Source organism: Aquarana catesbeiana, linkage group LG01, assembly GCF_042186555.1.
Source record: "Aquarana catesbeiana isolate 2022-GZ linkage group LG01, ASM4218655v1, whole genome shotgun sequence".
Lineage (NCBI taxonomy): Eukaryota > Metazoa > Chordata > Amphibia > Anura > Ranidae > Aquarana > Aquarana catesbeiana.
Window position 1 is genome coordinate 235669586 of NC_133324.1, and position 489788 is coordinate 236159373.

Genomic DNA, 489788 nt, shown 5'->3' on the forward strand with positions numbered 1-489788 from the left:
GGTGTCCAGTGACAGAATGGACCTCTCTCTGCTCCCATCCTTTGGGACCTGAAGATTCAAATCTAGCTGCCTTATATTTGTGCTAGTTGTTCTGCCGCGTATAAAGCCCGTTTGGTCGGGGTGGATGAGTTTCGCTATGACTTTGTTCAGCCTAGCCGACAAGACCTTTGCAAGGATTTTCATATCTGTGTTCAACAGAGCAATAGGCCTATATGAGGCAACAAAGTGGGTCTTTACCCTCCTTATGGTGATTATAGTGGAGTCCATCATTGATGGGGGCAGCACTCCCGTTGCTAGCGAGCAATTCCCTCAACAGCTCGAGGAGCAGTACCTTACCATAATGGCAGTATATCTCGGCAGGAAGGCTGTCTGGGCCAGGGCTATCTCACTAGTGATCTGCTTCATCTGCTCTAGGGTTATGGGGCGGTCCAGCTCTGCTCTATCCGCATTAGAAAGGGAGGGGAGACTCAGACCCCCAAAAAAGCTATGCATTTCTTCCCTCGTCTCGTTCTACCGAGAGCTATATAGATCCTCATAATCTTTAAACTTGCCCACTATTTCTGGAGTATATGAGGTCACTCTTTCATCCTCCGTGGTAATCGTGGGTACCACTGAGGTGGGGGAGTTTGCTCTGACCAGTTGAGCCAACAGTTCCTCCCCTCCAAAGGCAGCTTTTCTCTGGAAGAGGTATTTGTTCTCAGACTTCGGAAGGGTTACTAAGTGGTAATTGTGTTGTTCCTCTATCCAGTTTTTAGGTGTGTCAGGTTATTAATGTATTGTTCTTCTGCAATTGCTACCCTCTCCCCAATTAATCTCTGCCAGTCCTTGGTCAGTTTTTTCATTTTTGAGATCTGTTGTATCATTAAACATCGTAGAAAGGTCTTCAGAGTGTCCCATACTATTCCTTCTGAGGCAGAGCCCTGGTTTGAGTCAATAAACTCACCCAGAGATGCCAATATCTCTCTCGGATCTCCCATCAGATCAATCCAAAAGGGGCTTAACTTCCACTCCCCAGGATGATTTAGTTTGCCCTGCTCTAATGAGACTGTCACCAGGGATTGGTCAGAGAGGCCTCTCAGATTATAGTTCACTTTTTTTTTTTTTTTTTTTTTTTCATGGGCATCATCTCATCATTACTTGAGACTAAATCGATCCTGGAGAGCATAGAGTGTGTCCTGGAGCAGCACGAATACTGTCGGGTCTCCGGATTGCATATTCTCTAGATATCTCTCAATCCGGTTTCTTTCAATAAATTGGGTAGCCGGCTGTCCACTACTCTGCTTGTAAATATCCCTGGGGGGGAATCTTTCTAAATTCCGATCCATTACCAAATTAGAGTCCCCATTACTCTCACTGGCACCCCAGGCTTATCCAGGACAAACTCAGCCCACAAAGGATCAAAACATCAGAAGGTGGAGGGAGATAAATGTTTGCCACTACGCAAGGTCTATTTTTGATCCTACAATATAGGAAGATGTATCGGCCTAGTTCATCTATCTTAGACTGTATACAGGAAAAAGCCATCCCGGATCTGAAGAAATTACCCCTCTAAAATAAGAGGAGTGAACTGAGTGATATTGTGTAGGGTAATCCCGCCACCTCAATTGAGGGGTAGAGATTTTTGTAAGGTGTGTCGCCTGAAGACAAAGGATAGCTACCGCATATGTTTTTGCAATCAAGTGGACTGCTGCTTTTTTCTCAGGGTCTCCCATTCCCCGCACATTCCAAGAACACAAGGTTACATTTTTTGAGTGAGTGCTTTTAACCATCAAAATTTAGTTGTCTGCGAATTATTCCAATGCCTTTTCCATTAATATGAGTTTCTTGACTTTTGTGACTGTTCTTATGTGATTTGGTGACCCCATATTGCCTATCCTCAAAAGTGTAATTAATTTCAAACAATCTCATGTAACTAACACACCCAATATTCCAACTCATGCTCCCATACGTCCCTCTCACCTGGCCACTGGGCCTATTTGGGGGCATCCGAGTGTAACCGTTTCTTTTCCCAATCAATTTAAGTGTTATTAACACCGTTGAGCTTTATATACTTACACTCTACCCTCACTATCCCACCCAAATCCTTGACCCTGAACAACCAAGAACTAAACAAACAAACAAGGAAGACAAATAAAAAAAAAAAAAGCACGAAACAGAAAACACATATGGAAAAAACTCTTTGCCATACCCCCTGATAACCTGGGGTAATATGCTCATAGTTCCCTCCCACCTACCCCGTCCCCCCTCCCTTCCTCCCCTAATTATACATCATTGTGTGATTTCAACTAAGTCATAGTGTTAATGGAATTCTAGGGTAGTAATCAAGTATGTTAGTCACCTGTTATAAGTATCTATCCAATCTTCCACTCTCTCCGGGGTGTCAAGAAGCACAGTCTCCCCCATGGCGTTCGCTCGCAGTCTTGCTGGATATAACAATGCAGAGTTCACTTTTAATTGTTGCAATTTGCGCTTAACTTCTGCAAATTTGGCTCTCCTTTTTTGTAAGTCGGGTGAAAAATCAGGGTACATAGAAACCCTATTACCATTAAACAGGATATTGCCCATTTCTCTGGCTTTATTTAGTATAGTCACTTTGTCCTTTTATAGTGAAGTGTTTTTACCAGGAAAGACCTTGGAGGGGCACCCGGTTTTGGGGGGGAGGTCTAGGGCGGAGCCTATGAGCTCTTTCTAATCCAAAGAAAGGCGAGAAGGACTGGTCTCCAAACAAATCCTTGAACCATTTTTCCAGGAAACCAATGGGGTCTAATCCCTCAGTCCGTTCGGTAAGCCGCACTATTCTTCCTGTGCATCCTATTCTCCATTTCATCGATCTTTAACTGATGATTAGCCATTTGTTCCCTTATAAATCTCAACTGCCGTTTCATAGGATCTAAATCATCTTCCATTAGGCTAACCCTCCCCTCAAGGGCAGTAGTCCTTTCCCAGACCTTTTGCATATCATGCCTAACGAGGGTCAGTTCTTCCCGCACAGTTTTAAGCTGGTCAGACATTTCATTTACAGAGCTTTTTGCATGCAGTATTTCCGTTAATGATGGTTCTGTTTCCCCGAAGGTTACCGTACTAGATGGTGGTTTTGATTGCACCTGCGCATCCTCAATCCCCTCACTTGGGGGATTGAGGATGCGCTTCTTGGGGGCACTTGCCCCCTTCACAGGGGTTACCTGGCCCTGTATCAAGCTCTTCCTTATAGACTTAATGCCAGACTGTAGTTTAGAGAGCATAGTGGCTTGTTGGGTCTGTTGACTGTTTTTTGAAGGGGACTGCAGACGTGAAAATTCCTTTAATCTGGCAGCAGCTGCCCGACTCACCTTTGTGGTGCGCTGCGATGGCATAATCAGATAAAGTTAATACATGGAAGTGTATATTTATCCACTTTTGTTTCTCACATCCTCTACCAACTTCGGAGCTAGCTATTTAAAACAGGGCGGGGGGGGGGCGGCTCTCTTTCAGTGTCCCGCATTGAATTTTATAGGCAGTTTTATATTTTAAACAAAAAGTCCTTAGAACTGGCAATTGATGGTGCACAAGGAAAAGGAACACACAACGCAACACACAAAAAAGGGCAAAAAACCCTTTTCACCTATCCTCCAGTGCTGCAGGGATCAGCCCTCTAATTCACAGTTCGCTGTTGTAGTTGAATTGCAAAGGGACGGAGCCAGCAAGCAGCTCCCTGCCAGGCTCTCAACTTGCTTTTTAGGGGTAATTCAGTGCTTGATGAAAGAGGGACAAAGTGAGTGTTTCCCTCTCAACGCATTAGATTTCCAACTCCTTCCAGGCCAGGAAAAAAAAAAAAATTACGCAAAGGAGAGGAGAAGGCAGACCAACACAAAGAGAAAAAAAAAAAAAAGTCCTGCACTGTCTCTGTACGGCCCCCTTCCCCTTCCTCCAACAAATAAATAATTAGAATAGTCTCACCCAGCCACCGTGCTGATATCAGGAGAATTTCAAGGAAAGGGGAACAAACTCTCCATACTTAGTCCTTCCTTCAGGCATGTGGAGCCGTGGTAGGAGTTTGGGGGGGGTCTTCTCACATCAGCAGTGTCCGCCTTTAATCAAGGTACCGTTCCTTCCCAAAGAGTGAGAGAGGGGGGGAGGTATTCTCTCACCACCACCGTTTCCTCCTGCTGCAACGTGTATCTGTCAGATAGCAGGGGGGGAGGAGGTGAAGTTCCTAACTCCTCTGCAGCTTTCAGCTCCACTCTCTCTCATCAGAGCGTCTGCCGTGAGCCGCATTTCACGGACTGTACCAGCTCCCAGTCAGCCCACGGCATCTGGAGGTCCCAGAGAGGGGGTTTAATCTCGGGAAGAGCGGTGGGAGAGGAAGGGGGAGAGCACTCTCACTATCACGCCAGCGTCCGCTTCCGGTCATGCCCCCTCTTTCAGGTTGTTACAGGGGGGGACATCTAGGGTTGGGCCTGGGAGGTGAATGGTTGCGTAATTTAGGCCACAGCTTTGCGGCCTACCAGCTGGGGGGGGGCGCTCTCGTGGCCTAAATTACGGCAGCGGCTTTGCAGCCTGCTGCACTCGCGGCCGAAAATTTAAGCCGCGTCTTTGCGGCCTACCAGCTTGGAGGTCCGAAACTTTAGGCCACAGCCTTGCGGCCTACCGACCAGCTGTCCAGTCAGGTGGCCTGGTCCCACCATGGGCCGCGCGCTCGCGGCGGGCAAAATTTAGCCCACGGCTTTTGCAGCCTACTGGGCCGCAGTTTTTGTAAGGGGCTCTCTTTTGTGCCCCGTGTAAAGGGGGCCTTGGTCTTGGTCTGTTCCCCCTGTGAGGGGCCTCGGTCGACATCGGGCGGGGGGGGAGTTTCCAGTTGTTGGCTCCCTCCCCCTGTGTTTTTCGGGGTACCGCTTAGGCATATAGCCTAGTATATGGCACCCCTGCCCTTCCCTCCCCCCCCGTCTCCTATCTGGCTCTGAGGACGTGGCCCACCTTGCGGGGTGGTGGCCACGCTCCCTATCTTGTCAGGGAGTGATGATGACTGCAGTAGGGCACGAAAAAGCACTGGTTATCGCACCTATTACATCTGTGCAGGAACCTTTCAAGATGGCGATGCACCGGTGGCTGCGGTGGAGAGCCGATACCTCATAAGACGTCTTGCGCGGCGAAAGAGTTCCCTTTTCCCTCTTATCTTGACAATATTGTCCTTGAAGACTAGGAGTGTCTAGAGTGCATTTGTGTTTCTAAAAAAAAAAATAAAAATGCTTGCTGTGAGGTACCCATTTGGGTACCCTGCCTTTGCTGCATTGCCGGACCTATGGTCTAGGCACTGCGGTATGTCAGCTACGCCTCTTGGCCGTAGTTCCCCTGGTTGCTGAGCTTCTAAGGTCTCCTCAACGGTGCCTAGACAGGTATTTTGGGGGCTACCCTGGATGTCAGTACTTCCAATGGGTGTCTACTGCCGGAGCGCTTGCTGTTCTCTGCTGGGTGGATGTGCACGCTCCGTTGCTGCAGTGTGGTTGTCACGGTTCCCGTGTCGGGAACAGTTTAAAGCCCTGATCTGCCTTGTGTGGGTACAGAAGGTCAGGATGGAGTCCGTTAGCACGGTGGTAGCACCCCTTCATCATGGGGAACTTCTGGTTTCTATCGACATCACGAATGCTTGTTTACGCATTTCGTTATGTGCCCGACTCCAGCACCTCCGTTTTACTGTGGGTGCGGCACATGATCAGTGCATAGTCTGGCCACCACTCCTCGGGTATTCGCGAGGTGTTGGACCTGGATCGGTCATGGTTGCATCTGTGGGGGTTTGCAGTCCTGGCTGCCTGGACGATCTTCTAATGCCACTCCTCGGCTACCCTGAGGTGCAATGTAGTTTCTATATAGACCTCCAGAAGTTGCATGCTGCGTTTTTTATTTTTCTGTCCAGCAGGTAGGCCCTCTGCGGACCTGCGTGTAGGTATTGGGTCTGAGAGTTTCTACCTTTTTGAAACTATTCCATTTGCACAGTTCCATACAAGCTCCCTTCGGGGAGATCCTGGCATGAGACAAATACCCGAGGTCTCTGGACAATTGGATTCGGCTGAGTTAGGAAACCAGGGTTCCCTGGTCTGGTGGCTCGCTCTCTGGTTCTTCGGCGGGATAAATCCTTTCTCCCCTTGTATTAAACAGGGTGACCACCAATGCCAGTCGGACTGGGTAGGATGTCCTGGGACTGAGCTTTGCTCAGGGTCATTGTACACTGGTGGAATCTGGACTATCAGGTTATATCCTGGAATTTCGAGCGATCAGACTAAGTCTGGATCATGGACAGATGGACTTCGGGAGCTCCTGGTACGGTTCTAGTCGGACAAGGCAACCACGATGGCTTATGCCCTTCGCCAGGGTGGGTCAAATAGGCTGTGGCGGCCCTGGCTGTTGCCAGTATTTCCCGGTGGGCAGAATGTTTCGTCTGGCCCTTTTCTGGTGTATGCATTCCAGGAGTTGAATGTTGACAGGCGGATACCTCAGATGGCAAGGATTGGACCACGGAATGGCCCTTCACCAGGCCGTGTTTCTTCGGGTTTGTTCCTGCTGGGACACTCATGAGGTAGTTCTTTTGGTGTCCTAGTTCAACTGGACGATACTAAGGTTTCTGCTAAGGTCACGGGTTGCTCTGGCAGCTCTGGTGGCCCATGTTTCCATATGCCTTTCCTCCTCTCCAGCTTCTGTTGTGGCTTTTATGCAGGATCATGGCTGCGGGGGTTCCGGTCATTCTATTATCCCCGGATGGGTCCAGTCAGTCTGGGTATGCCGTTCCTTGTCGACTACCTCTCAGGAAGCATTTATGGTTCCAGGGCCGTTCTTCCATCCTGCCTTAGAGTCACTGGTTTTAACGGCCTGGTGTTGAGCCAGGTGCGGCAGTTCCGACACTGTTGATGGCTAGGGAGTCCATCTTTTAGGAGGTTTTAACCTCCGGGTGTGGAGAGCGCATATATCCTGGTGTGAATCACCGGGCATTCATCCTTGTTCATTTTAGGTGGCTCCAATTTCGACCCCCATTTACGGGGTGTTTAGCAGGAATGCGCCTTGAGTACCATCAAGGGCCAGGTGTGAGCCTGGGTGGTTGTCTTCAGCATTCAAGGGGTTAGATGTCTGTTTCCAACGGTGAGGTTTTTTTCTACCGTCTTGGGACCTGAACTTGGTGTTTTCAGTTCTGCAGGAGCCGCTCTCTCTCTCTCTCCCTCTTTCAAAATATCAGGAGATTCAACTGCTTACTCTGTCTTGGAAGGTGGCCTCTTGGTGGCTTTCACCTCTGCTTACAGGGTATCGAAAAAGGGTGGCGTTATCTTCTCGTTCACCTTACCCAGGTTTAGGCGGTGCTTCGCCTTTTTCTATAGTTCCGTCCCTGGTTTTCCATTTGAACAAGGACATTGTGTTTCCTTTCTTGTGTCCCTGGCAACACATCCCAAGGAATTTGTCTTATCTGCCCGGGATGTGGTTTGAGGGATTCGGTTGTATTTGCCAGCCACTGAGTCTTTTGGAGGTCAGGCTCTCTGTACTCACGGACAGGCCAAGAAACGGGCTGTCTGCTTCTTCCGCGACCTTCTTCTGGATGGATCAGACAGATGATGACTCTGGGCTATTCTGTCAGGAATAGCTATTACGACGCATTCTTCTCGGGCGCCTAGTGCGTCTTGGGCCTTCTGTCTTCAGGCATTTGTGGCGCATTTTTCACAAGTTCTACGAGGTGCATGGGTTGGCATCTGCGGGTGCCTTTTTTGGCCGCAAGCTTTTTGCAGGCTGCTGTTAAGAGGATCTAATCCCTCTTGAAGGGGGTATTGTTCAGGTTGGGTTCCAGCTTGTCCTGTTTGAAACTCCTGTTACCTGGTTGGCTTTTGTGTTAGCCTTGGGATTTTCCCTACTGTTCTGAATAAAGAAGGCTGTGTCTGTCAATGAACGAATGAGAAAATAGGATTTTTTTACTTACCGTAAAATCCGTTTCTCTGAGTTCATTGACAGACACAGCACCCACCCCTCTATCAAGTTTTTTGATACTTCTATTACTGCTTGCTACTAAACTGAATACCTAGAGCAGGGAGGGGGTTATATACTGAAGGAGGACAGCCCATGGGCGTAGCCAGGGGTTTTTTTTTGTTCTGCCTAGTCCTACTCCTGCAGAGATGATATAACCCTACCATTCTGAATAAAGAAGGCTGTGTCTGTCAATAAAATCGGAGAAACGGATTTTACGTTAAGTAAAAAATCCTATTATTTTCCATATATATCTATCTTCCCAATAGCCCATGAGGATGTTGGCGTACGAAGGAGCAAAATTAGCTCCCATAGCTTCCTGGGACACACTGCTCCCAGTCCCACCGCCGCCTCTTCAAAACTCTACCAGAGCTGCTCCAGGGCATGTTGCTAGGTATTTAGAGATGGGCTTTTGGCGTTGCTTGTCTCCTACTCTTGTTTCTACAGAGCCACTTCTTCTCTGCTGGCTGGCTGACTGTCTCCATTTGGGTAGGACCCCACTGCCGCCATTTGTATATTTACAGCGCTGATTTTAAAGATTTACATGTGAGTGTATTTCCTAGTTTTTTTAAAAATTTGCTACATAATTTTATGGATTTACATTATGTGTCCTTTCGTTTTTCCTTTCCACCTATTGCTACCATCTGCTTTTTGACATCATCTTGAGGGACACACCGGTCCACGGTTCATCCCAGGACCCCCATCTTTTCAACTCCTCCGGATCTCCTACAGTGGTTCACCACCTAAGCCTGTCTGACCCAACTAAACGTATGTCTCTTTGGGTCCAATTGATCTGGTAAGCCTCCTTATTGTCGGTGGTGGTGTTCTCTTCACTTCAGATGTCACGCATCCATTGATATGCTCTACACATGAAGTCACGCACTATCTATGGACTATCATTTCAAATGAGCTACTTAAATATGGAGGACTTTTGTCTAAATTATATCTAGAGGTTTTTTAGCCCTTAGACTATATTATCTCCAAGTTAGACTTTTATTAGCGCTACACTTATTTTGTTTACTTGGCTGACTGTCTCCACCTGTGTCACACAGTGACACTCTTTGGAACTTATAGACCTTTTTAGCCTGGACTGCCTTTTTATTACTGTTGATATTGTGTACCCACCACTCTCACCTAACCCATAGCTACTCATGTCACCTGCCTGCATGTGCTCCCCTTAGCACTCACCCTATTCTCCCTAGGGGTTCAGTGGTGTGGCTCAACAGTTGGGCGGGGCTGTGAGTGATGGAGCGGAGAGCTGGTGGAGAGGTGATGCAAGTTCTAGGCTGCTGCTACCTTGTGCTGTCAGTGCCGGACAGAATGGAGAAACCGCCGGGATGCAGCTTCCTCCATGGAAAATGAGTGGGACCTATCTGGGGGGATTAGGCTGAAGGGGAAGTGATGGGGGCAGAAGGCACAAGTATCTGGGCTCTGTACTGGGGGTAGTTCCGGTGTCCACCAGCAGGTGTCTCCCGACAGTCTGGAGCCGACATCATCTCCTGCAATCAGGCATCACCTGAGACTGATTGCAGGAGGTGTACATATACCCGGCAGATGATTGCACTCATTGCCTTGGTATGGTTTCCTTGAGCCCTGACCTGTGTTTGCTACCTTGTATCCAGAATCCTGTTTCCTGTGATCGTGAACCCTGTATCTGTTCCTGGACCCCTGCCCTGCAGCCTGATCCCTTCCACCTTCTCTCCCTGTCTCCTGTTACCCTCTCCCTGTCCTGTCTTCCTCCCAGCCCCATCGGGTTGATCTCCTGTGTAAGACCCTGGCTTTTTTACGATTATGATTGCATCTTACCTGTATATACGATTGGTTTGGGTAGTTATTTGTTGTGTGTCACTGTGGTTGATTGCTGGTTTATTTCATTGTTTGCTATATTAGAGATGTGTTTACTTTTGCTTATTACGTATCCTTTTAATAAATCATTATTATTACATGCGTTTGGTTCATTATCACTTTACGTGCGTTTGGTTTTCTCTTTCTCAGTCCACACGTTTCTGGTCGCACCGGTTACTAACACACAGAATCCAGAAACCTCAGTGCAGCACTGGATGAAAGATGCAAAGGTCTGTCAGGAGTCCAGAAACTCATTGACCTTTTATACACACACACTAATTACAAGCAAACAGATCACAGGTGAGGATGGTTACCTTTAATAGCCATTCAAACCCCTTTGTGTCAACTTGTGTGCATGTTATCAGGCCAAAATTACCAGGGTATATAATCTTTTGACCAGGGTCATTTGGGTAGTTTCTGTTGCCATTATGATTTAAAAAGAGTAAACATGGTTAATTGATAATAAATGGCTTCAGCCAAACAATAACCATGAGTGAAAGAAATGTTTTTGTGTCATTATTCATATTCTCTGAAAAATGACCAAGAAATCTTAAATTCTGCCAGGGTATGTAAACTTATGAGCACAGCTGTATATCCGAAAATTGATCAGTCCTGATGTACTGAGCTATCTCATTTCTTGAGGCCCAAAAATGTCAGGACAGTACAAATTCACCTTAACTACTTCAATACAGGGCACTTACACCCCCTTCCTGCCCAAGCCATTTTTCAGCTTTCAGCGCTGTCACACTTTGAACGACAATTGCGCAGTCATGCTACACTGTAACCATGTGAAATTTGTATCATTTTCTTCACACAAATAGGCCTCTTTCACACGGCCGATCCGTTCAGGTCTGCCTGTCAGTTTTTTTTAGGCAGACCTGAACGGACACTCCATGGAGGTCTATAGAGCGTCGGATGTCAGCGGTGATATGTCCACTGACATCCGACCCACTCCGATCCGAAAAAGTGTGACGGAGGAAAGACCTACTTTGCCATCCGTTATCGGATCGGGTGAGGACGGACTCTACGGTCCATCGTCATCCGATCCCCCATAGGGATGGGCACAGTGTGCAGCAACGGACCTGTCATCTGCCTGCTCAGCGGGGATCGATGGAGTGATCCCCCCCTGAGCAGAGCGGGCTCCGTACACGGACACATCCATATGAAGGAGCCCATAGAGCTTTCTTTTGGTGGTATTCAATCACTAATGCAATTTTTATTTTTTCCAAAAAAATTTTTTAAATTGACTGAAAATTTTGAAAAAAATAAAAGTTTCTTAGTTTCTGTCAGTAAATGTTGTAAATAAGTCATTTTTCTCCTTCACTGATGTGCGCCGATGAGGTGGCACTGATGAGGTGGCACTGATGAGGCGGCACTTATGGGCACACTTTGAATGACAATTGCGCAGTCATGCTACACTGTAACCATGTGAAATTTTTATCATTTTCTTCACACAAATAGAGCTTTCTTTTGGTGGTATTCAATCACTTCTGCATTTTTTATTCCAAAAAAAATTTTTAAATTGACTGAAAATTTTGAAAAAAATAAAAGTTTCTTAGTTTCTGTCAGTAAATTTTGTAAATAAGTCATTTTTCTTCTTCACTGATGGGCGCTGATGAGGTGTCACTGATGGGCACTAATGAGGTGGCACTAATGGGCACTGATGAGGCGGCACTTATGGGCAGTGATTAGGTGGTACTGATGACGAGGCACAAATATGCTGCACTTATGGGCACTGATAGGTGGCACTGATATGCGGCACTGAGCACTGATAGGCGGCACTGGTGGGCACTGATGGGTAAAGATAGGCCGCACTGGTGGGCACAGATAGGAGACACAGGCGGCACTGATGGGCATTGATGGATGGCATTGATGGGCACCAGTGATAGCCAGCACTGACTGGCATCACTAATGGGTACTGATTTCTGCCACTTGTGGGCACTCACTGCTGGCACTGGTGGGCACACTGCTGGCACTGTGGGCACTTTATTGTAATCAGGGCACTGATTATCAATGCCCTGATTACATGCCTAGATTTCTTCTGTGAGGAGATGCCGCTGATCTGCTCTCCTCTCCTCTCCTCACACTCTGTCAGTGTGAGGTGAGGAGAGCCGATTACTGGCATCCCTGTGTTTACATGTGACTGGCTGTGATTGGACACAGCCGATCACATGGTTAAAGAGCCGTGGCAGCGATCGCCGCACTGCGTGAGCCCGGGGGCCCTCGAGAGCAGCCATACTGTTATATGACGTCCACCCAGAATGAGAGCTGCACTGCACCGCCGTAATTTGACGGTGGGCAAGCGGCAAGTGGTTAAATTACCCCTTTTTGGAAAGTAGACAGTCCAAGGTATTTAATAAGCGGCATGGCAATTTTTTTGAAGTTGTAAGTTTTTTGTCATCATTTTTTGGAAAATTAAGAAAATATAATTTATAATATTTTTTTAAAAAAGTAACTTTTTTTAAATTTATACCGTCACTAGTGCAGTACAGCGTTATCATATAACTGGTGTGGTGGTGATAAGGGACACTGACTAGTGACAGTACGAATAAAAAAAAAAAAAAAAAAAATTTTTTTTTTTTTTTTTTTTTAGGATTTTTTTTGTAATACACTGTGACCAGAGCAATATAATGTTACCATAGTAACATTGTACTACTCTTGGGAAGTGATCAGGATTTTTTAATTTTTTTTTTTTTTTACACATTATGATTGCTTATAGCAGTGCATTACATTGTTATAAGCAAGTAATCAGTAATGCTTGCTTTACTGAATGAAACGGATTCATTCAGTTTGTTTTGTTTTCATTAGCTGTGATTAGCCATAGCTAATCACTTACAAATGGGCCATGATTGGCCTGTCTGTACCATATGATCACACTGACCAATCACAGCTAGCAACACAATTGTACACAATGGATTGCATGAAAGGCCCTGTGGCCACGCGTGAGGTGCGAACCGGGAGGACGTCATATGATGTCTACCCGGATCAACGAGAGTCCCGCCCAGCCGTCATGTTGTTATGGGCTGGGCGGGAAGTGGTTAAATCTTGACATGTTTGTTATTTATTTACTTGGTTTATATTTTACCAAAAAATTGGATATTATTTTGTGTTTGTGTGTGTTATAATTCATTAAATGTATTTTTTAAAAGACCAATTAAAGGGCCCCCTAGGATACATATAGGGGTAAAAATACAGTAAGCATAGTTATGTGATAAATTCCTTCCCAAACACAACAATAAGAGTGAAAGACACCTTAATTAAAAATTCCAAATACATTATGCTTTTGTGAATCAACTCTATTAACTGCAATAATACGTAGGCTAGGTGCATGCACAGTTACATACACAACTAGACCTTCTCCCTCTAAATTTTATATGTCTCTTATGTCTTTGCCTGTTACCTATGTGTTAATAGTTTTGGATAGAATGTGGAAGAGTTACAAACATGTGTCTCTTTTTTTTTATTGTTGGTTGAGTCTCTGTTCCTGATCACACTATTGGGCTGCATTCACGCAAACGTGTTAATTTGCTTTGCGTTTTGGCAGCCCATTCATTTGAGTGCAGGGTTGCCACTTTTTCTTCAAGCCAAACCTGAACACTTAAGCGGTGCACTGTACATTTTTTTTTTTTTTTTTTTAGTAGACACTATAGGATTATAACAGACCTGGGACATTTTTGGGCACTCCAAAGAGAATAGTAATGCGGCACACACACTGCCCCCCTCTCCTTCCTGTCAAGCTCTGTTCCGAGCCACATTACTATCTGAATATGTCTGGGTTTCAGGTGGACTGAAACCCGGACGCAGGATTCAAAACCCGGACTGTCCAGGTGAATCCTGGATAGGTGTCAACCCTATTTGAGTGGGCTGCATAATAAGGCAAAACACATAAAAAAAGGCGCATGCATAAAGTCGGGGCCTAACTAGTTTGCCTGAGAATTTGTGGATAAGCTTTGCCTATACAGTAATACCTTGAATTGCAAGCATAATTCGTCCCGGAAACATGCTTGTAATCCAAAGCACTCGTATATCAGAATCAAATTTCCCCATAAGAAATAATGGAAACTCAAATGATTTGCTCCACAACCATTTATTCATAAGTCCTTCAGTTTATAGTCCATATAAAAAGATTATAGCAATGTGATAGGTTGTGTAATCATTAAAATGTCCATCCACAAATGGAAGCCTCCACAAGGGGATTAGAAGAAAAATCCAGCAGGCGCTGTTAGGGTTAATGCTGTGTCTAGGGTAGTTCCTTTCAACCTCTCAGACCTCAGATCGATGTACCATGCAATTTCAGATATCTGGAATCAGTTTTTCGAGAATGAAGAAATGACACTCGCACAGTGTTACATTCTAGAAACTGATTTCAGATTGTCGGAAGGCACTTCTTATAGCAGGTTAAAAATTACACAGAACATTCATAGTTAAAAACATGCGCAGTAGATATTAAGATGGTTACAGCTGGTTAAGACAAACAGTCATTGTTCTTTGTTTCTCAGGCTGTTGAATACAAATGAATGTGGGAATATAGATAAGGAAGCCGGTGAGATATTTCATTTTACAAGAATCTCACATTGAGACAGATATTTGTGAAGCTTAAAGGGGTATTTTAACTGTACATATTATTTAAGATGGCTGGCAGAACAAAATGGATGCCTAGCATAACTTTTCAGGCGCTACAGAGTATAAAAGAGAAGAGAAGCACCTCTAAGTGTAGCAATATGATTACATGCAATGAAGGTACAACATTTAGCAAATCACATGGTTGATGATTAAAAGAGACACATCTAAGTATGCAGGCATCCGGGGTAAAGCAGTCCACATAGACCATCCCCTGAACCGCTGGCTCTCACCGCTGTCAGTCTGCAATTGTGACCAGGAAGACTACCCTGCAGTAGATCGATCTAAAAGTGAGGCTTGAAGCGCTAGTGGAGCGCAGCATGGAGGGGATGACTTTGATGGTGGTGTAGAGGATGGTCTATGTGGACAGCTTTACCCCGGATGCCTGCATACTTAGATGTGCCTGATTTAATCATCAACCATGTGATTTGCTAAATGTTGTACCTTCATTAAATGTAACCATGCTGCTACACTTATACTCAGTTGTGACGTGACGCTACTTGTATATCAACACTTGTTTATTAGGTCAAAATTTATAAAAGAAAAATTTGCTTGTCTTGCAAAACGCTCTCAAACCAAGTTACTCTTAATCCAAGGTTTTACTGCATTGTAGAAATTGACTGCTCATAAAAATAAGGCAATTTACAGCAAAGGCACCACATATTTTGTAGGTCAAACACTTCTTCATAAGAGGCAGAAGAGGGCACTGTTTATCCACAAGGCACTTTCCAATCGTAATATTATTGCAAAAGCACTACAGTATATCCTGCATAATGCCGGTCATATTTCTTCAGGCATAAGGGGGTGCTGTTTATTCACTAAGCACTTTCCAATAGTAATATATCAGACATTTACATACCACAGAGTGTTAGTGCCAGACTGTTCAAGGAGCTGACAAAGAATACAACCTGTAAGGGGAAACTGTTTCCTACTCCCTAACGTTACTCCTACTCTCTCCCTAACCAGTGGGGGCTCTGTCCCTATCTTACTCCCACAGTTTGGATACGCTGAAATTAGGCCAAATTCAACTGTTATGGAATCCTTAGTCAAGCTGCCTGCCCAAATCTTACAGTACCCAATAGGATTGCTGTTCTACCCAAGATGGATGTATGGAGCCCATAGCAAGGGAAATTTTGTCTCCCACCAGCCTGAAGAAAAAACACAGTGCCACCTTCAGTTTGGAGGATATCCTGCAGCCTCTACTTGCCTACATGCAACATTTTCGTCAGCGTATGGCAATGCTCAATGCACTAAAACACACAAGTACGCTAAGATGGTGTGTTGTGCAGCACGATGGTGTGAATGAGCCCCTGTATTGGTCCTGGTGACCATTGTCTCCAGTACAGCAAGTGATGGGAAGTGTAAATAGGCATGTGCACAGGGTGTGCCAGTTGTGCCTGGGCACACCCTAATCAACCCATGTGGCATACATTCCCCCTGCTGCCCAGCTGTGTTTACTATGCTTCAGTTTGTGAATGAACAGGAAACCACTCAGCACAGAGCATTCCCCATTCATTCACTGTCCAGTGCAGCTGAGGCTGGGGGTTTCTATCCTCAGTTCATTTCTCTGTCTCAAAAGTGAGAAAATCAGGGGTCTGTTTAGATATTTCACCAAAGCGCCCCCCCCCCCCCCCCCCATCGGGCTCCTATAAAAATTGGAAAAAGAAAAGAATTTATATTATAAAAAAATACAATTGTAAAAAATAATAAAGATAAAAACTACTGACACCGTCCACTGCCCTACGAGTCCAATCTCTGGCCTACTGACACTGCCCCCTGCTCTACTGACACCATGCACACCCTAATGCAATAGGCTACGCACACCCATGGAAATTTACATTTTTGGGTTGTCACAGGAATGAGAGAAATGGGAAAACCTGTTCTAGTTATAGCTGTCTAAAAAGGGACTTCCCCTTGGAAGTAAGGTCCTCTTATTTCTGCTGTGTTTCTTGAACATGAAGTGAAGGTTATCTCTGTAACAGGACACAGGTAGAAAGAAAAATAAATAATTAAGACCTGAGAAGTGTCTTAAAGCGGGGTTCCGGCCGGGAAAAAAAAAATTAAAAGTCAGCAGCTACAAACACTGTAGCTACTGACTATAAATAAGCACTCTTACCTGTCCTGGGTGCCCGCGATATCGGCCACCCGAGGCCGACCCGTCCCTCGGCTCTCAGGTCCCGGCACCGCCATCCTAACTAAGGGAAACAGGCAGTGGAGCCTTATGGCTTCACTGCCCGCTTCCTACTGCGCATGCGCGAGCCGCGCAGCGCTTTGTGAATGGGACGCGATGTGTTGTGGGACACACACAGTTCCCATAACACACTGCGCCCCATTCCCCAGAAGAAAACGCGGGGAGGAGAAGACTGAAGATCACCGCGGCGTAGGAAGAGGCAGATTAGGAAGACTGCCTAGCAACAGCCGTTTCAGGTGAGTCAAAAAATTGTATTTCTTTAGGAATTTTTTTATGCAATTTTTTTTTTTTTAGGGTGGACCTCCACTTTAAAGCGTATTTAAACCCAATAACAAAAATGTAATCTTTTGCAGCTTACTAATCCTCCTGGGCAAACCCCCCCCCCATGCAGTGGGGCAGTGAGCTGTGCCTGCACTACATGCTCTTTTTTTGTCTAGGGGATTGAAGAGCTGAGATATATTCACCTAATCATGGGAAAAAATACATGTCAACCTGAGTTGGGCTTTAAATGTGGTGGCTGCATTAGTTTTAACTTTTCAGACTAAGAGCATTTTCAGCAAGTACAGAAAATACCTATACTGTTCTTGTCTTTCCCATTAGTTTAAAATATCTTGGGGTGGAATTCATTTAGAGTGTTATAGATAGTCTTTAGAATTGCCTCATACCACTGCACAGAAATTGGCAGTGTTGGGAAAAGGTACAGCATCTATATTAGGAGATGGTGGCACTAAGGCCTTGCACCCAGCTCAGATTTGGTCCTAACCACTTCAATACAGGGCAGTTTTACCCCCCTTCCTGCCCAGACCAATTTTCAGTGCTGTTGCATTTTGAATGACAATTGCATGGTCATGCAACACTGTACCCATATAAAAAAAATTATAATTTTTTTCACACAAATAAATTTCTTTTGATAGTATTTAATCACCATATATATATATAGTTATTTTATATACCATTATATAATCACCACTTGTTTTTTTGCTAAATAAACAAAAAAAAAGACTGAAATTTTGGAAAAAAAATGCTTTTTTCTTTGTTTCTGTTAAACATGTTTTCAAATAAATAATCTTTCTTCATAAATTTAGGCCAAAATGTATTCTTCTCCATTTCTTTGAATAATATACAGTGATTTGGGTGATTTTCACCAGTTTGTGTGAAAGTCAAAGAGTCCACAAACTATGGTATATACTCGTATATCTGAAAATTGATCAATCCTGATGTACTGACGGCCTGTCTCATTTTTTGAGGCTCGAAAATGCCAGGACAGTACAAATACCCCCAAATGACCCTTTTTGGAAAGTAGACAGTCCAATGTATTTAGTAAGAGGCATGGAGAGTTTTTCAAAGTTGTCATTTTTTTGTTTCCGGTTCCTAAACTCTGGCTATGTTTTGACTATGTTTACTCTGTTTATCTTTTTTTCATTATTATTAAACAAGTGTGATTTAACTGTACTTCTGACTTAGTCTGATTCATGATTTCTGACAGTAGGCGAAGGCCATGAATTCAGAAGATGCAGTCAATCCACTTGTTTGCCATGGTGTTACAAACTCTCCTGAGTCGCACGGCTCACTTGGAATCTCCCACTGTGGCTGCTCTGGTACAACCTATGTTGCAGGCTGTCCCTGCTGCTGCTCCAGTCTCTGTGCAGGCAGAGACTGGAGCAGCCTCGAATATTACCTCTATAAGAGGTATGTCTGGTTCCGCTTCGCTTCCCCGGCGATTTGGGGGTGATCCGGCTCGTGGCTGCTTTTTCTCATGGTCTCTCGGATACCATCAAGGATGAGATAGCAGCCCGACCTATATCCACTGAGCTGGAGAAGTTGATCATGTTAGCCATCCTCATTGACTCCAGACTCAGAGAAGGACTCCCTTTTAAGGAGCACTTGCGAAAGCCTCCTGTACATTTGTCTCCGAACTTTGCAGTCCCACCCTTACCTCCCTCAACTCCCATGCTTCCTGGTACCAAGTCAGTCTGTGAAGATGAACCCATGCACTTGGGTTTCATGCGTCTCTCTGCGGATGAGAGAACCCTTAGGAGGAGGGAGAGATTGTGCCTTTATTGTGGCCAGGCAGATCACTTTTTGAAGTCTTGTCCAACCCGTCCAGGGAATGCCCAAACCTTGAGGTCCTGTCACAGGCAGACCTTAGGTGGCGTTGTTTCGTCCCTGAGTACCACGATTTTAGCAATGTCTTTGACAAAGGTCAAGCCAGTAGTTTGCCTCCACACCAGTCGTATAATTGCGCAACTGACCTTCAACCTGGTGCCCATACTCCCTCATGGCCGGGTTTACCCTTTGTCGGTCTTGGAGGATAAGGCCATAGCGGAGTATGTTGCATACACACTTTCTCAAGGTTTCATCCACAAATCCTCATCTCCTGTTGGTGCTGGTTTCTTCTTTGTGAAGATGAAGAGTTGTGAACTGAGATCTTGTATTGATTACAGGGGTCTTAATCGTTTCACGATTGAGAATGCCTATCCGATTCCATTGATTATGGCAGTGTTTCTCAACTTCAGTCCTCAAGGCGCACCAACAGGTCATGTTTTTAGGATTTCCCTCAGATGAAACGGCTGTGGTAATTACTAAGGCAGTGAAAACTGATCAAATCACCTGTGCAAAATAGTGGAAATCCTGAAAACCTGACCTGTTGGTGCGCCTTGAGGACTGGAGTTGAGAAACACTGGATTATGGAGTTATTTGACTGCCTCAAGAGAGCAACGGTTTTCACAAAGCTTGATTTGAGAGGGGCATACAGTCTTGTGAGGATTAAGGAGGGCAACGAATGGAAAACTGCATTTAATACCAGAACAGACCATTATGAGTACCTCGTAATGCCTTTTGGCCTTTGTAATGCCCCGGCAGTTTTCCAGGAATTTATTAACGATGTCCTCCGAGATTTGTTGCAGTTATATGTGGTGGTTTATCTCGACGATATCCTCATATTTTCCAAGCTCCTGGAGAGCCACCACACAGATATCTGTCGTGTGCTTCAGAAACTAAGAGAAAACAATCTCTATTGTAAATTGGAGACGTGCAAATTCCATCGTGAACAGGTTAAATTCCTGGGTTATGTGATTTCCACTGCTGGTTTTTCGATGGACCCAGAGAAACTTTCAGCAGTCCTACAGTAGCCCCGACCTGTGGGTTTATGTCCTCTGCAGCGTTTTCTTGGCTTTGCCAACTATTATCTAAAGTTTATTCGTAACTTCTCATCTCATTAAGCCCCTGACTGATTTGACCAGAAAGGATGGTAACCCACAGAGTTGGCCTCTAGAGTCCATTAAGGCCTTTCAGAGTCTCAAGGCAGCCTTTGTTTCTGCTCCTGTGTTGGCACATCCTGATCCTACTTTACCTTTTATCATTGAGGTTGATGCTTCTAAGACTGTAGTTGGCTCCCTTCTGTCGCAACGTCCTACCTCTGAGAGCGCTATGCATCATTGTGACTACTTTTCCAAGAAATTGTCACCTGCGGAGTGCAATTACGAGATTGGTGACAGAAAGCTGTTAGCGATCATTTTAGCCCTGAAAGAATGGAGACATCTCCTCGAAAGTACCACTGTGTCGGTTCTCATACTTACTGACCATAAGAATCTCACATTCTTGTCTGAGGCTAAACGCCTTACTCCCAGAAGGGCGCGATGGGCTCTTTTCTTGTCTAGTTTCAATTACATTATCTCATTCTTACCCGGTACTAAGAATGTAAGGGCTGATGCTTTGTCGCGACAATTTTCCTCCACCTCCAAGATGGAGTCAGTTCCGGTTCCTGTGATTCCTCCTGATCGTATTTTGGATACGGTTCACACCAGTCTCACTTCCCCTTTGGGTGACAAAATTCTTGCTGCTCAGGTCCATGCTCCTCCTGAGAAACCTTGTGACCGCTGCTTTGTCCCAGAGAGCCTCCATACTGCCGTGCTCCAGACTTATCATTCTCCCAAAGCTGCTGGCCACCCTTAGAAGAATCAACTCTTTTGGGCCATTTCCCAACCATTCTTGTGGCTTAGTCTACGTACTGATGTAACCGCCTTCGTAGCTGCCTGTTCCGTGTGTGCTCAGAGTAAGACTCCACTACACCTTCCAGTGGGCCTCCTGCAACCCATACCCAATGGAGAGGCCCTGGACAAACCTGTCTATGGATTTCATTGTGGAGTTACCCAACTTCCAGGCCAACACAGTTATCCATATAGTGGTTGACCGGTTTTTGAAAATGTCCAATTGCATTCCACTTAAGAAGTTGCCCACTTTTTGCTCGGGAGATCTTTCGCTTACATGGGCTACCCAAGGTGATTGTCTTGGACAGGGGTAGTCAGTTTGTGTCCCGGTTCTGGCGAGCCTTTTGTGCACAGTTGGGAATTCAGCTTGCTTTCTCCTCTGCGTATCACCAGCAATCTAATGGGGCCGCAGAACGAGCCAATCAGTCCTTGGAGCAATTCCTACGTTGTTATATTTCTGACCATCATAACAACTGGTCAGACCTTTTACCGTGGGCGGAGTTTGCTCACAATAGTGCCTTGAATTCTGCTTCCCGATTGTCCCCGTTTATGGTGAACTATGGTTTCTAACCTTCCATGTTGCCTGACTCCGCAGAGTATTCTTGCGTTAGAGGAGCATCTCCGTGGTCTTCGTTCCACTTGGGCACAAGTCCAGGAGGCTTTGTGACATGCTAATGATAGGTACAGACTCCTTGCTGACCGCCTTCCTACCAGATTGGGGACAGGGTCTGGCTGTCATTTCACAACCTCCAACTTCGTGTTCCCTCTCTGAAGTTCGCACCTCAGTTTATTGAGCCTTTCCGTATTCTTCGCAGGATTAACGCAATGGTTTACGCATTAGACCTTCCTTCTAATATGCATATCTCAAATGTATTTCATGTCTCCTTATTAAAACCTTTGGTCTGAAACTGCTTTACCACCTCGGTGCCTCATCCTCACCCTGTACAGGTTGAGAACCATGAGGAGTATGAAGAACAGTCCATTATTGACTCCCGTAGGTTCCGTGGGCGCATACAGTACCTGGTGCATTGGAAAGGGTACGGTCCAGAGGAACGCTCTTGGGTCTCATCCTGGGATGTACATGTCCCTGTCCTCCTCCGTGATTTCCATAGACGTTTTCCCCTTAAACCTAGTGGTGCTCCGAGGGGGAGGGGTCATTGAGGAAGGGGTACTGTCAGGGCTGGGCTCAGCCCTTTCTTCTCTGAGCTGGCCGCTCAGCTGTCAGCTAATTGCCAGTTCCTATCTCTCCACAATGACTCACCTGTTGGTGATATCCTGCTTGTCAGTCCTGCCTTCTTAAGCCATCCAGTCTAGATGATCTCTGCCTTCGCCTTTGTCACACCTCTAGAGACGCTCTCCTGTGTTCCTGTTAAAGACTTGCTTGGCTGACATTCCTTCTGGCTCCAGATCCTGCTTGCTGTTCTACTATGCTCCTCTTTGGCTCCCTGGCGTTTTGGCTTGTCTGACTATCTGTTCCGGTTCCTGAACTCTGACTACGTTTACTCTGTTTACCCTTTTTTTAATTATTATTAAATAAGTGTGATTTAACTGTACTTCTGTCTCATTCTGATTCATGGTTTCTGACAGGTGGGCGGACCTCCACTTTAAAGCACAAAAATAGATAAATGGGTTTCTTAAAGGGTGCTGACAGTTATATATTTACACATGTACAATACATTGCAGCACAACTTTTATCTTTTACGTAAATGTGCTATATTTGTTTTTAATAAATGTTATAATGGATCTACTAACCCCTGGCCATTTGTGTTCTCTATATATTCACACATGGAACATGACAGATTAAAAATTCTACATTCTATTGAATAAAATGTTTAAAAGCCATATTATGTTAAAATATATACACATTTGTTACATGATCGTTGGTACATTTATAGATGCGGCAATGTGATAATGTAAACTCCCAACATGTTTCGCTCACTGGTGCTTCCTCAGGGGATATTTTGTCGCCAATAATCTAGAAATTATATTGAAACATAAATATCCATCAAAAAATGATACATTGACCATAAGGCCATAAGGCCAAAATACATTGATCTCAGAATTGCTCACTTTATAGATAAAAAGGGGATAAGACGACTTAACTATTTTAAGGAAACCTTACAAATTCCCACCACAGAGACTTATCGCCTGTACCAAATTATCCATTTCATGAGAACCTTGTTGAAAGACCAGGTGGATATAACCGCTAGGACCCTTTTTGAAAACTGTTGTATACGAGGACCTAAATCAAGGGGAGGGATAACAGTGTTATATACTCTATTCAATAATCAGGGTAAAAAAACCTTCCTACCAAAAGACTTGGGAATCGGACCTAGGGGAAATAGTGGAAGAGGAGGTGTGGACAAAATGGTCAACCATGGTGCACAAAGGAATACTCAACACCTCATTGGTAGAGGCAAACTTTAAAGCGGAGTTCCAACATATAATAACATTTTTTTTTCTAAATTCCTAAATTCATGTAATTAAAATAGACCACTCACTTTTTTGGTGCATAATATCCCCTGATGTCCATTTTCGTCTCTAAAAGCAACTTATCTAATTTCTTCGTGGAAGTTCTCATCTTTTTTGTTACAGATTTGGGAGATTGGAGCAGCAATCTTTTGCTTTATGAAGTTCTCATCTTGCCTGTGGGCATGTGAAGCCCACAAGCAGACACTTCCGGGATAGGGTGATGCTGAGCTACCAGCATGCACCGCCCATTCCAGCGCATGGGCATTGAGTCCACGTCGCAGCGCTGTAAGCTTCCGACGTTGCCATCACAACGGGCGTCAGCGTCGGAAGTGCCCGCCCCGTTGTGATGGTTTTGGGATCTTGCGATGATTATTGGCGGCTAGCCACACTGACTCCTGGGAAGCTTGATTCATAGCTCCCAGGAGTCAGTGCGCCGCCCTAGCAGACATTGCGCCGCCTGATCTGACGCCAATACCCGCAGGTGGCTAGGACAGGAAGTGCCACTTCAACAATCAATAGCAAGGTAACCCTTAGGAAAAAAAAAAAAGAAAACTTTCAATTTGTCAATGTCTATAATGCCTACTTGTGAATCAGCTTGATTTGTGAAAGAGTGTGGAACTCTGCTATAAGGTGCTAGCGTGTTGGTACCTTGTCCCTACAATGCTAGCAAACTATACCCTGGTACTTCACCCCTTTGTTTTCCAGGGTGCGGACAGGAAGGAGATGTGTATCATGTCTTGTGGTCTTGCCCAAAGGTCCAAGGTTTTTGGATCAGAATATTCAACCTGATCTACTCAGTGACAGGATAAAATATACCTAGAGAAGCCAAAATGGGGTTGTTTACCGACCTGTCGGAGGAGATCCCCAGACATCTATGATCTCTCATATTTTTAATTTTCCTAGCTGCTAAAATAACTATAGCACATGCATGGAAATCGCCTGTAATCAACGTTACCTTGGTGAAACACAAGGTGTCCTGGATTATGATTAGAGAAAAACTGGCCAGTATAAGACGAGATAAGCAAACTAGATTTGAGAAGGTGTGGAATCCCTGGATTGCTTATCTCCAAGCTCCCTGAATTCTGGGTTCTTTGTAGGGCTGGGGGAATTAAAGATTAATTCCTTGATTAATCTTTAATTTTCTTGATCGATCAAAATTCTTTTGATCAGTACTCACCTTTCCGCCGGCTTCCAGGTCTTCAGGGAGTTCCATCGGAGATCCGGTGACGTCACGGACATCAACGTCACCAGACTCCTCCCCCCTTCCCCAAGTGCCTCCGTCTGCTAACGAAGGGAAGGGGGAAGGAGTCAGGTGACATCGATGTCCGTGACGTCACTGGACAGCCTGGGCAGTGATGGTAAATATGGTAAATAAAGATGTGGTTAACTGGGATCATTCAGTGAGCTAAGTGTAGGCAAATTTGATAATCTCCGTTTTTAACATTGTTGTCCTTAGAGGCTGATAAGCTATGATGTCTTCATCCGATCCCTCCATAGGCGGCAGTGGCGCCTGACAAGCCCCTCCCCGCTCAGTGAGCAGAGAGGGACCTGTCATGCGCCGGCTCAGCGGAGATCAACGGACAGATCTCCCGCTGAGCCGGCGGACCGAGCCGGGCTCCGTAAAAACCGAAAGGGCATATGACCCTGGCCTGGCTGACATCTGTGATTCTGGTACTGCCCCTTGCTGTATATGTTATTGTTGTTGGTGGGTTTGTTGTGTTGGTTGCGCACTGTTTGTATTTTCTTATTTATAATCTATCCTAATAAATATCATTATTCACTTTACATGCGTTTTGGGTTATCTCTGTGCAGTCCACACAGTCTGGTCTACTAATTCTCCTGACAGTTTGGGTACTTTGTAACCATTCACTACTATTTTAGGCTTTCACACAGAGCTGAGTCTGTTCCAATCACCAGGGGATACATGAGCAGATCCATTCTGTTTGTGCCCAGCGAATGACTGAGCCCCTAGCGCTTATGCGGGGCTCCATGGGACAGTACGGAGGGCTGTAGTATGCTCCACTGTTTCCCCCCCTCCCTCCATTTTTATTATTGGGTTGCCCCAGGTGATGGCAGATTGCGAAGCGGCATGGCAACGGTTTCCGATTGGCTGAATCAGGCGGGATTGAGTTGGGCTGTGGTTATATAAGCCGGCGGCTTTCATGCTCCGTTCACCGCCTGAGGAGACCCTGCAGAAGATGGACCCCGCACTGCTCCAGACAGCGTTACCTGTAAGATGGAAGAGCTGCTGCCCCGTCTTATCCACAAAGCTGAGAGCTGTGGAGGGGCGGAGTGGTTGAGGCGGTACTTAGAAGAGGACGCGGTTCCGTCGGCATCAGCCTCGGCTGACAAAGAGCATGCCCAGTCTGTGCCCACTCAAGTCATTTTAAATGACAGTCACCCAGCTCCCCCTGCTGGTATGAAGAGAGGTCGCAGAGGTAACAGGGGAAAGAGGTTGAGAAGGGACGATTCTCCCTCTTCCCCTGTGAGAGAACAAGTAAAACAGGAAAGGTCACGCTCCTCAGACAGAGCCAGAATGGAAACACCTCAGATAGCTTCTGCGGGCATATCCTGTGAGGTGCCAACATCTGGGCAGCCTGTTAGCGTGGACCAAAATTCTGGTGAGAGAAATGATTCACATTTAATAGAATTGGGTAAAGTAGTTGGTTCTTTACTTTTCTTTACTTGCTAAAATGGGTGAACCTATTAATATTGGTAATGTTGGTAATGTATGGAGTGGTGGTGGCTCAAGAGGTTTAACTGTATCAGATAATGCTGTTTTTTCACAGGGTAACCCTGCCACGCCAGCAAGTATTAACCATTTGAACAAAATTTACCTGTTCATAATACCAATATTGTTCCCTGATTGCCTGTTTCTGTTTCTAATCCTACACTTTCTTTACCTGTTAAAACTTTCTGAATCCTGTTTTAAAGAGGCCCTCCCCTGTGAATTATCTCCGCTTGGATATCATTTATCCACTGCTGTTAAAGAAAAAATATGGCGTGGAGAATTCATAGATACTTTATCATTGCTCCCATCATCTAAAGAATTTCTGTTAAAATCCGATAAAAGAATAGATGATAGGTCTGAGAAAGATAGGAGGAGGGCAATTCCCCAAACTTTTCAGAATTGGCTTCAGGCCTTTTGTATCTTTGCCTCTGTTATGGGTGAACGTTTTCCTGATAAATGCTCAGGTTTGTTTCAACACCTGGATATAGTAGCGCAGACATACCGCCATTTTGGTGCCATTGCTTGGTTCAGTTATGATGAGAGCTTCAGACAAAAGCTCTCTGTTCACCCATCCCTCTGTTGGGGGCTAAAGGATGTAGGTTCATCGCTGAACCCGATGCTGCCACAAAGACCTCAATATACACAGAGACCTCAATTAGCGAATGTTCAGTTGACTTTTCGTAAAGGAGTATGCTTTGCATATAATGATTCCCAATGCAGATTCTTATCGAATTGCAGATATAAGCTCAAATGCTCATTCTGCTCAGGTACCCATCCAGCATCCCGCTGTTTTAAAAAATCAGCTACCACATCTCAGTCAAGAGAAAATAATGCAAAGGGCATGGACGCCAGTGAGATTGTCCAAAATGCAGTTCTGGATAGATCAGTATCCAGACCGCAAGATGGCGGACCTTCTTTATGAAGGATTTAAATTTGGTTTCTCAGTCCCTGCTTTTGCAGGGCAAGGTTGTCTTCTGGTAAAAAAAATTATGCTCTGTTCTTGCGCACCCTGATATAGTCAGAGGAAAATTTCTAAGGAATTAAAGGAAGGCAGAATTGCTGGACCTTTTCCCTCTCCCCCCTTTGTAAATTTTCGTTTATCTCCTTTAGGCCCGGTACCAAAAAAGGAGCCAGGTTCTTTTCGACTCATTCATCATTTATCTTTTCATCATGGAGATTCTCTAAATGATGAAATAGCGGATTTTGAATCAGCAGTGTCATATGCTTCTTTTGAAGAAGCTCTTTGCCTATTAAAGCGATATGGCAAAGCATCTTTTATGGCAAAAGCAGATATAAAATCTGCTTTTCAACTTTTACCAGTCAACCCCATTGGTTTTAACTCACTGGGTTTTTATTTTGAGGATAAATTCTATTTTGATAAGTGCATACCCATGGGTTTTTCCAAATCTTGCAATTATTTTGAGGCCTTTTCGACATTTTTACAGTGAGTTTTGTCACAAAATTCCCCCCGAGGTGGTGCTATACATTATTTAGACAATTTTTTATTTATAGGCCCTGCCGAAGCTCAAGTTTGTTCTGAAATGTTGAATTGATGTTTTAACATTTGTGAGTCTTTTGGTATTCCCCTAGCAATGAAAAAACGGTGGGTCCAGTAACGGTTATTGAATTCTTGGGCATCACAATTGCCTCTGTCGCCATGGAATTCTGTTTGCCAATGGAAAAAATTATAAAAATGAGGTTGATGATCGCTAAGTTTTTGTCAAAAAGAAGAGTTCTGTTGCGGGACGTTCAGTCCTTGTTGGGTCTTTTTGCTTTTGCATCTAGGGTCATTCCAGTAGCAAGAATCTTCTCTCGGAGATTTGCTCTAGCCACTAGGGGTCTTAAAAATCCTTTTTCCCATGTCTCCATTACACGGCCCATTAAGGAGGATCTAAAAGTGTGGGATCAATTCTTGATCAACTTTAATGGCTGTGCATTATGGCAGAGTGAATTCGTTAAAGATTTTGATATTCGCCTGTTTACCGATGCATCTGGTGCTGTTGGTTTTGGTGCCTTCCTGCATGGTCATTGGTGTGCTAAAGAATGGCCTGTGTCTTGGAGGTCACCAGATATTAGTCGTAATTTAGTCTTATTAGAATTATTTCCGGTAGTGGTGGCTATTACTATTTGGAAAGAATTCTTTGAGAATAAACGAGTTATACTACATACGGATAATAAAGGAGTATTTTTTGCCGTAAACTGTTTGTCATCCAAGTCTGAATTAGTGAAAAAATGACTCAGTTTTTTGGTTTTGCAATGCATGACGTTTAACATTTGGGTGAAAGCAAAACATGCCCCGGGTATTACTAATCGCCGATTTATTATCTCATTTGCAGTTCCAGGGGTTTCGGGAACTCGCTCCAGAGGCGGACCAAGAAGGTTTCCATTGCCCAGATTTTTTCTGGGGCCTGATATGGGAATAATTGAGGAAAACATAAGAATTTCCATTACTCATAAAACTTGGGAAGAATACTCACAAGCTTGGTTTAGATGGTGTAATTTTTGTGAAGAATATAATTTTTCTTTTAATACAGTTAGTGTGCATATGGCGTTATGTTTTGTCTCCTCTTTAATTCAAGCTAAACTTAGCCCTGCTTCGGTTAGCAAAATTGTAGCAGGGGCCTCATTCTTTTTGAAAATGTCAGGACTTCCTGCTATTAATTCCTTTTTTCAGGTCAAACCAAATGCTAAAAGGTTTTAGAAGATCCTCTCCAGCTGTTGACAGTAGACGCCCTATTTCCTCTGATTTATTGGTAAAATTGATGTCTACATTGGAATCAGTTTGCTTTTCCTCTTTTGAGACTTTGCTGTTCAGAACAGCGTTCGTTTTTGCATTTTTTGGTGCTCTTAGATTAGGCGAATTCACGGCACCTAATCCATTTTCTTCTTCCTTTTTAGTTTTTTCAGACATCTCTGTTTTAGAAGATTCGGTTAGGATTTTTATTTGTAGATCCAAAATGGATCAATCAGGCAAGAGTTGTTGGTTAACTCTTTATAGAGCCCCTTTTCAAGTCATATGTCCAGTTTTTAGAGTTACTCAATAACTTTCTTCTCGACCCCCTTTTACAGGTTCATTCTTTATTCATATTAATCTATCTCCATTAACTAGATACCAGTTCTCATCTGTCCTGTCTTCTTGCCAAAAAAACTTAACCTTTCTGGTTTTCATTTATCTTCACATCAAGAATGGCACAATCAATATTGGTCTGGATGAAAGACTTTTTCAGGTTTTATGGTGGACAATAAGAGGGCTGAGATGGAGGAATTTAAAGGATCAGTTAATTTACTTGTTAGGTTAGTGGCCTTTTCCCGATGCACTTATTATTCATGCCGGGGGTAATGACCTGGGCAGGATCAAAACTTGGGATTTGATTTGCGAAATGAAAAGAGACTTATCTTCTAAGTTGTTATTTCCTTCTACAGTTAGACCCCTTTCACACCAAGGCGTTTTTGCAGCGTTTTAGCCCTAAAAATAACGCTATTGAAATGCTCATAAAATGCTCCCCATGCATCTCAATGGACCCTTTCACACTGAGGCGTTGCGCTGGCGGGGCGTTGAGAAAAGTCCTGCAAGCAGCATCTTTGGAGCAGCTTTTGGGCATTGAAAAAAGCGCTTCAAAAAAGCCCCTCTCCATTGAAATTAATTGAAAACGCTATAAAAACACCTGAATAGTGCCTATAATTCGCCCTGAGCCTTTAGAAAAGTCACATGATCTCACAAAAAGGTAAACATGCAAGCAGAAAAGAGAGCATCTACAACAACAGGACTGAAATTGCGGGAAGGTCAGAATGATTAAACAGACCATCAACGTAGCAAAAAAACAAAAGTGCCAAAAAAAGAATTAATCCCAGAAAAATTAAGATTTGAAGTAGAACAAGACACTGCTAGTTACTTTACAAGACACTGCTTGTTACTTTACAAGACACTGCTTGTTTTACATGATCTCACAAAGGATAAACATGCAAGCAGAAAGATAGCATCAATAACACATGCTTCAATAACACTTCAAAAACGCTGTTAAAACGCCTGCAGCATTGCATTAATTTTACTGCTAGCGCCCCTAAAACGCGGTAAAAGCGCGGTAATAACGCTAAGGCGTTTTAGTGCGTTTTTGAAGCGCCTTGGTCTGAAAGGGGTCTTATAGTTTTTTCCGAAATAGTGCCAAGACACCTTAACCAGAGTTAAGTAATCTTCATTATATAGACAAGATTAGAAAACGCGTACATAGAACCATACGCAACTTAGTTATTTCTCAAGGAGGTTTTTCCTATCGCCATATAGTCCTGGAAGGTTTCCTGCCTGGTTTCTATAGAATTGATTTTGTACACCTGTCGGAAGTTGGTTAAGACATTTTTATTTTAGGTTTGCAAAACATGATTGAGCAGGCCGCGGCATTTGGGGGGCTTCAACCACTCATTTCTTGAGTGGCTTTCAGCTGTTGGGGTTTGTCATCCAGTTCAGTTATGGATGGACTACGTGATATCATTAATAAATTAAATATTTTATGGTTATGGAATTTTAAGTTAAAGATTTTGTTATAAATGATTATTGTTCATCTTGGGTAACCCCTTAATAAATGCCCTGGCCATTATTGCCAACATCAAACTCCTGCTTTTAATGCCAGTGTGAACTTAGCCTTAGGTCCACAAAAATGGAAAAGGATTCAGTCCTTTTCCGTTTTTTTTTTTTTTTTTCAGACCTGGACAGACTCAGAGGTAGTTGGATGTAAATGGACACAAGTCTGCTTACATCAAGCTGTCCATAGGACTGCATGAAGCTTCTGATCAGGTCCAATTGAAAAACTGACATGCTAACCTTGTCAGAAAGCTGGTGTGAAAGTGCTTAGTTTGGTCTTTACATGTTAACCACTTGAAGACCGGCATGTTAAACCTTCCTGTCTAAGCCATTTTTCAGTTTTCATCACCGTTGTCCTTTGACTAACAATTACTTGGCCGTGCAACACTGTACCCAAATGATTTTGATATAATTTCTGAGATAGATCTATTTTGATGATATTTAATTATCTCAGGTTTTTTTTTTTTTTTACTATATAAAAAGGAAAAAAGACCAAAAATTTGGGGAAAAATTTTCCTTTGTTTCTGCTATAAAACTTTGCAATTAAACCTTTCTTTATACATTTAGGCCAAATGTATTCTGCTACATTTCTTTGGTACAAAAAGAATCAAAAGCCCTAAAATGGTAGGGCAGTACATACACCCCCAACATTTTGGAAAGTAGACACTCCATGGTATTTAGTAAGAATCGTGGTGATTTTTTGGAAAATGAAGAAAGTAAATACCATTCGATTTTATTTTACAAAGTTATAATTTTAACAAGTTATTTATCACACAAGGCATGGCCATCCTTACAGTTGCACCCCAAGACACATCTACCACTCCTGACTAAGGGGATACCACATGTGTGAGACTTTTTACTATTTAGACGCATAAAGCGTCCCAGAATCCAAGGAGCATCTTCAGGATTTCAAGGGGCATAAATTTTGTATCAGATTTCCTGACTACCTATCACATTTCTTGCCATGGTTTTCAAAGTAGACACTCCAAGGTATTAAATTAGAGGCATGGTGAGTCTTTTGAAAATAACATTTTTTTTGCCACAGGTTTTTGGAAAATTAAAATGTATTTTTTTTACTGTCAATTAAAATTTTTCTCACACACAGTATGGGCATACTTAGAATTACACCCCAAAACACTTTCTGCTGCTCCTCCGGAGTATAGGGATATCACATATGTGAGACTTTTATAGAGCTTAGCTGCATACATGGGCCCACAATTCAAGGAGCCCCTTCAAGCATTCAAGGAGCATAAAATTGGCATCTCATTTTCTGACTACCTTTCACATGTTTGAAGGTCCTGGAGTGCCAGGACAAGAGAAACAACCACATAGGCATGATGAGTCTTTTGAGCATTTATATTTCTGTCACATGCTTTTGGGAAATGCAAAAAGAAAACATTTTTTTGTTTTTACACAAAGTTATCAATAAGATATTCCTAACACACAACATAGGCTTTCTTAGAATTAGACTTCATTCACATGGGTGTACTTAAGTGTACACCCATGTAAGGTCTATGTTTTGTCTGCACGGCATGCACAGGTTTTCCATGCATCCATGTGCAGGCAGCCCCATTCAATGTCCCTTGGCATGCAGTGGCTGCATGGAGACAACCTTTTGCTCCCAATTCGACATCTTTGTGGATGCATGTCCCCAGACTCACACTGTCTGCATTTGTGGACCCTCACGGATATCAATCTGGGAGCAGCGGCTGTGTCCATGCAGCTGCTGCATCCCAGTTGACATGAAGGGGACTGCCTGCACATGGATGCATGGAATACATGTGCACCCCGGGCAGACAAAACATGGATCTTACACAGGTGTACGCTTAACCACTTGCCGCCCGCCCACTGTCAAATGACGGAGGAGCAGTGCGGCTTTCGTTCTGGGCATATGACATTAGCCCATTCAAATAGGGCATGTGTGCAATCAGACACAGCTCGTCACCGACAGGGGTAAACAGCCAGTGAGTACGGGGAATAATACTGGGAATTTATGCCATATTCTACTATAGGCACGGTTAGCACAGTCCTTTCTTGTTTTTGTAAGAGTATTTACAATCTTCACAGACCATTCAAATCCATTAGCCTCTGCCTCTCTAGACCCAGGCCATCAACCTGAGCCTGAAGATTTGATCTTACATACAGAGGGAGTCAATCCTTGACACTTATAAGGATGAGCAAATGGTACCAAGGCCCCTTCGACCAATCTGGGATCATCACCAGAACTGTCACCTTCCCCCACCACAGCCTCAGCTGGAAGCTGAAAATCAGAGGGAGCAGCAGAAAGGCATAAGCTGTCTTGGAGTCTCCTAAACTGTCTCCTAAACTAAGGAAAAAAAATGTTTTTTTTATATATTTTTGGGGGATATTTATTATAGCAAAAAGTAAAAATAATGTGTTTTTTTCAAAATTGTCGCTCTTTTTTTGTTTATAGCGCAAAAAATAAAAAACGCAGAGGTGATCAAATACCACCAAAAGAAAGCTCTATTTGTGGGGAAAAAAAAGATGTCAATTTTGTTTGGCTGAAACGTTGCACGACCGCACAATTGTCAGTTAAAACGACGCAGTGCCGAATCGCAAAAAGTGCTCTGGTCAGGAAGAGGGTAGAATCTGAAGTGGTTAAAAACAGGGGTTTAGTCTGCACACATTTGCAAATACATGTGTAAGCTACAGGCCCTGGCAAGGCACCCTGTTACCTGTAGTTCCTACCTCTAACTTATAAGAGGCCCCACAGTGGAAGCACATGCATTCTGATGGGATAGATGAAGGGCAGATGGGCTGGAGAGATGTGGTCAGCAAACAGGAAACAGATTGACGCAGGCAGAAACATGGTTCATAAACAGACTAGGGTCAGTAAAGGTGGCAAGCAGAGGCAAGACTGTACTGGTGTGCCAGTGATCAGGAACACTGTTCCTGGCTGCACTGGTCTGGTGACATTGTCACTGGTGTGGCAGTGATTAGGAACACGGCTGAAAGCTTACACAGATCTGGTGACACTGTACTGGTGTGGTGGTGATAAAGAACACTGTTGATGGCTTACACTACTATGGTGACAATGTGACTGGTGTGGCTAGTGATCAGGAACACTGTTGATGGCTTACACTGGTCTGGTGACACTGTACTGGTGTGGTGATGATCTGGGACACTGTTGATGGTTACAATGGCTCTAGTGACACTGTACTGGTGTGGTGGTGATCAGGAACGCTGTTGATGGCTTAAACTGGCTCTAGTGACACTGTATTGGTGTGGGGGTGATCAGGAATGCTGTTGATAGCTTAAACTGGTGTGGTGACACTGTACTGGTGTGGTGGTGATCAGGATCACTGTTGATGGCTTACACTGGTCTGGTGACACTGTACTGGTGTGATGGTGATCAGGGACACTGTTGATGGCTTACACTGGTATGGTGGCACTGTACTGGTGTGGTGGTGATCAGGGACACTGTTAATGACTTACACTGGTCTGGTGGCACTGTACTGGTGTGGTGGTGATCAGGGACACTGTTGATGGCTTACACTGGTCTGGTGGCACTGTACGGATGTGGTGGTGATCAGGGACACTGTTGATGGCTTACACTGGTCTGGTGGCACTGTACGGGTGTGGTGGTGATCAGGAACACTGTTGATGGCTTACACTGGTCTGGTGGCACTGTCCTGGTGTGGTGGTGATCAGGGACACTGTTGATGGCTTACACTGGTCTGGTCTCACTGTACAGGTGTGGTGGTGATCAGGGACACTGTTGATGGCTTACACTGGTCTGGTCTCACTGTACAGGTGTGGTGGTGGTCAGGGACACTGTTGATGGCTTACACTGGTCTGGTGGCACTGTCCTGGTGTGGTGATGATCAGGGACACTGTTGATGGCTTACACTGGTCTGGTCTCACTGTCCTGGTGTGGTGGTGATCAGGGACACTGTTGATGGCTTACACTGGTCTGGTCTCACTGTACAGGTGTGGTGGTGGTCAGGGACACTGTTGATGGCTTACACTGGTCTGGTGGCACTGTACTGGTGTGGTGATGATCATGGACACTGTTGATGGTTTACACTGGTCTGGTGGCACTGTACTGGTGTGGTGGTGATCAGGGACACTGTTGATGGCTTACACTGGTCTGGTGGCACTGTATGGGTGTGGTGGTGATCAGGGACACTGTTGATGGCTTACACTGGTGTGGTGGTGATCATGGACACTGTTGATGGCTTACACTGGTCTGGTGGCACTGTACTGGTGTGGTGGTGATCAGGGACACTGTTGATGGCTTACACTGGTCTGGTGGCACTGTACAGGTGTGGTGGTGATCAGGGACACTGTTGATGGCTTACACTGGTCTGGTGGCACTGTACGGGTGTGGTGGTGATCAGGGACACTGTTGATGGCTTACACTGGTGTGGTGGACATCAGGGACACTGTTGATGACTTACACTGGTCTGGTGGCACTGTACGGGTGTGGTGGTGATCAGGGACACTGTTGATGGCTTACACTGGTCTGGTGGCACTGTACGGGTGTGGTGGTGATCAAGGACACTGTTGATGGCTTACACTGGTGTGGTGGTGATCATGGACACTGTTGATGGCTTACACTGGTCTGGTGGCACTGTCCTGGTGTGGTGGTGATCAGGGACACTGTTGATGACTTACACTGGTCTGGTCTCACTGTACAGGTGTGGTGGTGGTCAGGGACACTGTTGATGGCTTACACTGGTCTGGTGGCACTGTACTGGTGTGGTGGTGATCAGGGACACTGTTGATGGCTTACACTGGTCTGGTGGCACTGTACTGGTGTGGTGATGATCATGGACACTGTTGATGGCTTACACTGGTCTGGTGGTACTGTACAGGTGTGGTGGTGATCAGGGACACTGTTGATGGCTTACACTGGTGTGGTGGTGATCATGGACACTGTTGATGGCTTACACTGGTCTGGTGGCACTGTACTGGTGTGGTGGTGATCAGGGACACTGTTGATTGCTTACACTGGTCTGGTGGCACTGTACGGGTGTGGTGGTGATCAGGGTCACTGTTGATGGCTTACACTGGTCTGGTGGCACTGTATGGGTGTGGTGGTGATCAGGGACACTGTTGATGGCTTACACTGGTCTGGTGGCACTGTACGGGTGTGGTGGTGATCAGGGACACTGTTGATGGCTTACACTGGTGTGGTGGTGATCATGGACACTGTTGATGGCTTACACTGGTCTGGTGGCACTGTACTGGTGTGGTGGTGATCATGGACACTGTTGATGGCTTACACTGGTCTGTTGGCACTGTACGGGTGTGGTGGTGATCAGGGACACTGTTGATGGCTTACACTGGTCTGGTGGCACTGTACGGGTGTGGTGGTGATCATGGACACTGTTGATGGCTTACACTGGTCTGGTGGTGATCAGGGACACTGTTGATGGCTTACACTGGTCTGGTCTCACTGTACAGGTGTGGTGGTGGTCAGGGACACTGTTGATGGCTTACACTGGTCTGGTGGCACTGTACTGGTGTGGTGGTGATCATGGACACTGTTGATGGCTTACACTGGTCTGGTGGCATTGTACTGGTGTGGTGGTGATCATGGACACTGTTGATGGCTTACACTGGTCTGGTGGCACTGTCCTGGTGTGGTGATCAGGGACACTGTTGATGGCTTACACTGGTCTGGTCTCACTGTACAGGTATGGTGGTGGTCAGGGACACTGTTGATGGCTTACACTGGTCTGGTGGCACTGTACTGATGTGGTGGTGATCAGGGACACTGTTGATGGCTTACACTGGCCTGGTGGCACTGTACGGGTGTGGTGGTGATCAGGGACACTTTTGATGGCTTACACTGGTGTGGTGGACATCAGGGACACTGTTGATGACTTACACTGGTCTGGTGGCACTGTACGGGTGTGGTGGTGATCAGGGACACTGTTGATGGCTTACACTGGTCTGGTGGCACTGTACGGGTGTGGTGGTGATCAGGGACACTGTTGATGGCTTACACTGGTCTGGTGGCACTGTACGTGTGTCGTGGTGATCAGGGACACTGTTGATGGCTTACACTGGTGTGGTGGACATCAGGGACACTGTTGATGACTTACACTGGTGTGGTGGCACTGTACGGGTGTGGTGGTGATCAGGGACACTGTTGATGGCTTAAACTGGTGTGGTGGTGATCATGGACACTGTTGATGGCTTACACTGGTCTGGTGGCACTGTACGGGTGTGGTGGTGATCATGGACACTGTTGATGGCTTACACTGGTCTGGTGGTGATCAGGGACACTGTTGATGGCTTACACTGGTCTGGTCTCACTGTACAGGTGTGGTGGTCAGGGACACTGTTGATGGCTTACACTGGTCTGGTGGCACTGTACTGGTGTGGTGGTGATCATGGACACTGTTGATGGCTTACACTGGTCTGGTGGCACTGTACTGGTGTGGTAGTGATCATGGACACTGTTGATGGCTTACACTGGTCTGGTGGCACTGTCCTGGTGTGGTGATCAGGAACACTGTTGATGGCTTACACTGGTCTGGTCTCACTGTACAGGTGTGGTGGTGGTCAGGGACACTGTTGATGGCTTACACTGGTCTGGTGGCACTGTACTGATGTGGTGGTGATCAGGGACACTGTTGATGGCTTACACTGGTCTGGTGGCACTGTGCTGGTGTGGTGGTGATCATGGACACTGTTGATGGCTTACACTGGTCTGGTGGCACTGTACGGGTGTGGTGGTGATCAGGGACACTTTTGATGGCTTACACTGGTGTGGTGGACATCAGGGACACTGTTGATGACTTACACTGGTGTGGTAGCACTGTACGGGTGTGGTGGTGATCAGGGACACTGTTGATGGCTTACACTGGTCTGGTGGCACTGTACGGGTGTGGTGGTGATCAGGGACACTGTTGATGGCTTACACTGGTCTGGTGGCACTGTACGTGTGTCGTGGTGATCAGGGACACTGTTGATGGCTTACACTGGTGTGGTGGACATCAGGGACACTGTTGATGACTTACACTGGTGTGGTGGCACTGTACGGGTGTGGTGGTGATCAGGGACACTGTTGATGACTTACACTGGTCTGGTGGCACTGTACGAGTGTGGTGGTGATCAGGGACACTGTTGATGGCTTACACTGGTCTGGTGGCACTGTACGGGTGTGGTGGTGATCAGGGACACTGTTGATGGCTTACACTGGTCTGGTGGCACTGTACGGGTGTGGTGGTGATCAGGGACACTGTTGATGGCTTACACTGGTGTGGTGGACATCAGGGACACTGTTGATGACTTACACTGGTCTGGTGGCACTGTACGGGTGTGGTGGTGATCAGGGACACTGTTGATGGCTTACACTGGTCTGGTGGCACTGTACGGGTGTGGTGGTGATCAGGGACACTGTTGATGGCTTACACTTTTCTGGTGGCACTGTACGGGTGTGGTGGTGATCAGGGACACTGTTGATGGCTTACACTTTTCTGGTGGCACTGTACGGGTGTGGTGGTGATCAGGGACACTGTTGATGGCTTACACTTTTCTGGTGGCACTGTACGGGTGTGGTGGTGGTCAGGGACACTGTTGATGGCTTACACTGGTCTGGTGGACATCAGGGACACTGTTGATGGCTTACACTGGTCTGGTGGCACTGTACGGGTGTGGTGGTGATCAGGGACACTGTTGATGGCTTACACTGGTGTGGTGGACATCAGGGACACTGTTGATGACTTACACTGGTCTGGTGGCACTGTACGGGTGTGGTGGTGATCAGGGACACTGTTGATGGCTTACACTGGTCTGGTGGCACTGTACGGGTGTGGTGGTGATCAGGGACACTGTTGATGGCTTACACTTTTCTGGTGGCACTGTACGGGTGTGGTGGTGATCAGGGACACTGTTGATGGCTTACACTTTTCTGGTGGCACTGTACGGGTGTGGTGGTGATCAGGGACACTGTTGGCTTACACTGGTCTGGTGGCACTGTACGGGTGTGGTGGTGATCAGGGACACTGTTGATGGCTTACACTGGTCTGGTGGCACTGTACGGGTGTGGTGGTGATCAGGGACACTGTTGATGGCTTACACTTTTCTGGTGGCACTGTACGGGTGTGGTGGTGATGGTGATCAGGGACACCGTTGGCTTACACTGGTCTGGTGGCACTGTACGGGTGTGGTGGTGATCATGGACACTGTTGATGACTTTCACTGGTCTGGTGGCACTGTACGGGTGTGGTGGTGATCAGGGACACTGTTGATGGCTTACACTGGTGTGGTGGTGATCATGGACACTGTTGATGGCTTACACTGGTCTGGTGGCACTGTACGGGTGTGGTGGTGATCATGGACACTGTTGATGACTTACACTGGTCTGGTGGCACTGTACGGGTGTGGTGGTGATCAGGGACACTGTTGATGGCTTACACTGGTGTGGTGGTGATCATGGACACTGTTGATGGCTTACACTGGTCTGGTGGCACTGTACGGGTGTGGTGGTGATCAGGGACACTGTTGATGGCTTACACTGGTCTGGTGGCACTGTACGGGTGTGGTGGTGATCAGGGACACTGTTGATGACTTACACTGGTCTGGTGGCACTGTACGGGTGTGGTGGTGATCAGGGACACTGTGGTGGTGTCCCTGATCACCACCACACCCGTACAGTGGCTCTAGTGACACTGGCGTGGTGACAATCATGAACACTGTGGTTGGCTTACACTGGTCTGTGTGGTTCATGGAACAATTGCTCATGCAGCATATTTTAGATACCCGGGATGCATACAGCCACCTATAGACCTGATTGGGTGAAAGAGGGATGCTATTTGCATACAGTAGCATATGTACACAATGTAAGACTAATGTGCACCATTACATGTGTGTGTCATGCTGAATGTCTCTGGCATCTCCATGCTCCAGCATACATAGGAGGATTTAATGATTCCAGTCTATATTCGCCTCTAGTGTGTGGAGCAGTTTTATCTCCTCCACCAAACAAAACCAAGAGCCGTGTATGGTCTCATGTCAGTGATAGGCCGACAGTGATCGGCACAGTGTATGGACGCTGCGATCCCCCCCTCTCCACCCGGGCACATCTCTCCCAGGCAGCGCAAAGCACGCCGGGATCGCACCTCCAGCCAATATGGCGTCTTGCTGACAGTTCAGTACTGGTGCCGAGATCCCGATCAGCGGGGCATTGTGGGAGTGTGCCCGTTCTGTGCCCAGCAGGCTGGGGCTTTCATGGGCAGGGAGAGCGGAGGCTGGCAGAGCTGTTCCTCGGTGTATGTGTGATATGTGGGGGGTGACCGGGTGAGGAGCGGGGCATGAGGGAGCGGCCGGGGCTGACTGACAGCACGGAATAACAAGACATGGGCTCACTGACGGCCGGGGATTCCGCTCAATGGTTGTCTGTGAAGGAGGAGACCATCTTCCTGCACGATGGACTCATCCGGGTCACCGACTTGGCCGAACTACCCAGCGAGATAGGAGTCACCGAGGCCGGAGACACCGACCTGGAGGTAAGGAGGACACCGGGGGGCATGTCACCGGCCTGGGCTCCTGATACACGGGATGGCTGCTCCTATGGAGTATACTGTCATCCTGTGCTGGGCTCGGGCTCTATAGATGTATAGGGCTCTCCATAGGAGGGCTCGGGGTCTATAGATGTATAGGGCTCTCCATAGAAGGGCTCGGGGTCTATAGATGTATAGGGCTCTCCATAGAAGGGCTCGGGGTCTATAGATGTATAGGGCTCTCCATAGAAGGGCTCGGGCTCTATAGATGTATAGGGCTCTCCATAGAAGGGCTCGGGGTCTATAGATGTATAGGGCTCCCCCTAGGAGGGATCGGGGTCTATAGATGTATAGGGCTCTCCATAGAAGGGCTCAGGCTCTATAGATGTATAGGGCTCCCCCTAGGAGGGCTCGGGGGTCTGTAGATGTATAGGGCTCCCCCTAGGAGGGATCGGGGTCTATAGATGTATAGGGCTCTCCATAGAAGGGCTCAGGCTCTATAGATGTATAGGGCTCTCCATAGAAGGGCTCGGGGTCTATAGATGTATAGGGCTCCCCCTAGGATGGATCGGGGTCTATAGATGTATAGGGCTCCCCCTAGGAGGGCTCGGGCTCTATAGATGTATAGGGCTCCCCCTAGGAGGGCTCGGGGTCTATAGATGTATAGGGCTCCCCCTAGGAGGGCTCGGGGTCTATAGATGTATAGGGCTCTCCATAGGAGGGCTCGGGGTCTATAGATGTATAGGGCTCGGGCTCTATAGATGTATAGGGCTCCTAATAGGAGGGCTCGGGCTCTATAGATGTATAGGGCTCCTAATAGGAGGGCTCGGGCTCTATAGATGTATAGGGCTCCTTATAGGAGGGCTCGGGCTCTATAGATGTATAGGGCTCCCCCTAGGAGGGCTCGGGCTCTATAGATGTATAGGGCTCCCCCTAGGAGGGCTCGGGCTCTATAGATGTATAGGGCTCCCCCTAGGAGGGCTCGGGGTCTATAGATGTATAGGGCTCTCCATTGGAGGGCTCGGGGTCTGTAGATGTATAGGGCTCTCCATTGGAGGGCTCGGGGTCTGTAGATGTATAGGGCTCTCCATTGGAGGGCTCGGGGTCTGTAGATGTATAGGGCTCTCCATAGGAGGGCTCGGGGTCTGTAGATGTATAGGGCTCCCCCTAGGAGGGCTCGGGGTCTGTAGATGTATAGGGCTCCCCCTAGGAGGGCTCGGGGTCTGTAGATGTATAGGGCTCCCCCTAGGAGGGCTCGGGGTCTGTAGATGTATAGGGCTCCCCCTAGGAGGGCTCGGGGTCTGTAGATGTATAGGGCTCCCCCTAGGAGGGCTCGGGGTCTGTAGATGTATAGGGCTCCCCCTAGGAGGGCTCGGGGTCTGTAGATGTATAGGGCTCCCCCTAGGAGGGCTCGGGGTCTGTAGATGTATAGGGCTCCCCCTAGGAGGGCTCGGGGTCTGTAGATGTATAGGGCTCCCCCTAGGAGGGCTCGGGGTCTGTAGATGTATAGGGCTCCCCCTAGGAGGGCTCGGGGTCTGTAGATGTATAGGGCTCCCCCTAGGAGGGCTCGGGGTCTATGTATAGGATGAATACAGTGCTCCCTATAGAAGGGCTCAGAGTCTGTAATCTGAGACCTTCTCCTATAGACAGCGCTGTATCTATAGACCCTGAGCCATCCTACAGAAAGCGCTATACCATCCTTTACATCCTGAACCCTCCGATAGAGAGATTTATACCCATCCTACTATCTATGAACCCTGGGCCATCCTATAGAGAACGTTATATCTGTCCTATCAGATCATGAACCCTCCCATGGGGAGAACTGTACATACATACATACACTCTGAGCCCTTCTACAGAGAGTGCTATACTCAACTTATCATTTATAAATCCTGAGCCCTCCTATGGGAAGCGCTATACCCATCGTACCAAACTCCTATGAGGAGCAGTATACCCATCCCATGCATTTATAGACCCTGAGCCGAACTATGGGGGGAGCTATACCCATCTTATTATTTATAGGTCCTGAGTTCTCCTATGGGCAGTGCTATGTCATTTATAGGCCCTGAGCCCACTGATAGGGAGCACTATATACATCTATAGACCTTGAGTACTCTTATAGGGAGCACTATATCCATCCTATACATCCATAGACCCTAAGCATTCCTGTTGGGAGAACTATGCTCATCCTATACATTGATAGACCCTGAGCATTCCTATAGGAAATGCTATACCCACCCTATGCATCTATAGACCCTGAGCCGCCCTGTGGGGTGCACTATACCCATCTTCTTTATAGGTTCTGAGCCCTCCTAAAGGGAGCACCATACCCTGCCCATCCCATAATTTATAGTCCCTGAACCCACCCATAGGGAGCATTATAGACCCATGAGACCTTCTGTGGGGAGAACTATAGCCATCCTATACATATGTAGACCCTGAGCACTTAGAGAGAGAGAGCGATATACCCATAAATATGTTCTAGAAACATGCATACTTTGTAGGATGGGTATAGCGCTCTTTATAGGAGGGTATAGATCTCGTATGATAGGCCCGGGTCTAAATTAACGCCTGAACTATGATTGATAATAACCTCCTTTTTTTTTTTGAGAGGTGTGTGTGTGCGCTTGTTCTCTAGACACATGTATAGTGTGGATAGACCAGGCATGGTAGGATGTGTCTGTTCTACATTGTATCCTCTATTAATGTGACCCGCAGTTTGCTGTATGTGTAGGCTGAGCGGTGTGTCTCGTCAGTTTCCCGTGGCCCACACCACAATCTCCTCTTCAGAAATCCATTGTATATGGCCTGCACTGTAATCTGCATATATGAGTGCCCTGCTGAGCACATTTCCTCTAGAGATCCCCCTTTGTATCTCTGCCCTGAGGCTTGTGACAGAAGGCTCCTTGGACTCTAGTGACCAGGCACTACTACTTAGGACACCGGTGGTGCACATTGCTTAGATTTGTCACTTGCCTCAGTGTAATCTTATCTTAAATTAGATTTCTCTGTACACTGTTCATTATTAGGAATCCAGTGGTAATGTGTGTATGACATTGGTTAGGGATGAATAGGCTTATTGTAGTTTAGGCCTGGCTGCGAATGAATGGTCTTACTTACTGTACATGTTTACTTTTTGTAGTAAGCGTTGAAATCTCTGTTAAGAAAATGACTGAAGGCATAATGAATGCTTTTTTCCCACCAGTGATAATGTTGATTACCATTAATGGATGTGATTCGGGATGTAAAAGGCATACATAGTGTGATGATCAGAATGCATTGTTAGTAATGGCACATGTCTGACACTTGCCTCTCCACACCCTATCCCATCTCATTCTGTGAGTGCAGGTCATAGGGATGGCTCAGCCTTTGTCCAGAGATCAGTGCACATACATTCTCCCGGCAGTCCAGCCCTTTGTATCATCTGTCATTTGGCTCAGATAGCAGGTGCAGCATTTTTGTTTCCTAATAATGGGCAGACTAATAATCTTTCCCCCTCTCTTGAAATGCAAGGCATATGCTCAGATTGTCAGGTTCTTCATCTGTCAACATGAGCTCATGCTTCTTTCTGATGCCCACATAAGGGTATTCAGCTGATCTCATGCCTCTGAGAAATAAACAGCATTAAAAATCAGCGTTAGTGTAAATTCAGGCATGCTTCTTCTGTAGAAGATTATCCCAGGCTTGGAGCCCTGACATCCCTTCTCCGTGGATCTACTGAATGAGATCACATTACACTTAAATGGATTTTAAGATAAGCACAAATAAATACTAATGTGATATTTTTAAAGCTATTTTGGTGTAATCGTATTGTTTGCGGAAGGCTCGGTAATATTTCAAAGGACACAGTCTGTGGCAGATAGTTTAATTTTTTTTTTCCATGTAATCTAAAATTCACCTTGCAAAATACAGGTCTAGCGCTTCAGTCACTAACCTATGGTACTGCTTGTTCTTTGCCAGTGACTTGCTGAGTAGTGGAGAAAAGTTAGTGTTGCTAAACCCAGGAACCTGCGATCATATCGGGTCTCCTACGGCACACAGAACATGGAAATGCAATTATTTTCGTAAATATAAACTGCTAAATATCTTTTCTCATCAGCAGTAGATAGAATTTACAAGACTGCTATCAGTGTTTGGTTAAAACTTGTAGGCTGCAGGACCTCTGACCCTCTGTCTGGACAGTGCTGATTGGCCCTGTGCTGATCACATGCACCCTCCCAAGAAAAAAAAATCTCTCTAGCTATACACACCAAACTGAGCATGTGCAGAGTACTCCCAAGACTCTGTACTATCAAGAGATGAATTGGGGACAATAAAAAAAAGGGGGCAATCAGAAGACTGGGTCAGACAGCCTTTTTACACAGTGTGGAGGAATAACCACTTCAACAGTGAGTATAACCAGCATGCTTTACTGCATATACAGACTGATTTTACTTTAGTAACACTTTAAAACAATACTAACCACGCACTGTTTAATTTACATTATCCCTTCTATTTCTGTCTGTGGATCATGGCACTGTAATTATTTTAATAAAAAAAAAAACACCATATAAGTACGTTTTTCCTAATCGATAAACAGCTGTCACATGACCCAGATCATTCCCAGCCTGTCTGCAGGGTAACGTAAGCAGGAGGAGCCTCTAGTCCTCTGCTGCTGGTCACATGTTCAAAAAAAAAAAACAGCCTTTGGAATACAAAGTAAAAGTAATCAAATATTAATAAACTGTTTTAAATTGTCATATAATTATATATTTGTAATCAAATCTTTATTTTTTTTTTTTTAACCTTAGAGGAGCTACACCCCCGCTCCCCAAAAAAAAGCCAGCTGCTACAATCACCGTAGCTACTGACTTTTATTATACAGACACTCCCCTGTCCAGAGATCCAGTGCTGTCCTCATCTAAGCTAATTCTTCATTTGGCTTTGGGTGCAGGTGCTGCCATCTTAACTAAGGGAAGCATGTGGCTTGACAGCTGGTTTCCCACTGTGCATGCATGAGCTGTGCTTTGTGTATGGTCCTGCAATCTTTTGGGACCTGTGAAGTGTCCCAGAAGGCTGTGCGGGAGGGAGGGGGTCAAACTTATGCCCCAACTGCAAGTGGGAGCTGGTACCTGTCAAAACCAGATCCCCCCCCCTCAATTAAAGGAGGGGGACGCAAACAAGCAATACTTCCCCTCTTGGGTGAAGTTCCACTTTAATGCATTAAGGTAAAAAAAATGCCACTATTTGTTGTACCCCCCTCATTCCCTAAACACTTACCTGACTCCTTCATTGATCCAGCGCTATCCCATCTGCAGCATCGCTGCTCCCTCTTCGCGGTCTCATAGACACCGAGGGCTGCCATAGGCTCCCGCTAGTCAAATCCTTGGAGGAGGGAGTGGGGGCATGGCCGAGCCATGCTATGTGTGGGTCTTGTTGAGGAGGTACTCCCAGGAAGAAAGGGACCATTACACAAAGCAGGTACATATACCATTGTTTTATTTTACCAAAAAGAAGTTAGCCATTAATATCACTTTAACTGCTTCAGCCCCGGACCATTTGGCTAGCCAAAGACCAGAGCACTTTTTGCGATTCAGCACTGTGTCGTTTTAACTGACAATTGCGCGGTCGTGCGATGTTGCTCCCAAACAAAATCAATGTTCTTTTTTCCCCCCACAAATAGAGCTTTCTTTTGGTGGTATTTGATCACCTCTGCGGTTTGATTTTTTTGCGCTATAAAAAAAAGAATGCGACAATTTTGTAAAAAAAATCGCAATAAGCGCATATTTATTTGCGCAAAAGTTATATCGTCTACAAAATGGGAGATAGTTTTATGGCATTATTATTATTTTTAACTAGTAATGACAGCGATCAGCGATTTTTACCGTGACTGCGACATGGCAGACACGTCAGACAATTTTGACACATTTTTGGGACCATTGGCATTAATACAGCGATCAGTGCGATTAAAAATGCATTGATTACTGTAAAAATGGCACTGGCAGTGAAGGGGTTAACACTAGGGGGGAGGGTTAATGTTTGTCCTAGGAAGTGTTCTAACTGAAGGGGGATGTGGACTGTGCAGGGAAACTAACAGATCGCCTGTTCATGTATGAACAGAGGATCTGTCAGTTCTCCCCTCAGAGAACCGGAAACTGTGTGTTTATGCACACACAGCTCCCGGTTCTCCGTGTTCCCCGAGCGATCGTGGGAGCCTGGTGGTAATCGAGACCGCCGGGCACTCGCATCGGCTCTGTGGGCGAGCAGGAGGCGCGCACGCGCCCCCTAGTGGCCGTCTATGGTACCGATGTACCATGACGGCGATTCGCCTGCCTGTGTCGTTCTGCCGCAATATTAAAGGCAATATTAAGTAATTGTTAAGTAATATTATTAAGTGATATTAAAGGCAGTTAAAAAAAAAAAAAAAAAAAAAAAAAAAACGTTCTACTTACCTGCTCTGTGCAATGGTTTTGCACAGAGTAGCCCGGATCCTCCTCTTCTCGTGTCCCCCCCCCGCTGGCGCTCCTGGCTCCTCTCTTCTGCTGAGTGCCTCTATAACAAGTTGCTTGCTATGGGGACACCCGAGCAGGCTCGCTCCTGAGCCACTGCTCTGTGTGCATTCACACACAGTGCTGTTGGACCCCACTCTGTCTCCTTATTGGCTCACTGGTTGTGATTGACAGTGCTGCTGCTGTCTGAGCCAATGAGGAGGAAGAGACCGGGACAGCTGCTGCTCTCGTGCACGTTGCTGGATCGAGATGGGGCTCAGGTATGTATTAGGCGGGGGGGGGGGGGAGACGCTGCACACAGAAGATTTTTTTACAATCCCTTTAAGTGCCTGACATCTGACTGCAAACCTCCTATCCAGTCATAGTGCCTTTTTAGCAGGAGTTGGTTTGCAGGGTTTATTTTTGCTTCACGTGACAATTTCTCTAGCTTTAATCACGACGTACACCTGAGTTCTTTTTAAATATTTGCAGAGCGTCACAGTACACAACACATGCGCTGCAATGCGATAGCATTGTCTGCTACTGAAAGGGTGTGTTGGGGGTGCCATTCAAAATAAATGTCACTGCACCGCAGTATTCTGAATGTGCCCCGAAAGGATCAAATCTCCTACCCACTACAGTTTATATGGTTTCTGTTTATTATCGACATGGCAGGTATTGGATGCATTGATCATATCTGAAATCAGCAGCTGGTTGCAGGCCAGTAAAATTACCAGAAAGTTACTGCATGAGTTGCTAGGATCAGTCCTGAGCAGGTGGATGTCCTTTCTAACAAATTGTAACTAGTTTCATATAGGCACACAAAGAATAGATTTCTAGCTAATATTGGTATCCGCAGACATCCTCTGATCTCTTCTGTTGGGCAAGACTGCTTTTTTAAAGCGTAATTGCCTGTCGGGTTCACGTTAATTCAAATTGTTAATTACTGTCCTGAGATCTTGAAGGAGTTCTATAGTCGCAGCATACACATTCTTATTATAACGTCAACATTGTAATAGCAATACAAACAATAGTTATTTTTGAGAATCCAATATAAGCTTTGAAATTTGATAAATCTCCTTTTCATGTTGTGGGTTCTTCCTGTCTGCTGATCATCTCTTTCCACAGCTTCCAGGATTCCCTGCATGCTTTGCAGCGTCCCTTCTGCTGTTTACTTTTGATTTTTAAAGACTACCTATCCCATGGTACCTTGCTGCCTGCAGGCAGGGATTCCTGTACTTACTCTGCCTCCTGAAACGCCCCCTCCTCAGCACCTCTGTAGTTCAGAAGGCAGGTGTTCTGTCGAAGTGCCCGGTATGTACTGCGCATGCTCCGTACGGAACAGCACATTTGCCGATCTCTGGGCTGACCTAACCTGGGCGCATGCGCACGTGCGCAATTTAAACCTATACAAACAGCGGGGGAGACCGTAGTTCTCACATTGTGCTTTGCTGCTGCTGGAGGGCGGCTAGTGGCTGTGTTGAAGAGCTGGTTTTGTCTGTGTTGCAACCCACCCTTTCACACAGGCAAAACCGGCCGTTTAACACAGCAAACCCGCCCTGCAACACAGACAAAACCGGACCATCAGCACACTGATCAGCAAATCAGTTTAAGTGCGGCTCCGTCCTGTGCATGCGTAGGCACTATTCTATGGGGGGCACTTCTCGACAGAACACAGGCTCTGTAAAATGTGTGAAACAGCAGTGCCTACCCACAGAGCATAGTGATTACTGTCACAGAATTAAAGATGTTCTAAAGGCAGAACAAATGCATTATTTGTCAATCACAACCAATAAGGAGGGGGCGGGGCCGAGCCCCACTCTGTGGCTCTGTGTAGGGCTGCAACTAACGATTATTTTCATAATCGATTAGTCGGCCGATTGTTGTTTCGATTAATCGGTTAATAACCTTAAAAAAAAATGTGGTGTATAATTTAGTTAATATGTAAAGTTTAAAAAAAGGCAATTTATTCCTAAATATCTTTTACGCAGGGGTAAATATAATTAACCAACTATATGGTTAGGGAGTAAAATCTTTAATCCTCTCTGAGAATAACAGACAGAAGAGATATACTCTATATACTATTAGAGGTTGAATCTGGACTCAGATCAAATTTTTGAGTTCTAGACTGTTTTGCAGATTTTCAAACAGAACTGTAATGCTTTTCTGCAGCTTCTCCATTGAAGTATATTGAACCAAAAAAGCACCGTTTTGCATTGAAAAAGGTCCTTGACCCTTTCCAAATACTCAGCAGCTGACAAAAGCATAGATATGAACGTTAAATGAACTGTAGTGCATTTCTGCAAAAAGCACCAAAAAACACATAGGTGGGAACCAGGCCTAAGGCATTTAGTAACATAATGGAGTTAAGAAAAAAAAAAAAATTCGTTTTTTTACTGTGCAACAGTGAAAGTAATATTTACAGTAGAGAATTGCTCTTTTTGTACTATATAGGGCGAATTTTAGCTTTTTTAACCCCATTATGTTACTGGCCGATTAATCGATTATGAAAATAGTAATCAATTAATTTCAGAATCGATTAGTTGTCGAATAATCAATTAGTTGTTTCAGCCATAGCTCTGTGCGCACCCAGAGCCAGTTAGCGAGCAAGCATGCACAAGTGCCCCCATAGCAAGAGCCATGGGTTCACTCGGCAGGGGGGAGAAGCCAGGAGCCCTGACAGGGGACCTGTGTAGAGGAGGATCGGTGCTGCTTTGTGCAAAAACATTACACAGAGCAGGTAAGTATAACATATTTGTTATTTAAAAAAAAAAAAAAGTTTAAACCTTTTACAGTCACTTTAAATGTGTTTTGGTTTAAAAAAAAAAAAAAATAACAGAAGTAGGCTAGAAATAATTAAACTTCAATGTGGGCATTCATTTTATTTTAGATATGCTTCAATGTGGTTCTAAAGGCTCTTTAAAATTAAAACAAAGGTTTACTTACCTGCTCTGTGCAATAGTATTGCACAGAGTGGTCCCTTTAGCCCTTTTTTTTTTTTCCTGTACCTCGCCAGCGCTCTCCCCTCCTTTTTAGAAGTACCCCTCTGCAAGTTGGATGCAGTGGGGGCACTCGTGCAGACCTGCTTCTGAGTCAGGCTGTGTGCGCCCATAGACACACACAGTGTGGCTTGGCCACATCCCCTGTTCCCCCATCACAGGATTTGAGTGACAGCAGCAGGATACAATGGCTCCTGCTGCTCTCAGTGAAGAGGGGGAGAGAAGAGCTGCAGCTTGGCACTGTGCTGGATTGGTAAATGACTCAGGTAAGTTTAGAGAAGTGGGTGGGTTAGTTAGTGGGATATTTTTTTTACCATATTGCAGAGAATGCATTAAGGTAAAAAAATACACCTAAAATTTAAAATCACTTTATGTGATTAGAAGCTTATGTTGCATACATCCAAGATAAAAATTTTCTCTTTGCAGCTAACTCCCTGACGATGGCATGTGGCCACGGTTTGCAGTTAGAGGAAAGGAGGTCTAACCTTGGATTGAAGATTGAACCTTAGCATTGCCAGTTCTCAAGGATTTTTTCCTACTTAGGTGCATTCTGCGCCACCCACCTCCTCCCCTCTGCAATGGCGGTGTGTAATGGGGGGGGGGGGGCGTATGCACTCCCTTCTTCCCCTAACTGGCTATGGGAAGGTGAGGCATGGTAGGAGAGGGGGTGCAGTGTTATAGAACAGAAGACAGGTACTTCAGTAGAAGAGCCTTTTTTTTTTTTTAATTTACGCTCAATTTTTTCATTTATTTTCATAAATACCATAAGTCAATGTCACATCAACATAGATAAGATGATGGACATTCAAGAGGGACAATAAGGGGTCCAAAAAGAAAGGCGGAAGAAGAAAAATGAGAATCCAGGAGACACAAGAAGACCTAGGCTGGAAAGAAAGTTGGTGGAGGAGGAGATGGGTCCCGTGTTTGTATCGTACCGGGCATCATGGATGGGGGAACATGTATTTGGTCGCTCAAGGCCCCCAGGTCTGGTCTTGTCAAACAGTTTACTATGTTCGTTAATAATCCCTGCGATCTTTTCATGAACCATAATCTAAAAGATTTTATGTTTCGATTGTCTAAAGGATACCGAGGATGTCTTCCATGCTCCTGCTATAATAATCTTAGCAGCTAGCAGTATGAAGAAAATTAGGCGTTTCAGTGTACGTGGCCACCCTGATGGTAGGCCATTAAATAATGCTGGATTGGGTTGTTGCTCAATGGAGAGCCCAGTCACTTTCTGGAGCATCAAACACACCCTATTCTAGAAGGTTCTAATTTTAGGACACTCCCACCAGCCTTGTAGATTGCAACCCCCTGAAGCACTCAGCAGTGACTGTATTATAAATCCTGGTCAGGCCCGTAGGGACTAGATACCATCTGGTCAGTACTTTAAGACTGGCCTCTATCAGAAAAAATGTTCATGATGATGCCACATGATGTAGAAAATTTGAAGTCTGAGATACCAAGACTCCCAAGTCCTCAGCACAGTCAAGGTCCCCCTCCCAGGCCAGCATGTATAGTTGTTTCTGAGGTGGAGAGAGCAGCTGCTCGTATAACATAGAAATACCCCCTCTAGAACCCAGATCTTTAGTGCACCATTGCTCATATGCTGTTGGAGCAGGGGGATCCCCCGAGGGCCATGTTGAACATAAAAAATGGGTTATTTGATGAAAACCTAACCGTTCTGTTTGAGGAATCTCCAAATCTGAGGAACAATGGAAAAGAGTAAAGAGGCCGCAATGAGTAAAATAGTGACCAATCCGATATAGACCCTTATCCATTCACCACTTAAATGCCCACTGTCCATACCAGGAGGAAAATTGGGATTATGAAATATATGGGCAAGAGGGGTAAACATGGAGGTTAGAACGCAAATGATCCCATAGACCAATGGAATTGGTTAGTGTGGGTGACAATATTAAGGGCCTCTGTTTGAGGGGGCACCACAAAAGGAAATCAGTTGTGAAGGACAAAATAGCCTGACGTTTCATTTGAACCCCTTGGCGAGAATAAACAACCGTGCCATTTTTACAATTTTGGGCTGCATTCACACCTGAGCGTTCCGTTTTCAGGCAGAAAGTCGCACATTTTTACCGTGATTTTTCTGCGATTTTGCACAGGTCAAAGGGTCACCAACGTAAAAAGCAGAAGAACGCTTGTAATCTGCCCAAAAACAAAAGCTCATGTACTTTTTTGAGCTTCAGGCGTTTTGCTTGAGACTACAAATTGCTCAGATGTGAACAGGGGCCATTTAAATGATTGTGATTTTGCTTGTTGGGCGTTTTTTTTTTTCTTAGAAGCGTTTTACGAGATAAAAACGCTCGGGTGTGAATGCAGCCTTAGTGTTAGCATTTTTATTTTTTTAAATCCTTTTAGTCTAGGGCTGTTACTGATTAAAATTTTCGTGTTCGATTAATCAATTTTTAAAAATTTTTTTTTTTTTATTGACTAATTTCAATTAATTATAACGCACATATAGATCCAACTACTTTTAGCTGATTTAGCACCGTTGTTATGGCAACGGCTGAAGCCGGACATAGCGGGGCATGGCTGGGACGTCACACGTCATAATGGCAGCCTTGCCGTGGCCATAATGGCAGCCTCGCCGTGGCCATAATGGCAGCCTCACTGTAGTCAGTGCCTGTGCCTGGAATACACAGTCTGCAGGCATCTCCTGCTGTGTGTCTCGGAGCTGAGTGTGAAAATTTTGGCCGCGCTGTGAGAAAAGTCCCGCCCTCCTCCTAGATCAGCTCGTGTGATAGACAGAACACTGCTTCTATCACACAAGCTGATCTAGGAGGACGGGACTTTTCTCAGAGCGCAGCCAAAGTTTTCACACTCAGCTCGGAGACACACAGCAGCCGATGCCCGCAGACTGTTTGACATATAGTAGTGGAGGAGGGAGCGGAGCGCTGCACTGCGCTGCAGCCACAGCTTGGCCCAAAGTGGCCCCAGGGCAGGCAGCCTACCGATCAAAAAAATTTTGATCGATCACAAAAATTAACGTTTAATCGAGGAATTAATCGTTAATTTCCACAGCCCTATTTTAGTCCTTTAGATTACTTAAAACTCCCAAAACAAAAGACACCCTAAAGAATAAAATGTTAGTAGTTAAGAATGAGCTGAACACCCCCCGGTTTGGGTCTCACCAGAACTTGTGAACAGGCAAAAAATTCGGACAAACACCATTAGTCTATGGGACACGAACATGAAAAATCAAAAGTGCTCATTTTAAAGGCTTATATGCAAGTTATTGTCATATAAATTGTTTGGGGACCTGGGTCCTGCCCCAGGGGACATGTATCAATGCAAAAAAAGTTTTAAAAACTGACATTTTTCAGGAGCAGTGATTTTAATAATGCTTAAAGTGAAACAATAAAAATGAAATATTCCTTTTAAATATCGTGTCTGGGGAGTGTCCTCAGTAAGCCTGTAAAGTGGCACAGTTTTCCCGTGTTTAGAACAGTACCACAGCAAAATTACATTTGTAAAGGGGAAAAAAAGTCATTTAAAACTGATCGCGGCTGTAATAAAGTGTCGGGTCTCGGCAATATAGATAAAACTCGTTGGAAAAAAACCGGCATTGGTTCCCTCCCTCCCCCCCCCGTCCATTACCAGCCCCTTGGGTTCTGGTATGCATATTAACGGGAACCTCGAACCAAAATGTAAAAAAAATATTGCGTGGGTATCCCCCCAAAATCCATACCAGGCCCTTCAGGTCTGATATTGAAATTAAGGGGAGCCCTGCGCCAAATTAAAAAAAAAAATGGCGTATGGGTCCCCCCCAAAATCCATACCAGACCCTTATCAGAGAACACAACCTGGCAGCCTGCAGGAAAAGAGGAGGGGACGAGGGAGGCCCCCCCCCCCCCCGAACCGTACCAGGCCACATGTCCTCAACATGGGGAGGGTGCTTTGGAGTTGCCCCAAAGCACCTTGTCCCCATGTTGATGGGGATAAGGTCCTCATCCCCACAACCCTTGCCCGGTGGTTGTGGGGGTCTGCGGGTGGGGGGCTTATCGGAATCTGGAAGCCCCCTTTAACAAGGGGACCCCCAGATCCTGCCCCCCTCCTTATGTGAATTGGTAAGGGGAACATTGTACCCCTACAATTTCACAAAAAAAGTGTCAAAAATAGTAAAAAAGACAGGAGACGCTTTGGGACAAGTAGTTTATTAAAAAATAAAAAGAAATAAAAATGTCCAGTGATGTCCATTTATCTTCTATCACACCGCCCGACGAGCCGGAAAAAAAAAAAGCAACAGCTCCGCCTCCATGGGAGGCTCCCGCCGAGTGATGCTTCTTCTCGGTGACAGCCTTTATATAGCTGAGGGCGGGGCCGCCCGGTGACGTAAACGGGTGACCCCACTCCCCTCTGACGCATCGTGACGCCGGGGTCATCAGTTAAAGATCTGAATCCCCCCCCCAAATATGCTGGTGCCGTAAATCAGCTGCCTGAGCCGCCTTATGGCTGCACCAGCCTGGATTGGGGCAAGGTATTGTTTTTTTTGTTTTTTTTTGTTTTTTTTTGTTTTTTTTGTTTTTTTGTTTTTTTTGTTTTTTTTGTTTTTTTTTTTTTTTTTTTCTGTTCTTCAGTTTAAGCATCTTCCTGATGAAGATATCTTCCCATAGTCTATGTACATGGAAGGGTTTTCTGTATCATTTGTGACTCTAAAGAACACATTGATAGATAACAATGGTGTCTTTCTCAGCATATCCTGAAGTGTTATTTGGATAGTGCCAAAACATATTGTGATGTATAGATTTCTGGTTTTCTGTTAAGAAAAAAAATTCACCCTTTAGAGCAGATTATATCCTAATAGCAGTTATACATAGTTACATAGTCACCCCTCTAAAACCAGCAACCAGAAATGAAAGCCTTCATCCAGGTGCATATGTGAAATCTGCTGATTCTATATTTTATATACAATTCCATTCCATATTGAATATTCCTAAAGAATCATTTGTTCTTCTTATAGAAAAATTGGACAGCGATTTGAAAATATCTTTACCCTGAGCAAAGAGGGATAGTATTTTTCAACCTCAAATCCCAGATTAGTAGCAGATACCATGAAGCAGCTTGTAAATTGCTGTCTCGTTGATATGATGTTCATTGTATCCTACAGAAAATAATTCCTCTGTAATAGCAGCATGTTGGCAGTGAGTATTATTCTGTATATTACTAGTCCTATGCCAAACCTGAATTGGTCTGGTCTAGATATCCATTTACCAGAAAATCCAGGTGCCGTCTGCACCATCACATTGATCTCCTGAAAAAGAAATGTAAAAAATGTGTATTCATTACTGCTGGAATATGCATAACATCCCAGTAGAAGCAAACGCCTCCCCTACTATAATCAGACAACAGTTGGCTAAAGTGTTGACCTTCTCAGAAAACATGTCCACTTTTTCTCTTCTGTTTGTGTTCCTCATACTGTTCTCTAGCAGCACATGCCCAACTTCAGGTATGTGAGTACCCCCTGTGCCTACCAAGACCTATGTTGACTGCTCAGAGTTTGCATTTTGTACGCACTTTTGTTTTGAAGCACAAGCTTATGTGCAGCCCTCTCCAGCACCACTCACATACAAGAAGTACAAGAGACACAGAACCAAAGCCAAATATCACGAGCTGCTGTCCATCACCACTGGGGAGGAGGACAGGTGCGGCTTTAGTTCTGTGTCACTTGCCATACGTGTGTGCAGGGGTTAGAGCGGAAGGAGTGAAGGATTTGTTAGGAATCCATAGACCCCCCCCCCCCCACGGGCACAGGGGACATTCTGAAGTTGGGAGAAAAATTTAAGTAAGCATGCAAGTTCTTCTATCAGCATCTTGTTTCTCTGCTAAAGGTACAGGCTGACTTTGCCGTATTGAGGGGCCTTGTATTGTAAAATCTTGAATGAGAACTTTCTTCCCTCAGCCAGAGCACTGAAGATGGGTCTTCCAGTATGACAATGACCCAAAACATACCACCAAGGCAACAAAGGAGGGGCTCAAGAAGAAGCACATTAACGTCATGAAGTGGCCTAGCCAGTCTTCAGACGTTAATATTATAGAAAATGTATGAAGGTAGCCGAAACTTTGAGTTGCCAAGAAACCTTAAGCATTTAGAGAAGACCTGTAAAGAAGAGTGGACCAAAATCCCTTCTGAGATGTGTGCAAACCTGGTACAGGACTCTGTGCAGGCCAGTCAAGTTCCTCCACCCCAAACTCGCTCATCCATGTCTTTATGGACCTTGTTTGTGCACTGGTGCGCAGTCATGTTGGAACAGAAAGGGCCATCCCCAAACTTTTCCCATTAAGTCGGGAGCATGAAATTGTCCAAAATGTCTTGGCATGCTGACACCTTAAGCATTCCCTTTACTGGAACTTAGGAGCCAAGCCCAACTCCTGAAAAATAACCCCACACCAAAATCCCCCCTCCACCAAATGATTTGGACCAGTGCACAAAGCAAGGTCCATAAAAACATGGATCAGCGAGTTTGGGGTGGAGGAACTTGACTGGCCTGCACAGAGTCCTGACCTCAACCCGACAGAACACTTTTGGGATGAATTAGAGTGGAGACTGCGAGCCGAGCTTTCTTGTCCAACATCAGTGCCTGACCTTACAAATGCGCTTCTGAAAGAATGGTCAAACCTTCCCATAGACACTTCCAAACCTCGTGGACAGACTTCCCAGTAGAGTTGAAGCTGTTATAGCTGCATAGGATGGGCCAACTCAATATTGAACCCTAAGGACTAAGACGCCATTAAAGTTCATGTTGGTGTAAAGGCAGGGTTCCCAATACTTTTAGTAATATAGTTTATCTACACCTCCAGGGATACCTGCATATATTAACTATTGCCTAAGATGTCTATTTCTTTACTGGTAATTGTCAGAAGTCTCTGCAGTACAGCTCCACCTATTTTTTTTCCCCCTGTCTTTCTGTCTCCTGCAACCTTGTCATTGTTCTTTTTGTTAAAGTGATTGTAAAGGTAATTTTTTTTTTATTTCACTTTATTTATTCATATAATAAACATGTCATACTTTACCTGCTCTGTGCAAGGGTTTTGCTCAGAGCAGCCCCGATCCTCCTTTTCTGGGGTTCCCCAGTGGCGCTCTTGGCTCCTCCTCACAGAGAGATGCTTTCCCAGGGGGTACTCGTGTGGGCGCACTCCTGAGTCCTGCTGCTGCGTTCATTGACACAGATGGCGGCACTTGGCCACGCCCCTGACCCCAGTGTCGCTGGATTTGATTGACAGCAGCGGGAGCCAGTGGCTCCCACTGCTATTAATCTATCCAATGGGGATCCGAGACAGCGGCTAGAGCCGATGGGCTTGTGCTCGTCGCTGAATTGATTCAGGTAAGAAAAAGGGGGCTCTGGGGGGGCAGCTGAAGCACAGAAGGTTTTTCACCTTAATGCATAGAATGCATTAAAGCAGAACTTCAGTATTTTTTTCATCTTTCCATCTATTAAATCTTCTGCCCTTGTTTTAACTTTGGACAGTAAATACCTTATACAGCCCACTTCCTGTTTCTTGTCTGGTCATTAGCCTAGGCTTATGACATCATGCACAACTCTCTCTCTCAATCTTGTGAGAGTTTGGCAGGAAGGGAGGTGGGATGAGTCATAAGAGGGCCAATGAGAGCTGCACAGCTGGAGGCGTGCCTCTATGTAAATCCAGGAAGTGAACAGGCAGCAGCTTCAGCTGCCCACAGTTAAAATGGAGGCAACCAGACTCAGTGGAAGGAGATTTCTGCAGCATATTTGGCAAGTACAGGATCACAGTATATATAAAATAATATGCAAAGTGGTTGGAGGGAAGCTTCAGGATGGCAAAGATGTTTTTATTACAAATTATGTGAGCAGACTGCAGTTCCTCTTTAAGGTGAACAATCATGAGACTTTACAACCCCTTTTAAACTTTCTTGTTTTGTTTCAAAAACTTAAAATAGTTTACCACCCACAGATGACAATATGATTATTTAATAGTCTCAGTATGCAGACTGTAAATTGCTCTACTTTTATGTATCATATATTCTCCCCCCCCCCTTTTTTTTTTTTTTTTTTTTTGTGGAGTTTAAATGAATCGCTTATTTTATCCCTAACGTTAGTTTGAGGCTAGGTTCACATTTATGTTTTGCAGGAACGTGCAAAAAACACGTATTCCTTTTGCAGGTACACAGCAGTGCAATTAATTCTTAATGACCACCCCCCCCCCCCCAACACACCTTGCTAGTGTGTGATTTTGTGTGCAGCAAAAACACACGGCAATAAAGTACCATGCGTTTTGGTGTAAAACAATTTCCAAAAAAAGGGTCTTGCACTTCTTTTGTGCAATTTTTTGCATGTAGGGCAGCCCATTACAATAAATGGGCTTCCCTAAGTGCAACATGTGAAATCGCACAAAGAACGCACACCTGCAAAGGGGGAACAAAGCCTGAGGGAATGTTGTCCAGGACCCATGTGGCAAGTGCACCATTATTTTTTTTTTTTGGTCTTTTGGACCAGCATAATTGATCAATGGCTGTGTAGTTTTTTTTTCGTGGTGAAAAATGTTGGTATGGTTTTGACTAAAGATTGGAATGTGCCTCTCACCTCAATAGGCATATGTATGGGTTTACAACCACTTTAAATACACTGTTGTAATATCTACTGTGTATCAACTGTTTTACAGAAAAATGTATTTGTAAATCTGCTCAGCTAGTCTTTTTTTGATTCATGTACAGTTGAGCTCATAAGTTTACATACCCATGGTATGTAAATTTATGAGCACAACTGTACCTCTGCTATGCTACATACACTCATTTGCCACTTTATTAGCTAAACCCGTTCAATTGCTTGGTAATACAAATTGCTAATCAGTAGAGCTGCACTATTCTGGATAAAAATGAGAATCACAATTTTTTTTTTTGCTTAGAATAAAGATCACAATTCTCTCGCGATTCTTGCGGCATAACATAATTAAATTTGGGCTCCCTTTACTCCTTCTTTTTTCTTGTTAAAAAAAAATTAATTGCAGTGTATTTTTTGAAAGACTGCTGCGCACAGTGTGACATAAAATATTGCAATGACCGCCATTTTATTATCTGTGATTTCTGCTAAAAAAATATACAGATTTTACCTTGTAAGCAACAAGTGTGAAAAAAGGTTTAGTCTTTAACCAATTCTGGATCAAGCCTATTTCTGGCACTTGTTGCTTACAAGTTAAAATCCATATTTTTTGCTAGTAAATTACTTAGAACCCCCAAACATTATATATAATATTTTTTTAGCAAAGACCGTAGAGAATAACATGGCGGTCGTTGCAATATTTTATGTCACATGGTATTTGTGCATCGGTCTTTCAAACGTGATTTTTTTTTTTTTTTTAATAAAAGGATAAGAAAACAGTAAAGTTAGCCCAATTTTTTCCATATTGTGAAAGATGATGTTATGCCAAATAAATAGATACCCAACATGTTACACTTTAAAATTGCACACACTCGTGGAATGGCGTCAAACTACAGTACTTAAACTCCATAGGCGACGGTTAAATTTTTTTTAATGGTTACCAGTTACAAAGGAGATCTTTTTCTAGAATTATTGCGCGCACTCTTAACGATCGTGGCGATACCTCATGTGTGATTTAAACACCGTTTACATTTGTGGCGTGACTTGCGTATGCGTTTTCTTTGCGCCGGGAAGGGGGCGCTTTTTAACTTTTTTTTTTTTTTTTTTTTTTTTTATCTGATCACTTTTATTGCTGTCACAAGGAATGTAAACATCCCTTGTGACAGTAATAGGTGGTGACAGGTACTCTTTATGGAGGGAACGCTAAAAGTGGCATTTTGGAATACTATATTTTTTTTAAAAAATCGGTGCCATTGGCAGCCAAGTACACCGGAAGTGACGTCGCTTCCATGTTTTTACATGGAAGACCCGATCAAAGCCATGTCCAGCTTCGCGTGGAACTCCAAACAGCCGTCTAATGTGCCGAATGGTCGCTCCGGTCTCCCGGTGGGACAGGAGACCGGGGCAGAGCGGCGGAAGGGTGAATGTCTCCTCCTGAAGCTGGTGATAACGGCCGAGCGGCTTATTAGCTGCATTGGTTGTTATCATGAGATAGCCAACTGCTAGCCCTAAAAAAACTGTGCCGGGGGTAATGGCTGCAAATGCAGGCATCACCCAGGTATAACCACTTCAAGCAAATGACATACAGGTGTGTGATTTTTGCATGAAGTGGTTAAACTGACTTCATTTACAGACCAAAGTTTATTCCTTTGATCTAAAAAGAACTAAAAGATACATTTTATCTCTTCTCTCTTGTTGAGGAATGTTGATAAACATTTGTCTGCCTTTTTTTTTTTTTTTCTTTTTCATACATCATGGGACACAGAGTTAGGCGAATGGACACTGGTAGACCAGAGGTCTTTAGACAGGAAGTGATCCCCTATATAACCCCTCACATACAGGAAGTACTTCAGTTTTTTTACCAGTGTCTGCAAAGTGGATGGCATGGTTGTTTGAGCTCTCTGAGCTCCAGGTCTCTAGTCCCAAAAACTGTTCTTAAATGAATCAAGGGATTAACCGATTGGATCCATTTGAGACAGGCTCTATATGCTTAGATAAATGGTACCCAAACCTCGCAAAGAGTCAAGATCCTGCAAGGTTATGCCTATAACGCGGCCTCTGGGCGCTGGACCCTGCGAAGTGGAATTTTGTACACTACAGTGCTAAGGCATTCCTGCAGGGTGCTGTACAGGTCCAAGGGAGTGGACCCTAAACATGAAAAGGGTACTCAGACCTTGAAGGTCCTCAAGAGACAGGAACCTGCCATGATGGGTGAAGATCGGGCTCTTAGTTTCAAAGCTGCCCTGCACCTGGACGGGTAAGTAAAACCCCTTTATTATTGTGGGGTGCCCCAGTGATTGTAACAATCAGTCAAGCTAGCTAGAGGCTGGACACCTGTGTGCGGTGACCATACAGGGGGAGTTTTGGGCTAGCTGTGGGTGTTTGCAAAGTGTACCTTTTTTTTTTCTTTTTTTTTTTGCTTGTGTCTGGCTGTTATTTTTACCTGTATGATGGTGCGCCATTTCGCCTTGGTGCGCCATGGCGTACGTGCGTTCACAAGAGCGCTGCTGGGCTCAGCAGTTTGTTTTACGGCCATGGCGCATGCTGCTTCGGCAGGCACACATGCGCCTTAGCCTTTACCTGGGAGCATGAAGATTTGCATCATACGCAAATACAGCCATGCCCATTTGCCGGGACTATGCATGTGTCACGCGCGCACGCATGCGCAGAACGTTCTGGCGCACAGCCAGCTTATTTAAGCTGCGTATACCAAGCATGCGGTGCTTCCAGAAGGCAGCTGTGGGTCACAGAGCAGGCTCTGAACTAGGCATTTGCAGCAGTTAATTTCTCCTTACCCGAGTCACGTGAGTCACCAGGTGTTGCTTGGCAGGCTAAAGGTGCTTAGCAGGATTGTAGGGGCTTGGTGAGCCCTAGTAAAGGGTCTCCCTTCTGAGGTGTGTTAATACTACACACAGGTACTCTTTTTGTGGCTAGTAAATGTCTTCAGAAAAGAGGAGCGGGACTAACACTACAGGGAAGGGCACACCTATGTTGTCAGTAGTTTCTGATGAACCTAGTCGGATCCCTAGTGTTGTATCCCCTAAAGGACTAGAAGCTTCGGGGCAATCTGAGCCGCTGCGCCTATCTGGTATTGTGCCTACAGTAAACGCTGCTTCTTCACCCTTTATAACCAAAGATGAACTGTCCTCGGCCCTAGCTGGGTTAGAGCACAGGATTGCTGGCATGATTGCATCTACCTGCAGGGTGTCAAGAAGCATGACAGATCCCCCACCTTGTTTGAAGCAGGAATTGGTTGAGGATGGGGAAGAGCTAAAAGCTCAGGATTCTGTGGAGGGCCTGGCGGATGAGTCTGCTTTTGAGCAATGTGGACAAGAAGATATCAAGTTGATATCTGCCTCTCAGTTGCAGAGGCTTTTTGATCCAGTCTCTTACTGAGATGGTTCGTTTTGCCTTTAAGTTGCCTCTTACAGAGGTTACTGAGCCCCCCTGGTCCTCTTTGGGGTCCCTGAGGCCTCTTCAGGTTGCACAGGCTTTCCCCTTAAACCCTCTGTTGGAACAGGCGGTGTATGCTGATTGGGAACATCCTGACAGGATTTTTGTTCCTCTTAAGAGGTTTTCCTTTTTATATCCCATGGATGAAAAGTTTAAGAAGTGGAGCATGCCAGCTGTAGATGCAGCAGTCTCTTCCTTAAACAAGAACTTAACTTGTCCGGTAGATAACGCACAGGACTTGAAAGACCCCGTTGACTAAGGATGAGCTCAGGCATGTTCGCAAGCCGCATGTGCCGAGCCCGCCAAGAAATCGGCACTGCACAGTGCTAATCACAAGCAGTGAGATATTTTCCCAATGTGCGGCTGCAGAGATCGGGAAATGTCTCACTGCTTGTGATTAGCGCTGTGCAGTGCCGACTTCCTGGCAGGCTTGGCACGTGCGGCTTGTGAACACACCTGAGCTCATCCTTACTGTTGACAAGATGTTTGGTGTCATTTATTAAAGGCTTCCTTTTCTTTGGCCAGTTCAGCTATTCAGCCAGCTGTTGCAACAATTAGTATCTGCCTGTCCGTAAAGGATCAGGTCAGACGGCCTGACAGGCCTAACCAGGATGATGATCTGGCTGAAAATAAGGCAGATGTTCCTCGAGCGTTGTGTTTTGCTGTTGAAGCCTTTAAAGGATTCAATACAGCAGGTTTCTCATTTGGCTCTCTTGTCTGTACATATGCGCAGACTTTTGTGGCTTGAGAACTGGTCAGCCGAGCTTCCTTGTAAAAATTATTGGCAGGTTTCCCATTTCATGGGGAATGTTTATTTGGTGATCATTTGGACAAATATATCCAAAAGAGTTCTGGAGGGAAGAGCTCTCCACTTCCTGTGAAGAAAAGCACAAGGCGTCCCTTGTTTAAAACCTCAGGAACTACTTCTTCAAGTGTCAGCGCCAAGGCAGTTCCACTGCCGACAGGGCGCTAGAGCCAAGGCCAGAAAAAGCCCTGGGTACAAAACTCTAATAAACCCAACACCAAGCCCTCCTTTTGAGGGGACTCCCCCACTCTATCAGGTGGGGGGAAGGCTGCTGCACTTTGCAGACATTTGGAGAATGATAGTAGAGGACAAGTGGGTCACCTCAACTATATCTCGCGGTTACAAGCTGGAGTTGCGGGGGGTTCCCCCTCAGAGGTTTTTAAGATCCAGCGTTCCCTTGGATCCTCCAAAAAGAGACTTATTGCTTCAGGCACTACATCATTTAGTGCATCAAGGAGTGATTGTAGAGGTTCCTGTACCCGAAAGGGGCGCGGGGTTTTACTCGAACCTATTTACTGTTCAAAAACCAAACAGAGACACAAGGCCCATTTTGGACCTAAGATCCCTGAACCAGTATCTACTGATCCAGTCATTTCAGATGAAGTCTGTCCGCTTAGTAGTAGCCTCACTCCAGATGGGAGGCTTTCTAGCCTCCATTGATATAAAAGACGCGTATTTACACATACCTATCTTTCAGCCTCATCAGATGTTTCTGCGATTTGCAGTAGAACAACGTAATTTTCAGTATGTGGCCCTACCCTTTGGGGCTTGCTACAGCTCCCCGGGTGTTCACAAAGGTCCTAGACCCAGTACTCGGTCTTTTAAGGGCCCAAGAATCCTGGTACTTGGGTATCTGATGACCTCCTGCTCGGAGAGCACTCGCTACAGGCTCTAGAACAGAGCATAACATGCACAGTGCGGTGTTTGGAAAGCTTAGGCTGGATCATAAATACCAAAAAGTCAACCTTGAGACCAGATCAAAGTCTGAACTATTTAGATCTGAAATTAGATACGGTCCAAGCAAGAGTATTCTTGCCACCCACAAGGATCTGTGCCCTGAAGGATAAGGTGCGTCAGATAAGGGGCACCAGACAACCCTCCATTTGGCTCTGGACGAGTCTTCTAGGGAGTATGGTGTCCTCCTTCGAGGCAGTGCCCTATGCTCAGTTCCATTCCAGGCCTTTACAACAAGACATCTTGTTGGCTTGGAACAGAAGAGAACAAGCCCTGGATTATCCAATGTTCTTATCTCCTTGGGCACAATTAAGCCACTTAAACTGGTGGTTGCAGGATCAGAACCTGCGAAAGGGAAAATTCTTCCTCCCTGGTAACTTGGAGAGTACTGACTACAGATGCCAGTCTCTCAGGCTGGGGAGCGACCCTTGAGGGGCTCAGGGGAAATGGTCAAGGACAGAACAGATCCTGCCCATCAACGTCCTGGAATTACGGGTAGTACATCTGGCCCTACGGTCCTGGACGGTGGAGCTTCAGGACTGTCCTATCAGGGTTAAATCCAACAATGCCACTGCAGTGGCCTATATAAACCACGAAGGCGGTACCAGGAGTCGTTCAGCTCTGAAGGAGGTGAACCACATACTAGCCTGGGCAGAGGGACATGGGCTTATTCTATCGGCAGTCCATATCCCGGGAGTAGAGAACTGGAAGGCAGATTATCTCAGCTGCCAGCAGATCTGCCCGGGGGAATGGTCCCTACACCCAGAGGGGTGTTCCAGGAAATTTGCCGACGTTGGGGATGGCCAGAGGTCGACCTACTGGCATCCAGGTTCAACAACAAGCTACAACAGTTTGTGTCCCGAACAAGGGATCCTCTGGCAATCGGAGCAGATGCTCTGATAGTTCCATAGAATCGGTACTCCCTGGTTTATGCTTTCCCTCCAATCCCTCTCCTTTCACATTTGTTGCGCAGGATTCAGAGAGAGGGGGTTCCAGTCATTCTGGTGGCACCAGCCTGGCCCAGAAGGCCCTTGTTCTTGGAGATTGTGAGACTGACAATAGACGTGCCATGGACGCTTCCACGTCGCCCCGATCTACTGTGTCCAAGGTCCTTTATCCCACCCCAATTTACAGTCTCTAAATTTGACAGCATGGCTATTGAAGCCAGGGTGTTAAAGGACTGTGGCATCTCGGGACCAGTGGTGTCTACCCTAGTGAATGTTAGAAAAGCTGTCACTAGGAAGATCTATCATAAGGTCTGGAAGACTTATATCGCTTGGTGTGAAGCCAAGGAAATGCGTGATTGGGAGAATTCTCTCTTTTCTACAGTCAGCTGTGGAAATTAGATTGGCTTTAAGTACAATCAGAGGTCAGATTTTGTCCCTGTCAGCATTCTTCCAAAGGCCTCTAGCCTCCCATTCACTGGTCCGAACCTTTATGCAGGGGGCATCTTGTTTGCTTCCTCCCTCATTAGGTCACCTATGTGTCCTTGGAACTGTCTGTGTTACAGAAACAACCATTTGAACCTATCAAGGAAATTCCAATAAACTTGCTGTCACACAAGCTAGCCTTCCTGATGGCCATCACCTCAGCTAAAAGGGTGTCAGAGTTGGCGGCCTTTTCGTGCAGGGAACCATACTTGATCCTTCACCACAACAGGGTCCTGTTATGACCTGTTCCATCCTTTCTGTCAAAGGTGGTGTCAGCCTTTCATTTAAATCGGGACATTATTTTGCCTTCCTTCTTTTCTTTCAGCCTCGTTCATCGGAAGAGAGATGACTGCATTCTTTGGACGTTGTCTGGGCAGTCGAGGTTTATTTGTCTAGATCTGCGGAGATCTGAGGATCAGACTCCTTTTTTGTTTTACCAAAAGGACCCAAGAAGGGGCAAGCAGCTTCCAAGGCTTACTTTACCAATTGGGTCCGTCAATTGGTCTTTCAGGCCTATGGTCTGAAATGTAAAGCTCCTCCCTTTAGGGTGAGAGCTCATTCTACCAGGGGTGTAGCCTCCTGGGCTTTTCGCCATCTGATATCTGTGGCTCAGATTTGTAAGGCTGCTACCTGGTCTTCAGTGCATACGTTCACAAAATTTTATCAAGTGAATGTTCGAGCAGCCGAGGATTCGGCTTTCGGCCGCAGTGTACTGCGGGCTGCCGTATAAGGTCTGATGGCTATTGTTTGGCAGGGTGTCTCCCTCCCCTCAAGGCTATTGCTCTGGGACGTCCCAGCAGGTAATGAATATTGGCCTAACTCTGTGTCCCATGATGTATGAAAAAGAAAATGGTGTTTTTCGTTATACTTGCCTGTAAAATCCTTTTTCTTTGAGTACATAGTGGGACACAGAGGTCCCTCTCTTTTTGAGGATTCAGTGCTTGCTACAAAACTGATGTACTTCCTGTATGGGAGGGGTTATATAGGGGATCACTTCCTGTCTAAAGACCTTTGGTCTACCAGTGTCCATTCACCTGGAGATGAGGCATAACCCAGTAGGTAATGAATATTAGCCTAACTCTGTCCCTTGATGTACTCAAAGAAAAGGATTTTACAGGTAAGTATTGTTTACATACAATCGCCAAAATGGCTGATTAGCATCGTGAGGGGGGGTTGAATCGAGTTCACGTTTTTTAACAATTGTGCAGCTCTGCTAATCAACCAATCACATGGCAGCAACTCAATGCATTTAGGCGTCTAGATTTGGTGAAAACTACTTGTTGAGGGTCAACCTGAGCATCAGAATGGGGAAGAAATGGGATTTAAGTGACTTTGAACTTGCCATGGTTGTTGGTGCCAGACGAGCTGGTCTGAGTATTCCAAAAACTGCTGATCTACTGGGATTTTCACGCACAACCATCTCTAGAGTTTACAGAGGATGGTCCGAAAGAGATAAAATATCTAGTGAGCGGCAGTTGTGTGGAGAAAAAAGTCTTCTTGATGTCAGAGGAGAATGGGCAGACTGGTTCGAGATGATAGAAAGGCAACAGTAGGGCTTAACCGCTTCAGCCCCGGAAGATTTGGCTGCTCAATGACCAGACCATGTTTTGCGATATGGCACTGCGTCACTTTAAGTGGCAATTGCGCGGTCATGTGACGCTGTACCCAAACAAAATTGACGTCCTTTTTTTTTTTTTTTTTTCCCCCCACAAATAGAGCTTTCTTTTGGTGGTATTTGATCACCTCCTGAGTTTTTTTTTTTTTTTTTTTTTTTTTTAAATGTATTTATTTTTTTGCGCTATAAACAACAACTTTTTGCTATAATATCCCACATAAAAAAAAAAAATACATTTTTTCCTCAGTTTAGGCCAATATGTATTCTTGTTGGTAAAAAAAAAATTGCAATAAGCGTATATTGATTGGTTTACGCAAAAGTTATAGCGTCTACAAAATGGGGGATAGATTTATGGCAATTTTATTATTATTTATTATTATGTGTGTGTATGTGTGTATATATGTGTATATATATATATGTGTGTGTGTGTGTGTATGTATGTGTGTGTGTATATATATATATATAAATAACACACGATCTGTCTCCTCCCCCCTGAGAGAACTTGGTTCTTGCTCTGTCACGAGCGATCGCGGGTGCACGGCGGTTATCGCGCCTGCCGGGCACTCGCATCGGCTCTGGGTGTGTGCACCCTCTTAGTAGCCAAAAGGGGAAGCGCCGCAAGGTAACGTCGTTTCGCCGAGCCGTGCTATTCTGCCGCAGTAAATCTGCAGCGGCTGGACGGCAAGCAGTTAATGTACACGGGACTTTTAAAAACCTCTCCTGAACGATTTAACTTGACCGATAGTAACTGACGGTTAAAAACGTTCGCTTTGCCGTGTTTTAGCAGTTTTTTAAATTTTTTTATTGCAAATAATAAGAAATGTATCTCCATTAAAAACGCCTGTAAACGAAACGCGGCTAAACTGGAGTTACTGCGTTTTTACACGATTTTACAGGTGTTTCAAATGCCTCTGAACATCCATCCTGAACGCATTTTTTTGCTTTCCAGAAAATTGTTCTAAACTCAACTACCTAGAAACGTCTATAAACAACCCTGTGTACATGTGCTGATAAGATAACATAGAGGAGAGGGGCAGATAAAAAAAAAAACACCCAACTGCTCCTAAGGTTTACCAGCAGCAGTGTACTCGCATACACTGGTGCTGGTAAACAGATGTTTAGGAGCAGCTCGGCCTAACTAAAAAAAACACTCGTTACATCCAAGGTATGCAGAATACCACCTCTGAACGCACTACACATTGAACCTTGAAGCAGATGGGCTACAGCAGCAGAAGACCACACCGGGTGCCACTCCTGTCGGCTAAGAATGGGTAACTGAGTCTACCATTCTCACAGGCTCGCCAAAATTGGACAATAGCAGATTGGAAACATGTTACCTGGTCTGATAAGTCTCGATTTCAGCTGCGACATTCAGATGGTAGGGTCAGAATTTGGTATAAACATGAAAGCATGGATCCATCCTGCCTTGTATCAATGGTTAAGGCCGGTGGTGGTGTAATGGTGTGGGAAATATTTTCTGGGCACACATTGGGCCCCTTTGTACCAATTGAGCATCGTTTAAATGCCATGGCCTACCTGAGTATTCTTGCTGACCATGTCTATCCCTTTATGACTTCAGTGTACTCATCTTCTGATGGCTACTTCCAGCAGGATAATGCACCATGTTACAAAGTCAAATGATCTCAAACTGTTTTCTTGAACATGACAATGAGTTTCCTGTACTCCAATGGCCTCCACAGTCACCAGATATCAATCCAATAGAGCAGGGGTCTCCAAACTTTCTAAAGAAAGGGCCAGTTTTCTGTTCTTCAGTCTTTAGGGGGGGCGGACTGTGCCCAGTGGGAGTGAGACCATGCCGGATCTTTGGTGCTAGAAGGAGAAATGGTTGGTGTAAGTGGAAGGAATTATTTCCCATCATTGGCGTTAGTGGAAGGAATAGTGCCCCATTGCCCCTTCCGCCAGAGCCCCATTGTTGGTGGCTCTTAGGAAGGGGGTGTACCCCCGAAAGGCGTCAGACTATACCCTTGCTCTGTACGCACTGTGATACATTGTGCAGTTGTATGGCTCATTGTGGGTCGCCACTTTTCTGATTATTTACTTTTAATACTTATTAACCACTTGCCGACCGCTGCACGCAGATATACGTTGGCATAATGGCAGTGGTGGGCAAATGGTGCCTACCTGTACGTCCCCTTTAATTGACGGGGCGCACGCGTGCCTGCCGCAAACAGCGTGACTGTGCCCGCGGGTCCTGCGGACTCTATGTCCGCCGGCGTCCCGCGATCGTGTTACAGAGGCAGAAATGGGAGATGTAAACAAGGCATTTCGCTGTTCTGCCTAGTGACATAACAGGGATCTACTTCTCCCTGTCATCGGGAGCAGTGATCGCTGTCATGTCAGTGGTAGCCCATCCCCCCCCACATTCAGAATCACTCCCTAGGACACACTTAAGCCCTTGATCGCCCCTAGTGTTTAGCCCCTTCCCTGCCAGTATCATTTACACAGTAATCGGTGCATTTTTATAGCACTGATCGCTGTATAAATGACAATGGTCCCAAAATGGTAATCGCAGAACGCCGCCATTACTAATAAAAATAAAAATGCCATAAATCTATCTCCTATTTTTGTAGATGCTATAACTTTTGCAAACCAATCAATATACGCTTATTACGATTTTTTTTTTTTTTTGGTAAAAAAAAAAAAAAATGTAGAGGAATGCATATCAGCCTAAACTGAGGAAAACATTTGTTTTTTAATATATCTTTTGGGGATATTTATAATAGTAAAAAGAATATACTTTTTTTTTTTTCAAAATTGTTGCTCTTCTTTTTTTTTTTTTTTTTTTTGTTTATAGCGCAAAAAATAAAAACAGCAGATGTGTTCAAATACCACCAAAAGAAAGCTCTATTTGTGGGGGGAAAAAAGGATGTCAATTTTGTTTTTGGTGTAATGTCGCACGGCCACGCAATTGTCAGTTAAAGCAACGCAGTGCCGAATCCCAAAAAGTGCTCTGGTCAGGAAGGGGGTAAAATCTTCCGGGGCTGAAGTGATTGAAGGTGTTTGGTAATGCACTAGGTGTGCGCGCCTCCCTTTTTTGTTCTGTTTTATACAAAAAAAAGCAGTGCTTCTTTTATTTCTTTTTTTTTAATACTATTCCTTTTATATTGGCTTTTGAAATTTTACAAATGCAGCAATTTAGAAATTACGCATTTTTATATACAACTATATAGATGAGACCAAAATGTGGGACAGAGGGACATTGTTCCAAATTAGGGACAGTACCTCGAAATCAGGAACAGTTAGGAGCTATGGGGTAGTGCATACACAGTGCAAATCCATATATTTGAACTGTTGTAACCAAAGGTTTGGCGTTCTGCTCAGGCAGTATTTTGATCAAGACAGCACAACTGGGTCCTGCAGCACCACTCTGCATACCCTCCCCCAGCCTTTTTCAACTAGGGTGCCTTGAGGGTTCTTCAGGGGTTCTTTGGCAAAACGCCTAAAAATTGATCAAAAATTACTATATACAAGCCAGCAGGATGAAGCCTGCCTTTTTAGTTACGCAAAGCCACAGGTTTTCATTATGCACCATTACAACTTTCTAGACACTGGCATCCTAACAACCAATGATGTCATCAGTTGATAAGAAGGATGTCCATCCGCTGTGTAGCATCCTTATTTGCCCCTTCTCTGCCACCCTCCCTCAGCACTGGGGGTCACATTATCTGACTGGAGAGAAATTGAGGGAGAAGAGAAACGTTAGAAATACTAGTCATTACCAGTGTGCCAAAGTGTATTTTCTTGGGAAGAATAAATCACCTCTAACGTTGGGTGTCCTACGTGTGGGTGTTGCTGCAATATGTAAAACCAGAATAGAAATTAGAATCGTTTTTTTACATTTTAGAATGGGGTGCCTTGACTGTCCATAATTTTAAAGGGTGCCTTAACTGAGAAAAGGTTGAGAAACCCTGCCCTACCCCAACCTGTGATTGGAGAATGAGAGAGCAACAGCACAGTGATTAGGTTATTGACATGGACATTTATAGACAACTCCTATCCTTATATTGATAAGTGGTTCCAAATTAATAATAACTACAGCAATAGGGAACAGACACAAAAGATACACGCATCTTTCCAAATAACTGTTCTGCTTTATTATGGCGCAATTGAAGGTTTTTATACACATGATTACGTAGGTATCACAATTGTATGTTTATGGTAACAAGGGGCGTAACAAGGGGCGTAACATAGGCAGACTAATTCTAATCAGGACTCGAAAGAATGTAAACATGTACTGAAAACATTATTAGTGCTGTGTGCACAGTGAGGGCAGTGTGCAATACATACAAAATACAATACAATTATATACAGAACTTACAAATGTCCTTTACAGTTTTATTTGTGTTTTTTTTTTTTTTCTTCCTGTAAACGGGATCAAAGGCTCAAAACACTTTGTAAAGTCTTAAGCCGGCCATACATGAATTGATATTCATCTGGTTCAGCAGGGACTGGCCAAATTTTGATTCATGTACTGTATAGGCAGACTGGTTTTACAAAAGTCAGTCTATTGATTTGTACAACCAGCCTGTTGGAAAAAGCCTGCATGATCAGAGATGCCGGCTACAGCCAGCAGCGCACTGATCATTGTATTCTGATGGCGGGGTGAACACAATAAGCTTACCGGGAGTGATTCCCCCATCCACCTCAAATCTGTGGATCGGGGAATTGGCTCTTTTTTTTTTTTTTTTCTTCAACCCGTTGATTGAATGAAAAAAATGACAAATGTATGGGCTGCCTTTCTTCCATTTCTAATGCTGCTGTGTTGAGGATTACAGGATGCTAAAAACAAAATGTAAGTCCTTATGCCAGTTCTTTACTCAAACTAATGTATTACATTTTTAAAAAAATGTAACAATATGCCTGTCTGTAACATGAAATCTGATGCTCATGTTTATCAGAGGTGGGGGAGGGGGTTTAGCGTCACATATGGTGACCCATGACATTTGGCTACCCGCTGGAGTGCGCATGCGTGACGCCACCATATGCATTCCAAAATTTTTACGACAAAACAGCACACTAAAATTGTCAGATAGTGTGACGGAACTGACATTGAACTGCGCTTGCACGGTTATTATGTGGCTCCACCCCTAAGTCCAGGTTCAAGCTCCACCATCCAAGTGGACATAGAGTTAGAATATAATTATGCCAAGCGAAGTGAGGCCGTGCCCGAAGCGTGGTGAGCGGCCCTGTTGCTAAGTGGTGTCTTACAATGAATAATTATACAGAAGAAGAGCTTGTCTGTAACGTTACTTCCGTGACATTATCTCACAGTTTAACTGCTCCGTATTGTCGTAAAAGCTTTTGGAACGCATATCGGAAAGTTACGCATGCGCAGTGCGAAATTTCTCAGCGGATCGTCCCTTCCATAGCCAAATGTGATGGGTCGGCATATGTAGTGAAACAGGGGCATGCCCATGGCTTATATACACATTGTAGACTTCATGTCTCCATTTTCCCTCTTCCAGAAATGCAAGATCTATGCTTGCAGCTGCCATCTTCTTTTCCACTTGCGGATCCAGTCAGGGCTGTCTTTAACGCAGGTCAAAAGGGTCAGCTGCCCCAGGCCCAGTCATTGTTGTGGGGCTGAAAGCAGCTGCCCCTTGAGCCCGCAAATAGTTGTGGATTTGGGAGGGCCCAAGAAAATGTTTGCCCAGGGTCCAATCGATATTAAAGACGGTCCTGGATCCAATGTCTTTCTTCACTGACCATTAGGCTGCCACTGATGATGTATTTCCATGCATGCTGAAATTACATTTTAACAGACCAAGCTGTCATGCAAATGTAGAAAGAGAGTTGACACAAATCATTTGGCACTGACAGGGTGCTTACAATGATAATCTTTTATGTAAAACCTTTATCCTAAAAGGAAAAAAGAAAAAAGTTTGCTGTGATTGCTTAACCACTTGCTGCCGACTGTACGCATATATGTGGCTTTGGGTATTCTTCCTGTGTTTGTGCTGGAAATGCACTGCACAGCGGGCTCCCAGCACAGGGACTGGGCTTTCCCTGAGAGGGCCCGGGTCTCCTACTAACCATCGGGAACCAAAAAAAGCCAGGTTCCCAATCACCTGATCAATGATGGCCTCTGTAAGCTTTCTCTTCTGAATGTAGAGTAAAGTGGGGTATACACTCTGAGAAAATGGCGTACGAAGAATGATCTGAGCATGACCATAGATGAAAATTTATGAAGGGACCCACTCCAAAGTGTTTCTTGTACGTGAATGTAACTAATGACTTTGCTTTAATGCGTACTGTTTTTGTATGAGAAAAATCGGCTACGTAAGACTGCACATGATCAGAAACATGATCAGAAACAATACATGCAAAAAAAAAAAACCTTTTCCTACAATTGGTACCGTCCTTGGTTTTGACTTGCCGTGAAACATCAAGGAAAAACGGAAGATTGTTCTTCCTGGTTTTCCGTTCGTGTTAAATATGTTGTATCTCTCATTGCCAGAGGAGAAAACTGTAAATATACATGTGTCTTTTAAAAAATAAATAGATCAAGGGTTGATGTAGGTTAGAGTTATGCCTCGTACACACTATGAGATTATCAGAGGAATAATCATCCGTTTTTTGTGTTTTTTTTTTTTTTTTTTTTTTATTTTGCATGCTAGAGTCAAATCGAAAACAAGAGGTTACTAAAGTTATTATTCTCGTATGACCGAATAAAAATTCGGAAGTGATGCATTGTATTTTCTAATGAAAACTGTACTGATTAAATGAGTCGTACGATCTGGTATTGTACTTGAAATATTTACGCTTGTCCCATCACATAATATCACGTGCATTGTCATGATTGGCTCTCGAAAGCTGTGTACTAACGATCAGATTATCGTACGATCACTTCGAAAGCGGTATTTTCTGATCATGTGTACAGGCCTTTAGGGCTGATGTTGGGGTCCAAGGTCAGAGTCAACAGTTCATGTCAAAGATCAAGGTCAGTATAGTTTAGGATTTAAAGAAAAAGCATTTTTGTAAATTAGGATCAGTGTGTTTCAGGTAGGATAAAAAAACAAAAAACAAAAACCATAAAATGTGCAGTATTGTTTCTGGGCCCTACTATGGGTGCAAACCGCAAATAACATCCACATATATGTGGTATCACTGCAGTTGTCAGGAGTAGGAGAATTTGATTTGGATTGTTCTTTGGTGATGGGTTATTGTAGTAGCAAGAAAAATACAGCTACATTTAAAAAAAATATTTTTTTTTACTATTTTGGGCCTGTTTTCCTATGATAAAAAAAAAAAAAGAAAAAAAAAAGAAATCTATTACCATTTACCACCAAATAAAAGCTCAATTTGTCCTGGAAAAAAAAACTGAAAAAAACAAGGTATAATTTCACGTGGGTGCGTAGTTGTGGTGATATGGTCAGTTTTATTAACAGATGTTTATTAGCAAAGTTGCAAAATTATGTTTGGGTGTAATAGATCTGTTTTTACCCTCCATCATGAAGGCACTCTTAATACAGGAGGTGTGTTACTGGTCAGATCACCAGGTAAATACAGTGGGGAAAAGAGGAAAAAAAAACGAATACAGCCACCACATGTAATGATTGGTAAGCTGCAATCTATTACATTTTTGGTTTTGGGTTTATACCGCTTTAAAGCACAACTCCAGACAGACATGTTTTTATTATCTATCATGGTGCCCTACTATGAACAAATGTGGTGTTCAGTGCTTCAAGTATATTGATCATGCAAAACCCATGTTTATTTTCAGTATCTGTAGGCCTGATTCCCCTGCATATCCAATTTGTATGACCAGTGGTCACTGTGCTCACTATTCTCCCGGCCACCCGTCTGGTAACTTACCATCTGTAGCTATTTTATAGTGAGCAGTGATGTATTTACATCGCCACTCGCCGTAGTGGGCGGACCTGGCAGGCCTCAGACTCCTGGTCTGATCCGCCCATTACACGTGTCGGCCGCAGCTCTGCTCCAAGCTCCAATTACATCTCAGCCTCAACATGCTCCACCCACCCACCTGTGTCATCACTTCCTGCATTTCCGATTGCCTCATGGGAAATGTAGTGCTGTTTACACGCACAGATCTCATGTAGGTGAACACAAAAAGCCCTCCTCCCAGGGCATGGAAATACACACTGTTCAGAGGGAAATAATGACATCAGTGGGATTTAAAATCTGGAATGACAAGAAAAATAATTGTACTTTACAATATTTCAACGTTTTTAATAGAGCCTAGGGTGAGCGTTACAAAAGTTGAAAACTTAGCAGGATCCTGGAGTTGGACTTTAAGTTAACCTCTTGCCGACCCTCTCAGTAAATAGGCTGCAAGTGAGCTGCAGGTGTAGGCTCGGTAACGTCTATGTACTTTGCCAGCTTTCTTCCAGATATGGGGCACAGGTGTGCACTCCCCTGCTGAGCTGTTCTGTGATTGGACACAGCTGTCCAAATCACAGCACAGAGTTCTGTGCTGGCAAACGCACAGAACAGCGATCTGACTGTTGTTCTTAAAAAGCAGGGAGAAATAACAGCCAGATCTGTGAGTAAAAGCAATAAACATTACACGTGCTAGACCCCTTTCACACCAGTGGACCAATTGGATCTGCCTGTCTGTTTTTCAGGAGAACCCAATTGAACCACTCTTTGTTCTCTATGGGGTGGCGGATGTCAGTGGACATGAGTCCGCTGTCACCTGCCGGCATTTGATCCAGTCTGCTACAAACAGACAGATTGGGGGGGCAGGGATCAGTTGCCCACTTATCCGGCGGATCAGATGGAAAAGGACAGGCAGTTTCCATCCGACCACCCTATAGAGAACAGCAAGCTGTGTCCGCTCTGTATAGCGGAGCAGGCACGGACCTGTCCATCCGCCTGCTCACCGGTAATCAGTAGAGAGATCCCCTGCTTGAGCAGGCAGACCCACTTGGATGGACTCTGCTCTGTCTGAAAGGGGCCTAAGGCGCACAGTTAACCCCTTGATAACCCTGTCCCAGCCAGTTCCAGTGCAGTGTACAGTGTTCTCATTGATCGCTGTATTGGTGTCACTAGCAACTTCAGTGTCAGTCAGTGTCCCTCCCAGCCAGTGTCTGTTAGCGCCAGATTTCCCACCACACTATCACAGTCCCGCTATAAGTCACTGATCTCCGCCATTACAGTATAGCATCATAGCTGTGTAAATTCCAGTATATATACCATAGTTTGTAGTCAATATAACTTTCACACAAACCAATTAGGTGTACACTTAAATTTTTTTTTTTTTTTTTTGCCAAAGACATGTAGCAGAATACTTTTTGGCCCACATTTATGAAGACGTTTGCTTTTATTGGATAGGTTTTTATAACAGAGAAGGAAATTTTTTTTTTTTTCAGTCTTTTTTAATTCATATAATAGCAAAAGGTAGAGCTGCACAATTAATCGACAAGAATCGTTATCGTGATCGTCAAGAATCGTTATCGCGATCTTGTCTAAAGTGTTTCACAATTCTTTCTATGCAAAGAATTCTCTCTGCTCTTCAGAAGCCACAGCCCTCAAAAGAAAGGAGGAGAAAAACCAGGCAGTCTGCCAAGAAACAAAACATTCTTTATCAGTTGAACTTAAGTATAAACATTGTAACAATTTGTCAATGGAATAGACTTCCTGTGTAAGTAAAAAAACTTTAACCACTGAAACACTAATCCTTTTTCTGACATTTGTTGGTTTCAAGTTAAAATCTTTTTTTTTGCTAGAAAATTACTTAGAACCCCCAAACATATATATTTTTTTTTAGTAGACACCCTAGAGAATAAAATGGTGGTTGTTGCAATCTTTTATGTCACACTGTATTTGCGCAGCGGTCTTTCAAATGCAATTTGTTTGGAAAAAAATTACTTTAATAAAAAAAAAAAAAATCTAACCAGTAAAGTTAGCCTTTTTTTTTTGTATAATGTGAAAGATTTTACGTCATGAGAATCGTGAGAGAATCGTGATCTTTTTATTCTAAGCAAAAAAATTTTGGCCAGAATCGTGCAGCTCCAGCAAAAGGTATAAATTGAATTTAGGTATAGTGTTGCATAACTGCGGATTTGCCAGTTAAAGTAGCACAGTGCTGAATAGCAAAGAGATGGTCGAGTCATCAAGGGGGTAAAACCTTGCTTTGGTTAAAGAGACGATAAATCCTTACTGCAAACTTTTGAAAACATCAAATTTTCAGCATGTTGACTTTCGTCAAGCAAGCCAACGGAGTTTCATCATTTAAGTAATCCAGTTTGTATTCCATTGTATACACCAAATTATTCTTAGGGATGGGTGTTAAAACTGTCATGGAGTCCATTTGATGCATTGGTTTGTTTTTCTTTTCTTTTTTTTCTAATACCAAACACTAGATTATCCTAGGTGGTATTTTGCTCATCCCTTTTTTTTCTCTCCTAAAGGGCAATATTAGAGTATATTAACCTGTATGAGTATCTGTAAACATAAGTATTATATCTCATTCGGTTGTAGTGTGCATAAGACAGACAGATTGCAGTATGCATGGCCTCTCTGCTGAACAGCCATCCCACCCACATGCTAAGAAAAGCCTCTGATTCCAGTAATAAGCACTTGATTATTTTTAGTGCCTGAAATAATCAATCTATTTTCTTGGCAAGGAGAGATGGTGAAAGATGAGTTTGGTGTAAAGGGAATTTTTAATGTGCCGTATATGTAAAGATTTGTTTATGGGCAATGGGTCAGATGCTGACTACAGCCCAGATCCTGCAATAAATAAATAACATGGCTATACTGCTAAAGATTTGCCTCCAATTTTTATGGTGCACAAGATTATATTGGGAGTAAATTTGGACACCAAGTTTATTACCTAGGACCACCTTATGTGTGTACATTATGCGAGTCACATGTAAGAAAGAATTGTTTCTAGGCAGCCTTTGTAACCATACTGGTTTGTAAGGGTGTAATTTTTGTTAGAATTTAATGGAAGTGCTGCCTTAAAGAGGATCTTCATTGCATCTGAGCACCACAAACCAAAAACGCTATTTAATTCATTTTTAATATTCAAGGCAAACTTCCCCATCCATCCATGTCTCCATGCTTTATCTTGTTGAGAAATCACTTTCAAAAATGCTCCCCTTGCATTTCTGGTCATGGCCATCTTGAGTAAGGGCAAATGATTCATGTAGCATTTACTTCCTGGAATCCATCTACCCTTAGTGCAAGCATGCAGGAGAGTGTGATTAGCCAAGAAAACCCCTCCCCCTCTCCTTCCCTCCCCTCCTGAAGACTTCTGGGATGTAGGACATCATTTGCCTAGGCAAGAAACCGGGAATTAACTGAAGAAATTTAGAAAAAAGCTTAAAACAAATAAATATGATATACTTTCCTATCTATTTACTAATGCTAGCAGCGTGAGGATTAAAAAGTAGTCAATGTTGATTGGGAGAGTGAAGTTCCACTTAAAGTGGTTGTAAAGCGTAAACATTTTTTACCATATTGCATTTCTTGCATTAAGGTAAAAAATGTTTAGGCATCAGCATCCCCCCCCCACACCTCCTTTTACTTACCTGAGCCCTCATTCAATCATGCCCAATGCATGTCTGCAGCTCTTCTCTCCCCTTCCTTCGGGGTCTCGCTGGCTTTGCTGGGGCTTTGGCAGCCATTGGCTCCCAGTGCTGTCAATTAAAGCCAGTGATGAGGGAGCAGGGGGCGGGGCCGAGTCCCACTGTCTGTGTCAGTAGACATAGAAGCGGGCCTTGGGAACGAGCCTGCATGAATGCCCACATGGGAAGTGGCTTCCCATGGGGGCACTGGACAGAGAGCGGGGGCCAGGAGCACCTACAGGGGTCCCGAGAGGAGGAGGTTCGCGGCCGCTGCGTATCGACATGTTTGTTGTTTAGAACTTTTTTTTTTTTTATCTTTACAACAGCTTTAAGCTGGCCATACAAGGATCGAAATTCAGCTGGTTCAGCAGGGACTAGATTAATTTTGATCCATATATGGCTGTTCCCTTTCAAGGGGAGTTGATCTAATGAGCGACTCCTCCTGAACGGGACTGTCAGTATATTTTCCATTATTCAACACTTGCAGCCAATGGGCTGCAGCGCTAATTAGTGTATTCTGAATGTGTAATACTATGGCACAGTGGGGGAGGTTTTCTTCATCCACCTCGAATGTCTGGATGGCGAAATCTATTTGTTTTCTTTTTTTTTTTTTTTTTTTCTTTATTTGATCAGCCGCCTGGCTTATCGTAAAAAAAAACACCCATCTATAGCCAACTTTAGCCCAATATATCTTCTAAACAACTGAACTGTTTGTTGTAGTTGTTTGCTACGGGCTTCCTAGACTTTTTGTACAGTTTGATGCAGAAGCTTACAAAGTTTTTACTTGTGTTAACTTGTGCAGGCCATACACGGTATTCTCCTTTCAGTCAGTACAATACAAATAGGATTCCAAATCAATAGAAAGTGCCTTTTGTAAGTGGTCTAGAAGTAGTTTTGATTGATTTCCATTACACTTTTTGATCATGTAATTGCTGGAAACAGTTGAAGCTGACAGAAAAAAAAAAATCACCAAACACAACCTTTACATTTTTAATGGAGTTCTGGAATGAGAGAAACATGCAGACTGCATTTTCTTAATCTTCCTTCTGAAAATGCTAGTTACCTGGCTGTGATGCAGGAATACTAGTTTTATACTTTGAATCCCAGGCTTATCAAATATTCCAGCAATGGCAACTGAGTTGGACATTTTATAGATAGGCAACTCCTATCCTCATATTGATTAGTGGTTCCAAATTAATAACTACTGCAGTAGGGAACAGACACAAAAGATACGCTCTGCATCTTTCCAAATGACTGTTCTGCTTTATTATGACGCAATTGAAGGTTTTTATACACATGATTACGTAGGTATCACATTAATATTACAATTGTACGTTTATGGTAACAAGGGACGTTACATAGGCAGGCTAATTCTAATCAGGACTCGAAAGAATGTAAACATTTACTGAAAACATTATTAGTGCCGTATGCACAGTGAGGGCAATGTCCAATACATACAAAATTGGATACATTTATATACAGAACTTACAAATTTCCATTACAGCAACCCATGCATATTTTTTTTAATACAGACATTACCAGTTATCTGGAAAAGGAGGCCTAAGCTTCTAAAAAAAATCTTCTCTTTCCATGCAATAATTAATCCTACAGCCAAGCATTATCTGAATGTACATTTAACAAATCAGGGGTATGATACTGCATCCACCAGTGTATTGGTAGTTTGATGCCTGATAATGTAATCAGGTGTTTGGCTTGGGCATCAATGTTTTCTCCTTTCAGATCAAATCTTCCTTATCGATGACCTGATATTTTACAGGTGTGAGTATTCAATGGGTGGCTTGTGATGCCAGATTCAGAGTGTTGTGGCCCCTTTTTTCATATTTTACTTTAGTACCTCTGATAAACATGATTTTTCCCAGAAAGCACAGGTAGTGCCAATTTACAGCACGGTACTGGTAATCGATCATGAAAATGATTAAAGTGGATGTAGAGGTGATAGTTGAGCTGTTTCCATGGTTTTCCTGTATGCACAGTATTCTTGCACATTATGGCATACTTACCTTTTGAATGTGCCCTCCTCCATTTGTGACCATTCTAGACGGTCAGTTGCTGCTCTGTCCCTATTTGCCGCCATCCCTTTTGCTGCTACTTCTAGGTCCCCAGTTACCCTCCTTTAAGCGCTGCAGAACTGCTCGAGGGTTGTCATTTTTTATTGGGCTGTCTCTGATGTAACAAAGTGATTGTCCCTGCCCCCACCTATAATTGGCCTTCACAGCAACGCACATGGAAGGGCAAACGCATGAAAGGCAAAACCAGAGAAAATTCAACTCAGCTCAACTCGCCAACCAGTCTGCTTACCAACCGAATTAACCTGTCCAACAGTCATGTGTTAAAAGCAGGAGTTTCGTTAGCACACCTTTTGCAAACGCATGCGTAAGCTGCAAGCTCTCTTCATGGCACCCTGTGTCACTTGTAGTCCTAAACGCTACTGAATTTGAGGGTCTCCACAATGAGAGCACATGCATTCTAATGGATAGATAAAGGGCAGGTGAGCCGTAGGTAGCCCAATCCTCTTTAAAGGCACAGGGGCATGTTGGAAACCCAGCACATAGCACAATGGCAGCAAAGATGCCCAGTGTGTCCCCTGACCAAATTTACTCCAGTAACAAAGAGATTGTCCCTGCCCCCACCTATAACTGGCTTTCACAGCAAGGAGCACATGGAAGGGCAAACGCATGAAAGGCAAAACCAGAGAAAATTCCCAGCTCAACTCTCCAACCAGTCTGCTTACCAACCAAATGAACCTGTCCAACAGTCTGCGTTAAAAACTGGGTTTTAGTTTGCAAATGTGTGCTAACGCATATGTAAGCTGCAAGGCCACTTCATGGCACGCTTTGTCTCCCATTGTGGAGACTCTCCTAAATTTAGAAGGGTTAGGACTGCAAGTGACACAGGGTGCCGTGAAGGGACCTTGCAGCTTACACATGCGTTAGCACACATTTGCAAACTAAATCCCTATTTTTAATGCAGACTGTTGGACAGGTTAATTTGGTTGGTAAGCAGACTGGTTGGTGAGTTTAGCTGGGAATTTTCTCTGGTTTTGTCTTTCATGCCTCTGATGATGTACCACATCTGTAGCTGCACATGTGCTTTAGGCAGGCCATACATACTGCATTTTTCCTTCCTTCAACCATGGTTTGAAGGAAGGAAATTTGCTCAAATTCCCCATCAACACAGTCATTGTTGGTGGGGTAATCTCTCCCGCACCACTATACTGTTCTGCCAGCAGGGAGCCATCCCTACTGGGAGAATACAATGGTGACCAGGTGAAGAAAACCCAACAGGCTGGTATTACTGTAGTCGATCAATTTCAGTACAACCAGCCTGTCCATAGTTCAAAATTGTGCTGAACCAGCTGAATTTCAATCCCTCTATGGCTGACAAAAAAAAAATTGTAAACGAACAGGATTTTTATTTTAAGCTACATTGTTGGCTTTTAGCAAAATTTAAGCTTAACTTACTCAATAATACATGGAAAAGAGTATTGATGGGGCACAGGGTAGATTTGTGCCAAATGTTTCTAGACTGATTGAAGTCACATGGACAAATGTCATTAACTAATTGTAATAGCATTCTAGATGTATTTATTGTTTTATATATCGTTGACACCTTTTCCTCCTCCCTTTTATCAATGTTCCTACTAGAATACCTGGAGGAAATTCATACAAAATATGAGAACATACAAACTCCAAATACTGTATTTTTAGTAAACACACAGTATCCCATCACTGAAAGACATGAAAAGTAGCTACTTATGAAATTTTTCTTTTCCAGTGAATTTTATGGATTTCAAAGCAAAGGTACGTATACAAAATTTGACATACACACTTGGTAGTTACAGATCATAAACACGTCACATAGATTTCCAGAGTAGGAGCTTGCACCCATTTCTGGATTTGTTCTAGCATTATAAGACCATTTTAAATCAAACAGGTTATTTATTGAATAAGCAAACACATACAATCTGGAGACCGTAATGCACATTTCACCTCAAAAATATACATATCAACAGCCTTTAGTACAAAGAGAAAAGAAAAACCAGGTACAAGATCAGCACATGTAGTAAATATACGAACCATTGAATATCTACTAAACCTGGCCTAGAACTGATTATCTGCTAAGGCCATTGAGGGTTATGATGATCTATAAAGACATTGCAGTAGCCGCATCTGAACTAGTTCACGCGAGCTGAGGGGGTATCCAACCATGGTGCCCATACACTCTCAAAACCCCTATGCTGGTACACATCTTTCAAATATAAGGGTGTTTCCCATGTGTGTCACCCACATTTGGCGTGAGGGAGGGTCGGACGACTTCCAGAGCAGGAGAAATGATTTACGGGCTTGGAAGAGGTCGGTTAAACGCCACCTTTGTTGACTCTTCAGGTATGAGATCAGAGAAGATGCCTAGCAGGCAATATCTAGGGTCAAGTGGTACTGTAGATTGGAACACCCTATTAAGAGTATCAAGGACAACCGTCCACTAGTGGTGGAGCTTAGGGAACCTCCTTTTAAAAGGAGCATTTACAAAAAGGGGAAGCTCTGCTTATATATACACACATACATATTCTTCAAAAAAAAAAAATTTATAGGTATATAGACCCAGGCCTCTGCTGCCACATTAGGCACCTTTCGGGGGGAGGGTCAAAACCAGGTACACACTCCCACTTCGGGGTTGTGTGATAATGTACGAAACTTCTGGCCCCTTCTCCTCCCCCCCCCCCCGCTGCCTTCTGGGAGACGCACAAGTCCCAGAGGACAGTAGGGACCTTACAGAAAGCACAGCGTCACTCACGCATGCGCAGTAGGAAACAAGCTTTGAAGCTACACTTCCTGTTTCCCTCAGTAAGGATGCCGGCGCCTGCACCCAGAGCCGATGAACGGATTGGCTTGGGACGCCGACATCTCAGGCTCCTTGCACAGGTAAGTGTTCTTGTATTAAGAACTAAAAATAAATTATTTGCTCCTGTAAATCCTCTTAAGGCTGCATTCACACCTGCGCGTATCGTTTTCAGGCGTTTATGCAGAGTTTTTGTACAACCGTTTTCAAGGTTAAAAGGTCACCAATGTAAAAGCAGCAAAACGCCTGTAATCTGCCAAAAAAAGAAGCTCATGTATTTTTTGAGCTTCAGGCGACAGAACGCTCAGATGTGAACAGGGCCCATTGAAGTGAATGGGATTTTGCTTGTTTCTGAACTTTTGAGATGAGCGTCTTACAAGCTGAAAACGCTCAGGTGTGAATGCAGCTTTAAGGCATAATGCACACAGGTTGTTTTGTAAACGCCCCTAGAAGCCAAAATTAGGCAAAAATGTACACAAGTTTCCTTTTTAACAAATGCCCAGAGCAGCCCCGAACCTGCTTTTCTCAGGTCCCCCCCATCTACGCTTCTGGCTCCTCCCTTCCCTTCCCCCAAATGCCCCCATAAAAAGCTTGCTCCCAAGCCTCACTGCCTGCATCTATTGACACAGACAGCAGGACTTGAAACCCCCCCCCGTTTCCTAGTTGCTGGCTTTGATTGACAGCAGTGGGAGCTAATGGCGAGGCCTGAGAGACCAAGGAGTGAGGGGAGAGAGAATAGCTGCAGACATGCACAGTGCTGGATCGACTGAGGGCCCGGGTATGTTAAAGGAGGGGAGGTGAGGGGGGATACTGATGACTAAACATTTTTTACCTTATGCAAGGAGTACATTAGTGTTAGAAAATGTTTAGGCTTAGAACCACTTAAAGTGGATGTAAACCTGATTTTTTTTTTTTTTTTTTTTTTTTTTAATATCATACCGTAGAGTATAAGATTTCCTATCATTTGAGCCCAGTCTTGCCACACAGAGTTAATCCAGCTCTGAGCAATCCTCTTTTATTGTTCAGTGAGATAAATCTTGACAAACTGACAAAAACTTTGTCAAATCCTCCCCCTTGCTGTGAGTGACAGGTGATTTACATCTCGTGCACTAGCCTAAGACAAGCATTATTTTTTAATTCCCTCCCCCACTCCTTTCTTCAGCAGCTCTGCAAGGATTGGCTGTTCCACACCACGGCATGATTTGGCATGCTGAAGTCATGTGGTTACTTTCCTGTCTTTTCACTGGATGTTAGAGATCATAGCAGAAGTTCAGTGTAAGAAATACACAGGAGAAAATGCATATTGACAAGGGGAGTGTAGAGGTGGGCGGGGAGTATACTGACATCACGACTCCACCCACCAAGCTCCAGACAACAGACCCACCCACAGAATCTGCAGTTTTTCGGGTCTCATAACAGACAGAGAGGAGACATTTGACAGGTAAAGATACATACAGGAGGCATGTATATCCTTATAGATAACCCCTATGGCAGTTTAGAAAGGATGACATTGGGTTTACATCCACTTTAAGTCTGCAGCTGAGTGGAAATTTTAGAACCGTGTGCCTTTATAATTTTTTATGTCGTGTTTTGAATTATTTCTCTAGAATTGTCCTTGAACGTATCCTGAGTAGCATTGTTGGGTTGGCTAGCCCAGAATAAGTACGTTTTCTCTTGTTTGCAGAATGTGTGACATTGGCTAAACGCCTGAATAAAATTCTACATTCTCTGCACCAGAGAGCTAGAAATTGATTTGAAAGGATTGCAGTTTCAGCTGTCATCATTATTTCAAATCACCTTCCAGCTTGAGCAAAACAGTACGTACTGTGCTTTGCATCATACAGCAATTACATTTCTTATGACAGATAATGACCGATAATTAGCAGCGCGCTTCTTCGGTGCTGGATTTTTAAATGCATTTTCCTGAAAAGAGGGTTGTGACTGGTCAGGCAGCATTGTTTATGGAACCATTGTCTCCAAAGCAGATCTTTCTGGAAGTCCAAATGTTGCCCTTTGCACTGGAATTATTAGAATCTCACTCTAGTTTAGCAACTTTGGATAGTCAACAGTTCCATATTTCAGTATAGCAACATACATGTATGCCTAGGAATGTATTCACTACTGAAAAGAATGCTTGCATATTCCTCTTCCAATTGTGTGATCAAATGGCTAGGCCTCTTAAAAAGAAATAAATAAAAGTCATCTGTTGGACCTTTTCTAATATGTTCTGTGATTCTTTAGCTGCACGTCTTTCGTGCTGTAATAATTGTATTCATCGTGGCCTGGCTTTATGCTGATGTCTACAGCAGTACGAACTTCCCGTCATTTTTTTTTTTTAAGGGGCTTCTCTTTTAGCCTATCCATAGGTCACACTGCCATAACTAATTGGGCTATCAAGCACAAATAACATATTTAGCATTTTGATGTCCAGGAACTTGCCATTGTTTGTGGCAAAGATCTACCACCATACATGAAAGTTTCTTAACTTTGTCAGAGGAGAGGGGTTTTATCCCCATATTTTTCTATGATTGAAACTTGTGGGAGAAGATTGGATGAACCTGAACTTAAAGCGGTTGTATACCCGCTGACATTTTTTTTTTTTTTTTTTTTACCCTTGTAAGGCAAAAGGCATAATGAGCTAGTATGTACCGCATACTAGCTCATTATGAAATACTTACCTTAGAACGAGGAATCGGTATCTTACCTGGTCCACGCCGAGGGAGCTGTCATGTTGCCTCGGCGTGTCTTCCGGGTATCGCGGCTCCAGCGCTGTGAGTGGCTGAAACCGCGATGTCGTCACTCCCGCGCATGCGCGCGGGAGATTTCTTCCCCGGCAAGGTCCGGCAGCTGCCGGGCCTTCAGCCGAGAATCCCCTGTGTGCATGTGCCGCTGCAGTCAGCGGCTCATAGCAAGGGGAATATCTCCTAAACTGTACAGGTTTAGGAGATATTTTTTTTTACCTACAGGTAAGGCTTATTATAGGCTTACCTGTAGGTAAAAGTTAACAAATAGACTATACAACCACTTTAAAACCCTTCTATCATGTAAAAAAGTTCACAATGGTGTCTATTTTCTTTTGAAGTAACCTATTGACAAAGGATAGGTTTATGCTGACGATAGATCTGAGGGATGTTTATTTCAGGTTTCAGATCAGTCTTGGGTACATTCAGCCTGCCCATAGATTGTTTGAATCAGCAGGGTCTAGCCAGGATTCAAACCATTTACGGCCGGCTTAAGGCCTCATTCGCACTGGACATTTGTTAACTCTCCTAGGCTCCTGGCATCAGCGTTTTGGCAGAAACAAAGTTTGACGCTTGTAAACTTGTGTAATGTGTTTAGGCACGTCAAGTGTTTGGGGGTTAATTATTCAAAATAATTATTATGGTCATTAAAAATAATTAACGCTCAAGTACCAAATTCTTCCAGGAGCAGCAGAAAAACGTCCAGTGTGTATGAGGCCTAATCCTCATCACCCTATTCTGGGCAAAGAGTATGTGGTTCGGCAGTCTTCGGATGCTAAGCGAATCACCCCTGTGGGTTCTTTCACCCTAGATTTGATTCTCCAATAACTGAACTGCCACCCCAAGATTCAGGAACTCAGGCTAGTGGTTGGAGTCTGAACGAAAAATAGAGGAATTTCGCCCTTGTAAAAATTACAATGAGAACACCTTTAGAAATAGTTACTAATGGCAGTCTACAGATAATTATAGATAATTGCAGGCTTATTTTTTATTATTATTATTTATTTATTATTTATTTATTTTATTTTTTTCTTCCTTCTTTCCTCCCCATTCTTATGGTGGCCATTTTGTTTTTATTCCTTCCCCCTTTACTTTCTAGAGCTCTGCCTAGAACTCTGAGTGTTCCTCCTGGAATATATGACAAGAGTTTCTCCGGATGCAGCTGTTAGGCCTTGGTTACATCGATAGTGCCTCCCTCGACCAGGAAATGGCAAAAACAATAATTGTAAAATTAAAAAAAAAGTTTAATGAATGTAAGATTAGTTCTAGTTCATATCAGCATGCAGAGCTGTATAAGAGAGCTGTATGCTGATGTGATTTTTAGTAAAGCGAGGAAAAGTCTGCTTTAAGACACCAGCTTTTGGAAAAAGCGATTTCTATGCCCATGGCAAGCTGCAACAAAGTTACAAATGCCATATTTGAAAACAAATTTCAAAATATATGATCTATGGCTGTCCAGAAAAAAAATAGCCATTCAGGTTTTCTTCAAGATGATGCAAATAAAAACCTCTCAGTAACTACACTAAAAGTACAACATATATCTCCCAACTTTTGAACTTAAGAATGAGGGACACTTGAGGAAGGAAGTAACCTTGCATAGCGCGCTGTGGCAAATGTGGGCATGGTCAAACTTCTTACAGTGGGAGGAGCTTAAGGGGCATCATTAAACAAAACTCGGGCTTCCTTTGTACCTATAAAATATGCTTTTATTATTGTTCCAAAAGCAGGAGTCTCGTGGATACATACAAACCCCAGCACATTCATTTAAAAAAAGGATTAAAGCATGCAGGGTTTGGAGTGCATTACGTACAGAGTCCAGGGTTCTGGGATGAGCTGCGTACAAGGGTGGCAGAGCTCTGGGATGAGCTGCGTACAAGGGTGGCAGAGCTCTGGGATGAGCTGCGTACAAGGGTGGCAGAGCTCTGGGATGAGCTGCGTACAAGGGTGGCAGGCTTCTGGAATGAGCTGCATACAAGGGTGGCAGGGTTCTGGGATGAGCTGCGTACAAGGGTGGCAGGGTTCTGGGATGAGCTGCGTACAAGGGTGGCAGGGTTCTGGGATGAGCTGCGTACAAGGGTGGCAGGGTTCTGGGATGAGCTGCGTACAAGGGTGGCAGGGTTCTGGGATGAGCTGCGTACAAGGGTGGCAGGGTTCTGGGATGAGCTGCGTACAAGGGTGGCAGGGTTCTGGGATGAGTTGCGTACAAGGGTGGCAGGGTTCTGGGATGAGCTGCGTACAAAGCTGGCAGGGTTCTGGGATGAGCTGCGTACAAGGGTGGCAGGGTTCTGGGATGAGCTATATAATGGGTGCAGCAGAGGCGTAATTAGAACCTTCAAGGCCTTGGTGCAAGAAATTATGAAGGCGGCCCCCCCCCCCCCCAAGACCTCCGTCCTGGGCCATTCACTCCGAGCCCAGAGCCCTTCCCACTGATCCCACGACCCTTTATGGTCCCACAGCGGATCCCTTTCACATGTTGTGCGGTCTTGGGCCCTGCCATGGTGGCAGAAGGCCAGGGCCCAGTTGCTACTGCAACCTTTCCTGGTAGTTCCACCAGTGGCGTCAGTGTGGACTTTTTATTTTTTATAGGTTATTTTTATTTTCAATTTTTGATGGGAGGGGTTGGCAGTGGAGGGCAGTATAATGGGAGGCGGTGGCAGTGGAGGGCAGTATGATGGCAGGGGATCCCAGTGGCGGGCAGTATGATGGGAGGGGGTTGCAGTGGAGGGCAGTATGATGGGAGGGGGGACAGTGGAGGGCAGTATGATGGGAGGGGGGACAGTGGAGGGCAGTATGATGGGAGGGGATCGCAGTGGAGGGCAGTATGATGGGCGGGGATCGCAGTGGTGGGCAGTATAATGGGAGTGGCGGCAGTGGAGGGCAGTATGATGGGAGGGGGTCACAGTGGAGGGCAGTATGATGGGAGGGGGTCGCAGTTGAGGGCAGTATGATGGGAGGGGGGGCAGTGGAGGGCTGTATGGGGGGGACTGTATAGCATGACTGGAGGGGCTTATGGAAGGGAGCAGAGTGACCATGAGCATGCTCGAGGCAGGGAGCATTTCTCCTAACTTTTCTTCCAGTGGCAGAAACAGCCTTCAGGCAAGACCCGGAGTCGGTGGTCCTAGGTACAGATGACTTTGGAGGTTAGGCGCAAGGAGGAGGAAGTTAAATCCTCCTCTGGCTCGCTCTGATTGCTGGGGCCCCGCTCTCTTTCTCGTCATGACATCACTGGTTGCTAGATGCCAGGTGGGCCGTGGCTAGCAACCAGTTGTTTGGGCAGTGAGCCAGGCAGCGCCTGGTGGTGAAAAATAAAGCGGGTCTCAGCCAGGCATACATCGGGCAGTGAGTGACATTTTATGGGGCATCAGATCGACCCAGGTGGCAATTCTGGGACACTGTACTCTCCCAGAATGAAGGTGCTGGGGTCCCAAGGCGGGACTTTCCCAGGCAATCCGAGGCGGTTGGGAGGTATGGTACAAGTATCAGTGCTTTATACTTTTATAGGCCTACAGTTAACCAACTTTTCCATTGCAAAACTTTTTTTTTTTATTCCTGTGGTCATAGTTTTTTTTTTTTTTTTTTTCTTTTCCTGTGTTTTTGCTTGGCCGGCCCCTGAACTCCCCCCTAGCTGAACTTGTGCTCCCACCCCCAGCCCTCCATTGAGCTGTGTGCCACAGCTCAATGGAGGGCTGGGGGTGGGAGCACAAGTTCAAGAAAAGAGTGCAAGTTCAGAGTTATGCTACAGGTGAGTTTGCAGGAAATGCAAGCTCCTCTCTAGTTTTACAAACAGAATTGTTCTCAAAGTAGATCTGGGATTTTTTTCTGAAGTTTCTACTACTTTTTTAGAACATTGGAATTTCTGGTCTATCTTTGACAAGATGTCAAATGAAAAGGATGCAGCTTTAGACTTAGAAAGAAATAGTAAATTCTGTATAAAACTGTATTCTATTTTGTATGCTGTGCCTATGTATTGCACATGGCACTAATAATATTTTGATTGCATTTGCATTCTTTCAAGTCCCGATTAGAAATTAGTCTGCCTATGTACCTATGTAATGTCCATTGTTACCATAATAGTACAATTGTAATATTAATTTGATACCTATGAAAGCATGTGTATAAAATACTTTATTTGCACCGAATAAACAGAACCGTTATTTGGACAGATGCTGAGTGTGTCTGTTCCCTACTGCAGTAGTTATTATTAGTTTGGAACCACTAATCAATATGAGGATATGATTTGCCCATCTATAAAATTTCCAGAACAGACTGACTAGAGGTGAAAAGAATCATCACAGCCTACTTGACAATTGCCAAAGATTAGAGAGTGTCAAACAGTCTATTTTATACTGCTAACACTGAGCACAAGGACATCCAGAATCTCCATTGGAAGGTGGTTTAGACTTGCCATAGGAACTTATCATCCTCATGGTCTTTCAACACCAGGAATAATCCACGCATGCTCTGTGGGGGCCTTGGCAACAGGGGTATCTCTGGAACAGACTTGGGCTTCATGTACACTCGCCTACATTTACCGCGGTTGCAGGAAAATGCAAAATCACGCTGCAGTTTTGCTGTATTTTGCATTTTCCCACAGCCGGCGGTCAAAATGTTCCTATCCTGAATGCGTTTCTTCTGTGTTCAGGAGAGGGAGGTTGCAGCTCACCTAACAGCAGCTCCTAAACTCTGCTAAAAGACTATGTGTACATTGACACACAGGCTTTTATGGAGTTGAGTTTAGGAGCTTTTTGCAGCGTTTTGCGTTTTCCCGCAGTTGCAGTAACAGTTGGCAGGGTGTACATGCAGCAACTTAGACTATATTCCCAGACTTTTATCAATCACTAGAGAGTCAACCTTCTTTCCCGTCAGGACCAAGCATTGAACAGAAAAATACTGCAAGCAGACACAGGCTCTTTACCACGTGATCAGCTGTGTCCAATCAGAGCAGCCCAGTGGTGTAGTGGGTAGCACTCTCACCTAGCAGCAATAGGGTCGCTGGTTTAAATCCCGACCACGACACGATCTGCCTGGAGTTTGCATGTTCTCCCTGTGCCTGCGTGGGTTTCCTCCGGGTACTCCGGTTTCCTCCCACGCTCCAAAAACTTGCTGGTAGGTTAATTAGATCCTGTCGAAAAATTGGCCAAATATGTTATGTTGTATGTGTATGTGTTTGTAAGCGTGTCAGGACGCCATGGGGCAAAGGACCGCGTTATACCGCAGTTGGATACCAATGCAAAAAGTGCCCTGAGGCGATTCAGTTTGCATAGGTAGCGCTATACAAGTCACTCATTCATTCATTCATTCATTCATTCATTCAGCTGGTCACAGTGTAAATGGGAAGAGCCATTTATCGGCTTTTCCTCCACTCGCACTGTCAGACACGAGTAGAGGAGAGCCGACCGGTGGCTCTCCTGACAGGAAGGGTCTGCACTGATTATCAGTGCAGCTCACCTGAGGTTTCCCACCCAGGACCACCAGAGATGACAATGCTTGCCAGTGCTGCCTTACAGTGCCGCCCATCAGTGCTGCATATAAGTGCCTCATCAGTGCCTATCAGTGAAGGAGAAAACTTACTTATTTGCAGAGGTTTGTAACAGGGCTGAAACAACTAATCAATTATGAAATTAATCGATTACTATTTTCATAATCGATTAATTGGCCAGTAACATAATGTGGTTAAAAAAAACCCCAAATGAGCCCTTTATAGTACAAAAAGAGCAAATAATCGCTACTGTAACTATTTCTTTCACAGTTCTACAGTAAAAAAAAAATGAACCCCTTACAGTAGTGATTATTTTTTTTTTTTGTACTATAAAGGGCTAATATTCGTTTTTTTTAACCCCATTATGTTACTAAACGTCTTACACCTGGTTCAAATCTATGTGTTTTTTGGTGCTTTTTGCAGAAACGGACTACAGTTCATTTACATGGTTTCCTATGGGACACATTCACATCTATGCTTTTTCAGCCGCTGCGTATTTGGAAAGTGTCAGTAACTTTTTTTAATGCAAAATAGTGCTTTTTTGGTGCAACATACTTCAATGGAGAAGCTGCAGAAAAGCATGTAATGCGTTTTTGCAGCAATTTGTGTTTTTTAATCTGCCCAACAACAGATTGGCCCAAAAAAATGCAAAAACGCAAACGGCAGCAAAATCCCGTGCGCAAAAATAAAAACGCACAGCAAAGAGCATTGCAGAAACAGATCAAAAGCAAACTACATAGGTGTGTACCGAGCCTTATGCTGGCCACACCGATCAATTTTCAGATGAGAATATTCAGACGAAAAATCTTTGTACATTCGATGAATGAAAGAATGTTTGAAATTTTCACTTGTTTTTAACATTCTGTTTTTAAAATCATTGTAATTTATGAACGAAAACCATGTACTGTGTGATAATTCCTTTCACCAAGAAGTTTTACTATTATTTCCAAATTTTCCCATTACTGTGGTTGAAAATGAACGTCGATTTGAACCCACTAACGATTAGAAAATCGAACGAACGTTCTTATCTCTCCTCTAATAGTATATAGAGTATATCTCTTCTGTCTGTTATTCTCAGAGTGGATTAGATATTTTGCTCCCTAACCATATAGTTGACTATTTTTATTTACCACTGCATAGAGATATTTAAGAATAAATTGCCTTTTTTTTTTTAAAACTTTACATATTAACTAAATTATACACCACACTTTTTTTTTTTTTTTTTTTAAAGGTTATTAACCGATTAATTGAAACAATAATCGGCCAACTAATCAATTATGAAAATAATCGTTAGTTGCAGCCCTAGTTTGTAACAGAAACCAAGAAAAACGTCTTTTTTTTTTTTTTCGAAATTTTTAGTCTTCTATTTGTAGCACAAAAATAAAAACCAGAGAGGTGGTCAAATGCCACCAAAAGAAATCTCTATTTGTGGGAAAAAAAATTATAAAAATTTTGTTTGGGTGCAGTTGCATAACTGCGCAATTGTCATTCAAAATGCAACAGCGCTGAAAATCGGTCTGGCAGGAAGAGGGGAAAATGCCCAGTATTGAAGTGGTTAATGATAACCTGAGCATTTCTCAGTATCATGTTGTATTTCCTTGACGGGTTTGGCTTTTTTTCTTCACATTTGTAAGCTGTAGTCCACCTCCCTCCGCTACCCCTTTTCACTGGTAAACAGTTGGGCATTTTATTCAGCTGCCCCTGAACTTTCCTCTGTTATCTTATCTATACATTGTAAGCTCTAAGGAGCAGGGCCCTCTGATTCCTACTGTATCAAATTGTATTGTATTTGTACTGTCTACCCTCAAGTTGTAAAGCGCTACGTAAACTGTTGGCGCTATATAAATACTGTATAATAATAATAATAATATACATGTACACAGGGTCGTTTATAGGCAGTTGAGTTTAGAAGCATTTTTTGGAAAGCAAAGAAAATGCATTCCGGACAGATGTTCAGAGTCGTTTGAAAGGCCAAACACCTGTAGCAGCCTGTATACGCGGTAACTTGCGTTTAGCGGAGTTTCGTTTACAGGCGTTTTTAATTTTTTACTATTTAAAAAAGAAAAAAAGCTTCTAAACGCAAAGCGTCATGTAAACGTGGCAAAACAAATGTATTTAAACGTAGGTTACGATCTGTCAAGTTGAATCGTTCAGGAGAGGTTGTAAAACATCCCGTGTACATTAAGACTTTGTGTTGCTATTAGGGCTCATGCACACTGCAACTCAAAAAAAAAAAAAAAAAAAAAAAAAAAAAAAAAAAAGCTACTTTTTCAGGCATTTGAGTTTTTCTTTCAGCTTTTTTTGTGGTATTGTGCACGTTTTTATTGAGCTTTTTTTGAGCATAAGCGTTTTTTGTTTTTTTTTTTTGTTTTTTTTTTTCGCAATCCCTCCCAGATAGTATTTTCTTAACCACTGTATAAACAAAACAAAGAGCTGGAACAAATGTTTTTGAGCTCTTTGGGAGTACTGGCTCCTCTTTACAAATGGGAGTTTAATGGGGGTTTTTTTTGCCCATAGAAGCATATGCCTGAACACGCCAGAAAAAGCCATAGTGTGCTTGGACACATTGGCTAACATGGAGGGAAGTTTTGAGGCAGAAAAAAAATGAAAGTTCAAAAGCTTATAGGAGCCGCTTCTTTGAGCTCCTTTGAGCTGCAGCGTGCATGAGCCCTTAGAGATTCTTTACTTCCTATCTGGTGGTCAGTGGATTAGAATGTGAGCTAATATCCCTCCAGTGGAGCCACAGATTTCAGTTTAACCCAATAAGAGTTTTGATCCCCCTCCCACTGTCCAAAACGGAATAAAAATACGTTTTGGCTGGACATAGATTTTTAGGAACCATCCATGGTTCCCCATGGAAAGAAAGCTTTAATAATCATAGTACAGTGCCATGTTAGTTTTTTGATCAGCAGTGATTTTCAAGTCTCTTCCTCCAAACATTTCAAAAATCCACTTGTCTGAGGGTGACCTTTCAGTCCTTTTACCTGCATATATAACATTTTGTAAGAAATTTATCAAAGGGTTTTTTTTTTTCTTTGTTGCACGTGAAGCTTTTGATGATCAGGACGGCCCTAAATACAAAAGAATACATGAATTTGTGGTTATAGGAGACAATGTAGATGTAACTGTTTAGTGGATCGCAGCACTGCGTATGGCTGACAGCAGCTGGAATACAGAAGGTCTTTCTTCCTCTTTCTGTTCTCCCATGAACAGATCCACATCATTAACAAAATGCCGAGCCCTCACCATTGGTCGTCTTTGTTTATTTTGTCTAGTCAGATTGTTTTCTTTGTCCTGTGCTTTTCTGCATATATGGTTGCAGTATCTAAAATAGTTTTCTTCTTTTTTTTTTTCCTTTCTTTTTCTTTGTTAAGTGACGTGTGATTGCAATTTTATATTTCTTTTTGTATTTCAAAAAAATGACCCAGCGAGGAAATTTAGTACACACTTGAAGATGACGATTTATGGCGGGGGGGAAAAAATATACTTATCTTTTGAAAAAAGGTTAAAGCGGTCCCTTTTTTTTTAACTTTACCTACAGGTAAGCCTATAATAAGGCTTACCTGTAGGTAAAATTTAATATGTCCTAAACCTGTATGGATTAGGAGATATTTTCTTTGCATGCAGCCGCTGACGTTAGCGGCGCATGTGCTGTGAAGGCCCGGCTGAAGGTCCGGCAGATGCTGCCGGACCTTGCCGGGAAGAAGACTCCCAAGCGCATGCACGGGAGTGACATAATCGTGGCTTCAGCCACTCACAGCGCCGGAGCCGCGATACCTGGAAGAAACGCAGAGGGAACATGTCGGCTCCCTTGGCGTGGAACGGGATCAGATGTCGAGGCCTTGTTCTAAGGTGGGTATGTCATAATGAGCTAGTATGTGCTGCATTCTAGCTCATTATGCCTTTGCCTTGCAGTTTTTTTTGTTTAAAAAAAAGAAAAAAAAAAAAAAATCTGTGCGGGTGTACAACCGCTTTAAATAGACAAGATCCTCTCCCGGCGCCTTACATGTGGGAAAAGAGCAGGCCGCGGTGTGTAGCTCCTCCAGGGTTATAGGAGCATCTAACTGATTTCGAGCTGCCACCCACAGCGAGGGTAAATCTATTTTTGTCATGTACATGGTTAGGTCTGCATCCGAGTAGGCATCTCCCGATTTATACAAGTCGCCATAGAAAGATGCCAGCTCGGAGACAACCACCTCCGGAGAATTAACTATTTTCCCATTGGCTGCTCTAATAGCACCAATGGCCGGTGACTGCTGTTGGGATCGTGCGATTTTTGCAAGTAAACGGCCTGTCTTTTCCCCCTCTTCATAGAACGCCAGTTTCGAAAAAAATCTCTTTTTCTCAGCTGTGGAGGATCTCAACCGGTCCAGGGAGTCCTGGGCCGACATCCATGCCTCCCTAGCGGAGTCGGTGGGGCTGGTAACATAAGTCAATTCCAGTTGTCGCACCAAGTCCCCAGCCTGTTCTAACAGGACCGAGGAATTGTGTTTGACCTTCTGTATTTCCTGGATAAATGTCCCTCTTAAGTGTGCTTTAAAGGTTTCCCATTTCAGATGAGTATTGGATAGATGTCTATGTATTTTAAAGAAGGCCTGGATTTGGGCGGCTATTCTATCTTGTGAAGTGAAAAGTTTCAGCCAGAAGGCATTTAACTTCCAGGGGGCTCTAGGTAGGTTACTAGGGGGCCTAGTAGTTAGCCATACCGCTAATGGGGAGTGGTCCGAGACACCTCGCGGGAAATATTCTATTTTAGATATACTACCAGCCAGGTTTGGGGTGCCTATACATAAATCAATGCGAGATAGTGACCCATGGGTCTTAGAGAAACAAGAAAATTGCTTGTTAATTGGGTTTCTGTTACGCCACATTTCCATCCATCCTAATTCTGTAAGTAAACGGCTCAGAGCTGTGCCTCGTCCGCCCCCAGGGGGCTGTACAGGAGGGTGTCTGTCTAATTTTGGGTCCAGGTAACAATTAAAGTCACCTATGATTAACACCGGAATATCCGGTTTGTTAACTAAATATGAGATTAATAGCTGCAGAACCTCTCTGGAGAACGGAGGGGGCACATACACAAAGGCTAATATCAATGTAAATGTGTACAATTTACAGTGCAAGAACACAAACCTTCCAGATATATCTATCAATGAGTCAAGTTCCTGGTACACTAGGGCTTTGTGTATCAAAACACTTACTCCACGCGAAAAAGTAGAGTAGGTGGAGTGATAGGCTTTACCTACCCAGGCATATTGCAAAAAATTAACTGTGTCGCTCTTCAAGTGGGTTTCCTGCAAACCTATTATGGCCGGGTGAAACTTCCGCAGCCCAGCAGAGATCATGGATCTTTTTAATGGGTCATTTACGCCTCGCACGTTCCAGGACACTATAGGTGTATCAGACATAGCGAGGGTATGAACCATTTCTGATAGGCATGTCCCTGTCCTGTGTCATTTGGCTTTGCACCCGGTGTCTTCCAAGACGCAGTCCTCGTGCAGACAAAATGACCATCCGAATGTGTGGGGCGTGAGGCAGGTCCACGAGGCATAGTACGCAGTGGAGAAGCAACAAATCCCTGCAGAAAATAAACCAGCTCAATGGTGTGGTGACACTGAGCACTTGATGGATCCATAGATGGAGTAGAACTTGTAAAACAGGTCTCGCTGACAGTGCCCAGCGGAAAGAGATCAAAAACTGTGGGGCTCCATATGCCCAAACCGTGCCAACAGGGCACACAAACTCAAGCCATATCAACAATGGCAACTTGTATTGTGCGGAGATGAGGCACATTCACAGCCCACCCGACTGGTTAGACAAAAAATGTGCCAAGCTCTGTAAGGTTTGGTGTTCAATCGCTGTCGCTGGATGATAAGGAAACGTCCTCTGTGTAAGGAGCAATATAAGAAGTGGAATGTATGTGCCCTGTTATATATGGGGTAAGTTGGTTAGTTGAAATCAGCCTTCCTCATTTTCACGTCTGCGGCGTTGCAGATCCTGTTCGTTCTGGTCCAGCCATTCTGCTGCATCCTGTGCAGTTTCAAAAAAGTGATTCTGGTCTCCGGCCGTGACTCTCAGCTTTGCGGGAAACAGCATTGCATATTTGAGTTGCAGTCGCTGTAGCCTTTTTTTGACGTCAGCAAACTTAGATCTTCTGCGCTGTACTTCGGCAGAGAAGTCAGGATAGAAGGATATTTTGGTACCGTTGAACTGCACAGTCCCCTTTTCTCTGGCTAACCTTAGAACCACTTCACGGTCCCTATAGTTGAGGAGCCTGGCCAGCATCGCTCTGGGAGGGTTGCCAGGCGGGAGAGGTCTTGGTGGTACTCGGTGTGCCCGTTCCACCGCATACAGTGGTGAAAAAGCCTCTTTGCCGAATATATTTTGCAGCCATTCCTCAACGAATGTCGTGGGGTCTCTGCCCTCAACTTTCTCTGGAAGCCCGACTATGCGAACGTTGTTACGTCTCAGGCGGTTCTCGATGTCGTCGGTCTTTTCAAAGGCCTGGCGTGCATGCTGTGCGGCTCCCCTCACATCCCTGTTTAAGTGGGGCATCTGGTCCTCTATATCGCTGACCCTTCCCTCCACTGCCGTGGTTCTCTCTCTGATTTTCTGAATGTCCTGCCGGAGGAGGGAGACAGTCTCCTTCAGTCCTCCAAACTTCTCCTTAAGGTCATCCACTGAAGCAGTGCATCTGTGGACTGCATGGAGTATTTCACTCAGCGTGGGCTGGGGGGTGTCCTCCACCTGCATATCAAACAGGCCTGGCATAGGGTCAGGTACAGACTCCATGGTGTCAGCGTCTTCTGGCCTGTCTGTGTCACCCCTGCCTGCCTGTCCCATAGAAGCTGCAGGAAGCTGTGTGCTGCTCTGTGTGGGTTCTGCTGAGCCTGTTAACTTCTGGGCATAGTAGAGCATGTCTCTGGGCTGATCTTTAGTCTTAGGGGGTTTCTGTGACTTACCCCCCTGCTCCGTTTTCTTCTCCTGGCCTCGTGGCGTTCTCTGAGGCTGAGATGACCAGGCGCCATCTTGGAAGTCAGCCGCGGCCGAGGCCGCTTGTTCTCCACGGTTCCCTCGAGTCATCATGCCCCAGACTGGTGCTGTTACTGTGGCCTGGGATGTCAGGGAGGCTGTAGGTACCGGTACCGTGACTTTTGGGCGTCTGGACAAGCGAGGAAAGGATCGGTCTCAGGATCAACAGCGGGAGCTCCGGTGAACAGGTCTGTTCATTGGGCAGAACGGGGATTTGTCTTGTTTACATAGGCAGTTCCCCGTTCTACCTCTGTACACAGTGAGACCGTGGGATCTGCGGGCACGTTTGCTATCCTTGCACAGACCGACGTACAGGTACATCGGTTTGCGCAGGATAACCAATCTGCCGCAGTAAATGTACGTGAGCTGGTCGACGAGTGGTTAATTGGCTCCTGTCTAGGGTGGATTTGATTTAAATCAAGTCGATTTTAAATCACAATCTAAATCATGATTTAAATCACTAGTAAAAAAAGGCTTGATGTAAATCATAATTTTTAAAGAGCAACTGTCATCTCTGTCCTGCAGCAGCTCTTCCTCTGACTCGCTGTTGATTCACCGACAGTCCCATTCACTTTAATGGGATGGCTGGTGATGTGCCAGTGACACAACAAGGTGAGGGACATGGCAGCAGCAGGTGAGTGGATGCCCACTAACAGGCGCTGCCATAATGGATCTGAAATGACAGGTGCACTTTAAATGTAAGGGCTTATTCTTGCTGGTAGTTAGAATCTTTAATATCAATGCAGTGCATGTTATCTTAGCTTGCAGGGCTTGGATTCATTGAATGAGTTTACCAAAAATGTAAATATTGCAGAATATACAGCCTCATACTACATAACTAAGCTCCATTTCATGCTGAATAAGCTAAATTATTAATGTATCTTGAATAGTTCATGTATGTTATCTTTATGCCTGGAGGCTTGTGTCTAATGCATTTTGGGAAGGAGTGTCTGAGATGTGCCATTCCCTGGTTCCAGGGGATGGATAAGAATGCTGAGTGTAAATGGGCAAGAGGGTTTTAGGAGTCCGATGGTTAGGCCTTGTAATAGATACAGAAGACGAGGAAGGATGTTCCATTTTCAGAACGTTTACATTGCACAGGGTCATCTTGCATCAGGTAGTTGGGTCTTTTCTGAGGGTGATTCAGGGACAAAGGTAGTTTCATACATTTTCTGTAGATCTTTTGTGATGTTATTTAAGGTTTGATTAGTTTAAGGGTAGCAGTGGCAGCAGCAAGCGAGTAATTGACTTTGTAATTGGGCAGAGTGAAAGGAAGATTTGCTTATCGTGTTCTGAGGCGCTTAATATCAGGGTTTGCTCTTATGTTGCATAGCATAAGCTCCAAAGTTAAAAAAAAAAAAAAAAAGTTGGGACAGAGTGGACCGCCTTGACGGGTGCCATTTGAGATACGGTAGTATTCCAATTTAGTTTAGTTTTACTACTACTACTGGTTTAGTATAGAGTGGCAAATTTCAAGACAGCATGTGTTCTTCTTTGCCGAATAGCCAAACTCTTAGGCTTACTTCATGTGTATGTGTTTCCTTCCACTTCACAATTAAGTGTCTCTTTGTGTTGGTATATCACATAAAATCCCAATAAAATATGTTTACATTTTTGGCTGTAATATATCGAAATGTGGAAAATTTAAAGGGGTATGAATACTATTTCAAGGCACAGTAATGTGAACCCAGCTTTAGAAATTGCCAGTCCACTCTGTTAAAAACCTCTCTGCATCTGTGGAGAGCAGTATGAGTTCTGAGTGAGTTTTGGCTTGGCAGTATATAATTATATTTATAATCCTAGTGGTGTTGTTCCAGGCCTCGTGATGGGGGATAGAGCCACTTGGTCAGCATTTAGCAGTACAATTTAACTTTCCCCAGGAACAGAATCTGGAGTCAACTAAGGAGAATGGTAACATAAGTGGTAGTTGTGGCCCGGCTTTGGCTTCTGGGAGTCCCTTGATCTGCATGCTGTTGCGGTAGTTCTAATTTATGACAGGGTTGTCGAAGCAGACCCTTTTGAAGAATCTCCTTCTACGTCACTTTGAATTGTTTTACTTATTACTGAGTCTGCATGGCTCCCCCTCGTTTTGTTGCTTCACTGAGCATGTAGCGCGCTGCCGTCTATATTGCACATGTGCACCTTCATGGCTTTTCCAACCTTCTACCTGAAGCCTGCACCTCTACTACTGAGCTTCTCTGCGAGTGATCAGTTATGGTCTCCTTGCTGCTGCCTTACAGTGAGGTCCCAGACAGCCGTTTTAACCTTCCCTGCTTCTGCAGTTTGTGAGTATCTCCTTGTGTATATCTGTGCACATGCTTGAAGTATATCTAATTATAGGTACAGAGCGATCCTGCAGGCCCTTCTGGCTCATGATCCACCTACAGCTCCTGTATGGCTTGCAGGCCCAGTTGTTTCCTGCTGGAGTTCTTGTGCTTCTTGGAGACTTCCATAACTGATATGCCTGTTGCTGCAGCTGTCTCCATGCACTCAAGCAGAGGAGTGTATTGCCTATCCTTTTTAATAAATAAAAATTTGTGCCTGAGGAGCCTCAGTCTGGTGACATTAAGGATACCTCTTTGGTTCTTAATGACACAGTGCACACCTATCTAAAGCTAGAACACCCTGAGTCTGAATTCTCTATGGTCACCAGTCTGGGCTTCCTCAGAAATCCCCAACCTGTCAACGCTTTCTCCATACACTCGTTGCTTACACCAGTTTTTACTCAGCAGTACCCCATTGAGTAATTTCCAAGAGATCCAGCTATTTCCTAAGCTAACAACAAGACGCTGTCCCTAGAACCAGTTCATTATCCCCAAAGCAAAAGGGGGATTTTTCCCAATTCTGAATAGTATCTTCATGCATATAGAAGTGGGGCACTCTGGTGTTAGGCATTCAACAAAAATGGCTTGTAACTACCTTTTAACCATATGGCTGTTCAAGCCCATGTCCTAAAAGTATGGGACCTATCAGAGTGCGCTATTCCTACACTCTTATAACGGACATTGTCAGAAGTCAGATCTGGGGCCACCATGATTCTGCTTGCCTCTCATTTTTAGGGCAATAGTCTTTGCCCCGGGTTGGTGCTAATGTACAGTCTCTTTACCTGTATGTCTGTCTGGGACTTCATGGCATCACAACCTGGTTCTGTTACCTCTTCAAAAGCCACCCTTTGAACCTGTTGGAGACATTTGTCTTGTCTCAGGTAAAGGTAGCTTTCTTGTTGCCATTTTAGGTCAGTTTCTAAGCTAGTGAGTTTATCTTGTGCTACGAGCGAATAGAATGTCTTGTGGCCTGGTTTCTCCCTTTTCACCTTAACCATGACTTTTGCTTCCATCTCTGTCCTGTGCAAGTAGATTATAAACCCTAGTACACACTGGCTGAATGTCTGGCAGTATCAGCCGGTTCAATAGAAACCGGCTGACATCACGGACCCCATCATGACCCAGCCTAATCTGTTTTCACTTCTATCTAAATTTGGTGTGATTTCCGGCTTGAAGTTCAATCAGTCTAAATCGGAGGCGATGGACATTAATCTTCCCACTTCAACCTTAACCTCTGTGCGTACCTCTTTCTCTTTTCGATGGTTTACGCAGGCCCTCCCTTATTTAGAAATAAAACTTACCTCAGATGTTGTTTCTACCCTTTTATAAGGCAAATTATGTTCCTCTTCTCACTTCTACATTAGGGGACCTGCAGAATTGGCAGAACCACTCTTTCCTGGATAGGCAGAATGGGAGCGATCAAAATGACGACCCTCCCCAGAATCCTCGATTATTTTCAGTCATTACCGATACCAGTTCCCACAACCTTTTTAAAAAAACTTCAATCGATAATATTTAAATTTATTTGGAGTCCGGGAGGCTGCAGAGTGGCTCGTTCTTCTCTGTTTTTCTCAAAATTGCAGGGTGGTCTGGGAGTCCCCCATTTTATGCGTTTTATTATAGAGCGGCGCAGCTGGTGCAACTTTACCAAATCTTTTCTACGATATACCAACCTGATTGGGTGAAATTGCAGGCCCAAACTAGCACTTCACTCCCTGTTGACCTCCTCCTCTGGATTGCCCCTAAAGTGCGTAGGACCATTCTCAGCCCTTCCCTCTCTTATCTGGGACAGGGCATGTAAAATATATCCTCTGAAGTCACCCCATACCCCAGTGGCCTCAGAAATCTGCAATTTTCCCCTGGGCAACATCCGCAACAGTTCACATGGTGAATTAACCGCTTCCCGACCAGCGCACGGCGATATAAGTCGGCAGAATGGCCCTGGTGGGCAAAAGGGCGTACAGGTACGTCCCCTTCAAGAAGTGGCGCTGCAGGCACGCAGCGCCCACCACGTTCTCTGTGACTGCGGGTCCCACAGACTCTGTCCGCCGGGTGTGCGCAATTGTGTCACGGAGAGGTAGAATGGAGAGATGCTTTTGTAAACAAAGCATTTCCCCGTTCTGCCTAGTGACAGGACAGAGATCACTGCTCTCTGTCATCGAGAGCAGTGATCACTGTCATGTGTGTTGTAGCCCCTCCCCCCACAGTTAGAATCACTCCCTAGGACACTTAACCCCTTCATTGCACCCTAGCGGTTAACCCATTCACTCCCAATGTCTTTTACACAGTGATCAATGCATTTTTATAGCACTGATTGCTGTATAAATGACTGGTCCCAAAATAGTGTCAAAAATGTCCAATGTGTCCGTCATAATGTCGCAGATCACTGCCATTACTAATAATAATAAAAAAAAAAATAATAATAAAAATGCCATAAAATTATTCCCTACTTTGCAGACATTATAACTTTTGCGCAAACCAATCAATATACGCTTATTCCGATTTTTTTTTTTTTTTTTTTACCAAAAATATGTAGAAGAATACATATCGGCCTAAACTGAGGAAAAAAATAGTTTTTTATATATTTTTGGGGGGATATTTATTATAGTAAAAAATTATTTGTTTTTTTCAAAATTGTTGCGCTTTTTTTGTTTATAGCGCAAAAAATAAAAACCGCAGAGGTGATCAAATACCACCAAAAGAAAGCTCTATTTGTGGGGAAAAAAAGGACATTAATTTTGTTTGGGTACAACATAGCATGACTGTGCAATTGTCAGTTAAAACAACGCAGTGCCGAATCACAAAAATTGCTCTGGTCAGGAAGGGGGTAAATCCTTCCGGGGCTGAAGTGGTTAACAAAGGCGTCTACAGGATAGCGCTCCTTTTATAGAACATAAAGGAATTAGAAATCCCTCATATTTTCTGGAGACCTTTAAAAATGCCCCCCATCGGAGATGTTTTGACTCCCCCAAATTACTCACTATTTACAGACATTATTTTGAGATCGGGGTGATATTACAACACTGACTTTTTATGAAAACAAATGTTTGCATGGTCTGGGAACATGTGGTAGCATATCAGAGTTGTATACTCTGTTTGCAGAACAGGGTTCTAAACTCTCTTACCAACTAGCTTGGATGTCAGATCTGGGGGAACTATAGATGAGGACGTCTGGTTCTGGTGGTCGACCAGGGTGCACAAGAGAATTTTAAATACTTCCCTGGTGGAGGCTAATTATAAGGTATTGTCACGAGTGCTCCCCTCCATCCTCCTCCTCCTCTCCTTGTCCGTGTCGAGAGGCGGCACTCCCCGCCGGTCGCTGCCATGTTTCCCAAGCCTGTCCTCCCCTCTCCTGTCAGAGGAAGAGAGCGAAGCAGCCGGGGATCGGAGTGGCTGTCTCTGTGTGGAGAGAGACTAGCGGCGCAGTGACATCGCCGAGGGGCCGGTCCATGCCTGCAGTGACATGTGTTCTCCTCCTCCTCCTCTGTCTTAACTCCTGCCTGCTGCGATCTATTCTCCACCTATTCTCCCATCTGTTTTTATGTACCGTAATGGAGAAGGGGGATTGGTTTTTCCTGGGGGGTCTGTACTAAGGGAAGTGGGCGTTTCTCCTGGGGGGGCACTGTACTAATGGAGGGGGGTTTTGTCCTGGAGGGGTATCGCAGTCTCTGATCATCTCCTGTACCATGTCCCCAATCTCTGACCATCTCCTGTACCATGTCCCCAGTCTCTGACCATCTCCTCTACCATGTCCCCAGTCTGACCATCTCCTGTACCATGTCCCCAGTCTGACCATCTCCTGTACCATGTCCCCAGTCTGACCATCTCCTGTACCATGTCCCCAGTCTGACCATCTCCTGTACCATGTCCCCAGTGTCTGACCATCTCCTGTACCATGTCCCCAGTGTCTGACCATCTCCTGTACCATGTCCCCAGTGTCTGACCATCTCCTGTACCATGTCCCCAGTGTCTGACCATCTCCTGTACCATGTCCCCAGTGTCTGACCATCTCCTGTACCATGTCCCCAGTGTCTGACCATCTCCTGTACCATGTCCCCAGTGTCTGACCATCTCCTGTACCATGTCCCCAGTGTCTGACCATCACCTGTACCATGTCCCCAGTCTCTGACCATCTCCTGTACCATGTCCCCAGTCTCTGACCATCTCCTGTACCATGTCCCCAGTCTCTGACCATCTCCTGTACCATGTCCCCAGTCTCTGACCATCTCCTGTACCATGTCCCCAGTCTCTGACCATCTCCTGTACCATGTCCCCAGTCTCTGACCATCTCCTGTACCATGTCCCCAATCTCTGACCATCTCCTGTACCATGTCCACAGTCTGACCATCTCCTGTACCATGTCCACAGTCTCTGACCATCTCCTGTACCATGTCCACAGTCTCTGACCATCTCCTGTACCATGTCCGCAGTCTGACCATCTCCTGTACCATGTCCGCAGTCTCTGACCATCTCCTGTACCATGTCTGCAGTCTCTGACCATCTCCTGTACCATGTCCGCAGTCTGACCATCTCCTGTACCATGTCCGCAGTCTGACCATCTCCTGTACCATGTCCGCAGTCTGACCATCTCCTGTACCATGTCCGCAGTCTCTGACCATCTCCTGTACCATGTCCGCAGTCTCTGACCATCTCCTGTACCATGTCTGCAGTCTCTGACCATCTCCTGTACCATGTCCGCAGTCTCTGACCATCTCCTGTACCATGTCCGCAGTCTCTGACCATCTCCTGTACCATGTCTGCAGTCTCTGACCATCTCCTGTACCATGTCTGCAGTCTCTGACCATCTCCTGTACCATGTCTGCAGTCTCTGACCATCTCCTGTACCATGTCTGCAGTCTCTGACCATCTCCTGTACCATGTCTGCAGTCTCTGACCATCTTCTGTACCATGTCTGCAGTCTCTGACCATCTCCTGTACCATGTCTGCAGTCTCTGACCATCTCCTGTACCATGTCTGCAGTCTCTGACCATCTCCTGTACCATGTCTGCAGTCTCTGACCATCTCCTGTACCATGTCTGCAGTCTCTGACCATCTCCTGTACCATGTCTGCAGTCTCTGACCATCTCCTGTACCATGTCTGCAGTCTCTGACCATCTCCTGTACCATGTCTGCAGTCTCTGACCATCTCCTGTACCATGTCTGCAGTCTCTGACCATCTCCTGTACCATGTCTGCAGTCTCTGACCATCTCCTGTACCATGTCTGCAGTCTCTGACCATCTCCTGTACCATGTCTGCAGTCTCTGACCATCTCCTGTACCATGTCTGCAGTCTCTGACCATCTCCTGTACCATGTCTGCAGTCTCTGACCATCTCCTGTACCATGTCTGCAGTCTCTGACCATCTCCTGTACCATGTCTGCAGTCTCTGACCATCTCCTGTACCATGTCTGCAGTCTCTGACCATCTCCTGTACCATGTCTGCAGTCTCTGACCATCTCCTGTACCATGTCTGCAGTCTCTGACCATCTCCTGTACCATGTCCGCAGTCTCTGACCATCTCCTGTACCATGTCCGCAGTCTCTGACCATCTCCTGTACCATGTCCCCAGTCTCTGACCATCTCCTGTACCATGTCCCCAGTCCCTGACCATCTTTAATTGCTTTGTCAAAAATAACAAGTGTTTGTGTTGTTATTACAATGCTGATGTTATAAAATGAAAGCGTATGCTGTGACCATAGACTTTTAGGATCCGAGCCCCATAATTAACAGATTATTTTAACATGAACCAGACAGCAATTCACTCTGTTTAATAGGGTTGCACCGATACCACTTTTTTAAGACCGAGTACAAGTACTGATTCTTTTTTTTCAAGTACTCGTAGATACCGATTACCGATACTTCTTTTTTTTTTTTTTTTTAATGTCGTGTGACAGTGGCACTGATATGCAACACTGATGGGAACAGATGAGGTGTGGACTGTGTCAGTAGTTTAGTTTATTTTTTATTTTTTTCAAATGTATTTATTTTGTGTTTATTTTTTTACAATGCTTTCTTTTTTTGAGGGGGTGGACGGTGTCAATGTTTTTGTATTAATAATAAAAAAAGTCACCTTTTAAATATTTATTACAATTCCTTTTTTTTTTTTTTTAATCAGCCCTGATAAGGGGGGGGACTTTGAGATATTGGACCCCTGACATCTCCCCTTTAAAAGAGGGAAAGGGACTGATGACACAGATTCCCCAGTCCCTTTCTCTGCATCCTCAGCTGCACTGAAAATGAAGGGAGAGGAGACGGAGGCTCCTCTCCATAAACTGAAGCATCAGTTATGAATGGCCAGTTAGTGATTACCTACTCTGTTCATTCAGAAAAGGAAGGAGGTGGTAAATAACAGATCTGGGAAAGGGGGGGGTGGGGGGAGGAGGGCACGGGGACCCGGAGAGAGGGAAGAATACCCGGAGGAGGACACGGGGGATGCTCGGGTTATCGGTGCCGAGGTGGGGGGCAGTTAAAAGCTCTAATCTCCCTGTATAACTTTCAATAAATCACCTGACAGCCGAGGGAGGGAAAGGAGGAGAAGTGGCTGTCAGAAAAGCTATACAGCTATACAGGTAGATTGGTATTTTTAACTGCCCGCACCGGTCACCTGTGAGGCTACCCGGCCCACCTGCTGAGCTTGAGGACACCAGGTCCAATACAACAGGTATCCGATTAGGTATCGGAGCATTTGCACCAGTACCGATCACTCGTGCAAATGCTTGGTATCGGTACCAATACTAGTATCTGTAGTGGTGCATTCCTAATTTTTAAGAAGGCAGTCTTATCCTGCGGCAGATATCACTTTACTGTAAGATATCATCTTACTGATCTTGTGTCCCTTAATGTATTCCAATAAAAGGTTCCTCTCAGTAAATACAAAAAAAAATTGCCAGACTGGTTTATTTATATTATGCCCTGAAAATAGGTAATTTTTGTATGGCGGGTTTAGTATTTCATCTATAGGTCCAGTGTAACATTCTACACAGTGTTGGCTTGATGGGATATACTTCATGATATCTGTGTAGAATTTCCAAAAGTGTAATATTTTGAAAGCTAATTTTTCTTTTCATTTTGTTTCAGATTTTGACATTCGAAACAAAGAACCCTACAGAATTAGCAGAACGCTTGCGAGCAGTGTGTGGAAATCAGAGCAACGCTTATGCACGCTTACTTGAATATCGCCTAAACGCCTTGCGTGGATTGTGGAATGCACAGCGCCAGTTGGCTTTGGAAGAACAACATGAGAGGGAGGGCTCAGATGAGGAAACCTTGGCATTACTTAAGCGACAAGGCCTGCTACAACAACCGGAACAGGCTCCATTTACATCTCGAATGGGACTCTTGTTGGTATTTCCCCTTATTCAGTCTCAGAGTAAAACAGACCCCTCACTTTGTAATATAACAGCTGAGGTGCTATTAAATTGCCTACGGGACTGTCAGCCTTTGAGCCTCACTAAAGAACCAGCTGACTGCTTGAATGGAATAGAGGCTCTGCTTTGCTCTTGGCTGGAAGACGCTTCTACTTTGGATCAGCAAGCCTCTTTCAAGCAAAAAGAAAACTCTGCTGCTGCCCTGGTTGCCTTGGCATGTGCCAGGTATGTAAGAAAGCCCAGCACATATCTAGAGGTTATTCGTTTCTGTGTGTAAATTCAAGTTTGAGCTATTGAGTTCTGTAAACATGCTTTTTTTTTTTTAAATCAAAGAAACATACAGAGAGCCTGGTAAATTTGAAAAGGTTTTTAAGGCGGTCTCAATAGGAAATATTAATATGTAGTATTTCATCATTTGTTTAACCACTTAAGGACCGAGCCTCTTTCTGAGATTTGGTGTTTACAAGTTAAAAACAGTTTTTTTTTTGCTAGAAAATGTCTTAGAATCCCCCAAATATTATATATTTTTTTTCGAGCACCCTAGAGAATAAAATTGCGGCCGTTGCAACATTGTCACACCGTATTTGCACAGCGGTCTTACAAGCGCACTTTTTTTGGAAAAAAATACACCTTTTTGAATTAAAAAATAAGACAACAGTAAAGTTAGCCCATTTTTTTTTTTTTTTTAATATTGTGAAAGATAATGTTACGCCAAGTAAATTGATACCCGACATGTCATCCTTCATAATTGTGGCCGCTTGTGGAATGGCAACAAATTTTTACCCTTAAAAAAATCTCCATAGGCGACGTTTAAAAACTTCTACAGGTTGCATGTTTTGAGTTACAGAGAGGGTCCAGGGCTAGAATTATTACTGTCACTCTAACTATCACGGCGATACCTCACATGTGTAGTTTGAACACTGTTTTTATATGCGGGCGCTACTCACGAGCTCAGCAGGACGGGGCACGCTTAAAATGTTGTTTTTTTTCCTTTTTTAAACATCCCTTGTAGTAGAAAGAAAGCATGCAATGACCTCTTAAATATGAGATCTGGGATCAAAAAGATCTCCGATCTCATTTTTACACTAAAATGCAATAAGAGAAAAAAAAAAAAAAATGTCCCTTTTAAGAGCTATGAGCGGAAGTGCAATGATATGGAGTGGAAGTGCCCTGCAATGATATGGAGCTGGGTGGGGGCCATCTTCCCCTCACTGGTCTCCATACCACAAGGGAGAAGAACCCGATTGCAAAACAAAAATAAAAAAAAAACACAAATCTCCTTTGCCGGTCAGTGTAACACGCTTCCTGTCCTAGGGTGACCATGCTTGTACTTTTACCATACTTTATCTGTGGAAAAGTAGTTTTGTCGCACTAGTGCCTAGTACACACAATGAGAAAATCAGACGGAAAACACCGCTTTTGGAGTGATCATCTGATAACCTGATTGTGTTAGTACACAGCTTTCGAGAGCCTGTGCGAGAGCATGCGAACATCTCCGAAGGGACAAGCACAAATATCTATCTTGTATGATAACAGAGCGAACATGATAACAAGGTTTAACCCTGACATGTCCCATCTTCATCTCTACTCATACACCATTCTTTGTGCCGTGTATTTTGCAGTAGGCTGCACAGCTAAAAGCTGATTATTTTTAAAATTTGAGGTTTAAGACTTTTAAAAGGTTTGGTTGTTTTCTGAGGGTGATGAGTTTTTGTGGGAGATTATTAGGTGAAGTGTCACAGTCGCTGTTGAAAAAAAATTGAAATAGTCAGCTTTAAATTCTTATAACTGTACGGGGTTTCTTATTAAATATTTCCCCTATGTTTAGCTTTACTTATTTTCTGAGCCTTTATAGCCCTTAGCTGGAATGAGTTCTGAAGTCACCTGAAGTCTGAGTCATTCTGCCAACGGCCTGACCTTTCACACTGACAACTCCTGGGAATTGATAGCGGAGTAAACCTTTAATATTTTAGCTTTCATAATTAAATTCATTCATAATTAAATAAAGTCCTATCCTGGCAGGGTCTCTTTAACTATACTGGTGGTAAAGTATAGCATCCTTTTTCTTTTTTCTCTAATCTTTAATAATACATTTGAGGCCTCTTTTACATGGGCGCTGTGGCCTGTACAGTGTAAATCAGCTTTTTCGTTATGCAACTGGAACCACCAGTAGCTGCGTGCAGGCAGCCTATGTAAACTATGGGGACGCAGCAGCAGTATGATCACAGCCGCTGGTCCTAAGTTGACAGGTGTGTAGTGGGGGGTACCTGCACACCCCTCCTGGTGGCTCTAGCCACGTCAACAAATCCCCACACTCCACGGGCCACAACTCCCGTGACGATGAGGCCTAAAAGTATATCTTTCATGGGAGAAATGGGAAATTCCCATGCAGACCTCCTGAAAATGCTAATTCTGTAGCATTTTTGACCCATTCCCACCACTGTGACACGTTGGTTTGTTTAAATGGGCTGCCTAACGCACTGCAGCACAACAAAAGGGTGTTAAACATATATGCCATGCATTGCTATATCATGGGTATTAATGCAGTGCAGCAGTGTTAATGCGCCCTTATACTCCTGGACTATGTTGTAAATATTATTATTATTATTATTATAGAGGATTTATATAGCGCCAACCTTTTTATATGTATGTATTTGTACTAGGTCAGTGACTCTCAGGAACAGTTGATGGCATCAGAATGACAGCCAGGGAGCTATCATGGTTTAGATGAGGGGTGTCCAACCTCATCACCTTTCTGGGCCACAATGGAAGAAGAGTTGTCTTGGACCGCACAGAAAATAACAATAAGGGTAGCTGATGAGCAGAAAAAGTCAGACAGATCACAAGTTAAGGTTCATTGATATAGATAATGTAACCTACCTGAGTAATAAACCAATTTTATTTTTTTGTAAAAGTAAAAGAGGGCAACATAAAACTAGTGTAATATTTGACACTGTTTTTGATAAACGAACACATCAATATCTGGATCGATGGTGGTAGTAGCAATTCTCAAGGTGCTCATCAGATATTTTGGTTCCAATTTGCCCTTCTTGTGCCCCATCCTTGAAAACAATTGCTCCCAAACATAGGTGCTCCTGAAAATTGATGACCTGAATTAAGGCATGATTGTGAAGAGTGGGAAGATAAAACTTATAAAGTCCAGTAAAGAGACATTGTCATCTTTTCTTCGGCCGCATGTGTTCACTAAGTATAAACACATTTTTACAAAAAAAAAATCTACATTTTTAAGTACGTTTACAGTTTTGCGTTGGGCCACATTCACAGTGGTCTTGGGCCGCAGGTTGGACACCCCTGCTTTAGAGGTTAGCAATGGCAGCCTACATAATGTTTTTTTCATGACCGGTGTACTTAAAAGGAAACATTGACGCTACCGTTGCTAAGTTTTCATCCTGTAAATGCTAGGTGCCTGGCTGTCATGTTGGCCTTGCTTGAATACTTGAGTACATTTTGTGCAGGTAACTTTTTGACTTTTTTTTTTTTTCTTTCTAGAAGAAGGTGCTAGTCCTCATATTTGCCTTAAGAAAAGTTTCTTTTAACATTGTCATTTTTTTTGCATCTTCAGCTTTGTTCTCTCCTAGCGTAAAAATCCAAGCCACTCCATTCTATAATGCTGATCTCAACTCGGCATCTAATTCTAAACGAATACCAGACTGAAGTCCCGGTCTGCTGGTTAAGTGACATCTGCACTCCCTCTTTAGTCTGGTTGTACATATCTGTGTATGTCTGAAGTCCCACAAGACCTCACATGCAGTGAAGAGAAAGATGATGAATCTAGGCAATAATGTCTGTGCAGTGCGAAGCTTTACCACAAAATATGGGCTTGCCGCTACAGACCATTCCTACTTAAAATGCTAGTTGCCAGGCTGTCGTGCTGATCTAAAGCTTTAGAACTTTGAATCACTGACTTTTAAAAAGAATGGCGATCAGGAAATCTGACAAAACAGGCTGCATGCTTGTTTCGTTTTAATGATTTAGCTGTTGAATGCAGAGATTGCCAGGCATCTAGTAGGAGGCATCTTTAGGAGGTCTGTAATGATGCCTGCACTTCTCTCAGTATAGATTTCCTATTAATTATGGCAGCCCCAGAATACATTTCTATTTAGAGATTTGTGTATGCACCAGATAGTGGCGCTAACAAATGTGCTATGTAGGTAAACTGCATGCACAACTGCACAGAATATTCTACATAATCACAAGACTGGCTGTACAGAATTACAAATTATTTGTCAGGTAATGTATTTCAAATGTCTGTTAAGCTGTGTGCCCTGACTTTCACTCAAATGCCATCACAATTCAAAGTCTTCTCGTTTTGTCATAGCATGTCTTTAAGATTGATGGGCATGTGAAGATGACCTGACCAATATACTAATACAGGGCAATGTAGGTCAAGTTGGTACAGTGGTTACCAATCTAGGCTCCAAAATTTTTCAGCATGATGAGTTTTACCATGGATCGTTCTCTTTTCAATAGGTGGGCATGAAGCAAGCCTAATGGTTCGCCAAGCCAGGAATAGCAGTTCCTGCAGTGCTGATTGTTTTGAGGGCAAATAGTTCAGTCTTCCCCGTACCCACCCTGGCCAATTTGACTTTTTGAGTTGCGATTAAGGAACCTACAACTAACCATCTTGCTTATATTTACCCTGTTTGATTGTTTCGTATCTTTACTGACCAATGTTTTGTTTGATTTTAGGGGATCATTAAAAACCTTCATTCACACTGTACATTTGCTGCAGAAACAGACAGAATTAGGATCTCTGCCTGTGGCAGATGTACTCTATAGGTAAGTGTACCCACTCATTTGCAGAGTGATTCATACTGCTGCTTCATAAGTAATACATGCTTGGATGTTGTGGGATGAAAGAAAATCTGCTTGCATTGATTTACATTTCTGTTGTTCCCATTGTCTTGGTAGGCTCTGTTCATATGTCAAAAATCCACTTTCAGGTTAAAGTGTGCCCTAGTGTTACTGGATGGGCTGATCTCAATCAGTTCTTTTATTGAATTGTGACAGCAGGTGTGGGGAGAGGATCCCCACCCACTGTCTCAATGGGGGATTAGGTCAGGGTGTGGACAGATGCTTTACCTTGAATATGGATGTAACATGTTATGCAACATCCATAAGGTTGAACTTATCCTTTAAGAGTAGTTGGGGTTAAGTCCTTAAGTGTAGGAACCCAATTTAAAAACTCCAGTTTTGCTATCACTTTTATTGGCTCAAAAAATCTATTTCCTTTACTAATGCATGCAGACTTAACATCTGCTGCCAGAACAAAATCAATTTAGTCTGAGCGCTGCTCAGCCATTCGCAGAAAGCTTTGTATTTTGTCAAATATTGATGAATATAAGGCTTCTTCTCAGTGGCAAAAGTGGAGATTGTGGTGTCATATACCAGCCTGACGCTGCAACCAGTTTATACATTGTAGACAGTGGCCGCAGAAATGAGTAAACGAAATAGTGCATTTGGGCCTGCTTGGCCCAATTAAACAATTTGTGCTGGGAAGGGTAATTTGGGGAGGGAATTGGGGGGGAGATGAAATCACGCTAGCAGGTGGATAGGCTTTGTGCTGGAAGGGGGAATTTGGCGGGGAGGATTTGTGCTAGGATGGGATATTTGAGAGGAAAGAGGATGTGTGCTAGTAGGGGTGATTTTTTTGGGTGGGGAGGATTTGAACTGGGAGGTCGGATTGAGTGGCAAAGATTTGTGCTGAGAGGGGGGATTTGGGCTGGGAGGAGGGAGAATTATTGAATTCTTGGGGGAAAATTTTGGCTTGCAAAGGAAATGTTATGCTTAGGTGGGATTTATGCTGAGACCTGAAATGAGGACACTCAACAGATCCCCTCACCGCACGTAGCTGAGATCTGATTTCCTACCAGACACAGCCTTGATCTGCACAGTGTGTAGCTGGCGGCATTTTTGCAGTTCTGATCCTTGAAATTCCCTGATCATAATGGCAGATGCGATAGCCAGCTACACACTGTGCAGATCAAGGCTGTGTCTGTAAGGAAATCTGATCTCAGCTTTGTGCTGTATGGGGTGGGGGAGCTCTGAGTACCCAGGCTGTGTGCACTGTGGGAATGGGAGGAGATCTGCTGATTGATCTCCCAGCAGTGACTCTGTACTATTCTCTGCTGACCAGTGTCTTCTGCCCTGCTGACCTGATAACCCCCTTTTCTCCAGCCTGCTGACTCCTGTCCTCTGCTCTGTTGACCCCCTGTACACTGTCCTACTGACGACCACCTGTACACGATTTTGCTGCACACTGTCCTCTGCTCTGATAACTCACTGTGCTACAAACTAATGGCTTCTGGATACTGCCCTACAAACTGTTGATGCTTTCCTGCACCCCCACATCAGACAGGCTAGATCTGGCCCTGCCGGGCATTCAACATCAGGAGAAACACCACCGGAGCATACCTCAGATACCGTTCTCCTTAGCCTGACCTCTGGGAAACATGCTGGTGTCACTGAAATGAAGAAAAAACCCGTACCATGGCCCAATATACCATGGCCCAATATCTTCCACGTCTTATATATATTTTATAAATCTGTACTCACAAGCATAGTGGGATAAAAGCATGTAGATGTCGACACCCGCACCCACAAACGCACGTAAAGAGTGGCAGCACCCATATTTTTATCTTTAGGTAAACTTGTAAATACTTGAATGTCCTTGGCAACTTGGTATTTTGCTCCTGTTTTTTGAAATGGAAAGCTCTATACATTAGCACTGGTTCTCTTGCTGCTATTGAGAGGTGTGTCTGCCAGGCTGACAGCAGCCCAGGCTTTCACTGACTGCCCACTGGGCTTCAGCCATCTGCTGCAACATTCATTCTGCATGGGGGGAAGGGGTGCTGATCATGAGAAATATTTGATGGTTAGCCTAAGTACACCTTTTATCATTTCATTTATGTTGTATATAACTATAGGTCCCCGTAAGCTCCTTATTGTAATGAACGTAACATCTCATCTAAATGTGACATTTTAGTCATGACTAAGCCTCGTAGGCTCGGTCAGTCCTTGCTTCTTGTATGTCTTTGATATTACAATCGTTAGATCTCCCTGCCATAGTACCTTACTCTTTCTGTCCATTTGACTCCAAAGACATGCTGGTAGGTTAATTAGATCCTGTCTAAATTGTCCCTAGTATGTATGAAAGTGAGTTAGGGGTCTTAGAGTGTAAGCTCCTTGAGGGTAGGGACTGATGTGAATGTACAATGTATATGTAAAAGCGCTACATAAATTGATGGCACTATATAAGTACCTGAAATAAATAAATACATTTTTGGGAGTTTAGGTTGTGTCTAACCCCTTTTGCATGTTCCAGCACCTCCTCTTAAAAAAAAAATAAACCCTTCAAGGATACTGGGAATACCTTTGTAAGGGCCACATACCCAGCAACTCGAGTGCAGGGATCTCTTCAAAATTTTCAGTGATGCAGTGCCTTGAAAAAGTTTTCATACCCCTTGAAATTTTCCACATTTTGTCATGTTACAACCAAAAACGTAAATATATTTTACTGGGATTTTATGTAATAGACCAACACAAAGTGGCACATAATTGTCAAGTGGAAGGAAAATGATAAATGGTTTTCAGTTTTTTGTACAAATGTCTGAAAAGTGTGGGGTGCATTTGTATTCATCCCCCTGAGTCAATACTTTGTAGAACCACCTTTCGCTACATTTACAGCTGCAAGTCTTTTTGGGTATGTCTCTACCAGCTTTGCACATCTAGAGAGTGGATGCTCTGGGGATTTTGATCTTTACACTAGCGCTGCATTTTATACATTTTTTTCTATTTGATATACAGTTCACTACACTGTTGATGCTGGCTGCTAAGTTATTGTTTTTTGCCCTTTATAACCACTAGTAGCGCAACTTTCTTTCACATCTAGAGAGAGAAATGTTTGCCCATTCTTTTTTGCAAAATAGCTCAAGCTCTGTCAGAGTGGATGGAGAGCGTCTGTGATCAGCAATTTTCAAGTCTTGCCACAGATTCTCAATTAGATTTAGGTCTGCACTTTCACTGGGCCATTCTAACACATGAATATGCTTTGATCTAAACCATTCCATTGTAGCTCTGGCTGTAAGTTTAGAGTCGTTGTCTTGCTGGAATGTGAACCTCCACCCCAGTCTCAAGTCATTAGCAGGCTCTAACAAGTTTTCTTCTAAGATTTCCCTGAATTTGGCCCCATCCATCTTCTCATCAACTCAGACCAGCTTCCCTGTCCCTGCTGTAGAAAAGCATCCCCATAATATGATGCTGCCACCATCATATTTCATGGTGTGGATGGTGTGTTCAGGGTGATGTGCAGTGTTATTTTTCTGCCACACATAGCGTTTTACTTTCAGGCTAAAAAGTTAGATTTTTGATCTCATCTGACCAGAGAACCTTCTTCCACATGTTTGCTGTGTCCCCCACCTGGCTTCTCGTAAACTGAAAACAGAACTTCTTATGGCTTTCTTTCAACAATGGCTTTCTTCTTTCCACTCTTCCATAAAGGCCAGATTTGTGAAGTGAGTTACTAATAGTTGTCCTGTGGACAGATTCTCCCACCTGAGCTGTGGATCTCTGCAGCTCCTCCAGAGTTACCATGGGCCTCTTGGCTGCTTCTCTGATTAATGCTCTCCTTGCCTGTCCTGTCAGTTTAGGTGGACGGCCATGTCTTGGTAGATTTGCAGTTGTGCCATACTCTTTCCATTTTCGAATGATGGATTGAACAGTGCTCCGTGAGATGTTCAAAGCGTGGGATATTTTTTTTTAACCTAACCCTGCTTTAAACTTCTCCACAACTTTTATCCCTGACCTGTCTGTGTTCATTGGCCTTCATGATGCTGTTTGTGCACTACGGCTCTCGAACAAAGAAGGCTTCACAGAACAGCTGTATTTATACTGAGATTAAATTACACATAGATGGACTCTATTTACTAATTAGTTGACTTCTGAAAGCAATTGAAAACCATTTATCATTTTCCTTCCACTTCACAATTATGTGCCACTTTGTGTTGGTCTATCACCTAAAAGGGCTGGGAAAGGGTTAAATGCGCCCTAAATGGGGGCAATGGGCAGAAGCAGTGTATACAGTGCTCCTCCACTGCCCCATAGATGCTGTTTGCAAGACTTTTTTTTAATGTCGAGCTAGTACAGCACCCCAGTGTGAAAGCACTCGGACTTTCACACTGGGGCTGCAGGGGAGGCATTTTTTTAGGTGCTTTACAGGCGCTATTTTTAGCCCTTTAGCGCCTGAAAAATGCCTCAGTATGAAAGGGATCTTAGGCTCCTTTAACTTTAGCGTGTCTCCAAAGTCACGCAATTTCCAGAGCAACTTTGGAGTGACTCTTGGCGCGATTTTGATTCAACTTTACATTCTATTGATCAAAGTCTCACCAGAGTAGTACTTTAAAGTGTTACTAAACCCAGGACCCTCCATTCCCTATATCTGGTCGTACACAGTACACAGAATATGGAAATGCAAAAGTTTTAGTAAATATAAACTGCTAAATACCTTTTTTCATCAGCAGTTAAAACAGTATTGGGACTTCTATCGGTGTCTGGTTAAAACCTGTAGGAGGAGTTTTCATTTTCCTCTGACTGTTCTATGTGGCTGCAGGACCCCTGACCCTCTGTATTGACAATGCTGATTGGCCCTGTGCTGATCACATGCACTTTCCCAAGAAAAAAAGAAAACCTCTCTAGCAATATACACCAAACTGAGAATGTGCAGAGTGCCCCAAGGCTCTGTTGTATCAGGAGATAGATTGGTGACTGTGGAAGAAGGGGAGGATCTGTGCATTCAGACTCAGATGGCCTTTTTACACAATGCGGAGCGTTAACTCTTTAGGTTCCACAGTGAGTATAACAAGCATGCTTTACTGCATATACAGACTGATTTTTACTGTTGTGGGTTTAGTAACACTTTAAGTCGCAGTGCTTTGAACGGGTGCCATTGATGAGAATGGTGTGTGATGTGTCGTGTGACTTTTGCCCTTACCACTTGCTTTGTTGACAACTGTATTATCTTGGATTTCTATTTTTCTTTCTGTCCCAGTGACAGTGGTGACCAGGACAAATGGGATAAATCTTGCCAGCAGGGACACAGACGGCACTAAAACCTGACACAGGATCTAATCCTTAACTATTCTATCTGAAACAAATAATTGAAGTTTTTGCCTTTACATGCACTACAAAGAAACCTTTTGATTGTGTGAAGTGGAGGTATTTGGTGTGCCCCACGGTCTAGTGGGTGGTTGACTTTATCACTGTGCATGAATAAAACTTTTCCATCTTGCATAAAAGGAGCTGCCAGTCTGAACTTCCTTAGTCCTTCCAGGCAGTGCCAACCATCTCTTAAAGAACACTGGGCCTTTTCAAAGCGTTTAACTGCTTAATACCTCTAACACAGCTGGTAAAGATTGCATCCTCCATTTTGATAATAAAACCACTGTAGGCTCAATACAAGTTATAACTATTATTTGCCAGCAATGAGAAATGAAAAATAGATGGCTAAAATGATTCCCCTTGTAGTAATCTGTGCCTATTCATAGCCAAGGTGCCCTTTGCCATCTTGTTTTAGTCCTTTAGATTTTACATTGTGATACTTTGGCAGCATACCTAAGCTTTGTATTTTTCTTTTTCTTGTCTTTTTTTTATTTTAAGGAATACATTTGTTAATGAAAGTTTCCTTTCCTCTTAAGGTTGCTGCTGCTGGAAGGAGGGCCAGGATCTCCCTCTTGTTTACTGGGAAGCAAGCACATTGTATCCTGGGGTTTTGAGGATATGCTTCCAGCTCCTGATGGGACCAGTGGTGCAAATAATGAAAACAAAGGTAAAGCATCATTGAAACCATGGAGAGAAACCAGAGGGCACTGCTTTTAGCACTGTTTATTTATCTTATTTAAAGCAGTATTAAACTGAAAAGCCAACATTTATTACATGGCCGCTTACCATTTCTTAGATGTGATGGCTGCATTAGTTGTTGGTTTTTTTTTTTTTTTTTTTTTTTTTTTTTTTTAGGCTTTCTTCTTTTATTTTCACCTGGTAATTTAGCCAGTAAGGCCCACACTGTCAAAGCGACGGATGTCAGCGGTGACATGTCCGCTGACATCTGACCCGGTCTGTTCCGCTAAAATCAGACGGCACTACGTTTGCATCCGTCCCTGGCGGATCGGGTAAAATCTGATGAAAACGGACATGCTGTCCGTTTTCGTCCAATCTCTCCATAGCAACCAGCGCTGCTCGACAAGCCTCTCCCCGCTCAGTGAGCAGAGAGGGACCTGTCATCCGGCGGCTCAGCGGAGAAAAATGGACAGATCTCCCGCTGAGCTGGCCGGAATCCATGGCAGCAGATCCGCCTCGTGGGAATAAAGCCTACGTTTTTTCAAAAAATGGAGCTCTCTTCCAGAAGTATACGATTATAGGTATGAGATGAATCATTTAACACTGACGGGTGCTTACAATAATCTGCTTTTATTTAAGTAAAACCTTTATCCTAAAAGGAAAAGATAACTGTTTGCTGTAACTAATTATAAAGTATAAGCTGGAGTTTGGCTTAAATTTGTCAGTGTATTTAAATCTGCTAGTACATTTCACCCCCCCTCCCCCCAGACTGAAAATGCTGCTGTCTTCTGGGCTGCCTGTGCTCCTTCATCTGAAGTGGAGCCTCTCTAATACAGAATGATCACCAGGGAAAAAAGCCTAAAAAAACAAATTAATAAAATAATGCAGTCACCACATCTAATGATTGGTAAGCTGCAGTATATTACATTTTTGGTTTTGGGGTTAATACCGCTTTAATATGCTTAGTTTATTAATGAATGGGGTTGTTGCCTATCTGTACAATATTTAATCAGATTTGAGTGTTGAATGCAAGCATTCATTGTGTTTTTTTTATTCAAAGTGTTATCTCTTAAAGTGGAGGTCCACCCTGAAAAAAAAAAAAAAAGGCACAAAAAAATACCTAAAAAAAATGGAGGAGGAAAAAAAAAAAAAAATTTTTTTTACTTACGTGAAATGGCTGTTTCTAGGCAGTCTTCCTAATCTGCCTCTTCCTACACCGCGGTGATCTTCAGTCTTCTCCTCCCCGCATTGTCTTCTGGGGAATGGGGCGCGGTGTGTTATGGGAACTGTGTGTGTCCCACAACACATCACATCCCATTCACAAAACGCCGCGCCGTTCGCGCGTGCGCAGTAGGAAACTTGCAGTGAAGCCGCAAGGCTCCACTGCCTGTTTCCCTTACCTAGGATGGTGGTGCCGGGACCCGAGAGCTGAGGGACGGGTCGGCCTCAGGCGGCTGACATCGCGGGCACCCAGGACAGGTAAGTCTACTTATTTAAAGTCAGCAGCTACAGTGTTTGTAGCTGCTGACTTAAAAAAAAAAAATTAAATTAGCTGGCCGGAATCCCGCTTTAAAGGGACTTTTTTTTAAAGTGCACGCTTGCACAATATAAAGAAAAACTGATTCATAATATTGTTTGTGTATTTATAAATGAAACCTACTAATATTGTTTGGAGAATATAATACGTTTTCAAACAATTTACATTCAAAAAAAAAAAAAGATTCATTACCTCTTTGCAAAAATGCACATTTCACCATATTTTATCCCTTTTAAAAACACTGCAAATACTGAAAAAACCTCTTGAACCTGCCAGAAATCCAGTGCGCTCTTAACTTCCTATTTAATTGACTTATGTTGGTCATAGGTGGACAGCAAAAATTCTTAGGAACAGAATGTTCTAAGAAAGTTTCTTAGATTCTATAGATCCTATCATTAGTGGGTCAAATTGCCATTCCTTTTCTACCGCAGTGATAAGAGCATTTTTTGAATAGAAACAAATTTCTAACAGTGTATGTGGTTTACGTTTGGTGAAGTCCATTCGTTCCAAAATCAAATGAAATCTTTTAAATGACATTCGACTTTTCCCAAGAAAATTCATTTGACATTCTTTCTATCTATGGCCAGTTTAACCACTTGCCGACCATTTCACTTAGATATACAGCAGTAAGGCTGCTCTACTGTGCTGGATCACGTGCCTAGTACGCGATCCAGCACTTCCGGGTTGGGGGTGAGCAGGCAGCCAAGCAGAGCCCGCTCCCACTGTGATTATTCACACCGGATACTGCAGACTCTATGTCCGCTGGCACCTGCCGATTGTTCATTACACGGGCACAACGGCAGTCTGCATATGTAAACAAGACAGATTGTCGTTCTGTCAGTAGGGAAAGCATGGATCCTGTGTTCCTGCGAAGCAGGCACATGGGTCTATACCGTCCCCTAGTAAAAGCACCTCCCACACTACAGTAAAACACCAGCTAAGGACCAATTTTGCCCTTTGATCGCCCCTGGTGTTAACCCCTCTCCAGCCAGTATCATTAGTACAGTGACAGTGCATTTTTAGCACTAATCACTGTATTAGTGTCAGTCAGTGTCCCGACTGTCCGCCGCAATATCGTAGTCCTGCTATAAGTCGCTGATCGCCACCATTACTAGTAAAAAAATAAAAACATCCCATAGTTTGATTTGCGCAAAAGTTATAGCGTCTACAATCAATATATACGCTTATTGGGATTTTTTTTGTTAAAAATATGTAGCAGGATACATATTGGCTGAAATCAATTAAGAAATTAATTTTTTTTTTACATTTTTTTTATTGGATGTGTTACAAATTGTTTCTTTTCAAAATTGTCGATCTTTTTTTGTTTATAGCACAAAAAAAAAAAAAACGCAGAGGTGATCAAATAACCACCAAAAGAGGGCTGTGTTTGTGGGGAAAAAAAAAAGGACATAAATTTTATTTGGGTACAGCGGCGCACGACCGCGCAGTTGTCAGCTAAAGTAACGCAGTGCCGTATTGCAAAAAAATGACCTGGTCATGAACGTGGTAAATCTTCTGGAGGTAAACTGGTTAATAGCTGTGCATTTGCTGCTCTGAAATCCCAAGTAGTGTTTTCAGCCCTACTTGTTTTACTTTTGTACTATAGAGCACCTTTACCATGTATTATGTAAATATAGTGCTATTGTGTAGTACATTAAAGATACGTGCAGTGCTAAAATTACAGAAAAATACATATAGTGTAAATTAAACAAAAATGCACAAATCGGTGTGCATCACTATAGAATCAAATCAGAGTCCAAATTCGATAGAAAAAATGAGAGCGAGAGTCCAAAATTAGAGAAAACCAACTTGGAGATAGCAGTCCTCCAATCATGGGGAAAGAAGGGATAGGTGCAGATTTCCAAACACCACCAAATTTCTCCGGTTGTAAAACCACACAACACCTCCTTGCCCCTGATGACGTCATTTCTGACAAAACTCGTTGGAAGGAGTTGAAATTTGTGCCACTGCACATGCACGATTTCACCACGACCATCTTGCTTCCTGGAGTAGGAGCTGTTTTTTGATATGAAGTGCCTGTTTACAACCATTTTAATATACCATTGGCAACATTCTGGTTTGACATGTGGTTCAGAGTAAAGCAGGCCATTGTGGAGTAATACACAAGTGCTGATTGACCACTCTTTATTGGGGTCACATCTTTTCTGGTAAGCCCCCCTCCACTTTGTGCACGGAGGTGATTTGTGGTTTTACAACCAGAGAAATTTGGTGGTGTTTGGAAATCCACACCTATCTCTTCATTCCCCACGATTGGACGACTAGGTTGGTTTTCTTCAATTTTGGACTCTCTCATTTTTTTCTACTTTATTTGGACTCTGATTTCATTCTATGATGATGCACACTGATTTGTGCATTTTTGTTTAATTTACATGGCATGTATTTTTTTTATCCTTTTAGCGCTGTATATATGTTTTATGATATTTGTATACTATGTATTATGATATTGGGCTAGCTGCTATTTGCTTCACCACTAGTTCGAGCCCTAGTGTGGTTTCCTTGGTGTTTATATTGTATAGTACAAAAGACAAGAACTGGGCAGAGCTTAACCAGGAAGTTAGGAGCTCACATGACTTCTGACTATTTACAGGTATTTGCAGATTTTTTTTAAAGAGATAAAACATGGGGAAATACACATGTATTGCAGTGATATACTGCATATGTCCTTTATAGTAGTTTTTGCCTTGATATCCACTTTGTAACTTGATCAAAACACAGGCCTAGGATGCTTGAAAAGTTGTAACAATGTAATTTTATTTTTTTTTTAGTTTTCAAACATGTAAATATCTTTATGAGTACTCTTGGAATTGGCATTGTTACAGTAAGCCTCCCCTCTGTCACTTTTTTCTTAGACAGCTTGATCTATATATAAATGTGTAGAAAAATATAAAGACCTGTACCAAAATACTGTTGTTTCAGGTGTTAACCACATAATGTTAGACCTTGTTAACATAGGCAGCCCAGGACTGTGATTTTACTGCCTCTCATCTGACAAGCCACCATGGCCAGCAGCAATGTTGATATACTTTTGTGGTGCAGTGAGACTTGTACCACCTGTCGCTTTTGCAGACATGGGAACAATCCACAACTGCTCTGTAACGGCGTGTAATGTATGCGGTTGTGCTCACAATGCTGACGGCTTTCATTGGTTAACACAGGTGGTGAGGAGGCTACATATTGCCTCCAAGTTGCCTGTCAAATATTTTTGAAAAATGATCCACTGCAAACCACTTTTCGGAGGGGAGGGGTGGGGTGGTGTTTTTCACCAAGTTGGTTTTGCTTTAAATCAAGTCGATTTAACCACTTGCCAACCAGCCGTCATACTGCGGCAGGTTGGCTCATTCCCGAAAATGCCGTAGCTGTACGTCGGCTCATGAACTAGCTTTTGTGGGCGCGTGCGCGCACTCCCCCACTGGCCAGCAGGGTAGAGATGTCCGCCGGCCACCCGCGATCGTTCCCCACGGTGCCAGAACGGGCATATGCCTGTGTAAACAAGTCAAATCTCTATTCTGGCGGGAGATCCCACAAAACCTGTCTTTCTGCTAAGCAGGAAGATGGATCCGTGTGTTTTCCCCAGTCACACAGTCCCCCATACAGTTAGAAAACACAAACAGGGAACACATTTAACCCCTTGATCACCCCTAATGTTAACCCCTACCCTGCTAGTGTCATTAGTACAATAACCGTACATATTTTTAGCACTGATTACTGTAATGTCACTGGTTCCCAAAAAAAAGTGTAACAAATGTCAGGTGTCAGATCTGACCGCCGCAATGTGGCAGTCCCACTAAAAATCGCTGATGACCGCCGTTGCTAGTAAAAAAAAAAAAAAATAATAAAAATGCCATAAATCTATCCCCTATTTTTTAGACGTGATAAGTTTTGCGCAAACCAATCAATATACGCTTATTGCAATTTTTTTTTCTTTTACTAAAAATATGTAGCAGAATACATATTGGCCTAAACTGATGAATACATTTTTTATTTTTATTTTTTTTGGAGATGTTTTATAGCAGAAAGAAAAACATTTTGGTTTGTTTTTTTTTCAAAATTGTCACTTTTTTGTTTATAGCGCAAAAAATAAAATCCGCAGTGGTGATCAAATGCCACCAAAAGAAAGCTCTAGTTGTGGGGAAAAAAAGGACATCAATTTTGTTTGGGTACAGCATCGCACGACCACTCAGTTAAAGCGACGCAGTGCCGTATTGCAAAAAATGGCCTGGTCAGGAAGTGGGTAAATCCCTCCGGGGCTGAAGTGGTTGAATCATGATTTAAATCACTAGTAAAAAGGCTTGATTTAAATCAACTTTTTTTTTTTTAAATCATAATTTTTAAAGAGCAACTGCCATCTCTGTCCCCAGCAGCTCCTCCTCTGAGCCGCTGTTGACTCACTGACCGTCCCATTCAGTTTAATGGGACGGCAGATGAAGTGGCAGTGACAGAACAAGGTGAGGGACGTGGCGGCAGCAGGTGAGGAGAAGCCCGCTGCCATGCTGGATCTGAAATGACAGGTGCTCTTTAACCACTTCAATACTGGGCATTTTCACCCTCTTCCTGCTCAGGCCAATTTTCAACTTTCAGCGCTGTAACATTTTGAATGACAATTGCGCAATCATACAACGCTGTACCTATATGAAATTTTTATAATTTTTTTTCCCCCACAAATAGAGCTTTCTTTTGGTGGTATTTGATCACCTCTGCGGTTTTTATTTTTAGCGCTATAAACAAAAAAAGCGACAATTTTGAAAAAACATGATTTTTTTACTTTTTGCTATAATAAATATCCCCAATTAAAAAAAAAAAAAAAACGAATTTCTTCCTCAGTTTAGGCCGATGTGTATTCTAATACATATTTTCGTTAAAAAAAATTGCAATAAGCGTATATTGATTGGTTTGCGCAAAAGTTATAGCATCTACAAAATAGGGGATATGTTTATTGCATTTTTATTACTTTTTTAAAAATTTTTACTAGTAATGGTGGCGACCTGTGACTTTTGTCAGGACTGCGATATTGCGGCGGACATATCGGACACTTTTGAGACTATTTTGGGACCATTGACAATTATACAGTGATCAGTGCTATAAATATGCACTGATTACTGTACAAATGTCACTGGCAGGGATGGGGGTTAACACTAGGGAGGCGTTCAAAGGGTTATATGTGTTGCCCAGGGAGTGATTCTAACTGGGGGGGGGGGAGGGGACTGACTGGGGGAGGTGACTGATTAGTGTTCCTATATACTAGGTAGACGCACCAACTAGAAATAAAGCGTTACTAGATCTACTGATTACCAACAATACAGACCTGATCACGGATGTGGAAATATGGGGCAATTTAGGACACAGTGATCACAGGTCAATTGGCTTCAGTATAAATCACACAAATTGGAAACATAAGGGGAATACAAAGACATTGAATTTCAAAAGAGCCAACTTCCCTAAACTTCAAACCTTGTTCGAAGGCATGAATTGGGATAAAATCTTAGGAACAAAGAATACGGAGGAGAGATGGGTTTGCCTTAAGAGCATATTAAATACGGGCATTAGCCAATGTATCTCATTGGGTAATAAACTTAAAAGAGCGAACAAAAGTCCTGGATGGCTTAACTCCAATGTAAAAATGCATATAAAAGCAAATAATTTTTTGAAGGCCTTCAAAAAATACAAGGTTGAGGGATCATCAGCATTCAGACTTTATAAACAATGCAACAAGAAATATAAGGGTGCAATTAGGGCAGCCAAGATAGAACACGAAAGACAATTAGCGGAGGAGAGCAAAAAAATCCCAAGAAATTCTTTTAAGTATGTAAAAAGTAAAAAAGGGAGGACAGACCATATTGGTCCCATAAAGAATGAAAGGACATCTGGTTACAAAGGATGGGGAGATGGCGAAGGTATTGAATTTGTTCTTCTCCTCAGTCTTCACGAGGGAATCGGGGGCTTCAGTAACCAAAACTGCAGTGTTTATCCTCATGATACATCACAGGAAGCACCTCCATGGTTAACGGAGGACAGAATTAAAATTAGACTTGGGGAAACTTAACATTAATAGATCGCCGGGGCCAGATGGCTTGTATCCGAGGGTACTTATGGAACTCGGTCAAGTAATTGAAAGACCATTGTTCCTAATTTTTACTGACAGTCTACTGACTGGAATGGTACCAGGTGATTGGAGAAAAGCTAATGTAGCACCAATATTTAAAAAGGGCCCAAAATACATCCCTGGGAATTACAAGCTCTTGGAGGGGATAAGGGACTATATACAAGATTTTAGTAATGAGAACGGTATCATTAGCAGTAATTAGCATGGATTCGTGAAGAATCGTTCTTGCCAAACCAATCTATTAACTTTCTATGAGGATGTGAGTTGCCATCTAGATAAAGGAAGACCCGTAGACGTTGTGTATCTGGATTTTGCAAAAGCATTTGACACAGTTCCCCATAAATGTTTACTGTACAAAGTAAGGTCAGTTGGCATGGACCATAGGGTGAGTACATGGATTGAAAACTGGCTACAAGGGCCAGTTCGGAGGGTGGTGATTAATGGGGAGTACTCGGAATTAGGGCTGGGTGATTTTCTCAACAGAAAAAAAATCTGCGATTTTTTTTTTTTTTTTTTCCCTAAAAATTATTTTATTTATTTTTTAAAAAAAACTCGATTCATGATTCAGATTGAGTGTTTTTTTTTTTTTTTGGACACCGCGCCGGTCCTGAGGAGCTGCGGGCAGGAGTTTTTAGGCGATTCAAGATTTAAAACAATTTTTTTCCCAGCCCTACTCAGAATGGTCAGAGGCGGGTAGTGGGGTCCCCCAGGTTTCTGTGCTGGGACCAACCCTATTTAATTTGTTCATAAACAACCTGGAGGATGGGATAAACAGCTACATAACTAAGCCCCATTTCATGCTGAATAAACGAAATAATTATTGTATCTTAAATAGAAAACTATCTTTTAGGTAGATTTTTACTCCAAAAGCATTTAATTAAAATAAATTTGATTAAAATACCAAAAATCAGATCACACACACACACACACACACACACACACACACACACACACACACTCACTCGGGACGGAAAGTATTCAGACCCCCTTTAAATGTGTCACTCTTTGTTATATTGCAGCCATTTGCTAAAATCATTTAAGTTCATTTTTTCCCTCATTAATGTACACACAGCACCCCATATTAACAGAAAAACACAGAATTGTTGACATTTTTGCAGATTTATTAAAAAAGAAAAACTGAAATATCACATAGTCCAAGTATTCAGACCCTTTGCTGTGACACTCATATATTTAACTCAGGTGCTGTCCATTTCTTCTGATCATCCTTGAGATGGTTCTACACCTTCATTTGTGTCCAGCTGTGTTTGATTATACTGATTGGACTTGATTAGGAAAGCCACATACCTGTCTATATAAGACCTTACAGCTCACAGTGCATGTCAGAGCAAATGAGAATCATGAGGTCAAAGGAACTGCAAGGCACAGATCTGGCCAAGGTTACAAAAATATTCTGCTGCACTTAAGGTTCGTAAGAGCACAGTGGCCTCCATAACCCTTAAATGGGAGACGTTTGGGACGACCAGAACCCTTCCTAGAGTTGGCCGTCCGGCCAAACTGAGCTATCAGGGGAGAGGAGCCTTGGTGAGAGAGGTAAAGAAGAACCCAAAGATCACTGTGGCTGAGCTCCAGAGATGCAGTCGGGAGATGGGAGAAAGTTGTAGAAAGTCAACCATCACTGCAGCCCTCCACCAGTCGGGGCTTTATGGCAGAGTGGCCCGACGGAAGCCTCTCCTCAGTGCAAGACACATGAAAGCCCGCATGGAGTTTGCTAAAAAAACACCTGAAGGACTCCAAGATGGTGAGAAATAAGATTCTCTGGTCTGATGAGACCAAGATAGAACTTTTTGGCCTTAATTCTAGGCGGTATGTGTGGAGAAAAACAGGCATTGCTCGTCACCTGTCCAATACAGTCCCAACAGTGAAGCATGGTGGTGGCAGCATCATGCTGTGGGGGTATTTTTCAGCTGCAGGGACAGGACAACTGGTTGCAATCGAGGGAAAGATGAATGAGGCCAAATACAGGGATATCCTGAACAAAAACCTTCTCCAGAGTGCTCAGGACCTCAGACTGGGCCGAAGGTTTACGTTCCAAAAAGACAATGACCCTAAGCACACAGCTAAAATAACGAAGGAGTGGCTTCACAACAACTCCGTGACTGTTCTTGAATGGCCCAGCAAGAGCCCTGACTTAAACCCAATTGAGCATCTCTGGAGAGAACTAAAAATGGCTGTCCACCAACGTTTACCATCCAACCTGACAGAACTGGAGAGGATTTGCAAGAAGGAATGGCAGAGGATCCCCAAATCCAGGTGTGAAAAACTTGTTGCATCTTTCCCAAAAAGACTCATGGCTGTATTAGACCAAAAGGGTGCTTCTACTAAATACTGAGCAAAGGGTCTGAATACTTAGGACCATGTGATATTTCAGTTTTTCTTTTTTAATAAATCTGCAAAAATGTCAACAATTCCGTGTTTTTCTGTCAATATGGGGTGCTGTGTGTACATTAATGAGGAAAAAAATGAACTTAAATGATTTTAGCAAATGGCTGCAATATAACAAAGAGTGAAAAATTTAAGGGGGTCTGAATACTTTCCGTCTCCACTGTGTATGTGTGTGTGTATATATATTTATATATAAAGCGCTGCGTATATAATATATATTTATATTTATATAAATAAAATATATATATATATATATTGTATATATTATAATATTTAATACAATTTTTATTCCTCTTTTTTTAAAAGCAATACGTAGACCTTTACGTTGGGTGACACTTTACCAATAACCGTTTGATAATTTAATGTTTTTAACAAACAGACTTACATTTCACATTGATAATTTAGTTACCAAAATGAGTGTGTGCTGTAAATTGCCTCCAGAATTGTTCCTGTTTCTTCTTTTTGGAGGCCGCCATTTTGTTGAAGCCCAGAGCAGTCACGTTCTCATTAGAAAATCTCCCCTTCTCTTTGATCTAAAAAATGTACGTGTCCAGCTATAATTGTATGTCTTGGCTGCATTAGAGGGAAAGGCTGCAGAAGCTTTATAGTGCTGAAGTTCACAGATCTGCGGGGGGAGAAAGGAGAGAATATATGCTAAATTAAAAAAAACCTGATAGCTCAGGTCAGAGCTGCTGTACTAACAATCCAATGTTAGTACAGAAATCTTCCCTGCTGTTCTATTGTGTTCTGCCAGTATACTCCGGTCAGCGCTCTTAGCCATTGGCTAAGAGTGCCGACTCGGGGATGGTCGGCAGACTTTTTTTCAGGCATGCCCCTTTGACAGAAGCCGACCTGACTCCAGTACACACGGGCCGAATGTTAGCCGGTTTCTGTTGAACTGTCCGATGCCGCCCGGCATTCGGCTCGTGTGTACTAGGCTTTAGAGGTAACTTTTTTTTGTTTCTCCCTGACAGCAGAGTTTGTCCTGCCACCTCTCCTACATTTCTTTTCTCCCTCACTAATCTGTGTTCCCTCCACACAGTCTATGTCAATCTTGTTGCTTTCTTTCCCCTTCAGCAACAGTAAATCTTAAGGCTCCATGCACACTGAAGCTCAAAAAAGCTTTTTCTGGACGCCAGATTGCTGGCAGAAAACTCTGGTTGAAAAAGCTGCTTTTAAGGCTCTATGCACACTGGATCTCTTAAACTGCAGTTTATTGGAGTTTGGGCGTTTTTTTTTTTTTAAAAGCCCACTCTGTTAGCCTATGTGGCCATGCACACATGGACGTTTTTTAGCTTTAATGAGCAGTGGAGTTTATGAGCTTTTTTCTGAACGCCAGAAATTCGCATTCAAAGTGCCGTTTTTCACCGCCAAAAAAAACGCCATCTGCGTTTTGTTAAAACAAAAAACTCGATTCACGATTTAAAGCGAGTTTTTTTTTTTTTTTTGGACACCGCGCCGATCCTGAGGAGCTGTTAAAGGCATGTTTTTCAACCAGTGTGAGCTTTGAGCTTCAGTGTGCATGGAGCCTCACAGCGTATTGTACTAGCGTTTATTAGCGTTTATGGGCATTTTTAATAAAAATACACAGAGGACACTCCAAAAATCCCACAATGCATTGAAAAAAATAGAACACCGAATGCTAATTATCGGCATTTGGCATTTTTTGGCGGTGAAAAGCGGCACTTTGAACGCAAATTCCTGGCGTTCAGAAAAAAGCCCATAAACTCCACTGCTCATTAAAGCTAAATAACGTCCATGTTTTCGGCCAGCAATCTGGTGTCCAGAAAAAGCTTTTTTGAGCTTCAGTGTGCATGGAGCCTCACAGCGTATTGTACTAGCGTTTATTAGCGTTTATGGGCATTTTTAATAAAAATAAACAGGGGACACTCCAAAAATCCCACAATGCATTGAAAAAAATAGAACATCGAATGCTAATTATCGGCATTTGGCATTTTTTGGCGGTGAAAAGCGGCACTTTGAACGCAAATTCCTGGCGTTCAGAAAAAAGCCCATAAACTCCACTGCTCATTAAAGCTAAATAACGTCCATGTATGCATGGACACATAGGCTAACATAGAGTGGAGTTTATGGGCTTTTAAAAAAGCCCAAACTCCAATAAACTGCAGTTGATGTTGAGCTTCAGTGTGCATGGAGCCTAAAGCTGTCAGCTGATCAGCCTCTAATGTCTCTGATTTTAGGCACAGTGCTGAGAATAGAAAGCAACTGAGCATGTGCAGAGCAGGTTAAGACCATGCATTCGTGGATTTTAAATGGTATAGGCACTGATTTTTTTTTTTAATGTTTTATACCTGAAAAAGGGGCCTGTGATCTATCCGGACTTAATTTTATGACTAAAATTCCACTTTTACAATGATTCTTCAAGGTGCAACTTTGTGAACTCCTCTACCCATGCACCCACCTATTTGCTGCCACAATATAAAGATTGTTTTGCAGCAGTGTTGGAAGTAAAAAAAAAAAAAAAAATCACCTCTAGTTGACCTTATTCATAATTTTTATTTTTTATAACCTAGATGCAGATTTGGGTCGCTGCTTGGCCTCAGATGGGCTTTACTTATATACAACTAACTCTGTGGGAAGAGGGTTAAGCAAGCTGGGATCAGGACTTCATGGCACTTTACGGTAAGCCTTTTATTTTTCATTTAAAAGAAGCAGAACTATTTGCAGCCTTGAAAATGCAGTTTAGTTTTACGTAATTTTTATGGACTTTTCAGAAAAGAGCATGTAAAAAGGTAAGCAGAAGGTTTTAAATTTTAAGTTACAAAAGTAGGTGTTATTCCAATGTAAAAATGGAAATGATTTTTAAGCCTTACTGGGTGCTGCTAGAAAATAACGTGCATACACAAACAGATAAAAAAAAAATTGTACATTTATGTACATTTAGCATTTATGGTGGGTGGTTACGGAAGATGATTTACCACTAAACATTGGTTACAAAAAAAGTAGTATTTTCAGCGTCAGTTGAGTCGACTCTGACCTCTGCACAACCAGCTTGCTGGGTTTTTCCTGAACAATCAGTGCCGCCAGCTATAGTTGGCAACACTGATCAGTGTGTTCTGACGGTGGGGAAAGCTCCCTGCTGTCAGAATACAATAACTCAGTGGGAGTGATTCCCCCATCCACATCAAATATGTGGAACAGAGAATCTTCGGATCGGCAGCACACCCACACAGAAAGTAAAGTATAAAGGTGGTTTTGACAAAGCACTTCTATAGTGTGAAATGCGTCAACCTACCTGCATTTCCCCTGCCTGTACCCATCCAGTGCTTTTAATATTCATGCTTCAATAAAGACTTTATACTTTACTTACTGTGTGAGTGTGCTGCCGATCCGAAGATTCTCCGTTCAATGTTTTCTGCTGCAGTGGCAGAGCGTGCACCCCACCTCACAGAAGCAACATTGGGGTGTTACCGATTGTTTCACCTGTGAGCAGCAATCTCTTTCACTACATCAAATATGTGGATGGAGGAATCTGGTCAAATTTTATATATATATATATATATATATATATATATATGAAATTTAACTTAATGCAGTAAGAAAACACCTGTGTTATAGCAGCATCCCCCAATACTTACCTGAGCCACATCTCTGTTCAGCGATGTCCACGAGTCCCTCGGACATCCGGGACTCTCCTCCTGATTGGCTGAGACACAGCAGCCGCACCATTGGCTCCCACAGCTGTCAATCAAAGTCAGTTAGCCAATCAGGAGAGAGAGAGGAGGCGGGGCTGAACAGCATCTCCATGTCTGAATGGACACACGGAGCTGCAGCTCGGCTCGGGTGCTCCAATAGCAAGCCACTTGCTGTGGGGGGCACTCAACAGGAGGGAGGGGCCCCAGGAGCAGCGAAGAGGGACCCTGAAAGAGAAGGATCCAGGCTTCCGTGTGCAATACCAACTGCACATAGGCGGTAAGTATTACATGTTTGTTATTTATTTATTTTTTAAACAAGACTTTACAATCACTTTAATGTATGGCCTGCCTATACCTAGGAGTCATACTTCTTCTGCTGGACTTAATAATTTGCATCATGGTGTCAGTTTTCGTGGATAATGCTAAATGTGCCCATTACTCTTCAGGGGATTTGTCTACTGTCGGAATGAAGATTTGGAGGCTGGCTGGATTGCTTATGGAAATGGGAAGCTGCTTCATCGGCCGACATCTTTCGATAACAAACCTCATTTCCTTTTCCAAATCATCGACCAGTACACCCTTCAGGTAAACGGATGGCTTTGTAGTAGACTTGCTTGTATTAATGAAAATTAGGTAAATGTGAGGTTTGTAAAGAACTCATAGATCTGGCATTGTTCTCTGAACAACTTATAAAATAGTTATTGGTTATACTGTAAGTATTCATTTACTCTTGCGGTTTCACACGGAAAACTTTTTTAAAAATGTTTTTATATGCATCAAAAAGGTATGACAAATGGTAGCAGTGTGTATATGTCCAGTTTAACCCCCAACCTTAAGTTAAAGGATTAATATCTCTTAGGCTTAAAGAATGACTCAGTCTTTTTGGCAAAACTTCTGGCAAAAATTATTTCTCTATTGTCTAAGGACACAACTTGACATCAGCCATGTACTAACAATACAAACATTTGTTATTTTTTGACAATCCAATATAAGCTTTTGAAAAATCTCCTTTCGTGTCGTGGGTTCTATCTGCCTGCTGGCCATCTCTTTCCACAACTTCCTGGATTCCCTGTAATGCTTTGTAGCTTCTCTGCTGTTTTGCTCATAGGGCACAGGGAGTACGTATCCCAGAATTCAAGGAAGTAAATGTGTGGGGATTTTCTAAGTAAGTTTTCAAACGTCAACATCGTTAAGATTTATTGGGAGTAGACTAAAAATAAGTGACATACACGGTGGATGTGTATGTATGTATGTATGTACACACATATATATACATTATGATTTTACATTTTGACTATAAATACGCTTTAATGATAAGCAAGGTTTTACTGCTATCGACAGGAGAAATAGACAATAGGCCCATAGAAAACTAAAGGCATACTGCACAGGCCAGCTGCAAGCAATTCTGTTCTCTCATTTGCCTTACATTGGTGGCAGCGAGAGGGTTAAGGGACAGAGTTGACCACAGCAGACCCAATTTTGGAGTACATGCACCTGCAGTCCAATTGGTCACACAGCCGTCCTCTGTTTAACTTTTGGTACACTTCTGCTCAGCTGTTCGTAAGTATTTCTGGGGGACTGGGTAAGGCCCTTTTCTAAAAGTCTTTCATTTTCACTAGCATGTCTGGTGCTAAATGGAAGGGCATTTGCCCTATAGGTACAAGCAACCCACCTTACTCAGGACCAAACTCTGATTAACATTGAGCTTGTCACAGGCAAAAATTGTGCCATTTACACTTCTTGAAGGTCCCAGTCAGAACCACCCGTGCCTTTTGCCTGATTCTGAACCCCCCCCTCCGTCCTATTCATCCTCAGGTACTTATTCCTCTTCCACCTTGTAAGAGGTTAACCAAGAAGTATCGCCAATGCTTTTTTAGCCATACTTCTCTTCTGGGTCACAGGCATGCACTTATTTCTGCACTCCTGTGATCTAGATTCAGCCAACCGCAGGATAAAGCCTGGTGTCCGCTAATGTCACTGAGCCTATCCAGGCTTTGGATGGATCACGACTTTAGCATAGAGTTCCACCCAGATGCCTGACTGGCATTTGGCTTAGCCTCTCAGAGCACCACTGGGGGCATTGCCCCCTGTACAGTCGGACGCTCCAGAGAGTGATTAAGGGGCAGAGCAAAGAGCAGTGACTGACGGTCACTGCTCTCTGCTCAGAGCAGACAGAGAACTGAGGGATCAGCAGTTGATCAGTGATCATTCAGTTCCTAGTCTTAGAGCCGGCAGTAGACAGCCGGTCCGATGCTGCAGCCCTGTTGGGTGAGTGCGTGTTGATTTTTTTTTTTTTTCCCTCACTTCTCCCCCCTAAATACCCACTGCTACCTTCCCCAGCAGATGCTCACACAGAGACTTAAAGCGGACAAATCTTGTTCTCACAATATTAGTCTATCACGTTTATCGAAGGTTGAAAGACTTATTTTTGCTAATATGAGTCTCTGGGGGTTTATCCCACATGCGTTTTTGGTGGGCTCGTTTTTAGCCCCCCAAAAAAAAACATTTTATACTTGGCATCTTCAAAGATGTCTGCATTGTCTGTTTTTTAGCATCCTCTTGCTAATGATTTACGGATTCGTACTGTTATACAAGGGGTTACTCACCTCACTGCTCTTGTTAGGCCTTCTCTTCAACTGTGGGATTTAATTTATGATTTCTTAGTGTTACAAAGATCCCCCCCGTCAAACATTTTTTGAGACTGTTTCTAGCCCCTAAGGTAGCCTATCTTGTGGCCATCTCCTTGGCCAGGTTTTCTGAGTTATTCTTGTTTTTCTGTAAGGAGCCTCTTTTGATCTTGCATAAAGAGAAGGTTGTTTTGCGATCAAGGCCCTTATTTCTTACCTAAAGTAGTCTCTGCATTTCACCTTAGTGAGGATATTGTGTTCCCTTTCCTGTGTCCGACAGCGGTTCACCCCAAAGTGATATCTCACTGCTGAGTGTGGCAAGGGCCGTCAAGGTTTACCTTTTTGGCCACAGCTTCTTCCAATCAAATGCATTTCTTGTTTGTTATTTCAGAAGGTTCTAAAAGAGGTTCTCCTACTTCCAAATCCACTATTTTCTAAGCAGATTAGACCAGTTATTGTGCAGGCCTAGGAGTTGCCAGATAAAGTGCCTGTTCTTGGCATTAATTTCCACTCCACTAGGACAGACGGTTATTCTTGGGCTTTTCATCATCAAGCCTCTGTGTCTCAGATCTGTATGGCTGTGACCTGGTCTTCTGTAAATATGTTCTCTAAGCGTTACAAGGTTGATGTGTCTATCTCCACAGATGCTAGTTTTGGTTGATAGGTTCTGCCAAAGGCCATATCATGTCTTTGGTGCTCCCCAGCAGGGTCACGGACACAAAAGCCTGACTGAGGTTCTTCCCTTTCCCCACTCTTTTTTTTTTTTTTTTTGTTTTTGTTTTGTCTGGAGCTCCACTTTAACCATTTCTGGAGGCTTTCTAGCAAGTGTACTCTCAGATGCTGCTCCACATTAACAACAGTCTATTTAAAGCTCCCCAGGCAATCTGGGTCATGCATATGATCTCCTTTAAAACTTAACTAATACGTTGTTATGAGACCCTCAGGACCAGGCAGCAACTTTCTTTGTCAGGATGGCTATTACTATATAGCTCATCCCTATTTGACAATATCCTTTATCCTTTAGCTGACGTATCGAATTGCTGCATGCTTCAGCAAAATGTTATTTTAATTTTAAACTGCTGAACCAACTGCACACTCAGCAGTTTAAACTTTAAAGGCAAATCCTACTGTAAACGCAACTGTGAATTTCAATGCTTAAAAGTGGTTGTAAAGTCTAATCTTTTTTTTTTTTTTACCTTCATGCATTCTATGCATAAGGGTACAAAATGTCCCAGTAATTTCCCCATGACTAAATAGTTACCTGATTCCTCCACTGATCTATCTCTGTCACGTCTGTAGCACTGCTGCTCGCTCTTCCTAGTCTCACAAGAGACCATGAGAGCAGCTGCTGTCAGTCAAATCCTGTGAGAAGGGAGCTGGGACGTGGCTGAGCCACGCTGTGTGTATTATATAAATTCTCACAGCCTGGCTTGGGAGTACATCTGCAAGGGTGACCCCTCAGCTTAGAGCTTCGGTCTTTAACCACTTCAATATAGGGCACTTTTTCCCCTTCCTGCCCAGACCAATTTTCAGCTTTCAGCGCTGTTGCATTTTGAATGACAATTGCGTGGTCATCCAACACTGTACCCAAACAAAATTATTATGTTTTTTTTTCTCACAAATAGAGCTTCCTTTTGGTGGTATTTGATCACCTCCTGAGGTTTTTATTTTTTGCGCTAGAAATACAAAGACTGTAAATGTTAAAAAAAAGTTTTTTTTTCTTTTACAAAACTTTGTAAAAAAGCAAGTTTTCTCCTTCACTGATTGGCACTGATGAGGCTGCACTGATTGGCATTGATGAGGCTGCACTGATTGGCATTGATGAGGCTTCACCGATTGGCATTGATGAGGCGGCACTGATGAGGCGGCACTGGTGGGCACTGAGTGCCATCCCTATTTGGCATTGATTGGCATCCCTGGTGGTCCTGGGTGGGCATCCCTGGTGGTCCCTCTGGAGAGCTGCACTGATAATCAGCGCAGACCCCCCCCCATCAGGAGAGCCGCTGATCGGCTCTCCTCTACTCACGTCCGGCAGTGCGGGTGGAGGAAAAGCAGATAAACTGCTCTTCCTATTTCCACTGTGATGAACTGTGACTGGACACAGCTGATCACGTTGTAAAGAGACTACATCAAAGGCTCTTTACCTCGATCGGAGATGCGGTGGGTCAGACTGACACACCACAGATCGCTGCGCTGCACATCCCCAGGGCTTATCTTGCTGGACATCATATGACGCCCAGTTAGGATAACTGAACCTCTTCCCGGCCTTCATTCTGCATATGGTGGGCGGGAAGTGCTTAAAGTGAATGAAATCTTAAGACATAAAATAGGAACAAAGCATATCCCTGTAGTGTGTACTTGTTTCTATTATGGGCTCTTTCACACTGAGGAGTTTTTCAAGCACTCTTAAAAAAAAACAAAAAAAAAAAAACACTGGGGCGATGCACTTCAATTGCAGTGAAAAAAATCCTGCTTGCAGCATCTTTGGAGCATGTGCGGGGAGCCTAAAAACCGTACCAAAACGTACCTTCCCATTGAAATAAATGGGAACCTCTTCAAAAGCACCTCAAAAACGTCCCCCACTAAGCGTTTTTGGTGCAATTTTTGAGTCATTGGAACACCGCACTGGCATCCCCTGTGGACATCGGGTCTGCCAGAGCCGCTGAATGGCATCCCCTGTGCCTCCAGCGGCGCACCACCCAGTGGCTATTGCATGAAATGACGTACAGGTAAGTGATTTTGCGCAATAGAGCCGACCTGACGCAGTAAATATGCGGTAGGTGGCCGGCAAGTGGTTAAAAGTATAAGTTCATCTTCACTAAAATGCACTCTGTGCTGTACAGTATGGGTTCATTAGCATACTGTGTTGCATCTGTGGCTCCCTTTCAGCTTGTAGCAAAAACTGCATTAAAAAGAATCTTTCTTAAAAAGTTCTGCAGCCTACAGTGGTTCTGTTCAAGGTTATTGTAGAGACGGAGCAGCCATTGCTAGCAGTGCACACTATTGCCACAGGAAGGAACATTGTCCTGTTCTTTCGGGCTGCACATGTACAGTGTGAACTCTCCTCTGTTGCATCCGCTGAGCTCATCAAAGGCAACAAGTGAGAGTACACACACTGCTTGTCTGTAGCCCAAAAGAACAGAACAGCGTTCCCTCCTTTGGCACTAGGGGGCACAACTGCTCTGTACCTATAAAAACTGAGGACAAAGCCATGACAAGCTGCAGAATAGTTTAAGGTGGCTTGTATTTAATGCAGTTTTGGCCTATATTTATTAAACTGAACTTGAGCCCTAACTGGAATTCAGGTTTAGCACTCTATGCTGCTATAACCATATCGGACAGCATAGTGTGCTTTTTGGTAAGGTGAGCTTGCACTTTAATCTTACGCTGAATATATACAGCTATGTGGCAGTTCAGGTTCACTTTAACTGCTTGACCTTTAATCAGCTTTCTTTTCTGTTTGCAGATCACTCAGATAATCACCATGCCAGCCAATCATTTTCCTATTGGTAGCAACATGACCACAGTGCACCTATCTTCTGATGGCACTTACTTTTATTGGATTTGGTCTCCAGCAAGTCTAAATGAGAAGACACCTAAGGGTCACTCTGTGTTTATGGACATCTTTGAATTAAATGTAAGTTTCGTTACTCCTTTAAAAAAAAAAAAAAAAAATAGATTTTAATAGCGTAAAATATAAGTCGCATACAAAATCTCAAACAAGGTTTGTTATCTAAGTAATCTTTTTTTTTTTTTTTTGGGGGGGGGGGGGGGTTTATATTTATAAAATTAAGAACCAAAAAGACAGTTTACCCCAGCCATTGATCCCAATCGGATATCCTCAAAATACTCCATCCCCTCCCGCAAGGACCATAACTCAACTATATACATAAAACCATGGGCAATTGCAGATGGGGTATGTTGCTCCGAAATCCCTTTCTTTATATTATTGTGTAGTACCTTTTAACCCTAAGCATCAGTTAGGGCCTAGCAATAAAAAACACAAAGACCATTATCATGCAGCGTCCCCTCACCCCTTAACCACTCGGTGATCCACATCTTCCTCCAGCGTATATTTCAAGTGTAGCCACCAAAACCACGCCTTCCTAAACTTCTTTGGGGGAACTCTGCTCCTCATGCGATATAAAAGAATGTCTGCATTTACTACCTTCAACCGCATCCCTAACGTCAGTTGTTCCGTATATATCTACCTCCTGAGCTTCTGTACCCCAAAATAGGGAATCCTAAGGAATAATTTGGTATACATATCTAACTCCTCTTAGTCACATATTCCCAAGAGGCAACGCAAACGGGAGCATATATTAGGAAGGTCAAATTTGTCAGTTAGAAATTGTCAAGGACCTCCTGCCACAACTCCTCCGACAGCTCTGGTGCAATAGCCATCTATCTAGACCTATCAGACCAGGATCCCCAGGCTCCAACGCCAGATAATATCTGGATATTCTCTTGGCTGGATCAGGGTCCAACAATGTAGTCTCCAGAGAGGTATTTTTAACCTGAACCTCACCTCTACTAAACTGCACGATTGCTGCCTGATGCGCTTCAGATACTATAAAATGTTAGGTCCTGGGTATCCCTAACTGGTCCCTCAGTTGATCAAAGGAGCGTAGTTTACCTTCCTGGTATACATGATGTAGGTACTTTACCCCAAATTGGGCCCAAACATAGCCATCTTCTAGCCTAAAGAACTCCGTCAGAGACCTATTACACCATAGCTGACTATTAGGGCAGAGCCTTAAAGATGCATCTCCTACATGTTGGGAACATATTTTTAAAAAATTCTACCATGAAGCGCCATCACAGAGCCCATCCTCCTACCTGGGACACCTTTCCTATAAATCATATTTAAAAGGGTCTCCTGGGAAGCGGCCACTGCAGCTTCCAGCAACGTAGTTGCAATGGCATTCTGGGGGAAAAATCGCCAGTGTAGGAAGGACAGTTGAGATGCAAAGTTCGCAATGCAAGTCTGGGAGGGCTAATAATTAATGGGTATTTTCAATACAGTTATAGACACCCTAGGAGAACGGGATCCCCACAGGAAACCCACCACAATAGATTATATGCCCCGGGAGACTTGCTTTGGCACAAAAACAGGGAAATCGAAAGAATATACAAAAATTGTGGGACAAAAATCATTTCTGAATACATTTATTCGACCCATCACTGTGAGTGGGAGAGTCTGCCATTTATGTACCTTCTCACAAAATGCTCCTATGATCCGTTTCAAATTGACCTCCAAAAATCCAAAAACATAGAAATGGGGAGTTGCACTAAAATCCCCAAGTATTTGAAAGAACTAGATAATGGAGTGGGGCAATTGTCAGAAATCATCACACCTTCATCAATGGGAAAGACAACTTAGTCCAGTTAATACAGAAACCAGAGTATTCTCCAAATTCCTGGATCAACCCGAAAGCCGCCAAAAGTGGGGGACCTGGGTCCTTCTGGTATAATAACATGTCTTCCGCGTATAAGGGTATGCGTTCCTCCACCACCCCACGCGAAGGCCAGAAAAAGTATCACTGGGCTGCAACCTAGCAGCGAGGGGCTCTATGGCCAGAGGAGGGGCGACAGTGGGCACCCCTGCCTAGTCCCATGAAAAATAGGAAAGGTTTCCGAGATAATACCATTTACCTGTAGTCCCACCATCGGTTAAGTGTACAGTAGTCTCACCCAGGAGATAAGACAGGGCAAAACCCGTAGGATTCCAACAGCTGGAATAATTAAGGCCACTCCACCAAATCACATAGCTTCTTAGTATCTAAGGAGGCTACTACCCTTGCCCTGGAGTTGTCATGCCGGGTTTGAAGGTTTACAAAGTGTCTCCTGACATTCATCTGGGCACATCTACCCGGAATGAATCCCATTTGATCCACATTAATACGTTTTAGCATGACCGTTTGAAGTCTCCCTGCCAGAGTCTTGGCCAATATCTTTGTGTCCACATTCACCAACGAGATCGGGCGGTATAAGTCGCACTCCTTAGGGTCCTTGGATCAGAGCCACCAGAGCTTCTCTCATGGACGGCGGCAATCTAACCGATTTTAAAGACCTGCAGCAGACGGGGGGCCAAAAGATCTGTGAATGTGCCGTACCACTCTGAGTGCAGACCATCAAGACCGGGAGATTTCTGGGGCGCAAAAGCCATTGCCCCTTCAACCTCTTCTACAGTAATATTCTTTTCCAGTAGGTCTCTGTCTTCACATGTTAATATGGGAAGATCAATATTAGCTAAGTAGGTCATCAATTCATCTCGCCCCTGAGAGGCACACAACACATAGAGCTCTCTATAAAACTGCGTAAAGACTTGCAGTGTCTCCACCGAGTCAGTAACCTCTGTTTTGTACATGTTATAGATACTCTTTATATATTCAGGGACATATTCTGGTCTGACCAAGTATGCCAGGAGTCCGCTATTATCCCCAAACTCAAAAATATGTCTTCTGTTGTGCTAGCCGAAGTTTTGTGGTCTGGCCAGTTAAAATAGCTCGGTAGGCCCGAGTCTTCTCCTGCAGTGCCAGTAGCCCATCCCGAGTCGGGTCTCTAACGTCTTGCCTCAGCCAAGAACACTTCTGTCTCCTTGTCCTTCACCGTAGAGGACAAAGTTTCTTAACTCTAAGACATGACAGGCAAGTGTGACTGGCTCTCAATGGGGCCGGTGTCTTGACGAGAATGTTCCCTCGGCGGATAAGTTCCCCCCTGTACTGCGCAGGCGTAGCGCCTGCGCAGTACGGACTACTGTCAGCCGCCGGAGATAGCTGAAGCTCAAACGCTTCAATCAGCTGTACACGGCGCCTGCGCCCTAGGTCCAGGTTCCTTCCCCACCATCCAAGTGGACCTAGAGGGGGAATCTAAAAGAGCCGAGCGAAGCGAGGCCGTGCCCGAAGCGTGGCGAGCGAGGCCGTGCCCGAAGCGTGGTGAGCGAAGCGAGCCCGCGAGGGGCCCTCTTACAGGCGGCGTGTACAGCTGATTTTCAGCTTTTCCGCTTCGGCTGTTTCCGCCAGAGGGGGGAACTTAGCCGCCGAGCAGAACTTTCTCGGCAGAACACAGGTTCACACTGGTCTGGGGCAGCTGCGAAACGGATTGCAAAAGGGACCTGTGCTTGTGTTTTTGTCTGGTTCAGGTGCGGATTCGGGCAAAAATGCGGACCTAAATCGCACCTGAACCAGTGAACAGACACGCACCGGACCCCAGGCACGAACCCACGTATGTGAACCCAGCCTAAATTGGTGGTCTGGGCCTGGGGGCCGGATGTGGTCCTTTGCCTGCCTTTATCTGGCCCTTGGTATTAACAATGAGGCATAATATATGCCACTGACACCAATGATGGCACACTATTCCTCCCACTGACACCAATGATAGCACACCATTTCTCCCACTGATGCCAAAACTCCTCCTCTCGCGGACACTCCTCCCCTAGTATGTATGGTATAGCTGCCTGAATGATAAGCAAGACATGGCTCTTACACCTTTTTTATGTAATATATAATATATATTTATTTGACTGTTCCATTTGCTTCTAACTCTTGTATGTGTGCTTGTGTTTTAGGGAGAAAATGGAGTCTACATGGCATTACCTCTTCATGAGCGTATTATACTGATGAGGAAAGAGGGCGAGTCAGCCAAAAGCATTAATGAAATGCTCCTCAGTCGATTATCTAGATACAGAGCGTCTCCATCTGCAACCCTTGCTGCTCTAACTGGATCAACAATCTCAAATACACTGAAAGAGGACCAAACTGGTGAGTGCAATGATATTTGTTATATGTTCCGAACATTGTACGCACCATCTGTGGGGTCGTGCCATTTTTCTGCTCGTGGTAGAACATTATAGTTACAGTATACTAGTATATTTCTGAATGCCTTTGAGACTTTGTTCAAGCACTGCATGTCCATTAGTATGCTCATGTGTTTGGGGCCAATAAAATTGTTTTAGCTGTACCTGTAATCAGTGGCAGCTGGTGCTGGAAGCTTTTGGGGGGGGGCGTAGGCGGGCCCCTGTAGGTCTGCACTCACCTTACGGGCAGAGCACTCCAGCAGTCACGGCTCCCCTGGTGCAGCGGCTTCTGTGTCGACTCGGTCTTCGGCCTCCTGTCCTGATTGGCCAGGCAGGAAGCCGAAGCTGATTCGCTGCTTTTGCAGGGTGGGAGTGCTGCGCCCCGAGGACAACATAAAACATTCCAATTGGGACCTCGGGCTGTGCTCACGTTCTTGTGTTGGGGTGAGGGACCTGGTAGAGACCTGTCGGTCCTGCACGTCGCACAGTGCACGACCCCACAGATGGCGCGGGCTTTGGGGGCAGAGCCCCTGCTCCCCATGTGGACTGGCCGCCACTGCCTGTTATAGTGGCTTAAAAAAGTCTTACACGTGTGGGTTTTTTTTTTTGTTTTTTTTTGTTTTTTTTTGTTTTTTTTTGTTTTTTTTTGTTTTTTTTTTTACACTAAGCACAATGAAATAAATGTTCCCTAGTAAAGTGTTTGTTAAAATTCTAACCCTGCCACTTGCAGTTTACAACTTGCTGCTGCCTTCTGCTCCGTCAGTGCTGCTTCCCTGAACTTTTGGTCTTCACAGGAAGGAGTTAACAGTGGACAGTGCAGTCTCCAGTTATTCTGTTATCGAGGAGCAGGGGAGTTTCTTGCCATCCTTTGGCTGCGTGTTTCTATTGATGCACACAGTGTAGAGTCACACAACTGTAGTCCCTGCATGTAAGGTTGGCGCCATAGGATGTGGCAAGGGAAAGGAGCCACCCTGAAACAGGAAACCTGGGTCAGCGGTCATGGTACCAGCTTTACCTGGAACATAGAGAAGGAATAAAAGATAAAGAAGCTGCATACTGATCAAATCTGCTACTGAAAATAGAAAAAAAAGAAGTAAAGATTTACTATTGCTTTAACCACTTGCCGACTGCCTTACTGGGAAAGTATGTTCTTGCTTTGCAGTTTAATACTGGTGTTATGGCTACAGCTCGATGCCTTAACTTTGGTATTATCTTTAGCATAACTTTCTGATAAAAATACTCAGAGTGGCTAATTAGCCACTGTATCATGTTAAGAAGCTGCTGGAGGTAAACCCCCCTACCCCCAGTGGCTGGCCATTGAGATTAGCAAAGGAAAGATGGCCTCTGCTCATCTCGTTGACCTAGGCGACCGGGAGCAATGTCATGACACCACTTCCGGTTCACGCCTGATGTAAACAAGGCCTTTTTAAAGCATTAGATCAAATTATTTTTCTTTAATCTAAAGCGTCGCCTATGGAGACTTTAAAGTACTGTAGTTTGGCGCCATTCCACAAGCACGCGCAAATTTAAGACTTGACTTATTGGGTATCTATTTACTTAAAGCGGAGTTCCACCCAAAAGTGGAACTTCGGCTCATTTTACTCCCCCCCCCTTCGGTGCCACATTTGGCACCTTTTGGGGGGAGGGGGGGGCAGCATACCTGTCTTTAACAAGTATGCTTTACCCACTTCCAGGAGCCTCAGCCGCTGGTATTGACTACATGGCTGGGGCTCCCTCCTCCCCTGTCACCAGGCCAGTAGGAGAGAGGAGCGCAGCCTAGCAGGGTTCCCGGCATAAGCCGTAAGGCTTCACTGCCTGGTTCCCTTACTTGCAATGAAGGCGGCATGCACCCGACAGCTGATGGAAACATCAGCTGCGGTGCCGACATCGCTGGACTCCAGGACAGGTAAGTGATTATTAAAAGTCAGCAGCTGCAGTATGTGCAGCTGCTGGCTTTTAATTTTTGCAGTGGTGGGCGGACCTCCTCTTTAACATCCTATCATATTTTACAAAAAAAATTGTGTTTGACAAACAGCTGTGCAAGTACCATGTGACATAAAAAATTGCAACTTTTTTTTATTCTCTAGGGCCTCTGAGATATATGTATGTGTGTGTGTGTGTGTGTGTGTGTGTGTATGTGTGTGTATATATATATATATATATATATATATATATATATATATATATATATATATATATATATATATATATATATATATAAATGTTTGGGGGTTCTAAGTAGTTTTCAGTCCACAGTTTGTTTGATGTGCTACATGAGGACTTAAAACCTCTATCATCCATTCTTATCCTTAAAGGCCTATGCTTGATAAGCAATGAAGTCCCTGAGATGCAATCAATTCCAAGACCTACCGAGTGCAAGACCACTTATACTGACCAGTTTGCCATAATGTTGTTAGTACGGTTTTTCCAATCTGTTGATGCTACAAAAAATATTAATCGTTGCATTTCTACATGTAGCTCAAAAGGGCTACTTTATATAAAAAAAATTAATAAAATGCCATTGTACCAAATAAAAATGTAAATGCTTATCATATTGTAAAATTGTTTAATTTAATTTTTGTTACAGCTGCAAACACAAGCTGTGGCCTGCCCCTAAAAATGTTAAGAAAAACTCCCATGTACACATGTGGCACATATTTGGTACTTATAGTACCTCCCCCAGGAGGATCTGGCAGTTCTGCAACCAGGTCTTTGTTCGGTGGAACTACTGGCTTGTCGTCTCTAAAAAGTAAGTAGTGTGAAATGTGTCCTAATGCTTCCAGATACAGCTACTTCCTTCACATTTTGAAATACTAGTTCCCTGGCTGTCATTGGAGTACATTTAGTACTTTCTTTGTTACTGTCCCAGAAAGTTACATAAATTAGAAGTTCTGACTTCACTGACTTTGCTGACTTGCGTTCTTGATCCAGACCAGTGTATACGTTTTCAGAGAAAAGCGGAGGCAGCCAGGAAGCTGGTATTTTCAAAAATAGGCATGCAGTGGCAACCTTCATATTTCTCCCAGTACAGGATTTGCACTTTTTTTTTTTACTTAAACAAGATTTTATTGAACAAAAAAGAAAGCACACATGGATAAAGTGTTTGTGACATACTTCTGACAGAATTTACAGGATCGTATTTAGATATCACACAGCAACATCCCTCCACAATACATGCTATTAGTATATGACAATAAAACTGGTATCCTTTTCCTTAGGTTATACATTACTATGTGTATTGTACTGCTGTATCTTCAAGTCCACTCCCACACGTATCTCAGATGCAGAGACCAGTGAGAAGAAGAGTCATGGTACACTTATCCCCATTTAGGTGCTAATTTCAGGAGCCTTAAGCCACCTATCCCAGATCCTTTCATACTTCGAGGGACATCCTCTATGTGAATAGATAAGCTTCTTATTGGGCAGTGTATTATTGATTTCTTCTATACAGTGTGAGAGCTCTGGTGGATTGGGTCTCATCCAAACTCTAGCTATACCTTTCCTTGTGGAAAATAGGCTTTCGTTCAGGAATATTTTGGTAAATGTATCTAATTCCGGTTCAGGAAATTTACCTAGGAGACACGGCATAGGGGAGCCCGTTATGTCATGTAGGAACTGTATCACCTGTGACCAGAATGTCTTAATCTTGGGGCATTGCCACAGCAGGTGATAGAATGTACCTGTAGCTTGGCTACTCATTGGACAATTGGAGGACTGGTCTCGCTTATACTTGGAGATTCGAAGCGGTGTGAGGTATGATCGGTGTATTATGAAAACTTGAGTAAGTTGGTGAGATAGCCTGGGAGAGACCAATTTACATGTGTCTAAGGCATCACTCCATTCCTCATCTGCCACAGGCCCCATCTCTTCCTCCCATCTAATCTTCAAGGCATATGCTGATGTGGTCGCCTGGGGGAGTGCTAGCATGCCATAAAATTGAGAAATTAGTTTTTTGGGGTCGGGGCATTTGATGGCTTCCATTAAGGGACAAGTGCCAAGGGAGAGGTCGCCTGAAGACATTTGGTTTGGGAGTATAAACTCAGATTTCAGCCTGTCAAAATTTTTCAATTTTCCATCGTGACTGATATGTGACAGATAGAATATTCCTCTAGAGCTCCACACCTCACTGTCTGGGATTGAGTTGAATTCTGGCAGGACTGCATTGTGCCATAGGGGGATGTATTAATGGAATATGGGTAAGTTGAGTTTGACTGAGACTACGGTCCACACCCTTCTGATATGGTACAACAGGGACCTGCGCTCGTCAAGCCTGCCTTCACTTTCCACTTTCCCTACTATTGTCACAAAGGGATCACCGGTGTTTTGTGACTACCCAGGACAAAAGAAACAAAGGAACCTATCCTTGTCTGTCTTGTCAATGAAGAGCTTGTGCCTATTTTTTCCCCATATAAATGATTTTAGAATGGCTTCCATCGATTTCAAATGTCTAAGCACCAGATACACTGGCGTGTGCCAGATCATATATAATATTTTGGGCAAGAGAACCATTTTTACAAGATTTATTCGGCCCATCAATCCTAATGGGAGGCGGGCCCATATCTGGGTCTTTTGCCTAAGCATTTCATAGAGTGGAGTCATATTGAGCCAAATGAAATCAGCTGGGTCCCGTGTGGTCCGTGTTCCCAGGTATTTAATGCTATCTACTCTGTAAGGGGAGCATAGCTCTGTCTCTAGGAGGTGGGTAGCTGTCCTGGGGGAGTATCTGGGATTTATCCCAGTTGATGCGGAGTCCGGAGAAAGTGCCAAACATTTCTATCAGGGCTAGGGCAGTCAGGAGAGAGTTAGCCAAGTCATCCTAATACAGCAGAGTATCGTCAGTGTAAGTGTTGATTTTTTGCGTTACCTCCCCCCTACTAAGCCCTACTATATCAGGGTGTGCGCGTATGGTTATCACCAGTGGATCTGCTGCCATCGCATAAAGCAGTGGCAACAGAGGGCATCCCTGTCTTGTTCCCCTGGTAAGGGGGAACTGTTTAGAGGGCCACCCATTGGTGACCACCCTAGCAACCAGGGCCTGATATAACAAATGAATCCACTTTATAAATTTAGAGCCAAGGCCAAATTTGCCCAGGCAGGCCCATAGGTATCCCCACTCGACCGAGTCGAATGCCTTGGCAGTGTCCAGAGCCACAATTATCCTGGACCCCGGGTTGTCATGGGTGTTCTGAAGGTTGATAAACAGACGCCTAAGGTTGAAGGAGGTATTTCTGCCTGGCATAAATGCCGCCTGGTCCCCATGCATCAATGATAAGATTACTTTATTGAGGCAGATGACAAGCACTTTTGCAAGTATCTTGACATCCACCTTAAGTAAGGAGATGGGGCGGTAGGATTCTGGGAGATGTGGGTCCTTACCGGGTTTGGGAATCAGTACTATCGTTGCTTCCCTCATGGATTCTGGTAGTTCGGAGTCTGTAAAGATGGAGTTGTAAAGCGACCGTAGTCTAGGAGCAAGTAGTTCAGACTATGTGGAGTAGAATTCCACCTGTAGGCCATCTGAGCCCGGAGCCTTAGACCTGGGGAATTCCGCTATCGCCCCAGAGATCTCATCCACCGTGAGTGGTGCCTCTAGTTTCTCAACCTGCTTCTCAGTCAACTGAGGGATATGTAGCTCAGAGAGGAATGGCTCTATCATGGATGTATCATCTGGGGCCAATGTGGTATATAGTGAGGTAAAAAAGTTTTTGAATTGCATCGCGACTTGGCTAAGCTCTGTTATCAGTGCATCTCCAGAAGAGCGATGTGAAATCACCACGGGCAGTCTCTCCTCGCAATGCACCAGATAGGCCAAAAGTTTTCCAGCCCCTTCCCTGTGTACGAATGATTTTTGTCTGCAAAAGAATAATTTTCGCCTAGGCCCTAGACTTTTCATAATGCATTAAGTCCACTGTCCTAGAACGTAGTTTGAGATTAGTGGCTCTATCACTAGTGGGGTCTTCCATGAATGCCCTCTCCGTCGAGAGAAAACCCTCCGTGGCTTCAGTCATTGTTGTTTCTGAGGTGCGCTTAATCTTATTGATATGCATAGTAAGTGTCATGCGAGCGTGGGTTTTAAATGCGTCCCAAACTATCTGTTGTGATGCAGTGCCTCCATTAGTGGTTAAGTATTGTTTCCAGGTCAGTTATGTCATCTCCCTCTGGGAGCAGCGTCCGCCAGAAGGGGTTTAACCTCCATGTAGCTGGAGGTCTGTTATGTGGCAAGGATAGCGTGGCCCAGTAGGGACAGTGATCTGAGAGTGACCTAGGGGAAAATCCCACGTCCGTAGTAGGGACTGGGACAGAAGGATGAGGTCTATTCGGGACATGGAGTGGTGGGATGAGGAGAAGCAAGAGTAGGCTCTCTCTGTGGGATTCTTGGATCTCCAAGAGTCCACTAGATTGAAGTCTCTCAGCAACCTAGCAAATTGCGTCTGGTGGGGGGATGTCCTTTGTGGTCTTGGACCTACATAGTCTATCATAGTGTGGATCTAGGACATTTTTAAAACCGCCCAGCCATATCACTGGAATAGAGGGGTGTAATGCCATAAAGCTAAACCCGGCAGACAGTGTGGCAGAGTTGAACGGTGGTGGTATATAGAATGCCATCAAAGGTATCAAATCTCCATGCATCTTGACTTTTAAGAATACATATCTGCCCTCTGGGTCTATCTCTGAGTCCTGGAGCTCGAAGTGTGTGGTCTTTGCAATGAGGACCGAAACCCCTCTACAGTGGATGGTGCGGACGGAGTGGTAAGTCCACCCCACCCATGGACGTTTAAGTGTCAGCAATACTGGGCCCTCGGCATGAGTTTCCACCAGAACTGTTACATCAGCCCTTTGTTCTTTGAAAAGTGAAAATATGGCCGACCTCTTAAAGGGTCCCGCATGCCGCGGACATTCCATGTGAGGAATTTCAGGGTGGCCATGGGTTATAAGTAGGGTTGTCCCGATACCACTTTTTTTGGACCGAGTACAAGTACCGATACTTTCTTTCAAGTACTCGCCGATACCGATTACCGATACTTTTTTTTTTAAATGTCACGTGACATTGTTTTTTTGTTTTTTTTTTTTTTTTTAACAGTGCTTGCTTTTTTTTTGGGGGGGGGGGGGGGGGGTGAACGGTGTATGTGTGTGTTTTTTTTTTTTTTTTTTTTTTTTTTTTTTTTTTATTTACAACTTTTATTTTTTACAATAATTTTTTTTATTCTTTATTGTTTTTTTTTTTTTTTGTTTTTTTTTAATCAGCCCTTTTGGGGGGCTTTGGTGAGATATCAGGGGTCTTAACAGACCTCTGATATCTGCCCCTTGAGCCAGAGAAAGAGACAGAGGATAGAGATTCCCCAGTCCCTTTCTCTGCAGCCTCAGCTGCACTGAGAATGAATGGAGAGAAGACAGCAGCTTCTCTCCATTCATAAACTGACACATCGTAATCACAGGAGATTACAAAGTTTCAGTTATTGTGAATGGACAGAGTCAGCTGACTCTATCTATACACAAAGGAAGGAGGAGGGGGACTGAGGAACGGAGGGGGAGAACGGAGGGAGACAGATAAGGAGAGAGGAACGGAGGGAGACAGATAAGGAGAGAGGAACGGAGGGGACAGATGAGGAGAGCAGAACGGAGGGGACAGATAAGGAGAACAGAACGGAGGGGAAAGATAAGGAGAGCAGAACGGAGGGGACAGATAAGGAGAGCAGAATGGAGGGGGACAGTGGAGAGGCACAGAGGAAAGGAGGGGGCACGGAGGAGGATGCAGTGACAGTCAGCGGTGAGCGATCACCGCTGTATGTCACTAAAGCAGCTGAAAGCCGCTGGGGGAGAATCTTGTAACTCCCCCATGCGCCGATCACAGCTGTCTTCCAGGTATCGGGGGAAGCATCGGGAGCATTTGCCCGAGTACAAGTACTTGGGCAAATGCTCGGTATCGGTATCGGGACAACCCTAGTTATAAGGATTAGTTTGTGGAACTCCAGGACTCTGAGTCCCCCCAGTAGTTGTCTCATACATGTACGCATCTTAGGAAGATGTATCATCTAGCAGTATGATCCTTTTGTCATAATAGCAAGTAAAAGAACCAGTAAGGCTCGGTTCACACTGGGGCGACTTGTCAGGCGACCTAGTCGCCTGACAAGTCGCCTCCCGTTCTGTGCTATGGAACCGTTCTAATCGCGTCGCTCCGACTTAGAAAAAGGTTCCTGTATTACTTTGGGGGCGACTTGGGGCGACTTGCATAGACTTCTATGCAGAAGTCGTCTCGCAAGTCGCCCCGGCAGTCGTTTGCAGGTCGCCTCGCTGAGGCGACCTGCAAGTCGTGCCGCCCATGTGTGAACCGAGCCTAACGAGGTAAGTTAGCATGTCATCTTGCAACAAAAAACATAAGTCCCCCCCACCGCACCCTGCACTGTCCCCAACTGGCGTGGGCATGAACCCCTAACTGCCAACATGTCATAAACATAGTCCAACCTGTGAAGAAAAGGTTAGTGGGCAGCAGGTCATGTTCAGAAGCCGCTAATTCTGGATATGCATACAGTTCAAAATTTTGAAGGATATGTGCAGCTCAGCACTTGGGCAGTCTGTGCCATCGCAGGTTGCTCGCTGTAATGAGTGGGGCGAAACTTTGTTGTGTAACGTAACACATTACAGGACATTGCTCACTCCAGTGAGTGAGCTCTCTAGGGTGATGTCTTCCTCTGCCGGTAAATGCCAGTGAATGAAGAAGTTTTGTTCATAAACGGGATGTTGGAGATGGACCGGGCCTTAAATGGGTGCATAAGTCATTTCAGCAAGTAGGGAGCTGGGAGGGGGAGGTAAGTGCATGCTGATGCAATGATCCCTAGTGGCAATCATGTCTCATCTCAGAGGAAATACTGGGTGAGGGCTGAATGGGGCCCACACTAGTGTGACATTCCCTGAGTCAAGATCCCAGGATGAAAGTGACAAATAGAACGGCATGAGACAGTCAATTCACTCTGTGCCACTTCTGAAGGGTGGCAGGGTGCAAGGATGCATAGGGGTCAAAAGGAGAGAGAGGGAATGAATAAACAGGTTTACTTATCTGTGGGTCTCCCTCTGTTCAATCCACGCCATGGCAGCCTCAGAGTCTTCAAAGAAATGAGCTGGGAATAACATGGCATACTTGATGTTTTTAATGTGGAGGCGCCGTTTAGCTTCTGTAAATGACTTGCGTCTGCGTTGTACTTCTGCCGAGAAGTTTGGAAAAACAGCAACCATCTTGTTTCCGAACAGGATGCTTCCTTTTTCAATGCTGAGGCGCAGGATGGTATCTCTATCCCTGAAATTGAGAAATTTCGCAATGAAAGTGCGAGGGGGTGCCTCAACTGGTGGCGGCCTTCCCGACATGCGATGTGCACGCTCTACAAGAAACGTAGGGGAGAATGCCTCCCTGCCATATGTATCGCTGAGTAGCCTCTCCAGAAACGTGGGGGGGGCCTTTCCCCTCCACCCCCCTTGGGCAAATGATGAACGATGAACCGAAGATTACAGCAGCGGAGTCTGTTCTCGATATCGTCTTGTTTCTAGAGAAGCTGATTCACTTGCATGGCATCTGTGGAGTTTTGCAAGGGGGGAGGGAGTCTTCCACACTGCTCAGATGGGCCTCTGCCTCAGTGACCCTCTCCATCAGCTTCTGAAAGTCCTGCCTCACCAGGGAGATATCAACTTTTACCTCCTCTATCTTGGCTGTAAGATTCATCTGGCAGGCTGTAACAGCCTCTTGACAGGCCGTGATGGCTTCAAGGACCTTCGCTGTGTCCGCCCCCATGGAGGCTTCTTCCTTTGGCACGTCGTCGCCATCTTGTCCCAGGGGGTCCTTCTCTTTTCGGCAGTATTTACCGAGTTTAGCCACTGCGTCTGAGGTTTTTTTTCTGTGTGAACATGATCCCGGCAGGTTCACAAAGTGGCGACGGCCGTTCACGGGCTTCTGGGAGTGCACGGTGTAGTAGGATTAGTGGTTAAGGATGTTCGACCGGCGGAGCTCCAGTCCCTAGCGTCCTATCACATGCTGCTCCAGGCCACGCCCCCCACAGGTTTTGCACTTTAAGAAGACCTTTGCTAGGCACTATGTTTATCTAACATGGCCACATCTTTTAGTTAACATTTTTGAACATTTGCTATGGTGTTTTTGTACTTTCACTACAATATATGCAAGAATTTGTTAATAAAGAAAAGGAAGCCTGTGTAAGCCCTGAGACACTCCAGTTGTAGTTCACATGGGTCTGAGATTTGTCTTTCTACTCCTTGTGACAGTGCTAGGCCAACTACCAAGGACCAGTCAGTTGCTTCTCTGTGTACCGGAAGGTACTGGATTTTTTTTTTTTTTCACTGCATGGACAAATCACGTTTTTGATTGTAAAGATTACTTTACTTTTTTTTTTTTTTTTTACTTTGGCTAGAACAAATGAGGGTTATAACCCTCGTCAATTTTTTTTTTTTTTGCCATCTGTGTCCCATTGTGTAGCTTTCCCTTCACTTCCTTTCCCATATTCAAACAGGAAGTGAAAGGAAATCCCTGCAAATTAAGGGAATTCCTTGGGGACCCCCAGGTCACCAGGGCTAGCGTCTCTTTAGAAGATTTCCCTTCTATTACTTTTCTGGGGACAACCCAAAATTTGGGATTTTCTCTTACTTTCACTTTCCATGAGAATAGTAAATGGAACTAATAGAGAGGGTGAATCTCCCTAACATGTGCACAGACAGCAATACAAACCTTACAGGTGTTCTAATCCCTCTGCACTCTTATCTAAAATGAAGAAAAAAAAGTTTTGCCTTTTTAGTTGTAGTTTAAAACCTACATCAGCCTACTCTTCTTCCTTTTTTTTTTTTTTTTTTTTTTGTCCTCTCCAAAGTGAACTGAATTCTCATAGGAATGAATTTCCCTATTGAAGGATATTCCCTCACCTGTTGCTCTGATGACAATTCAGAATTTTTGTGTTCCCTCACTCAGTGACAGCGGTCACCAAGACGAATAGAGATTGAACCTCCCTAGCAGGCACACAAGCAATAAAAACTTGACCGGGGGTCTAACCTTTCCCTACTCAATCCAAAACTAAAAACATTTGCCTTTAACACTTTAAAGTATAACTTAAGACAGTGGCGTACCAAATGGTCCATCCCCAGGTGCCACACATTTGGGGGGGGGTAGTGGTATTTAAGCATCCCCACAGACAGTTCCCCAAAATTCACATAACCGTTCTTGTATGTGTCAGGTTTTTATTGTACCTCAATCCTGTACTGAAGACAGGAAGCGGGGAACTTTTTAATTTTTTTATTTATTTATTTTTTAATCTGGAGGGATACAGCAGCTCGGTCCGCATAAGCTGATGATTTGATTTTCCTGATGAGATACAACAGCGGAGATGTCAGCATTCAGCAGCTAGATGGGAGAGGAGAGAATAGCACAGCCTGCAATACAAGAGGCAGAGTGAATTTCCAGCCCCTGACTACAGTGGTGCACAGAGTTTGTTTCCCTACACTTGGACTAAAGAGAGAGAGCAACACCTTCTGCCAGCATTAAGAGCACATGCTAATTTCTGCAGTGTGACATAATGGATGTTAGCAGAACAGCTCCAGAGAACAAGACCATCCAGGCTGTAGTCTGACACCAGCCAGGCTTTTGTTAAAACTCCTCTGTATAACAGACAGAGCACCTGCATTTCTTTCTGCCAGCACAAATCATGGCTCTCACAGAAACCCTCATAGGGAGAAAAGAATGTCGGAAGTCTGTGCTCTGTCTATCAATCTGGTTGCCTTATCTTTGACATAAACATTGCTGGTGTCACAATACAAGCTGAATATCCCACTCTAGAAAGAAGCCAGGACTCTTGCGCACCAACTGTCTGAGCCGATTCAGTGTAATTGGACCGCAGGTTAGCCTGTCATTGTATGCTGCTGTATTTCTTTATACAGTGTTGCGATCATAAACTTGAGTACAGCAGCATGCAATCAGTCATGTCAATGACAGGCTGTACACGGCACCTGGGCTGCCTAGACGGTGGAACGGCAAACTACGACCAGCTCTGCAGTCTCCGACCAGCTCTGCAGTCTCCGACCAGCTCTTGTATCTTGTCTGCAGTCTCTGATCATCTCCCTTCATTTCCTGTCCCAAAGCCAAAACAGAAATTGAGAGCATATCCCTGCAAATGATAGGAATCCAGGGTTGCTAGAACTAGTGTCCCAATTGGAAGATGTCCCCCCTATTACTGTTATAGGGACAACCCAAGATTTGGGATTTTCTTTCACTTTTGATGTCAAATTGTAAACATGATAAATAGGGTGAATCCCACAAATGGCGGCACAGACAGCAATAAAAACCTGGCAGGTGTTCTAATCCCTCTCCACTCTATTCAAAACTAAAAAATAGTTTTGGCATTTAGTTATAATTTAGATTTTTATTGGTTTTATTGGCTTATAACAGAGCTGCTTATGTTGGCCTTCCTTTTATTAAGAAAAGAGCTCTTATGTGAATGTGCTGAGAGATAGTAGTGTTAAAGTGATTGTAAAGTCTCATATTTTTTTCCCATAGAAATAACAAGCATGTTATGCTTGCCTGCTCTGTGCAAATCCCCTGCCCAGGTCCTTCTCCTCTTGGGTGCTCTTCAGCTCTCCTGGTCCCACCCTCCTGTCAAGTGCCCCCCACAGCAAGCAGCTTGCTATGGGGGGAACCCGAGCAGAGCCACAGCTCCCTGTGTCCATTCAGACATGGAGGCCCAGTTCATCCCTACCTCTTCTCTCTCCTGATTGGCTAACTGACTTGGACAGCAGTGCGAGCCAATGGGCTCGACCTATCAGGATGGCCGAGTCACTTGTGGACATTACTGGACAGAGATGGGACTCAGATAAGTATTAGGGGGGATGCTGCACGCAGAAGGCTTTTTATCTTAATGCATAAAAAAACCTTCTGACTTTACAACCCCTTTAGAAGTTTGTGTCTTTTTAAATAATACATGTAACCACTGTAGAGAGCAGTCTATCAGCTGTGTTTACATAAGAGACCAATGTCAATCCAATGCTCTGTTCTCTATATTGATTTTTGTTACACATTTTCCAGATTGTTCTCTTATTTCCCACTTAGCTGTAATTTTAGGGCTAGGACACCTGTGGCTTCTGTGTCTAAAGTTATTTCTGTTTTAAGAAATGATAGCTCTGTTGCATTTAGGAGAAGTCTGGTGATTATAAAAATTGTTCTAGATTGTGAGCATGGCTGGTGATTACTAGACCATTTGTGAGCTGCTTAAAGGTGATAAGAAATGCCTCAATCAGTTGTAGGTAATCATCACACAAGGAGATTTTTAGATACATTCTTACATTCTGTGGGATTAGCTGGGGGTGGACAGATAGATCAGAGCATGCAGCTCCTGCTCTGCATTCTCAGTGCTGCCTGTCACAAACATGGCAAAACAGAACTAATCGCTCCTAATCAACAAAGGAGCTTGAACCCCTTTTGCTAACTAGCAGCAGTATCTGCTCCATCGTTTATGTATACAAGAGTGGTGCATATTTGTGCTTGCACCACTCTTTAAATCTTCCCTTTCTCTCTTCCCTGTGCTATTGGGGTGGAGGGGGGTAAAGCTGCTTTAAATATGATCTAAAACAACTAACAACTTTCTCATCGTTTTGTAAAACTTTTGTTACGTTACAGCCTTATTCCAAAATAAATTCAATTCATTATTTTTCTAAAAATTCTACAAACAATACCCCATAATGACAACATGAAAGAAGTTTGTTTGACATCTTTGTAAATTTATTAAAAGTAAAAACCAGAAAAATCACATGCACATAAGTATTCACAGCCTTTGTCATTGCAATTGAGCTCAGGTGCATCCTGTTTCCATTGATCATCCTTGAGATGTTTCTACAACTTGATTGGCGTCCAACTGTGGTAAATTCAGTTGATTGGATATGATTTGGAAAGGCACACACCTGTCTATATAAGGTCTCACAGTTAAGGCCGGGTTCACACTGGTATGACATACGCTCCGACTTTGAGAGCACATGTCGCATGACGTGTGCAAATCAATGATTCCGTATGAGAGCAGACTTAACTGGTCCGACACAACTCGGTCCAACTTTGAAAAAGGTTACTGCACTACTTTGGTCCGACTTCAGCCCATTGAATGTCATTGAAGTGGAACCAAGTTGGATCATCATCTTAACTGATCTGACTTGTGACATCCGACATGGTGATTACAGCAGCAGTAAAAGGAATTTATGTCACACTGGGATTGTTTTGATTGCTCAAAGGACAAGTCAGACATCTCAAAGTCGGAGCAAAATCTTATCCTGTTCATTCAAGTTGGATGGAAGTAGGACCGATGTATGGTAAAGTAGAATGACAGTCGTAAAACAGTCGTGTCGTACCAGTGTGAACCCAGCATAACAGTGCATGTCAGAGCACAAACCAAGTCATGATTTCCAAGGAATTGTCTGTAGACCTCCGAGACAGGTTTGTATCGAGACAGATCTGGACAAGGGTAAAGAAACATTTCTGCAGCATTGAAGGTCCCAATGAGCACAGTGACCTCCATCATCAGTAAATGAAGATGTTTTTGAACCACCAGGACTCTTCCTAGATCGGGCCACCTGACCAAACTGAGCAATCGGAGGAGAAGGGCCTTAGGGAGGTGACCAAGAACCCGATGGTCACTCTGACAGAGCTCAAACATTTCTCTGTGGAGAGAGGCGAACCTTCCAGAAGAACAAACATCTCTCCAGCACGCCACCAATTAGGCCTGTATGGTAGAATGGACAGATGGAAGCCACTCCTCAGTGACTGCCCGCTTGGAGTTTGCCAAAATGAACCTGAAGGACTCGGACCATGAGAAACAAAATTCTCTGGTCACATGAAACAAAGATTGAACTCTTTGTCCTAAATAGCAAGCGTCAGGCTGGAGGAAACCAGGCACCGCTCATCACCTGGCCAATACCATCCCTACAGTGAAGCAAGGTGGTGACAGCATCATGCTGCGGGGATGTTTTTCAGCAGCAGGAACTGGGAGACTAGGGAAAGATGAATGCAGCAATGTACAGAGACATCCTTGATGAAAACCTGCTCCAGAGTGGACTGGGGCGAAGGTTCATCTTCCAACAGGACAATGACCCTAAGCATACAGCCAAAATAACAAAGTAGTGGCTACGGGACAACTCTGTGAATGTCCTTGAGTGGGCCAGACTAGAACCTGATTGAATATCTCTGGAGAGATTTGAAAATGCCTGTGCACCAATGCTCCCCATCCAACCTGATGGCGCTTGAGAGGTCCTGCAAAGAAGAATGGGAGAAACTGCCCAAAAATTGATGTGACAAGTTTAGCATCATACTCAAAAAAAGGCTATAATTGGTGCCAAAGGTGCTTCGACAAAGTATGGGATTTTTTTTCATTTTTAAAAAGTTTGCAAAGATTTCAAACAGACTTTTTTCACGTTGTCATTATGGGGTATTGTCTGTAGAATGTGGAAGAAAATAATGAATTTAATCCATTTTGGAAAAGGATGTAATATAACAAAATGTGGAAAAAGTGAAGCGCTGTGAATACTTTCTGTATGCACTGTATGAATGTGACTAAAGATCTCAGTCTCTTCCCTTGCGGGCAGGGACTGATGTGAATGTACAATATATATGTAAAGCGCTGCGTAACTTGACAGCGCTATAGAAGTACCAATAATAAATAGATTACCTATAGGGAGCCTTTTAAAAGGCCTGGATTTGTTCCTAAATGTACATAATATAACTGGATACTATAATTTACAGGTAAAGTTGATCCAGGGAATATCCGATTGTCTCTTGTGGGATCAGGAAGGAAATTTTTTCCTTGCTGTAAATTGTATAATTGTTGCACCCCCCCCCCCCCCACCTTTTTTATTGGTTGAATTAGATGGACTTGTGTCTTTTTGTCAACCAGACGAACTGTAACTATGAGTACTTATTGAAAGAAGGAGATCCGTTTTGTGCTTAGGGATTTAAAATTAGTCTTTACTTGTTTAATTTTTATAAACCAACAATATGCTTGTCGAGATCAGAACGTACTGCATGTTCTCCAAGCTTTCTGATTTTTCATATGAGCTAAATCATCATATATCTGTTGCAGTTCTTGCTTCCAGTCTGGTGTTTAATATTTCTGATGGGCAGTTCACAAACAGAGCCGACCTCATCGATGCTGCTGGCAGCTCTCTTGGACGTGGAGCACTAGTAACTGGACTTGGTAAGACCTATTTTGCTAAGACTTTTCACGCTTTTTTTTTCTGTTGTAGCCGTAAGTTACCAATAGTATTGTATTTAGAGTTTCATCATCTTCATAATAGCCCGAAAGGCAAAAACTTTTTTTTTTCCTTAGTTGTGAGCTAGGAGTAGGGAATGATTGAAACCCTTGTTTGTTGATTGCCATTGGAAAAATTCCCCTCACTTTCTGTCCTGGTAACACGCACCAACCAGGACACAAACTAAGAGGAAATATTCTAAGTGGCATTTTAAACTGCAATAAATAGGTGAGGTTTGAACTCTTCCTCTACTAAAAAAGTGAGATATCCTCTCCACTTTTCATCCTAGTAACACCTGCTCACCTGAGAGTTATTTTAACCATGTCGACTTGAAATATAAAAAAAAAAAAAGTTTTGACTATAGTTGTGCTTTAGTGACCTGGTTGTTTTTTGTGTTTCTATTTTGCAGGTGCTTGCTATGATACTATGAATAACATGATCTGGACCTGTTCCAATGATTACATTGATCAGTGGTGTAATCCAGGGAACCAGGCTTTCCATGTGGTTTGTCAGCGATTAGGGGTTACTCACATCATTGCTGATCCAAAAGGTATGGTTTATTTGCTGATTGATCAGACACGGTTACTTTATCTCTGTTAAGCCTATTTTTTTGGCCCAGTGGTTACCATTCATTTTTGTGGTATTTGTGTCAGCCTGCTTCATGATCACCCCACTATCCTTCTGGGCTTACATGCTTTTGCTCCACTTGCATCTGAATCCCACTAAACCAGACAAGTTATTTTGCATTGGCATCAATTATCCAAGAAAACTGGGTAAGAATGTAAGGCCTGGCCATATAATATACTATTTTCTTTTTGATTTACCAAAACCATATAATATGAGGTTAAAGAAGGAAATTGAATATGAAAATTCTATACTGTATGGCCAGGTTTAGAATGGATTTACAACTGCTGGTGTTTTTAATAACCCTGGGAGAATAGGCTTTTGTTGCCCTGAGGGAGTCTATTAAATTGTATCTTAAATCATTGTAGGTAAAAAGAGAAGATTCTCATATAGCAGCTATAAATAACATTCCTTTTCATAGTTTGAACAACATGGTTTCCACTGTCCTTGGTAGCAGGGCATTGGTGATCGAAAGTAAATCAGTGCAGAAAGTTTAAGGCGGGGGGCTAATTTATGTCAGACTATGGGAATGCCAATAACCCTACCCCATTCTGAGATACCAGGTTTTTGCTAGTGACCTGTATGCGATGGACTAGGGTCCTGACATCATCAAGACCAAAGCAAGGTCTATAGCCCTGCATTAGACATGATGATGCTGAGGGAAAGTCCACTACCAGAGCATGGGGATTCGAATGGGAAGAGAAGTGAAGAATCATGTAAGTAAAAGTGTTTGGCATGGATGGAGTTAAGCTGAGGCTGCCAACAGGTATTACATGCTGGGCTTGTGCCGTGGCTGAGATTTTTCTCTATTTGTTCCATCATGTAGTGGGTATCAATGTAAATCAAGGATTGATAAGGTAACTCAAGTGTTTTGTCAAGTCATTTTTTTTCCGGGTAGATGAAGAGGAGGAGGATTAAAACCCATGGGAGAGTTTTATTGCTATCTAGGACTGTGTTAGCGCTATTTGTTCCTTCACTTCCTGTCTTGGTAACACTGTTTTACCAGACAGGAAACAAGTAGAGCTTGCCCTTGTAGTAGTTAAGTAAATATCAAAATGCCTTGATAGGTGGATGTCAGTCCAGAGAACTGGACATTCCTAGGCAGGCGACATTTTGCATGCAGACTTCCTAGGTAATGCTCACATGTGATCCTGGGCCTCTGTGATTAAAAACAACTTGAACGCATTAGACGATAGTGGTGGGCCAGGGAAAGTGAGACTGGGAAGGAAAGATCTAGATCAGGGATATGCAATTAGCGGACCTCCAGCTGTTGCAGAACTACAAGTCCCGTGAGGCATAGCAAGACTCTGACAGCCACAAGCATGACACCTAGAGGCAGAGGCATGATGGGACTTGTAGTTTTGCAACAGCTGGAGGTCCGCTAATTGCATATCCCTGATCTAGATGATGAGATTCCTTCATCCAGAAAGTGAGTAAGAGTGATATCTGATGTCTGACTCTATGCAACTTCTAATGCAGTCTGCAAGAAGCTCACAGTGTGCAGTGAAATCAGAGTAATCAATCTCAGTACAGGAGAGGTGCCTGTGCAAGACTCAAGCTGAAGCTGGAGTTCAGCTTTTGTGTATTAGGATTAGCTGTTGGTCATTGTGCACTGACTGGTACTGGCAAGAAACCTTATTTTTGCATATTGTGTTGCACTTATGACTTCAAATACATCTTCCCTGAAGAATATTTGTTTGGAGCTCCTTAGTGAAGTTGTAAAATGGTTTCCTGGGAAAGAACCAAATTGAAGCAGTTGTCTATGTTCTTATCCATTTAGCCTATGTAACCTTCCCTTTGACTTTTGCAGGGGAGGCTGTCACCACAAATGAGGTTATAAACCAACTACTTCATCATGTTGGAGCCATGTGTATTCACCAGCTCAATCTCTTGGCTAACAGCAATAACTTGCCAATAACAACGTTCCTGGGTAAACAGCATCCAATCGAAACACACCATCTAAGTAGCATATGTGACATTATGGAGAAAGCTATGGTCAATGGGGATAAATGTATCATCCGTTGCATCCTTGTGGTATTTCAGGTAAGCCGTTTTTAATAATGATTTTAATAATGATATTTTTTGATCTGTGAAGTGTTTGGGTAGACTTTTGAGCTTGGTCTTAAGAAAGTAATCGATGCCCTAGTTTTTTTTTTCCCTTGGAAAATGAAGAGTAGACCTATATTTAATTCATTACTTTCTGAAGTTTTCAAGCTTGCTGGGAAAACCTGTGTTATAGGGATTGATCCTTTTGTATTCTCAGCGATTTGTAGAAAAGAAGGTGTTTATCACATGTCAACCACATGCTGTTTGTGTGGCTGTAAAATTTGCACCAGCGGCTGTGTCCAAATAGACATAAATGAGAATGCCTGCATGCGGGTGCACAGGACACCTGTGCGTCCTCTGCTGGCAAAGATCTCCCTTTGCACAGGTCTATGCACAGTATAAGTACACCAATGTGACTGAGTCCTAAATATACTTTAAAGTGGTTGTAAACCTCAGTCATGAAATCTGAACAAAGCACATATATCTGTGGTGTTTACGTATCTCTCTCCAAAGATCTGAGTTCATTCCTCTGTTATCATAAGTGCCAGTCACTTCTGAGAAGTTTTCCCGACACATAAATTTGTGAAGGGGAGGGAAACAAGCACACAGCTCTGCATGTTGCTTTGTTCCTCTGCCTATGTGGAGGGGGGGGGGGGGGGGTCCTTTCCTCCAATCGGCTCTCACACAGTGTATAAGAGCTGTAGCTACAGCTCTCTGTCCCCTCCTTTGCTCCTCCACAGATGAAGGATTTTATCACAAATCTGCACTTTTGAAGGGTTGTAGAGAAGAGAAGACTGCAGATAAACAAGTAAAACTTATGTAGGAGGATTTTTTCATCTCTGTATATCAGAGTGGGTATATGAGAGGGTTTTACAGATACTTTAACACCTACCTGGGAGTTAGGTTTAAGGATTCTAAAATTTGTTTCTTGCAAATTAGTTGAACAATTTAACTATAGGCATGTTCTTTTTATAGGTTGTGTTTAAGTTTTTCCTGAACCCTCAAACGGAGAGAAACAGAGAGACTATCCGCAGGGCTGGTTTATTACTATGGCAGCTGCTTATGGCACCAAAGGACCAAATTTGCCCGGAAATCCAGAAGGAGGTTTGTCTGGCAATCAGGTTAGTTTTAAAGTGCTGCACAGACCATACTTAATTTTGTTTTCCATTGTCCTTATATTTTGTATTTGGTTCAGTTCTCGTGTAGATTTTCATGTTCTTTTGTATGTACTCTTAACAAAAGTGAAAATCCACAAAAAACTAATCTTGGATCTGTTTAGAGCCCAATGAAAGTATGAATATTGTGGGATGTGTAAACTTGTCAGCATCCTCCAATTTACAAGCAGTCCCCAAGTTACATACGTACAACTTACAGCCGACTCGTACTTACAAATGGATGGAGACATCAGGAAGTGAGAAGAATTCTACCTCTAGGAAGAGAAATTCACTCCTGTTAACATGGGAAAAAGGTGTCTCCACTGAAGCTTTACCACCAACCCTTGTTTCTACAACAACACAAATTTTAAAATCCAATTTTCACAGGGACAGAAAGTGAAGTGAAATCTTCTGAACCCGAGCACAGCAACAGCAAAACAAATATTACAGGGGTGTTAACTCTTTCCTATGCTATCCAAAAAAAGTAAATGTATTTTTGGCTGGAGTTACACTTAAAAAATATACATTTTCCAACTTGCGTACAAATTCAACTTAAAAACAAACCTACAGAACCTATCTTGTCTGTAACCCGGGGACTGCCTGTACAGGTGAGCTTAAATTTTAGGCTGCATTCACAACTGCGCATGCAATTAACTGTTAATGGCACCCCAGACGCTGCCAGAAGCACGCAACAGAACGCGCAAAGCTCAACGTACAAATAGGTGCAGGAGCTTCTTTGGTGTGTGTCACTTGAATGGGCTGCCCTATCGAGTTCACGTATGGGTCCTAAAAGCTTGTATAAAAGCAGTGTGTACAGCAAGCTTTTGCAAAGCTTTCACTTTCATTGAAACTTTTAAAGCACCATTCAACTCCTGTTTGGGTTAAACTGGTAGTAAACTCAGTTCTACCACTTGTACCTACAGACAAGCCTATAGTAAGGCTTACCTGTAGGTACTGTGAATTTCTCCTAAACTTGCACAGTTTAGGAGATATTCAGAGTGCATGCAGCCGGTGACATTACAGGCACATGTGCTCTGAAGGTCCGGTGTACAGTGCTGGACCTTCAGAGCCCGTGCCGTAAATGTTAGCTTCCACTCGCATGCGCGGGAGTGGCATCATCGCACCCCGGCCACTCATTTAGCCAGAGGATGCAAACCCGGAAGGAAGACCGGAGGAAGATGTCAGCCCTCTTACTCCTCTTAATAGTGACAGCGTGGTGCTTGTGGGCTTGGTTCTAAGGTAAGTCCCCCTATTAACCACTTCCCGCCCACCGGCTGTCATATGACGTCCCTGAAATTGTACGGGAATATCTGAATGATGCCTGCAGTTACAGGCATCATTCAGATATCTGCTTTTTCAGCTGGCGATTCCCTACACCATAAGAATGATCATAGCAGCCATTCCGCCGCTTGATCATTCTTACAGGCTTGTTTCTATTGACTCACCGCTTCCATCGGTGACCAGATAGTCGTCGGAGTCTCTATGATCGTTCTGAAGGCAGGGCGCAATGTTATGTCACGCCTGGCCTCTGCATTCAAACCAACAGCGCCAAGATCTTTTTTTTTTTTTTTTTTTTCATTTCAAGCTTCCCAGCCTAGAGGTGAGATATGGGGTCTTATTGACCCCATATCTCACTGCAAAGAGGACCTGTCATGCCATATTCCTATTACAAGCGATGTTTACATTCTTTGTAATAGGAATAAAAGTGATATATATATCTATATAGATATATAGAGATATATATTTTCCTTTTTTAAAGTGTCAAAAAAAGAGTAAAATTAACAATAAAAAAAAAATTTAAAGTGCTCCTGTCCCCGTGTGCTCGCACGCAGGAGCGAACGCATACGTAAGTCCCGTCCGGTGTTCAAACCACACTTGTGAGATATAGCCACGAATGTTAGAGTGAGAGCAATAAGCCTAGCCCTAGACCAACTCTGTAACTCAAAAGATGTAACGAGTAAAAAATGTTAAAGCTTCGCCTATTAGGATTTTTAAGTACCGAAGTTTGGCACCATTCCACGAGCGTGTGCAATCTTGAAGCGTGACATGTTAGGTATCTATTTACTCAGTGTAACTTCACCTTTCACATTATGCAAAAAAATTGGCTAACGTTACTGTTTTTAGTGCTTTCAAAAAAAAAAAAAGCGTTCGAAAAATTGCTGCGCAAATACCGTGTGAGATAAAAAGTTGTAACGGCCGTCGTCGTATTCTCTAGGGTCTTTGCTAAATGAACATATATAATGTTTGGGGGTTCTATGTAATTTTCTAGCAAAAAAATTATGATTTGTACATGTAGGAGAGTGGCCTGGGTGGCAAGTGGTTAATGTGCTAGTATGCAATGCATACTAGCACATAATGACATTGCCTTGCAGGGAATTTTCTATTTTTTAAACAACTGTGGGTTACTACCTCTTTTAACCGAGATTTTGGGGTACACTCACACGAGCAGCCAGTGGCCTTCACCATTGAGAATCTGTAGATTTTTCCTGGCGTATGTGCTACATGCACACAGTATGTGGGAACAAAGGCAACTGTCAGATTTGGACTGTTATACATCATTGCCAAACACCACAGGCGTTTGCACGTAACCGCTCACCTGAGCGTTTACAAGCGAATAGAGCTCTTCTGACTTACCCTGGATGCAGATAATGTGCATTTAGGGACGATGTTTCTGCAGATTTTATGGCTGCACAGAAACTGGTCACAACTAATGAGCCAATTTCTATGTAGCCATTGCAGAGTGGGTACAGCTGCACCCAGAGGTGGCATTTAACAAACTGTCCTTCCCCTGCTGCCCATGTGAATGATTAATGGGAGTGCTCATTGTCACTTTAAAGCTCACCTCTGGGCTTAGGTCCTCCTCCCCCCTCCATAGTAGCCCTTGCACCCTTTAAATTCATTTTCTTTTCTTACCTTGTTTAGTCACATGGTATCACAGTTCTTCCTTACCCTCTTCTAACTCTAGTGGTGCGTGGGTACAGGGCCGTCTTTAATATGGTTTGGGCCCTGGGCAAACATTTTTTTTGGCCCCAAACCCCCCCCCATGCAATTTTGCTCTTCACCCGACATCTTAAAAAACAGACACACACATAGAATTATCTAAAAATAAACTTTGCAGACACCCTTCACAGCAGTCCCATGGTGTCCTCAGTTCCCTTTCATGTCACAGCACTCCATTACATTACATACATCAAATGAATGTGCTGCTGTGCCTGCGCAAACGTGGGCCGCCAAAACACATACATGTGAACCAGCCAAGCCCAAAATAAGCCCATCAAGCAGTTAAATACAGTAATTCTATATGTTGTAATGCTGTGTGCTCTGTATTAAAAAAATACAGCCACAGCCTCACTCGTTTTTAAACTTTCTACACATGGAGAGCCAGGGGAGGCGGAAGAAGACCTACCTTGTCCACCTGGTCAGCTCAGCTCCGATCAATTCTCCACAGTAGTTTCCCTTGACCATCCAGCACTCTAACAGCACTCCACTCCGCAGTCTGACTCCTCCTACCTCCTACCGAGGCCTCTGCTCCTCTGATCATGTACACTTGTACAGGTAGCAGTGACTGTGCAGGCACAGCAAGGAGCGCCGCCAATTATGTGCCAATTATGTGCCGATTTCCGGGCAGCGTGCGGGCTTAAGGGGCTGCTCTGCTTTTGGCCCTAAACAGTGACAGGGCCCTGGGCAGCTGCCCTGTTTGCCCTGCGGTAAAGACGGCCCTGCATGGGTACTAAATGCTGCCGTAAGTGGTGTGACATGATGAAGTAGCTCCGCTCTCTTCGGCATTTTCCTGTGACCCAAGGGCAGGGGTAGAGCCTTTAAGTCCTGAGTTTACAGGAAGTGATTTAAATAATATTGGGAGTCCTATAACCCAGAAGGAAACAGGTGCTAGATCGTGAGTCTTTGAGGAGGACAGTGCTGGAGATGGGGTGGGTGAGTGTAAGAGCCAGAGTTGCTTATATTTAGGAGTTGCAGAACTATCTTCTTGGTGGCTAGAATATAAACCAGCATACAGCAAGCTTGGGTCCTCATCCACCCAGGATTTTAGTGCCAGCTGCAGCAAGAATCTAGCATATTCTTGTGGTTTGATTCACAAGTGGGGTGCAGATATGTGCAGACGCTCAGCCTGTATGAATGGAGTGATTACTTGTGGTTGGACACAGATGATCACCCCTGAACACAAACAGCTTGACACTAAATTCACACATATTTGAGACCTAAAAATTTGCTTGAAATTCAGTTAAATAGAATTTATTGATGCTTCCCAATATTTTGCATAGCCATAAAATACTGAGCTCAAATTATGCTTTTAGTACTGAACATAATACATGGGAAAATACTATACATTTCCTTTTAGAAGCAACATTTTGGACAGACGGCTTGACATTTTGCTGTATAATTTTCTTGATTCAGTGTTGAAATGTTTTATAACCTGTGATTGTAAACTTCAGCAGCAAAGCACCTTGACTTTAGTGTAGATATTTATAGCTATACTGATGCTCTTTAAGCCCTGCCTACACCAGTGCAACCTTGTGATCAGTCTCTTCAGGGTATATACCTACTCATTAGACATTACTCTTAAAATCCCCCTTTTCCCCAGGACATTGTATTCACATACGTTTTCCATAAATTACTTTTATTTTTTCAATCAAATTATTTATTAAAGCTTAGATGTGTTGAGTGCTCCATGAAGAAGAACATTCAGCCTAATTTAAAATAGTAATTGACCCAAAACCTAAATAACTCTAAATCTACACGCAGCCACATTCTAAAACTGGATTCCATCAAAGAAATAAAAGTGTAGCGCTATATTCCACATCCACAAACGTGTGTATCGCAATAAATAAGTGCATATATAAATAGTGAATACTACCAAGACATGTATGACCATAATATGGATAATACCAAATAATTAATCAGTGTTGATCACATGAAAGATTAAATGGACAATAATAGTAATTAGTTATCAGATGTGCCAGTGATTAGTAGAAACCCGTGCTGGTTCCATGAACCAAACACCAAACAAACAAAAAATCATAAAACATAACAGTCCATATTAAGTATATGAAAATGTGTAGAAAAATAGTGAAGAGTACGTCAGCAGAGTTCTATGGGGGTGATGAATGGCCAAATGGTGGAAAGAAACTCCCAAATTCATAGATGGATGGTTTACACCAAATCCGGCGAGTGGGTAGAAAGAAGACCACAAGTGTTCATAGATTGTACATCAGTGCCGGGGCCAACACCAGAAGTAGAGGAGGCTTACCGGAACAAATTAACCTGAAATGGCGTACGCCAGACAAGTTAGGCTTAGTAACCACTGGTTCTGAGAAGTGCGTCTTATCAGATGTCATCAACAAATGGTGGAGAAAGGAGTACCAGCACGGCTTCCTTATCATAACAGCATGGGAGATGTCCTTCCTCCCGGGCTCCTGCTGGTTAAGAGAACATCAGCGCCCCTCCCCCAGACACTGAGGAGGATTTGTGTGAGTGGAACAGATCCTGTGATAGGAGTCAGGCATCGGTAGAGACCTGTTCCACTCACACAGATCCTCATCAGTGTCTGGGGGAGGGGCGCTGATGTTCTCTTAACCAGCAGGAGCCCGGGAGGAAGGACATCTCCCATGCTGTTATGATAAGGAAGCCGTGCTGGTACTCCTTTCTCCACCATTTGTTGATGACATCTGACAAGACGCACTTCTCAGAACCAGTGGTTACTAAGCCTTTATGACTTGTCTGGCGTAAGCCATTTCAGGTCAATTTGTTCCGGTAAGCCTCCTCTACTTCTGGTGTTGGCCCCGGCACTGATGTACAATCTATGCACACTTGTGGTCTACTTTCTACCCACTCGCTGGATTTGGTGTAAACCATCCATCTATGAATTTGGGAGTTTCTTTCCACCTTTTTGGCCATTCATCACCCCCATAGAACTCTGCTGACGTTCTCTTCACTATTTTTCTACACATTTTCATATACTTAATATGGACTGTTATGTTTTATGATTTTTTGTTTGTTTGGTTCATGGAACCAGCACGGGTTTCTACTAATCACTGGCACATCTGATAACTAATTACTATTATTGTCCATTTAATCTTTCATGTGATCAACACTGATTAATTATTTGGTATTATCCATATTATGGTCATACATGTCTTGGTAGTATTCACTATTTATATATGCACTTATTTATTGCGATACACACGTTTGTGGATGTGGAATATAGCGCTACACTTTTATTTCTTTGATGTTATTTTTTGCCTTGAGTCTATAGGTGTGTTGGCTGCTATCTTACCTTTTCTTTGGCCTAAACGCAGCGCTGTACTTATCTTTTATTTTTGCTCTCCAAAACTGGATTCCAAAATAGGACAATTTTACTGTAATTCCTGGCTCTGCACTCTACATTTTTGAAGTCTTGGTCCTTTTGCTGCATTTTTAATAACATAAATGAAAAAACTCAAAGCGAAAATGAAGAGCTCTGTCGTCAGATCTGAAGATTTTGATGTAGAAATTTTGCTGCTGTTTGAGATATTAATTCAGCGGATGCCCCACAACGTACACATTAGTGCTTGGAATTCTGAGCCTTTAATTTACAGTGCACCCGTGACAGTGTGGCCTTACTACTTCAGACTTGTTATTATTTTGCGATATTTTGTTATCAGCATAGCCGTTTTTTAATAGCTAAAGGTTGCTTATAAAGCAAACTTAACTAATTCTAACAATGATATCCATTTTACAAATGAAAATTTACATCTCAGATTAAACTGGAAGACTGTAGTATACTGTATCTTGTAATGAATGCATGTCATATCTATTAGACTGTCCTATAACCCTTAGCATATGTTTATATTTCTGCAGCTATGGTTTAAATATTCTGAACCCAGGAGAACAGGAAATCAATAACTTACTCAAGCTGATATTAACCGAAGGTAAGAGTACTTTCCAATATGATGAACATCTTTCTGTATTATGCATTAAGCTTCTAATAATTTATTGAACATAATTGATGCAAAGGTACTTATCTCCTTGGGTATTTTAATGGATTAATAACTGGGTGCTTTATGCAATTGAATGACAGGAATAATTCTTGCAGTTTTACCCATCTCGACCTCTTTTTTTCCCCCAATTCTGTCCCAAACTGAAATTTTAAAGCCAAACCTAACTCTAAACATGGAGTTTGTTTCTTTCATACCTGTGGGTTTTTATTATATTTATATATAAATAAAATACAATATATATAATCACATCTCTTAGGAGACTGCAGGACAAGGGACACAGGGCAGCTGTTGTGAGGACCTGCCCATCTTCAAGAGCTTGCTGCCTGAACCTGGAAAGGACAGCCAGCTGAAGAGGACCAAGATGGTGGGGCAGGACCCCTTGGAGTTTAGTCCTTGCTTGCCTAACTCAGAGCTTAGTCTTGGGTGCATGACCAGGTGTTAAATCACACCCCTGATTAAACACTTTACCGCCAGTCTTGCCCAGATTCCTTATAAGGTACTCAAGCGCTTCCTCCCTACCGTCCTTTCACCACCAGGAGTCTACTCCTGGGTCGCTGAGTACTCCTTCTGACACATTTACCCTATATTCCACACCCTTTTTCGTGAGTGCCCCACAAGGGAATACTGTCACCCATAGCTATGGTGGAGATCAGGCAAAAGAGAGCTACAGCAAAATCTCAGGTGAACATTCGCTCTGCCGAAGGCCCACACAAAACTCCGCCTCAGAGTGACAATAGTTCCCTTACATTCCGAGCAAGACCTAATATTATCACCAGTCTCTGCATCTGACTCTAGTTCCATTTTAGGCACAGAACAAATGTCCTTCCTGACGAAGGCAGATTTTTTTTCCTGCATCTATGTCACAATTCCTTGGACAAAGAACAATTTTAGTAAAGCCTTCTCTTTCCTGGGCTCCAAAACGCCCAGTCTCTTATCTAGCTCCTCGATCTTTAGCTGAATCGGAACCCAATATGCCTGTTCTAAAAGAGGTGGACATATAAGGCAGCAAAGAGGGCCCAGAGGCAGTGTTAGCAGAGGCTGAGAAAATTTTCTCACGCCCAGACTCCTATACACCTGAAGCTGCACTTCACGCAACATGCTTGCTAATGTAGATATACAAATTTTTGCTGTGTGCAAAAGCCTCAGCATTGCCGCAATTCTCATTTGTCTCACCAATCCCCACTGGGTACAAAGACTTGCTAAATCTGTAAAGACATTCGCTGATCATCAAAAAATAGAAAGGGCAATCTGATGATTGGATCACTCAGGAAAAAATGTTCACTCCTCCAAAAATATTTGCCGCATCTGTCCAGCAGAAAAAGAGTTCACTAAAAAGTGATCTGTTGCGGCAGTTGATCCTGCTGTCTTGGTCTTAAACATCTCACTGTACCCACACAAAACTCATGCATAGATTCTGCAGATAGGAAGTTTGAGATGCTTTTAGAGACTCTCTACCCTTGCAAGCCCCGGGCTCTGCAGCCAGCCCTTGCTGCATTTAAAATTTGTCAAACTGCAGCTAACTGGACTGGGGCAATGAACAACTAGCACAATCCTGTATACCAGAAGGAATTGCCTTCTGCTCTGCTCTTTTGTGGATGCCCTAGAATATGGGAGGCACTTGACAAATTCATAGAAGATATTGGACCAAGTCTTCCCCAAAGGCGGCAGTGGTGGCAGCATTCGTCAGTATGCCTCTCTCTGGGTCACAGGCATGCCAGACCTCTGCAATCAAAGGGGTCCAAAATAGAGTTAAAAATTCTACCCCCCCCCCCCCCCCCCCAACCGCTTTTCTCTCTCAAATCAATCAAAAACTACCCTAGGACTGTCAGATTTGCAGAATGCCTGAACCATCTCTTGTCCCAGGGAGTAATTGTGCCAGTACCTTCGCAAGGCAGGTTCACACCGTTTCTATTCAAACTTGTTTGTGGAATCAAAGCCCAAAAAACAGGGGTATTCATCTTATTCTGGACCCTAATATAGCTCAATAAATGCCTTCAAATCCAATATTTTGCATGAAATCCTCATGGTTGGTTATTTTCTCTCTTGATACAAGGGAATACCCAGCATTCATAGGCATCTGCATATTCCCATATATCCACCTCCTTAGTATTTCCTGCGATTTGTCCAGCTTGTTGCACTGCCTTTTGGCCTACACTCTGCTTCCAGCGTAAAGGTCCGAGTACCTCTTCTTGCCCTTCTCAAAACTCAGGACATCAATGTCACAGGTTATATGTAAGTATCACAGAGCTTTTCGAAGTTCATGTACTTTTCACATCCAACCTTGCCTACAGGCATTACAGTCTTCTCTTCCTAAAACACCCACAAACGCACACACAGTTTTTGGTGGAAGCTGAATAAACTGTTATTACATTTTGGGGGAAAACAAAAACACCTGCAGGAAACACACTCAAATATAGCAGAACATGCAGGTAGTATCCTTTGTCAGAATTAAGCTCAGGAGTCCAGAACTGCCAGGCAGGGTGCCAACTAACGAGCCTCTTTGCTGACTTGGCTAATTTGCTGTCAGTCCAGACACACACACTTCAAAAATATATCTCTAAAGCCTATCTGCAACAAAAGATCACTGTATTTTCAGTGTGTGTGTGGTTGCTGTATAATTTATGATTTTACACAGCTTCAGGCATTACAGCAATGAGTATTATTTATTCATTTCTTTCTAGCTATGTTTAAAACTGGCCATACTGTATAAAATTTTTGTTCATTCAACCAGCGGGTTGAATGAAAAAAAATAATCCAATTCCCTGTTCTGTTGTGTTCTGATAGTGGGGAACCTTCTCCGCCATCAGAACACACTGATCAGTGTTGCCAGCTATAACTGGCGGCACTGATTGTTCTGGAAAAACCCCAACTGGCTAGTTGTACAGAAGTAGCGTCAGTCCCTGCTCAATGGGCCAAATTTCAATCCATATATGGCTGCCCTAAGACCTCCTATTGTTTCGGTGATCGCTTTCAGCTTATTTGCAGTAGTTCAAATACATTTTCAAAACAAAGCTTTACTTGCTGCTTATGATAGGGAAACTGTTCTATGGCTTTCCTAACCACAAACTATAATGTCATTTGTGTGAATTGCCCTATCAGGCGATAGGAACTGTGGGCTTTCCCAGCTCCGAGATGTTATCTTAACCAACTTGACTGAACAACTTCAGAATAACCGATTTGGGAGCGATGAAGACGAACATTACCGGTAAGTTAAATAATTTTTTCCTGTTTATTTGTGCCGGTTGAATGTCAGAAAGATAGGACAATCACTAACTGGGTCACAGGCAGACATAGAAACTAACAGAAAATGCAGTGCTTTGTTTCCAAATCTAATTAAAAATGTGTAGAGGTAGGCTTTAAGGGGGGAGGGGGGGGATGAGTGAGAATTGTGTTGGGCTTTGGTGTTTTAATGACTGATAATTGTCCCACCACTTCACTTTTTTTATTACAGACATTTGCTACTCTTGCAGTGTATTTGTAGCAATAACTTGGTTTCTGGCAAGTATTTTATTATGTTTTCTATTGTATTTTTTCTAGACTAAATGATGAACTATTGCACTATATTTTGAAGATTGTTGTTCGTGAATCTTGCATTCTGATCACCAAGTGCCAAAGTGTGTCAAAAGAAGATTTCCAAAGACTCTTATCAACTGTGCCTGTAAGACCAGAGCCCACTTCATTCTCATGGCCATATATCTTCACCTACTATTTTTTTCCAAACCTACTTACAAAATCGAATTTTTGACATGAAGCAATTTTTACTGGAGTCATTAATACACAGTGGAATACACTATTTTCTGCCCACATTTGTCGATAGATTTAGTTGTAACCTGTGATGTTGGAAACAACGTTTTTAATAGTCCTAGGACAAATAAGACATTTTAGGGGTATTACTCCAGCTATAGGTGGTTGGACACTAAATGTGAAGGCCCCTATACTAATAATGCATATTTTGCATACGATTACCTGTATTTCACCACTTAAGTCTATTTAAGCCCACCTTCTTCTTTTGTTTTCAGTGTAAAGTGTTGCTGTTGGAGTAATAGACCCTCAAAAGTCTAATAAAGAACACAGCCTGATAGTAATTTAGCAACATAAGGTGATATTGCCGCCTACAGAAAAATGGACGCTGGGCACTTAGACAACTGAAAGTCAGCCCCTTACTAAAATCCCTGGTTTCACACCTTGTGACTTGTAGCAAGCAGTCCAAGAGAAAAAATAACGTATAAAGAGAGGGAGCTGAGTCCCTCAGTGGACCCTGGAAAAGGATTTTATAGGAAGTACAACAATTCTAAATTCTAATTGTACAAAGCAGGGCACAGGACTTGTATTCATAGACCATGGGTTATATGCTGGCTACCTTCTGGTGATTTTACACTGGCAAAAAAACTTTACTATGACCGTTCCCTACTGAACGTTCACATAACCCTTCTGTGAGACTCCAGTTTTTTGCAACTGTTCTTAGGTGCTGAGCCTTTTCTCCTTTTTGGAGTAGTTTTTTTTTTTGCTTCTATGAGGGCCTGTGGCTTTGCTCTTTCTGAAACTGAACCAGAACTCCTGCATGCTGCATCTTTGGTGCACTTTCTGAAACTGCACCAAAACTGTGGCACATCATATAAGTCTTTGGGAAAGTGCAGGTAACCTGCACAAAACTTAATGTTAGCTCCCCAAAGCGCAGGGGGACCAAACCAGGGCAGTATATGAAGCCTCCCTTCATCTTTAGTGTTATACCTTATGGGAGAATGCGTTAAGGTAAAAAAGTTTGGCCTTTAGGCCTCTTTTAAGATCCTGAGAACTAACAGCTGTCAAATGCAATGGAAGTACAATAAATAAAACCAGGCCATACAATGCAGCCCGCTGGTCTTCTCTCTTAAGCCAGCCTTACATGGATTGAAATTCTGAATTCAGATTCTTGTATGGGCAGGCTGATTGTGCTCAAGTTGATCTATCAACTAACCAGTCTGTTGCGTTTCTCCAAAACAATTAATGCCACCAGCTATAGCCGGCAATATGAAGGCTACCCGCTGTTAGAAAACAATACCTCGGTGGGAAGGATTGCCCCATCCACCATAAATGTGAGAGTGGAGGAATCGGATCATAAATGTATGGACTGCCTTAGAAATGCTGGAGAAGACGGGGTGCTGCAATTGCATCTGTCAGGGAGGAAGTACAGTACTATAATCCTTTACAGTATAACATGCACCGCTAGCCCAGGTAGCTCAGTAAGTGTGAAATCTGCATACATATCACCACATCTGGTGGACCGTTGCAGGCTTTGCTCCATGTTGCAATACAGCCTATTTAAATCTCCTTACATATTGCCCAGCTACAGTATATACAGCAATTTTCAGTGAAATGTTACACACATCCATTAGCCTGCGATTGCTCACAAACAGAGGGAGTCTTAGGAGATGGGGACAGGGAAAATTGCCAAAGCTCTTGGTCCTGATAACCTTGCAAGCAATCCCCATATATTCTGGCCTGACCTGAGTAGCAGAGTCCTGTGCTAACTGAAATATAAACAAGTAGTCACCGCTGACCACAGGACCATCTCAGAAGGAACACCAGTATGAACTGGGAAAGTCTGCGCATGGTGGCTAGCTGTAAAGCCTTTTCATAACTGGAATGAATCTACCAGTGCTTGTTGGCTGACTGGAGAAACTTCAAGGATTTTCAATATTTGTTTTTAATCCACAGGAACTGTTGATAGCAGAAAAATGAAAAAAGTAGCAGAAAGAAGGGGGACATCTATCCTCCTGAGGCCTGTATATGCAACTAATGAGATGAAAGGAGTTAGACTCTTGTGCCTAGTGTCCATTTCTCCTGTAGGCGACAGTATAACCCTACATTACTTATTTATGGAGCTGTGTCGAGACAAATTAATCTATTGTGATTGCTGGTTTTTAATTGCTTTGCTATTGCAAATACATTTTCAGTAACTGCTGTCTGTATAAAAAGGGATCTTATAACTACTTTTAATCCTCTGAACTGGTTCCGAGGTTAAAGGGGTAATCATGATGCTTTTCCTATGAAGAAATGTCTCTGTGTTTAAGGTTGCCTCTCCATGCCTGCGTTATCTGATGGCTGTACAGAATCACCTCCTTAGTAATACTGTCTTAATCAAACCTGATGAGAATGATGACAGTGACAGCTCCCTGCAGGGGGAGACATTGAAGGTACAGGTAAACACCAGGTTTTATTCTCATAATGTTTTATGTTTGTTTACGTCGGTCTTTGCTCGTTCCATTGAAGACTGTTAGTTGTCAGCAGTCACTATGCAAGTACACAAATGCAGAATGTACTTAAGGCTTAAAGCAATATTAAACCCAAAATCAAACATTTATTATTTAGCAGTTTACCAATCCTTAGATGTGTTGGCTGCATTAGTTTTCTTTTTTTAGGCTTTCTTCTATTTTCATCTGGTGATCCAGCCAGTCTGTTTGTTTTTTTTTTTTTTTTTTTTATTTAACAGAAAAACTCTCTTGCAGCTTGCAGTTAGAGGGTTAAGATAAACCATGTACCACTAACAGGGTGCTTACAGTGATCAGATTTTATTTATGTAAAACCTTTATCCCAGGAGGGAAAAAAAAACTTTCCCCTCCTATTTGCTGTAACGGCTTATAAATGTTATTTGCAGTTTGACTTCAATGTGTTTTAGTGTATCTACATATGCTAGTACATCTAACACACCCGTCCCCCAGACTGACCATGCTGCTGTTCAAAGGTGCCCCCTGTGATCCTTCATTCAGAGTGGGGGCATTCTAATACAAGGGGTGTATTACTGGACAGATCACCTGGTGAAAACAGAGGGAAAAGGCGTAAAGATAAAAATACAACTAATGCAGCCATCACATCTAATGATTGTAAAGCTGCAATGTATTATGTTTTTAGTTTTGGGTTTAATACCGCTTTAACTCCAGAATTACTTTGTACAGGCAGTAGCCGTCTGTACTGAAAAAATATTTAGCCTAATTTCACTTTGAAACTGTAAGCTGCTCACAGCGTGTATTAGAAGCTGCAGCAAATCAGATAGAGCCTGCCTCATTCCTGGACTGGAGGACTTCTACGGTCCCTGGACCGCCTCTCTTGTTAGCTTATTTTAGTTATTTAAATCATTACAAGTTGGTTTCGTCTAGCAGATTCAGTTTGCCTAGGAATGCCCACTCCTCCAGACTGACCCCTGCCTGAAGCCATGTTGATATTTGCAAAACTCTTCCCTAGCGTGAGCTCACTCCTTCCATCAGAGCTAAGGGCTCTCGAGAGGAGTACTGAGGTTGGGTGCTGGCCTATAGAGCAGCACAGAGATCTAGTGATATTGCGGAGTCTAAAATAAGGTATGTAATGAAAATAAAAAAGATTCCATATAAAAATGTATTTAGTATTCGAATGAGTGAGGGGGTAGGAATGAACCAGGAAAGGCAAAATATAAGCAGATTTAAAAATGCATAATTATTGGGTTTCTTTAGAGCCACATGTGAAAATATACAATCAAATAGCATTTTTTTAAAACATTTGTATAAAAATGTCGGGCTTGTAATAGTAGGGTTTGTAGTCTTGCCTCCCATTTGATGTATGGGTTTGGTTTTGAACATGTTATCACTTCAGAAATCTAAATTGTTGGAAATAACTATTCAAATATGTCCCAATCTCTAATAAAGCATTTGTTCAAGATAAGGCAGTTGGAGATTGGTGCTAGTTTCAGTCAAGTATATCTTCTAGACCATCGTGTTCTTTACTGATGGCAAATTTCCCCCTGTATATTCAGTTACTTTAATACCGGACACTTTTACACCCTTCCGGCCCACGCCAATTTTCAGATTTCAATGCTGTCACACTTTTGATTGACAACTGTCATGCAACACTGTACCCAAATTAAATTTTTATCTTCTTTATTGGGTGCTTAATCACTTTTTTTTTTTTTTTTTTTTTTTGCTATTTAAATGAAAAAATACTGACAATTTTTGAAAAAAAAACATGTTTTTCTTCTTCATTTCTGCTATAAAATTTAGCAAATAATCTTTCTCCATACATTTAGGACAAAATGTATTCTGCTACTTTTTTTTGTTAAAAATAACCCAGATCACCTGGAACGTTCAGGGGATGAGATATAAAAAATGTGCTGATGTAATTGTTTTGGTTGAGACACATGTGGAGGGTCGCCTGCAGCTGGCCCTAAACGTCCATGGATCGGGTGGGCATTTCATTCTACCCACACGTCCCATGCACGAGGAGTCTCAGGCCTCATAGCTAAATCCCTACACTTTGAGCTATATGAACTACTATCTGACCCTCAGGGCCTTTATGTATTTTTAAATACCAAGATATATGATGAACCCTTTTACTGCTAGCATTCTATATACCTCCACCATTTTTTGCCGCTGTCCTTACGGAGGGCTTCGACGTCATTGCTCAGTATCCTACGATACCGGCGGTTTGGCTGGGGGACTTTAATTCTACATTAAATCCTGTCCTTGACAAAGTACAACAAACCATATCATCGCAAGCCTCTCCACTCAATACTAGATTGGCTAGACTTCTAGCCAATTTTAATTTGATAGACACGCGGAGATATAAATACCCCTCTGTTCGAGCTTTATGCTTTTCCTCCACTCCCAGTACTATGTCCCGCAAAGATTTCATTCTAATAACTCATGCACTTATCCCCAGATTACAGGAAGCAGCCTTTTGTCCCAGACTTCTCTCAGATCACAGCCCATATTGGGTCACATTAAGTTTCCCAAGTGTTAAACTGCTTCATACATGGTGATTAAATCCGTTTTGGCTTTCACTCCTTCCAGAGGATTATGAGCTCATGAATGATTAGAAACGGTATTTCCTAGAAAATTATCAATCGGCTTCTCCCTCTGTTGTGTGGGATTCTTTTAAACTACATGTCCGGGCTACCCTGATCTTCCACATCAACCGATTTAAGGCTACCTCCGCAGCAGCTTTTGATAAGGCATTGGCGGAGCTGTCTTCCACTGAGCGACAATATAAGGCATATCCCTCCCTTGCTCTGGCCTCTGTACTCAAGATGCAAACCAGAGTGGTGGATCAGTTGCAACACGAGGTGACCATGCGTAGACTCTTTTCTAAACAAAAACTGTTTGAACATGGGGAGAGGGTGGGAAAGCTGCTCGCATATATGGTGCACAGTGAGGATAGACCCCCCCCCCCCCTCCGGTGCTTATTTCACTGCGAGATTCTATGGGGGAATAGGTTACCAAACCCTCTAAAGTAACATCTAAATTTAGAGACTTTTTCAGATCACTGTATACATCCACTGTTTCTAATGCTATGGAAACAATGGATCTTTTTTTAGAAGGAGTCACATTTCCACAGTTCACGAAAGATCAGGTTGCTATGCTTGAGGCACCACTTACAACCGATGAGATAACAGTGGCCATAGCCAGTTTTGCCAGATCCAAGTCAACAGGCTCAGATAGATTGCCCATTGAATTCTACTCCCAATATGGTGAGGTACTTATCCCTAAATTTCTAGCCTTATACACTCACATCTTTGATACATCAACACCACCTTTCTCTATGTGTGAGGTAATCATAGTTCTTATACCTAAGCCTGGAAAGGATCCGGGAATTCCTGAATCCTACCGTCCCATTTATCTATTGCAGGTAGATATCAAAATTTTGGCTAAAATACTTTGTCTGCGCCTCAGCCAGGTTATTTTGACCTTGGTACATGATGATCAAGCAGGCTTCATTCCAGGACGAAACGCCTCATTTAATCTCAGTAGGTTGTTCATGAATTTACAGGTCCAACATGAGAATATTGGTTCAAGAGTAGTGGTGACTTTTGGACACGGCTAAGGCCTTTGATTCAGTGGAGTGGTGCTACCTATGGAAATGTTTTACGAGCTATGGCTTTGGTCCCAAGTTTGTCAGATGGTTCCAATTGTTGTATCAGAATCCAGTGGCCAAGAACTGACCAAAGGTACGAGACAGGGTTTCCCGCTGTCCCCACTGTTATATGCTCTTGCAACTGAACCCCTTGCCATATCCATTCGGGCAAATACAACGATCTGGGGTTTATGCTTGGGTACCTTGACAGAAAAAAATCAGCATGTACGGGGACGATACACTGCTCTATCTGGAGCATTCAGGCCCCTTCCTTAGCAATGCATTACAAACGAACAGTTTGGTTCTTTTTCTGGCCTTAAAATTAATTTTTAATTCTCCTCCCACTAGACCACAAGCTCACTTCCCTCTACAACGGGTTATCACCATTAAATATTTAGGGGTAAATCTGACTACATCTCCAGCTGATTGTATTTCTCTCAATATAGTTACAGTATATATACATAATGATATATATAAATCTAATTTAATTAAATCAAAAATCCAAACCTGGGCCCGTCTACCTTTTTAGGTGTGTTTGGACGTATTTGATAAAAATGGTACTCCTTCCCAAAATTCTTTATATATTATGGCACACTCCAGTATAAATACTTTAAGTCCCTAGAAGCCCTCCTTAGACCGTTTGGGGAACTAACATACATAAATTAGCTTCTCCAAAACCCCACGGATTTGGGAGGAACGGCTCTGCCAGACTTTAATCTCTATTATATTGCCTCCCAGCTATCCCATTTATACCATATCAATAAGACGGACACAGTAAGATTTGGCACACTCTTGTGCCCCCGCTGGGCCCAGTTGACCTCTGATCCCCTCTGTGCTATAGCGGTGGGTGCTGGAGGTACTGGACCGGCAGAGGATCGTAAATCCCTGTTGTATCACTATAGACGTATATGTGACCTAACATCTGTTAAACTTGAGTTCCCCCGACACAATGACTTCACCCCCATTTGGCATAATAAGTCTCTTCCCGAATTCCTAATGGTACCTGAGACCTGGAGTAAAAGAGGGATAGTCTATTTGTCCCATATACTTTCATCTGGAGAGATGAAACTATTTGACATTCTAAAAATAGAACTTACACTTGCAAATCATGTTTTTTAGATTCTTGCAGGTTCGCCACACTTTACGCTTCCAATTCCCTGACTCCTTACCTCAACCCACCCCTTATGTTATAATCAAAGTGATTAAAAGCCTCCCAGAAACTAATATCAGTTTTTTACAACATGTTAATTACCCCTTCCTCTACTAAATTGGCGTATGCCCTAAAACCACATTGGGAGGGGGAATTGGGGGTCCTGGAGCACTAGGAGTGGAGTGAGGCATTGGACACCTGCAAAGTAGTGTCACCTAAACTCTCTGATAGACTGACTCAGATTTATATTCTGCATCGTGCATACCTCACCCCCTTACGAGTTGCCAGATTTCACAAGGGGCAACCCACCACCAGCTTGTTGTGTTCCCAGAATGTGAGCACATTCTACCATATACTATGGGCTTGCCCACAGATACCGGGATTTTGGAAATAGATTGTGGTTTTCCTGCATGATACAATGGGCTCCGCCTTGACTTTAGATCCCAAGATGTGCCTGCAGGGGATATTCCCCTGACTCAGACCTTGACAAATTCACCAAGACTTTCTTGCATGAAACGCTATTTTTGACTCGGAAAATCATAGCTAGACATTGGATGAGACCCCCCCCCCCCCCCCGATTTACTGAATGGTTGATGGAGATAAACACTATATTGCCCAATAAAAAAATTTGTGTACATTAATAGAGGTTGCCCTACTAAATATAATACAATTTGGGACCGTTGGCTACAAGCTACTGAGACCTGTGTATGAACAGGGCCTTGGCCTTTCCTAGTAATGCTTGGTTTCAGTTAGTTTTGCATTCTCACATTTATTAATGTGTATGACATAACATCCCATCTCTAACAGGCGTTTTGGTTTAATGTTGTATCTAGATATTGCGCTGTATCCCAGATATGGTTGTGGTGGTTATGGTTGTATATTATTACTGTTTGAGAAAGTCATAAAGGCTACCAACTATGGGACATATATTTGAAAATTGATCAGTCCTAATGGCCTGTCTTTTATTTATTTTTTTTTTTTTTAAGGCCCTTAAATGCCAGGACAGTACAAATACCCATTTGACCCCCCCTTTTTTTTTTTTTTTTTTTGGAAAGTAGACACCCCAAGGTCTTTAGTAAGAGGCATAGTGCGCACAAATGGCAAGATGTCATATAATACATAGTTGGGTAGAATAAAGACACCAGTCCATCCAGTTCAACCTGAGTGAGTGTGGGTGCGTGTCTACAATTGTCCCTATCCCTGTACATTGTGTCTCATTAAGATACTACTCTATTATATATTATTTTATTTAAGGTACCCATATAGCACCATCAATTTACACAGCGCTCCACACATACATTGCACACTCACATCGGTCCCTACCCTCAAGGAGCCCACAATCCAAGGTCCCCAATTCACATTCATATACTAGGGCCAATTTTGGACAGAAGCCAATGAACCTACCAGCATGTCTTTGGAGTGGGGGGAAGACCGGAGTACCCGGAGGAAACCCACCAGGCACAGGGAGAACATGCAAACTCCAGGCAGGTAGTGTCGTGGTTGGGATTCGAACCAGCGACCCTTTACTGCTAGGTGAGAGTGCTACCCACTACACCACTGTGATATATGTGATATATATATATATATATATATATATATATATATATATATATATATATATATTTATTTTTTTCACTATAGGCCGAGCAGGAGGCCTTCTCTGATCTATGCATTCCCCCCAATTCAGTTGCTGCCTTGACTTCTTTGCATGAACAAGCTGGTAAGAAAGCAGATAATTCTGGTGGCACCAGCATGGCCCAGAAGGTCATGGTACGCAGAAATCCTAAAGATGGCAGTGGAGGGCCCATGGTCCCTCCTACTACGGCCAGATCTGCTCTCACAGGGACCGATATTCCATTCTGCCTTATGGTCTCTAAATTTAATGGTTTGGCTATTGAAACCCACATTCTAAAGAAACGTGGGCTTTCCGGGTCAGTTATCTCTACCCTGATTAATGCAAGGAAGCCAGCTTCCAGAACTATAAATTATAGGGTCTGGAAGGCTTATGTTTCCTGGCGTGAATCCAAGGGTTGGCACCCACAGAGATATATCATAGACAGAATTCTTGCCTTTCTACAATTAGGGGTAGAAATGAAATTGGCCTTCAGTACTATTAAAGGCCAAGTCTCAGCTTTATCAGTCTTATTTCAAAGACCACTAGCTACTCATTCTTTAGTTCAGGGCTTTATACAAGGGGTGACGCGGCTTAATCCGCTCGTCAAACCTCCCTTGAGACTTGAACTTAGTTTTGTCAGTGTTACAAAAACAGCCATTTGAACCAATACAACATATTCCCCTAGTCCTGACAAGGAAGTTTGTATTTTTGGCTGTTATATCCTCAGCAAGGAGGGAGGTCCCTCCCCTCTTTTTGGGATTTAAGTATATTGCTTTTCTACAAAAACTGATGTGCTCCTGGAAGGAGGAGGGGTTATATAGTAAACTTCCTTTGATTCGGTTTACCAGTGTCAACACCTGAAGGTGGCCTATAACCCATTAAGTAATTACTTGAGGCTCTGTGTCCCATGATGTACTCCAAGAAAATGATTTTACAGGTAAGCTGTAATAAAAATCCTATTATTTGCAGCATACCATTTTTCAGTAAACAAGTTCCGCTTTTCTTTACTTGAACAAGTTTTGCTATTACTAGACAAATTTCTCGCATATAACCACAGTTATCTACAAACAGATGATAAAGGCGTTTTCTACCAATCTGAAGCATTGTTCATAATTATATTAAACAATTAGTTAACCCTTTATCTCCCGACATTTAACCAGTGTTTATGGGGCTTGACCCTGTCTCTGAAGACTCACTTAGGGCTCATTTACACTTTCTTTGACTTCAACATACATTAAAGTGCCTATCGCTTCAACATCCTTTTTTTATGTGTTTTTAATTCTTCGGGGGTGCTTCGATGATGCTTCCGGGGTGCTTCCATGATGCTTCGGTTGTACCCATCGTTTGCACAGCTGGGAGCCTATTTAACTTTCCCACCACTGCCAGTTTTACTGAGGGCTGACGTCAAGGGCTGTGCACACTCCTCACTCTCCCACCATTCAGCCTAAAGGTAACGCCACCTCGCTGCTGCTCCTTAAGCACCATGTGAGTCTCTGGTCTGTTTCCACAGCTCTCCTACAGTTCCCCTCCAGCCTGATACCCTTGGCGGCAGCAGCTGCCAGGATCTGACTACTTGAGGCCTTGCCTTACTGTGGACTTTTTATTGCATTACTGCTGTGTGGATACAGTGGGGGAGATTTACTAAAACTGGACCACACAAAATCTGGTGCAGCTGTGCATAGTAGCTAATCGGCTTCTAGGTTTTATTGTCAAAGCTTAGTAAACAAGCTGAAGATTTTATGGTTCCCCCCCCCCTTTCTATTCCTATTGTTTTACTTGTATACAGTGAATTGGCTACTTTATAAAGCACGACAATCTAGATGGCTTACAGTGAAACTATGCCTTATCTAAATGGATCTATGAATATGCCCGGTAAATCTGTTGTTAACTGTGTGCTTTGATGCTTTATTAAGGATAAGCCTATACCGTACCGTGTATTGCTTACTGTTTGACATGTGTGGCTGTATATTGGCTATGTTCTTTAATAAACTTTTTCTGATCTAAAAAAAAAAAAAAAAAAAAAAAAAAAAAAAAACAAGCTGAAGATAGAAGCTGATTGACTACCATGCACAGCTGCACCAGATTCTGTGTGCTCCAGGCTCCTGCAGGGAAAAAAAATGCCCTTTTTTTCTGCAAAAATGTGTGCATTTATTATTTTTACCTAAAAGGTGAACTTATCTTTTAAAGGTCTCTACTGTAAATATGTAGGAAATAACATTTCAGTTGTAGCTTCGTCTTTGAGCGTCTTTTTGTCTGTGTGTTTCTTCTTGTTCTGTGAAAATAAAAATAGCCAAGAATGTTAAAATAAAATGCACAGTTTTAGTTCTCCCTTTGACGTATTATTGAATATTAATTTTTCAAGTTTTCTGGAGCAGCTATATTTCAGTAGCCTCGGCATGCACAAAGGCAGGTTACTTTTTACTTTCACCTTTCTATCATTACCCCTTGAAGTCTGGTTAGAATAATACTTGAATAACTCTTTGCAGCCAACAGACAGGAGAGGCTGATCTGCCTTGTTAGTTAGATATTGAGGCATAGCGTTTTGCTATTACCATACAGGGTTATCCCAGATTATATATTCTCAAAAAAACACACAGTTCAAACAAGTGTAGACTTTTATCTGCTGTATAAATTATTAATATATAGTCAATTTTAATGGTAGGCCAGCTTTATTAATATGCAATAGTTTGCTGTTCATTACAGAAATCTTCAGTTACCCTTACTGTTTTGGAGGGAAGTTGAGCAAAAAAAAAAATGTTTTCAGATATATCTCAACTAATCCAGTTGTTTCTTCATTTTTTTTTTCTTAGGAACTGCAGACTAGCATTTTGAATTTGGCAACCCAGATTTTAACTGGGTGTGATGAAGTACTGGAAATGCTGCAGAGAGTCACGACTGCTCTCATCAACAGTGACATTCCTGATAAAGATTTTAGGTATGACCTTGCGCAGTACATTACTGAAAAGATAGTGTGACGTTTTTTACCTTAATGCTTATAATGCATTTAGGTAAAAAAAATTGTGCATTTAGAACTACTTAAAATCTCCCTGCACGTTGTGTCCCCATCAATACCCTAAAATTATTCAAGAAATCTTCTTCTGCATTCATTCCCTTTGTGTCTGTGTCTGCAATTCATTCTGCTCTCAATGTCTCACTTGTAGCCACCCATTCAGGTGTACTGGTAGCAGAGGCTACAAGTGTGATAACAAGGGAAAGACCATATACCCTGGGCATTCCTTTATTGAAATGTTTCTTCCTGCGGCATCAGGATAGTGCAGGTACCTGTGCTGATCAGTTGCTTGATTGGTATTTTAGAAGTAGGACTGATAGTATGTAATCAAGCAACTGATGGGCAGACTGCATGACAGAAGACTACACTAATCATTGGCCAACTCCTTTCCTGGAACATGCACATATAAAGGGTGCCAGGGGATGTGTTCTTGCACTCTGGTTCACATGGAACAGGCCCAGGAACACGGCAAGGAACCATGGGAGATGTCGTTTTTCAGTCAGCAGAAAGATGATGCATCACCTGCACCTGCTGGTTGTTATGAAGAGCAGGAAAAACAGCAGCTGCAGGTATGAACTGGGGTAATGCACATTTTTTTCAAAGTAAGAAAAATAGTTCAATTCTAATACAGTATTTTATCAATACTTAGTGGTTGTAAAGGCTGAAGGTTTAATTTGACCTCAATGCATTATCTTCCACAAGGTAAAAAAAAACCTTCTGCATGCAGCTGCCCTCCTAACCCCCCCGCCTAATCTTGATCCAGCGCTGTGCACAAGAGCAAAGCCTTTCTCTGCTCTCTCCATCCTCATTGGCTCCTGCTTCTGTCAATCACAGCCAGTGAGTGGGGTAGGGCTGAGCCACGCTTGGTGTGTCAATGGGCACACAGTGCCTGCTCGGGGGGTGAGCCCGCATAAGTGTCCCAGGAGCAAGCAGCTTGCTATGGTGGGCATTCGGTGGCGGGGAGGAGCCAGGAGTGCTGGACTGCAGAAGAGGAGGATCAGGGCAACTCTATGCAAAACTATTGCACAGAGCAAGCAAGTATAACATGTTGGGTTTAAAGAATAATATTAAAAAATTGATCCTTTACAATCACTTTAATGAATGTGACATTAGTAGTAGTAATGTAAAGTGACTTCCATCTGACACAGCAGCAGTAAAACATAATTCACCGATTTTAACTGTGTGTAGATCTTTTGCTTTCCACTGTTTCAACAGTAGTGTTGACTGTATTGGTAGGACTATGCTTAAAAAGCAGGCCTGGTCATTTGCGTTTCTCAACTTTGTACTTCTGCCCAAAGCCACTAGTCAATTCAATGGACACAGATTACTTTTCTCTGTGCTTTTTCTGAAAACTTGTTCAAACAGAACATGTGGGTTGCCTTCAGTAGGTGCATAAAATGCAAGTGGTTGTGAGTGTTGACATATTTTTTTTTTTTTTTTTTTTACTATTCTAGAATGAAAGGTCTAGAGCAAATTACCAAGTCCACTATGCTTGGCCATCTCCTTCCAGTACTACTTACATCTCTCATGCACCCCAATCTGCAGACCCTAATAATGGCGGATGCTCTGATGCCTCAATTAGTACAACTTGTACTCTACACTAGTCAGGTAAGACACATAAAACTCTGAACCAATGACACTGTAAATCGCCAGTTATTTGTGAAATAAACTACTCACCACATAGAATCAATAATCAGGTTACTATAGTTTCTAATGTCACCCTCATACTGTTTCCCTTTATTTAGACTGCTCTACTGCTTAAAACTCAGTGTACCGCTCTGGCAGATGTGGGAAATTCCCCAAGTGGGATTTTAGAGCAAAAGACCAAAGTGTCACCAGATGACAGGTAATCTATGTTAGTGTGAATTTTTATGTTTTTTGCCAAATTTCTCTTTCCTAGTAAATAGAAAAGAAGAAAAAGCTAAACCCTCACTGTGTGTGTTATCCAACCAACCAACACTTTATTCTGTATTCTTTGGCTTGTTTCAGTGTAAGGCCTAATCCTTGCATAGCCTCTCACCAGCAGGATGGCCCTTTGTAAAACACTGCTTTCAAGTGTGGTTTATTTCTTAAAGTTGGAGAAAGTAAAGTAACCATGATCAATGTAAAACTAGTTTGGAAGAAAAATAACTTCTTGTCTCATGAGATCCAATGTATTGCAAGGCTGCCAAAAATGTAAAATCTTTTAAGTATGCTACTATGGCCCGCACGTGTTCCAGGCACAACTGTCTAAAAGGGAAATTTCCCTTACTTTAGGAGATTTTTTTTCTAACTTCTGTTGCATCTCTAGGACAGGAAGTAAAGGAAAATTTTCCCAATGGTACATAGCAGGGGTCTTCAAACTTTCTAAGCAAAGGGCCAGTTTACTGTCCTTCAGGCTTTAAAAGAGGGCGGGGGGGGGGGGGGGGACTGTGCCCAATGAGAGTAGAAAATGCCCTGGCATCAGTTGGAGACCACTGGTATATAGCAAGCAAAAAAACAAAAAAGAAACTTGGCAGTGGGCTTGACCCTTGCTGACTCTATTCAAATCTAAATAAAAACCTTTTTGGCTGCATATTCACTGCACTTGTTTTCCCAAAGGTTTTACCCCCTTCATGGCCAGGCAATTTTTTGCTATTCAGCACTAAGGGTGAGCTCAGGTGTCTTTGCAAGCCGCACGTGCACAGCCTGCCAGGAAGTCGGCACTGCGCTAATCACAAGCAGTGAGACATTGTCCCGATGCACGGCTGCAGAGGTCGGGAAATGTCTTACTGCTTGTGATTAGCGCCGTGCAGTGCCGACTTCCTGGCGGGCTCTGCACGTGCGGCTTGCGAACACGCCTGAGCTCATCCTTATTCAGCACTGTGCTACTTAAACTGACAATTGTGCGGTCATGCAACACTTTATGCAAATTAAATTTATATCATGTTTTCACACAAATAGAGCTTTCTTTTCTTTTGGTGGTATTTGCACTATAAACAAAAAGAGACCAAAATTGTTGGACAAAAAAAATGCAGTTAACGAACATACAGCCTTATGTGTTTGGGAAATAGTTTGCAAAAAAAAAGAAGCTGTGTAATGTACTACAAGTATTGTGATCATTGCTGAGGGTTCAGTGCTGCTGACTCCTTTTGTGCTATATTTAGTAGTGGCCCCTGTAAGCAGGGGATTGAAGGTGCTTCTACAGGAATTGTTATTTTTTTTTTGTTGGGTCCACATACACATATGCTCTTCTTTTCCATGGTTCCATATTGTGCTTCAGGATGCTTGAAGAGAAGGAAGAGCCTGGTTTTCTTACTGGACTGAAGATACCAGCTCCATGGGCTGCTGGAAAAACTGTGGAGACAGCACATCCTGTTAGAGACAATTACAAGTTCAAAGAAAGTGTACACATACCTGGGGCTCGATGTCTCTATCTCCGCTTTGACAGCAGGTGTTCCTCGCAATATGATTATGATAAGGTTTGTGCACTAATGAGTCTGCTCATTGGACCGTTGTCTAAGGCTAGCCATTCATGATTTCTCTTGTTCAGCCCTATGGACTGGAGGACAGAAATCAATAGATTATTCTCTCTACGCTGTTTAGTGTGTATGAGGTAATCTCCCCTGCCAGTTCTTTAATTCAGACAGCCATTGCTCCCACAGATGTCATAATACCTGAACAGTGACTTCATCTGATTGGTTGCGGTCAATGTTAGCCTGAGAACTTTCCACCCAGCTCATTGATTTTCAGATTAAAGTTTGTTGAGCTGGGTAATGTTGACAGGGCCATGCACTGCTTGAATTTCAGCCAGTTCATTAGGCAATTGGTCAAAATTCAAGCTGTGTATGACCAGCATAAACACTGTTGATATTTTTTATTATTATATTATGCAGGATTTATATAGCGCCAACAGTTTACGCAGCCCTTTACAACATAAGGGCAGACAGTACAATTACAATACAGTTTATTACAGTAGGAATCAGAGAGCTCTGCTCGTTAGCGCTTACAATTAAAACAATTAAAATGTAATTTTTTGAACTAGAATTAGTTATTTGTTAAATGATACTTTTTAATTCTAACCACTGACTGCATACTTAGGCTAGTGCTACACAGGCTGTTTTAATCTCTTATGCTGAGAGATTTATATGCTTGTTAGTCATCTGATAAGGAGCACGTTTTTTTTTTTGTGTTTTTTTTTGCGTTATAAGGCCTGAGTTCACATTAAAAGCTGACATAATGGACAGCACACAGTGCTGTTCACAATATCAAAAGATGAAGTGTCGATTTTCTTCAAAATTGAAGCCTCATATCAAGTCATGAGGCATTTGAAGCTTTTCAACGCCTCTATTCAAGTCTATGGTAACGCGCCAGAAGCCCACTGACAGCTGATGACTCATCAGTTAAGGTCGCAGCGGCCTGTTCCTGGCTCACTCCTTAGCAACCAGCTATCGTAGGCGTTTGTGGTGCGATTTTTTATTTTTTTTTATTTAACAAGCCAAAAGCACTTGTCAACTGCGCCGCAAACTTGCATAGGGCGTTTAGGGGAGCGTTTTCAATGCATTTAAATGCTTATCAACTGCACCTATTAATGTGCATTAACACTATAAGCGCATTCGATAAGCATCAGTATTTTGAGCAAGTGTGAACGAGCCCTAAATGAGGTGATTGCCAGCAAGTGGTTAAAACCATGTTTAGTATAGCTCTCCTGAATTGGAACAGTGTGCAGGAGGGAATGTCGGACTACTAGTGACCCGGACCGCTGCTTGTGTGTAAGAACAGTGTTTTGACTTTCCAATGTGCTGCTAGCACAGGGTATTTTTACAGTTGCAAAAATCCTTAAGGAGCAGCATATTTATTACTGTATATGCAGCATGACTATATTCTATATTTAAATATGCAGCTGGTGATTTATGCTGGTCCCAATACAAATAGCCGGAAAGTGGCAGAATATGGAGGAAATACACTCGGATATGGAAGTAGAAGTGTACTGGGAACAGGCTGGCCAAAGGATTTGGTGAAGGTACAATTCTTATCCTCCACATTTATTAATTGTTTTATTGGTGGTGTCATGTTATTTGCTTAAGAAAAACAAATGGTTATCTGTAGTGACTATGCACTTATACCCTATAATAAGACCATGCATTTTTTGGTGATAACCATCTTGATTGCAAAAGGTTAATGCATTTTGTAACAAAAGTATAATGTATATATTTAAATTGTGTTTCTAAAAGCATTAAAGTGACATTTTCTTATCAACTAGTTTAGTCTTTGATCACTGATGGACAGAAAGAATGTGTAGTTTATGATGGTCACTCCTGAAATGATTTGTACATCCCCAAATAATTACTGATCTCCAACCAGTTAAAAAAAAGTATTTGCAAAGAAGAGGATTATTCCTGCAGTTGATCCTGTACCTATTGAAGATGTTCCTTCTTTCAAAGATTCTGCAGATAGAAAATTTGGGACACTCATAAAGGTTGTGTTTACTCTCGTAGGCCTAGCCCTTCAATTAGCTCTTGCAGAAATTTCAGTATATCAAACTGTAGCTAACTTGACTGGGACAATGAACAACCAGCACGATCCTGCTCTGCTCTGAGACGAATTTCCAGAGTGCCTCTCATCTCCTTTCACATATGCAGAATCTTATAGATAAATGCTTGGACAAATTAAACTGCTTGCAATGGGTGCCTCACACATATGTATTTCCAAGGAAGACGTCTGGTGAGGCACTTGACCAATTCATCAAAGAAGTTACAGGTGGGAAAGTTTTACTGCCACTGCGGAATGTCCCAACCCCTCCATCCTCTTAATTCAGGAGCTCCTAGCTCTTCTAATCACAGAGCAACTGTCCACTCTAGCCAGGCTTCAACTTCAAAACCTAAGCTCAGCTCTTTCTTCCATTAGCATGGAACGGTGTTTGACTTGTTAAATAACTGTCTTTCCTATTCTACCCCAGTAAGTGATGTCTGGTTTATGTTGTCAGGTAGAGGGCGATACTGTCACATTTTCTTTTGAGATGAGGAGTGGCCGTGAGCATAACACACCAGACAAGGCTATGTGGGGTTTCTCCTGTACTGTCAGGGCACAGGTATGTATGTAACTAAATACCTACAAAACTAAATGTCTATTGGCTAAGTGATGATATTGTAATACTTTGAACTTCTTGCATGGCTTGATTTTTTTTTTTTTTTGGCGGTGCTTTTAGTGTTTTTTTAGCTGCACTTTTGCGCTACTTTTTCGGGGGCTAGCAGGTCGCTTTTTTCTTTCTTTTTTTTTTTTTTTTAAGGTCATGGGATGACTTGACCTTAAAAAAACCCCAAAAAGCTCAGTTTTGCGGCACTTTGGAAGTGTTGCCTATTCATTTCAATCGGCAGGGGCATTTTTGGAGCTCTATTTACAGCGCTCCAAAGATGCTGCTTGCACGACTTTCTCTACCGCCCCGCAAGCGCACCACCCCAGTGTGAAAGCACCCATTCAAATGCATGGGAGGCAGTTTTCGGGCACTTTTCAGGTGCTATTTTTAGTGCTAAAACGCCTGAAAACTGCGTCATTGTGAAAGGGGTCTAAGTATATTTGTAACATTGTAAAGTTCTGTACCTCCGACAGGCTTTGATTACATTAGTTCTTGTTTCTGAGACTCTAAAACAGTTGGGGTCAGGTCTGAATGTCTTAAAGCACCCCCCTTTATAATAAACTATGAATCAAATAAATATGAGAAAATACATATTTTCATTTATTTTTTTACTTGCCTTTTCCTTTATCTTGCCATCCCAATCCTCCCTTCCACCCCAACAGAAAGGGTTTCCTATTTAAAAGATGTCATTGGTGGCCAGCTTCTTCATTATTATCTGCTGGGCTATCCGATAATGTCTGCCCCAGGTCTTGCCCATGTGCTATACGAGATCTGGCGCACACTGTTGTTTATATGTTGCTTCAGCCCATTGCAATGTGTAAACAAAAAAAGCCCTTTACCCTGCCATCTTGCAGTTTATGCACAAGATCTCTGTGGAAGGTACTAAAATATTTTTTTCTGTATTGTGCAGTACAGGCTGTCAATCATAATTGGTTATATGCTACACCCTCAGGTGACTGGACACTGGCATAGCCAATCATAGCTTTTACCACTCCCTCATAAAACCCCTCCCATCATATAATCCTCAGATTTTTTTCTAGTGTCCATAGGTGATGGATGCATATCCCTGTGGGAGAGACTTTAGTTGGAATAGTGAATTCTTCTATCAAGACTAGTTATGAACTGCTGCAAACCGCTGTGGCTGAGGGTGCCGGTTTTCTGGATCAGTGCTACCTGGCTTTGTGCCATGGGGACTTTAACTGGAACCCTGGGCAAAGACGGGATCGGGGCTGGCCTGAAATTTTGCAACTGCACTTCTCTGTAAAAGGGCCTCCTCACTGGGGTGGGGGGAGAAGTGGGGGAAGTAAGCAGTGGCTTGTTGCCAGAGTTGCATCTGGGGTAGCACAATTGCAGCAGGCATAATTAGCGGTGGACCCACCTCACTCAGCCCCTTTTGGTGAGTGGATTTTCCAAGTTTAGGCTGTTTTTATCAGCCTATCTAAACACATAGGGAATACTGAACACTAATTTCTATACACGTGTAGTTCTTTGTATGAAATGGCTGGTTTCTAAAACCTATAAAAAGGCTTCACGGACTTTTTTTATGTTAAGCGCTCACTTTAGGGTTGGATATAAGTATATGTAAATCCAATAATAAAACCTTTTGTACTGAGTTCCAACAAAGAATAAAAAAAGGTAACCATATTTTATTTAACAAATGTACATTGTTTAATACTTGGCAAACTAAATGTTATTCAGTTAGAGCTTTTTTGAGGGGTTAGATTAGTTATTTGGTGTTCAGTACTCCAAGTGTCCAGAAGAAAAGCACAATACCTTTCTGAGATACTTTCATTTCTGTTAAAGCTGATATTCCTTGTACAGGAAAAGCCATTCTACAACAGCCATTAACAGGTTCTGGAATCTGAAATTAAATTTTATTGGCTTTTGAGGTTTGACCTGCTAGCTTTAAAGGAATACCATATGTTTTAAAGTGACTAATTTGTGAGAGAAAGTCAAACCTGAAAAGCTTAGTGTTACTGTGATTCTAAAGGTATTTTTTTTAAAACCTGTTATACTTACCTGCTCTGTGCAATGGTTTTGCACCGTGCAGCCCTGATCCTCCTCTTCTGGGGTCCCCTGCCAGCGCTCCTGGCTCGACTATGGTTCACTATTGTGCACTATAGGAGGTCCAGGCATCCAATACTCATAAAAGATTTGGACGGTGATGATATTTCAGTCAGAGGTGCTTGTGAAGGCAGTGGGGCAAGTTTTAACTTGCTTTCACAAATGTAAAATGGTTTGCACAGAGCAGCCCCAATCCTCCTCTTCTCGTATCCCCCACTGCCACTCCTGGCCTCTCCCCCTTGCCGAGTGCCCCCATACCAAGCTGCTTGCTCTGGGGGCACGTTTGCATGCTCTCTTCCGACCTGGCTCTGTGTCTCCACCAGGAAGAGTGCGTTTGGCCCCATTTCCTCAGCACTGGCTATGATTGACAGCAGGGGGAGCTATTGAATCTTGCTGCTGTGTCTGAGCCAATAAGAACAGACAGAGATGAGAGAGCCTCTGCTCTCGGGCACACCGCTGGATCGAGATCGAGTCCAGGTAAATATTTGGGGGGGGGACTGCTTGCAGAAGTTTTTAGGTTTTTTTTTTCTTTACCTTAATGCAGAGAATGCATTAGGCCCCTTTCACACGTGCGGACCGTATGTCCGTATTTCATCCATCCGTTTTCGGATGAAATACGGACATACATGCATCCCTATGGGATAGCGGGTGTCAGCGGATGAACATCCGCTGACACCCGATATCATCCGTCCGCGCTCTCGTCCGATTCTGCAGACGGAGGAAAATCCTATTTTTCTATCCATCTGCAGAGCTGAGCGGATGAACACGGACAAACGATCCATGTTCATACGATCCCCCATAGGGGAGAGCGGAGATCTGACAGGGCGGTCCCTGCACCCTGTGTGGGTCCTGCACTGTCTTCCGCCAGCTCAGCTGGGAAAAACGGAGCGATCCCCGCTGAGCAGCGGATGTTCACGGGTCGGATCAACACGGATCCGTTCCATGTGAAAGGGGCCTTAGGGTAAAAAAAGACCTTCTGCCTTTAGAACCACTTTAAAAAAAGTGGGTTACTTTTACTAAAGTGAAAATTAGCTTCTGTAACACTAGCTTTCTTGTTGCCAAAAAGAAATAAATATACCATAGTTTTTGAACTGAATACTAGTTTGTGATGCAGTGAAGTTATTTATTTTACAGGAATCATCGGAAGATGTATCTGGCGGGTTACCATTTCTGGTGGACCTAGCTCTAGGATTATCTGTGTTAGCTTGTTCCATGCTCCGCATACTCTACAACGGACCAGAGATCACTAAAGAAGAGTTGACCTGCCATGATCTTCTAAGGTCAAAACTTTTACAGAGGTAATGACCATTTAGGAAATCGGTCTTTAAATTCTTTCAATCTGTCATTTTGTTTTATTTCCTAGCATAGTTTATATTAAGCATTTGATTAATTTCCCTGTTTATACAGAATATAAATAAAGTTACTCCGTGCAGCATTTAGCAAATGTCGTGTTGTAGATTAGTTAGCAATGGCTTTGCTCACGGGGTATTTTATTTCTGTTCCGTTTCCAAAATTTGGTTATACTTCTATAACCTAAAATGTATAATTATGCTTTGTTACTGCATCTGCTGTGTAACTGTATTATCACAATGCCTTTTCTATCTTTAAGGTGTCAGTGGCAGGTAGAAGCTAATGGTGCATTGTCACCAGCCCTCACCCCAAGTCCATCTCCTCTGCCACTTACAATAGATGAAGACCGAGAGTTTACATATCCCTCTGACATACTAATGCCACCAGCAGGAAACTACTTTGAGCTGCCCAGAATCCGGCTTCCTCCAGGAATTATGATTAAACTGAGGGAAATAGCAGGCCGTGCCAGACCCCAGTTCAGGCCAAGTATAAAGTAAGATTCATTTTGCAGTTTTTTTGTTTTTAATTTGTCAAGCCACTATTCCTACTAAAAATCTGAAACTCTATTTATTTTGTCAGTGAGGAATTTTCCTAAATTCTTACCCAAACCAAAACTTTTGTTTCGGGTAAAGTAGAGAAGGATTAGAAGCCTGTGTCGTGTTTTTATTGCTGTCTGTGTTGCTATTAGGTTTTTTCTCACTTTACAGTAAGAAATGTAACATCTCTGAAACAAAAAAAAACACATTTTTAGTAAAGTGGAAAGGGGTTAGAATGTCTTACTGTGTTTTTTTTTTTTCTGTGCCTTCCTGTGATGTCTACATTTTTTTCTTTTGTATTGGCATCACGGGGACAGGAAGTGGGAAAACATTCCTCAGTGGGGACATGAGTTAAACCTAACTGAAATTTTAATGCTTAACCACTTTATTCAAAACTACTACGGAAAATATTTTGGCTGGAATTAAGATTAATTTCGGGCATCGGCATGTTATACATGGTTACATTGGTTCAGCGTGGACCAGTATAACATATACTTGTATATGACATGTTCAGCGTATTTAACCGTGAGGCTACTTCAGTGCAAATAATGTACAAATTATATATGGAAATATATTGCTGATGACACCAGCCAAGAGTTCACATCTTCACTTTTATGTAAAAATATATGTATAAAACAATAGTGCCGTGCAATATGACAAATCTGTTAATGTGTGTGCCCTGGTCCATTTATAAAAATAAATAATTATATATATATATATATATATATATATATATATATATATATATATTACATTTCAGTATAAATTAGTTTTTTTATTTTTCTTTTAAATGCACTAGGGTGCACACAGTAGTTTTATACATATATTGTTGTAAATGACATGCCTGGCTGATGCAGCTGGAAGCTGGAAATTACTGAAATAGGCACTACTCCAGTGATCTCCACTTCCAGGTCCAGTGCGGAATGGCTGCTTTCCTGCATTGCGAACACAAGAAGTTGGCTGCTCAGAAAGGGCACCATTCAAAGATTGCTTTGCATTATCTGAATGATTTCAAAGTGTTATCTGATTAGACGCGGTGGAGAGGTAATGCAGTGACATCACACTCTCCACCTTGTCCAATCGGAGAACACTTTGCCTTGCATTTTCTGAATAAATGCATTCTGTGAATGGTGCCGATGCTGAGGTCTACAAGGTATATATATTTACCTCTGCAGATGCAAGTTTCTATCTGATCGTTCTGAAAGTGACTCCTTAATCCCCCTGGTTACCTTTTTGAACTGTCTTTGGATGTTCTCCAGGTTTTTATTATCATCAAGCTCTGTCCCTCAATTCACACTATGCCTTCAGCTTTTTATGTGCCTAGTGTGTGTCTCCTCTAGGCAGCAGTACCCTAGGGTTGCTGATTATCATAAAACTGTATCTCTCAATGAAGTACAAAAATCTTATACATTTCAGTAGAATGGGAACAGGCTAGAACCTCCTGTCAACTTCTTATTGTTGTCTTTGTTCCCATTGCTGGAAATCTAACACATCCCCATGTAGCAGCAGAAACCAAACTGGTTCTAGTTCTTCCCTGCTGTAACAAGTATTGGCAGTTTCTGGGAGAAAAATGGTGATATCTATGGAGTACAGAACACCTTAGCTGACATTTTTGTCAATATCTTGTTATGCTAGTGAGGTTTGTCACAGTGTTCAATATTATATTGGTTTTATACATAAGTGGCACATCTTGAGCCACGTCCATCAGATATGTAGGTTTGTTCCTTGAGTTTCACAGCTCTCAGATGTAAAATTTTATAAGAAATTAAAAAGAGATTAAGGCTAAATTCACACTTCTGAAAGTATGAAGAACTTTTGTGCTTTCCAGGTAATTTTTTTCCTGCGTTTTTAGATGGTCCTGCTTTTTTTGGGTTTAACTGCGCTTAGACAAAATTTAAACATGTTTAAAGTTTCTAATCATATCTTGGACTCGCAGAACTTTCTCTGAACGCAGCTAAACTGCCCACATCTAAACACAGGTAGATGCTGAGTTTGAATTTATATATAAATATATTAAAATGCATATTTTAATTCAGGGCAAAAATTTCCCACCTTCCCTTTCTGTATTGGTATATGATGATCGTATTTAGATCTCTAGAGAGCAGATATGAGAGACAAAAGAGGGAGGTAATCAAAAGCAAAAGGATTACGTTTTATGATGCATGAATGAAGACTTCAATATGTTCTTTTTAAATGCAGCTAAGAGAATGTTCCATCAATTATCGTAAAGACTGGAAAGGGTTTACTCTGTCCAATTTCATGCGATATTAATGTCTATTTTTTATTTATTTTTTTAAAATAACAAACATTATACTTGCCTGCTCTGTGCAGTGATTTTGCACAGAGCAGCCCCGATCCTCCTCTTCTAGGGTCCCACGCCGCCGTTCCTAGCTCCTCCCTCCTGCCAGGTGCCCCCACAGCAAGCAGCTTGCTGTAGGGTCACCCAAGCAGGCGCACTTGATTGCTTTAAAGTGGATGTAAACCCAATGTCATCCTTTCTAAACTACTGCCATAGGGGTTGTCTTTAAGGATATACACGCCTCCTGTTTGTATCTTTACCTGTCAAATGTCTCCCCTCTGTCTGTTATGAGACCCTAAAAACTGCAGATTGTGTGGGTGGTCTGTTGTCTGGAGCTCAGTGGGTGGAGTCGTGATGTCAGTATACTCCCCGCCCACCTCTACACTCCCCTTGTCAATATGCATTTCTCCTGTGTATTTCTTACACTGAACTTCTGCTATGATCTCTAACATCCAGTGAAAAGACAGGAAAGTAACCACCTGACTTCAGCATGCCAAATCATGCTGAGATGTGGAACAGCCAATCCTTGCAGAGCTGCTGAAGAAAGGAGTGGGGGAGGGAATTAAAAAATAATGCATGTCTCTTAGGCTAGTGCACGAGATATGGAAATCACCTGTCACTCACAGCAAGGGGGAGGATTTGACAAAGTTTTTCTCAGTTTGTCAAGATTTTTCTCACTGAACAATACAAGAGGATTGCTCAGAGCTGGATTAACTCTGTGTGGCAAGACTGGGCTCAAATGTTAGGAAATCTTATACTCTACATTATGACATAAAAAAAAAAAATTTCGGGTTTACATCCACTTTAAGGTAAAAAACCTTGTGACCTTACAACTGCTTTAAGAATAGATTAAAGAAGACTAAAATGAATAGTGTGTGAATTCTATGTTCTTTAAAGAGGAAGTGATATGCGGGGGTTGCCCTGACAATGGTCCCTCCCTGTGTACCCCCTCTTTATCTTTTAACATCTCCCTGGGAATATATTTTACTCATACTGCACTTTCTTATTTATTGTGTTACACTCCTTAATTTTCTTGCTTCCATTTTTGAAATTTGACAAGTGCCTAATCACTATAATAATTTTTAACTTCCACCTCCTGATTACCTACCTTGGTCGTGTGGATGCTGTTATCCTCGTTGATCGAGGGGTACCGGAGTTGTGACTATAGTTGGGATTTTTGTGTGTTTTGTTTTTCGTTTTGCTGTGTTTTTTGGAGCCGGGGAATGCCCAAAGGCTCAGTTTTGTAGAGTTTGTTTCTAAAAATAATAGAAACAACTTTGAAAAAAAATAGATTGAACCAAGTAGAACAGACGATGCCAACTCAAATTTAGTATTTTAAAACATGCACTATTTATCTGCTAACGTAACCTAACTACACTTCTTCTTCTTCTTTCTTCTCATGATATCTAACCGGTTGCTGACACTGATGCGTTTTGCGAATATTATAAAATAACTTTCATTACTAGTCTTGTCTAATTTTGTGATGGAAGTGGCGTTTAATGTCATTTATGTGCATTGATTCTAGGTGTAGAATTGATATAATATATAATAATTGATAATAGGTGTTGAAGTTGATTTCTCCAGCAGCTCCTTAACAGCAGTGAAACAGCAGAACTCAGGAAAGGTTTCCATTGTGACCTATTCTGTGTATCTACTGTAGGACAGTCGGTCAGGGCTATTTGCAGGCACGATGACCATGATAAGGTCATGTGATCAGACTCCTGTGACAGAATGAGAAGTGACAAGGAAATAATATATCGGGGATATTTTGAGAACTGAAAATTCTTGCATTTTACTCTTCTCTCTAGAGTAGTTATGTGATAGTTGTCCTTTATTTATTTATTTATTTGAAGGGAGGTTATCCAACCAGATGTGATGGAGGAAATGGTGGTATCCTGTGTCATTAAGCACCTGAATTTGGTTGATGCCCTTCAGTCCTTGGTAAACTATCAATACAGGGAGGAACATCTAGAAGAATATGACTTGCTGTGTAAAATAATGGGAGAAACGTTTAAGAAACTGAACGCTATGGAAAGACAGTTACAGGTAACATTGCAGTAATAACTATTGCTCTCTATATTATGTGTAAATCTATGTGAAGATGTGAAATCCGTTTGTCTTGGATTGCCAACCCTCTCACCCTCCCCCCTTCTCAGCAGTCATTATGTAACAGTGCTATATATACATTTACATCTTTGAAAAATGTATGATGCTAAACTATGTGCGCTTATTGTGTGATCTGCATTGATCTATTTGGCAGAGTGTTGCTGAGCTGGAACAGAAGTGGCAGAATGAAGTGGAAGATGCTTTAAATGGGAAACTAGAGAACAATGCTCCATTTTTCTATGACTATCATTATAATGAGGTATAGAAAACCCTAGGATATGTTATGATTTCTGAATATTTCCCTGAGCTATAGTTCTGCATTCAGTTGCAGCTGTCTTTTCAATACTTTATCTGTATTTTTAACACACAGAGCAAAATGAAAGAATTAGAACTCTTATGTTCAATGAAAGAAATACTTTTTGATGGAAGTGATCCTGAGAATATGGTTTTAGCTCTCAGGTGGGTAAAATTGACATTTCTCTTTAATCATTCTTCCAACTCTTGTTATTGATAGGATAATGATCTTTGAATTTGTGCAGCTAAATCAAACATGTTATGGATAAACAAACACAGTCGGTCTGCTAAATCTATAACACTCTGCATTTAAAGTACAACTGTCAGTAATGGTTGTGTTCCAGCTTGTTGCCAGACCAAAATAAGACTCTAGCAGTGCCTATACACATGGTCTAGTAGTCTTCTTGGAAACCCCAGGGCCTGCTAATAGGAAAATACTTATATTGTACATTACAGAAAAGAGTTATTGATTCATAGTCTATGGGTTATATGCTGCTACCTTTGGGTGATTGGACAGTGGAAAAGGCTTTGCTGGGACAACTCCACATTCCGATGACACCCAGACCCTAAAGACCCCTTTAGGGGTATTCTCTCCATGATAGGTGAAGCCTGGACCTTGAACAGGAATATCAACGTGGACCAAGTAAGATGGTGTTTCCCTGTGCCTTTACATACCAGTTCCTGGCTAATACACGCCTTGCTGGATCAATGTCTGGATGTTTAGTATATACTACACTATATGCTTCTATCCTACAAGATAAACGCCAAGCACCCAAACAATTTTAAAGAGACAGGCTATTAGGTAATCCTACATTTTTGTGGTGTTTTGAATTGCCTGGCTCATTTACATTTGCAGAAGGCAAGGGGACAATGACAGTTTAACAGAGGCTGCTGAGGACTTTTCTCCACCAAAGTTTTGTGGAATTAGCTCTTTGGCATCTCGCCATATGCTGGCTTCGGTGGTCTCATTGAGTGAGGCAGTGTGTGCTAGTCTCTGCCTAGATACACCTAGTTCTGCATAGATCCACACATTCCATTATGCACAGGAAAGAAGGCCATATCTAGAAAGCCTTTTCTCTATTCTTGATCAAGCCAATTGGGCATTTTGTATGATGTTTGTCTTGGCTACAAGAGGTTATTCACAAATTCAGAAGAGCTGGACTTTTCCCAATGTGGACCTGGCAATTATCACACTAAATAATCTAATGATCTTATTGAGGGCATTCCATCCTTTAAGGGATTAGGTTGATGATGTTTGGAGACTACAAGATTACAGCTCTTGCTTTTGGCCCTACTGTTCTGCGTAGACACCATGGAGAGTGTATTTAGTCAATATTCCAGAATGTCATTACTTTCTGTGCATATGTGCAGAGCTTTATCGCTTAAATCTTGGTCTGCTGCTTAGGAAAGGTGCCTTTTTTGCTTACCCCAGTTATGGAGGGAAGTGGGTTTCTACGCCACTATTTGTTATCACTTCTCCATTATCCTCTTCTACCTTACATGTACCATCTGTTTTCCCCTCTGTGCATTGTCATCTACTACAGATCCATCCTTTCATGGCAGAGCCTTCACCTCCTAGCTCACCACAAACCTGCTCAGAAACCTTCTTCACTGTGAATGTTTGCACCCACCCTTGGAGGGGTGATTGTCCTCTGACATTTGCTCCAGCTTGAGCAGAGGCTTCTCAACCCTTGATTTTGTTTTGTCTTTCAGAGCGCACAGAGTCCTTTTTGCTGTCTTCTCTCTGTTTTCTACTACCTGTTCTACTTGCTGTGTTACAGAAAGTAGTTTCCCTATACTTCCTTGCAGCTTTACAGTCACATGGGAGGAATAAAACTCAAAGAAAAAGGATGGTGCTAAATCTCTGTGGAGAAAATTAATCACATAAATAAACTATGCAGTCATAAATCATGTCACTACTAAAAAAAAATATACGTGAATAAAGGAAAAGCAAGCAGTGGAAAATTATAAACACAATATAAACAATTTATTCGCTTTAAGGGACTCCACAATAGTTGATGATGACCTAGTCCAAATGTAAAAATAGTGAAAACCAGTTTGAATAATGAAGTGCCGTGATCCAGTGATGTTTGAAACAGAAATGCAATAAGGTGCTCAATCCACCACCAGGTGCATTAGCCAGTCACCTTAAGGTAGAAAATAATGCGCTTCAATAAGGTGATAAGGCCCCTTGAGAAAGTCACGTGACGCAACGCGTCAGGAGGAGCCGGGTGACTTCACTTCCGGTCACCGGAAGTTCGGATTTGTGTATGCTGTATGGATTTGTGACCCCTTGGTTACTGCCGCATTAGCGCTATTTTAGATGTAAGTTACTACTTTGTTTTTAATATATCGTTTTGGTACACTACACCATGAGGATCTGTATTTCTGTTCCATGTGTGGGCCGAGTACCATCTGTCAGTTGGATGACATTCTCCTCTTAAGGATTTACCACCATTATGAAGCGCATTATTTTCTACCTTAAGGTGAGCGGCCGTTGCACACGGTGGTGGATTGGTTTTGGATTGAGCACCTTATTGCATTATTGTTTCAAACATCACTGGATCACAGCACTTTATTGTTCAAACTGGTTTTCACAATTTTTACATTTGGACTTTGTCATTTACTATTGCGGAGTCCCTTAAAGCGACTAGATTGTTTATATTGTGTGTTGATATAGTTTTCCATTGCTTGCTTTTCCTTTCTAAACGTATAATATTTTTTTAGTAGTGACACATGATTTATGATTGCATAGTATATTTATGTGGTTTATTTACTCCACAGAGATTTAACACCATCCTTTTTCTTTGAGTTTTATTTGCATTATATGTGGTGACACTATAGGGATTCGGCAGCTTTATCTATCACTTTTGTAACTATATATCTTTTTCACATTTATATCTGGTCACCCACCTGGTAGCGCATCAGTAACTCCTATTTTCTTATAGTCACATGGGGTGGTCATCTTCATCGCCATTTTTAAAAAAAAATTTTTGGAAGTTATAAGGACTTTTAGGCGCTCCTTGTCTGTTTTAAGAAAGCATGTTCCATCATGGCCTTGAAACATCTGTTCCAATTACTGCAGCTAGGTTTCTACCTGGTCTCCTATAGAACTTGCCATATCTCCCATATGAGAATTTTTTTTTCTTTCTTTAGTGGCAATTGCAAGTGATATGTTATACTTCCTGTTTATTCACACATTCGTTGCATTGGTGTAAAAATCACGACAATGTTACAGTGGGGACGTTGGCTCCACTACCTAATGTCCTTTTACTCATTGCCATAACAAATCCTTCTCTCACACCCCTCAGCCTTTGATCTAAGCTCTGATGTTTCCTTCCCTTTCCGTATTAGGGTTGCTGATTACCAATTTGTCATTTTACAGGCTGAGAAGCCATTCTGCTCTTGATTTTTCAAAAACTTGGCGTTTTGTAATGGCTGACCTCTATTTGCTGGCTTAGTACTGGAAAAGGTTACCTTGCCCTTGTTTTTAGTGCTTCCTTTCTACATCTCCCCCTCACTTGCCTGGCCCTCTCGCCAAAATCTTCACATATATCACTGTTGCAGAGATCTCCCAGCATCTTCAATTTACTGTTTGCTAGCTGGACACATTCCAACCTCTGGGTTGAGTGCCCATCTTCTTGGGGCATGTAGATCGCTTCCCCCATACTCTGCAATCTACCATGTGAAGTCATTTTTACTTGGTCTGTTGAAAGGGAACTCCATCTTGGCTTATTCTCGTTCCTCATGTATGTCCTCTTCCTAACACTTTGGCTCTCACACTCCCTATGCACTTTTTGCAATAAGATGTCATCCTTCGTTGCCCACAATGATCTGTGTCCCTTTGGGGCCTTCATCAGGTGCTCTTGCCTGCTCAGAATTTTCCCCTTGTATTCTTGTGTTCTGACCTCTGTAAGAAAAGCACACCCTCTCTCTGTTGCCCCAGCTGCTGTATTTCTGCCTCGGCTCCCTGTATTTTCTTCTTGAGAGCCCCCCCCCTTTTTTATTCTTCTGCTACAGTAGGAGACCGCGATATTGTGTCAATCTCGCCGCTGTTATCGGTGAGATTGACACCTGCGAGCCCCGTCACGGGAACCAGCGTCGAGCTGGCTCGCTCATCGGGAAAGGAAAAATGTGTGTTTTTTCATTTCCCAATGAGCGACAAGCATTGCTGACATGTGTTTGGTATGAATCTTGAGGGGGAACTCCACGCCAAATTTTAAATAATAAACTGGCATGGGTTCCCCTCCAAGAGCATACCAGACCCTTAGGTCTGGTATGGATTTTAAGGAGAACCCCCTACGCCGAAAAAATGGTGTGGGGCCCCCCCCCAAATCTATACCAGACTCGAGCACGCAGGCCTGCCAGGAAAGGGGGTGGGGACGAGCAAGCCCCCCCCCACTCCTGAACCGTACCAGGCTGCATGTCCTCAACATTGGGGGGTGGGTGCTTTGGGGAAGGGGGGCGCCCTGCGCCCCCCCCACCCCAAAGCACCCTGTCCCCATGTTGATGAGGACAAGGGCCTCTTCCCGACAACCCTGGCCGTTGGTTGTCGGGGTCTGCGGGCGGGGGGCTTATCGGAATCCGGGAGCCCCCTTTAATAAGGGGGCCCCCAGATCCCGGCCCCCCACCCTATGCGAATGAGTATGGGGTACATTGTACACCTACCCATTCACCTGGGGAAAAAAGTGTCAATAAAAAAACGCACTAGACAGGTTTGTAAAGTAATTTATTAGGCGGCTCCCGGGGTCTCTTACGACTCCTCGGCTCTCTCTGGCCTCTTCTCCCGCCTTCTGGTTCTTCTCCCGCTCTCCGGTTCTTCTGTCGGGCTCCTCCGCTATCTTCTGCTCTTTTGCCAGCGTTGGCCCAGTCTTCTCCATTGTCTTCTACCCTCCTCTCTTCTTCCGATGTTGACACGACGCTCTCTCTCGCAGCGCTGTAATGCCATGTGCGCGGTGCGCAACGACTTATATAGGCATGGGGCGTGGTCACCAGGTGATGTCACCCGGTGACCCCGCCCCTTATGACGTCACAGTCCCGGGGCATGATGGGACTCTTTTGTTTCCTTTTACTTGACTTATTGCTTAGGGACATCCCATGTATTAATTCCTGTGTACTGTGCTGTACAATTAAGATTATTGGAATTTAGACTTACCTGTAATTTCTAAATCTTGGAGTACAGTGAGGGACACCCACCCATCCCCTTCTTTTCCCTGTGAGCTCCGTACTACCTGCTAACAATGTGGGCCTCAAGGAGTGTACAGGTTGTATGGGTACACATTTACAGGCAACTCAAATGCCTTTGCTCACCCTGTTTTTAATAATAATAAAAAAAACTTTTGCCCCAGAATTGTTTAAGAGCAAACATACAGTTCAATAGAAGGTATGGGATTGGGTGGGTCAATGTTTGATGCTAAAGTTGACACCAGCATCTGTTTAGCATGTAAAAAATTAAAAGGTGCTTGAAATGCTTGTTCATGCATTAAAATCTAGCATCATCTTTCCTTTTTTGGGCTAAGCTGGACCAAACAAATTATTTTCTTTACTAATTGCTGTGGCCTCACCGTGCCAGGTTTATAAAGTGTTTATCATGGGCTGGTGTACAGCTTTTTGTTTGCCAGTGTCCAATCTTCCTGTAGGTGGCAGTATGATTAACAAGTTTGATTTTCTGTGCCACTCAATGAATGGTTTTACAGTGGCTCAAAAAAATCCTATTTCATTATGGTCTTGTCTTTGTTTTAATCAGAGAGAAGTTTTTCCAAGAGGTCAATTCCTTGACTCAGAAGCCCTCACATCCAATGGCAAAAACAAAAACACTGGTGAAGAGTTTGATGAACCGAGCAGAGCTGCTGTTACATGTCACGATTGCAGCACAGTCTGGTATCACCAGAAGCATCTCTGGCACACCAACAGAGCCACCAGGTATTGAAAAACTTAATTGAAACCGTAATGCTATCCCCCCCCCCCAATTTTAAGCTACACTGATTTGGGTTTTGTCAACCGCAGTCTTAAAGTGGTTGTAATCCCCATTCGTGAAATTTGAAATAAGCACATATATCTGTAGTGTTTACTTGTCTCTCTCTGAAACTCAAAAACAGAAAAAATGCAGCGCTACAAAGTGCATATAGGAACCCCTAGAAGTGAGTGCTCAATATAAAATATTTGGTGAAATAAATGAATATATAAACAATCCTGTGAAAAAACACAATCTCATACAATATTATGGACGCACATGAAAAGTCCAAACATAAAAGGTACAGTGGGGACGGGAAGTATTCAGACCCCCTTAAATTTTTCACACTGTTATATTGCAGCCATTTACTAAAATCATTTAAGTTCATATTTTTTCCTCATTAATGTACACACAGCACCCCATATTGACAGAAAACACGGAATTGCTGACATTTTTGCAGATTTATTAAAAAAGAAAAACTGAAATATCACATTATCCTAAGTATTCAGACCCTTTGCTCAGTATTTAGTAGAAGCACCCTTTTGATCTAATACAGCCATGAGTCTTATTGGGAAAGATGCAACATGTTTTTCACACCTGGATTTGGGGATCCTCTGCCATTCCTCCTTGCAGATCCCCTCCAATTCTGTCAGGTTGGATAGTAAACGTTGGTGGACAGCCATTTTTAGGTCTCTCCAGAGATGCTCAATTGGGTTTAAGCCAGGGCTCTGGCTGGACCATTCAAGAACAGTCACGGAGTTGTTGTGAAGCCACTCCTTCGTTATTTTAGCTGTGTGCTTAGGGTCATTGTCTTGTTGGAAGGTAAACCTTCGGCCCAGTCTGAGGTCCTGAGCACTCTGGAGAAGGTTTTTGTCCAGGATATCCCTGTACTTGGCAACATTCATCTTTCCCTCGATTGCAACCAGTCGTCCTGTCCCTGCAGCTTAAAAACACCCCCACAGCATGATGCTGCCACCACCATGCATCACTGTTCAGACTGTATTGGACAGGTGATGAGCAGTGTCTGGTGTTCTCCACACATACCGCTTGGAATTAAGGCCTAAAAGTTCTATCTTGGTCTCATCAGACCAGAGAATCTTATTTCTCACCATCTTGGAGTCCTTCAGGTGTTTTTTTTAGCAAACTCCATGCGGGCTTTCATGTGTCTTGCTCTGAGGAGAGGCTTCCGTCGGGACACTCTGCCATAAAGCCCCGACTGGTGGAGGGCTGCAGTGATGGTTGACTTTCTACAACTTTCTCCCATCTCCCGACTGCATCTCTGAAACTCTGCCACAGTGATCTTTGGGTTCTTCTTTACCTTTCTCACCAAGGCTCTTCTCCCTCGATAACTCAGTTTGGCCAGACGGCCATCTCTAGGAAGTGTTCTGGTCGTCCCAAACGTCTTCCATTTAAGGATTATGGAGGCCACTGTGCTCTTAGGAACCTTAAGTGCAGCAGATTTTTTTTGTAACCTTGGCCAGATCTGTGCCTTGCCACAATTCTGTCTCTGAGCTCTTCAGGCAGTTCGTTTTGACCTCATGATTCTCATTTGCTCTGACATGCACTGTGAGCTGTAAGGTCTTATATAGACAGGTGTGTGGCTTTCCTAATCAAGTCCAATCAGTATAGTCAAACACAGCTGGACTCAAATGAAGCTGTAGAACCATCTCAAGGATGATCAGAAGAAATGGACAGCACCTGAGTTAAATATACGAGTGTCACAGCAAAGGGTTTTGAATACTTAGGACCATGTGATATTTCAGTTTTTCTTTTTTTAATAAATCTACAAAAATGTCAACAATTCTGTGTTTTTCTGTCAATATGGGGTGCTGTGTGTACATTAATGAGGAAAAAAAATGAACTTAAATGATTTTAGCAAATGGCTGCAATATAACAAAGTGAAAAATTTAAAGGGGTCTGAATACTTTCCATCCCCCCGTATATGGAATGGTTTACACATCCAACCTACTGTGGAACAAGATAACCAAAGTAACCATTCATGAGTCCCTGAAATAGTTCAATGTAACATGTTCAATCTCATAGATGTAATCGCAGGGCGTTGCTAATCCAAAAATGCAATATTGGAGCCGGAATGTGCAGGGAATTATTTATACACAGCACCCGGGGATGTGCATCCAACACCAGGGAAGGGGGGTGAATACTCTGAAACTTTAACTGTCATTTCTCACTGGTGCTTCGTTCCTCTGTTATCAGCATGAGTCACTTCTGACAAGTTCTACGACACATGAGATAACATAAGCTCAAAATTTGTGTTGGGAGGGTGTTTAGAGGGAGATTAGCAGGGAGCTTGTCTATTCAGACTACAGCTCCGTAAGTTCATTCCTCTGCCTATGTGGAGGGGGGGGTGTCCCTTTCCTCCAATCAGCTCTCACACAGTGTAAGTGCAGTATGCTTACCCACCCCTAAGTACTGCTGAAAGAGGAAAAAGATTTTTACCACAATCTGCACTTTTCACAGGGTGTAGAAAGGGGAAGGCAGCAGATATAAAAGTAAAACCTTTGTAGGAGGATTTGTTTCATCCATTTATCAGCTGAGACTATTCACTTCACTTGGTATATGTGAGGGTTTACAACCACTTTAAGATGCCCTTACAATGCTGATCATCTATAGAGAAAGAACAATATTAGTCCTTCAGGAATAAAGTCAAATTATGAGTACTCCGATATCAAACGGTAGGGTGCAAGATGAAATTTTACAAGGAAAAGAATGGTGTGTGTATTTGGCACTCAAACGATTGCTTCTATATGTTTCGAAAATTTGAGTAGATGGCATCTCTCCAGGCCAGTCAAATCGGTCAGATGGAGTGTGAGGTCCAGTAGGGGCTAAAAATGATACCAGGTTGTAAACAATATTTCTTTTAAATAATATAACAATGTTATACTTACATGCTATATTATACTATATACACAAACACCCCCACAGCCTTTTCTAACTTTGTTACTGCTTTGTAAAACACTTTCTAATGTGGTTTTTGGCTATTTCTCAGCTTGTAAATCTATGACAGATGCCAAAGCAATATCCCAAGCAATGCGTCAGCCAGTTTTTCTCCGTAGTATGTCGGCACCATCTGACCTGGAAATGATTGGGAATAGTGACCTGGAGTTTAACAGATCAAATTCAAGGTAAATGTTTCTTAACGCTCACACGTATGATCGTTCGTATATTCGAAAGGCTAGTTTATCTCATTTTGATTTATGATGCTGTGTTTAACAGTTTGTATTGCAATGAAAAATGTGTGGTATTTTTTAGGAGACGTAATGTAACTAGCCACAGGAGCAGCTCTTTCACATTGCTGCAGTCTCTGGCCATTGAAGACAGCAGGGACAAGCCAACTTACAGCGTCTTGCTAGGTCAACTGTTTGCATTCATTGGCACCAATCCAGACCAAGCGGTATGTCGCCCTGTACTCTGCACATGATTTTGCATGTACTTGACTTTTTAAAGTCGAGAGTTTATGCTCTTCTTATATTATCCTGTTGTATTTACATTTGGTGCAAGTGACCATGCCAGAGTCTCTCTATATGTTTATTTTATTTCAGGTATCAAGCAGTAGCTTTTTGCTTGCTGCTCAGACACGATGGCGCCGTGGAAACACACGGAAACAGGCCCTGGTACACATGAGGGAATTGCTGACTGCTGCTGTTCGGGTTGGAGGAGTAACACATTTGGTTGGGCCTGTAACTATGGTGCTTCAAGGAGGGCCAAGGTTGGAGTTCATTATTACGCTTTTTGAAAAGTGCATGTTCATTTTCTGCTGAGATGAGACTGACACATTTAATGTTTCCTTATATCTCGTAAAGTACTAAAATATTATCTTCAATAACCTTTACATAATGTGATGTTAAAGTGTTGTTTTCATAACAGAATTGAGGAGTTGACATGTGGTGGAATGGTGGAACAAGTTCAGGAGGCCTTTGGGGAGACCATGACTTCAGTGGTGTCACTGTGTGCTCGCTATCCCATGGCCTGCGCAAATAGCATCGGGCTGTTGTGTACTATACCTTACACAAGGTGAGTTCAAGTACAATTTAATATGTGGTTCTGTTGAACAATTCTTCATAAAATTACAGTCTGGCATCTGAATAAGCACACAGGTTTTTCTTTGTTGTTCTTTTTACATGTATATCTGGTGTCTTTAGCTTTATGTTTTCTTTAGAAAGTGCACATTGTGTTAGAATTTCTTTTTCCTGTTTCAGCAGTGGGAGGGGAGTCTTGAAATACACTGTGTGACAGCTGATTGGAGGAAAGGCACACATCCATCTACAGAGTTGTGATGTGACTAGACCAGCTCTCTGCTAATCTATCTCAGTGCACCCACCCTGACACAAATTCCCAGCTGCTTTTATCTCCTGTGTGAGAAAGCCTGTCAGAAGTTATCGTGCTGATAACAGAAGAATTGAGCAGTAGAAAGACATAGGACTTTGTGCTTTGAAGATAGATAGGAAAACACTTCAGATATTTGTGCCTAGGTCAAATTTCATGAATTGGGTTTACGTCCAGTTTAAATTTTAATTGTAATGCCTTATGTTTATTATTATACGTTGCCTCAAGTCTATTGGCCCCCAGCTTATCTGGGTACAGATACTGATCTTCCCTGCACAGAGCCCATAAAGTGATTGTTAACGTTTTTTTTCTATAACAAACATGTTATACTTTCCTGCTCTGTGCAATGATTTTGCACAGAGCAGCCCCATACCAATCTTCTGGGTTCCCCGGTTGGCGCTTCTGGCTCCTTCAGCAAGCTGCAAAGTATTGTATAGAATGCCACTATAGCAAGGTAAAAAAAAAGTCTGCCTTTTAGAATCGCTTTATGTCACTTCCTTATCCTACCCAGGACTACATATCCCATAAAGCATTGCTCCTCACACATTCACGTTCTCAGGCACTTAGGCTCCTTTAACATTTGGCGTTATGGGTTCTTTGCAGAATTACTGCACTACCAACTAATCAATAATGAAAAGAGTTGACAACTATTTTTATAATCGTATATAATTATGTTGATTAGTTGCTTCAGCCCTAGTTATATCTTGCATACCAATTACTACAGCCCTTAATATGTATCAAATGCAAAGCAGAGTATTAAAGGGTGTGAATTGGCTCCCCCTCTCTCTGTATCCAGGTCCCCTGGTGCATTTATATTATATATGGAAGCAGTTCTAATGTTTGCACAGATATGAAACGTTGCAGGACACAATTCAGGAAGGGTGCTAACAATGTGGAGAGGCTGGGATTGTGACAGCTGATGTGTTGAGCACGGAAGCTGTTGGTACATTTAGTTGTAAGGCTTATCAGAACGACACCAGCATTTCTGAAAGCTGCTTGGGCTACCCTGCCGTATTACTATGCCGAGAAGAGGTCTTCTCCCGACTTTGCAGTGCCCCATTTGAGAGATCCTCTGACAGAGCACAGAGTTCAGAAGAAGGGCAACCAGGAATAAAAAAAAAATTCTGGTGCTACATTGAAAAGGAGTAGCAAAAAGCTTAATTTTGTTCTGGACTACAAAACGAATAGTGCACAATGATAGCAAGTACTTTTTAAGATTCTTAAAACCATTGTACACTTTCAAATGTTTGTTGTTTTACCTTGCTATGAGTGTAGTTATAGTCTCTTTGTTTGCCTTACCTTGTAATGATGAGCCCATGTTTTGTGGCTGCAGTTTGTAGTGTCAAGGCTGATCATTTTCCTTATGTCAGTGTATTGCTTCAGCTACCCTCTTCCTATTTGCCAAGAGGACAGGACAACTTGCTGTCCCTGGTCACACAGCATACAATCAGCTCTGTGCTGTATCACAAATGTGGGAAAGCCAATGTATTAAAAAAGTAAACATCTTCCACATGCATGGTGAGCTCTCTGTTTGTCTGTGAATGCTCTGCCTGATTGTGTCTTTTTCAGATCAAATTACTGGCTAGCTCTCACCTGCATAAGCACTAGACTGAGAGACCCAGGTATTGTGGAATATGTAGTTTCTTCACAGGATATGTTAGCTCTCTCACTAACCTGTGCAGTGACATGCCACATTTCTCATGTTTTAACACAAACAAACTGCTGACACAAAAATGTAAAGATTTACTCTACTATAGGCTATACATACAGGGCAACAAATGACACCATGAAACTACAGGATCAATGCACATTTTATGCAGGTGAAAAACACAAATTGTAGGTAGGAATGTTTACAACGCTGTTACGTTTTGTATTTTTTTATATTTGTTTGGGTCACAGTACCTTTTTGAAGAAAAGTAACTCCTTTTACTGCCCTGTAATAACTCTGCTTTATTTTGTTTGTCCCCTTGGAAGGAGTGAAGAAAAATGTCTAGTCCGCAGTGGATTGGTTCAGCTTATGGATAGGTTATGTAGCTTGAGCAACCAGGCAGAGTCGAGCTCTAGTGAGAAACAGACCAAGAAACAAAAAGTGGCAACCATGGCATGGGCAGCCTTCCAGGTCCTGGCAAACAGATGTGTGGAATGGGAGAAGGAAGAAGGTTAGTACAGTTAATCTATGGTGTTCTAGTGTTGAAACAGTTGAACCTTGTACATGATATTGTGTACTGCATGTGCTAAGTTTGATATGGGCCAAATCTTGATAATAATAAAATATGTCTTGGATCCTGTATACAACATCCTCCCTGGTGTCTAGTTGTGTACAGGTATGCACAAACAAGTACAGGTGTTAGTATTAACATTTACCTAAAGTAGTAAATGTGCATTTCATGTGGTTTGCTTTGCTAGTAAAGGCTGTGTCTGTGTTTATAAAAAATATTCTTAATAATGGTATTGGGTATGATATATTTATTTTGGTGTAAACACCAGTGTTTGTTTTTAATGTCATTATTTACTGTTAACTTTGAAGGTGGTTCTACAGAGGCGGTCCATTCGGGTTTGGCTCGACAGGTGTCCACTCTCCTTACCAACCATTTGGCAAGAGCTACAGAGTGCTGTGGAAACCAAGCTGCTGGAAATGATGCCCTCCAAGATGTTCTTAGTCTGCTGAATGATCTGTCTAGGTAACTTGTGTTTAACTAATGAGTCCTTCACTGTTCTTTGCCTTAAGTCCTAAATTAAAGAGAACCTATAATGGAAAAATATAAAACAATGTTATTTTAATATTCAGTCTGCCAGAGCAGTTTAGAAATGGATTTTTAATCTTTCATATAAAATGTTTTGTTTGTTTTTTTAATACCTATTTGAAGGCTATTTTGCTGTGGCTGTTCAACTTTAGTTGTGATTTATGCCAGGTACACACATGCCAAAAATAGTCAGTTTGGCAGGAACCAGCCGATGTTCAGCCCATGTGTACCTTTGTCTGTTTGACAAGCTGGTTTCACCACCGCCTTCTGTTGAACGGCATGCAGGAAAACCAGAATCCGATCAGCGCTGGTTGCCAGCGTTGACCCATATGTTCCGCCGGGGGAATGGTCTAATCGATAATGTTAGTACAGTGATCGGTCCGTTTTTTTTTTTTTTAACTCACTGGGTTAAATAAAACAACAACAAAAAAGTGTAATGTGTACTGGACTTCAGGGTACTTGCACACTGTGCTGATGTATGCACATTAGATATTCCTAGCTGGAAAAACGCAAGGGCTGTGTAGCACTTGCACATATTGGCGCATACACATAAAACTTCTAGCTTTATTTTATCCAAAGGAGTGTGGCGTATGCATGTAAAAATACTGACTGGCAATGTACATTGTGCATGTTTTCACACCTACTGTATGTGTACAGACACTTTGAAAACAATGGTCTGCATTTACATTAGTAAAAAAAAGCACATATGCCTAAAATCACTGTGTTTTTATGCAGCAGTGTGCAAGAGGCCTTAAGGTTATTTGGATCTGTAATGATTTTACTGTAACAGAGAATAATTTACATACAGATGTTTTTTGACACTAGATTTTGCTACACATACCTCATTGTGCTTTAAAAATGTTAATGCATCGGAATCGGTTTATGAACCAATCAGTTATTCAATTATCTATCAGGTTTTTCTTGCTTTTGTTTTTGAAATATTGTGCTTCCTTTCACCTAGGAGTCAAATAGGGAAGGCAATACTAAGCCAACCAGCTTGTGTGTCCAAGCTTCTTTCACTACTTTTGGATCAGCGTCCTTCACCCAAACTTGTCCTTATCATCCTTCAACTGTGTCGGGCTGCCCTGCCACTCATGAGTGTGGAGGACTGTGAAAATGTGGAGCTTCCTCCATGGAGCTACTCTGTGCCGTCACTGAATAGTGAGCAGGAAGATCCCAGTGACCCGGCCTCTAAGATTGCATCCTTGCTTCTGGCTAAGCTGGCTGATTATGTGGTTCCAGGTAAAAATGCACATACTTTGTTGGAATAATATCAAACACAAACTGTTCCAAGTACTTAATTTGCAAACCATTTTGGCTGGCTTTTCTACATGCATACAAATATTACAGTATGCTAGAAAAGAAAGTGACCTCTGGCAATTAACACTTTGGCAGATTGAAGTGTTACAATGCAGGAACATTATTCCTTAGGCTGGCTTAGCAGTTCTGTTGTACTCTTTAATTGCAAACTCAGTCTCACTTCATAAAGCTTTTCCTTACTTACCTGCACTCTTTCCTAGATGTTTTGTTGTTAAACAGCGGTTGTATACACAGTATCTGGCCAAGTGTTGCCCACCTTGGCACTAAATGAAATGGGGATGGTCAGTGTAGAGCAATTATGAGTGCACAGTGTCCCTACAGAATTTGGTGTAGATATATTGGCTAATCTCTGTCTGCTTGGAAGCACAACAAAGGCATCATTGACCATTGTTTCTTTTTAGTTGACACTTTTCTTCTGATTCTGATTTTAGCCACTTCTAAGATTGAAAAGGAGTGGGGATTGGGGCGGGTGGTGCGCACATATAGGAATACTAAGATGACCTGCCAGTCATATGTGATCAGTTATCAATTCAATTTGTTGCTTTAATAGCACACTCCCTGGCATAAAGGGTAAAAATGCCAGTGTCAGTTAAGGTAATAGCATGAATGCCTGTACCTCTTGGGACACAGAGCCATAGTAGTTACTATGTGGGTTATATAGGTCGCCTTTAGGTGATGGACACAGGCACACCCTAAGACAGGAAGTTCACTCCCTATATAACCCCTCCCACTACTGGGAGTACCTGAGTTTTTTCTTCAGTGTCTTAGGTGTTGGTCACGAGTATAGATGTGCTATGCTTAGCTCCACTGGAATATTCCTTTGCTGGGGTAAACTATGCAACCGGATCCATTCAAAGTGTCTTTTCAGGCCAAATTAAATGGCGGAAGAAACAAGGTTTAGCCCATAACGCTTCTCTTGTTTGAGAGCTGGACCCTGGGATCCAGCTCTTTGGTTTTTTCAGCTATAAAGCTTCCTGGCGGGGTGCTTTACGGGTCTAAGGGTGTGGATCCCCCGATAAAGAGGGGCCCCGGTCCTTTAAGGTTTTTTAACGGAGCCCGCCGTGAAGGGTGCAGATTGGGTCTGTCTGGTTTTACCACAGAATCCCTGCAGTGGGATAAGGCAAGTGGAAGGAATTTAAAATTTTCTTTGGATTGTCTCCTTTAAAAGTAAATGTTGTCATGCCTAACATCACCACTGGGGCTGTATAGAGCATGTACCTTGTTCATGCTTCCATTCCTCGCTCTGTGTCCGCAGAAGCTGCAGGCTTCCTCCGGGCTAAGCAGTGCCAAGCCTCGTTAAGTTGATGGAGGAGGGATTTTTTTTTCTAAAAATATCCCCCACCTGGGCAGAAGCTCTCGCCTCTCCCGAATAGGTAGGGGAAGCCCAGAGAGATCGGCAAATGACGCTCTGCTCTATCACCGCCTCAGCAGTGGATGCAATTTGGCGGTTCTCCATCTCCTTGCCACCATCCCCCCACCACACGCCGATCCCGTCGGATCGGAGGCCCACTCACGCGGGAAAACACTCTTTTATGAAAAGTGGGGGCACGGTGTGAAGAAAGAGGGGGCGTGGCTTGGCGCGGCATTGGCGTGCAGCAACGTCCAGCGCTGGACTGCATGATTAAAAGCGCCATTTGCGGTCTGCAAGCTGATGGAGGGACACAAAAGCAGAGGGGGTCATGTAAGTGGTGACACAGGCATTTCCTAGGCACATTTACTGAGCATTAATAGCAGCGGCAGTTGCTGGACTATTTGCTCAAGCAGTAGATGCAATTTCTTCTGGCAGTACCTCTGCGTTTGTGCATCGGACTTTGGTCAGAAGGGGAGGTAGAAACACCCCAAAAAAGGGTCTCCCTTAGGCTCTAAACCTAGTCTCATCTCCACAATGTCATTCTCCCCTGAGAGACCTGGGGTGGCTGGTCAGAGTGAGCCATCGGGGCCGTCAAATGTTGCAACTGTTTCCAACACTGCAGCCCCTGTCAATATTACTGAGGAGGTTTTTCCTCCACTATGATGGGATTGGAAGAAAGGTTAGCGGCTTTAATCGCATCTTCGCAAAGTGGGACAAAACGCGACAGGTCCCCTTCCACTACCCAGGAACCTCAAACAGAGAAACTGGGGGCGGGAGAAGATGAATTCCTCTCAGGGGACCGTGAAGAGGCTGATGACTCCTCTTCTGAGGGGTCAATTACGGAAGGACCTCCTTCAGCTTCACAATCTGAAAGATTGATGGTGCAATCTCTTACTGAAATGGTCCGCTCCACATTTATGCTACCCTTAACTGAGTTGGTTGGTAAGCCCACTTCTTGTTTGGGTTCGCTAAAGCCTCCTCAAGCCGTGCATGCCTTTCCTGTCCATTCATTGCTGTAACAGCTTATGTATTCTGAGTGGGATCACCCAGATAAGCATTTTTTTCCTCCTAAAAAAGTCTCAGCACTTTATCTCATGGAGGAAAAATTCACTAAGGAATGGGAGATACCAGCAATTGACGCTGCTATATCCTCTGTGAATAAAAGTTTGACTTGTCCGGTAGACAATGCTCAAATGCTTAGGGATCCAACTGATAAGAAATTGGAATTCCTGTTAAACGCATTTTCTTTGGCAGGATCAGTGACTCAACCTGCGGTGGCAGCAATTGGTGTATGTCAATCCTTAAAAGACCAGTTTAAACAGGTGCTCAAGGTTATCCCTGATCAGCAGCCCCAGGATTTAGCCAAGCTACCAGGTGCTTTGTTTTGCAATAGATGCTATGAGCGATTCTGTTCTCCAGGCCTCAAGCCTTAAGCTTGGGCTGGTGCATATGCGTAGAATCCTGTGGTTGAAAAATTGGTCAGCCGAAGCGCCATGCAAAAAAACTCCTGGCTAGTTATCCTTTCCGCGGTGAACGGCTGTTTGGAGATGATTTGGATAAATACATCCAACAAATTTCTAGTGGAAAAAGTACCCTTTTGCCAGTTAAGAAAAGGAGTAAACGTATTTCATTTAAACAAGCTCCTTCTCCAGTGCCAGGGGCATCAGTCTCCATGCAGTCATGACGGCCTCCGCCGCCAGGTTCAAGAGGTAAACCTCAGGGTCAACCCCAGGGACAAAAGAAGTCCTGGGGGAGGAAACCTGCAAAACAAAATACTAAAGCCTCCTTATGAAGGAGCGCCCCTGCTCGCTCGAGTGGGGGGAAGACTTCTGCAGTTCTCAAGGGTCCGGCAGGAAGAGTGTCGAGACATATGGGCGATTTCCTCAATAGCTCTAGGGTACAAACTAGAGTTCCGAGAGTTCCCGTCTCCTCGTTTTCTCAGATCAAATGTTCCCAAGGATCCAGAGAAAAAAGTCTCTTTCCAGCACTGGATCATCTTTTGTCTCAAAAAGTGATTATGGGGGTCCCCATCGAAGAGCAGGGGTTGGGTTTTTATTCAAACCTTTTCACGGTGCCAAAACCAAATGGAGATGTCAGACCCATTCTAGATCTCAAACCGGTTCCTGAATATCCGCTCTTTTTGCATGGAGTCAATCCGATCAGTTGTCTCCATCCTACAAGGGGGAGAACTTTTGTCAAGGATGCATATCTCCATGTGCCTATTTTCCCCGCTCACCAGAAATATCTACGTTTCGAGGTAGAAAATCTTCATTTTCAGTTGTAGCTCTGCCTTTTGGTCTAGCTACTACACCTCGGGTGTTTACAAAGGTCCTGGCCCCTCCACTGGCCAGATTAAGGGCCCGAGGTATAACGATTATAGCTTACCTAGATGATTTGCTCTTGATAGACCAGTCGGTAGCCTGCTTAGACAAAAGTATGGTCACCACAGTCAACTACCTGGAATACCTAGGTTGGATTCTCAACCTAGAGAAATCTTCCTTAAAACCATCAAGTAAAGATCAGCGCCATAAAGAATCTGATTCAGGTGGTCAAAGCAAAAAAAAATCCTTCTATTCGGCTTTGCATGAGGTTGTTGGGAATGATGGTGGCTTCATTCGGGGCCGTTCCTTTTGCTCAGTTTCATTCGAGACTGCTGCAAAACAGTATCCTAACGGCTTGGAGCAAGAAGGTCCAAGCTCTAGATTTCTCAATGCGCCTGTCTCCAAAGGTACGCTGGAGCCTCAGTTGGTGGTTGATAACCAAAAATCTGCAGAAGGGAAAATACTTCCTACCAGTTACCTGGAAGGTGGTAACAACAGATGCCAGCCTTTCGGGTTGGGGAGCAGTTCTGGAAGAGGCGACTGTCCGAGGGAAATGGTCCAGATCAGAAATGACTTTGCCCATCAACATTCTAGAGATACGGGCAGCGCGCTTAGCCCTGAGGGCCTGGACATCCAGGTTGCGGAATTGTCCTGTCAGAATCCAATCCGACAATGCCGCAGCAGTGGCCTATATCAATCACCAAGGGGGCACAAGAAGTCAGGCGGCCCAGAGAGAGGAGAATCATGTCCTAACTTGGGCAGAAAACAATGTACCTTGTCTATCGGCGGTCTTCCAGGAATAGAGAATTGGCAGGCGGACTACTTGAGTCACCAGCAGTTGTTCCCAGGAGAATGGGCCCTTCACCCCGATATCTTCCTGGCAATATGCCGGAGATGGGGGATCCTGGACATAGACCTGTTTGCATCCAGGTTCAACAAGAAGATCGACAACTTTGTGTCAAGAACAAAGGATCCGCTAGCATGCGGAACGAATGCCTTGGTGGTCCAGTGGAATCACTGATTCATGCATTACCTCCTATTCTGCTGCTGCCACGACTTCTTCGCAGGATCAAGCAGGAAGGGAAGTCGGTGATTCTTGTGGCCCAGAAGATCTTGGTATGCAGAGATCATAAAGATGGTGGTAGGGGACCCATGGACCCTACTACCACGTCTGGACCTACTCTCGCAAGGTCCGGTATTCCATCCTACCTTACAAACGCTAAATTTAATGGTTTGGCTATTGAGACCCACATTCTGAAGAAGCGTGGGCTGTCAATGGTATCTACCTTGATTAATGCAAGGAAGCCGGCCTCTAGAGTCTGGAAGGCATATGTTTCCTGGTGTGAATCCAGGGGTTGGCATCCCAGAAAGTATGTCATAGGGAGAATCCTTGACTTTCTGCAAATGGGGTTAGAGATGAAACTGGGCTTGAGTACTATCAAAGGCCAGATCTCGGCCTTATCGGTATTGTTTCAACGACTGCTTGCTTTGCATGCTTTGGTCCGTAGCTTTATACAGGGGGTAACATGGCTTAATCCACCGGTTAGATCACCCCTGAGCCCTTGGGACTTGAATTTAGTTCTGTTGGCATTACAGAAACAGCCTTTTGAGCCGATACGACATATTCCCTTGGTCCTTTTGACAAGGAAAGTAGTTTTTCTGGTAGCCATATCTTCTACAACAGTGGTTCTCAACTCCAGTCCTCGGGACCCACCAACAGGCCAGATTTTAAGTATTACCTTGGGGAGATGCAGACTAGAATACTGCAATCACTAAGCAGCAAATGATATCACCTGTGATGTATTTCAGTTATCTTGCAAACCTGGCCTGTTAGTGGGCCCTGAGGACAGGAGTTGAGAACCACTGTTCTACAAGAAGGGTATCAGAATTGGCTGCTCTTTCTTGTAAAGAGCCATATTTAAATATTCACAAGGCTAGAGTAATATTGCATCCTCATAGTAACTTTCTACCGAAGGTAGTGTCAGGTTTTCATCTTAACCTTCTACTGTTCTACCTTCGTTTTTTCCAGAACCCGGTTCTACGGAAGAAAAGTCGCTACATTCTCTTGATGTGGTGAGAGCAGTCAAAGTCTACTTGAAAGCGACTGCTCAGATTCGAAAAACGGATGTTTTGTTTGTGTTGCCTGAAGGTCCTAAGAAAGGACAGGCAGCATCAAAATCTACTATTTCTAAGTGGATTCGGCAAGTAATTGTTCAAGCTTATGGTTTGAAGAGGAAGATTCCACCTTTTCAAATCAAAGCGCACTCCACCAGGGCTGTTAGTGCTACATGGGCAGTGCATCACCAAGCCACCATGGCTCAAATCTGCAAGGCCGCAACTTGGTCTTCAGTACATATGTTTACCAGATTCTATCAGGTGGATGTAAAAAGGCATGAAGATATTTGGGTGCAGCGTGCTGCAGGCAGCAGTATAGGTCCTCTGGTCTCATGGTGCCCTACTTTTGTTGTGTCTCCCCCCCTCAGTTAACATTGCTCTGGGACATCCCACATAGTAACTACTGTGGCTCTGTGTCCCGTGATGTAAGATAAAGAAAATAGGATTTTTATTTTCACAGACAGAGGTCCCTCTCCTCTTCTGATACACGTTTATTGCTTTGCTCCAAAAACCGAGGTACTCCCAGTAATGGGATGGGTTTTATAGGGAGTGAACTTCCTGTCTTAGGGTGTGCCAGTGTCCATAGGTGACCTATATAACCGACATAGTAACTACTATGGCTCTGTGTCCCGTGATGTACTCCAAGAAAAGGATTTTACAGGTAAGCTGTTATAAAAATCCTATTTTTGTACTAGAAGAATTTCTAGATGGTATTGCATACAGCTCCAGGTAAAGTGAAAAAAAAAAAAAAACAGCAAATTCATTTTGCATCAATTTGTCACTCTACAGGGAAGGAAAGATTGTTAACCAGTGTAATGATTTTGATGGCAGACACCGGGATTAGTTTCTGCTTTCTATTATAGGATGTCAGACAGTTCTTTCCCCCACTGCCTCTGAGCCAGATAGCAGTTTGTCTAAAGCTAGTCCAAAAAACTCCCAGAAGGGCGACAAGGATACTGGGGAGGAGAGTGAAGCTGTTGATGGTAAACTGTCCATTTTTATCCACAAACGTGAAGACCAGTCTTCTCACGAAGTCCTGCAGCCATTGCTCAGGTAATGCAAGGAGTCCCATAAATGTTTTTTTCTACTTTTACAAAATAAATACATTTAAAGTGGTTGTAAACTCTCACATATACAATAGCCTGTGACCTGACTGGCTTCACCTGTAGTCTTCTTTTCTCTGCATCCATTCAAAATCCAGAATTTTAAAGCTGGTCTGAGATGTCAGAAAAAAGGGAGCGGAGAGCTCTGCAGAGCTCAGTGAGGAGAGCTCTGACAGCTGATTGGAGGGAAGGGACACTCCCCCTTCACACAGGAACAGAGTTGAGGCTGTCAATCAGCTGGAGCTCCCTCCCCTGTCACCATTTTTCTCTTGGTGTCAGGAAAACTTGTTAGAAGTGACTTATGCAGATAGCAGAAATAAAACTTGGTGCTCTTATGTGAGAAAAGTACACACTTTAGAGGAATATGCTTTGTTCGTATTTATTGTCTGAAGTTTACAACCACTTTATTTTCAATTTTTGTTTTTTTGTTTTTGAATCTGCATGTTTAGCAAAGTTTTATTTTATGCTATTTTTTCTAAAGTCTGTGATATTATTTTATTTTATATAGTAGCTCAGAAGGGCGACCGTTTCGTCTTGGCACTGGTGCCAACATGGAGAAAGTTGTGAAGATGGATCGAGATATGACCAAAGTTTGTATTCATGTTTTTCTAATGAAAAAGAATGTGCTTGTTTGTACAATGGGAGAGCTATAGGGGTGCACATTTTTTGCACACTAGTGTAAGTTTTAAAGAACACTGTGCCAAAACAAATGGACATAGTGTGCAGTAAAGGGTTGTTTGCCTCTGGAGTTTTGAAGGTAACGCTCATACTACTTTTCTTTAGTTGCTCTCTTATTAATGTTGGGGAGTTATAGTGGGGCAAAAAAGTATTTAGTCAGCCACCAATTGTGCAAGTTCTCCCACTTAAAAAGATGAGAGAGGCCTGTAATTGTCATCATAGGTATACCTCAACTATGAGAGACAAAATGTGGAAACAAATCCAGACAATCACATTGTCTGATTTTTGAAATAATTTATTTTCAAATTATGGTGGAAAATAAGTATTTGGTCACCTACAAACCAGCAAGATTTCTGGCTCTCACAGACCTGTATCATCTTCTTTAAGAGGCTCCTCTGTCCTCCACTCATTACCTGTATTAATGGCACCTATTTGAACTTGTTATCAGTATAATAAAAAACACCTGTCCACAACCTAAAACAGTCACACTCCAAACTCCAGTATGGTGAAGACCAAAGAGCTGTCGAAGGACACCAGAAACAAAATTGTAGACCTGCACCAGGCTGGGAAGACTAAATCTGCAATAGGCAAGCAACTTGGTGTGAAGAAATCAACTGTGGGAGCAATAATTAGAAAATGGAAGACATACAAGACCACTGTTAATCTCCCTCGATCTGGGGCTCCACGCAAGATCTCACACCATAGTGTTAAAATGATCACAAGAACAGTGAGCAAAAATCCCAGAACCACACAGGGGGGACCTAGTGAATGACCTGCAGAGAGCTGAGACCAACGTATGCAACGTATGAAAGGCTACCTTCGGTGACACACTACGCGGCCAGGGACTTAGATCCTGCAGTGCCAGACGTGTCCCCCTGCTTAAGCCAGTACATGTCTGGGCCCGTCTGAGGTTTGCTAGAGAGCATTTGGATGATCCAGAAGAGGATTGGGAGAATGTTATATGGTCAGATGAAACCAAAGTAGAACTGTTTGGTAGAAACACAACTCGTCGTGTTTGAAGGAGAGAGAATGCTGAGTTGCAACCAAAGAACACCATACCTACTGTGAAGCATGGGGGTGGCAACATCATGCTTTGGAGCTGTTTCTCTGCAAAGGGAACAGGACCGTGTACATGAAAGAATGAATGGGGCCATGTATCGTGAGATTTTGAGTGCACACCTCCTCCCATCAGCAAGGGATTGAAGATGAAATGTGACTGGGTCTTTCAGCATGACAATGATCCCAAACACCGCCCGGGCAACGAAGGAGTGGCTTCTTAAGAAGCATTTCAAGGTCCTGGAGTGGCCTAGCCAGTCTCCAGATATCAACCCCATAGAAAACCTTTGGAGGGAGTTGAAAGTCTGTGTTGCCCAGCGACAGCCCGAAAACATCACTGCTCTAGAGGAGATCTGCATGGAGGAATGGGCCAACATACCAGCAACAGTGTGTGACAACCTTGTGAAGACTTACAGAAATCGTTTGACCTCTGTCATTGCCAACAAAGGATATATAACAAAGTATTGAGATGAACTTTTGATATTGACCAAATACTTATTTTCCACCATAATTTGCAAATAAATTCTTTCAAAAATCAGACAATTGTCTGGATTTGTTTCCACATTTTGTCTCTCATAGTTGAGGTATACCTATGATGACAATTACAGGCCTCTCATCTTTTTAAGTGGGAGAACTTGCACAATTGGTGGCTGACTAAATACTTTTTTGCCCCACTGTATGTGAAAAAATTGACTGGCAATGAACTGCACATCTTTAACTTTGCTCTGCTGCTTAGACTATAAGTTCTGAATTATAAACTGCAGTGAAATGTTTTATGGACCATATTGCAATTCAGATCAGTAAGTACAATAAATGGGGAAGGGCATGTGCCTCTACAACAAGGGTAGACAACCTTAAAGAGGTGGAGATCTACCTGTACAACACGGGAGAAGTCAAAGGTCAGCGGGCACAGTGTCCCACCTCACACCTGATTTAAACCACTAATTGCAGGACTACCGTGTCGCAAACATGTGCATTGCACGGCAATCGTGGATTTAAATCAGGTAGCGAGAAGGTAACATATCGCCTCCTCACCACCTATCAACACACACTCTGATCGCTTTTCAGAGGTGCAGCAATTAAATGAGCCCTTAGTTGGGTTCAGCAGTGGCACATGAGGGCTCGTTCACATGTAAAGTATGGGGATAGTAAAACAGCAGGATATAATGGACGTCTATGGCTAAGCGCAGTAAAGCCACAGGAAAGCTGCAGGTGCACTGCACCCACGGTGTGGGTAAACAGCAGCACATCAGTGTGGAAGCAGCCCTATTCTGTTATGCCCAGTGTATTGATTCACACTGACCTGAAGAGCTTTTATTTCCTGTTGCGGCCACCACTCTAGAGACAGCTACCTGACTTAATCAGTGGAGTGCAGTTGGTATCACTCTGCATGGAGCCGGCACTACAGCGGAGGCGTCGGCTTATGTGGCTCTTGCTCCTTTCTACAGCTCTAACTTTACAAGTAGTCCCTCTGCATTGCACTATGTTTAATGCTTTGGAATGGCAGGTCAGCAAACCCAGATCGAGATCTACCAATCACCTGTCTATGATCTACTGGTAGATCGTGATCTACAGGTTGCTGACTCTACTCTACAAACAGGTTAGCAGTGGCAGCTCCTAAGTTTCCTTCAGGGCTGCTCTTCATCCTTTTACTTCTTTATTGCCTTAGTAGGCCCTGGACAGAAATTGTCCCTCTTACCACTTTATTGCCAGCTGTGATTTTTTTTTTTTCTTTTTTAAAGACTAGGGTGGTTTTGGGCATTTGTTCTGTTATTCCCTTGCCAGCTCTTACCTTGGCTTTCAAAGCAAAAATTGGCACCATGGGCTGTTATGAATAATTGACCCTTTGTTGAAAAACTTACTGTAAGCCAAGATTTTAGGGGTAAAATAGAACTTTAGACAGCCAGAGACAGTTCAAATTTTGGACATTTCCTTCAAACCACGTACGAGCAGGCTAAATGTACCCAAGTTGATCGATCAACTTGGGCACAACTAGTCTGTCGGATTTTACATGCTATTTATTGCTGTGTTCTCTCTTGGGGGAATCGAGCAATTTTCTTTCCTGCAACCAATGGTTGCAGAAAAGAAAATTGTTCCGTCTATGGCCAGCCTTACTTTGGAGGCCTGTGTTCTCCTTGACATAAGTGTCTTCTTTGTATATATTTGATTAACATTTTTTTTTTATTACATTTAATGTTCCTCTCTGGCTTTTCTACAGAGTGGCTGCTGTGAAGTTATCACTGAGGAGACTTCTGCTGCTTTACGTAAAGCCAACAAATGGGCCCAATCTGGTTTAATTGTAAGCGTCGGGCCACCAGTGGAGACCTTGAGTCCTGAAATTGCTAGTGGACTTTCAACTGGAGACAAAAAGAAAACAGCCCAAACCTCAATCTGCAGAGAGAGGAATTCAGAGCTTGCCAGGTACAGACCCTGCTTGCATTAAATAGCAAATATTTATTTGCTGTTTTTAAAATGTTTTAAATATGTTTTTTATTATTTTAGAACTGATCCTGTGCGTCCTTTCATCAGTGGACATGTTGCAAACAGTATGGCTGCAGAAGTGATTGCTTTACTCCACAGTTTGTTGATGGCCCCAGAGTCCAATGCAGCACAGATATGGACCACAACTGCAGAAAAGGTAAAAAAGAAAAAAAAAAAAAAAGCCATCCGCTTGTTAATCTGTTTTTAAAAACATCATCAGTTATTGACCAATTAACCTATTAATGTATGTACTGTGGTCAGTGCTACTGCATTGGCTTAGTTGAGGGAACCACACTTGTTAATTCATTGAAGAGAGAGGTTTGGGACTTTGTATGAAGCATACAGCTGGTGAGGAGGGGGGGTGACCATGATGCAAATTGTGTCTGACCAGTTTGTTATATAACTGTAATTACTAAATTTCAATACAGTGCACATAAAGAGTATAATAGAATAAAATGTATTCCATATATGATGTGTACAACCAAAACATCATAATAAAATAGCATAAAAATGTCAGACACACAACCCAAGTATCACACAATACATATATAAAAGTGCATGATTGTTACAACATATTGCTATAAAACAGAATAAAATTGATGGAATGATGCTGACTAAACATGATAGTGGCATCAACATAGCTCAACGTGTTTCGTGGATGACCTCCACTCATCAGGAGCAGATTCTTGATATATATAATATAGCTATGAGTCTGAAATGGAGCGATGAGAGCTGCAGGCCTGCCGAACAATTCACTAGCCCCAGGAGCTGAGGTGAAAAACCCAAGATATTTGATGGAAAAACACATCAGGAGACGGATGTCCCTGGGAGTAAGGTCCCCCATGGATGGTCAGGGGTGATGTGAATGGCATATCTGTGGAACCTCTGGAACTCCTAGGCCAACACACATGGTCCAAATTGGTGCACAATGTCCCAAGAGCCCTGAAGAGAGGATCAAGGAAAGACACTGGTCTGAAAGGCATGATTCTTTCTTTTTTCACTGCACAAGGTCATAGATGTTCTCTGTGGTAGCTGGCCTCTTTGGACATTGTGCCCCAATTTAGACCATGTGTGTTGGCCTAGGAGTTCCAGAGGTTCCACGGATATGCCATTCACATCACCCCTGACCATCCATTGGGGACCTTACTCCCAGGGACATCCGTCTCCTGAGTGTGCTTCCTACAAAGTCCCAAACCTCTTTCTTCAAAGAATTGTCAAACAGGGATGGCGGCATTGTACCTACGGGTCCTATGCCTCATATAAAGTCCCAAATCCCCCCTTTCCCCCAACCACACTTGTTATTATTATTATTATTATTATTATTATTATACAGTATTTATATAGCGCCAACAGTTTACGTAGCGCTTTACAACTTGAGGGTAGACAGTACAAGTACAATACAATTTGATACAGTAGGAATCAGAGGGCCCTGCTCCTTAGAGCTTACAATCTAAGAGGGGAGGTCAAGAGATACAAGAGGTAATAACTGTGGGTGATGTGCTGATTGAGAAGATAAATGTACAGTTGTTAGGTGGGGGCCAGATAGGCTTCTCTGAAGAGATGAGTTTTCAGGGATCGTCTGAAAGTGGATAAAGTAGGAGAAAAACGGACGGATTGGGGTAGAGCATTCCAGAGGATGGGGGAGGCTCTGGAGAAGTCCTGAAGGCGAGCATGGGATGAGGTGACAAGGGAGTTTGAGAGCAGGAGGTCTTGGGAGGAGCGAAGAGAACGATTAGGTTGGTATTTTGTGACTAGGTTAGAGATGTAGCTAGGGGCCAAGTTGTGGATGGCTTTGTAAGTTATAGTTAGTATCTTGAATTTAATTCGGTGACTGAGTGGCAGCCAATGGAGGGATTGGCAGAGGGGTGTAGCAGACGCTGAGCGGTTTGTGTGGTGGATGAGCCTGGCCGCAGCGTTCATGATGGACTGAAGTGGGGATAGCCTATTTAGAGGTAAACCAATGAGGAGGGAGTTGCAGTAGTCAAGGCGGGAGATGACCAGGGAGTGGATTAGAAGCTTTGTGGTGTCAATGGTTAGGAAGGGGTGTATCTTGGAGATGTTGCGAAGACAGAGGCGGCAAGCTTTGGATAGTGATAGAATGTGGGGTCGAAAGGTTAGTTCAGAGTCCAGGATTACACCTAGGACCTTGGCGTGGGGAGATGGGTTGATAGTTGAGCCGTTGATCTTGACAGGGAGATCAGGGGAAGTGGCACCTGAGGGAGGAAATATCATGAGCTCGGTTTTGGATAGGTTGAGTTTGAGAAAGTGATGTGACATCCAGGCTGATATGTCTGCTAATAAGTTGGTAATGCGTGAGGAGACAGATGGAGAGAGCTGGGGGGTGGAGAGATAGATTTGGGTGTCATCAGCGTAGAGATGATATTTAAAGCCGTGGGAGGCAATCAACTGACCCAAGGAGGTGGTGTAGATTGAGAAAAGGAGAGGTCCGAGAACAGAACCTTGGGGGACCCCAACGGAAAAAGGAAGAGGAGAGGAGGAAGTAGAGTTGTAAGTGACACTGAAGGAGCGGTGGGATAGGTAGGATGAGAACCAGCGAAGAGTGCAGTCACGGAGACCAAAGGAGTGGAGTTTATCGAGGAGGAGTGGGTGGTCCACTGTGTCAAAGGCAGCAGAGAGATCCAGGAGAAGTAGTACAGAATAGTGTCCATTGGCTTTAGCCATTAGTAGGTCATTTGAGAGTTTAAGGAGAGCAGTTTCCGTGGAGTGTTGAGGGCGAAAACCGGACTGAAGGGGATCAAGAAGTTTATTCATGGTCAGATGGTCACTTAATCGGTTGTAGACCAGTCTTTCAAGAAGTTTGGAGGAGAAGGAGAGTAAGGAGATGGGACGTAAGTTGTTGAGATTGGTGGGATCCAGTGAGGGCTTTTTTAGTATGGGGGTGACTAGTGCATGTTTTAGAGAGTTTGGGAAGATGCCACAAGAGAGGGAGAGGTTGAGAATGTGAGTTAGAGAGCGTAGAATCGAGTCAGAGGGTGAGCGTAGCATTTGCGAGGGAACAGGATCCAGGGGGCAAGTGGTTAGATGAGTGCTAGATAAAAGTTTAGCAACCTCAGTAGTAGTAGCAGGGTTGAATGAGGGAAGTAATGACTGTATCTGTGGACATGGGGTGTTGCATGGGGGAGGTTTTTGCGCATTGGCGATCTCCTCATGAATTGTATCTATCTTAGTTTTGAAGTGATTGGCAATCTCCTGGGCGGTGATTGAGTTGGTGGGTGGAGGCAGTGGAGGACAGAGTAGAGTGTTGAAGGTAGAGAAGAGTTGACGTGGACTGGATGAGAAGGTGTTGATGAGTGTGATAAAGTAGGTCTGTTTGGCAGTGTGAAGGCAGGAGTAGTATTTTAGGAGGGCAGATTTATATTGTGTGAAGTCTTCCTGGGTCTTAGTCTTATGCCACAGGCGCTCAAGAGCGCGGCTACGTTTTCTGAGACTTCTGGTGTCATCTGTTTGCCAGGGCTGTAGCAGTCGGGGCCTAATTCTGCGTGTAGTGAGGGGGGCCAGCTTGTCTAGGGAGGAGGACAGTGAGCTGTTGTAAATGAAAGTAGCTAGGTTGGGGCAGGACAGGGGGGAGATTTTGTCATAGAGGTGATCAGTAGCAGAGTAGAGAAGAGAAGGGTTGAGGTGGCGAAGGTTTCTGCGTGTAACTGTTGGGCGGTTGGAGGGAGAAGAGGTGGAAGACAAGGAGAGAGCAAAACTAATAAGGTGGTGATCAGAGAGTGGGAATGGATTGTTGGAAAGGTTGCACGGAGTGCACAGATAGGAGAAGGCAAGGTCAAGGGTGTTGCCGTTGGAGTGGGTAGGAGCCTGTATCCATTGCTTCAGGTCAAGCGATGAGGTTAGACTGAGAAGTTTAGAAGTAATAGTAGTGTTAGTGTTGACAGGGATGTTGAAGTCCCCAAGAATAATTGTGGGGATTTCAGAAGAGAGAAAGTAGGGTAGCCAGGCAGAGAAGTCATCAAGAAAGGCTGATACCGGTCCAGGGGGCCGGTAGATGACAGCAATTCTTAGAGAAATGGGAGAGAAAAGACGAATGCAATGTGCCTCAAAAGAGGAGAGTGTCAGAGAGGGAGGTGGGTGAAGAACCTGATAGGTGCTGCATGGGGCTAGAAGGATTCCCACTCCACCTCCCTTCCGTCCACTTGGTCTGGGGGAGTGAGTCCAAAGAAGGCCCCCATGGGAGAGGGAAGCAGGAGAAATAGTATCCGATTCATGAAGCCAGGTTTCAGTAATGGCAAGTAGGTTAAAGGAATTTGTGATGAAGAGGTCGTGGAGGGCGGTGAGTTTGTTGCAGACAGAACGTGCATTCCACAGGGCACAGGAAAAGGGGGGGCTGGTTTTGGAAAGAGGAATATGGACCAAGTTCTGTGGGTTGCGGCTCCTGCCAGAGGGTGTAGGGGGATGGGAGCGTTGGGCAAAGACAGATGATGGTGGCCCAGGGTTTGGGGATATGTCACCAGAGATTAGGAGAAGCAGGAGGGTGAGGGAGGTAATGTGGGACTGTGATTTATGTGAAGGGGCATGTCTCAGAGTACTGGAGGTTTTATCAGTGTATGGATGTAGAATGAGCGAGAGTTGGTAAGAGCAGTAGTAGGGGGAAGACAGAAGGCAGGGTGATATGTATAAGCAGGCGGGTGGAGAGGGGGGGTGAAGGTAAGAGAGTTTGCGGAGAGAGGACAGGAGTGTCAGAAGCAGTGGTAGAGAGTGCATGTTACAGAGTGGAAGGAGAGCTTAATAGAGAGACGGGTCACCTGCAGTCTGTTAGCTGCTTTCCAGTGCAGATTGCTGTATTTGTTTGCTTCGTGCAATCACTGAAGTGCAGAGAATGAAGTGCATATCACTTGTAGAAAGAATCACTTAGAGAAAGAAGCCTTAACGATAGAAGCCCCTGCAATGTGCTACCCCAGCAATGTGCTACCCCCTTAAGGATGCTCAAATATATACTGTTATAAGGGTGGGGTTGAAGTTCGTTAATTAATCATGAGTGACTATAAGAGTGCCTAGCAATCAAAGTGAACTTTTTGCTTCAAAAGTCAGAATAGCCAGAGGCCAAGACAAGATCAACACATAAAACTTAGGTAAGACAGTCCAGAAAAACAAATAATGTCATGGTTGTTCGCACAGGGCAACAGATAGAGAAGGCCACATACCAGAGAGACACACACACACAGAGACAGCAAGCAGATCCCAATTGCAGTTAACGGTGGAAGATGTGGATGAGCTGACACATACCTGTAAAGAGACAGAAGGAATGATCAGGTGAGGCAGAACCCAGTGCAGAGAATGAAGTGCATATCACTTGTAGAAAGAATCACTTAGAGAAAGAAGCCTTAACGATAGAAGCCCCTGCAATGTGCTACCCCAGCACTTGTTAGTTAACACTTCACCTAAACGGAAGGAAGGCCCTTGATTTCATTCAACAGAATGTATATTGCAATTGTGTATGTGTGTGTGTATATATATATATATATATATATTAGTCTAGTTATTATCAGTCCAGATGTAAAATATTTTTATTTCCATTCTCTATTTTGCACTGGATTTTTCCATAGTTTATTTAGCACTAAATGTTAGTTTTTTAAAAATTTTGTTTCTACAGGTCTTGTCCCGTGCGCTAATGCATATCCCTCAGCTGGGCAAGCATGCCGAGAGTATCCTGGAGAATGGTAGCGGGAGCAGCAGAAAGCTGGCCAAGTTGCAGGGCATAGCTAGACAAGCTGTGGCAGCTCTCTGTGCCCTTGGAGGGTTCAAGGAGACTATTAAAATAGGTTCCGAGGTTCAGGTAACATGGTTTGCATTTTACCAGTAACATTTCAGCATTAAAAACAAGGCCTTTGGTAACAGTGTCCAGACGTGTTAGTCACAAATATCAATAACATTTTACATACCATGATCTTCCTTTAGTTTTGGCATCAAGCTTGTATATTTGTTTTTGACATAATAAGAGTTGCCAGTATCAGTACTTGCTTATGCAAGTCCAAAAGGCCAGTAGGGAATTACAATAATCCTTCTAATATTTAGGACATAACACCATAGTCCTTATTCGCTAGCTACATTTGAATTTATAAATTAAAATAAGGAAACCCTTTCTATTACTTTTTTTGTTTAAAGCTACATTTTTGCAATCACGGGTTAAATCGTTCTAGTACAAAAAGATGTCAAAATTTTTTTTTGCTCATTATGCCATTATACACTCCTCAATGCTGCACATTTCCTATATATGCTATCTACAACACTGTTGCTCATATCTGATTATCTCTGTAGTAATATTTTTTTTCTGCTTCGTGCATAGTTAGTCATACCCTGAAAGGACTTCAGCATAGTGTTTCTGTTTTGTATTATTAAGGTTGACTAAGAGAGGGTAGTTAGGTCATCCACCTTTCAGCACCAAACATGCTGCACATGTTCTCACTTCTGTGCTGCCCACCTCTAACCTAGTGTACATCCTCAAGACAAAAAAAACAATCCATCACCCCAGCCACATAGGGGAGAGTATTCCTTCACTGGTCTGCATGTAAGATAAGAAGTCACCTAGGATTTTCACGTACATGGCAATCACTGAGGAGGCCGTTGCTTACGTAGCACTGACAGAGCATTTTCTCATGTAGCTTTTTTACTGTAACAAGCTATTACATTCATTCCATTTACATTTATTGGGGATTTAACTTCTTCTAGATGTTGGCATATGTGCTGAAGATCACCTGCAACCAAGTCTCCACTGATGAGCACCAGTGCCTTTTCCAACCCTAGTTATTTAGTTTACACATAAATAAGATTTTCACATCATAAACCTGAAGTTCAAAATAATTTTCTGAGCCCATCCTGCTTTAAAGGATATATGCATTTTTAGTGCACGTAAATTTCAGGACCCCATTCCTCACACTAGAATGGAGTATACTTGCCTAAATACGGGGTTCTAGTGGTCGTATTTTGCCTCCTGCCCTGTGCTGCACAGCCTCTTCTTAAAATGTCTCTAGCCAGTCAACACACACACACACACACACACCACATTTATCTCTGTGCTGTTTCAGGTGTGTGGTCACACCACTGAGGAGGAGTGACCACACACTGTCCCCCCATTTGTATAGTTGTTGGAGTTATCAGGCTTCCTTAAAGTGATTGTAAATGATCACCTTGTAAAACAACCCATTCAAGTTTAAAATAGAAATGAAAGGCAAAACATTTTTGTTTAGATTTTTATAAATGATCACATTCCCTCTGTTATCGCTGCATAGAGAAGTTGGGGGAGAAGTAGCAGCACACTAAAGTGTCCGTTTATGCAACCAAGATGAGCTGCGATCCTAATGATCGCAGCTAATCTCCGATCATTATCAGTTTATGAAATAGAGGTGATCTGGGGAGAACATGTTCTCCGCACGCACTGAATCTGTCATTGACAGAAACGGACAGTTTATGAAGGTGCGATCTCTTCACTTTATTGGCGATCTCTGTCAGAATTCTCCAGCTCAGAGATGGAAAATCAGGGAGAAAAGAGAGAATCCCCAGAGAACGGAGGAGGAAAAAGGAAGATTATTGACTTCTTCCTCGATCAGACCCCCCAAGCTAGTAAACATGTCCCCCTACCGTATATATGTGTGTGTGTGTGTGTGTGTGTGTGTGTGTGTGTGTGTGTGTATGTATGTGTGTATGTATATATATATATATATATATATATATATATATATATATATATATATATATATATATATATATATATAGTGTGTGTATGTACAGTGGAAATAAAAAGTCTTCACACCCCTGTTAAAATGTCAGGTTCCTGTGATGTAAAAATGTGAGACAAAGATAAATCATTTCAGAACTTTTTCCACCTTTTTAATGTGACCTATAAACTGTACAACTCAGTTGAACAACAAGCTGAAATCTTTTAGGTGGAGGGAAGTAAAAAATAAAAAATTAAAATAATATGGTTACATAAGTGTGCACACCCTTAAACTAATACTTTGTTGAAGCACCTTTTGATTTTATTACAGCACTCAGTCTTTTTGGAAATCAGTCTATTAGCATGGCACATCTTGACTTGGCAATATTTGCCCACTCTTCTTTGCAAAAACTTTCCAAATCTGTCAGATTGCGCGGGCATCTCCTGCGCACAATCCTCTTCAGATCACCCCACAAATTTTCAATGGGATTCAGGTCTGGGCTCTGGCTGGGTCATTACAAAACGTAATCATCTTCTGGTGAAGCCATTCCTTTGTTGATTTGGATGTATACTTTGGGTCGTCGTTGTGCTAAAAGATGACGTTCCTCTTCATGTTCAGCTTTCTAGCAGAAGCCTGAAGGTTTTGTGGCAATATTGACTGGTATTCCCTCTACCTTGACTAAAGGCCCCTGTTCAGGCCGAAGAAAAACAGCCCCAAAGCATTTTGCTGCCACCACCATGCTTCACTGTGGGTATGGTGTTCTTTTGGTGATGTATAGTGTTGTTTTTGCACCAAACAGATCTTTTGGAATTATGGCCAAAAGGTTCAACCTTGGTTTCCTAAAGGGAGCATAACACATTTTTCCACATGCTTTTCGGAGACTTCAGATGTGTTTTTGCAAAATTTAGCCGGGCTTGGATGTTTTTCTTCGTAAGAAAAGGCTTTTCATTTTGCCCCTCTGCCCCATAGCCCAGATATATGAAGAATACGGGAGATTGTTGTCACATGTACCACACAGCCAGTACTTGCCAAATATTCCTGCAGCTCCTTTAACCACTTGCTCACTGGGCACTTAAAACCCCCTCCTGAACACCCTGAAATACATTCTGCTACTCCTTCTGAGTAAAACGATACCACATGTGTGAGACTTTTACACAGCCTGACCACATACAGAGGCCTAACATTGAAGTAGCACCTTCAGGTGTTCTAGGAGCATAAATTACACATCTCGTTTCTTACCCACCTATTACACTTTTGAAGGCCCTGGAGCACCAGGACAATGGAAACGCCCACAATATGACCCCATTTTGGAAAGCACACACCCCAACGTATAATCTATGAGGCATAATGAGTCATTTGAACGGTTCATTTTTTTCCATAAGTTTTTGGAAAAAGTGGAAAAAAATGAAAACGCATTTTTTTTTTTTTTTTTACACAAAGTTGTCCGCTTTCCAACACCTAGCATTTACATAGCAAAAATAACACCCCAAAATACATTCTGCCACTCCTTCTGAGTGTGGCAATACCACATGTGTGAGGCCTTTACACAGCCTGACAAAAAATCTCTCCTGCGCTCGAGTGACTAAAACCTCAATGATAATGATAAGGCCAAAATGCTTCATTGGTGTCTGCCGTCTTGCAGCCCTCTTCAGAACATGTTTTACTAACTTCAACCATTGATTCATAAATGATTGATTGGCACAGCTTTGCCCTAGATGTATGGGGACTATCGCCAATGCTTCCATTGTGGCAACCTAGTGACATCAGGGTGGGTCCATACACCTTGGAGGGTTGGGTCTGGGTAGGTGGGAGTGGCTTTCTGTGGGCTGGTGCTGGCTGACACATGGTCATACGCATACACACATAAATGTGTGTGAAGAAAGGGGTTCTCCCCAGAAACGCGTCAGCCATCGCCTCATCAATCTGATGTCCGGTCCTGATTACGTTCTGATGTCCGCTACTGCGCACCTGCAGCTATTGTTCATGCTTAACGTATACGCTCGTTTGTGAGTATTCATTTGCTGTTTTACCTTTTTTAATAAACGCTATTTGTGGTAATGCACTAGGTCGGTGCGCCCTCTTTTTCTTTTTATTTCTTTACACAGCCTGGCCACATACAGAGATCCAACATGCAAGGAACACCGTCAGGTGTTCCAGGGACACATAGAATGCACATACCAAGAATTATACCCCAAAATACATTATGCTGAGCAAAGGGTAAACAAAAGATTACGTGTGGTTTTAGTAGCACAGTTGTCCACAGGAGGATAGCACTGGTCCAGGCAGCAGGCAAGGACTCGGTCAGCAACACAATTTTTCAGGCAGCAGGCAGGGATACTCTCCATATACAGTCCAGGGTCAGTGCAGGCATAGATTGTCAGCAGTGCCAAAATATTGGTCTTGGTAGTAGGCAGGAACATGGTCCATGTGCTGTGATCAGTGCGACAAACAGGCATGACGGTAGTAAGTCCTACAGGCAGCAGGCAGAAGTAGGGCCTCGTTCAGGACAGAATGGGGACGGGGTAGAGGCTTCTACCACCCAAATCTCTTTCAAGCCTCCGAGTCTCCAGACTGTAATCTAGGAATGAGAAAACAAAGAAAATTTGTTTTCTTCATCCAGAAAAACTATTGTGGAGCCCCTCACATATGTGAGACCCCTGTGTTGAATCCCACTAGTCCAGTTGCAGAGTACAAGATCAGTCCAAGAGGCAGGCAAGAGGCATGGTCAAACCGTTCCAGATCAGGCAGAGGTATGTACAGAATCGTTAGGCAGAAGCATGGTCGAATAACAGTCCAGGGTCAGTTCCAGATCAGGCAGAGGTATGTACTAAATCGTTAGGCAGAAGCATGGTCGGATAACAGTCCAGGGTCAGTTCCAGATTAGGCAGAGGTATGTACAAAATCGGCAGACAGAAACGTGGTCGAATAACAAGCCAGGGTCAGTTACAGAGCAGGCAGTGGCATATAAGAGTTGTGAAGGCAGGAACTGAGGATTACGTTTACCATACTTCACTAGTAATTTATTGAAGTATGTTAACGGCGGAAACATTCACCTATGCAGAGGCCTGGTTGGGAAGGACATTGTGCACATTAATAAGGTGTCTCTTCTGACTCCTGCTCTGGTACACACCTTACATCTTTTTTTACGTCTTTGGCCTGTTGGTTTGGGAGGGAGTTTATCTGGAAAGTGGCGTTCGGAGAGTCGACTAACAACATCTGATCGGATGTTTTCTGGTAGGCCATTCGGGAATATAAGGGCAGTGTAAATTTCCTCCTGGTAGCCAAGGAAGGGTTGGGGGTTTTGGGTGGATTTGCAGTAAACGATATAGGAATTGAATATGGCCAATTGAAAAAAATAAATTGCTACTTTTTTGTACCAATGGTATGTCCGTCTTGTGGCCCCCCCCCCATAAACAAATTGTATTCATAGATGCATGTTGGTTTTTGGCTGGGGCCATTCCTTCTGTGGATTTCTACATAGGTGTTATTGTGGATGGAAGACAACATGTAGACATCCCTTCTGTCCCTCCACTTCACTGCCAGAATCTCTTTGTTTCTCTTTGTTTCGCAGACTTGCCGTTTCTCCTTTTCTCAACTGCTTATTGACAAGACTTTGAGGAAAGCCCTTCCAAAGCTTTTTTACCGTGCCACATGCTGGCGTCTTCTTCCGGTGAAGGTTGTGGAACAGGGGCAGAGATGTGTAGAAGTTGTCTACATACAGGTGGTAGCCTTTTTCCAGTAGGGGGTATGTGAGGTCCCAAACAACTTTCCCGCTGGTTCCCAAGTAGTCCGGGCAATTAGGGGCTGCAGCTGGGTGTCCTTCCCTTCGTACACTATGAAGGCATATGTGTACACTGTGGCTCGGTCACATAATTTGTACACCTTCACCCCATAGCGGGCCCTTTTGCTGGGGATAAATTGCTTAATTTTAAGCCTGCCGCTAAATTTAACAAGGGACTCATTCACACATATGTGTTGGTCCGGGGTGAACAGCTGGGGGAATACTTCAGAAAAATAATTTAGTATTGGCTGAATTTTGTAAAGCCTGTCATAATTTGGGTAATTTCGGGGAGGGCACTGGGTATTGTCACTGAAATGTAGTTGTCTCATTATCATCAGATACCTGGTTCTGGCCATTACCGCAGAGAGCGGCATGTGGTGGATGGGGTGGGTTGACCAGTAGGAACGCAATTGATTTTTTTTGGTGAGTCCCATATTAAATGTGAGGCCCAAAAAAACCTTGAAATCTTCCACTGTTAGGTCTCTCAACTCGTAGGGACGGGCATAATATGATGTGGGATTTTGCAAAATAAATTGCTGTGCGTACAGGTTGCACTGGGCCACAATTGACGCCAACATGTCCTCCGTAAAAATGAAATTAAAAAAATGAATTGGGGTAAAATTCTCTGTGTCCACCTGGACTCCTGGCTGGGCAGTGAAAGGGGGAACGCTAGCTTCTCCTGAATTAGGAGGAAGCCACAAGGGGTTCTGAAGGGCATAGGGAAGGCTGGCATGGGACCTAACCCTTTGTGGCTGAGGTGACAACCCACTGGTACTTGGCCTTTCTTGCCGAGGTACTGCAGTGCTGGTGGATGGCACTGCGGTGCTGGTGGATGCCACTGCCTCCTCACCAGAACGCCTTCGTTTGGCGGACCGAATTTCTTCCTCCTCTGAGTCTGTTGGTGTTCCACTACTGAGGACTGGCTCGTAATTTATGTCAGACTCAGAATCCGAATTGGAAAGGGTATCTGAAAAAGAGAGCTTCCCGTTGCTCTCGTCGGCCGTGGAAAAAATTTGGAATGCCTTTTCACCGGAAAAGCTTTTTTTGGACATGGCTGGTGGTGATGAGATTGCACAGGTGTGTGCTAAGCCGGCACTGATGAGGTGGCACTGATGAGCACAGATGTGCACTGGTTGATGGCACTGATCGCACAGATGTGCACTGATGAGGTAGCACAGATGAGCACTGAGGAAGCAGCACAAATGTTCACTGATTGATTGCACAGATGTGCACTAATGAGGCGGCACAGGTGGGCACAGATATGCACTGATGTGGCACTGTTGAGGCGGCACAGATGGGCACTGATGAGGCGGCACAGATGGGCACTGATGAGGCGGCACAGATGGGCACTGATTGATTGCACAGTTGTGCACTGAGGCGGCACAGATGGGCACTGATTGGTACAGATGTGCACTGTTGAGGTGGCACAAATGGGCACTGTTGAGGTGGCACAGATGGGCACTGTTGAGGTGGCACAGATGGGCACTGTTGAGGTGGCACAGATGGGCACTGTTGAGGTGGCACAGATGTGCACTGATGAGGTGGCACAGACGGGCACTGATGGCACAGACGGGCACTGATGGCACAGACGGGCACTGATGGCACAGACGGGCACTGATGGCACAGACGGGCACTAGTTAGATGTCACTGTGGGCACTTTTTGGGCACACAGAAGCTCTCTCTCCTCACATGCTGTCTCTGTGTGAGGAGAGAGAGCCGGCAATGAGAGATGATCTCAATTGTTTACATTTGAGATCATCTCTCATTGGCCATGGCAATCGCGCTGTATATGGCCGCTGTGATTGGCCATTTACAGCGATCTGTGATTGGCTGTGTCCAAGGGACACGGCCAACACAGATTTTCCCCGAGGCGCACTCATGAGAGCGCGCTGGGAATGAGGAAAGGGGATGACGTCAATAGACGTAGTCCCGGCAGTGTAGATCCGCGCTGTAGCTGTCATTTAGCTATAGAGTGGATCTGAACCGGTTAATGTTGCTGTAGGCCTCTTGGCAGTCTCCATGACCATTTTTCTTCTTGTTTTTCAATAATTTTGGAGGGACGTCCAGTTCTTGGTAATGTCAGTGTTGTGCCATATTTTTTCCACTTGATGATGACTGTCTCCACTGTGTTCCATGGTATGTCTAATGCCTTGGAAATTCTTTTGTACCCTTCTCCTGACTGATACCTTTTAACATTGAGATCCCTCTGATGTTTTGGACGCTCTCTGCGGATCATGGCTTTTGCTGTAGGATGCGACTAAGAAAATGTTAGGAAAGACCTACTAGAACAGCTGAACTTTATTTGGGGTTATTCAGAGGCACTTTAAATGATAGCAGGTGTGTACTGACTCCTATTTAACATGAGTTTAAATGTGATTGCTTAATTCTGAACACAGCTATATCCCCAATTATAAGAGGGTGTGCACATTTATGCAACCACATTATTTTAGTTTAATTTTACTCACAGTAACCTGACATTTTAACAGGGGTGTGTAGACTTTTTTTTATCCACTGCGTGTGTGTGTATGTATGTATATATATATATGTGTGTATATATATATATATATATATATATATATATGTGTGTGTGTGTGTGTGTGTGTGTGTGTGTGTGTATATATATATATATATATATATATATATATATATATATATATGTGTATATATATTATTATTTTATTAACATGAGGTGGGCGGTCTCCTTTAAGAATGCCTGTGTTCTCAGCAGCGGTAATTTACAGCTACTTAATAAACGGACACCTCGCATGTATCAGTGAATTTCTGGTACTGTATTCTCGCTATGTCTCGTGAGATTAGAGTAACAGGCAGTGTTCTCCACAGTTCAAAGCATTTGTAGATCGCTTCATCCTGAAAAGGAGAAACGATCTACACTGCTTCATAAACAGGCACCCAGAAGAGAGAGAGGCCTAAGAACTCAGCAGCGGATATTTTCCGGTGCTTGATAAACGAACCCCTGAGCTTGCCAATGAATGGCTGTGCATTGGAGGCATATCAGGACAAGTCTGATCGTTGGAGGAGAGTACACTGAGTTCCCAGCACAGCTAGAGAACTACCACAGTGTGCTCTCCTGCTTAGTGCGGTCAGATTTTAATAGGAAAGCAGAAGGATGGCAGGAACACCAGGGATTTCACACAAAGGAAGCAATACAAAGAGAACAGGATACTTTCTCATACAAGTACATGATACAGCAGGCACATATCAGGAATATAAAGTGTTTGAATAACAAACACTTTAAGAGTATTTAGAATACTTTTTTTTAAAGAAAGGCAAGTGGTAATTTCTGAAATTCTATTTTCTGCTTGTGTTTGCCTGCCAGCCTACATTTAGATTGTATTTATCCTTCTTTTCAATTAGGTGCTTGGTAAAGGAATTTCCGGGAGTATTGGAGTGGTTGTATCTATAAATGAACAAGAGGGTATTGCAACTGTGAAATTTCCATCCCTAGATTTTAGAAAATCCTCAAAGGCCTCAGACACACTGGCAATCCCATTGTTTAGGCTCAGTGTTCCTCGCTCTGAGGTAAGGATTGTCTTCATAGTAAATGTACACATTGTTGTGGCACATTTAGTCTGTGTATTATTTTCATATTTATGTCTGTTTTTATGTGCATGTGTGTATATCTACTTTGCTGTGGTGAAGGTTAAGGTCACCAATACCTAAAGATGTTTGATTAGGCAAAGTGCAAAAAGCGATGGCAAACGAACAAAAATGTAACTCTTTATTGGATGCTGTGGGTTAGTGTACTTCAGTACTCCATGGAATTTGTTAATAAACACTAAAAAGTTCATCCCCCTTCATAGGGACTGCTGTACTTTTGGTGGAGTCAATTGATATTTTCAAAGAAAATTCTTAAATTCAGCATGTAGCATCGGCAGATACACACTAACAGTAGTCTTTAGCTCTGACTTGGAGCTCGGCACCCCTTCCCTTTTACCTGGACAGGTAAGGATTAGAATAATGAAACATCCCAGGTTCTGGGCCAGCAGGACACCGTTGAACATGTTTGAAGGTATAGGCAGAAGGCCCTAGGCTTTTTGGTAAAATATGTTTGGCGTGAAATATTTAAACTTGCATTTCATACTAATTGCGGCGCCATTTTGCCACGGTCTGCGTTTTCTGGCGGCCTGCGGTCAAAACGTTCCTATCCTGAACGCGATTCTTCTGCATTCAGGAGAGGGGGGTTGAACTTCACCTAACCACAGCAGCTCCTAAATTTCGGCAAAAGCCTATGTGTATATGGATACATAGGCTTTTATGGAGTTGAGGAGCTTTGGCAAAAAAATAACGGCAAAAGCAACTTATAGCTTACACAGGGCTAATTCTCCTTGCATCTGGTGTCCGAATGGGTTGGTGAGGAATCCAAGTTTGCACCCTTTGTTGACCTAGCCATTACAGTTTGTTTATTGACAATTTTTTAATTTTAGTTTTGGATGGCGTAGTGTAGGGTTAGAACCTCTGTCACTCTCTCTATTTGTCCTGTTGACTGTATGTTACTAGGCAGAAAGTAATTGGAAATCCACTCACTTTCTGTTGTGTGGAAGTGTGGGGAAATCTCCCCAGTGGAACACAGACAGCATTTTTTTTTTTTTTAATGCAAACACTACAACATTGCAAATGAAAAATGCATGCATGCACACCTGCGAAACTGTGAGGTGAGGATTTACTATACCTGGTGAACTCAGAATCTGGTGGAGCTGCGCATAGTAACCAGTCAGCTTCTGGGTTTTAGCCCTGGTTCACACCAGTGCGGCTTTGAAATCGCACTAGTTCAGTGCAAAGCTGCAGATCAGTGTGATTGGGACCTCTGATTTCATTGCGGCTTACGACTTCAGTTAACGGAAGTCAGTGCAAGTCGCAATGAAATCTCTAAGTAGTGCAGGAACCTTTTTCAAAGTAGCTATGACTTGAGTTGCAACAATTTGAACAGTTCCATTCCTGGCAATGGGGCACAACTTGTCATGTGATTTTGAACTGTCAAATCGCATGACAAATCGCACTGGTGTGAACCAAGGCTTATTGTCAAAGCTTAATTGAACAAGCTGATTGGTTACTATGCACAACTGAAACAAATTTTATGTGCACCAGTTTTAGTAAATCTCCCCCCTATGTTTCTTTTTTGGTTTTTCCATAAGGTCTGTGTAGGCTTAGCAGTAGGAATTGTAGCCTCTGTGACAACTTTGTTTCAGCTCTGCTGGCTGAACAGCGCACAGGTCATAGGACTAAGGGGGAATTCACACTATATATGGTGACAGATGCAGGGATACACAGGAAATAATTTTCCTGTGTGTCCCATTCACACTGTTTGGCACCGTGCCGAAAAGGCGCAGCAATTTAGAGCAACCCAGCACATCACACTGCTGTACAGTGCAATGAATAAAGTGTAAACTTCAAATAAGGTTTGTACCAAAAAAAAAAAAGAAGCCGCTTGATGCACTGAATCGTGCACCACAATGGCCCCTACCACAGCCAAGAATGGAGACCTGTCAGAGTGGACCTCTCCATTGCAGTGTGAATTCAGCCTAAAGCTGGCCATACATGGATTGAAATTAACGCAGTTGAGCAGGGACTGTCCAAATTTCGATCCTTGTATGGGCACTGTAGTTGAAATAGAAAGTCGATCTGCAGACTGGAATTTGTTTCCTTTGCCATCTGCTGTGATTGAAACTCTTTTTAAAAGAAGTTTAGGGGCTTCTATTACTGAATATATTAGTTCCATGGCTGTCATGCTGATTCTGTAGCTTTAGCACTGAACAATGAGGCCAACTAGGAGCTCTGAATGATGAGCTGTCTAGTCTGTTGAAAACTCCTAGGCAACAAGCATTGACAGCTTGCACATTCACCCGTTTAATCTATTGTGAATACACCTGTCATGAGAACAATATGAGGATTGAAATTGCAGTCAGCCTTCTAAAAATTCTTGCCACTTAGCTGTCTCTAGCTTCAGTTGTGAACTACTGATCCTGGTTAAGCACAGAGCAAATGAAAAATTGTCCTTATTTATTAAAACTGAAAAATCGCCAGTACAGCCATGCTAGCTAGCATTTTCAGAAGGTGGGGTAAGCAATGATAGACCCCATTTTTTATGTCATTAATGTTTTCCTTTGAAGCAAACCTTAAATCACATACGAAGGGGAATTAAGGAAAATGCATAAGTTTTGTAGTGTAAATATTTTTGCATTTTCCGTGTGCCAAATTAACAACGTTAAATGTTGCACCAGCCACACCATTACCATAAAACTTTTTTATAGTTAATTGAAGGACACTGCTCCTTCTGTCATAGTTTGCCTTTCTTTCTTTGGACTGTTTTTTATAACTGAGCAGGTTTGAAGAGGGAGGGCCTTAAGTGGACTGGGTTTCACTTTTCAGTGTGTCTGTTATCCATTTCTCCTGTAGTTGGTACTATAACACCAATGTTCCTAATATAATAAAGTGGAAATAAACCCAAAAACTAAAATGTAATGTATTGCAGCATACCAATCTCTAAATGTCGGTTGCATTTTTTTTTTTTTCACCTGCCAATTTCTGCCACTTCTGTCTTAGGGTGTCTCCACTCTGGATGGAAGAGCAATCTAAGTCACCTTTGAACATTAGCATTGTTAATATGGGGAGAGGATAATGGTAGCATACACTAGCAAAATTAGACAAATTTGACAAATAAATAAGACAAACCCTAGCTAACAATTTTTCAACCAGTTACAGCAACCGTTTTGTTTTCCATTTGGGATAAAGGTTTTACATAAATGAATAAATTCAGCCCCAGCAGGTTTTTACCCCCTTCCTGACCAGAGCACTTTTTACAATTTGGCACTGCGTCGCTTTAACTGGTAATTGTGCGGTCATGCAATGCTGTACCCAAACAAAATTAATTTGCGTCCATTTTTTCCCACAAATAGAGCTTTCTTTGGGTGCTATTTGACCACCTCCCTGCAGTTTTTTATTTTTTGCACTATACACAAAAAAGCGACAATTTTGAAAAAAAAAAAAAACTAACAATTTTTTACTTTTTTGCTATAATAAATATCCCCAAAAATGTTTTTAAAAAACTAATTTCTTCATCAGTTTAGGCCAATATATATTCTTCTGCATGTTTTTGGAAAAAAAAAAAGTTATAGCGTCTACAAACTATGGGAAAGATTTATGGCATTTATTTTTTTTTTTTATTTTTTTTACTAGTAATGGCAGTGATCTGGGATTTTTAGCGGTATTGCGGCAGACAGATCGGGCACTTTTGACGCATTTTTGGGACCATTGACATTTATACAGTGATCAGTGCTATAAAAATGCAGTGTTTACTGTGTAAATGACACTGGTAGGGAAGGGGTTAACACTAGGGGGCAATCAAGGGGTTAAATGTGTGTTCCCTCACTGTGTTCTAACTGTATGGGGATAGGGCTGAGTAGGAGAGGAGACATTTCGCTGTCCCTACTTGGAACAAATGACATGTCTCCTCTCCTCTGACAGCACCAGCCCTGTGCTGGCACTCGTGCACACGATCGCGACCATCGGCAACACGCATTGGGTCCCCTACTGTGCAGCCGGCACTCGCGTGTCCTCTGGCGAGTCGGTCGGGAAACAGTTAAGCACCCCCATCCGTGTTAAATGGCTTATTTCAATGCTCTAACTGCCACTTTTACTGGACAGCTTGGTCTGTATAAAAATAACACACTTATTGTTTAGGTCAACAGGTAGCAATAAAGGGAAAAAAAGCCTAAAAATACTAATACATCGAACACATCTAAGAACTGGTAATAATAATAATATGTTTTTGCTTTGGGGTTTACTCTGTAGTCTGAGAATAGGATTTTACGGTGAGTACAAAACTACTATTTTTAAAGTGAATTGCAGCAGCTGTCTTATAAGAGGTCAAGTCCGAGGAGGTGTATGCCACCTTGTGGACTTCACTCTTTTATTTACTATTTACATTTTTACGAAGCACTGGGAGTACAGCTATGGCTATAGTCCCAGCACTTTTGCAGGATATAGATGCACTTTGCTATGCAGCTGCCACTCTACTTGCCCCTTTATTTCAATGTCCCTTCTAAGAATATTTTGTATTCCATAAATGGGTTTACATAATACAAAGCCTTCAGTGATTGGGCAAGAGGAAAGTAGGGGCTAGCGCAGCAGCTGCTATATCGGAGAACTAGTGCTACAGTAATCTGTCCAGCTCTACAATAATCTCTGTTCTCATCTGATTGCTATATGTATTTCATGTGCAGTGTCAGAATATTCACAGACCTTTAGAATAGTAAGTACTAAGTATATAGAATTTATGGTGTCACTCTGTCATTTTGCAAGAGATATATATTTGTCATTGGTTATTTATCCCAGTGTATAATTATAGCTAAAAATAGTGCTGTGTAGGTTCCAGGCCTTATTTGATATAGCAGTTTTTTTTTTCCATTGTTAATATTTAGAAATATTTAATATTTAGAAATGTTTGACACAGTAGAGTGTACAGTAGTTCATTTTTTTTTTAAAAAATAAGATGCATTGCTTATCTGTCTGAATAAGGTAGCTTGAGTTTCTGGTAAAACATCCTGTTTGTACAATCTTTTTCCAATGGGAGAGACTTAGGCTTCCACTGGTGGCACGTGTCAGTGCTGTATAGAGGACTATTCAGACAGGTGCAGTGTGTCTCATTTTGCCATAAAATGGTGGTCCGCTGTGGCTCCTGCTTTACCTGTGAATCCTCCAGAGTAGTCTGGCAGGACAGGAGAGGGCAGTACACCTTTTTATTGAATATCTTCTTGTAATCGTCCTGTGATTATGGTGGAGAGTTAAAGCGTAAATTAAAGCTCCAGTTAATGACACCCCTCATTTCCTAGAAACTAACTGCTTGATTTTTGCCGCACCAACATTCACCCCCATCAGGCATTGCCTCTCCATAAACTGTCCATTACTGAGAAGGTAGTGCAGGCAGTCCAGTCCATGTTACTTCCCCAGGAGGGATGCCTGTCTATTCATACCTCACTTCCTGCAACAGGAGACGCCTCAACTCCAGTTATGGCAGTAGTTCGGCTTCTTGCAGAGATCAGGACAAGGTAAGAAGACTACATTAAACATTGCTGCTCCTGTGTTAAGAATTGCCATTGTTTGTTCTTTATTACAGCACATTTAGTTTTTTCAATAACTCCAATAGTTATCGCTATATGTAAGTGCACAATCAAGACGGGTTTCCTTCTAATAGTTTACCCATGGAGGGACTAGGAATTGGGTAGCAGGACCTGTTGGCTGACAGCATGAGCAATCTGCACAGGTCACTTTTCTCCATTTGTCTCTGCAGTCCTGATCACCCACTACATTTCTTGGCTGTGGATAACATAAACGTTTTTATACTACTACAGCTGGGGCACGGATAACCTATCAGTGCGCCAATGTAGGAGGGTGTCCCTCTGATAATGCAAATAGCAACTGTCTGAATGTCACCATTTTGGGTGTATCACAGATGGCATTAAAGGATAAATATGAATTTATGAAAAAATTAAACTTCCATACTCCCCTCTATGCTGCAGCCTCAGTGTGATGCTGCAGCTGTCCCACATTGACACATCACATGACCACTGATCACTTTTTTTTTTTTTTTATTAACATGCTTTTTATTTTTGGTTTTATTGTAGAAGAAAAATACACTATGATAGTTATATTAAAGCTGCTTACTGAGTTCTTGGTCTGCTCTGAGCTGAGAGTGGTGACTGTCAGTCGCCACTCTCTTCTCTGCTCCTCCAGCACTCATTGGAACACCAGGCTGGAGAGGGGCCGGGCACAACTGCTTTTAGCTGCACGCTAGGAGGTGAAGCCAGCTGTCAATCAGTCAGGTGGCTCCTGTAAATTTTGTCAGGATCCTTCCACAGCCGGGAGCAGCTCTGCTTTGTTAGCTGATAGCGGGCAATAGACCCACTATAAGCTGACTTTGTGTCACAGGAACACAAAACTAAGTGACCCATAAGAGAAGTACAACCAGAAAAGCTTTGTTCATACTTCTATTTTAAAGAGACAAATGTGCAGATATATTTTTTTTGCTGTTTTGTACTATTTCACACTACGGGTTCTCTTACAGGGGATTGTATAGGTTTTTACTTTAGTTTTCGTTTTTTTTGTTTTTTTTTTTGTTTTTTTTTTGTTTTTTTTTAATGCTTATATATACATATGCTGCTTGCTTAGTATTGCTGCAAAGTGTTTGTGTTTTTTTCTGCTTTGATTTTCTTGGTGTGCATCTGTGGCTCAGCATGAACCCACAAAAATTTGTTAAGAACTTTATTTTCTCTATATAGCCTAAGCAGCAAACAGGCTGCTTATTGTACTTGGTTGTATGGTCAGCTATATAGGTTTAGTCACAAAATAAAGATTCTCCCAAGAAAAATGCCATGAATAAAAAATGGTACATCATGCGAGTTAAAATGATGAAAGTCGTGGTGTAAAAAATACTTTAAGGGTAAACCAAATCGGCCTGACACTTTCTGACATTTCAGTGCACTTCCAGTATATATCTTCTGTTTGTCCTGGAAAGTTCTAATCGTTACACTCACTGCACAACCAGCATTCTATATTATTGTAGGTACTCCCAGCCACCATGTGAACATGCTTTTTGTAAGCCCCTGTTCACATTAAGTCAGCCTTTGAAATCGCATGATTTTTAAAGATGCGTGTCAGTGCGACTCTAGGTGTGACTTGGCTGACATCTGTGCGACTTCATGCACAGATGTCTAGGCAATTCGCACCTGAAATTGCAAAAAATTGTGCAGTAACCTTTTTTTTCAAATCTGTGCCTCACACCCATTTGAACAGTTCCATTGCCAACAGTAGGGTGCGACTTGTCATGCGTTTGGGACCTGACCGTTTTCATGACAAGTCACACCGGTGTGAACGGGGGCCTAAAGGTGGAAAACATTGTATTGGTCTCTCATTTGCCAGTAGCTCTTTCTAGGAACATGCCACAAGGACAAAAGCTAATTGACGATATTTATTTTAAATACTATTATATTTTTAGTTGCTAGGTTGTACCAGATAATAGAAAAAGCAGTACTGGGAGATGTTGTAACTTATAATTAAATGTACATTTGCATCTGTTTTATAGTGTAACCGTATCATATCTTTTAATCTCTCAGAGCTTGTCTGGTCATGGCACAGCTGTTAGAAGACAGCTCCTTCTGTGAAGAGTTTATACAGCAGTGTCCTGCTGCTGTAGAAGTGCTAAATTTGGTAGCACAGGAATGTAGTCCAGGTGAGTACTGAAACGTATTATATCGGAAAATAATCCATTATCATACCGCAGAATGAGTAGTTGTGATTTAATATGCTACTGGCTTAAAGCGGGGGTCCACCCACACCGCCAAAAAAAAAAAAAATATTAAAAGCCAGCAGCTACAAATACTGCAGCTGCTGACTTTTAATACATGGCCACTTACCTGTCCCAGGGTCCAGCGATGTCGGCAGGCAACGCCAAGAACCCGCTCGGTTCTCGGCAGCTGCCGCCGCCATCCTAGGTGAGGGAATCAGGAAGTGAAGCGTTGCGGCTTCACTTCCCGGTTCCCTACTGCGCATGCGCGAGTCGCGCTGCACGTTCCAAGTGGTTCCCGCTCTCTCCTGGGAACTGTGTGTTTCCCAGGAGACAGCACGGTGGGGACGGGAAGAGGCGTAGACTCCCATGGGAGTCTATGCCGGAAGTGGGTGCAAATACCTGTCTTAGACAGGTATCTGCACCCCCCTCCCCCCTGAAAGGTGCCAAATGTGACACCGGAGGGGGGAAGGGTTCCGAAAAGCAGAAGTTCCATTTTTGTGTGGAACTCCGCTTTAACTAGTAGTACTTAGTCTCACCCAAATCTATAACATTTTACAGCTTACCAATCCTTAGATGGTGGTGGCTGCATTGGGTTTCTTTTTATTTTAGTCTGATTTGCATTTTCATCCATTTCCAAATGGTATGAGAAGGATCTTTGGGAGGTTACATATCACACAGTTGTAACAGTTTTCATTATATTTATTGAGAAATTAAAATATTTGAAATACATATACATTTCTAGAATGCATTCTAGGCATTCACAGAAAACACCCTATGCATAGATTTTATAGAATTTTTTTTTTTAGCAAAAATAAATGAAGTCATTTGAACTAAAAACATTTTTTGAAAAAAAATCTGCCCTGAAAACGCTCTAAGCTCTTTAAGGCCCCTTTCACACTGGGGCGGTAGGGGGCGTCGGCGGTAAAACAGTGCTATTTTTATCGCTGTTTTACCGCGGTATTCGGTAACCCCCCCGCTGGCGGACGAAAAAGGGTTAAAACCACTCGTACAGTGCGGCTATAGCCGCGGTATAGCCGCGCTGTCCCATTGATTTCAATGGGCAGGAGCGGTGAATACACCGCTCCTTCACCGCTCCAAAGATGCGGCTCGCAGGACTTTTTTTACTGTCCTGCCAGCGCACCGCTTCAGTGTGAAAGCCCTCGGGCTTTCACACTGAACAAACAGCGGAGGCTGTTTAGGGGCGGTTTGCAGGCGGTATTTTTAGCGCAATAACGCCTGCAAACCACCCCAGTGTGAAAGGGGCCTTAGGGTTGTTGTGAAACCTCCCAGATAGTAATATTTGTTGCTTTACAGGTGAGCGCCTCACAGTGGTGGAGGTACAGTGTGAGAGACTTCGCATGCTTTATCGTGATTGTGCTCGTCCTCCACCACCTCCTCTTCAGACTGAGCGTAGACAGGTAAGAAGTGCATTTTGGCCTTAGGATTTGCACTTGGTGTAAATGTCAGGTCTTTTACTTTTCTTATCTTTTACAGCCGAAAGAGATCACCTGGTGTCCATCCCATGTCTTCCCTCCAGTGAGGGCCTGCATGTTCTCATCGCATCTGACAGCTGTAACTTTCCTAGCAGACCCGAGCGCAGGGGGAGGTTTACCACGGGGAACATTTATCTATGCATCGTCACCTGTACCAGTGCAGGTAAGAATGTATAATTTATTATTCATCTCTGTGAAATATTTGGATCTGTTTTGTAAAAAAAAAAAAAAAAAAAATTAAGTATTTTACAGTAATATTGCAATTTGTATCGACTTGGCGAGATGTAGTTATTAAATACTCAAAATCTTTACACTCGCCTAAACCAACAAACAATAAAAAAGAAATATATATGTGTGTGTGTGTGTGTGTGTGTATATATATATATATATATATATAGAGAGAGAGAGAGAGAGAGAGATATAGAGATATATAGTGCTCAAAAGTGTGCATACCCTGGCAGAAATTGTGACATGTTGGCATTAACATTGAAAATATGAAAAAAACGATCATGCCAAAAAAACTGTCTTTTATTTAAGGATAGCAATCACATGAAGCCATTTATTATCACATAGTTTTTTGGATCCTTTTTAAATCATAATGTTAACAGAAATCGCCCAAATGGCCTTGATAAAAAGTTGACATACCCTGGAATGTTTGGCCTTGGTACAGACACAGAAGGTGACACACACAGGTTAAAATGGCACGACCTGCGTAACAAAGATGGAAAGAGATATAAAAAGATATCCAATGCCTTGAATATGCCAGTCAATACTGTTTAATTACTTATTAAGAAGTGGAAAATTAGGGGCTCTTTTGATACCAAGCCAAGGGGGACGTACTAAACTGCATATTGGGATGATGGGATGATTGGATTATTGGCTGCAATACTGAGAACTCTCACTAGATGTCAGTGTACCATATACACATATATATGGTAATGACTCTGTTGTTTCTCAAAATATGTTATTCTTTACTGCAGTGCTTGATACAATGTTGCAAGAAGCAGTTGCTAATGTTTAACTCTTCACTTGCTGATATATATGCAGCTGTACAACAGTTGCTGATATATATGCAGCTGTACAACAGGATACAGAAGTAATATAAAAATTACATTTGACCTGTTTTTGATGGGAATATGGGTAGAATTATTATTGCTCATGGCGATTATTGGAGGAATATCATGTTAACACCCGACAATGAACATATTTAATTAACAATAATAATATGCATATACTTTTTCTACATAGGGATTATGGGTGGAATATTGTAGTTAGACATACATAGGAATATATTAAACCTATTTCTGATATAAATATGTATATAATTATTTTTCTACATGGGGATTATTGGTGGAATATTGTTTATAAATATACATAGCAGCATATTAAACCCATTTCTGATGAGAATATGCATATATTTATTTTTCTACATGGGAATTATTGGTGGAATATTGTTTATAAATATACATAGCAACATATTAAACCCATTTATGGTATGAATATGCATGTAATTATTTTTCTACATGGGGATTATTGGTGGAATATTGTTTATAAATATACATAGCAACATATTAAACCCATTTCTGATGATAATATGCATATAATTATAATTCTACATGGGGATTATTGGTGGAATATTGCTTATAAATATACATAGCAACATATTAAACCCATTTCCAATGAGAATATGCATATAATTATTTTTCTACATGGGGATTATTGGTGGAATATTGTTTATAAATATACATAGCAACATATTAAACCCATTTCTAAAGAGAATATGCATATAATTATAATTCTACATGGGGATTATTGGTGGAATATTGTTTAAAAATATACATAGCAACATATTAAACCCATTTCTAATGAGAATATGCATATAATTATATTTCTACATGTGGATTATTGGTGGAATATTGTTTATAAATATACATAGCAACATATTAAACCCATTTCTGATGAGAATATGCATATAATTATTTTTCTACATGGGGATTATTGGTGGAATATTGTTTAAAAATATACATAGCAACATATTAAGCTCATTTCTGATGAGAATATGCATATATGTTGCTATGTATATTTATAAACAATATATCACCAATAATCCCCATGTAGAAATATAATTATATGCATATTCTCATCAGAAATGGGTTTAATATGTTGCTATGTATATTTATAAACAATATTCCACCAATAATCCCCATGTAGAAAAATCATTGTTTGCATATTCTCTTTAGAAATGCGTTTAATATGTTGCTATGTATATTTATGAACAATATTCCACCAATAATCCACATGTAGAAATATAATTATATGCATATTCTCAATAGAAATGGGTTTAATATGTTGCTATGTATATTTTTAAACAATATTCCACCAATAATCCCCATGTAGAATTATAATTATATGCATATTCTCATTGGAAATGGGTTTAATATGTTGCTATGTATATTTTTAAACAATATTCCACCAATAATCCCCATGTAGAAAAATAATTATATATGCATTTTCTCATCAGAAATGGGTTTAATATGTTGCTATGTATATTTATATACAATATTCCACCAATAATCCCCATGTAGAAAAATAATTATATGCATATTCTCATCAGAAATGGGTTTAATATGTTGCTATGTATATTTATAAACAATATTCCACCAATAATCCACATGTAGAAAAATAATTACATGCATATTCATATCTTAAATGGGTTAAATATGTTGCTATGTATATTTATAAACAATATTCCACCAATAATCTCCATGTAGAAAAATAATTATATGCATTTTCTCATCAGAAATGGGTTTAATATGTTGCTATGTATATTTATAAACAATATTCCACCAATAATCCCCATGTAGAATTATATTTATATGCATATTCTCATCAGAAATGGGTTTAATATGTTGCTATGTATATTTATAAACCATATTCCACCAATAATCCCCATGTAGAAAAATCATTATATGCATATTCTCTTTAGAAATGGGTTTAATATGTTGCTATGTATATTTGTAAACAATATTCCACCAATAATCCCCATGTAGAAAAATAATTATATGCATTTTCTCATCAGAAATGGGTTTAATATGTTGCTATGTATATTTATAAACAATATTCCACCAATAATCCCCATGTAGAAAAATAATTACATGCATATTAATATCATAAATGGGTTTAATATGTTGCTATGTATATTTATAAACAATATTCCACCAATAATCCCCATGTAGAAAAATAATTATATGCATATTCTCATCAGAAATGGGTTTAATATGTTGCTATGTATATTTATAAACAATATTCCACCAATAATCCACATGTAGAAATAAAATTATATGCATATTCTCATTAGAAATGGGTTTAATACGTTGCTATGTATATTTTTAAACAATATTCCACCAATAATCCCCATGTAGAAAAATAATTATATGCATTTTCTCATCAGAAATGGGTTTAATATGTTGCTATGTATATTTATAAACAATATTCCACCAATAATCCCCATGTAGAAAAATAATTATATGCATATTCTCTTTAGAAATGGGTTTAATATGTTGCTATGTATATTTATAAACAATATTCCACCAATAATCCACATGTAGAAATATAATTATATGCATATTCTCATTAGAAATGGGTTTAATATGTTGCTATGTATATTTTTAAACAATATTCCACCAATAATCCCCATGTAGAAAAATAATTATATACATATTTATATCAGAAATAGGTTTAATATATTCCTATGTATGTCTAACTAAAATATTCCACCCATAATCCCTATGTAGAAAAAGTATATGCATATTATTATTGTTAATTAAATATGTTCATTGTCGGGTGTTAACATGATATTCCTCCAATAATCCCCATGAGCAATAATAATTCTACCCATATTCCCATCAAAAACTGGTCAAATGTAATTTTTATATTGCTTCTGTATCCTGTTGTACAGCTGCATATATATCAGCAACTGTTGTACAGCTGCATATATATCAGCAAGTGAAGAGTTAAACATTAGCAACTGCTTCTTGCAACATTGTATCAAGCACTGCAGTAAAGAATAACATATTTTGAAAAACAACAGAGTCATTACATATATATGTGTATATGGTACACTGACATCTAGTGAGAGTTCTCAGTATTGCAGCCAATAATCCAATCATCCCATCATCCCAATATGCAGTTTAGTACGTCCCCAAGCCAAGGTCAGGTAGACTAAGAAAGATTGCAGCCATAACTGGTGAAAGAATTGCTCAGGATACAAAGAAAAACCCACGGGTAACCGCAGGAGAAATTCAGGCTGCTCTCCAAAAAGACGGTGTGGTTTTTAAGGAGCACAATTCAACGATACTTGAACAAAAAATAGCTGCATGGTTGAGCTGCCAGAAGGCAGCCTTTACTGCGCCAATGCCACAAAAAAGCCAATGAGCATGTCAAGGTGTTGTTGGGCGTATTGTAACCAGGCTTTTTTGTGGAATTTGTGCAGTAAAGGCTTCTTTCTGGCAACTTGATCATGCAGCTCTTTTTTGTTCAAGTATCATTGTATTGTGCTCCTTTAACCACTTCCGGACCGCCGCACGCCGATATACGTCCTTATTTTGAAGGGAGATATTGTTGTTATGGCAGCAGCTAGCTGCCATAACCCCGGTATCCTCTTGTTCGGCCGACAGTCCGCTTCAAGATAAAAGTGGTCTCTGCGGTGGATTTGCACGAGATCACTTTTATCAACGGCGGGAGAGGGGCCCCTCACCGCTTACCAGAGCCATCGGTGGAGGCGATCGGGTCTTTCTGCTGGCTGGACATGGAGACGAGTGAGGGGAAGATGGCTCCCACCCGTCTCCATGACATTGCAGGGCGGAAGCGACGTCAAAGCGTCACTTCTGCCCATAGCTCTTAAAGGGCTATTTTCTTTTTTCTCTTTCCCTCTTCATGAGGCTGAGTATAAGGGAGAACTGAAAACGATTGGCAATGCCGTTTTCTTTCACCACCTCTGCACGGGGCGGCTTCCAGGTCTCCTTCATGCCATCTCTCCCTCACTCACAAGCCGATCCCACAAGTCGGATCGGAGGCCTGTTCTTGCGCGTGAAAACTCTTTTTGAAAAGAGAAGGGGGGGGAGTGATGTGAGGTGGGGGCGAGGCTTAGCGCAGTGTTGGCATCCTCCAAAGCAGGAGTGTGTTTTTTTTTTTTTTTTTTAAATAATAAATAAACTCCATTTGTGCTGGCTGCAAAATTGTCGCAGAGACATGAGAGCAAAAGGAGCATGAAAGAGGTTTTGGTGACACAGGCATTTCCTGCTTAACACATTTACTGTTTGCATGACGCTGAGCATTAATAGCAGCGGCAGTGGTTGGACTATTGCTCAAGCAGTGGATGTGATTCTTCTGATAGTACCTCTGCTTTGTACATCAAGCTAAGGTCAGAAGGGGGGCTAAAACACCCCCAAAATAGAGCTAAAAGGGTCCCCCTCAAGCTCTGGAAAGCCTACTCATCTCTACAAATGGCATCCTCCCCTGAGAGGAAGTGGCTGGTCAGAGTGAGCATCAGGGCCATGAAATGTTTGCAACTGTTTTCAACACTGCAGCCCCTGTGTATTTTACCAAAAGATCTTTTTTCCCTCAGCCATGATGGGTTTAAAAAAAAAAAAAAAAAAAAGTTTAGCGACTTTAATCGCACAGGTTCCCTTCCATTGCCCAGGACCCTCAAACTGAGGAATTAGGGGCGGGAGAAGACGAATCCCCTCAGGGGACCGTGTTGAGGCTGATGACTCCTCTTCTGAGGTGTCTTCTTCTCTTCTGAGGAGAATCGGCTGGTTTCAATCTTAAGATTGTTGGTGCAATTTCTTGCTGAATGGTCCGCTCCATATTTATGCTCTCTTAACTGAGTGTTTGGGTTCTCTAAAGCCTACTCAAACTGTGCATGCCTTTTCCTGTCCATTTTTAATGTTGGAAAAAGCTTTTTTGTATCTGAGAGGATCTCCCAGATAAACATTATTTTTCCTCCTGAAAAAGTTTTTTTCACTTTATCCTATGGTGGAGGAAATTCACTAAATAGAGTATATCAGCAGTTAACGCTGCTATATACTCTGTGAGTAAGAGCTTTTGTTCAGCAGACAATGCTAAAATGCTTAGGCATCCAACGGATAAAAAGTTGGAACTCCTGTTAAAAAAAAAAAAAAAAAAACACTTTTTTCTCTGGCAGATTTGAGCAGTCTGCGCTGACAGTAATTGCTTAATCGTTGTGAGGCCAGTTTAACAGGTGTTCAGGTATCCTGCTCAGCAGGCCCAGGGTCTGGCAGCTTTATGTTTGCAATAATTGCTTTGTGAGTTTCTATTGTAGAACCTCCACAAGGTCCTCATGCAGGTGCTTGCCTATAAATACTAGCCAAACGCACAATTGCTGAGATGCCTAACGGCCACATCACCCTGAAAGCGCCCAATCTCGTCTGATCTCAGAGGCTAAGCAGGGTCGGGCATGGTTAGTACCTGTATGGGAGAGACGGTGCTGTGCACATAGTTGCTAACACAAACAGCTAAACGCATGGAACGCACGTCAGTGGAGGATAAACTTCCTTTCACCATGCAGAAGCTCCTGGCTAGTCTTCCTTTTGTGATGAAATAGCTATTTGAGGATGTTTGGATAATTAATCCAAAGAAATTCTAGTGGGAAAAGTACCCCCTTTTGCCATTTAAGTAAAGGAGTAAATATTTTTTAAAGCTCCTTTTGTGCCAGGGGCATCAGCCTCCAGGCAGTCACGGTTGCTTCCACTGTCAGGTTCAAAAGGTAATCCTCAGAATTAACCCCAGGGACAAAAAGAGGTCTTCGGGGAGCAAACCTACAAGATACTGAAGTCTCCTTATGAGGAGGCGCCCCCCTCGCTCAATAGGGGGAATTCTTCTGCAGTTCTTTAAAGATCTGACAGGAAGATGAATGGGGGACTTCCTCAATAGCTCCAAGGTACAAGCTGGAGTTCCAAGAGTTCCCGTCTCCTCGTTTTTTCTCAGATCAAACGTTCCTAAGGATCCAGAGTCTCTCTCTCAAGCATTGGACCATTTTTTTTGGCAAAAGTAGTCATGGTGGTCCCCATGTAAGAGCAGAGGTTGGGGTTTGGTTAAATCCAAATGGACATTCTGGATCTCAAAGATCTAAGCTCCTTTTTTCGCATGGAGTCTATCCGATCAGTAGTCTCCTTCCTACAAGGGGGAGAACTTCTGTCGTCGATCGACATCAAGGATGTTTATCTCCATGTGCCGATCTTCCCCGCTCACCAGAAATTTCTACACTTCGAGGTAGAAAATCTTAATTTCCAGTTTGTAGCTCTACCTTTTCGGGCTAACTACTGCACCTCGAGTGTTTTATAAAGAGCCTGGCTCCTCCTTTAGCCAGGTTAAGGGCTCAAAGTATAACGGTACTAGCCTACTTAGACGATCTACTCTTGATAGATCAATCGGTAGCCCATTAAACCAGTCTGGTCACCGCAGTCGGCTACCTGGAATACTTAGGTTGGATCATCAACCTAGATAAATCCTCCTTAAATCCATCAAGGAGATTGCAGTACTTAGGGCTGATCATAGATACAGTCCAAAAAGGGGTATTTTTGCCCCAGGAAAGAATCGGTTCCTTAAAGGAACTGATTCGGTTGGTCAAAACAAAGAAGAATCCTTTTATTCATCTTTGCATGAGTTTATTGGGAAAAATGGTGGCTTCTTTCGAGGCCGTTCCTTATGCGCAGTTTCATTCAAGACTGCTGCAAAACAGTATCCTGTCAACTTGGAACAAGAAGGTCCAAACTCTGGACTTCCTGATGCGTTTATCTGCCAAAGTGCGTCAGATCCTCAATTGGTGGTTAATATCCAAAAAATCTTCAAAAAGAAAAATCCTTTCTACCAGTTACCTGGAAAGTAGTAACAACAGATGACTTTTGGGCTGGGGAGCAGTCCTGGAAGAAGCGTCTGTCCAAGGGAAGTGGTCCAAATCAGAGTTGACCTTGCCCATCAGTATTCTAGAGATTCGGGCAGTACGCCTGGCCCTAAAGGCCTGGACACTCAGACTAGGGAATTATCCTGTCAGGATCCAATCCAACAATGCCACAGCTGTGGCTTATATCAATCACCAAGGGGGCATGAGAAGTCGTGTGGCCCAGAGAGAGGTGAATCATATTCTTCACCCCGACATCTTTCTGTCAGTATGCCAAAAATGGGGAGTTCCGGACGTGGATCTGTTTGCGTTCAGGTTAAACAACAAGATCGACAACTTTGTGTCAAGGACAAGGGATCCGACGGCATACGGAACAGATGCCTTGGTCTTTCCATGGGATCTGTTTTCACTGATCTATGCGTTCCCTCCTGTTCTGCTGCTTCTGCATCTCCTACGCAGGATCAAGCAAGAGGGAAAGGAGGTGATTCTGGTGGCCCCAGCGTGGCCCAGGAGATCTTGGTTTGCCGAGATCATAAGGATGGCGGTAGGAGACCCTTGGACCCTGCCCCTGTGGCCAGATCTTCTCTCACAAGGTCCGGTGTTCCATCCTACCTTACAAACACAAAATTTAACGGTTTGGCTATTGAAACCCACATTCTAAACTTAAATTTAGTCCTGTCGGCTTTACAAAAACAGCCTATTGAACCAATTCAAGATATTCCCTTGATCCTCTTGACAAGGAAAATAGTTTTCTTGGTTGCCATATCTTCTGCTAGAAGAGTATCAGAGTTGGCTGCTCTTTCCTGTAAAGAGACATATTTGATTATTCATAAGGATAAGGTTGTATTGCGGCCTCATCCTAATTTTCTACCAGAGGTAGTATCAGGTTTTCATTTAAACCAGGATATTGTTCTGCCTTCATTTTTTTCCAGAACCTCGTTCTGTGGAAGAAAAGTCACTACATTCTCTTGATGTGGTGAAGAGCGGTCAAGGTCTATTTAAAAGCGACTGCTCAGGTTCGTAAAACAGATGTTTTGTTTGTGTTGCCAGACGGTCCTAAAAGAGGACAGGCGGCGGCGAAATCTACCATTTCTAAATGGATTCGTCAAGTGATTGTTCAAGCTTATGGTTTAAAAGGGAAAACTCCTCCTTTTCATATTAAAGCGCACTCCACCAGGGTTGTTAGTGCTTCTTTGGTAGTGCATCACCAAGCCTCCATGGCTCAGATCTGCAAGGCCGCAACTCGGTCTTCAATCCATACATTTACCAGATTCTATCAAGTAGATGTAAAAGGTCATGAGGATATCGCCTTTGGCGCAGTGTTCTGCAGGCTGCAGTTTGTCCTCTAGTCTCTAGGTGCCCTACTTTTGTTGTGTCTCCCTCCCTTCAGTTGGCATTGCTATGGGACATCCTACATAGTAACTACTATGGCTCTGTGTCCCCTGATGTACTTCAAAGAAAAGGATTTTACAGGTAAGCTGTTTTAAAAATCCTATTTTTCCAGAGCATCCTGTATTTCTCCTGAGGTTACCTGTGGGTTTTTCTTTGTATCTCGAACAGTTCCTGTGGCAGTTGTGACTGAAATCTTTCTTGATTTACCTGCCCTTGGCTTGGTATCAAGAGATCCCCACATTTTCCACTTCTTATTAAATGATTGAACAGTACTGACTGGCATATTCAAGGCTTTGGATATCTTTTTATATCCTTTTCCATCTTTGCAAAGTTTCATTAACTTGTTACGCTGGTCGTTTGACTGACTGTTCTTTTCTACCTTCTCATGGCTCAGTGTCTAGCCTGCTTGGTGCATCCATGACTACCCAAAGACTATTTATACACAGACACTAATTGTTATTTAAAAAGCCACAAATGTGGGAAATTACCTTTTAATTGCCATTTTAACCTGTGTGTGCCACCTTCTGTGTCTGTACCAAAGCCAAACATTCCAGGATATGTAAACTTTTTATCAGGGCCCTTTGGGTAATTTCTGTTATGATTTAAAAAGGATCCAAAAAACTATGTGATAATAAATGGCATCATGTGATTGCTATCCTTAAATAAAAGACTGTTTTTTTGGCATGATCACTCATATTTTCAATATTAATGCCAGGATTTCACAATTTATGCCAGGGTACTCAAACCTGTAAGCACAACTGTATATACGTTATCTAACCTTGTACAGCAAATGTGTTCACCAAATGTGCCATGGCCTATTTATATCAATGTGTAATTCATTCAATTAATTGGAAAAAATGTGAAGAGAAATTTACGCAAACAAAAGTTTGCGGTAAAAAAGTCTGTGGTAAAAAAATATTTCAGAATGAAAAAATATATATACAAACCATGTATGAAAAGTTCATACAATAAATTCCTGTGACTAAGTCTAAGATCTAAATTCCAAACTTAGGATTACTAAATTTCCACCATGCATATGTGAAGATTCCAACCACCACCAGAGGCACAAGGATGGTTTCCTACCTTTTAAAACTGGCCTTTAAATTAGAAAAGGTCATTCAGCTCCTTTTCCCCTTCTTGAGAGCCTGGAATAGCTAAATGGCAAAATAGCTAAATGGCAGATCAAATCTTCTCCTTTGACAGGTCCACTCCACAAAGCATATTGGTGGCCATAAAAAGGATTCAAAGAATAGGACAATTGGTCAGGGGGGAAAAAAGTACTCCATATCATTGATAATGGGAAAAACTGCTCTGTTTCATTGTATAGTGGAAAAAAACTGCCTTATGTCATTGGTCAGTGGCGAAAAAACTTCCCTGTGTCATTGATCAGTAGAAGGAAAGATCTTAGGAGGTGGAAAAATCACTCTGGAAGTAAAAGGCTGGGGATCAAGCATAAAGCAAGCAATAGATGATGCAAAAGAAAATTGCCCGATTTCCCCATCAACACAGTCGGTGGTATTGGAGGAATTGCTTCAGCAGTGCTATTGTGTTCTACCGACGGGGAGCATTCTTTGATGGCAGAACACAATGATCACTTCAGTACAACCAGCCAACAGGCTGGTTGTACTGAAGTCCAATTGATGGATTGACACTTCAGTACAACCAACCTACCCATAGATGGATCAAATCTCAACCTGTCCCTGCTGAACTGGTCAAGATTCAATCCATCTATGGCCGGCTAAAGTAATGTAGAGTTCAGGGGTCAGCAGAAAAGGTGTGGCATGCCACACAATGCATAAAGAGCTGCTGCCATTAACTCTGCTACACAGATTAAGACATACTTTATATCAGGGGTAGCCAACCTTTGAGAGGTGGATCTCTACCTGAACAACATGGAGGTCAGTAGTATGTAGGGCAGTGTACAGAGGTCCGTAGTTTCTAGGAGAGCTTTGTATTGCAGAAACCATTTTTCTGTGAGTAATTTCTTCTGACTTTACGGATAAGCTTCATGTATATACATTGTTGTCTTCATTGAGCTTCCATGGTATTGCTGGGATTTTTGTAGACCTACAGCAATGTGAGATAATTCATAGATACCCTTGTTAAACCATAAAGTAGAGTAATATACAATGAAATCTCCATTAGCCATGTTTTATACTCTTGGTTATGATTTTCTCAGGCTCCATCGTTTTACTGGGAAGTTGAAGTTGTTTCTTATGGAGACATAGATGATGACACTGGCCCAATAGTGTCATTTGGCTTTGCAACAGAAGCAGAAAAACGAGATGGAGCCTGGACTAACCCTGTTGGTACTTGTCTGTTTCACAAGTAAGTGTGATGAAGCCCAAATAACTGAATAGATCTTAAAATGAGTAATGTATATGGGACACCCACACTTTGGATCCATTTAGTGTTTTGTTAATTAGAGTAAACACAATTAAAATAAAATAGCTGCAGCTCACCACATGTACCCCTGTACATGAATGTGACTTAACTATAGAGGGAAAGGGCCGCACTCCTAAAACAGTTGTGCGCCCCAACTTAAGTGCTCTGTGCTCAAAACTATTCTAGTAAAGTGCTAAACCAAAAAATAAAAAAAAATTATTAATTTTGATAGAGTGTTGAAGAATTATGTATAATACTGTTAAAAAAATATTTATGCAGTCAACAATCCAAAATACAAACAAAAGATAGTGACCACTTAATATACTGTTTGCACTCCAATTTTCATATGTTAAAATATAACACTGACATTTTCACAATATACTAAATGTGTCAAGTCCAGCCAGACCTCCGGTGGCATCATTTCCACTTGGTGGAACGCATGTTGGCTCAGGCTGAGCTGAGCAGTGACTGTTTTCTTATTTAGATGCTGTGCATTCATTCCAGGTGTTAGCTGGGCACCTAAACATTGTGAGTGTGAATGTTTTTGGACAAATAAAGATGATGCGCATTGATGTATTCTTGAGTCTGTGTTTCCTATGATCATATATACCTACAATGTGAATTACCTGTGGATGGCCAGGCCTGTGTCCTTTTTTGAGGGTGATCTTACCTAGAGAAGGTGATTGAAAATCTAGGAGCGCTGATAGACTCACTTACTAAACATGAGGTCAACTAAATCTGGTGAGTGGGGACTTTTAAAAGAGCACTCCGGAGCACAAATCAGTCTTAAGTTTGGTTAAGAGGCATTGGTTTGCAGACAGTAAAGCTGGTCATAGATGATTCTAATCTAGAACGGTTCAGCAGGGACCGGCTAAGATTCAAATCATGTATGGGCAGGTTGAATTGTATCCAAGTTGATCCATCGATCAACTTGGGTACAACCACCATGTTGAATTTTTTTATGCGATTTATAGCCAGCAGCTATCGCCACTAGCAATAATCACTGTTTGTTTTCCCAGCAGGGATAGCTCCCCACCCCTGCCGGGGGAACACAATAGCTCCATGGGAGGGATTCCCCCCATCAACACTAAAGCCGGGTACACACAGGCCGAATGTTGGGATAAATTTGCCAGTTCATAAAAAAAAAAGGTTGACATACGGGCCGTGTGTATGTCGATCTGTCTGACAGAAGCCGGCTATTTGACCGGCTTCTTTCAGACAAGCATGCTGGAAAACCAGCAGCCGACTGACTCCCAATTAGCGCTCTCAGCCAATGGCGAAGAGCGCTGATTGGAGTGTTCTGGTGTGGGGGCCATCCCCCTGTTGAAACACAACAGCTCAGTGGAGGAGATCGCTGTACAAATGTCGGATGGTTAGTACAGTGGCTCCAACAAAAAAAAAAACGTTGGTGTGTACCAGGCTTCACTGTTTTGATGGGAAAATTGCATCATCCATGGCCGACTTTAGTGTGACAGATTGGACTTAGTCTGTTGACTTTTGGAGAACAATTTTGTAGATTTGACTCATGGGTCCTATGGATATATTTTGAGTTATGGGGCTTTTATGTGCACTTGGTATGTTAGTCTATTGGAAAAATGTCAGTTATATTTTAACATATGAAGACTGGAGTGCAAATGTTAGGGGGGGGGGGGTCACTATTTTATTTTTTCAACACTCTGTATACTACATCATAATTTTATTTTTTACTAGAACAATTTATAGCACAGAGCCCTTATAGCTGATGTCAAGGTTTACTTTCAGTTTAATTGGTTAGTATTAGGCCAAGTTGGTTTGAGCTAAGCTGGCCTATTGGTAAATACAAAGTTTTCTCTGGCCGAGTCGGAGCTTGTAACGTCATCAGCCCACCTCTCTAACTTATTGCTAGAATACAAAGCGGTCTTTGAATGGCTGAGTGCTACTCAGCCCAATGCTATTTTGTTCCGGGTGTGAAATGGGAAGGTCTCTTCTCACAGACATAACACAATGCTATATACTGTATGTAGTTGAGGCTAGCCCAGTGGGCACACATGTTGGTGAAGGAGTTGCCCCAACTGAACTATTTAAAGTGAAAGTATACCTGGACATCAGCTTTGAGTTGAGGTGCACAACTGTTGAGTGCGGCACTTTCTCTTTATAAGACGAATAATGTTTAAAACATGGTTTTATTCTAAAGCATCTGACTGTGTGGAAAGCAAGAAGAACTTTTCGGTAAGGAATATCCGTTTTTAGTTACCACTATATGTAGATTTACTATTGGGAAAGCTATTGAGGGATGATCAAAGATTAAGGTGTAAGGATGAAACCCAGATTTGTTGGTTTTATTTTAACTAAGTTTCCTATGTTTTTGTTAGCAATGGACGAGCTGTACATTATAATGGATCCAGTCTATTGCAGTGGAAGAGTGTGCGTTTAGATGTGGCTCTATTGCCAGGTAAGATTTTTTTCTTTTTAACTTGTATCCTATTAACGTTTCACAGCAGAGTGTGATTGGTTATATTTTGTGTAGAAGGCCTTAAAGATATATACTTCAAACATGGGTACTTAATGTACGGGGGCTGAGTTCATGTTATTTGTACTTTTAAAGAACTGCTTTTTCTTCCTGTAACTTTTCTCTGCTGTGTGGTGTTCTGTTAAATGCCATTTTAAGCACCCACGAAGCGCCAAAACGGCAATATTACAAAATGAATCAAAATCAAAAATGCATGAATGTGTTCCATTAACACTGCAGTGTTTTTATTAAATTCCGTCTGCCTCATTGTTTAGCTTCACTTACCTCTTTTACTGGCATTGGCACGAGCTGTGATTTGTGCTTTTCAGGTGATGTCGCAGGAATAGGTTGGGAGAGAACAGATGGCACACCGCCACCCCCTGGTCAGCCTGCTAAAGGAAGAGTTTATTTCACCTACTGTGGCCAAAGACTTGCTCCATTCCTAGAAGATGTGTCTGGAGGAATGTGGCCTGTTGTGCATATTCAGAAAAAGGTAACAATGGCAACATTCTTCATGTTGTTGTAAAAGGAAGATGGTTTAGGTCTGTTTGTATTGACATTTCTTTTCTATGCTCCATTCTGTCACCCTCCTTCAGGAATATCATTACAAATAACCATTTTCAGGTGGATTGACTGATGGACCCTGGTATATATTGATATGTTCCAAGGTTCAAATATGTCCTAAACCCTGCAGTAAATGTCAGGATCTGGGGGAGCCTTTTGCTACCCCTTTTAACATGGAGTAACCCTTGAAATAACTTTCTAGTCTCAAGGATCCCCTGCTAATAATTATTATATCTACAGCTCACTGATTATTGGCTTTCTGGTTAGTGGGGGATAATGCGCCCTAGATTTGTGGTCAGTTGGAAAAATTCCTCAGAGAAGCCAAACAGATTATTGGTGTCAGTTATTACTTGTGTGAGAGGGAGAATTTGCTTATTGCTCCAGGAACTCCTAGCAACCTTTTGGAGGCAACCCTAAGGCTCCATAGAGCCCTGGTTGAGAGAGGCTGATCTGGGGAATGCACATATGTTGAGATTTATGACTAAGCTGTAATTCCCAACGCAAGGATGTAAAGGTTAAATCTACTTATCCAATGGGCAGAGAGCAGTCTTTAAAAAGTTCATGTGGCATGGCTCTAAGGGTGTTTTGTAAAGCAGCCTGTTGTTCAGCTGTGGCTTTTTTTAATTTTAGAAATGCTGAAAACTAGCCATTTCTGGGGTGGGAGCTCCATCCCACACCCTGTGATCGATATCTTCAGCTTTTTTTGGGGGGGGAGGGGAGGTGTCCTTTCCCTCCAATCAGCTCTTAGAGTTTTCCTCACTGAGCTGTGCTGTGTGTAACTTCAGCTCCCCGCTTTCTGCTTTGTGCTTTTGTGAAAATCCTTTTCATCTGTGCATTGTAGAAGGCTGTACAGGACAAATGGCTGCAGATAAACAGGTACAACCTACGTACGAGGATTTGTTTCATCTCTGTGTATCATCTAGGGCTAGTCCCTTCACTGTGTATGTGTGAGGGTTTACAACCACTTTAATGTATACAAACCCCATATAAAATAATAAAACATAAATACTACTAGGAATTTATAAAGAGAGACTTTAATCCCCTTGCATTTCATTTATCAGAAAACGTGATTATTCCTTTCTTTAACCAGAATTTACTGACTACTTTTACTTTTTACAGAATACAAAAATACGGGCTAACTTTGGATCACGTCAGTTTGCTTTTGCTGAGGGCCAGGCTCATCGAAATGCTGCGGATTTGTGCATAGACTTGGCTGAAGAGATAAGCGCAAACTTTGAAGCACTACCTTTTGCCATGGCCTCCGACAGTGACAATGATGCTGGAACAAGCATAGCATCAGACCCTGGAAGTCACGGTCCTCCCTGCCGCGTTGCTGCAGCAGCCACTGTCCTACAGCGTAAGTATTCCTGCTTAATGGGTACTAGAAGTACGTATGTTATTGTGATAAATAGTAAGAAGAGCCGGCAACACTGAAATCCTTAAGGTGTCGTTTTTATTGGTACATCAGAGTGACAGTAAAACAATAGTGCTGACGCGTTTCGGCAATAGCCTTAGTCGTAGCTGTTGCCGAAACACATCAGCGCTATTGTTTTACTGTCACTCTGATGTACCGATAAACGACACTTCAAGGATTTCAGTGTTGCCGGCTCTTCTTACTATTTTTTACGTCTGAGTGTGATAGGACACATCGAGCCTAGGCACCTGTGAGTGGATCTGGTGTATGGATTGGGTTTTCCCTGCAGAGAGCGCTGTTGCCTTTCTCTTTTCCACATATGTTATTGTGCTACAGTCTTTTTATTCATCGCATACTGAGCCATATCTTTTCCTGTTCCAGAGTATGACAGCGATGCCTCCTGTCGATATAAGGTGGAGCTGAGCTATGAAAACTTTATTACATCTGGTCCTGATCCACATCCTCCCCCAATTGCAGACGATGAGAGTGATGACGAGGATGATGATGATATGCCACGGGTCAGATATTTCTCAAATAATTTTTTAGAGAACTTATCCCTTTGTCTATTTAGGACAAGTGACTGGTTCCCTTTAAAAGACAATCCCTCGTCTACTGATACTTACCATTCTGTTATCCTTCACTGCTCTATTCCTTCTTTAGAGCCATCAGACGTTATCTGGTACTGATATTTCCTAGTATGGGAGAGCGTGTGATCTCTTCTCCTTCCTTCCAGGTTACAGTGCTGGGATTTAAATGATGAGACATTTTGTTAGGATGTCATCTTACACAGAGCATGCAGAGTTTTGGCTCCCGGCAGAAGAACAGAGCAGTGGGGGAAGAAGAAAATCTTTGGTTAAGGGGTTATTCTTTAAATATAACCTGGCACTTTGCCCTGAATGGTCAAAGTAACAGAATCTCCTGATTTTTTTTTTTTTTTTTGAAAGAACAATCCATAGAGAAACTGACTTAAACTAAAACTTGAAGCAATTATATGATCTCTGTCCCTCCTGATCTAAATGCCTCTCATTCTAAAAATGTTTGTTGCCTGTCTATCATGCCAATCCAGTGCCTTCAGTACTTTGGGGCACTTACCATGTGTGCAGACTGCAAACCAGGAGTGTTCTGGTCTTCCTCTCTTCATGCTTGTTCTAGATCACTGACTTAGAAAGTAATAAACTCTAATAAATCTTTTTATAAGCAATAAGTGTCCAAATGTGAGGAGATGTAGAAATTTGCTTCTTGAAATAACAATCACCACTGTGTTTATCACTTCATGGAAAAACATGGTATTGTTTGTGATTAACAACATCAGTATTCTCAGTACAAAAGGGCTGCTTCTTCCCATGGTCAACTTTATACATGGTGTGTCAGGGAGAAGGAACTGGGCACATCATAATGCTCTTTAATTTATCCTGGACTCATCTTGTATCTTATAGGAGGACCACTATGCCTTGCTAGTGAAAGCCTGGGAGACCAAAGTATTTCCCACCATTCGGAGACGGTTCCGTAATGAAGCTGAAAGAAAGTCGGGCCTGGACCAGATTAAAGGAGCTTTACAGCTTGGTATGGATTGGTCAACCAGACATACTTTTCTTTTCTTGACTGTGTTTTTATATTTGTGATTGAAAGTTGCATTAAAAGAGAAAACATACGATAATATATGTAGGTACATTTACTAAAGAAAGCCTTTTTAAGGAAATTAAATAGGCTGTTATTTCTGGATCTGGAAATAATTGCCTGGCTGTTACACTGATCCAGTGGTGTCAGTGCCTGCCTAGTTACTGACATATATGCAACAAAGATGTCAGATGAGACCACCTACACTGCATGTTTGTTCCACGTCAGTGACAGCCAGGAAACTAGGCAGAAGAGCGTCACCAGCACACCGTGGCTCTACAATGTGGGTCCAAAGCACATTGCTACAGCAAGAGCAACGTTTCAGAGCCTCCAGGACCCTTTCATCAGTCATATGACAGGAAATTGGCCTTTCTCAGAAGGTCAGTTTATTTAAACCTGAGCTCCAGGAAATTTAAAAATTCCCCTTTGTGGGGGTGTGCCTGTACACACAATCAGAAATACGCAAGGAAAATACCGCTTTCTAATCAATTGTATGATAATCTGATCATTAGTTCAAAATTATCTGATAGGACAAGCACGGAAATTTTTCTTGTACGATACCAGATCGTACGATTTTAGTTTTTAATCAGTACAGTTGTCGTTCGAAAATACAATACATGACATCACTTCCAAGTTTTTATTGTCATTCGAGAATTTTCGTAACTTTAGTAAGCTCTTAATTTTTGATATGAGACTAGCATGCAACAAAGAACATTCATCCATTAATCTTCTTGTATGTACCAGGCATAAGGGTCAACTGCACATTTAGGTCTAAAGGCATGTAAAAGTAGATTTACTTGCCCAATCCTCAGCAACTTTGTGCTGCTCAAATGGTCCCCTCACCGTCTTCTTCCCCATGTTCTGATGATCTAGGGTCCTGACATCACCAAGACCAATGCACAGGATCCACAACCCTGCATTGGACGGGAGGGCACCAAAGGACAGTCCGTCGCTGGAGCATAGGGGATCGCTGCCTAAAAAGGAAGCAGAGGATTTTTACGTAAAAGTGCTTTTAACATCCCCTAGACATAAATGAGCAGCCGCACTGCATGGGAACTTTTTCAGGTTTTTCAGAGTTCTTGTTGACCTTCTTGCATCAATACATTATCACTGACTTGGGGGGCAGGTAAGCAGATAATGGCTTCTGCCTTTATTAATCTGCACACTTACTCTGAGTAAACAGGGAAATCATGTTATATAATATCTGTCAATCTTTCAAAAGTGCACTCCGCTCCTAATTTCCTGTTGTAAGCTCACAACACAGTATCTTTGTTGAAATCACCCAGAAAAATGGTGTCGGCACTAGCCAGTTGGTTTTTTGCTAAACTTCAGAATTCCTCCACCTCTGCTCATCTTCAAAACATGAAGGTGTTCTGTAATCTAAGATAACAATTGGGGGGGGTTGATTAGACTGCTTAAGATAACACAAGCAGAGTGCACAGAAATCAGAACAGCTCTGATATTTTTGTATTTATTAAATGGATATAATAATAATGCTTTCAATTGGTTATTTCAAAGACCAAAATGGAGCAAATATTAGGCATTCATTGTTTGTTTGTGTCCATGTGTAAACCTTAACAGTAGCATAAGCTAAAACTAAGTCATTCTACCGGTGAGATTAGTGCTTAAAAACACTCGGGATGGTGTGAAACATGTTTGCTTCGCCTAACCAGACAACAACAAATACTTTTAATTGCTAGTGAATTGTAAAACTATGCTAATGGGTTTTTTTGTGGCCTCTGAAAAAAAAAAAAGCTTGGTGTTCATTTGCATTACAGGAATGGTGGATATAGCAAGGCAGACAGTAGAATTTCTGTATGAAGAGAATGGAGGTATCCCCAGGGATCTTTACCTTCCCACCATTGAAGATATTAAAGATGAAGCAAATAAATTCACCATTGACAAAGTTCGCAAAGGTATGGAATTCACAAGAAAGATATTCAACAGCTTCTCTGAGATCTCCCAGTGTTCTTGAAGGTTTTCCATAATCATCTGTGATTGTTATGTGTCTAGGTATTACTGTGGTCATTCGGTCTCCTGATAGTAATAATGTTGCCAGCACTGGTGTGGGAACAGCTTTACCAAAATTTGCAATCAGGGGTATGCTGAAGACATTTTCCTTGCATGGGATGGTCCTGGATGTTGATTCGGTGAGTTGTTTTACAACAAGTTGCCTAGAGCTGTTTCTGATTAGCCCGTAGAAAAGTTTGTACAATTTAAATGGCAGTGCATATATGTCGTCTGTCAATTTTACTGTTGTAGTTATGTTTAATAGTATGCTCCTGTAATAAAAGCTTACCTGTCATGATAGAAAAATTGCATAGTTGATTAGAATTTTCTAACATGCTCTTGCAATCATCCTACTGTTTTACTGCTAACTTGCTGACCCCTATTGTAAATGTGCTGGACTTGATTCAATGAATCACTGGAGAATGTGCCCGTAAGGGAACTACTTGAAAGCGAAAAAATGCCAACAGTGGCAATGCTCATATTTAACGTAAAATGTATGTAATTTTTTTTTTTTATACCCATTTTCATTAATTGCTGTTAATTCATGTGTTCTTCAGGTTAATGAGTTAGTACAAGTAGAGACATATCTGCGAAGTGAAGGAGTCCTGGTGAGGTATTGGTATCCCATAGACATGCTGGAGAGGCCGCCTGTGGGATACAGAAGAATGGCTACTAACGGCTTAGTGACTTTGGACAGCACAAACATCCAAATTCACAGGTAACCCAGCCATGTGCTATCACAACAGAATCTATAAGTGGCAGCATAATAAGATAGCTGGTTTCCTACATTGAAATCTGTACTAATGACTAGACTTATCTATACATCAATAGCTGTTGAAGCGATAGTAAACCACAGCCTTTTTAAAAAAAGAACCTGCAAGACAATGGCATAATGTGCTAGTATGTTAGGTACATGTTTAAAAAAAAATAATAATAATGTTAAGTGTATCTATAGCCAAGACTATTTTTTTTTTAGTTTTAGAAAGGGTAGAGCAGGCTAGGCAAACTTTGATCCTCCTGTTTCAGAAGTACAAGTCCCATCATGCCTCTGCCCCTGCGGGGGGGTGGCATGGTTGTGGTTGTTAGTCGTGTAATTCCTCTTGGAATTTGTAGCGCCTCAAAAGCTAGAGGTCTGGGATTTGCCTACCCCTGCAGTAGAGGGTAATGAAAGCAGAGCTCCACCCAAAAAGGGAAGCTCTGCTTGTTTGCTTCCTCCCCCCTCCAGTGCCACATTTGGCACCTTTGGGGGGGGGGGGGGGGTACCCATCCCCACTTCAGGGAGACCTGGCTGCGGTGAGGTCCCCCGGATGTTCAGCCCTCTTCCCCCCACACCGCCACTGCTGGGCCAGTTGGAAAGCACTTTGCACAGTAGGGAACCTTACCACGAATGGCGGTGGCATCACCCAAGAACTGATCGGAAAAACGGCTGCGGTGCCAACATCGCTGGATTCCAGGACAGATATGTGTCTTAATATTAAAAGCCAGCAGCTACAGTATTTGCTGGAGCTCCGCTTTAAAGCTTCTGTTTTTTCAGCTGTCTGTGTCCTGTTGGGAAGATTTCCCTTCACTTCCTGCCCCACAGACACAAAAGGAAGCAACAGGAAATCTTTCTGAAGTGAAGTGAAATACCCTTAGACAGTTGTCACTGGTTTTCCCTATTGGAAATTTTCCCAGCATGTGCAGAGATGTGTGTTTTTCTGCACCTGTCTCTGCAAGAGCACAAAGAAAACAGTTTTTTGCTGTCCCAGTGAGAATGTTCACCAGAACAAATAGAAAGGTCACCTTCTCAAACTAGGACTCGGAAATCAATAAAAATATGGAACATCAAAATGTAAAATCATCCCGATTTTTCAGTAGATAGTAATAGGTGCATTTTTTTCTTCTTTCCAGGGAACTACTAAGATGTGAATCAGCCTTGGCTAGACTCTACTGTCGTGTCGCTTTACTCAACATCTTTGCACCAAAGTCCCCACACACTTTTACGCGCTTGTTCCACATTCCTGCCATCCGAGACATCACACTGGAACACCTACAATTACTGTCAAATCAGCTTCTGACTCCACCTCTTCCTGGTAACGTTATGCTTATCTGCACCGATCCTAGAGGTTATCTATCCTAAAAATGAAACTAAATTGACAGCTATATTTGCAGTATGGACATCTCTCCTGTGAAGCTAAGACACTCTTCTCCACACTAGATCTATGACTTCCACCCTCCCTCAAGTAAAAAAAATGTCCTGATAAACACCCTTTACTATTCTAGTTGACACTCTCCACTCTCCATTATTCTCTCCACCTGATTCTGACATTTTTGTGACAGTGTAAAAATGTTTAGGAGAGCATGATGTAAACCTGGTTTCCTTTTCAGTTTTTATACAGTAAATCCTATTTTTTTCTATTCCAGATGGGACTATCAGCTCGTCGTCTATACTTATAGCTCAGTCTTTACAACACTGCATCCATTCCCAGAATTGCTCCACCACGGATCTCTTTTACCAGGGAAATGCTCAGCCAATTCGGGAATGGCTTTGTGTTGCCATCACCAGAGCCCTGCATCAGGGGGAAGATAGTCTTTTGGACCTCACCAAGCAGATCTGTTCTTTCCTACAGGTATGAAGTTAAATTATTACTAGACTATGTTACATCAATAATTACGTACAATTTACTGGTAGCCTCATAAAATTTACCTATTATGTAGTAATTACATTCTATTTCTGAAAGCTATTTTCGTGCAAATCTAACCATAAGGCTTTTTACGCTGATGATTTTTTTTTTAGGTAAAGTTTACTTTTTTATATAGCTGGCATTTAATAATTGCTGCAATAAAAATCAGCAACCAATCAAAAGCTGGCTTTCTTTTTAATTCATTAAGGGACCCATAATTCAGTGGCTTTCAGGTTATACTGCTGCCTACAGGAGAACTGGACGATGACAGAAAAAAAATTGTGGCCCAGGATAACCCCTTCCTACTCCCAGCATGCCTAAGTTTTTTACTAGTGTTGTAGAAGAATGAAAGTCTTTTCTTTGTTCTGTGGATTAAAGTCTAAACATTTTTTGCTAGCTACTGTTTATTCTTCAAGATTCATGCTACATCACTGTTAAGCTGGTCTCTCTACACCGCTATCTGGATCATCTTTTCCTAAACCTAACTTTAGAGTGCCATACTTTGACCCCGCTGGACTGGACGTGCAGAGAAAGCCAGGAGCGTGACCTTTAGGCACTGTGCTCTCCATTGTGGTGCTTTTCATACCAAAGTATACTGTGTTAATCATGGAGTTCTCTGCAGGTCCACAGCCATGACAAAGCCCCAGGTGTGACCTGGTCTCTAAATGATCATAGGTGTATGCTGCACAAGGCCGTTCACTGGGAGCTAGGTGCTCACTAGGTCCATTAGGCAGCATTTACAGTTCCACTTATGGGTGGGTGAAGTGTAGCACCTGTGCTCTACGCTCTTTTATTTTTTCCACTAATTCTCTGAGGAATCACTTTGGCTGTTCCTGAGTGCAAGTGACATGTAGAATCCTTGGTTCTTCTCTTTTACCCGCTTGACTCTTCTGCTACACAGCAGATGGGTTTGTATGACCTGGGGTGCCAGTCTCGCTATACTGGATGTGTCAAGCTCACACTATACTAATGCCCTGTACACACGGTCGGACTTTGTTCGGACATTCCGACAACAAAATCCTAGGATTTTTTCCGACGGATGTTGGCTCAAACTTGTCTTGCATACACACGGTCACACAAAGTTGTCGGAAAATCCGATCGTTCTGAACGCGGTGACGTAAAACACGTACGTCGGGACTATAAACGGGACAGTGGCCAATAGCTTTCATCTCTTTATTTATTCTGAGCATGCCTGGCACTTTGTCCGTCGGATTTGTGTACACACGATCGGAATTTCGGACAACGGATTTTGTTGTCGGAAAAATTTATCTCCTGCTCTCCAACTTTGTGTGTCGGAAAATCCGATGGAAAATGTCCGATGGAGCCCACACACGGTCGGAATTTCCGACAACACGCTCCGATTGGACATTTTCCATCGGAAAATCCGACCGTGTGTACGGGGCATTACAGTTCAAATTCTACCTGCAAACGTGCCCCCTAACGTAACAGGCACAGATGGCCTGGAATTTTGCCACCTGCTATCTCCTCATTAAAAGAGACGTTCAGAATTAAAAAAAAAAAACTCACATTTATACTTGCCTATATGCCAGATTGCTGCAGCTGTCCCCTGCCTACTCTGCACTGAGAACTGAGCGATCTAACGCCTCTGATCACTCAGTTGTCACCCTCCGCTCTGTTCAGAGAGCCAAGCCTGTCAGTCACTGGCTCTCTGCTCCCCTCCAGTGCTCACTGGAGCACTGGGCTGTAGAGGGGTCAGGAAGGTCTGGCTCAGGCTCTCTGAGGATCGCTGATAGGCTGATCCAGGTGCCGGTCGAGGCATCTGGGTGGATCCCGACCATATGGTAGAGATCTTTCCCTAGGCTGGACTGGTCGAGTGACGTTGGCCAACAGCATGCTGTAGCCCACTGTCAGCTGAAAACGGGTCACAGGAGTGCAGAACAAACTGCACTCTTGTGATCCATAGGCGGTTCTGTCTGCTACAGTGTCCCTTTGAAGTGTAACTAAAGGCAAAACTTTTTTCTTAGTTTTGGATACAGTAGAGAGGGATTAAAACACTGTCAGTTTTTATTCCTGTCTGTGACTCCGTTAGGGAGGATCACCCTCTCTATTTGTACAGTTATCATCAAAAGTGAAAATAAAAGAAAATCCCAAATGTTGGGTTGACGTCAGAAAAGTAATAAAGGGAAAATCTTCCAATGAGGACACAAGTTCTGGTGACTCCTTTTGGAGATATTTTATCTCACTTCCTCTTTTGGCTATGCGGCAGCAAGTGAAGGTAAAATCTCTTAGGACAAAGATGGCAAAAAAAGCTGCCAGGAGTTATGACCTTCCCTTACTCTAACGAAGATGAAAATAGCTTTTGGCTTGTTAGTTGAACTTTAGGTTCTTAAGGGACGAAATTACACAGAAGTAGTCATTCTGCACCACTTTAAAACTCAAGAATCAGCCTGTAGCTTCTACCAGTGCTGTACTCAGTCTAGGCTTCTTTAGGGTTCCTTAATCTGTCAAGACCTTTCAGTTTTTTGCTGTCCTCGTTTATGGAGACTGCAGGAACCCTGATGAGTTCTTTGTCCCTCCCTAGTGCCTGTCAGCCTTGTGTCCTTTGGAGTAGGACTGTAGAAGGATACAGCTGTCTTTAGGGATCCCATAGACAAGTGATTGGAACCTGCAGTGCAAGCTTGTACTTATTTTGTCGGATGTTAGCTGACAGGACTAAGAGCCTTAGAAGGGATCCCTTGATTGTGGAGCATTAAGAGCTTATGGCCACAGCCTTGATTTGTAATGTGAAAGGGTTATTGAAAGTCTCCCGCCTTATCTCCAAGATAAAAACAAAAAGTGGGGTAAGTGGCGCTACCCTAATAGCAAACGGGTAGGGGGGTAGTAATGACCCACCTTAGTGTGTAACCACACCTAAACTATACCCAAAGTACTATGTAAACGTGTGTTAAAAAAACAATAGTGTAGCATATTGCACATCAATCCATCAGATACCATCTAATTATAAAGGTAACTGCATCTACAAGGTTAAGATGCAGCACTACATACACAGTGAATGAAGGAGAAATTACAACACCACATAAGCAAAGTGACTAAATATATCACTCGTGTGTATCAATAGATGCCAAAGGTAGGTTAATAAATATCAAAAAATAATAAATATGTACTTATGGAATTTCTTATGCTCCTTATTAATTTTTAGTACACTTTTATGAGTAACACTAGTTGTTTGTAGTTACCTATGACACACAGGGATTTTTTTTCTAGCACTGGTATATGATATTTATTAACCTACCTTTTGGCATCTATTGATACACACAAGTGATATACCGTATTTATCGGCGTATAACACGCACTTTTTTCCCCTTAAAATCAGGGGAAAATCGTGGGTGCGTGTTATACGCCGATCCACCCCCCCTGCTGTTTGTGAGTGGAGCGAGCCGGCCGCCGATGTACATACATAGTCGAGTGTACTCGGCTAGTTCCTCTCACAGTCACACCCAGTCCCGCCCTATGATGGACATAACACAGGGACTGGGCGTGACTGTGAGCGGAGCTAGCCCAACCTAGCCGAGTACACTTGGCTATGTATGTATATGGGCGGCGTTCGGCTCCGCTCACAGTCACGCCCAGTCTGGGCGGGACTACGAAAAGAGCTGAGAAGAGCCGGCTCTTTGTATCTCCGCGCCGGCTGCGCCATTTTCAAACTGCAGTGACACTGACAAGTCACTGCAGTTTAACTGCAGCCTGGGCAAGGACACTGATAAGGCTGGAAATGTCACTGACAAGGCTTCAGGTGGACACTGGACAAGGCTTCAGCTGGACACTGGACAAGGCTTCAGCTGGACACTGGACAAGGCTTCAGCTGGACACTGGACAAGGCTTCAGCTGGACACTGGACAAGGCTTCAGCTGGACACTGGACAAGGCTTCAGCTGGACACTGGACAAGGTTTCAGCTGGACACTGGACAAGGCTTCAGCTGGACACTGGACAAGGCTTCAGCTGGACACTGGACAAGGCTTCAGCTGGACACTGGACAAGGCTTCAGCTGGACACTGGACAAGGCTTCAGCTGGACACTGGACAAGGCTTCAGCTGGACACTGGACAAGGCTTCAGCTGGACACTGGACAAGGCTGCATTGATGGACATTTAAATGTAAGTTTTTTTCCTTAAAATTCCCTCCTAAACTTGGGGTGCGTGTTATATGCCGATAAATACGGTATTTAGTCACTTTGCTTATGTGGTGTTGTAATTTCACCTTCATTCACTGTGTATGTGGTGCTGCATCTTAACCCTGTAGATGCAGTTAACTTTATAATTAGATGGTATCTGATGGATTGATGTGCATTATGCTACACTATTGTTTATTTAACACACACATGTTTACATAGTACTTTGGGTATAGTTTAGGTGTGGTTACACACTAAGGTGGGTCATTACTACCCCCCTACCTGTTTGCTATTAGGGTAGCGCCACTTACCCCACTTTTTGTTTTTATTATTTGTAAGTTCCCTTTGGGAACCGATTAGGGGAGGCTGCAACACGATCGTATCCTGAGTGCGGAAAATACAATTTTTCTGTTTATCTCCAAGATAGGTCTCCTGTTGGTGATTTAGGAGAAGGACCTTCTGGTGACTGGCTGTGGATCGGCATGCAAAATGCAAGCGCTTTTGTACACCTTTCGAATGGCATCACTTTTGAAGAGCCAAGAGAACCAAACTGAAATCAGTGTTGTGGGAGAACATACAAGGGGTAGTCATATGGGAGACACCCTGCGCATAAGGCCTGATCAAATGAGAAGGCAACGGTCCCCCCAAAAAATTTTCTTGGGGCCCCCATGCAATTTCGCTCTCCACCTGCTCTGAGACATACAATAAATAGCAACTGGACTCAAAATCAGTTTACTGTATCAGATCAGGCAGGTATTGCGATTGGTTGCCAGAGGTTACAGTATATCATTACTGCTTACTGACTGGTTGCTAGAGGTTACAGCACACATTATGGCTCACTGATTAGTTGCTTTAGGTTACAGCACATGATTTCTGCTTGCTGATTGGTTGCTAGAGACTACTGTACAGTAATATTGCTCAATGATTGGTTGCTAGAGGTTACAGCACACCATCTTCTCACTGCCTGCACACCATGGACTGGGGTGGTGAGCGGACCCATCAATAGACAGAAAACTCCAAGGGATCCTAGAACTCCGGGGATCAGTGTCAGTGCTGGGGGGGGGGGGGGTGTTGGGAACACATGCAAAATCGCTTTCCTGACACCACAGAAATGTGCTGCCCTTTAGCGGATACACAGCAGTGCATCTGCACCCCCAAACCTCCCCCATCCTCTCCACTCCAACCCTCCCCCCCTTTAACTCTACCTGCCTCCTCTGCTCATCTTTACACCCACCTTCCTTACCTCTATACATCCCCTCCTTGCTCACCTGTGCACCCCAAACTGTAATTCCTTCTCTGCCTACCTCTGCACACCCCACACTACCCCCCCCCCCACCACCACCACCACCCCCCACCACCACCACCACCACCACTTTTCTTACCTTTGCAGAACAGGCTGATGGTAGGCTTAATGACCACAGTTGCAGGCAGGACTTTCAAGCATGCCCCTCCCCCGTGGGCAGCATTCAGTATAGGTGATGGTGGATATGACCTCAGGGGGCATGATATGCATAAGAATGCCACCTTTATTTTCTTATTAATGCGGCTGGACACTGCTATTTACATATAAATGCTGCCACTATTTACATATGAATGCCGGTTATTTAGATGTAAACACAGGGTCTGCAGGTAAATCATCCGTACACAACAATCGGGCAGAGCTGGGCAGCATTAGTAGCAGCACTTCACACTGAGCTATCGGGACACAGCCCAGGACTAAAACTTCAAGGGACAAGGGAATTTAAACCAGGATATTTGGCAAGTATGAGGCAGCTGCTTTGGACCCCACAACAATGCAGGGCCCAGGGCAGCTGCCCCTTTTGCCCTGCCTTAAAAACAGCCCTGCCTGGAACAAAACTGTAAGCACAGAGGCCTGAACCTTGATGGTGCTAAGGGCCAAATGCTGGTCCAGGCCCATTTGCAGAAAGGCTAGGATTAGTTCTACATAAAATTGCCTGGGTGAAAGTTACTTGTCTTGCATCAAGTCATGTATTCTATGTGCAGTGTTCTATATGCAGGTAGTAGACTTTCTAGTTTTAACATCATGCGAATGGGATTCCTCTCAGAACCGTGGTTTGCAGCAGCCATGCCAATGTAGCCTGTGACTGTGAAGCATGGTGGAAAATCAGTCTGCCTTTTAAACAATTCAGGAATTAATCTTCTCTACAACTCAACCAGAACACCATACTTCCATCCCTTTTGTCCATCTCCAGTACTCCCTCTATGACTTGGATATACAGATAGGCCCATATATATTTGGACACAGGCATAATTTTAAAACTTTTGGCTATGTATGCCACCAGAATAAAATTAAAATGAAACAATCCAAATGAATTTGAAATGCAGACTTTCAGCTTTAATTCAAGGGGTTGAACATAAATATCAAGTACAAATTTTAGGAGCTGCAACCATTTTTATACACAGTCCCCCAATTTTCAGGGGCTCAAATGTAATTGGACAAATTAATATAATCATAAATAAAATGTTCATTCATTTTTAATATTTTGTTGAGAATCCTTTACTGGCAATGACTGCCTGAAGTCTGGAACCCATGGACATTACCAAAGACTTGGTGTCCTCATTTCTGGTGCTTTGCCAGGCTCTAACTGCAGCTGTCTTCAGTTGTTCTTTGTGGGTCTTTCTGCCTTTAGTTTTGCCTTCAGCAAGTGAAATGCATGCTCAATTGGGTTGAGATCAGATGATTGACTCGGCCATTGCAGAATATTCCACTTGTTTTCCTTCAAAATCTTCTGGGTTGCTTTTGCTGTGTGTTTTGGCTCATTGTCCATCTGTACTGTGAAGTGCCGTCCAATCAACTTTGCTGCATTTGGCTAAATCTGGGCTGACAGTATATATCTCCTAAGTACTGCAGAATTCATCCGGCTGCTTCTGTCACATTATCAATAAACACCAATGACCCAGTGCCACTGGTAGCCATGCATGCCCATGCCATCACAATGCCTCCACCATGTTTTACAGATGACGTTGTGTGCTTTGGATTATGAGCTGTTAAAAGCCTTCTCCATGCTTTTTTTCTTCCTGTCATTCTGGTACAGATTAATCTTAGTTTCATCCGTCCAAATAATGCTTTTTCAGTACTTGTCTGGCTTTTTTAGATGTTTTTTGGCAAAGTCTAATCTGACTCTACTATTCTTCAGGCTTATGAATGGTTTGCACTTTGTGCTGAACCCTCTGTATTTGCTCTCATGAAGTCTTCTCTTGATTGTAGACTTTGACGATGATATGCTCACCTTCTGGAGAGTGTCCTTCACTTGTCTGCATGTTGGGTTTTTCTTTACCATAAAGAGGATCCTGCGATCATCCACCACTGTTGTCTTCTGTGGACGTCCAGGCCTGTTTGTTACTGAGCTCACCAGTGCGTTCTTCTTTTCTCAGAATGTACGAAATTGTTGATTTGGCCACTCCTAATGTTGCTGCTTTCTCTATCATGGATTCATTTTTGAAGTCTTAAAATGGCCTGTTTCACTTGCATGGACAGCTCCTTTGAACGCATGATGTAGGTTCACAGCAATAGATTCCAAATGCAATTACCACAGTTGGAATCAACTCCAGACCTTTTACCTGCTTAATTGATGAAATAACGAAGGAGTAGCCCACACCTGGCCATTAAACTGCTTTTGATTCAATTGTCTAATTACTTTTGGTCCCTCTTAAGAGCTGTAATTCCTAAACTTTTCCTCCGATTTGAATGTACATACCCTCAAATTAAACCTCAGATTGTGCACTTTCAGTCCATATCCATTATACAACTATAGCTTGAATATGTTTTGGTAAATACCTGAAAAAAACTAAAATTGTGAATGTGTCCAAATATATATGGACCAAACTGTAGTTTGTGCTGTGCATAACTGCTTCCATTAGAATGATGGCCCCTGTAAAGGACCAACTACTTCTTGTTCCACCATTTTTTATTGTCTCAGACAGATTATTATTCAAGCTTATGGTATGGGTTCCACCCTTCCCTATCAAAGAACACACTTCTAGATCTGTGAGCACGTATTGGGCTTTTGTTCATCAAGCAACAGTTTCTGAGATTTGCTAGTCTGCCGCCGATCCTCTGTTCACACATTCTCTAAATTTTGAGTTCCCGTTAGTACTTTGTTGCGGTTTTACCACCCCTCAGTTGGACTGCTTTTGGATGTCCATAAAAGTCACTGAATTTCTGTGTCCCCTAATGAACAAGGATGAAAATTAGATTTTTGTACTTGCCATAGAATCCATTTCTTGTAGTTCTTGGTATTGTTTTGTCACAAAACTGACATGATGGGAGCAGGAGTTATACTGGGCTGAACAGTTTTTTGTTTGCCAGTGTCCCAATCTCCTCTAGACAGTAGTATAACCTGACCATTGCTAAATTCCTGTGTCCCTCAATGAATTTCAAAATTTAAAAAATCCTATTTTTGTTTTCTAACTTGGCTGGAATACGTTTTGCATGAGTTTTTCTCAATTTTTTGTGGTAGTTTGCGGATGACAGTACAGTACTCTTGCCTTGTGTTTTTTAGCATGCCCCAGAGCAGTTTCCATCTGAGGAATTCCCAGTCACTGAGTCCAAAGTCAGTATGGATGTGAATTTTCCTGGAGCAGCCTTTGTTGTGGTGTCATGTAAAGAAAGCCAGTCTGGCTTCCGGAAAGAGTAAGTTACTTTTGACTTTCAGATCGGTACCCTTCTGTTGATTTTGTCTTTTTTTTTTTTTTTCTGGTCTATTGAGGGACAAAGTAAGTTCTAAACATTCGAGTTCTGCTGCCAGCTACAGGTGGACTGGCTGACACTGGCTACTGAAAAAATACCCTTATACTCCTCCTACTACCAGCATGCCTCAGTTTTTGCTTGTGCCCTAGAATGAATGTCTTTTTCCAGCTCTGCTGTTTTCAAGCCCATCTCCTGCAAAACTAAAAGTCCTTGCTTGCAGGAGTCTGCGCTCGCACAACAAGAGGTAATTGCTTGCTTAGTTTGGTTCTCCACTCCCCTACACAGTCGACTGTCCCCAAGTGTCCTCAAGTCCACTGCAGGACTTTGGCCCTTGCATGATGAAGTCAGAGGGATCTGACCACTGGAGTGCAGGGGATAAGAGGCTGCAGGGGCTGGTCTAGCAGCACACAGGAGCCTATGGGAATGAAGGATCATGTAAGTAAAACTGCTTTACCAAGTCCCCTTAGACCTAAAGCATTTCATTGCAGATGCACTTCCACTGATGTTTCTAGCAACCATTTTCTTCAGTTTTAAATTGTACTGCCAGTGGAAGCAGCTGGACTGGGAATTGTGGGATTAGCCTGGAAGTGTACCTCTAACACTGGGTCCCATATGGGTCCATGTGGACACTTTTCAGACTTATTTCTAGTTAACTTCAGAGCACTTTCTAGGTCCAGAGTTACTCTGCGCTTGCCCTGTTTCTGAAGACTTATTTGAGTAGACATTTTGAGCCAGGCATTGGAATTATTTCTGTTGGTAGCTAAATATAATTTCCTTATTTCCCACTGGCTTTGCTTTGGAAGGGGTTAAAGGATAAGTTTACAACTTAAGAAAAAATAATAAATGCACATAATTTTGCAGGAGAAAAAAAATGTGCATTTATAATTTTTTTATCCCGCGGGAGCCTGCAGGGTGTTTCGCCCATAAACAGTGGATTAGGGGTTCTATGTCAGGGTTCTGCTGACAAGCCCCACAGCAGTGGTTCTCAACCTTTCTAGTGCCATGACCCCTTGATAAAATTTCCCAAGTTGTGGGTTGTCAGCACCCAAGACAAGTAATTTGCACCTTTAACCCACGGACATTTACCGCTCCCTGAGTCCCTTCCACTCATACAGTATTAAAACCCCTTTATGGTACATTTTATGATGTACCACTCTTTCTCTTATCCTTTCTTTCCCTTTTATCTCTCTCTATCCTAATTTCTTGTTTGTTTGTTTTTGTTTTTTCCCATCACTCTCTCTAGCCGTCTTTCTTGTTCTTTCTCTTATTCTTTCTCTCCCTTTTTCTTTGTTCCTCCCCCTCTTTTCTTCTCCCTTCCATGTATTCTCTATTTTTATTCCTTCTCTTACTCCTTGTTGGGGGGAATGGGATGAGTGGCAATGCTGAGGGGAGTTCTGATCAGCCAGCTTAGATGCTCTTGATCAAGGTCATCTGCTGATCTGAGAACTGTAGTGGGGACTTTTTAATGGCAACTATAATCACAGGTAGTGTTACTCACTGTGTCTCCGGCTTCACTGTGTCTCTGACTTTGTGGTGTCTCGTAGCAGTGACACCAATGCTGAAATCAGGAGATGGGGTCTCTTCCAGCCCCTCCCACTTCACATTCCTCACCAGTCAGCTGACCTCTAGTCTCTGCCCCCCAGCCATGCTGTGAACTGAATGGGCGGCTGCGAAGAGTCTGAGTGGGCGGCCGTGGGATCCAGGAACAGCCCTGCTGGGCAGCCACAGGCTCCAGGGATAGCTCTGCTAGGCGGCGGCAAAAAGGCTCGGAGAGCAGTGCAGGCTTCAGGAACAGCCCAGGATTCGGTGACCCCTGACAAATCATCATTCGACCCCCAGGTTTTGAAACACTGCCCTACAGCTTTCAGCCCGTACTTCTGTACAGGCTGTCAGTTTGAATGCTGCAGAGCTTGTGAATGAACCATGAGCATGCTCATCAGTGCCCTCGTGGTTCATTGTGCAGTTCTCTCATTCACAGAGTGCTGTGAATGAATGTTGCAGCTGTGCGCTCTTCCTGCATCCATTCACAGCAGTGTGACCCACGGTCTATTAGTGTGCCACTCAGGCTCGATCACTTTGGGGTGTAGTGTGGATGATGCCCCATCCGCTGCAGGAGTGTGAGCAAGGGAGCTTGTCCCAGCTCCTGTAGTCACTGGAAGAAAGAGAGGAAAGATCCCTGGTGCTGCACATCCACGGAGTCCTATGGTGATGATAAGAGGGACAACCTCATCCTGGGCTCCCGCCAGGCCATGCCCCCAACATGTTTTGCTCCACCCCCCTTAACTGGGGGGGGGGCGGAACGAAAACTGTTGGGGGTGTGGCCTGGCTGAAGCCCAGCCTGAGTTTGTCTCTCATCACCACCATAGGACTCCGTGGATGTGCGGCACAAAGGATCTTTCCTCTCTCCCTTCCAATCACAGCAGGGTGGGGAGATCAGGGGGTGCGGGGAAGGGGGGGTTGAGCGGAATGCTGGTGCATGCTACACCTAAATATGGGTGTAATGTGTAACATGCTCCAAAAGATGACCTTAGCCTTTAGTGCTTTGGGACAGAGCTTTGACCTCATTCTGCTGGGTGGAGTGATCTTTGATCTCTCCATGCTGCCTGCCTACAATGACTTTGGTCATCGTTCTGCAGCTTTCAATTGCTATCAGCTGTCCAGGTTTATTGAGTAATTGGGGCCTTGCCTCTAATCCTGAGCCTGTTTGCTGCTTACCAGACTGCCTCTGCAACATGTCTGATTCAAAGCACAAGGGAGACAGTCCCACCTAATTAGGTGTCGTCCTAATGGTTTAGGGACTGTTGCAGCATGCTTCCTAAAAATGACAACGTTGGTGTCCTGGAATCATGTCGCCCTCTGCTTTTAGAGTCTCTTCCCTCAGCAGAGCAGAGTCCTCTTTGGCCACAATGGAAGTGGTTGGGTGCTCTGCGGTTTTTACTACAGTAATGCGGGACTTTATGACCCAGAATGCAATTTTTTTTTCTGACGCTGTTTACACAGACCGCCACCATGCCCTCTACAGTGGATTCTATAACCAATTTATCTGTGACTCTAGCTGTTTCTGAGCCATCAATCGCAGAGACTGTCAGATTTTTGGTCACCTAATTTTTTAATGAACTTCCCCTAAGGAGTTTTAGTCCAGTTACTCCCCTAAGTTCTTAATCATTTTTTATTTTAATCTGTGTTTTATTCTAGCTCTTCATTGTACAAAGCTCCCTGGTCTCGAGTCTTAGTGTATGGCCTTGGTCATAAAGTGAAGAGAAATGGGCAACTGAATTTAATAGAATCTGTGTGTTTCCCCCGTGATGCCTCTCCAAGTAATACAGGCCTGACCCCACCACCAACCACCAACCAGTACCCAACTGCAATCATTCCCACCGACAAGATCCACGTCAAAATAGGTATTTATTACTTGTAAGACATCTTATCTGGAAGATCTGTTGAAAAGCAAGGGCATTTTATTTTATGAAATACAGAGCAATGTACTGTATCCATGACTCCTAATCCTAGCATGGCAGTCATGCTCAGTTGTTCACCTGTGACATATTTCTATAGCAGACACGTTTACCCTGTTCTGCTTTGCCCAGTAGATTGTTCTATATCTCTGTATAGTAGAGTAAAGCAGCCCATAGATTATGTGATTTTATTTCCTTCCACCACAGGTGGAAGGAAAGAAAATTGCTTGAAAATGAAAGTGTGACAGCGCTGCAATGATACAATAAAAAATATACCAAGAGCCTTCCAGTGATGATACAATATATATAAAATTAAAAATAGAGAAATACAATATATGATAATAAAAGTTCAATAATCAATAATGGGAAATCCTCCACAGTGATGATTCTTCTAACAAAACTTTATCCTTTATTCCGACTGTCGCATAAAGGAGGTGAGCGGACATTGCATGCGGTGCTGGGAACACTCAGGATAAAGTTTTGTTACATGAATCATCACTGTGGAAGATCTCCCATTATTGATTATTGGACTTGTATTATTATATATTGTATTTCTCTATTTTTAATTTTATATATATTGTATTATCGCTGAAAGGCTCTTGGTATATTTTTTTATTGTATCATTGCAACGCTGTCACACTTTCATTTTGATATTATTTGTGGGAGCACACCAGTGACAGCTGCAGCAAAATTATAATCACAATTTGGTACCACAATTTTGTTTGTTCTTAAAAATCTTCACTTATTAGCGCGCCACTACTTTTCTTTCAAAGAAAATTGCTTGATTATCCCATCAACACAGTCAGTGTTGATTGGGGGAATCCCTCCCGCAGCTCTGTTGTGTTCGGCTGGTGGGGAACCTTTCCACCTGGCAGAACACAGTGGTTATTGCTAATGGATATAGCCGCTGGCAGTAATCGCATGTAAAAAAAAAAATCCAACAGGCTGGTTGTATCCAAGTTGGATTGACTTGGGTATAACCTGTATGCCCTTAAATGGGTCGAAACTGGGCCTGTCCCTGCTGAAACCCCAGAGATTATTAATTGCCAATAAATATGTAAGCTTATTGCATAATGTAACATGATAGAAAGCATATGCCCACTTTTAGTGGACATTTGAAGTAGTTTGCAGAAAAATTACCTATCTGTATGTTTGCATGCAACTTACTCTGCATTGCATAATGTTACAAAAACTTGTGTGTAGCATTGTAAGGTAGATAGATCTGAGTAGGCTGATTGCTAGCATTGCCTATACAGGTTTAACTCTTTGCATTAATGTAAACCTTATTGATTGATGTAACATGACCTACAAATAGTCTAATTTAGGAATATTTTGTTCTAGGAGTATCTCCTTCTCCGGGTGCCATACTAGATTTCCATTCCTTGCCCCTCGAATTTCCACTTGCCATGGCTTTCACTGAGCAGCTGCTATTTTGGAAACTAGAGGATGGAGATGAAAGGTCTGATGATGAGCTTGATACAGTCCCATCCTCTGTTCTGCTGCAAGTGGTAGAACTTCTGGGTGAGATGTTTGTTACTTTGTTCAGCAAATACCTTCTTTATAGTGCAGTACAAATCGTTAAAATCGTTTAAGGGAAATTTTTATTATTTTTATTTTGCAATAATAGAAGCATATTGAACATAAACTGTATAAATTCAGCCTTTACAGATGGATTATACTTTTGAGTAGAAGTAAATATAAAGCCGAACACCTAACATAGTAGTCATTATATTTAGGGATGCACCGAATGGGTTTTTTGATGCCAAAACCGATACCAAAAATAAATCTTTCTTGATCCCGAAAACCGAAACCAATACCGAAACAACACCGATACCGAAAGTGACTGTTTTTAAAAATATTTTTATACAGGAGATGGTCAGAGACTGGGGACATGGTACAGGAGATGGTCAGAGACTGCAGACATGGTACAGGAGATGGTCAGAGACTGCAGACATGGTACAGGAGATGGTCAGAGACTGCAGACATGGTACAGGAGATGGTCAGAGACTGCAGACATGGTACAGGAGATGGTCAGAGACTGGGGACATGGTACAGGAGATGGTCAGAGACTGGGGACATGGTACAGGAGATGGTCAGAGACTGGGGACATGATACAAGAGATCAATGCAGCCTCACCAGTGCCCGTCAGATGCAGGCGGCCAGTGTCCCTATTGCAGCCTGTGTCCCCATTGCAGCCAGTGAAGGGAGAGTAGAGCCGCCGCCTGTTTGATTACAGCGCCCGGAACATCACAGTTTTTATTTCAATAGCTGTGTGTTCCCCGCTGCGCGCCGTCACATACAGCCCCTCCCCCTTGTCCGGGCACTTTGATAGACAGATCACCCGTCCTGAGATGTTCCCGGCGCTGTAATCAAACAGGCGGCGGCTCTCCTCTCTTCTATGATATAGGAAGCCCCCCTGATAGGCGGCACCAGGGGCGGGGGCGGAGCCCCGCCCAGGCCCCGCCCCATTCAGTATCGACAAAAATTCTCTTTCGGCTTTTTGCCGAAAGGGCCATTTTCGGCAGAAATGTTTCGGCGGCCGAAATTTCGGTGCATCCCTACTTATTTTACTCGCTGAACTGCAACTCAATTTATTTCATTTGTATTATGTGTTTTTTCTGGATTTTTGGTTGATATTCTGTCTCTATCATTTAAAATACACCTATGATTAAAATGATAGACCCTTCATTTCTTTGTAAGTGGGCAAATTTACACAATCTGCAGGGGATTAAATAATAATTTTTCCCACTGTTGGCACATTCTGGCTGTGTGCTTGTTATAATTCACCAGTACAGCATCTGTCATCAAGGTGTGTATAAGAACGCAAATTGAACTTTGTTGGGAATATCTGCACTTTTAGCCTAGGAAGGTCTGCATTTTCTTACTGTCCTTTCATTTTTGTGTTTTTTGTTTTTTTTAATTCGTTTCTAAAGATGTGTTATTCGTCTTTGTTTTAATTTAGCAAATTTACTGTGGACAACAGATCTGGCTGCTGTTATAAAGGAGCTGCTCTTCCATCTGCTGGCTGAACTGCTGCGTAAAGTTCATCACCTTGAGCAGAAAAAGAACCCAACTGGTCTGTCATCTTCCATAGCTCTGCAACTGAATCCGTGTCTAGCAATGCTTATGGCTCTACAGACAGAGCTGCGCAAGTTGTATGATGAGGAGACTCAGAACTGGAGTTCAGGCAATGCCTGTGGTGGCTCTGTGCCTGGAATTGCTGAACAAGGCAGGTTCTCCACTTATTTCCATGCCCTCATGGAGATATGTCTTGCTGTGGCAGAAGTTACTCTTCCTATTAATATGAGCTCTGCAGTGAGTGTGGTATCCTCGACTAATGCCACAAATCTTAGTGACTCCTCCTCCTCTTCATCATCATCTCCTGGTCAGACTCCACAAAGCCCAAGCTTACTCTCAAAGAGGAAGAAAGTCAAGATCAAGCGTGACAAGGCATCCACGGCCAAGCGCACTACTTCACGGGGAGCAGAGAATGATCCAGCCTTGCTTAGTATAGGAGGAAGCAAGCCAGAGGACATGTTATGGTTCCACAGAGCACTGACTTTGCTAATGATTCTCAGGCATCTTACAAGTAAAGATCCACAAGGGTTGGGTGTCACCAATGATGCCATAGCTGATGCCAGTCAGGCACTGGTGGGTCCCACTGCCCATAGCCGTTTGCTTGTTATTTCAGGGATCCCTACTCACCTTGAGGAGTCTATTGTTAGAGGTGCTATTCGGAAAGCATGTAATGCTCATGGGGGAGTTTTTAAGGATGAAATTTACATTCCCCTTCAGGATGTAGAAACTCCAAAACCAAAAGGCAAAACTGAAGGAGCTGAGTGCAAAACGGAGGTAGAGAAAACGAGAATGCCAAACCCTGACAACATGGACATTAGCAGTTCCAGCAGTGTGACCCCTGCGGTTAGTGTCAGTGCCTCTGCTTCCACAAGCCAGGCTTCATTGTGCAGCTCACAGGGCGTTTCTCAGACCACCAGTGAGACATCTGTGGAACAGTTTCCTCCAGAACTTGCAGTGCCACAAGGACTTTTGGAGCCACATGCAATATCCAGCCAAGAGAGTTTAGATATTTCCATATGCAGTACAGGGAGCATGGGCAGTTTAGGCAGCCTTGTGGAGCAACTTGACAATGTAGAAGTAGCCTCTTTGCCAGATGTAGGATCCATGTTTACAGTCAGCGCACTGGACAACCATACAACCATGTCCCGGCCAATCAAGGGATTTGCAGTTGTGGAGGTAAATTCTTTACATTCTTCTATTTATTTATTTTTTTGACATGCATACATTTTATAACTTTGAAAGTGGCTAAAATGGGTTTAGTAAAAACTTGGTTTTCTCAGATTGGGTGACACCATGCTAACTGTATAATGCATCATCGTTGTTTAAAATTGACCAATTTACAGTTGCATGTTTTCTTACTGTTTCATGCTAAAATTGGCTGGCCGGGTGATCAGTGGTATCATTTGTCTGGACTCTCCGACAGCTTGACAGAGCCTTCCTGGCTGCCCTAAAGACTTTTTTTTAACCCCCAATGCTCAGAATTTAAAGTGGTTCTAAAGGCAGAAGGTTTTTTACCTCAATGTATTCTATACATTAAAGTAAAAACCTTCAGTGGGCAGCTCCTCCAGACCCCCTTATACTTACCTGAGCTTCATCTCAGTCCAGTGATGTGCATGAGAGCCATAGCTCTTCCGGCTCGCTCTCTCCTTATTGGCTCACACAGCAGCGGGAGCCATTGTCTGTCAATCACAGCCAGTGAGCCAATGATGAGAGAGCGGGGGGCTGGGCCAAGCTGCATTCTGTGTGAATGGACAATGTCCATTCACAGGAGCGTGGCTCTGGAGTGCTCAAAAGGCTTGCTAATGGGGGCACTCGGCAGGGGGGAGGAGCCAGGACCGCCGGTGGGGAACACCAGAAGAGGAGGATCAGGGCTGATCTGTGCAAACTCATTGCACAGAAGCAGGTAACTATAACATGTTTGTCATTTTTAGAGAAAAAATTACAACCTTCAGAATGACTTTAATCAGTCTTTACATATTACAGAATACTCCTCGGACATGTGGCACACCACTAGATCTTACATGGATCAGTAAATTAGACCTTACAATAGGCATTCTTGGTAAATGGCTGCTTTTGAACCGAGTGAGGAAAACACAATGCTTTGTGTATTCCCAGTGTTGTGATTTTACCATCCTTTTCTGTCTCTGTAGCAATCTGTTAGAGAGGTACAGTCGTTGCCAAAATTTTGAGAACAGACACAAATATTAATTTTCACAAAGTCTGCTGCCTCAGTTTTTATGATTGCCGATTGCATATACAGTGGGGACGGAAAGTATTCAGACCCCCTTCAATTTTTTACTCTTTGTATATTGCAGCTATTTGCTAAAACCATTTAAGTTCATTTTTTTTCCTCATTAATGTACACACAGCACCCCATATTGACAGAAAAACACAGAATTGTTGACATTTTTGCAGATTTATTAAAAAAGAAAAACTGAAATATCACATGGTCCTAAGTATTCAGACCCTTTGCTCAGTATTTAGTAGAAGCACCCTTTTTATCTAATACAGCCATGAGTCTTTTTGGGAAAGATGCAACAAGTTTTTCACACCTGGATTTGGGGATCCTCTGCCATTCCTCTTTGCAGATCCTTTCCAGTTCTGTCAGGTTGGATGGTAAATGTTGGTGGACAGCCATTTTTAGGTCTCTCCAGAGATGCTCAATTGGGTTTAAGTCAGGGCTCTGGCTGGGCCATTCAAGAACAGTCACGGAGTTGCTGTGAAGCCACTCCTTCATTATTTTAGCTGTGTGCTTAGGGTCATTGTCTTGTTGGAAGGTAAACCTTCGGCCCAGTCTGAGGTCCTGAGCACTCTGGGGAAGGTTTTCGTCCAGGCTACCCCTGTACTTGGCCGCATTCATCTTTCCCTCGATTGCAGCCAGTCGCCCTGTCCCTGCAGCTGAAAAACACCCCCACAGCATGATGCTGCCACCACCATGCTTCACTGTTCGGACTGTATTGGACAGGTGATGAGCAGTGTCTGGTGTTCTCCACACATACCGCTTAGAATTAAGGCCAAAAAGTAACAAATTAACTTAAATGATTTTAGCAAATGGCTGCAATATAACAAAGAGTGAAAAATTTAAGGGGGTCTGAATACTTTCCGTCCCCACTGTACTTCAGAATGTTATGAAGAGTGATCAGATGAATTGCAATTAATTGCGAAGTCCCTCTTTGCCGTGACAATGAACTTAATCCCCAAAAAGAAAACATTTCCACTGCATTGTGAAGAAGGCTACAGGGCGCCCAAGAAAGTCTAGCAAGCGGCAGGACCGTCTCCTACATTTGATTCAGCTGCGGGACCAGTGCAGAGCTTGCTCAGGAATGGCAGCAGACAGGTGTGAGTGTATCTGCACGGACAGTGAGGTGTGACTTTTGAAGGATGGCCTGGTGTCAAGAAGGGACGCCACTTCTCTCCTTGGAAAACATCAGGGACAGACTGATATTCTGCAAAAGGTACAGGAATTGGACTGCTGAAGACCGGGGTAAAGTCATTTTCTCTGAAGAATCCCCTTTCCCATTGTTTGGGCCATCTGGAAAAAACCTTGAATGGAGAAGAAAAAGGTGAGCGCTACCATCTATCCTGTGTCATGCCAACAGTAAAGCATCCTAAGACCATTCATGTGTGGGGTTGCTTCTCCGCCAAGGCAGTGGGCTCACTCACAATTTTGCCTAAGAACACAGCCATGATTAAAGAATGGTACAAAAACATCTTCCGAGAGCAACTTCTCCCAACCATCCAAGAACAATTTGGTGAGGAGCAATGCCTTTTCCAGCATGATAAAGCACCTTGCCATAGGGCAAAAGTGATAACTAAGTGGCTTGGGGACCAAAAGATCTACATTTTGGGTCCATGACTAGGAAACGACCCAGATCATAATCCCAATGACAATTTGTGGTCAATCCTCAAGAGGTGGGTGAACAAAACAAACCCCACAAATTCTGACAATCTCCAAGCATTGATTATGCAAGAATGGGCTGCCATCAGTCAGGATGTGGCCCAGAAGTTGATTGACAACATGCCAGGGTGAATTGCAGAGGTCTTGAAAAAGAAGGGTCAGCACTGCAAATATTGACTCTTTGCATAAACTTCATGTCATTGTCAATAAAAGCCTTTGACACTTATTAAATGCTTGTAATTATACTTCAGTATATCATTGTAACACCTAACAAAAAGATCTAAAAACACTGAAGCAGCAGACTTTGTGATTTTTTTTTTATTTGTGTCATTCTCAAAACTTTTGGCCATGGCTGTATTTGAGTGGGGTGGGTAAAGACTAGAACCGCTGTTAAGTTTTTATTGCTTTGCTGGGCTTTATTGATTATTTTTATATATCATTATCAGTAAAGTATGTACGTCACTGTGAGATGATTCGAAGTATGAACTTGCACAACTGTAAAGGTTTCCAGGAATGCTTTGTTGCATAGAACTGTATTCATCTATTCAATATGTATCCAACAAGCACATCAGAAATAGTAGTCCTGGCCATTAGTAACACAGTCAAATGCAAAGCTGCCTTGCATGTGTTTGTGCCATTAGAGTCTCTTACTTCAGCTAAACGTTTTCATTCTTCATTTCTGTTGTAGGTGCGTTCCAGAGCAAAGATTGAGAAAATCCGAGCAAGTTTATTTAATAGCAGTGATCTGATTGGTTTGTCAAGTCTGGATGGTGAAGATGAGCTTATGGAAATGTCTACAGAAGAAATACTGACAGTCTCCACAGTAAACCAGAGTTTGTTTGATACCCAGGGAATTCCAGGCTTAGGAGATTACTTTACCGATAAAACCCTGAAAGGTGATATAGCACAGTGTTTTAACAAGTTATGAAAGTTTATAGGAATTTGTGGATTACGAGTGCTGTCAGAATCAATACTCCACCAGTAGATCCACTGTTGTATTTATGTCGTGTAGAGCCAGCCGAGTGTTAGCTTGCTTTGCGTTCATCTCTGTTCATTTTGCTTTGTTAACCTCTTTTTTATCCCAGTGTACATCCCAAGAAGTTTTGGGGAATTATGGATGTACAGTTACAGAATACATTTTTGGGTTGTACTCCAAATTGCTGCTGAAGTAAAAAAAAAATTAACAAAAAAAACACAAAGCCACATAACTGTTTGCTTTATCATTTCATAGGTGACAAGTTGGTCCCAGAAGCTCGAGATGTTCTAATAGAAATATTCAAAAGCTGTGTTCATGCTGAACAAATGCTCAGCCTGACTCCTGCCAAGTTCATCAAGGTATCTGATATTTATTTGAGCAAAGAGCAGATGAATTCTCAGACACCAGGAAATCTTCTACATACATTCTTCACCAATGTTCGCCCCCCCAAGAAACTCCTGGAAGATCAGCTTACACAGGTAATAGTTTCCAGCTCCAAGATTGTTCCTTTCCTATTTGTGTATACATGGCCTGGTTTCAGGTTTGAACTTGATGTATTATTGCCTACTTGCCCAATTAAAATATGATCTGTTATTTACTAAACTAGACATCATGAAGGCAACATTTTGGGTGTATTTATTTAAAAAAAAATAACATTTGCATAGTTATTTGTCCAACAACTGCTGTTACATTGATTCTGTGCAAATGGGGCCAAATCAATTGTCCACCTTTTTATTTCTGGTACAGGTCAACTGTTATTCCTTCATAAATTGTGGTTTGAAAAAATATTATAATATGCCCACAAGATGGAGGTAAAGATGATAGGATTTAGAAGGAAAACTTTTGATTTTGTGACTCGCACAGAACAAACGTACCAGCAGTTTGGACGAATAGTTATGCAATTTTTTTTTTATACCCACACCCCTTAGTTTCTGGTAGAAAACTCATCACCCTTAGATATCTGTTTTGTGTTTTATCTGTTTATTAGTCTAACTGATTTTCCCTTTCTTGGCTATAGATTCTGAGGAAATATGGCATTCCTAAACCAAAGTTTGACAAAAGCAAATACAGTAAAACTGGAAAGGAGCAGCATCCAGTAAAGGTTGTGAGCACCAAGCGACCAGTGAGCAAACCTTCCGCTAAAGACAAAGCTGTGTTGAATAGTGTTCGGTGAGTTTTTGAGTATCACTCACTTAGCCTACTAATTCCATATTCCGTAAGTCTTTAGAGATATTAATATGTATGCATGACCGTGTGTTTTTGGTCACAGTATGGGACCCATGCTGTGTTAGTTGATGTTGGGCTTCCAGGAGATAAAGTTGTGTATTTGTTGAAACCCGCACCTTGCATTTTGCGACTTTGCAGGGTCTTAAAAGCTTATAAGCTGAGTTTTTTCATAAAGAAAATTCAAGAGACTATTGGAATACTTAGGGTATCTGCAACAAAAACTTTGTATCGTAATTGCACGATGCAAGAGAATGGATATGTAGACAATGGCTTGGCTGCTACCTTCAGGTGATTGGACACTAACAAAAGCTTAGCTGGGAATCTTCCCCAGTGTTCTCTCATATCACTGTTGGACTTGAGGTTTTTTTTCTCCTTTGGTGAAGCTTTCTAAACGAATTCTTTTTATTTTTCTTCACTACTTTGACTGACACGTCTATTAGGATCAAACTGCTTTTTGCCTTAGGGTCACTAGCAGTTTCTGGATCGGTTGCCCTCAATGTTTATCCTGGGAACCGTACCTGGAACCCACATCAGTGGGGTTGGCCTGTAATGTTTACTTCAGGCACTAGATCCTGTGTGCAGTGACAGCTGGCACGTGGTGTAACAAATGTAGTTAGACACTGAAGACCCCTTTAGGGTTTGGTCCGCTTCGGGAACCAGCAGCATGCATAAGATAAGACAGGGTTTTCCTATAATTGTCCTGTTTATTTTACTTAGTGTGTTACCCCCTCTGTAAATTTCTCACTTCATTGGCAGAAGGTAACATTTACTTTTTTGAATTTGTTGGGTTTTTTTTCACACACAACATTGCTGTTTGGTTGACTACATAGTTACAAATGTCTTCCAGCTGACGGGCTCCTGCCTGAAACTTCTAGTTGATCAATCAATCAGCTTGGGTACAACCAGCCTGTGAAACCTTGCATGCGATTTTTTTCTAGCAGATATTATAGCTGCTAACAGTAAACGCTTTGCTCTCCCGGGGAGGACGGCCGACACCTTTGTGGGAGGGATTCCCCCATCAACACTGGCTGTGTTGATGGGGTAATCAAGCATTTTTTCTTTCCTGCAACTACGGGAACCATTGCTCCTTCTATGGCTGGCTTAAAGCGGGGTTCCACCCAAATTTTAAACAATATCTGTATGTATTCTCTTCCTTGCCTAGATGCTGACATGCCGTTTAAAAAAATTTAAATCGCCGTAATTACCTTTTATTTTTCTATTCTTCTTTGCACTTCCTGGTTCTCCTCCCGTGGAAGTAGGCGTGTTTCTAGCCTCTCCCAGACTCCTGGGAGCTAGTCTCAGGCTTCCCAGGATGCCACTGAGCATGTGCGGGAACAAGCGGTGAATGCTGGGAGCACAGCATTCACCACATCCAGGAAATAAATGCTTGTGGGCTTCAAATGCCCACAATGAAGATGGAAACCGCCTGCAGTGAATAATATAAGTTATTCTTTCCGACGAAATCTGACACAGGCGGACATATTACACACAATATGTGAGTATGTAATGCTGAGAAGAAAAGTTTGTGAATGAACTCAAAAAAAAAAAAAAAACGATAGATAGGTGGACCCCCGCTTTAAATCTACAGAAAAAAATGTTTAGGCTGGAGGTAAACTTAAATAGGTTTTTGATTTACCCAGGCATGTGAATCATGTAATAAAAAAATAAATATATATTCTGGACATTATTTTGCAGAGATTAATGGTACCCATCAGGATCATCGAAAGCTTTCCCATACTTTCATTTTAGTCATGGATAGTTACTTCTTGTCGGTACAGATCTTACTAATATAGGCTGTAATGAGGCCACAAACCGCTGTGGGGAAAAAAAAATGACTGCATGTGCTGAACACCATTGTAAAGGCGTTTTGGCTTGTATACATGTTGATACTGTGCTGGAAATATCAGCCAGACTATCCCCAATGCATCTGGTGTGAACAAACCCTAAAGCATGACAAAGAGTTACAATGGTGTGCAGAAAACAAAAGCCTATAACTACTAAATTTTTCAGTGAATAGAATATCAATAATTTGTTGTAGGCTAAAAGGAAGTATGGGTTTCTTTTTTTTCCCCATTCATACTTACCTAGGTGGATGCTGCATCTGTCCCCTGGCACCTCTACACTGAAAACCGAGCGATCAAACATTGCCAATCACTCGGTTTTCAGAGCTCCGTGAGCAAACAGCTGCAGACTGTCAGTCACATCTCTCTGCTCTTCTCCCTGCGCTCTCATTGGAGCATTGGGCTGTGGAGGGGGATGAATGGGCCGTCTCAGGCTCTCAGCGGCTCGCTGAGAGACTGAGACGGGTGCTAGTCCAGACACCTGGCGGATCCAGACTTCTATTGTCGGGATGACGCGGTGCCTGGACTGATATCCGTGACATCAGCAGAGAGCGGATTTCAGTCCGCTCTCTGCTGAAGACTGGTCACAGGAGTGCAAAACGAATCTCCTGTGATCCATAGGAGAAGTACAGCCAATGAGCCAAAGCCAAGGAGCTTTGGCGGGACTTCTCCTTTAATACTTCTTACACATTCCTGTCCTCCTAAATAATTATGCCCAAAAGTGTCAAAGTTTTTATATTTAAGCAGTGAGTGAAACCAATAAAAGATATATAAAAACTCTATGTATAAAATGTTTTCACATCGACAGAACCGCTCTCAGTGAGAAGAAGCCAATTGTAAAGCCAAAGTCTCCAGAGAAGAGCCGGCCAGATGAGAAAGACAATGACAAATCTCCCACAAAGAAACAAGAAAGTATGTCTGCTACTAAGGATTGCATATGCTTTCTGTCTAATTATGTATTAATAATTATTTATACTATAGTGTAATTTCTGTGCATTGCATTTTCAGTTGCAGAGGAAAAGTACCTGACACTAGAAGGTTTTCACAAATTTGTGGTTGACAAAGCTAAGCAAGACATCCGAAGCATCTGGAGAGCTATCCTGGCTTGTGGCTATGACCTGCACTTTGAAAGGTATGGACATATTCCTGTATTAGTAAAAAAAGATCAATTTTACCCCGTGGTTAATATCATTGGTGGCTGAAAAACAGGTCAACAACAATGGAATAATGCACTCCGTTTTACTGGATTTTTATAGCACAAACAGTTGGCACTTTATAAATCCTGTATAATAATAATGAACAAGGTTTTCCAATGTAATGATATTTATAACGGAGAGTGGCTATCACTGTCTGCACTAGTGATAGTGTACTACTGAAGCTATGCATACCCTGGTCCATCCTATTCCTAAAAATCACACCGCAGTGTTTAGCCCCTGGAATTATTTGTGTTCACTTGACCTGTCAACATCACGAGAAGGCTATGAACTTTTTTTTTTTTTTCTCCCATGTTTTCATGCAATATAACTGTTCTCGGATAGCTTTTTTCTTTTTTTTTTTTTTTCTTAAGCAGTGGCATCGCTGTGGTATGGCAATACAGCTACTGTTTAACTGAGTACATGACTTCACAGTAGTAGGTGACTATGCTTTCCATTTTTCTGCTTGAGGCTGGGTCTCTTTTTTTCATTTTCACTACTTTATAGTCCAACTCTGTAAGTCCAGTCCTTCCAATTTCTGTGTGGCCTGCTAAAAAGGCAGCCCAGCAAAGTACTTGAGATAAAATCAGCCACAGTCTTGTTATGAGCCACTCAGCATGTACAACTTGTGCCTCATGCAATCAAATTTTGTTTTAAGCTGGCCATAGACAAGTCAACATCCAAACATTCCGTCGATTGAAAAAAGAAAGTGATGCATGCGATTGTGCCATCGTTTTGTTTTGTTTTTCTAAAAAAAAAAATCCAGGATGTTGGGTTGGGCACTATTTTCCTTACAATCAGGGTCCTTCACATCATGGAACTGCTGTCAGTTGGCCCACAATAACTACCTGGACTTTTAATCAAAATAATGAGCAGTTCAACATTGTTCCTTGTTGCATTGTGTTTACCAGTGCTGCTGTGTATGTTACATTAGCAAACTACTGTTGTTGCTATGTTTTGTATTTCTTTTCTATCTTGGAAAGAAAAACATTTAAATTATTGAAACAGAAAATCGCATGTTGCAGCTGGCACACAATGATTCAAAAAAATTGAACAACTTGACAATCAACAACAAGAATTTTCTTTTGGTTTTTGACTTGTCTATGGCCTGCTTTAGATTTGGCCTTTCAGGTTTCTCAACAGCTGTGTAACTTGAGGGTCTGCCTGATTTAGATATAGGTTAAATGGATTGTTTAGGCAGGCATTTTGCACTAAGTACTTGGTTAATTTTGTTCATCTGTCCCAGATTGCACTGTTATCCCGTATCCACACACTTGATGTGGATGGGAAATCCCTCCAGAAGAGCTGACAGCGGGGAGACTTTCCCACCATCAGAACACACTCATCAGTGCCGGCAGCACTGATCAAGCGAAATATTCCAACAAGCTGTTGTACAGAAGTCGATTTAGAGATTGATCAGTGCTGCCGGCACTGATAGATGTGTTCTGATGGCGGGAAAGTCTCCCTGCTGTCAGCTCTGCTGGAGGGATTCCCCATCCACATCAAGTGTGTGGATACGGGAAAACAGTGCAATCTGGGACAGATGTACAACCAGCCTGCCCATAGATGGTTCAAAATGCGGCCAGTACCTGCTGAACCAGCCATATTTTGATCCATCTGTGGCTGGCTTTATTGGCAGCAAATTGTAACTGTAATTAATAGAGACGATAGGACCTTACCCTAAACTATGCTTGCTGGGTATTCTTTACCTGCCACATTTGGGAAATTTTATTTTTGTAATTATAAAAGTTGTAAAAGTTAATAAAAAATTATCTGCATAAAAATGTTGACAATCTGACCTATGATCTGAAAGAAAAAGTAAATCGGACTATGTGGTTCCAGTTTAAACATTAGCATGGATGAGTGCCAGGAATCTCTTGCTGACCTCCTCCAGAGCGCAAGGTCCTCCTTTTTAGATGCAAGCAGCCACAATACTGTTGAACACCCAATCCACCAAAAATGGATGTATTTTCGATGCTGGTGGGTAATTTTTACTTGGCAGCTTACTGTGTCTCAAAGTGACCATGGTGGGGAGGTCTATGTACATGAATAACCATAGCTCTACATGTGACAGAGTCATTATAAAGGGATGTAATTTATTGTGCAATATGAAAAAGAATTTAGCAAGGCTGATAGGAACACTGAGGACTCTAATGCCGCGTACACACGAGCAAGCTTCTCGTGGGACTGAACTCTGAAGGACTTTTTGACGGAGTTCCAACAAAACGGACTTGCCTATACACGATCACACCAAAGTCCGATCGTTTCAAAGGTGATGACGTACGACGGGACTAGAATAAGGAAGTTCATAGCCAGTAGCCAATAGCTGCCTTTGCGTCGTTTTTGGTCTGTCGGACTAGCATACAGACTAACTCATTTTTCTATAGGAATTGAGTCCATCGGAAAGAGCTGAAACTATTTCTAATGTCCGTCAGATTTTTAGACAGAAAAGGTCCGATGAAGCCCACACACGATCAAATTGTCAGACGGATTCGTTCTGTCGGACCTTTGATGCCGAAAAGTCCGGTCGTGTGTACGTGGCATAAGACGGGAAGGGAAAAGAGCAGGGAGCAATGGCCACCATATCTTACCATCATCATATGATCAGATATAAGAAGCCATGTAGATGATCTATTCTACCAGGATCCATCTTTAACTAAAGTATAACTTTTTAGTGTACTACCTCTTTAAATAGCACTACTGTAGTGACAAACCACATACAGATAGAAAATGGCACATATGATAGTGCATGATGCCATAACATTTCTACAAAATTGTAGTGTCGTTCTGCAGACAACACTTGTTCATGGGATTCATATTTACGATTGATATATCTCTCTCTTCAGATGTGCCTGCACTGACACGCGTCATGCCCAGAAATCCAGCAGAAAATGGGCCCTTGAAATGGATGTTGCTTTAGTTCAGTATATCAATCGCCTTTGCCGTCATCTAGCCATAACCCCTGCCCGATTACATCCTCATGAGGTCTATTTGGACACTTCAGACACTGCTGATCCCAGGGTGTCCTGTCTGCTCAGTAAGTGATTCTTTTTGTGTGTGTGTTTATTTCAGAAAATGTAGACCTTATATTGAAATGATGTGATTATTGATTGTTTATGTGACATTAAAAATATCTAATGCCTCGATGACTGACTAGTTTTTCTTTCTTGTCTTTGGTGGGACACAGGAAGTTATTCACTTTTAGGCTGGGTTCACACTTATGCGAATTGGATGCAGTTGGACATTGGCAAAAAAAATTAACTGTAGGCCCGCACAGGATAACCCTACTACCAGCATGCCTCGGCTTTTTACTAATGTCCTAGGAGGATCGATGTCTTTTATTCGGCTCTGCTGGAAAACCACATTTTTACAGCATGTTGCTTTCATTTTTTCTGAAATCAAGACATGCTCTTGATACTACCGTCTACCAACCGAGACATATGTTGGTAATAGGGAGAGAGGGGGAATCCTTTGTCGGCCTACAGTTTTTTGTTTGCTAGTGTCCAACCCTTCTGTAGGCATCTGTATAACCTAAAGAAGAATGACTTCTGGTGAGTTCAAAAATCCTATTATACCTGTTAGCCTGTAGTTAACGATCTACTTTTCTTTCATTATTCAGATGTGCCCATAGAAAGTCTACGGCTCCGATTTGCCCTCCTACAATCACTGAACACAACCTTAGAAACCTTTTTCCTGCCACTTGTGGAGCTACGACAGACAGAAATGTACACGCACAGTATTTCTGCTCTACTACAACAAGCAAAAGGTTTGTAGATGCTTATATGCTGATCTGTGCATGCTATTTTGGAAGTTTTTTTGTGGACTAGCCTTTTTTAATGTTCAGCAATTCATTTTGACCGCCTTCTGACATGTTAGCTGTCTGGCTGTCACACTGATCCTTTGACTTTAATAGCTTTATTAATTGAGCAGAGGAAATGCAGACTAGGAATTTTGACTTCTATTACTTGGAAAACTATAAGGAATGGCAGAAAGGCAAGCAGCATTTTCAGGAGGAGGTCAGCAGTAGCAGCATTTGGTTTTTGTTTTGGGTTTCAGCAGTGTGGAATGTATTAAAAGTTTTTAGCTTTGCATTTCCTTGAAATAGCTGTACCAAGATGCATTGTATTCTGCAGTCTATTGTACTTTCATATTATTGCTTCTGTTTTTATCAAGTAAATCTAGATGTAATAGTAGTTTAAAGTACAAGTTATAGGTTCACTTTCTGCATTTCTTTATATAGGACTGATCTTCTATGATACAAAAGTGATGGTGATGAGTCGTGTGTTGAATGCAACTGTGCAGAGGACTGCTGACCACGCAGCTCCGGAGATCAGCCTGGATCCACTGGAAATTGTGGGAGGTCAGAGCACTGAACACGTTTATTGAAATTAAACTATCTTGGTCAAAGCCATTCAAGCATTCGATTTGTTTATACTGCTTTCTATAATTGCCCATTGTGGACATTAAACTGGAGCATGTGCCCTGCCTGTAGGAGGTTAGACACATAGAAATATTGCTCCTCACCTATAGCCTATGACCCAGCATTAGGCTCTCTTCATTCTTTATCAGGAGCTTGTAGGAGGTATGTAACCCCATTTGCATTGCTTATTACACAGGTGAATACAGCATAGTATGTAATTTCAGGTAGAACTGTTATCACAAGAAAGAGAAACTTGAACTCCCCTTTACAAAGACCAGGTTCATCTATCAATCTTTCAACCATTACTGCTTGCAATATATGTGCATTCTTGATTTTAGATAATCATAACAAATATGTAGTTGTATTCCCACTAACCTACATACCACTGCACCCTCAGAAGAACCATGTGAGATATAAACTGTTGCTACGATATAGCGTGCCACCAGAATGGTTAACGTATTTCCAGGTTGGATAATTTTTGGTCTAGGGTTGCTTTTCTCGGGACATCAGAGATAAGCTACCATGTCTTTGAACTGTCTGCCTAAAAAACATGGAATATTCATTATGCATGTCAGGTGAGAAATTTATAATTAATTGGGAACAGTTTATTAGACCTCCTTATAAATTGGCAGTTTCTAACCGATAACTGTAGTCAATCGTACCTTAATATAGCCCAGGACCTACTGTATTTCAGTTGGTACCTAAACACAGTACTTAAACATTTAGCAAAAATTGAGCAGGGTCTGGTTGGTTTATAAGTTTTAAATGCCTTTTCATGCTCCATCATTTTTTTTTTTTTTTTCTATCTAGGTGAAATTCGGACCTCCGAGAATGCTTACTTCTGCCAAGCAGCTCGGCAGCTGGCCTGTGTTCCTTCCTCCCAGCTGTGTGTCAAACTGGCAAGCGGAGGGGATCCTACTTATGCATTCAATATCCGTTTTACTGGAGAAGAAGTACACGGAACAAGTGAGTTACTAGGCAATTTCCTCATTATACAGGGCTGCAACAAAATGCTTCTTGTTAGAGTGCAGAATACAAGGCTTATCACCAGTGTAATGTGTAGTGCACCATGTAGTACTGTCAGTTTCTAGCATCCTCCATTCTGTTCAGCAAGTATGACATTTGCTCTGTCAGATCAAAGTTTTTTTATTAAATCACCAATGCTCTGCAGGTATGCGTTCTTTCACATATGAAGTTTCTTAGTATGAGCCCTGCTGTTGGTTAATTAGATATTTCACACAGGTGTCGTACTGTGTGTTTTGATACAAAAACACAGCTGGAACTGTACAAAGATCTGTCCACACCAGTGAGCACACATTATGGTGCGCTCAGTATACGATCACTGCTACAAATTGCTACAAATAAGTGCTTGTTTTTTTATCTTTATTAAAATTCAACTATGTTTAAGGCTATGCACAGCATTTTGTTTCAACATATTGGCAAGCACTGTAGTATGCTGCATTGCAATATAATGTGTGCCTACATCATATTATCACAAGGCCCCATATAAAGCAAGGTATTGCAACAGGGCTGATATGAATGAGCCCTAATGTGTTGACTTTATTACTGTCTCCAAGTTCAAGCACACAGTTCTAGCTCATAATGATGCGACACAATTTGTAAAGTGTTCCATTGTATCACAGGGTTTTAGGGCATAATTAGGGCAGATTGACTTCTTCATAGATATTTTAATGCTATGAGTTGTTTTCAGGTGGCTCTTTCCGACATTTTTTGTGGCAAGTGTGCAAAGAACTCCAGAGCTCATCCTTGTCTCTCCTCCTGCTTTGTCCCAGCTCGGCGGTCAATAAGAATAAGGTAAGAAGTCACTAAACCTTGGTCCTGTTAGGCAGGCAAGTATTTTTTACTGTTAGTATATCGGTTCTACCTTGTGTCAGTGCAAGTGTGGATTCAGGATTGTCTTTCTGTTTTCTTTTCCATCCAGTCGTTACCTAGTACAGCACTGCAACCCCATATGAAAGCTTCAGCATAATACCCAACTAGCACATATAAATTATGTGTGGGGTTTTATCTGCAGCTAAAGCTTTGCTATATCACCCCTTCCCACTGCCTCCTGAACAAGGTTCTGGACACCTCCATGACAAATGTTAGACTAGTATGTATACAGGATGTATAAAACCAGGGTCGGTGATATAAACGCTCTAATAGAGATTAAAAAATAACCACTCTACTCATATTGCAAAATGCATAGCAAAATGAAGTATATCAGGGGATTAGCAGCCCTGCAAGCAGGCGGGGTATTATAGCGGCACACATCGAAAGCAAATTCCGGTACTGGCACCGAGAGATAACAAAAAGCACCCAGAGACACACATCTATGATCATTTTTGTATCTCTTGAGTGCTTTATGTTACCACCTCCCAGCACCAGTACCCACTTTTGCTTTCACTGCTCGCGGGCTACAGTACCTAGACGTGTACAGTACCTAGACTGCCCACAGCATTGCTGATCCCCTGAGAGGCTTCGTCATTCTATGCATTTTGTAATGTGGGTGGATTAGATATCTCTGTCAGTGATTATACACTGCACCTGTTTGTGTTTACTTACTTGTCAGATGGATCCCCCAAGATCTTCATTTATGGAGCTGTAGCCAGTGTTGTGATGTTCCCTTTGTTAACTGATGATGATGTTTTTGATGTCCTCCACTGCCCCTTCTTTCAGCATTGGTCTTTTTTATGGACTTGATATATTTGACTTTTAGGTTGCATTGTTGCACTACAAAATATATTTTCCTTGTGTAGACATAGTGGTACACCATTTTCTAAATTCTACAACAAAGGAAACAAGTTTATGTTCAAAACGACTTCTGTTTTATGTTGCAACCTTCAAGTGAATGGACACTGCCCAATAAAAGGGCAGGTATCTCCGCTAAAACCTAAACCCACCCAGCTCAGCAAGCCTCCGTTTTTGTCTAGTGTCCCTATATGATGGATGTGCCTACCGATGTCCCTCTGAAGATTTTCTATGTAAGAGCTTAGTTCTGATTTCCTGGCCTGTTCCTAACACCCCTGGTGAGGTAGAGAAGGGCATTATCTGTATTGGTTGCTACTGCCCAGTGTCCAACAGGGACTGTACCCAGACACCGCATGCAAGACTATCCATATTGTGTGGGGTACCTGGATGACCTGCTTCTCATGGAGCAATCAACTCAGAAACAGACTTCAAATGCCAAGCAAGATGGTACAATTCCTGGATAGGTTCTGAACCTTCAGAAGTTGACCTTGGTGCCGACATAATGTCTGGAGTACTTAAAATTAATTAACAGGGCACGGGTGAGGGTACTGCTTTCACAGGAGAAATGCCTCTCTTTGTGTCCAAGTGCAGTCTCTGAGGTTGTTGCAAAATCCCTCGTTGGGTGTGCATGAAGGTGCTGGATGCCGCCTTTGATGTGGTCCCCTATGCCCAGTTTCGCTCCAAAGTTCTGCAGCTCAGTTGCCTGTTGGTATGGGACCAATGTCAGAAGTACTTGGATTTGCCATGCATTTGACTGCTAAGACTCTGGAATAGTGGCTATCCACACAGATGCTGTTCAACATCCTGGAACTCTGAGCAGCATAACAAGAAGTCATGCTGCTCAGGAAGAAGTGGACCTGATTTTGTCTTGGGCAAAGCTTCACATTCTGGCCTTCTCCACCAATGCGCATTTCCAGCAGAATAGGCTCTTCATCTGGAGGTGTTGCTCCAAGTTTTGTATCTGGTGAGGGGTCACTAAATGTATACCAACATCAAACTGAACAGGTTTGTGTCCTGAACCACTTATCCTCAAGCATTTGTGGTAGGTGCGCTGGTGACTCCTTGATATCAGTTTTCCCTGATCTATGCCTTCCCTCTACTGCAGCTGCTTCCTTGCCTATTGTGCAGCATTGGTGGGAATGTCCCAATATTAGGCCATTTTGGGCTGAGCTAAGGAATTTAATTTCTGAAATAACTTCAATCTCGATTTGGGATGACCCTGTGCAATGCCTCTTTCATAGTACTCGTAGTTCTTTTAGGGTATATAAGAAGAGTATAATGCCACACCTGCTGGATGCAGCTAAAGGATTAATTTTTCCTTTTGGAAAAAGTCACAAGGGCCTACTATAGATCACTGGGTAAAACAGGTTAACATAATTATGGATGATGAGAAATGGGTTTGCACCAATAGTAATAGATCAGAAGAGTTATTTGTTAAATGGGAACCATGGATCAATTATATTACAGCGAATAGGAGTGGATAGTTCCCTTTTGGGTATTCAGGAATCTCCACTTTGTGGTATTAGAGATTGGGGACCATCCTCTCACTCAACCCAGCCCCCCCCTCTTTTTTTTTCTTGAGGTATGGCTGGATGTTTGGGGGGTTCAAATGAGGCTGTCTTTTAATGTGTGTAATTATATTAATGTCTAAAATAAAGATTAGGGATAAAAAAATATAAAGGTGAAGGGCATTCAGGTGAATTCTGATCACACCTGCTTGGCCAAAATGAACGTGGTATGTAAATCTCTTAGCAAATGAACTGTGAGCTCTCCAAGGTCAGCTAAATTGGATGTCACAAGGTCTGATCTTCCATCCCACTTTGTGGTTGCTGGCTTTGACAGCATGGCCAAGGGATAGTTGCTGTCCTTGATGCATAATACCTTCCTCAAGACTAGAAAGTCAACCTCCTGGAAGTTGTACCACTGTACATGGAATGCTTATTCTGCCTTATGTAAAGCTTGGAAGTTTCAATCCTGATATTGTTGGGCACGTTTTGGCTTTTCTCCAGTCAGGTGTTTCTGTCCTTACGAACCACCAAGGGAGAGATCTAGTCCTTGTCCATGCTGTTTCAGAGGCTTCATTCCATGGTTAAAGACTTTTTGTGGGGTGTCACGTGAATTGTTCCTACTGTGTGACCCCCCCCCCAACTCAATGGACTTCTCTTTTTGGACCTCTCTGGGGGTGCGCATGTGATCAGCACAGGGCCGATCAGCACTGTCCAGACTAAAAGTCAGGGGTCCTTCAGGTTCATAGGACAGTCAGCGAAAAAAAACTTCTCCCAAAAGCTTTAACCAGTGCTCAGCCGGACACTGATAGAATTCACAAGACTGTTATATACTTCTGATGAGAAAAGGTATTTAGTAGTTTATATTTACTAAAATAATTGCATTTCCATGTTCTGTGTATTTTGAGAGACCAGATATAGTGACTGCAAGGTCCTGGGTTTAGTAACACTTTAAAATGGTAGTGTTTTAATATGGTTTAAGCATCCTATGGTCCACAGAAAGGCAATTTTCAATGACACTAATTCACTGCAACCACAAGCTGTTTGGCTTGCGGTTGTGGTGCAGCACCATTGATTTGAATGGGTGAAACTGAGAGGCCGCAATAAATTTGTGAAAACGCAAATCAACCGTGCCTTGCGAACAGCTACCCCTGGCTGTATAGAAGGCATTACATTTTGTCTCTTTCAGACTGGGGGGCAGACAAAAATAAAAACGTGAAGGTAGTGATAATCTTCCCTACTCTATTTAAAAGAAAAAAAAAAAATTGGTCCGAGCTTCTGCTTTAATGCTGATACATTTTTTCAACACAGAGAAGTGTTAATATTTGATGTTTTATTGTATAATACCAGTTTTTATTTCCACAGGGGAAGTTCCTTCTGACACCAAGCCCTATAACCTATGCAGAGGAGCAGCTGCTTCATTTCTTTGGTCAGTTACTGGGTATAGCTATCCGCGCAGATGTGCCTCTTCCACTGGATCTACTACCTTGCTTTTGGAAGATGCTTGTAGGAGAGCCCCTGGATCCCGAAGAAGATCTCTATGAGGCTGATATTCTCACCCACAATTACATCAAGAAGTTTGAAAATGTAAATTTTTTTTTTGTTTTTTTGTTTTTTTAATGTGTTTTCTAGTACAGTTGTACATGAAAATTAGGACTAAAAAATATTCTTTAACCCAAGTTAAAGTGTGAGAATAGAGGGGTAAGAAGGAATGAATGAGTAAGGAAAGCATATTAAAAAAGCAAATTGTTCTACAGAATCCTTTGGGGAAAAATATGAAGCCTGCAAAATATGTATGGAGACTGCCACGTTACTTGTAAAATAGTTTTTCTTTTTTTTTTTTATGGCTGTTCAAGTTTATTCATTTGCGTCAGTGTTTTTTGAGTCAACGATGCAGAATAATTATAAAGGTCAGATGTTTTGACTTAAAACCATAAAACCCAGAAAGAACCAGGCAACTAACATTTCCAGTAGTGGTGGCTTATGTACTTTCAGGGGGTACCTTAAATGTAATAGACCTAGAAGGCCTGTCTAAAGAGGCTGCTTAAAAGGAATAGTTCATAATGACATCACTGCTGGGTGATTTAGTGGGTATTAGGTGAGGTTCTCATACCTGTATAAAAATCCTGTGATTTTAGGGTCTCTGGTATTCTTTCGCTTCAGCTTAGAGAGGGACAGATTAGACAGCACATTGAACAGGCCTCCTCCCTCCTTCTCCCCCCCTTTCTCCCTGCTTCCCCCTCCTCCCCCCATTCCTCCTCCCTGCTTCCCTCCCTTCCTCCCCCCCCCCCCCTTCCTCCCTTCTCCCCCCCCCCCCCTTCTTCCCTTCTCCCCCCCCTTCCTCCCTTCTCCCCCACCCCCCTTCCTCCCTTCTCCCCCACCCCCCTTCCTCCCTTCTCCCCCCCCCCCTTTCCTCCCTTCTTCCCCCCCTCCTTCTTCCCTTCTCTCCCCCCCCCCCCTCTGAAATAGGGTTAGGCTTTCGAAATAGAAGGTCTGTATTTTAATACTTCCTGGAGAGATCAGTGCCATGCATTGCTTGTTATGAAAAATAGCTTCTATTCTTTAGTGTGTAAACAAAATGGCAGCAATCATTTATAGTTAAAGGGTCACTTATGTGCATGCAGTCAAAGGAATAACCATCTTATACAATAGTTGCTGTATCTTTTTCCTTTAGATAGATGATGAAGTTGAGCTGGAAACACTTTGTGCTGAAATAGCCTCACAGCATATTCCTACTGAGAGCCCCGACTCCCCCAACAAACCCAGCTGTAAATTTACTTATTTGACCATGACTGGAGAGGAGGTGGAACTTTGTCCAAAGGGCAGACACATTCCTGTGGTGTAAGTATGAAGGAAGTAATGCTGTGTTCAGATCAATGAGTTTAACTATGTCACAATGTAATAGTACTCTCTAGGCAGTGCACGTCTCTATATCCTAAAAGTGGAATCTTAGGCCCCTTTCACACGGGGCATTCTGATCTGATCAGCAGTGGATCTGTGAGCTGATCCCCTGCTGATTGGAGCAGAGTGGGCACAGAAAAATCACAATCTGCTTAATGGGCGGCTAAGCATAAACGGATTAAGCTGTCCATTTTACACCTCGCTACCTCTGATCCGCACTGCCTAAACAGAAGAGGGTGGGGTCCCTTTACGTTTTTTTTTTTATAGCGGGCCCGGGTTGAACTCTGAGGTAGGCAGAAGTCTGTTTTACACCCGCCTGTCCATAGCAATGCATTGACATTCCAATCAGGACCACCTGAAAAACTGACATGCGAACCTGATCAAACCGCCTTTGTGAAAGGGGTGAAACCTAAGCCGCGGTTCACACTGATGCAGTGCGGGAAACGCAGCGATTCCTGTGCATTTTCTGCAGCACATAGAAATCGCACTGCATTTCCGTGATCTGCTGCGGGTGTCAATTAAAAGTTATACCCCAGAAGCAGGTTGCAAAACGCAGTGCATTTGCCTGTGCCAGATCTTGTGGGTGTATGGATCCCATGCCATCCGGTTCCAGTGCGAACAAAAAAAGGCTTACATAAAAAAGATAAAAACCACTGTGTCCTCTCCTCAGCTGGAGATATAGAGGAGAGTATCCTAAAAGGAGTCCGATACCTCAAACTCTGTCTTATGCACAATCGCCCCATATACAGTCAGATCATCCCCATACAATTATAACAGGGAGTGGATGGTAGCGTGATCCTCTAGATATATAAGCATATTTTTAAGGAGGACTAAAGGTCCAAAAAGAAATCTTCAAAGAGGATCAGTCGGTCAATTATAAATTTATAAAAGTATATTAAAGAGGAACTGCAGTCTGCTCACATAATTTGTAATAAAAACATCTTTGCCATCCTGAAGCTTCCCTCCAACCACTTTGCATATTATTTTATATATACTGTGATTCTGTACTTGCCAAATATGCTGCAGAAATCTCCTTCCACTGAGTCTGGCTGCAGCCATTTTAAGTGTGGGCAGCTGAATCTGCTGCCTGTTCACTTCCTGGATTTACACACCTCCAGCTCTGCAGCTCTCATTGGCCCTCTTATGACCCCCCCCCCCCCCCCCCTTCCTGGCAGACTCTCACAAGAGAGAGCGAGAGCTGTGAATGATGTCTTAAGCCTAGGCTTTTTACCAGACAAGAAACAGGAAGTGGGCTGCGTAAGGTATTTATTGGCAAAGTTAAAACAACAAGGGTAGAAGATTTAATAGATGGCAAGATGAAAAAATGACTGAAGTTCTGCTTTAAGTAAAAAAAGAACATGAAAAATAGCGAAAACCTCCGACATAACAAAAAGTTAAAATTATGTTGTCAAAACCAGACAAGAAAGCAGCTGCAGACACCCACACAAATCACACATCCACCACACACACACTCATCCAATCTGATGGTTGAATCAAAGCGACTAGTTTAAGTGACTGCAGATAGAGGATAATGTGGTTTAACCACAGTTGGCCAGTCTATGACTTCAACGGTAGTACAGGGCAGACGTGATGTGGAATATGTGATGGATGGATGGCAGAGTCTGCTGATACATAGTCAATCAGTGGTGCACTTGCATAGTACAGCTGTAGGTACAGGTAAAGGCTGAATAGAGTCTGTGCTCCGATATACTGAATGGTAACCAAACCACTAACCTGGCTGTGTAAAGCTGGACTATAAGTGGGTGGACAGGCGCAGATAGGAGCGGTGTGCGTGCAATATCTTGTTAAGAGGCCGACTACATGTGGGTGAGTCGGTGGCCTATGGACAGTATACACAATGTCAGTGCGATCTCACCACTCCCCAGCCATGCTGAAGGCTCCTAATGTCTCATGGACAGAATCCACATGGAGGTAGTCCACCAGAGCACTCTTCGTTTTGGGGCGCCTTAAATGGGCACCCCAGCTGAACCCCTCCTTACTCTGAAGAAGCTAAACATATCAGCGCGGTGTCATTACCCTTGTGACGTTTATTCCTAGACCAGACTCCCACACCCACGGTATCTACCTGTGGACGGACACTGCATACACAGAGCGACACAAACGAAGAGTGCTCTGGTGGACTACCTCCATGTGGATTCTGTGCATGAGGCATTAGGAGCCTTCAGCATGGCTGGGGAGTGGTGAGATCGCACTGACATTGTGTATACTGTCCATAGGACACCGACTCACCCACATGTAGCCGGCCTCCTAACAAGATATTGCACGCACACCGCTCCTATCTGCGCCTGTCCACCCACTTACAGTCCAGCTTTACACAGCCAGGTTAACTCTTTGATTACCATTCAGTATATCGGTGCACAGACTCTATTCAGCCTTAACCTGTACCTACGGCTGTACTATGCAAACAAAAAAAAGCTGCCTGTGGTGCGATGTAAGCCATTCAAATGAATGAGCTCAAATCACACCGCACAGAATCACATGTGATTTGCACAGGAATGCAGTGCGATTCACATGCAGTGTGAACTAGTGCTTAGAGTAAAACCAAATGTTTTGCCTCATTATATAAGTGATCACACACAAGGAAGGATTTAAAGTGGTTTTAAATGCCAGTCTTTGACTTGTACATATAGGTAAGCCTATAATAAGGCATACCTATAGGTACTGTAAATATCTCCTAAACTTGCACCGTTTAGGAGATATTTACTATATATGCAGCCGATGACATCATCAGTGCATGCGCTTTGAAAGAACGGCCATCTCGGCTGTACTTTCAGAAGAAAACTGGAAAGGCGTGCCGCTCATAAGGTACCCGTGCTGCCGGGTGCCCGCCTGGTCTGCAGCCAACTGGAAAGTGAAGAAAAAGTGGCAGCACTATCAGCATAAAAAAAATCTATAATTCTTTATTGTAGATTCATTAAAAATAGAGCAAGACGATGCACAAATTGCTCCCACAAGGTTAGCAAACGCTGCTCAATGATTAAGCACAGCAGTGTGAAGAACGTTTGCTAACCTTGTGAGAGCGATTCGTGCATCGTCTTGCTCTATTTTAAATGAATCTACAGTAAAGAATTATAGATTTTTTTATGCTGGTAGTGCCACTATTTTCTCTTCATGGTTCGTTCAGAATCCTGTGCCCCGCGCATGCGCAGGAGTGACGTTACTGCAGCTCCGGCCAGTCACACGGCCGGACGCATCGCTGGAATGCTTTGTTTTCAGGTAAGTTTCACAAAATGTGCTAGTATGCTATGCATACTAGCACATTATGGCTTTACCTTGCAGGTCAGGAAAAAAAGCGTCACCCAGAGAATTACTACCACTTTAAGTATTCATTGTGAAGTGGTTAGCCCTAGCTAAGGAGGATTCTGTGATATTTCTCAGGATAATATGCAATAATAAACCAAATTTCTTAAACCTGTATATCCCATTTTACAGCCAAGAAACGTTTTTACAGTGTAGCTCATTTTACCACTTCCAAAAATGAAAGAATGAAGCAAAAATGTAAATATAACATTTTCTTGTAAAGTGGTAGAAAAAAACAGGTTTGCTGCAGCTAAATACAATATAAAAAAATAGATATACTGTAATTAGCTGCAGATGACAGTTCCAGCCTTATATAATGTAAGAAATGTATACTTTGTAGCTTGAATTGACTATTGTTACTGATGAAATGCTAACAGCAGCTCTCTTGCACACTGAACCTTCAGCTGTCATACTGAATAGCACAGACACATTCTTCATGGGCATTCTTTTATTTATTATCTGTAGGGGTTTTCTCAGATCAGCACACCCTCCTGTCTGCATGCTTGAACTAAGGGACAGAAATGCTACATGACTCATCTGCCCTTACTCAAGATGGCTACAGCTAGAAATGCTAGGGGATGTTTTTCATAGTGATTTCTCAGCAAACTAAAACATGGATGGATGGGGGGGAGCTTTTTTTTCATTAAAAATGAATTAAATAGTGTTTTCAGTTTGTGGTGCTCAGATACAGTTTAGTTCCTTTTTCATTGAAGTCTTGCTTTCTGCAAATGCTTGTATGAGACAACTGCAACATTTTAAAGAGTTTGCAAGAAAAAAAAGGAAAATACTGTGGCTGCTGACTTTTATTAAAGACACTTACCTGTTCTCACCCGGGCCAGTTCTTTGGTTTTCTTTAGCTCCCCAGCACAGCCCTGTTTAGTGTGGGAAGCCAGATGAGACTCTTAGCGGTTTTACAGTTGGCTCCCCACTGCATATGTGCGTGTCGCTGCATGTGAATCGCACAAAAATAACACAGCGTTCCTGTGTGATTCACATGCAATTCCTTTTGTGATTGGGGCCTTAGGGCTCTTTCACACGGGGCGGATCAGTGATGATCCGCCCCGTGAACACCCGCTTGCTCAGCAGGGATCGCTCCGCCGATCCCCGCTGAGCAGGAAGATGACAGGTCCATCGTTGCACACTGTGCAGCGACGGACCTGTCAGAGCGCCGCTCTCCCCTATGGGGGATCGGGTGATGACGGACCGTAGTGTCCGTCGTCACCCAATCCGATCCGAAAACGGAAGGGGACATGTCACCGCTGACATCTGACGCTCCATAGGGATACATGTATGTCCATTTTTCATCCGAAAACGGAAGGATGAAAAACGGACATACGGATCCCTCGTGTGAAAGAGGCCTAAAAGTGAACAGTTAAAATGAAAGCAGAGGTTAGGGCAAAGGAAGACTGGGGTCACAGGTTTGGTTATTGCCGTGCATTACAAGTATAAAAGTTCAGCAAAGATTTTGGAGCGCAGTTACATCTACCTTTCCTCTCAGACCGCACATTTTGATTTGCATTTTGTATATAAAAAGGGCTTGTACAGTGTATGTTCTTCCTTTTTTTTAAAGCTGGGAAAACAAGGACATTTATGCAACAGGTATCCGCAACCTGCGCATGCGTGAGCTAAGGAATCAAGAATGTATGAACGCAGTACGAGCTGGGCTGGGCTCCATTATCCCTCTGCAGCTTCTGTCCAGCCTGACCGCTCTGGAAATGGAGCTCAGGACCTGTGGACTGCCATTCATCAACCTGGAATTTTTGAAGGTATGAGAGTCATTGATATATTTGCATTGTAAATGAACTTTTACTAGGATTCTCAGAGCGCTATGGGTTAGCTAAAATTGTAAAGCAGTAACTGCTTACCCTGAGGCTCATTTTATCTGAACAAAACATCAATCTAAAGGCCCGTTCACACGGTCAGAAAATCTGAAGATAAACTTTGTCCAATGAACGATCTGCCGATTTTTTTTTTTTTTTTTTTTTTTTTGATCGTTAGTATGCTGCTTTTGACAGCCGATTGCGAATTTTTGGCAGACAAAAACTGGATGTGCAGGCTAAAAAATTTTGTCTGATGTGACCACAACGTCTGATTTTCTTTTCATTAGTACTGTTTTCTGACACAAAAAAAATCTGAAGAGCAAGACTAGGCATGCTCAGAAATGAAAGAATACATACAAAACAATTCAACACATTACGTCACTTCTGACGTTAAATTCTGTCGTCAGAAATTTTTCTGATGGTGAGTACCCTCTTCACTTTCGATTTGAGACTAGCATCAAACAAAAAACTGACGAAAATTCGTCCAATAATCTTACTTTAGCCGCTCAGTGATGGACAAGTTACTGAGATGAATTCAGGTTCTCTCTGCAAACTGAGTGAAGATCTAATGAGCATTTTTCAGCAGCCTTTATAGAGATAACAACTTCACTTAGGAAAAGATGCTGAGACCTTCACCTGCTGCTATCTAGAGAATCAGAAGATCTTAAATTGTGACATTTCTTATTTTTCTAACCTTTTTTTTTTTTTTTTTTTTTTCGTTCTGACTATAATGAAGAATAATGTTTAAAAACCACTACATGTTCTGTTTTTTAATAGTGTATGTTTTCCTGCAGGCTCACACAATGTATCAAGTGGGTCTGATGGAGACCGACCAGCATATAGAGTTTTTCTGGTGTGCTTTGGAGATGTTCACTCAGGAAGAACTTTGTAAGTTCATCAAATTTGCTTGCAATCAGGAGCGTATTCCCTTCACCTGTCCTTGTAAAGATGGGGGACCCGACACTGCACATGTCCCACCTTATCCCATGAAAATAGCGCCACCTGATGGAGCAACAGGTAAAAAAAAAAAAAAAAAATAGGGCTGAAAGGCTAGTAGTAATTCGTAGTGAGACAGCTTATCAGTCTTAAAAAATAAATAAATCAATCTGTTAATGGTGACTATAAAGGGAAAAAAATGCCACTTTGCAGATGTGAATTTGGTGGTGTATGGACTAAGTCCAGGTTTACCATGAACTTATTAAGCAAAAAGAACTTTGCAGGCAGATAGTGATATCTATTGGTACAAAATGAAGGAAGACATTCATTGTGGAAATAACTGCAGCATGTTTATATTATGTTTATCACTAAAAATGTATAGGTGGGGTTATACTTTAGCTGCACACACAGTAAATGTATTTGAACAAAGTTACTAAAAACTTTATAAAAAGGTAAGTGTGGGCTGTCCAGCTTTTAAGACCCCTTTCACACTGGGCCGTTTTTCAGGCGCTTTAGCGTTAAAAAAAGCGCCTGTAAAGCACCTGAAAGAAGCCTCATCTGCAATCCCAATGTGAAAGCCTGAGTGTTGTCACACTGGGGCGCTGCGCTGGCAGGGCGTCAAAAAAAGTCCTGCAAGCAGCTTCTTTGCAGCGCTTTCGTGTTTTTGCCACCGGGCTGGGTGCGCCGATGGCCCAAGCCCTTTCACACTGCCAGCGCTTGAAAAACGCCCCAGTGTGAAAGGGGTCTTAAGCGGCGCTTTACTAGCGTTTTTCGGGTGCTGGCAGTGTGAAAGGGCTCGGGCTTTCACTTTGGGATTGCAGATGAGGCTTCTTTCAGGCACTTTACAGGCGCGTTTTTAAACGCTTAAGCGCCTGAAAAACGATCCAGTGTGAAAGGCGTCTAAATGTCATGTACAAATCCTTTAAAGTGAGCTCTTCGTGCACCAAGAATAGTTCAAGTGTGTGTATACATGTGTATTTATGTGTATGTGATAGATTAATTATATATATAATCAGTCAATCTCCAAAAACAGAATTCATATTACTAATTGTGAACTTGCTGAGCTTGGTGGTCTATTGTGCTTTGTCCATTCAGGGTAAGGGGCAGGTTTACTCTGTGTTAGCAAAGCACAGGTCAGCTACAAGAAAAGTGCAGTTCTTATTTATTACTGCAAAGTTCATTTTAGGGTCCAGAAACACAATAAATTACCCATATTGTTGGTAAAATATAAACAATAAGGTTGCACCGAGTGAATAGATACCCAACATGTCAACCTTAAATTTGCATGCGCCTATAAAAATGCCGACAAACTTCAGTATTCTATATTTTCTGTAGACGATACTTTAAAAGCCCCCTTATAGGTCATCAGTTTAGTGTTATGGAAGAGGTGTATTGCTAGAAATTTTGCTCTCACTCCAGCGTGCACGACGAGATATAATATGTGTATCGCCACCAACGGTTTCATGAGTACGCTGGAGATGCCAGACTGCTTTCTTTTGACACCCAGAAGTCAATTTGTCAGATTCACACACAATCCCAGTGACTTTAGCCACTGGGAATGTGTGTAACCCCCCCCCCCTGCTGCCGGGTCCGTACGATTGTACGTACCTGCCAGCGAAAGGGTTAAAGGATACTTACCGAGAAGAAATACAGGACAGTTGGTGGCTCTGTTGGCACCACTTGGTTGGTTCGACAAATTAGATTTTTTAACCGCTTAAGGATCGCTACACGTACATATACTGCTACTGGGCAGCCCTTAAACGCAAAATCATGTACCTGTATGTGATTTCTTCTTCCTGGTCGGAGGCACACACGTGTGCCGCTGGAGACCCGCTCCCGCTGTGATTGGACACAGCAGGAGGCAATCGGCGGCTCCGGCGGAACCGATGTCTGCCAGGAACCCAGCAATCGTTCGGAGAGAGGCAGAACATCTAAACAAGGCAGACCGCCGTTCTGCCAGAGGGGAAAATGGAGATCTTGTGTTTCTGCTAAGCAGAAACACAGATCTGTTTTTCATTTATTCAAAGCACCCCCCACAGTTAGAAAGCACCTCTTAGGGACACATTTAACCCTTTAATTGCCCCGGATGTTAACCCCTTTCCTGCCAGTGTCATTTATACAGTGACAGTGCATTTAGCACTGATCACTGTATTATAGTGATGCGACCTGACACAACTTGATCATAGCAGTGGCAAACCTCCCTGATACATGTTAGACAACAAAGGAGGAAGGAATGGGACTTCCTATGAGGCATGTGACTGAATTAGTAGCTTGTGTCACTTAATGTCAGATTTGTCCGCCGCAATGTCGGAGTCCCGCTAAAAATCGCTGATCACCACAATTACTAGTAAAAAAATAGTAGAAGTAAAAAAGTAGTAAAAAAAATGTACTACTCACCGCCATTACTAGTAAAAAAAATCCCATAGTTTGTAGACGCTATAGCTTTTCCACAAACCAATCAATATACGCTCATTGGAATTTTTTTTAACAATAATATGTAAATTTATGAAGAAATTAGATTTTTTTTTTTTTTTACACATTTTTTTTTGGATATGTTTTATAGCAGAAAGTAAAAAATATTGTTTGTTCTTTTTTCAAAATTTTTGGTCTTTTTTGGTTATAGCGCAAAAAATAAAAACCGCAGAGGTGATCAAATACCACCAAAAGAAAGTTCTATTTGTGGGAAAAAAAGAACATCAAATTTATTTGGGTACAGCGCAGTTGTCAGTTAAAGTAACGCAGTGCCGTATCGCAAAAAATGGCCTGGTCATGAAGGGGGTAAATCCTTTTGGAGCTGAAGTCACTAATCAACTTTTGTCAGAGGAGCTGTGTGGAAAATTGTTGGCCAAACAGTGACTGCACCCAATTAGATGCAATCACTTTTTGGATATTCTGACAGCTGCCAGTGCCAGTTGTCAACTTCCTTTAGTAGACTAAGCTGTCCAGCAAACGTTCCAACTAGAGGGTTGAAACAAACCATTTAACACTAACAGGATGTTCCTACAATGGTGAGCTTTTTTCATTTATATAAAACTTTTTCCTCTCAAAAAAGAACAAAAACTGTTGCTGTAGTTGCTTAACCACTTCTGGACCGCCCACCGTCGTTATATGTCGGTACTTTGAAGAGGAAGATCGTTGTCCCCGGTATCCTCTTCTTCAGTGAGCGGTGCGGTTTCAGATAAAAGTGGTCTCTGCGGTGGATTCGCCGCAAGATTATTTTTATCGGCGGAGGGAGAGAGAAACCCCCCCCCGTGCTCTCCACCGCTTACCGGAGCCGTCAGCAGCAGCAGACGCAATCAGCTCTTCACCCTTGCTGGGCATGGAGACAAGTGAGAGGAAGATGGCCCCCACCCATCTCCATAACAATGCAGGGCGGAAGCGACGTTAAAACATAGCTCTTAAAGGGCCAACAAAGGTAAAACAAATGTTTTTAAACGCGCCCTGTCCCGACGAGCTCGCGTGCAGAAGTGAACACATACGTGAGTAGCGCCCGCATATGAAAACGGTGTTCAAACCACACACGTGAGGTATCGCCGCAATAGGTAGAGTGAGAGCAATAATTCTAGCCCTGGACCGCCTCTGTAACTCAAAACATGCAACCTGTAGAATTTTTTAAACGTCGTCTATGGAGATTTTTAAGGGTAAAAGTTTGTCGCCATTCCACAAGCGGGCGCAATTTTAAAACGTGACATGTGTATCAATTTACTTGGCGTAACATTATCTTTCACAATATAAAAAAAAATTGGGCTAACTTTACTATTGTTTTATTTTTTAATTAAAAAAAGTGTCTTTTAACCAAAAAAAAAGTGTGCTGTAAGACCGCTGTGCAAATACGGTGTCACAGAAAGAATTGCAACGACCCCCATTTTATTCTCTAGGGTGTTAGGAAAAAAAAATTTATAATGTTTGGGGATTCTAAGTAATTTTCTGACAAAAAAAAATGTTTTAATCTTGTACACAACAAATCTCAGAAAGTGGCTTGGTCATTAAGTGGTTAAAATATGTTAGCTAGAGTTCAGCTTGAATTAGCTAGTGGAGTGCATGTAACACTAGTCTTTCCCCAGATTGACAATGCTGCTGTCCAAAGGTGTCTCTGTTGCACCTCCATCCAGAGTGGAGACACCATATGACAGGTAGTGTGTTTACTGCCTGGATCACCAGGTGAAAGTAAAGAAAAACAAATCCTAAAAAAATGACTAACCACCAAATACAAGGATTGATAAGCTGCAATATATAACATTTTTGGTTTAATACCCTTTTAATATTTGGGCACAGGTCCACTTAACCTTTCAATGGCTTTTTGCAGGATCCCCTGATTCCAGATACATCCGTGTGGAGACGTGCATGTTCATGATAAAGCTCCCACAGTACTCCTCCCTTGAAATAATGCTGGAAAAGCTGAGGCATGCCATCCATTATCGAGAAGATCCACTCAGTGGTTGACCACCATCAGACTAACTGAAGAGACAGTGAATGAACAAAGAACTTGACCTTGGCTACTAGAAATCGCTCGCCCCCCTGGACAGAACTCAGAGGGAACAAGACTACTGACCATATTATGGTTTTGTTCTGCCCAAACCTGCACATTTACCTTTTGTATTTGTGAAGTATCTGGTGGGGTTTTTGCCTTGTTTGTGAATTGTTTGTAGAAAAATTTTAGTACTGACTAATGTGAGCGGACAAATTGATTTTTCTCTTCAAAAGCTAACAGTAGAGCCTTGGGAACTCATAATGTTTGGGGTAAGTGATAGTCAAAAGGTATTTCTGGAGAGACAGGAAACTAGTAAAACAATGGGATCTGTAAATAAGAATATACACAGTAATATAATTTAATGATAAATTATTTCCAGAGTTCACGAATGTAACACACTGGAGCTAGAGCTGTGAAAAAAAAAATCTTATTTTTTTATTTTAGTTATTTTTCAAAGTAGTATTTAAGTTCTAATAGTTTTACTAAGCACTGGATTTAGCTGGCTGTGAATAGCCCCATGTTTGGGTTGTTTAATTTTCAGTATTTAGTAGTATATAAGGATGTGAGCGGCTTAGGTTTTTTTTATTTTTTATTTTTTTTTAACAGATTTTGTTCCCCCCTCAGCTTAGTTACACAGGCTGTGATAGGTCCAGCAATGATCAAATATTCACTGAAAAACTTGAATCTGTGGCCTTATGTTGGTGAGACTCAGTAGGGGTTGAGCACTTACAGTTCCGTAATGCACTGTACGTATAAAGGGCTTGGACCATACACAGCACAGAGTGATGGCAGAGGAGAGAGTCAAAGAAGTGGATGTTAGGCCGTCCTTTAAGCTGCAAGAATATTAAGCACAGAACTTAACTAATGTCAAAGAGATTTGTTCTGCCTGCAAGCATGGCCCTATTGAGACCTGTAGGATGAAGGGTTATATAGGTATTGAAAACATTGCAAAACAATAATGGCTTTTTAGACTCATGGACACATTTTTTTATTTTTATTTTTTTATTTTGCCCATCTAGTCAAATAATTAAACTTGCCAGGAATATACTACACATTAGCAGCATAGCCACTAACACCAATATAGATAATTATATTTACATCCTTAGCCTTGTTAGCAATACATCTAGTGTCAGAGAGAAGCCTTTTTGAATGGCCAAAAGGAACTTCACATTTATAGGAAGCAATGTAAAGGATCTTTGCAGTTATTTTGACCCTTTACTAGATCTGAATTAAAGAAAAGGATCTTAGGAGGATGATGTCAATTAAACCTCAGGCTACTTCAGCTTTTTAACTGGTGGCTCTGATGTGGCAGAAAACCCCACCGGGCACCCAACAATGGGTCTCCTTTTCCATATCAAGTAATAATTGCACTGACAATACCAGTACTAACTATGCAGTGACACTTGGCTTACACAGGCTGGCAGTGATAAGTGGACAGGAATGTGATTGTAATGACATAGTTTACATAGCCACACCTTATCTCTGCAGAGCGCACCCATACAAGTGGTATTCATTAAGGCAGTGTAATGGTTGGTGAAAGGTGTAGTACCCAATACAACTAGATCATGTCATCTGTTAATCAGTGTATCGAAAGTAAACCAAAAAAGCGTGCTTTGGGTAAATCCACTTTTCATGTCATTGATTTTTGCACTGCTTTACTAAACAAGCCTGATTATATTAAGGTTAAATATGGAGGTGGCACATAGATATGTGTCCCTATTCAAAATAATAGTATCCTTTATAATGTATGTTACTACTTTTGCTTTTAACATTTGTTCTTTTATGTTAAGAATACAGTTGAACAAGTAATTTACTTTGCCATTAAACAGTCTGCGGGAGGCTAGAGCACACTACTCATGTGTCCTGCTAGTTAAGCTGCAACCCTTTATTGTTTTGCCATTTTTCTTTATAAATGCCAATTGTGATCAGTAGTGCTTGCCAAACTGTTACCAAATAAAGCAGGAACTAAAGTGTCCTACAGTTCCTGGCAGGGCAGAGGACACTGCAGACACCCCAGTTCGGCTGCATTGCCTGACAGCTCCAGCAGGAAACATCTGTGACGTTTCTTTTTTTGAGCAATTTTAGTTATTGTAATTTGAACAATTTATGATGCACTGTTAGACGACAAAGAAAAGGCATGCAGCAACACACTTGCTATTCCCAGGATATGCTGACCTAGAAAGATCAGTTTTCAAAAGTGTTTGTTTTAGACAAATGCATTTCTGTACTTTTTATTGTATTATCTTTTACAAGTTGGAAAAATATTGCTAGGAGAGGCAAACGTAATAAAGACACCGGAGTGGCTGATATAAATGCAATTTAAAGAAAAGGGAAGAGTTGCTTTCCTAAGCACCGCAACAGCCTCCACCTCCGCAAAGAAGAAGGTGAAGGTGGACAGCAGACCACCCAAAACAAATACACTTTAAGGGAAGAGTTGCTTTCCTAAGCACAGCAACAGCCTCCACCCTCCACACAAGACTGAAGGTGGAGAACAGACCACCCAAAACAAATACACTTTAGCAATGGGTTTGTGCAACATATCTCCTTTTTGAGCCCTGAAAGTGTGCTGTACAGTTGATGTATATTTATTATTGCAGTTATCTATGGTTGCATTTAACAGATCCTTTTACTCAATGCCATTCCCCTTGTCTGTATTGGTATTTAAACCACTGCTGTGTAAATGAAGCATACTAGATAAGGAAAAGTGTCATAAGAATAAACATCTGATTTTGAATGTCCTCATCTTCTTGTGTAATATCTTCTGCATATAATATGCATACAAATCAAATAAACCCACATTAGAAATAAGCACCACATTCTTTTGTATGGGGCTGCTTACAATGCTGGTTTCTGTAGCTGCTGGTTCACATTCCAGTTAATCCAATGAAAAGATAGATTTCAGGAAACAAAATTATCCAATAACATAAGCAGTCTGTTTAGGAGAATTAAAAGTAAGGATACTTCCAACAATAGAGTCCATAAAGATGGAGGGAGAAGTATCTATAACAGAGTTTCTCAGATATTGCTAAACGTTCCATGCCAATGGGGAGCTAGAAAACCATTGGCAAGCTAGCAAGTATAGCGTGTGGATGAGGACCAAGAAGAACACATCATCCCGCACCCTGTCAGCAATGGCCTTGCCTGAGGCCACTCAACCACCCAAAACGAATCTGGAACCTCATCGGGGTCAAAATGGGTGGCTGCCACATGGAACGGGTAAGATGCACAGCACCCTGTACTTCCCTGGACACTGTCATGGTTTACCACCAATGTAAACTATTTTTTCCTGTGTAGCATTGCAAACTTCTCTAAGCACCACTGTAAAGTTTTTCTTTTTCCCTGAACACTAATTCAAATTCAGTGTGTTTTGTGACTGCCAATTCAGTATGTAGTTTGCATTTTGGTTTTATATTTTATCAGTGTTCTTATATTTACATATTTATTGCTATAGCTACAACTCGCTGATCACAATTGCATACTGCAAGCTGTAGATGAGAAAATTTTTTATTTTTTTGCTAGAAAATTACTTAGAACCCTCAAACATTATATATATATATATATATACACACACACACACAGTGGGGACGGAAAGTATTCAGACCCCCTTAAATTTTTCACTCTTTGTTATATTGCAGCCATTTGCTAAAATCATTTAAGTTCATTTTTTGTCCTCATTAATGTACACACAGCACCCCATATTGACAGAAAAACACAGAATTGTTGACATTTTTGCAGATTTATTAAAAAAGAAAAACTGAAATATCACATGGTCCTAAGTATTCAGACCCTTTGCTCAGTATTTAGTAGAAGCACCCTTTTGATCTAATACAGCCATGAGTCTTTTTGGGAAAGATGCAACAAGTTTTTCACACCTAGATTTAGGGATCCTCTGCCATTCCTCCTTGCAGATCCTCTCCAGTTCTGTCAGGTTGGATGGTAAACGTTGGTGGACAGCCATTTTTCTCTCCAGAGATGCTCAATTGGGTTTAAGTCAGGGGTCTGGCTGGGCCATTCAAGAACAGTCACGGAGTTGTTGTGAAGCCACTCCTTCGTTATTTTAGCTGTGTGCTTAGGGTCACTGTCTTGCTGGAAGATATTTTTTTTTTTTTTTTTTTAGCAGAGACCCTATAGAATAAAATGGTGGGTGCAATTTTTTATGTCACATGGTATTTGTGCAGCGGTTTTTCAAACGCAAATTTTTTGGAAAAAAAGTTCATAAACATTAAAAAAAAAAAAAAAACATTAAAGTTAGCCCAATTTTTTTGTATAATGTGGAAGATGTTACACGGAGTAAATGGATACCTAACATGTCACGCTTTAAAATTGCATCTGCCCCTGGATTGGCGGCAAACTATGGTGCTTAAAACTTTCCATAGGCGACACTTTTACCGCCTTTCACAAGTTACCAGTTTAGAGTTGCACAGGAGGTCTGGTGCTAGAATTATTGCTCTCGCTCTAATGTTCACGACAATACCTCACGTGTAGTGTCATCACCGTTTACATGTGCGGGAGTAACGTATGTGTTCGCCTTTGCACGTAAGCACAATAGGACGGGGGCACTTTACATTTTTTCTATTATTTATTTTATACAAAAAATGTTTACACTTTTTTTTTGTACTAACTTTATTGCTATCACAAGTGATGAACAACATCCCTTGTGACAGCATGGTCCATGACAGGTCCTCTTTATGGAGAGATTCAGGGTCTTTTAGACCCCCGAATCTCTCCTCTGGCCCCCCATGCAGCCAATCAGACAGAGATCGGTCCGATCAGCTGCTGGTGGCCAGGTAAACGAAGGGGCGGAACTGGAAGTGACAAACTACTCATCGCTCCCGGTTTCTAGGGTTACAGAGAGAGGGGAACAATGTCAGTTCCTCTCTCTGTACAGGGCAGCCATCGCCGGCGTCCGCGATGGGACCAGAGAGGCAGCGGAGGGGGGTGGGACCCCTTTCCACCACCCGCAGAAGTGATCTGAGTGGCTAATTAGCCACTCAGATCACTTCTGCCTGAAATGGAATCGCCAGCTGAAAAGAATGATACCAGGATGATGCCTGTAGGTGCAGGCATCATTCTGGGAAATAACCACTGAAACCCAAGGACATACAGGTACGTTCCTTGCGGGTAAAAGGCTGATCTATAGGATGGCAAAGTTTTTAGCAATAGAAAAATCGTAATTTTGACGTACCTGTAAATTCCATATCTTGGAGTACAGTAATTCATAGACCCTGGGCTATATAATACCACTGTCAGGTGATTGGCAAAAGGTTTGCTGGGTTCACCTCCCAGTATATCCATTTAACCCTGCCCACTTCATAAGGTTCCAGTTTTGTTAGCAATCAACAGAGATCACAGAGGATCCTGTACTATACTCCAAGATACAGAATTTACAGATATTTCAGAATTCCTCTAATCTTGTACAGTGAAGGACACCAGAATCATTTTATAGATTATGGAATATCCCCATGCAATAATTTAGGGCTTGTCAACAACACTGCTAAACGGCAGCAACAGACCCACATTGGGGGGGAGGGGACCAAAAAAACTGTTAATACTGTGTTTCCCCAAAAATAAGACCTGGTCTTATTAATTTTAGCTAAAAAAAAAAAAAAAAAACACACTTGGGCTTATTTTCAGGGGATGTCTAATTTATTTATAGTACGTACAGTAATCTACATTTATTCGAATACAGTCATGATGATCTTAAAGTGGTTGTAACCCTAAAAAGAAAAAAATATCCTGATACTTTAAAGCAGGGGTACTGAATTAAAATTCACGGAGGGTCCGGTTAGTAAAATTTTCTTCCAGCTGAGGTCAGAGTGTCATATTGGTGGTGACCCAGATCCTTCACATCACAGCCTCCTGTGCACATCACGATTGTTTTCTATTGCCCTTGTAAATACCTGTGTTTTTCTAGGGCAGAAAAACATATCTCTGCACAAGTGTGAACAAGCACTTACATCAGTGCCCTCAGTCCCCCCTTCACAGTACATCCCTTCCTTTTACATCAGAGTCCCCCATCAGAGACTGGCACATAAGAGACCCCCCCAACCCATTACAGACTGTCCCATCACAGCGTGTTTCTTTTAAAGACCCACCTCCATCATAGACCTCCCCCATTACAGTTCCTCTCCACCACAGACACCCCTCCATTGCAGACAGACCCCACCCCCATCGCAGACCCCCCCATTACCCCTCACAGACCCCCCAGTTTGTCTTGCATACAAACTGTTCACAATTGTCGGCCAACAAACACGAACGTAGTGATGTACTAGACGTACTATGAGCCGATAAAGAGGAAGTTCAATTGTCAGGCGCCACCCTTTAGGCTCCTTCTGCTAATTTCGTGTTAGTAGAAGTTTGGTGAGTGCTGATTCGCGCTTTTCAGTTCGTTTCTGAACAGCCGTTAGTCAACCAGCCATGTTGCGGAATCGGAGGAGATAACGTGTTATTTATTATTGGCCTTGGAGTTATTGCTTTGACCCCAGTCCAGGAACAGGAGGAGGAGGATTTCTTGGACCAAAAATTGGTTGCTTTATTAATCATGACCAATTATGTCATATGCCATTACTGCGGGAGCTACAGGAGAATAATCCGGATGATTTTCGGAATTATCTCCTAGCGACGGACCCCTGCTTTCACCAACTCTTGGCATTGTTGAAACCCTATATTAAAAAGCAGGACACATGTATGAGGCTTTTATTTTATTTTTTTGGTTGAATAATGATTTGATTTGGTATATTTTTGGATGCATAGAATGCACTTTTTGGTTAAGTTCTATTGGGAGATAGCATGTCTAATTTTATTTGTTTTCTTTTTTTTAATGCACAATAAAAAAAAAATTGTGGAGAATAATACTTGGTAGAGCTGCACGATTCTGGCTAAAATGAGAATCACGATTTTTTTTGCTTAGAATAAAGATCATGATTCTCATGGTGTAACATCTTCTTTCACATTATACAAAAAAAATTGGGCTGACTTTACTGTTTTTAGTTTTTTTTATTCATTAACCACATCAATACAGGGCACTTATACACCTTCCTGCCCAGACCAATTTTCAGCTTTCAGCGCTGTCGCAGTTTGAATGACAATTGCGCCGTCATCCAACACTGTACCCAAACTAAATTTTTATCATTTTGTTCCCACAAATAGAGCTTTCTTTTGGTGGTATTTGATCACCTCTGCAGTTTTTATTTTTTGCTAAACAAATAAAAAAAAAGACTGAACATTTTGAAAAAAATTAAAGTTTTGTTTCTGTTAAAAAAAAATTGTAAATAAGTAAGTTTTCTCTTTCACTAATGGGCACCAATGAGCGGGCACTGACGATGGGCACTGATAGGCTGCAAAGATGGGTTCTTATGGGTGGCACTGATAGGCATCCCTGGTGGCACTGGCAGTGTTAGGCATTGTGAGTGGGCACTGATTGGCAGCTGCCTGGGCACAGATTAGTATTTCCCTGGTGGTCCAGTGTGGATGGCTTCCATGGTGGTCCTGGGCAGGGGCCGAGGAGGGGGCTGTGCTGATAAACAATCAGCACAGACCCCCCCCCCCCCCCCCGTCAGGAGAGCAGCCGATCGGCTCTCCTCTACTCACGTCTGTCAGACACGAGTGAGGAAAAGCCGATCACCGGCTCTTCCTATTTACATCGTGATCAGCCGTGATTCGACACGGCTGATCACGTGGTAAAGAGTCTCCGTCAGAGACTCTTTACCTATATTGGTGTTGCGGGGTGACACCCTGCAACAACGATCGCTGCGATGTGCACTCCCGGGGGCGCGCAGCGGTTCAATATCCTGCGGACGTCATATGACACCCAGTCAGGATATTGAAACCACTTTGCCGCCGTCATTCTGCTATATGGCGGGCGGCAAGTGGTTAAACTGTATTATTTTCAAAAAAATTGCATTTGAAAAACTGCTGCGCAAATACGGTGCGATATAAAATATTGCAACAACCACCATTTTATTCTCTAGGGTCTCTGCTAAAAAAAATGTGTGTGTATACACACACACACATATATATATACATATACATACATACATACATACATACATACACATACATACACACGTTTGGGTGTTCCAAGTAATTTTCTAGCAGAAAACAATGATTTTTACTTGTAAACAACAAATGTCAGAAAAGGTTTGGTGTTTAAATGGTTAAACTTCCCTAATTTACACACCATAGGTTCTTTCTTTTGATAAAAGAACGAAAAACGGAAAGTTGTTTCATACTTACCGTAATTTTCCTTTCCTGGTGCCTGTCCATGGCAGCATACCTGTGATAAGCTCCGTCCTGGAGTCCTCCCCTCAGGACAGTTAATACATTATAAAAGTGACAACCATACCCCCCTCTGGCATTCTCCTATTATATCGAATACCAAGGGAGGGCCATGGATAGGCACCAGGAAAGGAAAATGATGGTAAGTATGAAACAATTTTCCGTTTTCCTGGTGCCTCCCTCGCAGCATACCTGTGATACAATAAATAGCTAACACCAGGGTGGGTAATGCTCATAAAGAAAATTTTATTAGGGTAATACGAGAGCTGACTCAATCGCCCTTCTCCCAAACTCCACTGAAGTGAGTGCTCCTGGATTAATTATGTAATGCCGCATGAACGTGTTTGGGGATGACCATGTGGCCGCCTTGTAAATTGTTTCCAGAGAGACATTAGCCCTTGCCGCCCATGATGAAGAGACTGCCCTAGTTGAGTGGGCTCTCACCGTCTGAGGATCCATCCCTCTAGCCCTATACACTTTTTGGATCAGCTTGCAAATCCAGGAAGCAATAGTTCTTGCTGTGGCTTCTTTCCCTCTATTTCTGCCCCAAGGAAGTATGAATAGTCTGTTTGATGCACTAAAGGGACTTGTGGCTTGCAGGTAGCATCTTAGCACCTTGGAAATGTCCAATTCTTGCAGCGAACCCGAGAGTGGATCTGGTGCAGATGTTCTCCCAGACTCACTAGGGCTAGATAGACCGCCCATAATTCCAAGACATTGGAGACTACCCCCTTCGTGGGAACGTCCCACCTCCCTTCTACTGCAAGGTGATAGCAGTGTGCTCCCCAACCCATCGAGCTTGCATTGGTGGTAAGAATGGTCCAGGAGGGACAATGAAGAAGACGAGGATTTGAGATTATATCCTCTTTTGACCACCAGAGGAGACTTCTCCTCATGGAAGCCGAGATCGCAGTTCGTTGACCCAGTGATTTCCTCTTCCATTGCGTTCGGAAGCCCAAGTTCTCAAATGCCAATGAGCCCAGGGTAGCATCGGGATACAGGATGACATGGTCCCGATTAGACTTAAACATTCTGAGGCTGTCAGGTGAGAGAGTGTTTTTACATGGCACATCTTCTAGACAATCGCCGTCACTTTCTGGAGGGGGAGGCACAATGTTCCGTTTAAGGAGAAGAGGGCACCGAAGTAAATCATTACCTGGGTTGGGGTCAGGAGACTCTTCCTTGCATTCACCAACCATCCAAATTTCTTCAGGGTGGACAGGAGAATTTCCCTGTGCTCCAGCAGTTGGCCTGGACTGGACGCTAGCAGTAGGATGTCGTCCAGAAAGTGAAAAACTCGCAGTCCTTTTTCCCAGAGGGGTGCCAGGACTGCAATTAACACCTTCGAGAATATCCTTCGGGTTGTGCACAGCCCGAAAGGGAGGCACTGGAACTGGAGGTGTGTGGGACCCACTGCCACCCTTAAGAATTTCTGGAAGGCAGGGAGAATGGGGACATGGAAATAAGCGTCTTGTAAATCTACCGAGATCATCCAGTCCCCCGGCTGGACCATTTTGATGATCGTGTGTAAGGATTCCATCTTGAATGAGTCCAACTGTATAAAATGGTTTAATCTTTTCAAATTCACTACTGGTCTCCATTCTCCACTCTTTTTGGGAATAAGAAAGAGAGTAGAATAAAATCCTGTGAACCTCTCGGATGGAGGGACAGGGATTACTGCTTGTTGAACTAGAAGTAAGTGAAGGTATTTCTGCAGAGCCTCCGCTTTTTGAGGAGAAGTTGGTTGTTTTGTTAGGATGAACGAGTCTTGTGGGGGATGATCTAGGAATGTCCAGAAATGACCAAAACGGACTGTAGATACCACCCAAGGATCTTTGAACCGGCTGGACCAGACTTCTGCAAACCTTTTCAACCTGGCACCTACTGGAGGGAAGTGGAGTGGCCTCCTGTCAAAAAGTTTTCGATCCCCCTCCTGGGGATTGGCAAGACTCCTCTGATTTTAAAAAAGTGGCTTGAGTACTTCTCCAATTTTTTTTTATCTCTATTTTGCCAGAAGTGAGAGAAGTTCTTGTACCTGGAGGATTGAAACTTAGAAGACACAACTCGAGAGCGTCTCTCCTGTCCTGGGGGAGCAATCCCGATTTTCCCTCAGTCACTCTAGAGATTGCCTTCTCCAATCTATCCCCAAAGAGAACCTTCCCGTCAAAGGGGATTTTGCACCAGTTTTGTTTCGATGCTGCGTCAGCTGCCCGCGGCTTCAGCCACAGCACTCTCTTGGCCATAATTGTGTGCAACATCGCTCTGTTTGAGTATCTCACCTAATCAATGGCTGCTTCCCCTATGAAGACCGCCGATAATTTGAGTTCCTCCAACCCTTTAATGATGTCAGCTTTTGGTACATCCTCTCGAATGGCTGTCTCAATGAGTTCCTAATAGCTATACCCTCTACAGTTAGAACACACATCCAGGGAACACACTTAACCCCTTGATCGCCCCCTAGTGTTAACCCCTTCCCTGCCAGTGACATTTATACAGTAATCAGTACATTTTTATAGCACTGATCGCCGTATAATTGTCAATCGTCCCAAAAATGTGTCAAAACTGTCCGGTATAATGTCAGTCACAATAAAAATCACAGATCGCCACCATAAAAAAAAAAAAAAAAAAAGCCATAAATCTATCCCCTATTGTGTAGACGCTATAACTTTTGCACAAACCAATCAATATATGCTTATTGCGATTTTCATTACCAAAAATTTGTAGAAGAATACATATCGGCCTAAACTTTGAAAGAAATTAGCTTTTTTTTTAAAAAAAATTGGGGATATTTATTATAGCAAAAACTACAAAATATTGTGTTTTTTTTCAAAATTGTCACTTTTTTTGTTTATAGCGCAAAAAATAAAAACCGCAGCGATGATCAAATACCGCCAAAAGAAAGCTCTAGTTGTGGGAAAAATAAGGATGTCAATTTTGTTTGGGTACACCATCACACGACCGCGCAATTGTCGGTTAAAGCAACGCAGTGCTGTATCGCAAAAAATGCTCTGGTCATTGAGCAGCCAAATCTTTCGGGGCTGAAGTGCTTAATGGGCATCACATGGCGTCCGCTATCTGAACCATATATGTGAAAATGGCCCACTACTGACATTCGAACAACTAAAACATAAATTTGATCTGCCTAACGCCAATTTATTCAGTTTCCTGCCGCTCCATCATGCCTACATGCCTTGCACAGTTTGGGAGCTCTCCTCTGACTCTATCCGTCAGATATGGAGTCGCTTCTTCAGGGGGAATCCCTCAAAAAGCCATTATCCAGTCTACAACCCCTGGCAAAAATGATGGAATCACCAGTCCCTGAGGATGTTCCTTCAGTTGTTTATTGTTGTAGAAAAAGAGGGTAAATCATCACACAGTGTTGCACAAGATGTTGGTTGTTCACAGTCGGCTGTGTCTAAAACATGGACCAAATACAAACAACATGGGAAGGTGGTTAAAGGCAAGCATACTGGTAGACCAAGGACACATCAAAGCGTCAAGACAGAAAACTTAAAGCAATATGCCTTGAAAACAGAAAATGTACAACAAAACAAATGATCAAATGGGAGGAAACTGGAGTCAACATCTGTGACCGAACTGTAAGAAACCGCCTAAAGGAAATGGGATTTACATACAGAAAAGCTAAAAGAAAGCCATCTCTAACACCTAAACACAAAAAAAAACAAGGTTACAATGGGCTAAGGAAAGGCAATCGTGGACTGTGGATGATTGGATGAAAGTCATTCAGTGATGAATCTCGAATCTGCATTGGGCAAGGTGATGATGCTGGAACTTTTGTTTGGTGCCGTTCCAATGAGATTTATGCAGACGACTGTCTGAAGAAAACATGCAAATTTCCACAGTCAATTATGATATGGGGCTGCATGTCAGGTAAAGGCACTGGGGAGATGGCTGTTATTAAATCAGGTTTACATTGAAATTTTGGACACTTTTCTTATCCCATCTATTGAAAGGATGTTTGGGGATGATGAAATCATTTATCAAGATGATAATGCATCTTGCCATAGAGCAAAAACTGTGAAAAAATTCCTTGAAGAAAGACACATAAGGTCAATGTCATGGCCTGCAAACAGTCCGGATCTCAATCCAATTGAAAATCTGTGGTGGAAGTTAAAGAAAATGGTCCATGATAAGGCTCCAACCTGCAAAAGATGATTTTGCAACAGCAATCAGAGAAGGCTGGAGCCAGATTGATGAAGAGTACTGTTTATCACTCATTAAGTCAATGCCTCAGAGACTGCAAGCAGTTATAAAATACTACTAATCCAATTGCACTTTTAGGCTTGGTTCACACCTATGCATTTTTTTAATAGTGCATTTTCAGTTTTGCAGAAACACACTACAGTCCATTTAACATGGTTTCCTATGGATGTAGCTCACATCTGTGCATTTTATGGAAAGGGCCAGGGTTTTTTCTTCTCCTTTTTGGTTTCATAGACTTCAATGGTTTAAAGATGTGTGTTGGAAAAAAAAAAAAAAAAAACGCTAACTGCACAAGGGTGAATCGGGCCTAAGCGTTACCTACAATTCTACTTCCTCCTCTCCTTTTCACCATCAGGGTCCAAGGTTCTGTTTTTAAACCTCTCTTATTCTCCAACTACACCACCTCCCCGAGTCAGGTAATAGCCTTCCATGGCTTCCAATACCATCTCTACGCTGATGACACCCAAATCGCTCTCTACTGCTCAGCTCACGTATCACTAATTTACTAACAGACATATCCGCCTGGATGTTACACCACTTTCCCAAACTATCTAAAACCGAGCTCATAATTTGTCCTTCCCCACATGCTTCTGCCCCTGATTTCTCTGTCAAGATCAATAGCACTACTATCAGCCTGTCCCCACATGCCAAAGTGTTAGGTGTAATCCTGGATGCTGAACTATGTTTGAGTGTCTTGTCAATGAAAGTGGCTTTAAACCACACCTCCAAACTAGTTTCATTAATTGGACTCCAGGTGTGCAAACTACTGACTCCAATTAGCTTTCGCTGAAGTAATTAGTCTGTGGGTTCACTTACTTTTTTTTTTTTCCTTCAACAACGTGAATGTTTTTGTGCGTTAACAGTTTAAGCACATTGTGTTAGGCTATTGTTGTGACATAGATGAGGATTACATTTTATGGCAATTTACTGCAGCAAAACAGTTTTTCAAAGGGGTTCACAAGTTTACTTGTCAGGTTGCTTTAACTGACATTATACAAAATAGAATATTGTTACTTTTTCTGTTCCGCCTGAGAAGTGTTTTTTTTTTTTTAATCAAGTCTGATAGTGTTTGACAGTTCTGCTGCCCTGTGTACAGTGCAGTCCCAGCTTTGAAAAATCAGAGAAGGGAACTGCTGGGGGAGTGGGAGGGAGGTCCCTGTAGCAGGGCACACAGACAGGGCGTGTAGCACATCCAATGTACAATGATGTCTTTTTGGCTTTTTGGGAGTGTGCAGCACACCCAAAGTCTGGAACTGGTTAAGCTTCCCACCCTGGTAGCTAGTTATTTATCTACCAGATGTATACTGCCATGTTGGCACCAGTAGAATGGAAAATTGGATCAAATACAGGTAATTTTACCTTCCTGGCACTAATCCATGGCTGCATATTAAACCCACTCAGTTTGTTCCCAGCAATGTACAGCCAATGGGCTGTTGTGTGGGTGTCAATTCTTTAGCTATGCACTGGTTCTGTGGGTAAAGTTGGCGGGGCTATAACCACATGCATGTTGCCATTGACACCAGGGAAGGAAAATTACAGCACAAGTATTTGGCACAATTTTAAATTTTTGGATGGTTGCAGTTCAACCATTTCATGGTCAGTGCATTCTCTTTCTTTTGATGGTCATAGGGGTCTCATTAACTATAATTGGACAGTGCAAAATCTGGTGCAACTCTGCATAGAAACCAATCAGCTTCCAGGGATTGGGGTTTTTTTTTTTTTTTTTCAAAGCTTGATTGAACAAGCTGAAGTTAGACGCTTATTGGCTACCATGCACAGCTGCACCAGACTTTGCCCACTCCCGTTGTAGTAAATCAACCCCATTGTTGGATATAGTGTCTACAGTTCAGATTTGGCTGTATCTTTAGATTCGCACTTGTACTCTTTCAATATTTTTATTAAAATAAAGTAATAGTTACAGGCAAGGACAGAAAAATAGTGGTGGTAGGGGACGTAAATTTTTAGAAGGACAGATAGGGGAATCTATCACAAAGACTATGATCGACAAACAGTATGGTGTTTGCAGGGTGCTGGTGTTCAGCACATTGCAGAGTGGATGGACAGATTGTTGGGTGGAGCTGGGGAGGATCCAGCTGTCATGGCACATATTGATACAAATGACAAAGTCAGAGGAAGATGGAGTATCCTTTAATATAGCTCCTAAGTTCCTGAAATCATTTTTAAGAAAAGACCACAGCAGCGAGGCAGCAAGAACTTAGAGAGCCAACTGGTGTAAGGAGGAGGGTTTTGTGTTCATAGAGGGCCAACTTTGTGGTTGTATATCAGCTCTATAGCAGAGGCAGACTGCACCTAAATGAGAAGGGCGTAACACTGTTGGGGGGAGAAGATTGCCAAAAGGGCAGAGCAACTTTTAAATTAGGATGAGGAGGAAGCAGCGAGAGGTACAGTGAACAAAGGTCAATGAGCTCCATTCACAAAGCGGTATTTTACCCCATCCAAGTACCGCAGTGTTTAAAAAAAAAAAAAATGTAATTCACCACATGCGCTATTTTATGAAGTGATGCAATATTTTAGTAGTGAAACCTTGTGTAATTTAACGCCAGCATTCTTAACAACCCATAACTGTCATGGTTGTTATGGACGCGGCAGCCACCCACTCCTTAACGACCAATGAGTCATCAGCAAGGAACAGTCAACTGAATGTACAGAAAAGAATTGCCGGCATTAAAAAATAAAAAAAAAAAAATCATGAAAAAACTGTGTGGGGCCCATCCTGTTGATGGGACAAGGGCCTCTCCCCCCACAACCCTGGTCGGTGGTTGTGGGGGGTTTGCGGGCAGGGGGCTTATCGGAATCTGGAAGGGGCCCCCAGATCCCAGCATTCCCCCATGTAAATGAGTATCCCAACTTATTCACTTAAAAAGTGGTAAAAGTGAATAAAAACTCAAGGGTTTTTGACAAGACCTTTAATAATTTCTTTTTTTTTTTAATTCTTTTTTAATTGCCCACTAGTGTAGATCCAAAAGGTCAAGCACGATGACCGCCAGCCACCGACCTGACAAAGGGGATGCGGAGTCAATGACGTCACAAGGGGGGGCCTTGTAGTTTTTTTTCACTTTTACCACTTTTTTGGTGATTGAGTAAGGTTACTGGGGGGGGGGGGGGGGCATTTATTTCCATGGGTTTTTTTTATGCCGGCAATTATTTTCTTTACATTCAGCTGTCAGCAGGGAACCGCTGCCTGCGGATGATTATTTGGTTGGCTACCAGGACCACTACTCATTTAACGCATTTATTTGCTATTGTGAATGGACTTCAATTTCTGTTCATTTGTGGTATTTACTGAGAGTCTTTGCTTTATGTGGTAAATACTGCACAAAGCAATAGTGAATTTACATTTTCAGGATCGCACGCGGTATACCGCATGCAATCTGCTTTTGTGAACAGACTCCAATGAGTACAAATTTGGGGGTGAAGAGGCCCTCAAATCAGATGAGAATGACTAGAGAAAGGATAAAATAATATGCGCCTTGACAAAATTAAAAGGCATATATACAAATGCTAAAAGTCTGTTAAATAGAACTTCTGCTACATCAGAAACATTTTGTGGGAATACCAGAAACCTGTTTTGACAGCTCACACGACTGTCCTGCAACTGTCCAGAGGTACTTCCTGCAGTGGACAGGGTAGATAGATGAGGGGGAAGGGGCTGTGCCTGTATGTCAAGAGCAATTTGATAATGAATATAAGGGATGACACTGCCAACAAGGGTAGTGATGGGGTGGAGTCTAAGTGGCTGGAGCTGCAAAGAGACAAAGGGAACCATAAATTAATTGTGGGTGTATGACATAGGTCCCCAATGTTAGGGATGAGGAAAGACCCATCTACCTCTACGGCAGGGAGGCAATGTAATAATCATGGAGGACTTCAACAATCCCACTATTGATTGGGTAGACAAACTATGCACACAACTAAGGCTCATCCTTTCTTGAACATGTTGCAGGACAATTTCATGATCACACATGGTAGAAGCCAACTAGAAATAATGTACCCAAGAGGTTAGAAGCAGATTGGTTTCTATGCAGAAGGGAGCCTGATTTTTGCACTCTCTAGCTTTAGTAAATGCTATGGAACAATCTTTGTCCCCTACCCATTTAAAGGCCCTCCTCCTTGGGACCTATTGCTCCATTCAGTGGAACAGACTAAACATTTGACAATGGCAAGCACTTGACAGAGATGGGACATTGCTTTCAGATCCTTCGGAATCTCTCCAAACCCCTCCCCTTTTTAGTCAATCATGGGTAATCCCAAATCTCTACCCAGGTTACAGGGAGACTTTTTTATATCACTTCACCGGAATTATCTATACTCTGTGGTAAACTATGTAAGGAACACCAATCCTTCTCTCAGATGACACTAGAGCAACAGTTCAATGCATTGGAGCATTTACAATAGTCCCACTTCTTCAAGCCATTACCCAAAGCTTCACTATTTACATGTCCACTATATTCTCTGAGCATGAACGTCAACTGGAAGGCCCACCCAATATGCTTTTTCTTTTACCTACAAATTACTACTCACGGAAAGGTCACAGTCGCTGGGTTTTCTGGATAAGTGGGAAAAAGATTTATAGACACCCTTGATCCCTGAAGAACACACTAAGACTTTGACCCTCTCCTACAAGTAACAGGTATTAAGAATCAGGCTATAACATTTTTACAAGTTGGCATCCTTCCCCTTGGTGGTTGCCTTCTGAGTCAGAACTCTGTTGGAGGTGCGATACTGACCAGGGTGATCCATTTCATATCTTTTGGTCCTGACCAGCTCGTCAAAACTTGTGGTCTCAAGTTCATTCTATAGTGCAAAAATTTACTGACCGTCAGGTGCCAAATGCCTGCATTTTTTTTTCTCCTGCATCACAAAGCTGTCCCTTTGCAGGCCTATAAGAAAACAGTTGTGTGGCACTTTGTAAATGCAGTCTGGTCTTGTGTCCCTGCCTTGTGGAATTCAACTACTCTGCCAATGATTCCTAAGATAGAAGACATCAAACTGGACAATCTGACAAACTCTGGGAGGGAAACACATATGTGAGAGGTTCCACAGGGCATAGCTTCACTGGACTTCATACTCCTGTACAGAGGAATTTAAAAACACATCTAAATTGACAGATACACTAGGAAATAAAGAAAAACTCTGCAGCTTCTGTAGCATCATTCCTTCATGGCTGCACCAATTAGGTGATGGTCAACCCTGGTAAGGGAGATTCTGCAGCATTTCAGACAGAAAATGAGTCATGCCACAGAAGCAGGTGATATGTTTTATTTAGCGATGTTGTCACAGGCTAGTTGCTGCCAGTAATAGGATTGCCAATCTGCCATGGGCCTTAAAGGAACAGAGCACTTTAGCTTTGTCATAATCAATCATGCACTGCAATCATCATTAGCTGTTTAGGCAAAATTCTTGAGGCACAGCATCAATTTTCATAAACAATATTAGGTATAAAGTATTTTATTTGTTTATAGACAAACTTGAAACACAAATACACCACACATTACAGCAAAAAATAGGTTTCTGAAGAAAGCTTAAAGCAGAACTCCTGGTAAAAGCATTTTTCCCTCATTTCGGAAGTATAAATAGTTACCTCTGCCAGGATATATTCCATAGCTGTATTGCTGCGCTGTCTTTTACTATCACTAGTGTTAGTGTTGTTTATATGCTCCTATCTAGCCTTGGCACAAAATACATGGCATTATATGAATGGTGATATGTCAATAGTGATAATAAAAAGGACAGAACAGCAACCCAGGCATGAGATACACCTTAGCAGAGGAACCCCCCCCCCCCCCCCCCCCCAAAAAAAAAAAGAAAAATGCCCGTATTTCTACGTTAATAGTTAAACAAACAAAAATATCAAACACCGCCAGTGTAAGGTACAACAAAAATTTGAGAATGCACACTACTAAAATAATATAGGACCTCTAAAGTCACTCACTATAGAAAAAATAAATGACAGTTCAGGTGATGACGTGACAGGTATCACAGCATGTAAACCAGTACTGAGCAAGCCGCAGCTATGAAAGATTGTATTTTTCTACCAAAGATGGTACAGACATATGGATAGAAAGCCCTCAACTTTCATTAGGGAAGTGTAATATAAGCCAACATAAATTAAAGCTCAAATCCAAGTAAACAGGTAAATACACTGTAGGAATACCCTGTGAGAACAGTTTCACCTGTCAAAAGGATCTGTAATTCTTTGCCAGTGATACAGATCATCTACCATACAGCACAGCCAGGTGACATCCAACCTGCAGACTATACCTAAAGAGATCCTGTACTTTTATCACATGCGTGGCAAAGCTACAGGTCTGCTTTAATGCCGTGGATGTGCTCACCTTTCCTTTCAGCCTCCGAATTCCAATCAAAGCTTACACGGGACTAAGGTCTTTCATCCTGTCCCAAAAAAAACCAGAGCTTGGCCATGAGATGACTGACATGCTTCTCTGTATCTAGAAATACTGGGTATTTTCCTTACCCCTGGCATTTAAACAGAACAGTGAGCAAGTGAAAGAAAGGAGAGTATGCGCTTTTTGGAGAGGGAGGCATAAAAGCAAGCATTTGCTTAGGCAAAACACAAGGTAACCAAGTGATACAACCTGGTTCGGGATCCACCTCAACCTGTGAATGGCCAATGGCGATAAAGCAGCACACAGATAAGGTCATCCTCCTGTACAGCACTCTGCAAAGCAATAGGCATAGAAGTCTCCAGAAAAGTCAGCTCTGCCTAAAGGTAGATTTGAAGCATGAAAGACTGTTTCCTGCAAGTGACCTTTATCAGTAATGGAAGGAAAATATATGGGCTAAACTATACAGAAGCCACAGAATATTATTAGTTGTATAGTACTCTAGTTATATGCATCCAATGGGATTGGAGTTCCTATGTGGAGTAGCCCACATACTTTTGCAAGCACTTCCTAACTGTAATGTAGCATGACTAGGACTAGCCAAACCCTAAACTAGGGTGAATTACTTGGAAAATTACAGCTTCGTTTTCACTGAAAGCAGATGAAACAACTCACTGGCCGTTATTGGGGATGTGATTCTTCTTTGCTTAATTAAAATCGCCATTCAATGTGACAAAACTATCACCATCATCCTTTTTTCCCTAAAAACAGCTACCAGCAATCAGCAGCTGATTTGTTTAAAAAGAACAAGCACCTGTCATGGTATACATGCTGTCACACATCACTAGAATATTGCATTATTCTGGTTTATGACTGGTGTTTGAGGAGGAAACTTAAAAAAAAAAAACTAACAGAATCTAAGAGAGCACATGATGTGGTGCTAAAACAACATATTAGTATGGAGCATAGGAGGCTGGTATAATACCATGTAAAACCTCACAGCCAATGGAAAAAAGTGCTCATTAAGAATGGTTCACAAGCTTTAAAGAAGTCTGCTCAGCGCTTTTTGCACACATGACTCCACTGCAATTTTAGAAAACAGCTTACGTCCTCATGAAGAAAAATGTATGCTGTAAGATACACAACTCAGTACAGCATCTAATCAAAACCCACTTTGCATTGAGCTTGCTTCAGAAATTCTTACTGGCTGCTGTGATTTGCTACACCCTGCGCAGCCTATTAAATGACCCAATTTCAGTGAAGAAAACACATGTTCATAGGGCTTCTACCACTATACACATAAGGGGGGATTGCTTGTTGCCACTCCATCTCCTTAACATATTGCAGAAGGGCAGGTCTTGAGTAAGCTAAAGTTAGAAGACGATTGGTCACTATGTACAGCTGCAACAGATTCTGTGTGCACCAGTTTTAGCAAATCTTCCCCATAAATGTTTAATATCAATGTGGCTAGAATGTCTATATTAAAAGAAACCTGTACTGAGATCAATGTCAGCTGTCATTCCTTCCTCTTAGTAAAAATACTAGTTTTCTGGCTATCTTTGGTGTCAATTTCCATATCACTGACCCAGACCAAGCACGCAGCAACAGAAGTTAAAGCAAAATCGAAGTCTTAACCTGCATACAGGTTAGAAAATTAGAAAGCCTTTGGTTTGGGGGCTCAGCATGGCGGTCACTCAAATAGCATTTTCAGCTGTCTGGTTCAAAGGCAACTTCCATATTTCACTGAATGTGGATTTAGAGTAAGGTAGCTGATCTAAACCAGACAAGCAGAACAATTTGTTGTCTGCACCCACCCTGCTCTAACTACAATGGGAGCCATTGGGAAGTATATTGTGCCCCACCTCCACTAAAAGTTGTGGCATAAAGTGAATGGAAAATAGTACATATTCATGTTTTATAATCTTATGCGTGGCTGTTAGTTTGATGGGAATGCCAGTAACAGCTTTGTTCAGTTAAACAAAAAAAAGTGAAAAAGGAACAAAAATGCATTCACCAGTCAGAACCCTTCTTGTACTGTTCTACTTTTTTTTCTTTATTACAGATAGCCTTGTTCATTTACCAAAACGAGTATGAGCTTTACAAAACCATCAGTTGCAAAGAGCGCTTAGCAAAGTTCTTTTCTACTCCCTGCTGACAGGTCCTTTTTGTAAAAGAATTACTGAGACTTCATGTAGTGCCCACTAAGCTGGCTTTTTAAACATCAAAAAGGTTACAATTTTTTCCATGTAAAAAAATAAATAAATAAAATGAAGCCACATACACTTAATAGGTCTCGGGTAATGCAAAAGTTTTCCACAAGGAAAACAGTAAAATAAAATAAAAAAAAAAAAAAAAAAAAGAAGGTCACCAGGGTAATTCCTCCATAGATCTACATTAAGGGAAAAAAAAATTCCCTGGTAAACAAGCGTACTGCAGTGGAATGTTACATTCATTCACCATGGCTTACCGAAACAAAGTCCAATTTTCAAAATAGAATATTAAAAATAGAATACAAAAAGATTGTTAATAGTGATGCAGCTGAAGAGATTTTATAGGCTGATTATAGAAAATGTAGTATAAAAAGTGATTCTGGAGATCAAAAAACTATTATATAATGTATATATATAGCTCTATAGTGCTCTGAAAATTTGAGTCATGAACATATTATTCTTCCTTATCAACATCTTCAGGATTTATCTTCTTATTTGTCATCTGAATAAGATTAAAAAGAAAAAGAAATGATGTACAGAAGAAAATGATATTTTACATAATTTTACCTGAATGTATGCTTTGATTAAGAAACTGCTACTTTGTGTACTTTGTAGCATATTACCTTGTTTCTGGAGCCTTGATTCCTACCAAAAAAAAAAAAAAAAAGGGTTAGTTATAACTTGTATTTTGGTAGTCTGTCATTCACAGTTATTACAGGGCACAGTGTCTTCCAGCCAGCAATTGTAAAGAAGAAAGATTATTCAATCATAAATTTAAAAAAAAAAAAAAAAAAAAAAAGACTCCCGTCCCTTTAAGACATAATATATAGCACAGGGTTTCTGTAGCATCATTTGTCCCATTCTATGTTGTAGTACAAGACATGGTTGAGCCTGCCTATCCCCGTCTCCCCCTAGGTGTGCTGACCATGGCTACCAATGGCTACTAGTCCATGATAGCATGATCAGTTTACATCCCTCAGTCTCTCCTTCTCCCACTCCCTCTCTCCATCAGTTCCATAGTCAGTATGTGAGCAGATTTCCTCTCCGCCCCTCTCCTCTCATGCCTGTGTAATTCTAGTCCCTGCAGCTGCTCTAGTGCTTGAGAAGTAAAGAAACATGATTAATTACTTTGATTCTATCAGTTTTGGGTCCCTGTTCAGTACAGCGTATGTGTGTTTTCATAAAATTATAATGCTAAATACCTTCTTTGCAGAGCCCTGCTGTGCAGACACACGTGACCTCCTTCTGCCAGCTTGCACTCATTATAGGGGAATCTCAGCCCCTCCCATTGTACTCACATGGAAGGAAAGCAGAGGGAGGTCACATGTCTGCACAGCAGGGCTCTGCAAAGAAGGTATTTAGCATTATACATTTAGGAAAAACACACACACACACACACACACACACACACACACACACACACACACTGTACTGAACAGGGACCTAAAAACAGATAATCAAAGTAATACATGTGACCCTATAACCACTTTAAAGAAGAAAAGGCTATGCAATAACTTGCTTTTATTTTTTTGCATCTTAACTACTACTATATTTGCTGCATGTATTTTGTAATAAATCTCAATGCAATTTTTTTTTTTGTAATCTTTTTCAAGAGGTCAAGGGACCACAAAACGTTGGCCAGCAGGTGTCTGGGGTGCCTTAACCTATTCAGGGCCAATGCCAGTGGATTGATGTCACTGCTCTAAGGATTCAGCCGTGTTGTCAACCATGCACAGACACTTGCCTGAGCTTTGAAGTCACCTGATCATTTGGAAAAAGTGCAATACTTCCTCAGATTAGCCAAAGCAAAAGTTTGTGGCTTTATCAGCCTGCCTTTGACAATTATAGAAAGCTTTTTGTTCATGCATAGAAAACAAATCTCCATATGAATGGCTGAGCTGCACTCAGTCTGACTGGATTTTGTTCCGGGAGTGAGACTGAAAGTTCTCATCCCATTGCCGGAATGCAGCACTGTATACTGAGGCTACATACAGTATAAACAGTGCACTCAGCTGCTGCAACTGTTAGTGAAGTAAATCATTCCTCTGGACCAGCTTGGTCAAAACAAAGAATTCAAAGGGGTTGTAAAGTCAGAATGTTTTTAAACTTAATGCAGTCTATGCAATAAGATAAAAAGTCTTCTGTGTGCAGCAGCCACCCTCACACTTACTCGAGGTCCGTCTCTGTTCAGCGATGTCCACGAGTGTCTCAGCCATCCAAGATTCTCCTTCCTGATTGGCTGAGACACAGCAGCTGTGCTATTGGCTCCTGCTGCTGTTAAATTTAGCTTGCCTATCAGGGGAGAGAAAGGGGCGGGGGCGGGGCCGGGGGTCTGTGTCTAAATGGACATAAGGAGCTGTGATTCAGCTCGGGTGCCCCCATAGCAACCTGCTTGCTGTGGGGGCACTGAACAGGAGGCAGAAGCCAGGAGCACAGGAGGAAGGGGCCAGAAGCACAGAAGAGGGACCCATCAAGAGGAGGACCTGGGCTGCTCTGTGTAAATCCACTGCAACAGAGGAGGCAAGTATAACATGTTTGTTATTTTTATTGGAAAAAAAACGAGCCTTTAAAATCACATTAAAGTTAAATGAAATCTGATATCAGCTTTAAAAAAAAAAAAAAACACTGTAAAACCTTCATAACAAAAAAAAAAAAAAAAACAAACACACACACACACACACACACACAGAAAATTGATCATTGTGTATATATATTACATTGAAGCATGTTCATAGTTACAAAATAACTGCATATTACATTTACTCAACTGATGACTGCAATAACCCACACATACTTTCAAATAGGCTTGCTGGCAGATTATTCAAATAGATGAAAAAAAAAGTTAAATAACAGTATTCGACTCATAAATCGTGAGGTTGCAAAATTACCACACTTGCTGTGAGGCTGGCTCGAGCACTGATGGATTACAGTGCCAGACTGAGTGGACCCAGGGAAGGACGATTGTAGCCACAAACTGAACAGACTCCCTTCCCTGGAATCACTCAGTCTGGCACAGTAATCCATCAGAGCCTGAGCCAGCCTCGCAGCAAGCGTGGCAACCTCACAATTTATGACTCGTACTGTTTTTAACTCTTTTCATCTAGCCAGCAGGCCCATTTGAAAGTATTTGTGGGTTATTGCAACCATCAGTCATTTGTTCTCAGTCCAGCCTCTGAGCGCTGTTGGTCACTTCCATTTCCAGTTTTTCAGCATTTTAAACCCATACTACTGGACAGCAGCATGGTTTAGCTGTGGCTATACCACACCATTGGGTGTTGTTCATTCATCAGCGCCTGGAACTTTTTTTTATCATTGTCAACTGATGGTAAGATTGCTGTTTTGAGGAGCCATACATAAAAGCCATCAGTGGTATAAAACCTGCATTTTGTATAAATGAAAACTAGGTCTACCTATTGGATGCTCCACTAGAAGGTAGGTTGTCATGGCGCTGGTTTCTAAGGAGCCTCATATTTTCTTCTTGGTTTCTTCTTCTCGTGTCCTCCAGGATGGGGTTGTGCAGTGTGTTGTTCATTCTTGGCGGCTGGTACCGTTTTTCTGTTAGACGTGATGTTCTCCCAGGTAGTGGAGGTCTAACTGCATTCTCCCTTAGGTATCGGTTAGTGCCCACAACGGCATTAACTTTTGTTGGTAAAATAAAATTTAAAAAAAAATAAAAATTTTTTAATTTATTTTATACAAAGTGTAATAACTAAAAGCCTCTTCTACTGCCAAACAGAAATCTGATGCCGTCCCTTCATGATCATAAAAGTAGTGGTGATATTTGTATCATTAGTTTATGATATATGTGAATAATCTAAAATGACATTCATGGTATTCACTGACAGGTAAAAAGTAGTTGTAAAGCTCAGTAAACACATACACCTATTTAAATTCATAAATGTATGCACTTTGTGAATCTATCTTCACATTTTTATAAAACTTGCCAATAATTTGTTTTCTGCTTTGCAAATGCAGATCATGTGATCGTTGTTGGGCCATTCACGTCATTGTAGGAAGTGCCATTCACGTCATTGTAGGAAGTGCCATTCACCGCCCAGCATCAGTGTTTCCATGGTAATGAAAGGCAATCTTACCCGGCAGCATGATGTCACTTCCCCTTTCCCCTGCTGCTTCACAAAGAGGTGGAGGTTCAGCTAAGGAAGCCACCGTCAATCAAGGGAGGCGGGAAGGGTGAGGGGGCATGTGGATATACACAAACCACAGAAGATAGAGGCATGCTGTGCGCCAACAGTGGGATGGCAGGGAAAATAATTGGCCACGCTGGCATGGGTCAGCTGCCGTGCTTAGTATAGTCCGTTTACTACCAGGAAGAGGGGAACTGGTAGGATCAGTCAGGTAATAGAAATGCACTACAGGCAAAATTGAAATAGTGATATTAAAAAGCTCACCTTAAAATGATTTTTCATTTCTAAGTTTACAAACACTTTAAACTGAGACGTTAGTTCTAAAATGGAAAACAAAAAACAGATGAGCAGGAACAAGAGCCCTTTGTTGTTTATTACCAAGTGTGGTAGCACACACACATGTGGCTGCTACAGGTTACTGTACATGCGCATATTGGTCAAAGTAACAGGTTCACTCTACTCTACGGAATATAAGACTCATGTTACATAGTTACATAGTAGGTGGGGTTGAAAAAAGACACAAGTCCAACCTATGTGTGATTATGTGTCAGTATTACATTGTATATCCCTGTATGTTGTGGTCATTCAGGTGCTTATCTAATAGTTTCTTGAAGCTATCGATGCTCCCCGCTGAGACCACCGCCTGCGGAAGGGAATTCCACATCCTTGCCGCTCTTACAGTAAAGAACCCTCTACGTAGTTTAAGGTTAAACCTCTTTTCTTATTTTAATGAGTGGTCACGAGTCTTGTTAAACTCTCTTCTGCGAAAAAGTTTTATTTCTATTGTAGGGTCACCATTACGGTATTTATATATTTAAATCATATCCCCTCTCAAGCATCTCTTCTCCAGAGAGAATAAGTTCACTGCTCTCAACCTTTCCTCATAACTAAGATCCTCCAGACCCTTTATTAGCTTTGTTGCCCTTCTTTGTACTCGCTCCATTTCCAGTACATCCTTCCTGAGGACTGGTGCCCAGAACTGGACAGCATACTCCAGGTGCGGCCGGACCAGAGTCTTGTAGAGTGGGAGAATTATCGTTTTATCTCTGGAGTTGATCCCCTTTTTAATGCATGCCAATATTCTGTTTGCTTTCTTAGCAGCAGCTTGGCATTGCATGCCATTGCTGAGCCTATCATCTACTAGGACCCCCAGGTCCTTTTCCATCCTAGATTCCCCCAGGAGGTTCTCCCCCCAGTGTACAGATTGCATTCATATTTTTGCCACCCAAATGCATTATTTTACATTTTTCTACATTGAACCTCATTTGCCATGTAGTTGCCCACCCCATTAATTTGTTCAGATCTTTTTGCAAGGTTTCCACATCCTGCGGAGAAGTTATTGCCCTGCTTAGCTTAGTATTGTCTGCAAATACAGAGATTGAACTGTTTATCCCATCCTCCAGGTTGTTTATGAACAAATTAAATAGGATTGGTCCCAGCACAGAACCCTGGGGAACCCCACTACCCACGCCTGACCATTCCGAGTACTCCCCATTTATCACCACCCTCTGAACTCGCCCTTGTAGCCAGTTTTCAATCCATGTACTCACCCTATGGTCCATGCCAACGGACCTTATTTTGTACAGTAAACGTTTATGGGGAACTGTGTCAAATGCTTTTGCAAAATCCAGATACACCACGTCTACGGGCCTTCCTTTATCTAGATGGCAACTCACCTCCTCATAGAAGGTTAATAGATTGGTTTGGCAAGAACGATTCTTCATGAATCCATGCTAATTACTGCTAATGATACCGTTCTCATTACTAAAATCTTGTATATAGTCCCTTATCATCCCCTCCAACAGTTTACATACTATTGATGTTTTTAATTCCCAGGGATGTATTTTGGGCCCTTTTTAAATATTGGTGCTACATTGGCTTTTTTCCAATCAGCTGGTACCATTCCAGTCAGTAGACTGTCTGTAAAAATTAGGAACAACGGTCTGGCAATCACTTGACTGAGTTCCCTAAGTACCCTCGGATGCAAGCCATCTGGTGCCAGCGATTTATTAATGTTAAGTTTCTCAAGTCTAATTTTAATTATGTCCTTTGTTAACCATGGAGGTGCTTCCCGTATTGTGTAATGAGGATAAACACTGCAGTTTTGGTTACTGAAGCCCCCGATTCACTCGTGAAGACTGAGGAGAAGAAAAAATTCAATACCTTCGCCATCTCCCCATCCTTTGTAACCAGATGTCCTTCCTCATTCTTTATTGGGCCAATATGGTCTGTCCTCCCTTTTTTACTGTTTACATACTTAAAGAATTTCTTGGGATTTTTTTTTTGCTCTCCTCCACTAAGTGTCTTTCATGTTCTGTCTTAGCCATCCTAATTGCATCCTTACATTTCTTGTTGCATTCTTTATAAAGTCTGAATGCTGAGGATGATCCCTCAACCTTGTATTTTTTGAAGGCCTTCTCCTTTGCTTTTATATGAATTTTTACATTGGAGTTAAGCCATCCAGGACTTTTGATCGCTCTTTTAAAATTTATTACCCAATGGGATACATTGGCTAATGCCCTTATTTAATATGCTCTTAAAGCAAACCCATCTCTCCTCCGTATTCTTTGTTCCTAATATTTTATCCCAATTTATGCCTTTTAGCAAGGTTTGTAGTTTAGGGAAGTTGGCTCTTTTGAAATTCAGTGTCTTTGTATTTTCTTTAGGTTTCCTATTTGTGTGATTTATACTGAAACTAATTGACCTGTGATCGCTGTTACCTAAATTGCCCCGTATTTCCACATCCGTGGTCAGGTCTGTATTGTTGGTAATCAGTAGATCCAGTAATGTTTTATTTCTAGTTGGTGCGTCTACCATGTGACCCATAAAATTGTCCTGCAAGACATTAAGGAACTGGCGAGCCTTAAATGAATGAGCGGTTCCCTCCGCCCAGTCTGTCTGGATAATTAAAATCCCCCATTATAACACTTCCAATCCTTGCTGCTAATCCAAATTGTGATAGAAGATCTGTCTCCACTTCCTCCCTCAGGTTAGGGAGCCTATAGCATACTCCCAGTATTATTTTCCCCTTAGCTTCATCCCTTTGGAGCTCTACCCATAAGGATTCCACCTCCTCCCTAGCTCCCTCAGTGGTGTCATCTCTCAAATTCACTTGTACATTATTCTTGATATATAGGCATACCCCTCCCCCTTTTTTCCCTCTCTATCCTTGCGGTAAAGGGTATACCCTTGAATGTTTGCCAGCCAATCATGAGAGCTGTTGAACCAGGTCTCTGAAATTCCCACAAAATCCAAATCCTCCTTGTACAACAGTATCTCTAGTTCACCCATCTTGTCAGCCATGCTCCTGGCATCTGTGAACATGCCACATAGTTTAGACCGGTCGCATATTGTCCTCGTATTGGGTGTTTGGAGATTGCAACTAGGACTTGCTACTATACTTACCTTGTGTTTTTGTGCTTTGGTCAACCTACCGCTAATGCCCCCAATACTACCCTCTGGAATATCATCCGTGCTGACTATCTCTACCTCTGGACCCTCCCCCCATCGCCTAGTTTAAAAACCCCTCTAACTTTTTGGCCATCGTCATTCCCAGCAGATCTGCACCCTCCTCATTTAGGTGCAGTCCGTCCCTTCTAAAGTACCGGTTATCGACTGAGAAGTCGGCCCAGTCCTCCAGGAACCCAAACCCCTCCTTACTACACCAGCTCTTCAACCACTTGTTTACTTCCCTAATCTCCCCGTGTGGCTCGATGTACCGTAGTATTCCTGAGAATACTACCTTGGAGGTCCTTTCCTCAATTTAGCTCCTAAGTCCCTAAAATCGTTCTTTAGGACACTCCATCTGCCTCTGACTTTGTCATTGGTGCCAACGTGCACCATGACAGCTGGGTCTTCCCTAGCCCCTCCCAGTAATCTGTCCACAAGATCCGTGATGTGCCGAACCCGAGCGCCCGGTAGACAACATACTGTTCGCCGCTTCAGGTCTTGGTTAGAGATTTCCCTCTCTGTCCTAAGAATTGAGTCCCCTACCACCAGAATCTGTCTTTCCTTTCCCTTCACTGCCCCCCCACTCTCACTGGAGGAGTTCTTCCCCTGGCAGCTAAGAGAGTCCCTCAGCTCCAGCAGTGCTGGTCCCTGACTGGTTTCACCAATGTCAATCAATGGAGCGTACTTATTGGGGTGCTCCAGTCTTGGATCGGCCTCCCTGGCACTTCCCCCATCTACTTTTTGCTAGTGCCTGCACCTCTTTGTCTCCACTCGCCTCTGTGATGGCCCCTGCCGGCACCTGCTGTGTACGTTCCTGGCTCTCCTTTAGTATGGAGGGACTTCTCAGTGCTGACAGTTGCTTCCCCAGATTCAAAACCTGGGCTTCCAGGGAAACAACGTGCTTACATTTTGCACAGCAGTATTCGCCCTCGATTGGATGATCAAGGAACGCATACATGCAGCAAGATGCAGCAAAGAGTCGCCTCTCCACACCCGCCGGGCATCGTACCTATTCAATTTAGTGAGGATTGGGGATTTTACTCTGTCCAAATTACCTAACAGCTAGCTTCCAGGCACTAATACTCAAGACAATACACAGGTAGACAACAAGACAATACACAGGTAGACAACAAGACAATACACAGGTAGACAACAAGACAATACACAGGTAGACAACAAGACAATACACAGGTACACACAGGCCTACGTGCACCCGCAGGCCACTCGCAAGCCTACGTGCACCCGCAGGCCACTCGCAAGCCTACGTGCACCCGCAGGCCACTCGCAAGCCTACGTGCACCCGCAGGCCACTCGCAAGCCTACGTGCACCCGCAGGCCACTCGCAAGCCTACGTGCACCCGCAGGCCACTCGCAAGCCTACGTGCACCCGCAGGCCACTCGCAAGCCTACGTGCACCCGCAGGCCACTCGCAAGCCTACGTGCACCCGCAGGCCACTCGCAAGCCTACGTGCACCCGCAGGCCACTCGCAAGCCTACGTGCACCCGCAGGCCACCCGCAGGCCTACGTGCACGCCTACGTGCACCCGCAGGCCTACGTGCACCCCATGTACTTATCTTCCACTTGCTTCCTTGGAATTACAGTTCACATCCAGGCAGATTCAGATTTCTGTGAAGTTCTGAACTGCTGAGCAAGTTGAAACTTAAACAGGAACAGTACACACTCCACCCATTCCTATCAGAGGGTACTCATGCCTGGTCACTGGCTGCTCATTCACCAAACAATACATTGATAGGAAGATTGGGGGGGGAGGGTGTTATGTGTTATCCCATAAATAGAAGTACCAGAAGGAAAGGTGGAGAAGGCCAGAGCATGCTGCTTATGTTCCATAGGTAGCTGCTCTAGGGTAGCTTGAACCTGTTACTTCTCTCAATATGAGCAATGTACAGATTACATATTCTTTTAGTTAGTTTTGGAGAGAGTGGAGAGGGATTAGAACACCTGTCTTTTTTTTTCCTGTCTGTCCCCATTAGGGAGATTCACCCTCTCGATTTGTCCTGTTTACCATTATCATCAAAAGTGAAAGTAAAAGAAAATCTAAAATTTTGGGTTGTCCCCAGGACAGTAATAGAGTGGAAATCTTCCAACGCGGACAATAGTGACAACCAGGGATTTCCTTGCTTTAGAGCGATTTCTCCTCACTTCTTGTTTTGGCTATGGGACAGGAAGGGAAGGGAAATCTCGCCAACGAAACACAGATTGCAGAAAAGAAAAAAACCCTGACAGGCTTCCCTTACGCTATCCAAAATGGAAAAGAAAGGTTGTGCTCTTAGTTCTACTTTAAGAACAGCTCTTTTAGCTGAAAGAAGCTTGATCATCATTGATTATAAATTCTTTGCACATTCAGTTTAGTAGAATGAACTGAAGCTACTGCTACGATATAGAAAGGTGGTTCTCGTCAGCTAAAATATCCTTACAATGCCGTGACCTCACTAACCTGTTGTGGGACCAAGGTGGGACTGAAAAGTTGATGTTTCAGAAGTTCTGTAAGGCTTCTCTTCATGTGTTACATCATCGGGAAGCAGCGCTGGTGTAAAAGCAGAGCTTTTTCCGGAGTCTGGACACTTCTCACACTGATCCTAAAATACACAGAAAACTGGTAAGCAAACAAGGATTACAGATAATTGCACAAAGGCTATACTGCTACAGTATTCCCCAGCAGATCAGGTGTATATATAAAATACCAAACATACTCCGCATACGAGAAAATTAGCCCAGAATGACAAAAAAACACTAAGTAAATGTTAGTTGGGCTGATTTCTAAAAAAGTTAATTAAAAGGGTCTAGGTTTCTCATAGCAACCGCCTTCCAGTTGCAACGCCTATTCAGCACGCAAGAAAATGAAAGCCATCTGTAATGGGCAATTTGAGGACTTCACTGTCTTGCATGGTGACACCAGAGCTGCTGCATACATCATTCTCTTCAGCACAATGGTGGAAGGCCTCATTCACATGTCATAAATGGCTATGATGCAGCAAGTGTATATTTGTGGGTTTTTAGTTTGTACAATTGAATGAGATGCTGAAACGACCATGGGCTGTCAGCAGCTCTAAGCACCTATCTGCATGTGTCTGCAATTTCACCAATCACCTGCCGCTAGGGACACATATCTTTTCCTGGATGGAAATAAATGAATGAATGATTTGTATAGCGCTGCACATGCGAACTGAATCGCCTCGAGGCGCTTGATCTCTCCTGTGTTGTCCAGCTCCTTAGAAGAGGTATGTCTTGATTTTCTTCCTAAAGGCCTGATGGTTTTCTTCCATGCGGATGTGGGTAGGTAGAGCGTTCCATAGCCGTGGTCCTTGGACTGCGAATCTTCTTTCTCCTTTTGTTTTGTAGCGGGTTTTTGGAATAAGGAGGAGGTTTTGGTTTGAAGATCGAAGACTGCGATTGGGTGTATAGTGCTTTATTTTCTCGCATAGGTATTGAGGGGCGTTTCCTTGTATACATTTGTGGGTGAGGCAGAGGGTCTTGAATTTGATTCGGTTCTTTACGGATAGCCAATGTAGGTTCCTCAGGGAAGGGGAGATGGATTCCCAGGGTTTTTTTTCCTGTTAACAGTCTAGCCGCCGTGTTTTGGATGAGTTGCAAGCGCGCAAGCTGAAATTGGGGTAGTCCTATGTAGAGGGAGTTTGCGTAGTCAAGTCTGGAATTGATGATTGTTCCAACTACTGCTGCTTTGTCCTCTTCTGGGACGAAGGGGATGAGTCTACGTAGCAGGCGGAGGAGATGGTGAGATTGGCTGACTACTGATCCTATTTGTGCATCCATTGACATTTCTGAGTCCAAAATGACTCAGACTCTTGGCTTTGGTGCTTGGAGAGATGGTCTGTCCGAAGATGGTGGGTGGTGTCCATGGGGTCTTAGTTTTGGAATTTTGATTTGCGTGCAGGAGAAGAAGCTCTGTTTTTGATCCGTTGAGTTTAAAAGAGCTAGTGGTCATCCAGTCTATCAAAGTGAGGCATTTTTCTAGTTGCTGATGGTTTTTTTCTCCAGGGATGCGAAGGTAGAGTTGGGTGTCATCAGCGTATGAGTGGAAGCAGAGGTCCGATTTTCTGATGATTTTGAGGAGTGGGCGGATGTAGATGTTGAAGAGCACTGGTGACAATGGTGAACCTTGAGGGACTCCGCAAGAGATTGCCCGGGTTTCAGAGGTGAAAGCTCCTAGTTTCACTGTCTGAGAGCGATTACCTAAGAAGGATGCGAACCATTGTAGATCTGGATCAGTGACTCCTGCTACTTATGTGAGGCGGATGAGTAGAGTATTGTGGTCCACTGTATCGAATGCTGCACTGAGGTCCAACAGTACCAGGAGACATGATTCTCCATTATCAGCTGCTTCGAGGGCGTCGTCCCATATTTTGAGAAGTGCCGTTTCTGTGCCATGGCCTGGGCGGAAATCTGATTGCTGAGTGTCTAGAAGTTTGTGCGTGTCCAGGTGGTGTTGAAGCTGTTGTACTACTGCTTTCTCCATAATCTTGGAGATGGTGTTGAGGCTTGTTATCGGTCTGCGATAGTTAGGGTCCTTAGGGTCCAGGTTGGGTTTCTTTAGGAGGGGTTTGACGATGCCATGTTTGAGGGCGGTTGGAACAGTCCTTTGTTTGAACGATTGGTTGATGAGGTGTGTTATAGTGGGAGCCAAGATGTCGGAACATTCTTTCAGGAGTTTTGTGGGAATTATGTCGTTTGGTGATGTGCTGTCTCTGAGGATTCTGATGTTTTTGGTGGTGTCAGTGGTGATTGGGATCAGTGAGAATTTCGGTCCATGTGTGATGATCGTATTGATTTTTTCTTTTTGCTTTAGTTGAATGAGATTGGTTGTTTTTTTTCTGTTGGATTGTTTTCCGGATGTTGTCGATTTAAATCAGAATCCAGGAGCAGACATCTGTCCCTAACCGCAGGCAAGTGCTGTATATGCAGATAAAGTATCTCACAAAAGTGAGTACACCCCCTCACATTTTTGTAAATATTTTATTATATCTTTTCATGTGACAAAAGTGAAGAAATGACACTTTGCTACAATGTAAAGTAGTGAATGTACAGCTTGTATAACAGTGTAAATTTGCTATCCCCTCAAAATAACTCAACACACAGCCATTAATGTCTAAACCATTGGCAACAAAAGTGAGTACACCCCTAAGTGAACATGTCCTAATTGGGTCCAAAGTGTCACTATTTTGTGTGGCCACCATTATTTTCCAGCACTGCCTTAATCCTCTTGGGCATGGAGCTCACCAGAGCTTCACGGGTTGCCACCGGTGTCCTCTTCCACTCCTCCATGGCGACATCACAGAGCTGGTGGATGTTAGAGATCTTGCGCTCCTCCACCTTCCTTTTGAGGATGCCCAACAGATGCTCAAAAGGGTTTAGGTCTGGGAGACATGCTTGGCAAGTCCATCACCTTTACCCTCACCTTCTTTAGCAAGGCAGTGGTCATTTTGGAGGTGTGTTTGGGGTCCTTATGTTGGAATACTGCCCTGCGGCCCAGTCTCCGAAGGGAGGGGATCATGCTCTGCTTCAGTATGTCACGGTACAGGTTGGCATTCATGGTTCCCTCAATGAACTGTAGCACCCCGGTGCCGGCAGCACTCATGCAGCCCCGGACCATGACACTCCCGCCACCATGCTTGACTGTAGGCAAGACACACTCGTCTTTGTACTCCTCACCTGGATGCCACCACACACGCTTGACACCATCTGAACCAAATACGTTTATCTTGGTCTCATCAGACCACAGGACGTGGTTCCAGTAATCCATGTCCTTAGTCTGCTTGTCTTCAGCAAACTGTTTGCGTGCTTTCTTGTGCATCATCTTTAGAAGAGGCTTCCTTCTGGGACGACAGCCGTGCAGACCAATTTGATGCAGTGTGCGTTGTATAGTCTGAGCACTGACAGGCTGACCCCCCACCCCTTCAAACTCTGCAGAAATGCTGGCAGCACCCATTCATCTATTTCCCAAAGAGAACCTCAGGATAGGACGCTGAGCACGTGCACTCAACTTGGTCGACCACTGCAAGGCCTTTTCTGAGTGAAACCTGTCCTGTTAAACTGCTGTATGGTATTGGCCACCGTGCTTCAGCTCGGTTTCAGGGTCTTGGCAATCTTCTTATAGCCTAGACCATCTTTATGTAGAGCAACAATTCTTTTTTTCAGATCCTCAGAGAGTTCTTTGCCATGAGGTGCCATGTTGAACTTCCAGTGACCAGTGCAAGAGTGAAAGCGATAATACAAAATTTACCAGACCTGCCCCCTTTTCACACCAGAGACCTTGTAATGTGATACGTTAGGGCTACATTACACCAGGGAGGGAAAATGGCTTATTGGGCCCAATTTGGACATTTTCACTTAGGGGTGTACTCACTTTTGTTGCCAGCGGTTTAGACATTACTGACTGTGTGTTGAGTTATTTTGAGGGGACAGCAAATTTACACTGTTATACAAGCTGTACACTCATTACTTTACATTGTAGCAAAGTGTCATTTCTTCAGTGTTGTCACATGAAAAGATATAATAAAATATTTACAAAAATGTGAGGGGTGAACTCACTTTTGTGAGACACTGTACATGTTTACAGCCGCAGACAGCCCCGGCTCATCCAAATTGAATGGCATTACAATGCATTAACATATGCACAATTACAAACACATAAAACCAGACGTGGAGTGCAAACAGCAATAAATATGCCTGCAGCTAAAATTAAAATTAAACCAAAAGTCTTAACACATTAGGCACCAATTTCCACTATACCTGGTGATGGAAGAGGATTTCTCCCTCCAGCAGTACACCACAGAATTCACAGGGCAGGAGGACAGTTTGTGAACTTTGGACAGGTGGGGAGGATGGTCTGACATTTTCTCTAGGAATGGGGGAAAATCGTCTATTGGAGGATGTGGCAGGAAGTCTACATCCAGACTGAAACCGAGAAAAAAGGGGAAAGAATCAGAAGAAGGACAATAAAACACAGAAACCATTTTTTTTTCTTCTTCTTAGGTGTCATATAATACTTTTAGTACCCATGTTATAAGCAGCCTGCATGTGCACGCAGGAACTACTCAAACAAGTGAGAGTATTGTTCTAGTTTTGCATTAACAGTCAGCCATGAAAGGTTTCATCTCTGGAAATGTAAACTCTAGAACACCTCCCCCCTATGTTCTAGAGATGGGGAGTTTGGAGTGGTGTTCTGTAATCCTACAGTGACAACACTGCTCCTCCATAAGTACTGTATAATAGGTGAGCATTATAAACCTTAGAAAAAAAAAAAAGTGTCCTGAACTGAATAATGAGCACATAGTAATGTGCGAGCGCCGCCGCCACTCACTCCTGGAGTACTGTCAGCACAGAATGTTCAATTACACACCCACAGGGAATGTGCCAATGACAGGCCGGGCTCACAGGAAATGGGTACAATGCTGTTTATCTGCCCAAATAGAACCAGCTGTGGAAGCTTTGGGGGGGGGGGGGGATGAACAGTTTTCCCATCTTCTCCCTGGGCACTAGATCACCTTGTCCCACTGGCATTCCTTTTACTGGACCCAAAGCAGTGGTGCCAATAGCGAAAAGTCCCCCACTGCAATCACATATACAAGATTTTAGTAATGAGAACAGTACCATTAGCAGTAATCAGCATGGATTCATGAAGAATCATTCTTGCCAAACCAATCCATGAAAAAAGGGAATGTCCCCCATATGGAGTTTTTTAGCAGCAAAAAGTTAGAGGAAATATAAATGATTTTATTAGGACGTAGTATCAAAAATTTGACAAAAAAATGGTCAAAACACGAGCTGTGGTACAAAAGATAAAAACAACAACATCACTAGTGTAGCTATGCACAATAATACACAGTGCTCAAACATTAGCGTAGAGATATGCGAAATCTGACGCGTTTCGACCCCACCGGGTCGTCTTCAGGAGGATTTTATGAGCTGTATAGATGTTTATATGTATTAAAATTTATAGCTGTATTCATAAAGTAAGAAAAAAAAGGGAAAATAGTAGACATTTTTGTATACAGTTAACAATCATATTGTGTTATGCGATATCTCAAGAACCTTTAGAGGGAAAACCCCCTTACTTGATCCAAGAATCCCCGGTCGACTGGTGCATCCACAAAGGAGGGGAGAAAGCCAAGTGCTCATGCGTGTCTTACGAGGAGTCACATTTATGGCAACCCCAATAGCCAAGGGGGAGCACGGAGGCGAATGGACAGCACCTGCATTAGGGGCATTGAATCATTATAATATGGAGTATATTTTAGCAAAGGTAGGGATATAATATAAACTTCCAATATTAAATACTAGGAATGGTAAATGGCAATTGATGAGTGGACAGAAAACCTCTCACATATATCTATGTAAATGTATAAAGATGTTCGTATATTTTCCTTAATCCTGCAGCACATGGTTATATAAAGCATGAGCATCAGTGTGCAAGTAAGACCGAGGGTTGATAACCATAGATATATCTAAAAATTATGTATAAAGTAATTGTATTATCAAGAATTGCTAGTATGATGGAAGGAAGAAGGGTAGGAATGAAGGCCATGAGTCCAAACTCAGGGAATTTTTCACTCTGATTAACAAAACGATCGGAATCTGAAATTCACTATGGACTTACAATCGTGACAGTGTCACCTTCCTGGATGTTCTGATCAAAACCACCCCCGAAAGAAAGTTATCTAGTACTCTTTTCTGCAAAAGCACCGCTGGAAACACGGTGCTTCATGCAGATAGTTTCCACCCTGTACCCCTCAAGAACTCTATCCCATACGGGCAATATTTGCGACTTCGTCGCAATTGCTCCAGTGACACTCTCTTTATTGAAGAGGCTGGTAACCTCCAAGACCGTCTCCTAGCATGCGGCTATAGCCGATCTTGCTTAAGGAAACCATACAACAAAGCAATAAGAATATCCCATTCCAGTCTACTATCCAAGCCCAAACCCCCCAAGGATCTTGACTCCAACCTTACTCGTATTGTCATGCGATATTCACGCCAACACGTGACTATCAGAAACATTCTACAACGACATTGGAATATCCTAACTGATGACCCCAGATTGCAGCATTTTATTTCCAAGCAGCCATCAATAACTTACAAACGGGCCACTTCAGTTAAAGGACAAACTTGTCCAAAGCGAGTTTAAAAACAAACTAAAAAGATCTAAACACTGTTCTATTGCCAGCTCTTTCCCATGTGGGCATTGTTCGCACTGCCCATTAAGAAGGAAAGAAAGGACTTTCTGTCTTCCTAATGGAGAAATTTTTAAGCCCTCACACTTCGTGAATTGCCAGACCCGTGTGGTGGTATATTTCATGGAGTGTGATGTGGGCGCCTATTACATAGGCAAAACCAAGCAAGAGTTTTGGAGATGTATATCTAAACATATGTATAGCATGCAAATCGGCAATCGGTACCTCCCTGTTGGGAGACACGCCGCTCTTGCACATGGCTATACAGTACCAAAAGTAACTTTCACAGCACTTTATAGAATGCACATACCAGACAGAGGAGGCGACTGAAACAAGGTCCTGCTACAAAAAGAACAGCAATGGATCTTCCAGTTACAGGCCATGTCACCTCCTGGCCTGAATGAATCTATCTTGTTCGCCCCTTTTTTAAGAGGATTTTCCTCAGGCAAAACGCATTAATAATGTCATTGTTACATCTTTAGGGCTGGCGGTTATTGCCTATTTCCCCCTTTTTACAACTGCCATTTTGATCGATGCTTCACCTTTTGCTTTTCACATGCCCCTGTCTGCTCTTTATAAGACATTCTTTTTACAAGATTTTTACAAGTTTTCCTTTCCTAAAAAAAATTCTCTTTTTGTCATATGTTGAGAAGTGTCTATATTTCTCTCCAAGTGAACAACTTGAATGACACATTATAAATGTTGTAGACGTTCGCTCTTTACTTCTATTTCTCACTCTATTTCAAACATCAGCACCGTTATATATCCAATTATCTTTGGTGATGATAATGTGTGCATGCCCAGTTGTACCTTAACAGCTCACAGCTTTGAAATACTTTTTCTTAAAAGTTTCCCCTTTTTTTATACTTATTATGGTAATTGATAATGATCATGCATTAGGTATTTATGCACAGTGTAGCGATATTGATGTTTTTGTGTATTTTTGATTGCTGTTTTCCTTTCCCCCCCCCCCTTTTCCCCTGTAGGCTTGACCTCCGATCTCCGGTCCACTGGCTGATTTGTTGTGGAGCTTCTGCTTGAGCATGTCTTCCTGGCAGGGTAGGGAGGCACAAGGGCCCTGTGCTTCCCTATACACCCACTAGGTGGCGGGACTACCCTGGGTGTAACTATTCCCTGCCAGCGACATTCCAGATCCCTTCCGAACACCGTGTCTATGCCTGCACACGCACGAGTTTTCATGCATGTGCGTGACATCACGGCGTTACGCATTTGCAGCGGGAAGCGATGGCAGTGCCAGGACCTTCGTTTTCCAGAACGCTGGGGGAGCCACATGTGGAGTGCCATTATGTGGCACTATCCCTGCCAGGGTGAGGAGGACGGGGTGCGGACCAAGCACCTGCACAATATTGGACCAATCAACCAATTGTGAGATATCTCACTCTCTCTCTGGTGATGGTGTGATCCCCAACGTTCCATCAGGACGGCTACAGCCTTGCGTGCAGTATGAGGACAGGTAATACTGTAATACCCCCACATTTATATGGTTTGGACCCCATGATACATGTCCTGCGCCATGGGTGCCCCCCTATATTTCATTATCAGATATGATTTATTTCTATTAAATTTTTAAAATTTTACATTTAATTTAATTTTAAATTTACCTACACATCGGTCGATATTGTAGATTAGCCCACACTGCCTACATATTCAGTTGGAATATTCAGTGTGATTTTTTTTTTCTTCTACTGTTGGCAAAAACTTCCTTCCATCATACTAGTGATTCTTGATAATACAATTACTTTATACATAATTTTTAGATATATCTATGGTTATCAACCCTCGGTCTTACTTGCACACTGATGCTCATGCTTTTTATAACCATGTGCTGCAGGATTAAGGAAAATATACGAACATCTTTATACATTTACATAGATATATGTGGGAAGTTTTCTGTCCACTCATCAATCGCCATTTACCATTCCTAGTATTTAATATTAGAAGTTTATATTATATCCCTACCTTTGCTAAAATATACTCATATTATGATGATTCAATGCCCCAAATGTAGGCGCTTTCCATCCGCCTCCGCACTCCCCCTTAGCTATTGGGGTTGCCATTAAGGTGACTCCTCGTAAGACACGCATGAGCACTTGGCTTTCTCCCCTCCTTTGTGGATACACCAGCCGACCGCGGACTCTTGGATCAATTAAGGGGTTTTCCCTCCAAAAAGGTTCTTGAGATATCGCATAACACAATAGGATTGGTAACTATATACAAAAATGTCTACTATTTTCCCTTTTTTTCTTATTTTATGATTAAAACTATGAATTTTAATACAAATAAACATCTCTACAGCTCATAAAATCCCCTGAAGAAGACCCTCTAATGTTTGAGCACTGTGTATAGCCACACTAGTGATGTTTTTATCTTTTGTACCTCAGCTCATGTTTTGACAATTTTTGATACTACGTCCTAATAAAATAATTTATATTTCATGTAGTATGCCTCTAACTTTTTGCTGCTAAAAAACCCCATATGGGGGACATTACCTTTTTTCTGACAATTTCCGGAGTGTGCAGCTATTTTCTTCTCTCCCATAAGTGTCTTTCTTTTTTGCCAAACCAATCCATTAACCTTCTATGAGGAGGTGAGTTGACATCTAAATAAAGGAAGGCCCGTAGACGTGGTGTATCTGGATTTTGAAAAAGCATTTGACACAGTTTCCCATAAACGTTTACTGCACAAAATATGGGATGGAATAGGACCTGGGGGTCCTAGTAGATGAAAGGCTCAACAATGGCATGCAATGCCAATCTGCTGCTAACAAAGCAAACAGAATATTGGCATGCATTAAAAAGGGGATTAATTCCAGAGATAAAACAATAATTCTCCCGCTCTACAAGACTCTGGTCCACCCACACCTATGCTGTTAGTATGCTGTCCAGTTCTGGGCACCAGTCCTCAGGAAGAATGTACTGGAAATGGAGAGAGTACAAAGAAGGGCAACAAAGCTGTTCCAAAATGAACTATCCCCATATCTAAAGCAGGTCTTGGAGCCTTTGGACATTGTGGCATCATTCCCAACAGAAATGCTGACAGCCTCTATCATAACTCTGCCAAAACCAGGTAAAGAACCATCAGTTCCACAAAATTTTATGCCAATATCCTTATTGAATGTTGACGTCAAATAATATGCCAAACTAATTGCCACTAGACTGTCCTCCTTACTGCTGAAACTTATCAACCAGGACCAGGTGGGGCTCGTGACAGGCCGCCAAGCAAATGATGCTACTAGGAGAATGATAAACACTCTTCATCTAGCTGAAAAATCTGGAAGGCCTTCTCTGCTCCTCATCCTGGATGTAGAGAAGGCCTTTGATAGAGTACACTGTGGATACCCATCTAGAGTTCTGGAGAAATTTGGCCCGATTGGCCCAATCCAACAGGCAATACAGGGGGTCCCCGGGTTACAAACAAGATAGGGACTTTAGGTTTGTTCTTAAGTTGAATCTGTTTGTAAGTCGGAACAGGTACATTTTTTAAGTGTAGCTCCAGCCAAAAAATCTATTTTTAAGTTTTGTAGATAGCATAGGGAAGGGTTATCACCCCTGTAACATTTGTTTTGCTGTCTGTGCCCCTGTTCAGAAGATTTCACCTCACTTTCTGTCCCAATGACAATTGGATTTTGAAAATTTGGGATTATTAGGGAAATAAGGATAGGTGATAAAGCATCAGTGTAGACACCTTTTTCCCATATTTACTCTTACTGGAGTGAATTTCCCTTCCTAGGGGTAGATTTCCTCTCACTTCCTGTTGTGTCCCTCCGTTTGTAAGTAGGAGTCATTTGTAAGTCGGATGTTTGTAAGTAGGGGACCCCCTGTACTAGCATTGTACTCCTCCCCATCTGCCTACGTGTATACAGAGGGCATGTTTTCCAAACAATTTCACATAACCAACGGGACGAGACAGGGGTGCCCACTATCACCACTAATTTTTACCATGGTTATGGAGCCCCTAGCAGAAAAGATTAGAACACACCCACTAATTCAGGGCATTCCATCCCAGGACACACAACACAAAATCTCACTTTTTGCAGACAATGTAATACTGACTCTGTCTGACCCATATGACTCTCTCACAGCAGCCCATGAGACCCTTTCACCATTTAGCAAAGTAGCCTACTATAAAGTCAATGCATCTAAATCAAGCATTCTAGGAATAGCAATGAATAAATCCACTAGACTCGCCATCCAAAAAGACCTCCCATACCCTTGGTCTCCCAACTCGATTTCATACTTAGGAATCCAGCCAACTTCCCCTGTCTCCAATCTTTTCCAAACCAACTACTACCCCCTAATAAATTAATTTCAAAAGGAAATTTCCAGAATCTAGAAACACTATATTTCTTGGAATGGTCGCCTAGCAGTGTACAAGATGCTATTACTTCCTAAACTAACATACCTTTTTAGAGCCCTTCCGATCCTCCTTCCTTCATCTTTCTTTAACTCCATGCAAAAGCAACTGGACAGTTTTATGTGGGCAGGAAAAACAGCTAGATTCTCCTCTCAAATGCAAGCAAAACATAAAGCGGCGGGTGAACTAGGCATTCCAATTTTGAAAGATTACATAGCGGCAATACTAGAACAGCTCAGGGGCTGGTATGACAAGAATGAAATCAAACCATGGTGTCAACTTGAACGGGCATGGCTACACCCTAAATCTCCACTGTCCCTCCTGCTAGCACATAACCTACAACATACAAATATCTCGATAGACCACCCCACCATACAAGCTTCATTAAATGCATGGACATACTTAAAAGAAACAACTCAGTCAAATGTATACAATACGATTGTCGCCATTCCATTGGATACACTTCTTTGGTTGATTCCAAACATATCCCTAAACCACTGGCTAAGAAGGGATATTTCCCTATTAAAAGAACTTATGCAGGATGAGACGGTAATGTCCTTTAAGGAAGTGCAAATTAAATTTAACATCCCCTCCTCAGAGTTCCTAACCTACCTGCAAATATCATCATTGCTTTCTCTGGGGCTGCCATGTGGGCGGAGGAGGGGCGTCCAGGCATGGCTGTTCAATCATTTACAATGGGGACTGTTGGCTACTCCATGTGGACAATAGCATGGGGGGAGCGTTTTGTTTTCAGATGAAAAGATCATGCATGCAAGCATCACTGTGGGTATCTCTCAAATGTTTTGTTCCTATGGAAGATGCCAGAGTAAGTATATGAACTTTATTTGGGAACAAGAGTGTATGTTTGAGCCGTGTTATTTTGTGTTTTATGTAATGTTGTTGTTTGACTGGAGAGCCTGTTTGGTTGGCCAAGGTCCCTAGTAGTATATAGCCTAAAAATGTTTGTAAGTGTTCATGTGGTGTCTCAAATGTGTAATTTTGTGGGGAGAAGTTTATGTTTCCTAGTAAAGAAATCTTGGTTTGTGCTGGTTTTGGCAGGATCAGCAACTGCATTTCAAGTGTTGGTGTTTTAGTGTGGCTCTTTTGTCATCTGCCATTTCGCTGTCTGCCATGTGGTCCTTTTGTTGCAACTACCATTTCGTGTCTGCTTTATTTTGTGTTATGGGTGGAAATGCTCTGCTTTTGGGCCAGGTTTAAAAAGGTGATTTTGGTTTCTAGAGGTGCAGTTTAAGGATTTTATACTGTTTAGCCTGTAAATCATCCCAGAGTGGAAATTTCTCTAATTTCAGGGATGAAACACCGGGTCGAGGCACCATTTTTGGTTGTGTGTGTGTTCGGCTATGCGGTCTGAGCCACCATCTTTCCTCTAGGCACCATTCCCTTTCAAGTGAACTCAATCTTTTCAGGTTTGGCTGTATTTGTACTTTTTACATACTTTTCAGTGAAACTGTTGCGTTGTTTGTACTGAGTTTTGGGTTTGAGCAGGATCTCTACTTTGCACTGAATTTACTAAAATTTAAATGTAGTTTTTGTACTTTTAGCGGTGTGTCATTTTTATTTTTGTTTGGGTGTTTCCAGAGGGCAATTCATGTCCCCGCCCACCTATTAAGAAACAAAGAAGAAAACTAATGCGCAAAACCAAGGCGAGCCAAAAGCAGTTAAAGAGGACTACATTTTTTTTCTAAATTTGTGATTTTTTTTATCTTGATGCACTTTTAGACTATTTTTGGTTTTATTCACCTTCATTTGGATTTGTTTATTTATTAGATGTCATATTTCATGAATTTTCACTTATTTATCCGATGTCACTTCTTATGAATTTAATGGATGTTTAGTCACTTTATTTATGTGATTTTGCTCTTTACGCATTTGCACTTTACTTGAAGAATTGGATTATATTTATTTCATCACATTTATACACTTTGACTTAGCGCCACATATCTCTATTTACCCGCCCACCTATTGTTTTGGGTTTTTAGAGCTGAGGTTTGTATTGTATAGCCTGCAGTAGAAACTAGGCTTCCCCTCCCTCTTCCTGTTCATTGATATTTAAATAAACCAGTTAGATGTTTTTTTTAGAGCTGAGAAGACAGGAAGTTCTTTACAAGATGTGATGTACAACAGGAAGTTCTTTTCAGGTTTGCAACAGGAAGTTGGTGGGAGGAGCTTGGGGTCTTTTGACTCGTGTTAGGAAGTTAGATTTTTAATTTTAATTCCAGTTGTTTTATACTGTAATACAGTTTTGGGTAGAGAGCAAACAGGAGGCATCCAAGTTTTTGTTGTAATATCTAGGTACAGATAGAAGCCATAAGATTGTTTTGAAAAGCAGAAGATTTCATTGTACTTTGAATTTTTTTGACAAACACGTTTAGAAGGCTGTACATCGTGAGACCAGCCGGGCCATGTATAATAGTCGGAATTCCAGTGCGCGATTGTATTAGCACAAATGTGAGGAGTAGTATGCTAGCAGCCCCGCTCAGGCCGTGTATGACAATTGGAAAGTGAGGGCCGGTTATAGTGATAAAGCCGCAAAAAATAACCGCTCCAAAAGTAAAGCGCAGGGTTCTCTGGATGCAGAGTAAGCCAAAAAAAAAGCGATTCTAATCGTCATGGGCAATAGGTCGACCATGCATCCCAGTCATACAGCTGCACAGTACATGAAATCTGGGTATGGGGCTAAGGCCATTAGACCCCCTTAAAGATAGGCATATATGGTCAGAGGGTACAGTAAGGTGTATTCCTTTGGAAGGTACGAGACCCCAGAATAAAAATACCTTAGAAGTAGTTCAGCTGTGGCTTCAGAAATCTGTAATGATGAGTGAGTTGTTGGATGTGTAGTACACGTTTGTGTGGGTAAAATTATCATGCCTGCTTTTGAACTTTGTGTGGCTGGTCCATGCAAAATTTTGAGATGCTCTCGTGTTTTTCCCATTGTATTTTTTTCTATCACTAAGAGTGAAGGCATTCCATCTGGTTGCTTTGTTTTTTTCCATTTTTGTTTTGGGAGCTATGAAATATCTCCCCCACATTTGTATCTAAATGTTTGTCTTGTGTTTTAGTCTTCTCATTGGTTGTATGTAGTAACAAGAAGATGTTTGAACCACCTACCGCCACAGCCCTCTTACGCGTTGCAGGTGTTGTATTTTAGTAGGAACATGAAAGTAAGGGTTACAGAGGGTTTAGTTATTGTCGGTTTTGAGGAATGTCAGTGACAATTTACCAATGTACACAAATGTTGTAAAGTTTATCATTCTTTGCAGGTCAAATATGAAGGATAGAGTAAAAACTTTTGTTTATAAGTATCTTTTCAGGTCTAAGGAGTTTCTGAAAGTGTATGTACATAGAAAGCAGGTGGATGTAGATAGCTGTACACATGGATAAACATACACGCTTGAGAAGGTAAAAGTATCATAGGCTATTTCACGGTTTCATTTTTTTTTTTGTTTTTTTTTTCTGCAGCACTCTAAACCCTGCGAGTCTTCCTCCAGTTTGTAGTGAGGAAGAAAAAGGGGGGGGGGGGGGGATGATAGTGGTGAGAATGACAATTTTCAAACCAATAATACTAATCGCTCTAATTCTAGCCAAGTTTGTGACCCAGTTAGATGACTGTTTTTCTTTAATGGAATTTGAATCAGCAAGCAGCAGTCCGGTGAAGGAGGCTCCCATCCCAAATGCTAAGAACCTTTTTGTCAATGGTTCCAGGTATTATACCCCAGATGGTAAGCCACGCAGTGACCACAGTCATTGAGTTAGGTTTGTTTGGAGGTCAACCAAAAATGGGGTTGTACTTTCCTCAGCAGCTATCTCAGCTGATGGGGCAAGTGCAGTCACTGTAACAAACTTCAAAAGGTCCACCACAGGGTTCATGAGTCCCTCCTGGACCCTGACACAATAACCGGTTTATATTCTGTCCAACCAGATGACTGGGTCATTGTAAAGAAGCTTGGAGGGACGAGACAACTGGATCCACACCAGCCACTGCAAGAAGCTGCTCAACTACACCAAAGGATGAGGCGTATTTTTGTTTATTTATATTTTTTAGTTTACTATATTTCGGCAAGGGTAACAATGAAGAGCATCTCAATTAATAATTTAAAGTGTATGCTCCAACTAGCTAAGAAAGCGAACAGGATCCATGGTTGGGTCTACTCTGAGTCTCCACCGCGCTCTAGTGCCCAACAACGACGGTGGTACATGCTATATGTGATGTTCATAATGGTATGAGGAGTTTTGACAAACTAGTAAAATCCAAACAGACACTTGTCAATAGAATTTAACAATATCTTTCTAGAGGGTAAAATTAGTTATAATTTTAACAATAGCTCTGGTTCTTGCCAGCTTTGGTATCGGGACAACTAGGTAGCCCACAAGTGTGCTTCAACTTTAGTTTGGTATTAATGCGGATCTACAGCTTATAAGGAAATACCCCCTAATGCAAGAGGTTCATGCGTCCGGGTGAAACTCATTCCAGCATCTTATGTCGCGGCCGATCGTGAGGATCTGATGGCGCGACAGAAGGTAAGAATAGCAGAAGGAAATTGTTCACCATCTCAACCAGCTCTGGCCATGGTTTCCTGCTTGTAAACGGTGGGAGCTTGAGCTTATGAAACGATTGAACAATTTCTCATCCATGGAGGAAAGTATGTTTAATGTAACTGTTGAAGCTACAAGGAAGTTAGCGGCAAATCAAGACCTTTTTATTAAAAGATGGCCCGTGATTATCTGTTGCCATCCAAGGGGAGTTTCTGTGAATTCATAGGTAAAGAGATTGTTATAGCTGGATCGGGCATACTAGTGACAAAGTTCAGGCCCATATGGATAAGGTTTAGATCCCTGCAAGGCAAAGCCAGAGCTATAGCTAGTGAAGGTTGGAATCCTTTTAAGGGTTTGGGAGTCTTTGGGGATTTTATTTTTTGATTTTTCAGCAGATCATGGTTGAGGGAAGTAGGGGTATATACTCATGTTGTTTTTGTTTCTATTCCTTCTATATGCCATGATGAGGTGCTACTGTTGCCTGATTGGACGAGTGAACAGAGCCCAAGCAGATGACCACTTCTTCCTGAGATGAGACGCCCTGCAGCCCAACCCACGTACAAGACACACAGGATCCCAGACAGACCGGTCTTCATATCCTCCTCTAAGTCATCCCTCCTGAAGAACAGAGTCTACATGTCAAGCTGGGTTTTTCTTTTTATGGACTCATATGGACTGTAAGGACGGATTCATTTTCAGGTGTAAGAAGATCAAGATTCATCGAGGGACACATAGGAGCATATGACAAGAGTAGGAACTGTTTTGGAAATTTTATGAAGATGTATTTTAATACAGTATGTATTGTCAGTGTCTCCCAGTGTTAGTTCTCCCGCAACCCGCTCTAAAGAGCTGACTGGGGCAGACCAACGCTGGTTCAGATCCATTTGGTAGTGTAAAACTTCCTGAGGTTGGAGAGAAGTGCTTGCAGAGTGGGGATATGTCTGCCAACGAAGGGCCCGTTTGATGCACAGAACAATCGCCTGGGGGGGGGTTTGGGGGGGATGTGTTCGCTCTGCAAAGACATTATCGCTTTAGTGGATGTGCGCTCGTGTCACCCCTGTATGCCTGATCAACATATTTGGGGTGTCATGGCGTACACCTGCAGATAATCTCCCATCAGCAGGAACGGACCCATCCTGTTGGAAGGATTTCCTGTGTTGATATTCATATCCTGTGTTGTCATATCCCATGGAGGAAGCAATTGGCTTGTTGGGGCTAGGACTTCCTGTTTGTGGTTGCTTTTTTTGTCTTTGAATAAAAGAGCAAGTGCAGTGGTCAGTGGAGGGCAGTCGTGCTGAAATGAGGACGTAAGCTGTGGTCATGTCTGTTTATTGGGAAATTTGGGAAATAGAGTGATAGGTAAGATGCATTATACCATTAGACTGAATGTGTGCTTATTAGCGCAAGAGAGGATAGTGGATTTTTCCACAACAAGCAGGTACTTGGTTTTGACAGGTACCCAGCTCCCACTTCTGGCTCAAATCGCCACAGCGATCTACAAGCGTGTTCGGCCCCTCCTTACCTCCGCAGCCTTCTGGGACAGACATCAGTCCCAGAAGACTGCGGGACCATTCACACAGCGCAGCACGACTAGCACATACGCAGTAGGAAACCGACTGTAAAGCCGGAAGGCTTCACTGCCAGTTTCCCTTACTTTACCATTACCGGTGCCTGCACTCGAGGCTGATTGAAGAATTGACTTAGGTGCCGACATCGTTGGATCCCTGGACAGGCAAGTATCCTTATATTAAAAGTTTTTTGGGGAGACTGGAGTGCCTCTAAGTTATATTATCTTGCTGGCCAACAAGACTGAATGCTGGGGAACTTTTCTCCATTATGCCTTTGCAGTCTATTGCTCCTTCCATGGTCATCACCCATGTTAGTTACAAATTACTCTTGGGGTCTTTACTCTGTTAGGATGAAAACCAGGTTATAAAAAAAAAAAAAAAAAAATCTGAATTTAAAGCGCAGTTTTGCAACCTTTGGAGAGGCTGACTGGTGGCTAAAATTGGCTGGAAGATGTTGGCTTGTGGGTGTCTGCTGCTACCACAGATATGAGAATATTGCCATTCTGGTAGAAGATGGTCAATATAGGGGAAAGTCATCTCCTGTCTATAGCCACCCATAGCAACATACAGTGGGGGAAAAATAGGATTTTTTAAAACAGCTTACCTGTAAAATCCTTTTCTTTCGAAGGACATCACAGGACACAGAGCCACAGTAATTACTGATGGGTTATATAGGTATCACTGGTGATTGGACACTGGCACACCCTATCAGGAAGTTCAACCCCCTATATAATCCCTCCCCCTTGCAGGGATACCTCAGTTTTGTAGCCAAGCAATATAGTATTAGAAGAGGGGCGGGACCTCTGTGTCCCGTGATGTCCTTCGAAAGAAAAGGATTTTACAGGTAAGCTGTTTTAAAAAATCCTATTTTCTTTCTCGAACATCACGGGACACAGAGCCACAGTAATTACTGATGGGATGTCCCAGAGCAATGCTACCTGAGGGGGGGGGACCACGACCAAGTAGGGTGCAATCAGACCTGAGGACCCTGTACCGCTGCCTGCCGCACACTACGCCCAAAGGCGATATCCTCATGCCTTCCCACATCCACCTGATAGAATCTGGTGAATGTATGAACTGAAGACCAGGTTGCGGCCTTGCAGATTTGAGCCATAGAGGCCCGGTGATGCACTGCCCAAGAAGCACCAATAGCCCTTGTGGAATGTGCCCTGATCTGAAACAGAGGAATCTTCTGTTTCAAACCGTAAGCTTGAATGATCAACTGTCGAATCCATTTAGAAATGGTAGCTTTTGACACTGCCTGTCCTCTATTGGGACCCTCTGGCAGCACAAACAAAACATCCGTCTTGCGGATCTGAGTAGTTGCACCTAGATAGGCCTTAACTGCTCTTACTACATCCAACGAATGTAGAGATCTCTCTTCCGGAGAACAGGGATCTGGAAAAAAAGGAAGGTAGAACAATGTCTTGGTTTAAATGAAAATCAGAAACCACCTTCGGTAAAAAACTAGGATGAGGGCGTAGTATCACTCTATCCTTGTGTATAATCAAATAAGGCTCCTTACAGGAAAGAGCTGCTAATTCTGATACTCTTCTAGCAGAAGAGATGGCCACCAGAAAAATTAATTTCCTTGTCAACAAGACCAAAGGAATCTGACTTATTGGTTCAAAAGGCTGTTTCTGTAACACAGCCATGACCAAATTCAAGTTCCAGGGGTTTAGGGGCGCCTTAACCGGAGGATTAAGACGCATCACCCCCTGCATAAAGTTTCGGACCAAAGAATGCGAAGCAAGTGGCCGCTGAAATAATACTGATAAAGCAGAGACCTGGCCCTTGATGGTACTCAAGGCCAGCTTCATCTCTAATCCCATCTGTAGAAAATCAAGGATTCTACCTATGACATATTTCCTGGGATGCCAACCTCTGGATTCACACCAGGTTATATAAGCCTTCCAGACTCTATGATAAATCATCCTGGAAGCTGGCTTCCTTGCATTAATCAAGGTAGATATGACAGGACCTGAGAGCCCACGACTCTTCAGAACGTGGGTCTCAATAGCCAAACCGTCAAATTTAGCGTTTGTAAGGCAGGATGGAACACTGGACCTTGAGATAACAGGTCTGGGCGTACCGGTAGGGTCCACGGGGAACCCACCGTCATCCTTACTATTTCTGCATACCAAGTCCTTCTGGGCCAAGCGGGGGCCACCAGAAGTACCGACTTCCTTTCCTGCCTGATCCTGCGAAGGAGTCGTGTTAGTAGCAGAATAGGCGGGAATGCGTAAATCAGTGAGAACCGATGCCACAGAATCACCAACGCATCCGTCCCGCATGCAAGAGGATCTTTTGTCCTTGCCACAAATCTGTCTATCTATTTGTTGAATCGGGATGCAAAGAGATCTACATCTGGAACCCCCCATCTTTGGCATATGGCCCAAAAGACGTCGGGATGCAGAGACCATTCCCCTGGAAGTAACTGCTGGCGACTTAGATAGTCCGCCTGCCAATTCTCTATTCCCGGGATGAAAACTGCTGATATGCATGGCACATGCATCTCTGCCCAGACTAAGATCTGGTTCACCTCTTTTTGAGCAGCTCGGCTCCGGGTGCCTCCCTGATGATTGACATAAGCCACTGCTGTGGCATTGTCGGACTGGATCCTGACCGGACAACCCTGTAGCCTGATAGTCCAGGCTTTTAGAGCTAGATGTATCGCCCGGATCTCCAGAATGTTGATGGGTAAGGTCCTCTCTGTCTTGGACCATACCCCTTGGACCGCAGCCTGTTCCAGAACTGCTCCCCAACCTGACAGACTGGCATCTGTTGTTACCACCGTCCAGGTAACCGGTAGAAAGGATTTCCCCTTCTGCAGGTTTTCGGGTATGAGCCACCAATTGAGGCTCTGACGCACCGCATGCGACAGGTGCATCGGAAAGTCTAATGCCTGAACCTTCTTGTTCCAGGTCAACAGAATACTGTGTTGCAGCATTCTTGAGTGAAACTGAGCATAGGGAACTGCTTCGAATGAAGACACCATCTTCCCTAGTAGCCTCATACAAAGGCGGACAGAGGGACCCTTCTTGGTCCTTACTGTCAGAATCAGCTCTCTCAAAGCAGTGATCTTTGCCTGGGGTAGAAATATTTTCTCCTGGCTTGTATCTATAATCAGACCTAAATACTCCAGTCTTCTTACTGGTTTTAGGAAAGACTTTTCTAGGTTGAGGATCCAACCCAGGTGTTCTAGATACCTGACCGTGGTCCTCAAGTTTCCATTCAAAGAGGCTACCGACCGGTCTATCAAGAGCAGGTCGTCTAGGTATGCTATGACAGCTATACCCTGAGCCCTTAATCTGGCCAGAGGAGGAGCCAAGATCTTTGTGAACACTCGAGGTGCAGTGGCTATCCCGAAAGGCAGAGCCACAAACTGGAAATGGCACCCTCCTACCTCGAATCGCAGAAACTTCTGATGAGCAGGAAAAATGGGCACATGCAGATATGCATCTCTGAATCATCCATCCCATCCCGATCCTCTGAAAGGGATTCATCTCCTTTATCCCAGAACTCCTCTGTCTGAGGGTCTTGGGGAACAGAGGAAAGCCTAGTGCGTTTTCTTCCACTGAGTGAAGACGTAATCACGGCCATTAATCTTTCCTCTAGACCATTAATGGTTGAGGAAAAAACCTCTTGTGTAATATATAAAGGGGCTGAAGTGCCAGAAGCAGGTGTAGCCCCTGACCCCGATGGCTCTCCCTGGCTAGCCGTCCCTGGCCCATCTTTAGGGGGGGAGGATGCTGCCGACAGGGGGCCCTCAGAACCTGAACGAGATCCCCTAGTGTCTCTGGTTCCTGGGGTGCTTGAACCTCTTCTACCCATAGTGCAAAGCAACAAGGTGTGAGGTATACAAATGAACACTGCCCGCTGAGCGATGTAGTCTGGCTAAAAGCCTTGCTACCCAATGCTCAGTCTGGTGTTACTTCAGTAAATGCTGCCTAGGAGAATGCCTGTGTCCCACCTTACATGCGACCGTCAGCTCTGTGTCTCTCAGAAGGCTGAGTGCACCTGTACAGAGTGCCTTTAATAGCCTGCAGCTGGCCTGAGTGGGAGTCTAAACACTCTGTGCTGACATCCCGCCCCCCCCCCCCTCGAGTTTTGAAAAAAAAAAAACAGCGCTTCCCGCACTGCCGACTCTCCTGTCATGCTTCTGGAGAAAAGGCTGGGGATGGGGGGGGGGGGGGAAGGAGGGAGACTGGTAACAAGATCTGCCTGAACGGCTATCTTCAGAGATGGTGGCCATTAGGCCGCAGAGCCCGGGTGGTATAACCACTTTCTAGACCCCTGTGGCCCCTCTCTAGCCTGGGGGGAACATTCAAACATGAGAAATCCCCCTTTCCACCTTACCTGCTTGCAGCCTGCTTTGAGATGCTGGGACATAATCAGCACTGAACACCTGAGACAGTCAGTCAGCATGTGTAGGTTTGTGCTCTTGGCAGCCCCCGGTGGTCACAATAGGCATAGCATGCATTTACCTTAAAGGAGAAAAGCCACTAGAACTCAAAAATTCGGTGGCATCTCCTCTTACCTTATCCAGCCGCAGGGTGCTGTTTACACAGACCCAATCTTCACCTCTCACGGTGGGCTCCATTTGAAAAAACCGTCAGAGACTGGGGCCCCCAACAGTAGGGGGATCCAACAGTTCTGGGACTGTAAAGCACCTCGCCAGAAATTAGGAAGTTTAAAGCCATTTTCTGATCTGCGGGGTCCAGCTCTCTAAAAAGAGAAGCATTACGGGTAAAACCTCGTTTCTTCGGACACGAGGCCCGGGTACCATTCAATTCGTCCATGAAAAGACACTTTGAATGGATCCGGTTCGCCTGGCTTGCCCCAGTATAGGATCTTAAGATATTCCCTTTGGAGCTCAGCACAGGACATCTTTACACGTCCATCACCTAAGACACTGGCGTAAAAACTGAGGTATCCCTGCAAGGGGGAAGGATTATATAGGGGGTTGAACTTCCTGATAGGGTGTGCCAGTGTCCAATCACCAGTGATACCTATATAACCCATCAGTAATTACTGTGGCTCTGTGTCCCGTGATGTTCGAGAAAGAAAAAGGATTTGATCCCCCTGCTGATTTTGTATGTTTGCCCACTGACAAAGAAATGATCAGTCTATAATTTTAATGGTAGGCTTATTTTAACGGTGAGAGACAGCACAACAACAACAAAGATATCCAGAAAAACCCATTTTTAAAAAATGATAAACTGATTTGCATTTTAATGAGTGAAATAAGTATTTGATCCCCTATCAGCAGGTTTTCTGGCTCCCAGGTGTCTTCTATACAGGTATAGAGCTGAGAAAAGGAGCGCTCCTAATCTCAGTTTGTTACCTATATAAAAAAAAGACACCTGTCCACAAAAGCAAATCAGATTTCAATCTCTTCACCATGACCATGACCAAAGAGCTGTCCAAGGATGTCAGGGACAAGATTGTAGACCTACACAAGGCTGGAATGGGCTACAAGACCATAGCCAAGCAGCTTGATGAGAAGGTGACAACAGATGGTGCGATTATTCGCACATGGAAGAAACACAAAATAACTGTCAATCTCCCTCGGTCTGGGGTTCCATGCAAGATCTCACCTCGTGGAGTTTCAATGATCATGAGAACGGTGAGGAATCAGCCCAGAGCTACATGGGAGAATCTTGTCAATGATCACAAGGCAGCTGGGACCCATAGTCTCCAAGAAAACAATTACGCACATGTATAGGCCCTTCTGAAGTCTGCTAATGAACATCTGAATGATTCATAGGAAAACTGGGTGAAAGTGTTGTGGTCAAATGAGACCAAAATCAAGGAGGAGGGAGGAGGGCTACCTATGACACCAAGAACACCATCCCCACCGTCAAACATGGAGGTGGAAACGTTATGCTTTGGGGGTGTCTTTCTGCTAAGGGGACAGGACAACTTTACTGCATCAAAAAGGGACGATGGACGGGGCCATGTACCATCAAATCTTGGGTGAGAACCTCCTTTCCTTAGCCCGGGCATTGAAAATGGGTTGTGGATGTGCATTCCAGCATGACAATGACCCAAAACACACAGCCAAGGCAACAAAAGGAGTGGCTCAAGAAGAAGCACATTCAGGTCCCAGGGGTGGCCTAGCCAGTCTCCAGACCTTAATCCCATAAAAAATATGTGGAGGGGGCTGAAGGTTCGACTTACCAAACATCAGCCTCAAAACCTTAATGACTTGGAGAGGATCTGCAAAAGAGGAGTGGGACAAAATCCCTCCCGAGATGTGTGCAAACCTGGGGGCCAACTTCAAGAAACGTCTGACTTCTGTGATTGCCAACAAGTGTTTTGCCACAAAGTCATGTTTTGAAAAGGGGTCAAAAACCTTTTTCACTCATTAAAATGCAAATCAATAACTTTTTTGAAATGCGTTTTTTCTTGATTTCCTTTCCGTTTTTCTCTCTCACTGTTAAAATAAACCTACCATTAAAATGATAAAACTAAGCATTTGTCAGTGGGCAAACATACAAAATCAGCAAGGGATCAAATACTTTTTTCCCCTCACTGTAGCCGATTACAGCTTTATATAGGCACAGCTGTGCTGCTAGGTTTGACAAAAAAAAATTAGTCTGATAATTGTACCTGATGTAAAATAAGATCCTCCAGAGGGAATAGCTCTTCACAGAACTCACATGGCAACTGGGTGCTCTCAGCTGGAGAGACAAAACGATACAATGTAAACATATACCATCATGTATGCAATATACTGACAAGCTTCAATACATTTTCCATTTCACTTCTCACGATGCGACTCCAGGGAAAAAAGAACAAAAATGATAACACTGATAGCTGATAAACTTTTTTAAAACACAGCCATTAACAGTGCTGGAGGAAAAAGTAAGTGCTCCCTTGGCGGTCAAACCTGCTAGGGCAGAAATTACTTAAAGCAAGCACTTTCAGTGTCTCCAAATCAGGCCTGCACAATGTTCAGGAGGGATTTTTGACCATTCCATTTTACCAAGTTGCTTCAGCACACATTTGAAGCATTGTCTGGTGTGAATGGCTCTCGAGGTCATTACACAGCATCTTTATGGGGTTAAGTTCTGGTCTCTGACTGAGCCACTCCAAAAAGGTGGATTTTCTTTTTTTCAAGCCAATCTGTGGTGGATTTACTTTGATGCTTAGCGTTGTTATCCTGCTAAATCGCCCAACCTGTACTAAGCTTTTGCTGGCGCACAGTCACCCTGATATTATCCTGTAAGATATTTTGGTAAACTTGGGAATTTATTTCCCCCTCAATCATGGCAAGTGATCTAGGCCAACCTGCTGGCAGGATGTCTGGAACGTCATCAAATCTGTGTCCTTTTAAGGCAATTTTTAATATTAGAAAACAGACAAAAGTTGCAGGGTGCCAAGTCATGTAATCAGGTGGTTGGTGAAGTTTCAGAATGGATTTCTGGGCCAGGAACATGAACACTAAACACATGTGCAAAAACACTGTCCTGGTGGAGAATCCACTGGTCAGGTCAAAGTTCTGGTCTTTTCCTCTGAACAGATTTCAGCAACCTTTTCAGAATTTCCAAGTAACAATGTTGGTTTACCATTGTACCATCTTCTAGGAACTTCCAGTGAACTATCCCCTTGAGATAAGAAAAAAAAAAACAACAAAAAAAAAACAGCATGGTTTTGAACTGAGAACAAGATATACGTGCTTTCTTTGGGCAAGGTGAATTCTTTGTATTCCACTGCATGATCTAGTGTTGTGTCCGGATCATACTGGAAACACCACATTTCATCACTAGTAATAACCCTATCACCTCTACATTCTTCAAAAGATCGGATGAAACTTGAAGACGGCGTTCTTGCTGATCTTATGACAAGATTCGAGGCATAGTCTTTGTGGAAAACTCTGATTCCCAAATCCTCTGTTAGGATCTGCCACACTATTTCCCAGTTCATGTTCAATTCTTCTGCCAACATTTGCACACTCAGTCTTCAATCTGAGCGTATGCACCGTGTCCACATTTGCATCCAACATTTGCGTTTTTGGCTGCCCACTTTTTACATCATCGTGGACATCTTCCTGCCTCCTTCTTAAAACACCTATGATATTCCAAAACACTCAATTTCTTCATGGAATATTATAAGCCTGTTGTAAGAGCTGAAGTTTCACTCGCACTTTTGACAACTTTCATGCAAAATTTGATGTTAATCCGCTGCTCCAGGTTCCCGTTACTCATTTTCCGATAACAGGGCAACTGGCACACCTTCTACTACTCCGTAAAGACTGAGTCAACTGGTCTGCAAACCAGGAAAGGGCTAGTTAAAAAATGTCATAACATGCTCGAGTGTGAATGGTTGTGTGTCTCACCACTATAGTGCTACGCCGCTGGCATTCCAGGAATTAAAACGGTCACGCCTCGTACTCGAACACACAAACATATCATAAAACAGATAAGTGCAGCGCAAAAGAGAAACTCATAAATAAATAATAAAAGTCCATATGCTCAGAGCTAATAAATATGTATATTAAGAAGTCCATAAGATCAGAACTGTAATTAAATTCCTCTGGGTGCACATAGGTCAATCACTTTTCAATAGATGTGGCAAGTAAAATCATGAGGATGCGCTTACCAGACCAGGTGGACCCCTTAATTACAGGGGGTCAATGGAACGTAAATGAACCAATGGCACACTGCACCGCTAGATGTTATCTGCAGGAGACAATCATCCAATATCCCGGGAAGATCTGTACCAGACAGGGAGATTCGTGCCTTAATTGCAGGATGAACGGCAGTATTCCCCCCAAAAAAAGGAAGGAAAGACTCTAAGAGCGATCAGTTTAAGAAATGCTTCCAAAGTTTATTCAAGATAAAATTCACAGAGTAAAAGCGCTCAACGGCGCCGCAATAGATAAGGCGGCTCTCCTTCAATAGATACAGTCTGTTCGCGTCCGAACAGCTGTCGGCGAGAGATGGCAGCGGGTGACGTCAGCTGTGAAGCTCCGCCCCGTACACTGCGTTACGTCACTAAGGACTTCGTCAGCGAGGGTAGAGCACGCCCATCACCCGGAGAAATATGCTGCATATTTATTTCTCCGGGTGATGGGCGTGCTCTACCCTCGCTGACGAAGTCCTTAGTGACGTAACGCAGTGTACGGGGCGGAGCTTCACGGCCGACGTCACCCGCTGCCATCTCTCGCCGACAGCTGTTCGGACGCGAACAGACTGTATCTATTGAAGGAGAGCCGCCTTATCTATTGCGGCGCCGTTGAGCGCTTTTACTCTGTGAATTTTATCTTGAATAAACTTTGGAAGCATTTCTTAAAAACGGATCGCTCTTAGAGTCTTTCCTTCCTTTTTTTTTAGGGGAATACTGCCGTTCGTCCTGCAATTAAGGCACAGATCTCCCTGTCTGGTACGGATCTTCCCGGGATATCGGATGATTGTCTCCTGCAGATGACATCTAGCAGAGCAGTGTGCCATGGGTTCATTTACGTTCCATTGACCCCCTGTAATTAAGGGGTCCACCTGGTCTGGTAAGCGCATCCTCATGATTTTACTTACCACATCTGTTGAAAAGTGATTGACCTGTGTGCACCCAGAGGAATTTAATTACAGTTCTGATCTTATGGACTTCTTAATATACATATTTATTAGCTCTGAGCATACGGACTTTTATTATTTATTTATGAGTTTCTCTTTTGCGCTACACTTATCTGTTTTATGATTATTAATGAGGCTGGTGTTATCCTTTAGTGTTCAGCTTGCATCCGTTACTAGGTATAGTTTGCGCTGATTGTCTTCTGTTTTTTTACACACAAACATATGATGAATTGTAGCAGACAGACATAAATGCTTCCTTTAGTGCTGCGAGTACTACAACAATTTCTCTTACACTGAGCCACTTCCACTGCTGCAAGTAGGAGTGGTTTTACCTGCTAAAGAATTTTTAGTTCTGTCTGGCCCGTTTTTAGATCCTGGCAAACAGCACAGCCACATCCCTAACCACCATTACAGTAGCAGCAACAAACAAAAGTGAAGGGGATAGAGACCGCAATAAAAAAAAAAAAAATTAAAAATAATCGATTAAGGTTCTAACCCATCCCTTCTCTATTTAAAGCTTAAAGTTTTTGGATGGAAATGGAATTAGTTTTTAAGGATTTTAATTCAATAATTTACCATTTGGAACAATATAAGACAACATATTTCTGACAAAGTATATTTCAAGATAACAGAACAGGGAAACACTTACAGGAAGAAGCAGTGGGTACATTCAGTTGGGCTGAATCCTCATTGATATTTTTGTTCTTGTGGGATGTCATCCTCTTCGTGATGTCTGAAGAGTACATATCATTCCAGAAGTCAGGATCCCTTCTAGAGAAGGAACTTTCAGGCTCAGAACTGATGCCAGTATTGTTCCTAAGGGTCACAGGCTGGAAGAGATCAGAAAAGGGTGGGATACCAAATGTATCTTCTTGCAACGGTCTAGGCACTTCTTCATCCTCTGCCCACTGTTCAGCTGGGATGTCATCAAATCCATCTGCCAACGTACTCTCTTTGTCAAGGAAAGAAATTATGTGAAATGTTATGCAGATTATCCCTTAGGTCAGTTAACATATACAATAAAGCAGTTGATGTGACAAATTACTGAAACAAAATATCTATAGTTTAATTGTGCAATAAAAAAAACTTGGCATTCCTTCTGCTACTTGGACAATCTCATGTACCCCTTTCTAACTTTTCCTGATTCTGAATAACCCTCTTTCCACCAGGTTCCACAAAGGGCTTACGCTGGTACACCATTTTTTATCTGTTCACACCTTCCCAACCTGGGCTTCACAAGAAACTCACGAGGCGCCCCCCTCGGAATCTTTCCATTACACAAAACTTTGTCATTAGAGAATGACTGTCAAACATCTACTTTCCTTTTCTGAAAGCGAATTTCAAACATTATTATTAATGTTATTATTATACGAGATTTATATAGCGCCAACAGTTTACGCAGCGCTTTACAATGTATAAGGGGGACAACACAATTACAGTACAGTTCAATACAAAAGGTACAGGAGGGCCCTGCTCGTAGAGCTTACATTCTAAAGGGAGGGGGTGGTGGTACAAAAGGTAAAAGCTGCAAAGAATGATTTGATGGGGGTGGCTCAGGGACAGTTATGTGGGTGTGGGATAAGCTTCCCTGAAAAAATGAGTTTTCAGGGATCTCCTAAAGGTGGACAGCGTAGGGGCTGATCGGATATACTGGGGTAGGGAATTCCAGAGGATGGGAGAGGCTCTGGAGAAGTCCTGAAGGCGAGCATGGGAGGAGGTAACAAGGGAGCTAGAGAGCAGGAGGTCCTGGGAGGAGCGGAGGGGGCAATTTGGGCGATATCTGCAGATGAGGTTGGTGATGTAGATGGGGGCGATGTTGTGAATGGCCTTGTATGTTATGGTTAGCATTTTGAATTTTACGCGGTGGGGTAGGGGAAGTCAGTGAAGGGATTGGCAGAGAGGAGCAGCAGTCACGGATCGATTAGTGAGGTGTATTAGTCTAGCAGCAGCATTCATAATAGACTGAAGGGGGGATAGCCTGCTTAAGGGTAGGCCATTAAGGAGAGAGTTGCAGTAGTCGAGGCGGGAAATAATCAAGGAGTGAATAAGTTGCTTTGTGGTGTCATTAGTCAGGAAGGGTAGAATTCTGGAGATGTTGCGGAGGTTAAGGCGGCAGGATTTAGAAAGTGATTGGATATGGGGGCTGAAGGAGAGGTCAGAGTCAAGGATTACACCCAGGACCCTGGCATGTGAGGAGGGACCAATGGTTGTGTTGTTGATATTAATGGTGAAGTCACAGGAAGGGGACCGTGAAGGAGGAAATATAACAAGCTCAGTTTTAGAAAGATTAAGTTTGAGGAAGTGGTGTGACATCCATACCGATATGTCATTCAGCAAGTTTGAGATCCGTGAGGAGATAGTGGGGGTGAGTTGAGGAGTGGAGAGATAGATCTGTGTGTCATCGGCATAGAGGTGGTATTGGAAGCCATGTGAGGTTATCAACTGGCCCAGGGAAGAGGTATAGAGTGAGAAAAGGAGAGGCTCAAGGACGGAGCCTTGGGGTACCCCAACAGAAAGAGGAAGGGGAGCGGAGGAGATGGAGTTGTAAGTGACACTGAAAGTGCGCTGAGATAGGTAGGAGGAGAACCAGGATAATGCAGAATCACAGAGGCCAAGGGAGTGTAATTTGCTGAGGAGCAGCAGGTGGTCAACTGTGTCAAAGGCAGCAGAGAGGTCTAAAAGTATGAGTATGGAGTAGTGGCCATTGGTTTTGGCAGTTATTAGGTCATTGGTGAGTTTTAGTAGGGCAGTTTCAGTAGACTGTTGTAGGCGGAAGCCAGACTGTAGGGGGTCGAGAAGGTTGTTGTCCGTGAGGTAGCGGCTCATTTGGTCATGAACAAGGCGTTCGATGAGCTTAGAGGCAAACGGGAGAAGGGAGATAGGTCTTAAGTTATTCAAACAGGTGGGGTCTAGTGAGGGTTTTTTTTAATTATGGGGGCAACCAGTGCATGTTTGAGCGGGGAAGGAAAGGTGCTGGAGGAGAGGGAGAGGTTGAAGATGTGGGTTAGGGAGTTGAGGATAGAGTGGGAAGGTGGTCGCAGTAATTGAGAGGGGACAGGGTCCAGGGGACATGTAGTGAGGTGGGCCATGGAGAGGAGTTTATCAACTTCTTCTGTGGTAACTGGGCAAAAGGAGGAGAGTATTGAGTGTGGTGTTGGACCTGATATGTTGGGTAGGGGAGGAATTTGAATGCTGGATATCTCCTTGCGAATTGTGTTGATTTTGCTATTGAAGTGGTTGGCAATCTGTTGAGCGGTAAGCAAGTTGGCGGGTGGGGGCAGTGGGGGGTGAAGTAAGGAATTAAGGGTAGAAAAGAGTTGACGAGGTTTGGATGAGAGGGTTTTGATGAGAGTGTTGTAATAGGTTTGTTTAGCAGTGTGGAGGCAGGAGTTGTATTTGAGAAGGACAGATTTGTAGAGGGTATAATCTTGCAGGGATTTAGATTTACGCCATGCTCGCTCAAGAGCACAGCTGTGTCTCTTGAGACTTCTGGTGTCGTCCGTTTGCCAGGGTTGTGGCAGATGGGGCCTGGTTCTGCGTGTAGAAAGAGGAGCAAGTACGTCTAGGGAGAATGACAACGTGGTGTTGTAGATGGAAGTGATTAGGTCTGGGCAGGACAGGGGTGCAATTTTGTCATAAAGGCCATCAGTAGCAGAGCGAAGAAGGGAAGGTTTGAGGTTGCGAAGGTTCCTGCGGGTAGTGGTTTGTGGGTTGGCAGCATGTGATATAGGAGACAAGGAGAGTGTGAAACGGATAAGGTTGTGATCAGAGAGAGGAAAGGGTGCGTTGGAGAGATTGCAGGGAGTGCAGCGATGGGAGAATACAAGGTCGAGAGTGTTGCCGTTGGAGTGGGTGGTGGTTTGTATCCATTGTGTTAGGTTAAAAGAGGAGGTTAGGTTGAGTAGTTTAGAAGTGGTAGCATTATTAACATTGATTGGAATGTTAAAGTCACCTAGGATGAGAGAAAATAGGGTAGCCATGCAGAGAAGTCATCCAGAAAGTGTGACACTGGTCCAGAAGAACGATAAATGACTGCGACCCTCATACAAGCTGGAGAGAAAAGACGAATGCAGTGCATTTCGAAAGAGCAGGTGGAAAGAGAGGGAGGTGTGGGCAGTACCTGGAAGGTGAATTGTGGGGAGAGAAGTCCGACACCACCTCCTTTTCGTCCACTGGGTCTGGTGGAGTGAGTCCAGAGAAGGCCACTGTGGGACAGTGCAGCTGGAGAGGTAGTATCGAATTCCTGGAGCCAGGTTTCAGTTATAGCAAATAGATCAAGGGATTTGGAGAGGAAAAGGTCATTGACAGAAACTAGTTTATTGAAGACTGAGCGGGCATTCCAGAGGGCACATGAAAGAGGGGGGCTGACTTGTGGAATCAGGGGAATTGGGATGAGAAGGTTGAAGTTACGACTATTGTTGGAGGAGGTAGATGGTCGATCTTGGCGTTGGGAATTGGGTGTGGGAGGGCCGGGGTTTGGTGCGATGTCCCCAGACATTAGGAGTAGTAGGAGGGTGAGGGTGGTAAGGCGGGAGTGGGATTTATAGGAGGGTAGATGCTGTGGTGGAATGGACGTGGTGATACTGTGTGGGCTTAGAATGAGCAGGAGGTGGTAAGTGGAGTAATATTGAGTGGGCAGAGGAGAGGGAGATATGTAAAGGTTGGGGGCTGGAGAGGGGGGGTAAAGACATGAGAGTTTGAGGAGAGAGGAGGTTATAACAAAGATTAGTGTGAGCATTTTAGAGGGTGGGGACAGGCTAATAGAAGGAAGGCTCAGGAAAGTTAGAGAATGAAGTGGAATTTCCTGCAAAATAGCTGTGGAACAATAATGTCTGCACTTACATTTTTGTAGCAGTGCCTTAGTCAAAGTGCCCGTGTCCAAGTGCCAAACACTTGTTGCCAGCGTGACACTTTGTGCAAGGAGTGACCAGCCTAAACCCTCGCTAGCCGTCCCAAGAAATGAACTAAATTTATAGTGGGAAGGTGTGGGGGTGGGGGGGGGGGGGGGGATTCAAAATTGTTCAATTAGAAGCTGATAAAACAAGCTTGTGGGGGGTGGGGTTTTAAAACTGGCCTGGACAGATTGCACTGCAAGAGGGGACAACAGAATAAGGTTAAATGTTTGATCTTGTTCAGGGCAGCAGAATACAAAATAAGTGACACTTTCAGAAACAAACAAGTATAGACAGTAGTTTCAAATTCTTAGTAAGGCAGAATTAAAGTTCAGTTAGGCAATGTAGTCCAGTGTTTAAGAGAAGAGTGGAATCTTTGCAGTTACCAGAGGGTATGAAGAGTCAGGTGGGAAATCGCAGACAGGTAGAGTGAATTTTGTGTTGCAGGGAAGACCAGTGTAGTTACCAGAGGGTATGAAGAGTCAGGAGGGAAATCGCAGACAAGTAGAGTGACTGTTGTGTTGCAGGGAAGACCAGTGTAGTTACCAGAGGGTATGAAGAGTCAGGTGGGAAATCGCAGACAGGTAGAGTGACTTTTGTGTTGCAGGGAACATGCATGTTAACATTCCCTGAGGTCCCCTGGACTCATCTCTGCCATCTACGCCACGTAATTGTATATCGTTCATACCCTACGTGGAACAAGTCCTTGCGACTTTAACCACTTCCCAGCCATAAACATCATATGATGTCCTTAGGTTGAAGTGGTGATTATCTGGATGATGCCTGATAGCTACAGGCATCATTCAGAAGTCTTTGTTTTCAGCCGGCAATTCCCTCTAATGTAAAAGCCATCCACTGGCGCCCTCCGCTACGGGCTCTCCCATGTGATCGGGAAGTCAGAGATCCGATGCCGGATTACCATAGAGCTGGGCGAGGATCGGATGGTCCCCGGCTAGCTCTATGACCCTGGCAGGCCAGAAACAATGTCATAAAAACATGTCAAACTTTTACCCTTAAAAATCTCCATAGGCGACGTTTAAAAAAATTCTACAGGTTGCATGTTTTGAGTTACAGAGGCAGTCTAGGGCTAGAATTATTGCTCTCACGCTAACGATTGCAGTGATACCTAACGTGTGGTTTGAACACAGTTTTCATATGCGGGCGCTGCTTACGTATGCTTTCGCTTCTGCGCGTGAGCTCGTCGGGACGGGGCACTTTAAAAATATATTATATTATAATATATATATATATATATATATATATATATATATATATATATTTTTTTTTTTTTTCCTTATTTTACTTAATGTAAACATCCCTTGTAATAGAAAAAAGCATGACAGGTCCTCTTAAATATGAGATCTGGGGTCAAAAAGACCTCAAATCTCATATTTGGACTCAAATGCAATAAAAAAAAAAAAAAAAAATTTTGTCTTTTGAAAAAAAATGACAAAAGAAAAATGTCCCTTTAAGGAGGTATGGGCGGAAGTGACGATTTGATGGCGCTTCCACCCTGCTATTGTATGGAGACGGGAGGGGCCTCACTCGTATCCATACCCAGCTAGGAAGAGGACCCGATCGCCTCCGCCACTGACGGCTCCGGTAAGCGGTGGAGGGCGCGAGAGAGCGGCAGGATCCCCTCTCCCGCTGCCGAATCCGCCACAGAGACCACCATTATCGTAAACCGGACCGCCCACTGAAGAGATGGATATCTCGGTTATGGCAGCAGTTGCTGTCATTACCGAGATATCCATCTTTAACCACTTCCCTACCGGGCCAATTCTGACATTTCTCTCCTACATGTAAAAATCATCATTTTTTTGCTAGAAAATTACATAGAACTCCCACACATAATATATGTTTTTTTAGCAAAGACCCTAGTGAATACAATGGCGGTTGTTGCAACTTTTTATCTCACACAGTATTTGCGCAGGATTTTTTTGAACGCGTTTTTTTGGGGAAAAAAAAACTGTTTTGTGTTTAACCACTTCAATACCAAGGACGTCATATGACGTCCTTGGCTTTGAGCAGGTATATCTGAATGATGCCTATAGTTACAGACATCATTCAGATATTGCCGGTTTTCATGGTATGTAAACTTATGAGCACAACTGTATATACAGTGTGTTTTACAGTGCGTTTTAAAGAGGGGAAAAAAAGATGCATGAAAACTGCATGCAAAAATGCATAAACGCTGGTTTAACCACTCTAAGACCGCCCACTGTATATATGTCGGCACTTTAACCACTTCCCGCCCACCATCATATGACGTCCTGGGCTTTGGGCGGGTATATCTGAATGATGCCTGTAGTTACAGACATCATTCAGATATTGCCGGTTTCAGCCGGCGAATCTCTACACCATAGGAATGATCATAGCGGCCGCTGAGGACTATCCGTTGCTAAGGACGTGGCAGCTGGCTTCCTGGCCCCTTGCTTAGCAACCAGCTATATACAGAGGTAAAATAAGAACCTCAAAACACATCAAAAATGTGGTGCAGCTCCATTGAAGTCTATTAGCCACACATCGCAGGAAAAAAGTTTTGCGGCTCTTTCCAAAAACACACCGGCCGCAAAACGCATAGACATGAACTAGTTTAGGAAACCATGTTAAATTGACTGTAGTGCGTTTCTGAAAACTGAAAAAGACACTAAAAAACACATAGGTGTGAACGTAGGGTTAAACCACATTGAAAATTTGTGGAATGACTTGAAGACCGCAGTCCACGAATGTCACCATCAAATTTAACTGAACTTGGGCAGTTCTGCAAAGATGAGTGTGCCAATATTGCAAAGTCTAGATGTGCAAAGTTAGTAGAGACATATCCCAACAGACTAAAGTCTGTAATTAAAGCAAAACATGGTCCAAGAAAATACTGACATAAAAGGGGGGGGGGGGTTTGACCGTTTCGGGAGACTCCACTGCCTGCCACCATTTTATTACAAGCGCTTTTTTATATGGATAATGTAAGTGTTTTACTTTTCAATAAATTTACTTTTAAAAAACGGTATCACACTATGTGGCCACTTTCTTTACTTTATATGAGCCATTTCGATATCGGGTCACATATGGAAGAGGTCTGCCGAGAGTCCTAGAATAACATCTGGATTCCACAACATCTCATTGAAAAACCCCACTTCATTGCATGGTGGCAATACAAGCGTTATTGACTCAGGTGACATATGTCTCTTTGAGTCCAACAGTTCCGGTAAGCCTGCATTGCTTCCATATTGAGGATCCATTTGTTATATACTACCTCCTTTAGTCTGATATCCACGGGGTGTATAACCCCATTACATATACGGGACATTTAGTTTATATATTTTATATTTTATTTTCATATTTTATACGCAATAGATGCTTATTGGAGTTCCTTCTCATTATGGAATACATGGTGTTATGAATAATTGTTTGATATCTCTTTGAAATCTGTAAAAATTATCATCCAATCAGCGCTACACTATATATACCTGCATTATTGACAAATTTCCTTGTTTTGTTGTGTGAGCTGCTATTTGTACAAAGTGAGCGCAGTGTCTTTGGAGATTTTTTTTTTTTTTTTATGTTCCCTAACTGGGAATAGTGAAAATACAATAATGCTATGTCAGTGTTGCATTAGTATTTTCGTATTTTCTGTGTTTTTTTTGGAGGTAGCTTTGTTATATCACTTATCATTCATATCACTATTAGTGATTGAGGTTGTAACCATTTGCGCTGATAGAAATTTGTTTCATTATAGATTAATGAAAAGAGGTCTAGTATTTTAATAGACTCCCACTCTAAATTACCATGGCGCCATTGCACACTGCCATCTTTTCATCTGGCAAGTTTAGACCAGTAGTATCATCACCTGACCAGTCCCCGAGTCCGTGGGGACTCTCTTCTACCTTTCCACTCTTGTCTCTCCTCTTTCCCTCCTCTACTTCTATTTTTAACTGACTCCCTGTACTTTCTTCGCCACTTGTTCCAGGTCTTCTCCTTGTACACATATACCCCTGAGATACGGAGATGGACTGTCCCTTTCTGTTGAATTGTCTATGATTTCACCTTTGTTGGATATTCCATGCAATTGATCTTGACCCCATGCGTGGACGAACCTGATGCTATGTTACCTCCTTCAAAAACTCAAAAAAAAAGGGATATTTTAACTACCATGAAGAAGCAATCCAAGGGGAACAGGAACTGTTGGTTATGTAGAGACTTTGCCTCTGATAAGTGGTCAGGGCAAGTATTTAAAAGCTATCAGGTTCCTTCTAGAGCAGAACTGGGCAAAATTGCAGGCCCAAGGCCACATCCAGCTTTTTATGCCTGCATTTCCTCAGTGAGGAAGCCGACAGGTTCAGAGAGGCACACTGACAGATGTCCATGTGGAGAGGTGCATGAACTGGAAGGAGAGAGCCTATGGAGCTTATCAGTACAGTGGAGAGGCTTTGTCGTGGTGGGTAAGTGTTGCCTAGGAGATATTTTGACACTCTCCCACCACTCTGCTACCTGGCCAAAATGTTTCCTGTGTGAGCGCCTGCATGCTGCAAACCTGAGGAGCTGTGCACCTGTTTTTCATTCCAGGTTAGGATCTACAGAAATCCCCACTGTACCTCAGGCTACTTCCAGTCAAAGTGAATTTCAGAGGGCAGGAGGAGGTGTTATAGCCCTATAATGCTGCACTACTGTGCTGCAATCACGTGCATTGCATGCGGTTGAACTCAATGGGCGAGATTGAGACGCAGTGCCGCTTCATCAAACTCTGCAGCCGAAGTTAAAAATGCAGCAGCATGTTAACATCCCTGTTTAGCTGTTATTTAACAGTTGGGGTGCGCATCCGGGGAACGGTCTAACCGCTCATGTTTAGTTCCAGTTTCTCTGTCTCCTTAGAAAAATCACCTGTCCACCCCTAGTTAAGAACACTAGGCAGGGAAGACAATTGGTCATGATATCCATTCACAGCTATCAGGTTTCTCTAGACACTGCAGACAAAAGGTTGGAACATCCATTTATACCCATCAGGTTTCTCTAGGCACCCCAGACAAGGTCAGGAGGTGCATTTAGAACTACCATGCTCCCAGAAAAATAAGGAAATAAACTATGTATTAGGTGCATAAGGAGTTTTTGGCGATAAGGGATTGGGACATGTGGGGAGGGTCCGGCCACCAGTGGTTCAAAGAGGGAGAAAGGAAATTGGTGGCGGGAGGTGTGTGGTTCATGTGGAGAGAAGTGGCTCAGGTATGGTTAAAACAATAGGTAGTGGCTTGGTTGTTTTTGACACAAGAGTATCTGTACCATACAGGCAGTCCCCGAGCTACAAACAAGATAGGGACTGTAGGTTTGTTCTTAAGTTGAATCTGTTTGTAAGTCGGAAGAGGTCCATTTTTTAAGTGTAGCTCCAGCCAAAAAATCTATTTTTAGGCTTTTTGGGTAGCATAGGGAAGGGTGATCACCCCTGTAACATTTGTTTTGCTGTCTGTACCCCTGTTCAGAAGATTTCACCTCACTTTCTGTCCCAATGACAATTGGATTTTGAAAATTTTGGGCTGTTAGGGAAACATGGACTGGTGATAAAGCATCAGTGGGGAGACACCTTTTTCCCACATTAACTCTTACAGGAGTGAATTTGCCTTCCTAGGGGTAGATTTCCTCTTACTTCCTGTTGTCTCCCCCCGTTTGTAAGTAGGAGTCAGTAGTAAGTCGGATGTTTTAAGTAGGGGACTGCCTGCATTGATTTTCCTATTCTATTTTCATACACTTATCACCCCCAAAAAGTAACTGTTCACACACAAAATACACACAAACATGCATCTGAAAAATGGTCAACAACTACCCCTTAATCTAAACACAACCACTAAAACTTAACTAAATAGAAATATTAAAACAAAAAAAAGGTTTATTGCCATTGGTGACTTCTCCTTAAGAAAACACTGTTGCCTGGATATCACACTGAAAACTTTTGGAGCTGCTAAAACAAGTACATCAATAAGGAATTCTGACTTTTCTGCAGTTCATTGCTATATGCTTTGCCATGTAAGTGATTCCATTATGGCATTACTAGCAGCAAGAACACTAAAATGTAACTGAAAGAGTGTTAGGTCCCCATTTACAATGATGAAATGCATTAAAATGCGTACTGCATATTACTGGTACCTCAAAATCTGTGCTGTAGTCTCAGGGACAGGCATAATCTTTTTTGATGTGGTTAAAGATGTCCTTTGGAAAACATTCAGGGATAACAGAACGTAATTATCCATTTAAGACCACCATCAACATTACCATGCTTCTATTTCCTTGCTTGTTTTCTACGAGCATTGATAATGAAGTATGACAGTGCTGAGGCAATAGATACAGTACACACGCAATCAAACACATAATTGAAGGTGCACATCAATAGATTTGATGAGAAGCCAATGGGTTCTAACAGCCAAGAAACTGACCTCTGTTCTGTTCTCTCCTCTTGTTTCGTTCTGCTTCCTCATTTGAGGTCTTAAAAGATCGCGTTAAAACAGAACTCCCATAAAATCTTGCAGGCACATGTTTAGGCATTCGAGAAAACATATCATCTGTGAATGTGTTCCTAGATTCAATTATGTCAAACCATGTGTCTTCATAGACAGGATCTCTATAGCTCTGTGGTCTGGCTGGCTTTTTTGGTTCTTTGCCGCATACAGCAGGATGGTCCTTTAAGTCTTTGGTCATGACACTGGATCCACATTTCTCACATCGCTCCGTCCGAGCTCCACAATACGCTTCGTGCTCTCCAAGCTTATTAAAGGCCAGCTCCAGGTCACAAAACTGGCATATGACCAGGCGGAGGGGACAAGAAGAGCGCTACAAAAAGAAATCAGAGTAAAATCATGTAGAACAGTTTTTAGTATAATCAACCTAATTTATCAAAGCGTTTAGAAGAATTGCCATCCCTATTGCCACATATCAACTGAAACTGAAAGTTAGGATGTCAGTAGAAAATGACAGCTGGATAAACAGACAATTACATCCGATTGGCTCCTCTAGGGTAATGGTTCCTATTTAAGACACTGAACATGGTCTCCAACTATAATCATATGTTTTTTTTCTGTTACCTTGGTTTACATTTTTATTTCATTTGAAAGCAGGGCAGATTTATCAAAACTGAAGCAACTGCCTTTCTTTTATTCACTGATAGAATAACTCCTTATGTGCACTTTTGGACCAATTTTCTTTGTTCCAGTTTAAATACATAAGCCCTCCAATCAATCAACCTCCTCCTATCTACTCTAGGAAGTTGAAGTTCATATACTCAAGATTTAGCATGACATTACACAGGAATGAATCAATTCAGATTCCAGGTTTCCAATTTCTAGCTAAACAATGAACTTTCTTTATGGTACTACCCACAATAATCATGGAGGCTCCACTTTTTGAATCAAAATCCTCTAAAATATGGACAATTTTTAGAAACCAAACAGCAACAGAAAGGTAAGCACATATTTACTCATAAGACGGCAAGCATTTCTCCATCATAGGCAGTATGACAATTTCAAAGACTGGAAGCCAAATAGTTTATATGAAATATCTTTTTAGAAATCTGTAAGGTTGAATTCACATTGTTGTGGCACATCAACATACATTGAAGTGGTAGTAAAGTCTTCTTTTTGACTTGTACCAACAGGTAAGCCTATAATAAGGCTTACCTGTTGGTACAGTGAATATCTCCTAAATTTACACGGTATAGGAGATATTCACACTGCATGCAGCTGGTGACATCCGCTGGAGGGCTCCGTTCTAGGGTAAGTATTCCATAATGTGCTAGCATGCGATGCATACTAGCACATTATGCCATTGTCTTGTTTACTACCGCTTTAAAAGATTTTCACTAAAAAAAAAAAAAAAAAAAAAAATATATAAAATATACAAATAACATTTTTTGTAGGCAAATAAAAAAGTACATTTATTTTTTGTAGGAGCCTGGAAAGCATTGCACCCTCGATCAGCAGATCACGGGTGCCATGCAGGACTCCTATAGACTGTCAGTGTAAGCTGTCTGCCCATACATTGTAAGAAAGGAAGCATTCAACGGCGCCCTGTTAGTTCATTGAGCACTACAAGCTGACAGCTGCAAAGGCTGTCAGTACTTGTAGTTCATTCATTTACAGAACTTTGAATGAATGACGTAGTCGTGTGGGCGGAGCCCTGCACGGCCTCGCTATTTTCAAATGGTGACAGTAGGTACAGGGAGCAGATCCCCAGTCTCCCGTCACACGGAGTACAGGGCTCGGAGCAGCTGTAGGATCAGGATTATGTTACATGTCCCATGCTAAAAAAGCGTGGAACATTGAACATGTTCCCTGAAGGTAAATTTATCCTTTAAAGCAACCTATTTGAGTGGTCTGTGTAAGGTGCCAAAAAAGGGCACACATTTTTGTAATGCAGTGATGAGTTAATCTGAACTGTATTAAAAACGGAACTAAAACCCAATTGATTTAACAGTTGCAAAAACAAATTCTTGTCACACTTGCTTGTGCGCTCAACCAAACTCTCACATCATCAAATGGCTGGTGTCGTAACTGATCACATGTGCAGCATCATGGCCGCTGCAGATCAAACAGGGGCCAAGAAAGGAGCTTCCTTGGCTGAAAAGGATAGGACGGTTTAGTTTCCAATTTAAGGCAGTAAATTCAATTGAATGGGCTGCCTAACATACTAAAATGGTGCATGCACTTTTTTGTAATGCAGCATATGGTAGTGCAATACTATGCAGGCGAGTTGGGGAGCCATAAAGAATATATGGCACCGCAGCACACCTTACCACAATGAACAGATGTAAATCCAGCCAAACTAATGTCACACTGGAGGGCTCCCCTTCACCACCATATAAATAGAGGTTAAAGTGGTTGTAAGGTCAGTTTTTTTTTTATCTTAATGCATTGTATGCATCAAGATAAAAAGCCTTCTGTGTGCAACAGCCCCACTTACACTTACCTGAGCCCCATCTCTGTCCAGCGATGTCAACGAGTGTCCAGCCGTCCGAGATTTTCCCTTCCTGATTGGCTGACACAGCAGTGGCGCCATTGGCTGCCGCCAGCCAGCTAGCTAATCAGGAGGGAGAGGGGGTGGGCCCAGGTCAGGGATCCATGTCTGAATGGACACAGGGAGTTGTGACTCTGCTCAGGTGCCCTCATAGCAAGCCGCTTGCTGTGGGGGCACTGAACAGGAGGGAGCGGCCCGAATCACAGAAGAGGGACCTGAGAAGAGGAGGATCCAGGCTGCTCTGTGCAAATCCACTGCAAAAAAGGCAGGGAAGTATAACTTTTTTTTTTCCCCAGAAAAATAACAAAAAGGAGGAGACTTTAAGCATACACCCATGTGAGGAACATGCTTTACCCGTATGGGATGCACAGGTGTCCCCCGTGCATTCATGTGTAAGCAGTCCCATTCATGTCAATAAGGACACAGCCACGGCTCCCAATTTGACAGCAGTGCAGGCGCAGATGTGCGTTTCCGAAAGCACACTAAGATTGGCTTCATAGAATTTTCTCTGTCTAGAACATTAGAATTCTCACTTTTATTTTTAGTTTGAAACTGTCTCACAGCTGAAAGTCTGGGACTTTCCACTGGCTTTAAGTGGCAACATTTACATATAGATAAGCCAAGAAATCAAGGCCAAAACTTAAAGCATAATTGGGATTGTCATAAGCTTTACACTCAAATGGAGTATAGCAGTGGTTTTCAACCTCAGTCTTCAAGTACCCCCAACGGGCCATGTTTTTAGGTTTTCCTTTCCTTTGCAAAGCTGCTTTAAATCAATGCCATGGTATTGATAAGAGCTATTTTATCCAAGGGAAGTTCCCAAAACATGGCCCGTTAGGGTTACAGCATATCAATAACTTAACTACTGACAGGTATCCAATTGTGTCATTTTGTGTCTGAGAAGAGAAAAAAAAAAAAAAAAACACACACCACATACCAATATCTCACAAAAGGGAATACCCGCCTCACAATTTTGTAAATATTTTATACCTTTTCATGTGACAACACTGAATTAATGACACACTGCTACAACGTAAAGTAGTGAGTGTACAGCTTGTATAACAGTGTAAATTTGCTGTCCCCTCAAAATAACTCAGCACACAGCCATTAATGTCTAAACCACTGGCAACAAAAGCGAGTACACCCCTAAGTGAAATTGTCAATATTTTGTGTGGTCACATTTTCCAGCACTCCCTTAACCCTCTTGGGCATGGAGTTCACCAGAGCTTCACAGGTTGCCACTGGAGTCCTTGTCCACTCCTCCATGACGACATCACAGAGCTGGTGGATGTTAGAGACCCTGCGCTCCTCCACCTTCCGTTTGAGGATGCCCCACAGATGCTCAATAGGGTTTAGATCTGGAGACATGCTTGGCCAGTCCATCACCTTTACCCTCAGCTTTCTTTAGCAAGGCAGTGGATGTCTTGGAGGTATGTTTGGGATAGTTGATATGGGGTACTACCCTGTGGCCCAGTCTCCAAAGGGAGGGGATCATGCTCTGCTTCAGTATGTCACAGTACATGTTGGCATTCATGGTTCCCTCAATGAACTATAGCTAAATAAACAGAAATTGCGCAAAACTAAGCCATATACAATGTTAAATATTCATAGAAAAACACATAAAACCATAAAGGTGAATTGATCAAAGTAGATCGATTAGTGAATGTTAAATATTGTGTTGAATAAACGTCCCAAAACAAAAAAAAAAAAAAAAAAAAAAAAAAACACCACACACCTTTTAGTGAAGTGAAGATGAAATATCCAAATACAACTTCTGATACAGCAACTGGATATCTACGATTGGCAACTGATAGGTACTTTATATCCCAGCGAAGGACAAAACAAAAGCCAGATGGCCTCTTACCGGACAAGATGGACCCCAAATTATAGGCATCAAACTCTCTCTTGATATGTACAGTGATCAGCTGTGATGTTCCACCCGGTTCTGTTCCAAACTACTCTCCTCCATCAAAGACAACAAAATGATTAGTGACTTTCCAACCTTCTAGTCAAATTGCCTTGTACTCCTCTGGTATATGTGAAAGATTCAGAAAAAGAAGGAAATTCATAGTGCAGTAAAAAGTGGTAGTTTACTCCAAATTTTTCATAAGCACAGCGAAGAAATACAATACAGACGCAGCCGCAAACTTTCAAACTGCCAGCTGGTGCATTCCCAGTCGATGCTTGTTACAGGGAAACGTGTCGGTTGGAGAGAATTTTTTGACGTCACCACGCACCAGCTGCATTTTGAAAGCTTGCGGCTGTATCGTATTTCTTCGCTGTGCTTATGCAAAATTTGGAATAAACTACCACTTTTTACTGCACTATGAAGTTCCTTTTTCTGAATCTTTCACATATACCGGAGGAGTACAAGGCAATTTGACTGGAAGGTTGGAAAGTCACTAATCATTTTGTTGTCTTTGATGGAGGAGAAAGGCTAACACTTGGAACAGAACCGGGTGGAACATCACAGCTGATCACTGTGCATATCAAGAGAGAGTTTGATCCCTATAATTTGGGGTCCATCTTGTCCGGCAAGAGGCCATCTGGCTTTTGTTTTTTCCTTCGCTGGGATATAAAGTACCTATCAGTTGCCATCGTAGATATCCAGGTGCTGCATCAGAAGTTGTATTTGGATATTTCTTCTTCACTTCACTGAAAGTTTTTTTTTTTGTGTTTGGGATGTTTATTCAACACAATATTTAACATTCACTAATCAAACTACTTTGATTGATTCACCTTTACGGTTTTAAAGTGTTTTTGTATGAATATTTAGCATTGCATGAGGCTTCGTTTTGCACAATTTCTGTTTATTTATACATTTGTGAATTAAGTATTTAATTCTTGGAAGTAGCGGCATTTCACATATACGCGTTTTTTTTAATTTTCAACTTTATTTTTTCATTGTTTTTTTTTCCTCACATATAATATTGATCACATCACTAGCATGGTAAGCGCAGAATAATCCAACTATATCAATGAACTGTAGCTCCCCAGTGCCGGCAGCACTCATGTAGCCCCAGATCATGACACTCCCACCACAATGCTTGACTGTAGGCAAGACACACTTGTCTTTGTACTCCTCACCTGGTTGCCACCACACACGCTTGACACCATCTGAACCAAATAAGTTTATCTTGGTCTCATCAGACCACAGGACATGGTTCCAGTAATCCATGTCCTTAGTCTGCTTGTCTTCAGCAAACACTTTGTGGGCTTTCTTGTGCATCATCTTTAGAAGAAGCCATGCCATGCCGACCAATTTGATGCAATGTGCAGCATATGGTCTGAGCACTGACAGGCTGACCCCCCACCCCTTCAACCTCTGCAGCAATGCTGGCAGCACTCATAAGTCTATTTCCCAAAGACAATCTCTGGATATGACGCTGAGCACGTGCACTTAACTTCTTTGGTCAGCCATGGCGAGGCCTGTTCTGAGTAGAACCTGTCCTGTTAAACCACTGTATGGTCTTGTCTACCCTGCTGTAGCTCAGTTTCAGTGTCTTGGCAATCTTCTTATAGCCTCAGCCATCTTTATGTAGAGCAACAATTCTTTTTTTCAGATCCTCAGAGAGTTCTTTGCCATGAGGTGCAATGTTGAACTTCCAGTGTCCAGTAAGAGAGAGTGAGAGCGATAACACCAAATTTAACACACCTGCTCCCCATTCACACCCGAGACCTTATAACACTGAGTCACATGACACCGGGGAGGGGAAACTGGCTAATGGGCCCAATTTTGAATTTTTTCACTTAGGGGTGTATTCGCCAGCGGTTTAGAAATTGATGGCTGTGTGTTGAGTTATTTTGAAGGGACAGCAAATTGACACTGTTATACAAGCTATGCACTCACCACTTTACATTTGTAGCAAAGTGTAATTTCTTCAGTGTTGTCACACGAAAAGATATCATAAAATATTTACAAAATTGTGAGGGGTGTACTCACTTTTGTGAGATACTGTATACAACAACCACCACCATTATTTTTATCATCAACAATAATAATATCTAACTATGCTGATATTTCTTACATCCATTTTATCCCAAAAAGGTATAAAAATTCAAATTATAGACCAGGGCTGCACATGGCACCTAGTCCTCTCTGGGTTAAGGCTGAAGTCATACTATGTGTGGTGACAGACGTTTTACTGGATTGTAGAACATCTGTCACCGCAAGGTATAGAAGAATTTGTACCCGTCAAGTTTTACTTATATCCGGTGCTCTGCTAAGGATATTTCCCTTTCCTGTGTCTAAGCAAAGAGAACATTTTCCCCAAATAGAAATGAAGAAACTCTCCAACAAAAACAACAACATAGATCGAAGCAAAACTCCTCTTTAACGTTAGGTAAGGGGAAGGTTACAGCACTAGTCAGCCTTTCATTGTTGTCATTTTCCCAGTTGCTGATTTTTCCCTCTCTTTGTCTGGTAAAGCATTGTTTCCCAGAAAGAAAGGGAATGTTTATCTAGAGTTTGACTAGATAAACTTTAAACCTTTAGCCAATGCCAGTATTGTGAATCTGACATTTCAGCATGTGCACTTGGTTCCCTGGGTGTTGAACAGTACACATGCAGCACTTCCCCAACCTAACAGCAATCGTACAACATTGCATTATGATGTTGTACAGCATAGATCCAACCCCCACCCCTTACCACACAGCATAAATCCAACCCCCACCCCTTACCTCACAGCATAAATCCAACCCCCACCCCTTACCTCACAGCACAAATCCAACCCCCACCCCTTACCTCACAGCACAAATCCAACCCCCACCCCTTACCTCACAGCACAAATCCAACCCCCACCCCTTACCTCACAGCACAAATCCAACCCCCACCCCTTACCTCACAGCACAAATCCAACCCCCACCCCTTACCTCACAGCATAAATCCAACCCCCACCCCTTACCTCACAGCATAAATCCAACCCCCACCCCTTACCTCACAGCACAAATCCAACCCCCACCCCTTACCACACAGCATAAATCCAACCCCCACCCCTTACCTCACAGCATAAATCCAACCCCCACCCCTTACCTCACAGCACAAATCCAACCCCCACCCCTTACCTCACAGCACAAATCCAACCCCCACCCCTTACCTCACAGCACAAATCCAACCCCCACCCCTTACCTCACAGCACAAATCCAACCCCCACCCCTTACCTCACAGCATTAATCCAACCCCCACCCCTTACCTCACAGCATTAATCCAACCCCCACCCCTTACCTCACAACATAAATCCAACCCCCACCCCTTACCTCACAGCATTAATCCAACCCCCACCCCTTACCTCACAGCATTAATCCAACCCCCACCCCTTACCTCACAACATAAATCCAACCCCCACCCCTTACCTCACAGCATTAATCCAACCCCCACCCCTTACCTCACAGCATTAATCCAACCCCCACCCTTTACCTCACAGCATAAATCCAACCCCCACCCCTTACCTCACAGCATTAATCCAACCCCCACCCTTTACCTCACAGCATAAATCCAACCCCCACCCCTTACCTCACAGCACAAATCCAACCCCCACCCCTTAGCTCAGAGCATAAATCCAACCCCCACCCCTTACCTCACAGCATAAATCCAACCCCCACCCCTTACCTCACAGCATTAATCCAACCCCCACCCCTTACCTCACAGCATAAATCCAACCCCCACCCCTTACCTCACAGCATTAATCCAACCCCCACCCCTTACCTCACAGCATAAATCCAACCCCCACCCCTTACCTCACAGCATTAATCCAACCCCCACCCCTTACCTCACAGCATAAATCCAACCCCCACCCCTTACCTCACAGCACAAATCCAACCCCCACCCCTTACCTCACAGCACAAATCCAACCCCCACCCCTTACCTCACAGCACAAATCCAACCCCCACCCCTTACCTCACAGCACAAATCCAACCCCCACCCCTTACCTCACAGCATAAATCCAACCCCCACCCCTTACCTCACAACATAAATCCAACCCCCACCCCTTACCTCACAGCATTAATCCAACCCCCACCCCTTACCTCACAGCATAAATCCAACCCCCACCCCTTACCTCACAACATAAATCCAACCCCCACCCCTTACCTCACAACATAAATCCAACCCCCACCCTTTACCTCACAGCATTAATCCAACCCCCACCCTTTACCTCACAGCATTAATCCAACCCCCACCCTTTACCTCACAGCATTAATCCAACCCCCACCCCTTACCTCACAGCATTAATCCAACCCCCACCCCTTACCTCACAACATTAATCCAACCCCCACCCTTTACCTCACAGCATTAATCCAACCCCCACCCCTTACCTCACAGCATTAATCCAACCCCCACCCCTTACCTCACAGCATTAATCCAACCCCCACCCCTTACCTCACAGCATTAATCCAACCCCCACCCCTTACCTCACAGCATTAATCCAACCCCCACCCTTTACCTCACAGCATTAATCCAGCATCCCCCCCCCTTACTTCACAGCCTTTGCGCAACACTGCTGAACGTTTTCACAGCACTGCTTCACTTCACATATAAAAAAAAAAAAAAAAAAAAAACACACACACACACACCTTACATTGTGCTATGTGAGAAGGGAAATACATAAAGTTACTGAATAAAAGAATTACTGACCTCATGCTCCTCCAACAAATTCTTCTCCATGGTCAATTTACATTTACAAGTCACCTGCAAAAATCCCAAATAATAATGTTGAGGTTCACTTGTATGCCAAGACTGTACATAATAAATTTATACTGTGAGTTAAGCCACCATCAATTGTTTGCTCCTTAACCCTTTCCCGACGAGTGTACACATATATGTGGTCTTGTGGAAGCAGCCCCTTATCCGTGGGCCTCAGATATATGCGCCACTGTGTTTGGGCTGAGAGCGCGATGCACAACGTGCTCCCAGTACAGAGACCAAGCTGTCAGTGATAGCTCTGGGTAACAATTGGAAACCAGAGGGCCCAGTTCCCCATCACCTGATCACTGCGATAGCTTCCAATTGGTTAGCACAGTGATCAGTCTCTGTACAGCCTACCCCTGTGTTTTCTCCTCTTGATTGGTGAAAAATATACCAGTATCTATCTATCTTTTTCTCCTAAAAACAGACAGGGGATCTGTTCCCCATCCATCTAGTGGATTGGATGGCAGTTAGATGTAAACGAACAGGCAGTCCATTTACAACCAAACACCAAGATCCTTAAGCGCTAAAACGGTCAGTCGGGTGTGTGGATACAAGACCCGTGGGGGTATAAATTTGACTGAAAACCAGTGCAGCTGCCAATCACTGGAAAATGGATAAAAACACAAAAAGGCAGCGCTCTATGGGTACAGCAAAAAGTACATGTAGACCAATGGCTAGGTAACAGGTTTTTTTTTGTTTTTTTTTTTTTTTTTTTTACACACAACGGTGAATAGCCACTGCAAAAGTTTGTAAAAAAAAAAAAAAAAAAAAAAAAAACACCTGTAAAATATTGAGAAGGATGCAGCAGACAAACATAAAGGCATGTACATGGAAATTGTTAAAGATTGTAATATAGAAGCAAAACAGTACCACACTGGCATCTGGGTAGAAAGGGGTTAACCTCATCCGGGTGGCTTACTGGTAGTACATGGAGAATGGACGACCTGAACCACATTCACAGTGAGGGTAATGAGACAGGAGTGAGAGAGAGATATAGATATAGTGGAGCTAGAAAGTTTGGGTACCCCAGGTAAAAACGTGTATTAATGTGCATAACGAAGCCAAGGAAAGATGGAAAAATCTCCAAATAGCATCAAATTACAGATTAGACATTCTTATAATATGTCAAAAAAGTTAGACTTTATTTCCATCATTTACACTTTCAAAATTACAGAAAACAAAAAAAATGGCGTCTGCAAAAGTTTGGGCACCCTGCAGAATTTATAGCATGCACTGCCCCCTTTGCAAAGCTGAGACCTGCCAGTGTCATGGATTGTTCTCAATCATCGTCTGGGAAGACCAGGTGATGTTAATCTCAAAGGTTTTTTTTTTCCTTAAACACGTTTTTTTTTTAATTGAAAATATATATTAAGCACATATACATCCATACATTTCTTGTATCAAAAACTTCAAGTAATACAATGTATAATAACAGGCAATTCGCTATGTCTTCCCCCAGATTATAATTATTAAGATACGTTTTATATCACCAATGACATTCGAAAAACACTCCAAACACTGTGCGCACCGTGTCATTCTATTAGATGCTTCTCCCCCCCACATACATTCCTTACAAAAGATTATTGGTCTGCGCATCCTATTGTAACACTCTTTTTAATTTACAATATCATATACAGGTTTCAGGTGTTTTGATCCACTTATCCCAGATTTTTCCATACTTTGTAGGGCACCCTCTATGTGCATATGTGATTTTCTTATAGGGTAGTACTGTATTTACTTCTGCAATCCAGTGTGTGAGCTCTGGAGGATCAGGCCTCATCCAAAGTCTGGCTATGACTTTCCTTGCAGAGAAGAGTGTGTCATGAAGAAATATCTTTTGGAATTTGTTAATCTCTGTATCTGGGAAAATTCCTAAAATGCATAGTTTGGGCTGTAAGGTGACAGGAGAGCCCATTGTGTCATGCAGGAATCTTACCACCTGGGTCCAAAAAGCCTGAATCTACGGGCAATGCCATATTAAGTGAAAGAAAGTGCCCACTGCTTGATTACACATCTTACACGTTGCAGACTGATTCTGTTTAGATCTAGAAATTCTGAATGGTGTGAGGTAGGATCTATGCAATATGAAAATCTGAGCCAACCGATCCGATAGTTTAGGGGATACCAATTTGCAGGCCTCAAGAGCATCACTCCATTCATCATCTTCCATATTGCTCACCTCCACCTCCCTCTCCCACCTAGGTTTCAGTGCATATGCTATTCTGGTTGCTGACGGTGTTGTCAGCATAAGGTAGAATTGAGAGATCAATTTTTTGGGGTCTGGGTATTATACGGATTCCATGAGAGGATTATTAACTGAGACGAGATCATCTGAGGGAAATTGCGATTGAAAGGCGTGGCGAAGCTGTAGGTATCTGAAGAATAATTGGTTTGGAAGCGCAAACTCAGATTTCAACCTGTCAAAGCTCTTCAGTTTTCCATTACTGATAATATGGGACAAGTAAAATATCCCCCTAGAACTCCACACCTCACTGTCAGGGATCATGAAGAACTCAGACAGATCTGGATTGTGCCACAGAGTAGTAAAATCGTGTATTGCTGGTATGTTCAGCTTGTCAGAAGCTAGCTTCCAGATCCTCCTGTATTGATACAAAAATGATCTACGGTTATCCATCTTCGCCACCCCCTTCGCTCCCCCTGTTATCATTACCATTGAATCCTGGGTCCTCCGAGACCACTCCGGACAGAGGAATCTCTCCCCATCTATCTTGTCAACATGAAAAATTTGTGCCAGTTGGGCTGCCATATAGTATAAGTTAAAGTCTGGAAGGGCCATACCAGCTAAATCAGTGGTTTTTTTCAATTTATGCCAGGAGAGTTTGTGCCTGTTATTGCCCCATATGAATGGTTTTAAGATAGCTTCCATTAGCTTAAAATGTCTGAGAATTAAATATACTGGTGAGTGCCATACCATGTATAATATTTTGGGTAAAAGAACCATTTTTGTTAGGTTTATACGGCCCATTACTCCCAGGGGGAGACGAGCCCAAATCTGGGTCTTCTGTCTAAGCATTTCATATAGTGGGATTATATTTAAATGGTACATAGTCTGCTGGGTCTCTAGTCAGCCTCACTCCCAGGTATTTAATGGTATCCACCCTCTGTAAAGGTAATAGGGCCCTATTCCTAGATGGTGGAAAACTATCCAAAGGGAGTATCTGTGATTTATCTCAGTTTATTCGAAGGCCAGAAAACGTGCCGAATTGTTTAATTAGGTCTAAGGCTAACGGTAGGGAATTGTCTGAGTCATCTAGGTATAGAAGCGTGTCATTCGCGTACTTGCTGATCTTTTCCATCACTTCCCCTCTACCGAGTCCCATAATCCCAGGATGTGCCCGAATAGCTATCGCGAGTGGCTCTGCCGCCAGCGCGTAAAGCAGCGGCGACAGAGGACACCCCTGCCTCGTACCCCTGGTCAAGGGAAACTGTCCAGATGGCCAACCATTAGCCAGTGCTTTCGCAACCGGGGTTTGATACAAGAGCTGTACCCACTTTATAAATTTAGGTCCCAAACCAAAACTGCTAAGACAGGTCGACAAGTATCTCCACTCTACTGAATCAAATGCCTTAGCTGTGTCTAGGGCCACTATCACCCGTGACCCCGGACAATCATGCATGGCCTGTAAATTTATAAATAATCTTCTGAGATTAAAAGAGGTATTTCTACCTGGCATAAACCCGGCCTGATCACTGTGCACTAAGGACAAAATAACTTTATTCAGGCGAATGGCAAGCACTTTTGCAAGTATCTTGACATCCACCTGAAGCAAAGAGATGGGTCGGTATGACTCTGGAAGATGTGGGTCCTTACCCGGCTTGGGGATCACTACAATAGTAGCTTCTCGCATCGATGCCGGCAATTCAGATCCCTCAAAGATAGCATTGTATAGTTTAAGCAGCCTAGGAATCTGCAGGTCTGAATAAGTGGAGTAAAATTCCACAGGAAAACCGTCGGACCCCGGGGCTTTAGATCTGGGGAATCCTGCTATGGCACTGGATATCTTGTCTGTTGTCAGTGGAGCTTCCAGCTCCTCCACCTGCTCTGCAGCCAGTCGAGGGATCTTCAGTCCCTCTAGGAAGAACTCCATAGTGGAGGTGTCATCCGTAGCTGTGGCCTTGTATAGGTTACTAAAGAAATCCTTAAAATATATCAGACACTTTACTGGGTTCTGTCTCCAGTACACTATCAGGGGAACATAGCGAAATCACCACAGGAGGTCTTTCCTCACAATGTACTAGATGGGCCAGAAGTTTCCCAGTCCTTTCCCAATCTCAAAAGTTTTAAATGGCCAGACTCATCTGACCTTGCCCCAACAATCAGCACCATGGGTTCTTCTAAGCAGTTGTCTAGAAAACTGAAAATAGTTGACGCTCACAAAGCTGGGAGAAGGCTATAAGAAGATAGCAAAGCATTTTCAGATGTCAATATTCTCTGTTCGGAATGTAATTAAGAAATGGCAGTCATCAGGAACAGTGGAAGTTAAAGCAAGATCTGGAAGACCAAGAAAAATATCAGACAGAACAGCTCGCAGGATTGTGAGAAAAGCAATTCAAAACCCACGTTTGACTGCACGATCCTTCCAGAAAGATCTGGCAGATACTGGAGTTGTGGTACACTATTCCACTATAAAGAGATACTTGTACAAATATGGTCTTCATGGAACAGACTCTTGGCTGGCTACAAAAAGCATTTACAAGCTGTGATACTTGCCAAAGGGGGCAGTACAAGATATCAACTCTGCAGGGTGCCCAAACTTTTGCAGATGCCATTTTTTTGTTTTCTGTAATTTTGAAAGTGTAAATGATGGAAATAAAATCTAACTTTTTTTGACATATTATAAGAATGTCTAATCTGTAATTTGATGCCATTTGGAGATTTTTCCATCTTTCCTTGGCTTCGTTATGCACATTTTTACCTAGGGTGCCCAAACTTTCGAGATAGAGAGATAGAGTTTGTCAGTGAATTTTGTAAATAAGTAATTTTTCTCCTTCATTGATGGGCACCGATGAGGTGGCACGAATATGCGGCACTGACTTGCATCACTAATGGATACTGATTGCTGGCACTTGTGGGTACTGTTTGCTGGTACTGTAGGTGTTTTATTGTAATCAGGGCACCGATTATTAGTGCTCGATTACATGCCTAGATGGCTTCTGTGAGTAGATGCCGCTGATCGGTTCTCCTCTTCTCACTCTGTCAGGCATTTTATTCCCATAAACAAGCCCCCCTTACAATTTCGCACTTACTAAAAAAAACCTGACAAGCGGACCCGATTGGTCCACCCATGGTAAAGGGGCCTTACACTGCCAAATTGCTGAATGCTGGAGAAGCCCATGGGCGTAGCATCAGGGGTCGCAATGGCAACTCCCACTTATGCTCCCATGGTGCCTCCCTGCAACACTGGACAGGAGGCTTGCTATTTACTAGAATTGGCTACCTATACATTTCCCCTCTGCAGCAGCTGCCCATTTAGGCATTTTCGGCAGTCTAATCTACTTAAACTACTACAAGCCTAGGTGACTCTGTAACCACCCAGACAATGCTTTTATTTATCAGAGATCCCACTTCGTCTCAGACTGTCCGGGACCCAGTCTACAACAGTCCATGAGGCAAAGCTCATACAATGTTCCAGCAGTCTGAAAAAGTGGAATTAAATTAATTTTCATAGATTTGAGGGATATGGTTGATAAATATTACTGTCCCAAGTGGGGGGCTTTTACAACTCTACAGGAGAGCCACCATATTTCCTCTGACCATTAGCCTGTACAAGATTAATATTACATCTTTCCATTCACTGCCGAAAGGAAACCTTATTGTCTTTATTCAGAAAATTAATCCAAGCCTCCCTCTCAGCTTAATTAAGTTGTTGTCCATTAGAGAATGATCTGCTCTCCCCATGGGATCAGAGGCTGAACTGAGCTCTTCACCATGGTCTGACCGGAAGGAGCAGAAAATATCCCCAGTCACCTCCATAGGCCATAATCAGTGGGTAGAAGGCTTGCCCCTAATCCCCTCCAAAAGCCTCTGTCCTGGTTGGGTCTGTCACACCTTGATCATGAGGCAAACCCAAAAGCCTGTATTTAGTAAAACAAAACAAGATTGCATCCTCTGATGAAGCGCCTTATGGAAAATTTTGTTGCAGGCAGTTGTGAGAGACAGGAGGTGTGAAAAGGTGCCCAGTATGGTAAAAAGGTTGGATGAAAATGAACTAAAGGAGGGCAATGGCATCTGCATGTAACATGTTGTGCATGGTCCCCTTCTCCTTCCGATCCGCCGCCTCCTTGCGACAGTGGGTGGGGATCTTCGCTGTCACAATTTGAAAACAGCACGGCTGTGGAGGGCACCACCCACATGACCCAGTCATTCATTCACAGCTCTGAACGAATGCCTACAAGTACCATCAGCCATTGTATATTGATGGCTTGTAGTTCTCAATTAACTGCGAGGGTGCTGGTCAGTGCTCCTGTAGCCCATTAAGCTTCTGGGACTTCAGTTACTGCCTGCTCATATCGGAGGTACGGGCAGACAGTGTACTTTTGTCTGCAAAAGCCTGACAATGCACCTGCAATCTTCTGATCGCTGGTGCCATGCCTTACAGGCTCCCAAAAAAAATAAATAAATAAATAAATTTTACACTTTTACTTGCAAAAAAATATGCATTTATTTTTAAAAAGTAAACGTATCCTTTAACACGGCACCAGATCATGCATTCATAGATCTTCTCTTCTTCACTGGTACTTGGATTTACCTCTGCCTTACTGTCTGTCTGCAATTGTCATCCAGCAATACTCTGTATCATCAACAGTGGTACAATGACTTAAGAGATAAGTAAGGTCAAAGTTTTTTTTTCTGCCATACTTCTTTTCTTAGTCACAGGAGTGCAATTATATCTGCACTCCTGTGACCCATATTCAGCTAACAGGCTAAAGCCCGCTGTCGGCTCAGCCAGTCCAGACTCTGGAGAGATCCCAACTTTAAGTCTCTCTTGACCCCACCACAGCTCAGAGCTCCACTGAGCACTGGAGGAGCTGACAGTCACTGCTGTCTGCTCAGAAGACCAAGAACTGATCATTCAGCGGTCATGGGATAGCTCAGTTCTTGGTCTTGGAGCCGGTGGGGGACAGCTGCAACATCAGATCGATACTGAAACCATAAAAGGCGAGTATGTAGGTTTGCTTTTTTGCTATCCCACATATTCTTCTTTAACCTATAACTGTTAACCTTATATCCCTGGGTCTGTGTCATCAGCAGAAGATAACCACGTGGCTCTGGTCTGTCTAAGGCTTCATTCACACTATGTTCAGAGAGGAAAGTTTATTTGCACTATGTGCCCCGTTCACACCACAACATAGGTATCACATGTGGATTTTTTTTTTATTTACATCTGTAAAATGTACGCACTTTTCTGCAATAAAAGAAAACAATATCACATCACATCAACATTGTGGAGGGGCCGGGCACAGAGAAGAAATGTTTCTGGTTTTCTTGTAGAGAATTTATGTTGTATATTTCTGTGCAGAAAAAAAAAAAAACCTCACCTGACAGCAGTGTTACGGTGAAGAATGGGGCACATAGAAAACATTTGTTTTCTTTCAGCCCTTAGAGCCCTAAATTAGAAATACACATCTCTGCATATGGTGTGAACAAGCCCAAATCAGTTTATGCAAATCAAATCTGCATGTTTTTTCCATCAGTTTTTATGCACATATGGTGTGAAAGTTTCCTCTCATCTGTGTCTTATCAGTTCCTAATTGATCCAACACTTAATCCCACCCCTAGCTCTATACATTAAAAAGGCCAAGTTCAACTTCTGTAAATAAATAAATAAAAAGCACATTTATTATTTTTTCCCCCAGCAGGATTCTGCAGAACATTACTCCTGCAATCAGCAGATCATGGATGCAATGTCAGGCTCCTGCAAACTCAGGATAACTGTGCCAAAAACATTGCTGGGATCCTTCCAGAGCCTGGAATGGCTCTGCCCTCTCAGCAGATCTCACTCTGTGGCACGGGAGAGTAAAAGTAATTTTACTCCTGATGTACAGCCAAAAAAAAAAAAAAAAATCTTTGGCCTTACTTCTCTTTTAAGCTATTCCGACTGGTGAGGACCAGTAAGGGCTTTTTAATATTCAACTCCTTGCTCCAAATTTAGCTATGAACCTTTGGAACGCCTTGTCTATGTCTATCTGAGCTGCTACCTCCTTGAATCTGCTTGACCCCTTACAGTCTTGGCTTTCACCCTCAACACTCCACAGAAACTCACTAATGACTTAACTGCTATTTTGTACTTTTACTATTAGGCCTTTCCAAACTACGCCCCTTCTTAACCAATGACACCACCAAGCTACTAATTCAGTCCCTGGTCATCTCTTGCTTTGATAATTTCAACTCCATACTTTTTGGCCTACCTTTACACAGGATATTACCCCTTCAGTCTACCATGACTGCTGCCACCAGACACATCCACCTTACCAACCGCCCAGTGTCCACTACACTCTCTGCAAATTCCTTCACTGGTTTCCACTCACAAAAAAAAAAATACTAACATTTAAAGTCCAAGCAAAACTCTGAGCTACATCACCAAAAAAAAAAAAAAAATCATCCTAGCCCACTCACTGTTGTTCCCTTGTCCCCTCCAACGCTCATCTCAAGGACTTCTCCAGAGCCTTCCCCATCCTCTGGGCTGCCCACCTCAGTATGACTGGCTCTCTTAACCTGGCCATACGAGTCATTTTTGTTCAACCAGCAGGTTGAATGAAAGAAAATGACTTGATTCCCTCATCCACACACTCAATGTAGATGGGGTAATCTGTCCAGCTGCGTTACTGAATTCTGATCAGAACACACTGATCAGCACCGCCAGCTATAGCTGGCGGTGATCATTGATAAAAAAATTTCCAACAGGCTGTTTGTACACAAGTCGATGAATTCTATTGGACAGAGCAGGTAAGTATAATATGTTTGTTTTAAAAAAAAAAAAAAAAAAAAATTTACTATCACTTTAAAAACTTGGATGTACCCAGAACTTAGGGTTGAGATGTGAATTATTAAGGTAACCTGCCATTTTGCACTGAATAGGCAAAGTACAGGTTCGACATAACCAATTGCTGTAATTACTTCTAAAGAACAGGTGAAACACTCCATGGATTAAGTGCACTATAGCTTTACTACTGAATCATGATTGTGAATAAGATTTGGCTTCTAATGACTGAAATGTTTAATAATGAATCAAACAATTGGCTTATGTTGATGTGAAAAATATATCCGCGCTTGGAAAGTAAACAACCAGCAGCTGTGCACTATAACCCAGATACCAGGCACAAATAATAATAATGTATAAATAAAAGTGCAGCACTAAGCAAATAAAGTGCAATTTGTGCAAATAACACAAAGCATGCGATGTGCAAAAATCTGAATAGATATTACAGTAGCTCACAAAAGTGAATACACCCCTCACATTTTTGTAAATATTTTAGGATATCTTCATGTGACAACACTGAAGAAATTACAATTTGCTCCAATGTAAAGTAGTGAGTGTACAGCTTGTATAACAGTGTAAATTTGCTGTCCCCTCAAAATAACTCCACACACAGCCATTAATGTCTAAACCGCTGGCAACAAAAGTGAGTACACCCCTACAAGAAAACGTCCAAACTGGGCCCAAAGTGTCAATATTTTGTGTGGCCACCATCCATGACAACATCATGGAGCTGATGGATGTTAGAGACCTTGCACTCCTCCACCTTCCGTTGAGGATGCCCCACAGATGCTCTATAGGATTTAGGCCTGGAGACCTGTTTGGCCAGTCCATTACCATTACCCTCCGCTTCTTTAGCAAGGCAGTGGTAGTCTTGGAGGTATGTTTGGGGTCGTTACGTTGGCATCATGCTTGGGGGGGATCATGCTTGGCTTCAGTAAGTCACAGTACATGTTGGCATTCATGGTTCCCTCAATGAACTGTAGCTCCTTAGTGCCAGCAGCACTCATGCAGCCCCAGACCATAACACTCCCACCACCATGCTTGACTGTAGGCAAGACACACTTGACCTTGTACTCTTCACCTGGTTGCCGCCACCCACGCTTGACACCATCTGAACCAAATAAGTTTATCTTGGTCTCATCAGACCACAGGAAATGGTTCCAGTAATCCATGTCCTTAATCTGCTTGTCTTCAGCAAAATGTTTGCGTGCTTCCTTGTGCATCATCTTTAGAAGAGGCTTCCTTCTGGGACGAGAGCCATGTAGACCAATTTGATGCAGTGTGCAGCGCATGGTCTGAGCACTGACAGGCTGATGACCCCCCCCCCACCCCTTCAACCTCTGCAGCAATGCTGGCAGCACTCATACGTCTACTTCCCAAAAGACAACCTCTGGATATGACGCTGAGCACGTGTACACAACTTCTTTGGCTGACCATGGTGAGGTCTGTTCCGAGTGGAACTTGTCCTGTTAAACCGCTGGATGGTCTTGGCCACCATGCTGCAACTCAGTTTCAGGGTCAGGGCCTTGGCAATCTTCTTATAGCCTAGATCAGTGATGGGGAACCTTGGCACCCCAGATGTTTTGGAACTACATTTCCCATGACGCTCATGCACTCTGCAGTGTAGTTGAGCACCATGGGAAATCTAGTTCCAAAGTTCACCATCACTGGCCTTGGCTATCTTTTTGCAGAGCAACAATTCTTTTTTTTAGATCCTGGAGGAGAGTTATTTGCCATGAGAAGCCATATTTAACTTCCAGTAACCAGTAAGAGGGTAAGAGCGATAACACCAAATTTAAACACACCTTGTCCCCATTCAAACCTGAGACCTTATAACACTAACGAGCCTCATGACACCAGTGAGGGAAAATGGCTAATTGGGCCCAATTTGGACATTTTCACTTAGGGATGTACTCACTTTTGTCACCAGCGGTTTAGACATTAATGGCTGTGTGTGGAGTTATTTTGAGGGGACAGCAAATTTACACTGTTATACAAGCTGTACACTCACTACTTTACATTGTAGCAAAGTGTCATTTCTTCAGTGTTGTCACATGAAAAGATATAATAAAATATTTACAAAAATGTGAGGGGTGTACTGTGAGATACTGTACTAAAGTGCAATCAATAATATATGAACATTATTTTAAAAAAATATATAGAAAAAATACTGTGATATGCATTATTACATCACATGTGAAATAATGCAATAGTGCGCAAACAGCAGAGGTTCATTTAAAGCTGAATTCCATCAAGAAGAGTCCCATAGAGGAAAAGCGTATTGGGAATGACGATCAGCAGACACCTGGCGGCGTGGTACCCATCACTACAACAAAATTGGAGGCTTACCAGAAAGCCAGCAACCCCCCCCCCCCTTATTCAGGAATGTCACAAAGCGCTCGGTTGGATCTGTGATCCACTGAGAAGGAAGTCCGGACATTCCTCTCCAGTAGCCTTGGATGGTATATACATCGGAAGGTTCACTTACATAATATTGTAAAGTTCAGGTTGAGAACGTATCACAATCCAAACAAATCAATTTCCTTGTAAGTTTCAAACTGCGATCGCGCATGTGCAGCAGCGTGTGCATGTGACTTAATTGGCTTATTAAGTCAAAACTTTTTATTTTAGATTTGGACAGAGTGGGGAATGGTTAGAACCTCTCATGTTTTACTGTTGCCTGTATCCCCTCAACTCATTTGAACACAATAATAGGAAGTGAGAATAAATAAATAATTAAAAAAAAAAAAAAAAAAAAACACACACACCTTTGACAACCATCAGGACAACAAGCTTCCCCTTGTGCAAAATATCATTATAAGCCTAAGCCAACAATACCATTTAAGATTGTTCAAGTGACAGTGTTATCCACGACAAACAGGGTAGTGGATTTCCCCCGTGAAGCCACAGGACTGCATTAGCAACCTAGTAGAGGTTAAAAATACTGCCGCCAACCAGAAGTAGAGGAAAGTGGGCTGGCATACTACTTTAAGTATTTGGTCATTACCGGGACATGTTCAGTGTCCATGTGCTCCTCCATATCGCTGCTAGGAACTGGCTCTTTGCATATCTTGCATACGCGGATATTACGGTGACAGTGAATCTCATGAATAGTGAAATTGATCAACGAGATGTCACGTTTACTAGAGAGAGGACAAACAATAGTAATTAGTAAGAGTTGTCAGAGTGAGTAACAAGGTAATATAAAAAGGTCTATTTCTCATACAATCATAATGGTAAGTAAAGGACTTTTTATTTTCCAGGGTTCAACTTCAAGCATTAAAGTGGTTCTAAAGGCAGGTTTTTATCTTATGCATTCTATGCATTAGGATAAAAAAAAAAAAAGCTGTGTGCAACAGCCCCCAATACTTACCTGAGCCCCAACTCAATCCAGCGATGTTGCACAAGAGCCTCGGCTGTCCAGGACTCTCCCTCCTCATTGGCTGAGACACAGCGGCGGGAGCCATTGGCTTCAGCTGCTAAGTCAGTGAGCCAATGAGGAGAGGGGAGGAGGTGCCAAGCCACAGCTACGTGTCTGAATAGACACAGAGCAACAGCTCAGGTTGGGTGCCCCATAGCAATTCGCTTGCTGTGGGAGCACTCAGCAGGGGCAAGGAGCACAAGCAAGGGACCCAAGAAGAGGAGGATTTGAGCTGCTCTGTGCAAAACCATCGCACAGAGCAGGGGAGTATAACAGGTTTGTTATTTGTAAACAAAAGAGACTAATATCACTTTAACCACTTGAAGACCACCCACCATATATATACACTGCTCTATTGTGCGAAACAACGTACCTGTACGTCATTTCATGCAATAGATACTGTGGGCACGCACCCGCCCGCTGCATGGAGGGGGAGCCAATCAGCAGCTCCCCCGACCACCTGCGATCGCTCCACAGAGCGGCAGAACGGGGGATCTGCCTATGTAAACAAGGCAGGTCCCCGTTCTGACAGGGAAATACAGAGATCTTCTATTCCTTGTAAGCAGGGACAGGGATCTCTGTATTCTTACTGTCAGTCCATCCCCCACACAGTTAGAAAACACTTGCAGGGAAGGCAGTTAACCCTTTGATTGCCCCTTATGTTAACCCCTTCCCTGTCAGTGCATTTTTTTTTTTTTTTTTTTGGACTGATCACTTTATATCAGATTTGTCCACCACAATGTAGCAAAAAAAAAAAAGCTGATCGCCACCATTACCAGTAAAAAAAAAAAAAAAAAAAAAAATTTATATAAAAAAGGCCATAAATCTATCCCCAATTTGTAGACACTAGAACTTTTGCACAAACCAATCAATAAACGCTTATTGTGATTTTTAACAAAAATATGTAGCAGAATTCACATTGGCCTAAATTGATGAAGAAATTAATCTTTTTAGATAATTATAGCAGAAAGTAAAAAAAATTTTTTTTTTTTTTTAATTGTTGGTCTTTTTTTGTTTATAGTGCAAAAAATAAAAAAACTGCAGTGATCAAATACCACCAAAAGAAAGCTCTATTTGTGGGGGAAAAAAAAAAGGACAAATTTTATTTGGGTACAGCGTCGCATGACCGCGCAATTGTCAGTTAGAGTAACGCAGTGCCGGATCATAAAAAAAAGCCTGGTCATTTAGGGGGTAAAATCCTTCCGGGGCTGAAGTGGTTAAGAAAGGCCTTCTCAGTTTTTCTTTTAGCTGCCAGAATGGCAACAAACTAGACATTGGAGATCTAACCGCCCCCTTCCATCAAATAACGGGCTACCAAAATCACCCATCTACAGCAAATGGAAGAGTTGACAGCCGACTAAATAACAAATTTGACCGATATAGCTCTACTTAGCCCGCTAAATTGCAGAAGACTTCTGACGTGGTCAGAGCTCATATAATCGATCCAGATACTCTAATATCCCAGAGACTAAACTCAGAGGCTATCCCCTCTCATCAACTACTCCGTTTCCCCTTCTCCTAATCTCACCCCCCTCTGTCCTATCCACCCGCACAGGATAGTTTGGATATTGACCCCTGCCCACTCAAACCCAGGTCAACCTTATGGGGTTGATTTACTAAAACTGGAGAGTGCAAAATCTGGTGCAACTGTGCATGGCAGCCAATCAGCTTCTAACTTCAGCTTATTCAATTAACACTTCAGCCCCGGAAGGTTTTACCCCCTTAACGATCAGGCCATTTTTTTGGTGATACGGCACTGCGTCACTTTAACTGACAATTGCGGGGTCGTGCGACATTGTACCCAAACAAAATTGACGTCCTTTTTTTTCCCCCCTCATATAGAGCTTTCTTTTGGTGGTATTTGATCACCTCTGCCATTCTAATTTTTTGCGCTATAAACAAAAAAAAAAAAAAACCCCGACAATTTTGAAAACAATCAATATTTTTTACTTTTTGCTATAATAAACCCCCCCCCCCCCCCCAAAAAATAAAAGTCATCATTATTAATATCGCAATACGTGTATATTGATTGTAGACACAATCACTTTTGTGCAAACCAAACTATGGAAAAGTTTTATGGACTTTTTTCTATGATATCTGCGATTTTGCCATGGACAAAACAGACCCTAAGTGACCCTTTTTGGTGGCCAGTGAAATTATCACATTGATCAGTGCTAAAATAATGCACTGATCAATGTATAAATGACACTGGCAGGGAAGGGGTTAACACTAGGGGGCTATCCACGGGGTAACTGTGTTCCCTGGGAGTCGGGCTCACAGGAACACCACATAGATCGCTGTTTCCGATGACTGGAAACAGCAGATCTCCATGATGTCTCCTGTCAGAACAGGGACCCACCTTATTTATATATAGGCAGATCCCCGTTCTGCCTCCGTGTACCACGATCGAGAGTTTCTCTACTTTTTATTGAACATTTTCAGTACAAAAAACACTTTTTTTTTTTTTTTAAATACTAAAAGGGGAAGAAAATTTCTGTTGTGGCCAATCTTTAAAATTGCCATATTTCTCGTGAATGTGCCCACTGTGTTTCAAATTGAACTTCTTCTTAGCCCATGCAGCACACAGTAAAAAGATCCCTATAAACTGGCCATAGATGGGAAGAATTTCAAAGGAAAAATTCTTGGGAAAAGGCAGCTCTCATTTTTCTAATCATTAGTGGATCAAATCCATGCTCGAACACAGGGATTAGAATATTCAAAGAAGCAGGTTGGAAAACTCTTCATGAACAAATTAACTTCTAATAGTGAATGTGGTTTTCATTCGGTAAAGTCCATTCATGCCAAAATTAAAAAAAACAAAACAAAACAAAAACAAAAAACAAAAACAACTTTCGAATAACAAAGGAATGTTCTGAGAATTTTTGTACACATTTTCCTAAGGCTCTTCCTAAGAATTATCATTTGAAATTCTATTTGTCTATGGCCAGCTTCAACTCCCACCTAACCCAGCAGAATGAATACAACTTTTGTGTTGCAATCCTGTTGTTCTGTTCAGACGCAGGGACTGAAGTGAAATACTCAGCACTTCCAGGTATAGGTGAACATAGGACTCATATCTTCTCTTATTCAACAACACTGGTGCCTCACAATATTCTCAGTGTTGTCACATAGGGCCAGGGAAGGAGTTCATGAGTGCTTAGTAAGCTCTTACAAGTCCATTTGGAGCTTACACAGGACTTTCTTTCCCCAGCCTTGGTAGATGAACAAATGCTGCTAGGGAGGACAGGAAGCGAAGGGAACCTTTACTTTGCCCTGACTTAGAAAAGGTAGAGTTTAACAGAAGGCTCCATGCACACTAGCATTTTTATAAGCTCAAAAAAAAGCTAGAAAAAAAATGCTGGATGAAAATGCTGATAATAGCGTTTTTTTGTGCCAGCTTGTAGTAGCGTTTTCGTATTTTTTTTTGGAGCATTAGCCTTTTATTAGAATTTTTACATTACATGAGGAGGAAAAAAAAAAAAAAAAAAAAGCTGTTGTTGAGTAGTTTAGGAGCGTTGTGTTTTCTTTTTCTGCTGGAAAAATGCTCCAAAAAAACTCAAGAAACAAATTCTCTGCTCCTAGACGCTGAGGCTTAAAAAAAAAAAAAAAAAAACACTAAGACCCCTTTCACACTGGGGCGTTTTTCAGGTGCTTTAGCGTTAAAAAAAAAAAAAAAAAAAAAAAACACCTGAAAGAAGCCTCATCTGCAATCCCAATGTGAAAGCTCAAGTCCTTTCACACTGGGGCGTTGCGCTGGCAGGGCGTCAAAAAAAGTCCTGCAAGCAACTTCTTTGCAGCGCTTTCGTGTTTTTGCCACCGGGCTGGGTGCGCCGATCGCCCGAGCCCTTTCACACTGCCAGCACTGCTAAGGCGCCTGAAAAATGCCCCAGTGTGAAAGGGGTCTAATAGCCTAAATGTATTTTGCACGGACACATAGAATATTTAACTTCTAGGAGCAGACAAAAAAAAAAATGCTAACAACAGCTTGGAGGAGGAGGAGGGAGGGAGGAGGGAGGAGGAGATTTTATCATTAGCATTATTATTTCATTGGATCTTATTTTAATAATCAAGGGTAAAAGTCATCAGTCAGGGAAGTGGAGGACATTTAATGATAAGAGCCCATACATCTACCACTTTTGTATTTGTTTCCATCGCTGCTGTAAACAGGGACCAGTTATTCCACAACTAAAGACCCATCACGTCTGGCCACCTCCACTAAAATTATGCTTCAAACAAAAACATAAAAAGGGCTTACCAGTTTCCACAAAGACGCGTCTCCTGTTCAGTGCTGGAAGCCATGATCAGTTTCTAAAAGGGAATAGAAGAGCTTGTATCACTTTCACTTTCTGACGGCAGAAAACTGTTGCGTCAATTCTGGGAAACCTGTTCCTTATAAACAAGGACATGTACTTCTGAAAATCGAAAGGAATTATTTAAATTTACTTAGCACTTATGTCTTTTGCAACACGATATAAACTATAGACCTATAGTTGCTATAAGTAAAACATTACAAAAGTAGCCAAAACAAGGAAGAAGAAAAAAAAGAAAAAAAAAAAAAAACATAATAATGTAAACCATTCGCCAATCATGTATTTCTGGCCAATAAATTGCACAAAAGATGCAAAGAAAGGATCACAACACTTTATTTTCCTTGAATAGAATATAAACAGTTTGCAATAAATGGTCAGTTTGTTAGCAACCAACATAAACATTTTAAAAGAGAAGTATGTGTGTTTTTTTTTTTTTTTATTTTTAGAATCATACTTACCTAGGTGGATGCTGCATCTGTCCCCCGGCGCCTCTGCACTGAAAACCGAGCGAACATCTGCGATCGGCACTCTGCTCATATCTCTCCGTGCTTGGCTGTGGAGGGGCGGGGAGCGGCCCGCTGAGAGCCTGAGACGGGTGTCAGTCCAGGCACCTGGTGGATCCAGACTTTCATTGTCGGGATGACGCGGTGCCTGGACTGATATTCGTGATGTCAGCAGAGAGCGGACTTCAGTCCGCTGAAAAGGGGTCGCAGGACTGCAAAACTAATTGCATGCCTATGATCCATAGGAGAAGCCCAGCCAAACAAGCTTTGGCTGGACTTCTTGAATGCAAGGTGTTGTCACCTGTTATAACCAGTCAATTGGAATATTTACAAAAATCTAATTTTTGTGACTGCTCAAAAAATTGTGTTTGAATGAAACAACTTCATGGATAACAACAAAACTTTTCTCAACTGTGAAGCATGGTGGAGAGAGTAATACTGGGATGAGTTGATTTGCTGCATGACCAGAGCCCAATGAATTCTAGGCTGGGTAATTCTACAACAAAATGGCAGGGCACCTGTGACTTTAAAGTGGATGTAAACCCTTCCATATACCCAGTGAAGTGACTGGCCTCAAGGGATACACAGAGATTAAACAAATTCTCCTACATAAGTTGTACCTGTTTATCTGTGACATTCTCTTCATCTGTTCAAAGTCCTGAATTTAAAGCAGCTTGTCTGAGTGGTCAGAAAAAATGGTCGGAGAGCTGAAATGACACACTGCATTGAGGAGAGCTCAGAGCTGATTGCAGGGAAGAGACAACCCCCACCCTTCACACAGGAAAAGAGCTGAGAATGTCAATCACAGGTTGTGTGTTGAAGGTACTGCCTGTCACCTTATCTTTTGGTGTCAGGAAAGCTTGTTAGAAGCGATTTATGCTGATGGAGGAACGAGGCAGCAGGCAGGAATGACACTTAGTGCACTTAATTGAGACAAGTACACACTATAGAGTGATATGCTTTGTTCATATTTCATGTCTGAGGATTACAACCACTTTAACAGGGGGGGGGAACTATACATGCTTCAACAAAAGATCACCAGAAGTAGAGTTCTTTTGGCAGAAGAGACACTCTAAGTCTCTTGCCAAAAAACCTTTTTTTACCTCCTGATGACTTTGTTGTACACTGCACATCATATGTACCATGCCCTGTACAGCCCAGCTCTATTCTCGGCCTGCCAAGAACAGATCTAGATGCTGAAAACAATGTAACTGCCGCATGCATGCCCAGGCGTTATATCGTGAATAGCTGAAAAGGATCACTATTGGACCAGGCAGAATCAACGGTGGCAATAGTGGCCAGGGGAAATGTAGCAATCCTAGACCCATCATCTCTGGAGGACAGCATAGGAGGTAAGGAGTGTGCAACAATCTGAGTCTAATGAGCTTATTAACAGATTATGGCTACAGAAGCCTATACAGCAGTAGATCTTACAAAAACTTGCAGTATAAAAGTTAAATTACCTCACCGATGATTCAAAAAAATGTAAACATTTCAAGCAAAACTCTACTAGTGTATATCCAGTGTATATTACCCCCACCCTCACCAATGAATGTATTCCTGCTTTCAAACTCAAACTAAGACAGGTCACGTCAAACAGAAATTCCACTTCCATCCCAAGGGACCACAATTTGTTTTATTTCTCACAGCAGTAATTAGGTTCAGACCATTCCAAAAAAGTAAACAGCAGCAGTGTCCTATTCTGCCGCATAAGGATTCTTATTATATTTAGCACTAGAAGTTCCGTCTGTAACAGTACCCACAGTAACAGATTTAAAGTGATCGTAAACCATTGACATGAAATAGGAACAAAGCATATCCCTGAGTACTTATCTCTAAGAGCATTAAGTGTCATTTCTGTATGCTGCCTCGTTCCTCCACGATCAGTACAAATCACCTTTGAGAAGTCTTCCTGACACCAGGAGAAAAATGGTGACAGGGAGGGAGCTCCAGCACATAGTCTGTGTTCCTGTGTGAAGGGAGGCGTGTCCCTGCCTTCCAATCAGCTCTCAATGTGCTCTGCAGAGAGTAACTTCAGCTTCACACCAGCTGTATAAATTCTGAACTTTGAAGGGATGCAGAGAAGGGAAGACTGCAGAAAAACAGGTACAACTTATGTAGGAGGATTTTGTTTCATTTCAGTATATCACCTGAGGCCAGTCACTGGGTATACGATAGGCTTACAACCACTTTAAGCTTTCACTGGCTTTAGGGGAGTGGCTTAGTAAGCTCAACAACCACATAGCAGCTGAAATATGGTGAAAATTGAGGAAAAGGGAAAAAAGGTACCCATCAAAAAAAATAGCATCATGAAGGCCAAGGAACACACCAGACAGGTCAGGGATAAAGTTTTGGAGAAGTCTAAAGCAGGGTTCAGGGTTGGGTTATACAAAAATATCCCAAGCTTTGAACATCTCAGGGAGCATTGTTCAATCCATCATCTGAAAATGGAGAGAGTATGCCCATGGTAACTCTGGGGGAGATACAGAGATTCACAGATCAGGTGGGAGAATCTGCCCACGGGACAACTATTAGTTGTGCACTCCACAAATCTGGCCTTTATGTAAGAGTGGGAAGAAGAAAGACATTGTTGAAAGAAAGCCATAAGAAGTCCCGTTTGCAATTTATGAGAAGCCATGTGGGGGACACAGCAAACATGTGGAAGAAGGTGCTCTGGTCAGATGAGACCAAACTTTTTGGCCTTAAAGCAAAACGCTATTTGTGGAGGAAAACTTAAGCCTCGAACACACGATCGGACTTTCCGACAAAAAAAACAAAAAAAACAAAAAAAAAAAAAAAACGTGGAATTTTGTCCGAAGGGTGTTGGCTCAAACTTGTCATGCATACACACGGCCACACAAATGTTGGCCAACAATTACAAACGTAGTGATGTACTACGTGTTTTTTCAGCTCTTTAGCGCCACCTTGATTCGCGATTTTCTTTTCACGCTTTTCAGTTAGTTTCTGAACAGCCGTTCGTCAAATAGACATGTTGCGGGATCGGAGGAGATAACGTGTTATTTATTATTGGCCTTGGAGTTATTGCTTTGACATTATTTTTTGGTTGAATAATGATTTGATTTGTTATATTTTCTATATATTTGGATGCACAGAATGCACTTTTTGGTTACGTTCTATTGGCAGATAGCATGTCTAATTTTATTTGTTTTTTTTTTAATGCACAAAAAAAAAAAAAAAAAAAAAAAAACAAAAATGGAGACTACTACTTGGCTATGTGTTTTACTTCAAATGACAGTTTGGGAGTAGGCAATTACATTTAAAAAAAATACAATGTAAAATTGAAAAGGGACACCAACATAGTTGTATCTTTGATCTTAAAAACTAGGGGATAATGGTGTTGAGGTAACTTGCCCAAAAAAAAAAAAAAAAAAAAAACACAAAAAAAAAAAACAGCATAATATTATTCTTGATATCACTAGAAAAAAAGCCTTGGAAAATATGTTTGGAATAATCCATCAGTATCACCAGCAAAGCAGCTTCATTATTATCCCATTAAAGAAGAAGAGAATGTGTGCTGCATTTCAAAATTTCATAATTTGCCACATCACAAATGTTAATTCTCCATTACGAATGCTAGTAGACAAGACCGACCGCTTCTGGCTCATCCTTGCTTCCGAGCATGTGTGTTTGTACTTTGGACTTTTGTCTGATGGACTTGTGTACACACGCTCAGAACATCCGACAAACACACATTTGTTGGCGGAAAATTTGAAAACCTAGCTAGCCAACAGCAGGAAAGTGCAACAATTGTCCGATGGAGCATACACATGGTCTGATTTTCCGCCAATAGCCTGACATTGAACATTTCCCGTCGGAAAATCCGATCGTGTGTATAGGCCTTAACACTAACATCACCCTGAACACACCATCCCCACTGTGAAACATGGTGATGGCGCATCATGTTGTGGGGATGCTTTTCTTCAGCAGGGACAGGGAATCTGGTCAGAGTTGATGGGAAGATGTCTGCAAAAGACTTAAGACTGGGGCGGAGATTCACCTTTCATCAAGACAGCGACCCTAAACTTACAGCCAGAACTACAATGAAATGGTTTAGATCAAATCATATTCATGTGTTAGAATGGCCCAAAGTCCACCTAAATCCAATTGAGAATCTGTGGCAAGACTTGAAAATTGCTGTTCACAGACACTCTCCATCCAATCTGACAGAGCTTGAGCTATTTTACAAAGAAGAATGTTAGATGTGCAAAGCTGGTAGAGACATCCCCAAAAAGACTTGCAGCTGTAATTGCAGTGAAAGGTGGTTCTACAAAGTATTGACTCAGGGGGGCTGAATACAAATGCACGCCACACTTTTCACATATTTGTAAAAAAAAAAAATATTGTAAAAAACATTCATCATTTTCCTTCCACAATTATGTGCCAATTTGTATTGGTCTAATACATAAAATCCATTCACGTTTTTGGTTGTAACATGACAAAATGTGGAAAATTTCAAGGGCATAGGAATACTTTTTCAAGGCACTGTTAACAACTTTAAAGTGGAGTTCCGCCTGGGTAAAAAAAAAAATTTGAAGTCAGCAGCCACAAATACTGCAGCTGCCGACTTTTAATATATGGACACTCACCTGTCCAGGGAGACCGCAATGTGGGCACCTGAAGACGACCCGTCCCGCGGCTTTGGGTGCAGGCATCCTTACTAAGGGTAACAGGAAGTGAAGCCTGTTTCCTACTGCGCATGCCCTTTCTGAATTGTCACTGCCGCCTGCAGCAGGGGGGGGGGGGGGGGGGTGGAGGAGGGCCAGACACCGTAGTTTGCCACACAATATTGAGGCGATCTTTCACCGGAGTGGGAGCAGATATATGGATTTAACAGATATCCGCTCCCCCTGAAAGAAGATGCCAAATGTGGCACCGGAAAGGGGGGGTCCGATCCGCGGAAGTTCCATTCCTGGGTGGAACTCCGCTTTAAGAAATCAAGAACATTACCCACAAACACAGTGCGCTATGGTTGTACTGAGAACTGTGTAAATCAGCGGCACAAGTTAAAACTAGAACAAGTTTAACCTGTATAGACATGAACATGTACTTTTTCATTCATTTTGGGAAGTGCCCAAAAAAAAGGGAATATACTAAAGCTTTGAGCAATTATTAAAATGGACGGCTCACATACTTTTTTGTACTTTTTTCTATATATCATTATTGGTAATGCTTAAAACAGAAGGTTAAGTAAACAAAAAAATAAATAAAAAAGGGTTTAAATGCATACGTTTAATGCTTCATTTTCCAAAGGATTTGTAATTCCATGCAGCCGATCTTGTAATTTGTACATATCTGTCACACAGCCAAGCAGGTTATACACTTACATAATGGTTCAGCAATTTTCCAAGAGACACACCTGTCCTGGTGACTCGCCTAGGCGAGAATTACATAAAAGAGGCCACTTTCACACGGGCGGACCGTTCAGATCCGCCTGTCAGTTTTTTAGGCGGACCTGAACGGACGCTCCATACAGGTCTATGGAGCGACGGATGTCAGCGTTGACTTGTCCGCTGACACCTGACCTGCTAAAGTGTGACGGAGGAAAACCCTACGTTTCCAACCGTCTGCGGATCGGATGAAAACGGACTCTTCATCTGATCCCCCATAGAGGAGAGCAGCGCTCTGACAGGTCGGTCCCTGCACAGTGTACAGAGACAGACCTGTCATCTGTCTGCTCAGCGGGGATCCACGGAGCAATCCCCTGCTGAGCAAAGCGGAGCCCGTACACAGACACGTCCATGTGAAAGTGAAATGTGTATGTATTCTTAAAGTGGAGTTCCACCCAAAAGTGGAACTTCCGCTCATTTGTCTCTGACAATTGGCACCTTTCGGGGGAAGAGGGGACATGATACCCGTCTTTGACAGGTATCCTGTTCCCACTTCCGGGAGTCCAGGCCACGGCCCGTAACATCACCGCAGGGCTCCCTCCTCCTCTCCCTGTTGCCGGGCCAGCAGGAGAGAGGAGCGGGGCCTCACACATGCGCAGTAGCTTTCCTGGCGTGAAGCCGTAAGGCTACACTGCCGGGGTACTCTCACCCGCAATGGCGGCGGCAGCACCCGACAATTTATTCTTAAAATATCTCTATGCAGTAGTAAATATAAATAACCAACTATATGGTTAGGGAGTAAAATCTTTAATCCACTCTGAGAATAACAGACAGAAGAGATATACTGTATATACTATTAGAAGAGAGATATATTATATATACTATTAAAGGAGATATACTGTATATACACTATTAGAGGAGATATACTGTATATACTATTAGAGGTTGAATCTAGTAAATATCAGACTCAGATCAATTTTTTTTTTTTTTATTTAAAAGAAAAAAAAAAAAAAGTTAAAAAGACTGTTTTGCAGATTTTCAAACAGAACTGTAATATATTATATGCTGGCCATACAAAAACAATGTCTTCCTTCAAAAAAAAAAAAAAAAAAAAAAATGTAATTTTAGGAACGTTGTTCGATTTTCTAATGGTTAATGGGGTAAAATCGACGTTTGTTTTCAACCACAGTGACAGGAAAATTTGGAAATAGAAAACTTCTTGGTCAAAGGAATTTTCAGACAGTGTATGTGGTTTTCGTTCAGAAATTATATTCATTTTTAAACAGAAATGTTAAAAGCAAGTGAAAATTTCAAACATTCTTTCATTCAGCGAATGTACAAAGATTTTTTGTAGGAATATTCTCATCTGAAAATTGATCCGTGTGGCCAGCGTAAGCCTCGGTACACACCTATGCAGTTTGCTTTTGATCTGTTTCTGCAGTGCTTTTTGCTGTGCGTTTTGATTTTTGCAAACGTGATTTTATGCTTTTTTTTGGCCAATTTGTTGTTGAGCAGATAAAAATTTAAAAAAAAAATAAAAATAAAAAAAAAACACAAATTGCTGCAAAAACACACTACATGCTTTTCTGCAGCTTCTCCAATAAATAATAAGTAATAATTTCTTCTTCACTGATAATCAGGACACTAATGATTAGTGCCACGATTATCCGTGTAAACCTTGTGCCGACAGCCTTGCGGGTTATCGGTACTCCTTTTCTTCCCACAGAGGAAAGGAGTGCCGATAACCAGCAAGTCTGTTTACATGTGATCAGCTGTAATTGGCCCTTTACCAAGATCTGTGATCAGCTGTGTCTTAAAGCGGAGTTCCACCCAAAAGTGCCTGTCCACAGGGAGAGCGCAGCACAACTCGCGCATGCGCAGTGTGCGCCCCTCCCTGAAGCTGCAAACTGTCATGGTTGGGTGCCCACAGTTTCAATGGAGGCGCCAAGGAGAGGAGCGGGGCTCCGTGGGGGCCGCATTGCTGGACCGTGGAACAGGTAAGTGTCTGTTTATTAAAAATCAGTAGCTACAGTTTTTGTAGCTGCTGCCTTTTAAATAAACAAAAAAAGCCTGGAACTCCGCTTTAAGAAGACAGTGGTGACTGGGAGGAAGTCCATGGATGCCCTCCCAGAACTAGAGCCACACTGAAGTTGTCTTTTGGATATAGCGTGGTAGTGATGTATGCATGTAGCAATGTACGCAGGGGGAGCCCCATGGAAGCTGGAAACAAGTGCAGTATGTACCACTACTAGAGCGATTACCGCCATCTTCTTGGCCCTGTGCCGAATGGCTGCCCGACTGCATGTCGAGTACAGGAGGTCACCTGCTCGGCATTGGCGCCATTCTGTGAACACTTTGCTTATTCTCAATGAATGCAAAGTCTTCCCTGATTGGATGAGGTGGATCAAAAATTATTCATCCAATCAGAGAATAATTTTCATTCAGTGGGAAAATGCAAAGAATTTTATAAATGCATGACCTCCACAATGCAGCATTGGTAGAAGCTAGCGGTATCTACCTCTGCGATTTCAGCTTCCAGTGATGGTACATACATACTTGGGCCCCTTTCACACAGGCTGTCTGATCAGTTCCACTTGTCAGTTTTTCAGGCAGAACTGATTGGACCCTCCAGTCTCTTAAACGGAGCAGCAGATGTCAGCAGGCACACATGTCTGCTGACACCCGTTGCCATCCAATCTGGTCTGCCTAAAACAGACGGATGGTGGTCCTATTCCCCATCCATCCGGTGGATCAGATGCAAATGGACAGGCGGTCTGTTTTCCATTTGATTGCCAAATAGAGGATAGCGGGACTGTGTCTGTGTCTGCTCCGCATAGGGGAGTGGACACGGACCTGTCATCTGCCTCATCAGCAGAAAGATCCTCCCTGAGCAAGCGGATTCCGCTTCACGGAGGCGCCCATGTGAAAAGGAACCTCACACCGGTTCAAGCCAGACATCCCAATCTGCAAAAACACAATTTTTTCATTCAGGTACGTGGCGCTGCAGACAATGTCAGGTAGGGCAGTGGACGTCAGTAGTTTATTTCTACAATTTAATTTGTTTAAAAAAAATAAATAAAAATTCACAATGCTTTTTGGGGGGAGGGGGTTGGGGCAGTGGACAGTGTTGGTAGAACAGGGGGGAGTGGTGCCAGTAATTTTTTTTATATATGTATTTTTTTTTTTCCACAAAATTTAATTTATCATATTTTTTTTACAATATTTATTTATTTTTTTCCCCTTATCAGCCCTGTGTTTGGAGGGGCTTTGGTGAGATATCAGGGGTCTAAACAGACCCCTGACATCTCCCCTTTGAGACATGAAAAGGGACTGAGGACAGAGATTCCCCAGTCCCTTTCTCAGCACTGAAGATGAATGGACAGGAGACACAGTCCCGGTCCATCCGGAGAACAGGTGGGGCGGCGGAGAAGGACAGCGGGCCAGAGGAGAAGGACAGCGGGCCAGAGGAGAACGGGTGGGGCGGCGGAGGAGGACAGCGGGCCAGAGGAGAACGGGTGGGGCGGCGGAGGAGGACAGCGGGCCAGAGGAGAACGGGTGGGGCGGCGGAGGAGGACAGCGGGCCAGAGGAGAACGGGTGGGGCGGCGGAGGAGGACAGCGGGCCAGAGGAGAACGGGTGGGGCGGCGGAGGAGGACAGCGGGCCAGAGGAGAACGGGTGGGGCGGCGGAGGAGGACAGCGGGCCAGAGGAGAACGGGTGGGGCGGCGGAGGAGGACAGCGGGCCAGAGGAGAACGGGTGGGGCGGAGGAGGAGGACAGCGGGCCAGAGGAGAACGGGTGGGGCGGAGGAGGAGGACAGCGGGCCAGAGGAGAACGGGTGGGGCGGAGGAGGAGGACAGCGGGCCAGAGGAGAACGGGTGGGGCGGAGGAGGAGGACAGCGGGCCAGAGGAGAACGGGTGGGGCGGAGGAGGAGGACAGCGGGCCAGAGGAGAACGGGTGGGGCGGAGGAGGAGGACAGCGGGCCAGAGGAGAACGGGTGGGGCGGAGGAGGAGGACAGCGGGCCAGAGGAGAACGGGTGGGGCGGAGGAGGAGGACAGCGGGCCAGAGGAGAACGGGTGGGGCGGAGGAGGAGGACAGCGGGCCAGAGGAGAACGGGTGGGGCGGAGGAGGAGGACAGCGGGCCAGAGGAGAACGGGTGGGGCGGAGGAGAAGGACAGCGGGCCAGAGGAGAACGGGTGGGGCGGAGGAGAAGGACAGCGGGCCAGAGGAGAACGGGTGGGGCGGAGGAGAAGGACAGCGGGCCAGAGGAGAACGGGTGGGGCGGAGGAGAAGGACAGCGGGCCAGAGGAGAACGGGTGGGGCGGAGGAGAAGGACAGCGGGCCAGAGGAGAACGGGTGGGGCGGAGGAGAAGGACAGCGGGCCAGAGGAGAACGGGTGGGGCGGAGGAGAAGGACAGCGGGCCAGAGGAGAACGGGTGGGGCGGAGGAGAAGGACAGCGGGCCAGAGGAGAACGGGTGGGGCGGAGGAGAAGGACAGCTGCCAGAGGAGAACGGGGGGGGGCGGAGAAGGACAGCTGCCAGAGGAGAACGGGGGGGGGGGGCGGAGAAGGAAAGCAGGCCAGAGGAGAACGGGGGGTGGAGAAGGAAAGCAGGCCAGAGGAGAACGGGGGGGCGGTGAAGGACAGCAGGCCAGAGGAGAACGGGGGGGGGGGGGGGTGGTGGAGAAGGACAGCGGGCCAGAGGGGAATGGGTGGGAGACACATGGGTGACACTACTGCCACCCAGGATTAGCCCTGCAGCCGGGAGATCGCAGGGCACTTGCAGGTGTCCGGGAGCCCACTCCCCACTGCAAGAGACTCTCGCGGGAGACTTGGGATGTCTGTCAAGCTATGGAAATCTGGAATTCAGCTTTACATAGTGGTTAGAAACGTGCTTATAGTGCTTATGCAGCACTGTAGTCTTTGGTTCATAGTCAAGTCAGGACATTACCTGCATGGAGTTTGCATGTTATTCCTGGGCTTAATTTGCTCCGGTCTAAATTGGTCCTTGTATGGTTATGCATGAATGTATGTGGTAGAAGGACTTTAGATTGTAGGACAGGGACTGATGGGTGTGTACAGTATGAAAACCACAGTGTTATTGTAATGCGGTATATATACACACCTTGAAAAATGCATCTTCCACTGACGTTTATGAGAGCACACCTCTGGTGCGCTCTCCTAGACTTCAATGGAAGGTACGTTTTTCAAACAGGGAACTAAAGATGCAGCAAGCAGGGTTTTCCCAAATGCAGCATACTGTAAAAAAAGCGCACAGATGTGAAGTTACATTTTTTTTTTTTTTTTTTTTGGGACTATTTCTCATACGCTTTTGATGTGCTGGGAAGGTGCATTTTAGCATAGCAAAACGCACAGAGGTGTGAACAAGGCCCTACACTGCAAGGAATGCCATCCCTCTCTATTTGTCTTGTCTACAGTAATAAAGTGAAAGAATACCCCAAATTTTGGGGTGTCCCCAGGACGGTAAGGCCTCATGTACACAGAACATTTGAATTTTTTCTGGCCTGGATGCCTTTGCTTCAGGGGAGTAAAAAAGCAGCGTAAAAAAAACAAACACAAAAAACAAAAAGCAAAACACACACTTAAACCCTTGGTGATGGTGCCTACTGGCCCTGTAAGGCATTTCAGATGCTGGGGGGGTGGGGCTGGGTTTCTGATCATGTGACCGCTGTGATTGGCTGTCACATGATAGGAAAGCTCCTGATCGCAAGAAGAGATCAGGAGCTTTCCATTATCTGCTGGTAACTTCCAGGAGCATGCAGGGCACAGCTCTGTTTATCTTTAGGTATGCATATATGTGGCCTCTTGCCGTTAAGGCCCACCCCCTGGAGGTCTCATATATATGAGTACGGCCGGTGTCTTGCCGAGAATGTTCCCTCGGCGGATAAGTTCCCCCCTGTACTGCGCAGGCGCAGCGCCTGCGCAGTACATACTACTCTCAGCCGCCGGAGATAGCCGAAGCTCAAATGCTTCAATCAGCTGTACACGGCGCCTGCGCTCTGGGTCCAGGTTCCTTCCCCACCATCCAAGTGGACCTAGAGGGGAATCTAAAAGTGCCGAGCGCAGCGAGGCCGTGCCCGAAGCGTGGCGAGCGGCCCTCTTACAGGCGCCGTGTACAACTGATTTTCAGCTGTTCTGCTTCGGCTATTTCCGCCGATACCTACTGCGCAGGTGCAGTAGAGGGGGGAACTTATACGCCGAGCGGAACTTTCTCGGCAGAACACCGGCGAGGAAGTAGTTTGCAAACATGTTTAGGCGCATCAAGTGTTTGGGCGTTCATTCATTCCATTGGCCAGGATATTAAAGTTACTTCAGCTAGAGATGCACCAATACCATTTTTTTTTTTTTTTTTTTTTACAATGGAGTACAAGTACCGATACTAAAAAAAAAAAAAAAAGTACTTGCTGATACCAATTACTGATACCTACCGCAACTGTTTTGTTTTAACTTCAGCTGTCAGCAATGGTACAAAGCATTGAAAAGTTATTTACAAATGAAATAAATAAAAAAAAAAAAAAAAAAAAAAAAATTAACGCTTTTTCAATGTTAAATGTATAAATATATATGTTTAAAAATATTCACTAACAAAGCAAGCAAAAAAAAAAGTTTTAATTGTTTATCGTTTATAAAATAGACGTGAACAAAAGAAAAAAAAAAAAAAAGCAGGAAAATAATAATTAAATGGAGGAGAATAGGGAGTTAATTAAGGCTGATTAGAGTAAATTAAGGGTTATTAAGGGGTTAAACAGAGGAACATGTGTTCATCCCTTTGATCTGCATATGAAGAAACAGAAATATACAAAAAGAAATAACGTTTCTTTTTATTTTAGAGTTTCAGGGATGAGCAATGTCGTTAATAAACATTTGGCTGCTTTTTTTTTTTATTTTTTTTATTTTTTTTTGACAGCTCCAATTCCCGGACTTCTTTAACACTGGGGAGACCCTCTGACAGCTCAAAGAGCCGAGCCTGAAAGTATTGGTGCATTTGCACGAGTACCGATACTTGTGCAAATACTCGTTACCGATACTAGTATCAGTGCAACCCTAACTCCAGCCATTGAAATGAATTGTTAAATATGTCAATCGTTTAGGTGTGTCCAGCGTTTTTTTTTTTTGTTTTTTTGTTTTTTTTTGCCAAAACACTCTTCTGAAAGCGTAAACGGGGTTTTTTTTCCTTCTGCCTCTAAACACTGACGTATGCATGGACACACAGGCTAAGAGAGGGGTGTTTAGAGACAGAAAGATAGTCATGAAACGCCTCCAACAGCCACGTTTTTATCACCTGTGTGCATGAAGCCTTATAGGAGGGGAAATCTTCCAGTGTGGACTCTAGTTCTTGAGACCCCATCCCCCCCCCCCCCCCCCCCCCCAGGATTCCCTCAATCTGGAGAGATTTCCTCTCACTTCCTGTTTGGCTATGGGACAGGAAGTGAATGGAACTTTCCCCAATGGGACACAGATGGGAAAAATAAAAAATAAAAAGTCAGGGGGTTATATAACCCTACCTTACTCTATCCAAAATAAAAAAAAAATAATTTTTTTAAAAAAAAATGTAGTTAAACTTTAATTCAGTAAGAGTTTATTCACACCGGATGCGCATGATGGGGTGCGTTTGTAAGTGCATTCCCAATTATTATACAGGATTTATATAGCGTCAACAGTTACAATACAGGAGGAATCAGACAGCCCTGCTTTTCAGAACTTAGATTGTTAGAATTTAGCAGGCAGGGTTGAGTCCTACAAAAAAAAAAAAGTTAATAACTGTGGGGGATGGGCTGATAGGGAAAATAAAAGTACAGTTGACAGGTCAGGAAAGGATAGGCTTCTCTGAATAGGAGGGTTTTTAGGGATCATCTAAAAGCAAATAGAGTAGGAGACAGTTGGACAGACTGGGGTAGGGAGTTCCTGAGGATGGGAGAGGCCTGGGAAGAGTCCTGGAGGCGAGCATGGGAGGAGGCAACGAGAGGAGGAGGTCTTGGGAGGAACGAAGAGAACGAGTAGGTTCCCAATGCATGGCAACAAAAAATAAAAAAATAAAATAATGGTTCCTTATGAATGCAGTTCACAATAGCAAGTTGCGTTGCAGTGCTGAAAAAAGTATGGTATGCACCATTTTTTTTCAGCACAGCACAATGCGTTCAAAATGCACAAAAACACAACTTTCTGTAAGACAAAAAAAAAACACACACACACACACACACACACACACACCCCATATGTAAAATGCACACCAGCGCATTACAACACACATATGGTAACAGGCAATGTGGTGTGAATGAGCCACTAGACAATAAGCTTCATATATGATTATATGTGAGTTACTTGTTTCACACATCAGCAGTCAGACTCATTAGCCTGATGTGGAATTGCAGCTGTTATGGAGAAGATATGGGGGGGATGTAACAAGAGGGGGTTCCTGTGTATTAGGAGGATTAGTCCTATGGATGTTGTGATGAGTGGTATGTTGTGATGAGTGGGTGCTGATGATCCAAGGACAATAGAGAGGGGTGACAGGACTGGCCCAGGTTGCTATGTTGATGGGTGTTAGTAAACCTGAGTCACCTCCTTCTCCTGACACATGATGACACGGCAGTCTATGGAGTCTAATCCCAGCACACACACTGTACACCACACCACCTGTTGATCAGAGGCTGGCAGGATGTGCTGAGACTTGTAGTTCACTAGCCGATTCCTGTCTAATACAAAGCCCAGTCCTGTATGGGGCGATCACCTCTCCCAGCCCCATCCAGACTAACCCCCGACCGGTCCCCAGCACTCAGACAGAGCCGGCCAGGTCAGCGGTCATCAGACACACACACCATGGTTTCGTTTCCCTTACCTCCTCCGATGACCGAGAACAGACAACTGTCAGCAGCGCCTCTCCCCCACCGCAGGCTCTGAACAACAAACAGGATCCGGCTACTTCCTCAAGCTCAGCCTCCAGCCCCGACCTCCGCTGCCATTGGTCCGCCGAGCTGTCAGTCACGCCCAAGCCCGCCCCACCGTACACGACTTTTCATTGGCCGGCCCTGTCATTGTTTTTTTTTTACTATTTCTAAATCGGGTTTGTAAGTTTATGTTCCCCGAGTCTACAAATATACATTCTATAGAATGCACAGGAAGAAAGTATACACCAATCAGCCATACCTGTATGACCACTGACAGGTAAAGTCAATAACACTGCTTATCTGGTTACAATGACAGCAGTCCAACTCCGACACTCCTCTGCTACATGTAAAAAAACGACTTAGAACCCCCAGATATTATATCTTTTTGAAGCAGAGGCCCTAGAAAATAAAATAGTAGGCGTTGCATATTTTTATGTCACACGATATTTGCGAAGCGGTTTTTCAATTGCAAATGTTTTGGAAAAAATACACTTGAATTCATTTTTTTTTTTTTTTTTTTTAGTGAAAAGCCAAATTTAAGAAGAAACAAAGTCTGGACAGGAAGGAATATTTAAAAAAATTAAAAAGCGAAGTGGTCCGTCATCTTCCGTAGGTGTATTCCCGCTCACCATAGGTGTGTGCAGCCTGTTGCATTAGGGTGTGCACCCCAAAGCTCAAACACAGAGCAACAGAGGCAGTAGCTAGGCAGTGGCGGGTGCAAAGTACATGTGAACGACTCTTTTTTTTAAATTATTTTTTGACATTTGCGGGTTTTTTATTTTTTTACATTTTCTTTAGATTTTTATTTATTTATTTTATTTATTTTTGAACTGCCCTTTTGGGGGGCTTAGGTGAAATATCAGGGTTCTAAACAGACCCCTGATGTCTTACATTTAAGACTGGAAAAGGGGCTGAGGACAGGATGGAGGCGCAGATGCTAGAACCGATCCCCCTACAGCACCGCCGGATTGAGGAAGAAGCGGAGAACCCGGCCGCACTGCAACGGGAGGAACAAGAGGATCGATAGCTACAATAAGGCAGGTCCTCCTGCTTGGCAGGTGCCTGGGCCACCTTTTTGAACTAATGGGGCATGAGCGCAGTACAGGAGGGGAGGCTGTACTGCCTTGTCATTGGTCCTGGTACACAGGGTGATTAGGGTGTGCCCAGGCACACTCCCTGTGCACACCTATGCCACTCACAGCAGCACACTATAGTCCGGTGGAGGTGAGACTAGTGGACGGGGCAGAGTGCCGTCGAGGAACTTCCTCATCCCATCCTCCCAGCTCCATACATCCGCTCACCTCCAGAAATACAGCTCCTTTAATTCATTTTAATGCACAAAAACAATATAAGACTCAACTGTTTAGTAAAATATAAAAGATGATGCATACCTCCCAACATTTTGAGATGGGAATGAGGGACACCTACTAACAAATGTATGTAGACATAGGACACGCCCCCTGCCACACCCCCTTAAAGGAGAAGTAACCAAAAAAAAGGTTCATTACATCCACAAGGACTTTTTTTATCACTACTGTTCCTTTATATTGGCTTTTAAAATGTACAAATGCAGCCAGTGCCGGGACAAGGTCATACGGTGCCCAGGGCGAAGAGGGCAAACTGCGCCCCCCCCCCCACCCCCCGGTGTAAAGAAAGAGCCAGTGTCAGTGGGAATCAACTGTGTCCTGTGTGTGCTGCTTTTTACTGCAGATCGATTTGTTCTTTTTCCTGAGAAAAAAAGAAAAGACAAAAAGTGATCATTCCCTCTGTAAAGAGCCCTGTATTGATTATCAGCACAGGGCCCAGGGCAACATGTAACCGTCACCAGCTGCCAGATGCCACGTGTCATTCGCCATCGTCACCTGCTGCCAGACGCCACATGTCATTTGCCTCATCACCTGCTGCCAGATGCCATGTGTCACTTGCCACCATCACCTGCTGCCAGATGCCACTTGCCACCGTCACCTGCTGCCAGATGCCACATGTCACTTGCCTCGTCACCTGCTGCCAGATGCCATGTGTCACGTGCCTCGTCACCTGCTGCCAGATGCCATGTGTCACTTGCCACCATCAGCTGCTGCCATGTGTCACTTGCCACCATCACCTGCTGCCAGATGACACCGTCACCTGCTGCCAGATGCCACATGTCACCTGCTGCCAAATGCCACCTGCTGCCAGATGCCACTTGTCACAGTCACCTGCTGCCAGATGCCACGTGTCACTTGCCTCGTCACCTGCTGCCAGATGCCATGTGTCACTTGCCACGGTCACCTGCTGCCAGATGCCACATGTCACTTGCCACCATCACCTGCTGCCAGATGCCACGTGTCACTTGCCACCGTCACCTGATGCCACTTGCCACCTGATGCCACATGTCACTTGCCACCGTCACCTGCTGTTAGATGCCACGTGTCACTTGCCACCGTCACCTGCTGCCAGATGCCACATGTCACTTGCCACCGTCACCTGCTGCCAGATGCCACCGTCACCTGCTGCCAGATGCCACATGTCACCTGCTGCCAGATGCCACATGCCACTTGCCACCTGATGCCACATGTCACCTGCTGTTAGATGCCACGTGTCACTTGCCACCGTCACCTGCTGCCAGATGCCACTTGCCATCCATAGCCTGGCTCTCTCTCCCTCCCCTTTAGTTGGGCATGCTGGGGGCTGCAGTTTCTCTCTTAGGACTGCAATGGGCCAGTCCTTGGAACTACATTTCCCATGATCCTCCTTTTGTGCTCCTTTTTTTGTTTTTTCTTCTGCCCAATAGGAAGGAGAGGGCACCGCTGCCCGCTCCGGAGTACAGCAGCATGATAGGGGGAGAAAAAAGATCCGGGAGCTGCGCTCTCCGCACAGAGACACAGCCGCTCTCCCCGTTGCTGACCGAAGGAAGGAGGGGGAATGGGAAGAAAACAGAGCCCTCTCCTGTACAGGGAGGGGGGAGGCAGTTTCTCCTCCTCGGGACCCGCAAGGGTCCGCGGCAACTGGGCTTCAAATCGGCACCCCTCTGCCTTTACTCGTGGCACCCGCCTAGGATGATGGATCGGCCCTGGTTACAACTATTAGCGGTGCCAGCGGCTAGTGTGTACAGTCGCACACAGTTGTGAAGCACACTGCCGCACTTCACCTGCGCCCCCCTCCCTCCATAAAATGGTACCACCCAGGGCATCCGCCCCTTCCGCCCCTGCCTTGTACCAGCCCTGAATGCAGCAAATTAGAAATTGGATGAAAGGTTTAGCACTGGGAAACACTTTTTGAAAGATAAAAAGTGCATTTTATATACATCTATATAGATCAGACCAAAATGAGGGACAAATGAGGTGGAATGAGGGACAGAGGGACATTGCTCCAAATCAGGGACTGTTGGGAGCTATGGATGATTTTATGCTGAGTAAGTAAATACCAAACAGGTCATGCAAAAATTGCATCCGCCCATGGAACGGCGCCAAATTACGTTACATAAAAACCTCCACAGGCAACGCTTTAAAAGCCTTTACACATTACACAGTTTAGAATTACACAGGAGGTCTGGCACTACAATTATTGCTTTCACTCTAACATTTGCGGCGAAACCTGTGTGATGTGATTGCCGTTTACAGATGTAGCGATATGGACGGTCAGCAGAAAGCACCATAGCTTTCAGTGTTTCTAGACATCGCTTGCCCCTTTGGTAATCATAGACCACATATTTGTGTGTCCAACAAAGTGGATGATGGGAAACGTATAGTTCTCCTTCAGACTATCGCTATGCAACCATGTACCCTAAGACTACACATCCCAGGGATCTTCGCGGTGACATGAAGGTTGCTGGGAGTGATCATAAAAGGAGCGAGAAGCCTGCGCAGGACTCTCGCTTCCTCCTGGGCCTGATGCCAGACAGACCTCTATGTGTAACAGGGAGAGAGAGGTCGCGGCCTACCATGCAGAGCTTTACTTCCACCTGAGGCCTAAGGGGCCTAGCTCTGTTATTCGCTGTCAGACATCCTGTCGCTAACATCACTTGGATTGCCTGCCTTTCGGTGTGGGTATGTGGGGCAAGTTTCACTTCGGAAGACTGAGACAGCGGATCCGCTGCCCGAGGGCCACTACATAAGTTCCTGTCCAGAAGACATCGGATCGATTTGGTTGTTGGTGAGAGGGCAAATTGCTCGACCTTTTATCTATTCGTTGCCACTTTTACAGAACACTGTGCACAGACATTTTTACCCCAAGAACACTTTACTGCATTGCTTGAACACTGTGCTCAGCAGCCTTAGATCTTCACCACTAGGAACCTATTACTTTATGTACAACTAAACGCGTTAAAGTTTACGAGCTCCAACTAGCTAGTAAAGAACATCAGATCTGCAAAGTGGAACTCTTTTGCCATTAGTCATAGGAAAGCCTATTATTAGCTTCTATAGACCTGCACTTTCAATAGGATAGCATAGGCTGGCTAGATTACATATTTCTCAAAGTGGCAACATAAGTAGTTAACTGAAACATCGGCTAGGAGGTAACTTTTGATCTAAATATAGTGTACATTTATGTATATAATATTGTTTGTTGCTGAACCATTGTTTGTGTCATTGGGAGGAATTTGTTTGCTGAGTTGGCACTGTTATCCCGGCTCAGCAGATTTTTTACCTCTTTCTGTGATATAACTTCCCCTATTTGGTTCAAGTAAAATATTTCAGAACCTGATATTACTGTGTTGTTTGATTCTTGCTGCACAGTGTTACAGGGATGTCTGAACCCAGAGTATCAGGTGGGTTGGAACGTTCACTTGTTCATGGCCGTTCAGAAGAGCAGGTAATTCTCAGCAGTCCCCAAGGGGGCCGTGCTACATTTGGGGGCTCGTCCATGATGCTATCTGCCGCAGGCCCCAGCCAACCTAGATCAGAACCGCAATCTGTGTGGGAAGCCACATCCATGGCCGCGGTTGATTGGGGTCAAAGTTATGGGGCCTCAACCAACAAAAGCACCGTTCTGGAGATCTCGGGGAGTGAGCATACCAAGAGGCAGATCAGAAGGTGGCTGAGAGCTTTAATGCCAGGACACCAGGCCTACCTGGTGGAGACTAAAGCCTCAGTGGAGATGGATCAATTCAGGGCACTGATAGAATGGCAGGAAGAGGTGCCAGTGTGCTTTCAGGAGGAAGAGATCCGCTTAACGGGAGAGGTGACTGCAAGGGTATTCCCAATAAAAAGCGAGAGGAGGGACTGAGAAGCCCCCTCCGACAAAAGCTTACGAGGGAAGTCCTGTGCATACGGGGACCGACTCCCAAGGGGCCAGCCTCCCTCCACTCTCTTTCTACACAGATATGAGTCGCCTGGTCGATAGCTTGGTGAAGAATGGGTCTGGAAATGCTAATCAGAGTTATCAAAAACTTAGATTTTTCTCGGGGCAAATTTGAAACATGGATGAGTCAAGCTTTATGGAAGCTATGGAAGAGTGGAGTGTTTCAGAGGCTGTGAAACAACAACGACTTAGTGAGAGCCTTCGAGGCCCAGCGGCTGATGTGATCCGTAACCTAAGGTTGGGCAAGAGGACTTGTGTCACCATGGACTACATTGAGGCTTTATGTGCTGTTTTTGGAAGAGTTGAAACAATCGCTGATTTGATGTACAAGTTCAACCACACCCATCAAAAGAGAGGGGAGAGTTTGTCCAAATACATCTCTCAGGTAGACCGGATGCTACATCAAATCATCCTCAAGAAAGGTCTTGACCCTAAAGACGCTGATCAGGCCCGTCTGGATCAGGTGCTGCATGGGGCCCGGCCCAACCATCCTATAGCGTTGAAGCTGTTGCTGAAGCAGTGTTTCCATTAAGGATGCACGGGCGCCGCCCCCTCTCTCCAGCCACCCCCTCTGTGTACTATGGCTAGATTCATGCATTGCACGAATCTATCCATGGCCGCTGTAGCCACCCCCTATTCAGGGGCCCAGTCCCTTTTCGGATGCTGGGCGCCTGAATTCCAGCGGCGGGGGGGGTGTGTTTTTGAAGCACCTGATTAGAGCCATAAGCTCTAATAGGCTTCAAAATAGATAAGCTGCGAGCGCAAAGCCTTGCGCTCGCAGTTCACCCAGGTGGGTTAGCAAAGAAAATGAACTGCCTCTCAGCCTATCTAATACCTGCCACCTGATTGGCTGAAGGCACAGGCGCCGTGATTGGAAGCCTAACGTAACTGAAGAACAGGAGGACAGAGAGCCTTTGAGGACACAGCTTTGAGGACGTCACCTGCTGCATGTCCCACAGCTGGCTGCCATCACCCACCACCAGGATGGGGTAAGCATGTGACGGTCGGACGGCGAGCGGCAGGGTCACAGAGGCTACATATGATGGGCATACAGGCTACATATGATGGGCACACAGGCTACATATGATGGGCACACAGGCTACATATGATGGGCACACAAGCTGCACCTGATGAGCACACAGGCTACATATGATGGGCACAGAGGCTGCATATGATGGGCATAGAGGCTACATATGATGGGCACAGAGGCTGCACATGATGGGCACAGGCTACATATGATGGGCACAGAGGCTGCATATGATGGGCACAGAGGCTGCATATGATGGGCACAAGCTGCATATGATGGTCACAGAGCCTGAATATAATGGGGACAGAGGCTGCATATGATGGGCACAGTCTGCATATGATGGGCACAGGCTACATATGATGGGCACAGAGGCTGCATATGATGGGCACAGGCTGCATATGATGGGCACAGAGGCTGCATATGATGGGCACAGGCTGCATATGATGGGCACAGAGGCTGCATATGATGGGCATAAGCTGCATATGATGGGCACAGAGGCTGCATATGATGGGCACAAGCTGCATATGATGGGCACAAAGGCTGCATATGATGGGCACAGAGGCTGCATATGATAGGCACAGGCTGCGTATGATGGGCACAGAGGCTGCATATGATGGGCACAGAGGCTGCATATGATGGGCACAAGCTGCATATGATGGGCACAGAGGCTGCATATGATGGCACAGTGGCTGCATATGATGGGCACAGTGGCTGCATTTGATGGGCACAGTGGCTGAATTTTATGGGCACAGTGGCTGCATTTGATGGCACAGTGAGGCTGCAACTGATGTTTTTTTTCAGAATTGTTCAGTTTGTTTGCGCCCCCCAAAAAATCTGAGCCGAAGGGATTGACTCCCCGGACACCCATAAACCAGTTGCAGAACTAGGGCCAGTGGAACTGATGGCTTAGGTAGCTCAGGCTCAAACTCAAATGTACCATGCACTGATGAGTGATGGAGACCCAAGCAAAAGTTCAGGAGCTAGGGACTCGTGCAAGTGAACCAAAACCGTACTCAGATTTATTGTACTTATGTTCATTCACTCTGTAAACCATCTTTTCCTTAATATAAAAAAAATTTTATTGTAAAAAAAAAAAAAAAAAAAGTACTCAGAGCAAGAAAGGAGATGTTATGGATGTGGAGAGGCTGGACGTTTTTGAGCCAAAGGTCCCAAGGCGGGTGTCAGCCCTCAACTCCTCAATGAAGTCCTGAGAGCGTTACAGAAACTACTCTTTCCCAAGCTGGCGGGAAACTTCAGGGGACCTCAGTGAAGGAGCTAGTTGGGAGTCCCAAGGGATGTCTGCGCTCCAATGATAAGAAAGTAGAATGGAAGAAAGTCAAGAAAGGAGGACGCAAGCCATCAGTTCTCTCGCACCCCAAGCACGACCCAAAATTAAAGCCTCCGAATAATGGAAGAAGGGGAAAGGAAATCAATGCACAATTTGCTAAACAAACAGTTAAATCATAAGCATCGCCTCCCAAGAGGCCTGTTAGAGCACAGACCTTAGAGTCACCTGGGGGAACCCTACCCAAGAACTTAGTGGGGCCTTCCCCTATAGTATCAATCCAGGTGGAGGGCATCTATACGCAAGCACTGTTGGATACTGGAGCTCAATTAATGTTGCTGTATCAAGACTTTTATCACAAGTACTTGAAACATATCCCCTTGTGCAAACTCGACGAACTAGAAATTTGGGGAATCGGAACTCAGAAGTGCCCTTACGATGGTTACATACTTATCAAGATAACCCTTGACTCTGCTCTAGCCGGAAGGCCAGAGACCTTCGACACATTAGCAGTCATATGCCCTCGACCGCCAGGAGCTGGCCAAAATTCCCTGTTGATAGGCACTAATACCAATCTGGTAAGAAGGCTACTCACTCCCTTGGCTGTAGAGGGTGCCCCTGTTGGAAAAATCCATCCTCAGTTGAGGCAAGCATTTCAGAGGGTATTGCATGAAAAGAAGCCACCTGCCGAAGGAGTGGGAAGGTTGTGGCGACTAGACACTCAAGAGAGGGTGCTACAGCCTGGGGAAAGAGCCTGCCTCAAAGCCACCGTCAAGTTGTCCTGGACGTGGTGGTAGAAGCTGATCCCACAGAGGAAGTTGGGATAGAGCTAGTTCCAGAGATTATACCCACTCGGGCTTTGCTAAGGAGGGGGGGGGGGGTGGCAAATTCCTGTTAGTGTGAGGAACGTCACTAGTCACCTGGTCAGCCTGAAGCCTCGAATGGTGATTGGGAAAGTGAATGCTGCTACCCCAGTGGCGCAGAATGAGACAGCCCAAGTGGGAAATGGAAGGAATTCCACTGCTTACTGCCCAAGCCTCCCCCCTGCTTGGGAAGGAAGGATTAAAGCTCAGATAGCTCGGTGGGAGAAAATGTTCTTAAAAAATGACTTTGACGTGGGCTGCGCTAAGAGTGCCCAACATCGAATTCGATTGACTGAGGATAAGCCCTTCTGAGAGAGGGCAAGGCGGGTCCCTTTATGCGATTTAGAAGACCTTTGGGAACAACTGGCTGAATGGAAAATGTTGGGAGTGATTAAAGAGTCCTGAAGCCCTTATGCTTCTCCGATCATGGTGGTGAGAAGAAGAATGTGCATTGATTATCGAACCTTGAATCAAAGGACTATCCCAGATCAATACACGACCCCTCGCATAGAAGAAGCCTTGCAGTGCTTTTCCGGGACCAAATGGTTCAGTGTATTGGACTTGAAAAGTGGATACTACCAGATCCCTATGCACCCAGAAGACCGAGAGAAGACGCCTTTATTAGCCCACAGACCTCTGTCACCTACTTAGGATATGTGGTATCCGCAGAGGGGATAGCCACTGACCCCCAAAAACTAGAGGCGTTCACTTCTTGGCCCCGCCCAACCACAGTCACCGAATTGAGGTAGTTTATGGGTTCCTGCTCCCATTACAGACGGTTTGTGAAGAACTTCTCCCAAATTGCTCGGCCATTGAACAAGATGTTACAGAAGCAAAAGGAAGGAGAACAGCAGAAAACCCAGAAAGGAGGAGGCTAGAAGCCTAGGGAATCTATCCAGGACCAGTGGACAGTGAAGTGTGAGAGGTCCTTTGAGAGGTTAAAGGGGAGTCTGGTCGAAGCTCCAGTATTGGCCTACGCTGACCCCTCGAAGCCTTATGAATTACACGTGGATGCCAGTAGAGATGGTATTGGGGGAGTGTTGTACCAAGAGTCAGTGGGAAAACTCTGCCCAGTAGCATACGTGAGCCTTATTCCTCCTGAGAAGAATTATATGGTGCACAAGTTGGAGTTCTTGGCCCTCGAGTGGGCTGTAGTGGACAAACTCCAAGACTACCTGTATTGAGCCGCCTTTGTGGTGAAAACGGATAACAACCCTCTGACCTACTTGTTATCCTCTGCTAAGTTGGACGCCACTGGGCATCAGTGGTTAGCCACTTTATCAGAGTTCCAATTCAGTTTGAAATATCGGCCAGGAGTGGGAAATAGAGACGCTGATGCTCTTTCCCGAAGACCACACTTCACCCAGAATGATCAGAGAATTTGGGTTTCCTTACCTCCCGAAGGAATACAAGCAGTGTGCCAAGGGGTGGAATACAAACACAGGGGGGTCATAGGGGCTGAAGCTGAGGGAGTCACCCCTGCGGGAGTACCAAAACACTATTGTAACCTGACGCAGGTACGCACCCAAGAATTGCCTTAACTGACTAAGGAGGACATGGGGAGAGATCAGGGGGAAGATCCGCTAGGAAAACTAATAAGGAAGTCAATATCAACTAAAGACCCTCGAATACTGATGAATAGTCCCATTGAGGGCACCAAGGTGATTCATAGGGAATGGGAACAAATGAAAATAGAAGAGGGGATCGTATATTGAAGAGATCCCTCCAAAGAGGCGGAAAGTGTAAGCCAGCTGTTCCTTCCAGAGAAACATCGTTTGACTGTGTTAACCGCCCTTTATGACGACCATGGTCATTTAGGCCCAGAAAAAAGTTTCAAACTAGTCAGGGACCGATTGTACTGGCAGAATGTGAGAACAGACGTGGAAAGTTATTGTTGCTCTTGTGTCAGGTGTATCCAGAGAAAGACTACCAATGGAGTTGGTGTGCACTGATTTCCTGTGTCTGGAACCTGATCTGAGTGGGAGGAGTAATGTCCTAGTTGTGACAGATCATTTCACATGATATGCCAAGGCTTTCCCCACCAGGGATCAACAAGCCAGCACGGTGGCCAAGACTCTAGTGGAGAAGTTATTTGTTCATTAAGGTCTGCCTCAGCGTTTACACTCAGATCAAGGCCGGGACTTCGAGAGCAAATTAGTCCGCAGACTGTGTGAACTCTTGAACATAAAGAAGTCGAGAACTACCCCTTACCATCCTCAAGGTGATCCACAGCCGGAGTGGTTTACCCATACTCTCTTGAACATGCTGGGAACCTTCCCACTAGAGAAGAAACAACATTGGGGAGACCATATTGCTGCAATAGTTCATGCCTACAATAGCATCTCGAATGATTCTACAGGATACTCCCCTTACAGACTGATGTTCAGGAGAGAGGCGCGCTTACCAGTGGATTTAGCCTTTGGAACTTCCACAGATCACACCTCCCAAGCCTCTTATAAGGGATACGTTGACAGGCTAAGGAAAAATCTAAAGGTAGCCTATGAGAAAGCCAGAACAAAGGAATAAGAGGAACTTTGATCTTAAAGTAAGAGTTCAATCTGGGGATCGGGTGTTGTTGCGCAATCTAGGGGTGCCAGGGAAACATAAGCTAGCTGATCGATGGCGTTCCCAACCTTACATTGTTTGCCAACGACTGCCTGGACTTCCTGTCAGGGCTGCACTCAGCCCTTCCTTCTCTGAGCTGGCCGCTCAGCTGTCAGCTAATTGCCAGCTCCCATCTCTCTTCACAGTTACTCAGCTGTTGATGATCCTGCTCGTCAGTCCTGCCTACTTAAACCATCCAGTCCAGAGGAGCTCTGCCTTCGCCTTGGTCACATCACAAGAAACTATCTCCTGTGTTCCTTTTTAAAGACTGGCTTTGCTGACATCCCTGCTGGCTCCAGGTCTTGCTTGCTGTTCCACTACTTGATCCCTGACTTCTGGCTTGGCTGACTATCCATTCCGGTTACTGAACTTTGGCTATGTTTTGACTACGTTTGTTCTTTTTACTTTTATTATTAAACAAGTGTGATTTAACTGTACTTCTGTCTCGGTCTGATTTCATGGTTTCTGACAGTAGGCGAAGGCAATGAATTCAGAAGATGCAGTCAATCCACTTGTTGGTAATATTTTTTCCAGATTGGATGAACTGGATCACAGCATGGATCAGTTCGCCATGGCGTTACAAACGCTCCTGAGTCTCACGGCTCACCTGGAATCTCCCATTGTGACCGCCCCGATACATCTTATGTTGCAGGCCGACCTTGCTGCTGCTCCAGGCTCTGTGCAGGCACCCGCCTTGAGTATTACCTCTATTAGAGGTATGTCTGGTTTCGCTCCACTTCCCTAGCGATTGGGGGCGATCCAGTCCAATGCAGAGGGTTTCTCAACCAGGTTGAGATATACTTTGATATGCTACCCCAGGCTTTCCCACGGACAGAAGCAAAGTAGGTTTCATGATATCTTTGCTTTCTGAGAGAGCCTTGGCCTGGGCAAACCCTCTATGGGAGATGCAAAAACCTGTTGTCTTGAGCTACCCTGAGTTTGTGGCTTCGTTTAACCACTTGAAGTCCGGGCCATAGCCGAATGACGGCTACAGCGCGGACCTCAATCTCCGGGAGGCCATCATGGGACGTCCTGCCCTGTGCACGCACACCGTGCGCACCCTGCAGGGCTCGCGGTGCGTGCGCTGTGATCACCGAGTCACGGAGACTCGGATGATCACAGATCCGAGTAAGGGGCCGATCCCGGCCCCTTACCATGTGATCAGCTGTCAGCCAATGACAGCTGATCACATGATGTAAACAAAAGCTCAGTGATCGTTTATTTTTTCTCCTCACGCTGACAGCGTGAGGAGGAAAAAAAAGCTAATCGCCGGCTTATGTTAAAGGGACATCGGTCCCGAAGAGGAAGGAGGCACATATGCCTCATCAGTGCCTGCAAGTGCCACCTGCAATTGCCACCTGCCAGTGCCAGCAGTGCCACCTATCAATGTCCAAATGTGCCACCTACCAATGCCCACAAGTGCCACCTCTCAGTTCCTACAAGTGCCAGCTATCAATGCCCACCAGTGGTGCCAATCAGTGCCACCTAGCAGTGCTGCCATCAGTGTAACCGATCATCAGTGCCCTTCACTGCCACCCATCATTGCCCATCACTGCCATCCATCAGTGCCCATCACTGCCACCTATCGGTGCCCATCAGTGCCGCCTCATCAGCGTAGATCAATGAAGGAGAAAAATGACCTGTTTGCAAAATTTTATAACAAAAAATTTAAAAAAAATAAAATTTTTTGTTTAAATTCGGTCTTTTTCAATTTTTTTAATAAAAACTAAAAACCGCCGAGGTGATCAAATACCACCAAAAGAAAGCTCTATTTTTTGGGAAAAAAATGATAAAAATTTCATTTGGGTACAGTGTTGTATGACCGCGCAATTGTCATTCAAAGTGAAAATTGGTCTGGACTCCGCTTCTGCTGCCATGTGCCTCGTGTCCATCGAACAGAGTACGAGAACTGTTGCCAACTACGCCATTGAATTTCGTACTTTGGCAGCAGAGGTTGCGTGGAACAATGAGGCCCTCGTGGCTGCTTTTTCTCATGGTCTCTCGGATACCATCAAGGATGAGCTAGCAGCCCCCGAGATATACCCACGGAGCTGGAGAAGTTGATCACATTTGCCATCCTCATTGACTCCAGACTGAGCAAAAGACTCTCTTTTAAGCCTCCTGTATGTTTGTCTTCGAGCTTTGCAGTCCCACCCATGCCTTCCTGGTACCGAGTCGGGCAGTGAAGGTAAACCCATGCACTTGGGTTTCACGTGTCTCTCTGCGGATGAGAGAGCCTTTAGGAGGAGAGAGAGATTGTGCCTTTATTGTGACCAGGCAGGTCACTTTTTGAAGTCCTGTACTACCCGTCAAGGGAACGCCCGAACCTTGAGGTCCTGTCACGGACAGACCTTAGGTGGCGTTGTTTCATCCCCAGTTATCCAGAAGGATAAGCTGGTTTCGGTCACCCTTTCTTGGGCTGAGTCGTCCGTCATAATACAGGCTCTAATTGACTCTGGGGCCGCAGGCCTGTTCATTGATGCTGCCTTTGTATCGAAGCACTCGATTTCTCTGCAGCTGCGTGACACTCCACTTGCCATTGAGGCTCTTGATGGGAGACCTCTACAGCCTGCCCATGTGACTCATGAGACGGTTCCTTTGTCCTTGGCCGTAGGGGCTCTTCACCATGAGATAATCCAATTGCAAGTTATTTCCTCACCTAAGTTTCTGCTGGTTATTGGTTATCTTTGGTTACAGAGGCACAACCCCTCTTTTGATTGGCTCCGTGCAGAGGTTCTCTCCTGGTCACCACAATGCAGTGAGACATGCTTCCAGAAGGTAGCCAAGGTTCTGTGCACCTCTTTACTCTCCTCCCTGCTGGAGGAGTACCGCAATTTTAGCGACGTCTTTGACAAAGGTCAAGCCGGTAGTTTGCCTCCACACCGGCCGTATGATTGCGCAATTGACCTTCAACCTGGTGCCATACCCCCGCGTGGCCGGGTTTACCCTTTGTTGGTTTTGGAGGATAATGCCTTGGAGGAGTATGTTGCAGGCGCACTTTCTCGAGGTTTCATTTGCAAATCCTCGTCTCCTGCTGGTGCTGGTTTCTTCTTTGTGAAGAAGAAGAGTGGTGAACTGAGACCTTGTATTGATTATAGGTGTCTCAATCGTTTCACGATTAAGAATGCCTATCCGATTCGGTTGATTACAGAGTTATTTGACTCACGGGAGCAATGGTTTTCACGAAGCTTGATTTGAGAGGGGCATACAATTTTGTGAGGATTAAGGAGGGTGACAAGTAGAAAACTGTTTAATACAAGAACAGGCCATTATGAGTACCTCGTAATGCCTTTTGGCCTTTGTAATGCCCTGGCAGTTTTCCAGGAATTTATTAACGATGTCCTCCGAGATTTGTTGCATTAATGTGTGGTGGTTTATCTCGATGAAATCCTCATATTTTCCAAGTCCCTGGAGAGCCACCACACAGATGTCTGTTGTGTGCTTCAGAAACTAAGAGAAAGCAATCTCTATTGTAAATTGGAGAAGTGCAAATTCCATCGTGAACAGGTTAAATTCCTGAGTTATGTGATTTCCACTGCTGGTTTTTCAATGGACCCAGAGAAACTTTCAGCAGTCCTACAGTGGCCCCGACCCATGGGGTTATGTCCTCTGCAGCATTTCCAGGGCTTTGCCAACTATTATCGGAAGTTTATTCGTAACTTCTTGTCTCTGGTCAAGCCCCTGACTGATATTGACCAGAAAGGACGGCAACCCACAGAGTTGGTCTCCGGAGTCCATAAAGGCCTTTGAGAGTCCCAAGGCTGCCTTTGTTTCTGCTCCTGTGTTGGCACATCCTGATCCTATGTTACCTTTTATCCTTGAGGTTGATGCTTCTGAGACTGGTGTTGGCGCCTTTCTGTCTCAACATCCTACCTCTGAGAGCGCTATGCATCCTTGTGGCTACTTTTCCAAGAAATTGTCACCTGCAGAGTGCAATTACGAGATTGGTGACAGAGAGCTGTTGGCGATCATTTTAGCCCTGAAAGAATGGAGACATCTCTTCGAAGGTACCACTGTGCTGGTTCTCATTCTTACTGACCATAAAAATCTCACATTCTTGTCTGAGGCTAAATGCCTCTCTCCCAGAAGGCCGCGATGGGCTCTTTTCCTGTCACGTTTCAATTACTGTCAGGGCTGGCTCAGTCCTGCCTACTTAAAGACCTCCAGCTCACTTCATTCCTGCCTTCGCCTTGGTCACATCACAAGAAACCATCTCCTGCGTTCCTGTCTAAAGACTGGCTTTGCTGACATCCCTTCTGGCTCCTTATCCTGCTTGCTGTTCCTCTACTTGGATCCCTGACTTCTGGCCTGACTGATTACCCGATCAGGTTACTGAACTCTGGCTTGGCTGATTACCCCGATCTGGTTACTGAACTCTAGCTTGGCTGACTACCCAATACGGTTGCTGGACTCTGGCTATACTTTGACTACACTTACTCTATTTACCTTTTTATTTTTATTAATAAACAAGTGTGATTTTACTGTACTTCTGTCTCTGCCTGGTTCATGGTTTCTGACAATTACATTGTCTCATTCTTACCCGGTACTAAGAATGTAAGGGCTGATGCCTTGTCACGACAATCTTCCACCACTTCCTAGTTGGAGTCGGTTCTGGTTCCTGTGATTCCTCCTGATCGTATTCTGGCTACGGTTCGCACCAGTCTCACTTCTCCTTTGGGTGACAAAATTCTTGCTGCTCAGGTCCATGCTACTCCTGAGAAACCTTGTGACTGCTTCTTTGTCTCAGAGAGTCTCTGTTCTGCTGTGCTCCAGACTTACCATTCTCCCAAGGCAGCTGGCCACCCTGGGAAGAATCAACTCATTTGGGCCATTTCCCAACAATTCTGGTGGCCTAGTCTACGTGCTGATGTAACTGCCTTTGTAGCTGCCTGTTCCGTGTGTGCTCAGAGTAAGACTCAACGACACCTTCCAGTAGGCCTCCTACAACCCATACTCAATGGAGAGAGGCCCTGGACCCACCTGTCTATGGATTTCATTGTGGAGTTACCCAACTCCCAAGGAAACACTGTTACCTTTATGGTGGTTGACCGGTTCCCAAAGATGTGTCGTATTCCACTTAAGAAGTTGCCCACTTCTAAGGAACTGGCTTCCATTTTTGCTCAGGAGATCTTTTGCTTACATGGGCTTCCTAAGGTGATTGTCTTTGATTGTGACAGGGGTAGTCAGTTTGTGTCCCGTTTCTGGAGAGCCTTTTGTGCACAGTTGGGAATTCAGCTTGCTTTCTGCTCTGTGTATCACCCGCAGTCTAATGGGACCTCAGAATGAGCCAACCAGTCCTTGGAGCAATTCCTACGTTGCTATATTTCTGACCATCATAACAACTGGTCAGACCTATTACCGTGGGCAGAGTTTGCTCAAAACAGTGCCTTGAATTCTTCCCGATTCTTCCCGATTGTCCCCGTTTATGGCGAATTATGGTTTCCAACCTTTCCAAGTGCCAGCTATCAATGCCCACCAGTGGTGCCAATCAGTGCCACCTAGCAGTGCTGCCATCAGTGTAACCTATCAGTGCCCTTCACTGCCACCCATCAGTGCCCATCACTGCCACCCATCAGTGCCCATCACTGCCACCTATTGGTGCCCATCAGTGCCGCCTCATCAGCGTAGATCAATGAAGGAGAAAAATTACCTGTTTGCAAAATTTTATAACAAAAAAAAAAAAAAAAAGATTTTTTGTTTAAATTCGGTCTTTTTCAATTTTTTTAATAAAAACTAAAAACCGCCGAGGTGATCAAATACCACCAAAAGAAAGCTCCATTTGTGGGAAAAAAATGATAAAAAAATGTCATTTGGGTACAGTGTTGTATGACCGCGCAATTGTCATTCAAAGTGCGACAGCGCTAAAAGCTGAAAATTGGTCTGGACAGGAGGGGGGTTTAAGTGCCCAGTAAGCAAGTGGTTAAAAGGGTATTTGACGTTCCCGCACGCTCTGCTTCTTCTGCCATGTCCCTCGTGTCCATCGAACAGAGTACGAGAACTGTTGCCAACTACGCCATTGAATTCCGTACTCTGGCAGCAGAGGTTGTGTGGAACAATGAGGTGGCTTCTTTTTCTCATGGTCTCACGGATACCATCAAGGATGAGCTAGCAGCCCCCGAGATATACCCACGGAGCTGGTGATCACGTTTGCCATCCTCATTGACTCCAGACTGAGAAAAAGACTCTTTTAAGCCTCCTGTATGTTTGTCTTTGAGCTTTGCAGTCCCACCCATGCCTTCCTAACCTCCCATGCCTCCTGGTAACGAGTCGGGCAGTGAAGGTAAACCCATGCACTTGGGTTTCACGTGTCTCTCTGCGGATGAGAGAGCCTTTAGGAGGAGAGAGAGATTGTGCCTTTATTGTGACCAGGCAGGTCACTTTTTGAAGTCCTGTACTACCCGTCAAGGGAACGCCCGAACCTTGAGGTCCTGTCACGGACAGACCTTAGGTGGCGTTGTTTCATCCCCAGTTATCCAGAAGGATAAGCTGGTTTCGGTCACTCTTTCTTGGGCTGAGTCGTCCGTCATGATACAGGCTCTAATTGACTCTGGGGCCGCAGGCCTGTTCATTGATGCTGCCTTTGTATCAAAGCATTCGATTTCTCTGCAGCTGCGTGACACTCCACTTGCCATTGAGGCTCTTGATGGGAGACCTCTACAGCCTGCCCATGTGACTCATGAGACGGTTCCTTTGTCCTTGGCCGTAGGGGCTCTTCACCATGAGATAATCCAATTGCAAGTTATTTCCTCACCTAAGTTTCTGCTGGTTATTGGTTATCTTTGGTTACAGAGGCACAACCCCTCTTTTGATTGGCTCCGTGCAGAGGTTCTCTCCTGGTCACCACAATGCAGTGAGACATGCTTCCAGAAGGTAGCCAAGGTTCTGTGCACCTCTTTACTCTCCTCCCTGCTGGAGGAGTACCGCAATTTTAGCGACGTCTTTGACAAAGGTCAAGCCGGTAGTTTCAGAAGACTGAATATATATATATATATATATATATATATATATATATATATATATATGTATATATATGTATATATATGTATATATATATATATATATATATATATATATATATATATATATATATATATATACACTCAGGGCTGGTGCAAGGATTTTTGACACTCTAGGCGAAACCTAATTTTGCCGCCCCATTGGCTCCGCCCCTGACTCCAACCCCTCTGCTTTGCCAATGTATACTGTGAAGGTGGCGGGGGAGATGCTTGCGGTGCCTCTCCACTATTTCTTCTGCCGTGGTTCTCAGGCCCGCACCTGCACCTCTTCACCTGGCCTGAAGACAAATAGTGGCTGCACCAGCTCACTTCCTCATGCCAGCCGTGGTCCGCAGGTATACAGGCAGGCTAGGATTGTATACAGACAGACTAGGACAGTATACAGGCAGACTAGAATAGTATACAGGCAAGCTAGGATGGTATACAGGCAGGCTAAGACAGTATACTGACAGGCTAAGACTGTATACAGGCAGGCTAGGAGGGTATACAGACAGGCTAGGATGGTATATAGACAGGATAGAACGGTATATAGACAGGCTAGGACGGTATATAGACAGGCTAGAATGGTATATAGACAGGCTAGAACGGTATACAGGCAGGCTAGAATGGTATATAGACAGGCTAGGACAATATATATAGACAGGCTAGAATGCTATATAGACAGGCTACTGACAGGCTAGGAGGGTATACAGACAGGCTAGAACGGTATATAGACAGGCTAGGACAGTATACAGGCAGGCTAGGACGGTATATAGACAGGCTAGGATGGTATATAGACAGGCTAGGACGGTATATAGACAGGCTAGGATAGTATATAGACAGGCTAGAACAGTATATAGACAGGCTAGGATGGTATACAGACAGGCTAGGACGGTATATAGACAGGCTAGGATGATATACAGACAGGCTAGGATGGTATACAGGCAGGCTAGGATGGTATATAGACAGGCTAGGATGGTATACAGGCAGAGTAGGACGGTATATAGGCAGGCTAAGATGGTATACAGGCAGGCTAGGACGGTATATAAACAGGCTAGGACGGTATATAGACAGGCTAGGATGGTATACAGGCAGGCTAGCATAGCTCCCAACTGTCCCTGAGTTCGAGGGACTATCCCTGATTTTGAGGAACTGTCCCTTATTTGGAGCAATGTCCCTCTGTCCCTCTTTCCCCCTCATTTGTCCCTCATTTTGGTCTGGTCTATAAAGTTGTAAATAAAATGCACTTTTAATCTTTCAAAAAGTGTTTCCCAGTGGTAAACCTTTCATCCAATCTCTAAATTGCTGCATTTGTAAATTTTAAAAGCCAATATAAAGGAATAGTAGTGGTAAAAAAAAACCCTTGTGGACTTAATTAACCTTTTTTTGTTGGGTTAATTCTCCTTTAAGGGGGTGTGGCAGGGGGTATGTCCTATGCCTACATACATTTGCTAGTAGGTGTCCCTCATTTCGATCTCAAAATGTTGGGAGGTATGGGCTAGGATGGTATACAGGCAGGCTAGGACGGTATACAGGCAGCCTAGGACGGTATACAGGCAGGCTAGGACGGTATATAGACAGGCTAGGACGGTATACAGGCATACATTCACCAATTATGCTCTCCCATTCGGGCTTGACTCCCTCAGGGCTGTGGCAGCTATTGTTTGAAAAGTGCCGCCCAGCTGCCCACAGAACTCCTCACAGCACAGTACAGTGCATTGCATGCATGTGGCTGGAGTGTGGGCGGGCACAAATGGGAGGCGGAGTATTGGATTGGACAAGCAGTGCAGTGAGGGAGGGGTTAGGAGGACAGTGGAGACAGAACACAGCCCAACTCCTGCACAAGCTAGCTGGCTTTCCACGCTCTCACTGTATCACTGTGACAGGATGCCAGAGGCTGTGGAGCTAGAGGGGAATAGCTATCCTTGATGTCCACTCCATACTGTACAAGTCTTGCTGCCTGGGGGAGAAGTCGCTCCTCCTGCAGCTGCCCATACAGACTCCGCCCCCTGCTCCCCCGGTGCTTGTTTATCCTCATCCCCACCCTGCTCATCCTCTGATTGTCACCCCGCATCCCGCAATAAATCTCCAATCTGCTCGGTGCGGCGGGGTGTGTGATAGCAGCCAGCAGTGCGGGGTCACTGTGTCAGCAAGGATTTTACCACCCCCCTCCACCCTGGTGCCCTAGGTGGCTGCCTGTCCCGCCAAATGGTGACGCCGGCCCTGTATATACTAGACTGACTGTAGATATATATATATATATATATATATATATATATATATATATATATATATATATATATATATATATCAAATACATTGCCACTAACTGAATAACCTGCCTGCTTAATCTAAATCAAGCTATCTCTCTGTCCACACCATCAACACTACACACGGCCGCCATGTAAGCAGCCCTAAATAGGGTGGGGCATGGACTTAGTCCCCCTGAGCCATGATTGGCCAAAGGCCAAAGCCTTTGGACAATTATGGCTCTTAGCAGAGGGCGCTGTGATTGGCCAAAGCATGCAGGTCAGGTCATGCGAACACCCGATGTTCGAGTCGAACTTATGTTCGACCTGAACATCAAGCTCATCCCTATTTAGATGTGTTTAGCAGGGACGTGCAGTCAGGGGAGGCAGGTGAGACACGAACTTTAAAAAAAAAAGTGCTCTGAGGGTCGTAGCTCTGAGACCTGAGCTCACCTAAGTCCTACCCCACCACTGTAAAAATTTGGGGCTCCTACGGCCTATGGTTCTGGAGATACGGGACTCCTTGCGCAGCCTCTCAGAAGCTGCATACAGAGTGGCCAGTTTAAATACAAGCTGGCACACTCTGTTTGCAGAAGACTGAGAGGTTGAGCTCACTTCTTGTCAGAGGCACTGAGCTCAAAGGACACCATGGAGTCTTGGACCAAGTGTCCAATAAAAATGCTGCAGTGGAGACGCGCCTCTCACTGCTGTGTCATAGAAGAAGTTTCCATCAGCTGTCGGGTGCATGCTGCCTCCATTGCGAGTAAATGAACCCAGCAGTGTAGCCTTACGGCTTCACGCCGGGAACCCTACTGCGCATGCGCGAGGCTCCACTCCTCTCTCCTACTGGCCCAGCGGCCGGGGGAAGAAGGAGGGAGGAGGAGGGAGCCCAAGCGGTGACGTAAATATCCATGGCTGAGGCTCCCCTCCACCCTGAAAGGTGCCAAATGTGGCACCGCAGGGGGGTGGAGTACAATGAGCAGAAGTTCCACTTTTGGGTGGAACTCCGCTTTAAGAGGGAGAATGAGAATCTGCTGCTGTTGAAAAGGTACTGTTATAACCAAGTTAAATCATATAGTATTATGTTATTTGTTATAAGATAATAATTTATTATTTATCTATTTACTGTGAAATTACAGGTTTTGATGTTATAACTTCAGACTTCAGTAATTTGTCCGTTAAGCCACCTGCTAGTGTACAGTTTTTGAAAATATAGTAAATTACCCTAAAAATAATATATAATAATTATCTGTATATTACTTATGGTAATTAACCCCTTGCCAGGCCAATACTGACACTCCTCTCATACACGTAATAATCATTTTTTTTTTTTTTTTGCTAGAAAGTTACTCAGAACCCCCAAAGATTAGATATATTGTTTTAGCAGACACCCTAGGGAATAAAATGGAGGTTGTTGCAAATTTTTTTGTTACACGGTTTTGCGCAGCAATTTTTCAAACGCTTTTTTGTTTGGAAAAAAATATAAATGAAAAAAAAAACACTAAAGATAACGCAATTTTTTTGTATAATGTAAAAGATGATGTTACACCAAGTAAATAGATACCTAACATGTCACACTTTAAAATTGCGCACCAGAATGGCGCCAAACTTCAGTACTTAAAAATCTCCATAGGCGATGCTTTAACATTTTTTACAGATTACATGTTTAGAGTTACAGAGGAGGTCTAGTGCTAGAATTATTGCTCTTGCTCTAACGATCAAGGCATATGTAACCTGTGTGTATCTGGCTCTGATACTGGCCAGTGCCTCACCAGCCACTGACCTCATCGCACTTCCCTGGTGTTTAGACATGTTTACATGCGTCAAACAGTTTTTCAGCCAAAATGACACTGGTCCTGGACATGCTGGATGTGTGTTTTTTTTTCTGCCTCTAAACGCCCCTGTGTTTAAAAATGCCAGACGCCACTAACAATCATGTTAAAAATGTTTAGTGTGCATGAGGCTTAATATACTGACACTATGGCTGCTCTGTGGCTGCTCCCCTTTTTAGCCCTTATACATCTGTTGGCCATAGATTAATAGCAATGCAATGATTTATGGTTTACAAAAATTCTTCCGGGCAAATCTGCACATAAATTTGCTGGGACTGTAAATCTTGAAATTGCCTTGATCCCATGGTAGTGGTGAACCCAAACTCCATCCCTAGTGCTAAATTTATTTATTTTATTTTTTTGGTTTCAGCATAGATGCCATAACATAAAATGTTCTCCTGTACAAGAATTTAGTAGCTCAGGCTAGGCTATCCAGCCTCCTTTATACGGTACTATGCTTTAAACTGGGGTTAATCTATGAAAAAAATACTGTAACCTACAGGTTATAGCTTATTTTTTCCCTGGCTGTTTGAAGCTAAGCGTATCACAGTTCTATTCATATGTTTTAAAAGAGCCTACTATGTTTCAGTGGCAGCTGCTCCATTAGGGGCACGGGGGCACCGTCACCCTAATCCATGCGCCCGGCCCCTAATCTACATGCAGAGCACCGGACGCATGTATTTCAATGTTTTTAATGGTTTTTTTAAGCACATGATTAGAGCCTGAGGCTCTAATTGGCTTCAAAAAAGGGTAGCAGAGCACTGCTCCCTGAGCCCACCCAGTTGTGAGACAATAGCAAATTAATATTCGCTATTGTCTTCTCCTCCCAGTCAATCAGGAAGAGGGTCCTAAGACCCAATTGGCTGTGAGGAGAAGCGACTGTTTTGTCTGGGAGCAGGGGGGGGGGGTGCACTGGTCCAAATCATTTGGTGGAGGGGGATTATGATGTGGGGTTGTTTTTCAGGGGTTGGGCTTGGCCCCTTAGTTCCAGTGAAGAGAACTCTTCAGGCATTAGCATACCAAGACATTTTGGACAATTTCATATTCCCAACTTTGTGGGAACAGTTTGGGGGTGGCCCCTTCCTGTTCCAACATTACTGCACACCAGTGCACAAAGAGAGGTCCATAAAGACATGGATGAGCAAGTTTGGGGTGGAGGAACTTGACAGGCCTGCACAGAGTCCTGGCCTCAACCCGATAGAACACCTTTGGGATGAATTAGAGTGGAGCCTGCGAGCCTGGCCTTCTCATCCACATCAGTGCCTGACCTCACAAATGCGCTTTTGGAAGAATGGTCAAACATTCTCATAGACACACTCCTAAACCTTGTGGACAGCCTTCTCAGAAGAGTTGAAGCTGTTATAGCTGCAAAGGGTGGGCCAACTCAATAATAAACCCTATGGACTAAGACTGGGATGCCGTTAAAGACAGTGACAATGAAAAAAAACTGCTAAGTAGTATGAAACTGAAACACTGTAACCATAACAAATACAATCCCCAACAGTGTAATAAAAAGTGATAACAGTGTTACAAATATCAAAGTCCTTCACATATTGGTGTCCATTTATGAAGCAGTGAAAAAAATTCCGGCATTCACATCTCCGGCATTCACAGAGGAGATCGTTCCCCTCTGTGTGCCAGTTTACGAAACTTTGTAGATCGCTTCTCCTTCTGAGGAGTGAATCGATCTACAAACGCTTCAAACAGTGGAGAACAGCCCCTGATGCTGGAATCTTGTGAGACTTTACGAGATGACAGCACCAGAAATTCACTGAAACACCGAGATGTCAGTTTATTAAGCAGTGATAAATTATCACCGCTCAATAAACGGAATAGACAGGGTGATTAATGCTAATAAAATAAAGAGCCCCCCCCCACATTACATATATATATATATATATATATATATATATATATATACACATACACACATTTTTATATATATATACACACATAAAGATGACAGGGGGCATGGTTACTGTCTTGGAGGGTCTGAACGAGGTAGAAGGAAGTTAATAATCTTCCTCTTTCCTCCACAGTTCCCCCGGGATTCTCTCTTCACTCCCCGATTCTCCACCTCTGAGCTAGTGAATCGGGGAGGTCAATTCTGACTCAGATCACCAGTGAAGTGCTGACAGGACCGCTGATAAGCCAGTTTTACCGGGCCCGGCCAGCAGGGGGGCCGGCAATCAGAGAATAAAAGAATGCAGAATACATTTTAAAAATGTCCTTGTGACAGCAATAAAAGTTATCAAAAAAAAAAATTTTTTTAAACACAATTTATTCATATAAAAATAAATAAGAAAAATTTTTTTTTTAAAGCGCCCCCGTCCCCGCGAGCTCACGCAGCAAAGAAAACGCATACGGAAGTCGCGCCCACATATGTAAACGGTGTTCAAATCACACATGTGAGGTAACGCCGCGATTGTCAGAGCGAGAGCAATAATTATAGCACTAGACCTCCTTTGTAACTCTAACCTGGTAACCGTAAAAAAATTTAAAGCGTCGCCTATGGAGATTAGGTACCGTAGTTTGTCGACATTCCACGAGTGCGTGCAATTATAAAGCGTGACATATTTGGTATCATCATCTTTCACATTATACAAAAAAATTGGGGTAACTTTACTGTTTTGTTTTTTTAAAATTCATGAAAGTGTCCCTTTTCCCAAAAAGTTGCGTTTAAAACACTGCTGCATAAATACCGTGTGAAATAAAATATTGCAACAATCGCCATTTTATTCTCTAGATTCTCTGCTAAAAAAATATATATAATGTTTGGGGGTTCGCAGCTTCATAAACTGGCCTTTTCTGTGTCAATCAATGAGGATTCTCAGTGTGCGGAGATCATCGGCGGGAGAACATGTTCAAACCTGTTCTCCCCCCGATTACCTCTGTTTCATAAACCATTTATGGACTGTGATCAGTGACGATCCTCTGGATCAGTGCTGTTCACTGCTTCATAAGTACAAAGGCTGGCCGGAGGCCACAGCCCCATGTAGTCTGCGTGCAGCCCGCCCGTTGTTCCCGGCGCTCATGCCGGGGGGGAGGGAGTCGTCCTTCCCCCCACAGCTCCATGTGGCCGTTTGTTTGTCATGTCCCATTGTATTAGCGTTTCTGCCCCGGATTTCCAGCGTGCAGCCCGGCCGCTTCTCCCGGCGCTCATGCCGCGGGGGGGGGGGGCGTCGTTCCATCCTCCACAGCTCTGTGTGGTGCAGCCCACCCGCTTCTCCCGGCGCTCATGCCGGGGGAGCGGGGGGCGTCCTTCCATTCTTCACAGCTCCATGTGGCCAGCATGCAGCCTGAGCTTCTCCCGGCGCCCATGGGGGGGGCGCATCATGGCCATCCATCCATCTTTCACTCACCCACTTCTCCAGGGCTCGGTTTGGCCAGGGCGCCGCCCGCCCGGTTCCCATGGGTTTGGGGGGGTGTGTCGTCTGTCCATCCTCCACCTTCGCTGGGCTCAATCCCGCATGGTCGGAGGGGGGGGCACGCCGCTCGCTTCTCCTTCATCCCTGTGTTTCCTGCCAGCGCTGGGGGGGGCGGCTGCCTGCTTCTTCTGGGGGGAGCAGGGGGGGCGTCTGTTCGTCCATCTTTCATCCACCCACCCACTTGCCACTCACCCGCCAGTTCACCTCACCTCCCTGGAACTCACACCGGCTCACCTTGCCAGTACTCAGGTGGGGCATCATGGGGGGGGGAGATCTCCGCACGCCTCCCGGGCATTCACCGCTTCAGTCACAAGTGTTTCATCATGGCGTTTCGGCCCCAGGATTTCTGTCATAGCGCTTCAGCCTCAGGTTTCCGTCACAGCGTTTCTATCTAGGCGTTTTAGTGTCAGCGTTTGCTATCATAGCACTCCTGTTGTAGCATTCCTGTCATAGCGTTTTTCTGCCTCAGCAGTTCTGTCGCAGCATTCTCCCCCAGCATTTCTGTCAGGGTGTTCTGCCCCAGTATTTCTGTCATGGCATTTCTGCCCCAGCATGTCTGTGGTCATGTTCAGCCCTGCATTTCTGTCATGGCGTTTCTGCCCCAGCGTTTCTGTCGTCATGTTCAGCCATGCATTTCTGTCAGCATTTATACCTCAGCATTTCTGTTGTAACGTCCAGCATTTCTGTCTTAGCGTTCTGCCCTAGCATTCCTGTCATAGTGTTCTGCCCCAGCATTTCCATCATAAGCGTGCTACCCCGGCATTTCTGTCTCAGCGTTTTTGTCTTAAAGTTTCTGACCCAGGATTTCTGTCTTAGCGTTCTGACCCAGGATTTCTGTCACAGCGTTCTGCCCCAGCATTTCTGTCACAGCGTTCTGCCCCAGCATTTCTGTCACAGCGTTCTTCTCCAGCATTTCTGTCACAACGTTCTTCCCCAGCATTTCTGTCACAACGTTCTTCCCCAGCATTTCTGTCACAACGTTCTTCCCCAGCATTTCGGTCACAACGTTCTTCCCCAGCATTTCGGTCACACGTTCTGCCCCATCATTTCGGTCATAGCGTTCGGCCCCTGCATTTCTGTCATAGCGTTCGGCCCTTGCATTTCTGTCATAGCGTTCTGCCCCTGCATTTCTGTCATAGCGTTCTGCCCCTGCATTTCTGTCATAGCGTTCTGCCCCTGCATTTCTGTCATAGCGTTCGGCCCCAGCATTTCTGTTATAGCGTTCGGCCCCAGCATTTCTGTCACAATGTTCTGCCCCCGCATTTCTGTCATAGCATTCGGCCCCAGCATTTCTGTCACAACCTTCTGCCCCAGCATTGCTGTCATAGCGTTCTACCCTTGCATTTCTGTCTCAGCGCACAGTCTCGGCATTTCTGTCAAGGCGTTTCTGCCCCAGGTTTTCTGTCACAGCATTGCTGCCCAAGATTTCTGTCATAGCGTTTCTGCCCAGGATTTCTGTCACAGCGTTTCTGCCCCGGATTTCTGTCATGGCGGCATGCTGCCCCAGCATTTCTGGCTTGGCGTTCAGTCTCAGCTTTTCTGTCTTGGTGTTTCTGCCCCAGGTTTTCTGTCATTACATTTCTGCCTTAGCGTTCTGTCATAGCGTTTCTGCCCCAGGATTTCTGTCATGGCATTTCTGCCTCTGCGTTTCTGCCCCAGGATTTCTGTCATGGCATTTCTGCCTTTGCGTTTCTGCCCCAGGATTTCTGTCTTTGCTTTTCTGCCTCAGCATTTCTGTCATTGTGTTCTGTCATAGTGTTCTGTCATAGCGTTCTGTCATAGCGTTCTGTCATAGCGTTCTGTCATAGCATTCTGTCATAGAGTTTTTGCCCCAGGATTTCTGTCATTGCATTTCTGCCTCTGCGTTTCTGCCCCAGAATTTCTGTCATGGCATTTCTGCCTCTGCGTTTCTGCCCCAGGATTTTTGTCTTTGCTTTTCTGCCTCAGCATTTCTGTCATAGTGTTCTGTCATAGCGTTCTGTCATAGAGTTTTTGCCCCAGGATTTCTGTCATAGAGTTTTTGCCCCAGGATTTCTGTCATGGAGTTTTTGCCTCAGGATTTCTGTCATAGAGTTTTTGCCCCAGGATTTCTGTCATTGCATTTCTGCCCCAGGATTTCAGTCTCAGCATTTGTCATTACGCTCTGCCCAGGGTTTCGGTTCTCACATTCCTGCCTCAGCTTTCAGCATTTCTGTCGTAGGGTTTTCTGTCAATATTGCTGTCAGTGCGCTTCTGCCCCAAGATTTCTGTCATAGCGTTTCTACCTCAGTGTTCAGTCTCAGCATTCCTGTCACAGCGTTTCTCTGAGGGGCGTTGTTGTTCATTCACGGCAAACTCCGGTAGCTGTTTTTTATCTTTGTTGTTTGTCATGTCTCATTGTATCTTTGTTCATGTTTGTGCCTGGGTCAGTTAGCTAGGGCTCACATGTCAGGATCTGTCACGTCTACAGATCCATACGGGCTGAGGTTTCGTTTGTTAATGATTGTTGACCACAATCTTCTCGCCTGTATAACATACGTCATATGATGCACGTTCATTCACCACACCTGTACGATTTCCCACCACGGTCTGTGGGTACACCAGCCCTGAGTTTTCAGTTAATTACCTGTCTCTGCGCAGCAGGTTACTCGGGCTCATTCACTACTTACACGAGGGGGGGGGGCCGTCATCAGCTTCATTCACGCGCAGTGGTCTTGACATTTCTGCTCATGTTCTCATACTTGGGTAGGCACAGAGGGGGATTGCTGTTCTCATGTATTGTTGCCTGTCATTTCTCTTGTTCATGTTCTCAGGTTGGGCTGCATTGGCATTCATCATCCCCTTGTTGGTCCCCTTAAGTGGTAGGTTTGGGCAAACGTCGTCATGATTCTGGATTCTACTCTCGGGCCTAATATCTTGTCTAGGATGTGGCCTGGAAGACTGCTCAGGGACGTCAGTCCAGTCATCTTTTCCGTTCCCCAGCCGGTTTCAGGTAGGGGGGTTTCAGTCACTTTGGGTATGACTGTTTCAGGCCATGGGACTTATTTCCCCGGTGTGGAGTCTGGCCCTCCTTCCTCGGTTCAGGATTCAGACTCGGCTGCAGCACGACTCGATCAAATCAGGTGGGACCAGTATTCGGTGTCTGGCATGGTTTCTCCATGTTGTCTGTGCTTTTTGCCATAGGGCTTGGACCTCATCCACCTACTCCATCACATCCTTTAGGTATTTAGCATTTTGAACTCCTGCCAGTTGTCCTTTGGCACTTACCCTCGCTCTTTCACATACCAGTATGGGTAGGCCAGGGCTTGGGGGGAGGGTTTCATGGAGCACTTCCCAGTGTCTGGTTGAAATTGTGATCTTCTCGGCTATCATTTTGCAGGGGCTCCTCGGGACAGCCATGGCTCCCCTTCCCCCACGCATCCTCTCATTCACAGCAGTTCATTCTCATGTCTGGGTCGTCTCAGGCTTCAGGCTCTGTCCAATCGTTCATGGGACATTTCGTTGGGTTCTGGGTAGCTTCGCAGGTTTCTATAAGGGGTTCTGTCTCATCACCAAGTCAGGAGTCGGGGGTTTCTCCTGTCATAATGGACACTTATCAGATATACAGTTTCCATCCGGGCGCGCACTACTCCACTTGATGGATTGTTACCTTTCCCTTTTTCACCTAAATTTGTGTCTTTTTGCCCTCTTTTCAGGCATACTGACCAGTCAGGCCAAGGCACACCTCAGGCCTCGGTGCTTAGGAGTATCACTTTCTAACTCGAAGACTCTGACTACAAGTACAAAGGCTGGCCGGAGGCTAGCCTGTATTTGTGGGAGGAGTCTGAGAGGGCTATTTAAGCCTCCTCCTCTGTCAGGCCAGGGCTCGTTGGCGTTCTGGGTTCCCACCCACCCGTTTCCCCCAATCTTCATACTTACTCATAATACTTTTTCTTACATTCAGGGTATGCCCTCTTTTCAGGCATACTAACCAGTCAGGCCAAGGCACACCTCAGGCCTCGATGCTTAGGAGTATCACTTTCTAACTCAAAGACTCTGACTACAAATGGACACCATAGTAAACATTCCTCAAGTGAGTGTTCCTTTACATTCTCATAAGCTTGTTATAACCTGGCACACGTGAACAACTCCACTAAGGATAGAAATCACAGGAAAAAGTGCTTTTTTCTCCAATAGGAGTTTCGCCATTTAGCAAGATAATTTTCAACAAAATCAGATCCCACGTGGCAGGTTTCTTGTGCTGGTTCCTCTATTTAACACATCCTTACTAGGGATGGGCGAACGGTTCCGCCCAAGCATAAGTTTGGGCCGAACCTTTGTTGTTTAGTCGCCCAGCGAACAGCCAAACAAACGGGTCGTTCGACCGTTTGTTTGGCCCCCTGAACTGACCACAATGCATTGCGGCGCTGAACAGTGCATTGCAAGCCCTGGAAGCTTGCAGTGAAAGCAGTGAAAGCTTCAGCCAATCAGGGCACAGAGCACTGTCAGAGTCATTATTGGACTCTGTCATCATGACTTTATCCAATCATGGCTCATTCCCGCCCCACAGTATAAAAGTATTCTTTCAATGGCATTCATTTTCAGTGTGATTTCGGTGTGGAGAGAGATAGAACAGGGCTCAATTGTCAGTGTAGAATATTAGTTTAGTGTCAGTCTAGGGATAGTGTGAGTGTAGTGAGGAGGACCATCATTCAGCTTTGCATAGTGTGCAGCTAGAGTAGGGACAGCTCAGATAGTTTCACTGTAGTGTAGTGAGACCGTGTCATTTATACATACATTAGTGTGGAGTAGGGACAGCTCATATAGTTTCAGTGTAGTGTAGTGAGACCGTGTCAGCAATATTTACACTAGTGTATAGCTAGAGTAGGGACAGTTCAGATAGCGTCAATGTAGTGACGGTTGAACACTGTCTATTTGTTAGCGTTACTGCAGTTCAGCGTCATTTACTTCTGTGTGCGTTACTGCCAGTTTAACGCCGTATAATTTTGCATGCGTTACTGCCAGTTTAATGCCATATAGTTCTGTGTGCATTACTGCCAGTCTAACGCCATATCGTTTTGTGTGCGTTACTACCAGTTTAACGCCATTCACTTCTGTGTGCATTACTGCCAGTTCAACGCCATTTACTTCTGTGTGCGTAAAAAGGTTGCAACTAGGGCCTCATTATTCCAGCTCAATTCAGCTGTGAGGATACGGAACTGAAGAGCATACTGTCCCACAGAAGCGGACTCTTGACGGAGACGTAAAAGAGCGCTAGCCGCTGAGGAGACACGACCCGGTTTCTCGAAGATATTCCGAAAAAGTTTCAAGAAATCAGACAGGGTAGAAACGACTGGATCATTCAGCTCCCACAGAGGGGCAGCCCAAGCTAGCGCCAGTGCCGGACAGAAGGGATATAATATAGGCTACTTTCGCCCAATCGGACAGGAAGTTTTGGGGCTGAAGTTCAAAATGAATCGTGCACTGGCTAAGGAACCCCCTGCAAGCCTTGGAGTCCCCAGAGAAACGGGCCGGAGCTGGCAGTTGTAATGAATGTGTGGCTGCGACTGATGCGATAGGTGCAGCAGCAGATAGCGGTTGAGGTTGTTGAACCGGGGGTCCTAATGAGGCCTGAACCTGTTCAAAACGGGATGCCAAATCCTGAAGGAATCGCATCACTTGGGTCTGATGCGATTCCTGGGTCTCAAGTCTGCAAACTAAGCCCTGCAATGGATCAACTGCGGGTAGCGGCACATCAGCCGGGTCCATGGCTGATCAAACTGTCAGGTCACCTAGAGGCTGGGTGACAGATGCACACCGTTGGGATCAGGAGTGCACCACAAGGTAGTGGACCCTACGGCTGACTGCTGCGGACTGAACCCTGGGAGGTCCAGGAAGCAGGTCTACTGGATCACTGACACAGATCCCACTGGGAGCTAGAGCATAGATTCCCCAGGGCGCAGAGTCTAAGAGCCAGCAGGTGTTCACCAGAGCCTTTAATGGTAAGGATGGACTGCGCTGCAGTCTGGCTCCAGGTCGCGGCCCCCAGGGTCTCACAGCTCACGGTAGACTACAGGAGAAGAGGAAGGAGGCAGCAGGCTGGAACAACAAAGAAAGTAAGGGACAAGCCAAGGTCGGGGCCACAAGCAGACAAGGACAACAGAGTACACGCCAAGGTTCAGGGTCACAGGCAAAGAGGGATGGTCGGGAACACGCCAAAGGTCAGGGTCATGAGCAGACAGGAATAGTTAAGAACAGGCCAAAGTCGGTAACAGGAATCAGATGTAGGAAACACAGCAAGTACACACAGAGTCTAACACACAATGGTTGATCAGCACTGCTGGCTTGCAGTGCACAGGTTAATATAGGGTTCCCTGATAGGGCCTGGGGTGGGGCCATGCTTAGAGGAGAGGTTACAAAAGCAGTCAGGTGAGGGTCAGCTGGTCTCTAGAGATGAACACATGGAGACAGGTATGCTGATCGACAAGCTCTATTGCATAACCATGACAGCGTTACTGCCAGTTTAACGCCATATAGTTTTGCGTGCGTTACTGCCAGTTTAATGCCATATAGTTCTGTGTGCGTTACTGCCAGTTTAACGCCATATCGTTTTGTGTGCGTTACTGCCAGTTTAATGCCATATAGTTTTGTGTGTTACTGCCAGTTTAACACCATTTACTTCTGTGTGCTTTACTGCCAGTTCAATGCCATTTACTTCTGTGTGCGTTACTGCCAGTTTAACGCCACTTACTTCTGTGTGCTTTACTGCCAGTTCAACGCCATTTTCTTCTGTGTGCGGTACTGCCAGTTTAATGACATTTACTTCTGTGTGTGTTACTGCCAGTTCAATGCCATTTACTTCTGTGTGCGTTACTGCCAGTTTAACACCATATAGTTTTGCCTGCGTTACTGTCAGTTTAACGCCATATAGTTCTGTGTGCGTTACTGCCAGTTTAACGCCATATAGTTCTGTGTGCGTTACTGCCAGTTTAATGCCATATCGTTTTGTGTGTGTTACTGCCAGTTTAACGTCATATCGTTTTGTGTGCAGTACTTCCAGTTTAACGCCATATAGTTTTGTGTGTTACTGCCAGTTAAATGTCAGATCGTTTTGTGTGCATTACTGCCAGTTTAACACCATATAGTTTTGCGTGCGCTACTGTCAGTTTAACGCCATATAGTTCTGTGTGCGTTACTGCCAGTTTAACGCTATATAGTTCTGTGTGCGTTACTGCCAGTTTAATGCCATATCGTTTTGTGTGCGTTACTGCCAGTTTAACGTCATATCGTTTTGTGTGCAGTACTTCCAGTTTAACGCCATATAGTTTTGTGTGTTACTGCCAGTTAAATGTCAGATCGTTTTGTGTGCGTTACTGCCAGTTTAACGCCATATAGTTTTGCGTTCGTTACTGCCAGTTTAACGCCATATAGTTTTGTGCGTTACCGCCAGTTTAATGTCATATAGTTTTGTGTGCAGTACTTCCAGTTTAAAACCATATAGTTTTGCGTGCATTACTGCTAGTTTAACTCCATGAAGTTCTGTGTGCATTACTGCCAGTTTAACGCCATATCGTTTTGTGTGCATTACTGCCAGTTTAATGCCATATAGTTTTGTGTGCGTTACGTTTTGTGTGCGTTACTGGCAGTTTAACACCATATAGTTATGTGCGTCACTGTACGTTTGGCAAATTATATTGCAGTATATTATAGTGTATCCGTGGAGTGTGTCTGTGTAGTGTGAGTACTCAAATTAAAGTGTACCAAACACCTCTTTACATTGATTAAAGTGCATCTACGTACAGATTTCAACTTCTTCTTTACATTTGCTTATAAGCACCGCCCCCTCCCTCCCAATAATGTCTGGGAGGACAACAAAGAGAGGAAGACATTCTCCTGGCACTGTAAGGGGGCAGCAACAAATGTGTCCACAGGCAAAGGTGGACGTGGTGGTCAGTCCTCAGGCAGGGCATCATTTCCTCTGTTTAGTGAGTTTGCCCGTGCTATCCAGCCACAGCATGCAGAGGAGGTGGTGGACTGGCTTACTAAACCTTCCCCATCCTCCTCATCCTGTGTCACACAAGCAGGGACAAGTGTGTAGACCCCTGCAGTTGCCAAAGTGGATAAACAAGCCTCCTTGTCCACATCTATTCCTGCCATAGCCCCAACATCAGCCATTGAGGAGTCAGCTGAGTAATTTGACCACAGCGTCAGCCTCTTGCTCCTTGATGATGCCCAGACATTACTGGATTCAGATGTTGGTTCTGAGGTTGAGGATGACAGGTACATGGGCCTAGAGAGAGGGAGGAAGACTGGTAGACAAATTGGAATTCATGTTCCCCAAGCCGCAGCCTATCGCCAAGTTGTCTCCAGTGGTAATGATGAAGATGGAGGAGATGGAGATGATGATGATGATGATGAGGTCACTGATGCAACTTGGGTGCCAGATAGAGCAGAGGAGGAAACTGAAGGTGAGGCGGCACAACCCTAAGGAGGCCAACATCAAGAAAGAGTAGAGAGCAGCAACCCTATTCCATCACATTCTGCAGCTGTTATCTCCCGGCCCACTCCCCAAAGCTCAGCTGTCTGGGCCTTTTTCAGCACATCTACAGCAGATCACACTGTTGCTATCTGCAAACTGTGTCTCAGGCACATCAAACATGGAAAAACACCAACCGTTTGGGTACCACATGCTTAACAAGGCATTTAATGTCCAACCACTCAGCCCGTTGGCAAAAGCACCTAAAAACCACACAAAAGGGGCACAAATCTGTCCCTCCTCCTCCTCCTTGCCCACTTCAGTCTGCCCCTACGATACCGAGTCATTACCTTTCAGCAGCCTCCACTGACAGGGATGATGGTATAGCACTGGGTGTCCCATATCCAAGCAGCACATCTGCCAGCAGCACACCACCAGCTGTAGACTGTAGCCGGCAAATTTCTCTGCCCCATTTGCTGCAGCAGAAAAAAGAATACAGTCCTTACCACCCACATGCCCAGCGTCTGAATGCAAGCCTGTCAAAGCTGTTGGCTCTCCAACTTCTGCCTTTCAGCCTGGTGGATTCTGCCTCCTTTCGTGAATTCGCACAATGTGCTGTACCACAATGGCAGGTTCCCAGTCGCTACTACTTTTCACGTAAGTCCGTTCCATCCCTCTACCATCACATGGATGGGAATGTTCTGGCATCGTTGGGCAAGGCAGTCAGCCATAAAATCCACCTTATTGCTGACACGTGGTCCAGCAAGCATGGGCAGGGATGATATATTTTGTTCACATCACACTGGGTAATGCTGCTTGCAACTCGAAAGGATGCAGGACAGGGCTCAGTGCTGCAGCTTGTTGTGCCCCCACGCAGGGGCATAACTAGAAATCACAGGGCCCCATAGCAAAATGTTGTATGGGCCCCCCCCACAAAAAAAATGAACTAATGCCATTGAACAACAGATTACCACACCCATGTAGCACAGTACCCAGGCAACAGCTTATATTAATTTCGAACAACAAAGTATGCAGTATACTGTATGCAGCCTCTGAAGGACACACATTGCTGACCTCAGTGGCGGTACGTCCATAGAGAGCGCAGGAGCGCTGCCTCCTCTCTCCTGCACCCGTCCACCTCCAATAGATAGATTCATGCATTGCATGAATCTATCTATTGTCGCCGCTGCCGCCACCTTTTCAGGTGTCCGGCCTCGGCACTTGATGGGCACAGTGGCAGCGTTTGATGGGGACAGTGGTGGCAATTTATGGGTACAGTGGCTGTGTTTGATGGCACATTGGCTGCTGTATGCGGCTGCGTGTGTCAGGACAGGGCTGGACTTGCGGGGCCCAGGGGGCTTAACAGTAAACTTACATTCCTCATCCTCACCCAGGGGCGGATCCAGAGTCTAGTCTTGGGAGGGGCACTGCCAGAAAATACGATTTTTGGGGGGCAATTTATTTAGGAAATGGCTGGTGTTAGCGTTTCAATCATAATGGCACCATGGTTGTTATGGTGTCAGGATGATTGAAGCGCATTATTTCTATCATTACATTGTTATAGAAAATGAAATAGTTCAACTCACCATAATGCAGAATCAGTGGGAGCCCCGAGTGTGTCACTTGCCACCGTCGCCTGCCACCAGATGCAGATTGTCACATGCCACAAGTCTGTGCAAAATGTCCAGAAACATGTTAATAGCAATTTGCCGGAGCACAAATTTTTCACATACAGAGTGGATTTGGGGGCTGGGAAAACATGTTCCACATTCTCAATTCGGCCCTGTTGGCTAAGATACTGCATTAGCATTAGGGTTGTCCCGATACCGATACTAGTATCGGTATCGGCACCGATACCGAGCATTTGCCCGAGTACTTGTACTCGGGCAAATGCTCCCGATGCTTCCCCGATACCTAGAGGACAGCTGTGATCGGCGCGTGGGGGAGTTACAAGATTCTCCCCCCAGCGGCTTTCACCAGCTTTAGTGACATACAGCGGTGATCGCTCACAGCTGACTGTCACTGCATCCTCCTCCATGCCCCCTCCTTTCCTCTGTGCCTCTCCGCTGTCCCCTGCATTCCTCTCTCCTTATCTGTCCCCCTCCGTACTCCCCCTTCGTTCCTCTCTCCTTATCTGTCCCCCTCCGTTCCTCTCTCCTTATCTGTCCCCTGCATTCCTCTCTCCTTATCTGTCCCCTCCGTTCTCCCCCTCCGTTCCGCTGTCCTCCTCCTTCCTTTGTGAATGGACAGAGTCAGCTGACTCTGTCCATTCACATAACTGAAACATTGTAATCTCCTGTGATTACGATGTGTCAGTTTTTGAATGGAGAGAAGCCGCTGTCTTCTCTCCATTCATTCTCAGTGCAGCTGACGCTGCAGAGAAAGGGACTGGGGAATCTCTATCCTCTGTCTCTTTCTCTGTCTCAAAGGGCAGATATCAGAGGTCTGTTAAGACCCCTGATATCTCACCAAAGCCCCCCAAAAAGGCTGATTAAAAAAAAAAAAAAAAAAAAAAACAATAAAGAATAAAAAAAATTATTGTAAAAAATAAAAATTGTAAAAAAAAACAAAAAAAAACACACACACATACAACGTTCACCCCCCCCCCCCCCCAAAAAAAATAGCGAAAAAAAAACTGTCACGTGACATTAAAAAAAAAGTATCGGTAATCGGCGAGTACTTGAAAAAAAGTATCGGTACTTGTACTCGGTCCTAAAAAAGTGGTATCGGGACAACCCTAATTAGCATGACAGGTTATGCAAGCACAGAAATGTTTGGTTATGCAATAAGCTGTTAAAATGAGCTCTACTAAGCAGTTGTTTAATCTAATATATAACTATAAAACATTAAAGTGGATGTAAACCCAATGTCATCCTTTCTAAACTACTGCCATAGTGGTTATCTATAACGATATACATGCCTCTTGCATGTATCTTTACCTGTCAAATGTCTCCCCTCTGTCTGTTATGAGACCAGAAAAACTGCAGATTCTGTGGGTGGGTCTGTTGTCTGGAGCTCAGTGGGTGGAGTTGTGATGTCAGTAGACTCCCCGCCCACCTCTACACTCCCCTTGTCAATATGCATTTTCTCCTGTGTATTTCTAACTGAACTTCTGCTATGATCTCTAACATCCAGTGAAAAGACAGGAAAGTAACCACATGACTTCAGCATGCCAAATCACGGTGAGGTGTGGAACAGCCAATCCTTGCAGAGCTGCTGAAGAAAGGAGTGGGGGAGGGAATTAAAAAAATCATGCATGTTTCTTAGGCTGTCACTCACAGCAAAGGGGAGTATTTGACAAAGTTTTTGTCAGTTTGTCAAGATTTTTCTCACTGAACAATAAAAGGATTGCTCAGAGATGGATTAACTCTGTGTGGCAAGACTGGGCTCAAATGATAGGAAATCTTATACTCTACAGTATGATATAAACATTTTTTTTTTTTTTCGGGTTTACATCCACTTTAAATCTATGCTTAAGCTGGGCGTGGCTTAGTGATGGCCGAGTGAGGACGCGAATCTGAAGAGCTCCTGGCTTCCCCCTGCCTACCGCGACCAGCATACCTCTCTAAACCCATGGTTATGAGGCATGATAGCAAATAAGAGGTACAGGACCAGATCGGCAACCCGCGGGAACCGTCCCCTTACACCCCAGAGCGGGATTCAGCGATACCTCCACAATCCACAACGGGCCTCACCGGGCGCCATTGCAGCTGCTCCACTTGGATCCCGCATGGAGGTCAGCTTCACTCCAGCCCTATCTGTACCAATCACCCCCTCTCCAGAACCAGATCAGATCTCAGGGACTCCAGCGATATTCCATACCGACATGGCTGGTCCCTCACAGTGCCCGGGCCACCTAGAGGATGACCTAAGAGCTATGCTGCAAGCCCTCAACACGAAATCGGACATAGAGACCCTGATTCTCCATATAGAGGAGGCTCACAGCAGGGCCATACAGGAGGTAAAGGCAGAGCTGCACCCCCTCTCTGACAGGATGGATTCAGGGGAGGCATCAGTTTCCTCCCTAGCAAACAGAGTAACAGACTTGGAACGCTCCCAGGCCTCCCTGGCCAACACCGCCGTGGACATGCGGCTCCACCTGGAGGACCTGGAGGACCGTAGCCGCCGGAATAATTTGCTGCTGTGGGGCCTCCCTGAAGCCACCGGAGCAGAGGACCTGGCAGCGACCGTCACGGCTATCTTCCATAAAATCATGGAAGCCCTGCTGCCCCCCTAGAAATAGATTGGGTGCACAGAACTATGGGGCCCAAGTCGTCATACCCGGACAGACCCCGAGATGTCCTCTGCAGGCTGCACTGCTACCTGCAGAAAGAGCTCATTCTTCGCAGAGCCTGGGAACATGGTGACTAGAGAATTTGATGGAGCTAATGTTAGAATTCTACCAGATCTCTCAAGAGCGGCGCTACAGAGGAGAGCCATGCTGCGACCGATCCTGGACTTGGTAAGGCGACACGAGTGCACTTACAGATGGGGATACCCTCTTGCCGTCAGGTCCTGTAAAGCACAGTCACCCTTCACCATACGCTCCCCAACGGAGCTTCCTGCTTTCTTTGTCTTCCTAGGTGCAGACCCTGTGCAGGTACAAAATTGGCTCCAGATCATCCCTCATCTGCCGGGCCGCTCAGGCCCCAATGCGAACCGGAACAACCAGCCTGCCTGCACGCAGATATCCAAATGGAGGTCACGAGTGCCATCCATGAACAGGTCACGTGAGCCATGATTGCCCTTCCCTATTGCCGAATTACCATATCACACATGTTGACAGTTTGCTCCCAGAACTGCGGATGAGGGTTTTTTTTTATGCCCCTGGTCCTCTCTAATTGAGGGGTATGTTCACAATGGAGGAGTGCCTGAAACCCACGATGCTGCTGTGAAACCCCGGGGGAATATGGTATTTTAATAATACTGGAGGGGCTAGTTGTCATAGCGGTGGTTGGGGGCGACCCTGACTCGCACGAGGGGGGGCAAAATCCGATATATCCCCAGGCTGCTCCTCACGCAGGCACCCCTCATGGTTGGGGGGTCAATGCGGGTGGATAGACCTGGACTTTGATGGGGGAACAGGGGACCACAGTTTGCAAGTTACCACTGTGGACAATGTTAATGTTCCTGTTCACCTCAACATGTGTGTGCTACTTGTTTTATATATTAATGGGTTTGTACGATAGAGTGCTGTTCGGTTTTATTAACCCATGCTTATTTCACAATTTCAAGGTAACGCAGAGTCGCCGTTGTCAGGGGAGGCCGGTGGGTGCCTCGCCGACTGTTTCTGATCATACCCCCACATAGGCCTACGCTCAATTCCCAGTCTGGAACTGGGGAGCGTGTTAGCAATATTTTGCTACCATCTTAGATTTTTCTCTCCCTCAGGGCACTTCCCTCTTAAAACTCACCTACCTGAGTTACCTACTCACTTGAGTTCCCTTCCTCTCTGTCTCTCCTCCTGACACCCCCCTACCCTTCTTTTCCCACTCCCCCCCCACCCTTCTCTTCCCACTCCCCCCTCTTTCCTCTCCCCCCTTCCCCTGATCCTTCCACCCTCCCTCCCCTCCTCCGCCCCCCCTCCCCGGGGGCCATGGAGGTGGTGGATGTGCTCTAGCGTGAAGGGCCTTACTGTCCCTGAAAAGAGACGTATGCTATTGCAGGTTCTGCGTCGCTTTAAGACAGATGTCGCTTTCATCCAGGAGACGCACTTTAAGGATGGCAAGTTGCCTGTTCTGAAGAATAAATTCTTCCCGGTGGTATACCATTCCACTAACGAGTCCTCTAAGTCGCGAGGCGTGTCCATACTCATCTCACGTACTGTCCCATGGACCTGTGTGGTCGTTAAAGCAGACCCAGGGGGCCGGTATCTGTTTCTCAGAGGCACGAATGGCGGCACCGAGGTCACCTTGGCAAGCCTCTACGCTCCTAATACCCACCAAGACCTCTTTATCGCTACGACTCTTGACTCATTGTTCGAGTTCTCGAGAGGTCAATTGATACTCGGTGGCGACTTTTACGCCCCGCTGATTCCATCCGAGGACACCACTTCAGGATGTTCCTTCATACTTCCTGGTCCACGGAAAAGGATCGCGAGATCTTTATATAAAGCACAACTGATAGATGCCTGGTGTCTTCTCCATCCCTCCGAAAAAGATTACACTTTCTAATCCTCACCACATAAACAATATTCCAGAATAGATTACTTTCTCATCCCACACTCCCAACTACAAGCAATCCGAAACACCTCGATTGGCCCTATTACATGGTCAGACCATGCTCCGATCCTACTGCTTAAGGACATGAGTAGAGAACTAGACTGCTACTTCCAGACTAATGACACGTCAGACAGCGACCCTGGCATTGTATGGGAAGCACACAAGGTGGTAATCTGCAGAGTACTCATTAAGCACGGGTCCTGCATCAAATGAATTTTCTTTTACTTTCAATGATAATGGTAAACAGGACAAATAGAAAGGTTGAATCTCCTTAACAGGGACACAGAGGGGCCTTGGCAAGAAGGGTGCATGGGAACAGGTCACCCCGACTAACAACATATACAGTAGGTCTGTGACCTGTGCTAGAGAGAGAGGCCCCATCAGGGTTTACTTCCTCTTTAACTGAGTAATGAGAGGAAAGGCACTGCTAGTCCCATGCTGCTGAATCTGCCCAGTAGCATTGCCAGTTGGGATATGCATCTGCCATTGTTTACAGAACAAGAAAACCCTAGCAAATTCTGGAGGAACCCCAGGATTCCATTGACCTCTGGTTGGAAAATGTTTCCCAGTGGAACCCTGGATGCAAAAGGCTACTCAACGGAACCTGGATTGAAAAAGGCTGCTCCATGTAACCATGATTGAAAAAGGCTGCTCCATGATCATGTTGATAATTTTTTATATTTACTACTATATATGTGGCTATTGTTTTCGATGTTACATCATCTTAACAACAGTATTTAGTGGATTTGCTCTTTAAAAGTAAAGGAAACTTTTAAACAAAATCCATTTAACCTTATCCCCATATTCTGTAATAAACCGTTGCCTGTTTTGTGGTTCCTATTATTGAGAGGTTTTTTTGCCTTACATTTTATTTTGTGATTGAGATGAGATCAACTTCACTTTAAACTTTTTTTTCTGCAAAAAATAGGGTTTGTTTCAGTGGGTGGTATTTGGGTTTTTTTGTTTATTCTGGGGTATATTCATTTTTATAATGTTTTTTTATAGTATGTTTGCTGAATTTCCTACACATGATTTGCCAAACCCTTGGCATCCAGTCAGGCCAGTCTAGGTACAATCAAGGAGGGGCTTTGGCTTGGAGAGATTCTCAGTAAAGTAATGACCCAGATAGCAAGGATAACGTGCCACAAATTTGTGGCAGTGTTGAATTGTAAGTCTTGTGAACTTGCCACACATTATCACTGGCAAGGTGTACACTTGCAGAGCACCTGAAGCACAAGTTCTATTTGACACTTTTTAAATTTGTAGCAAGTTTTTGTGGTAAGTCTCTAACAAAAGCAAAGTTTCAGTGGTGAGTCTACAGCAGGAGCTCTGCAAGTCACAGTAGTCCCTGTGGTGGGATGACTATTGCACAACATAACTGAACCAAAATTTGCAGCAGACTTGCAGAATGTTTGCAAAGAATGTTGATCTGGAGTCATGCAATGCGGACTTGCTGCAATTGTGCAACAAACTTGTGAAGCCTGGCTTTAGCAGTAGCTTAGCAAATCATTTTCAAACGTACAGCTCAATTGCTTGCTATCTGGGGAGTTGCGAAGAGTAGATATTTCTAGTTCATCCTTTAGCTACTGACTGTAATTAATAACAGAAGTATAGGTGTAGCTAGCCACACTCCACCGAGCTGGTTATAATCAAAAGCAGCCAAATTTTGGAATTACATTTATTTCCAAATGTTTTTTTTCTTTACCTATGTCTCTTTATGACTCCTTTTCTGTTATCCACTAGTCAAGTGTCCTTTAAGCTGACAAGAATTAAAAAATTTTACACTTTGCTCATAAAAATAATTTTTGAGCTCTGAATGGGGTAGTACAGATTTCATAAGCAATATGAGGAGACTTCAGTATACATTATATACCAGGAGAAAGCATATTTATAAAACAGTTAATGTGACATTCACCAAATAATCACTGTAGGTGAATTGTCCCGGTGCATGTGTTTTAAGTGACAGTGAATGAATAACCACCTCTAAATGGCGAGTGAATGTCACATTCTCTGCTTTATAAATGTAGCACTGTCCCTGTAGGGCTTGCTGAGTGTTGACTTCTTAGGCCTCTCTCTGGTTACCAGCAGCTGGATGCTAAGGGTTCCCGCTTGCCCCACCCTTCTCCCGCTTGCTTGTTACTCAATGACCAGTCCAGGGTATTTGTGTTTTTGTATTTTATGTTGGAACTTGGATGGGAGAAGGGATTAGTGGGATACTGCAACTGGAACCATTCACAATGGATAAGGACAACTCTCACTTGTCCAGATAGCAAGCAATTGTGCTGCTAGTTTAAAAATTACTTCCTAAGCTATCGCTAGACCTGCCAGGCTTCACAAGTTTGTTGCACAACTGCAGCAAGTACGCATTGTATGACTCCATATCAACTTTCTTTGCAAACATTCTGCAAGTCTGCTGCAAGATCTGGTTCAGTTATGTTGTGCAATAGTCATCCCTCCACAGGGGTCACTGTGGCTGAATTTTCATGCTATAGACTTGCAGAGCTCTTGCTGGAGACCCATCACTGCAACTTTGTTCTTGCTAGAGACTTGCCACGCGAATTTGCTACAACCTGGAAAAGTGTCAACTAGAACTTGTGCTTCAAGTGCTCTGCAAGTGTACACAAATTTGTGGCACATTATCCTTGCTATCTGGGTGGCTTCACTGGATTATTAGAAGCAGTCACACTGCTTTAACCATACAGCCACATGTATGGAGGAATTAAGTCTTCTTGCTCTCATTAGCAGCAGACTTGATGCACTACATTATCTTCAGGACACTCTCTAGCATCCCCTTTACTGACACCCATCCACTGACTCTTCTAGCTGAAGGGGACAGCCCTCACTTGACAAACCCCAAAGACACAGATCTGTACTCACAGTAGGCAGAATCAGATCCTTCCTGGTGTCTCCCTTCCAGTCAGCTCTGCAGGACCTCTGGGTTCAGCTTCTCTCACTCTCTCTAGGCCCCTGGGTCAATGACTCAGGGCTGCACGGCCTCCTCCGCGGAGTAGAGGGCAGCTGCTTCCTCCCTTCTGGACTCTGTTCACCCGGGCTTTAATTACAGTATCCAGCATGAAATGCAGCACTTTTCAACTGCCAATGGCCAGGCCTGTAACAAAGCATGTGCACTCAGTTGTCAGGTCCCCTCCCACTGCCCAATATGCCTCCCTATTGGACCAGTGAGGGACAGTCAAACAAGCTGAGCTGCACCTGAGCACAATGAGCAGACCTAACCAATAGATCCTGCTCCCTGGTAGGCAGAGAGCACTCTAAGTTTTACCTGACCATCTTACTGGTAAGCAGAAAGACCAAAAACTATACTCTCTTCTAGCACCTACCTAGGAGGGTGCTACATAAATATGCTCCATGACCTATATATGACTTCTACATGCATCTCAGACCAGCATATTCAGTAAGAATCCCTTGCAATAAAAGGGTTCTTCTGCATTGTTGTGTCTCCCAGGGAAACAAGGAACACTGAAGCCAGATGGCTAATATGTCTAACATTAAAAAATACTCAGAAAACAAACTATGTGCCAAAGTCTTTCACATAAAATTATTTCCTGCTTTCTCTGACTCTGCTGCCCAATTTGTCTTGTGGGAGCTGTGGAAAGGTCCATGTCCATTGTACAGGGGAGGGTTCCCAGTGTGCTCTTCTGTATACAGTGGGTATATAAAAGAATCACCCCCTTTAAAATAATTACATTTTGTTGCTTTGTAGCCTGAAATGAAGACAGACACAGTTTCTGTTTTACACAGTTGTATTTACTCCGTGCAACTTATAACATCCAAGTGAAAGATATAACACCAACATGTCAGAACAAAATAAATAATAATTAAAAAACATAATCACTGGGTCGGAAAAAGGATTGCCCCCTCCTAAAAATGACTTGTAAACTTAATCAGGTGTAGCTAATCACCTTCCCATATGACACACAAAGCCATTTGACTTTCAACTGTGATCAGCTGTGGTCATTGTGATTAGTTTAGCATGAAAAGAAATTTCCTGGAGTATTTCAGTCCCTGATAGTGCAACTGAAGCAAACAATCAACTATGGGTGGCAAGGTACTGTAAAAAGATCTTCGGGATAAAGTTGCAGATAGGCACAAGTCAGGAGGTGGATACAAAACAATTTTGAAGGCTTTATCAATGCCTAGAAGCACAGTAAAGTCTATTATTAAGAAATGGAAGGTATTTGGTACAACACAGACCCTCGCTGGACCAGGATGTTGCTCCAAACTGGATGAAAGAGCCAAGAAGAAACTGGTCAAAGAGGCTACCAAGAGGCCTACAGCAACCTTGAAGCAGTTGCAGGAATTTAAGACAAAGAGTGGTCATTGTGTGCACGTGACAACAATATCACAAATTCTCCACAAATGTGGCTTGTATGGAAGGGTTGCAAAAAAAAAATCCTCAAGAAAGGCCACACGCAGTCATGACTGAGCTTTGCCAAAACACACCTTGAAGATTCTGAGGCCACGTGGAAAAAGGTGTTATGGTCAGATGAGACTAAAATTATTTGGCCTCAACACCGAACGATATGTCTGGTGAAAATCCAATACAGCTCACCATCCAAATAACACCATTCCTACAGTAAAGCATGGAGGTGGTAATATCCTCTGCAGCTAGCGATAATCGCTATCTTCTCCTGGCAAAGAAGGCTTCCCCTTCGCTTACAGCACATACGTAGATGTGCTACACAGTTATAGGTCCCAGCAGAGCCCTGCAGCACATCTGCATATGTGTGTGTGTGTGTGTGTGTGTGTGTGGGGAGGTTTCCACGTATGCACAAAGATGTAGCAGGTATGGAAGTTTTGAGTCTTAGAGTGTCTGCACATCTGTGGGAAACCCCTAAGCCCTTCAGCACATGTGCACACATGCCAGAAAGTGTGAAAAAGCCCCTGGGAACCCACAGGGTGCTTGTGGTTGGGGCCCCAGTCACTTGAATAGGTTGCGTTTGGCTATAATAATGTCTACCAAATGCGACCGGGATTTAACTTTTGACATGCCCATAGAATGCGTACAACCCCATCCGACTGCTTTTGCAGCTTAGGATGGCTCAGCCACCCTCACTGCAATGGTAAAAGATACTGAAATGTTACAACAATTGAGCCACCCTCTTTCAGTTGGCAGATGCCGAAGTGAATGTTAATGTGAAGGCAAATAACTTCTGTGATATCAGACCCAGGCAGTGACTCCCAAAAGACAGCTGTTCTCCAAAGCAGAATCCCCCCCCCCCCCGGAATCTGATAATAAGCCACTGAAATAACATATAGTCAGACTAGTGCTGGCCATATACTATCAGAATTTTTTTGGAATATTTCATTTTCAGAACATTCCAATTTTTTCTCAAATGAGCAAAATTCTAACTATGAAAAATCATACATATACTAATGCACATGGTCTAGGCACAAAATGAACCTATTTAATATGTCTGAAGTTCCATTCAAGGGCTTTCAAATGAAATGAGTTTACTCAATGATGGCAAGATCAAACATTCAAACAAAGCTCTACCGGTGTATGGCCAGTTTAAGGTGGTGGCAATATCATTAAGGGCTTGTTCACACCATGTCTTTTAAACTGCATTTTTCTGTGGTGTGCAGATAAACGGAGCTCAATGGACATGGTGTGAACACGCCCCCAGCCTAAAGGTGGCCATACACGGATGGATCCCTGCAATCAATGGGCCTCATTTCAGCTACACTTGTAATAATCAGTCACGCATAGTGATAAAAAGCATTTGAAGAGCTTGTTAGATTTCATAGGAAATTTGAATTTTTTGTTTTAAATCTGTGTGCATGTTTGTGGCAATTGCTTCCTCTCCATAGATAAAAGGCTTAAAGTATATGTAAATCCTAATAATGACTTTTTTAAAAAGTCTGAACTATAAAAACAAGTACTGCATTATGGCCACTAGATGATGCTAATGATCATACAAAATAGTCCTATAACACAGAATATGGTCAATTTCATTGGAGCTGTGTTAATGTGTGTCACATTTAAGGATGAGCTCCGGCGTATTCGCACACTCCACGTGCCGAGCCCGCCAGGAAGTCGCTAATCACAGGCAGTGAGACATTTCCCGATCTCTGCAGCTGCACATCAGGAACATGTCTTACTGCCTGTGATTAGCGCAGCGCAGTGCCGACTTCCTGGCGGGCTCGGCACGTAGAGTGTGCTAACATGCCTGAGCTCATCCTTAGTCACATTCATTGAACAAAATTTTTATACATAGATCCTTCTATGTCTTAAGCTTTGTTCACACTAGCCCTGTCTTGACGTGAATGGTTGAGTCTGATAGGTGGTACCATCTGTCAACTCGCTATGGCACATTCAATTTTAGATGTGTACAGCCTCCTCCAGTTGTATTTTAAACTTTAGGGTTAGGAGACCACAGCTCAGCCACCTGTCTTTGCCACCCCCTTCCCAGCCGAACCTGTGAAAGGGGCCTTAGGGGGACAATGCCCGGGACATTCACGGAAATCAGACCAACGTCCCGATCTGAGCCTGTACTAGGCAAAATCCTGAAAAATAGTCTCTGTCACGGGCGGCCCTATAGGGGTGCGGACCTCACCCGGGTGACACCAATTTTTATTTTTTTTTGAAAGCCTATGGCGTGCATAACACACCCAAAAACTTCACCCGGTGCATAAAAAATGTGCACACACATAAAGAGTTCTCACAAAAAAATGCAACGGGTACACAGACATGCCAATTCCCTGATCCCCCGGGGCGTTAGGCTCCAGACGGGGACAAAGGTACTTACAATAGTCTATCTGGCCGAAACCAGACAGACCCCGTTCTCTGAAAGGCCTGCCAAAGCAGAGCCCACCCAAGTACTAGGTGGGGCTCCCCCGAAGGGAGACCCCATGAGTCAGGACGGACGAAGCCAGAAGGCCATGTCCACCCCTCCACAAGACTTTCAGGGCTGGCCCGAGGACCCGTCCTTACTCATCACACAGTGACAAACGTGAACAAGACGTGACAAAACATAGGATTCAATCAAAAAAGAAAGAAAATAAATAGAAAGTGGGGAAGGGATAGTGGAGAGGAGAGTGAAAAAGGTGGCCATTGTGTAAAACAATGACCAGGCCCTCCGGACAGGAATAAAAAATTCCTCTGGTCCTAGCCAAAAGGCCCAGCCCAAAAGGCAGGTGCTAAAAAAGCGTGTTTATGGTGCAGTGACCGTGGTGCCTCAAATCAAAGTGACTGCCACTCACAGTGATTTTATGGCACCCCTGGACTGCCACTCCAGGGGCAATACTCCATAGGCTTTCAAGACCAACCCTGGCCACCAGCCCAGACCACAGCAGACCCCACCCCAGGCAGAAAGGCATGGAGTTCAGGGAGCTTGGTGAGAGCCCTTTACCATCAGGCTTCACCGTCGTTCCGTCCCTCCTACCTAATTACATTCGGGAAGTACTGGCCGCTCCCCCGGTGGGAGAAAGGGGAGCCAGCGTTCCCTCCCGAATAACTGTCCGGAGCTAGATCTGCCCCAATCCAGACCAGAAGGCCAGGGTCCCGACCCTCCGGTTCAGACCCTGTGGTTCTCCTTCCACATCAGAAGGCTTCCCTTTCGGCTACGAACCGTCCAGGTCACCTTTACTCCAGCAGGCTTTGCATAGCAACCGCCATCCCATCTCTATCTCGCCATAGATCAGGGACGGAAGCAAGCGCCACCTCCTGGAAACTGATAAGAACAGATTTTTTTTTTTCCACTCAGACATCTCAAATCTCGAATCTTCAGTTTTTTAAAAAACTTAAGTCTTTAAACTTGAAATATCACATCATCGTGGAATTATATATATTTATATATATATATATATATATATATATATATATATATATATATATATATATATATATATATATATATATATATATTTTTTTTTTTTTTTTTTTTTCCAAATTAAATTTTCATTATTCTATTCCAATTTTTACTTTTCCAAAAACTCTCAGCTTGCACAGTTCCAAAATCTTTTTTGTCTTTCAAAAAATATGTATATAAAAAACTTAAACCAAGTCTGATACATCCATTAACTGAAATTTCTTTTTTCTTAAACAGATATATATTCCTGGCCTTCCATAATGCAAGCTTCATTGAACAGGTAAGTAACCAGACTCTTCTAAATTCTTCTTTTCTGATTCCCAAACCATACATTATTATTCCGTAATCTATAGACTTTAAGGTACTTAATTCCTTAATGAGTAAACTTATTTTCCTCCAAAGGTTTTGAGCGAAGGTGCAGTTCCAAAAAATGTGCATCACCGTTTTGTCTGAACCGCAAACCTCCCTTACACATTTAGGATTTCTGACTAAACTTCGTCCATATTGAAAGTTCCTAGTAGGTAAGCACTCTTTAACACTATTCCAGTTCAGATCTTTTTGCTCGTTTGTTAATGCTGGGTGTGATACAGCCTCCCAAATTCCTTTGGTTACTTTATATGAAAAATTTTTAACTGGACTCATTATTATTTTGTCTTCTACCATTTTTTTCAGCTTCTGGTGACTCCTCAAGATTTCTACATCTGTATCCATTAGTCTGTATTCTCTGAGAATTTTTTCAAGTAGTATATAATTTTCTGGAGGCATTTGTCTTGTTGGTTTTGTTTGGTCATGAACCACCCATCCATATTTTTTTGAAAAAAAGCCCAACTGGTATTTCAAAAAGTCATGAATTCGAGATTCTCCATCCAATAATTTATTTATAATAAAGGAAAAATATTTTAAACTCAAAAATGTTTTAATATCTGCAAAATTTTTTCCACCTTTGCATTTAGGTTTGTAGATTTCTTCTCTTTTTGCCCTTTCCATTTTGGCACCCCAAAAAAAGTTAAAACAATACTTGATAATTTTCTTCAAAAACATAAGTGGTGGGAAAAAAAGAATTGAGACGTTCAAAATAATAGGCAAAATTACTTGTTTCACAGTTAATATTTTACCCTCCATTGTTAGCCTCCTTAATCTCCAGAAATCCAATTTTTTCTTGACTCTTTCCAGGAGCTCAACCCAGTTTTTCCTGTTGCTGCAGTTTCCTGAGAACCAGATTCCTAGGATCTTTACTTCTGTTACCACCGGTATTTGAATGTTTGGTTCTACATAGAAGTCTCCAATCAAAAAAACTCCCGATTTGTCCAGATTTATCTTGAAACCAGATCCACAACAGAACCAGTCCACAATTCCCAAGGCTCTTTTTAAACTTTTCGAATTTTTAATAATAAGAGTCACATCGTCCATATAAGCAATTGTTTTAATTTGATTTCCTTTGCTTCCAGGAACAAAGAAGCCTTCCACAACTTTATCTCTACGAACTGCACACAGCAATGGCTCAATAGCGCAAATAAAAAGAATTGGTGACAGCGGGCATCCCTGTTTCACCCCACTCAGAAGACTTACTTTTTCCGATAAAAAACCATTAACAGAAATTTGACTAAAGGCCTCTCCGTATAAACTTTGAATTTGTTTTACAAACTTTTCTGGGCATCCCATTTTTTTAAGAACTGAAAATAAAAAATCATGAGAAACTCTATCGTAAGCTTTCTCAAAATCAATCGTTGTTAATGCCATTCTTTGACGTCTATCACCGACATCCCAAATAATATCCCTAACCAAAAGTAAAGATTCTGTAATAACTCTCCCTGGCACAGCACAGGTCTGGTCTTCTTCAATAATTGAACTTATACTTTGCTTCATCCTATTTGCCAGCAGTTTCGCATGTATTTTGTAGTCGCTATTTAGAAGTGTTATAGGCCTCCAGTTTTTAATTAATTCTTTGTCTCCTTTTTTATAGATCAAAACAATTACACCTTCACTCCAAGAGGTTGGTATCTTGAGATTATTAGCAACTTTTTTAATAATTTCCACCAGGTCATCTTTTATTATGTTCCAAAAGAATTTGTAGAATTCGATGGGTAAACCATCTTTCCCAGGGGTTTTGTTTCCTTCAAAGCTATAAATAACTGAAAAAATTTCTTCTTGAGAAAAATCCTGTAACAAAAATTCTTGCTCAAGTTTATTCAGAGCCTTATCCATATTCTCCAAGAAAAAATCTGTGAGAGATTCATCTGTCTCTTTTCTGCAAAATAACTTTTCATAAAAAATTTTAACTTTTCCCAACTTCCCTTCAGTTGTGGATTCTCCTTCCATTTTCTTAATTTCATGTTTTTTATTAACAATTTTCTTAAAAAAATATTTAGAACATTTTTCGTCCTCTTCCAAGTCTTTAACCCTGGCGTTAAATATTATTTGTTTACCTCTTTCATCCAGAACTCTTTTTATCTCTTCTTTTGTTTTTTCTATTTCAGCCTCCAGCTCCACCCCTTCCTTGGAGAACCGAAAGAGGACCTGTAATCTGGCATTCAGTTTTTGATATAAATCCTTTTTCTTCTGGATTTCCTCTTTACTTTTTTTAATGAAAAAATTCCTAAAAACTTTTTTTCCTTGATCCCACCACAAAAAAATATCATCATATTTTCTTTTTTCTTTCCTCCATTTTTTGTACACATCTTCAAATTCTTTCCTTATTTCTTCATCCTTCAATAAAGATGTGTTGGGTTTCCAATATGGGGATTTTCTACTTGTTCCACCTTCCAATCCTAATTCGCACCAAATCAATTTATGATCGGATAAACATGCATCTTCAGTGCCAAATTTTTTTGCAAAAATATCTTCCGAAATAAAAAAATAATCAATTCTTGATTCTGACCTTCTATTTTTCCATGTCTGCTTCTTCCTAGGATCGGAACCACAAGCTTTCCAGACATCTTTGAGATTCACCGATGAAATTACTTCTTTCAAAAGTGTTACAGAACTGTCATTTTTCTGATCCCCATCGATGGTACAATTCAAGTCACCTCCAATAATTATGGGCTCTGTTCCCAAAATAAAAAGTTGTAGAATTTCAAAAAGTTCTTTTCTTTCTTCTTTAACATTTGATGCATAAATACTAAACACCTTTATTTTCTGATCTCCTTTTTTGATTTTTAGCATTAAGAGCCTTCCCGGATAAAGATCTTCAACGCTTACTATCTCCCACTCAGCAGAGGTAAGTATGCCAACACCTACACATTTATTGTCATTTCCTCCAGAAAATTCAGCGTTACCTTTCCAATGCTTCTTAATGTTTTCATAACATAATCTTTTTTCTAAATTGCATTCTTGCACAAGTATTATGTCTGCTTTTTGTAAATCCAGGAAGTCGTAGAGGGTTGCCCTTCTTCTAGGGCTCCTCAGACTCCTGACATTTAAAGATACAATTTTAATCATTTAGTAAGCCGACAAATTGCAGGGCTTATCCCTCCGCCCTCATCAATATCAGATGGATACTCTCTGATTACCATCCCATCATCTTCAACTTCACTAGAGGAAATATCCCCCAGAATGTCTTCTTCTTTTTTCCGGCTTCTCTTTTCTTTTCCTTTAATCTCTTCTTCTACTTCATCCTCCCTTTCATCTGGGGTTCTCTTCAAAGATTTTTCATCTATCTGCATGACAACAGATTCCTCTACCCCATCTTTTACCTCCACTACAATAGTTTCTTCTTGAACTTCCATTTCTTTTTCTTCCACTTTCTCCTCAGGTCTCTTACTCTCCTCCGTTTCTTCTACCACCTGAGTTTCTTCCCTAGGCTTAACTTGTTGTTCTGGAGTTATACCCAGGATCTCTTTTTTATTCCCTTTTTTCTTCTTCTCCTCTTCTTTCTTCTTTTTCTCCTCTTCTTTTCTTCTTCTTGCTTTGGGCAATCTTTCTTTTTGTGAAATTCTCCTGGGCATTCCTGACATTTCATGCAGCCACCATCTTCATGACCGTATGAACTACATTTCTTGCAGAAAACCGGCATCCCAGAAAAGAAAAGATATCCTCTGCTCCGATTTATGAAGACTAGAGCTGGCGGTCTAACCACGTCTCCATCCGCATCTTTTTTAAAGGAAACTAAAAATCTTCTCTTCCCGTTCCAAACACCGAAAGAGGTTTGGCCATTCCCTTTAAAGGTCACCTTTTCACAGTATTTATAAAGAAAATTCTCAACATCCAGCTGTGAGATAAACGGGTTGTACATGTGAACGTTGACTAATTTTGTCTCAAACTGAAAAAGGGGGATTACTTTTATACCCTCTAAAATAGGATCGTCCCTTTTGGACCTGTATAAAGAATAAGCTTTTTCACATGCAGCGTGACCATCCAGCGTCACGTCTGCTGTGCCTCTGGAAAAAAAGTCCTGAACACAAAAATACTCTTCATATGAAATCCCCATAATTGGGCCAAAAACATTTTTATAAAGGAAACGTAAATCTTTCTCACCCCGATGTTGAGGAGCGATGACAAAGCGGATAGTGTCCTTCATTCCAAAGGTAGCAGAAGGATCCAGATCTTCTTCCACATTTTCATCTCTCTTCCTCGAATCTGCCATTTTCACCAGGTAAAGATCCAAAATGAAATCCAGAACTGAAATCCAAAAACGAATATGAAATTAATATGCAAATCCAATATGCAAAACACCGAAATTCCTCTCCGTGAGTTAGCTATGGGAATAGCTAGATCGAAGCCCGCCTCGCTTTCCGGCTCTCCTCCAATAGCAGCATCAATATGCAAATTAAATGCAAATTGAAGGCCGAAGGTACAGCTTTCCAGCTCAGTATCCTTCCAAGCTTTCAGACTCACCCCCAAAAGCAGCAGTGAACTGGGTTCAAAGGCCAAGGGCACAGTCGTCTGGCTCTTCTGGATAGCCTATTGGTTAGATCAGTTTTCACTGGATCTTTGCCAAAAGGCCGAGAAGCAATAGAAGTGACACCAATTGCGTAGCTGCAGGGGTCCTGTGCGGCCCCCCTGTCACACTGACTCACGCCCACCACTCACACTCCTTTCAGTCTCCAGTCTGGTCTCAGCTCAGCTTGTGATTGGTGGGATCGGCTCAGGAGGGGCTGGGTGTCTCCTGTGCCTCATGAAGTTTCAGGACCGCCCCTTTCTGCTTGGCTTATCTCTGGCTTTTTGAAGAGAAGGGCAGCACGGTGGTGAACAGCGAAAGACATCCGAGGCAGGCACCCATGCCTGCCACCAGAAAAGCTACAGCCCCAGTGAGAACTGCTATAGAAAGCTGTCTGCTGACTGTCCTGAGCTGACCCTGACCCCGTGTGTCACTGCCATGTACCCAGCAACTTTTGTGTGCCTGTCCCCCCACCATTCTGTCCCAGAGTCTTCCCTCCCAGCAGCACAGAACAGCCCAGCTCTAATCATAACCCCCTTCACCAACTCTATTTACCCCCCTATTCTCCACCCCCCCAACTCTGCTCACCCCCCTCTTCTCCACCCCCCTAGCTCTGCTCCCCCCTTCTCCTCTCCATCCCCCCAACTCTCCTCGCCCCCTCTTCTCCATCCCCCCAACTCTGCTCACCCCTCCCCTTCTCAACCCCCCAACTCTGCTCACCCCTCTCTTCTCCATCCCCACCCCAACTCTGCTCACTCCCCCTCTTCTCCATTCCCCGACTCTGCTCACCCCCCTCCTCTCCATCCCCCCAACTCTGCTCACCCCCCTCCTCTCCATTCCCCCAACTCTGCTCACCCCCCTATTCTCCATCCCCCCAACTTTGCTCACTCCCCCTCTTCTCCATCCCCCCAACTCTGCTCACCCCTCTCTTCTCCATCCCCCCAACTTTGCTCACTCCCCCTCTTCTCCATTCCCCAACTCTGCTCACCCCCCTTCTCCATCTCCACCCCAACTCTGCTCACTCCCCCTCTTCTCCATTCCCCAACTCTGCTCACTCCCCTCTTCTCCATCCCCCAACTCTGCCCCCCCTTCTCTCCATCCCCCCAAATCTCCTCGCCCCCTCTTCTTCATCCCCTCAACTCTGCTCACCCCCCTCTTCTCCACCCCCAACTCTGCTCTTCCCCCTCTTCTCCATCCCCACCCCAACTCTGCTCACTCCCCCTCTTCTCCATCCCCCAACTCTGCTCACCCCCCTCTTCTCCATCCCCACCACAACTCTGCTCACCCCCTCTTCTCCATCCCCACCCCTACTCTGCTCACCCCCCCTCTTCTCCATCCCCACCCCAACTCTGCTCACTCCCCCTCTTCTCCATCCCCCAACTCTGCTCACCCCCTCTTCTCCATCCCCCAACTCTGCTCACCCCCCTCTTCTCCATCCCCCCAAATCTGCTCACTCCCCCTATTCTCCACCCCCACCCCAACTCTGCTCACCCCCTCTTCTCCATCTCCGTCCCAACTCTGCTCACTCCCCCTCTTCTCCATCCTCACCCCAACTCTGCTCACCCCCTCTTCTCCATCCCCACCCCAACTCTGCTCACCCCCTCTTCTCTGTCCCCACCCCAACTCTGCTCACCCCCCTCTTCTCCATCCCCCAACTCTGCTCACCCCCTCCTCTCCATCCCCCAACTCTGCTCACCCCCCTCTTCTCCATCCCCCCAAATCTGCTCACTCCCCCTATTCTCCACCCCAACTCTGCTCACCCCCTCTTCTCCATCTCCGCCCCAACTCTGCTCACTCCCACTCTTCTGCATCCCCACCCCAACTCTGCTCACCCCCTCTTCTCCGTCCCCACCCCAACTCTGCTCACTCCCCTCTTCTCCACCCCCCAAATCTGCTCCCCCCCTCTTCTCCACCCTCCCAACTCTGCTCACCCCCCTCTTTTCCACCCCCCCTATTCTGCTAACCACCTCTTCTCCACCCCCTAACTCTGCTCACCCCCCTCTTCTCCATCCCCACCCCAACTCTGCTCACGCCCCTCTTCTCCATCCCCCAACTCTTCTCACCCCCTTCTTCTACATCCCCACCCCAACTCTGCTCACCCCCCTCTTCTCCACCCCTCCAATTCTGCTACCCCCCTCTTCTCCACCCCCCAACTCTGCTCACCCCCCTCTTCTCCATCCCCCCCAACTCTTCTCACCCCCTTCTTCTCCATCCCCACCCCAACTCTGCTCACCCCCCTCTTCTCCACCCCTGCAAATCTGCTCACCCCCCTCTTCTACATCCCCACCCCACTCTGCTCACCCCCCTCTTTTCCATCCCCACCCCAACTCTGCTCACCCCCCTCTTCTCCATTCCCCCAACTCTGCTCACCCCCCTCTTCTCCATCCCCCCAACTCTGCTCACCCCCCCCCTCTTCTCCATCCCCCCCAACCCCCTGTCCTACATACTACCGACCTCTGAAGACTGCTCTACCTACATTCCCTATATTACCACATTCTCTACTACGTAAGTCATCTCAGACTATTTTACCACACCCCCTTTAAGCCATGCCCAATATTTAGCGTAACTTAAATTAAGCCTATTTAAGCCCTTAGCACGCCACATTTTTCTGCTCCTGTTAGACCACACCTGCAAATGAATGTCCCTAATTAAAATAACGTTCCGCCTACAGAAGAAAAAAATTGTCCCTAAAAATGTTATGAAAATGTTGGTAACTATGCAATGCCGATCTTCAATAGATAATATTGCAATGTAAAAACAATACAGTGAGTGTGTGTTGTCACTCTGGGATAGAAAATGTGTCACTGCCACTGCCACTGGAAAGGAAAAATTGAAAAGTCTCTAAGCCTAGGTTCACATTGAGGGCGGGTTGAAATCTTGCAAGTTCAGCTGAACTCGATTTGACAGACATCTGTGCGGGTTCCTGCACAGATCTTTATACAAATCGCCTCCCGAAGTCGCCAAAAGTAGTGCAGGAGCTACTTTTGGGAATCCCGGCGGCGCCGCAAAAATGAATGAAGCCATCAAAATTAAAGATACATAAGCTGCAATATATTACATTTTTATAGGGTTTAGATACACTTGAGTATTACAAATTAATATTTTGTTGTATTTGTGCATTTAGGGCTGACACTATCTCACCTTCATTCAAAACTCGATGGCGACCTTTATTTCTGAGCGAACTGATCCTTTCCTTTAGTGGAAAAGGAGATAACTAATCGTGTCTGTTGAACCAGTCTGTCTAAAGTCTAGTACACACGAGCAAAATGTCGGATGGCATCGGCCAGTTCAATAGAAACCAGCTGACATTCGGCCTGTGTGTATAGCAGCTGGTCCAACAGAAGCTGACCGTTCGGCCGGCTATTGTTGAAGTGTCAATACCAAAACAGGGTCTGCCAATCAGCTCTTGATCGGCGCTTTCGGCCAATGGCTGAGAGTGCTGACTGGAGTGTTCTGGTGAGGGGCGCCCCCCTGCCAGAACACAATAGCACAGCAGGGAAAATCACTGTACTAACATTGGATTGTTAGTATAGCACAGGGATATGCAATTAGTGGACCGCCAGCTGTTGCAAAACTACAAGTCCCATCATGCCTCTGCCTCTGGGTGTCATGCTTGTGGCTGTCAGAGTCTTACTATGCCTAATGGGACTTGTAGTTCTGCAACAGCTGGGGGTCCACTAATTGCATATGCCTGGTATAGCAGCTCCGACCTGAGCTGTCTGTTTTTAAAAAACTAGTGGTGTGTACTAGGCTTTAAGTGGTTGTAAACCCTTAGGCGCCTTTCACACGGACGGCTATTCTGCCGCAGTTAAAAGCATGTTTTTTTCCTGTGAAATTCAAGACCCCAGGCACTGCGTTCAGCTGCATTTGCACAGTGCGATTAGCTGCGGTTGCCAGTGCGATTAGCTGCGGTTACGATTAGCTGCGGTTGCGTTTAGCTGCGGTTTGCCATTTCCATGGCAACCCGACAGGGTACCAACTGGCACTGCTTGGTATGAATCTTGAGGGGGAACTCCACGCCAAATTTGGGCGTGGGTTCCCCCCCAGGGGCATACCAGGCCCTTCGGTCTGGTATAGATGTTAAGGGGAACCCCCACGCCGAAAAAACGGCGTGGGGTCCCCCCTAAGATCCATACCAGACCCTTATCCGAGCATGCAGCCCGGCCGGTCAGGAAAGGGGGTGGGGACAGGCCGAGCGCCCCCCCCCTCCTGAGCCGTACCAGGCCGCATGCCCTCAACATGGGGGTTGGTGCTTTGGGGGAGGGGGCGCTCTGCGGCCCCCCACCACAAAGCACCTTGTCCCCATGTTGGTGAGGACAAGGGCCTCTTCCCGACAACCCTGGCCGTTGGTTGTCAGGGTCTGCGGGCGGGGGGCTTATCGGAATCCGGGAGCCCCCTATAATAAGGTGGCCCCCAGATCCCGGCCCCCCACCCTATGTGAATGAGTATGGGGTACATGGTACCCCTACCCATTCACCTAGGGAAAAAGTGTCAATAATAAAACACACTACACAGGTTTTTAAAATAATTTATTAGACAGCTCCGGGGGGGGGGGGGTCTTCCTCTGCCTTCGGGGGTCTTCTTCCGGCTTCGGGGGTCCCTCCGGTTCCTCTTCTCCCGGCGTCCGGTTGGTTCTTCTCCGCTCTCTCCGGCCTCTTCTCCCGGTGTTCCAGTTCTGCAGCCGGCTCCTCCGCTGTCTTCAGGCCGCTCTCTTGCCAGCGGAGGTCCGGACTTCTGGGCTTCTTGTCTTCTTCCCTCTTCTCTTCTCCAGATGTTGACACGACGGTCTCTCTGGCTGGAATGCTCTCTGAGCGCTCCGCTGTGACTTATATAGGCGGAGACCCCGCCTCCTTATGATGTCACAGTCCCTGGGCATGCTGGGACTGTGACGTTTTAGGGGGCGTGGTCACCGGGTGATGTTGACCACGCCCCCTAAAACGTCACAGTCCCAGCATGCCCAGGGACTGTGACATCATAAGGAGGCGGGGTCTCCGCCTATATAAGTCACAGCGGAGCGCTCAGAGAGCAGTCCAGCCGGAGAGACTGTCGTGTCAACATCTGGAGAAGAGAAGAGGGAAGAAGACAAGAAGCCCAGAAGTCCGGACCTCCGCTGGCAAGAGAGCGGCCTGAAGACAGCGGAGGAGCCGACCGAAGAACTGGAACACCGGGAGAAGAGGAACCGGAGAGAGTGGAGAAGAACCAACCGGACGCCGGGAGAAGAGGAACCAGAGGGACCCCCGAAGCCGGAAGAAGACCCCCGAAGCCAGAAGACCCCCCAGCTGTCAAATAAATTACTTTAAAAACCTGTGTAGTGTTTTATTATTGACACTTTTTCCCTAGGTAAATGGGTAGGGGTACCATGTACCCCATACTTATTCACATAGGGTGGGGGGCCGGGATCCGGGGGCCCTCTTATTAAAGGGGGCTCCCAGATTCCGATAAGCCTCCCGCCCGCAGACCCCGACAACCAATGGCCAGGGTTGTCGGGAAGAGGCCCTTGTCCTCATCAACATGGGGACAAGGTGCTTTGTGGTGGGGGGCCCCGCGGGCATGCGGCCTGGTACGGCTCAGGAGGGGGGGGGGCACTCGCTCATCCCCACCCCCTTTCCTGACCGGCCGGGCTGCGTGCTCGGATAAGGGTCTGATATGGATTTTGGGGGAGACCCCGCGCCGTTTTTTCGACGTAGGGGGTTCCCCTTAACATCCGTACCAGACCGAAGGGCCTGGTATGCCCCTGGGGGGAACCCACGCCCAAATTTGGCGTGGAGTTCCCCCTCAAGATTCATACCAAGCAGTGCCAGGCATTGGCAGGGATCCGAGTCGGATCCCCGTGCTTGTCGCTCATTGGGAAAGGAAAAATAATTTTTCCTTTCCCGATGAGCAGCTCAGCGCTGTTATCCGCAGCTGACACAGTGCACTGCGAATACCTGCGGTTATGTGTGGATAGCTGCGCTAAATCGCTCCTGGACGCAGGCAATTCTATTTTTTCTATCCGCACAGAACCGCATGTATAAAATTCGCAGCTAAACGCAGTGTGTGAATGGGGCCATAGGAAAGCATTGTGTGCTTTTAGCTGCGGTAGAAAATTAGAAAATCTGCAGCTAAAAGCACCATTCTATCCGTCGGTGTGAAAGGGGCCTTACAGACCACTTTTACCTACAGGTAAGCCTATAATAAGGCTTACCTGTAGGTATTGGAAATATCTCCTAAACCTGCACAGTTTAGGAGATGTTTACCATATATGCTTGTGCCAACGTCATCGGCACATGCGCACTTTAGAAAGGGCACGATCGCGACGTTTCTATAGGGCCCATGCCGTGACCCTCGGCTCCCGCGCGCATGCACGGGAGTGACGTCACGCGACTCCGGCCAGTCACAGAGACAGAGTCCACGGCCCCGGAAGGAAGAGGGGTGAAGATGGATGTGTCCACCAGTGGGGACATAGCGGGCTTCGTTTGCAGGTAAGTGGCACATAATAGGCTAGTATGCAAGGCATACTAGCCCATTATGCTTTTACTTTGCAGGGAAATAAAGAGAAAGTAAAACCCATCGGGGTTTACTTCCTCTTTAAGAAGCCATATATATATAAGAGCAGCACTCCCTGGTGTGACTGAGGAAGGACAGATGTTTTTCAAGCAATTGTTTATTGGGAGATCTGCCATTATTGGTCAACCTAGTAATTGCCAGACAATGGTCTGGCAGTTGCTTGACTGAGTTCCCTAAGGACCTTCGGGTGCAAGCCATCTGGTCCCGGTGACTTATTAATGTTAAGTTTTTCAAGTATATTTCTAATTCTACCCTCATGGCTAACAGAGGGCAGAATTAAGAATAGACTTGAAAAACTTAACAATAATAAGTCACCGGGACCAGATGGCTTGCACCCGAGGGTCCTTAGGGAACTCAGTCAAGTAATTGCCAGACCAATGTTCAGAATTTTTACAGACAGTCTACTGACTGGAATGGTACCAGCTGATTGGAGAAAAGCCAATGTAGCATCAATATTTAAAAAAGGGCCACAATACATCCCTGGGAATTACAGACCAGTTAGCCTAACATCAATAGTATGCAAGCTCTTGGAGGGGATGATAAGGGACTATATACAAGATTTTAGTAATGAAAATGGTATCAGTAGCAGTAATCAGCACGGATTCATGAAGAATTGTTCTTGCCAAACCAATCTATTAACCTTCTATGAGGAGGTGAGTTGCCATCTAGATAAAGGAAGGCCCGTAGACGTGGCGTATCTGGATTTTGCAAAAGCATTTGACACAGTTCCCCATAAACGTTTACTGTACAAAGTAAGGTCCGTTGGCATGGACCATAGGGTGAGTACATGGATTGAAAACTGGCTACAAGGGCGAGTTCAGAGGATGGTGATAAATGGGGAGTACTCAGAATGGTCAGGGATGGGTAGTGGGGTCCCCCAGGGTTCTATCCGGGGACCAATCCTATTTTGAGGATGGACTAAACAGTTCAATATCTGTATTTGCGGACCATACTAAGCTAAGCAGGGCAATAACTTCTCTGCAGGATGTGGAAACCTTGCAAGAAGATCTGAACAAATACGAATGATCTGTCGTCCGATTTTCGGATCGTGTGTATTTGATGGTGTGTACGGGGCATAACGCAGCGCCCTATCTGATCGTGTGTACGGGGCATAACGCAGCGCCGTATCTGATCGTGTGTGTACGGGGCATAACGCAGCGCCGTATCTGATCGTGTGTGTACGGGGCATAACGCAGCGCCGTATCTGATCGTGTGTGTACGGGGCATAACGCAGCGCCGTATCTGATCATGTGTACGGGGCATAACGCAGCGCCGTATCTGATCGTGTGTGTACGGGGCATAACGCAGCGCCGTATCTGATCATGTGTACGGGGCATAACGCAGCGCCGTATCTGATCGTGTGTGTACGGGGCATAACGCAGCGCCGTATCTGATCGTGTGTGTATGGGGCATAACGCAGCGCCGTATCTGATCGTGTGTGTACGGGGCATAACGCAGCGCCGTATCTGATCGTGTGTGTACGGG

At 43.5% G+C, this 489788-nt stretch overlaps 2 protein-coding genes across 5 annotated transcripts; one reads left to right on the forward strand and one right to left on the reverse strand.

Annotated features, from left to right (window-relative positions):
* The first annotated feature begins 39440 nt into the window (after positions 1–39440).
* HECTD4 (HECT domain E3 ubiquitin protein ligase 4) lies at positions 39441–321552 on the forward strand. 3 transcript variants are annotated; one of them, XM_073625973.1, is made up of 76 exons: positions 39441–39883; positions 107260–107774; positions 112260–112349; positions 118262–118392; positions 130999–131107; positions 132567–132705; positions 138214–138384; positions 142318–142510; positions 145133–145294; positions 158646–158759; positions 159224–159364; positions 161249–161481; positions 162460–162605; positions 169494–169564; positions 172733–172838; positions 173171–173291; positions 175687–175815; positions 185067–185191; positions 186721–186874; positions 187012–187112; positions 188508–188706; positions 190128–190247; positions 191211–191315; positions 194559–194722; positions 195034–195267; positions 199463–199655; positions 199870–199974; positions 200086–200174; positions 205756–205931; positions 208970–209105; positions 209233–209374; positions 209523–209689; positions 209848–209994; positions 212281–212465; positions 212834–212987; positions 214012–214292; positions 221021–221210; positions 221769–221850; positions 225213–225415; positions 225497–225632; positions 231090–231272; positions 240308–240472; positions 245828–245997; positions 248062–248177; positions 249549–249652; positions 249729–249890; positions 261220–261368; positions 263777–263856; positions 264243–264406; positions 265597–265834; positions 266273–266409; positions 267328–267454; positions 269287–269424; positions 269522–269658; positions 270076–270236; positions 271409–271590; positions 271922–272127; positions 280834–280964; positions 284217–284422; positions 285818–285997; positions 287439–288730; positions 292141–292348; positions 292684–292907; positions 293447–293598; positions 296305–296408; positions 296505–296628; positions 299536–299726; positions 300309–300455; positions 300930–301049; positions 301920–302075; positions 302821–302924; positions 306731–306952; positions 308040–308206; positions 313158–313353; positions 314202–314424; positions 318650–321552. In XM_073625973.1, exons 1-76 carry the CDS (start codon positions 39734–39736, stop codon positions 318784–318786), a joined length of 13212 nt encoding a protein of 4403 aa, XP_073482074.1. In that variant the 5' UTR covers positions 39441–39733; the 3' UTR covers positions 318787–321552. The 3 variants fall into 3 exon arrangements, with proteins under 3 accessions (XP_073482074.1, XP_073482060.1, XP_073482066.1); XM_073625959.1 differs by having other exon boundaries at positions 212834–212983; positions 214008–214292; XM_073625965.1 differs by having other exon boundaries at positions 175687–175809; positions 212834–212983; positions 214008–214292.
* Positions 321553–338569: 17017 nt separating this feature from the next.
* On the reverse strand, positions 338570–428923 carry TRAFD1 (TRAF-type zinc finger domain containing 1). 2 transcript variants are annotated; one of them, XM_073625991.1, is made up of 12 exons: positions 428783–428923; positions 414019–414071; positions 409350–409485; positions 397287–397340; positions 388084–388477; positions 377419–377721; positions 373807–373877; positions 354255–354419; positions 349942–350083; positions 343301–343529; positions 340514–340535; positions 338570–340392 (listed from the first exon to the last, which is right to left on the reverse strand). In XM_073625991.1, the coding sequence occupies exons 2-12, from the start codon at positions 414060–414062 to the stop codon at positions 340345–340347; spliced, it is 1608 nt and encodes a 535-aa protein (XP_073482092.1). In that variant the 5' UTR covers positions 414063–414071; positions 428783–428923; the 3' UTR covers positions 338570–340344. The 2 variants fall into 2 exon arrangements, with proteins under 2 accessions (XP_073482092.1, XP_073482086.1); XM_073625985.1 differs by having other exon boundaries at positions 414019–414175.
* Positions 428924–489788: the final 60865 nt, after the last annotated feature.

What these genes read in the sequence shown, in the direction of transcription:
- HECTD4 (XM_073625973.1), top strand. Translation starts at nt 39,734, where the DNA reads ATGGGCTCACTGACGGCCGGGGATTCCGCTCAATGGTTGTCTGTGAAG. An exon ending in TTGTACTCTACACTAGTCAG is followed by an intron (nt 186,875 to 187,011) that starts GTAAGACACATA and finishes CCCTTTATTTAG; the next exon opens with ACTGCTCTACTGCTTAAAAC. An exon ending in GGCTGATTATGTGGTTCCAG is followed by an intron (nt 214,293 to 221,020) that starts GTAAAAATGCAC and finishes TTTCTATTATAG; the next exon opens with GATGTCAGACAGTTCTTTCC.
- TRAFD1 (XM_073625991.1), bottom strand. Translation starts at nt 414,062, where the DNA reads ATGGCTTCCAGCACTGAACAGGAGACGCGTCTTTGTGGAAACTG. An exon ending in TGGACACTGAACATGTCCCG is followed by an intron (nt 397,341 to 409,349) that starts GTAATGACCAAA and finishes GGATTTTTGCAG; the next exon opens with GTGACTTGTAAATGTAAATT. An exon ending in CCACCTTGGTCCCACAACAG is followed by an intron (nt 343,530 to 349,941) that starts GTTAGTGAGGTC and finishes TACCAACAAAAG; the next exon opens with TTAATGCCGTTGTGGGCACT.